This window comes from Aquarana catesbeiana, linkage group LG04, assembly GCF_042186555.1.
Source record: "Aquarana catesbeiana isolate 2022-GZ linkage group LG04, ASM4218655v1, whole genome shotgun sequence".
Lineage (NCBI taxonomy): Eukaryota > Metazoa > Chordata > Amphibia > Anura > Ranidae > Aquarana > Aquarana catesbeiana.
The window spans coordinates 603,329,523-603,891,632 of record NC_133327.1 but is presented as its reverse complement, the minus strand read 5'-3'; the positions used below and the strand labels follow the sequence as shown (position 1 = coordinate 603,891,632).

The 562,110-nt window shown below is 42.0% G+C and overlaps 2 protein-coding genes across 2 annotated transcripts; both read right to left on the bottom strand.

Moving 5' to 3' along the window:
- Positions 1-104,808: 104,808 nt before the first annotated feature.
- Positions 104,809-111,569, bottom strand: LOC141140758 (uncharacterized). The gene is made up of 2 exons (XM_073628228.1): positions 111,183-111,569; positions 104,809-107,147 (listed from the first exon to the last, which is right to left on the bottom strand). The coding sequence occupies exon 2, from the start codon at positions 106,785-106,787 to the stop codon at positions 105,294-105,296; it is 1,494 nt and encodes a 497-aa protein (XP_073484329.1). The 5' UTR covers positions 106,788-107,147; positions 111,183-111,569; the 3' UTR covers positions 104,809-105,293.
- Positions 111,570-175,558: 63,989 nt separating this feature from the next.
- APLF (aprataxin and PNKP like factor) lies at positions 175,559-544,643 on the bottom strand. Its single transcript, XM_073628226.1, has 11 exons — positions 544,439-544,643; positions 490,373-490,444; positions 457,255-457,421; positions 411,406-411,580; positions 386,650-386,779; positions 326,893-327,038; positions 298,678-298,976; positions 246,777-246,899; positions 211,120-211,166; positions 192,664-192,696; positions 175,559-175,951 (listed from the first exon to the last, which is right to left on the bottom strand). The coding sequence occupies exons 1-11, from the start codon at positions 544,529-544,531 to the stop codon at positions 175,749-175,751; spliced, it is 1,488 nt and encodes a 495-aa protein (XP_073484327.1). The 5' UTR covers positions 544,532-544,643; the 3' UTR covers positions 175,559-175,748.
- Between the last annotated feature and the right edge of the window lie 17,467 nt (positions 544,644-562,110).

The following is a 562,110-nucleotide window of genomic DNA, read 5'->3' as shown; positions in this document are numbered from 1 at the left end:
TACTGGAACTGATCCCCTGTATGGCTCTCTCTGCAGCAGCTGAAAGCTGGCTATTTCTCCTCTCCCTTCCACTGGCTTTCAGCTGCTGCAGAGAGAGCCATATAGGGAATCAGTTCCAGTAATTGCCCGCAGCGCACCGATCGCTCTCCCAGTGCACTATACGTTTCCCCCTGCTGCCTAGGCCCCCCTGGGTGCCCTCTCTACCCCCACATTGCTGCCAGCTTTCCTCCTCTCTTCCCAAAGGCAGCTAGAAGCACACAATAGGATCCTTCAGGATGGAGAGTGGGGGAAGGTAATGTCACATTTACCAGCCCCTTCCTTTACTGAATGGACATGATTGGTACTGATTACTCACTGTGTTCAATCATAACTGAAGCATAGTACACTGTGTTTATTTGGGGGGGGGGGGCTGTCAGGTTGGCAGTATGGGGCCATGTGGTTGCTAAAAGCAGTCGAGTGTGGAGACATTAAAATATGCAGTCATTTTTAGACAAATTACACACAGAAGTAGAGCTAGGTTTTGGAGTGTGGCTTATATTTTTTTAATTTTGACTAAGACTGGAGATGGGCTGTGATAGGCAATACCTTTGGTTGTCCAGGTGGGATGAAAAGTCTGGAGTGGAGCCATGTGAGGGTGGAGCCCACTCACCCTGTAGATTTGGGACTCTTTGCGAACACACTCACTAATGCCTGGTATCTGGCTGGATCACAGTTCTCCTGAGCCCCATGTGATGAACACTATCTTCAGCCAATAGTCCATGTCATCAGGAAGCAATGTGTGCATTTAAAGAAGGACCCTTTCTTGCTGCAGAGCAGAAGATGGAAGAATTACTTCCTACCTCCTAAATACATTTCAGGTATTTATATGTGATCTTTAGTTTAACTTTTTAATGTAAACATTTTAATTAGATAGGCCAGGCTAGATTGGGGGGATTTCTATTAATTAATACTTTCCAGAAAATTAGTTTAGAAGTAATATATGATGAGCAGGGCTTTTTTTCTCAGCGAATAGGTACAGGAACTCCCTCCTTTTGAGCCACTTCTCGTCTCTGCCCCCTACCCATCTCAGAGCACAGTTCCTTGGTTCCACCCCCTACCCGCCTCCCAGTAATGCCCCTTTTTATAGATAATAGTACCAAGTATCATTTTGTGGTGCTAAGTAATTTGAATGGAACGTGTTAATGATAACAAGAAAAGCAGTAAAATAGATCACCTGTAGCTAACAACAATGAACACCTCCAGCATTAATAGACTCCCAATAGCCAGCATCAATAGACCCTCCAGCAGCCAACAACAATAGATCCCCCCTGCAACATTAGACTCCCAATAGTAAGCATCAATAGACCCTCCAGGAGCCAACAACAACAGACCCCTCTTTCAATAATAGATCCTTCCCAGCAACAATTGTCCCCCAGCAACATAAGATAGATCCCCTCCAGCAACAATAGAATCCCTAACAGCCAGCATCAACAGACCCTCTAGCACACCCCAGCACCCCTTGCCATTACATACATTCGGTGCCGGAACCGCGTTCCTCTACGTTCCCTCTGAAAAAAAGCCCTGATGATGTGTAATTTTTATAAGCTTGCTTCCAAATTTTTGTTATGGTAATAAAAATAGAGATTTTAGATTAGCCACAGGAGGGAGCTCTTTGTGATTACAATGTATCTATTTTTGTTATGTTTGTAAACCCTTTACATCTCTCATTTACTCAGTGTTGGTCTATTTAATATACCATTGGATGCATTTTGTTATATGTGTTTAATAAGTGCAAAAAAGAACTGTTGATCTGAAAATCAGAGCTGTCCTATGCCCTCTCCACACTTCCTGTACTATTTAAAGAGTTCTTATCTGGAATTGTGGAAATTTGAAAGTAGGAGTAGTTGAGTAGTTTAGCAAAATACACTGGGCAGGGATGACAACATTCAGTCAACAAACAAGTTGCACATTGTCAACCCACAACAGGGCTTGCTGAATGCATTCTGGCAGATCAAATGGTATTTTTTGTATTTGCAAAGACTTTAAAATTGTAAAACATGGGGAAATGTGCTTGTATTGTAGAGGTGTACTGCATATGTTTTTATTTTGCCTTGACATACGCTTTAACAATTTTTAAAATAGGATATTGGGCACACAGGTAGTGCATCGCTCTCGCTGAGGTGGCTGACTCATATACTTGCAAATGAGTAAAAATCCCCATCCATTGTATATCACTGTGAAGCAGACAGGCTTTTCAGCCTGCAGATGTAATGAGCAAATATGATCCCCCTTTGTACAATGTGCTACATAATTTAATTTCAAACTATAAATAAAAACAAAGTTTTCAGAACATTAAAACACATTTGTAGGATTACATCAAGCTTATCTCTATCTCTTGTGCATGTAAGTCTAAAAAAATGGAAAGACCGTGTATTCTTTTTAATACAGATTTATGTTAAAGTGGAACTCTAGGCAAGCAGTGAGATATACAGTTGAAATACATATATGCCAGTAGTTCTACCTGCAAAGCAATTTGTATGTTTGGGCCAGCCATTCTGGTGATTCCCATATTGTTGTTGCAATGTATGTACAGTGCCTTGAAAAAGTATTCATACCCCTTGAAATTTTCCACATTTTGTCATGTTACAACCAAAAACATAAATGTATTTTATTGGGATTTTATGTGATAGACCAACACAAAGTGGCACATAATTGTGAAGTGGAAGGAAAATGATAAATGGTTTTCCAAATTTTTACAAATAAATATGCAAACAGTATGGCGTACATTTGTATTCAGACCCCTGAGTCAATACCTTGTAGAACCATCTTTCATTGCAATTACAGCTGCAAGTCTTTTTGGGGTTGTCTCTACCAGCTCTGCACATCTAGAGAGTGAAAAATTTGCCCATTCTTCTTTGCAAAATAGCCAAAGTTCTGTCAGATTGGATGGAAAGCATCTGTGAACAGCAATTTTCAAGTCTTGCCACAGATTCTCAATTGGATTTAGGTCTGGCCATTAACTGGGCCATTCTAACACATGAATATGCTTTGATCTAAACCATTCCATTGTAATTCTGTTCTTTAGTATTCATTTTCTCAAAACACCCAGCAGATTAGACATCATGCCAATAAATATATGCTGTTGGCTTTCAAATTACCTGTCTGTTTATTTTGAGTTCCTTGACACCTGGACACAGCATGATCCTGTTGGGGCGTCCGGGTCTTGGGAATTTTTGTTAATAAATTTAACAGCAAAAGTTCTGTAAGCTGTCGAGACACCAAATTATCTACATATTAACGACAGATCGCATAACATTGCACCTTTCTACTTATGTATGTTCCTTTACTGTTAAACCAGTCTGCCTGATGTCGAGTACCTGGTCTTATTAATGTATTCATCTTATGTTTGAAAATTATTTTATATGCAATAAAAACTTATTGAACCTAAACCATTCCATTGTAGCTCTGGCTGTATGTTTAGGGTCGTTGTCCTGCTAGAAGGTGAACCTCTGCTCCAGTCTCAAGTTTTTTGCAGACTCTAACAGGTTTTCTTATAAGATTGCCCTGTATTGAACCACTTGACTCCCTTAACCTAACCTCACTATTGAATAGAATTCGGGATAAGACAGAAAATCTGGTCCCACCTTAAGATGTCATTGGTCGGAAGAATTAATCTGATCAAGATGATTTTTATGCCCCAAATACTATATATGCTGCACAACACACCTATGGTGGTTCCTCTGAAGATGTTTAGAATCATTAATTCCATCTTTAGAGGATTCATATGGCTAGAAAAAACCCCAAGGATAAAACTAGAACAATTACAAAAGTCTAAGGAAGCGGGAGGCCTTGCCCTTCCTAATCCCTGGGCTTATTACCTGGCAGCTCGAGCGCAACATATAGCCCGGGCTATGGAGATGGCAAACGAGGAGGAGAGTATACAATTTGAACCTTCAGAGCACTGATGTGCTATGCCTCTGGCCATAAGGACGTACCCACTGGCATGGAGGCCCTAGTATATGCAAAATCAAATGAAATATTCCCACAAACGTGTTGATGCAAAAAATATGGAATAAACTTAGACAGCTAAGTTTATTCCATGCAGGGGGTGGAGGGCTTCACCCAGTATAGTCCAATATGGGCAAATAGGTACTATGAGGAGCTACTGTCTCTGGATTGTGGTGCTCTGTGGAAGAGATATGGGGTCACACATGTGAGACATATTTTTGCAGAGGGAAAATTGATTCCCTTCACTGAGTTAAGGGATAAATTTCACCTCCCACAATCAATGCTCTTCTATTACCTGCAGCTGCAACATGCAGTGAGGGCACAGGCTGCGGGGGCCTTGTGGACTCTTTCACCGACCCCGATCTTTCGATATATGGCTGATGTATCACAGTTTCAGGGCTTTATCTCTAGAGCTTACGTTATGATTCTTAATATCTACCTGGGGGTATTTCCTCAGGCTGCATCCAGTAAATGGGAAAGGAATGTGGGAACATTCGAGGATGAGCAGTGGGAGGAGGCACTCCAGGCAGTAAAAATTTGCTTAGTGAATGTGGCCCAGCGGCTATCTCAACTATATATAGTACTCAGAGCACACTTCACACCCGACAGACTGTTCAGGATGGGAGTGAGACAGGACTCCAACTGCCCCAGGTGTGCGAGAGACCATGGGGACCTAATACACCTACTCTGGAGGTGTCCCAAATTACATTTATTCTGGACAGGGGTTTTGGCCACCATTAATAGTGTATACCAGACCACCATACCTACAGACCCAAAACCATGCCTACTTGGAGTATTAGATGACATTCCCATGGAGGATAATGCTAGACAGGCAGCGGCCAGGGCCCTGTTCCAGGCCTGCAGGCTGATCCTCCGGCACTGGAAGGCAGCTGAACCTCCAGGGCTGAAGGAGTGGATTGCTCAAATGGGGGAAACCATTAGGATGGAGAAGTATGTCTTTCAGCATAGAGGTAGACCCAGAAAGTTTGACAGACTCTGGGCTCCTTGGTTGGATACCCCCCGGCCTTTCTCTGGTCGATCTAGTAATGGACAGGATGTTGAGGTAAAGGACAGGAAAGTGAGGCACAAGGTTGGAGGTTGTAAATTGTGAGGCACCCATCGCAGGTGACTCTGAATGTGGGGAGGACAGGGGAAGATCCGGGCTGCAAAGCAATAGTACCTGCATTTTCTAGGTTGAAATGGTGTTGGATGATGTGTGAACTGTTTGACTGTACCTCTTGCAGGGTTATTTGTGCTTGTATTATATGACAAGATTATATGCTTGCGATGTGAACTGTAACATATGTATTTGTGTGTTGTTACCTAATAAACATCTTTGATATACAAAAAAAAAGACTGCCCTGTATTTCGCTCCATCCACCTTCCCATCAACTCTGACCAGCTTCCCTGTCCCTACTGAAGAAAAGCATCCCCACAACATGATGCTGTCACTCTGATGTGCAGTGTTAGTTTTTCTGCCACACATAGCATTTTGCCTTTAGGCTGAAAAGTTCAATTTTAGTCTCAAGTTTAATTATCCTTGGCCTTCATGATACTGTTTGTTCACTAAGGTTCTCTAAAAAACCTCTGAGGACTTCACAGAACAGCTGTATTTATACTGAGATTAAATTACACAGAGGTGGACTCTATTTTCTAATTAGGTGACTTCTGAAGGCAATTGGTTCCACTAGATTTTAGTTAGGGGTATCAGAGTAAAGGGGGCTGAATATAAATGCACACCACACAGATATTTATTTGTAAAAAATGTTCCTTCCACTTCACAATTATGTTCCACTTTGTGTTGGTCTATCACATAAAATCCCAATAAAATACATTTATGTTTTTGGCTGTAACATGACAAAATGTGGAAAATCTTAAGGGGTATAAATACTTTTTCATGGCACTGTATATTCTGGGAGTTTATTTAAAGGTAACTCAATTTTTGTGGAAAAAAGGCAAATTAGAAAAATTAACAAAGCATATACAGTTGTGGCCCAAGTCATTTTTTAATTGATGTTATTAAAAATGACCTTTCCTTTTCACTTTGCAACGCTGTCATTTTCTGTACAGTGCAATGCAATACGGCAACCTGGAGGTGTTCTGTACACAGATGGTGCACAGAATACCCCCACAGAAATGAAATTTCCTGCTTGTGTGATTGGCTTACTGATTTTCCCATAAGTCTGAACTAGGATACAAGACAGATTTTGAGCATCCCCTGCAACAACAATGTCATTTTTGGTGAGATACTCCCAAAGGCAAATCATGCTAAAAGGGATGTAGACCCTGCCACTTTCCTCATTGGAACCCTGCAAGTTCAGCAGCTGATTGATAATATAATGTCACTCCCACACAGATTCACTCTGCACATACAAAGAGCTATTTCTTCAGAACAACAAAAGGTTGGAACGTGTAACAAGTTTGATTAAATCCTTGCAATGTACATGCATCCAGAGGGGAATTATTTTTCTCAAGTGGAGTTACTATTTAAGTGTTACCTGGTAGTGCTTATTGGGTCAACTCTCTGATCAATGAGTAGAGCTATTCATGCTAATTACTTGTCCATTGAGCAATAAATTGATAGGAAATACCATAACTCCTCCTCCTCCCCAAGCTGCCTACTTACCTTAATTTCCTAGCAGGTGCCTCCACTACAGCCTGTCTGACAAATATCTCTTTAATGCTTACTGGGCTTGCTCATTGAGACTTCAGAGATTTGAATGCAGCCACCTTATACTTACCTGAGCCAATATCGATCCAGCTATGTGCACTCTCTCCATCCTCAATGGATCAGAGACAGCAGTGGGATCCATTGGCCATTGTGGGAGTCAAGAAGAGGAGGATCGGGGCTGCTTTGTGCAAAACCACTGCACGGAGCAGGTAAGTTTAAAAGGTTTGTTTTACAGACTATTTTACAGAAAAAAAATACATTTAGAATTACTTTAAAAGAACAGCTGTCATTTAGAATTAAGTACAAGTAGGACCTTTGCTTAGTTTAATAAGGTATGATATATTTGTATTAATCTTATGAACAAAAATTGGTGGCATATTCTAAAAAAGATCATTTTTCCTGCAGACCGTTTCAGGAAAATAGTCCAGGCAGCCAGGGCGTCCCAGCAGATATTAAAAAACAGTTTTCTCAAAAGTTCATCAGTTTTATTGTCATACCTGTAGGCCACCCCCCCCCCCTGCCCCCTTCCTCAATAGCCTGGCTGAAAAACTCCCAGTTAGCAACCCCCATGTCCTGGCTTGCTGCAAAGATGCAAAAACATCAGTTTTCACTCCTAAAATGGTGAGCATACATTGACTTTCCTAACAACACAGCAGGACATGGAGTTTGCAAATTTATGGTGTCTGCATTTATTTTATTTTTTTAGGCCTTTTTAGGCTTTTATCTTTACCTGGTAATCAGGGCGGCAAGTCTGTTTTTCACAAATTGCTTTAAAAGACCAAACTGTCCAGAAAAAATGGCAGTTAGATGGTGGAACCTTTGAAAACTGACAGGGGTATTTACAATGATCTGCTTTTATTCATTTATGTAAAAGCTTTATCCCAAAACGAGAAAAAAATGTTGCTGTAACTGCCTGAAAAGTGTTAGTTTAATTTCGGCTTTAATTTGTTAGTCAAGCCCATCTAAATCTGTTTGTCTAACACTACCCTCCCCCCAGACTGAAACTACTCTCTCTCTAGACTCTCCATTGCTCCTTCATCCAGAGTGGAGATACCCTAATACCGGAAGTGTGCTACTAGCCAGATTACTATGTGAAAGCAAAAAAAAAAAGCCTTAAAGAAAACTATTACAGCCCTCACATTTAAAGATTGGTAGGCTGCATCATATTACATTTTGGGGGGGGGGGGGTAATGTCCTTGTATGTTAAAAAGTAACTACTAATGACATGACCCACAACGTATTCTTCATTTAAGGTTATAATTTTAACAGCAGAGGTTTAATTGAAAATTAATTTTTCTTTGCCCACATTGCATGCCACCTTATAATGACTTTATGTATTTTGCAACACTGAAGACCTTGGCAAACCGCTTAATGAATATTATTCAAAACAAATCTAATTTCCATTCACTGTTAAAGATACCATAATTACTTATGTTGTTGACACATAGCGCAAAGAAAATGATATGGATACTGAGACGATAATCGCTATTTGGTAATTTTCCCAGATTTCAGAAATAATGGCAGTTAACCTTTTGACCACACCAGAATAAATTATTACTAATACATTCCTTTGAAAATATTCATTGAATTAGGACAGCTTATTAAGTTGGATTGTAGTCCACACACACAGCTGGTATTCATAAACTCTCCTTTCAAGATCCATGAAGTCGCCTTCTTGGCAATATGAAGGATTCACTATTTCTGCTTCTTTTGTCAATTGTCATTTCTATAACCTATGACATCCCAATTATGGCTATCAACAAAGTCTGTAATTTTAAATTTATATTGTCCATTCTACCTGCAGGCCACAAAGCACCAGTCCAATCTAATGTCATGACTTAATGTAGTATGGGTACACAAAGAAGCTTATTTAAAAAGTAGCAATGCGAACAGGGCAGGAGGCGGAGCCTAGCAGAGCAGACATGCATTGTTAGAGCTCCACACCGCTGAGGAGAGAAGAGAAGGACAAAGCGGAGCCTGCAGGCTCAAAAGGTATCCATTTGAACCTTTTTGCCCCAGGGAACAAACTGTGAAAGTTTGGGCAGGAAATATGGTACTGGGAGGAAACCGTGGCAGAAATAAAAATCACCTCACAAAGAGCTCACAGGCACTCACTGCAGCTGAAGCAGCTCCAGTCACCTCACAAGATACAGCATCAGGGCGCTCTCACAGACAGAAAATGTCACAGCAAGACTCTCCATTTGAGTCAGATACAGAACAAATCCTCTCACAAACTTCTCCACAAGCCTCCTCAGTATCCCCAGTAATATTATTACAATTTGAAAAGATGCTTCATAAGGCTTTAAAACAAACCTCAGACCAAATAACAAAAAGCCTAACCAAAGAAATAAGAGAGCTGGGAAACCGCACCGCAGCCTTAGAAATAAAAATGGATGAAATTGAAATTACAACCCAAGAAAATATAACAGAATTGGAACAATTAAAAAAAGAGAATTTAATACTTCAAACTAAGCTCGAAGATTACGAAAATAGAGCCAGACGTTCAAACTTACGCATAAGGGGAATACCTGAAACTGTGACAGACCTGCAATCTACTATTACTGCTCTATTACAAGAACTAAAGCCAGATATCCCTATTGAACGTTTAGAACTGGACAGAGTACACAGAGCCCTCACAGCCAAAAAGAAAGATGGACCCCCACGTGATATAATCACAAAATTTCATTATTACAGAACGAAAGAACAAATACTAATTGCTGCAAGAGAAAAAAAGGAACTTAATTTTCAAGGACACAATTATCAAATTTTTGCTGACCTATCCCAACTTACTATTACTAAAAGACGATCCATGAAACCCCAACTAATGGAACTGCAACGCCACAACATTATGTATCAATGGGGCTTCCCCTTTTCAGTCAGATTTAACTACCAAGGTACAATTTACAGAAGCAGATCAGCAGATGAACTACAACAAACCCTTTTAAAATTAAATCTGACAGAACCCACAAACAGCAACACTCCCACACGCAGAAGAATGGCATCATCTTCACCTTCAGGCAGCACCCAGAAAATTTCAGAACAAAATGGGAATCATCATTCTCACAAAAGAGGCCGTTATGCCACATCATCCATGGACCAAGAAGATTCAATGGACTGACATCCTAATTCCTGATATCTCTTCATTTATTATACTAAGAGATGGTTCTCTATAAAAAAACCTATATTTATAACTGAATGTAACTGCATTCTGATAGTCACACACTGTGTGGGATCATGTTACATTCCAGTTATATTTCTTATTACTTCTGATTCATATAGCCTTAGAATATATAAGTGAAATAAGGAAATTCTTGTTCAGTTATATATTATCAGGTAATAACAATAGATATATTACTTTTTAGGACAAATATGTTCAATAATCCAGAAGTAATGGAAGCTTTTTCTTTCTTTTCTTAAAACAAATATATTATTACCTAACTAGTTCCTAGAATTATGTTTTTGTTTATTCTAATCTGAAGCAATACAACCTCAATTTTATGAGTTAACATATCTAAACAGTTACGTATGAATACAATATGTAATTGTTTACTCTAAAAGGGTTAAAATCTCAAAATAATTCAAACTATCTTCATCAATACCAAAGTTATTAACAGTACCTTTCTAACTGAATTATTTAGCCTAGGGCAAGACTAACCATATACAACCACCCTGGAATAAATAATTTCAACAAAAACTATATTCTGCACTCCAATTAATGAAACATCATTTTGATGTCTTTTGACATAGCACTTCTCTCCTGTAAGCGGAAGATCCGTGTACCCCCATTAGCCCTCCTCATTCTCCCAACCATATTATATGGGAGTGTGACGAAGGCACTTATTCCCCTGAGAGAGATATTTATTCTCTTTCACGGGTAAATTGTGATTACTTGCAAAAAATAATTTATACAATGTATCATCTAATCTCATATGTTTTTTGTTTACTCTTTACTCCAGAATTCACTGGTTTCTTTTCTATCTATTCATCTCTTCAGTCCACACAGGTTGATCTGCGCAGTCAGCTCTGCATAACAAAAAGTAAGTCAAAACTATTTGATCTATTGCCATGGCACCACTGAATATACTTTCCCTGAATGTTCAGGGAATAAATGTCCCTCAAAAAAGGACCAAAGCCTTCCGTACTTTCCATAACAAGAAGGCTCACATAGTATGCCTCCAAGAAACACACTTCACCAAAGATTCTACTCCAAAATATATTTCTCCTTTTTATCAACAAATTTACACGGCTTCTGCCTGTACCAAGCAAAGGGGAACTCTAATTGCATTTCACCGATCCACACCATTCACCTTATCATCAGAAATTAAAGACCCAGAAGGTAGATACCTGATACTCATGGGTTATATAATGGATACAGCAATCACTGTGATTTCCTACTACGCTCCTAACAAACAACCTACACCATTCCTCTCACATATATTACAAGTGATTAATACACACAAAATAGGAACAGTGATAATGTGTGGGGATTCGAACCAGGTCCTCCTCCCATTTCTAGATAAATCACCTTTTACACCATCCAAAATAACCTCTAGATTACCTTTTTCTCAACTTCTTTCCAAATACAATCTGGTAGATTCATGGAGAGAAAGTAACCCAATGAAAAAGAAATTCACTTATTTCTCGCACCCTCATCAAACCTTCACCAGAATAGATCATATTTTTCTAACAATAGGAATGATACCAGAAATTATTGCATCAGATATAATTCCGATTCCGTGGTCTGACCATAATGCAGTATACACTACTATAGCCTCAGCCATACCAAAAGCGCATGACCCAACGTGGTACTTACCGGACATAATGCTCAAACACCCACTACATCAGATGGCCATTGAACAAGCTTTAAAGGAATACATATCAATTAATAATACAACAGACATCTCCCCAATAACACTGTGGGAAGCTCATAAGCCTGTCTTGCGTGGTACAATACAAAGACAAATGGCACTATTTAAACGGGAACGCAAAAATCTAGCAAAAAAACTAGAACTCAATTTTAATGCAGCCTACATATCATTTCAAGATAATCCATCTCAGAGTACAAAATCTCATCTGGAAAAATCTAGATTGGAATACGATCTATTTCTCACTGAGTCAGTTGATAAATCCCTCAAACGCTCCAAACACAATTTCTACATGAATACAAACAAACCAGGTACATATTTGGCTCGGGCATTAAATTCAACTAACAAATCTTTCAAACCAATACGTTTGAAATTATCAAAAAATGTTTACACTTGTAATCCAGTTAAAATAGTCCATAAATTTCACTCACATCTCGCAACTTTATACAAGACAAACAATGAATTTAATCCTACAGAGGCTGAATCCTTCTTCTCAAAAATAACCTTACCTGAGTTATCTCAGAATCAAAAAAGCAGTTTGGATGAGCCTATAACTATAGATGAAGTTGCTAACGCCATAAAAGACCTAAAACTTAACAAAAGACCAGGCCCAGATGGCTACTCGGCTTTATACTATAAAACATTCTCAGAAATACTCTCTCCCATTCTCACTGAAACTTTTAACAAACTTCTAGATGGACATTCTTTTCGGCAAGAAACACTAATGGCAATTGTTTGTATGATCCCAAAACCCCTTTCTGATGATACTTCCTGTGTGAATTATCGGCCTATCTCTCTGTTAAACCTCGATATTAAATTATTAGCAAAAATAATAGCAAAACGCCTCAATAGCATTATAGGAAAATTAATACATAGAGATCAAGTAGGCTTCATGCCAAACAGACAGGCAGGCGATAATATACGCAGGGCAGTGTTATTGGCACATATTGCTAAAAAACGGAAAATCCCTTTATGTTTTCTATCTCTCGATATTAAGAGGGCATTTGACACAGTATCCTGGCAATATATGCAATATTCATTACAAAAATGGGGTTTTGGACCCCACTTTTTAACATGGATCAAAGCATTATATAATAAACCCAAAGCCTATATAAAATATGCTGGATACAAATCTGAAGCCTTTAATATCGAAAGAGGTACCCGACAGGTTTGCCCATTATCTCCCTTATTATTTGCCCTTATACTCGAACCCATGGCCCAATACATCAGAACAAACCAAACTATAACTGGCATTGAAGTAGGAGGTATTACACACAAATTATGTATATTTGCAGACGATATATTACTTTTTCTATCATCACCACAGGTCTCTGGTCCTAACTTAATACCAGCTCTTGATGGGTTTGCAGCCCTATCCGACCTTATGATTAATCCTAAGAAATGCCTAGTGCTTAATATTTCACTCACAAACATGGAATTGATCCCGGCTAGGGTTGCACTCCCATTCACATGGGCAGAAAAATCAATCCCATATCTTGGAATTCATTTAACAGCATCTCATTCTGACTTATTCTCAACCAATTATCCTCCTGTATTAAGACAGATCACAAATCTAATAAAACAATGGTCGCAACTTCCTTTATCCTGGATAGGGAAGATTAATGCAATCAAAATGACTATTCTACCCAAATTGCTTTATCTATTCAGAGTCCTCCCTATTCCAATTCCTTCCTATTTTTTGAGAATAGTACAAAAAAGAGCAACTTCGTTTATATGGGGCTCTTCTAAACCACGTATACCTATACACACACTACATCTTTCCAAAAATAAAGGAGGCCTTGGATACCCTAATTTTACTAACTACTACAGAGCAGCACATTTGGCCAGTCTGTCCAAATACCATGCAAAACAGGAAATCCCATTATGGGTATTTATAGAGGCTTCAGAAAATGACCCTCTATTAATATCAAATTTATTATGGCTTGATCCTAAAGACCACTTTAAAATTCATAATCCCATAACTAAACACTTCTTATCTCTCTGGGATAAACTAAAAACCAAATATCAGTTACAATCTCCACACAATCCTCTCCTTTCTTTTATCAGAAATCCGGCCTTTTATCCGGCATGGATCTACCCAAATTCTTTTAAAGCTTGGACAACATCAGGCATTCAGACACTAAATGACTTCATAGCATCTAAATCATTCCTTTCATTCCCATCGCTTAGAGAAAAATATGATCTACCAAACTCTGAGATATTTAGATATCTCCAAATCAAAAATTTCTATACACCATTCCTAAAGGGGGATACACCATTATCCCAATTATCCATTTTTGAATCAATCTGTACAAAAGATCCATTTGCTAAAGGTACAATTTCATCACTTTATAATAAATTATATGGAGTAGCAAATCTTAATAGACCCTCTTACGTTCAGAGGTGGGAGGAGGACCTGGGACGAACTTTAGAAGACACGGACTGGTCTAACATATGGCTCACATCTAAGTCATCTTCACCCAACATCTTAGCACTGGAGACAAATTATAAAGTCCTAACTCGCTGGTACCTTGTACCCGCTAGAGTGGCAAAATATTCACCTAATACCTCAGCTCTTTGTTTTCGAGGATGCCCAGAAATAGGCACATATTTACACATATGGTGGACATGCCCAGTAATCCAAACCTTCTGGAAGGAAGTCTTTGTGATTGCATCTAAAATATTTAAAAAAATAATACAACCAGATCCATATTTAACTTTACTTAATCTAAAACCGGAATGGTTAACACTCTCTCAATTCAAACTTATGATCCAACTAATAACAGCTGCAAAACAAACAGTGGCCAAGGCATGGAAATCTCCTACATTGGTACTAGCAGAAACAATTCACAGAATGAATAATACAATGTCCCATGCTAAGATGGTAGCCATCGATCAAAATCAAATTCCAAAATTTGAAAAACTTTGGCATCCTTGGATAAAACAACAGTTCCTGTCAAACTTCAATGACTCTGTCCTGTTGCCATGGTAACAGATTAAATGACTTACAGAGACACCCATTCTAAGGCTTCAAAGAGAACTAAAAAGAATAATAAACTGACGAGCGGAATAACCTTGTGGACCATACCTCTACCTTTCAACCCTTTTTCTTCTTTCTCTTTCCTTTTCTCCACCTTACGATTAAAGCTCATTATCAGAATTTATTTGACCTATATACACTCTACTTGTAAACAATATGTATAGTAGGTATAAATCATTTAAATACCTACAAAAGTAACTAAGGAAATTATATATATATCTTTAATTTAGGTTTACGTTTATGTTTAATATTTGAAATTTCATGATATTTACCTATATAAACCCTACTGTAAAACAATGAGCTTACTTAATAGATCCTTGTAAACTTACTTTATGTATCTTTATAACATTGTATACTCAATAAACTTCTTTTGACAAGGAAAAAGTAGCAATGCAGTGAAACTTCTATGTCTTATCTGGCAATATTGCATTGTACGTAATGGTGTCTGTTTTGAAAATGAATTGTTGACATCTGCGGGTGAAATTATCATTTATCATTAATGTACACATAATTTCTCTTATATATAAGCGCTGCATAACCTTTATTAATAAAAATATATACACCCCTACTGATTTTTGAGAAAAAAAACATTAAAAAACTATTAACTAATTTGCATTAACGGGGAAAAAAGCTACTTTTTAAAATGTCATCATTGTTCTTTCACAATACTGTCATGATAAACAAACTCATAAATAAACAAATACAAGTTTTATGACAATTAAGTTAATATGTGGTATGTTTTTCTTCTGGTGACCATAAAGTGTCACTTCCTGTTTTATGAAATGTGTACTACTAATCATAATAACTCAAAATAAATTTTAGAAAATAGCTTCCATCACTGAACAACAAAGTTGACCATACAGTAACCTACTCAAAATCTGATTGTGTGATATTGGGGAGTTCATAGTTAATCTGGTTGAAAAAAAGACACAAGTCTATCCAGTTAAACCAACAAACTCAACTCAGTGGTAGAAGCTAGCAGGTACTTACTTCTTGCACAAGGATCTGAACGATTCCATCGTTTGTTTTGCCCGCATCCTCCGCCACTTGTGGTTTTGAGCATTATTTAGCTCAGTGTTAGAAGCATTTTGTAATGAGTTCACACCAGTCCGAACTGTGGTATCTAAGGCTTGCCAGATCACTTTTATTAAACACGAAATCCAAGTTTCACAAAACAGTTGATCACGCAGGAGATTTTTACCAGCAAAAAAAAAAAGAAATGAAAAATATCAAGCCGCCTGGCTCTCTCTTCAGCAGCACCACTGCTCTTGTAACTGGTCCCTCAGATCATTTCACTCAGCTCTCTTGGCTCTCTAGGCTTTCCAGGCTCACTCAACCTGTAGCCTGTGAGTGGCCTTTCAATAGGGGATCACAAGGCACCCTCTGAGAGTTACAGACTCCCTAAGTCCCCTGGAATCATCTAGTTATCTCAGCTCTCCCAGTTCTCCAGACTCACTTAGCCATGTCTATTCTCTCAGTCCTGTGGGTAAGGAATCTCTCCTCCAACATGGAGTGCTGTCTCCTGAGTAGAGCACTTCTCCCACTGGGAGTTAGTCTGTCTCCAGGATGGAGCACACACCTATTTCCTGATGGGAGACCTGAGCTAAGGCCAGGCCTTGCTTACAACTAGAGTACACACCTGCACCCTCACACAACCTGCAGGTCTCCAGTAAGACCTGGACACAGGATTGATGAACTCTTCTCACCCAAATATCTTCGAAGTCTTCAAGCTCCAGATCCAGATCTGGGATTACAAAACTTGGAGGAAACTGAAACCCAATCTTCTCCACTCAGGAAATATTCTGAAGCCCTGCACTCCGCATTAGCGTGAGCCCTGTGTCACCTATCCCTTTACTCACACAGTCTCAGATAGCAAGGATAACTTGCCACAAATTTGTGGCAGTGTTGAATTGTAAGCCTTGCTGCACATTTCCACTGGCAAGTTGTACACTTGCAGAGCACTTGAAGCACAAGTTCTAGTTGACACTCTTCCAATTTGTAGCAAATGTGCATGGATAGCTGTTAATAGCTGAGCAGTGCTCAACCCAGCTTTATTTAATTCCTGGAATGAGAGAGAACATCCCCAAACTGTTGCTGGAACCCAGCGGTGTATACTGTGTCCTACATTCAGTTTATACAGTGCTCCTAGCTGCAACATGTATGAGTGAAGGAAATAGTTTATGTGGAACAGCTTGGTTCAAATGAACTATTTAAAGTTAAATCAAATCTGGAGTTATGCCGTGTACACACGAGCGGACCATCGCATATTCCGATCATGTGTATGCCCCATCAGACTTTTTACGTAGAAAATTCTGACAGACCTAGAAAGAGAACATGTTCTAAATTTTTCCAACGGTACCAATTCCTATCTGGAAAACCGCTCGTCTGTATGCTGTTCCAACACACCAAAAACGACGCATGCTCTGAAACAAGTACGAGACGGAAGCTATTGGCTACTGGCTATTGAACTTCCGTTTTCTAGTCCCGTCGTACGTGTTGTACATCACTGCGTTCTGGACGGTCGGAATTTGTTGTGACCGTGTGTATGCAAGACAGCTTTAGCGGAATTCCGTCGGAACTCCGTCGGAAAAAACTTCAGAGTTTATTCCGACGGGAAAAACGGTAGTGCGTACAGGGCATTAGACTTTTCTCCAGAACTGCCCCTACAGTACTTCTTAGTAAAATGAAGGCCAGCATCATTCAACCTACTTTCCCTAAGGCCAGGCTATCATGGACCTGCCCCATGTGGCAGTATAACCATGCAGCCGGGGATCAGAGTCTTATTGCATGGCATGGCATGCAAATGTCATTACATGAATGCCATTAATTGCAACAGTGGGGACCGCGCCCTGCCACCCATGATGTCACTGAACAAGTCAGAAGACCAATGGAGAAAAATATATTTATATATAGGTATATCAATCTATAAATCTTTGCAAAGAAAGTGGTGAATTTGATGAATAAATGTTAATTAGAAGTATTTATTTTCCTAGTGCAATCTGCAGCTGTAAATAGCAAACAGCTGGACCAAGTTGACTGGACCATGAAATTGATTTTTACTCATTTTGCAGTAATGCACCTAGAAAATAATATTTTTTCCTTCTGCGACTGGATAGGCAGCTGCCTTGTAGTTTATTATGGTTCCCTTTACACTCATAGAAACATAATTTTTTAAAATTTTTATTGAAGTTACTGAAAGCGGAAGTAAACCCATCCATAAAACCGTTTCATTTCTGGCACGTGCCGGAAATGTAACACTCCCATTGGTTGTGCACTCAACCAAACTGTCAAACCATCCAATGGCTGGTGTCTAAACTGATCACATGTGCAGAATCATGGCAGTTGTAGATTAAACAGAGGCAAAGATGGCAGCTTCCTTGGCTGAAAACGAGAGGGGGGTTTACTTACACTTTCAGTGCTCGCCAATCATAATAAGTAATATGTAATATGGCAGAACAACTAATTCAATGTCATATGATAGCGTTATTATGTATTCCCGCTTTACACTCCAATCTAAGTGTACAAGTTATGCCGCGTACACACGGTCGGACTTTTCGTCTACAAAAGTCCGACGGACGCCGACGGACAAAATACGGCTGACAATCCGATCGTGTGTGGGCTTCCCCGGACTTTCAGCGGACTTTTCCAGCCGCAAATCTGACGGACTTTAGATTTGAAACATGCTTCAAATCTTTACGTCGTAACTACGCCGGACCCAGAAATCCGCTCGTCTGTATGCTAGTCCGACGGACAAAAACCCACGCTGGGGCAGCTATTGGCTACTGGCTATCAACTTCCTTATTTTAGTCCGGTGTACGTCATCAAGTACGAATCCGTCGGACTTTTGTGTGATCGTATGTAGGCAAGTCCGTTCGTTAGAAAGTCTGCCGCAAGTCTGGCAAAAGTCCATCGAAAGTCTGTCGGACAGGCTGTCGGACTTTTGTAGCCGAAAAGTCCGACCGTGTGTACGCGGCATAACTTTTAAAAACAATAAAACATAAATAAAAAAAGATAATACAATTTAAAGGGGTTGTCTATTTAATTTGTATAACATTCATGTGAAGTATGGATACCTGCATTGTACAGTTGGTGACTGAAATCCACCCAGTGCCCAGTGTCATAAACCAAAATGCATACTTTACTTCGGCTTCAGAGTTTGCAAAGGTTATACTTGACTTTAACAAAACTAAAAAATATATGGTTCGATGCACCCCGTGAAGCACCTCCATCCCTATTCAAACATAGTTAAAAACACATAAATTAGCCCTTGGGAATTTAAATGAAGTGCAACGGGGAGGTAGCCTCCTTTAAAATGTCACCACAGATCCTGCAATTTCTACTATGCCTTGACCCCACATGTTTGCACATGGTTTAATGTGAGCGTCCACTTTTATTAACGTTTGTATGATATCTAGTACTCCAACAAATTCTCCCCCAAACAGCATCTTTATGAGGTGTCCTGCCTTTATTGAAATACATGGGGGAGGTCCTCCTGGCTTACTGCCTTAAAGTCAAGTATATAGATAAAAACACATAAATTAGCCCTTGGGACTTTAAATGAGGTGCAACACACCCAACTAAAGGAAAAATGGTATACAAATTTATTGATAAATACAATAGTAATAAAGTAGCATATCCAACAAATACCATACCGACAAGTTGATTTGTAGTATTTGCATTATACATTCCATAACAAAATGTAGTATTTCAAAGATCAATACATAATAAATTTAAAAAATGCATCCTAAGACTCGACACGTTTCGTGAATCACAGTTCACTTCCTCAGGAGTTGATGCACATATAAATATCTGTAAGGTAAAACAATTTTGAAATGCATGACACACTTGGTGATAAATACTATTGTTTTAAAGCTGAGGGTCACCATAGGGAAATTAATACTTACAAATCAGCTAAAATTAAATGCACATGATCACATTTCAATGGTGACTGCCAGGAATGTCTGTCAGCTTGCCAGCATGGTATTTGTTTGATATGCTACTTTATTATTATTAAATTTATCAATAAATGTATATACCATTTATCCATTAGTTTGATGTGTTGTGCCTCATTTAAAGTCCCAAAGGCTAATTTATGTGTTTAGAACTATATACTTGACTTTAAGGCAGTAAGCCATGTATTTCAGTAAATGCAGAACACTCCATAAAGATGCTCTTTGGAGGAGGATTTGTTGGAGTACTAGATATCATACAAACTTTAATAAAATTGGACGCTCACTTGAAACCATATGCAAACATGTGGGGTCAAAGTATAGTAGAAATAGCAGGGTCTGTGGCAACATTTTAAAGAAGGCTTCCTCCCTACCACCAATTTGCCCACTTTGTGTGACATGTAGCAGGTCTGACAGCAGATCAGATACCTGTGATAAAAGTGTGACAAACAGATTGTGGAAATAACAGAAGTGATTTAACATAACCCTCTATGTAAAGCTATACAGGAAAGCATATTCACTAATTTGTACCTGCCTTACTACTGTACTACTTACTACTTGTACTACTAGCATGGGGGCAATTTCATAAGGGTCTCCTGTTCCATGTGATTTAGATTGTTGTGCTCAGTGCCAGGTCAGGTCAGGAACCCCTTAAAGAATATTTTGTTGGTCAGCTCTTTATGGAGTACATAAAACATTCTCTGCTATTCTATTATTGATCTCCGCACCTCCTGCTTCACATGGTAGTAGTTTTCTCCAAGTGCCATGGGTGACTGGGAAAGAGACAAAATGGAACTCATCAGACCACCCTTGACCCTAGTAGCTGCATGACTGTAGTTAAGACCTTGTGTGGGACACCACATTTTTTATAATTGTTTATCTGCTGCATCAATACACAAGAGTAAGGTAAAGCTTAACTCCAGTCAAAACTTTCAGGATAGAAAATGAGGTAAACTTCCCAATGAGGACACCTGACAGTCTTTCTGCCCTTTCCTATTCTTTTTAAACTAAAATAAATGTTTTGGCAGTTTATCATTTTGAAACTCTTTTGCTTCTGCTACTATGTGTAATAATTTTCCTCATTATGATCGATAGTTCTGGCAAAGGTGGGTTCCCCTCAATTACAATAATACAGACTTTATTAGCTTTCCTGAATAGTTTCTTAAATGATTCATTAGCTTAAAATGGCTTCAAGTTTTACAGTTAAATTAACTTTAACCACTTACGGACTGCCACACGCCGATATACGTCCTAACTTTGAAGAGGAGTATCATTGTTATGGCAGCACCTAGCTGCCATAAACCTGGTATCCTTGGGCTAACTTTACTGTTGTCTTATTTTTTAATTCAAAAAAGTGTATTTTTTCCCAAAAAAGTGCGCTTGTAAGACCGCTGCGCAAATATGCTGGGACAGAAAGTATTGCAACAACCGCCATTTTATTCTCTAGGGTGTTAGAAAAAAAATGTATAATGTTTGGGGGTTCTAAGTAATTTTCTAGCAAAAAAAAAAACTGCTTTTAACTTGTAAGCAACAAATCTCAAAAAGAGGCTTGGTCCTTAAGTGGTTAAGTCAAGATTAGAAGGGATTTAAATTAAAGATATTACTAAATCAGAAAGTAATGAATAAATGCGGAATAACAAGAAACATCTCTGTAATGTGAACCACTGAAATTCATCAGACCGGGCTATGGTGATATATTTATAAAAAACTATTGCTTTCCAAAGTTATATCTATGTACTCTTTGTGAATGTACACCCTCACTTTGCTAAAATCCCCCAGTGCTGTGCTGTCCTTCTTTTGTAAGCTTTCTACACACAAACAACTTAGTTCCCAGTAGTTGAATACAACTTGTCTTGACAGACCATGTGATACAGTGGAGCCATATTGGCGTAACCTAAAACATATAGTATGATATCTGCAGCTTGGAGGATTGTGGGATAACATAATGCTAGACTAGGCAGTTATACTGTCAATATTTAAAAATAACTTTAAAGCCCAACCCATTTTTTCCCATGCAGTGGGGCTGTGCCAGCAATGCATGGGTTAACTGCTTGTTTTTTCTAGGGGTGAGCATAACGTTTATACTCCCCTGACCCTTCGTTCCTCCAGAAAACTTTGCTCCCCCACGGTCCAGTGGTGGACTGTTCCTGTCTATGGAGCGTGCTCTGGACGTGCTGACGTCAGGAATAGTCCATTGTCCGGTCTGGTGCGGGGAGGATCAGGTAAGTATATCTCTGCTGTTCTCTTCCCTAGAATAACAAAAAGAAGGGTTTCACCATGTCAGGTCAATGTGTAGTCGCCACATGCCTAATATTCAGTTAAGAAAAAGAAATCCCCCTTCATTGGGACTTTGTAGGCAACAAACACATGTGTATTGTCAAAAAAAGTATATTTTATTGAATGTACATAAAAACATTCGATCATGAAATGACCGATATTAAAAGGACATGAAAAATACTTCAAAAAGTATACAAAACATCATAAAAAAAAACAAAAGACAAGAAACAATGAGTTACATGGTATATATGACAAAAAAGAGTGTTACTCTTCGGTATATAATGATCCCCGGTACCGGGGATCATTATATATCATTATATTTTTTGTCATATACACCACGTAACTCATTGTTTCTTGTCTTTTGTTTTGTTTATGATGTTTTGTATACTTTTTGAAGTATTTTTCCTTTTAATATCGGTCATTTCATGAGCAAATGTTTTTATGTGCATTCAATAAAATATACTTTTTTGACAATACACATGAAGAGGGATCTCTTTTTCTTAATCTCCCCCAGAATAAAACAAGCAGTTAACCTGTGCAGTATTCAGCTTTAATGATATTTTAATAAATACATACAGTGCATCCAGAAAGTACTCACAGTGCTTCACGTTTTCCACATTTTGTTATGTTACAGCCTTATTCCAAAATTGATTAAATTCATTATTTTCCTCAAAGTTCTACAAACACTACCCCATAAAGACAACGTGAAAGAAGTTTGTTTGAAATCTTTGCAAATTTATTAAAAATAAACAAAGCAAATCACATGTACATAAGTATTCACAGCCTTTTCTCAATACTTTATTGAAGCACCTTTGGCACCAATTACAGCCTCAAGTCTTTTTGAGTATCATGCTACAAGCTTGGCTCCATCAGGTTGCATGAGGTGCGTTGGTGCACAGCCATTTTCAGATCTCTTCAGAGATGTTCAATTGGGTTCAAGTCTGGGCTCTGGCTGGCCACTCAAGGACAATCACATAGTTGTCCCGTAGCCAATTATTTGTTATCTTGGCTGTGTGCTTAGAGTCATTGTCCTGTTGGAAGATGAACCTTCGCCTCAGTCTGAGGTCCAGAGCACTCTGGTGTTTCTTCCCCTGAAAAGCATTCCCACCCCATGATGCTGCCACCACCATGCTTCACTGTAGGTATGGCATTGGTCAGGTGATGAGCGGTACCTGGTTTCGTCCAGACATGAAGCTTGCCATTCAGGCCAAAGAGCTACATTTTTGTTTCATCAGACCAGAGAATTTTGTTTCCCATGGTCTGAGAGTCCTTCAGGTTTTATATCTTCCGCCTGCCTGACCGTTTGGTGCTCCCTCCAGGCCAGTCCATTGGCATAGTTTGTGAGACTAATCTTTTGCCGGTTTTTAACACTAGCGTAAGCCCCTGAGGAATCGCTGAAGCACGCAACATGTAGAGCAACTGGGCAACTATACATCATATCCACTTACACCAAGCCTGACTGGATACTGTTCATCCTTCCATATAGATATGCGATAATTACCAGGATTAGGTTGCAGTGGTTATAGTGGTATTAGATACATTATACTTCTTGGGCAATATGTGTTTGATGTGTTATATTATGACATGTCATTGTTTTTATCATATTGTGGTAAACATAATATGTTTTATCATGTGTGTGTATCTGTGCCTAAAAAGTCCAGATCCTTTGTCCCTATCCAGCCTTTTGGCAAACTCCAGGTGGGCTGTCATGTGCCTTTTACTGAGGAGTGGTTACCGTCTGGTCACTCTACTATACAGGCCTGATTGGTGGAGTGCTGCAGAGATAGTTGTTTTTCTGGAAGGTTCTCCTCTCTCCACAGAGAAACGCTGGAGCTCTGTCAGAGTGACCATCGGGTTCTTGGTCACCTCTCTGACAAAGGCCCTTCTCCCCCGATCGCTCAGTTTGGCCGGGTGGCCGCTCTAGGAGGAGTCTTGGTGGTTCCAACCTTCTTCCATTTACGGATGATGGAGGCCACTGTGCTCATTGGGATCTTCAAAACTCCAGACATTTTTCTGTATCCTTCCCCAGATCTGTGCCTGGATACAATCCTGTCTCGGAGGTCTACAGACAATTCCTTGGACTTCATGGCTTGGTTTGTGCTCTGACATGCACTGTTAACTGAGGGACCTTATATAAACAGGTGTGTGCCTTTCCAAATCATGTCCAATCAACTGAATTTACCACAGGTGGACTCCAATCAAGTTGTAGAAAGATCTCAAGCATGATCAGTGGAAACAGGATGCACCTGAGCTCAATTTTGAGTGTCATGTAAAAGGCTGTGGATACTTATGTATATGTGATTTTTTTTCCCGTATTTTATTTTTAATAGATTTGCAAAGATTTCAAACATATGGGGTATTGTTTGTAGAATTTTGAGGAATAAAATGAATGTAATCAATTTTGGAATAAGGCTGTAATATAACGAAATGTGAAAAAAGTGAAGCACTGTGAATACTTTCGGGATGCACTGTAACCTAAATGAAAGGTGTTCTTTCAATATCACTGCAATCAGCGCTCTCTGTTTTCCTCAGTGAGTGCTCAAGAGTTATTAGTTTCAAATCTGAAACCATACAATCCCTGAGTTTCCAGTCCAAATACACAACAATTATCCAATCAACATGCATATATAATAAAAAACCATAGTACAGGCATTTGCTACATTTAAAACAGTAATACACCACCTAAAAGTTCTTTCTGAGAGCAACCTTGTAGTAAAAAGTATTTTTCTGCATCTACATCAGAGATTGCACTGTCATTCATAGATTATCATCTTTAGGCGATCCCTGATAACCCTTCTCTTCAAAGAATCCTACTTCTAACTAACACTGTTTTACTTCCTCCATGAGCTCATCCCCCCACAGCTGTTACCTTTTGTATCAATTGACCCTTCCTTTTTAGATTGTAAGCTCCAACGAGCAGGGCCCTCTGATTCCTCTTGTACAGAATTGTAATGTAAATGTAATGTCTGCCCTCATGTTGTAAAGCGCTGCGCAAACTGTTGGCGATATATAAGACCTGTATAATAATAATAATAATAATTATTATTATCCTCTGAGAAATACAACAAACACTGTCTCTATCACTTCACATAACTAGTAACCCCCCAGGGGAGGAATCGGAAGAAAACCAATTGGGAACCTCGATAATACAGATTGGAATGTGGAGATTTCCATCATTTGTAGCCAGACAGAGGTGAACTGTTTGGACCTCACCACTGTTGTTGTGGAGTGCAGTGTGATGACCAAGGTGTTTCATAAGTAGACAGACTGCAATGGGTTTTCCACCATTAATAGTTGCTACTTTAAGCCCTGGCTGAAACCTATACCATAGGAATAATTTTTAAGGTATCACTAAAATGTACTTGTAGAGAGGTACAGTATTTGTGCAATGATGAAACCAAAGCAAAAATGTGTTGAGTAAAGATATAGGGGCTATCAATGGTTTTTAGAAATGTCCTGGAAGCAGACAGCGATGAATTGCTCACAGAGAAAAAAAAGCATAGGGGATGGTAAAAATGTTCCAGTCCGTGCCTTGCCTTACTTGGAAGATAAAGATAAAGTGACTAAGATTGTAAACAAATACTGGCCTTTAGTCAGAAATTACATTATGCTTAATGCTTTGCTACCCCTAAACCAAAATTTGTCTATAAAGACATTTGCAAATGAGCTTTACATGGTAGAAAAATGCATCATTAAGGATGATCCTGAGGTTTAGAAGGTGCAGGAAGGTGTCTCGCAGGCAGACATACTATTGAATGAGGAAAAAATATTGACAGATTTACATCGCTATTTCAAAGTAATTTTGAATATAATTCTCTACCACTAGATTGGAATAAACATGTAAATCAGCAAAGTCAGCAATAAATAGTATATTGTTACTCTTACTAGTCTTGAGTGCACTCTAGGAGAATGGCTAGGATATGGTTCAATGTCCCCTGAGAGGTACCTCTTACCATAAGCAATAGGTAAAGGTCTCTGTGTAGCAGCTGTAAAAGGGGCAATCTTTACTCTTTACTTTAATCTTTTACTTTTCAGCTGGCAAGCGTTGGGGCCCAGTTGTACCATTGTTGCACATGAGAATAGTCCCAGTGAAAACTGCAGGCAACAATAAGGTTAATAGATGGCTGTAAGGTCAGTTCCTAAAGTAAATGGTTTCTCTAGCAGCAGGCAGTAATTCCCCACAGCAGCAGCTCACCTGTCCTAGCGATATTGCAGATTATTATCCAGTCACCCACAGTGATTAGTCCACTCTCTGCCCTGCAACCAGGTGACTCTATCTGTTGGATCCCATCAGCACTCTGGATCCTACTAAGGCCACCAATATGCAGCAGTAATGGTGCACACTGGACAGAGAAATGCACTCTCTGGTCTCCCTCACAGCAAGAGAAAGCTATGTCCTGTACAGCCTGAGAAAATTTAGCTTTTTCCCCTCTTCCCAGTGATCTTCTCTCTGGGGAATGTAGTTCAAAAAGCTCTTGATTACACTTTAGAGTCTCTCCTCAGGACTAAAGTTCCCACAGTGCATTGCTGCCTCTTGAACTCCTGCTCAGCAGCTCCCTCCTGTTGCTAAAATAGCTGTTAACCAGTTACGCACTGCAAGGTGCCAGCTACAAAGAGCAGCTGCAGTCAGTGTTTCTCTCCCTCTCATTCTTAGCCAAGCACTTGGCCACACAATAAAGGGTTAATATGCTGTGAGACATAAAAGGGTTAATTTAATAACTAGTTATAAGGAGCTTTATGTCTCATGCTCTTCTCCCCGGTGACATTAAAAAAAAAGGATTAATACAATTTTTTCAACATTTTGCACAAAATTACCAGCAAACCTAGGTTCAGACAAAATTTTGGCTGTTCTGGTGTTCAGAACACTCAAACTTTTGCCTTGTTCAGGTGAATCCTCTCTAAAGAATGGCAATAGCCCCTACTGGAGCCCTTTTTTTATAGGGACCCCCTGGTATTCCAGAACATTCCTGGGGGTCAGATGACCTTTTCTGACCTATCCTGAAGAGACTCCCAGAAATCTAAAATATTCCTGGGGGTCAGCTGACCTGAAGTGACCTATCTCAAGTCCTCCTATTCGTAATAATGTAATGGAGGGACTTGAAACTGCTGCTGCCACAATCCCATGAGGGAAAGGGGGGTGTTATAAGGGATCCCCCTTTTTTTCCTCACGTCCTATGCTTGCATCTATACCATGATCAGAGGACCTCTAACACAACAGCTGTCATTTTTTTGTGTATGATATTTAGTGTTTTCAGGTGATTGCTCAGCATAAATTAGGAAATATGTATACAGAACAATCTGCTTTTTGATTGTGTGCCATAGCAATGAAAATGAGTGCTACATAATACATAACTGCTTGCAGAGGAGGAAGTAAAGTTTTATGTGTGGTTTTCACAGTTGACTGCTGATTAGCATAAAATGCTGATTAGTATGTAAAGTGAAAACTGTATATATCTTCTAACGTTAGTGCAACATGAAAGTGTCTCGTTTAAGACCTACTACAGCCCCATGTCTCTCTGTCACCCCAGTCCATGGCCCATAAGCCTGTCTGTTAGGATGTCCTTCCCAGATCATGCCCACTTTTCTGCATTGTCTCACAGCTAAATATAGAGGAACTGAGTTAATACCTTTTTTAGTTTCTCTGCTTGCTTGGTAACTCACATCAGGGTAATACTCTGATCCTCGGACACGACATCATCAGGATAGATGTCCGAGATGCAGGACTGTCCCAGCACATCCAGGTCAACTGGCATCTATGTATGAGGGTTAACACTACCAAAATACCCCAAAGTCTTTAAAATAAAAAATCTCTAAAAGATTATAAAGCATAAACAGTTGTGCCTTATAACTGATTTCACTACTCACTAAATCAGAACTGCAATCAAAACCTTTTTTGAGTAGCATAGGAACAAATTACAAAAAACACAAAAAAAAGGCAGACATAAAGGCAATCTGCCAAAAAAGGTCCATGTCACTAAGCCTCCGGGGCTAAAGTAGACCAAAATTAATTACTACCCAGAATCTAAATAATACGTAAAACCTTTATTAATTCACAGGTACGTAAAGGTAAAGGTTCATTTAGATGTCATACACACATTCATACATCCCAAATATTATAGTGCATGCCATCAACCATATGAAATCAGCATTAGGGACTTTACTTCAAATCCACTCAAGTAATTGTCCGATGAGTGAAACTACAGAACCAACTAAATGACATAGGATGTGTAACCACATTCCACATACTTCCATTGGCAGCCATGGTAGTACACTAATCACTCAGGCTTTAAACAACACATTGGGACAGCCAGGTATAAACTACAAATCTATTTCCCAGCATAGTTATTGCAACCAATCTAGGAAACATGCAGAACAGTTTAGGAGTAATGAAGCGGAATAACCATAGATGCAAGTAAGCTGTAGCACATTGCCAGTCACAGTTCAGCAACAGACGGGAGAACAGTCGATGAAATGCAGAATGTTCATGCAGATGTGTCACTCTCAGACCTCCATTAAGCACATAACAAGCCTGCAAAATGTAAGTTTAGAACAGGGAGAGCATATAGATTTAGCAATTGGAATACAGTACATTTATGCACCTAAAGTGTCTTCCACAGCAAAACAATCACCACTTCCAAATATATGCAGTAGGAGCATGGGCGTCCGCATGTAGGGGCAAGGGGGGGGTCAAGTGCCTCCCCCGGAATCGGGGATCGGATCTTAAATTCAGTACAGTTGCGTCGCTATCGGGGTTCGGGCAGTCCGCACCTGGGTGCCACCTGCCAGTGGTTTGACACCATCAAGGTGCTGTCAAGCCTCCCCAGCAGTGTAACGTGACTTTGGGCTCTTTTCCCTGCTCAGTCCAGCAGAGAACTCGGCGCTGTGACAGGAGAAAGGCGGGTTGCGGGCTATCAGAGGTTTCCCCTGCTCGCCCCCCCCTTTCTCCTGTCAGGGAGAAGAGACGGCAGCTCTCACCAGGTTCCCCACCCAGCTTCCGGCCCGCTCCGTTCCTTCCCTATTCGCCATAACTGAGGGCCAATCAAAGGAGACTAGGAGAGGAGAGCATCATGGGACATGTAGTCCCAAAGATTGGTGGCCCCATTTTCCACAGGGAAGAGGCTACAGCTCGATCAAGGGAGAGATTGAGAGACTGCAGCCTGGAAAAAAGCTGAGGGAGAGAGTGCTACAGGACAAAGAATGAGGAGTGTGCTGGGCGGAAGCCAGAGAGAGAGCCACGCTGCCCAGCCCCACCAGAGAGAAAGCCACGCTGCCCAGCACCACCAGAGAGAGAGCCATGCTGCCCAGCGCCACCAGAGAGAGAGCCATGCTGCCCAGCACCACCAGAGAGAGAGCCACACTACCCAGTGTCACCAGAAAGAGAAAGACGGAGGCACTACCAAGGTACAGACATGCTACACTACTGACCAGAGTGGCCCCCAGGGAACCCAGAGTGAGCGATTGTCCAGCCGGAGAGATCACTGCTGTAGTTTTGCTGGGTCTGGTAAAAAGGCCTGTCGGCCATTATCCATTACTTATCCTAGGGACTGTACTATGTCTGCAGTCTCTGATCATGATAATGTGATAATGACATTGTCGAAAAGGGGTGGTGCATGGGTGACCCTAAAATGATGCCCCCCCCTGAAAAAAGTTTTGCAGACGCCCATGAGTAGGACACAGCATGAAGCAGAGTATGTGAAGGGAGAGAAGACAAGCAACGTAGCAGTGCAGAAAGTTAGCATGGAATGTTCTCCACAGTCTCTCTCTCAACCTTCAGCCACAGTCGACCAGTCACTTACATTGCTTTTTGCCATGTATGGGATTGGTACAACTGATCCTTGCATGGTTAATAGGATCGCAGGTGGCATGGCCCGGACATAAAGAAAACAAACAATCAGTTTATTGCTGAAAACATAACTTTATTTGGACAATATTTGGCTGCGGCTTTTATTACTGGTTTATAAAAAATTGTGTTAAACATAACTGTTATCATGTATATCAACTGTAATGAATTAAATGCATCAACCAATTACACAACTCAGCCACTAAGACTCGGGCTGCAAATTAAATGACCCTTTTTTCAAATAATTGAACATAACTGTCCCCTTTTGTAAAACAAAAGGGACCCACCACGTAATAGGACCGCAACAGAAATAGGGAGTGGCTGGCACTGCAGGAGGATGCGGCTCTGGGCGGAGAGGGGCTGAATTTTCTGCGCCAAATGCGTTGCCTTTTGCCTGGCCTCGGATCCGCTGCCCCACCTTCTGTGATGACGCTGGCGCTCTGACCAGGAACCAAAACTTCCGCGCTGATGTCTTCTTCCTCTTCTGCGATGGAGGCTTCTTCATGCGGCTCTTTCCCTCCTCCGGCGGCGGACCCCGCATCTTCCCTGGCGGCTGACTGGTCCTCTTGACTCGAAGGTAGGGCTAAGCAGTGACTAAGCCGGTCATCGCTGCCCTCCTCTTCAGCCTGCTCCAGTAACTGCCAGAGAAGCATCTTCATGTCGCTGAGGGGTAAAACACCAGTAGGCTCCAAAATAAAGCCCTATATTATAGCAGGGAGCTTCACTGGTGTATCCTACCTCTGGCGACTAGCCCTGACTAACAATCTTATCACTGCTCTATACAGAAAAGCTGCTCCAAGGCCACATCTTTCCACCGATGAGCTTCCATGTACACAGCCCAGATAGGAGGAAGCATAACGTGACCAGGAGACATAAATGCACATCTGCATGATGTCAACGGGTTTCACCGGAAACCCAGATTCATCGGGATGTCAAGATTACAGCCATACTCAGAATTTTATTACTGTGTGTGTTCCTCCCTGGGACATTTTCCATCATGTCACATACCTGACGGTAGAGCCTGATATGCAGGGAGTGGCCTCTCTTACTCCTCTGATTCTGGCCCCCTGATAGAGCAGACAGGAGGCGCAGAAGTGCCTGACGGGTCGTCTTCCTGGAACTGGGAACAGCAGCAGGGGGCACGGTGCTTGAGCAGGATTCTCCAGCTGGCGGAAGAGGCAGGTTAAGCAGACCGGGTCATACACTGGCGGGAATGTCAGGACCAGAAGCGGAGGCAGAAGCGTAGTCAGGACACAGGCTGGCAGCGTGGTAGTAGAAGGAGCAGGCAGGTGCAGAGGTCAGAACAAGCCGGGTCATGTGCAGGTAGCGGAGTCAAGGCAAGCCAGGTCGGTAAACAGGTACAGGTATCAGAAGTAAGCAGGCAGGAACACACGGGAACGCTGTAGAACGGACAGCACTGGATGCAAGCACAAACCAAGTTTAAATAGCCTATTGTTCATGTGCACACAGGTGCACCGAAGGTGTTCTGGCAGATTCTGAGGTCACAGGTCGATTTCCCTGTCGGCCATCTTGAGTACTGGCTGGTCTTCCCTGACACATCATTTCCAGTCATGCTGCAGAGACAATGAGTAGTGAGAATCTCCCATATTAATAAACAAATACATGACAGAGACTTCTCCACTCTATCATAAATGTAAAAAAAAAAAATTGCCTGTAGTTTCAGTTTAGAAACTGTTCAGGAAATATTTCCTTATATTGTACATGAGGAATAATATTGTCATGCTACAATGACTGTCAACACCTGGAAAAAATACTTTTCCCATACCATTTTTAAATTATTAAGGTGCTCATGGAATTTACATTTTTTAAACCCCCCTCCCCAGGCTACACCCCCAGGCTACATCAGCCAAGGTTTTTTTTAGAGGGAAAACCAATTGGAGACGGCCTTCCGTACTCGATTTGGGCACTTCGAGTACCTTGTCATGCCATTTGGATTATGCAACGCTCCCGCAACCTTCCAACATTTCGTCAACGATATTTTCTGTGATTACCTGGATCTGTATGTAATAGTATACCTTGGCGACATCTTGATCTTCTCCTCTTCACTAACCGATCACCGTAGACATGTCTGCAATGTCCTAACCCGGCTTAGGCAACACGGCCTCTATGCAAAACTCGAGAAATGCGAGTTTGAACGTCAATGTATTCAGTTCTTGGGCCTAGTCATCTCAGTGGAGGGTATTAGGATGGACCCCCAAAAGGTGTCTGCTATTCTGGATTGGCCCGCTCCAATAGATAAAAAAGGGGTACAACGCTTCATTGGCTTTGCCAATTTTTACCGGAAGTTTATTAAAGGTTTTTCTGCAACCATCGCTCCAATCACCGAATTGACCAAACAGGGAACCCGATTCTCTTGGACTGACAAAGCCCAGTTGGCTTTCGAAAGACTCAAAAAGCTATTTACTTCAGCCACCATTTTGAAACACCCTAACCTTGTCCTACCATTTGTCTTGGAGGTCGACGCTTCGGAGATCGCAGTGGGAGTGGTGCTCTCTCAACGACAGGGCGCCAAGGCCCTCCTCTATCCAGTAGCGTTCTTTTCACGCAAACTTTCAATTTCGGAAAGAAATTATGATGTGGGGGATTGAGAACTTCTGGCCATCATAGCAAATAGCCTATTGTTCATGTGCACACAGGTGCACCGAAGGTGTTCTGGCAGATTCTGAGGTCACAGGTCGATTTCCCTGTCGGCCATCTTGAGTACTGGCTGGTCTTCCCTGACACATCATTTCCAGTCATGCTGCAGAGACAATGAGTAGTGAGAATCTCCCATATTAATAAACAAATACATGACAGAGACTTCTCCACTCTATCATAAATGTAAAAAAAAAAAATTGCCTGTAGTTTCAGTTTAGAAACTGTTCAGGAAATATTTCCTTATATTGTACATGAGGAATAATATTGTCATGCTACAATGACTGTCAACACCTGGAAAAAATACTTTTCCCATACCATTTTTAAATTATTAAGGTGCTCATGGAATTTACATTTTTTAAACCCCCCTCCCCAGGCTACACCCCCAGGCTACATCAGCCAAGGTTTTTTTTAGAGGGAAAACCAATTGGATGAGTCAATACATCTTGTTTATTGCTATTGTTTTCATTGAGTAACCAACAATTGTATACACAACCTGACAGCATTATAGTAATAACTAGGGAGCCTACCATTGGGCTTTGATTTAAAATTGCTGCAGCTTGTGACAGGCTGACTAAAACTGAAAGAGATGTTTTTCTTACAATTAACAGCATAAACAGTTAATATTTATAAAGGATAGATGGCAAAGTTTTAATCCAGGGAATCATACATTCTTACTTTACATAGTTACATAGTGGGTGAGGTTGACAAATGACACAAGTCCATCAAGTCCAACTTATGTGTGTGATTATATGTCAGTATTACATTGTATATCCCTGTATGCTGTGGTCGTTCAGGTGCTTATCTAATGCCGCGTACACACGACCGGACTTTCCGTCAGAAAAGGTCCGACGGGACAAATCCGTCGGACATTACGATCGTGTGGGCTTCATGGGACCTTTTCTGTTGAAAAATCTGATGGACCTTAGAAATAGAACATGTTTCAAATCTTTCCGACGGACTTTTGATATAGAAAAAAACGTTCGTCTGTATGCTAGTCCGACGGACCGAAAACGACGCAAGGGCAGCTATTGGCTACTGGCTATTGAACTTCCTTTTCTAGTCCGGTTGTACGTCATCACTTTCGAAATGATCGGACTTTGGTGGGATCGTGTGTAGGCAAGTCCGTTTCGTCGGAACTCCGTCGAAAAGTCCTTCTGAGTTCAGACCGTCAAGAAGTCCACTCGTGTGTACGCGGCATAATAGTTTTTTGAAACTGTCGATGCTCCCCGCTGAAACCACCGCCTGTGGAAGTGAATTCCACATCCTTGCCTGTCAGAGAGCTCACCTTGCTGGTCATGGGATTGGCCACCAGAGGGCGTGCCTGTGAGCAAACCAGCCTATTTAAGTTTGTCAGGCACTCTGTTCAGTGCTGCCTGATCATCAGCTTCCTGTGCCATAGTTCCTGTTTCCTGTCTTGTCTTCCTGTTTACCTGATCTCCTGACGACCCGGATTGCCCTTGGATTCTCCTGTTTGCTGCCTGTACCTGACCTTGGCCTGTTTGACTCTGCTTCTGCCTGCTCCTATTGTACCTTGCTGCCAGTCTGTTGCCGAACCCTGCTTGTGTCCCGATCTGCCTGTCTTGCTCCTGCTCAGCACCTGTTACCAGTGTTACGGACTACTGACCTGTTGTCTGAAGATCATCTCTCATCCTGTACCTGGATCTCTTCAGCAGGCTCTCATACCATTCCGCACTCTCGTGCCTCCTGTCTGCTCTACCAGGGGCCATGAGTCGGATAAGTAAGGGAGTCTACCCTCTGCCCAAGCGGACTCATCAGTCTGGTAAGTAAAAGTCTGACAGTATCAGGCAGCCATGACTGAGTCTGGGCAGGGGGCCTCCCCCATGGATGAACTATGTAGACACCTGGCAGGACTTACCCAGGCCGTAAAAAGCCTTCAGGAAGGTTACTCAAGATTGGAGGAACAAGTCCAGGCCTTATCTTCCTCTTCCAACCCCCAGGGGGCGTCTTCTGCTGGATTCCAATCTGCACCCTCCGTAGTAATGCTTCCTCCAGAGCCCAGAGTACCCACTCCCGAGAAATTTGCTGGTGAACGCAGCAAGTATCGTGCCTTCCGCAATTCCTGCAAACTCTACCTTGCTCTGCAACCCCGCACGTTTTCACTGGAAGCGACCAAAGTAGGCTTTGTTATTTCCCTGCTGACAGGTGAGCCACAAACCTGGGCTCACCGCCTTCTGGAGCAAAAATCTATCTCCCTAGATAGCCTAGACGATTTCTTCAGGGCCATGTCCCAATTATATGAAGATCCCCAACTGACAGCGACTGCTGAAGCTGCACTGCACTCTCTGCAACAGGGTCGCAGAGCGGCCGAAGATTATGCAGTCGACTTCAGACGTTGGAGCGCCGATACGGACTGGAACGACGCTGCCCTGCGTCATCAGTTCAGAATGGGGCTATCTGACCCACTCAAGGATGAGTTGGCTCGAGTGGGGGTACCTCAGTCTCTGAAAGACCTCATCGATCTCTCCAACCAGATTGACCGTCGCCTAAGAGAGCGTCGGTCAGAAAGGTCTACCAGCCACCTTTGTCCCACCTGGATGTTACTCAAGGTTCCCAGTCCGGTCAGTCAGTTTCCTCCGGCTTCATCTGTCTCAACTCCAGAACCCCCTGAACCCATGCAACTCGGTCTGCTCCGGCCTACGCTTACTCCAGAGGAAAAGATGTGCAGACGAACCCACAACCTGTGCCTATACTGCGGTGAATCCGGGCACTACGTGAGAGCCTGCCCCAACAAGATGCGTAAGTGTCGTTCTGCCTCTTCAATGTGTGCATCTGTGTTACCTAAACTTGGTTCTCATCTCGCTCTTTCCTTCACTCTGCAGCTTCCAGGAGGGAGTATTCCAGTGTCAGTAATTATTGATTCCGGCGCATGCAGCTGTTTTATCGATTTGACCTTTGCTGCCAACCATCGTATTCCGCTTCAACCTAAGGCTCAGGGGCTTGCTGTCCATCTAGCAGATGGATCCATCCTTAGTTCAGGCCCGGTCACTCAAGAGACCGTCCCCTTGCTGGCCACCATGGGTACCCACCATCAGGAGCTTCTGCGTCTGGATGCCATCTCTTCTCCTCTCTTCCCTATTATCCTAGGGATGCCCTGGCTGCAGGCCCACAATCCCAGTATCAACTGGGCCACAGGAGAAGTCAAATTTCTCTCTGAGTATTGCCAACAGCATTGTTTACAGCAATCTTCTGACATGACCTCCCAACTCCTGTGCTTGGACTCAGATGCTGAACTACGTCAGTCCGTCCCTGAAGCTTATCTGGACTTCCTGGATGTATTTAGTAAAAAAGGAGCAGAAACCTTGCCCCCTCATAGGCCGTATGACTGTCCTATAGAACTGTTACCTGGTACTGAAGTTCCATTTGGGAGAATCTTCCCTTTAACTGAGCAGGAGTTAGACACATTAAAGACTTACATAGATGAAAACTTGGAAAAAGGGTTCATTCGTCCTTCTACCTCCCCAGCCGGTGCCGGCATCTTCTTTGTCGAGAAGAAGGACCACTCGTTACGTCCCTGCATCGATTACCGGGAGTTGAATAAGATCACCATTAAGAATCGTTATCCCTTGCCTTTAGTACCTGAACTTTTTCAAAGATTAGGAACCGCAGTCATATTCACGAAACTAGATCTCCGCGGAGCTTATAACTTGATCCGTATCAGAAAAGGGGACGAATGGAAGACGGCCTTCCGTACTCGATTCGGGCACTTCGAGTACCTTGTCATGCCATTTGGATTATGCAACGCTCCCGCAACCTTCCAACATTTCGTCAACGATATTTTCTGTGATTACCTGGATCTGTATGTAATAGTATACCTTGGCGACATCTTGATCTTCTCCTCTTCACTAACCGATCACCGTAGACATGTCTGCAATGTCCTAACCCGGCTTAGGCAACACGGCCTCTATGCAAAACTCGAGAAATGCGAGTTTGAACGTCAATGTATTCAGTTCTTGGGCCTAGTCATCTCAGTGGAGGGTATTAGGATGGACCCCCAAAAGGTGTCTGCTATTCTGGATTGGCCCGCTCCAATAGATAAAAAAGGGGTACAACGCTTCATTGGCTTTGCCAATTTTTACCGGAAGTTTATTAAAGGTTTTTCTGCAACCATCGCTCCAATCACCGAATTGACCAAACAGGGAACCCGATTCTCTTGGACTGACAAAGCCCAGTTGGCTTTCGAAAGACTCAAAAAGCTATTTACTTCAGCCACCATTTTGAAACACCCTAACCTTGTCCTACCATTTGTCTTGGAGGTCGACGCTTCGGAGATCGCAGTGGGAGTGGTGCTCTCTCAACGACAGGGCGCCAAGGCCCTCCTCTATCCAGTAGCGTTCTTTTCACGCAAACTTTCAATTTCGGAAAGAAATTATGATGTGGGGGATTGAGAACTTCTGGCCATCAAGGCGGCTCTGGAGGAATGGCGTTACCTATTGAAGGGTGCTGCACATCCTATTCTGGTCTACACCGACCACAAGAATCTGGAATACCTGAGAACAGCCAAAAGATTAAGACCTCGTCAGGCCAGATGGGCACTTTTTTTCTCACGATTCCAGTTTCACATAACTTACAGGCCCGGTTCCAAGAATATAAAGTCAGATGCTCTTTCCCGCATGTTTTACGATTCAGAGAAGACCGTATCTCCCGATACGATTCTTCCTTCAGGGAACTTCCTGCTCCTCCAAGGGGACCTTGTTTCACGGATAAGACAGGCCTCGGTGGGAATGCTTCCGTACCCCGAAACAGATTGGAGAGAGGGCCTGTTTTGGCGAAGAGACAAGATCGTGGTTCCCGAGAAGCTAAGGGTGACTGTGATGGAACTATGTCATGATCATAAGTTGGCCGGACATTTCGGTGTCCTGAAAACCACTGAGCTGGTACAGCGCACCTTCTGGTGGCCTCAATTAGCCTGTGACTGTAAAAATTTTGTGGATTCATGCAACACTTGTGCTCGGAGTAAGAACACCAGGACAAAGGCCTGGGGATTATTAAAACCCTTACCTGTTCCAGAGAGGCCATGGAAGATGATATCAATAGACTTCATCGTGGAATTGCCCCCCTCCGAGGGTTTCTCTACTATTTTTGTTGTGGTAGACAGGCTGTCGAAGATGGCACATTTCCTCCCCATGAAGGGTACACCTTCGACTATGGATACGGCAAAGATTTTTGTCAAAGAAGTGGTTAGGTTACATGGAGTCCCAGCAAGCATTGTGTCCGATCGGGGTGTTCAATTCACTTCAAGGTTCTGGAAGGCCCTCTGTGGTTCCCTCGAAATTGAATTGGCCTTTTCATCCGCCTATCATCCCCAGACGAACGGGCAAACTGAGAGAACCAACCAGACCTTGGAGCAATACCTCAGGTGCTTCTCTGCCTTCTCTCAGGATGACTGGGTTTCCTTATTACCCGTTGCAGAATTCTCCTATAACAACTCCTTGCACTCTGCCATCAATCAAACACCATTTTACGCTAATTACGGGTTCCATCCATCTTTTCTACCAATCTCAGTACCTGAATGCTCCGTTCCGGCCGTCTCAGAGACTATGAATTTCTTTTCCACCAACAATAAGATCCTACAAGAGACTATGGCCAAATCCCAGGATTACAATAAAAGAATGTTTGATAAGAAGAGGCGTGGAGAATTGATCTTGGAGCCCGGCAACCAAGTGTGGTTGTCCACAACTAACCTGAAAATGTCTTGTCCCTCTAGGAAATTAGGCCCTAAGTTTATGGGTCTGTTCCCAGTGAAGAGGAAAATAAATGATGTGACCTATGAACTTGATTTGCCAGACTCTCTAAAAGTACACCCGGTCTTCCATGTGACGCTGCTGAAACCTGCTACCTCTAATCCTTTTGCTGGTCGCACTGTCGGCCCACCCAAACCTGTCATAATTGACAACAAAGAGGAATTCGAGGTAGAGGCAATCCTTGACTGTAGGAAAAGGAGGAATGGAATTCAGTATCTTATTAAATGGAAGGGCTATGGTCCGGAGGACAATTCCTGGGAACCAGAAAACAATTTACATGCCCCGGAACTTTTACAGACTTTCAGAAAGGTTCATGCCTCCAAGTTGGCCCGGCTGGGCATCCGGAGGCTGCCCTTAGGGAGGGGGCACTGTCAGAGAGCTCACCTTGCTGGTCATGGGATTGGCCACCAGAGGGCGTGCCTGTGAGCAAGCCAGCCTATTTAAGTTTGTCAGGCACTCTGTTCAGTGCTGCCTGATCATCAGCTTCCTGTGCCATAGTTCCTGTTTCCTGTCTTGTCTTCCTGTTTACCTGATCTCCTGACGACCCGGATTGCCCTTGGATTCTCCTGTTTGCTGCCTGTACCTGACCTTGGCCTGTTTGACTCCGCTTCTGCCTGCTCCTATTGTACCTTGCTGCCAGTCTGTTGCCGAACCCTGCTTGTGTCCCGATCTGCCTGTCTTGCTCCTGCTCAGCACCTGTTACCAGTGTTACGGACTACTGACCTGTTGTCTGAAGATCATCTCTCATCCTGTACCTGGATCTCTTCAGCAGGCTCTCATACCGTTCCGCACTCTCGTGCCTCCTGTCTGCTCTACCAGGGGCTGTGAGTCAGATAAGTAAGGGAGTCTACCCTCTGCCCAAGCGGACTCATCAGTCTGGTAAGTAAAAGTCTGACATTGCCGCTCTTACAGTAAAGAACCCTCTACGCAGTTTAAGGTTAAACCTCTTTTCTTTTAACCTTAATGAGTGGCCACGTGTCCTATTAAACTCTTTTCCACTGAATAGTTTTATCCCTATTGTGGGGTCACCAGTATGGTATTTATAAATTGAAATCATATCCCCTCTCAAGCGTCTCTTCTCCAGAGAGAATAAGTTCAGTGCTCGTAACCTTTCTTCATAACTAATATCCTCCAGTCCCTTTATTAGCTTTGTTGCCCTTCTCTGTACTCACTCGATTTCCAGTATATCTTTCCTTAAGCCTGGTGCCCAGAACTGGACAGCATACTCCAGGTGAGGCCGGACCAGAGTCTTGTAGAGTGGGAGAATTATCGCTTTATCTCTTAAGTTAATCCCCTTTTTAATGCATGCCAATATTCTGTTTGCTTTGTTAGCAGCAGCTTGGCATTGCATGCCATTGCTGATCCTATCATCTACTAGGACCCCCAGGTCCTTTTCCATCTGTGATTCCCCCCAGAGGTTCTCCCCCAGTGAGTAGATTGCATTCATATTTTTGCCACCCAAATGCATTATTTTATATTTTTCCACATTAAACCTAAGTTGCCATGCAGTTGTCCACCCCATTCATTTGTTCAGAGCTACTTGCGGAGAAGTTATTGCCCTGCTTAGCTTAGTATCGTCTGCAGATACAGAGATTGAACTGTTTACCTCATTCTCCAGATTGTTTATGAACAAATTAAATAGGATTGGTCCCAGCACAGTACCCTGGGGGATCCCACTTTCCACCCCTGACCATTCTGAGTACTCCCCATTTATCACCACCCTCTGAACTCGCCCTTGTAGCCAGTTTTTAATCCATGTACTCACCCTATGGTCCATGCCAACGGACCTTACTTTGTACAGTAAACGTTTATTGGGAACTGTGTCAAATGCTTTTGCAAAATCCAGATACACCTCATCTATGGGCCTTTCTTTATCTAGATGGCAGCTCATCTCCTCGTAGAATGTTAATTTATTGGTTTGGCAAGAACAATTCATGAATCCATGCTGATTACTGCTATTGATACCGTTTTCATTACTAACATCTTGTATATAGTCCCTTATCATCCCCTCCAAGAGCTTACATACTATTGATGTTAGGCTAACTGGTCTGTAATTCCCAGGGATGTATTTTGGCCCCCTTTAAAATATTGGTGCTACATTGGCTTTTCTCCAATCAGCTGGTACCATTCCAATCAGTAGACTGTTAGTAAAAATTAGGAACAATGGTCTGGCAATTACTTGACTGAGTTCCCTAAGGACCCTAGGGTGCAAGCCATCTGGCCCCGGTGACTTATTAATGTTAAGTTTTCCAAGTCTATTTCTAATTCTCTCCTCTGTTAGCTATGAGGGAACTTCCTGTGATGTGTCATGAGGATAAACACTGTGGTTTTGCTAACCGAAGCCCCCCGATTCCCTCGTGAAGACTGAGGAGAAGAATAACTTCAATACCTTCTCCATCTCCCCATCCTTTGTAACCAGATTTCCTTCCTCATTCTTAATGGGGCCAATATGGTCTGTCCTCCAATTTTTACTGTTTATATACGTAAAAAATTTCTTGGGATTTTTTTTTGCTCTTCTCCGCTATGTGTCTTTTATGTTCTATCTTAGCCACCCTAATTGCACCCTACCATTTCTTGTTTCATTCTTTGTAAAGTCTGAATGCTGATGATGATCCCTCAGCCTTGTATTTTTTGAAGGCCTTCTCCTTTGCTTTTATATGCATTTTTACATTGGAGTTAAGCCATCCAGGACTTTTGTTCACTCTTTTAAATTTATTTCCCAATGGAATGCACTGGCTAATGCCCTTATTTAATATGCTCTTAAAGCAAACCCAGCTCTCCTCCATGTTCTTTATTCCTAAGATTCTATCCCAATTTATATCTTCTAGCAAGGTTCATAGTTTAGGGAAGTTTGCTCTTTTGAAATTCAATGTCATTGTATTCCCCTTATGTTTCCTATTTGTGTGATTTATACTGAAGCTAATTGACCTGTGATCGCTGTTTCCTAAATTGCCTCTTATTTCCACATCCGTGATCAGGTCTGTATTGTTGGTAATCAGTGGGTCTAGTAATGCTTTGTTTCTAGTTTGTGCCTCTACTATCTGACCCATGAAATTGCCCTGCAAGACATTTAGGAACTGGCGAGCCTTAGACGAATGCGTGGTTCCTTCTGCCCAGTCTATGTCTGGATAATAAAAATGATCCATTATGATGACACTTCCCATCCTTGCTGCTAATCTAAATCTAAATCTCCCTCCTCCCTCAGGTTAGGGGGCCTATAGCATATTACCAGTATTATTTTCCCCTTAGTTTTATCCCTTTGGAGCTCTCCCTATAAGGATTCCACCTCCTCCCTAGCTCCCTTAGTGATGTCATCTCTCAGATTCACTTGTACATTATTCTTGATATATAGGCATACCCCTCTCTATCCCTGCAATAAACGGAATACCCTTGAATGGTTGCCAGCCAATCATGAGAGCTGTTGAACCAAGTCTCTGAAATTCCCACAAAATCTAAATCCTCAAGGGGATTTAGGGGGACAGATGTTGTTTTGCCTTCATTTGAACCATCACTTTATTTATAAAGGGTTCAACATAACAGGGGTTAATTTCTAACTTTGCCTAGTAGACTATGAATAAAGTGATGCACAGCAATTATCTTGTTTTTTGCTCCCATAGGCTTGCTTTGCGCTGTAGAGCTGCTCCTCTGAAGCCACTTCTCTTTTTTGCCCAACCAGTTGCAGCTTTTTGAAGTCATTCCATACAATGCAGAACCAGCAGTCCAGCATTGTATGTGTGGTTGCCAAGGGTATGAGCCTGTGCATGAGCTCACAGCCCAGGTTGTCAACCAGATTAGGGAAGCACCTGCTGCAAGGAGAGCGAGGAAATAATCAAGTTTACCCCCAGAGGAGCCACTTAAGTATATTTGGTACCATACTCTGCCTCTCAACCCCAAGAACAGTCCCAACCCCCCTGGCACACCTAATATGCAGTATTAGAGCAGAACACAGCATTAGAAACTAAACACAACTGTGGTAAACCAAAAGGTATGTTTACTGATAAGATAAAAGCATTTAAATGTGAGCAACATGAACTTTTACAGTTTAGAATTGTATCCTTTATGGGAACATAATCAATAATCAAATGACAATTACCCATCAGATTCAAACATTTAACAGTGAACACTATAATTTCTGTGCTCAACCAATCACATCCAATGTCTATGTGAACAGGCTACAGGAGAGCAGAGGAATGGCTCTTATGAGTGTCAGATCCCTCTCTGCTGCTCCTTCACACATAAATGCAGAGCAGTAAATAACAAGTACAACTTTTATCAAGGAGAAAACTGTATTGCAATTCAACCTGCTCTTTCAGAGTTCTTGGTGAATTATAGCTCTATGAGCTTCAGTAAAACAAATCCCTGAAATGGGGAGGGAGGTGAAAGTAGTCCTGTATTGCTGTATGGCAGTCCGGTTGATCTTCAGCTAGCCCTTGTTGTTTAATTGCATGCATGGAAATTTTGGATGGTAAAGTAAAGCAGCTGACTCAATAAGTTGTGAATAAAAAGCAAACAATCTTCCAGTGGGAATTAAACTGTAACTGAATTCACAGTGATCACTGACTTAAAGATGTTACTATCTGTGGAACTACAAGCAACAGCAGAGCAATGGAAAGCAAAGATGTCTGTGTATAGTGTCTATGATGTTTGGTCTAGATCCTTGGAACTAAAGATGATAAGGAATGCAGGAGACAATGGTGTCTATAATACTGGGCTGTTGCTCGCTTACCACACTGGAACCAGAGATGATGATGCTGATGGTGATGGTCTCTCAGGAACGTGGCTCAGGGGACAACATCCGGCCTCACCGCACCATGGCTCACCTGAATCTGATACCACTGCAGGATGAATGGGATAGTAACAGCTTCCAGGCTGCCGCCGGACAGCTAAGAGGAGCTGTCCACAGATGTCCCTCCAGACATTCGCTGGATGATTCTGCTAGTGCAGGCCGTGACTCAGCTGCAGCTCACACTATCACAGAAGCCCTGCATACAGATCTATGCCGGGTCCCAAGAGAGTGTTCTAGGCCTCAATCAATTCCTCTTAAAGTCTCTCCCAGTGGTCTATTCTTCCCCATCAGCCAGCTAGTAGTTGTAGTTCCACATAATTCAGCCAGAGGGCGAATCCCATCCATATGGACTACATATCCCAGGATGCGTTGCTTTGCCTTGTCTCTGAATAAGAAGGCAACTGGTCAACATCACACTCAACACTAGAGAGAAACGGTTCCCCCTGTGCAGCAACACCACACAGTGTCTCCTGATTGCAGAAATATGTATATATCCAGCTCCTGGCTACATACATTATTCATCATCCCCCAGGCAAAGCAAGCAGGAAAACCCCTGCAGTGCAGAGGGGGAGCCACTGCAAGGGTAACATTTCCCAAAACTCATCTTTATAGCTGAACTCCAGGCAGATACATACGTACGTACAATTTAATGCAGTTATGTAAACATTATTACACCATTATATATTTTTTAAAAACATATTTGATTGGTATCAGCCTTTTGCAGTCTACTCTACAGGAGTCAGACTGGGTGATGGAGAACAAGCTCAAGGAGCCAATCTGGTGTGCTGCAGTGCAAGCTAATAGGAGAGAGCAAAGAGGCAAAGAGATGAGCTCATCAGTGTCCTCCTTCATTTTTAACCATTTCATTGTCCAGTCACAGGCAGGGAGTGAATAGGAGACCTGTAAGTGAAAGAAACTGTCCCTTCTCTGCCAGACGGGACTGTGCTGTGTGGCAGAGTTGTGTAAATCTGAGGACTGGATGGGCAGAAACATTTAAATCCTCTGGCAGGTAAAACAGCTTCCATATATACATTTGTATCTGTGTATTTACCTGGAGCTCAGCTTTAATATTCTTGACAACTGCATCTTATACTTATGGTATATATTTTTAAAAAGTCTTTTCAGATGACTTAGCAAATTGTTTTCAGTCCGATTAAAAACATTTTGATGTTGCTAAGAGAAAGTTCATTGCACTACTGAGCAGAAGACCAACCTGTAAAAGACCATTAGCTGGGGAAACTGGTGAAGCATGTGACATCTCTCGAAAATTGTAGGTTACCTAACTCAGTGAAATGAAAAGATGAATAGAATATCGTCATAAAGAGGGAAATTTCTTGTCTATGTGTTAAATATGACAGTCAGGATAAGTGAAAATGGAATTGGGACGTGTAATGCTGTGTACACAAGACCGGACTTTCAACGGACTGAATCACGTCGGACTTTTCGATGGACTTCCATCAAATCGGACTTGTCTACACACAATCACACCGATGGATTCAACCGTGATGACGTACGACTGGACTAGAATAAGGAAGTTTATAGCCAGTAGCCAATAGCTGCCCTAGTGTCGGTTTTCGTCCGTCGGATTAGCATACAGACGAACTGATTTTTCGACCAAACTCGAGTCCGTCAGAAAGATTTGAAACATGTTCTAAATCTAAAGTCTGTCACATTTTCAACAGAAAAGGCTCGCTGCAGGTCTGATGAAGCCCACACATGGTCAAATTGTCCGACGGATTCGTTCTGTCGGATAATTTGACCGTGTGTGGGCTTCATCGGACCTGCAGCAGACTCTGGAGATGGCCACCCAGAGCCATCTCTCAGTGCTCTGCATCAGCACCAGCTGCATTATGAGCCCGACCGTGACAGGTGGTCGGGTGGTTTGTTTGCCGCCCCCCGGCTGGAGCACCAGCCGCCACTGTTACTATGAATAGCCTAGAAATAATTGAAAAATAATCTGGGAATGCAGATATGAAATTACATTTTTATCATTGATACTTTAACCTGTAATGCTGAAAACATCTTGTAACTTGAAAGCCACATGGGTAATAATTACCATACAATGTGTCAGAAAAATTGTTGATTGTACAAGAACATGATAGGGGTGTGGACATTTGTGAAACCACCCTGTTTTATTTCCATAAACCAATCACACGTTTCAGTGAAGTCTGGGACAGGTGTTAAATGAATTACATTACCGAATGAACAAATTGTCAAACATTCGGAGTAAAGGTGTTAATTATATGTGGGTGACAGGTGGGGATTGATGTTCCAGTTTTTTTTTATTTTATTGGTGCTAATATTAATTCATTATAATTATATATGAATACAAAACACAGTCAATAGGGCATACCTTGTCTCAAATATCCACATTGTACAAAAAAAGAAAAGAAAAACATTGTTACCCAAGTCAAGTATGTCAAGTACATGAAGAAAGAGCCAGATTCACAATTAATATGTATCAGAAGGGCCAAGAGCTACCTGTTAATATAGTCTTGACCTTAAAGAAGTCAGCTACAGTATTACACAACTTTCAGCTCAAAAAACACCCTCCCCTGACTCCAGTAGAGAAAGGATAAGTATTAAGCAGGGACCTCAGAGGACGCATTAGTAGATATAGATTCAAGCCAGCAATCCCACATTGGCGTTCCAGTTTGACATAGATGGCCTCTTTCACAACTCTTTTTCTACCTGTTTTCCACTCTTTTTAAAATTAGCACATCACTCTCCTCTTATGCCGCGTACACACGACCGGTTTTGCCATCGGAATAAACTCAGAAGGTTTCTCCGACGGAACTCCGACGGAATTCCATTCAAGCGGTCTTGCCTACACAAGGTCAAACCAAAGTCCGACCAAAGTCCGACCGTCCAGAACGTGGTGACGTACAGCACGTACGACGGGACTAGAAAAAGGAAGTTCAATAGCCAGTAGCCAATAGCTTCCATCTCGTACTTGCTTCAGAGCATGCGTCGTTTTTGGTCTATCGGAACAGCATACAGATGAGCGTTTTTCCCGATAGGAATTGCTTCCGTCGGAAATATTTAGAACATGTTCTGTTTCTAGGTAGGTCAGAATTTTGAAAAAGAAGTCCGATGAGGCACACACACGATCTGAATATATGATGAAAAGCTTCCGTCTGACTTTTTCTGTCGGACATTCCACTCGTATGCACGCAGCTTTAGACTCACTGTAACTGCTATTTGGAAAGAAGCTATTTGTATGAGTGGTGAAGTATCTTCAATATTACAGAACAAGTCCAGTTGAATATGACTATTACTAGCTATACAATGATATTGTTAAATTAGATCCTTCACAAAACATTTTTGTGTCTGATTTATGGAAGTGTTAAGTGAGGTGAAATCATGGCAAATCTACCTCTACTTTATAATTGCTATGCACATGATTGGATGTTTGAAGTGCACTCAGGTTGACTTCAGCTCCATTTTCACTTTAGTAAATCTAGAAGACTTTGTAAGTCATGTGCTTTGCTTTGAAGCTGACTTGGAGAATGTTAAATGGTTCTGGTTTTTTACCTTGGCTTTCATTGTCTCTTTACCATATTAACCCATATGGCTGTTAGTATTTAGATATCTATGTGGCTCTAGAACCTAGAGGCCTTGATCCGTTATTCTAAACCCCACCCCCTAAAGATCTTTCAGCAAAATACAGAATCGTGTGTCAAGAAGTTGCATTCCAAATAATAAGGTGAATAAAAGTGCAATTAAGATATAAATTGTGTATGAGTTTCTAGTCACTACTATGTAAAGGAACCAAATGAAGCCTGGAATATGGGATCACGATCAAAACAATAGTCATTATAGAGACTGAAATGACCAGCTGGGTAGTGCTGGACAGATGGCTGGTCCCTTCTTGTTTCATTGGCAGGAACACAGAGACAGGAAATTACATCATAACCATGTAGTTCCACCAGTAAGAACATTATTCTATACAAGCATCAAGAACAACAGCTAACTATTAAAAGAACCACTAATCACAGTAAAATATATGAGAATGATGGTTGCACCACAAGAACATGCTAACATCTGCACTCAATAACTAGTTGTGTCTTCTTTTCTTCTTTCCATGTTCTTCAAACATGTCCCATGGTAGACACAATCATATTTTGAGCTATTTGTGTGTGTAAAATAGAACCATGATCACTTAATACTGCCTGCATATCAAGTAAGTGGTGTTTTCTTTTATTCTTTTATCAACAATACACAGTTTACAGAAGCAACTATTGAATTCTCTGCTTGGACTTAAGCCTGATACATACAGGCAGTTTTTTTTTTGTTCAATCCAGCAGGCTGAATGAAAAAAAAAAAGTCAGATCGCTGTACTAACGTAGCGTAGTACAGTGACAGTGATCTCCCTTGCTGTGCTATTTTGTTCTGACAGGGGGACCACCCCCCACCAGAACACGCAGGTCAGCGCTTACAGGCATTGGCTGCCAGTGCTGATCAGATGCCGATTGGATGGTGGTTTTCCAGCATACCCGTTTGACAGAAGCCAGTCATGAAACCATCTTCTATCGGACAGGAAGCTGTACACACGGGCTGAAAGTCGGCCAGTTACTGACGATCAAACCATTTGCAGCCAATTTTTGGCCCATGTGTACTTGCCATTAGTGACACACTAGCATACAGTTCCAGCTACCTATAAGCTTGCATTGTGAGGGTGTTAAACCTGATTATATACAGGACATAAGCCTAAGTGTGCATGATGCCAGTTTTGCTGCAGCACAAAAGCGTCAAAAGAAAAATCAGCTGCTTTAGATCTAATTAGGTCTATTAGGGTTCAGTGGTTTTGAAAAGAGATGGTGCTTCCTCCATTAACCGCTTAAGCACCGCCCCACGTACATATACTGCGGCAGGGCAGCTCTGAAGAGCAAAATCACGTACCTGTACATGATTCCTCTGAATGTCTCTCATCGTGCCACCGGAGTCCTGCTCCCACTGTTATTGGACACAGTGGGAACCGGAAGATCATTCTCAGGAGAGGCAGAATGGCAGTCTGCCTATGTAAACAAGGCAGACCGCCATTCTGTGAGGGTGGAAAAGGAAGATCTTGTGTTTCTACTAAGCAGAAACAGATTTTTTTTCCCTCTAGTCACAGCATTCCCCACACAGTTAGAAAGCACTCCCTAGGAGCACACTTAACCCTTTGATCGCCCTTGATGTTAACCCTTTCCCTGCCAGTGTCATTTATACAGTGGCAATGCATTTTTTTTAAGCGCTGATCACTGTATTTGTGTCACTGGTCCCCAAAAAGTGTCACTTAGTGTCAGATTTGTCCACTGCAATGTCGCAGTCCCGCTAAAAGTCGCTGATCGCTGTCAGTACTAGTAAAAACTATTTTTAAAAAGTCCATAAATCTATCCTATTTAAGATACAACATATTGCAAGTTCTCTGCGAGTTGCTGGGAGAGAGAGAGACCAGATGGCAAGGAGGCACAGTGGCAAGAGACATTTAACAACAATGATAAGCATGATGGAGCAGCCCAAACTCTTTTTATACACAAGGGGCTGTCTACTTATTATGCCTCCCACTTTAAAATCTCATTTATCGCCTAGCACATACTGTTGACTGATTCTAAATGTTAAAATGTAATCTTCTAATTTCTAAATGATGACCTCAATTTGCAAGCTTTCATTCATTAGTTTCTGAATTCTTCATACATCAGGGAAATTACACAACTGTCTATTTCACATTATAGATATAGGTATAGGAAGAGCTGTTTTTGACTAGCCATGTGAAAAATGCTAACCTAAAACCTGCATCTACAGAGGGGGTTGAATGCAACACAGTTAATGAAGCATAGCAATACACAATTCAAGTATAATTCAGGTAGAACACGAGTCAAATACTTATGTGCACGACAATGAATTCATTTAGAAAGGTAATAAAATCTGTGACACTTTATTAATATGATGCTATTTGCCCTACTGTATGAAAGTAATCACTGGAAAGTTTATAGTAACCCTTTCATAGCTAAAACGTGATTTTGCTATGTTTCAGCTTAATATAATGAAGATTTGTGGATCTATGTCTAATTATAAAAAAATGGTGTACACATGTCACAATATTCACCCAGCTGTTATAAATTATGACCATATTTTGTTTAATACAGTGATTTTATATAATTGTCAGCTTCATATAGTTACCATAATGTGGTATTTTCCTGACTGAGGTACTGTATTTCAGGAAAAATAGCCCATTATGGCCACAAGATGGGGCTGACATTTATAGGAGATCAACGTATTAAGCAGAATACAGGCAGCTGGGTAAATGCTTGTGACAAAAGTCCAATGATTTCTTTTTTATAACTAGATCCCCCAAATATTTTCCGCACTGATTGCAATGAAACACACATGCTCCATCATTGCTGTTTATAAAAGTGTTAATTTTTTCTATATTTTAAGCATGATAATGAGTAACGTCTGTAAATAGGGTGTGAAATACAACAGTTAACAACATGGTTTTACCATCCAGTGAATTATACTTTATGGGTGAGATTAGAAACCCATATTCAATAAACATTGCAAATAGCAAAGAGGTGGTTGCAACTTATCAGAATTCACTTTACAGAAATCAGACAAGTACAAATTGGATTCTGATTGACTGCTAGGGGTAATATTACATGCAAGAACTGTATGAAATGTAATCACTTGCTGGCCACTGTGTGTACTGTATATATATATATATATATATATATATATATATATATATATATATATATATATATATACACGCCTGTTAGCTCCTTGTGATAGCAATAAAGTTTAATGAAAAAAATGTATTTTAACCACTTAAAGACATACTGCGTCAGGGCGAATAGACACTGGCGGTGCTCCGATTGGACAGAGGGGGTGCCAATTAGCGGTTCTGGTGAACACAATGTTTGCCAGTCACCTGTGATCGCTCCCCAGAGAGACAGAATGGCAATCTGCCTATGTAAACAAAGCAGATCTCCATTCTGACATGGAAGAAGATAGAGATCGTGTTACTGCTAAGAAGGAACACCAGTCAGACCATCCCCCATCCCACCAGTCAGACCATCTTCATCCAGTCAGATCACCCCCCACACAGTTAGCAAGCACCTCCTAGGGACACACTTAACTCTTTGATTGCCCCTGTTAACTCCTTCCCTGCCAGTGTCATTAGTACAGTAATAGTGCATATTTTTAGCACTGATCACTGTAATAATGTCACTGGTTCCCAAAAAAAGTGTCATAAGTGTCAGTTAGGTGTCTAAATTGATGAAGAAAATTGATTTTTTAAATTTTTTTTGTTTATTGGATGTGTTTTACAGCAGAAAGTAAAAAATATTGGTTTTTTTTTTCAAAATTGTCGCTCTTTTTTTGTTTATAGCGCAAGAAATCAAAACCGCAGAGGTGATCAAATACCACCAAAAGAAAGCAAATTTGTGGAAATAAAAGGACATACATTTTATTTGGGTACAGAGTTGCATGACCATGTAATTGTCAGGTAAAGTAATGCAGTGCCATATCGCAAAAAATGGCCTGGTCATTAACCACTTGCCGCCTGCCGTCGTTATATGTTGGTACTTTGAAGAGGGATATCATTGTTATGGCAGCAGCTAGCTACCATAACCCCAGTATCCTATTCTTCAGCGGGCATTCTGCTTTCAGATAAAAGTGGTCTCTGTGGTGGATTCGCCGCAAGATCACTTTTATCAGCGGGGGGAGAGGGCCCCCTTTTTTCTATTACAAGGGATGTTTACATTCCTTGTAATAGGAATAAAAGTGACACATTTTTTTTTTTTTTAAGAACAGTGAAAAAAATTAAAATCAAAAGGTAAAATAAATAAAAAAAAAAAAAAAAATTTTTTAAGCGCGCCTGTCCCACAGAGCTCGCGTGCAGAAGCGACCGCATACGTGACTAGCGCCTGCATATGAAAATGGTGTTCAAACCACATATGTGAGGTATCAACATGATCGTTAGAGTGAGAGCAATAATTCTAGCCCTAGACCTCCTCTGTAACTCAAAACATGCAACCTGTAGAATTCTTTAAACATCGCCTATGGAGATTTTTAAGGGGCAAAGTTTGTCGCCATTCCACGAGCAGGCGCAATTTTAAAGTATGACATCTTGGTTATCAATTTACTAGCAGGAACATTATCTTTCATGATATACAAAAAAAATTAGGCTAACCTTACTGTTGTCTTATTTTTTAATTAAAAAAAGTGTATTTTTTCCAAAAAAAGTGCACTTGTAAGACCGCTGAGCAAATACGGTGTGACAGAAAGTATTGCAACAATCACCATTTTATTCTCTAGGGTGTTAGGAAAAAATATATATATAAAGTTTGGGGGTTCTAAGTAATTTTCTAGCAAAAAAACTGTTTTTAACTTGTAAACAACAAATCTCAGAAAGAGGCTCGGTCCTTAAGTGGGTAAGGGGGTAAAACCTTCCGGGGCTGAAGTGCTTAATAAAATAAATAAAGATAGTTGAAAAAAATTAAAAGCAGCCCCCCGCACATAAATAAACCTTTAAGACTTAACATGTACTGTATGTAAACAACACACATTTGAGGTATCGTGGTGAATATCAGAGCAATAATGGGATTGCATGCAGCCCACACCTCCATAATAAATTTATTAAAACTTAACATTCTCCAAAAAATACAGCCTAAAGAAAAAAGACAATATAATTGGAATATATAAATGGCCGCAACACTTTATTGGTTTGCAATAAATCGTAAATATTACAAAACTTTTCATTTTTATTCAACCAAAAATTATTCAAGTAAATCTGAAATCTGTCTATAAGCTCAGTTATTGGAACTTGAGCCATATTTAATAAAATTAACATTAAATGTCCCCACAAGCCGGTATTTGTTTTTGCAAAAAACAAAAAAAGGCCTAACCCACCACCGCGGCCATTTCATTACAATTTTGTAACCCAAGGTTAAAAATGTTGATGCCAATATCCGACAGTGGATTCCGTCCTGACGATAAAAGCCTGGAATGCCAACTTCTAAATCAATATGCCGATACGCAAAACCACGAATGATAGGTAAAAACTTAGAAAGTGCTTTATCGACTCTTTTTCTAATCTTCTCCATGACCTTACTATGGCCAGAAGAAAACCAGAGCAATCTCTGCAAAATTTCTGAAAAAATAATGGCTGTATTAGGGGAAGTCAACTTAAATCTCTGAACATCACGTTTCATTAGAAAAATTAAATCTAAAGTTCTAATCTTACACAGATCATTTCCTCCAACATGAACAATTCAAATATTAGGCAAAGGCCAATGAAACACTAATCGAGCTAACACATTATAAAGCTGACACCATCGAAGACCTCGAATGAATATCCATAACACAATAAATTCATCTTGAGGCATCGACAAATTTTCAGAGTAAATACGCTGCGAAACTCTTTTCTTTGCCCAATAAATGTAGGAGTGTCCCACGATCCAGACACATTTCTTGACCCCTAAAGAGATCAAATAAATAAATTAGAATGAATGTAAGATTTAAACCACTTGGAGCCCCACCTACCTATTTTCTTTATGTCATTATTGGACATCCCATTCTGCTACGCCACTGTTGCTGCTCCAATACGAAAAGAATGTGAAGTGAACTTGAATTTTTTTCAAACCCAACACACAAAGGCATGTCTTTAACACAGCATTGAACTGAAAAATAGTAAGTGGGCTACCATCCATATGCAGCAAAAATTGCCCTGAAAACCGAGGGCGAATAGATGCATATTGTCGCAGTGTAATTAATGGACAAATACTCTCATTAACACGAGGAGAGATAATCAACCACTGACCTTTACCTAATTGATCCGTTTTAGATTTATTTATAAAAATCCTAACAAGTTTATCACGAAAAATAATGTGATCTTTCTGTAAACCAGACAAACTAAACTTATTGGAAGGTATTAACTCAGAAATCCTTAATGCACCCAAAAAAAGATAAAACAAAAGCAGATCTGAAAAGTAACGCTTCAAATTCAGAAATGCCAACTAATAACTTGACCAAGTGACTGGGAGAAAAATTCTGGCGCATTAAGGATTCCAAAAATAATAAAATAAGATTTCCGGATGGAAACAAGGGCACATTATCATTAAGCAAACAAAAATGTTCCCATTTTTCCCAGGCTCTTGAATATTTTTTCCAAGTTTGAGGCGCTACTGAATTCTCAATTGCTTGCGTGACCAAATTCAAACAAAATCCCATAGATGGGATAGGTGGGACTCATAGATGGGACTTACTCTCTGAAAGCGAGAGAGTGAGTCAGCTAAATTATTTTCTATACCTGGAGTAAATTGTGCCTTTATCCATTTGTTCCATTTCAGACATAAAAAGACTAAGTGACACAATAAGAGAAACGGGAGAAGTGGGACTTTGAGTGAGGTGTGCAAAAAAGGCCAAGGGATCAGTCACTGTGTAACAAACCATTTATTGATTGACAATAGTCAGATGGCACAGTGTAGTTCCAAAATATACATAAAACCATCATTGGTACTTGCATATATACATGGTGAAAGTAAGTGACAAAACCCCAATGATGCAGGGCAAAAAATAGTTAAAAGGTTACAACATCCATAAAATGCACAGGGTCACAACATTGCTGTATAACACTCAATAAAAGATATGGTGCATGTGGTAAGTCCGACGCGTTTCGTGTATCAAACACTCTTCAGGGGCAGTTAAGCACCAACATCTAAAAGCAAGAAAAACAAAAGGTCCAAATAATAAAAAATAATAATGCATGAGAAAAAACTGTGGTATGCATATAGGAGAGGCTGAAAAGCCACAGATCCCAGATGTATACTCACTTGACCAGAGAGTGTGACCACCATGGGTTCCATTGTCACAGGCCACCGACTGAGCAGGTCCGGGAGCTGAGGGGGGAGCACTCAAGACAGGGGGAGAGAGAGAAAATGCCAGGCGCACACAAGGGAGTCCCCATAGAATCATATATCCACACTGGTATTGAGATGAGAGGGGTGAGTCTGTGATAATGATAAATTATATGTATATATATATAAGGTATACTCCTGGGTTAATAAGAGCCCCCAATCCCAGGTGGGACTGGGACTGGGACTGAGGTGGGACTCATAGATGGGACTTACTCTCTGAAAGCGAGAGAGTGAGTCAGCTAAATTATTTTCTATGCCTGGAGTAAATTGTGCCTTTATCCATATGTTCCATTTCAGACATAAAAAGACTAAGTGACACAATAACGTAATGACAGGTAATGATTTGGAGGATAAACAGTTAATTGCAAAAAGCACACCCTTATTAACTGTTGTAATAAGGATGCGCTTATTCCCAAAAGACTGACCCCAAATTTCCATAGCAGCAACTACCAGAAAAAGTTCAAGCAAAACTATATTTTTAGTCGACTCTCTGGATATCCATGCCTTTGGCCAAGCACCACAACACCAGTGCTCTTTCCAGATTGCTGCAAAGCCTTTAGAACCAGCAGCGTCTGTAAAAAGAAAAAAGTCTGCTGCAAAAATAAACTTATCCTGAAAAAAGGAATGCCCATTATATTCCTCTAAAAAATTGGCCCACACTACTAAATCCTCCTTAACAGACTCTGTTAAACGAATGTGAGAGAACAGAGATTTCAAGCCTGCCATCGAAAGGTATAGACGTCTAGAAAATAAACGGCCTACCAGCATTATCCTGGGTGTGAATGCTAACAAACCCAACAAGGATTGCATTTCTCTCAAAAGTACTTTCTTTTTTTTCATAAAAAGATATAAATCAAATGTTTTAATTTTTCTATTTTTTTGAGCTGGTAACCTAAATTCAAATAAAGAGGTATCTAAAGGAATACCCAAAAATTCGATAACTGTACATGGAAGAACAGTTTTTTCAACCGGTAAGGGAATCCCAAAAAAAGCAGAAATTTCTGTAAAAGTACTCAACAATTTTAAACAAAAATTAGAATCTTTTGGACCTATGAATAAAAAAATCATCAAGATAGTGTACAATACCATCCCAGTCTGACTGAATGGACAGCACCCAATGCAAAAAAGATGAAAATTCCTCAAAATAATCCACAAGTGCACAATCCATCGGAAGACATTTGTCAAAAAAATAAAAACTGTCAAAGAAAAAACCTACTGAGTTAAAAGCCTCTGGCACTATTGGCAAAAGCTGAACAGCTGATTTAATATCGGCTTTAGCCAATAAGACCCCATGTCCAACCATTTTAATTTTTTCAATCGCATCTTCAAAAGAAGCATACGATACCAAACATAACGAATTTCCAATGGGAAAAGATAAATGATGAATAAACTTGAAATTATTTGGTTCTTTTTTGGGGAATAAACCTAATGGAGCTATCCTGAAATTTTTAAAAGGAGGAGCAGTAAATGGGCCGGCAATCCTACGTTCAGCCAATTCATTCTGTAATTTTCTCCAAACTATATCTGGGGCCTTATAAACTGATTTTAAATTTTTTACTAACAAACAACCATCACCTTGAAATGACGGTAAAGGAAAACCTGAATAAAAAACATGCGTCAAAAAACTAGCTTTCTCCTTGTTTGGGTATTTGCCCAACCACTGCAGCATATTTGCTAGGTTCACCGGAGTGTGAGCTTTTGTTAGTATGGTCTCTGTGTGATTGAAAGGCCATGTTCCTTTACCGTCAGTTTTGCAGCGCTATTCGGCCGCTACCGGGGCGCTTTTACCCCCCCGCTAGGGGCCGAGAAACGGTTAAAACCACCGCAAAGCGCTGCTGCAGCAGCACGATGCCGGCGGTATAGCAGCGCTGCCCCATTGATTTCAATGGGCAGGAGCGGTGAAGGATACACTGCTCCTTCACCTCTCCAAAGATACTGCTAGCAGGACTTTTTTTTAGCATCCTGCCAGCGCACCGCTCCACTGTGAAAGCCCTCGGCTTTCACACTAAAGTGTGAAAGCCCTTTAGCGTTCTGCCAGCCCACCGCTCCAGTGTGAAAGCTCTTTCAGGGCGCTTTGCAGGCGCTATTTTTAGCGCTGTGGCGACTGCACAGCGCTCCAGTGTGAAAGGGGTCTTAACGACTGGGTGTGATCCTGTGCAAAAGGAACACTCATGTTTGTATCAACATGACGTGTTCCACTTACACTGAGATTCGTTATAAGAAAAGCAAAAACCTTTCTTATATGCTGCTGTTATACTACTTACCGTACTTTGTCTAGGAGTAGAAGGTTTCTGTGGAACAATTAAATTGAGCCATAAACCTACATCTTTCATACCTAATTTAAGAGTGGGGTGAATAACCAATTTCTGATGGAAAGATTTGTCGTATTGGAACCAGCCCATACCACCGAAATTCCTATAGGCCTCCAATACTTGTTCAAGATGCTGAAATAAACCTCCACATAATTCAGGTTTCTTTTCAGCCAACACGCTGGAAAAAAAATACAGTATCCTTGTAACCAGTTATAGAAAGATCCAGGAATAAATTTACGATCCTCCTGTTTATCATCAGATTTTCTGTCATGACGAAAAGAAAATTCTTTCGCAGACGGGAGAAGAGACATAACATCAACAAATTCTCCCTTCCTAATGGTGCAATCTCACGCGGCATCACTTCTTTAAAAAAAAATGCCTCGGGAACTGCATTTTTGTTTCAAGCTGTATTGACTGACTGAACATTTGATATCAACTCATTAATTCCTGTATTAATACTATTATTAACCTCTGAATGTGATCATGTATTATCCACAATATTAGTATTACAAGCTAAAGTATTAGGAGAAGGTTGCAAATTGTTTACAAAACCAAATGAGTTAAACCAATCAATTCAGTTAGTACTTTAGTATTAGACTCACCTGTAACCACAGGAGTATAGTTGCCTTCATCAGTCTGTGAAACAATAGGCAGAACAGTGCTGCTTACATTGCTGGGTGGTATATTGATTCTGTTGCCTCCAGTGATGACTGCAGCTCTGTGGATCCCTCGGATGTGGCATTCCCTGGTTGCCTAGCAACCGCCACAGGCGTGGACTGACGTAAGACCCGTCTCTCTTGTAGGCGCAGTCTTGCCCTCCTATTCGACCTTCTGGTCAGTGGAGGTGAGTAGCTTCTGCGCTTCTTCCTAGCGCGTCTTCCTGGCCCTGCCTCCAGAGCCACCTCCTGTTCTGCCTCTGGTCCCGCCTCCGAGTTAGCGTCACACGGCTCGTTCTGTCTCACAGCTGACGCTCTCCCAGCTGGGCTCTTCTGTACCTCTTGACTTGCAGACGCCGTCCCTCTTCTCTCCGGCGGCCGGCTCCTTAGTCTGCGGCGCTGAACGTCCCTGTCTTCTGCAGGGGGTTCTGGCAACGCTCTCACAGGTAAATCTTCTGCTTGTTCCACTCCCTCTTCAGCTAGGGGTCCTGGAACTTCTCCCTCCACCAGCACTAGGCATCTCCACAGCCAGTCATCTCCCCCACCGCTCTCCGCTCTCTCCAGAATCTGCCTGAGGAGGGTCTTCATGGTCAAGCCTTAAAGAGAAGTATTATAGCTCTTTTGCCAAGGCTTGATCAACTGTGAAAAAACACTGTAAATTCTTCATATTTATAGGGCTTCCAGAAATTCCAGAAGCTTCCAAAGCTTTTAATTGGTTAAAATTTTCATATCTCATAAATTTAAAGAGACAGTAACCTAAATCACTGTAACCTATATTACCTCACAAAATAGCCTGAAATTTGAGCAGGAAGGAGGCGGGGCTGCAGCAAGCCCATGAAGGCGGGCCCCTCCTTTTACATTCTAAGGTTATCTTTAACAGCTTCAGCCCCGGAAGATTTTACCCCCTTCCTGACCAGAGCACTTTTTGCAATTCAGCACTGCGTCGCTTTAATTAACAATTGTGTGGTCGTGCGACATTGCACCCAAACAAAATTGACGTGCTTTTTTTCCCACAAATAGAGCTTTCTTTTGGTGGTATTTATTTTTTGCGCTATAAACAAAAAAAGAGTGCCAATTTTGAAAAAAACACATTATTTTTTACTTTTTGCTATAATAAATATTCCCCAGGCCGATATGTATTCTTCTACATAATTTTGGTAAAAAAAATCGCAATAAGCATATATTGATTGGTTTGCACAAAAGTTATAGCGTCTACAAAATAGGGGATAGCTTATGGCATTTTTATTATTATTTTTTTCCTAGTAATGTCGGCGATCTGCGATTTTTATCGGGACTGCGACATTATGGCGGACACATCGGACAATTTTGACACATTTTTGGGACCATTGGCATTAATACAGCGATCAATGCTATAAAAATGCATTGATTACTGTAAAAATGTCACTGGCAGTGAAGGGGTTAACACTAGGGGCAATCAAGGGGTTAATGTGTTCCCTAGTATGTGTTCTAACTGAAGGGGGAGGGGACTGTACAGGGGAGATGACAGATTGTTGTTCGTACTCTGTATGAACAGACAATCTGTCTGTTCTCGCCTCAGAGAACCGGAAACTGTGTGTTTACACACACAGATCCCGGTTCTCCATGTGTCAGCGGTGATCGTGGGAGCCCAGCGGTGATCGTAACTACCGAGCACTCGCATCGGCTCGGGAGGTGAGCGGGCGACACGCGCGCGCTCCTAGTGGCCACAGGGTGAACCGATGTTACATAACGTCATTTCGCCCAGCCGTGCCATTCTACCGCAGTACAACTGCGGCGGCTGGTCGGCAAGTGGTTAATGATTAACTCTAAATTGTTGCCGATTAACTGTACAAGTAATGTAAAATCTTAAATTCCATAGTTTGTCATCGTTTTTCAAGTGCATGCAATTTTGAGCCTTAATGTGTTTGGTCTCTACTTACTTGATGTAACCCCACATTTTCAATTTTACCAAAAAATTGGGTATTATATTGTGTCTGTGTGCTAAAATTCATTTTAGTGTATTTCTTCGGGAAAATTTGCATATGGTAAATGGCTGCACAAATATTGCGTGACTTTAAAAAATTTGAACCACCATTTTTTTTTTTACAGGGCCTCTGCTTTCAAAAAAATATATAATGTTTAGGGGTTCTAAGTAATTTTCTAGTAAAATTGCTGATTTTAACATGTGAGTGAAAAAAATGTAATACAATGACTGGACAGTAAGTGGTTAATTTATATCAGGTGCAAACATAGTATTCTTATTGTACACAGCCTTACAGACATCTAGTTGGTGCAATTATGTGCATATTAGGACAATGCAAATGTTCTGCAAAATGATCCTGCCTAATTCAATCTTCATACATAAAAGGTATGACAGAAAGAAACCGAGCATGCAATTGCTGATAACGTAATATTTATAATCGGTCATCTGCCTGCCCAGATTTCAAGACTGGAGGAATATGCAAGTCTACATTGCTGTGTTGGTTGCTATGGCAATTGTTTAGCCACTGTGAGGATTATATATTTTCTTTAATTACTGTGCTCAGGGAGAAAAAATATACCTAATTTTCCTTTTGGGAACAAAATATGGTTTGTTTGTAAGATGTCAGCTAAGGGAATAAAAAAATAGATGCACTTTTGAAAGACATTAGCACTTTTAATACATCCAGGAACTCTAAGCTACTTTACAAATAAAACACCTGACCCCAGACCAGTGTAAACATGGAAAGAAATTAGGAGTTTTCCTGGTGCATGATTGGAAATGAACCTCAAAATGGACTGAAAATTTCTTTCTTCAACCTTAATGCCCTCAATTAACTCTATACTGCTTTAAACTAATTTAATCGCTGAAAAAACAATAGCTTGGGTAGGTCCAGCTTAAGTCCAATCCCATATGATTCTAGACAGTCAACTGTAGGAAGAAAAATGCACATATAGTCTTCTTTGTTCTCTGTCCTGATCTTCAGATATTGTGCTCTACAGAATTACTGGATCCCTAGCGTTTAGCGGGACTCCCATGGGATTGCACAAAGGGCTGGGTAACTCTCTTCTCTCTCCCCGCTCTCTTTGCAGGTTCCTATTGGCAGTTTCAGCAGCAACTGTGCATGGCAACAAGAACTGATTAGCTGATCTTGGCAGGCACTCGCAGCCCATGCTTTCTGCCCTTTAAAAGGCTCCCTCTCCCACACTGCAGCAGCCTCAGAAGGACCAGACTGTGCCTTCCACCCAACCTACCATCTCATTTTAAAGATGTTGTCATGATGCCTATTTGGAGGGGGTTTAGTCCCTCAGTTTATCTGGATGGAGATCATGACTGAATTTGATTTGTTGTTAATGGTTTAGTCTATATATATATATATATATACACACACACACACATACTATATATATATATATATATATATACATACATATACACACTATATTACCAAAAGTATTGTGACACCTACCTTTACACGCACATGAACTTTAATGGCATCCCAGTCTTAGTCCTTAGGGTTCAATATCGGGTTGGCCCACCCTTTGCAGCTATAACAGATTCAACTCTTCTAGGCAGGCTGTCCACAAGGTTTAGGAGTGTGTCTATGGGAATGTTTGAACATTCTTCCATAGGAGCATTTGTGAGGTCAGGCACTGATGTGGACAAGAAGGCCTGGCTCACAGTCTCTGCTCTAATTCATACTAAAAGGTGCCAGAAAAGGTTTGGTCCTTAATGTCCTACTATTGCTATTTTATAGGACTGTAGCAAAAATAAGGATTACATTTTCATACTTATTGAGATAAAAAAACAAAAATGAAAAATATTGCACTTACCAATTATTAGATGTGGTGGCTGCATCAGTTTTCTTTTTTTTAGGCTTTTTTTCCCCTCTGTTTTCACCTGGTGATCTCTTCCTGTATTAGAGCGCCCCCACTCCTGATGTTCTTTTGAAAAGCAACAAACTTACTGGCCAGATCACCTATTCATAGAAGATCATAGAAGAAAAAAAGCCTAAAAAAGAAAAATAATGCAGCTATTGCATTTAAGAATTGGCAAACTGCAATATAATAAATATTTGCTTTTGGGTTTACTACTTTAAAACCTTGACAGAAGTTAGGCGTGTGAGCATTTTAACAGGATTAAGAATTAGTACAAAATAATCAATTCCAGCTATTGTAATTTCCTTTGCCTATTTATAACAAGCCTGTGTCTTGTTTGTAAGTGTTTCAATCAAGATCTTTGTTATTTGTATTTGTACTTGTAATTATTTGTATTATATCCTCTTTAGCTCTGAGCAAAATGTTGGTAAAGAATGAAAATAGTCATGTTAGAGAGAACTAGCTAGAGCTGTATATTTATTTAGGACAAGATATGTTGCCAGCAAACCAACACGCTTGTCTCAAATAGAAAAGCTACTTATTGCATGGTCACATACAAAAGTAATGTTCCCAGACTGTTGCTTTTCTGTGTGATTATACAAGAATAAAGAGTTTTGCACTTTAAAACAAACTTGCTGGTGTGCTGTTGACATATCTTATCCATGTCCTTATCCTTATCCGGCCATCTTGTGGGTTGGAAACTATCTGTTCCTATGTTTTATGTCACGCTCCTTTTACATGATTTTAAATGTGAATATCATGATTTATCTGCAATAAAGCATTTGACTGTGTTGATATACTGCACCATGAGGAGTTGTTTGCCTTTATTTTGATGCATGAGACCTGTGGATTCACCATCCTTGAGAGTTATACAGGGTCCATTTGCAAGTTGTCTTAGAGGAGAGGAGATCAGCCAGAGAATTACTAGACTGCTTGCTTGACCACCTATAATCTAGTGGTCTATATTTTGAGGTAAGAGGCCCGGTGTGTTGGTGTTCGTTGGAGGGTCTATTATTCACCTGTAGTCTATCTAGTTATACACCTTGGGTGTCCTCCAAAGACTTATGGACTCTTTATGAACTTGTGCTGCTTTATACACAAGTGTCTGTGAACACTTATGAATTTCTATATGTCTATATGTTTTTTTAGCACTGCATATATCTTCTTTTTATATCCATGTTGTATATTGTGACCAGTCAGGAGTCATTGCAGCACTTATTTAACCACATTACAGATTACAATATGCTGCACAAAATTAATATATTCCATGTAAATGCATTTAGCACAGTTCTAATCTTGGTAGAGTTAAAGGTCCATAAAACACGGGCAAAGGTAAACCAGTAGCTTTGATGACCCTTTATTATTTGCACTTGCCAAACTATTGATCTGCTCCCAACTGTGAGCCAGACCTTCTCATTCAACATCAGTGCCTGACCTCACAAATGCACTTCTAGAAGAATGAATAAACATTCCCATAGACACACTCCTAAACCTTGTGGTCAGCCTCCCCAGAAGAGTTGAAGCCATTATACCTACAAAGGTTGTGCCAACCAGTGGTGGCTGGTGGTTTTTTGTTTGGGGGGGCGCAAACAACCACCACCCCCCGTGGCACCTCAACCCCCCCTGCTGTCTGTCGGTCCCCTGGCACTTGCCTCATCGGCGGCGGGCACATTGGGGATCAGCGGACACATCGGCGAGCACATCGGGCAAGAGGACAGGCTGCGGCGGGCATCTGGTAGCGTCTCTTCTCTCCTGAGATCATGGCGGCTTCCAATGTGTGTCTCCTCCCCTCCTCCTAGGTGTCCAATAGGATTGCCTGACCTTTCAGTCAATCGGGAAACGGTAACAAACCTGCGCTTCCTGATTAGCAGAGAGGCGATTCAATGTTAAAAAAGCGAATATTAATTTGCTTTTCTAACACACCTTGGTGGGCTCCGAGCGCAATGTTCTGCTCTCTGATTCCACCCTATTTTGGAAGCCTATGGCTCTAATCAGGTGCTTAAAAAAAAACACCCCCGCCTCTGTAATTCAAGCGCCCGATGATCTGCTGAAAAAGACCCAAGAACCTGTGGTCTGTTTGCTGACTAGAAATAAATTAGCAACCAGACCAGTTCCTCTGGTTGCTAATTTATTTCTAAGTTCTAAGATTACCATTTGCTACATGGTTTCTGAGTTCCTCTGAAACCATGTAGCAAAAAGGGGAGACAGGAAGTCTGAAAAGAGATTCTTCAGAGAGGAACACTCAGGTCTTGTAAAGGATACAAAACTGAATACTTTATTAATTGTATAAAAATCTAAACATTTAAACAAATAAACGATACATAGTGCCTCCACTAATGTGTCAGGAATGGTGTCATCTCCGGTTTCTCCTGCTGGTGGCACTATTACATTCAGCACCAAAAGGGTGTAATTCCAGTGGCCACCAGCGGGTGTCTCCCTGCCTGGACTGCAGACTTGTCATCAGCACACCTGTCATGGGTCTGCTGGACAATATATACCCGCCCTGAACTAAGCCTCAGTGCTTCAGAATTGCTCTGATAAGCCCTTGTCCCTGCCGGTACCTGCTCCTGTTCCAGCCTGTTCCTGTTTGTTCCTGAACCCCGTTTGTGTATCCTGACCTTGAGTCCTGTTTCCTGTTCCCTGCTCCTTGGTCTGATTTATTATTCCTGGTTTCTGTTCCCTTGTCGCTTTGGCCCATGCCTTAGTTTTTATTTCATGTTTGTTTCCTTGCTCGTGTATTATATTAGTTAGATAGTTAGGTGGGTTTGGGGGTTTGCTGTGTTTTCACCATTTACTTGTTTTTGGTTGCTGTCTTGATTTCACGTGTGTCTTTATCATTAACAATAAACATACTTTTTTATTCAGTTTCTCGTTTGTCCCTGATTCCTTGGTGCAGCCCAGCGATCTGATCACCTGCATTGGATGTTGTGTATAACATCCCCTGACAGAATTCTGAAGCCATACAATCAGATCGGTTGCACCTGGGAATTGGGGCCTGAGTCCCAGCTATTGTTGAAAAATGGATTTTAAAAGTATTTTGTATTTATCGCTCCTGGCAACTGATGACAGAGACTTTTGTTATCAGACATTGGCTGAATACACTAGGGAACAATTGTTAGAAGGCATCCACCTAGCTCATGTTTTTATTGATCAAGGCAGTTTTTCGTTTGAAGATGTGCAACCATTAATTAAGATCTGTACGGAGTTGGCCCTGTCTGATGTCGCTGAGGGAGGTGATGACTATACACCCCCTTTTAGTGCAGCTCAGGTAGAATCTTTAGTTTGGCTGTTGGAGGATGACTCAGCATTTTTTTTTTTTGAACAATATTCAGCTTGTCCTCAGCAGGTGCTTGCAAAATGCATTGAATCAGTGCAGTTTCTGGTCAGACAAGCTAAGTGCAAATCTGATTCAGTGCAATCATTAATATAGGCCTGGTCAAGTCTGTTGCATTCAGCTTCTGTTAGCTCCCAATATACCTTTCTACCAATGAAATACCAGTACCCTGTTTCCTCCTGTTGCACCTACCCTGCCTTTAACTCCCCTGCTGCTTCTCAACTGCCTCCATCAGCTCCACTAAATCTCCCTTCAAAACCTACTCCCTCTGTTTTGCCATCCTTTCACTCTTCGCTTCTACCAGCTGCATTCACTACCTACAGCCCTGTACCCACTTATAGATCCCCAGTGGCTAAAACCAAAAAGAAGTTTTTTCCAACCCATACCATCATGCCAGTATCCAATCCTGCCTCCCCACCAGCTGATCTGTTCTAGCCTGATGTGTTCCTGTATGCTGCCCAGCCTGATGTTTCGATACCTGCTGTTCTGCCTAATGTGCCAGTGTCTGTGCCCACTGTCCAGTCTGAAGTTCCAGTACCAGCTGCCCGGTTTGAAGTTCCAGTACCTGCTATCCAGTCCGATGTACCTGCTGTTCAGCCTGTTGTGCCAGTACCTGCTGATGTGCCAGCACCTGTGCCCACTGTCCAGTCTGAAGTTCCAGTACCGGCTGCCCGGTTTGAAGTTCCAGTACCTGCTATTCAGTCCACTGCACTTGCTGTTCTGCCTGATGTGCCAGCACCTGTGCCCACTGTCCAGTCTGAAGTTCCAGTACCAGCTGCCCGGTTTGAAGTTCCAGTACCTGCTATCCAGTCCGATGTACCTGCTGTTCAGCCTGTTGTGCCAGTACCTGCTGTTATGCCTGATGTGCCAGCACCTGTGCCCACTGTCCAGTCTGAAGTTCCAGTACCAGCTGCCCGGTTTGAAGTTCCAGTACCTGCTATCCAGTCCGATGTACCTGCTGTTCAGCCTGTTGTGCCAGTACCTGCTGTTCTGCCTGATGTGCCAGGGCCTGTGCCTACTGCCCAGTTTGAAGTTCCAGTACCTGCTGCCTGGTCTGATGTCTCGGTGCCTGCCCTCCAGCCTGATGTCTCTGTGCCAGCCCTCCAGCCTGATGTCTCGGTGCCAGCCCTCCAGCCTGATGTCTCGGTGCCAGCCCTCCAGCCTGATGTCTCGGTGCCAGCTCTCCAGCCTGATGTCTCGGTGCCAGCCCTCCAGCCTGATGTCTCGTGCCAGCCCTCCAGCCTGATGTCTCGTGCCAGCCCTCCAGCCTGATGTCTCGTGCCAGCCCTCCAGCCTGATGTCTCGGTGCCTGCCCTCCAGCCTGATGTCTCGGTGCCTGCCCTCCAGCCTGATGTCTCGGTGCCTGCCCTCCAGCCTGAAGTCTCGGTGCCTGCCCTCCAGCCTGATGTCTTGGTGCCTGCCCTCCAGCCTGATGTCTCGGTGCCAGTGTTCCAGCCGGAAGTACCAGTGCCTGCTCTCCAGCTTGATGAGCCTGCTGCCCAGCTTGAAGTGCCCATGCCTGCTGCCCAGCTTGAAGTGCCCATGCCTGCTGCCCAGCTTGAAGTGCCCATGCCTGCTGCCCAGCTTGAAGTGCCCATGCCTGCTGCCCAGCTTGAAGTGCCCATGCCTGCTGCCCAGCTTGAAGTGCCCATCCCTGCTGCCCAGCTCGATGCAGATGTGCCACTGCCCAGCGTGATGTACCTCTGCTTTCTGCTCATGCTAAAACTGTTCCTGACTGATGGCCATCTTGCCGCTGGGTCAATCCTGTCTGTCGCCTGGCCTGAAAGTAATGCTCCTGTGTGGTCTGCCTCCGATGGTTTCTTTCCTGTTACCCTGCTAATTTTCATCTCCGGATCCAAACTTCCTGACCCGGGTGGTGGGGTGCGTGTCCTATTTTCAGACTCTGATGGCACGTCCCCCAGTGAACTAAAAGACTCTGGCCTTGGAAGTGCGAAGAAGTCCGCAGACTCAGTAGGGAAACATTTTAAGGTGTTTCTGCACCCACTCGGACTGTCGTACCCAGGGCTGAATGGAGTGTCCGGAGGCCACTCCTTTAGGAGGGGGAACTGTCAGGAACGGTGTCATCTCCGGTTTCTCCTGCTGGTGGCACTATTACATTCAGCACCAAAAGGGTGTAATTCCAGTGGCCACCAGCGGGTGTCTCCCTGCCTGGACTGCAGACTTGTCATCAGCACACCTGTCATGGGTCTGCTGGACTATATAAACCCGCCCTGAACTAAGCCTCAGTGCTTCAGAATTCCTCTGCTAAGCCCTTGTCCCTGCCAGTACCTGCTCTTGTTCTAGCCTGTTCCTGTTTGTTCCTGAACCCCGTTTGTGTATCCTGACCTTGAGTCCTGTTTCCTGTTCCCTGCTCCTTGGTCTGCTTTATTATTCCTGGTTTCTGTTCCCTTGTCGCTTTGGCCCATGCCTTAGTTTTTATTCCATGTTTGTTTCCTTGCTCGTGTATTATATTAGTTAGATAGATAGTTAGGTGGGTTTGGGGGTTTGCTGTGTTTTCACCATTTACTTGTTTTTGGTTGCTGTCTTGATTTCACGTGTGTCTTTATCATTAACAATAAACATACTTTTTTATTCAGTTTTTCGTTTGTCCCTGATTCCTTGGTGCAGCCCAGCGATCTGATCACCTGCATTGGATGTTGTATATAACATCCCCTGACATAATGTTAAAAACAGCTAAGTATGGCAAATAGGAAAAATTTAAACAAAATATAGCAGATTGGGAAAAAAACAACATTTTTGACCCCATCTTATAGAGAGATAGGAGTCAATCACGTAGAAATAGAAGCAGAAGGAATCGGTCAATCTCTAAGCACATGTCTTCTACTGATAGTGAAGAAGATACTATAGCCAAATCAGTCAGTTTTTTAGAACCAAGCCAGGCAGGGCTAGACACTTCGGACATACCACACAGCCAAACAGCAATAAACCAACAAGTGAGATGCAAACCTCCAACGCAGGTCTTAGAAAAAGAAAGAGAAAAAGAACTAAGAAAAAACACAAGGGTACTAAGGGCGACTACACAAAGGCGGTAGAGACACCTGTATCGACTGATATACCGGAGGATTCACTTGTGAGATCCCAGGATCTGAATGTTATTAACCTCACTGACTTTCCCCTGAATAACCATCATATATCTTTACTTAGGAGGGGCTTGTCCTTTTTACCCAAATCAGCTATGAAAGAATTTGAGGTGTTCAAGGACATTAATATGTTTTTGCAAAAGGTTATATTTAGATCCTGGCATCTCAAACGTGAGAACACAGAAATTGTTGACCCAGCCAATCAGGAAGAACAAGAAGTACTAAATAATTGAATATCTTTACTCCAAGAAAATTCTGATTCAGAGTCCGATTTGGAAGCCTCAGAAAATCCAGGTACGAGCAATAGACCCTCCAATCTAACAATTAATTCCCTAAAAATGCCTCCAATTTCTAAACATAAATGGATTAAAGTATTCGTTGATCAGGTGCAAAAGGATCTTAGGAAAATAAATTGGGATTGGAAGGGCCTTGACAATCTAACTCGAGAGGAGAGACGTGCGTTAAAAGAACTTCAGGAAGCACCGAATATACCTATTAAAGGTAGTGATAAGGGTGGGAATATAGTACTCTTGTTAGGACAGAAATATGAAGAGGAAGTAATGCGTCAACTATTGGATACCTCTACATATAGTAAATTAACCGAGAATCCTTTTCCTAGGATTGTTCGGATTCTTAATGAAAAACTAACATTTGCATTTGAAACTAACCTTATTACTAAGAAAGAACTTCGTTACTTGTCTGTACGAGAATTTAACATACCAATTTTTTACATTATTCCCAAGCTGCACAAATCCCTCACAAATCCACCAGGGAGACCTATAGTGTCTGCTATTAAGGGACCTCTGGAGAGAGTAGGCAAGTATAGGGATGCACTGATTAAGGAACTTGTTTATGAACTGCCATCCTTTGTCAGGGATACGAGGGATGCACTTAGGGCCGTCCGGGAGGTAGTCTGCCCGGCTGGAGCACTGCTCATGGGGATAGATGTGGAGTCTCTCTACACGTCGATTCCCCACGAGTGGGGTCTCCGCGCGGTGGACTATTTCTTGGAAAAAAGCTATCCCTTACTCGCTGCCCAAAATGAGTTAATTCTAGAACTCCTTGAATTCATGCTGACGAACAATTGCTTCCAGTTCCAGGGTTCTTACTTCCAGCAGAAGAGGGGCAAATCAATGGGAGCCCCTTGGGCCCCCTCCTTTGCGTGCCTACATTTGGGCCTATGGGAGGAGGAGGTGGTTTGCGTCTCGTCGCTGTACCTCAGCCACAGTAAGCTGTGGCTAAGGTACATAGATGATATTTTCATGATTTGGGGGGCACCCCCAAGAATTGGATATGTTCATGCAGGAATTAAACACCAATGACAGAAACCTTAGATTGACATACATTCAAGATCTGAATTCAATTTCATTTCTGGACCTAAATATCAGTGTCCAGAATGAACGACGTGTGACTTTTCGTAAAAAAACAGCTGCTAATACCCTCCTAGAGGCATCTAGCCATCACCCTCAAACCTTGATCCAGGGAATTCCTACTGGTCTATTTTTGAGGATCAAAAGGAACTGCTCTTCTGAAGCAGATTTCTGAGAAGAGGCATCTGAACTCTATGCACGCTTTAGGGAAAGGGGCTACTCACACAATTCCATCAGGAAGGCAAAATATAGAGCCATACATACTAAATGAGAGGACCTCTTGACCAACAAGTCTAAGAACAAACAAGAACAAAATCCTCAGAATCCCATAAGAATTATAACAAGGTTTAGATCTCAGTGGGATCAAGTCAAAGAAGTCCTCTCAAAGCATTGGAATATTCTTCCTGATGCCCCCATTTTGGGGAGATGTATTGGAGATCGCCCAGTGATGAAAGCACGCAGATCTCAGAATCTAGGTGACATTCTAACACATTCAGAATATATAAGGTCTCCCAGCAAAAATTGGCTTACTGACCTCCCCCCTCTGAAGGGTAGTTTTGCTTGTGGCAAATGTTCAGTCTGTAGATACGTGGAGAGGACTGATGTGTTCACTGAGGCCAGAAAGAATTTAAAATTAAAGATTTTATTAATTGTTCCACCACGCGGGTGATCTATATGGTCACATGTCCTTGTAAAAAAATGTATATAGGTAAAACCAAAAGACAGCTAAAGGTCAGAATCGGTGAGCACATCCAAGGTGTTCTCAAAAAAGATGACGAACGACCACTTCCTCTACATTTTCTCAATTCACATGAAGGTGATCCATCCTGTTTACGGTTCAAAGGTATCTACAGACTGAACCTCCCCCTGAGGAGGGGGGATTTTGATCGAATTCTGTATCAAAAAGAAAAAATGTGGATCTATCTTTTAAACTGTCTTCAACCTGCCGGCTTGAACAATGAATGCAATCTTTCAATGTTTTTAGGATCCTAGATACTGAGATCTACATAAACACTAAAGATAACCTCCTACAGTGACAGATAGGTCTAGATTTTGTTGCCTTTTTTAGAATCTATTTAAAGTCTCCTTTTATGTATACCGAGTTTCTCCCTGTTTTCTTTTGATTACTGTTTTCCTAAGACGAACAGATCTGCTCCTCTCTTCCCCTTTAGGATTTACTACATTTGCTGATGTGTGTGTGTTTATACATTGGGTGTAAGGGATATCTTCTTATGCACAGCTATATCGAGCCTTCAGGGTTAATTTCCTTATGTGGGCAGTCTGACTGGACCCTCAGGCAGCCAATTAGATTAATGACTCCAGTATTTAGCCTTGTAGGACCCAGTACATCTCTTGCTCTGAAGAAAATCGCTTGACGATTGAAACGCGTCAGCTAGACGCCTCCATACATTCAGCAGCCACCTGGAAGCTATTTCTAACTCCCACCCGCCAGAAATTCCCCTTTCTCCTTTCTTTTGGTTGGCGAATGGAAGTTCATTACTGGGACCATGTGCATCTCTATGACTGTTTTATCTACTGATTGGCTCAGGGTAAGAAGCTTAAGCTGATTGTTTTCTCATTCCATGGAGCCCTGCATGGCCGTTGAGATCCTGACTTCCGCTTAGAGCCTGTTCACTTGAGCTCCGCTCCCAGCAATGCATGGCTGCAATGCTCAGCCTGTCCTGCGGTAGTGTTGATAGAGCAGTGTGAGTTTTTGGCTCAGCGAAGTACTACAGTTTGTTTATACAATGGCCCCTGGAGCGGGATCCACATAATGACAGCAGCTATATACTACCTGGAAGGCATCTCACATTTCAGTATCACCAGGGGATCCCCCTTCTGAGGTAGCGCTCATCCAACAAGTGGCAGTGCCTACAATCAGGTGAGACAAGCTGAACTTTACTACATATGAAGATAAATTCTCCGTAGAAGCTAAGTGAAAGTATGTGCTTGCTTATACCTCTGATGTGGTGCATTCTGTGACTTTTTACAGTCTTCCCAACCCATGGGCAATTTCCCAAATTCAGAATTATGCAACATCATTCATGATTTTATTCAGTATTATTCATGAACTGCCAGATCTTTTAACCACCCATTACATCAAACAGCCACGACGTGGGATGTCTACCATGACCTTCTTTCCATTTATCATCGCTGTATAGAGACTGCCTCTTGAGTCCCATTATTTCAGGAGGGGTATTTACATTTATTATTGCCTTGGAACTAGTTAGATTGATTTAGGTAGCTGGCCATGCTGGGGAGATCTGAAGTGAATGAGGAGTGTGAAGGTGGTGTGTCTGCTGTTGCCATACTTAGCTGTTTTTAACATAGGTGGAGGCACTATGTATCATTTATTTGTTTAAATGTTTAGATTTTTATACAATTAATAAAGTATTCTGTTTTGTATCCTTTACAAGACCTGAGTGTTCGTCTCTGAAGAATCTCTTTTCAGACTTCTTGTCTTCCCTTTTTGCTCAATATTGAACTCTACAGACGAAGACGGATGTCATTAAAGTTCATGTGCGTGTAAAGGCAGGTGTCCCAATACTTTTGGAAATATAGTGTATATGGGATGTGGCACCTAGTAGGATCAGACATGACTATGATAAATGTGTATGTAAACCAAAATCTATTTTTCAGTGTATGTGACATCATACCTTGCTGTATACAGCTTTTTTAAGCAAATCATTTTGTAAATTTGTTACAAAGTTTATTTTTTGCCAGTGTCAAAACTTGACAAAGAGGCGGAAGCCTCAAAATGTTGTCATGATACCAAGGGAGGCTTTGCTTTACCTGGAAGCACTGTGTGCAGATGTTTTGGTTTCTGGTTCACCCAAGCCCTGACAGATAAATGTGAAATATTCCATATAAATATCTTCTATTTTAATTTATGGACAACATGTGGGGCTGTAGTCTTCTTTTGAATGTTTTCCAGTTTCTGCTTGAGGCAGAAGTGCAACTACAACCTTCAGGTCCCCAATGCAAGAAACCATGAAGGGCACCCCTGGCTCCTGACTGGGGCCCTTTCCACTGTACTGATCCCAGGACTTACTCCCATCGTAGGACCCTTTATTACGGTCCCACAGTGGACCACTTTCCTTCTGTCTTAGGGTCCCCCAACAGTGGCGGGATGCCAAAGCCCAGACGCAATTGCAACCTTTGCGACCCTAGTAATTCTGCCACTGGTGTCAGTAGTTTTTTTTATTTTTGTTGTTTTATTTTTTTATTATTTAAAAATATATATATTTTTTTTACATTTTCATTTTTTCATTATTTTTTACATATTTTTTAAGAACCCCTAAAAAATGGGGGGGCTTTGGTGAAATATCAGGGGTCTTAATAGACCCCTGATGTCTCACTTTTGAGACAAGGGACTGAGGACGGGATCAACAGTCCCTTTTTCTGCAGCCTCAGCTGCATGCTTGGATAAGGGTCTAGTGTGGATTTTGGGGGACTTTATGGTCTCATCTGAGGTTTCATTCAAAGACAGCATGTCTTAAATTAAACAACCACTACTGTGCTATGTCATTGGATAGTGCTGTGAGAATCATGTGTTACATAGTATATGATTACATTACTTGGTTACTTTGCACTGTACAACAAAGATTATTTAGGCTATAATATTATTTTTTTTTTTTTCATTAGCAATCGAAAAAAATAAAAAAACAATGGCCCAAAGCCATTTCATCTTTTTTTATACTGCAAAGAAAGCACTGATCTCTATCTCCAGAGGAAACGTGAACCTGCAGCTTATATACAGTAATTCGATTTTATGAGTAGCTTTAACTGCAAGTTTGGTTGCTTACAGTTGCTGACTAGAGAAACAATTTAGAGATGTATACCATTAACATTCATACATTTTATTATTATTTGCAGATTAGACAATTTTTCATACATATATTCAGGATAATAAAAAAAATGTGCCTATTCACCAGGTTTTCAGACTTATTTGCTTATTACTGTTACCAACTTACTTTATCATTAAAGTTTACTTTTAAAGCTTATTACTTGCTACCATCTACTTCATACAGTAGCAATGTAACTTGCCATATAAAACATATGTTCCAGTCCAATGCAAAAACTTGAAGTCGGGTTAGGTTTGGGTGAAAAAATAAATGAGGGAAGAAGGGGACAGAACATAAATGTGGATTTTTTCTCACACCTGCAATTTTCTTTCAACAATCATGTTGTACAAATCAATTCATGAATTAGATAATCTGGCATTTTCATAAATGTATTACATTTTCATGCTTAACTGTACTTTGCAATACATGTACAATGCCCATCTCTGGGCATAACAAAAAAAACACCCTTGCACTGGGGCTCTTCTGCACTGCAAGGTTGAATGCTCTTTAAGTCTTGGGCATGGGTCTCCAAACTTTCTAAACAAAGGGCCAGTTTACTGCCCTTTAGACCTTAGGGGGGCTGGACTGTGTCCAGTAGGAGTAGAAAATGGTATCAGTGAAAAGAATAATGCCTTATCGATGGTGTCAGTGAGAAGAATAGTGTCCTATTTTTGGTGTCAGTGGAGGAATAGTTCCTCATCATTGGTGTCAGAGGCGAAATAGTTCCTTGTCATTGGAGTCAAGGGGAAAAAATAGTTCCTCATATCAGTGGGCAAAATACCCAAGGGCCTGATAAAGGCAAGCAAAGGATGCATCTGGCCTCAGTTTGGAGACCACTAGTCTAGGGGGTACAGGAGGAGATCGCATTACTTTCCTGACTCAAAGTTCTAGTAGCTTCTGCACTGTGCTCTTCTTCCAAAATTTTGGTCTGTGGGTAGTTCCTTTGCAACATCATGCATAATACAGGGCTATTATTAACCCTATATTGTATGTGCATTGTATGTGCATTGTGCATGGTGGGGGTAACCATGTGACCATGGCCAAAAGCAGCTTAGAGAGGAGGTTGATGAAGAACCAATTGTACTGCTTGAGGGGGCCCACTGGAGTGATGAAAAAGGGAAGGAATACAGCCTGTTTGCAACCCATTGAACTTAACCAGCATTTAGAATGCATTCACACCTGTGAATGCACCCGCACTCTGAGTAGATGCAAGAACCCCAGCAGGGGTTCCCACAAATAGCTGTGGAAGGCAACCTCATTGAAATCAATGGGAGGCTGCCAACTCCTGCAGCTAATCATAGCTATTTACATGTAATCTCTCATGCAACAATCACATTTGAATGATCAGCCCTGGACACAGACTGCCTGTATCCAGGACTGATCACTTGCATATGATCTCTGCATGACCAATTACATGCGGGTGGCTGCGATTAGCTGTGGGAGGCCGCAGGCTTCCATTTCTTTCAAAGGGACTGCCTCCCACAGCATTTCGCAGGAACCCCTGCTGGGGTTCTCACATCTACTTAGATGCATTGCGAGGGAGGGCCCCCTGCCAGATTTTTTTTTTGTGGCTGGAGTTTAATAGATTAATGCACATTGATTAACATTGAAATTATACATTCTATGCACACAAAACTTTAGGAACATCATGTTAATAATGAGTAGATACTGTAAGTCGATCTTCTTTTGAATGAATGTATTATTTTCCTATATTTATTTTTTAATATTTCAAATTTTAAGCAATGATATTATATTTAAACTTAATTTAATCAACAGTGTACCTGGTTATAGCCGCTGTTGTCAAAAGCAGACCTTCTGATCAATGTTTATAAACACTGTTCATCAGGGTGATTCAGAGATGCAAAGTGACATTATTGTTACTTTACATTTTCTCGATTTTATTAATCTGCAAATCAAAAGGGTGCACTTAAATCTTCATATGATGTCCATTAAAGCAACCTTACAAGTATATATTTTTTTAAGTTTTACATATTTAAAGGGTAATTCCACTTCCCCCGCATCACTGGACCCTGGGACAGGTAAGTGTCCGATTATGAAAAGTCAGCAGGTGAAGTATTTGTAGCTGCTGACTTTTATTTATTTATTTTTTTAAGCGGAACTCCGCTTTAAGATATCGGTATACAAAAACATTTTTAGAAAAAAATACTTTATTAAACGTACAACCAGAAATGGTTCTTTTTAGGTTTGCTTTAAAACCAGCAAGTGTGTGCATGTTGATTAATGGAGTAACTCTTGGAATTGGCTAATGATACGCTCTATACTTGTCACAGATGAGCTGTCCAGAGTTAAAGGGGTTGTAAACCCTATCTCCACTGAGGATCCAGTGCGAATTTGCACTGGGTCCTGTGTGTCTTTCGGTCCATTTCAGGTCCGAATTCAGCAGGTAATTTGTGATGAAATCGGACCTGAAATGGATTAACAAGGACTCACTGGACCCCTGCTGTGAGCCACATGCGGCTTAGATGTGAACCCAGCCTAAAACCCAAAAGCTTACCAAATCTTCGATCTGATGTGTCAGGGCTGGGCTCAGCCCTTCCTTCTCTGAGCTGGCCGCTCAGCTGTCGCTAATTGCCAGCTCCTTTCTCTCCACAGTGACTCAGCTGTTGATGATCTGTTCGTCAGTCCTGCCTACTTAAAGCCGTCCAGCTCACTTCATCTCTGCCTTCGCCTTTGGTCACATCTCAGAGACTTTCTCCTGCATTCCTGTTGAAGACTTGCTCGGCTGACATCCCTTCTGGCTCCTGATCCTGCTTGCTGTACTACTACGTTGACCTCTGGCTATCTGACATTGGCATTGGCTGACTACCCGATCTGGTTACTGAACTCTGGCTATGTATTGACTACGCTTACTCTGTTTACCTTTTTATTATTATTAAACTAGTGTGATTAACTGTACTTCTGTCTCGGTCTGATTCATGGTTTCTGACATGATGGCTGCATTAGTTTCCGTTATTTAGCCTTTCTCTCTTCTATTTTCATCTGGTTATCCAGCCAGCAAGTCTGTTGCTTTTCAAAAGCACAAGCTCTCCTGCAGAATGTATCAGTTTACATGGATGAGACCAACCACTTAACAATGGCAGGGGTAAAAAAAAAAAAAAATTTAAAAAAGGATCAATGTCACAGATGCCATACACAGACATCCAATACAGGTGATCAGATCATTGGGCTGCACCAAGGAATTAGGAACAAAGGAGTAAGTGAAAAAAGTAAGTTTATAAAAGATAATGACACACGTGCAAACCAAACAGCAAACCATAAACAAGTAATAAGTGCAAGACACAGCTAAATCCCAAAACACCTAACTGTCTATCTAATAATTATATGTTCATAAGCACAGGAAACAAATATAAATAACCCAGGCAGGGACAAAAGCAAAATGGGAACAGAAGCCAGGTATGAGGAAACAAACCGTAATGGGAGCAGGGAGCAGGTACAGGGAACAGGTCTCAAGGACAGGCTAGCAGATGGAATTCTGAAGCATTTGAGCCTTGGTTAAGGGCGGACTTCTGTAGTCCAGCAGACTCCAACAGGTGTGCTTGATAGCTGGTTGGTAGTCTTAGCAGGGAGACACCCGCTGGTGGCCACCAGAACTACATCTTTTTGGTGCTGAGTGTAACAGTGCCACCAGCAGGTGAAACCAGTAATGACACTGTTCCTGACAATCAGCTTTTATTTATTCATGCAAAACCTTTATCTCAAAAGGAAAAAGCCTGTTTGTTGCAACTGATTATAAAGTGTGAAAAACCGAATGCAGCCGCCACATCTAATGATTGGTAAGCTGCAATTTAATAAATTTTTAGTTTTGGGTTCAATAACGCTTTAATGGTGGATAATGGTGGATAATCCCCTTTTCATCCAACACCATTTTTACATTGCTTATAGTTTTTGATTTTCAGGACTCAGCAGGGAAGGAGGAAGTAAGAAGATTCTATTACATTGTAGCTTGGGATGACAAGGTTGCTGAAAGCATATATGAAAGTCTCCTCTCACTAAGCCCCAGTGCAGTGTAATAAAAATGTGTCATGTCTTTTTCTCAGTACAGGGGGTCCCCTACTTACAAACACCCGACTTACAAACGACTCCTACTTACAAACGGAGGGAGACAACAGGAAGTGAGAGGAAATCTACCCCTAGGGAGGGAAATTCACTCCTGTAAGAGTTAATATGGGAAAAAGGTGTCTCCACTGATGCTTTATCACCTATCCTTATTTCCCTAATAACCCCAAATTTTCAAAATCCAATTGTCATTGGGACAGAAAGTGAGGTGAAATCTTCTGAACAGGGGCACAGACAGCAAAACAAATGTTACAGGGGTGATAACCCTTCCCTATGCTATCTACAAAACTTAAAAATAGATTTTTTGGCTGGAGCTACACTTAAAAAATTTACCTGTTCCGACTTACAAACAGATTCAACTTAAGAACAAACCTAAAGTCCCTATCTTGTTTGTAACCCGGGGACCCCCTGTACTCTAGAAAATCTCATGCAGCTATGAAGTTAATATCATTTGCCCTACAATTTCTGTCTAGATAGACTTAAAAAATGATTATTTACTGTGATTATTTTTTTGACATCGCTGTTTAATAAACATGTTTACTTGTAGTTTTTAGATTTATACGAAAGTGACAGCTCTTGTTTGTCCTCTACAATATGTTGCATTACGTCACACAACAGATTGGGGAATAAATCATAATAATAAATTCACACAACAATGTCTATCAGAAAATCAAGATGATGTTATTTTCTATGACCCTTCCAAAGGACATGCTGTGTTTACAGCACAATATAAGTCTTCCAACATGAAATATGAATCAAGGAAATAAAGTTCATATTAGTAGTGCGAACACAATTTACTAAAGGCAAATAGACTGTTCAAGAGAAGTTGCATATTGCAAGCAGAGCTTAGATTGAGTTTTTTTGCAAAGTAAAACATTACCACATTCAATAAACTCTGGGGCAAATGCCCTTGCAAAGTACCGTACAGCTTCTCTTGCAAAGTGAACAGCCTATTTTATTTATATTTACATGATCAGCCTATTTGTGCTTGGTAAATCAACCCCTATGGCTGCATTCACATCTGAGTGTAGCGTCTTTGAACGTTTTTCCAGCGTCTATGATTTTGTTTTTTTGTGCGGTTTTGGCGCCTTTTTATGTGCGACTTGTACGCGTTTTTAAGCTTTGGCGTTTTTTTAATAGCCAATAGAGAAAACTATCATCTGTTGCATCATTTGTTGCTAGGTATTTCAGCTTTTTTAGCTTTTCTCTTAGCTTTTATTTTTTTAATTATTATTATTCATTTATTTGATTTATTTTTCCTTAGGGTAAGGGGTTAGATGTAAGGTTAGTGTTTCACAGATCTTGATTGGACGCCGAGTTGATGAGAGGGCTGCTCTTGCGGCTCTGGTCCGAGCACCCCTGAATGTGGTGACAGAGGTACAAGGCTCAAAGAAGCATGGGTGCCAGTAGCTTGATAGCAGGTGACCGCCGCAGTCAGGGACGTAGTCACGGTGGGCCGAGGTCATACACAGTAAGACAACAGGGTGGTCAGGAGGTGACTATGTGTCAGTGCATACTGTATATTAGCCTAAGCTCGTCTGTGTGCTGGTACATGTGCATGAGCATTAGCTGTATGGGAATGAGCACTAGCTGCAGAAGAATTAGCATTAGCTTCAGAAGATTTTGCATTAGCTGTCTGATAATTAGTATTAGCTGAACTAGCTTCCTGACATAGGATTATTTTCTTATTTATTTTTTTGTTAGGGTTAGGATGTTAATCCTACTACTACTACTACTACTACTACTAATAATAATAAATGAATAAAGAAATGTAAAATAAATACACAAATAAAAATAATCATAAATTAAAAAATCATAAATGCAATAAATGAATAATAAGTAATAGTAAATAAATAATCAACCTCTAACCTTAACCCCTAATCCTTAAAGAAAAAAAATTATAATAATAAACAACTAAACACCCTAACCCTAACACGAAATAAATAAATAAATTACTATTATTATTAGTAATGTTTTTTTTTGTTTGGGTGTTTAATTACTATTACTATTATTATTATTTAGAATAATTGATTTGATATTTTTTAAGGCTATGCGTTAACTATCATTTATTTATACATTATTACATATTGTTAATTTATTTTGTTTATTTATGATGATTTTTAGTTATTTGTAAAATTTCGTTTTCATTTATTTAGTCATATATTATCGCTATTTTATGTTTTACAATTTTTAATTTGAGCAGACAATCGCACACAAACACCCGAATGGCGCATTTCTATTAATTTCTATGGGAATAAAAACGCACCAAAAATGCTAAAATCTGCCCGATTTGAGCTACAAAAAAAGCTCCAGAACTTTTTTGCGCTTCAGGCGTTTGGCTTCAGGGGACTTGGAGTGGAGATGTGAACCATCTCCATAGAGAATTATTGATTTTTTTCTCCTCCAGCGTTTTGGAGCTTCAAGCTTTAAGCTACAAAATGTTGAGGTGTGAATGTGGCCAATACGTTTCTGTATACTCTGTCCTCCTACACATTTGTTACAAATATAACATGAAAAATACAAAAACTATCTATAAAGGTAGAAATTTGAACTTATAAAACCATTTGTATCAAAAAAATGCAATCCACTGACCCAAAAGAGATGCATTAGAGGATCACACTGGCTGACTACTCTATCAATCTAATTTTTCTTTTTTCTTAATATTTTACTTTCTCCACATGTGTAAATTTAAAGGAAACTTGTACTGAGAAAAATATAGAGTCACCAATCCTGAACACTGTCTTAAAACATGTTAGGAAAGGTATCGGCCACACACCACTCAATGCAGATACTCATGTTTTATTTAAAAAAACCAGGGACAACACAAATGACCCCAAATCTGCATCGTTAACGCGTTTCATACATTTCACAGTGCTTAATGATAACCATATCATTAAGCATTGTGAAATGTGTGTCATGCGTTAACGATACAGACTTGGGGTCACTTACAGTGAGGGAAAAAAAGTATTTGATCCCCTGCTGATTTTGTACATTTGCCCACTGACAAAGAAATGATCAGTCTATAATTTTAGAGGTAGGTTTATTTTAACAGTGAGAGACAGAATAACAACAAAAAAATCCTGAAAAACGCTTTTAAAAAAACATATGAATTTGCTTTTTAATAAGTGAAATAAGCATTTGACCCCTTGGTGGCAAATCCTGGTTGGCAAGCACAGAGGTCAGACATTTCTTGTAGTTGGCCACCAGGTTTGCACACATCTCAGGAGGAATTTTGTCCAACTCCTCTTTTCAGATCCCCTCCAAGTCATTAAGGTTTCAAGGCTGAAACCTTGGTTTGGTAACTCAAACCTTCAGCTCCCTCCACATATTTTCTAAGGGATTAAGGTCTGGAGACTGGCTAGGCCAAGTCCTTAATGTACTTCCTCTTGAGCCACTTCTTTTGTTGGCTGTGTGTTTTGGGTCATTGTCATGACGAAATACTTATCCACAACCCCTTTTTTAATGCCCTGACTGAGGGAAGGAGGTTCTCACCTAAGATTTGATGGTACATGGCCCCGTTCATCGTCCCTTTGATGTGGTGAAGTTGTCCTGTCCCCTTAGCAGAAAACACCCTCAAAACATAATGTTTCTACCTCCATGTTTGACGGTGGGAATGGTGTTCTTGGGGTCATAGGCAGCATTCCTCCTCCTCCAAACACGGCAAGTTGAGTTGATGCCAAAAAGCTCAATTTTGGACTCATCTGACCACAACACTTTTACCCAGTTCTCCCCTGAATCATTCAGATGTTCATTAGCAAACTTCAGACAGGCCTGTAAATGTGCTTTCTTGAGCAGGGGACCTTACGGGCGCTGCAGGATTTCAGTCCTTCACGGCGCAGTGTGTTACCAATTGTTTTCTTGGTGACTATGGTCCCAGCTGACTTGAGATCATTGACAACATTCTCCTGTGTAGTTCTGGGCTGATTCCTCACCATTCTCATGATCATTAAAACTCCACGAGGTGAGATCTTGCATGGAGCCCAAGACCGAGGGAGATTAAGTTATTTTGTGTTTCTTCCATTTGCGAATAATCGCACCAACTCTTGTCACCCACTCACCAAGCTGCTTGGCAATGGCTTTGTAGCCCATTCCAGCCCTGTGTAGGTCTACAATCTTGTCCCTTACATCCTTGGACAGCTCTCTGGTATTGGCCATGGTGGAGAGATTGGAATCTGATTGATTGCTTCTGTGGACAGGTGTCTTTTATACAGGTAAAAAGCTGAGATTAGGAGCACTACCTTTAGAAGAGTGCTCCTAATCTCAGCTCTTTACCTGTGTAGAAGATAGGGGATCAAATACTTATTTCACTCATTAAAATGCATATCAATTTATAACTTGTTTAAATTAGTTTTTCTGGATATTTTTGTTGTTATTCTGTCTCTCACTGTTTAAATAAACCTACCATTAAAATTATAGACTGATCATTTCTTTGTCAGTGGGCAAATGTACAAAATCAGCAGGGGATCACATACTTTTTTTCCCCTCACTGTATGTAATTTGTGTTGTCCCTGGTTTTACGGAATAAAGCACGAGTATCTGCCTTGAGTAATGTGTGGCTAATTCCTTTCCTGTGATGTAATGGTGGCGATCCGAGGTATGCACCCACTGCAGAGATCTCATCACATGGTTTACAGACTCACCAGGAGCGGGGTTTTCCTTCTTTGAAAACACTAGTTGCCAGACTTCAATAATAAAAATTTTTGGGTGTATGGTTTGCTTTAATAAGAATCACCAAGGTGGGTAGTGACATGGTATGTGGTTTAACTTACCAAACTTCATCTGGTTCAACCCTCAGTATCATAGTATGCTGTGCATCCCCAGGTAAAAAAAAAAAACATTAGATGTCAGTTAATTTAGCATCTGCTCTCAATCAAGTTTTAATTGAATAATTCACAATGTGCCTTTTAACACTATGTACTATGTACCTTTTAACACTATGTACTATGTACTATTATGTCAGATAAGAGGTTTAATCTCAGTGGTATTCTAGGCTAGTGTCTTTGTGGTTTCCTGGAAGTGATGAATGTTTAAATCTATTAACTTATTAAACTGTACATCTGTTTTCAACACATAGTCTGTCAATGCTCTTTACCAAGAATAACACTTCTACACTTCTTAGAAATAAAAGACATATTTACAGTAGTTCATTTGTGCATTGTGGTTCCAGGGAATCATTATGTCGCAAACATTTTTATATATAAAGTCTATACATAAATATATATATTGATTGATTAATCATAACCATATGATTAAGCACTGCGAAATGTGTGAAACGCGTTAACGATACAGACTTGGGGTCACTTGTGTCATTTGTGTTGTCCCTGGTTTTACAGAATAAAGCATGAGTATCTGCCTTGAGTAATGTGTATCTGATTCCTTTCCTGTGATGTAACAGTGGCGATCCGAGGTAAGCACCCACTGCACTTTTTTTTTTTTTTTCTTTGAAAACACTAGTTGCCAGACTTCAATAATACACTTTTTTTTGGGTGTAAGGCTTGTTTTAATAAGAATCACCAAGGTGGGTAGTGACATATGATATGTGGTTTAACTTACCAAAATTAATCTGGCTCAGAACCCTCAGTATCATAGTATGCTGTGCATCCCTGGGTAAAAAAAAAAACAGCCTTAACCTATATAATGATTACATTAAAAACAGGTGTAATCTTGATAACACAATTCTCACTTCATTAGTCAAATGTAGTAATGGTCTGGATGGAGCACCAGAAAAAGGATGAAGCATGATCCAAAGCATTGTAAAATGCCTTGTAACTCAAATAGAGCAATACTTTTCAAGTTAAAATTACTCCTGTAGGAATACATTTTTGGATCTATTTTAGAAATCACAGATAACAAGGTAAACTTGATGATAAGGTTGTTGTTTCCCCCTGGTGCCTGGAGGGCTTCATTTTAGCACAGAGCATGCGTAAGAATGTGCATTATATCACTTTGCCTTCTGCATCTAGTGAAAATACTCCTGAATGTCTCTAGGAATCCGCTGTCATGACGGCAATTCATTCCTACATTACCAACAAACATAGAGAAGCAGCTCTTCCCTGTCATCACGCTCACTAATGCACAATGAAGAATCTTTGTTTCCTTTATTTTCCCAGCAATTATAACACCCTTCCAAACACATTCAAACATAAGGACTATTAGATATTTCTCATTAGATGTCAGTTCATTTAGCATCTGCTCTCAATCAAGCTTTAATAGAATAATTCACAATGTGCCTTTTAACACTATGTACTATTATGTCAGATGAGAGGTTTAATCTCAGTGGTATTCTAGGCTAGTGTCTTTGTGGTTTCCTGGAAGTGATGAAAGTTTAAAATTATTAACTCAATAAACTACATCTGTTTTCAACAGTTAGTCTGTCGGTGCTCTTTACCAAGAATAACACTTCTCCTATCTATTTTAGAAATAAAGGCATATTTACAGTAGTTCATTGCAGTAGTACATTGTGGTTCCAGGGAATCAATGTCTCAAAATTGTACATATAAGTCTATACATAAATATATATTGAGTGACTTATGTCATGTGACTATGGTTTATTGAGTTGAATTTTTCAATGAACATGAAGTTTGTTGTGGTAGGTAACCATGAGGCCATGATTGTGCGCTTTCCACGTTCTGGTTGTGCAAATGAGGTTCTGACTAGTGTTAATTTTAGTCTTAGGACTAAAATGGCATTTTAGTTTTAGTCCTATTTAGGTCTTCTGCAATTGTTTTAGTTTTAGTCGTATTTAGTCGACTAAATCTCCAGTACATTTCAGTAATTGCAATTTAGTTTTAGTCATAGTCTTTTGACTAAAATGGAATTTTAGTTTTAGTCTCATTTTAGTCTTTTGACTGAAGTGGCTTTTAGTTTTAGTCATATTTTAGTCATCTCAATTTTTTTAGTTTTATTTGTATTTTAGTCGACTAAAATAGTATTCATTTAGTCGACTAAAATGTTTTAGTCATTTTAGTCGACTAAATTAACACTGGTTCTGACTTCACCAAGGTTTTTTAATTGACATTTTTAAGGAACAGGCCAAATAGGTACTGAATTAAAATTCACTGAGATCCGGTCAGTAACATTTTCTTTTGCAGAGATCTGAATATCATTTTTGTCTATGACTCAGGTCCTTTAAATCATAGCCCCTTTACATCAGTGTCCTCAGCCCCCTCTTTCACATCACAATTCCTTTTCACATCACAGACCCCCCCTCCTCAAATCACAGTCCCCCTTACATCACAACCCCCTTTCAAATCACAGACCCCCCTTTCAAATCAGAGCCCCCTCTTCCAATAACAGCCCCCTTGCAATCACATATCCCCCACCCTGTTCACAAAAAAGCCCCCTTGCAATCACAGACTAACCTCACATTACCAAAGTTCCAGCTGCAGTTACAGTTCTCCCCTTCATATTCCTACCATAACACAGCATGGCAGAGGGTGGGGGCACAGCAGGGTGGATTCCTCTTCTGTATGTACTTGCCTGCCTGGTGCTGTAGGTATTGGTTTTGCTTGCTAGTACCAGCCCTCAGGATAGATCCTTTAGGATCGCCCCTTGAGGAAGTGAGCAAGCTGGGGTCCAGTAGCAGATGTAGCAGATGTAGAAGGTAGGGATCAAGCACAAGCATAGTCAGTAAACAAGCCAAAGGTCAGTAACAAGTAGTAGCTGGATGGGATCAGATGGAAGCATGGTCAATGAACAAGCCAAGGGTCGACAAGGGGTGGTAGCATAGATAAGGGCAGCAGCAGGTGAGGAAGGCTGGAGAGAGCACAATATTCTGGCAAACACAAAGTGCAGAGACATGGCTTAAATCAGAAAATTCATTGAAGGACTAAAGGGTTAAGTTCACTAGAAACTAGACACAAAGCAAGACTGTTCAAGGACTCAGGCAGGGTGATGTCCAGCATTCCTGGTGGCAGTGAGTAGAGCCACAGCCAGAGGTCGCAGATCCAGATCTTGAAACTCCCATTGATAGGAAAGCAGTTAAAATTGTAATTGGTTTTGGTCAATGATTTTGATAGTTCCTTGTTTTAAAATCAATATATTGAGGCTGGAGTTCTCATTTCAATATTTCCATCATGCAAAAACGAATACCTTTGATTCTGTTTCACTTATGGAGTTATTTATGAAATAATTCTTAAATGGATATATTAATGCACAGGGAGGTCTTTGACCTTGAAGTCGAGGCTTGTTCTGAAACAAGATTATTAAGAGCAAATTTTATCAATTTATGCAAGAAACTGCACTTATGACTGAACTCCATCAACTTAACTAGATACAAACTTGTTTTTTTTCCTACTACAGGCTCTTTTCAGACTTTTTTTTTTCTTTTTTAAGAAAGTCAAAGCTTGTTGGCCTGCACCTTAACTTATATTTTAGCAACATAGTTCAACTTTGTTGTTGTCACTGTAGCTGTGCTCTCATTAGGGCGTTGAATTTGATCTTGGTAGGAATATATTTTCTCAAAAATAACATTAGTACAACATGCTGACAAGAATAAAGTGTACAGAGATCGCCTGTGGTTATAAACACTGAACTTAAGAGTTTCGCAACTGAATTTATTACTTTAGTCTAGGACCTCCGAGCTTGTGACTGTAATATAAGGTCTGTAAAATCCTGTTAAACCGAGCAAGATCTGTTTTTTTGCTTGTAGCTGGCCGAACACAAAATGTATATTTTTGCATTTGCCTTAGGAGACACTATAGTCAAAAATGAAAAGACTCTTAACCAGCAGATAAATGGCTTCTGCCAGCCTTGAAAATAGTTTATTTTCTTGTACGTATAGTCCATGTTATCATCGGTAACCTCTGCAATATACAGTCATGTGAAAAGGAAAGTACATCCCATGGAAATTGTTGATTTGCAACATATTTGAACAAGAAAACATTCGATCTTTGTTCAAGCTGTGATTTTAGATATCATGCTTCAGACCCTAGCCTAGCAAATACAACCAGCAACTAATTTATATTTGTATCTCAACCAGCAGGCAGTGGGCAGATCCTTAGCCAATAGACAGTCCACTATTGGCTATATAATCTGCCCACTGCCTGCCGTCAATTACCAGGAGAGAGCAGACCTGAAGGGGAACTAATGTCTCAGCTTTCCCATCATGCTCCACACACTGCAGCATTGCTGGTTGCTAGGAGGCCGTTGGGTGTGAAGTCACTGCCCTGCCTCTCCACCTTATCTAATCAGTGAACACTTTGTATTCATTTAGAAGATGCACAGCATTCTCTAAAATGGTGTCCATGTTGAGCTGGTGACCTCTATTTACAATGCATCAGGCTGAACGCTGAGCACCTGGTAGAAAGTGGAGATCAATGTTGTAGCGGGGTCCACTTCAGAAATTTCCAACTTCCAGAGGCATCAGTCAGGTATGGTATATACATACAGTAAAACCTTGGATTGCGAGCTAATTTTTTCCAGAAACATGCTTGTAATCCAAAGCACAAAAGGGGAGAGGAAAGAATGGGACTTTAAATGAGGCATGTCACTGCATAAATATCTAGTTTATATTGATCATTAAATTGCTTATTAATTCCAAATCAAGTTAAAAAATTATCAATCTTTGGTAAAAGACATGATATACTGTAAGTAACAGTTCACTTGTATACACATACAATTATTATACAAAGTAAAATACAACATGATTAGCAGTACAATGTCATAGATCATTCATCCATTAATAATAAACATGAGCAAATACTCTTAGTGAGCCAAACTTGTCTGGGCGTCAGTTCAAAGTGTACTCGATGCACGTTTCATGGCTCACGTCACACATCAGGAGTAAAATACTCTGAAATTAGATCAATAACATATCTATAAATATAGGATACCCTTTAAAAAGAAAACCATCTCTCAGAAAAAGGAGGTTCTATAACTTACAAAATTGTCTGGTCATTAGACTAGGCTTATGACATCATGCACAGCTCTCGCTCTCACTCTCGTGAGAGTTTGTCAGGAAGGGAGGGGGGATGAGTCATAAGAGGACCAATGAGAGCTGCAGAGCTGAAGGTGTGCCTCTGTGTGTCTGTGTAAATCCAGGAAGTGAACCGGCAACAGCTTCAGCTGCCCACAGTTAAATGATTGCAGCCAGGCTCAGTGGAGGGAGATTTCTGCAGCATATTTGACAAGTACAGAATCTCAGTATATATAAAATAATATGCAAAGTGGTTGGACGGAAGCTTCAGAATGGCAAAGAGTTTTTTATTACAAATTATGTGAGTAGACTGCAGTTCCTCTTTAAGGAACATTGCTTGATGCAACTTGTGTGCAATGAATCGGAAACGTATATTAGAACTGTAGGCCATAGTATATATTAAAGACTGCATTAAAATGCAATGCCTTTGTGAACTTAAGTTAAAAAATAGATCGATGCTAAAAAGGTTGATTAAATGAGATCTCGCTTTACAGATAGACAGAATAGAATGAATCTTTTACTTACAATTAAGATATAAAGTCAATTGATTAATGGTTAAGGAACATGTGGGTATCTATAATGTATCAAATGCATGCCATTAGCATTCAATATAATTTAATTTGCTTTATTTACATTTACATATGTATATACAGGCTGTTACAAATGTAAATAAAGCAAATTAAATGATATTGAATGGCATGTATTTGATACATTATAGATAAATTATAGATACCCACATTTTTTTCTCCCTAAAGAAGATCGTTTGTATTCAATGTAAAGTTAGAATTTTTTTATATATCAATAAAGCAATCATTTTTACAAACTAGTAATCAATTCTTTGAGCTGTGTACAGGCCCTTGGGAGGAAAACTTTTTCTTTTCTAAAGATCTGAAGTATACCTTTTTTGGTGCCTGGTGATTCTGCTGTTTAATTACATTTGCGAGCGCCACATTTCCATAATTTTACATTTCTAGTGAGTAGCACTTTGTGTGTGGCAAATGCTTTAGCACTGTTTTTTCACCATTCAGCACGAGTTTAAATTTTATATTATTCCCGGAATCACAATTGTCCCCACTGGAAAGGAGCCCTCCAAGATCACCTTTCTCTACGCCAGACAAAAGACAGTCCAAAAAGCAAAAACAAAGCCGTAGTATGGGGCCTAAAGCAGGAACACCCAAACTACATGCCGAGGACCATCGGGAGCAAGAAGACGGATGACCACTGAACCAGATACCTCAATATCAGTATTTTGCTTACTTCTCATTTGATCCTATCTTTTGTCTTAACCCCTTTTCATTGCATACTGGCTCTCTTGTTTCCGCTCTATGCTTGGAGACCGACTGCTTGCTCCCTCATCCTGGCTCTCCTAGGTTGAAGCCTTTTGGCTGCTGCTACCAGAAGGAGCTCTTTGGGAACCTAAACACTAGACATATGGAATCAGGACTGGCTTCCTAACCCCACGTTCCCAGATGGACCCAATCATCAGGCTGTGGGTGCTGCTTACCTTAGACTCCTGGTCTAATTCACCAACTCTCTGACTCCATCAGTCACTCAGGGCTGACAACGAAACTTAACTTGTTACAAGTTAAATATATCAACTCAAACTTATTAGCCATTGACCTATGTTCCCCTTATTCAAAGCCTGGCCTGGGTCTGCGAACACCACAGCTCATCGCCTCTTGTGGGGGTGGGTCTGGGGGGTCTCCGGACTCGGCCAGGGTGGGCAGTTATTCCCAGCTCCTTGCCCACATAATTACTGGTTAACCCTACCTGGTTGGGTAGATTTAGATCTAGATTAGGAATTTATGTTTGATGCCTTTAAGGCTGTGTGTGTGTGACAATATTGTTTCTCTTTATTGTTTAATTGTTTACGCAATCATATACTAGTCATAGTTGGTATATACGCAACTAGTCGCTTGTCGCCTTCCGAGTGCTAGTCGCTTGTCGCCTTCCGAGGACCACCGAGTGCTCCTGTGCCCAGTTAGTTTGGTACAGGACACACTAATTCAAAACTTTTTGAGATAGTATATCCTATCTAAAAAGGGATACCTCTAGCTCTCCTTATATCTCTTCCTACACTTCCTGCCTTCTGTTTCCCTGACCTACATCATACTGCTTAATTTTATTCTTGCAATCGTGTATCTGTACTAGTATTGACTTGCTATTACCAGTTTTGTCTTGCAGGTTCGCTCCTGAGCATTTCCTCCTGAGTCCTCTAGATGGCGTACTCCTTATTGGATCGTGGCCCTTCGGTGATTTCACACAACGTCAGAGGCCTGAATATACCTGAAAGACGTCCCTCCCTCCTGAGGGAGCTTAAAAAAGGTAGGCCACATTTTGTGTTCCTCCAGGAAACTCATTTTAAAACCCATCACATACCTACCCTGACAGATTCTTATTTCCGGGAGGCCTACCATGCCACTAATGATGAATCTAATGCCACGTACACATAATCGGAATTTCCGTCAGAAAAAACTTGGATGGTTTTTCCAACGGAATTCCACTCAAGCTTGCCTTGCATACGCACGGTCACACAAAAGTTCTCTGGACTTTCGACTGTCAAGAACAACACTACGACGAGCTGAGAAAGTGAAGTTCAATGCTTCCGAGCACGCGTCAAATTGTTTCCGAACATGCGTGATTTTTTGCGAGTTCGCATTGCATACAGACGAACGCTTTTTCGGATAGGAACTTTTCCCGACCGAAAAATAGAGAACATGCTCTCAATCTTTTGCTGGCTGGAATTCCGCCAGCAAAAGACCGATGGAGCATACACACAATTGCATTTTCCGACAAAAAGCTCTTATCGGAGTTTTGCAGGCGGCATTTCTGATCGTGTGTACGGGGCATTAGTCCAAGGGTGTCTCGATCCTGGTGAGTAAAGAGGCCCACTTTACTCTCAAAGAAAAACTGATAGATCCTGGCGGTAGATTCATATTCCTGCAGGGGACCTATGGCGGTTCGCCGATAACACTGGCTAACGTGTACTTCCCCAATCGATCACATGTATCTTTTTGCCAGCAATTAGTGAGGGAACTCCAAGGGTTTACATCAGGATGTATGATACTGGGTGGAGATTTCAATGTCCCCCTAAACCCACTAGCCGACACTTCCAACGGGAAGACTTGCATTACATATAAAATTCTCAAAAAACTTAAGACCCTAATACAGTCCTTCCAACTAATTGACACATGATGCTTTATCAACCCCGAGGGGAGAGACTTCACGTATTACTCCTCCTCGCATAAAAAGTATGCATGTTTGGACTACATATTCATTACCCAAAGAGATCTACCTGCGGTTACTGCGGCACACATAGGTATCCAATCCTTTTCAGACCAAGCTCCTATCTCTTTAACCCTTGACTTAACTACACCAGTCCCTAAAACACTGAATTGGAGGCTCAATTCCTCCTTGCTAACCGACCCAGCCCTCCTCCCCAAACTTACCACATCAATCTTAGATTTCTTTCAGCACAACAACTCACCTGATGCAAACCCCTCATGGTTTGGGAGGCAAAGTGTACAATTAGAGGAGAACTGATTAAAATGGGCTCACAATGAAAAAATGAAAGGGAAAAAGACAAGGGTCTGACTGAGCAAAAAAAACTGGAAACCCTCCACAAACAATCCCTCACGGTTCACACAGCACCATAGTTACTCGACGCTAAAAAGGCTCTCCAGATATTTGACTACAGAATGAAAAGATTTTTGTTTTAAAAAGAAACTTTACTATGAATCAGGTAATAAGACGGTAGACTGCTAGCCAGAGCCCTGAAAGAACAGGCCCCTAACAACATTATATCGGGAATAAGACGAAGTGTTGGTACAGTAGGCAATTGCAAAACACTTCCACAACTTCTTCAGGAAGTTATATAATCTCCCGCCGCAACATAAACAGGGGGGCATGATGGGAGTTAGACCACGAATTATCCAGGAATATTTGGACAAAGTGGGATGCCAACCTTGACAGCCGCTGAGGTGTCACTCTTAGAGGAGTCCAATTGAAGCACCAGAAATTAAACATGCAAACAAAAATCTGAAGTCAGGAAAGAGCCCAGGCCCTGATGGATATTCCTCTATCTACTATAAAACTTTTGTAGACATCATAACGAATCCACTCAAGGCGGCTTTGAACGCTCTGTCTGAACCTAGGAAAGTCAAACCAGATTTTCTCTCTGCCTATATTACAGTGATACCAAAAATTGGTAAGGACCCTGCAGAATGTGCCAGTTACCGTCCCATATCATTACTAAATTTGGATGTAAAAATCTTCGCGAAGATACTGGCATTGAGACTGAGCCCCCTTTTGTTGAACCTCATTGTCCTGAACAGGTGGGATTCATGCCAGGACATGAGGCAAAGGACAACGTTATTAAAGCCCTGCTACTAATACACGCGCCTCACGCATGGAAAATCGAGGGCCTTCTCCTATCCACGGATGCGGAGAAGACCTTTGACCGTGTTGCCTGGGACTTCACACTGGCTGTATGTAACTGGATAGGATTAGGGCCCCATATGATAGCTAGGATCTCAACTTTATACCAAAACCCCTCGGCAATAGTAAAAATGAAAGGTACTCTGTCTGCTAAGGTCCACATAAACAACGGCACTAGACAGGGATGCCCCTTATCCCCCCTCCTCTTTATACTCTCCCTAGAACAATTCATTGGAAGATCAAAGCTAATACTGCTATTACAGGCTTTGGGGTTCAGGGCAGAGAGTATAAGACAGCTGCCTATGCGGATGACTTATTATTCTTTCTGATGAACCCAGTGATTACCCTGCCCAATTTAATACAGGAATTTGCCCACTACAGCTACATCTCCAACCTAAAGATAAACTACTCAAAATCTGAAGCCATTAATGTGTCTCTCCCTGCACAGACCCTAGCTCGGACCAAACAAAACTCCTCCTTTAAATGGGACCCACGGGCACTGAAATACCTTGGAATTTGGTTTATGCCCCAATCATCCTCTACCTATGAGCAGAATTTCCCCCCTTTCATCAAAAGTATTGAGAAGGACTTAAAGCGATGTCAATCGGGATATTTCTCTTGTTTAGGCCAAGCGGCCATAATCAAAATGACTATGCTACCTAAGTTGCTTTACCTCATGCACACACTACCCATGAAAGTTCCCTCTAATTTTTTTAATTCATTAAAATATATCATACTAAAGTTTTTTTGGAATCACCAGAAACCCAGAATTAAATTCAATCTTTTAATGACACCTAAAGAACAAGGTGGGATGAGCTTACCTGACTTCAGAAACTGTTACCACACCTCCCACCTAACCAGAATAATTGACTAGCATTGTCATGGGGATATGAAGGACTAGGTCTTACTGGAAACAGACCTGAACCCAATCCCACTACAATATTCACCATGGATTCCATGGGTGAGCTATCCTCTTAGTCTAATGCCCCGTTCACATGGTCGGATTTTCCGATGAAAAATGTCCGATCAGAGCGTGTTGTCGGAAATTCCGACCATGTGTGGGCTCCATCGGACATTTTCCATCGGATTTTCCGACACACAAAGTTTGAGAGCAGGCTATAAAATTTTCCGACAACAAAATCCGATCGCGTCAATTCCGACCGTGTGTGGCCTGTACCGACGCACAAAGTGCCACACATGCTCAGAAGAAATTCCGACACGGAACAGTTCGGTCTGGTAAACTTAGCGTTCGCAATGGATACAGCACTTTCGTCACGGTGCAATGTAAAAAATGGTTTAATACAGCGCACTCTCTTCTTCTTTATAATGTGAGAAGAATGAAGTAGTTTTGCTGCTCATATTCACACAGACTTCTCACAAACGTATTTCTTTATTATTTATCGGGATTCCCTCAATATATTTTGATTTGTCACATCTGACAACATTATTTTGGTGTTGTTTTTTTTTTTTTTTTTTTTTTTTTTTTGGTTTTAAGGCAAATTAGTTATTTTTGGTTTGTATTTTTTTCAAGGCTGATTTTTGTTTTATTGTATTTTTATTTTTACTCCAGAATATTTTTGTGTGTGTTTTTTGTGTCAGGTTACCACAACACCATTGATATGTTGTTATATTTAATCTGTAGGAGATTGTTTGGTGTTGTTGTCCCTTGTTAATTTCACATTGTATTTTAGAAATGTACCTGAATCGTCACCAACAAACTGTCCTTTTTGGATGAAAACACACATAGGAGAGTATAATTTTCCAAAAAAATCATTTATTAAGGGCTCACAACTAAACAAAGATGGAGGCAACGCTGGAGAAACAGCAGAAATGGGTGAAGCCTTGGACCCCCAGGGCACACATCAACTATTTTCAAGCACAATTGGTGGCCTGAGGAGTCCATATCTAAGGGAGTGCAGTCTGGTCCAGAAGTCCCAGAGATCCGGAAAGCAGCAGATGACATCTGTGTCCCCAGGCTGTGGTCATTCAAGAGACTGCATCTTTTGTCAAACCAGACTGAACCCAGGGCCATCACTCTCTTGTCTTCTTTCCACGCCTCCTTCCACACTGTGGCTCTTGTGGTGGAGTTATGGCAGCAGGAGGAGGAGGAGGAGGAGGATGGTCCAACTCAATCACGTCGGTCTTGGGTGTTAGTTCCCCACTCACCCCCTTACTTAGGACTTTATAAAGCAGGTCCTCACATAGCTTGCGTTGACCCTCCTGCATGCCCTGCAGTTTTGTGGCAGCCATGCAGGCAAAGGCCTCTTCAGGAGTGGGTAAGGCTCGGAGGGACGCAGAAGCCTCCTGAATTAGCCTGAGCGCTGAATCCTGCATGTGAGTCGCCTTCTCGCCCTTTTGTATGGAAGGCAGGGGGGAGGAATCTGCGATTCAGTTAGGCTGCGACTGGTCCCAGGCTTTTCCTGGCTGACACTTAGCCCCGCCTTCTCCTGGCTGCCACTAATCCCCGCCTCCTCCTGACTGCCACATTCCACAACCTCCTCCTGGCTGAGGTCTTCCTGTGTATGAAAAAGGGACATAGTTTTAGTTTTTTAGTCATCAATCACACACAATTGTCACCTCCTGACTGTTGCAAATTGAATGTTAACAAATATAACAGACTATCCTTCTGAGCCCACCATTTTTCATTCTTGTCCCAATTTTGGGTGCCCACTACTGTCTATTGATATGTAAAACACTTTTTTCAATCAGCAATTAGTGATCAATAATGACATCTAGTAAAGATCGTTTATTTATTGACCAGAAATCTGTAGAAGAATGCTATACCTGACTCCAGCTGGGCTCCTCCACTTCTTCCTGGCTGGAAGGCCCAGGTTGGACATCGGAAGCCTCAGCTGGGGTGGAAGGAAGAGTGGAAGGAAGAGTGGAGAGGGATTCCCTGACTTCAGTCTGGTCTGACAGAAAACGAAGTCTCTCATAGTACCACAGCCTCGGGACATAAATGTCATCTGCTCCAGCTCCGGATCTCTGGGAATCCGTGACCTTCTTGCGCTCCCTAAGATAAGTGCTCCCCAGGCCACCAATTTTGTTTTTTAAATAGGGGATGGTTGCTGTGGGGACCACCGGCTTCACCAACTCCAGCAGTTTCTCCAGCGCTGCCTGCCTCTTTTGTTTATGATTATAATGGGGATGTCTCACCTGCCACAGACAGGGCAGCTCCCTGTATTTGTCTATGAACTGGGGGAGGAAGTTGTGGTCATTGAAGTCATCCATTTCCTCTGCAAGACACAACACAAGAAAAACCCTAAGGTCAGGCTAAACTCTCCTAATCTTGTTACAATATAGGCTTCAATTTCGAAGCAGTATAGGCCCAAGTTTAGATCTTACCTTCGTTATCACGATCGGCGCCTCCGATGCTCCTTCCTCCGCTCACAGATCGTACGTATTACGCACGTGTGTTACGCTTTATACACACTGCGCATGCGTGTAACTCCGCCCGCCCCTGACGTTCTTTCTAGTCTATTCCCCGCCCCTTTTCATTCGGCGCAGTGGGGGAAGAGCACATGGCGGATACACAGCAGGTGTGTGCTAATTATATCAACGAGGAGGAGGAGGAGGAGAGCCCGGAGCCGGAAACGTCTCAATCCAGAAGGAGACGATTTAAGGCCTCAAATATGTCCTTTGGGGAGATGTTGGAGATGGTGGACATCCTGAAGAAGGCCGACTATGATGGGAAGTATGGACCTTACTCCAACCACAATGTCAGAAAGGCCAAGATCATGGCGAAAGTGGTCAGGAGTCTGCACCGGCATTTCGGGGTACGTCGATCGAAAGATCAGCTCAGGAAACGGTGGTCGGACCTCAAATTAAGAGAACATGAGCAGTACAGAAAGATCCAGGGAGTGCTGCAAAAAAGTAAGTAGTTGTCCTGTGTTCCTATTCTTTATGTTTATTACGTTCATGCTGCTCCATGTGCTTTTCTTACAAGTGTACATTTTTAAATGGCAACTTTCATGTTCATGGGCACATTATTCGTTCGTATCAAACATTTTTCTTTTGGCCTATAAAACACCATTGTTTTGGCCATATGCATTTGGCCACAATTTTTACGCCCTACTTGTATGAAACTAATTTGGTTGTGTAGATGGCTTTGTTACTAGAATGAAATGCAAACTAGATTATGTGTAAGGAGAGGACACTGAGCAGCTGTTTTCACATCTGGACGCTGGAGCACTAGTGTGGGACACAAGAACACCCTTTTTATTAGGGGGCCACACAGGTGCTCCAGTGTATACTATAGGGGGGTCTCCATCTGTGAAGCTTGTACAAGACAGGTAAAGTATTGAAGCTTGACAAAGGACACTGAAAATGCTCCATTTTGGAACTCGGCCATAATAGACAATTGTACCCCACTTCCAAGCAATGTTTCCTATTTATAGTTCTGCCATCAAATATCTGTGTGCTAATTATACCATTTTTGTTTTACATAAGGGAGAAAAGATTTGGAGGACACCCCTCATCCGAGGAGACCACAGACCCCCCACCTCTGGAAGAAGGGGAAATCCACCCAACACAAGAAGGGCAGGAGGAAGAAGATGTGGTAGAAATTGTCACCACAACAGGTGAGTGTCTGCGACCACAGGCTCAGGTAAGAGATGGATGCCGGCATATTTTTGATACCTGTTTTTTTTTGGTTTCTCTCTTTTTAGGTGATCGTGATGTTGTGGATCCAGATCCTTTCACATCAGAAAGTGCCCAGATCCTGATTGGGGAGATCATGGGATGTAATTTACAATTGGAAAACCTCAAGAAAAACATCAATGATGTTATTAAAAAAAATAAAAACATCATTGATGTTTTGGGGCGAGTTTAAAACCCCTCCAAATCCCTTTGTTTTTTTGTGTGCTACAATGTTAAAAATCTTTTAGCGATTTTTCAAAAAAAGCCAAAATTGGAGGATGCACACAATGTGCCAACATGTGCTATCTGCCATCACGGGAGATCAATGGACGCATTTTGGGGGTGCAACCCCTTCCTCAATAATAAAGTAGCTGAGAGGAAAGGGTTGCTCCCCCAAAACACGTCCCTTGATCCCCCGTGATGGCAGCTAGCACATGTTGACATTGGTAAATTTGTGTGCATCTTCCAAATTTAGCTTTTCCTGGGGTGAATTCACCCCATCTGAACGCAATATCAAACACAGTTCATGTCTGATATTGGCTTCAAGTTCTACCAAATGTGAACTTGTAAGTTCAAGATTTGTGTCTTTCTTGTTGGTTTTACACATGCCTGTTTTAGCTTAAATGGACATTTCTATTTTTTATAATGCTACCCCAAAAATTGTTATACAACAAACATGTTGGTTTGTTTGAAAAACCTTTTCTAAATGCACATGTGATTGTTCAGGTATTAAAGATTGTGAATCAAGAATGTGTGGATTATTGTCTCAACGCTACAACACTTTTGTGGTGATGTAATTGCTGCTTTCTGTGAAAATGGGGGTTATTTCCTAAGGGCAAATCCTCTTTGCACTACAAGTGCAGTTTCAGTGCAGTTTCAAGTGCACTTGTAGTGCAAAGTGTCTTTGCCTTTAGTAAATAACACCCAACAGTGCTTTGTATAAAGTTACACAATCACGCCATTTTCTGGACTCACCACATTTCTGTCAGGGTCAGCTAAAACAAACACAAGCAGTAAATGTCAACAAAGATTTGCTTTTTTTTTGGTTTTTATTTGATAAAGGCTTCACAAATTTGCTGGCATATTGATGGCCCCCCTACCCGCAAAGAACTCAAGGTATCTTAACCGGACATCACGGGCACTCAGGGAGGGCAAGCCAGGACGGCCACTTTCAAGCGTCGTCAGTGTGGTTTCATGTATCATTCCGGCCTCAGGCCCAACTGAGCCAGCATAGTTGGCCGAATGTTGGCGTAAAAAGTTATGTAGAACACAGCACGCCAGGATTATATGATTAAGTTTATACTCCGCCATATGGATGGGTGTCAGAAATAGGCGGAACTGGCTGGCCAGGATTCCAAATGTGTTCTCCACCACTCTTCTGGCTCTGGCCATCCGGTAATTAAAAACCCTCTGTTCCGGGGTGAGGGTCCTCATTGAGAATGGCCGCATAAGATGGTCCCCCAGCGCTAATGCTTCATCCGCAACTAAGACGAATGGGAGTCCTTCCACATTGTCTTCTGGAGGTGGCAAGTTCAAGCTGCCATTCTGGAGATGCCTGTAAAACTCCATCTGGGCGATGACTCCACCATCGGACATCCGGCCATTCTTCCCCACGTCCACATACAGAAGTCGTAATTAGCCGACACCATCGCCAACATCACAATACTATTGAACCCCTTGTAATTATAATAGTACGACCCCGAGTTGGGTGGTGGGACGATGTAGATGTGTTTCCCATCAATTGCCCCTCCGCAGTTAGGAAAGTCCCACTGCTGGGCAAAGTGGGAGGCCACAGTCTGCCATTCCTGTGGCGTGGAAAGAAACTGTTGAGGAAAACAAAAAAAATTAGTATTTTTGCACATAAACATGGAAAGCAGATTACACACAAATATTCTTGGCCAACATCCAGATAACATTTATTAAGGGGAATTTTACAACACCAAAGTATAAGGTACACCTGTCATATTCCCTCTCCCCCCCTCTCATGGGCCATTTCTAACATTATAGGGGGGGTGAATCTTGGACAGGTAACCCTCTTCACTTCATTGAGAGATGAATGCCTAAATACAGGGTATTACTTTGAACTGCCCCTCCTTAGTTACACTATTGGCAGACCACTGGACAGGTAAGAAGTGTCATAATACAAAGATATAAATACACACTGTACACATTTGAGCACATTTGGACATTCTGATATTACCTATCAAGATAATAATAGGATACCAAAACTTTAAACAGTACCATTTGAAAGTATACAGGCAGGCCCTTGCACTACATGCTTTGGGGAATTCATCCATAAATCTGACCAGTAAAGAGATGGGTATAGTGTGTATGGGTTTGGCAAAGTCAGTAGATAGATGATTGAGGATAGATAGAGAATTGGGATCAGCTGACTTAGCAGTTGGGGGGAGGGAGGGTTAATAAAAATGATTTGGGGACACTACAAAAAAAAGCCTCTGCCACTCTGCCTGAATTTAAAGCACAAATCACATTTCTAAACATTTTAGGGGTTGTTTAAGGTAAAGTACTACTATGGAGCTGATAAAATACATTGTTAAGTGACTACATGAGGTGAATATAGGGCAGGAGACCATGCTGGGGAGGTTAGTGAAGGCAAATATGTATGAAGGACATAAAAATCCAGCATGCATGAGGACAAAGGGGACATTCACAGCATATTACAATCATGGTAATTTTGGAATGAGGAAAGAAATACAATATATTATCAAATATTCAATACAATAAAATGTGATATTAAAGGATAAATCTTACCTTCATATACTCCTTCTGTAGGACCTGGATGATGGCAGAACAGGTCTCTGGGATAATGATACCCAGAGCCTGGGGGGAGATGCCTGTCGAGAACTTGAGGTCCTGCAGGCTTCTCCCTGTCGCCAAGTACCGCAGGGTAGCGACCAACCTCTGCTCCGCAGTGATGGCTTGCCTCATGCAGGTATCCTGCCTGCTGATATAGGGGGTCAGCAAAGCCAGCAGACGGTGAAATACGGGGTCCGTCATCCTGATAAAGTTCCTGAAATCATTAGGATTATTCTCACGGATCTCACAGAGCAAAGGCATATGAGAGAACTGGTCACGCTGAAGCAACCAATTCTTGGTCCATGAACTCCTCCCCACCCTGTTCATGGACTGGACTTGTGTCAAGGGCAGGACCCCAAAACCAAGCCCCCGCACAGCACGAACTCTACGAGGAGTACGTATACGAAACATGGCTAGAAAACGGTCGGCTGCTCAGAACGAAGTAACAGAACGCACTGAAGAACAGCAAGGCCTGTGAAGAGCGACCTGAAAAACAGTAACGAACGAACAAGAACACAATGACTAATTAAAGTCATGCGGAACTTGCTTGCACGCACTGAAGAGCAGATACAAACCCACAAGCACAAACTGAACCGCAGAAAACGATCTGAAAGCCACGAGTCTGAAAAAGCGCGAATCGTCTCTCACCAAACTTTTACTAACACGAGATTAGCAAAAGGAGCACAAAGGGTGCCACGCTTGGTTCTGAACTGGCCTTTTCTAGTCTCGTCGTACGTGCTTGACGTCACTGCGTTGTTGGCGATCGGAAATTCCGACAACTTTGTGCGACCGTGTGTACTCAAAACAAGTTTGAGCCAACATCTGTCGGAAAAAATCCTAGGATTTTGTTGTCGGAATGTCCGATCAATGTCCGATCGTGTCTACGGGGCATAAGACGGCATCCTCTAACGGGAAACACACTTGAAGTTTTCCAACATGCTCTGACGTCACCTCCTCTAACACCGGTAAAAGACAACCCTGACTTTACTCCTGGCCTAGGTAACCCGGCGTTTCAACCTAATCAACAAACAAAAGCCGGAGACTGTTTCTATAATGGCAAAATAAAAGAATGGACCTCACTAAGGAAGGGGAAAAATCTACCACATATGCCCTTCTGGGCCTATCTCCAACTACGTAGTTATCTACGGGGGGAAACAAAAGCCGGAGACTGTTTCCATAATTTGCAAAATAAAAGAATGGACCTCACTAAGGAAGGGGAAAAATCTACCACATATGCCCTTCTGGGCCTATTTACAACTACGCTGTTATCTACGGGGGAATACAGGCAAAGAGAATTTTCATACACCCCTTACAGACTTATGCCCTGTACACACGGTTGGACATTGATCGGACATTCCGACAACAAAATCCATGGATTTTTTCCGAAGGATGTTGGCTCAAACTTGTCTTGCATACACACGGTCACACAAAGTTGTCGGAAAATCCGATCGTTCTGAACGCGGTGACGTAACACACGTACGTCGGGACTATAAACGGGGCAGTAGCCAATAGCTTTCATCTCTTAATTTATTCTGAGCATGCGTGGCACTTTGTGCGTCGGATTTGTGTACACACGATCGGAATTTCCGACAACGGATTTTGTTGTTGGAAAATTTTATAGCAAGCTATCGAAATTGTGTGTCGGAATTTCTGATGGAAAATGTGTGATGGAGCCCACACACGGTCGGAATTTCCGACAACAAGGTCCTATCACACATTTTCCGTCGGAAAATCCGACCGTGTGTACAGGGCATAAGAGTCAATTTGTCATAGGCGCACCCAGTTCACCAGGGCCACTTCTACTGCTTATTCTTGGCTACAAGACTCAAAACCCATCAATATGGACAGACTCAGGAGGAAATGGTCAGAAGAACTGCTGATTGAGATCACTGACAACTAGGGATGAGCCAAACACCCCCCGTTCAGTTCGCACCAGAACATGCGAACAGGCAAAACATTTGTTCGAACACGCGAACACCGTTAAAGTCTATGGGACACGAACATGAATAATCAAAAGTGCTAATTTTAAAGGCTTATATGCAAGTTATTGTCATAAAAAGTGTTTGGGGACCTGGGTCCTGCCCCAGGGGACATGGATCAATGCAAAAAAAAGTTTTAAAAACGACCGTTTTTTCAGGAGCAGTGATTTTAATAATGCTTAAAGTGGGGTCACCGGGTGGCCCCGCCCTCCGTTATTTAAGAACCGTCAGAAGACGAGAAGCGTCACACAGCGGGAGCCTCCCATCATAAATGCGGAGTGGCCTGAGAAGAAGAAGGGAAGAAGACGCCACAGAGGAAGATGCCGGATGAGAACACCGGAGGAAGAGCCAGAAGAACCAGAAGAAGAAGAAGATGGAGGAAGAAACCGAAGGAAAATAGAAGATAGAAGATAGAAGAAAGAAGATAGAAAATAGAAGAAAGAAGAAGCATTTAAATAAAGGAATTGTCAAAAACTGTCTCTTGTCATTTTTAACATTTTTGACACTTTTTTTGTGAAATGGTAGGGGTACTTTTGTACCCCCTTACCATTTCACACAGGGGGGGCTGGGATCTGGGGGTCCCCTTGTTAAAGGGGGCTTCCAGATTCCGATAAGCCCCCCACCCGCGGACCCCCACAACCACCGGGCAAGGGTTGTGGGGATGAGGCCCTTGTCCCCATCAACATGGGGACAAGGTGCTTTGGGGGGCTACCCCAAAGCACCCTCCCAATGTTGAGGGCATGTGGCCTGGTACAGTTCAGGAGGGGGGGCGCTCTCTCATCCCCCCCTCTTTTCCTGCAGCCTGCCAGGTTGCGTGCTCAGATAAGGGTCTGGTATGGATTTTTGGGGGGACCCCACGCCATTTTTAAAAAAAATTTTGGCACGGGGTTCCCCTTAAAATCCATACCAGACCTGAAGGGTCTGGTATAGATTTTGAGGGGGACCCCACGGCATTTTTAAAAAAAATTTTGTCCGGGGTTCCCCTTAATATCCAAAACAGACCTGAAGGGCCTGGTATGGAATTTAGGGGGACCCCCCCCCACGCCATTTTTTTTTTTAATTTTGGTTCAGGGTTCCACTGTGGGGAATTCCCATGCCATTTTTATCAATGAACTTTTATATGTATTGTCGGACCGGCAATTCATTAATAGCCGCGAGTAGTTTTAAATGACTTTTTTTCCTTTGAAATGTCTTTTTGCTGTCAGACTGTTCTAAACACGGGAAACATGCGCCCTTTTACAGACATACTACAGACACTCCCCAGGTACGAAATTTAAAGGGATATTACACTTTTATTGTTTTACTTTAAGCATTATTAAACTCACTGCTCCCGAAAAAAAACGCAGTTTTTAAAACTTTTTTTTGCATTGATCCATGTCCCCCTGGGGCAGGACCCAGGTCCCCAAACACTTTTTATGACAATACCATGCATATAAGCCTTTAAAATTAGCACTTTTGATTTCTCCCATAGACTCTTAAAAAGTGTTCCGCGGCTTTCGAATTTGCCACGAACACCCCAAATTGTTCGCTGTCCAGCGAACTGGAAAACAGCCGATGTTCGAGTCGATCAGCCAATGTTTGAGTCGAACATGAGTTCGACTCGAACTCGAAGCTCATCCCTACTGACAACCAATGGAGGTATGCCTGCATTCTTACCCACAAATGCTCCATTAGAATGCAAATGCAAGAAACAGCATACAAGCTTTTCACACACTGGTACAATACCTGCATAGGTGGAACCCACAGACACCTGCATCTTGCTGGAGATGTCAAAAAGAGATAGGCACATTATCTCATATCTGGAGGCATTGCCCGGAGCTTGTACCATATTGGGACAAGGTCAGAACCCTGATCAAACAAATAACGGAGACCAAACTCACTCTGAATGCAGCATGTTGTTTACTGCATGTAACTAATTTCTAATTTAAGAAATACAAATATACCTTATCTAAACATCTGCTTAATGTGGCTAAGTCTCTAATTCCTCTACACTGGAACTCCCCCTGGGTTCCTTCCATTGTAGACTGGCTTCATAAAGTCTTGGACATTTATGAAATGGAGGAGACTTTAGCGCAGGCTAGCAATAGGGTTGAAAGATTTCATAAAACATGGCAACCTTGGCTCTCCTTCAAATGCTCCTCAGCATACGAAGACATTCTGTCACCCCAGAGTGATTTTCCAGACACCTTCTATGCTCTGTCTCATATCCACACAGACAACAATATCTAAAGGACTAACAGTTATTTGTTGCTAACCCTCTCTCCTCCCCATTTCTCATCTTTCTTTCTTCTCTTCCCTCCCTACAGTTTTCAAAAGCAGATAAATCTGTTTATCTGGCTCTAACAGGACAATACAATATTCGACTAAAGTCAAGTTCTGTAGCTACATTTGCACTTGAGCAATTGCTCGATACCTGGCCTTGTGGATTTTGAATGTTGCTGCTATAAGATCTATTTCTTGATCATACATCACGGGACACAGAGTATTCATTACATAGTGGGTTAGATAGGCACCATCGGTGATTGGACAATGGTTAACCCCAATTAAGGAGAATTCCTCCCCTATATAACCCCTCCCATACGGGGAGGACCTCAGTTTTTTCACCAGTGTATAAGGTGGTTGGTCACGTAAAACATGTGCTGTGAAGAAAGCTCCAGTTTGGTCCCTGTGGGGGCTTAAAGGGCTATGCTGACCGGATCCATATCTCGGGCCGATATTTTGACTCCCAAGATGGTATGGTACCCAGGCCTCATCATCCGAAGAAGCGAGGTTTTACCTGTAAGTCTCTCTTTGGAGGACTGGGCTCTGAGAAAACCAGGCTTGGTGTACTATTAAAACAGTGGCACGAAAGTTTCTGGCAGAGTCTTTTACAGGTCCAGGTAAGAGGTTTCTCTGAGTAGGAACCCAAAAAACCCTGAAGGTTGGCACAACGCTACCCGCCGTGATGGGTGAAGGCTGGAAACTGTCTGTTCTCAGCAGTTCCTGCAGTGGGGACAGGTAAGAGAAGTTAATCCTATATATATATTTATGTTACAAATGGATCTTCTTCAGTGAGTAGTTGCATGTCTTACCTGATCTCCACCACTAGAGGGAGTAAGGAGCAAACTTACGTGCTTTTCAGATACACACTCAGTGAAGCTGGTGTGCAATCCGCTCACTTCCTCCACTGCAGGTGTGCAGACGCCAGGTGGCTAATTTAAAAGCCCAGAGCGTTCAGAGCTCTGTAAACAGATGGACACAGAGTGTGGGCAGTGAGCATCCTAAGTGGTCGGATCCAGGCTAACCTAAGACACCTACTCGGCATCAGGTTGTGCAGTATTAAGCATATATGTATATTGTGAGACTTTTAGCACAACAGTGATTGCATATGTACTAGTACCTCTGCTTTGTAGCTTGGGACTATGTCTCCTCGTAAGAGGGTCTCGGGGGAAGGTAACAAAGGCACAAGAAAGTCACCGCCTGTGTCTAGGGGTCCTAAAGATGCCTGCAGATTACCATCCCCCCTGCAAGACTGGAGCCAGCCTCACAGGATGAGTCAGTGCCCCTGTCAGGTTTTGCAGCCTCTCCTAATGTTACAGCCCCAGTGTATGTCACAGAGGATTCCCTTAGGGCTACATTGGAGGGTTTTGAGGGAAGAATTATGAATTTTATTTCAGCTTCCTTAAAAGATAGCAGAAAAAGGGGTAGATCCCCTCCCTCTGCTGCACATCTTCTGACAATGAGGAGAGATCCCTATCCAGAGATAGGGATCAAGAGCAGTCTGAGGATTCAGAGGAAGAGGAGAGAGATTCTTCCTCTCAGGCACTCAAGAAGCAGGTCCAGTATTATACTGAACTAGTGCATTCCACATTTAAAATGCCCTCTGCTGAGGCCTCTACATCCTCTGTTTCTTCCCTGGGGGTCAGAAGGATCCCACAGACTGCCTTTTCCTTTCCAATTCATCCTTTAATGGATAAATTGTTGTATGAGGACTGGGGACATCCCGATAAACTGTTTACTCCTCCTAAAAGGTTTTCTATGCTTTATCCTCTGGAGGAAAGCTTCACCAAGAAGTGGGAGGTCCCATTCGTGGATGCGGCTGTCTCTTGTGTGAATAAAAACCTGACCTGTCCCTTGGACAATGCTCAGGTGTTTAAAGATCCAACTGATAGAAAGCTGGAAACTTTATTAAAAGCCTCCTTCTCCATGGCTTGCGCTGTAGTCCAACCTACAGTCGCAACTGTGGGTTTGTGTCAATTCCTCAAGCAACAGGTTAAGCAGATGCTTGGACTCCTTCCCAGTGAGGAAGTGGAGAACTATGCAGACCTTCCACAGGTGCTGTGTTTTATGATTGATGCCATTCTCGATTCTGCCCAGCAAGCATCTCGTTTGTCTCTCCTGTTGGTACACATGCGCAGGTCCCTTTGGTTTAAAAGTTGGGCAGCAGAGCTTTCATGCAAAAGATGTTTAGCTGGCTTCCCATTCAAAGGGGAATGCCTATTTGGGGATGACCTAGATAATTTTATCCAAAAAATTACAGGTGGTAAATCTACACTCCTACCAGTTAAGATGAGTAAACTTCCACCATACAAACGGTCTCTTTCCCCTTACCCTGGAACATCAGGCTCTAAGCAGTGGCGACGGCCTTCCCTATCTACTTTCAGAGAAAGGGCCCAGGGTCACAACTGTTAAGTGCAGTTTTCAACTTAACTGCTTCTAGTTTATATTGCTTTGCCAAATTTAGCTATCAAAGAAATAAGACACAGAATATAGATTTCTGTATATCAGATCCGAGCCTTAAAGGTCCCGTACTATCAACTGAACCTGTCGGCTCTTTATTGGGGCTTTTTATAAGGCTGGTTACACAAGCATCAGTTTGAGCAAATTTCCATATAAGGTAACAAGCAGTATATTTCAACATACATGACGCTGGACACATCTGGAAAGACTTAAGCTACGTCTTACAACTGACACGCACACATTATGTAGAAAAAATGAAAAACAACTTAAGTAGAACTCCAACCTATTATTTCCAACCTTATCAATTTCCCCCTTTGACATCATCCCCTCCACGATTCTGGGTCCTTGCAAACAAGTGAATAGCCGATACTTCAAAGAGTGCTATCCCTGACCGCGGGTTGTCAGAGGAGGATAAGTCTTCTCTATTTACCCTCATCCCTCAAATCCATACCAGCATCTTATAAGCAAAGAGAATAGAAAAGGGGTGATGTCAAGTTACCCTTTTTGTCATTGGAGTTCCTAATACCTTTCTCTTTCCATTCTATCTGTTCGTGCCTTAATCTTCCTATATAAGCAACAGTTTATCACGGTAAGCAGTACAAAAACTAAAATTAGAATAAGTATCGGATTGAGCATCCAATTAAAAATTGCCGTAGCAGTGGGTGACCATCCAGCAAATACATCATACCAATGATGTGTTGTTTCATCTCTTATTTGTGAGGATAAATGTATTAATTTCCCTTTATCTATAACCGCAGATATTAGATTATTTTGAAGGGTATGTTCTTGTGTCTCTATGTGTTTTCTAAGTATTTCGGACTCATTTAAGATTTGCCGTAAGAGCTCTAATGATATTATAAAAGGAGTAGTATCAGTAAGATTATCTACCGTCCATTCTAGATTAAATATTCCATGTGCATCTGGTTCAAAAAGGAAAGTGTCATTTTGCCATTTAAGCATTTTAACATTCTTTACGCATCCTGAAAAAAGGGCCGTTTTATTTAAACTTTCCATAGTTTCCTGATCATTTGTGACTAAACAAATATGTTGTGGTCCTATCTCCATAAATCTGTTTCCTACACCTGCTGGTAATCTCTGAAACTTACATATGTTAGATTGATGTTTCAATAAGCAAAGTTCATAGACTGGAGAACTTCTTCCACAGACTATTCCCTTATTAGTTTTAGCACATAGACTTAGATCATGAGTCATGTTTTGTGTATCTACATAGTGTCCATAAATCTCAGGATACCAAAATTCAGGTAGATCCTTTCCTATCAGGAGTGGCATCACTATTAACTTACACATTACCTGGACCTCCTCCACTTTGTATACATCAAACCTTCCAGCACACCATCTTTCCTCACATTCAACTTCTTTTCCTGGTACTTCAAACCATGTACTTTCTAAATTTAAACCCTTGAAATAGTTCATCCAAGTGCGATAATTCCCTAATCGTAGCTCATCTCGAGCTCTATTAATTTGAATGTGATAAGATAGTGTAGAAAAAGCACATTGAGTAATGTTTATAAACTCCTGATTTTCTTTCCACAACTCCAGACTGGCTAGTGCTGTGTGATTAACCATAATATTGAGATATTTAGTTAATTGTACCTGGCTAATTTGTGTTTCGAATGTTGTAGGTAACCATTTGCTTGTAATTATTAAACTATCAGCTATGTGACTTCCTGCACGGTTCCACTTATTTTGTATCATTTCCATCTGTATCCCATTCATTATTCCCATTCCAGTTCCTGCAGCTCCCAGAACTGTATCATACCATTCTCGGCGATACCTACATTCTGGTAGCTGGGGAAAAGTTACATTAAATTTGATTTTTGTTTTCTGTTGTAATACCGAAACATTTATGCAAGATCTAGGAATAGGAGTTAATACAGAGGATTCGAAGATGGTGGGTAGAGCGTCTTCTATTTTTATATTGAAACCATAATGTTGCCATTGTATATATCCTCCTGTTGTGCTTCCCATTTCCTTACTAGTACAAAATACCATTCGTAGTAATGATATTGTGTTATACTCTTATCCTGATTTACCCATCTAAGATCAGTACTATTTTCATGAACTGTTACATTGATACCCGGAGTCCATGTATAAACAAACATTTGAAAACATTCAAGCACTATTATCATAGTTAGAAGGATCTTCATTCTGTTTCTCTTGGTTCAAGACTCTTTTTGCAGTGTGATGCGTGGATCCAGGCTGCTTTTCCTTCCAATTTCACTGAAGTGGCTGTAGTCAAAAGCACTTGATAAGGACCTTCAAATCTAGGTTCCAATGTCTTTCTGGTGTGTTTCTTAACATATACATAATCTCCTGGTAGCAGTGTATGTGTACCTGCTATTGAGTTAGGGTCTGGAAGAGAAGAATACACACTTTTGTGGATCTTAGTTAGACGTTGTTGTAATTGTATCACATATGCAGTCAAACTATCACATTGCAATTGCATACTCTGTAGAAAGTATAGACCTAATCTAGGTGCATTCCCAAAAAGTATTTCATATGGGTTTGTTTAACTCTTGCATAGCTTTTTGTATTTTCAACTTTATTGTCCCATTTACTTTTTCCACTGATCCTGAACTCTGTGGATGGTAAGGGGTGTGAAAACTTTGTTGAACCCCTAACATGGTCATCACATTCTGCATGATTTCTCCTGTAAAGTGTATCCCCCTATCTGATTCTATTGTTTCAGGAAGACCAAACCTAGGTATTAACTCAGTAATCAGTTTCTTGGCTGTGACTTTTGCTGTAGCTGATTTTACTGGATAACTTTCGGGCCAACCCGAGAATAAATCGATACACACGAGGACAAATTCAAAGGGGCCGCTCTTAGGCATTTGTATGTAGTCAATTTGCAGTCTCTGGAAGGGGTATTGGGCCCGAACCTGGTGTTTCCGTGGGGTTTTTACTCTCTATCCTGGGTTATTCAGGAGACAGATTTGGCAGGCTGCACAGTAGTTTCTTCCAGTACTACTGAATCCAGGGGCGAGCCATCCTTGGTTCACAATCCTATACATGGAATTGGAACTGACGTGTGTGGGTAGGTGAACTGCTGCTGCCATTGCTGGGTACAGAGAGGCAGGCAGGCATACTTTGCCCCCTTCCCTCCATACACTGTCAAGGTCTGGTGCTGCTCCCATTCTGACCCACTTATCTTTCTCGCTCTCCCCTACTTGCTCCTGTAATTTACTCAGCTGCTGCCATGTTGGTTCTGGGATACTCACCTCTACCGCTGCTAAGGTCTCAGGGCTTCCTTCCCCTAGAGCTGCCTGTTTTGCAGTCAAATCTGCAAATGCATTTCCTTTTGCCTCAATTGTTTTTGCGCTCGTGTGTGCCGCTATCTTCATAATGGCCACTCGTTTAACCTTTTGAAGATTGTTCAGGACTCTCTTAATCCCTTCTCCATGTTTTACAGGTGTACCTGCTGCTGTCAGATAACCTCTAGCCTTCCATATATGGCCATAATCGTGCGCTACGCCATAAACGTAGGCAGAGTCAGTGTAAATATTCCCTTCTCGTCCTTTTAAGTATTCTAGGGCTTGTTCTAAAGCTTTTAATTCTGCTTCTTGTGCTGACATGTGGGCTGTTAAGAGCTGTGTTTCAATCACCTGTGTCAGTCACTACAGCATACCCTGTGTGATATTTACCCTTGTCATCAGCAAACCTACTACCATCTATGTACAAAGTGTGCTCAGCATTTAAGATTGGTGTATCTGTAACATGTACCTTTAAGAAAAAAAAAAAAAAAATGTACTCTGTCTTAATTATCACCAGATGTTCCTTCTAACTAGAATGACTCTATTGTAGGGATGTTTAACCCTTTCAACTCTGAAAATACACTATATATGAATGTAAAAAATGATGTGTAAAAAATATCTCATCTTGATATAATAAACATGTCCTGTCACATAAAAATGATATATAAAAACTGCAACATATCTGATGGATAAATTATTTCATCAGTAGTCAAAAAAACTAAAAAGTCCATTGTTTTTAGAATGTCCTCTCTTATCAGAAGTTCTCGAGAATTTTTTTTTTTCCTCTTCTTCTTCCTTATTAGCACTATTATTCCCCCTTGCCAAATCTGGTGACTGAAGAGGCAAAAAGGTAGCCAAATTTAAAGTTGTACAGCGCTGAAAAGTAACATTTGGAGGTAAAAGTAAAGTACACTGTAACCTTAATTGCCTAGCCATTGAAATGTGTTTGGGCTGTACCTGAGACAAGATTGCATGTATCTCATGTGTGGTGTGCACTACAACTGGATTGTCTAGAACAATTTCTAATGACTTATCTAGGATTATCGACACCGCTGCTATCGCCCGTACACAGGACGGTGAACCTCTGGACACTGGATCTAATGCTGCTGAAAATTAAGCAACGGATCTTTGTTTTACATGTGCCTGTGTCAAAACACCTGTGGCGTGTCCAGTGATTTCAGCAATATACAAATAAAATATCTTGGTGTAATCTGGAATACCAATAGCCGGGGCAGAAATCATTAACCTTTTCAAAGTGACAAACGACTCATAAGCTACTTCTGTAAGCATATACGGTACAATTTTCAAACAATCGTATAATGGCTGCATCAAAGCGCTAGCATGTGGTATCCATTGTCTACAATATGACACAATACCTAAAAACATACGCAATTGTTTGAAATTCCGTGGGGGTAACATTTCCTTTATCACTTGAACCCTCTCCTTAGTGAGATGTCTCGTACCCTGTGATATACAATGTCCCAAAAAGATAACTTTTTCTGACACACTTGCAACTTTTTCTTATTAACCTTGCAACCTTTTTCTGCCAAAAATCGCAACAAATTAAGGGTGGTATGCAGGCTTTCAGTCTTTCACTTATCTGTGGAATTAATCCTTCCATAAACTGTCTATTGAAGGCTCAGATCGTGACTGGCAGAGCCAAATCCAATCCCTCATCTGCCATCATACTTTCCATAGATAAGTAAAATTCTGATACAGTCTGTCCTGGCATTTGTTTCATGAGTGATATTGACCCTCTCTCCTGTTGTTTTGCCTGAGAGAAAGCTTCTAATCTAGCAATAAAAGGGGCCCTTGAGTCTATGTGTCTGACCTCCTGTCTCTAAATTGCCATCCCCCCTCAGCTCGGTCTGTAGGTCGGTCATAAACTAGTTTAAACAGGGTCAGAGTCATTTTATGTCTGCATAAATCCTCCCCATCCTGCCAGGTTGCTTCATGTGTATTCATTAACTGTGTCACAAAAAAAAAAAAAATCTACAGAAAGCAGCTGGCTTTGCTATACAAAACCCATCCTCTACCCTCAATTTCAGGATATATCTTGTGTAGTTTACGTACTATGTCAGTATATGGGGGTGGGATGGCTGAACTAAGATTATTTAAAATTTCAACATTTTTTTTTTTTTTTTTTTTTATTCTTCTGTCTTTCATATCTCAACCATCACAATCTGAATTATATTTCCACCCCTCTTCTTTTGCTCTATTTGAGACCTTAATTAAGCATTGAATCTGACGCATCCATTGCTTCTCTAACACCTCTCCTTGTCTGTCCCTTTTTATTTCACTCCATACATCCAGGTCTAAACCCGCTGCTCCTTTCACCTTAAATTTACGAAGGACATCCTTTAAGTCCTATGCTTCATCTTTCCCATAGATGTTCTTAATTATCTGTGGCACCGTATAATGCACCACAATTCCCTGACGGGGTTTCGTGTTCTGCTGGCCCATTCTGACAGTCCGTGCCTAGGTAGCGTGTGGGACACTTAGTGTACAGTACTAAATACTAAAAAAAAGCTACACTAGTTCCTCGTTGCCTTCCTCCTAGGGTGCCAGAATACTAAAAACCTCTCCGGATGAGATTTCTGAAATCGAATTACTTTATATGCTAGCCAACTCACAAATATTATGACCAGAATGGCAGCTACACATATACAAGCATTCCTTTAAGTGACCAGGTATCCGACTAGATCTCCGGGCTTATGGAGACCTCATTCCCCCTGTATCTGGGATCCCTCTCACACACTCTTATCCCTGCTTTATGGAGCAGACAGGGCTTATACTTTCAACCCGTCTATGGTTTATGAATTAAATTGAATATCAAACTTAAGCGGCAGACCCCCAAAGTCCTCTTGCGAGGTTAAGGACGCATTCTACTGCTCATTGGGATGATATTCTTTCAATTCATACCAACCTAGGCAAGGCTCATTCACTTTCTCAACAAGACAGACAGAAAACAAAACAACAATTAATTCCAGCAATATAAACCACAATATGCAGTAATTCTAGACTCACCACTACAGAGGCTGGTGTTTTAAAACCAGGAGAACCGTAACTGACAGAACGGATAGGCACAAATCAGGGGAGCACAGAATATAAGAAAAATAAAGCTTTTTCTTACCTGCGCAGGTTTTCAATCTGTGGTTCCCGGAATGCCTGACCTTTTGTTCCGTCAGTCCAATTCATCCACCTCTTGAAGTGTCATCGGTGTGTCCCTGTTCGGGCGCCAGAAATGTTAAGTGCAGTTTTCAACTTAACTGCTTCTAGTTTATATTGCTTTGCCAAATTTAGCTATCAAAGAAATAAGACACAGAATATAGATTTCTGTATATCAGATCCGAGCCTTAAAGGTCCCGTACTATCAACTGAACCTGTCGGCTCTTTATTGGGGCTTTTTATAAGGCTGGTTACACAAGCATCAGTTTGAGCAAATTTCCATATAAGGTAACAAGCAGTATATTTCAACATACATGACGCTGGACACATCTGGAAAGACTTAAGCTACGTCTTACAACTGACACGCACACATTATGTAGAAAAAATGAAAAACAACTTAAGTAGAACTCCAACCTATTATTTCCAACCTTATCACAACCAAGGGCAGAAAAAGGCTTGGGGACGAAAGCCTGCCAAGCAGAGCCCCAAAACATCCCTGTGAAGGGGCGCCCCCACTCGGCCGAGTCGAGGGAAGGCTCCTACAGTTTTCAGGAGCCTGGTGGGAAGAGGTTCAAGACAAGTGGGTGGTCTCTTCAGTATCTCTAGGTTACAAAATAGAGTTCCTAGAGCTTCCACCAGCTCGTTTCCCAAGGTCAAGAGTTCCCAAAGATCCAGTAAAGCGAGAACTGCTGCTACTGGCCTTAGATCGCTTACTATCCCAGGGAGTGATAGTGGAAATGAACCCAAAAGATCAGGGTTCTACTCAAATCTCTTCACCGTTCCAAAGTCAAATGGAGATGTCAGACCCATTCTAGATCTAAAGGATCTGAATCAGTTTCTACACATTCGATCCTTCTGAACGCAGTCAATTCATTCGGTGGTCTCCACCCTGCAGGGGGGAGAATTTATGGCATCAATAGATATCAAGGATGCATATCTTCATGTGCCGATTTTTCCCGCTCACCAAAGATATCCAAGGTTCGCGGTAGACCATGCCATTTCCAGTTTGTGGCCCTTCCTTTCAGTCTCGCTACAGCTCCTCGAATTTTTACAAAAATTCTAGACCCTCTCTTAGCAAATCTAAGAGCTCAGGGCATAACTGTGGTAGCTTATCTAGGCGATTTGCTACTCATAGAGCAATCGGTGGCACACCTGAACTGCGCTGTTTTCAAGACAGTAAGACATTTGGAAAGACTAGGCTGGATAATCAACCTAGAAAAGTCTTCTTTGCAACCTTCAACAAGGTTGGAGTATCTAGGCATGATCATAGACACCGCTCAAGGCAGGGTGTTTCTACCAGAGCCAAAGGTCAAGGCCGTAAGAGCTCTAGTCCGCTTAGTATTAAGCAAAAAGAGTCCATCCATTCGGCTATGTATGAGACTGTTAGGAAAGATGGTTGCCACTTTCGAGGCTGTGCCATTTGCCCAGTTTCACTCAAGGCCCCTGCAGAGAAGCATTCTCGCAGCTTGGAACAAAAAGACTCATGCCTTGGATCTTCCGATGTGCATATCCCCAAGGATATGCAAAAGCCTCAATTGGTGGTTACGAACCAAAAATCTTTTGAAAGGCAAAGCCTTTCTTCCACTACAATGGAAGATCGTAACCACAGATGCCAGTCGGACAGGCTGGGGAGCAGTTCTGGAAGAAACATGCACGCAGGGAGGATGGTCTGCAACCGAGAGATGCTTGCCCATCAATATTCTAGAAATTCGGGCAATTTACTTGGCCCTCATGGACTGGTCTTACAGGCTACAGGGTAATCCTATTCGGATACAATCCGACAATGCCACGGCTGTGGCTTACATCGATCACCAAGGAGGCACCAGAAGTCTGGATGCCCAAAGGGAGGTGAATCGCATTCTTGCATGGGCAGAAAGCCATGTTCCCTACCTGTCTGCGGTATTCATCCCAGGAGTGGAAAATTGGGAAGCGGAATTCTTAAGCCGCTGGCAATTATGCCCAGGAGAATGGTCCCTACACCCCGACATATTCCAAACCATATGTCAAAGGTGGGGAACACCAGATGTGGATCTATTCACGTCCAGATTCAACAGGAAGCTGGACAAATTTGTGTCCAGAACAAGGGAGGTACTTGCTCAGGGGTCAGATGCTCTGACAATCCCATGGGATCAGTACAATCTAATGTATGCCTTCCCTCTGAACCCACTTCATCCGTGGTTCCTGGGAAGGGTCAAAAGGGAAGCAAAGTCGGTCCTTTTAGTAGCCCCAGCTTGGCCCAGATGACCTTGGCATGCAGAGATCGTAAAGATGGCAGTGGGCAGGCCTTGGGTCCTCCCATTCCGGCCAGATCTGCTCACACAGGGTCCGATTTGCCACCCTGCTTTACGAAGTCTAAATTTGGCTGCTGAAACACACATTTTAAAAGACCGTGGGCTCTCAGAGTCAGTCCTTTCCACTCTGGTCAATGCCAGAAAGCCGGCCTCCAGGCTTATTTACTACAAAATCTGGAAGGCATATGTTTCCTGGTGTGAACCCAGGGGATGGCATCCTAGAAGGTATATGATTAGCAGAATCTTGACCTTTCTTCAGTCAGGCCTAGAAATGAGATTGGCTTTGAGCACTATCAAAGTCCAAATTTCGGCTTTGTCTGTATTTTTTCAGAAGCCAATTGCTTCACATTCCCTGGTCCGGGCCTTTATTCAGGGGGCACATGCGGTTGAATCCGCCAGTCAAATCTCCAGTATGCCTATGGGATTTGAATTTGGTGTTGTCGGCTTTACAGGGACAACCCTTTGAGCCACTGCACCTGGCTCCTTTAGTGCTTTTGACTAAAAAAATAGTCTTCTTGATAGCCATATCCTCTGCTAGGAGAGTATCAGAATTGGCAGCTTTTTCTTGTAAAGAGCCATATTTAATTATTCACAAGGACAAGATTGTTATGCGTCCTAATCGTTCCTTCTTACCTAAAGTGGTTTCAGGATTCCATTTGAATCAAGATGTAATCCTACCATCCTTTTTTCCAGATCAGCAGTCCGCGGAGGAAGAATCTTTGCACACTCTTGATGTGGTTAGAGCAGTCAGTGTCTATCTGCAGGCAACCGCTCAGATACGGAAAACTGATTGTTTGTTTATTCTGCCAGATGGCCATAAGAAAGGCCAAGCATCGTCGAAATCCACTCTTTCTAGATGGATTAGACAGGTTATTTTTCAAGCTTATGATATAAAGAGGAAGACTCCTCCTTTTCATGTGAAAGCGCACTCAACTAGGGCTGTTAGTGCTTCTTGGGCAGTGCATCACCAGGCCTCCATGGCTCAGATCTGTAAGGCTGCGACTTGGTCTTCAGTCCATACATTCACCAGATTCTATCAGGTGGGTGTAAGAGGGCAAGAGGATACCGCATTCAGGCGCAGTGTACTGCAGGCTGCAGTTTAGTTCCTCTGGTCCGTTTGCGGTCTATATTTTCTGATCTGTGTCTCCCTCCCCTCAAATGAGCATTGCTTTGAGACATCCCACTATGTAATGAATACTCTGTGTCCCGTGATGTATGATCAAGAAAAATAGGATTTTTAAATACAGCTTACCTGTAAAATCCTTTTCTTGTGAGTACATCACGGGACACAGAGCTCCCGCCCTTCTATGGTTTTTACGTGGTTATCCTATTGCTTTGCTACAAAACTGAGGTCCTCCCCGTATGGGAGGGGTTATATAGGGGAGGAATTCTCCTTAATTGGGGTTAACCAGTGTCCAATCACCGATGGTGCCTATCTAACCCACAATGTAATGAATACTCTACTTTAATTTACTATAATTTAAATCAATACAAGCATTAGATTCCGAATGCCAAGAATAAACTGATTACACCATCTTTCAATACCTGATAAGATTCATTCATTATAATTAATTGTGAGCACCATCCTTGTTTCTCAGATGATCTTCATATTATCCCAAGAAGATGTAGTTTTACTTGTTCATAGAATAAAACGCTTATTTGATAATGTTCAAAGAATTTTTTTCTGGTTTTTCGGTAAAAGTCACAACACCAAAGTTTATTGTAGATAGAATGAATACACAATAAGGAACTTGTAGATGCAACTGCCTGTTTTGATACAAAATTCAGTAAACAGTAATAACAAGAATAAGGATAACCTGGTTGCAATAATAGGATTTTTTAAATACAGCTTACCTGTAAAATCCTTTTCTTGAGAGTACATCACGGGACACAGAGTATTCATTACATTGTGGGTTAGATAGGCACCATCGGTGATTGGACACTGGTTAACCCCAATTAAGGAGAATTCCTCCTCTATATAACCCCTCCCATATGGGGAGGACCTCAGTTTTGTAGCAAAGCAATAGGTAACCACGTAAAACCCATAGAAGGGCGGGAGCTCTGTGTCCCGTGATGTACTCTCAAGGCTACACAGATAGAAACAATTTAAACAGTATGAACCATAAACAAAATATATTATATCTCAATAAATAAAATAGGAATTACCTCAATAATTAAAACAGGTAAAAAAGCAAACTAAATAAGAAATACAATAAGGAAGGAAATAACAAACAAGAACAGGAAACGTGTTTTTATAAATCCAGATAGTTCAGAAGCTGTGTTTTGAAACCCATTACATGGGATTAATCTCCCTATACTATTCTCACATCCCAACCGACCTGGCCTTATTATAGCATAGGCCTTAGCCTATGCTATAATAGTGCTCTGTAGTATAACCATTCCGTTGTATTATCTGTGGGTTATTTCATATGACTTTCCACTTGGCCTTATTTGTAATTTGAGGCAAGTGAACATCTTATTGCCTTTTATCTCTGTCTCTGATAGACCTACATATAAAACATTTCCTGTCATTGGGTGGCTACATCACTCCTCCACTAGATCTGTAGAGGGAACCAGGGTTGTTGCCCAAGGCTGCTTTCCTGATATGGACTCTGTACTTGTTCACCTCCATCACATAGAGGGTAGGGCAATTAAACATTTACAGAAGAGAACTAGTGCAGATCACAGGAAGTGACAACAACTATGCATTTATGGCAAGATCAACAGGTATTCTTTGTATTTGCTGAAACTGTTCTCAACTTGAAAAAAAAAGGAAAATGAATGCAGCCACCAAGCTGCAAGCTGCAACATATTATGATTTTCGTTCTTTGGTTTTGTTATCCTTTAAAGTGCTCAGAGTATGGACATAGACCAATCAGCCTTAACTTCATAACAACGCTCCTAATTTTTAGTAGGCCCCCCTTTTTGGCAATCAAAACAACCCTGACCTGTCAAGGCATGGATGCCACTAGACCTCAAAAGGGTATGCTGTGGTGTCTGGCACCAAGTCATCAGTAGCAGATACTTTAAGTCCTGTAAGTTGCAAAGTGGGGCTTCTATTGGACTTGTTTGTTTAGCACATCCCACAAATGCTCATTGGATTGAGATCTGGAGAATTTTGAGGCCAAAACCACACCGCAAATTCGTTCTTGTGTTCCTCAAACCATTCTTGAACTGTTTTTGCAGTCTGACAGGGTGCATTATCCTGCTGAGAGGCTACTGGCATCAGGGAATACCGTTTCCATGAAGGGGTAAACAGGGTCAGAACCCTTGTTTGGGTAGGTGGTACATGGCAAAAAACATACATCCACAGCAGAACATTGCCCAAGCAATCACACTGCCTCTGCTGGCTTGCCTTCTTCTTATACTGCATCCTGGTGTCATGGCTTCATACAAACACACAAACACCTGGCCATCCACATGATGTAAAAGAAAATGTGATTCATAAAACCAGGCCACCTTCTTCCATTGCTTCAAGATCCAATTCTGATGCTAGTGTGCCCATTGAAGGTACTTTTACTGTGGACAAAGGTCAACCTGTGTACCCTGGCCAGTCTGCCTCATAAAACAACAGCTATACACAACAAACTGTGATGCCAGTTTTTTCTGCTTTCAACTTTAGGGACATGTCTAATAAATCCCACAAGCTTTCAGATGCTATTGTAATGAAATGCTCAATGTTATTTACTTTTCCTGTCATTGGTCAAATAGGGGTTGATTTACTGCAATTGGAGAGTGCAAAATATGGTGCAGCTGTGCATAGAAACCAATCAGCGTCCAGGTGTTTTTGTGAAAGGTTAATTGAACAAGCTGTAGTTAGAAGCTGATTGGTTTGTATGGAGTGCCGCTCCAGATTTTGCACTCTCCAGTTTTAGTAAATTAAATCCCAGGGTTACAGATGACTGGTGTATATTTACATATTATTAACAACCATTAAAGGTGTTTTAAAACAAGCCATCCCTGACCCCTTTAACCGTATGCATTTTTGAAATAATGAATTCTCATAGATCCTATAGCAACTTCCTGGTATGTCTTTTAAATTGTAAGCTCCAAAGAGCAGGGCCCTCTAATTCCTCCTGTATTGAATTGTATTATAACTGTACTGTGTGCCCTAACGTTTTAAACTGCTGCGCAAACTGTTGGCGGTATATAAATCCTGTATAATAATAATGTTATTAAACAATGTAAGAAGGATGAAAATGCTGGAGCAGTAGGGTAATTATAATTTATGGTGTATGTATGTCTTTGCGTAAATCATGCGTAGCCAACATTTTGAGAGATGTAAGAGAAACATACACAAACACAATATGAAATGTTTCCATCCTAGTCAGGTTGTAGAGAAATGAAATAGGTTCTGCTTGACAAGTTGGATATTCCTTTTACATTTTTCACTATAGAATGTGACAAGCTAAGAAATCCTACAATTTGGAATAGCATTTTACCTTTGGTATTCTTTTATCAGCTCCAAGGTGCCACTGCTCTTCTGGTTGGTATTATACCATCATATCTGTTAAATCATTTTAGTATTTCTGGATAATGTCTTTTTACACCCTGATGGGAATGCATTCATTTCACAAATGAAACTCTTTTAAAATATATTAGAGGCACCATTTGGAAGCAACAATATATTTCACCTCCATCAGCTGAAGAAAATGTTTTCTTTTTGTGCTGTGAACTGAATAGTTATTTGTTTTAACTTTAATGAGCTTAGAGGTTTACTATCATTTCTGGCACTCTCCATGACAAATGTTCCTCTCCTTCTGTATATATTATTTAGTCCTGTGCAGAGGTGATGGAACGGAACACACAATAAGTTAATAACACTTGCTAAACACCACCTGGAGTCTGGACACTTGCAATTTCTAGGTTTTCTCTGGTAGTCAGACAAAGTAGATGCCAATCACCAGTGATTCTTCTGGTACAGAAAGACAACTGGACAGCCTATGGGTTTAAAAAAACACAGACAATTTCAGCAAACCTTCATTTAAAGAATCTGCTATAAAGTTTGGAAAATGTTTCCAATAGCCCATAGTTCCATGGTCTCAGCAAAGAACAAAACTTATATTGCATTTATATTCACAGAAAATGTATAAATGTGTACTGTTTTACCTGAATTGGTGAAAAAAAAAAATAGAACTCTGACTATTTCTGAAAAAAGACTGTTACCTAACAAAGCTGATTCATTAAAACTGGGGAAAATAAAATGAGAACGAAAGGGGAGTTGTTGACCACAGCATCCAATTCTAAATCTTGCTGATCTTGCTTATTGTTTTTTTATAAAATGATTGGTGGAACCTGATTGGTGGAACCTGATTGGTAGATGTTGGCAATAACTCCAATTTTGTTCACGTTTTATGTTATCCAATTTTAATGAATCTGTCCTAATGTTCTATATTACTGCAAGAAAAAAAATATTTCAAGCTAACTTGCACAAAGTTCTCAATGTACCTCCATTTAACTAGATTTAATTAAAGTGGAGTAATAAAAGCAGTTAACTGTAATTGTCCGGCTTGCTTTCAAAATCCCACACTAAAGAGTAAATTGATCAAGCACCAAGAATGTTTTATACCCAGAACTTGTAAAGTTATTTATTAAACCTGAAATATGGAATATAAATAAGGCTAATGCTTTCTGGTGGCCACCTACAAGACATGTATGAAATGTCAGAAAAGACTTAAAGTGGAAGTCCGTGCAAAATCTAAAATTTCTACATCTATAGACACCAGGGATCTAACACTAACCTATCTATTCCTGTAAAGAAAAAACGTGTATACATACCTTTTTGGAAGCCGTTCTGACCCGCTCCAACCGGATCTCACACTGAGCTGTCAGCCACGGCTTCACTGTGTAGGCGGGTGCAGAGGGGATGGAGAACAATGGAAGTAACTCTATGGGTGACGTCACTTCCCATACATTTCACAGCTGTTGTCGTCTGTGGCCTCTGCAGAGCTTCCGGCGCTGGAGATCGAGTTAGAGTGGATCAGATCGGCTTCCAAAAAGGTATGTACACTCATCTTTTCTTTACAGGGATAGAGAGGTTAGTGTTAGATTCCTGGCGTCTATAGATGCAGGGATTTTAGATTTTGCATGGACTTCCACTTTAAGGGTTCACAATGATCTCAGAAAGAAGCCACCAACCAACGGAAATCATAGAGTACAGAGGACACATGTGAAGATGTATGGTTTAGCCAATCATCAATGTATAATCAAATCACTGTCTTCTGCAAAGTGCCCATCGGGGCCCACAGAAGCAAAGGTGTCTGGTATCTGGGTTAAGCTTTCATGTTCCCACAACTGCCTGTCAGTCCGGTAACATAGGGAGAAGACTTATTAAAAGCACAATTGTCTCTTTCTAAAGGCTACAGTTAATTTTTTTTAGTGCAATAAATAATGTTTTGCTGCAGGCATACCTACTAACAAATACTCCAACTAAAAAGTCCTGGCTCCTGGAAGTCTTGTGCTGCTTTAAAGAAATCATCCAGAATACTCACAAAGGGAAGGGGAAGACTCACTGTTTAACCACTTCAGCCCCGGAAGGATTTTCCCCCTAAGGCTGGATTCACACCTATGCAGTTTTAGTGCTTTTTGCATTTTGCAGATTTGCACTACAGTCCATTTAACATGGTTTCCTATGGAACACGTTCTATAGTGCAAATCTGCAAAATGCAAAAAGCACTGAAAATACATAGGTGTGAATCCAGCCTAATGACCAGGCCAATTTTTGCGATACAGCACTGGGTTGCTTTAACTGAAAATTGCGCGGTTGTGTGACGTTGTACCCAAACAAAATTGATGTCCTTTTTTCCCACAAATAGAGCTTTCTTTTGGTGGTATTTGATCACCTCTGTGATTTCAATTGTTTTGAGCTATAAACAAAAAAAGAGTGCAATTTTGAAATAAAAGCAATATTTTTTACTTTTTGCTATAATAAATATCTCCCCAAAAAATATATGAAAACAAATTTCTTCATCAGTTTAGGTTGATATATATTCTTCTACATATTTTTGGCAAAATAAATCCCAATAAGCGTATATTGATTGGTTTGCGCAAAAGTTATAGAGTCTACAAAATAGGGAATAGATTTATGGCATTTTTTTTTTCCCTTTTACTAGTAATGGCAGCGATCTGTGATTTTTAGCGGAACTGCAACATTGCGGCAGACAGATCGGACACTTTTGACACATTTTTGGGACTATTGACATTTATACAGCGATCAGTGCTATAAAAATGTGTAAATGTCACTGGCAGGTAAGGGGTTAACACTAGGGGGTGATCAAGGGGTTAAATGTGTTCCCTCGTGAGTGTTTCTAACTGTATGGGGATAGGACTAGAGGAGGAGCCAAATCGCTGCTCCTAGCTAGTAGGAGCAGATGATCTGTCTCTCCTCTCCTGACAGAATGAGGATTTGTGTGTTTACACACACACACATGCCTGTTCTGGCTCTCGTGCCTGCGATCGCACATGGCCGCCGGCCACGTGCATCGGGTCCCCCGCCGCTATAGCTGTTTAAAGGGCCGATGTACAGCTACGGCGATTTGCGGGAAAGAGCCAACCTGCCGCACTATGATGGCGGCTGGTCAGCTAGTGGTTAAAAGCTTTGTACAAATGTATTGAACTGATATACAGACTTTTCCACGTGGTAGCAGACACCCAAATGCCCTTTACTCTATGCAGAGCTTAGAACTAATCATTTAAGGCTCCAATTGCATGGACAACTAGCTCCAGTGTAAATGACAGGGGCAGGAATCTCCACCGCTAGCAATTGCATGCGGTGATTACTGCTGGATGCACACAAAATTCAAGTAATCACTGGCTGTGCAGAAAGCCATGGATAGGTGCGGCCACTGGTGACCTGTCATTGAAGTGTACAAGCCTTAGTGGCCACAGCTATTCACTCAGGCCCCTTTCACACTGGGGCCGTGGGGGCGTCAGTTGTACAACAGCGCTATTTTTAGCGCTGCTGTACCGTCCTTCTTGTAGCTGTATTCGGCCGCTAGTGGTGCGGTTTTAACCCCCGCTGGCGGCCGAAAAAGGGTTAAAATCCCTCGTACAGCGCGGCTATAGCCGCGGTATTGCCGCGGTATAGCCGCGCTGTCCCATTGATTTCAATGGGCAGGAGCGGTTTAGGAGCGGTGAATACACCGCTCCTTCACCGCTCCAAAAAAGCGATTTGCAGGACTTTTTTCACCGCCCTGCCTGCGCACCGCTTCAGTGTGAAAGCCCTCGGGTTTTCACACTGAACAAACAGCGGAGGCTGTTTAGGGGCGGTTTGCAGGCGGTATTTTTAGCGCAATACCGCCTGCAAACCGCCCCAGTGTGAAAGGGGTCTTACAGGTGGCAAAAACAGCTGTTGGAATTAACAGATTCCTGCCAATGTTATTCTCATCAGGGCTAGTCACCTGTTTAACCTGTATACCTGTATATATCAACCACAGACTCACCAAAATACATTAGTACACAATGTTCTGGAATACCTCAGACTTTCACAAAAGACTACATTGTATCAAATATATTTTGTTATTGTGATGTAGTTCTTCATATCATGTGTCATAAGATTGAGAAAGATGAACTTCGCTTTATCAATTTGTCTCTACTTGACCTTCAAGTGCCTCTATAAGCGTAGGTTCATACTGCTGTGATACAATTTTGATCCAACTTTCAGTGTGATTATGTTGTGCTACTTGGGTGCTACTTTGAAAAGGTTCTATGGGGCTAAAATCGCACTGGTAGTAGTATAGGAACATTTTACAAAATTGCTCCATGCTGAGTCACATTGATGTGAATGGACATCATTGAAAACAATGTGATTTCCATAGTCATGCAAATGCATTTCAAGTTCCATCTGAAATCGTACTAGTGTGAATCAGGCCTAGTTGTTTTGATTATGTGTCAAAGTATGGTGGAAACAATCTACATTTGCATCTCTGTGCATCAGGGATAGCCATCCTTCTAAGTTTCAACTGTACGAATTATAATATCATTCCCCCCCCCCCCCCCCTTCACTTCCCCTTTCTCTCTACCATCTTCTCTTTCCTTTATCTTTTTCTCCCTCCCCTCTCGCTTTCTACACACACACACACGCACACACACACGCACACACATTTTCCTTCCATTTTTTTCCCCTCCCCCTATCTTTTCCCTTTTTTCCCTTTTACCCTGCACCCTTACATAGTTGATACGATTGAAAAAAGACACCAGTCCATCCAGTTCAACCTGTGGTGTGTGAGTGTGGTTGTGGTTATGTCAATAGTACATTGTATATCCCTGTATGTTGTGATTGTTAAGGTGCTCATCTAATAGTCTTTTGAAACTATCGAAGCTCCCTGCTGATACCACTGTTGTGGAAGAGAATTCCACATCCTTACTGCTCTTACAGTAAAGAACCCTCTACGCAGTTTAAGGTTAAACCGCTTCTCTTCCAATTTCAGTGAATGGCTGAAATAGTTTTTTCCCTATGCTCAGGTCACCAGTATGGTATTTGTACATTGATATCATATCCCCTCTCAAGCAATTTCTCTTCAGAGAAAATTAGTTTAATGCTTGTTTGTAGTCTTTCCCCGTAGCTGAGATCCTCTTGTCCCTTTCTTAGTTTTGTTGCCCATCTCTGGACCCCCCCCCCCTTCTCTTTTCCCCCTCCTGTTTTCCATAATAGACATTTCAGTGACATGGGAATATGAATTACTACAAGGTCTCCACATCTGTGCTGGAACCTTGAACACATGGGATCATTCTGTACCAGGGGTCTCAAACTGGAGGCCTTCCAGCTGTTGAGAAACTACAAGTCCCATCATGCCTCTGCCTGTGGGAGTCATGTTTGTAACTGTCAGCCTTGCCTCATGGGACTTGTAGTTTTGCAACAGCTGGAGGGCTGCCAGTTTGAGACCCCTGGTCTATATTAACCAATCATATTGATCATAGTGGATTTTTATTACCTGTTTATTCTCTTCTTTTTTTGGTATGATTCTAATAAACATTGTGATTTTAATAGAGAAAATGTTGGATGGATGGCGAACAGATAGCAATGAAGACTTGCTGTATTAACTTTGAATAATGAGGAGGTAGATATATTAAAGTTTAGATTCAATGGCATGCTGACTCCAAGTGCTTCATTGACCACACAGACAATGCACTAAAGAAAAAGAATTCCCTGAGTGTCAACTAGAGAAGACATTGTCAAAAAAAACAATTATGAAAAATATAATCCCTTAATTATACCATGTTATTTTTATAATACAAATATATATCTGACATCCTATGTTAATCATGTTATATTTATGTTGAAAATGAATAATTTACCATGTTGGAAATAGAGTGGGATATGCTAAGATTATCCATTGCCAGGCTTCCTGAGGTCTTTAAAGCTAAAATAGTCAAAGTTATTAAAATAAATAGCAATTGCAAGAGGTTACCAAGGTAACAAATGATTATAGTAAATGCACATTGCAGGTGAATTATTATTTAAGAACAGAAAGCAAATACAAATTATACTATAATTGCACATGGAAGCAAATTTACTAGCACACTTTGCCCTGTTATAAAAATTACGATAATGCATTAAGAGAACAGCATTCATTACATATTTGAGCATTCGTTCAAAGCAAAATAGTATGCCAATCATATAAACCTGCTGCTGGTACTGGGCAGTTGAATCTATATACCAGTCAATTATTCAAATTGAACATATGTTTATTTGGGAAAATACAGCTTTAACCCTGAATACAAATGTATTCTTTACCAAAGCATACATGTTTAACGGCCAGAAATTAAAACAATTTATAACAGGCCTTCTTAAGCTGAAACCTGGACAGATATAAAAGCCACAAAATATTTATTAACCAATTGCTGGCCGACTTATAGCAGTTTTAGTGATCCCGTACTTCCTCCTGCAGAGGGCGCACCGCTTCTGCTGTGATTTGTCCGTCAGCACCCACGGATCATCGGGCAGAGACTCAGAGCGGAGCTCTGCCTATGTAAACAAGGCAGAGTTCAGTTCTGATAGGGGGGAGGGATGGATTCTGTGTTCCTGCAAAGCAGAGACTGAAATCCATCTTTTCCTATAGGTGTGTGCACGAGTGTTCTGGGTGTGCCTGGGCACACCCAAATCACCCTGTGCTGTCTCCCAAGATCTGCTCTGAAATGGATCCAAGCAGTGTGTAGCCTGCGCTGCCTGTGAAACAGTTTCACATTCAGCAGATCATGAGGCTTGGCAGAGCGGCTCAGTGTGGGAAACTGTCAGGTAAAGTAACTGCTTGCAGATGGAAAAGCCCAGCTGTCAAAACTCAGCGGTGATGTCAGGGGTGGACGGGAGTGAACAGCTATCAAACACCAGCCAATGGGATGGGATATGGGTGGATCGCTATACTTATGTTGCTCAGCCCCCTTTCTCAAGCAGCCCAGTCATTGGCTGGTTGTGTTTGATGCTTGGCCCCGCCCAAACCCCAGACATCACGGCTGAGTTGTGACAGCTGGTCTTTCTCCTTGCAAGCAGTTACATTACCTGACAGTTTCACACACTGAGCGGCTCTGGCAAGCCTTACGATCTGCTGCATGTGAAACTCCCACTCTACCCTGTCAGTGTCCATGAGTGCTGCCAATCTGTGTCCATCAGTGATTCCTATCAGTGCCAATCAATGCTGCCAACCATTGCCAAACAGTGCCCATAAGTGCTGCCTCTCAATGCCAATTAGTGCTGCCTATCAATGCAAATCAGTGCCCATTAGTGTTGCCTATCAGTGCCAATCAATGCTGCCAATCAGTGCTGCCTATCAGTGCCAATTAATGCTGCCAATCAGTGCCCATCAGTTATATCAATGCCCATCAGTGCCCATCATTACTGCCTATCAGTGCCAATCAATGCTGCCAACCAGTGGCAATCAGTGCTGCCAATCAATGCCCATAAGTGCTGCCTATCAAAGCCAAACAGTGTTGTCTATCAATGTCAATCAGCACCAATGCTGCCTATCAGTGCCCATCAGTGCTGCCTATCAGTGCCAATCGATGCTGCCAATCAGTGCTGCCAATCAGTGCCCATCAGCGCGGTCTATCAATGCCAATCAGTGCTCATAGCTGCTGCCTATCAATGCCAATCAGTGCTCATCAGTACTGCCTATCAGTGCCAATCAATGCTGCCAACCAGTGCCAATCAGTGCTGCCAATCAGTGCCCATAAGTGTTGCCTATCAGTGCCAATCAATGCTGCCAATCAGTGCTGCCTATCAGTGCCAATCAATGCTGCCAATCGTTGCCAATCAGTGCCCATCAGTGCTGCCTATCAATGCCAGTGTCCATAAGTGCTGCCTATCAAGGCCAATCAGTGCCCATCCTGTCAATTCCAACCAGTGCCCATCAGTGCTGCCTATCATTGCCAATCAATGCTGCCAATCAGTGCTGCCAGTCAGTGCCCATAAGTGCTGCCTATCAATGCCAATAAGTGCCCAATAAGTGCTGCCAATCAGAGCCCATCAGTGCTGCCTATCAGTGCCAATCAGTGCTGCCAATCAGGGCCCATCAGTGTGGCCTATCAGTGCTGCCAATCAGTGCCCATTAGTGCTGCATATCAGTGCCACCTATCAGTGCCCATCAGTGCTGCCTATCAGTGTCCATAAGTGCTGCCTATCAGTGCTGACACTCAGTGCTGCCTATCAGTGCCACCTATCAATGCCTCCTATCAGTGCTGCCAGTCAGTGCCGCCTATCAGTGCTGCCAATTAGTGCCCACCAACGCTGCCAATCAGAGCACCTTAGTGCAGCCTATCAGTGCCAATCAGTGCCCATTAGTGATGCATATCAGTGCCATCTATCAGTGCCAATCAGGGCCCTTCAGTGCAGCCTATCAGTGCTGCCAATCAGTGCCCATCAGTGCTGCCTATCAGTGCCAATCAGTGCTGCCTACCAGTGCCAATCAGTGCTGCCTACCAGTGCCACCTATCAGTGCCCATCACTGCATGCCAATCAGTGCCCATCAGTGCTGCCTATCAGTGCCAATCAGTGCTGCCAATCAGTGCCACCTATCAGTGTCAATCAGGGGCACCTATTAATGCCCATCAGTGCTGCCAATCAGTGCCACCAATTACTGCTGTCAATGGTGTTAGTGCTCATCAGTGCACTGAGTGCAGGGATGGGGGGATGACCGCAGCAGCCAGGCACATTGTCCATGGGTGAGGGGAATGGGCCTGGTGGAGCACAACTGAAATCCGTCTGTTTATTAATACCACATGCCAATCTTTAGTATAATAGTAATCACCACACTACTATTTACAATAAACTACTGGAGGTAAAATAAAAAAGTTTCAGTAAAAGGCCTGCCGCTAAGCACTGTTATGTATTCCCACACCACAAAAGCAAAAAAGTGCAGTGCTAATTTACTAATCAATCAATAACTTAACAGTAATGGTGGAACCCTCTAATGTATGGAAATCTCTAAACTTCAATATTACCACAATACCGGTCTCTGTGATAAGCAACTTCACATACAATAATACACATCATACTGAAACTGAAGTTTATTTTCCACCACCTCTGCTAAGTCCATGTCTTTATGGAACCTTTCTTTGTGCACTGTTGTGCAGTCATGTTGGAACAGGAAGGGGCCATCCCCAAATTTTTCACATTAGTTGGGAGCATGAAATTGTCCACAATGTCTTGGTATGCTGACGCCTTAAGAGTTTCCTTCACTGGAACTAAGGGGCCAAGCCCAAACCCTGAAAAACAACCCCACACCATAATCCCCCCTCCACCAAATGATTTGGACCAGTGCACATAACAAGGTCCATAAAAACATGGATGAGCGAGTTTGGGGTGGAGGAACTGCATGAAGTCCTGACCTCAACATGATAGAACACCTTTGGGATGAATTAGAGCTGAGACTGCGAGCCAGGCCTTCTCCTCCAACATCAGTGCTTGACCTCACAAAATGGAAACTTCTGGAAGAATGGTCAAACATTCCCATAGACACACTCCTAAACCTTGTGAACAGCCTTCCCAGAAGAGTTGAAGCTGTTCTAGCTGCAAAGGGTGGCCCAACTCAATATTGGACCTTATGGACTAAGATTGGAATGCCCTTAAAGGTAGGTGTCCCAATACTTTTGACAATATAATGTGTGTATATGTATATGCCTGTCTGTTTGAGCTTTGGGGTGCACACCCTAATGCAAAAGGCTGCTTACGCCTATGTCTTTTCCCCTAATAAAAGCAGCACACACAGTGTACACAAACACTGGTTAGGCACACATTTAACCCTTTGATTGCCATAGATGTTTAACCCCTTCCCAGCCAGTGTCATTAGTATAGTGACAGTGTATATTTTTAGCACTGATCACTATATTAGTGTCACTGGTTCCCCCAAAGTGTCAAAAGTGTCAGTGTCTGATTGTCCGCTGCAATATCGCAAAGTCACTGATTGTCACCATTACTAGTATAAAAAGTAAAATAAAAAATTCCAGTATATATACTATAGTTTGTAGACTTTATAACGTTCACAAAAACAAATCAATATACGCTTATTTTTATTCTTTTTGCCAAAAATATGTAGCAGAATACATATTGACCTAAATTTATGAAGAAATTACATTTTGTCATTTTTTTTTTTTGGATATGTTTTATAGTAGAAAGTAAAAAATATTGTTTTTTTTTTTTTTTTGTTTTTTTCAAAATTGTCAGTATTTTTTTTGTTTATAGTGAAGAAATTAAAAACGCACTGGTGATCAAATACCACCCAAAGAAAGCTCTATCTGTAGGAAAAAAAATGACATAAATTTTATTTGGGTACAGCGCTGCATAACTGCGCAATTGTCAGTTAAAGTAATGCAGTACCATATCGCAAAAAGTGGCCTGGTCAGGGGGGGGGGGGGGTAAATCTTCCGGAGGTCAACTGGTTAATGTAGGTTGTATTAATAAATTTGTGTGTTTTTAAAAAAATATATACGTGCTTAAATTTGACTTGGTATCAGCATACTGCAGTCCTTGGACAACAGTGCTCAGATTGGAAAAGGGAGAAACACCACAAAGAACCATTCTGTTGTAATGATGTGCCCATGTGCGAACAAGGAACATGTTAACAAAAGGAGAAAGTGCAGAGTAACAGAGCATTGAGCTTAATAGTTTGCTGCTTCTTCTTTCACTGTCCAGTCATAGGCTGGTGGATGGAAAAGACATGTAATACCGTGTACACACGATCGGAAATGCCGCCAGCAAAACTCTGATGAGAGCTTTTGGTCCGAAAATGCAACCGTGTGTATGCTTCATCTGACTTTTGCCGGTGGAAATTCCAGCCAGCAGAAGATTGAGAGCAGGTTCTCAATTTTTCGGTCGGAAAAAGTTCCTAGCCGAAAATGCAATCGTCTGTATGCAATTCCGACACGCCAAAAATGACGCATGCTCAGAATCAACGGAAGACGAAAGCGCTCGGTCTGGTAAGACTAGCGTTCGTAATGGAGATAGCACATTCGTCACGCTGTAAATTTTTGGATCTTTTAATGCAGCGCATTCTTTTGTTCTTTATAATGCTAGAAGAATGAATTTGTTTTGCTGCTGATATTCACACAGATTTCTCACAAACATATTTCTTTATTATTTCTCGTGATCTCCTGAATAATATTTTTGATTTTTAAAGCTAGATCTCCATAATAATGTTTAGAATTATTTTTTATAGTCATTTTTTTATGTATTTTTTTAATCAAGAACTCCTTTTTTTTTTGGATTATTTTTTTTTAAACTTGATAATTTTTATTCATAATTAAATACAATACATCGCAATACTCAATATACAGGTTACCGGACAGTAATAAAATCTTCTAATACCCGATGTAACATGTAGGTTCACACTATAAATAAAAAAAAATACAATTTTATTTTTCACCCCCCCCTCCCTTACACCCTTATATATTCCTTGTACCAAACTCTTTTCCTTATATAGAACATCAGGCATATTACTACTACTCCAATCTTAAGAACAATATCCTCTCCATCTTCTTCTTACTCTGCTAGTCTGTCGGGTTGGCTACACTCATCAGCCAGGGATTCCATATTTTTTTAAATTCTTTTAAATTTCCTGCCCTTGTGAACACTGTCCTTTCTTTTCCTATTGTTTCCGAGACTTCTCTACGCCAGTCCGCAACCGAAGGGGGTTTCTCAGCTTGCCATCTCTTAGTTATTCCCTTTCTTGCCTGATATAGGCATCTCCGCACTGCTTTTATTTTGTCTCTCCCATCACCCAAGTCCCCACCCACCCCCAAAATACATAACTTTGGGTCTAGTTTAAGACTCAGCTTGAGAAACCTGTTTATATCCTCAATCACTTCTACCCAATAACGGGCTAGTTTAGGGCATTTCCATATCATATGTAACAAATCTCCATTCATTTGGCATCTCGGACATTGGGGATCTACTCTTCTCCCCCATTTAAACAATTTTTGGGGGGTATAGTATGCCCTATGCAGTAACATTAGGTGTGAAAATTTCTGAGCTGGCGAGACTGAGACCTGGTGGCTCCCCTTCAACACCTCCCTCCACTGGGCATCCGATATTGTCCCCAGATCTCTTTCCCACTTCCCCCTACACTTAAGTTTATTTGATCCTTCTCTGCTATTTCTGAAGATATGCTGGTAAAGTTCCGCTATTAATCCTCTTGACCCCTCAAAACTCTCTATCATCCGGGGGATGGGTGATTGGCTCCATTTCGGACCTTGTTCCCCGTACTGAGCCTGCAGTGCATGCCTAATTTGGATATACCCAAAATATGACTGCTTTGGGACAGCAAACTCCTCTTCTAGGGAGGCAAAGGATTTCAAAGTATTGCCATTATATAATTGTTCTAGTTTAATTATCCCCCTTGCCTCCCATGACTTAATTTTTCCTATCTTTATTAATTCTTGAAGACGTTTGTTATCCCAAAGAGGCATATCTCTCACAATTCCCTCCATACCTTTCAGGCTTTTAATGTTTTTCCAAACTTTTAGCATTAATTTGACTGTGGGGGTCTTATATGCGAACGAATTTGCCTCCAATACCTCCAGCACACGTCTATGGGGTGCACCTGCAGTCATTATACCAAGATTATTATTGCCCATAGATCCACCGCCTGTCCTTAGGTGTTGCAGTTGGGCTGCCAAAAAATAGCAGCGTGGATGCGGGACCGCCATGCCCCCCTCACCTATTGCAAGCTGTAGGGTCTGTAGACTTATCCTTGAATGCCCCCCCCTCCACACAAGCCCTCTAAACAGCATATCTATTTTTTTGAGCCATCTGCCACCTATCCAAACTGGTGAATTCTGTAAGATGTACAATAGTTGGGGCATCCACAGCATTTTAACCAGGTTGCATCTTCCAGCTGCCGACAAAGAGAGACCTTTCCATATATCAACCTTTTTTTTAAATTTCTCCAATAATGGGGCCATGTTATTATTTAAAAAGTGGTCTGGATCCCTTGTTACCTGGATTCCTAAATATTTGGTTTTCTCCACTATTTTTAATGGGGTTTTTTCCAGGAAGGTGCCTTGTTTGATGGGGTCTATTGGCAGCAGGACCGATTTTTCCCAATTTATAGTGAGGCCCGAGACCTCCCCGAAGTCTGCAAAGACACCCATCACCTGCCTTAGTGACCCTTCCGTGTTCCCCAGGAAAATAAGGACATCGTCCGCATATAACGCGATCTTCTCCTCCCTGGTCCTTCTCTGAAACCCCTCTACCATCCTGTTTTGTCTTACCGCAGCGGCCACTGGTTCCATAGCTAGGGCAAAGATCAGGGGTGAAAGGGGACACCCCTGTCTTGTCCCTCTCTCCAACTGAAACTTGCTAGAGAGTATATTGTTAGTTCTAACCCTAGCTATGGGGTAGCTATATAGGATTTTCACCCACCTCCTGAATGAGGGTCCGAAACCGTACACCTTCAGAACCTGCCAGATAAATCCCCATTCAAGGCTATCAAAAGCTTTCCCTACATCCAACATCATGATAGCTCTAGAACCCATATTCTCTGTTGGGATCTGCAGGTTCAAAAATAGCCTCCTTATATTCTCGCTTGTTGACCTTTGGGGGATGAAACCTGTTTGATCCGGTTGAACTAAGCTATGAATTATCCTTTGAAGCCTGGTGGCCAAAATTTTTGCCAGGATTTTTACATCTGAGCACAACAGGGAAATAGGCCTGTATGATCCAGGTTCCAAAGGATCCTTCCCCTCCTTTGGTATCATTACAATTGTGGCCTCCGTCATTGAATCGGGCAGCCTTCCTTCCTGGTATGCCCCCTCAAGCACATTGAGAAGTTCCGGTATCAATATCTCCCCATATTTTTTGTATATCTCTGCCGGAAGACCATCCGGACCTGGAGATTTCTGGTTAGTCAGTTGTTTTACGGCAGCTTTAACCTCTTCTAATGAGATTGGGGCCTCTAGGGTCTCAATCTCCAGCTCAGACAGGGAGGGCAGTTCTATTTTCCTAAAGAATCTTTCCATTATCTCTCCTGTCACTGGCCCCTGGGATTTATATAGTTCTTCATAGTATTTCTTGAATATTTCATTTATTTTATCTGGTTGATATATAATTTCATCTTCCCTATTACTAATGGCAGGAATTATTGGGGGGGGGGGGCATCCACTTTAGCAATATGGGCTAATATCTTCCCTACTCTTTCCCCCTCTCCAAACATTATATGTTTTTGGAATGCTCTTTTATTTTAGGCTTTCCTAGACATTACCTCTTTATATATTGATTGCTTATTTTCCCACCTTTGATATTTTTCCGGGGATGGATTTTCCACTAGCTCCCTTTCTGCTACCAGGATCTCATCTCTAGCCTTCTCTTCCACAGCCTTTGATGCTCTCTTTACTCTTGATATCTGCTGGATCAATATTCCCCTCATGTATGCCTTCAACGCATCCCACATCACCCCTCTTGCCACTGAGCCCTCGTTTAACATTATAAATTTGGATTATTTTTAAATGATTTTCTAGTGATCTCCATCATTTTTTTTTTTTTTTTGGTGTATCAAGTTTCCACAACAACATTATTATCTTTTATTTTTAAAGCTCAAGGAGGTTGATGTTAGTGTCCCTTGTTAATTAGACATTGTATTTTTGAAATGTACCTGCCTACTCACAAACAAACGGTCCTATTTGAAGAAAAATACATTGGCAAGTATTTTCATATAAAAAAAACATTTATTCTGGCTCATAACAACAAAATAAAGAGGAAGGCAACGCTAGAGAAACTATTTGAATTTGCAAAGCCTTTGGCTCCCAGGGCAGACACCAACTCTTTGTAAATTAAAATTGGTAGCCCGAGAAGTCCATATAATAACAATCTGGTCCTGGACTCCCAGAGATCATGAACAGCAGCAGATGACATATATGTCCCCAGGCTGTGGTACTACAACAGCCTGCGTCTTCTGTCAGACCAGACTGAACCCAGGCCATCACTTTCTTGTCTTCATTGCAGCCTTCCCTCCACGCTTCCCTGCAGCCTTCCTTGGAGGCTGTGGCTCTGGAGGTAGACTTGTGGCAGAAGGAGGAGGAAGAGGATGGGCACATAAGTGTATGTCATCGGTCATTTGGCCCCTCAAGCCCTTGTGAATGGCCTCAACAAAAAGTTTTTTACAGTTGTGGCGTTGGCCCTCCTCCATTTGCAGCAATTTGGAAGCTATATAGTAGCCATAGGCCTCTTCAGCGTCGGGGGGGGTTTCAGGGCTGCATTAGCCTCCTTAATGAGGCCCAGTGCTGCCTCCTCCACGTTACTCCCCTTCCTGGCCCTTTTTGTTGGAAGGCGGAGGGGAGGCACCTGGGATTGGGTTACTACTACTGGGCCTGGCCACCTCTTGGCTGCCACTTACCCCCGCCAGATCCTGGCTGACACTTACCCCCGCCTCCTCCTGTGTGCCACATTCCAGAGCCTCGTCCTGGCTTAGGTCTTCCTGTGTATGAAAAAGTTTTTGGTTCATCGATCACACACAATTTGCAGTTCATGACTGTTGCAAATTGAATGTTAATAAATAGAAAAGACTATCATTCTGACCCCAGCATTTTTCATTCTTGTCCCAATCATTTTTGGCCCCTACTATCTATTGATATGTCAAACACTTTTTGTTCAATCATTCATTTGTTATCAATAATAACATCTAGTTAACAACAATAATTTTAGGACAATAAATATGTAAAAAAAAATACTATACCTGGCTCCAGCTGGGCTCCTCTACTTCTTCCAGGATGGAAGGCCCAGGTTGGTCCTCAGAAGCCTCAGCTGGGATTGAGGGAAGGGTTGAGGGAAGGCTGGATGGAAGTGTAGAAAGTGATTCCCTGGCTTCCATCTGGTCTTCCAGAAACCGCATCCTGTTGTAGTACCACAGACTGGGTACATACACATCCTCTGCTGCTGCTCCTGACCTCATGGAAGCCTGGATCTTATTAAGCTCCTTCCTATACATGCTTCTCAAGCTACCAATTTTCCTCTCCACAAACTCGATGTCTGCGCTGGGGACCTGCGTCTTCACAAATTGCAGCAGTTTCTCCAGCGATACCTTCCTTGCTGGTTTGTTGTGATATAAGGGGTTTTTAACCTCCCACAAGTTTCTCATATGCCTGTATTTGTCAATGAACTGGCCCATGAAATCCGGGTCTTGAATTGTTTCATCTTTGCTGAAAGACCAAACACAAGACAAAAACACAAAATATCAGGCTAAATTCTTTTATTTTAAGGAGTATTTAAAGACAAAAGTATAAGGTCCACTTATCAGATTCTCCCCCCCCCCTCTGATGGCCCATTGAAAAAATTTTAGGGGGGAGATGTTTTGGACAGGTAACCTTCTCCACTTCATTGAGAGCTGAATGCATAAATAATGTGTGTTACTTTGGCCAACCCCTCCTTACTTACACTATTGGCAGCCCACTGGACAGGTGAAAAGTGTCATAATACTAAAATAAAAATACACACTGTACAAATTGAAGCACATTTTTACATTCGCCAATTACCTATCAAGATAATAATAGGAGAACAAAACTTTAAACAGTACAATTTGAAAGTATTCAGGCAGGCCCTTTCACTACATGCTTTGGTGAATTAATCCATAAATCTAACCACAAAAGAGGTAGGTATAGTGTGTATGGGTTTGGCAAAGTCAGCAGATAGAGGATTGGTATCAGTTGACTTAGTGTTTGGGGGGAGGGAGGGTTCCAAATGATTTTGGGACCCCAAAAAAAGCCTCTGACACTCTGCCTGAATTTAAGCACACAAATAACATTTTGTACACATTTTAGGGGGTGTTTAGGGTAAAGCACTACTATGGAGCTGACTAAATACATTGTTAAGTGATTAGGCTAGCTGTATAAGGGCTCAGGATATCATGCTGGGGAGGTTAGTGAAGGCAAATATGCATGAAGAACATAAATGGAGCATCAAAAAAATCCAGCATGCATGAGGACAAAGGAGACATTCACAGCATATTACAATCATAGTAATTATGGAATGATGAAATAAATACAATACATTAGAAAACATTAAATACATAGAATGCGATGTTAAAGGAGAAAACTTACCCTAATATAGTCCTTCTGCGGGACCTGAATTATAGCAGAACAGGTCTCTGGAATAATGATCCCCAGAGCCTGGGGGGAGATGCCTGTAGAGAACTTGAGGTCCTGCAGACTTCTCCCTGTCACCAAGTAACGCAATGTGGCGACTAGCCTCTGCTCCGGAGTGATGGCTTGCCACATGCAGGTGTCCTGCTTCGTAATATAAGGGGACAGCAAAGCCAACAGACGGTGAAAAATGGGGTCCGTCATCCGGAGATAATTCCTGAAATCATCAGGATTATTCTCCTGGATCTCACGCAGCAAAGGCATATGAGAGAATTGGTCACGCTGGAGCAACCAATTCTTGGTCCATGAACTCCTCCACACCCTGTTCATGGACTGGGCTTGGGTCAAAGTAAGAACCCCAACACCAAGCCTCTGCACAGCACGAACTCTACGACGAGTATGTAACCGCAACATGGCTTCAAAACGGTCAGCTGGTCAGAACGAACTTAACAGAACGCACTGAAGAACAGCAAAGGCCTGTGAAGAGCGTGCTGAAAATCAGAAACGAGCGGACAAGAACGCACTGGAAAACAGATACGAACTGACTACACGCACTGAAAAACAGATACAAACCCACAAGCACAAACTGAAGAGCAGTAACGGACTGAAAAGCACGAAAGCTGAAAAGCGCAAATCATCTCTCACCAAACTTCTACTAACACGACATAAACACGAGATTAGCAGAAGGAGCCCAAAGAGTGGCGCACTGGCTATTAAACTTCCTTTTTCTAGTCCCATCGTACGTATTGTATGTCACTGCGTTCTTGACGGTCGGAATTTGGTGTGACCGTGTCAATGCAAGACAAGCTTGAGCGGAATCCCGTCGGAAAAGCCATCATACCTTTTTCCGAACAAAATCCCGATCATGTGTACGTGCCATAAGTGTTCCCTACTGGCTGCAGAGAAAATTCAGGTCTCCTGCCCCACCAGGTAAAGCTGTGTTGTGTACATCTCAAAACTGGATAGAGAGAAATTAATTTGACAGGTAATAGAGCCACCTTTTATGTATTTTGTCCGTGTATTCAGCTGTGTTTTTAGACTCCACCATTCTGAGTCAAAGAAGAATCCAAAGGCATGGCACTTTCCACCCTGGAAAAGGCCCAAATAAGGGGTACATACTCCTAAAATAATATCAAATCAAATTATGCCATTATACTGGCTTATACAAATATGGAGTTAAATAGATTTTATCAGATAGTGAGTCCAGCAATGTGAAAGGGAAGAGATACAAATATATATTACTCATGCTACAGGTTTTTCCGATGGAGACAGACCCTGGCTAGGGGCTCTATGACAAGAGGGCAATCACATGTAAAAAAATAACAAAAATGTCAATAAAGTAGGGCACAGGTTACAGCCAAACTTCAGAAAAACAACTACTTACAAAAATGGCATACATATATGGGGCTATGTTGCTTGCCACAGCTCTCCCACGCAGCACAGCCCTGTCTGGTAGGGCAGGAGACCTGTTTTCCTATACTGCGGTTAAGTTACTCTTTCAGGTCTGGTCTCTCCCCTGGCCTTTTGCTCAGCAATGAAAAGAGAAGCAGTAGACTGATGAGCTCATCACTCTGTCACTCTGCTTTCTTCCCTAATCAGCCTGTCCCTAGTTAGCTCTTGAGCACTGAAGAGTAACGACATCAGATTTGATTTAAAAAACAGAGTAGGATTAAGTGCTAAGGAGCCGGGTGGACCAACGAGCATTAAAAGCAGCTCTATAAACCTCTTGAGAGTGGAAGCAAAGTAATACAAACCAAGAACAAAAATGAAAACAGCGCACTGAAACTGAGCAATAGTTAGTAGCCAATGATGTAGGAAAATCTTGATCTAGAAGAGGTTAAAAACAATGCAATGCTGTCCAATATTGAAGAATAAAATAGGTCTTTAATAGTTACAAAAGTGTAAAAATATATATAACAATTGCCATATAATGGTATATGCTCATTCTTTCTCACCGGACACATGGTAATATCTCCTGGTGGGATGTGGAGAACGCAGTGTGCTTGTAGATTGCCTATTCAATGGTCCCAGAGTGAGCACCAAGGTAGCGCTAGAAATTGACCTGCAAGGTAACCGACAGGTAACCAACAGTATGGTCACTCTCTAGGGCCGCGATGTCCGCAACTGGAAGTGATGTTCCCACTGGGCCGGATGTAATGTCCATGGAACCATGTAGATGGTGGCTGAGAAGATCCAAAAAAAGCCAACCTATAGAGCAGCCATACTGTTGGTTACCTTGCGGACCGAGAAGGAAGGGAAGCACAACCCGACAAACCACATCCATAGAAATGCAAAGAAGGTCCTCCGTGGCTTTACAATTATACAAACACTGTATAACATAAATTAATTCAATTATTAATAAAGAAAGAGACAAAAAAAAATAATATATGATCTATACATTACAGAAAATAATGATGTTACGTCAACGGCCCTAAATTATTTAGGAACCAATTAGAGGTTTAAAAGATTGTTAGGGATTCAAAAGGGTGTTTGGGAGGGGGTTCAAAGGCATAGCTCAATTTTTCATTCAAGTCTGGTTTATTGCAGGTTTTCAAGGTGTATATCTACCTACATTCTTTCAATAAGAATGAAGTGTCAAAGTCCCCTCCTCTTGGGTGGGGGTGAATTCTTTCAAGTGTAACAAAACACAAACCCTGCAATCTGTAATCATGTTTCATCACAAAGTGTCTAACAACTGAACTTAACAGATCCCCTCCCTACCTATATTGGTCAGTGTTATACAATTGTTTTTTCACGTTTATTCTTGGATAATATCATTGTTTTCTTTTTTTCTTCTCAACTGCTATTTTCAAACATTTATACTGAGGAAGCAATTACAGCAAAATGTGTAGATTCACATGCTTGTACCATTTATTCAGTGTCTGTCACACCTTATGTCCATATTGCAATTTTTAACTAATGGTGGTTTTAGTGATATACAAATAAACTGAGGATTTTATAAGAGTTGGTTTTTCTTCATTTTTTTTCTCATTTGTTTGGCACATTCAAAGTCACTTGGATTAAGGGTTACCTTTCCTTGTTTGGTATGGTCCCTCACTCTGCAGGGATTAAAAACAATTTTATTGTTCTTAGGAATGGTGTCACAATGAGATGCTATTTATAATCATGCTGGGTTCACAGTGTCTCTTGCTATGTGCTATATGCCTTGAATGTAGCATTCACTGCACATGCACTGGTAGGCAGAATGAATATGAAAACACTGCAGGAAACAACTTTGTTATGTTTCATTAAAGAGGTAGTAAAGGCTTTTTTCGGATTTATACCTGCAGGTAAGTCTATAATAAGGCTTACCTGTAGGTACAGTAAATATCGCCTAAACGTGCACCGTTTAGGAGATGTTTACTTTAGAGGTGCATGTGTACTTTTTTTGTCGTCAGGACAGGAAATGAAGTCAAATACACAAGTCTAGTATAAAGCCTAGTACACATGATGAGATTATTGGACGAAAGATTGTCCGTGTTTTTTTTATGCATGCTAATCCCATATTAAAGATTAATAGATTACTAAAGTATGAAAATTCTTGTATGACAGAATAAAAATTTGAAAGTGGTGTAATGTATTGTATTTGTATTGTATTTTTGGATGAAAATTTTATGATCATGTATCGTACGAGAAAAATTTTCGTGTTTGTCCCTTCAGATAATTTTGAACGAAAGCCATGTGCTAACAATCAGATTATCGTACTTTCGCTTCCAAAGTGGTATTTTTTTGTACGAAGATAATTATGGCCATTATACAAATGGAGAACACTCGAAGCTACAGAAACACATGCCAATGTTTCACCCCAACATCCATGTGACCTACAGTTGTTTAAGGTGATCGATATTCTAAGATAGTTACTCAAGAAAAAATATTGGAACTTTTTTTTAGTGAAAAACAATCATTTTGAATGACAATTACAAAATCAGGGCTTGCAAATGCTGTTAATAATGTATATTGAAAATATTTCAATAAGGCCGGTTTCACCCTGTCACTCTACGGTTGAAATGGCTGTAGAAATTTAGCAAACAACTGGAAACTATTTAAATGATCTTAACCTTGATTGGAAAGAAAGGGAAATGCAATTTCTAGTTCTGTACTTCCATGTTATTTTTCACTATCAGCACAAAATAAAATTTCACTTTGTGACCTAAAGTTCATTTCTGCAAAATGCCTTGAGAATTGCATTGAGGATATACATTTTGAAGTGCATTTTTATTTCACAGACTATGGACAGTAGGGCAACTACCATGTATGTAAACACAGCTTCAGTTTGATCAGGAAAATGTGGATCTGTAGTGAAATTATTCTTTCATCAAAAAGCAATCACATAGCAATTTGATTACATATGAAGGAGCGTTGACACATTGTGGAAATGCATTCAAAATGATTTTGTTTAGGCTCCCAAGACTTGGTTATATTACTTCAACACATGCAACGCAAGGATTTTAGGAACAACCAGATGATGGATAATATTGTACGACATGAGTGCTAAAAACATACATTAACATACCAAATTCTAGCCAAAACATAAATGAATTTTAGAGAAGTAAATTTCACCATTCATTACCTGTGTGCGTTGCCACCAATCCATCAGCAGATCATTGTACCAGTGTTCTTTTGTCGTACAAATTGACAAGCACAATACAATCTATAAAACAGAGGTACAAATTGGAGAATTTAAAACACAACTAAAAAATTTTTAATGTAATAAGTGTTTGTCAAAGGGGAATCCCAGTCCAAAAAAACTATTATATACAGTATGTAGTTATTATAGTTATATAGTTATGACAATTTAAAGGCAGATTACATACTAGGACCAATCATTGGTCTAATTTTGCTGCTACCAAAGCGATTCCTGCAGGTTTGCAAGAATAGAAATGTCTATTGAGAAATGTCATAATTTTCCCCTCTTTTCCTCCTTTACTTTCTTCTACTTCACCCCTCCCCCACCCCTCTCCACGTCCCCCATTCCCATTCCATTAATCCATCCTGGGTTTTCCTGATCAGCTAATCGTTTTATATTTACATAGCAGTAAACATGCACTACTAATCATTCTCTAGCTATCTCTCTAGGAATTTTTTCTTTCCCTAACACTATATAGAATTGCCTGATGGTTTTAAAAAACACTTTGCTATCTTCTTAAAATTCGTATATACTATATACAGTATGTATTTAATTTTATGAGGTTACTAATATATTTCTCTGTGTAGAGTATTTATTTATTTTGCCCTCCACTTTTTCATTAACTGTTTATTATCTCACTTTTTTCTTGTTTTCACTTTTTTGTTTTCACTTTTTGTTTATTTTTCTTTTGTGTCGTTGCTATTTACATTTTTATTATGATTGTTATTTTTTTTATTCTGTTATAATTTTATGTCCTTATTAATTTCTATATCCTCTCAGATATTTACAATTTTTCTCCAAGTCCTTCACTTTTCATACAATTTTTTTTCACACTTGGGTTACTTTTCATTTTTTATTTTACTTATATTTCTATTCTTTCATTTATTATTTTTTATGATTTCCATCTATCATTATTGTTCATTAGTCTTTATTTCATTTTTCTCCACCCCTTACATTTTATTTTTTATTTTTTTCTTCATCGCCTCTTTAAACACTTAAGCCCCAGACCATTTGGCTGGCCAAAGACCAGATCACTTTTTGCGATTCAGCACTGCGTTGGTTTAACTGACAATTGCGCGGTCGTGCGACATGGCTCCCAAACAAAATTGACATCTTTTTTTCCCAACAAATAGAGCTTTCTTTTGGTGGTATTTGATCACCTCTGCGGTTTTTATTTTTTGCGCTATAAACAAAAAAAGAACAATTTTGAAAAAAAAGCATTATTTTTTCATTTTGCGATCATAAATATCCCCAAAAAAATATATAAAAAAAACATTTTTTTTCCTCAGTTTAGGCCGATACGTATTCTTCTACATTTTTCTGGTAAAAAAAAATCGCAATAATCGTTTATTGATTGGTTTGCGCAAAAGTTATAGCGTCTACAAAATAGGGGATAGTTTTATGGCATTTTTATTAATATATTTTTTTTTTTACTAGTAATGGTGGCGATCATCAATTTTTATCATGACTGCGATATTATGGCAGACAGATCGGACACTTTTGGTGCTATTTTGGGACCATTCACATTTATACAGTGATCAGTGTGATTTAAAATGCATTGAATACTGTGCAAATGTGACTGACAGTGAAGGGGTTAACCAGGAGGGGGCACTGCAGGGGTTAAGTGTGTCCTAGGGATATATTCTAACTGTGGGGGGGATGGGCTACCTGTGACATGACACTGATCAATGCTCCTGATTACATGGAGCTGTGATCAGTGTCCTGTCACTAGGCAGAATGGGGAAATGCTTGTTTACATCAGCATTCCCCGTTCTTCCTCTCTGTGAGACGATCGTGGGTATCCCCGCGGACATCGAGTCCGCGGGACCCGCGATCACAATCACGGAGATCACGGCAGGGTCGCGCCGCCGGCGGCATGCACACGACCACACGGTGGCAAATTTAAAGGGACGTACCTGTACACCCATTTGCCCGTGCGTGCCATTCTGACAACGTATATGTACATGCGGCGGTTGGCAAATGGTTAATTTTGTCTTTGTTCTTTATTCACTTTGTCACTTCACTTTGTTTGAGTACATAGATTTTGTTCACCTGTTCTGCTTGTGCTGTTTTGGTGGCCAATGATGGCCATTCTCCCTATATGGATCCAGGTTTTCCAACCTATCCTTAAGCCCTGGTGGGTGCACTGGGTGGGTGAAACATGCCATGGGGCATGGCCTGTTGGCGGAGACTTGCAGGCTGAAGCCGATTTGGCTTACTATATTGTAAGCCTGTCACACAGGCTTTTGCTGGCAACTACAAGGAGACGATTCAGCACACATTACACAACATGGTCCACTGTTGTATAGAAACACAAGAATTGCGCTAAATTAAATAAATAGACAATAAATGAATTGGAAACAGTGAATAAATGAGTAATCATTCCAAAAAAACAAGTAATAAATAGACTTGAATGCGTGTACAAAACAAATTATATACGATATATAATAAAGTCTCTGTGAATAATAGCATCAAATATTATCTACCCGTGCAAAACATAAACGTCCACATAAGACGATCTTGATCCACTATGTGATAAAGAGGATGTGATCCACCACCGGTATAGAAGGGGTTACCCCTTACCAAAAAGACATGATCTCCCACCACAGAGGATCATGAAAAGCATAACAGCTGTGACTCTAAGATTGACATCCATTCTGGTCTGCTGCTGGGTCCTCGGATCATCGCATAGTGTGGACAGGCTCATGGGAGATGTATACCATGTAACAAAGATATGGAAACTCTGATAGTGTAAAACCTTTTAAATTTATTAAGTCGCATAGAAAGAAAACACACTTACAAAAGACGCTTCATAAGATAAGCCTTAAACCCGGTATGTCGGCCGTACAAACTCGGACAGACCCATCCTACTGGAAATGCGAGCAGTGACTGGAGGTGACATCAGCGCGTCATCCTGCTCCGCCCTATGTGTTTTGTAATACAATTACGTCATCCAGGGGCATAGACGGCGCACTGCATCACCTCCCTCAATACCATAACAACATAACCAAGCCTCGCTTTGAGCCACGGTCCATCAATAGACTAACCACAACCATTAGAGTGGACCGCAAGGCCAAGAAACAATTGACTTTCCATAAAATTGAGATCAAAATAATAATCTAAAATAAACAATAAAAATTGTATAAAAATGAAGGAAAAGAACTTCCACATCACAAGAATATCATACGAATGTCACCAATCCATATGAATAAAAATCAGATAGAACACTGGTATAAACACATCTGCTGAAATTGAAAGCGGAAATGTAAAAAATCTCTGTCCTGGTGACTCACACAGAAACTAGATGGGCTGGCATACAGTGGGCCGATAAATAATAGATAAAAGATTAAATGCTGATTATCCAATGGCACACAATAAGCATTCATCCTATCCGCTATCCACAGCAAAAATAAAAATAAAAATAAAGATAAATAAAAATGCTATGTTGGGAGATTATCACTGCCCCACCCGTGATGGGTATGTTATTAGTCCCAACAACGGATCAAAATGGAACCCTCTACTGTAATAAATGTAATTAAATACTCAGATGATTCTGAATAGATAATACTGCCCACTATTCAAACAGATCTAAAAAAATCAAAAAGTTTTAATGGTTTTAAAAACCGGAAATAAGATTAATCTAACTATGGGGCTACTAGTGTGATGATAAATACTGACATCTAGTGGATCACCACCAGAATACACATCAAAAAATTATTTATAGTAAACCAAAAATCAAAAAATTAAACAGAGTACAACTTCAAAATTAGAAATAAAATAAGAGGCTGAAAAGGGACTTCTACACTTAATTTAGATATATAAATAAGTGTTAGAAATGAGCATACTGCTGATTCTAATGGCTAACCAAAACTACGTGTTTTCCATCGGTACTTGATGGTCTCACTCAGCAAAAATGTTAATTTGTAAACTGTTTATATAGAACCCAACGATAAATTAAATTAGGTTGGCCCACATTTATCTTAGCTAATACACCCAGAAAGAACAAATGTATGTAAACCCTGGGGTTACTCCGAAAAACTAGTATAGTGACATCCAATAGATCACAAAAAAATTGTGACAAAACAATTTGATATTGTGATATCTGAAAACATAAAAATAAAAAATTGTATAAAAAGGTATAAAAAAGGGGAACACCCTTCCTTGGGTGTAAGAATGGAATAAGTAGATCCAATAGATATAAATTTAATTGAAATACAATATAATAAATGTGTTTATGTCTCTGATGGATGGCCTTCGTTTTGAGCCTCTATCCATCAGAGACGTAAACACATTTATTATATTGTATTTCAATTAAATTTATATCTATTGGATCCACCTATTTCATTCTTACACCCAAGGAAGGGTGTTCCCCTTTTTTATACCTTTTTATCCAATTTTTTATTTTTATGTTTTCAGATATCACAATATCAAATTGTTGGGTCACAATTTTTTTGTGATCTATTGGATGTCACTATACTAGTTTTTCGGAGTAACCCCAGGGTTAAGATACATTTGTTCTTTCTGGGTGTATTAGCTAAGATAAATGTGGGTCAACCTAATTTAATTTATCGTTGGGTTCTATATAAACAGTTTACAAATTAACATTTTTGCTGAGTGAGACCATCAGGTACCGATGGAGAACACGTAGTTTTGGTTAGCCATTAGAATCAGCAATATGCTAATTTCTAACACTTATTTATATATCTAAATTAAGTGCAGAAGTCCCTTTTCAGCCTCTTATTTTATTTCTAATTTTGAGGTTGTACTCTATTTAATTTTTGATTTTTAGTTTACTATAAATAATTTTTTGCTGTGAATTCTGGTGGTGATCCACTAGATGTCAGTATTCATCATCACACTAGTAGCCCCATAGTTAGATTAATCTAATTTCCGGTTTTTAAAACCGTTAAAACTTTTTGATTTTTTAGAGCAAGAGGTTTGAATAGTGGGCAGTATTATCTATTCGGAATCATCTGAGTATTTAATTACATTTATTACAATAGAGGGTTCCATTTTGATCCGTTGTTGGGACTAATAACATATCCGTCACGGGTGGGACGGTGATAATCTCCCAACATAGCATTTTTATTTATCTTTATTTTTATTTTTGCTGTGGATAGCAGATAGGATGAATGCTTATTGTGTGCCATTGGATAATCAGCATTTAATCTTTTATCTATTGTTTATCGGCCCACTGTATGCCAGCCCATCTAGTTTCTGTGTAAGTCACTAGGACAGAGATTTTTTTACATTTCTGCTTTCAATTTCAGCAGATGTGTTTATACCAGTGTTCTATCTGGTTTTTATCCATATGGATTGGTGACGTTCGTATGATATTCTTGTGATGTGGAAGTTCTTTTCCTTCGTTTTTATACAATTTTTATTGTTTATTTTAGTTTATTATTTTAATCTCAATTTTATGGAAAGTCAATTGTTTCCTGGCCTTGAGGTCCACTCTAATGGTTGCGGTTAGTCTATTGATGGACTCAAGCAAGGCTTGGTTACGTTGTTATGGTATTTAGGGAGGTGACGCAGTGCGCCGCCCGTGCCCCTAGATGACGTCATTTTATTACGAAACGCGTAGGGTGGAGCAGGATGACGCGCTGACGTCACTTCCAGTCACTACTCGCATTTCCAGTAGGACGGGTCTGTCCGCATTTGTACGGCCGACATACCGGATTTAAGGCTTATCTTATGAAGCGTCTTTTGTAAGTGTGTTTTCTTTCTATGCGACTTAATAAATTTAAAAGGTTTTACACTATCGGAGTTTCCATATCTTTGTTACATGGTATACATCTTCCATGAGCCAGTCCACACTATGCGATGATCTGAGGACCCAGCAGCAGACCAGTACGGATGTCAATCTTAGAGTCACAGCTGTTATGCTTTTCATGATCCTCTGTGGTGGGGGATCATGTCTTTTTGGTAAGGAGTAACCCCTTCTATACCGGTGGTGGATCACATCCTTTTTATCACATAGTGGATCAAGATCGTCTTATGTGGACGTTTTTGTTTTGCATGGGTGGATAATATTTGATGCTATTATTCACAGAGACTTTATTATATATCGTATATAATTTGTTTTATACATGCATTCAAGTCTATTTATTACTTGTTTTTTTGGAATGATTACTCATTTATTCATTATTTCCAATTCATTTATTGTCTATTTCTTTAATTTAGCGTGATTCTTGTGTTTTTATATTTGAGTAATATATGGGTGTCATATAATTAGAGTTGCTGCTTTTCACATTCACATTTATATTTGTTTGGGCTTATTTTTTATTTTTCACGTTTGAGTTATTTATCCATATACAGTGGGGACAGAAAGTATTCAGACCCCCTTAAATTTTTCACTCTTTGTTATATTACAGCCATTTGCTAAAATCATTTAGGTTCATTTTTTTTCCTCATTAATGTACACACAGCACCCCATATTGACAGAAAAACACAGAATTATTGACATTTTTTGCAGATTTATTAAAAAAGAAAAACTGAAATATCACATGGTCCTAAGTATTCAGACCCTTTTCTCAGTATTTAGTAGAGGCACCCTTTTGACTTAATACAGCCATGAGTCTTTTTTGGTAAAGATGCAACAAGTTTTTCACACCTGGATTTGGGGATCCTCTGCCATTCCTCCTTGCAGATCCTCTCCAGTTCTGTCAGGTTGGATGGTAAACGTTGGTGGACAGCCATTTTTAGGTCTCTCCAGAGATGCTCAATTGGGTTTAAGTCAGGGCTCTGGATGGGCCATTCAAGAACAGTCACGGAGTTGTTGTGAAGCCACTCCTTCGTTATTTTAGCTGTGTGCTTAGGGTCATTGTCTTGTTGGAAGGTAAACCTTCGGTCCAGTCTGAGGTCCTGAGCACTCTGGAGAAGGTTTTCGTTCAGGATATCCCTGTACATGGCCGCATTCATCTTTCCCTCGATTGCAACCAGTCGTTCTGTCCCTGCAGCTGAAAAACACCCCCACAGCATGATGCTGCTACCACCATGCTTCACTGTTGGGACTGGTGATGAGCGGTGCCTGGTTTTCTCCAACTATACCGCTCAGAATTAAGGCCAAAAAGTTCTATCTTGGTCTCATCAGACCAGAGAATCTTATTTCTCACCATATTGGAGTCCTTCAGGTGTTTTTAGCAAACTCCATGCAGGCTTTTATGTGTCTTGCATTGAGGAGAGGCTTCCGTTGGGCCACTCTGCCATAAAGCCCCGACTGGTGGAGGGCTGCAGTGAACATTGACTTTTTACAACTTTCTCCCATCTCCTGATTGCATCTCTGGAGCTCAGCCACAGTGATCTTTGGGTTCTTCTTTACCTCTCTCACCAAGGCTCTTCTCTCCCGATAGCTCAGTTTGGCCAGACGGCCAGCTCTAGGAAGGGTTCTGGTCGTCCCAAACATCTTCCATTTAGGGATTATGGAGGCCACTGTGCTCTTAGGAACCTTATGTGCAGCAGAATTTTTTTTTGTAACCTTGGCCAGATCTGTGCCTTGCCACAATTCTGTCTCTGAGCTCTTCAGGCAGTTCTTTTGACCTCATGATTCTCATTTGCTCTGACATGCACTGTGAGCTGTAAGGTCTTATATTGACAGGTATGTGGCTTTCCTAATCAAGTCCAATCAGTATAATCAAACACAGCTGGAGTCAAATGAAGGTGTAGAACCATCTCAAGGATGATCCGAAGAAATGGACAGCACCTAAGTTAAATATATGAGTGTCACAGCAAAGGGTCTGAATACTTAGGACCATGTGATATTTCAGTTTTTCTTTTTAATAAATCTGCAAAAATGTCAACAATTTTGTGTTTTTCTGTCAATATGGGGTGCTTTGTGTACATTAATGAGGAAAAAAATGAACTTAAATGATTTTAGCAAATGGCTGCAATATAACAAAGAGTAAAAAATGTAGGGGGGTCTGAATACTTTCTGCCCCCACTGTATTTTAGCGCAGTTTTTTTTCCCCACTGTTGCCCCTTCTAAAACTGACACTTCAAAAAAAAAATCATGCAGCTATCACTGAAGCAAACCGGATGTCGATTAGTGGGGTGGATGTAGACAGGAGTGATTGCAGAGAGACTGCAGAAGATCAGCGACACTGAGATGCAACAAAGGATGTAAAAAAGGCGAAAATAGTATTTCATTAAAAAATGACAACTGTTTATAATACACGGTGCTTTAGAAAATGATCAAATGTGAGTTCGTTCACATCTTCTTTAACAAAAAGCCTTCAGACCTCCTAATATGATCTACTTTTTTTTAGTGGCTGCTGTGAACGCTACTGTGCACAAAGTGCAGTGACAATAAGTTTAGTGAGCTATACAACAGCTATTACTGTACACATAAAGAGTCATGACAGGCAAGATACAAAACAATTCTCCTGCGCTTGGGTGCTGGGTCTATACTTGTGTGGTGCAATCAACCCTTTTTATTGTATGGAATGTCACTGGTCTTGCTGTCCCCCTCAGAACAATGGGTGTCCTTAGAGCTGAAACAAATAAAAAAGAAGGGAGGGCGCACTGAACTTGTGCATTACCAAAAGTAATAATTTTAATAAAGGTAAACAGCATTGATTATACTCACATACAAATGTGGTATACAAGCTTATCAACACAACAGCAATAAGGAGAAGTATCTCTATAGTCTGCAACTGGAACCGAAGATGTTTGGAGGACCAAACAGTATTGCAGGGTGGCTTACATGTTTTGAGGGAGGACAATCTTCCTCAGAGCCAAAGCAATGAATCAAGGATATGAGTGGGCTTGGGTATGCAAAGTGCTGAGGCTGTATTTAGACATCATCCTGTCCTATGCAGGGGTACAATGTTGATGCTCCTCAGTATAGGCTCCATCCATATTCAGACCTAAAGCACTATTGAGCTATTCAATCCACAGAAGAAAGCCAAAATGACTATTGCTGGAGTGGTGACAGACCTTGAGAGTCTTGTATCTCCACTCTGTCAATCTTACACTCCTATCCATCTACCATTTTTTAGCTGGTATAATCTACAATTATCCAGAGGTGGCCAAACAAGGGAGAAAAATAAAGAAAAGCGTTCATCCACATGTTTTGATAACCTGTGTCAAAGGCCCATTGCAATCCAAGGACGTACATAAAAACTCATGTTTTTTTGTGCTTCTATTGCATGGTGACAAGTCTTACCTCTGGTAAAACACACATAAACACAGGTAAAAACTTGCATCAACCTTAACTAGCCAGCGATATAAGGACAGGTAAATTAGATTTTTTTTTTTTTTTTTAAGTTTGGATTTAATCCATTGCCACTGTTAGATCCACACATTTCTGTTTACCTTTCAATGATCGTTTTTATCTCATAATTACAAAGTCTGACTTTTTGACTCTGTTCTATGAAATCTACCATTTCAGAACATCAAATTATATAAATTACAGCTGGCTAAAATCGAAAAAATGATCACGGCATTCGGTATTTGGTTTCTACTAATGTGCCTTAAAGTGACTTAATATCCAGCAAAACTGCTGGAGGCCAAAACAAGAGAACAGCAGATTATGTGTGCAATGTTTCACGAGCTGTAATTGCAACATAAAGAATGCAAAGGTGTCTGTACCAAGCTGGCACTCATTACCTCAATGAATCTACCCTACTAAGGCAGCAATACACGGTGCACTCACAGGCAAAAATGATTTGCAGCGTAATGTCACTGCTCTATACGTGAGCAATGTAGTTATTAGCAATAATTAACATATAGTACAGAGGTAATAATAGATCCCGACTGGAGTAGCACAGGAGAAATGAAATTCTTCTTGATGAAATATGAACCTCTCTAGAATTCAATCTTATCGCCTCAATAAGCACCTTGACTAATGCTTAACATTGTAATTTAATTGCACAGCATAGGAAATAATGCGGGTTGGGAGTCAGACTCTGCATATAGTGAAGGTGTATTGGTTTTATAAAGCATAGGGGATTGAAATAGATATCTTGCTTTTATTTTAAATGTGTACTAATATTTATATATCATCAAGGAATATTAGTTATTTAAAGTGGATATGTGCTCAAATAAAACTGGGAAGGATAATATGTAGTCAATGTCCCTAAAGGAGTACAGCATGTTAACTGTAAGGGGTCATTTACACCGGTTCCTGCACTGGGCAACACTGCCCAGCACAACCCAAACACCATTATAATACACCAATCAGCCATAACATTATGACACTGACAGGTAAATATGAACAACGTGGATTATCTCTTTACAATGGCATCAGTGGGTGGGATATATTAGGCAGCAAGTGGACATGCTGCTCCTAAAGTTGATACGTTGAAATCAGATATAATGGTTAAGTGTAAGGATTTGAGCAAGGACCAAATTGTAATGGCTAGACAACTGAGTCAGAACATCTCCAAAACTGTAGCTCTTGTAGGATGTTCCCAATCTGCAGTGGTCAAGGCCTACAAAGAATGGTCAATGGGCAACAGGGTTATGGGCGTCCAATAGAAACAACCTCCTGCATTTAAATGTGGTGTTCAAAGACCAATAAATTGCCCCTCTTTTAGTCGTGACAGAATGGCACCACCATGCTTTGCTGCCCTCTTAGGACTAAGGGTGTCCCATTGTGCACAGCACTAGAAAACAACAAACCAAAACAACGCTTTACCTTCATATACTATGTATTATTCATAAAAGCTAATGTTATACTCAAAAACAGATTAGGTTAACAGGTGTATCTGTAAAATCACAGCTATGACCACCAAATCTGCAGCACTTAATCAACAGCATGGAGAAGAGCCATACAGGTCCAATAAGGCTAACATGTTTCAAGGGGCACCCCCTCTTCATCAGAGCCCTGGATATCCAAGGCTCATTAATGCACATGGGGAGCGAAGGCTGGCCCGTGTAGTCTGATCCAATGGAAGAGCTGTATATGGGCCTTCATATATTCAGGGTCAGGGTGCCCATGCTGACCCCTATCCACAACCAAAAGTGCCTACAATGGGCATGTGAGCATCATAACTGAAAGGTGGCCTCTGTGATAAATTCAAGAATGGTTTGAGTAACATAACAATAAACTCAAGGTGTTGACTCAGCTTCCGAATTCTCCAGATCTCAATCTAATTGAGAATCTGTGTGATGTGCTGGAAAAACATGTCAGATTCATGGAAGCCCCACCTCACACATAGGGATGAGCCGAACACCCCCCGGTTCGGTTCGCACCAGAACCCGCGAACGGACCGAAAGTTCGCACGAACGTTAGAACCCCATTGACGTCTATGGGACTCGAACGTTCGAAATCAAAAGTGCTCATTTTAAAGGCTAATTTGCATGGAATTGTCCTAAAAAGGGTTTGGGGACCCGGGTCCTACCCCAGGGGACATGTATCAATGCAAAAAAAACTTTTAAAAACGGCCGTTTTTTCGGGAGCAGTGATTTTAATGATGCTTAAAGTAAAAAAAAAAAAAAGTGAAATATTCCTTTAAATATCGTACCTGGGGGGTGTCTATAGTATGCCTGTAAAGTGACGCGTGTTTCCCATGTTTAGAACAGTCCCTGCACCAAATGTCATTTTTAAAGGAAAAAATCTCATTTAAAACTGCTTGCGGGTTTAATGTCATGTCGGGTCATGGCAATATGGATGAAAATCAGTGAGACAAACGGCATGGGTACCCCCCAGTCCATTACCAGGCCCTTTGGGTCTTGTATGGATATTAAGGGGAACCCCGCACCCAAATTAAAATAAGGAAAGGTGTGGGGCCACCAGGCCCTATATACTCTGAACAGCAGTATACAGGCGGTGCAAACAAGACAGGGACTGTAGGTTTGTTGTTAAGTAGAATCTGTTTGTAATTTTGAACATTTTTAACGTGTTTAGCTCCAGCCAAAAAATCTTTTCTAAGCTTTTTGGAAAACATAGGGAAGGGTTATCACCCCTGTGACATTTGTTTTGCTGTCTTTCCTCCTCTTCAGAAGATTTCACCTCACTTTTTTGTCCCAATGAAAAATGTTTTTTGAAAATTTGGGTTTTTTTGTGGAACAAGGATTGGAAAGCATCAGTGGAAAGGAGAAATTGTTTTCCCATATTAACTCTTACAGGAGAGAATTTCCCTTCCTAGGGGTAGATTTCATCTCACTTCCTGTTGTCTCCTTCCGTTTGCAAGTAGGAGTCGTTTGTAAGTTAGATGTTTGAAAGTAGGGTCCTGCCCTATATACTCAGCAGAAATTTGGGCCTTAGGTGTTGCTGTGGCCACAACACTGTAAGCCCTCACAGGGCCCTGCTGTGAAATATTAGATCAAGAATTGTAATTACATGCCCCTGTTGAACAGGAGCTGAAAAATTAGGCCTTAGGCACTGGTGCTGGTGCCACAACATTGCAACCCCTCACAGACACTCTAGTTGGAACGCAGGAACGAGCCCTGCTGCAAATTATTGCTTCAAAAATTGTAATTACACGCCCCTGTTAGACAGGGGCAGAAAAATTGGGCCTTAGGCACTGGTGCTGGTGCCACAACACTGCAACCCCTCACAGACACTCTAGTTGGAACGCAGGAACGAGCCCTGCTGCAAATTATTGCTTCAAAAATTGTAATTACACGCCCCTGTTAGACAGGGGCAGAAAAATTGGGCCTTAGGCACTGGTGCTGGTGCCACAACACTGCAACCCCTCACAGACACTCTAGTTGGAACGCAGGAACGAGCCCTGCTGCAAAGTATTGCTTCAAAAATTGTAATTACACGCCCCTGTTAGACAGGGGCAGAAAAATTGGGCCTTAGGCACTGGTGCTGGTGCCACAACACTGCAACCCCTCACAGACACTCTAGTTGGAACGCAGGAACGAGCCCTGCTGCAAAGTATTGCATCAAAAATTGTAATTACACGCCCCTGTTAGACAGGGGCAGAAAAATTGGGCCCTAGGCACTGGTGCTGGTGCCACAACACTGCAACCCCTCACAGACACTCTAGTTGGAATGCAGGAACGAGCCCTGCTGCAAAGTATTACATCAAAAATTGTAATTACACGCCCCTGTTAAACAGGGGCTGAAAAATTGTGCCTTAGGCACTGGTGGTGGCGCCCAGAACCAAAAATGTTCTTACAAGCTATCAGCGTGATGATTGAAGAGGAAGAGGATAATTACTCAGGGATAGTCACTCAGCATCAGCATAGGCAGTCTTTGAAGGGATCTGAGATTTCAAAAAAAATTATTCGGTTACATCAGCATCAGGTGCTTGGTAGCTGGTGGTGATCCAAGACTCATTCATTTTTATGAAGGTCAGCCGATCGACCGAGTCGGTGGACAGACGCACCCTGTGATCGGTTACCACGCCTCCAGCAGCACTGAATGTGCGTTCCGAAAGAACGCTGGATGCAGGACAGGCCAGTAGCTCAATTGCATACTGTGCAAGCTCTGGCCAGTGATCCATCCTCAAGACCCAGTAACCCAGAGGATTTTCGGTCGGAAAGGTGTCCAAGTCTGATCTTGCCCCTAGGTATTCCTGCACCATGTAAAACAGACGCTGGCGATGGTTGCTGGAACCGATCATACCTTGGGGCTGCGGACCAAAAAATTGTCTGAACGCATCGGTCAGACGGCCACCTTCTCCACCGCTCCTTCTTTGACTGACCGAAGCCTCAGCAACACGTTGTCCAGAAACAGGAGTTTGTAACCTCCCAGTCTCTGGGAACGCGTTGCACAGACCTTTCTGCAAGGCCTCCCGAAGATGTTTCATCCTCTGCTCCCTCTGCGATGGCAAGATAAGGTCCGCAACCTTACCCTTGTAACGTGGATCAAGGAGGGTTGCCAGCCAGTATTGGTCCTTCTCCTTGATACCACGAATACGAGGATCCTTACGCAGGCTTTGCAGGATCAGGGAGGCCATGCAGCGTAGGTTTGCTGAGGCATTCGGTCCGGAGTCCTCTGGGTCACTAAGAACGACATGGTCCGCAGCCACCTCCTCCCAGCCACGTACAAGTCCATGTGTTTCTTGGGACTGATCCCTTAAAGACTGCTGCTGATGCTGAGTGCCAGGCTCCACCTCCATACTGACACAATCTTCCTCCTCCTCCTCTTCCTCCTCGTCCTCTTCCTGTGTGATCGGCGGGCACGCAGGAACACTGTCTGGATAAAGGGGGCCTTGAGAGCTAAGGAAGTCCTCCTCTTCCTGCCTCTGTTCTGCCTCAAGTGCCCTGTCCATTATTCCACGCAGCGTGTGCTCCAACAGGTGGACAAGGGGGACAGTGTCACTGATGCATGCACTGTCACTGCTCACCATCCTCGTGGCCTCCTCGAATGGTGACAGGACAGTGCATGCATCCCTGATCATGGCCCACTGGCGTGGGGAAAAAAAACCAAGCTCCCCTGACCCTGTCCTGGTGCCATAGTCGCACAGGTACTCATTGATGGCCCTCTGCTGCGTGTGCAGCCGCTGCAGCATGGCCAACGTTGAGTTCCACCTGGTGGGCATGTCACAGATTAGGCGGTTCTTGGGCAGGTTAAACTCCTTTTGGAGGTCCGTCAGCCGAGCACTGGCATTATATGACCGGCGGAAATGCACACAGACTTTCCTGGCCTGCCTCAGGACATCCTGTAAGCCCGGGTACCTGCCCAAGAACCGCTGCACCACCAAGTTAAGGACGTGAGCCAAACAGGGCACATGGGTCATTTGTCCCTGTCGGAGGGCAGAGAGGAGGTTGGTGCCATTGTCGCAAACCACCATTCCTGCCTTAAGTTGGCGTGGCGTCAACCACCTCTGAACCTGCCCCTGCAGAGCTGATAGAACCTCTGCCCCAGTGTGGCTCCTGTCCCCCAAGCACACCAGCTCAAGCACCGCATGGCATCTTTTGGCCTGCGTACTTGCGTAGCCCCTTGAACGCCTACGGAGCACCGCTGGTTCCGAGGAAGAGGCCATGGAGGAAGAAGAAGAGGAGGGGGTGGAGGAGAGAGGTGTGTCACAATCAGCATTTTGGAGGCGTGGTGGCGGAACAACCTCCAACACTACTGCACCTTGTCCTGCATCCTTCCCAGCTGCCAGCAGAGTCACCCAATGCGCCGTGAAACTTAGGTAACGTCCCTGTCCATGCCTGCTGGACCATGAGTCAGCGGTAATATGCACCTTACCGCTGACCGCCCTGTCCAGCGAGGCATGGACATTGCCTTCCACATGCCGGTAGAGAGCCGGAATCGCCTTCCGTGAGAAAAAGTGGCGTTTGGGTACCTGCCACTGAGGAACCGCACATTCCACAAACTCACGGAAGGGGGCAGAGTCTACCAACTGAAAAGGCAGCAGTTGAAGTGCTAGCAATTTTGCCAAGCTAGCATTCAACCGCTGGGCATGTGGATGGCTGGGAGCAAACTTCTTTCGGCGGTGCAGCAGCTGGGGCAGGGAAATTTGCCTGGTACAATCTGACGTCGGTGTACCAAAAGCAGATTGCCCACAAGTACTTGGCTGTGACACACCTAATTCTACACCTTCATTCCTCTCACTGCAGGTCTCAGAGAGGACTGAAGGTCTAGTGGGGTTGGAAATCTCAGCTGATGAGGAGCAAGGAGAGATCCTCTTTGTTCTTTGGTGTGGGTCTTTTAGATACGCTTGCCAACGAACTGCATGGCAGGTCAACATATGTCTGGTCAAGCATGTGGTACCCAAGCGGGAGATATTTTGGCCACGCGAGATACGCTTGAGACATATGTTGCAAATAGCAGCGGTGCGATCTGATGCACTCGTCTCAAAAAAGGCCCACACCAAAGAACTTTTTGAATAACGCGCAGAGACTGCAGCGCCCTGCACATGTGGAGCTTTGGGGTGTGATGCAGTCAATGTGCTGCCCTTAGGCTGGCCCCTGGAGGGCATCCTGCCTCGTTGGTGATGTGCTGCCGCCTCCTCCTCCTCCTCCTCCTCCTCTCTCCTATCAGGCACCCACGTTGAGTCAGTGACCTCATCATCCCCTCCCTCCTCATCACTGGAGCAAACCTGGCAGTATGCTGCAGCAGGGGGAGCATGACTGCCAGATTGCTGTCCTTCTTGGGCACCCCCTCTGTCCGCGCTCATGTTACTGCCTTCATCGAGCTCAGTATCGTCATCAGAGCCTTCCAAACGCTGGGCATCCTCCTGGAGCATGTAGTCAACACTGTGGTCAAACAGTTCGAGGGAATCCTCATGAGGACATGGTGGAGCTAGGGAAGGAGTCACTGATGACATTGAGCTGAGGGAAGAGGCCGCTGCTTTGCCAGACAAAGCACCCTGGGCATGGGTGAGAGAGGATGAGGAGGATGAGGACGGCTTGGTCATCCACTCGACCAAGTCTTCCGCATGTTGCGGCTCAACATGGCCAGCTGCCGAAAAAAAGGCCAAGCGTGTCCCATGGCCACGTGCTGATGAGGATGCACCGTCTCCACGACCAGCACTAGACACAGAGCCTGCTTGCCCTCTCTTATTGGCTTGTGACTGTCTGCCTCTCCTTCTTGGCCTTCCAGACATACTAATGGCCTGTAGCTGCACTAAGCTGGGATAGAACACCTGTAATTTTCTTCAAGTAGCTTTATATACTGTAACCAGACAAGCCTGCCTGTCAGTAGGAAGATAACAGGAACGGATCTAGCTGAACACTGTGAGCAGGACGCACTGTACTAAATGTAAATAGTCTAGCTGCCTGACCGTGGTACTAATAGGATCAAATAGAACACCTGTAATTTTCTTCAGGTAGCTTTATATACTGTAACCAGACAAGCCTGCCGGTCAGTAGGAATTTAACAGGAACGGATCTAGCTGAACACTGTGAGCAGGACGCACTGCACTAAATGTAAATAGCAGGAACGGATCTAGCTGAACACTGTGAGCAGGACGCACTGCACTAAATGTAAATAGTCTAGAAGATAACAGGAACGGATCTAGCTGAACACTGTGAGCAGGACACACTGCACTAAATGTAAATAGCAGGAACGGATCTAGCTGAACACTGTGAGCAGGACGCACTGCACTAAATGTAAATAGTCTAGAAGATAACAGGAACGGATCTAGCTGAACACTGTGAGCAGGACGCACTGCACTAAATGTAAATAGCAGGAACGGCTCTAGCTGAACACTGTGCGCAGGACGCACTGCACTAAATGTAAATAGCAGGAACGGATCTAGCTGAACACTGTGAGCAGGACGCACTGCACTAAATGTAAATAGCAGGAACGGATCTAGCTGAACACTGTGAGCAGGACGCACTGCACTAAATGTAAATAGCAGGAACGGATCTAGCTGAACACTGTGAGCAGGACGCACTGCACTAAATGTAAATAGCAGGAACGGATCTAGCTGAACACTGTGAGCAGGACGCACTGCACTAAATGTAAATTGCAGGAACGGATCTAGCTGAACACTGTGAGCAGGACGCACTGCACTAAATGTAAATAGTCTAGAAGATAACAGGAACGGATCTAGCTGAACACTGTGAGCAGGACGCACTGCACTAAATGTAAATAGCAGGAACGGATCTAGCTGAACACTGTGAGCAGGACGCACTGCACTAAATGTAAATAGCAGGAACGGATCTAGCTGAACACTGTGAGCAGGACGCACTGCACTAAATGTAAATAGCAGGAACGGATCTAGCTGAACACTGTGAGCAGGACGCACTGCACTAAATGTAAATTGCAGGAACGGATCTAGCTGAACACTGTGAGCAGGACGCACTGCACTAAATGTAAATAGTCTAGAAGATAACAGGAACGGATCTAGCTGAACACTGTGAGCAGGACGCACTGCACTAAATGTAAATAGCAGAAACGGATCTAGCTGAACACTGTGAGCAGGACGCACTGCATTAAATGTAAATAGTCTAGATAGAAGATAACAGGAACGGATCTAGCTAAACTGAATACAGTGTATATATATATATGCAACACCTGGGATGCATATATATACACAATACACTGTAAGTGCAGCTAACTGACTGACTGTTCTGCCTAATCTATCTAACTCAAATCAAATGACACTCTCTCTCTCTCTCTCTATCTCTCAGCACACCGGAACACACACTACACAGGGCCGCCGTGCAGGCGGCCTTATATAGTGTGGGGTGTGTACTAAATCCCCTGAGCCATAATTGGCCAAAGCCACCCTGGCTTTGGCCAATTACAGCTCTCTCTACTGACGGCGCTGTGATTGGCCAAGCATGCGGGTCATAGTGCATGCTTGGCCAATCATCAGCCAGCAATGCACTGCGATGCCGCAGTGAATTATGGGCCGTGACGCGCCACACGAATTTAGCGCGAACGGCCCATAACGTTCGCAATTCGGCGAACGATCGAACAGCCGATGTTCGAGTCGAACATGGGTTCGACTCGAACACGAAGCTCATCCCTACTCACACATTACAGAAATGAAAGGATCTGCTACTGACAGCTTAGTCTCAGATACCACAGCATACCTTCAATACCCTAAATGAGGCCATGCCTCGATGGGGTATGGAGGTGGCAATAATGTTATGGTTGATCGGCATATGTACTTACTAAATTATCTAGGGAGTATTAGTTATTTAAAGTGGACATGTGCACAAATAAAGCTGGGGAGGATAGTTTACTAAAGGACTAGAGCATGTTCACTTTAAAGGGTTGTTTATTGTTTCAGTCCACAGAAAAATGCTGAATTGGTGTGTGCTGTAAAAAAAGTAAGATGGGGTGTATTTTTACACAGTGTAGCGTGATGCACTACAACACAATGCCCTGTCGTGCATAGAGTTGAATGGAATGTCATTTTGTGTTTAAAAAAGAAAGGGTAACCACTACGATGCGTTGTAACAATGCATCACACCATCCTTGCACAATGCACACCAGCAGGTATCCTGTTTTTTTATTCCTCGCAACATTTTGGGTAGTTATTGCTAATTGAATTGTCACTTTGTTTTACCTAATTCACTAAGATAAGTGAAAATTCACTTTAAAAAGTAGACTTGGCTCTACTTTTTTTAGTAAATCCACCTTTCTGAGTGTAGTTAATTAACCAGTAAATACGTGACTGAATTTAAACCTCTAGAGATAAGTGAAATACAAATGAAAAATAAAAATAAAAATGTGCTAATGAAAGCAATGATCAATCTAAATGAACAGTAAAAGTATATATATGTGTGAATATTGACAATAATACCCTCATTGAAAATCAGTCACAATATGAATGTGATCTGACAAAAAAAGTTATTGGTGAACACTGTGAGCAAACACATCCTATCACATAATGTTCAAAACAACACACCCTGTGGCAGATGTGAAAATAATAAATTAAATCTTAACATAAAATTCATATCATGTGAATATATTCTAACAAAAATATTTTTCATTTTATTTTTTCACTTTTTATTTATTTGAGCACTACTATTTATTCCACTTATCTCTAGAGGTTTAAATTCAGTCACGTATTTGTTATATACTAAGTGGCAGCTATAGTTTATTATATATATGTTTATTATTATATATATATATATATATATATGTGTGTACTTTTTTCACTTATTCAGAAGCACAGTGGAGGTATCACAGGGTGTAGGGCGTTAGCTTGGGAACTATCAGGTGTGCAATTAACTAGTAAAGGATGAATTATAATTGATCTATATGAATATTGTACAGTACTAATTTCAATTTACTTTTTTTTTATAAATAGACCAAATTAAGTGGGATAACATAGGGATATCTATAATTCCCAACTCTCCCAACAAGGTAAATTGGATTGTACAATCTACTATTATTTTTGTGAGATATTATGTTTTTCTGTACCATTCAACTAATCTACATCACATAGCTTCAAAGTCTGAATCAAATGGTACTAAAAAAAGAAAACATCTTAGGAAAGCTAATTAAAATTTTAAGACTCATCTAATAAGAGAGTTTAAAAAAAATAGTCATCCAATCTTAGGAATACATTCAATCCTATGACAGCTTAATTGTGTTTAATTCTGTTTCAATTTAATATATAATTGAATTCTGGGTCACCATCTGTAGGCTTTATTCATATATATTAACTATAGTTAAAGGCAATAAATAAAATATCATATAATCTTTATATACAGCATGTAAATATAATTTTAAAATGTATTTTTAATTTTTGTAAAACTGTAGGTTTCATTAAAATAATACCAGGTGACCCCACCATGATTGCCCTTGTTCATGGATGCCTGTCTCCCAATATTGTTCCTGCATTGTAACCCATCATATGCACTCCTGGTGGAGTGTATAAGCATCAATGTTGACACAAGCTGCGTAAACATGGTCCAAAATAGTCATTAATTGGGAACTTGGTCCTAAGCAATGATGTGTAGCCTACCCTGGAGTTCAAACAGGCAGGAAGTGGCTGAAAGGCTGGAGGAGATCAGCAGCACAGAGATGCAAAGCATGTGAAAACAATATTGAACGAAAAAATTACTTAGATACCCAGTACTTTAGCAAACTGAATGCCTTCCAACTAGTCTCTACATCTACTTTAAGCACTGGGTGTTTGTAATATTAAGGCATGTGAGCATATTGTTCATATCTATTTTGGTTCTGTCTTTCAGCCTACCCTTACTGGAGGTTACTTGTGAAGATAACCAACAGCTAGGTCAGTGAATGCTCTAATATTTTTTGCACTTTTCGTAGATCCGGCCATGCGCACGGGGTGTGGGCAGAAGCAGTGCAGGATTTTTATGGGGCAGCGGACCGACCCGGGGGGGGGGGGGGGGGCAATTGCCGCCCTCCCCTCTGGCCCAGTCCGCCCCTGAATGTAACCATGGTGATGCTAGGATCAGTGGCGCCGGCCCACTGGGCAAATGCCCAGTGTGCCCTATGACCACTTGGAGCCTGGTGACACACAGCCACACCCAGTGCCTTTGTATTCCCATACTTTTATTGTATGCTTCATTTAATAAAAATGAAAAACGAAATGCAGAATAATATGGATCTTTTCTTTAATAGAAGGATCCCAGATTCACTGCCATATTTTCAGTCTAGTCTTTTTTATAGACCATAAAAGGTAAAGCTTAGCTAAAAAAAATGATACTGTTTCTGTATGTGGTGATATGTATGAATACACACAAGTATATTTTTGCAGACTTGTAAAGTTACTCAAAGTTTCACTTTGAGTTTAGAGGTTAATGATAATGTATTATAAACAATTACCATGTTTTTTCTCTATACAACTATAGTACTGTTTTCACCTTTGTTCACCTATAGTATCTCCTCAAGCCTCCTTTAGTCACTTCATGTCCCGAACCTTCTCTTCTGGAGGTCCCCTGTCAAGTGCTCCCAGCTCCACCTCTCTTCCAAGTGCCCCTTAAAGCAAGCTAAGGGCTTTAGGGGCACTCATACGGGCTCACTCCAGAGTCAGACAGTGTGTGTCCATAGACACATACAGTATGGCTTGGCCCTGACGCTCGGCTTGGACCTGCTGCTCACTCCCACCTCACAGGATTTGATTGAGAAAAGCACCCAATGGCTCCCACTGATGCCTCTGTGTCCTCTGAATGCAGGAAGAGAGAAGAGTAGGGCTTCCAGTGGGGACAGCACTGGATCGAATCGTTGACAGGTAAGTGTTTGTGGGGGGTAGGCATAGACATTGGAAGCCTGAGTGATCATTACCAAATACCAGTGCCGTAATGTGGGGGAGGGGAGCGAGTGATTTTATCTCCCATACCTGGAAGTATAGGGCATGCTCTTAGCTCCCAGTGGCAATCTGAGCTACAAGGGAGCAAACAGAAGGTGAATATATGCAGGAGGTGGCCAGGAATAGTTATCCTGAAGCATAGGTTCACTTTAACAAGAAAGCAATAACTTTTTCACACAGTGCTATTTGGCATAGGAAAATGCTGGCTCCAGACTATACAGTCCTTCTAATCGGATAATGTGTGATGCTTGTTTTGCCAGAATCAAGCGGTTACCAAGAACTATGGCCAGCACATAATCTTTAATGGAATGGGACAAACTTTTTCGGTACTGTTTATTACAATCCATGGTAACTAGTCTGCTGTAAAAAACACTGAAATTTCATTGGTGTTATAAAAACATTTAAAAAACAAAATCAAACGTTACCATTTAAAAGTCATTGGGAACAGATTTGTTTTATTATGTAACTAACATTTTCATACTACTGAAAAAACCACACAGCATGACTCTAGCGGACATTTTCATTTTTATTTTTACTTTGCTGTTAGGAAATCATATTATTCATATTATTTTTTTTTTATACAGGAACATGTGACTTTTGTAATTCCCAAAACAAGTGAAGCATTTCCCCATGAAAACTGCCTATGGGAAATACACCGGACAGTCAATGTCATTCTGGTGACAGAATACTGAAAAAAAATGACATTTCATTACTAAACACAATTATTGATAAAGTCAGCAAAAAATTAATACACAAAGACCTGAATTTACAGTAGCTGAACAAATAAATCCTGCAGAATTTCTACTAGTAGTCCAATATTATTTGAAAGGCACACTCCATTCAAGATTTAAATTAAAGCCTAATGCCGCGGCGTACACACGGTCGGACTTTTCAGCTACAAAAGTCCGACAGCCCCACCGACAGACTTTCGACAGACTTTCGACGGACTTTCGACTGACTTTTGGCGGACTTTCAACAGACTTTCTAACGACCGGACTTGCCTACACACGATCACACCAAAGTCCGACGGATTCATACGTGATGACGTACACCGGACTAAAATAAGGAAGTTGATAGCCAGTAACCAATAGCTGCCCTAGCGTCGTTTTTTGTCCGTCGGACTAGCATACAGACGAGTGGATTTCTGGGTCCGGCGGAGTTACGACGTAAAGATTTGAAGCATGTTCCAAATCTAAAGTCTGTCAAATTTGCGACTGGAAAAGTCCGCTGAAGGTCTGGTGAAGCCCACACAGGATCGGATTGTTTGGCGGATTTGGTCCGTCGGCATCCGTCAGACAAGTCCGGTCAAAAAGTCCGACCGTGTGTACGCGGCATAAGTCTAGACACTTTTTTTGGGGGGGGTAGGAAAGGTAATAGCACCTTTCATGTTCCATTGCATACTGCGGGTTTATTATTGAGATTTTTAGAAATGAACCAAACAGGGTCACAGAAAAAAAAAAGATTTTTGTACTCACTATAAAAATCCTTTTTCTTGGAGTTCATCAAAGGACACGGGAAGAGTAAAATGCAGAATACTTTGGGTTATACTGTTGCCTTTAGTGGTAGATGGACACTGGAAAACATAAAAGACTGTAAGCCAGACTTCCCACTCCTATGATGCTTCAGATTTTGGAAAGCATTATTAGGAGTAGATTAAATAAGAGTGGGAGCCATGTTGCTCTCCTGTTTGGGACATCCCAGGGTTCCTGAATTCTACTGTTCCTGTGTCCCTTGATGAACTCTAGGAAAAATATGTTACGGTGAGTGCAAAAATTCTGCAGTTGGAGTCTCTGCACTATTGGAGTCTCTTTTTTTCCCTCCCTTTGGGTAATCCACTGGATGCTCATGCCTGGTCCGTGGAAGCGCACGTCCATTGGTGTATATAGCGATTGTCTCCTTGAAGTGCGCCATTGAGGATGATCTTCACTGAAGCTGACCAGTCACCTGTGTAGGAGGTCTGGGAGATCCTAGCAGCATTCCTGTTGCTCTACTAAGCCTGTTTAGACCCCCCTGAGTAAGGGCGGTCGCAGGCTTTCTGGTAAGCCTCCATTGTTTCTATTGAAAGGTGACGGGCAGCACAAGTGGTGGAAAACATAGACCCTGGGTCACGCATTGGAAATCTTCCTGGATATTTTTATTTATGAATTGTTTTGTCACCAATTGTTTGTGTTTTTATATGCATGTTTATTGCCAATGGAGTAATTACATATGGACTATTTTTTCACTTGTTTTTTCATTTTTGCACTGGATTATTGATCACTATTGTTATACTGGTAATATACTGTATACATTATCATTGCACATATCATACTCACTTGTAGTATTTATCTGACGCTGCACTCTTATTTTTATCTATTGCATTTATTTATGTCAAACAGGGAATGTTTTTACATTGTAAATGAATTTAGATATTTATCATGATAATGTACAGTATTGTAAAGTACTGTGCAAAGAATACTTTCACAAATAGAAGTGTTAATAGTTCACTTTTATCAATAACAACATGGAAAGTAAATTAACAGAAGAGAAATCCAAATCAATATTAGGGGTGACTAACCTTTGCTTTCAATTCTTGTAATAATACTTGCAACCAGTTTTTGAAGGAATTCGGCAGCTAGGTTGTTGCAAACATCTTGGATAATTAACCACAGATCTTCTGTGGATATAGGCTGCCTCAAATCCTTCTGTCTCTTCCTGCTGCAGAATAAATTTGGGGCCAATCACACTCTTCCTTGATGGTATGGCATGATCGATAAGTATCTGCCTGTATTTCTCAGCATTATGGAGGGTCTTCCGCCTGTATACCGAAAGGAGGCTCATTTTGGAGATTTGCCATATAATATCTCTTATGCCCCGTACACACGGTCGGACATTGATCGGACATTCCGACAACAAAATCCTAGGATTTTTTCCGACGGATGTTGGCTCAAACTTGTCTTGCATACAATAAAAAAGAAAGAAGGACGGCGCTCTCTAAGTGCAGCATGTATGTTAAAAATATTTATTACAATAGATAAAAACACTCACATTTGAGTTGCTAAAAACCAGCATGTAAAGTAGTTTCATCCGCGTGCTCTTGGGGGATGTGGGTGTCACGGGCCAGTGGGGGGGTTCCTGGGATGTGAGTCCTGTGACCTGGGCCCTGGTAGCTGTTCCGGTGGTGCCGAGGGTCCTCAGAGCCTCCGGGCGGCCAGGATGTCAGTCATGGATCCTCCGTGGAGCACCGTGCTGACCTGAGTCTTCACTTCCGGGAGCGGGGTGAGGCGGGCGGTGCTTCGCGTTTGGAGCATGCGTGCTCCTTCATCAGGCTATGCTGGTGGCCATATTCAGTGTGGGAATTTATACTATAGGCACTGGGAGGGGTGGAGAGGTAATTGAGAGGAGGGTGGGACTATGTATAATGATTGGGCGCGTAGGTAACCATGGAGATGGGGTGTACAGGGAGACAGGGAGTAGGCGGGGCGGGGAGTGAGGAGGTGGGGGGGGAGATATGCAAATGAGTATGTTGTGGTAAGAACATATATGTGTGTATATGGATCGTGGGGTAAGGAGAAGGCGGTCTATATGAAGAGGAATGTTGTATTGATCATAGTGGACGGGAACAAAATATATATATATACACATATCTACATACACGTAAACATATATGGGAAGGGAATACAAAAATGCAGAAAACGGTATATAATTAAATAGGTGTATAATTATAGGGAGAGATGGGTGGTATATATGAGAAGAAATGATGGAAAAGGAATAAAACATGTACAATGTATATACGTGTATAAACACAGAGAACCATTTATAAAAGATCCCTTCACACACACACACACATATATACACATTTAAATGACGCGTAAGATTGGGACAAAAGGAGGGGGGGAGTGTGTTTCCAGACGGGTATTTGGGAATTTGCATACACACGGTCACAAAGTTGTCGGAAAATCTGATCGTTCTGAACGCGGTGACGTAAAACACGTATGTCGGGACTCTAAACGGGGCAGTAGCCAATAGCTTTCATCTCTTTATTTATTCTGAGCATGCGTGGCACTTTGTGCGTCGGATTTATCTGCACACGATCGGAAATTCCGACAACGGATTTTGTTGTCGGAAAATTTTATAGCCTGCTCTCAAACTTTGTGTGTCGGAAAATCCGATGGAAAATGCGTGATGGAGCCTACACACGGTCGGAATTTCCGACAAGGTCCTATCACACATTTTCCGTCGGAAAATCCGACCGTGTGTACGGGGCATTAATCTGTCAACACAGTAGAATAAGGCCACAGGCATGCGCTCCAGTTGCTGAAGGACAGAAGGATTCATTAGGATAGATCCAGGATTCAGGGTCATGTCCCTGGACCTGACGCTTAAGGTTTGACAGAGGGACTTAACCACATGGGCAAGTTGCAGGGCAGTACCTGCAAGGGAAAATTGGGCCTTGGAAAGACTGGTTTACAGCCTTTAAACCACCAAATCTTTAAACACTGGGATGCCCTCTACAAGAATAGCAAGGTCGTGTTAAAATAAGAAATGGCCTTATCCATTACCGGGATGGCTTACTTTTGAAGAAACCCTTCTCAATAGGATATTGCTGGGCAAAGCATTTGTGAGGAGTAAAGACTTTATTCAGATTAGGCCAATCCCTATACAATACAGGTTGCAGAAGTGCAGGTACTACAAAGATCCCAACAGGCTTGGGCATTTATGATAACACAGGCAGGTTTATTTAGGTATAGCTGGTTCAGGTAGCTCCAAATCTAGGCATGTGCGGACTGCATCAGGAAAAAGGAATGAGATGATATCTTTAGGTTTTGGCATTATCTTTGTAGACACCTCCTGTACCAACAACTCAAATAAGAATTGGGACAATCCTCTTGGCTGATTGCACAGAAGCAGCTGCAGTCCCAGGGAAATTAAATATGGAATCTGGAGGAGAGGGCATGGAGGTTTAGACATGGCCCCTGTGCTCTGATTCAGCTAACATGGCTAAAAAATCCTGCCTAGATAAGACAGAGGAGGGACCCACTCCTGGAGGAATTAAGGAAGACTCTGAGCTGTGTTGTGACTTAGGAAGGGGACAGTGGTCTGGGCCATGGATATCAGGTTCCTTAGGAAGTACACTGCAAGACCCTCCCAAGCACTGTTAGTGGATCATAAGCTGGCATATATAGTATGGCAGATCATAAGAGCTGCCCTTGCAGGGAAGGTTTAAAGCCATTTGTGACCTTGTCAATGTAAGGCAGCAGGGAGCCCAAGGTGATTGTCCAGAGGATTGAGGGGGTGCACAGGCAGTGGAGATGGTGGAAAAGCAGAAAGGTCTTTGTGAGTACCGAAAAATGGCATGGGCATGTGCAGTGAGACAAATGGGAGGAGATTCACACAGGAGCAGTAAAGCTCAAGGGCTGTGCAGACTCAGTAGAGCTTTACTTAACCACTTACTTACTGGGCACCTAAACCCCCCTCCTGCCCAGACGAATTTTCAGCTTTTAGTGCTGTCACTCTTTGAACGACAATTGCGCGGTTATACAACTCTGCACCCAAATGAAATTATTATTTCTATTTTCCCCACAAATAGAGCTTTCTTTTTGTGGTATTTGATCACCTCTGGGTTTTTCATTTTCTGTTAAAAAAAATTAAAAAAGACCGATTAAAAAACAAAAAAAACAAAACCATTTTATATTTTGTTAATAAATTTTGCAAACAGGTAATTTTTCTCAACGTGATCGGCCCCTTACTCGGGGCCTGGGATCGGCCCCTTACTCGGATCTGTGATCACCCGAGTCTCATTGACTCGGGTGATCACAGCGCACGCCCCCATCAGGGGGGGCGTAGCCAGCTTTGATAGGGGAGGACGTCAATAGATGGCATCCTGGCAAAGCAGATCCGCGCTGTAGCCATCATTCGGCTATAGCGCGGATCTGAACAGGTTAAAGTGGATGTAATCCCGATTAATGAAATTTCACCTAGGCACATATACAGTATCTCACAAAAGTGAGTACACCCCTCACATTTTTGTAAATATTTTATTATATCTTTTCATATGACAACACTGAAGAAATGACACTTTGCTACAATGTAAAGTAGTGAGTGTACAGCTTGTATAACAGTGTAAATTTGCTGTCCCCTCAAAATAACTTAACACAGCCATTAATGTCTAAACTGCTGGCAACAAAAGTGAGTACACCCCTAAGTGAAAATGTCCAAATTGGGCCCAATTAGCCATTTTCTCTCCCTGGTGTCATGTGAGTCGTTAGTTTTACAAGGCCTCAGGTGTGAATGGGAAGCAGGTGTGTTAAAATTGGTGTTATCGCTCTCACTCTCTGATACTGGTCACTGGAACTTCAACATGGCATCTCAGGGCAAAGAACTCTCTGAGGATCTGAAAAAAAGATGTATAGGCTATAAGAAGATTGTCAAGACCCTTAAACTGAGCTGCAGCACGGTGGCCAAAACCATACAGCGGTTTAACAGGACAAGTTCCACTCAGAACAGGCCTCGCCATGGTTGACCAAAGAAGTTGAGTGCACATGGTCAGCGCCATATCCAGAGGTCGTCTTTGGGAAATAGAGGAATGAGTGCTGCCAGCATTGCTGCAGAGGTTGAAGGGGTGGGGGGTCATCCTGTCAGTGTTTAGACCAATACGCCGCATGCTGCATCAAATTGGTTTGCATGGCTGTCGCCCCAGTAGGGAGCCCCTTTTAAAGATGATAAAAAGAAAGCCCGCAAACAGTTTGCTGAAGACAAGCAGACTAAGGACATGGATTACTGGAGCCATGTCCTGAGGTCTGATGAGGCCAAGATAAACTTTTTTCCGAAACCAGGTGAGGAGTACAAAGACATGTGTGTCTTGCCTACAATCAAGCATGATGGTGGGAGTGTTTTGGTCTGGGGCTGCATGACTGCTGCCATCACTGGGGAGCTACAGTTCATTGAGGGAACCATGAATGCCAACATGTACTGTGACATATTGAAGCAGAGCAAGATCCCCTCACTTCGAAGACTGGGCCGCAGGTCGGTATTCCAACATGATAACGACCCCAAACACACCTCCAAGACAACCACTGCTTTGCTAAAGAAGCTGAGGGTAAAGGTGATGGACTGGCCAAGCATGTCACCAGACCTAAACCCTATTAAGCATCTGTGAGGCATCCTCAAACTGAAGGCGCAAAGTCTCTAATGCCTCGTTTCCACTGGGCAGATCGGTTCGGGTCGGTACAGTTTGAATGGCCTAGAATGGTCCGGTCTATTCTGGTGAGCATTTCCACTGCAAGTGGGACCACAAGGGGCCATACAGGGTTTAGAAAAAATGCCTCAGCATAGCACAGCTGAGGGTTTTCTGTCAGCCAATCAGTGGAATGTATCGTAGCTCCGCCCTAACCAAACCATTCCATTTTCTATGGCCCCCACATCTGAAGCAGGACCCTGGATGGAGCGGTACGGTTCGGTTGTATGGGCCACTTTCATAATGGAAACACCCAAAATAGCGTATTGTACCAAACCGAACCGAACCGATCCGCTTAGTGGAAACAAGGCATTACATCCACCAGCTCTGTGATGTCCATGCCCAAGAGGGTTAAGACAGTGCTGGAAAATAATGGTGGCCACACAAAATATTGACACTTTGGGCCCAATTTGGACATTTTCACTTAGGGGTGTACTCACTTTTGTTGCTAGTGGATTAGACATTATTGGCTGTGTGTTGAGTTATTTTCAGGGGACAGCAAATTTACACTGTTATACAAGGTGTACACTCACTACTTTACATTGTAGCAAAGTGTGATTTCTTCAGTGTTGTCACATGAAAAGAAGATTAAATATTTACAAAAATGTGAGGTGTGTACTCACTTTCGTGAGATACTGTATATGTAGTGTTTACTTATCTTTCTCCAAAGCACTAAGTCCCGTGTTTTTCTGCTGCTCTGTTCTTCTGTTATCGGCATGATAACTTCTGCCAAGTTCTCCGACACATGAGATAAAAGCAGCCTGAAATGTGTGTCGGGGTGGGTGCTATAAATAGATTAGCAGAGAGCTGGTCTATTCATAGTACTGCTCTGCAAGTATCTTTGTTCTTCTGCCTATGTGGAGTGGGGGTGTGCACCTTTCCTCCAATCAGCTGTCACACAGTGTATGCAAAGACTCCACTCCCACTGCTGGAACAGGAAGAAGAAAATCTAACACAATGTTCACTTTCTAAATAATATATAAAGCTGAAGACAGCAGATATAAATGTAAGACTTACGTAGGGAGATTTGTTTCATCTCTGTGTATCATCTGAGGCTGTTCACTTCACTTGGTATATGTGAGGGTTTACATCCACTTTAAGCCCCATATTTAAATATTGCACAGTTCCCACTGACGGGTCAGCAACCACAGGTGTCACAGTCTGAGCCCCAGATGTTAACTCCTTAAGGGAAGAATTGGTTCAAGTAAAGCTCCACTAAGGCTCTCTGTACAAAAGGACAAAGCTCTGACTTACTGCAGCTGAGGTAATGAGCAACCCCACGGTGCCCACACAGACATGCTGGGAATAGAGAGTATAGATCCTGGGGATATTCCCCATCTGGATAGCCTTTGTACTTCCAGTAGAAACATTACTAAGGAGTCTTCAAAAACAGGATCCTACTGGAGGGGTGCAACAGTCCTGGACCTGTAAAGTGTTCAGCAAGCAATACAAATGTGTGCTAACCAAACCCCCTGTTTTAATGCAAACTGTTAGAGAGGTTAATTTGGTTGGTGGCAGACTGGTTGGCGAGCTGAGCTGGGAATTTTCTTTGGTTTTGTTTAGCATAACCCAGTTTATCTGAATTACTTCATTCTGTGTCTCTTACTGCCCCATTATAAAATAAGATATATTTGTATACCTTGATAGGGACATATTATTGATACAGTATTTGGGGCATTTCTTGTTGTTTAGACATTTATATATCCCTAGAGAAATATGGAGTTTCTGACGCATCCCTCTGAAAATGCTGCATGGTGTTATTGTTACTTGCTTGCTTCAATATTTTTCACCAGTAACCTGGAACACATACAGTATGTAGATCAGGGTGTATGAAATTTTCAAATGGCACACTTCTTTCTGGTAAAAGTATTGAAGTTAGTAGGTCAGCCCAACTTCTGTGAAACAGCCTAGTAGCCAGATGGCTAGCACTTTAAAGTGTTTGTTACCCTAAAAAAAAAATCCTGTTCCTTTAAAGCATTTTATACAGCAGAGTGCTTGTGCTGTGTAATTTGGCCCCTCTACCACATTAAATACCTGGTTGATCCTGCCTGGTTCTGCCCTCCCCTTTGTAAACTGACTACTGTTTATTGTGGCTGCTGAGCCCTGACACCATGGTCAGTTTTTGTGCCTCTGTCATCCGCTGTCTCTCCTATCCTCTCCCCCTCCCCTCCCTGCCTGTCTGCTCTGTGTCAAGTGCCTGCCCACTCCCCTCCTGCTTCTGAAATTACTTTTAATACCTTCTATAACCATGTGCGTTTCCTAACGATAGGTGCTCCTGTCTCTGTGTTTTATAGGGAATATAGGCTCTGCCCACTGCAGCTGTCAGACAGGAAGAGGAGAGAGCCGACTGATTACATGAGCGCCCAGGGGCACTCTGAAATCAGGTATAGGATTTTTTTTTTATAAAATACAGAGAGAGAAGCACCTATCATTAGGAAACACACAGGATTATGTGAAGTTAGCAGAGTGAGTTAACAACCACTTTAAGAAGTAGGCCTAAAATAGCAGCACTGGTACTTCTCTCATGACAGGTTTACCCTAAAACTGAACTCCATGCAATTATAAAAAAGACACAATGTAATGCAGCTTTCTAACCAATAATAAATCAAATGCATTTTTAACCTAACTAGTATAAGTTCCTGAATATGACTTGATATCAGCCTCTTGCAATCCCCTGTACAGCAGCAGTAAGTACAAGCAAGACTGGGAGGTAGAGAGTCATACAGGTGCGTCATGCAAATGTGTTGGCAAAAAATACTGTTATGCTGCGTACACATGACCGGACTTTCCGTCAGAATAGACTCCGACGGTCTTTCCGACGGAGTTCCGCTGAAACGGACTTGCCTACACACGATCACACCAAAGTCCGATCATTTAGAACGCAATGACGTGAGACGGGACTAGAAAAGAAGTTCAATAGCCAGTAGCCAATAGCTGCCCTTGCGTCGTTTTTGGTCCGTCGGAATACAGACGAGCGGTTTTCTCGGTAGGAACTGATTCCGTCGGAAAGATTTGAAACATGCTCTATTTCTAGGTCCGTCAGAATTTTAGAAAGAAAAAGTCAGATGAAGCCCACACACGATCGGAATGTCCGACGGAATGATTCCGTCAGACCTTTTCTGCCAGAAAGTCCGGTCGTGTGTACACGGCATCAGGAAGAGCGAGCAAAGGAATGACTATATCAGTCACCTGCTGCTCTTTAACTGTCTAGTCAGAAGGTTCCAATGTATTCCTAATTGTAAGTGAAGTCATTTTTTTTAAGATTCCCTTTTTAAAATGAATGTGAAAACAGGTAAATATCTGTGTGACTGTCAATGCACTTGGTACAATGTGCTCATGAAACGTGACAGGCTTACTTTAAGAACAGAAGGAGTCACTATCAGGAGCAACTATTGCTCTGGTATCCCTACCCCCACCCCATCTCCTGCTCATTCAGTTACATTTCTTTTGCTAGCGACTGTGATAAGTGAAAGGAAATGATTAGTGTCGTAGATCTGTTCCACTTCCTTGTTGAATCTTCTCTCATCCATTGTATAAAAATCATTACACACTGAAGAGAGTGGGAAGAAAAGAACATTGCCGCCTTCTCTCCTCCTGGCTTATCACTTGTACCGATCAGCTCTTTTCAGACAGATGATGGACAGAACACATACAGGAGAGGTAAAGCAGACCATTGAGACTTTAAGATTTACCTGTCATGAGACAAATATGGGGCCAGCCACTGCTCACCTATTTCTCAAAGTGCTAGCTGTCTGGAGGTGTCAATACTTCTGAGTCACAGATTTGAGACAGTCATGCAGTCATTTAACATCTATACTTTTTCGAGTTTGATGAAGCTAAAACAACAACATGACAGCCACAAAGTAGCATTTTCTGAACAAGAGGGCAGCAGTGCCAGCCTCTATACGACAGTTTGCATTACTTTCTGTCTTTACACAGGAACCAGCGTAGGTTAAGTATGGCGCTGTGAAATACAGTGGCGATGAAAAAGGGAGCTTCTAAAAGAAGGATGGAGGTTCTGGGTACCAGCAATCCCCCTAAACACATCCAGTGCTACGAGTTTCTGTTATAGAGAAGTTCTGGATCACAACTGATGGAAGACATGTAGTGGGCGATGGCTTACACAACATACAATAAAGCCTTATGTACACTAGGCTCAAAAAATGCTGCGTATACAGGCATTTGGTGTTTTTCTTTTGTTTTCTTTCAGCCTGTAGAAGTAACTCTATTATAGTCTACGTGTCCACAGTTCGCTTTTGAGAGAAGCTTTCAAGCAGAAAAAACATTTGGCGTGCTTAAGCACAGCTTTTAGGCTCGCCAAGTGCATATTCAATATGCTCTATAGGAGTGTTTTTATGCTGATTTTATTCTGCCAGCAGTTCTGCCATTTTTTTCTGCTGCCTAATGTGCACGAACCATAAATGAAAATGTGTGTTGGGAAAAGGAACCCTGAGCATCTTTGTAATGGCTCCTACGGGGTAGTGCTACATAAGAATTGGAAGAAGCAGACCCGTGTGTTCACTGGTTCCAGCATCACCCCTTCTTTGAGCCCATACACAGTGGAGCCTAATAGAGAAGTTTCATTGCATAGAACCTCGTTACATGTGGGTGCACAGAAAATCTGTGAAAACCTTTATCAGTCTGTTTATAGCATATTCCCAGCATGGAGACCAAGCTGTCACAAACATCTCTGGGTTTCATACTATCAGAAATTGGGAGGACCGCCTCCCGATCACATGATTGATGTGAAAGATTAAATGAAAGCGCAAGGAGAGATAAACCATACAGAATTAGTTATAACAGGATGGGGAATTTGAGCTTAGGTGCTATATACCATACTTTATCATATAGCTGATAAGGTCTTATAAATATGACCTTAGGTGCTATACCATACTTTATCATATAGCTGCAAGTCTTGAACATAAACAGTACATGTACTGCTACAACATAAAAAACATAAGCAGAAAAAAGAGCACACGGGCTCTGGTGCAAAACCTTTTATTATTGTATATTAGGGCTGTTACTGATTAAAATGTTTGTGTTCGATTACCGTATATACTCGAGTATAAGTCGATCCGAGGCCCTAATTTACCACAAAAAAATGGGAAAAACTTATTGACCCAAGTATAAGACGAGGGTGAGAAATGCACAGCTACTGTAAGTGGAAAAGAGGGTCAACAATGCCCATTTGCAGCCTCACTGTGCCCATTTGCATGCCTCACTGTGCCCATTTGCAGTCATAGGTCCCCCGAACTTCAAACTCAGTAGTTAAGGTTTCCTAGATGCCCCCTAGCTGCAGCCAAAATTTGGGGTCTCTGAACCCAAAGGGTCCCGAAATGACATTGCTGCAGATGGACACAGTTGACCGACTTTGGGGCCCCGTATCTCGGGGCCACGTAGTGCTAGGAACCCCAAATTTTGTGTACAAACCCAGTGGAACTAGCGCCATAAAATATCCAAAGCTGGGGTTTCTATCATCAAGTGGCCCCGAGATACAGAGCCCCGAAAATCGGTTTAGAAAATGTCAAGCACTTTTCTGCAGCAGAGAATTACATTTTCTGAACCTACTTTGGGGCCCTGTATCTCGGGGCCATTTGGTGCTAGGAACCCCAGCTTTGGATATGTTATGGTTCCACTGGGTTTGCACAACAAATTTGGGGTTCCTAGCACCAAGTGGCCCTGAGATACGGGGCCCCAAAGTTGGTTCGGAAAATTAAATTTTTTGCTGCAGAAAAGTGCTTGACTCGAGTCGGGGGGGGCGCTTTGAGCACAAAAAAATGTGCTGAAAAACTCGACTTATACTCGAGTATATACGGTAATTGATTTACTGACTAATTTCGATTAATTATAACGTACATGCAGAGCCTGGATAAATCTGTGTAAAAAATGGGTTTTGTCCAGTATGGCATAGAATAAGAATAGGATGTATTTGCTCATATTGTCCATCTGAAGGAGAACTTATTTTAAATTTCAATCATTTTCCTGCAGTATTTGTAATTCATTGAACCTGATAAATAATGCAGTTTTTATGACTGAGTACTCCTCCACTGGTACACTGCTGTTTTAGCTCCCCAGGTCTCAGCAGTCCAGAAAGACCAAACCCCCTGGGTGGTGTGTCAACAGGTAGCGAGGTCGGTGGAGCGCAACACGCACAGCGCCTGCGCCTCATCGCCTAAAACTTCCTAATGGCTAGATAGCAAATGACACCAATCACAGAAGGACAAACCTCCGTGATGACGCATCGGTCAGAAATGATGTCGGTGGAACGGAACGTCGATGTCCGTGACATCACCGCATCTCCGACGGAACTCCCTAAAGACCCGGAAGCCGGCGGGGAGGTGAGTACTGATCAAAAGAATTTTGATCGATCAAAAAAATGAATCGATTAATCGAGGAATTAATAGTTAATTTTCACAGCCCTACTGTATATGCATACACGAATAAAATAAATTCAATCACAAATATTAGTAGAGTAGAGCATGTCACCCACATCTTCCAGTCCTCAGCACTGCATGCCAGGTACCTCCCCGGTGACAGCAGCAGCCTGCACACCCTATCAGCAGCCAGGCCTTCTAATCACGTGGTTCCGAGGGCACCGCTGGCTCAACCAGCGGCCAGGGAAGCTTCCTATCAGCGAGACCTATCAGCATGCAGTGTGGCGTTAAATGCACTCGGATTTGGCTAGCCTAGTGTCTCACCTTGTCAGCTGGAGCTTTTACCGGAGGGGCACTTGGCATGCAATGCTAAGGATGGGTAGATGTGGATACCATGCTCTACTAACTAATGTTTGTGAGTGAATTGATTTTATTATTTTATCCATTTAATAAAAGGTTTCCCACCAGAGCCTGTGCGCTCTTTTTCTGCTTATGTGTTGACAGTCTCCAGTGCCCGCTGGCCAAGAGAGCTGCAAGGTGGTGCTACCAAAATAGGATTGACCCTTTCAAGGCTGGAACACCCTTTTGAATGTTTTTGGACTTCTTAAAATGGGATACTCTTGGCATGAGAGCAAGTACTGATTATTGTGTTTACAACTTAAAAAAAAAAAAAAATCAGACGTTGATTTGCAATTATTTTTATTGCTTCAAATGCTCTATAAGTATTTACTGTAACATAACAAATATATCATATTAGTATAAACATATGTTGTATGAGCTGAAAAGAAGCAAAATAGTAATTTCTGTAATAAAGTATCTGCTTTAAACTTATCTGTACATCACAAACATTAAAAGGGAATAAAAATTGGTTATCAGTGTTTTCCTTTGACAAAACGCTTTGCTTCTTTTACCAGCTGGTTTACATCTTCACTGTCTTTTTCCTCAGAGTCCGGCATCCAATCTGAATCCTCATCAGTGAAGTCCTCTTCCTCCTCCTCATCATCATCAATGAAGCTGTCCTCAAGGTCATATTCATTGGGCTCCCCATCATTATCACTGTCATCATTCTTTTTGGCTAGGGAAAGAAAAATAAACCCAGCTAAAACATGTCATGGTTCAAGGTAATAGAGACAAACAGAGAGAACAAAAACAGTAGGATGCAGTTTATGAGATACTGCTGAAATAAATTACTGCAACCCACTCTTTGCAATGGAAGAGTAGCCAACATAGAATTCTCGATCTATCAAACTGAAAAATGTTGTGTCCAGTCCAGCTCCCTATGTTTTGTGGACTGACAGCACATGAGTGGCCACAAAAAGGTACTTATTGTTTTTGATTCTTGCACACTTGTTGGACTGTATGACTTGAGTGAGTTGTCCCCTTTTCACTGATATTTCAGAGGAAACACAAGCCACTGTATGAGCCCTGTGTGCTGGCTTCACTGCTGTGTGTTATGGCAACACATGTATTACCTTAAACCATCACGCATGTGTTAATGCATTGTGGTGCGATTAATTATCAATGTTACCCTAATACATTAAAAAAGTGGCAGTGCATCACAACGCACGTTGTGGTGTGCTATGTTGGTAAAAATAATGCAGGTGTGTTTTCTGGTCCATTGTCAGCCCATTAAAATTAACAGGCTGCCCTTACACAAAGGGGTTGATTTACTAAAACTTGCAAAACTACAAAATCTGGTGCAGCTCTGCATAGAAACCAATCAGGTTCCAAGTTTTTTTGTCAAAGCTTAACCACTTCCCCCTGGGGTGCGTACCCGGAAGTGTCTGTGATCGCTGGGTCCAGAGGACCCGATGCATCACGGATCGGGGTAAAGGGCCAATGACAGAGGCCCTTTGCCAAGTGATCGCTCCTCCCAATGATGGAGCAATCACTTGTCAACAAACTGGTTCAGCTCTCTCCTCACACCGATCGGTACAGCGTGAGAGGAGAGGAGGGTGCCAGTGCAGCAGTGTGAGTGGGCTGGATCTGAAGTGCCCACAGCGCTGATCTGTGCCCATTCATGCCTCATCTGTGCCCATCCATGCTTCATCTGTACCTCATCCACCCCCATCCATGTCTCATCCGTGCTTTCTGTGCCTCATCCATGCCACATCAGTGCTCACCCGTGCTGCATCAGTGCTCATCCGTGCCACATCAGTGCTTATCCGTGCCACATCAGTGCCCATGTGTGCCACATCAGTGTTCATCTGTGCCACTACAGTGCTTCACAAAAGTGTAATAGGTAGGCAGGAAATTAGCTGTGTAATTTATTTCCCCTAGAACACCTGATGGTGCTCCCTGCATGTTGGGCCACTGTATGTGGCCAGGCTGTGTAAAAGTCTCACACATGTGGTATCGCCAGTAGCAGAATGTATTTTGGAGTGTAATTTTTGCTATGTACATGCTATGTGTTAAAAATACCTTATAAATGGACAACTTTGTAAAAAAAAAAAAAAAAGATGCGTTTTCATTTTATTTCCACATTTTCCAAGAACTTGTGGTGTTCAAAATACTCATTATGCCTCCTAGATTATGTGTTGGGGTGTTTGCTTTCCAAAATGGGGTCATTTTTGGCGTTTCCATTGTCCTGTTGCTCCAGGGCCTTCAAAAGTGTAAGAGGTAGTCAAGAAATTAAATGTGTAATTTATGTCCCTAGAACACAGTGTTCCCTGCATGTTGGGCCTCTGTAAGTAGCCAGGCTGTGAAAAAGTCTCACACATGTGGTATCCCCATACTCGGATATGAAGGAATAGCAGAATGTGTTTTGGGGTGTAGTTCCAAGTATGCATATGCATTGTGAGAGAAGTAACCTGTTAATATGTCAACTATGTGAAAAAAAATATTAATTTTGCAAAGAATTGTGGGAAAAAATTACAACTTCAAAAAATTCACCATGCCTCTTACTTAATACCTTGGAATGGTACTTTCCAAAAAGGCGTCATTTGGGGGGTATTTGTACTTTCCTGGCTTGTTAGTGTCTGATATGTAGTAGTATACATTTTGACCAAAATGTATGAAGAAAATATTTTTGTTATCATTTATAACAGAAATGAAGAAAAATGCATTTCTTTACAAAATTTTCAGTCTTTTTTCATTTATAGCGCAAAAAAAAAAACCCAGTGGTGATTAAATACTACCAAAAGAAAGCTCTATTTGTGTAAAAAAAATGGACAAAAATGTAATAATAGGATTTTTATATCAGCTTACCTGTAAAATCCTTTTCTTGGAGTACATCACGGGACACAGAGCCACAGTAATTACTGTATGGGTTATATAGGCACCTTTAGGTGATAGACACTGGCACACCCTAGACAGGAAGTTTAGCTCCCTATATAACCCCTCCCCTTACTGGGAGTACCTCAGTTTTGTAGCAAAGCAATACAAATCAAAAAGAGGGGAGGGACCTCTGTGATGTACTCCAAGAAAAGGATTTTACAGGTAAGCTGTTATAAAAATCCTATTTCCTTTATCGTACATCACGGGACACAGAGCCACAGTAATTACTGTATGAGATGTCCCAGAGCAATGCTATCTGAGGGGAGAGGACACCAACAAAAGTAGGGTGCAATCAGACCTGAGGACCTATACTGCTGCCTGCAGCACACTGCACCCAAAGGCAATATCCTCATGCCTTCTTACATCCACCTGATAGAATTTGGTGAATGTATGGACTGAGGACCAAGTTATGGCCTTACAGATTTGAGCCATGGAGGCTTGGTGATGCACTGCCCACGAAGCACTAACAGCCCTGGTGGAGTGCGCTTTGATTTGAAAAGGTGGAACTTTCCTCTTCAAACCATAAGCATGAATAATTACTTGCCGAATCCATTTGGCAATAGTGGATTTCAACGCTGTATGTCCTTTCCTAGGACCTTCAGGCAACACAACAAACATCTGTTTTCCGAAACTGAGCAGCCGCCTTTAAATAGATTTTGACTGCTCTCACTACATCCAAAGAATGTAGTGACTCTTCTTCCGTAGAACAGGGTTCTGGAAAAAATTAAGGTAGAACAATATCCTGGTTTAAATGAAAACCTGAAACCACCTTCGGCAGAAAGCTAGGATGAGGACGCATTACCACCTTATCCTTATGAATAATTAAATATGGCTCTTTACAAGAAAGAGCAGCTAATTCTGATACCCTTCTTGCAGAAGATATGGCAACCAGAAACCGACTTCTTTGTCAAGAGGATCAAGGGAGTATGTCATATCAGCTCAAAAGGCTATTTGTGTAAAACCGACAAAACCAAATTCAAGTCCCAAGGTTTTATGGGTGACCTAAACGATGGATTAAGCTGTGTCACCCCCTGTATAAAACTATGGACCAGGAAATGCGAAGCAAGTGGTCGTTGGAACAATACTGATAAGGCCGAGACCTGGCCTTTGATGGTACTCAAGGCCAGCTTCATTTCTAATCCTATTTGCAGAAAAGCAAGGCTTCTACCTATAACATACTTTCTAGGATGCCAACCCCTGGACTCACACCAGGAAACATATGCCTTCCAGACTCTATAATAAATGGCACTGGAAGCTGGCTTCCTTGCATTAATTAAGGTAGATATCACTGAGCCTGAAAGCCCACAATTCTTCAGAATGTGGGTTTCAATAGCCAAACCGTTAAATTCAGCGTTTGTAAGGTAGGATGGAACACCGGTCCCTGCGATAGCAGGTCTGGACGTGGTGGTAGGGTCCATGGGGCCCCTACCGCCATCTTTACGATCTCTGGATACCAAAATCTTCTGGGCCACAAGAACCATGACTTCCCTTCATGCTTAATCCTGCGAAAAAGTCGTGGTAGCAACAGAATAGGAGGGAATGCATAAATCAGTGAAAAAACTGATTCCACGGGGTCACAACCGCATCTGTTTCATATGTGAGTGGATCCCTTGTTCTTGACACAAAGTTGTCGATTTTGATGTTGAACCTGTACGCAAACAGATCTACATCCAGGATCCCCCATCTTTGGCATCTAGTCAGGAAGATGTCGGGGTGAAGGGACCTTTCCTCCAGGAACAACTGCTGGCAACTCAAGTAGTCCTCCTGCCAATTCTCTACCCCTGGAATGAAGATTGCCGATATACACGGCACATGCTTTTCTGTCCAGGTTAGGATATGGTTTACCTCTCCCTGGGCTACATGACTTCTGGTGCCCCCTTGGTGATTGATATAAGCCACTGCTGTGGCATAGTCGGATTGAATCCTGACAGGATAATTCCGCAACCTGAATATGGCCTAGAATGTTGATGGGCAAGGTTCTTTCAGTTCTGGACCATTTCCCTTGGACAGTTGCCTCTTCCAGGACTGCTCTTCAACCCGAAAGGCTGGCAGCTGTTGTTACCACCTTTCTGGTAACTGGTACAAAGGGTTTCCCCTTATGCAGATTTTTGGATATCCTCCACCAACTGAGGCTCTGGCGCACCTTTGGCGACAGAGGCATTGGAAAAACTTTGACCCTCTTGCTCCAGGTATACAGGATACTGTTTTGCAGCAGTCTTGAATGAGACTGAGCATAGGGAACCGCTTCGAATGAAGCCACCATCTTTCCCAACAACCTCATGCAAAGGCGAATAGAAGGACCCTTCTTTGCCCTGACCACCTGAACCAGCTCCTTTATGGAACTGACAGACCCAAGTATTCTTAATCTTCTTAATGGTTTTAAAAAGAAGATCTCTCTAGGTTGAGGACCCAACCTAGGTATTCCAGGTAGCTGATTGTGGTGACCATGCTTTGGTCTAAGCGATGCTACCGACCCATCTATCAAGAGCAGGTCGTCTAGGCATGCTACAATTGTTATACCATGAGTCCTTAAACTGGCCAGCGGAAGGGCCAGAAGTTCTGTAAACACCCGAGGTGCAGTAGCTAGACCGAAAGCAAGGCTACAAACTGAAAGTAAAGTTTTTCTACTTCAAAAACGCAGATATTTCTGATGAGCGGGGAAAATAGGCACATGCAGCTATTCATCCCTGATGTCGACTGATGCCAGAAGTTCTCCTCCTTATAGGATGGAGACAACAGATTGGATTGATTCCATGCGAAAAGAGCGGATATTCAGGAATCAGTTTAGATCCTTGAGATCTAGACTGGGTCTGACATCCCCATTTGGTTTTGGCACAGTGAAAAGGTTTGAAAAAACCCCAACCCCTGCTCCATCCCGAGGACCGCCATGATCCCTTTTTGAGACAAAAGTCAGTCTAATGCTTGAAAAAGAGACTTTTTTTTCTCTGGATCTTTGGACATTTGCCCTGAGGAAAACGAGGAGACGGGAAATCTCGGAACTCTAGTTTGTAACCTAGAGCTATTATGAAGACCATCCATCTGCCTTAAAATTCCTCCTGCCAGACCCTTGAGAACTGCAGAAGTCTTCCCCTCACTCGAGCGAGCGGGGGCGCCCTTTCGTAAGAGGCTTTAGCATTCAGGCTTGTAGGTTTCTTCCCCCAGGACTTCTTTTTTCCCTGGGGTTGACCCTGAGGTCCTCTTGAACCTGACAGTGGAGGCCATCGCGACTGCCTGGAGGCTGACGCCCTGGCACTGGAGAAAGGGCCCGTTTAAATGAGGGACGTTTTACTCCTTTTCCTAACTGGCAAAAGGGTACCTTTCCCCATCCCCAAACAGCCTTTCACAGTGGAAAGGAAAACCAGCCAGGAGCTTTTTGCATGGTTTTTTAACAGGAATTCCAATTTTTTATCAGATGGATTCCTAATGCCGCGTACACATGAGCAGACTTTACGGCAGACTTTGCCCGGCGGACTTTTCGACGGACTTTACGATGGACTTTCTGAATGAACGGATTTGCCTATACAAAATCAACCAAAGTCCGTCAAATTCGTACGCGATGACGTACGACCGGACTAAAATAAGGAAGTTCATAGCCAGTAGCCAATAGCTGCCCTAGCATGGCTTTTTGTCCGTCGAAGTAGCATACAGACGAGCGGACTTTTCGACCGGACTCGAGTCCGTCGGATAGATTTGAAACATGTTTCAAATCTAAGTCCGTCCAACTTTTGAGAAAACAAAGTCCGCTGGAGCCCACACACGATCGAATTGTCCGACGAAATCCCGTCCGCCGGGCAAAGTCTGCCTTAAAGTCTGCTCGTGTGTACGCGGCATAAGAATTTGAGCATTGTCAACCAGACAAGTCAAACTTTTATCCACAGAGGATATAGCAGTGTCAATTGCTTCCTCCATAGGATAAAGTGTTGAAAACTTTTTAGGAGGGAAAAAATGCTTATCTGGGTGATTCCACTCGGAATACATAAGCTTTTCCAGCAATGAATGGACAGGAAAGGCATGCAAGCTTGAGGAGGCTTTGGTGAACCCAAACTTTTAAATGTGGAGCGGACCATTTCAGTAATAGATTGCACCAGGATGTGAAGCTGAAGAAGGTCCTTCCCCACCTTAATCCCCCGGTAGAGGAGTCATCAGCCTCTTCACGGTCCCCTGAGGGGGATTCCTCTTCCCCTTCCCACTGTTCCTCTGTTTGAGGGTCCTGGTGGTAGAAGGGGATCTAATGCGTTTACTTCCACTCTGTGAAGATGCGATTAAAAACGCTAACCTTTCCTCTAATCCAATTATGACTGAGGAGAAAACTTCCTCAGTAATATAGACGGGCTGATATGTTGGAAGAAATTGCAACCCCTGACGACCCCGATGGCTCACTCTGACCAACCTTCCTAGGCCCTTCAGGTGTTGCAGAGGGAGGGTCTTTAGAGCCTGAGGGCGAACCCTTTGAGCCCTTGTTTTTTGGGGTACTTGTACCTCCCCTTCTGACCACAGTGCTAAGCACAAATGCAGAGATACTACCAAAAATGCACTGATTGCTGAGCAAATAGTCCAGCAACTGCCGATGCTATTAATGCTCAGCCTGATGCTAAGTAAATGTACCCTGGGAATGCCTGTGTCACCAACACTCACATGCCCCTGTCTGCTCTGTGTCCCTCTGTTAGCTGAATGCACCTGCAAAAGGTGCACATTACACAGCCCCGCATTTGTGAACATCTGAGGCATGTGCTAAGCCCCGCCCCCTCCCTCTGACTTTCCACCGCGCCCCCTCACTTTTCAAAAAGTACTGCTTTCCCTCCCGCGGGGCTCTGATCCGACCGGATCGGCATGCGCGGGGGGGGGAGGGGCTGGGGTGGAGCAGGAGAGCTGCTGGAGAAAAATGCCGCACTATGGCGGTGGCGGCGCGGCATACCGCCGACTGAACCCTGCTCCCTCGGCCTCCTAGAGAGAAGAAATACCAGTCCAGGTGTGAGATTCTACAAGAAAAAGCCCCCCTTTCCAACATCTTACTTGGGCTTGGGCTGGACTGGAGGAAGCGTGTTGCTTGTAATGACACAGAGCGAGACTGACAAGCATGGAATCAGGTACGTGGCGACTTTAGGCATGACAACATTTTACTTAAAGGAGAAAACCCATAAGAATTAGAAAATTCCTTAGGAATCTCCACTTACCTTATCCAGCTGCAAGGTTCTGTGGTAAACCAGACAGACCCAATCTTCACCAATCATGGTGGGCTCCATTTAAAAAACCGTCAGGGATCGGGGCCCCTTTTTATCGGGGGATCCACACCCCTGGACCCGTAAAGCACCCCGCCAGGAATATATGGCTGAAAAAACCAAGCACTGGATCCCGGGGTCCAGCTCTCTAAAAAGGGAAACGTTACAGGCAAAACCTTGTTTTTTCCGACACGAGGCCCAGGTACCATTCAATTCGGCCTGAAAAGACACTTTGAATGGATCCAGTTGCATAGCTGGCCCCAGCAAAGGAATATTCCAGTGGAGCTCAGCCTATCACATCTTCACTCGTGACCAACACCTAAGACACTGGCGAAAAAACTGAGGTACTCCCAGTAAGGGGAGGGGTTATTAGGGAGCTACACTTCCTGTCTAGGGTGTGCCAGTGTCCATCACCTAAAGGTGCCTATATAACCCATACATTAATTACTGTGGCTCTGTGTCTCGTGATGTACGATAAAGAAATGGGTACAGTGTTGCTGACTAATTGTCATTCAAAATGTGAGAGCAAATTGGCCTGGTTAGGAAGTGGGTATAAGTGGCCAGTGGGCAAGTTAACTGAACAAGCTGAAGTTAGAAGCTGATTGGCCACCATGCCAAGCTGCACCAGATTTTGCACTCTCCAGTTTTAGTATATCAACCTCAAAGTGTCTTACTGCATGAATCAGAAAAGTAAATAGGGCCTTAGCATTTTTGAGGTCTACATTGTTCTGATGGTGACCATGTAGCTATTTTGTAAAGCTTCACTAAAACAAAGTCACCAAATGTTAGAAATAGGGATGGGAACTAAACAAAAATGACTGTCACTGTGGTGTTTTTAACCAATTTACACCTACACTTGGATTGTATGTTTGCTTGACATTTGGAGACAATTTAAATTGGGGGGACAGGCTGTTGTTGTGGACATTTGATGGAAATCAAAATGCCAAAACATTTTCTATGCAGCTTCTCATCCGGCTATGACTGAGTCGCATAAAATACACACACTGCGTGTATCACTTGCAATTATCAGGCAGTGTAGATGTAAACATTAAAACAATTACTAACGTTCTGTTATAAATGATCAATCTTTTATTTCAATGCAGAAAAGAACAAGCTATTAATGTGTAAAGATCACCAGGTAAGTTAGAATTAAGGTCCCAATCACCCACATTTTAGGTGAGAGATATAATTATTTATGGTTTAATCAGCTCTAGTCCACATTTACTGACCCTAGCCATTCGGGACATACCTTCAGTGTCCATGCTACCCTTTTCGTTGTCCCATTTGAGTGCACATTAATTGATATGGCATTTATAAAGTTTTGATGAGTAGGAGCTTGAATAATCTATTCTTTCAAATAATGACAATTCTTTGCTGTTTCTGGTAGTTATATTTGTCTAAGAACTTTGATTAAAACGCAAACACCAAAATTCTCATAAAAACTTATAACACGGCCATATTAATCGGTGTTTTATATGTGCCTGGAGTTTAGCTTTTATTTTAAAGTTCTCTATATGGTGGTAGGAATGATTAAGAGCCCTGTTCCTCAATACAGAGATCTTCAGGTTTAAAATTTAGTAGCAGGTACTTTTCTGATCTCAGTGCACCACTTTCGAGACCATTAAAGTTAGTTGGCAGCTTAGCTATGAGAATTTTGCAGAAGACTGCCGGCAAAGTGATACCACTGAGAGACACATTTTATTGCTTCCGAACATCAGACCTGAAGATCTCTGTATCTGAGAAATGGAGATAATTGCAGTGCACGCATTTCTAACTTGCCACCATCTAGAGATCTTTGAATCTTGAAGATTTTTTTTAAAACAAGTACATTTTATTGAAAACGTGAACAATGGGCTGAAGGTATGAAAGAAAAATTAAGGCAAATATCCAATTTTAAGAGGTTTATAAGGTCTACTTCTGCTATTGAGATGCAAGCATTACAGTTATGACAGTTATACTGCATATATTAAATTACTCCTCACAAGAGGGCTACCGCACAAAGCCACTCACATTTGCCATTTACAAGAATAAATTGCATATAAATAAACATGTTGTGTAATTGCAACTGATCATTTTTAAGGCAAATGACAAAAAAACAGGCATCACCCCAAGCTAAGATCTATTTCTTTCTCTATGACGCACATTTGAATATGAGTGCATCTGCATGACAAATCATTAAAAAAAAAACATGCAAGCCTCCAAATACCAAAATTATGCTATTTACGTCATAGATAAATGACTGGTTAAACCATAAAAATATTAAGTTAAAATATTTTATTTTTCATGTAAGTAATTAGCACATACTGTAGTTTAAAATCCATTTTGTCTTGTAGAATTATTATTTATTTATAGGATTATTCATTAACCAATAATAATATTAATACTTATTAACCAATATTAATAACAAGAATGAATGTGCTAATTACAAAATTAAATTAGAATAAAATTGAAAAGGTTTATCGTTTATACACATAAACTGAACAACCATTAAACCTGGAATGTTTGCAGAACGGGTAGGTGCACTGTTCAGAAATTAGACTTTACCCTGTATCTTTGTCCAAAACTATAGCACTTGTTCAAGATTCATTAATGTGGTTCAATTAATGCAAATCTGGACAGGCTAAAAACATTCAAGTATTTACATTTTGTGAAAATAAAATGAATCTGCGCTATAGGTCTAAAGATAACAAACGCAAATAAATACCAACAGGTTCTACATACTGTATATAGGATATGGTATATCAATATTAATTTGTAGGAAAAATGTGATGCGCTTAATTTAATCATACCAACGTCCAATAGAATGCTGACCTCATCAATAATGACTTATCCAAATATAAACAGTAAACAGATTATAAATGTGGCAATATGGCAATATGGTGCCACTCAAAAAACATACACGATCAATGCCAAAGAGTATAAAGTCCATACAATAGTGAAAAAAAAATCTTGCAGTTCTGACTGTCAGTGTTTAGAGATATTGTATAATACACTACATGCCCACTCCATCTTACTATACATAAGGGCTTGCCAGAACTTTTGTGATGTAATCCTTCCAAATATCCACCATAGGTGTTTAACAAAGTGCCATCTAGTGGCGGAAAAATAGAAAAAAACATTCTATATATACACAATGTTTTTTTACAAATACTGTATATATAAAAAGCTCCTGTGTTCATCCTAAAAATCAACTGCTCATCACATGAAGATCCAAGGGAAATTAATTTAAAATACCTCAAACCTCTACTTATAATTTGTAAATACAATATACAGAAGCAATTTGGAAGACACAAAAATAAAAGAGGAAATATAGAGACAACAAAATATAAAATAAAGTAAAATGAAATTAAATTAAGAGGGACAAAAGGGCACTCAAGCTAAAGTAACTGTTATTGATGAATGCACTGATGTCCCACTATATACTCAATTCAAATCATATCCAATTAAATCCTTCATAACTTGTACCACAAGTAATGTGCTGTATTTATTGCAGTGCCCATGTGGCCTGAAATATGTGGGGAGAACCACTCAAACCCTACATGTTCACTTGGGTAAACTTGGGTAATATTACTTACTTGACGATCTCCAAAGCTCTAAGTGTTGTTTCTCTCTGGTGCTTTGTTCCTCTGTTATCAACATGAGCCACTTCTGAGAAGTTTTCCTGACACAAGAGATACACTTGTGATGGGGAGGGAGCTCGGCACACAGCTTGTCTATTTAGGACACAGCTATGCATGTTCCTTCATCCCTTTGCAGTGTGTGGAGAGAGTGTGTCCCTTTCCTCCAATCAGCTCCCACACAGTATATAAGAGCTGTAACTGTAATCATCCACCCCCTTCTCCCTGCTCCTCACAGATGCTGAATGATTTGATCACACCTGTGATTTTTTTGAAGGGATGTAGACAAGAGAAGACTGCAGATAAGCAAGTAAATCTTATGAAGGAGGATTTATTTAATCTCTGTGCATTATCTGAGGCTTCTGACTTCACTGGGTATATGAGAGGGTTTACAACCACTTTAAGAAAGGTTTCATGGGCCATAGCATCTCAAAGCATTACGCACAGATTCATAACAAACCCCACTGGAACTTTTTTATTGGAATTGATAAATATATGCCACACTGGAGGGGCAGTTCTGTCAAAAAAGGGAGATATCTAAACTGGAATCCAAATGGATATACAATTTACAGGTGTTCTCCCCAGATGGACTGAATATAAAGTGGGACGTTAATGCAGTCATCAATAACAGTTAATTTAGCATGTGTGACTTTTCAGCCCTCTCTTTTTCATTTTAATGCAAATGAAGGCGTGAGCCAGACAAAGGTATAAAATTAATCCTCATCATGGCACCATCCCATTCAAGTACATCACAAACCACAACATAACCCCTGTAAGAGGGAGGGCCACATCCTAAAAAGGAGGAGGGGACCTCAACAACCACAGGGGAAGGAACTTTAATTGTGACAACATTTTACTTTATTTTATCTTTTGCTGTCTCTGTATTTTTTCTCTTATTTTGGTGTCTTCCCAAATGCTTCTATACATTATATTTACAATACACTGTATTAGTAGAGGTTTGAGGTATATTATTATGATTTCCCTTGGATCTCCATGTGGTGAGCGGCTCATTTTTGGGATGAACATAAGAGCTGAATATTTTTATATATACATATATACAGTATCTTACAAAAGTGAGTACACCCCTCACATTTTGTAAATATTTTATTATATCTTTTCATGTGACCACACTGACGAAATGACACTTTGCTACAATGTAAAGTATTGAGTGTACAACTTGTATAATGCCCCGTACACACGGTCGGACATTGATCGGACATTCCGACAACAAAATCCTAGGATTTCTTCCGACGGATGTTGGCTCAAACTTGTCTTGCATACACATGGTCACACAAAGTTGTCGGAAAATCCGATCATTCTGAACGCGGTGACGTAAAACACATACGTCGGGACTATAAACGGGGCAGTGGCCAATAGCTTTCATCTCTTTATTTATTCTGAGCATGCGTGGCACTTTGTCCGTCGGATTTGTGTACACACGATCGGAATTTCCGACAACGGATTTTGTTGTCGGAAAATTTTATATCCTGCTCTCAAACTTTGTGTGTCGGAAAATCCGATGGAAAATGTGTGATGGAGCCTACACACGGTCGGAATTTCCGACAACAAGGTCCTATCACACATTTTCCATCGGAAAATCCGACCGTGTGTACGGGGCATTAAAGTGTAAATTTGCTGTCCCCTCAAAACAACAACACAAAGCCATTAATGTGTAAACCACTGGAAACAAAAGTGAATACACTCCTAAGTGCAAATGTCCAAATTGGGCCCAATTAGCCATTTTCCCTCCCCAGTGTCATGTGACTTGTTAGTGTTACAAGGTCTCAGGTGCAGCACAGTGACCAAGACCATACAGTGGTTTAACAGGACAGGTTCCTCTCAGAACAGGCCTTGCCATGGTCGACCAAAGAAGTTGAGTGCACGTGCTCAGCGTCATATCCAGAGGTTGTCTTTGGGAAATAGACGTAGGAGTGCTGCCAGCATTGCTGCAGAGGTTGAAGGGGTGGGGAGTTAGCCTGTCAGTGCTCAGACAATGCGCCACGAAACTGCATCAAACTGGTCTACATGGCTGTCCTCCTAGAGGGAAGCCTCTTCTAAAAATGATGCACAAGAAAGCCTGCAGTTTGCTGAAGACAAGCACACTAAGGACATGGATTACTGGAACCATGTCTTGTGGTCTGATGAGACCAAGATAAACTTATTTGGTTCAGATGGTGTCAAGCATGTGTGGCGGCAACCAGGTGAGGAGTACAAAGACAAGTGTGTCTTGCCTACAGCCAAGCATGGTGGTGGGAATGTCATGTCTGGGGCTGCATGAGTGCTGCCGGTACTGGGGATCTACAGTTCATTGAGGGAACCATGAATGCCAACATGTACTGTGACATACTGAAGCAGAGCATGATCCCCTCCCTTAGGAGTCTAGGCCGCAGGGCAGTATTCCAACATGATAATGACCCCAAACACACCTCTAAGACTACCACTGCCTTGCTAAAGAAGCCAAGGGTAAAGGTGATGGACTGGCCAAGCACGTCTCCAGACCTAAACCCTATTGAGCATCTGTGGGGCATCCTCAAATGGAAGGTGGTGGAGTGCAAGGTCTCTAACATCCACCAGCTCTGTGATGTCGTCATGGAGGAGTGGAAGAGGACTCCAGTGACAACCTGTGAAGCTCTGGTGAACTCCATGCCTAAGAGGGTTAAGGTAGTGCTGGAAAATACTGGTGGCCACACAAAATATTGACACTTTGGTCCCAATTTGGACATTTTCACTTAGGAGTGTACTCACTTTTGTTGCCAGTGGTTTGAACATTAATGGCTGTGTGTTGAGGTATTTTGAGGGGACAGCAAATTTACACTGTTACCCTCTATAGAGCAGTAGTCTTTCTAAACGAGCGCTGTACATACCGATTTACAATGATCTTCAGGTCAGTCACGTTACTCGTGGACGCTGTATACATCCGATGGATTGCTTCTGCAGGAGGGGCCCTGATCTCTCTCTGACGTCAGCCGGGGAGATCATGTGGCCGCTCTCCTGCAGTAGCCCTGGAAGCCTAGCCAAGAGTTACGTAACCGGCCTGAAGAGATCGCTAAAACGGTATTTACAGTGCTCGCTTTTATAAAAGACTATTACAGTGTTGTATGCCAGGATATCACAGAGGGGCTGGCAGTGTGCATTTACAATTTTTAATTTAACTAATAGCAGGGGGGGGTGGGCGGAGACATAGACACACAGACACAAGCGAGAGGGTGAGGGGGAGAAAGAGAGAGGAGAGCAGAGGGGACAGAAGCGTATGACGAAGGGACGCAATCAGACCATGGTGATCAGTGCTCAGTAGCCCTGATTTTTGTGGTCTGTATAGAGAGGGCATTCAGGAAGTGCAGGGTTCAGGTTTTTTTTTTCAGTTTAGGGGGGGCAGGTTATACAGCACAAGCGCTGTGCTGTTTATTCTGCTTTAACCACTTCAATACCAGGCACTTTTGCCCCTTCCTGCCCAGGACAATTTTCAGCTTCAGCGCTGTCTCACTTTGAATGACAATTACGTGGTCATGTAACACTGTACCCAAACCAAATTTTTATCATTTTCCTGCCACAAATAGAGCTTTCTTTTGGTGGTATTTGTTACCTCTGGGGTTTTTATTTTTTGCTAAACAAACTAAAAAAGACCAAATTTTTTTTTTTTAAAAGTTCTTCTTAGTTTCTGTCATAAAACCTTGTTTTCTCCTTCACTGACGGGCGCTGATGAGGCGGCACTGATGGGCACTAATGAGGCGGCACTGATGAGGAGGCACTGATATGTAGAATTAATGGGCACTGATGGGCACCAATAGGTGGCACTGATAGGCACTGACCAGCGGCACTGATTGGCCTTGATGGACACGAATAGATAGCACTGATGGGCAGCACCATTATTAAATGTTAGACACAATAGAATTACACCGATTCTCACTGATCTTAAAGCAGAATAGGCACAGGCAAAAATGTAAATATGTTACATTTACAGACCTTAATAGCTATATGATTAGAGAGCATAGGAGGTTTTGTTTCGACTGGCTTCACATCTTTGCATTATGGTGAAATGCATTATTGTAACATGCTATATATGGTGTACCACAATTCATTCCCAATGGCACCCCAAAACACATATACAGTACAAATAAGACATTTTGGCACACCAGAACACACAGATCTGCATACTCTGAGTTGGGGTGTGCTGTGCTGGAAAAAATAGTACAGGTGCATGTTTTTTTGCGCATAGAGGCATAGTAAGAGCCCTTTAAAGTAAATGGAATGCCTTAATGCAAAATGCGCCAATACACAAAAATGCTGGGGTTAACTTACAAGCATGAAGGCAGTCATATGTATGAAGAGGCCCTTAAAGCGGTTGCATACCATTGGACATTTTTTTTTTCTCCCTGCAAGGTAAAGTCATAATGTGCTAGTATGCATAGCATATGCTTTTGGGGGTTATACCGGGATGATGCCCGCAGCTGCAGGCATCATCCCAGTACCGTTGTTTACAGCGGGCGATTTGACTATCCGTGTATAACAACTGATGTGGCTAAAAGCCGCTCGGCTGTTATACCGGAGCAGCGGGAGGGGACGTCCCCCCCCGCCGCCTCCCGCCGCTCTTACCGGGCCTCCCGGTCGATCCGGAGGCTCGGTGACCAATCCGATGCCTCCGGCGGCTGGGGGTGGGCTGGAACGAAGCTGTGGGCGGCTTCGTTCCAGCCTTCAAATTGTAAACGCGGAAGCGACGTCATGACGTCACTTCCCGTTTACTCGGCTGCAATGGTGCCGGTTTTAAAAAAGTACACAGTATTCAGAATCGCCGTTTTCGCCGATCTGAATGCTTTGAAGTGTAAAGGAGGGATGGGGGGTCTTTTAGACCCCCGATCTCTCCATAAAGAGTACCTGCCACCACCTATTACTGTCACAAGGGATGTTTACATTCCTTGTGACAGCAATAAAAGTCACGAAAACATTTTTTTTTTTTTAAAACACAATTTATGAATTTAAAAATAAATAACATAAATAAGAAAAAAAAAAAAATTTTAAACGCCCCCGTCCCCAGGAGCTTGCGCAGCAAAGAAAACGCATACGGAAGTCGCGCACGCATATGTAAACGGTGTTCAAATCACACATGTGAGGTATCGCTGCGATCGTCAGAGTGAGAGCAATAATTCTAGCACTAGACCTCCTCTGTAACTCTAACCTGCTAACCGTAAAAAAAATTTAAAGCGTCACATATGGAAATTCTTAGGTGCCGTAGTTTGTCGCCATTCCACGAGTGCGTGCAATTATAAAGCGTGACATGTTTGGTATCTATTTACTCGGCGTAACATCATCTTTCACATTATACAAAAAAATTGGGGTAAGTTTACTGTTTGGATTTTTTAAAATTCACGAAAGTGTCCCTTTTCCAAACATTTGCGTTTAAAACACCGCTGCACAAATACCGTGTGATATAAAATATTGCAACAATCTCCATTTTATTCTCTAGATTCTCTGCTAAAAAAATATACATAATGTTTGGGGGTTCTAAGTAATTTTCTAGCAAAAAATACGGATTTTAACTTGTAAAAACCAAATTTCAAAAATAGGCTTAGTCATGAAAGGGTTAATCTGAGACTCTTCTTCAGTTAATATAGAACGGCAGAATGCCTGCCATAATACATATCATTTAGAATAGTAAATGATACAGACACAAAACATACCTTTCTTTGTAGTTCTTTTCCTTAGCCGTCTGCCTAAATAATAAAAAAAAAAAAAAGAAAAAGAAAAAGAAAAAAACAATATTTAGGGACGTTTTCATGATGATCAGTTCCCATAACCACTATTTCAGGTCTGCTATTTGAAGAAGGACTTTCTTTGACATTCTTTTCACTGCATTTGACTGGTTGTTATCTAACAGTTTCACAAATAAGGTTCACTGCCTTGCAGGAAAAGTCTGCATAGAAACCAGGTCTTTATTTTCTGTCTTGTGCCTTTTTCTTGCTGTTGATTTAGCAATTGAAACTTTCACCCATGAGGGCAGGAGGCGGAGCCTAGCGGAGCAGACATGCATTGTTAGAGCTCCACACCGCTGAGGAGAGAAGAGAAGGACAAAGCGGAGCCTGCAGGCTCAAAAGGTATCCATTTGAACCTTTTTGCCCCAGGGAACAAACTGTGAAAGTTTGGGCAGGAAATATGGTACTGGGAGGAAACCGTGGCAGAAATAAAAATCACCTCACAAAGAGCTCACAGGCACTCACTGCAGCTGAAGCAGCTCCAGTCACCTCACAAGATACAGCATCAGGGCGCCCTCACAGACAGAAAATGTCACAGCAAGACTCTCCATTTGAGTCAGATACAGAACAAATCCTCTCACAAACTTCTCCACAAGCCTCCTCAGTATCCCCAGTAATATTATTACAATTTGAAAAGATGCTTCATAAGGCTTTAAAACAAACCTCAGACCAAATAACAAACAGCCTAACCAAAGAAATAAGAGAGCTGGGAAACCGCACCGCAGCCTTAGAAATAAAAATGGATGAAATTGAAATTACAACCCAAGAAAATATAACAGAATTGGAACAATTAAAAGAAGAGAATTTAATACTTCAAACTAAGCTCGAAGATTACGAAAATAGAGCCAGACGTTCAAACTTGCGCATAAGGGGAATACCTGAAACTGTGACAGACCTGCAATCTACTATTACTGCTCTATTACAAGAACTAAAGCCAGATATCCCTATTGAACGTTTAGAACTGGACAGAGTACACAGAGCCCTCACAGCCAAAAAGAAAGATGGACCCCCACGTGATATAATCACAAAATTTCATTATTACAGAACGAAAGAACAAATACTAATTGCTGCAAGAGAAAAAAAGGAACTTAATTTTCAAGGACACAATTATCAAATTTTTGCTGACCTATCCCAACTTACTATTACTAAAAGACGATCCATGAAACCCCAACTAATGGAACTGCAACGCCACAACATTATGTATCAATGGGGCTTCCCCTTTTCAGTCAGATTTAACTACCAAGGTACAATTTACAGAAGCAGATCAGCAGATGAACTACAACAAACCCTTTTAAAATTAAATCTGACAGAACCCACAAGCAGCAACACTCCCACACGCAGAAGAATGGCATCATCTTCACCTTCAGGCAGCACTCAGAAAATTTCAGAACAAAATGGGAATCATCATTCTCACAAAAGAGGCCGTTATGCCACATCATCCATGGACCAAGAAGATTCAATGGACTGACATCCTAATTCCTGATATCTCTTCATTTATTATACTAAGAGATGGTTCTCTATAAAAAACCTGTATTTATAACTGAATGTAACTGCATTCTGATAGTCACACACTGTGTGGGATCATGTTACATTCCAGTTATATTTCTTATTACTTCTGATTCATATAGCCTTAGAATATATAAGTGAAATAAGGAAATTCTTGTTCAGTTATATATTTTCAGGTAATAACAATAGATTTATTACTTTTTAGGACAAATATGTTCAATAATCCAGAAGTAATGGAAGCTTTTTCTTTCTTTTCTTAAAACAAATATATTAGTACCTAACTAGTTCCTAGAATTATGTTTTTGTTTATTCTAATCTGAAGCAATACAACCTCAATTTTATGAGTTAACATATCTAAACAGTTACATATGAATAAAATATGTAATTGTTTACTCTAAAAGGGTTAAAATCCCCAAATAATTCAAACTATCTTCATCAATACCAAAGTTATTAACAGTACCTTTCTAACTGAATTATTTAGCCTAGGGCAAGACTAACCATATACAACCACCCTGGAATAAATAATTTCAACAAAAACTATATTCTGCACTCCAATTAATGAATCATCATTTTGATGTCTTTTGACATAGCACTTCTCTCCTGTAAGCGGAAGATCCGTGTACCCCCATTAGCCCTCCTCATTCTCCCAACCATATTATGTGGGAGTGTGACGAAGGCACTTATTCCCCTGAGAGAGATATTTATTCTCTTTCATGGGTAAATTGTGATTACTTGCAAAAAATAATTTATACAATGTATCATCTAATCTCATATGTTTTTTGTTTACTCTTTACTCCAGAATTCACTGGTTTCTTTTCTATCTTTTCATCTCTTCAGTCCACACAGGTTGATCTGCGCAGTCAGCTCTGCATAACAAAAAGTAAGTCAAAACTATTTGATCTGTTGCCATGGCACCACTGAATATACTTTCCCTGAATGTTCAGGGAATAAATGTCCCTCAAAAAAGGACCAAAGCCTTCCGTACTTTCCATAACAAGAAGGCTCACATAGTATGCCTCCAAGAAACACACTTCACCAAAGATTCTACTCCAAAATATATTTCTCCTTTTTATCAACAAATTTACACGGCTTCTGCCTGTACCAAACAAAGGGGAACTCTAATTGCATTTCACCGATCCACACCATTCACCTTATCATCAGAAATTAAAGACCCAGAAGGTAGATACCTGATACTCATGGGTTATATAATGGATACAGCAATCACGGTGATTTCCTACTACGCTCCTAACAAAAAACCTACACCATTCCTCTCACATATATTACAAGTGATTAATACACACAAAATAGGAACAGTGATAATGTGTGGGGATTCGAACCAGGTCCTCCTCCCATTTCTAGATAAATCACCTTTTACACCATCCAAAATAACCTCTAGATTACCTTTTTCTCAACTTCTTTCCAAATACAATCTGGTAGATTCATGGAGAGAAAGTAACCCAATGAAAAAGAAATTCACTTATTTCTCGCACCCTCATCAAACCTTCACCAGAATAGATCATATTTTTCTAACAATAGGAATGATACCAGAAATTATTGCATCAGATATTATTCCGATTCCGTGGTCTGACCATAATGCAGTATACACTACTATAGCCTCAGCCATACCAAAAGCGCATGACCCAACGTGGTACTTACCGGACATAATGCTCAAACACCCACTACATCAGATGGCCATTGAACAAGCTTTAAAGGAATACATATCAATTAATAATACAACAGACATTTCCCCAATAACACTGTGGGAAGCTCATAAGCCTGTCTTGCGTGGTACAATACAAAGACAAATGGCACTATTTAAACGGGAACGCAAAAATCTAGCAAAAAAACTAGAACTCAATTTTAATGCAGCCTACATATCATTCCAAGATAATCCATCTCAGAGTACAAAATCTCATCTGGAAAAATCTAGATTGGAATACGATCTATTTCTCACTGAGTCAGTTGATAAATCCCTCAAACGCTCCAAACACTATTTCTACATGAATACAAACAAACCAGGTACATATTTAGCTTGGGCATTAAATTCAACTAACAAATCTTTCAAACCAATACGTTTAAAATTATCAAAAAATGTTTATACTTGTAATCCAGTTAAAATAGTCCATAAATTCCACACACATCTCGCAACTTTATACAAGACAAACAATGAATTTAATCCTACAGAGGCTGAATCCTTCTTCTCAAAAATAACCTTACCTGAGTTGTCTCAGAATCAAAAAAGCAGTTTGGATGAGCCTATAACTATAGATGAAGTTGCTAACGCCATAAAAGACCTAAAACTTAACAAAAGACCAGGCCCAGACGGCTACTCGGCTTTATACTATAAAACATTCTCAGAAATACTCTCTCCCATTCTCACTGAAACTTTTAACAAACTTCTAGAAGGACATTCTTTTCGGCAAGAAACACTAATGGCAATTGTTTGTATGATCCCAAAACCCCTTTCTGATGATACTTCCTGTGTGAATTATCGGCCTATCTCTCTGTTAAACCTTGATATTAAATTATTAGCAAAAATAATAGCAAAACGCCTCAATAGCATTATAGGAAAATTAATACATAGAGATCAAGTAGGCTTCATGCCAAATAGACAGGCAGGCGATAATATACGCAGGGCAGTGTTACTGGCACATATTGCTAAAAAACGGAAAATCCCTTTATGTTTTCTATCTCTCGATATTAAGAAGGCATTTGACACAGTATCCTGGCAATATATGCAATATACATTACAAAAATAGGGTTTTGGACCCCACTTTTTAACATGGATCAAAGCATTATATAATAAACCCAAAGCCTATATAAAATACGCTGGATACAAATCTGATGCCTTTAATATCGAAAGACGTACCCGACAGGGTTGCCCATTATCTCCCTTATTATTTGCCCTTATACTCGAACCCATGGCCCAATACATCAGAACAAACCAAACTATAACTGGCATTGAAGTAGGAGGTATTACACACAAATTATGTATATTTGCAGACGATATATTACTTTTTCTATCATCACCACAGGTCTCTGGTCCTAACTTAATACCAGCTCTTGATGGATTTGCAGCCCTATCCGGCCTTATGATTAATCCTAAGAAATGCCTAGTGCTTAATATTTCCCTCACAAACATGGAGTTGATCCCGGCTAGGGCTGCACTCCCATTCACATGGGCAGAAAAATCAATCCCATATCTTGGAATTCATTTAACAGCATCTCATTCTGACTTATTCTCAACCAATTATCCTCCTGTATTAAGACAGATCACAAATCTAATAAAACAATGGTCGCAACTTCCTTTATCCTGGATAGGGAAGATTAATGCAATCAAAATGACTATTCTACCCAAATTGCTTTATCTATTCAGAGTCCTCCCTATTCCAATTCCTTCCTATTTTTTGAGAATAGTACAAAAAAGAGCAACTTCATTTATATGGGGCTCTTCTAAACCACGTATACCTATACACACACTACATCTTCCCAAAAATAAAGGAGGCCTGGGATACCCTAATTTTACTAACTACTACAGAGCAGCACATTTGGCCAGTCTGTCCAAATACCATGCAAAACAGGAAATCCCATTATGGGTATTTATAGAGGCTTCAGAAAATGACCCTCTATTAATATCAAACTTGTTATGGCTTGATCCTAAAGACAGCTTTAAAATTCATAATCCCATAACTAAACACTTCTTATCTCTCTGGGATAAACTAAAAACCAAATATCAGTTACAATCTCCACACAAACCTCTCCTTTCTTTTATCAGAAATCCGGCCTTTTATCCGGCATGGATCTACCCAAATTCTTTTAAAGCTTGGACAACATCAGGCATTCAGACACTAAATGACTTCATAGCATCTAAATCATTCCTTTCATTCCCATCGCTTAGAGAAAAATATGATCTACCAAACTCTGAGATATTTAGATATCTCCAAATCAAAAATTTCTATACACCATTCCTAAAGGGTGATACACCATTATCCCAATTATCCATTTTTGAATCAATCTGTACAAAAGATCCATTTGCTAAAGGTACAATTTCATCACTTTATAATCAATTATATGGAGTAGCAAATCTTAATAGACCCTCTTACGTTCAGAGGTGGGAGGAGGACCTGGGACGAACTTTAGAAGACACGGACTGGTCTAACATATGGCTCACATCTAAGTCATCTTCACCCAACATCTTAGCACTGGAGACAAATTATAAAGTCCTAACTCGCTGGTACCTTGTACCCGCTAGAGTGGCAAAATATTCACCTAATACCTCAGCTCTTTGTTTTCGAGGATGCCCAGAAATAGGCACACATTTACACATATGGTGGACGTGCCCAGTAATCCAAACCTTCTGGAAGGAAGTCTTCGTGATTGCATCTAAAATATTTAAAAAAAAAATACAACCAGATCCATATATAACTTTACTTAATCTAAAACCGGAATGGTTAACACTCTCTCAATTCAAACTTATGATCCAACTAATAACGGCTGCAAAACAAACAGTGGCCAAAGCATGGAAATCTCCTACGTTGGTACTAGCAGAAACAATTCACAGAATGAATAATACAATGTCTCATGCTAAGATGGTAGCCATCGATCAAAATCAAATTCCAAAATTTGAAAAACTTTGGCATCCTTGGATAAAACAACAGTTCCTGTCAAATTTCAATGACTCTGTCCTGTTGCCATGGTAACAGATTAAATGACTTACAGAGACACCCATTCTAAGGCTTCAAAGAGAACTAAAAAGAATAATAAACTGACGAGCGGGACAACCTTGTGGACCATACCTCTGCCTTTCTACCCTTTTTCTTCTTTCTCTTTCCTTTTCTCCACCTTACGATTAAAGCTCATTATCAGAATTTATTTGACCTATATACACTCTACCTGTAAACAATATGTATAGTAGGTATAAATCATTTAAATACCTACAAAAGTAACTAAGGAAATGAAATATATCTTTAATTTAGGTTTATGTGAACCCAATGTTTAATATTTGAAATTTCATGATATTTACCTATATAAACCCTACTGTAAAACAATGAGCTTACTTTATAGATCCTTGTAAACTTACTTTATGTATCTTTATAACATTGTATACTCAATAAACTTCTTTTGACAAGGAAACTTTCACCCATTCTGTTGGCAGTAGAGATTATTCATTTGCTGAGCATATTCAGCCCATGCCTGTATTATATCACCTAACTGCATTATGTGACTGCAGAAACAAAAAAAAAAACTAGTAGACTATGGTGGCCTTACACAGAACAATAAAAAGTAGACTGATCCAAAATGATTAGTTTTTTATATATATATATATATATATATATATATATATATATATATATATATAATTAAAAAAAAGGAGGATTGCAAAAAGGCACCAACATCCTGTATAGTGTATTTAGAAAATACTTTTCAATAAAATCAATATATTTTATTCTTTCCAAATGCATTAAAAAACATAAAAAAAACACAGGCAATAAAAACAATCCTCCCTATAGGACCTTACCACAGCAATGAACAGACACCTAACACATCAACAAAAGTACTTAATCTGCCGTATAGTATACAAATAACAATTGAGGTGTCTTTCTTTAGATAAATATTTCTATAATGTTTATTAATATTGTACTGTGAAATATTCATGTGCTATGTTTTAGCTTCCCTTACCTCCTTAAGAAGCGGTAAACTCCCGCTAAATGCGTTGAGGTACAGCAAGACTGCCTACCACAGAAGACACCTAAATTGTTATATGTCTAATATACGGCAAATTATTTACTTTATTGATGTGTTAGGTGTCTGTTAATTGCTGTGGGAGGGTCCTATTGCCTTTTGGGTTTTTTTTATGTTTTTTTAATGCATTTGGAAAGAAGATATATTGATTTTATTGAAAAGTCTTTTGTTGGCATCTTAAAAGTCCATCTTGCCTCTCTCTTTTCCTCTAAATGATCTAAAATGATTCTTTGACAAAACAAACAAGGAGAAAAATCTATGTAGCTGAATTCTAGAATTTACACTATGTATAATTGTACATTTATCGGTCATATTGTTATATGGAAGGCCAGCTTTGCCCATTACAACCAGACTCCTTGCTTTGCAACCTTAATGGTTGCTTTGGACAACCCTTTCAGTTTTCTTTATTCCAAGTACTGTAAAATAGACAAGTGAAATCATATAATTAATTAATTGTATTTAACACTGAGCCAAATTAAAATATTTTCTGAATGACACATAGGGGGTTATTTACTAACACTGGAGAGTGTAAAATCTGGTGCAGCTGTGCACAGTAGCTAATCAGCTTCCAGATTTTTTTTTTTTGTCAAAGCGTAAATGAACAAGCTGAAGTTAGAAGCTGATTGGCTACCACGTACTGCTGCACCAGATTCTTAGTGCTCCAGTTTTAGTAAATCTCCCCCATAGTATTTTCTATCCATAAACCTTCAATCAGACTCTTCAGCAGATTACAGTGCATTGCAGGAAATTGAAATGATTAGTTATGCAAAACAAGTTACTATTGATTTCCATCAATAAGCGGTGTAAGGCGAATTAAATTTGCATGATTCCCCCATTAACACAGACAGTGTTGATATTCCTGATATGTGACTGCTGTACCATGTACTTGTATGCGAAAGTATCCTGTTCTCTTTGTATTGCTTTCTTTACCTGAAATCTCTAGTGTTCCTGTCCGTCCCTCTGCTTTCCTATTAAAAACTGACCCCACTAAGCAGAGGAGCTTCTCTAGCTGTGCTGGAAACTCAGCCTGCTCTCCAAAGATCAGACTTGTTCTGTCACTGGGAGTGTGCTGCTGCTTCTCCTCCTCCCAGCTCTTATGCAACTGAGAACAGTGGGAATGTGATCACTTATTTAAAAAAAATGAAAAAAGGTATTTATAATGTTTATAATGTTTTTTTTTTATCTATACAAAAATGTTTTGCCTTCCATTTCTATTTTAAACTGAATGGGCTGTTTTACAAGGTGATTGTTTACAATCACTTTTAGACCAATGTGCACTATGCTGAAACACTGGGGCTGACCTACGCAATCGAACATTAGGATTACCAATATTAATTAAAGTTTATTCCATATTTTAAACAAATTGATAGCAAGGTTTAGTAGTTTAGTAGTATAATGTCTGTCATAGGTTTATGCATTAAATCACATCAGTTTGAAACCAAGCATGTGTGTCTGCTGTGGTTATCTCAATATTGGTAAGTATTATACTCCAGAACAATCAGCACTTTTTTGTAGAAAAAAAGCAAAAATCCACCAAAGATAAAAATAGAAAATAAGAGATTATATGGGTGAAAATAATATTTTGGTTATACAGTGGGTATAGAAAAGAATCCCCTCCACCTTTAAAATAATCACTTTTTTTTTGCAGCCTGAAATTAAGACAGACACAGTTTTTTGTTTTATCCACCTGTATTTACTAATGCAACTTATAACATCCAATGAAACATATAACACCAACATGTCAGAAAAAAAAATTCAAAAACAGAATCACTGAGTTGGAAAAAGGATCATCCCCATATGTCAGTATTTTGTTGGACCACCTCTTGCTTTAATTACAGCCTTTAGTCTGTTGGGATATGTCTCTACTAACTTTGCAATATTTGCCCACTCTTCTTTGCAGAACTGCTCAAGTTCAGTTAACTTTGATGGTGACATTTGAGGACTGCAGTCTTCAAGCCATTCCACAGATTTTCAATGGGGTTTAGGTCTGGGCTCTGACTAAACCATGCAAGGACATTCACCCTTTTGTCCTTCAACCACTGTGTGGTCATATTTGCTGTGTGCGTTGGGTCATTATCACGTTGAAAGGAAAAACCTTCTTCCCAACTTTAGTAGAGACATATACCAACAGAGTGAAGGCTGTGATCCTTTTTCCAACTCAGTGATTCTGTTTTTTTTTTTTTTTGCTGACATGTTGGTGGTATATCTTCCACTTGGACGTTATAAGTTGCACAGTAAATGCAGCTGGATAAAAACAAAAATGGTGTGTTTTCATTTCAGGCTGCAAAGCAACAAAATGTGATTATTTTAAAGGGGGGGCGATTCTTTTCTATACCCATTGTATTATGCTTTTCCTGAAAAAGGACTAATTCATTACGTTAGAAACCTTAACAGCATATCAACACTACATACTTCACTCCTTTCAATTATAGATGAAGCAGATATATTTGATAGTTCTAATCCATAAAATGTCCTTGAGAAAATTGTTCTCTGAATATGTTCCTGATAATGAGATAATTATTTTTAACAGCTGTATTAAATGAACTTCAAATGTGAAGATTTAACACTTGTCCCTGGCACTTTATCTCTTTAGGAAACCTGGAATTTGCTTGCAAACTTCCATCAGAGTTTGTCTTGTGCCATTAGCAATAAATAAGCAAGTCTTGCATAGCAAGATGACTTCTGTGTCTTTCTAACGTAAATCAGTTTAACAGCAAGCTGTATTTTAAGTCTACATATTGCTGCATTTCCAAACAGGAAATAGAACAATGTTTTGTGTCAATTTCTATAAATCAAAATCTTCAATATTCTCACATTGCATCCACATTTAATGTATACCTAAAGCTAAATCTAAAAACATATTTTATGTTGAATAGAGAAGTGGAAGGATAAAACTGTTGTTAGCAATTTTTTGTCTTATGTTTATTACGGAGATTTCCCTTCACTCCATCTCCTATAAATTCAACAGGAAGTGAGAGGATATATTGAAGTGAAAGGACATGTGAGAAAAAATTCAATTTTAGACAGAGGTCACAAAAATAAGTGTCCCCCATTGGAAGATTTCCCCTCTATTGATGTTCTGGTACAACTCAATATTTGGGATTTACCCTCAGTTTATTTTCTGGTGACACTGGTGATCAATATAAATAGAGAGAGTGGATCTCCCTAACAGGGACATAGGCAATAAAAATTGACAGTGTTTTTAACTCGTCACACTTCAAGGAAATTAAAACACAGTAAAGTATGACTTATAAAAGAAATTAAACTACCAAGTCATCCTGGAAACTTTCAAATTCACTATAGGTTGGTAAAGCCCTTTATTAAAGTGGAACTCATTTTATTTCATTTCATTTCGGAAACATTTTCTTTGCAGTGTTAAGCTGGCCATGCACGGTTAGATTTTTATCGTTTAGTGGATTCCTCCATCCACACAAATGAGGTCGGTGGAGGAACCCATTATGGGACACTATATTCTCACAGCGGCACTCGCCACTGTCAAAATACACTGATCAGTGGTTGCAGGTGATTGCATGCAGCCACTGATCGAGGAACATTTTCTATGTCCTGCTGAATGAAGTCGATCAAATGATCAATTTCTGTCAGGTGGGGACAGCCACATACTGATTAAAATTGGTTGGTCCCTGCTGAACCAGCTGAATTTTGATAAGTGTATAGCAGTTTTAGCCACACCTAACATGAATTTTTAGGGCTGGCCAAACATTATACAATTGTCTTGTACAATTTACCTTTAGATTTGCTAAAACCTTATAATATGAGCTCAAACCTAAACACTTTAAATTTGAATGCAATGAGGAAGGCCTTTGCACTATGTGATTGAAGGTAAACCTAAAGGAAATAGAACAAGAAAATTTTATAATGTATGGCCAGCTGAACTTACTACTACTTTACTAAGGGTACTTACCAACCAGCTCGCAGACCACCAAATTAACCTAACAGTATGCGTTAAAAACAGGGGTTTAGTCAGCACGCATTTGCAAACGCATGCATTCCAATGCCGCTTACTGCGATAGCCAGCTATAGATGGGGGCGGTGGCAGGTTTGGTTTTTCATATCACATTGGTGTTTGTATTGGTCCAGCAACACACCAACACCTTTGCAGCCATTGTGCTACATACTGGGTGTTTGGTGTGCTCCTGTACCTTTAAGAAGGGGTGAGCTCCCCTTCAGTCCACCTTGCCTCATCTATCCATCAGAATGCATGTGCCTCCACTGTGGGGACACTTATAGTTTAGTATTAGGACCAGAGATACCAGGGTGCAGTGACGAGGCTCTGTGGCTTACGCATGCGTTTGCAAATGCGTGCGGACTAAATCCCTGTTTTTAATGCATACTGTTAGACAGGTTCATTTGGTTGCCTGCGAGATGGTTGGTAAGTAGGCTTGGGTTTTTCCTGGGCATTCCCTGTGGATCTGACTTTGCCCTGCGACTTGAAGTCTGACATCTGTCCAACTTCAATGAGCAGGGATCCGACTTTGATCCCGACAATGCCTGGCATGTCTGGTATGAATCTTTAGGGGAAACTCCACGGCAAAAAAAAAAAAAAGACGACGTGGGGTTCCCCCCAAAATCTATACCAGACCCTTATGTGAGCATGCAGCCTGGTAGGCCAGGAAAGGGGGTGGGGACGAGCAAGCGCCCCCCCTCCTGAATCATAACAGGCCGCATGCCCTCAACATGGGGGGGTGGGCACCTTGTCCCCATGTTGATGAGGACAAAGCCTTCTTCCCGACAACCCTGGCCATTGGTTGTCGGGGTCTGCGGGTGAGGAGCTTAATGGAATCTGGAAGCCCTCTTTAACAAGGGGGCCCCACAGATCCTGGCCCCCCACCCTATGTAAATGAGTATGGGATGCATCATACCCCTACCCATTCACCTAAAAAAAGTGGAAAAAAGAAAAACAGTGCACAGGCTGTTAAAGTATTTTATTAAGGCAGCTCCAGCGTCTCTTTTGATTTTTTCTAACATCTCTTCTCCCTCTTCTGGCGACGTCTTCTTCCTCTGCCGGTTCTCTTCCCTCTGTCCGTTGTCTCCTCTCTCTGTTCGCTGTCTTCTCCCTCTTCTGCCGGGTCCCCTCTCCGTTGCCTTCTCTCTCTTTTGCTGGGTCTTCTTGCTCTGTTCTTCTTCTAATGTCGATTTGACGCGATCTCCTGGTGTAATGCTGAGTCCGCCGTGTGCAATGACTTATATTGGCATTGGGCAGGGCCACTCGCTGACGTCATTCGGAGGCCCCACCCCCTTGTGACGCCATCAAACCATCATGCCCCAGATGATGATGTCACAAGGGGGCGGGGCCTCTGAATTACATCAGCGGGTAGCCCCACCCAATGCCAATATAAGTCATTGCACACGGCAGACCCAGTATTACACCGGGAGATCGCGTCAAATCAACATCAGAAGAAGAACGGAGCGAGAAGACCCGGCAAAAAAGCGAGAGGACCTAGCAAAAGAGCGAGAAGACAGCGGAGAGAAGGGACCTGGCAGAAGAGGGAGAAGACAGCGGACAGAGGGAGGTGACAGCGAGCAGAGGGAGGAGAACTAGAGAGGAAGGAGAACTGGCAGAGGAAGAAGATGTCGCCAGAAGAGGGAAAAGAGATGGTAGAAAAAAATCTGAAGAAACGCTGGAGCTGCCTTAATAAAATACTTTAAAAACCTGTGTACTGTGTTTATTTTTGACACTTTTTTTTAGGTGAATGGGTAGGGCTACGATGTACCCCATACTCATTCACATAAAGTGGGGGGCCGGGATCTGGGGATCTTGCTAAAGGGGGCTTCCAGGTTCTGATAAGCCCCTCACCCGCAGACCCCAACAACCATTTTTCATTTTTGCTTTGGGTTCCCCTTCAAGATCATCATGCCAAAGTCGGATCAGTTAAGACGGCGATCCAACTTTGATCCGACTTCAGTAATATTCAATGGGCTGAAGTAGGATCAAAGTAGTGCAGGGAGCATTCTCAAAGTCGGACCAGTTAAGATGGCTTTCATTGGGAAACAATGATTTTCACATGTCATGCGACATGAGCTCCCAAGGTGGGAGCATTTGTCGTACAAGTGTGAACCCAGTCTAAATGTTTTCATCTAAGATTATCACAACTTTCACCTAGGGTTTACAAATTTCTGCATTTAAATCCAAATAGACAAATGTGTAAATATGGAGTGAAAATTGCGTGAATAATGTTTGAAAACATTTATAAATAAACCCCTAAGTGTTTTTATTGCATCCAGTCGTTGCAAAAGATTGCAAAGATTCTATACGGTATCTAAAAAAAATGGTGTGGCTTGGCCATACTCTTAGAAAACCAAATCACTGTGTTGTGAAAGCAACCCTTGACTGCAACCTCCAAGGCAAGAAACATAGACCCAGACTGACATGAAGGGGGATGACTTTCGAAGAACCAAATATCATGGGCATGATTTGGAAACAAATAGACCCGCTGCCTAGGAAATGAATCAGACAATAATTTGTACAGTGCATTGAAAAAGTATTCACACCCCTTGAAATTTATAAAATTTTCTCATGTTACAGCCAAAAACGTAAAAGTATTTTATTAGGATTTTATGTGATAGACCAACACAAAGTGGCACATAATTGTGAAGTGGAAGGAAAATGATAAATGGTTTTTAACATTTAAAAAAAAAAAATATGTGAAAATTGTGGCGTGCATCTGTATTCAATACTTTGTAGAACCACCTTTCGCTATAATTACAGCTGCAAGTCTTTTTAGGTATGTGTCTCTACCAGCTTTGCACATCTAGAAGACTGACATGTTTGCCCATTATTCTTTGCAAAATAGCTCAATCTCTGTGAAATTGGATGGATAGCGTCTGTGAACAGCTATTTTCCTTGTCAAAAGAAGTTTATTGAGTATACAATGTTATAAAGATACATAAAGATACATAAAGTAAGTTTACAAGGATCTATAAAGTAAGCTCATTGTTTTACAGTAGGGTTTATATAGGTAAATATCATGAAATTTCAAATATTAAACATTGGGTTCACGTAAACCTAAATTAAAGATATATATCATTTCCTTAGTTACTTTTGTAGGTATTTAAATGATTTATACCTACTATACATATTGTTTACAAGTAGAGTGTATATAGGTCAAATAAATTTTGAGAATGAGCTTTAATCGTAAGGTGGAGAAAAGGAAAGAGAAAGAAGAAAAAGGGTTGAAAGGTAGAGGTATGGTCCACAAGGTTGTCCCGCTCGTCAGTTTATTATTCTTTTTAGTTCTCTTTGAAGCCTTAGAATGGGTGTCTCTGTAAGTCATTTAATCTGTTACCATGGCAACAGGACAGAGTCATTGAAATTTGACAGGAACTGTTGTTTTATCCAAGGATGCCAAAGTTTTTAAAATTTTGGAATTTGATTTTGATCGATGGCTACCATCTTAGCATGGGACATTGTATTATTCATTCTGCGAATTGTTTCTGCTAGTACCAATGTAGGAGATTTCCATGCCTTGGCGTGAACAGCTATTTTCAAGTCTTGCCACAGATTGGATTTAGGTCTGGACTTTGACTGGACCATTCTAACACATGCATATGCTTTGATCTAAACCATTCCATTGTAGCTCTGGCTGTATGTTTAGGGTTGTTGTCCTGCTGGAAGGTGAACCTCCACACCAGGCTCAAGTCTTTGGCAGACTCCAACAGGTTTTCTTCTAACATTGCCCTGTATTTGGTTCCATCCATCTTCCCATCAACTCTGACCAGCTTCTCTGTCCCTGCTAAAGAAAAGCATCCCCACAACATGATGCTGCCACCATTATGTTTCACGGTGAGGATGGTGTGTTCAGGGTGATGTGCAGTGTTAGTTTTCTGCCACATATAACGTTTTGCTTTTAGGCCAAAAAGTTCAATTTTGGTCTCAACTGATCAGAGCACTTTCTTCCACAAGTTTGCTGTGTCCCCCACATGGCTTCTTGCAAACTGCAAACAGGACTTCCTTTGGCTTTCTTTCATCAATGGCTTTCTTCTTGTCACTCTTCCATAAAGGCCAGATGTGTGGAGTTCTCGACTAGTAGTTGTCCTGTGGACAGATTCTCCCATCTGAACTGTTGATCTCTGCAGCTCCTCCAAAGTTACCATGGGTCTCTTGACTGCTTCTCTGATTAAAGCTCTCCTTGGCCGACCTGTCAGTTTAGGTGTACTGCCATGTCTCGGTAGGTTTGCAGTCGTGCCATACTCTTTCCATTTTCGGATGATAGAACAGTTTTCCGCAAGATATTCAAAGCTTGGGATATTGTTTTTCATAACCTAACTCTGCTTTAAACTTATCCACAACTTTATCCTTGACCTTTCTGGTGTGTTCCTTGGCCTTCATGATGCTGTTTGTTCACTAAGGTTTTCTAACAAACCTCTGAGGGCTTCACAGAATAGCTGTATTTATACTGAGATTAAATTATACACAGGTGGACTCTATTTACTAATTAGGTGACATCTGAAAGCAATTGGTTCCACTAGATTTTAGTTAGGGGTATCAGAGTAAAGGGGGTAGAATACAAATGCACGTTACACTTTTCAGATATTTATTAGTAAAAAATGTTGAAAACTATTTATCATTTTCCTTCCACTTTGTATTGGTCGATCACATAAAATTCCAACAAAATACATTTACATTTTTTATTGTAACATGAAAAAATGTGGAAAATTGCAAGGGGTATGAATACTTTTTCAAGGCATTGTAGTTACCTTATACTCCGTAGTGCTAGGACTAAATATAACATGTTTTGTAATTACTTATAGAATACAACATACTATATAGAAGGCTCAGCTTAGGAGTCAAACCTTGGCCTTCCACATTTTGCTTGCTTTTTCCCGTAATTCCACAATTCTCATTTTAAATTTTTCATTTTATGAACGTTCATTCAATTTTCTAATCGTTAAACTGGTGTTCATTTTCAATGGCAGTTACAGAAAAATTCAACAGGAGAAGGATGGAAAATTTGCTCGAACATTCAAATTTCTAACAGTGTATGTGGTTTTCATTTTGGAAAGCCTATTCATTCCAAAATCGAATGTTAAAAGCAAATTACATTTTGAAGTCAATTAATCAAAAGTACCAAGAAGTTTCATACAAATGTACACTCGAAAATCTACTAGTGTATGGCAAGTGCATGGAATTCACGTTCAGTTTTTTTGTTCAACCAGTGAGTTGGATTAAAAAAAAAAAAACCCGACAGATCCCTGAATCAATATGTTTGGTGCGGGGATCTCTCCTGGTGTATTCTGAAAGGGGACCTCCCTGGCTGAAAGTTTTCCAGTAAAACCGTTCTACAGAAGCTGGTCACTATAACGACTTTTATTGAACAGAAAGTGGTACATGTACCGAAAGCTGGCTGGCTTCAGCTGAAACGGCTGACTTTCCGTGTGTGTGCTTGGTTTTAGTGTTGTTGGCTGAGTATAGTTTGTATACAGCATTTTCTTAGGTGCCCTTTGTTACACTGCCTAACAATTTGTTTAATTAGTGAACAAAAGGGGATCCGAAAAGTTTTCTGTATATATGCATCACTGTAGAGTTTTAGAAAGCCAACTATATGTAGCATATTTCTTATGCAGGGTGGTCCTGAGATATATAAAAAAGTTTGTTTTTTAAAGTGAACCTGTTCCGAGCCTTTGCTTACAAAGGACTATAAATTCCCTATGTGAAAGTGTTGATTGGCCCAGTAGTGTCACATGGCGTGAGTCACATGTACCTGCTACCTGGAATTATTTGTTACTTTGTTTGGCTCCTGGAGCTGAATGAATTGTCGGGGAAACCAGCAAAAAGCAAGTATAGACTGGAAAAGAGTGAAGGGAGGGGCAGGGATCAGCAAGGTGTCCGTACACGGACACTGGTGTCAGTGAGCGGTCCTTGCAGGGTCCGCGGCTGCTGCAGACTTTCTTTGTAGAGTCAGACTCTGAGTCTGTCACTGTCAGATCCCTCCCTCACCCCTGATGCGATGGCTGGCTCGGGTTGGCTCCCTCCTCTCCTCTGTAGTGTGAAGATCCGTCTGGTGTGGCACCAGCGCCGCCCACTCTATTACATGGAGTGACTGAGTCTTCTGTATGCTGCGGAGTGGTCTGTTGGATTGAGTTTCAGTGGCTCAGAACAGCCGAGGAGGAAGCAAGGAAGGTGCTGGCTGGAGCTGGAATGGATTCTTCTGTTCTGTGCCAGCCCGGCTCCAGCATAATGTTGGATAAAAATTATATTATATATTTTTTGCAGGGGGAGAGCCTATAGTGTGGTGCAGGAAAACCTGGGAAATACACAGGTGAAAAGGTAAGAGTAAGAAGACTAAAGGGGAATCTATTCCGTGGGGACCTGCCCTGGTCTGCTCTAAAGGGGGATCTGTGGGGACCTGGCCTGCTCTAAAGGGGGATCTATGGGGACCTGGGTTGCTCTAAAGGGGGGTCTATGGGGACCTGGCTTGCTCTAAAGGGGGGTCTATGGGGGACCCTGGCCTACTCTAAAGGGGGGTCTATGGGGACCCTGGTCAGCCAGCTCTAAAGGAGGATCTATGGGGAACCATATTTGTACTCATAGAACTAGGCCAGCAAGTAGACAGTGTTTTTTATGGTTTTAATTTAAATGTGCCTTAGTGTCCTTCGCTAAGGTCTGTACTTTGGAAAATGTCCGCCACAGCCTTGGTCGGTGCCTATCCCTGGTAGGGGATTGGGGTTGGTTAATATAAATTGTTACTTTGTTTTGAATGGGCTTGGGACAACATGCACGTGGCTTTTTTACAAAAGGTCTATGTCACTAGCACTACCGATTGTTCTTCTTTTCCAATGCCTACATTAACTACACTGAACTTCCAATACCTACATTGGGGAACAGAAATACATAAAGCAACACTACAACATGCAATTTTTCACACAGGCTTCTATTCAACCATACCAATTTAGAGCAGATGAAGGTCACAATGTTCTAAAGCCAAGTGATATCAAACATCTCCACAAAAGATCATAGGATTTATAACGTTACTAGTAGTTAGCGTGAGAGAACATGATTACAGTACAGGCATTAAACTGTAAACTGGGACATAGACTAACAGAAAAGGTATTTTGTAATGCTTTATGTAAGGAAATAAATAGATAAACTAATTAAACTACATGTTGGGAAAAGCTTACCTGGTGGTTTAGTATGCTTGTATTCCAGCTTGTGCTGTGGATTTTTCCTGTAAAATAAAGAAAATAAATGTCTATCAATGGTATAGCTCATAGACTGTAATAAAACTACTAATAAATAGACAACAAATGTGAAATCCTTTTACAAGTTAATCAATCCTTTTAGGCTTCTCACCACAATAATGTGTTGAACATAGGAGCATGCAGTAAATGGTTACCAATGGCAAAGGTGCTTAGAGAATTGTAGATGTACAGTTGCTAAGTACTGTACTTGTAGCAATAACTGATCAATAAAATACATTGTGAAAGGTGGATAATAGAACATTTTATTCCTTTGCAGCAGCAGTGCCTTAATACCATAAGGGTGGCTTTTTAATAGACTGATATAAGTGATCAACGTCCATTTTAAAGGTGTCAGACAATGCACACAGAGGTAGCCTCCTACAAATACCACAAAAGACTTCAAACTGTTATTGATGTTAAAGGGGGCAATAAACGGTATTAAGAACTGGGGTATGTAAACTTTTGATCAGGGTCATTTGGGTAGTTTTTATTATCAATATGATTTAAAAAGAGTAAACACAGTTGATTGATAATAAATGACTTTAGCCAAACACTAACCATGAGTGAAAAAAAAGTTTTTCTGTTATCATTCAAATTCTCTGAAAAATTGCCAAGAAATCAAATTCTGCCAGGGTATGTAATGCTGTGAAAAAAGTATTTGCCCTCTTTCTGATTTTTTATTTGTTTGCATATTTGTCACACTTAAATGACTCAGATCATCTAACAAATTTTATTATTATACAAAAGATAACCGGAGTAAATACAAAATGCAGTTTTTAAATGATGGTTTCATTTATTAAAGCAAAAAAGCTGTTCAAACCTGCTTGGCTTCATATGAAAAAGTAATTGCCCCCTAAACCTAATAACTGGTTGTGCCACCCTTGGCGGCAACAACTGCAATCAAGCATTTGCAATAACTGGCAATGAGTCTTTTACATTGCTATGGAGCAATTTTGGCCCACTCTTCTTTGCAGAATTGCTTTAATTCAGCCACATTGGAGGGTTTTCCAGCATGAATGGCCTGTGTAAGGTCATGATACAGCATCTCAATTGAATTTGAGCTTGGGCTTTGACTAGGCCACTCCAAAACCTAAATTTTGCTTTGTTTGAACTATTTGGAGGTGGACTTACTGTTGTGTTTCAGATCATTGTCCTGCTGCATAACCCAAGTGCACTTGGGCTTGAGGTCACAAACTGATGGCCGGACATTCTCCTTTAAGATTTTCTGGTAGGTAAAGCTCAGAATTCATGGTTCCATCAATTATGGTAAGTCGTTCAGATCCTGAAGCTGCAAAGCAGCCCCAGACCATCACGCTACCACCATGTCTGACTGTTGGTATGATGTTCTTGTTTTGAAATGCTGTATTAGTTTTATGCCAGATGTTACAGGACGCACACCTTCCAAAAAGTTTAATTTTTGTTTCATCAGTCCACAGAATATTTGCCTAAAAGTCTTGGGGATAATCAAGATTTTGGTAAATGTGAGATGAGCCTTTGTGTTTCTTTTGGTCTTTTGGTCAGCAGTGGCTGTGGCATTGGAACTCTCCCATGGATGCCATTTTTGCCCAGTCTCTTTCTTATTGTTGAATCATGAACACTGATTTTACCTGAGGCAAGTGAGGCCTGCAGTTCTTTAAATGTTGTTCTTGGTTCTGTTATCACCTCCTGAATGAGTCGTTGTGCTCTTGGAGTCAATTTGGTTGGCCCGGCCACTCCTGGTAAGGTTCACTACTGTTCCAAGTTTTCTCCATTTGTGGATAATGGCTCTCACCGTGGTTTGCTGGTGTCCCAAAGCCTTAGAAATGGCTTTGTAATCCTTTCCAGACTGATACATGTCAACGACTTTTTTCTCATCTGTTCTTGAATTGCTTTAGATCACGGCATGATGTGTTGCTTTTTGAGACCTTTTAGCGTGCTTCACTTTGTCAGACAGCTTCTATTTAAGTGTTTTTTGATTCAACAGATCTGGCAGTAATCAGGCCTGGGTGTGGCAAGTGAAATTTAACTCAGCTTTCCAAAAAAATGTGGTTAATTACAGTTCATTCATGATTCTGCATGGCAGGGGGCAATTCCTTTTTCACATAGGGCCAGGCTGGTTTGAACAGCTTTTTTCCCTTAATAAATGAAATAATAAGAGGGGGGGGGGGGGGGGATACTGTTACACAGCACTGTATATAACCAGGACAGCTGAAAACTCAGCCGTTTGCTAAAATCATGCCATTTTGATGATTACTTCAAAAATAAACAGTTGTGAAAATAAAAACACGTGCTTCAGAAAAATATACACTTGTAACCTGACCTGTTTTCATTGCTAGCACCGTAAACATGCAGCATGTACAATGATGTAAAAAAAAAAAAGAAATAACTTTATACGACGGCAGGTTGGCACGGCTGCGCAAATCGTCGTAGGTGTACGTCAGCCTCCTAAAGAGCTGTGAGAGACGCGCGCGCGCGCCCATGGCGTGACGCTGGAGAACGTGGTTGGCGGCTGCGATGTCTGTTGGCCACCCACGATCGCTCCACAGAGAGCCAGAACGGATCTGTCAATGTAAACAGACAGATCACCATTCTGACAGGGGAGGAGAGAGAGATCTGCTGTTCCTAGTGATCAGGAACAGCGACCTCTCTCTTCCTCCGGTCAGTCCCATCCCCCCCAGTTAGGAACACCTCCCAGGGTACATATTTAACCCCTTGATTGCCCCCTAGTGTTAACCCCTTCCCTGCCAGTGACATTTACCCAGTAATCAGTGCATTTTTATAGCACTGATCGTTGTATAAAATGTCAACGCTACCAAAAAAGTGTTAAAAGTGTCAGATCTGTCTGCCGCAATCTCACTAAAAATCGCTGATCATCGCAATTCTTAGAAAAAAAAGGAATAATAAAAATGCCATAAATATATCCCCTATTTTTTTGTAGACGCTATAACTTTTGCGCAAACCAATCAATATACGCTTATTGCAAGTTTTTTACCAAAATATGTAGAATAATACGTATTGGCCTACACTGATGAAGAAATTTTTTTAAAAGCTTTTTTTTTATATTTATTATAGCAAAAAAAAGTTTTTTTTTCAAAATTGTCGGTCTTTTTTTGTTTACAGCGCAAAAAATAAAAACTGCAGAGGTGATCAAATACCACCAAAAGAAAGCTCTATTTATGGGGAAAAAAAGGACATAAATTGTGTTTGTGTACAATGTGGCATGTCCGCTTAATTGTCAGTTTAAGCGACGCAGTGCCGTATTGCAAAAAATGGCCTGGTCAGGAAACGGGTAAATCCTTCCGGGGCTAAAGTGGTTAAACACACTGCTCGATTACTTCTGCCTTACTTCCCAGTCAGACTTTAGGTCATAACACAGGAAGGAGTTGACCAGCTGAGGGTAGATGCCGGGTGTGTGCTAATGAGATCAGCTGGTCAGCTCCTTCCTGTGTTATGACCTAAAGTCTGTCCAGGAAGTAAGAAATAAGTAATCGAGCAGTGTGTTTAAACAGCCATGAAGAGAGTGAGGTAAGTCTGTGTAGAATTAATGGAAAGCTGTTTTATTTTTGCAAAAGACGTACATTAATGCTATATTGGTACATAGGGGAGCAGGAATTTAGAAAAAAAAAAAAGAAGAAAAGGCAAACTTAGCCTTTAAAAGCATCTCACCAAAACTGAAATTCCTATTGAAGGGGGTGCCTAAAATCTGATTCGTCTGGAGCGGACTTCTGGGAAAATCACACAAGCAGGAAATTCCATTTCTGGGGATGTTCTGTACACCAACAATGTACAGAATGCCATCAGGTTGCCATAATGCATTGAATTTTACAGAAAATTACAGAGCGACTTCTGGGAAGGAAAGGAGATTTTAAATTGACATTAACTTATAATATGGCTTGTGTAGTACTTGTATATGCTACATTATTTTTTTATGTGCTATATTTTTTTTCTAGAAAGTGGGGTTATCCTTTAAACTTAAAGTAGATCTATAGGCAAAATGTTTTTTTTTTCATTTTGGATAGAGTAAGGGAGGGTTATAACCCCTGTCAGATTTTTTTCATCACCTGCATCCCATTGCAGAGTTTTCCCTTTACTTCCTGTCCCATAGCCAAATAGGAAGTGAGAGGAAATCCCTGCAAATAAAGAGAATTTCTTAGGGGCCCTCAGGTCCCCAGAACTAGTGTCCCAAATGAGAGATTTTCCCTCTATTATTTTTCTGGGGACAGCCCAAATTTTGGGATTTTCTTTTACTTTCACTTTCAATGATAACTGTAAACAGGACAAATAGAGAGAGTGACTCTCCCAATGGGGACACAGACAGCAATAAAAACTGATAGGTGTTCTAATCCTTATCCACTTCATCCAAAACGAAATAAAACGTTTTGCCTTATACTTTAATGCCATCCATGTAGGCAGCACAGCCATGACTCATCTCGTCTGAGCATCAAGGACCTGATTTTTTTTTTTTAATTAAAATGGTTTATGAGAATGATCTGGAATCAGAGTTCATATCTGATAATGTCATCATATGCTCTGACCCTCTATCAGGCTCTATAAAGATCATTAAAAAACAAACCATAACCCATCTTATTAAATAGCTGAGGGACCACTAAAGGCTGTTTTACTCAGATACGAGTAAGAGCACTCCTTCTAGGCATATCACAACTGAGCAGGTCTTAAAATGAACCTGTACTTTGTACACTCAGTGTAAAAAAAACATGTTCAGTTAAGGCATTTAGCTCCCAGACCAATGTTGACACATGTGCAGAGTAAAGCACATACTATGGATCTGAAAACTCCTACCGAACCATACCTTTTCTAATACATAGGGTTCACAGAATTATAGTATTTTTTTAGTGCACACAATGGCATTTGTGGAAAAAAAAAAGAATCACCCCCCTTTAAAATAATCACATTTTGTTGCTTTGCAGCCTGAAATGAAGACAGAGTTTCTGTTTTATTCAGCTGTATCCACTTATAACATCAACATGTCAGAAAAAAACAGGGTCACTGAATTGGAAAAGGGAGCACCCCCTTGTGTCAGTATTTTGTTGAATCACCTTTTGCTTTAATTACAGCCTTTAATCTATTGGGATATGTCTCTACTAACTTTGCACATCTAGACTTTGCAATATTTGCCCATTCTTCTTTGCAGTTCAGTTAAAATGTGATGGTGACCATTTGTGGACTGCAGTCTTCAAGTCATTCCACAGATTTTCAATGGGGTTTAAGTCTGGGCTCTGACTAGGCCATGCAAGGACATTCACCCTTTTCTCCTTTAACCAGTGTGTGGTCATTTTTGCTGTGTGCTTTGGGTCATTGTCATGTTGGAAGGTAAACCTTCTTCCCATTGACAACTTTCTGGCAGATGTTCCTAAAGAATTTGATGGTATTTTGCCCCATTCATTTTTCCTTCTATCCTGACAAGTGCTCCAGTCCCTGCTGCAGAGAAACACCCCCATAACAGGATATTACTAACTCCATGCTTTACTGTAGGAATGGTGTTATTCGGATGGTGAGCTGTATTGGATTTCCGCCAAACATATCATTTGGTGTTGAGGCCAAATAATTCATTTTAGTCTCATCTGACCATAAGACCTTTTTCCATGTGGCCTCAGAATCTTCAAAGCTCAGTCGTGATTGCATGTGGCCTTTCTTGAGGAGTGGCTTTTTTTTCTTGCAACCCTCATTTGTGGAGAATTTGTGATGTTGTTGTCACATGCACACAATGACCACTCTTTGTCATAAATTCCTGCAACTGCTTCAGAATTGCTGCAGGCCTCTTGGTAGCCTCTCTCCTTTATCCAGTTTGGAGCGATGTCCTGATCCAAGGAGGGTTTGTGTTGTACCAAATACCTTCCATTTCTTAATAATATACTTCACTGTGACGCCATTTTTTTGTATCCATCTCCTCACTTGTGCCTGTCCATAACTTTTATCCCGAAGATCTTTTGACAGTGCCTTACCACCCATAGTTGATTGTTTGCTTCAGTTACACTACCAGGGACTGAAATGCTGCAGGAAAGCTCTTTTCATGCTGAGCTAATCAAAATGATCACAGCTGATAACTACCGTTGATTGAAAGTAAAATGGCTTTGTGTGCCATTGAGAAGGTGATTAGCTACACCTGAGTCATTTTTGGGAGGGGGGTGGTCCTTTTTCCAAATCAGTAATTCAGTTTCTGATATATATTTTTTTCTGACATGTTGGTGTTATATCTTTCACTTGGATGTTTTAATTTGAACTGAGTAAATACAGCTGGATAAAACAAAAAACTGTGTCTGCCTTCATTTCAGGCTGCAAAGCAACAAAATGTAATTATTTAAAAAGGGGGTGATTATTTTCTATACCCACTATATACATGATTTTTTACTTTGTGGCTTTACTTTAGTGCAAATAAAGTCCAACTGAAGGCTTACCAGCTTAGAGAATTCAGGACAGCCACATCTCCAAGACAACACAGCTACAACGCTTCCCAATGATGAGATCCACCATACAGCTGTGATATGATACCATTTACTTATTTAAATTATGGGAATGTGGAATGTCTCAATGTCACCTTTCACAGACGATTCAACGATTTTTACAGCTCCTTCATAGATTATATGTTCTGTTTTTAAGGAGACCAAAGCTCTTCTTTAAACTCAGACTAGATATGATTGGATATAATTAATAATAATGAAAAGTATTGGAACCAGCTAAACATTTCAGTATGAACGTTAGCATGTGATAAATGTGAATTCAGAACAAAGCAGTCTGCTATAAAAATAAAAGACAGAGATAGTGCTTATTTAAGCTTTTAAAGTCTTTCAGAAAGCACTTAGCATTACACAGAACAGTGATTAATAGTTTGATGGTGATAGTGTCTCATGAATGAACAACAGCAATGATAATAAATGACTTGTTAGTTGTAAGATAGTAAACATTTGCATATTACAGTGAGATGTAATTTTGTAGACGATAATGTGAATTTACTGCAGACTGCACAGTTAACATACGGACTTACAATTGCAACAACAATAAAAAAGTAAGTGTTGTTTCCAAATTAGTTTTAATGTGCAAAAAAGTAAATCAAAAGTAAAAAAATAAATAAAAATCAGTGGTGCAAGAACAAGATTTTTTTTTAACTATTGCAATTATTATTATATATAGTCATTCCATTTAAAAGCAATATTCTTGTTATAGATGGTATCTTGGCTGCTTATTTGGGTGCTCCAACTTCAAAATCTGCAATAGTTTCTGGATCTGCTCTTGTCCACACGAGTTTTGAATGTGTTCCTGCTCACCGCTATATGTCCCTGCTGTTCTACTGTATTTTTCATAATATAGCATAAATTTTAATATCTGATAGTGAGAAACTAAGAGCCCATTCACACAGGGGCAACACGACTTCCAGCACGACTTTGGGAGGCAACTTGGACAGGACTTGAGTATGAATCATGGCACGACTTGGGGCAACTTACAACACAACTTGAAGTCGCCTCCAGGACAGGGAACTTTACAAGTGGCCAATCAGAGCTTATCAGCTGTGTGTGAGAAGGAGGGGGTTGGCTGTTTAGTGGAGTAAATTACTTTCTGTTTCCTTTCTGCTTCCTTTAAAGTTTCCTCAGTATGAACAGTGATCAGACTTGGAGGCAACTTCCATTGAAATCAATGGGTACAAGTCGCCTTCTAGTCGGATTGAAGTAGTACAGGAACCTTTTCTGAAGTCGGAGCGACTGCAGTAGTGTGCATTAAGAGGGATCCATTCACTTACATTGATTTTTTCATGTAGTGCGACTTGAGGCAACTTGGGGCGACTTGAAGTCGGATCCAAAGTTGCCCCTGTGTGAATGGGCTCTTTTGGTCACAGCAGATATACAGAAAGAGATCTCACCAACAGATTCCCACAGAGGTATAGGAAACTGTCAGGTAATTTAACTCACCAGTATATATCAAAACAGAATCAGCTGGACTGACCCTATTATGATATAGGACAGCTAGCTGGAATCACTCAGCTGCTTCCTATATCTCTTGAAATGACAATCTCATTTTCAGATATAACCATTCACAATATATGTATTCATATGTGCTCGGACACAGGAATCATTTTAAATGGTTTTGATGTTTTTATTTATTTTAATATATTCACATTTTTTTTTTAAACACTTTTTTCATTTAGTTTTCCTCCCTATCCTCTCTTTCAAAGAAACTGACAGGAATGGGTTCATCAACACCAACAGCGGTCATCATTCTGCTTCGTTGAGGTCAGTGCCTAAGAGGATGCAATAAGAGGTGCTGATGAGAGAGCCAGAGATGACCTGCTGGTCCCTAGAACTAGGGACCGGGATGTCTCTTTTAGGTTCGCCCTCTTCACCACTTATTCCAACCAACATTTTTCTGTAAAGCAAATCATGAGTAAACATTGGGGTGTACTTCGCAATAATAGGTATTTCGGGCCTCATCTTCCTGAGAAACCCGAAGTGGTGTTTAGAGGGGTTCCTCCATTGAGGTTGCAAATAGCACCCAATATTATTGAACCCCCCTAAAAAACCTTAATTTTATTAGAATATGGGGGGCTTTTCATGTAGGAAGTGCCCCATGTGCAAAATCAATGCACATATACATAGAAGGACAGAGTCTGAGTCATGTTCCACCAATGAGTAGTTCCCCATAAAACCCTTTATCACTTGCACATCCAAGAACATTGTTTATGTAGTCCGTTGTCCATGTGGACTCTAGTATATTGGCCGCACGGATGCTGCATGTGAGATTAAGTGAACATGTGGCCAATATAAAAAAATGGTTTCTGAAGCACCAAAACACTATGACTTGTGTCATAATCGAGACCCTAGAGGCACTGTGTTTCTCGGGATTGACAGATTTACTAGCAATTGGAGAGGTAGTAATGTGATAAGAGAAGTATCACTTTTAGAAACTAAGTGGATCTATCAGGTTAAGTGCTGCGCCCCACATGGTATGAACATAGAGTGAGATAGGAGATATTCACCCTGCATGCAGCCGTTGACGTCAGCAGCTCATGCGCTCTGAAGGTCCAGGTAACCGTGCTGCAACTTGTTAAAATACAATAAATAAAATACTGTTATTCTATAAATTATATTGATGAGGAAAGTTCCAAGAAAATCCGTTCAGTTCTCGTGTAAAAACTCAAAAATTATTTAATAATAAAATAGCAAAATATTACAAGAACAAATATCAAAATGTAAAATTTAAAAATACCATCAATAATGTAAGATAAAGATTAAATCATATGTGCGTCGCTGTGTGTGTGTGTGTGTGTGTGTGTAGCTGTGGCAGCTTCCTTCAATGTCTGCCTGAATCAGTCTGCCCAACTGTTTCTGTTCCTAGCTTTTACTCCTAAAATCTCACCCCCACTTTATCTTTAAAATGGCTGGTTTAAAGTTCCTCTGAGCCTTATTGTACTACATATTCTAATAAGACATAGCTTCCCTCCCACCTCTCACACAAGGATGGGGGGTGTTCAGTCTATGCATTGACATTTCTGAGGAGTGGGCAAGAACAATGTGTGAAACGTATACAATATAACATTTGCATCAAATACTACATAAATTAATATGTATATTATATTTATTGAAAACCCAATGGTCTTATTAATATCCTTTTCAAGAAATATTGTAATATAAAGAACTTATATTTTCATATATACACAAACTTTTTCATCTTAAGAAATGTGAAACCTTTATTCTCCCCTATGGGGGAAGGTGAGGGAAACCAACTTAAGAGTCCTAATTACTAACACGTTTGGTTCTCCATAGGAATGCTTATGAAGCTTATACCAATATGTATACCTTTACTAGTATAAGAGTCTATATAATTTCACTTTTTTCATAACTAAAAGATAGATATAAATATATATATACAACTCAGTTATTCAGTAAAGATCTAATCCATTCATTCATTTGTTAATAGATGTATTTTAGATATTAGATTAAAGAAACTTTCTAACAGAACTTCAGAGCTTCTTGCTGGAACTTGAGGGCTCCTGCACGCATGTGTGGAAGTGACATCATCGCAGCTCTGGCCACACACAGCACCAGAGCCTGCGATCCCGGAAGAAAGGATGGGAGATGTAAGCCCTCTCAATGGTGACCGGGCACCGCTGAGTGGACTTCGCTCTAAGGTGAAAATAAAAATAAAAATGAAAAATAAAAAAGGCGCCTCTAAGTTACATAGTAGGTGAGGTTGAAAAAAGACACAAGTCCAACCTATGTGTGTGATTATAGGTCAGTATTACATTGTATATCCCTGTATGTTGCGGTCGTTCAGGTGCTTATCTAATAGTCTTTTTAAACTATCGATGCTCCCCGCTGAAAGCACCACCCGTGGAAGTGAATTCCACATCCCTGCCGCTCTTACAGTAAAGAACCCTCTATGCAGTTTAAGGCTAAACCTCTTTTCTTATAATTTTAGTGAGTGGCCACGTGTCTTATTAAACTCCCTTCCAGGAAAAAAGTTTATCCCTATTGTGGGGTCACCAGTATGGTATTTGTAAATTGAAATCATATCCCCTCTCAAGCGTCTCTTCTCCAGAGAGAATAAGTTCAGTGCTCGCAATCTTTCTTCATAACTAATATCCTCCAGACCAGTGGTCATCGACCCTGACCTCAGGGCCCACTAACAGGCCAGGTTTGCAAGATAACTGAAATACATCACAGGTGATATCATTTGCTACTCAGTGATTGCAGAATTCTAGTCTGCATCTCCCCAAGGTAATACATAAAACCTGGCCTGTTAGTGGGCCCTGAGGACAGGGTTGATGACCACTGCTCCAGACCCTTTATTAGCTTTGTTGCCCTTCTTTGTACTCGCGCCATTTCCAGCACATCCTTTCTGAAGACTGGTGCCCAGAACTGGGCAGCATACTCCAGGTGCGGCTGGAACCAGAGTCTTGTAGAGCGGGAGAATTATCGTTTTATCCCTGGAGTTAATCCCCTTTTTAATGCATGCCAATATTCTGTTTGCTTTGTTTTCAGCAGCTTGGCACTGCATGCTATTGCTGAGCCTATCATCTACTAGGACCCCCAGAAGTAAAACTTTATATTTCCCAAAAGGGTTAAAAACACTTACAAAAGGATCAATGGGTAGGAGCACATCATATTAGTAATATGGCAGGTGGTCCGGCATTCTGGTAGTCCCAAGGAGTATCAGGGATATCCGAAGGTGTAATTCTATCTCTTCCAGGGTTTGCTTCTCTCTTCAAGTGCTGCCGGAAGTGCATAAAGACCCTCTACTATTTCTACACAGACTGATATCTGCTTGGTCTGTTACTCAGAGCGCCCTTATACACACTTTCGCTCTAAGGTGAGTATTTTATAATGTGCTAGTATGCAATGCATACTAGCACAATATGCATTTGTTTTGTAATTTTTTTTACAACCACTTTAAAGACAAACTTTAAATCAAAGAGGATGTGCCATTATACAACATGAAATCCAAGCAAGAAAACACAAGTGAATCAAATAAGGGAGGGGCTTTTCAATTTTTTTCTTAATTAGAAAAGCATTTTGTGTTTTAGTTAGAGAGTGGAAGGTTAAAACTTCTGTCAGGTTTTTATTCATGTCTGTGCTCCTATTGGGGAGATTCACCCTCTTTATATAGAATAATGTGATGGAGAATCCAACATCTGAGTTATTGTGGCTTCACCAATACTTTAATTTGAATTTAATGTAACCCATACAGAATGGACACTCACATCTCTATTGAGAATCAGGAAAGCTGAGATAGAGGTATACATTCTGAATTCTGTGCTTGTGTCTGTGCCTTTTTTTTTTTTTTTTTACCTGGCTCCTGCAACATCAATCACATATAAACTTCCAACATAAATTTGCAATGATTAGTAGATGTAAGCAATGTCTTAAAACCGCAATTTTTCCTAACATTAGGTTTCTGTGTGTGAGAGGCAGCAAAGATGCATCACCAGCAGTGACACCGGCAAAAGAAAGCAGGATACACTGGTGAAGTACAGAGATGTCTGGATGAAAAACATAATTACAAAGCAGGCAGGTAATGTGCATGCATTTCAAAGTATGATTTTCAATTTTCAGTGGAATGCACTTTTAATTTTTATACTTTGCCTTCCCTTATTCCTTCTTCCCCACTTCACTAACACACGAATTACTTTTTTTTAACTAAAACTGATTTTCATTACATATCTTATGTTAGAACCATTATTGTCATCACTGGGTCCTTGTGCTATTCTATGCAATGTGTGCAGACCATGACAGCCAGGGGGACTGGCGGGGTGCTGTACATTGCTTCCTGAAAACATCACAGCACCCTGCGTCAATACTCCTTTCAAGAGTTCTAAGGCTTGATGCAAGCAGTGGGTTGGCTCTTGGGAACAGTTATGCAGATATCAACATGTCTTCATGGGTGGGTCTCAGTCTGGAGAAGTGGGCGTTCCTAGGTAGGATACATTTGCTTTCAGAACACTCCACGTAATGCCCACATGTGATGCTGAGCCCCCACTATTTAACCACTTCCCGCCCGGCCCATAGCAGATGACGGCCGGGCGGTGGTTCCGTTATCCTGACTGGGCATCATATGACGTCCAGCAGGATAACATGCCGCTGCGTGCCCGCGGGGGCGTGCATCGCGGCGATCGGTGGATCAGTCTGACACACTGCTACACCGATCTTGGTAAAGAGCCTCCGGCGGAGGCTCTTTACCACGTGATCAGCCGTGTCCAATCACGGCTGATCACGATGTCAATAGGAAGAGCCGTTGATCGGCTTTTCCTCACTCGCGACACCAATAAGTTTTATCAGTGCCACCAAGCAGTGTCATTAGTGCCACCTGTTATTGCCCATCGGTGCCTCCTGTCAGTGCCCATCTGTGCCACCTATCAGTGCCACCCATAAGTACCCATCAGTGCCACCCATATGTACCAATCAATGCCACCTACGAGTGCCCATCAGTGCCGCCTATGAGTGCCCATCGGTGCCACCTATGAGTGCCCATCAGTGTCGCATACCAGTGCCACCTATCAGTGCCCATCAGTGCCACCTATCAGTGCCCATCAGTGCCACCTCATCGGTGCCACCTCAGTGCCGCCATGTCAGTGCAGCCATATCAGTGCTGTCATTGAAGAAGAAAACGTACTTATTTACAAAAAATTTTAACAGAAACAAAGAAAAACTTGTTTTTTTTCAAAATTTTCGGTCTTTTTTTATTTGTTTAAAAACCGTAGAGGTGATCAAATACCACCAAAAGAAAGCTCTATTTGTGGGAACAAAATTATAAAAAAATTTGTTTGAGTACAGTGTAGCATGACCGCGCAATTGTCATTCAAATTGCGACAGCGCTGAAAGCTGAAAACTGGCCTGGGCGGGAAGGTGTCTAAGTGCCTGGTATTGAAGTGGTTAAAAAACTGAAATCCAGTTAATGAAAGGAATAGGAATGGGGAAGTGAGGCTTGGTGAGTATAGTGCTAGATGACATTGGATGTCCTCCAGCCAGAAAATGAGGCAGGCTCTATCTGGTTTGCTGCAGATTTTAATGCACTCTGTGAGAAGTGTGCTGTAAAATCAGAGTAAGAATTTTCAGTACGAACAAAGAATATGCGGGCTCATACATAGGATGGCATATACCCATCCCTAAAATATTCCAAATTGCACAGATAATGAAGCCCATAGAACTTTCATGAGGTATGCCAAAAACAAATAAAGAATGGTTTAAAAGAAATACTTTTTTTAATAAATGCAAATGTTTTAACAGAACAACATTCTAAGTGATACATATAATGTGCAAAAATAAAAACGCAATTGGAGTAATTCACATATTTGTCTGTAAAGGTACTAATTACAACTGCCAAGTAATAAATGTAAGAAGAGTAGCTGTGTTATATCATAGATCCTCAAAGCGTTTCGTGAATCCTAGTTCACTTCATCAGGAGTAAATGTGTCTGACTGAATGTAAACAGTATTTTAGAAATAGGTAAATATTAAAAGGCAGCCCCTGGATAGATGAGGTGCTGTCCCAGGAGCAGAGGGGAGAGGGCTGGGACACAACACATCCAGGCCAACGAGTAAGGCCAGCAGAGAAAGGCAGACTTCAAAACATAAAATAAGATGGAAAATGTATTCCAATGAGAGAAACCAGACACATGTGATCCCCAACATATCCATCCAAACCAAAAAGGAGCTCCTTTGGCCTGGGTGTGTTGTGTCTTGGTCCTCTCCTCTGGGATCGGCTTCAGGACAGGCTCTGATGTCGATCCTCATTTATGCACCAGCTGCCCTTTAATATTTACCTCTTTCTACAATATGGTTTACAATCAGTCAGCCACATTTTCTCCTGATGAAGTGAACTAGGATTCACGAAACACATTGAGAGATCTATGATACAACCCATATCTAGAGAAGGAGAGAAGCCCAGACTAAGCCCAGACTGTGCTATATGTTCACATCCTAGCAGATAATGTACAATTATGAACAGAATATGTAGTCATGGACTTTGTGTGGGTATATAGAAGATAAACTGAGTACCATAAAAACAACTTTATTATGTACAAGTAAAAATAGATTACACAACATTAAAAATTACTCTCCACATAGGGATACTTATCAAGAGCCCCTCTCTTTGGAATATATGTGCCTTGACTACTCTGACTACCATGATGTCTTTATGGCGACTTAGGCCCCTTTCACACTTATACGACATCAAAGGCACGCGATTTTACCGCGATTTATTGGCCCAGATTTTGCTGCGATTTGGGAGCGGTACTACTTTGTACGACTTTGCCACAACTTTGGCATTAACCATTCTCAGCTTGTGCTTACAAAGTAGTGCTGAAATCGTGTCTATATTATTCAGGTACGATTTGCATGCTACTTGAGGGTTTAACATTGAGGTCTATGGAGTACAACTCGCAAGGAAGTTGGACCAAAGTAGTGCAGGGACGACTTAAAGTCGTGCCAATATGAATGGTAGTCATTGAGAATCAAGGAGAATGACTTGTCATACGATTTTGCAGTACAAAATCGTGGGACAAGTCTTAGAAGTGTGAAAGGGGTCTTACTCACATTGGGTCTGGATGGTTACGGATTGGGAAGTTGGTCCTTTTATTTTAAGCTAATGCGCACAAGACCATTGACTGTTTAGTGAATGTATCTGCATTTTCCACCTGAGAGGCAGTGACCTCATCTTGGCTTACTCATTCGCACTCTATGGGCAACATACACATTCTATGAGTTCTAGTTTACCCTACTGGCTGATATTACTCTATTAAATATTAGGAGTGGGTTCCAGTGTATTGATTCTGTCACATGTTCTCCTGAAGAGGGATTCCTGAAACGCATCGAGTCCACATGTGAATTGTAATCGGAATCTGCGCATGTTGTTAACACCTATGTGGAGAGTAATTTTTAACCACTTCAGCCCGGAACCATTTGGCTGCCCAAAGACCAGAGCGTTTTTTGCGATTCCGCACTGCGTCGCTTTAACTGACAATTGCTCGGTCATGCGACGTGGCTCCCAAACAAAATTGATGTCCTTTTTTTCCCCACAAATAGAGGTTTCTTTTGGTGGTATTTGACCACCTCTGCGGTTTTTATTTTTTGCACTATAAACAAAAAAAGCGACAATTTTGAAAAAAAAAAACGCAATATTTTTTACTATAATAAATATCCCCCAAAAAAATATAATTTTTTTTTTTTCCTCAGTTTAGGCCGATACGAATTCTTCTACATATTTTTGGTTAAAAAGAAGCGTTTATTTATTGGTTTGCGCAAAAGTTATAGCGTCTACAAAATAGGGGATAGTTTAATGGCATTTTTATTAATTTTTTTTATTAGTAATGGCGGCGATTTTTATCGTGACTGCGACATTATGGCGGACAACACTTCTGGCGCTATTTTGGGACCATTCACATTTATACAGCGATCAGTGCGATTAAAAATGCACCGATTACTGAGTAAATGTGACTGGCAGTGAAGGGGTTAACCACTAGGGGGTGCTGCAGGGGTTAAGTGTGTCCTAGGGAGTGATTCTAACTGTGGGGGGGAGGGACTACGTGTGACACGACACTGATCGTCGCTCCCGATCACAGGGAGCTGTGATCAGTGTCAGTGTCACTAGGCAGAACGGGGAAATGCTTGTTTACATCAGCATTTCCCCGTTCTTCCTCTCCGTGAGACGATTGCGGGTATCCCCGTGGACATCGAGTCCGCGGGACCCGCGATCACACTCACGGAGCTTGTGGCAGGGTCGCGCGACCACACGGCGGCAAATTTAAAGGGACGTACCTGTACGCCCATTTGCTTGTCTGTGCCACTCTGCCGACGTAAATGTTCATGCGGCGGTTGGCAAGTGGTTAATGGTACATAATAAAGTTGTTTTTATAGTACTCAGTTTCTCTTCTAGACATCCAAAACCCACAAAAAACACACCAGACCAAAGCTGTCCCCATAGGCAACACACATAATAGAACAGTCTGTATAAAAAAAGAAAGTTCTATTAGTTCTAGGTGCTGCAGCTCTCTCAAGAATCCACAGGGTGGCGGACTTGATCTAAAATGTACAAAGAGAAGAGAGTGCAAGGCTACCCTAGTGTGATATTGTTTAATGCCAAAAATGCAGATTCAAGTTAAAAAGGGTTACACTCACAAACATGGATCAGAGGGTCGCATGTACAGCAAAGTGGATGTCTCCTCTCCTGGCCTGAATGGATGGGTTGGCTCCCAGAAACGAGTGATATGGATGAGGGATGTTAGAGCGAACTCTGCTTGCTCATTGTGTCAGGTTGTGTTTGCTTTATGACGTGCGCACGGTCCAGCTGGCACAGCATGATGTCACTCGTGCCCGTAAACGGAGAACCAGGTGAGTGAAGTAACTCCTCCCAGCTAGCAGAGCAGTTGCCATGACAACATGTTTTGGAGGCGCGTCCTCCTTCTCATGAAAGTCCAATGGGCTTGATTCTCTATGCAATTAAGAATTTTTAGTACAGGAGAAAAGCCTGTATAACTGTAAGAGACTATCAGTAAGGTTGCAATTTGGCTTCAAGACAGCTGGAAGTATAGTGGATCTCAAAGCCAACAGATTTGGCAGATCAGTGCCAAGTACATCTTCATCTGCCATGCTCATTAATGGCTGTACAGTTTCAGTGAGCCATCAAGACAGCACAAAAATCTTCATCAGCTTCAGATGAAGAATAAGAATAAGTAATTCATATCTTAACAGAAACTGTACTTGTCACAGTTGCTTTATATGCCGATTATCAAAACATTTCAAAAAGCTGCAATTATATGTTAATTTTTTTTTAAATCCCATAACCCAGGAGCTTTCAAATAAGAATTTTTTTTTCAGTGCATTTACGCCCATGCATAGTACATACAAACAACTCAATGTCACTCATAGCAAAGTACACACAAGTTTTCTCCAGGTGACGACTGGTTTAGAATAAAACTGCAGCAGTTTAATTAGAGAACTCAACAGCTTACTGATTTAAAAGTGAAGTACGGGGTTAGTTTATTTTGAAGAATCTTACTTACCTGGGTGGATTCATCATTGGTCTGATGCTGCATCTGCCCCCTGCCGGTTCTAACTCTGATGACCAAGCAATCTAACACTGCCGATAGCTCGGTTCTCAGTGCTCCCTGAGCAGAGACCTGGTGACTGTCAGTCAACGCTCTCTGCTCTGCCCTCCCCCCCTCGCTCACTGGAGCGCTGGGCTGTGGAGGGGGCAGGATTGGCTGGCTCGCTGAGAGGCCGGGTGCTGGTCAAGGCATGTGGGCGGATCCCTAATTCATTGTCATGATCTTGCCCGAGCCTGGACCAGCTCTGTGACGTCCGCTGTCTGCTGAAAATGGGTCACAGGAGTGCAGAACGAACTGCACTCCTGTGATCCACAGAAGTACAGCCACACAAGCTTTGGCTTTACTTCTCCTTTAAAGGAAATCATTGGCAATACAAGTAGGCTTGTGTGCTAGACAAAAGACCTAAATGCTGTTTTCATGTTTTCCTTTTGATCCTACAAAATACAGAAACTATGTAAGTCACCCCCTTCCGCTGCCATTTTTTGTGAAGTGTTATTAATGTGTTCATTTAGTCAGAAATAAAAATTGTATTATACAGATGTATGACAATCTTTTTATACCTCATGTACTTAGGTAAAGAAAAATACACATATACTTCACTCAGCAGGAAGCTTTGTTCTACCATGTCCATTCTCATCCAGATTTATGAATGGGAGAATAGTTAGACTTCAATATAAACGCAATCTTCATATCAAAAATAAAGATACAGCAGCCAAATCCCTTTAAAACAAACCACTCAAAAAATGAGGCTTTGAAACCAAAAGGGTGCCTGAAATTTCAAACACACCTTCTGAAAAAATGGGAATTGACAGTGCTGGGGGTACAGTGTACACCAACAGTGTACAAAATGCCTCCAAGCTGCCATATTGTCAGGAAAGGACACATATCCAGAAAAGACCACCAGTCCTCAGAGGGGCATCTTATTCTGAAATTGTGACTTTGGAATATTGTTGTGCAAAATATACAGTCAATCCAGACATAAGTTTCAATGACAGAATGTAGTTTATTGTAAAAGGGTAATATGTCCAGAGAAGGTCCAGTAAAGAAAAAGGTCCAGTAAAGAAAAAACAACAACCAGGAGCAATGGCTGAAGCACACAGGCATTAAATCCATAAACACTAGGATGGGAAAGGGAAATATTAAGAACTGACAAAATGAACCTCCAGGATCCAAAGTGCTGATGGTGGTAGACAAGATGCAGCAGACCATTTAACATATACTCCAGATTTTTATTTCTCTTCAAATTAAATCTTATATATTACAAGGAAGGTATTTATTTAAAAAAAAAAAAAAAAAAGCTAGTTTCTTTCTTATAAATATTTTCTCCATATAAAGTATCAGAAAAGAAATGTGATCCATGTCCACATGAAGGAAATGTCTTGAAAATATATATGCTACATCAGTGTGTAAATAAATACGTAATAAATCGGAAAAATAAATCACTGTGCAACACATTCTTCATTTGGTGTTATTTATTATCGTAATGCTTAGAATGTAGCAGGTTTTTCAAGCAACTTAAGATTTGTCACAATCTTGGCGCCAAATTATTAATGGCTGATGGTAAGCCAACTACAAACACTAAGAGCTGACTAGGGCTAATATTATTTCAGACTTAAGTCCAAAAAAAAAGGATAATAAAGTATCTTAAAAAGGCTATACGTTCCAATAACGTGTAAATTTCTTTTTATATTTATTTGGCTTTTTATCTGTTTTTAAGACTACAGTGTGCACTAATATTGGGAGAATGGTGAATTTACAGTTAAAAATTCACTAAGGGCTCATGTAGGGAGCTACTTGCTGAGGCCCAAGTACACCCTGCTTTAGACTTCGTCTAAAGGCAACAAAAGCATAACTCCTCTTACGGTGCTTAGGTTATAGGCAGCAAACACTCAAACAAAATCAGATGCAAGTGGACATGTCTTTTCACAAGCATCCATTCAACTGTGCTCGTGTGCATGGAAAGGGCACAGTTCATATAGTGAAAGGGATCCTTCAGACAGTATCAATGTAGTTTAAAATGGTGTTTGGAGCAGACAAAACTCAAGTAAACAGCAAAAGCTCCTCTACAGGAGCCCTTATTACTTGGCCAGGAGCACAATTAATTATGTATAATATATCACAGGTGGTTAAAGTAGAACTCCGTCTTTGTATATAAAATTAATAATGGTTATGTAATTATCTTCTAAACTCTATTCTGACTGGATGAAACTGCAAATTAATGTATAGTTTCTTTATCTGAAGGTAGAAGTTCTGACTGCCTGACAATAACCATTGCACAGACACTTTTTTTGTTGGGAGTTGATCATTTAGGCTGTCCGCTGTGGTCTTTGAGACTACAGAGATGACGTCAGATGTTGCCCATGTTGATGCTGGCTGGTACTGAAAAAAAAGGCAATTAGAAGAGAATCTCACTCAGTAATTCCTCTCTCCCAAGAACAGTACAGTTGAGTCCATAAGTTTACATACCCTGGCAGAATTTATGAATTCTTGGCCATTTTTCAGAGCATATGAATGATAACACAAACACTTTTCTTTCACTTATGGTTAGTGTTTTGCTGAAGCCATTTATTATCAATCAACTGTGTTTACTCTTTTTAAATCATAATCACAACAGAAACTACCCAAATGACCCTGATCAAAAGTTTACATACCCCACTTCTTAATATGGTATACTGCCCCCTTTCACATCAATGACAGCTTGAAGTCTTTTGGGGTATTTGTGGATGAGGCTCTTGATCTTCTCAGATGGTAAAACTGCCCATTCCTCTTGGCAAAAAGCCTCCAGTTCCTGTAAATCCTTGGGCTGTCTTGCATGAACTGCACATTTGAGATGGCTCAATGATATTGAGGTCAGGAGACTGAGATAGCCACTCCAGAACCTTCAATTTATTCTGCTGTAGCCAATGACAGGTCAACTTGGCCTTGTGTTTTGGATCATTTTTCATGTTGGAATGTCCAAGTACGTCAAATGCGCAGCTTCCTGGCTGATGAATGCAAATGTTCCTTCAGTATATTTTGATAACACATTCTTCTTGCCATCAATTTTGACCAAATTTCCTGTGCCTTTGTAGCTCACACATTCCCAAAACATCAGCGATCCACCTCCATGTTTCACAGTAGTAATGGTGTACCCTTCATCTAAAGGCCTTGTTGACTCCTCTCAAAATGTAGTGTTTATGGTTGTGGCCAAAAAACTCAATTTTGGTCTCATCACTCTAAATGACTTTGTGCCATAAGGTTTCAGGCTTGTCTCTGTGCTGTTTGGCGTATTGTAAGCGGGATACTTTGAGGCATTTGCGTAGTAATGGCTTTCTTCTGGCGACTCGAGCATGCAGCCCATCTTTCTTCAAGTGCCTCCTTATTATTATCTAGAAACAGCCACACCATGCATTTTCAGAGAGTCCTGTATTTCACCTGAAGTTATTTGTGGGTTTTTCTTTGCATCCCGAACAATTTTCCTGGCAGTTGTGGCTGAAATTTTAGTTGGTCTACCTGACCGTGGTTTGTTTTCCACAGAACCCCCATTTTTCACTTCTTGATTAGAGTTTGAACACTGCTGATTGGCATTCTCAATTCCTTGGATACCTTTATATATCCCTTTCCTGTTTTATACAGTTCAACTTTTCCCGCAGACCCTTTGACAATTCTTTTGCTTTTCCCATGATTCAGAATACACAAACATCAGTGCAGCACTGGATGAAAGATGCAAGGGTCTGTCAGGAGTCCAGAAACTCATTGACTTTTTATACACACACTAATTACAAGCAAACAGATCACAGGTGAGGATGGTTACATTTAACAGCCATTCAAACCCTTTTGTGTCAACTTGTGTGCATGTTATCAGGCGTAAAATCACCAGGGTATGTAAACTTTTGATCAGAGTCATTTGGGTAGTTTCTGTTGTGATTATGATTTAAAAAGAGTAAACACAGTTGATTGTAAATAAATGGCTTCAGCCAAAAACTAACCACAAGTAAAGGAAAAGTTTTGTGTTATTCATATTCTCTGAAAAATGGCCAAGAAATCATAAATTCTGTGAGGGTATGTAAACTTTTGAGCACAACTGTATAAGGCGGCTATGGATAACACAGCACTCCCCTTTGCAATTGGGATTCATTGGAAGCGTGGGACATGTAGTTTGAGGAAATTACATCAGCAGCACAACAGAGCTTCACAAATCTGCATTTCAAGCTGTTCAGGAGAAAAGTGATGACATCACCACAAGGATTACAAAATTCAATATACAGCGACAGAGGGCAAATCTTTCAAAAATAACGCTGTGGCTGTTGTGGCAGCTGCAGGTGACAATATATTTGGAGGAGTTGAGTGAATCTTGGAGTTGAGCTCTAAATATTGATTAGGATCCTAATAGAATTAAAGGGTTAGATAGCATAAATAAAAGTTAATCAACAGATAAATGTGTTAAAAAAAATCAGGAACCCTGAATTAAAAATTAGACTAACTGGTGGACCTCACTTTTATGCTCCCTTCCCCCACCCTTGTTGCTCCCCTTTCCTCTCCCCCTGTTTTTCTAAACCCAACTCCTACAATGCCAATGCATATACGTATTACTTTTTCTTGTATAATGTTTCATACTACCAATACGAGTTCAAAGTACATGTAATTATTTCCTGTACAACCTATTATCTAAATAAACTCAACAATGTATGCATTGTATGTTTGCAAAATTGTATTTTGGAAACATTCAATAAAAACTATTTCCAAAAAATATAAAAAAAACAGGAACCTGTCAGAGGAGTCAGTATTAAAGAGAAAAGTGGTGAACTTGCAAGAGGCTTGGGAGAGAAGCTATAAGGTAACTGGGATTACAAAATTTGATCTATAGCACGCAATAGAGGCAAAATGTTTCAAGAATAACACTGCAGTTGTGGTGGCAGCTGTGAGTGACAAAATACTTGGGGGAGGTGAGTATATTCTTTAGTTTAGTTAACTTTTCATAAGAGTTGGTATTAAACAATAAAGTGGTATTACAGTAAAAATTATTCCTGAGCAATACTTTCATATAGCAACATTGCTGGCTCCCCCCGAATGTAAAAGGTAAGAGGGTACAAAAGGATGATCCTCTTAAGAAAGTTCCACTAAGCATCCCAACAATGGGGTTGCCAGGAAAGGGCATTAGGGAGGACAATGTCCAGCACTCTGAGAAGTAGAACGTATCCCCAAAGCACACTGAGGGGTCAGGTCCCTGTTAGGTTAGGAACAGCAGGAACTGGTCCCAGTCAATCTTTTAGGAACACTTTGATAATGATAACCCTATAACAATAGGGGGTCCATCATCCCTCTTGGTATACCTGAGTAAATGCCCCAAGAAAAATGAGAGTACAGGCTCAGGTCACTTATGGAAATTGCAACAGTGTTCTGTATGTCTTAGCAAAATCACACAGAAACATAGTGCTAATGCAACCAGGATCAACGTGAGGCAAGGCCTCAGGTGCTCAAGAACCCAGCCATCTGGTGTTGATGAGGGTTTTAGGTGGTTAGAGGGGACCAGGTCATTGTAGGCAGGCAGTGGGAACAGACCACAGACCAGAGATCCACATGGTGCTTCAGAAGCAGGAACCACAGTGGAATAGGGCTCCCTCCAGGCTTAATGGCAGGAAAGAGAGTGCAGAGCGTGGATTGCATGTGAGTGGCACTCCACCCAGTGGATTATGTCAGTGGTTGTTCCCTCCAGTCATAACCCTCACCACAGTAACACAGACAGTGATGGGAAATGTAAAAAGACACCCACTTCTGCAAACAGTGAGGTAGTTCTTGGTGCTTTAGCCCAACCAGCTTTACTCACTAAGTAAATCAAAGACAGGGTCACACTTAAGGCTGTGCTAAGGTTCTGGACCTGAAAAACCCTCCATGGTTAACTAACACAGTTCACCCATATTTATAAAGCACAATAATGCAGAGCCCAGAGCCCAATTTAATTCTAGGCTAGCCCTGCACATCCAATCCAGTAGGTTTGAGACTCCAAAGCTAGTACTGAGGAATAGCTAATGAGGATAGTTGCAATTTAGACACCAGCTCAAGCAGCAGAGTAAAAAGGACTAAAGTCGCTGAGGTAAAAAAATGTTATAAGGCAAGGAATAATAGTTAATACATGCTGGGTAGAAGAGGAAGTTATAAAGGAGTCTGGCTTACACTTTTTCTGTTTGCAAGGGTGGTTGTATCATTTGTGGCAGATTGAACAACTGTTGCGAAAAATGGTTATATAAACATTTTAAATAATAAAAAATGTGTTTTTGATCAAATCAAACAACACTTTCAATGGACATTGTATCCTGTAAAAACATATTTAAAAAGCACGACTAAAAATCTCAAATTTAAAAAAATGGATACAGACCTAATGTGAATGTGGGCAATATAAAATAATTAAGGCTACTATTATTCCCTTACATTTTCTTACTTCCTGTAAAATATCTAAATTGAAGATCTCAGATCTCTCCGTCTGTCAATTCAACAGACCTCTCTCAATGTGTCATGTTGTACAGTTGCAGAATCAAAGACCAGAGGATGAACTTCTTCGTAATCACATTCATCTTTTATTATAGAGTTCACAACTATCCTGTTAATAAGAACAAACTGAACTGAAATGGCTAAGTGATAATTAATATAGAACTTATAGAAAAGAAAATGTGCTGTCCATGTAAGAAAAAAGCAACAAGCTATAGTTTCTAAAAGAGAAGCTATATTGCAGTAAAGCTGGCACATATTACGCACATATAAAATTATGTGTTAGTAAAACTCAGGTCAGGTTTTCTACAGCCTCTGGAAATAATCACCAGACAAAAATTCAGTACCGCTTTAAGAAAAAGTGTAAAACAGAGTAGGCACCCTGTGCCCACTACAGGAGGTGAGCCCTGCTATGTAAGCCCTTTAGTCCAAGTCTAAGGTCAGTAAAACTCCATAAAAATTCTAATTAGACAGGTAGCCCACAAGGGCATTAATGTAAACAACCCTACATTTCCATTCATACTGATCATGTGACATACACTGCTCGGTCATAAGATTATGACCGCCCACAATAACCCATCGAAGCATGGACTCCACCACACCTCTAAAGGTATGTTGTGGTATCTGTCACTGCGCTGTCAATAGCAGATCCTTTAAGTCCTGTAACTTGTGAGGTGGGGCCTCCATGGACCCAACATGCTTTTTCTAGCACATCCCCCACAGATGCTCGATTAGAATTAGATCCTTAGAATTTGAAGGCAAAGTCAACACTTTAAACTTGTTGTGTTTCTCAAACCATTCTTCAAATTTATTGGACAAGGCCACCTTCTTCCATTGCTCCATGGTCCAGTAATGATGCTCACATGCCCATTGTAGGGATTTTTGGCTGTGGACACAAGTCAGCATGGACACTCTGACCGGTCTGCTGCTACGCTGCCTTATATGCAACAAACTATGATGCACTGTGTGTTTTGACAGCTTTATATTGGAACCAGCATGAACTTTTTCAGCAATATGAGCTACAGTAGCGCTTCTATTGGATCAGTCTAAAGGGGTTAGTCTACGTGCATCAATGAGCCTTGCCCACCCATGACCTTGTCACTGGTTCACAGGATTTCCTTCCTTGAACCACTTTTGGTAGGTAGTGACCACTGCAGACTGGGAACAATCCAGAAGAGCTGCAGTTTTGGAGATGCTCCAACTCAATCTTCTAGCCATTACAATGCATTTGAGGTGGGATCATAACTGAAACACTTGATCTTGGGATTAAGAAGTGTTGGAGACCACAGGGATGGGTTAAAGTCTTATCTGGAGTCAAACATTTTTATGCTACAAATGGTCACTTATCCTGGTTACATAACAATGTCTCAACTATTGTTGAATTTATTATGCTGTGAGCTCTGGTGCACAAAATCACGTACCTGTATGTTATTTTGTGCATGCGGTTTAGGGAGTGTGCGCGCACCACCGGCGCAACGCTCCTGCTGTGATTGGACACAGTGGGAGGCAATCAGTGTGTTCGGCGGCTGCAGCGATCCGCCGTTCGTTCACAGGAGAGACGGATCAGCGGGGTGCCAATGTAAACAAAGCACATCGCTGAGGAAAAGTGAGAGGTCGGGTTTCAGCTAAGCTGAATCACAATCTCTCTTTTCCTCCAGGTAACACTTCCCCCTACAGTTAGGAACACCTCACAGGGAACACATTTAATCCCTTGATCGCCCCCAGTGTTAACCCCTTCCCTGCTAGTGATCAGTGCATTTTTATAGCACTGATCACTGTATTGGTGTCACTGGTCACCAAAAAGTGTCACTTAGGGTCAGATTTGTCCGCTGCAATGCTGCAGTCCCGTTAAAAATCGCAGATCGCCGCCATTACTAGTAAAATAATTTATAAACTATTTTAATAAAAACTCAATTTTTATTTTTTTTGGATATGTATTATAGCAGAAAGTAATATATATATATATATATATATATATATATATATATATATATATATATATATATATACACCGGTATATATATATATATATTTTTTTTTTTTTTTAAATTGACGGGCTTTTTTTGTTTATACCGCAAAAAAAATAAAAACCGCAGAGGTGATCAAATACTACCAAAAGAAAGCTCTATTTGTGGGGAAAAAGGTACAAATCAATTTTATTTAGGTACAGTATAGCACGACTGTGCAACTGTCAGTTAAAGCAACGCAGTGCCATATCGCAAAAAATGGCCTGGCAAGGAACAGGGTAAAACCTTCCGGGGTTGAAGTGGTTAAAGAAAGGTGTTGATATATATTTTTTAATGATTGCTTGTAACATGTGACACGTCTCAAATGGTTACTTGTTTCATGTTGGTCATCTCTGACATTCTCTTGAAAAATTTCTGTAGGATCTGTAGGAATATGGGCACCATATCACTGCATGTACTTGGTCATGGACCAGAGACTTTTGGCACCAATCACAGCGCAAGGCCTGATACGTTTGGTGTTATGTGTTCAGGAGTTAAAGTACAATTACCAGCTCCTACATGACAGTCTAAACAAGTACTAAATCCAGTTACATGTGATGCACAAGACTCTCTGCCTAAGCCAAATATTGGAAAATGTTCTAATTCTTTACTACGCTATTAAAAAAAAAAAAAAATAAAAAATAAAAAATAAAATAAAATAAAATAAAATAAAAATATAAGCACAAATCTCATTTGTGCATTAACAATCATACTTCATCATCCTCTGGTACCTATTTGCATGATCAGTGTTCAAACGCTGGAGACATGGTTTCTGCAGAAGCAGTGGATCTTTAACTGCTTGCCGCCCGCAGGCTGTCATATGACGGCCAGGCTCTCGTTCTGGGAGGGCGTCATATGACGCCCTCGCGTTCCCTACCCACCAGGGGGCGCGCGCGGTAACAAGTCAGGACCATGGATCTGTGTGTGTAAACACACAGATCCACATCCTGTCAGAGAGGAGAGGAGACCGATGTGTGTTGTCAGTATAGGGCAACAACAATCTGTCTCCTCCCCTTGTAAGTCCCCTCCCCCTTCAGTTAGAAACATTCCCTAGGAACACAGTTAACCCCTCGATCACCCCCTAGTGTCAACCCCTTCCCTGCCAGTCACATTTATACTGTAATCAGTGCATTTTTATAGCATGGATCGCTGTATAAATGTGAATGGTCCCAAAAGTGTCCGATGTGTCCGCCACAATATCGCAGTCACAATAAAAATCGCAGATTGCAGCCATTACTAGTAAAAAAAAAAATAATAAAAATGCCATAAAACTATCCCCTATTTTGTAGACGCTATAACTTTTGCACAAACTAATCAATATACGCTTATTGCGATTTTTTTTACCAAAAATATGTAGAAGAATACATATCGGCCTAAACTGAGGAAAAAATTTGTTTTAAAAAAAATTAAAAATGGATATTTATTATAGCAAAAACTAAAAAGTATTGTGTTTTTTTCAAACTTGTCACTCTTCTTTTGTTTAAAGCGCAAAAAATAAAAACCGCAGAGGTGATCAAATACCACTAAAAGAAAGCTCTATTTGTGGGGAAAAAATAATAAATATTTCATTTGGGTACAGTGTAGCTTGACTGCGCAATTGTCATTCAAAGTGTGACAGCGCAGAAAGCTGAAAAATGGCTTGGGCAGGAAAGGGGTGAAAGTGCCCTGTATTGAGATGGTTAAAGCTGAACTCTGGGATAACCAAATATTGTCTAAATACAAGAAGCATGTGCAATCTTACTTGAATCTTGTGTGCTTTGTGTATTTCTTCCAGATCTGTACAGTAATCCAGTGTTAAGCTTTGACTCTGTGCAGGATCTTCCTGTAATAAAGTCCAGTCACTGCTGCTCCCTTTCCTTGTGCAGTGTAACTGGTCTTGTCTCTGCCCCTGCTGTAGTTTTCTGTAGGTGGCCAGTAAAGTATGATGCCTCCCACAGCTCTGCTCTCTGCACAGGCTACAGTAAGTGCAAGCACAGTGATGATGTCACTACTGTATTTACAAGGTAGACATTTGACGCTCACACACTCTCCCGTTCTCGGCAGGTTCAAGGGGTCAGAAATGCCCCATCCATTTTATGCCCCAGTTGAAGGCTTTTGAGTCGAAACGCGTAGGGAATTTGAGCTTCCCACATTGCCATTGATTTTTATTCAGTGATCACTTTTATCTGTAAGGTTTTTATCCAATAAATCCCTTTAAATTTTTTGACCTACGCCATGTGGAGCCCCTTTTTTTCTTTTTCCTCCATGAATACTTCCAGGATGGGGCATAATTGACCCCTTGAACCTGCCGAGAACGGGAGAATGTGTGAGCGAGCTGATAACCTCCACCGGTGACTGCCCTGGCTATCGGTGACCGTGACTCAGGCCAACTTCACCCACTGGAGATTGTGACCTAGGGAGAACCTCCGGGGAGAATACATGGGAGATCATTCCCACAAGCTCGGATAGATGTACTGCCGTATGGCAGATATATCCCACATGATCTGGTAAGAGTATTTACTCTACAAGTTTATGTCGTTTTACCTCTGATTGCTGTGATATCCAGTCTTCAGTCAACATCTTATTTTCAAGCATTTCTCTCGTCTGAGAAGACTCCTTCCATGTCCACCTATTAACAGTGTTCTTTTTTTGGGCTTTAATACGTTGAGGCCAATTTTTACCTCTGGACACTCTTGAACTTAGTGTATTCACTTTGGACATTTGGGTATACCTCACAGGTGTATATTGTGTTGAGCAATTTCACTGTATTCACTTTCATCATTGTTTTATTTCTATTCTCACTTTTTTGGTTAGCGCTGCACGTTTATTTTTATATATTCTATATAACTTGGTTTGTTTGTGTGCTAGCTGCTACATATTACCGTGTTCACATAGTTTTATTTTGGTCAGCGCAGCCTCTTATTTATAAGACATTTGACGCACACAAAGTAAATGTATATCCATGAGGCTATTATGGGATATACTGTATTTACACCAGCCTCGTTTTGGATTTTAGGTGTTTACATGTTTAAAACAGTTTTTTTTGCGAGAAAATTACTTAGAACCCCCAAACATTATATATTGATTTTTTTTCTAACACCCTAGAGAATAAAATGGCGGTCATTGTAATACTTTTTTTTGCACCGTATTTGCGCAGCGGTCTTATAAGCGCACTTTTTTTGGAAAAAATTCACTTTTTTAAATAAAAAAATAAGACAACAGTAAAGTTAGCCCAATTTTTTTTTTTATATTGGGAAATATAATGTTACACCAAGTAAATTGATACCCAACATGTCACGCTTCAAAATTGCGCCCGCTCGTGGAATGGCGTCAAACTTTTACCCTTAAAAATCTCCATAGGCGACGTTTAAAAAATTCTACAGGTTGCATGTTTTGCATTACAGAGAAGGTCTAGGGCTAGAATTATTGCTCTCGCTCTACTGGTCGCGACGATACCTCACATGTGTGGTTTGACCGCTGTCTTCATATGCGGGCGCTACGCACGTATGCGTTCGCTTCTGCGTGCGAACTCGTCGAGACGGGGCGCTTTAAAATTTTTTTTTTTTAATTTATTTTACTTTTATTTTATTTCATTTTATTCCTATTACAAGGAATGTAAACATCCCTTGTAATAGAAAAAAGCATGACAGGTCCTCTTAAATATAAGATCTGGGGTCAAAAGGACCTTAGATCTCATATTTGGACTTAAATGCAATAAAAAAATAAAAAATAAAAAATGTCATTCGAAAAATGACATTGAAAAAATGTGCCTTTAAGAAGCATGGGCGGAAGTGACGTTAGACGTCACTTCCGCCGTGCAGTGTCATAGAGACGGGTGGGGGCCATCTTACCTTCACTCGTCTCGATGCACAGCCACTGACAGGACGCGAGCGCCTCTGCTGCTACTGACGGCGGGAGGGGGGGCCCCTCTCCCGCCACCAATAAAAGTGATCTCGCAGCGAATCCGCCGCAGGGACCACTTTTATCTTGTAGCCGATTACCAGCCAAAAATGGTGATACCGGGGTTATGGCAGCTAGCAGCTAGCTGCTGCCATAACAACGATATCCACCCTCAAAGTTAGGACATACATCAGTGTGCGGCGGTCGGCAAGTGGTTAAATATATTAAAATTTTTTTTTTTTAATTATTCCCATGGTTTTGCTTTAATAGGGAGCTAAGTGTAGCAAACTGCTCAGACATAAACACTGACTGGCTGTGCCTGCCAGAACATTAGTACCAACATTTTTGACTTGTGTTCAAATGTAGGGTGACCTTAAGGGTCCTTTCACACTGGGGTGGTTTGCAGGCGCTATTGCGCTAATAATAGCACCTGCAAACCGACCCGAAAGTGCCACTGCTTTAATTCCAGCCCTGAGGGCTATTACACTGGAGCGGTGCGCTAGCAGGATGGGAAAAAAAAGTCCTGCTAGCAGCATCTTTGGAGCGGTGAAGGAGCGGAGTGTATACCGCTCCTTCACCGCTCCTGCCCATTGAAATCAATGGGACGGCACGGCTATACCGCCGGCAAGGCAGAGGCGCTTTGCGGTGGTTTTAACCCTTTCTCGGCCGCTAGCGGGGGGTAAAACCGCCCCACTAGCGGCCGCACACCGACGGTAAAGCGCTGCTAACAATGGCGGCGCTTTATCGCCGACGCCGCCCCGGCCCCAGTGTGAAAGGGCCCTAACACTAACAGCTTCCAGAGGTACAGGGAAAATGTTCATGTTGGTTTATTAGGAAAGCAGAATAGAATACAGTGTTGGACACGTGTTCATGTATTCAACAAAACCATGAAATATACATGAATCTCCCATGGGCTAAAATGAAACAGGCTTGTATGGGAAACATCCTTACCTCTGGCCAGTATAGTCAGAAGAAGTTAAATTTGTCCAAAAGCAGGCATACAGGTGATACTCGAAAAATTAGAATATTGTGCAAAAGTTCATTTATTTCACTAATGCAACGTAAAAGGTGAAACTAATATATGATATAGACTCATTACATGTAAAGCAAGCTAGTTCAAGCCATGATTTGTCATAATTGTGATGATTGTGGCTTACAGCTCATGAAAACCCCAAATCCACAATCTCAGAAAATTAGAATATTACATGCAATCAATAAAACAAGGATTGTACATAGAACAATATCGGACCTCTGAAAAGTATAAGCATGCATATGTACTCAGTACTTGGTTTGGCCCCTTTTGCAGCAATTACTGCCTCAATGCGGGGTGGCATGGAAGCTATCAGCCTGTGGCACTGTTGAGGTGTTACGGAAGACCAGGATTCTTCAATAGCGGCCTTCAGCTCTTCAACATTGTTCGGTCTCATGTCTTTCTCTTGGCAATGCCCCATAGATTCTCTATGGGGTTCAGGTCAGGTAAGTTTGCTGGCCAATCAAGCACAGTAATCCCACGGTCATTGAACCAGGTTTTGGTGCTTTTGGCAGTGTGGGCAGGTGTCAAGTCCTGCTGGAAAATTAAGTCAGAATCCCCATAGAGCTTGTCTGCGGAAGGAAGCATGAAATGCTCCAAAATCTCCTGGTAGATGGCTGCGTTGACCCTGGACTTAATGAAGCACAGTGGACCAACACGAGCAGATGACATGGCTCCCCAAATCAACGCAGACTGTGGAAACTTCACACTGGACTTCAAGCATCTTGCAGTGTGCGCCTTTCCATTCTTCCTCCATACTCTGGGACCTAGGTTTCCAAATGAGATGCAAAATTTGCTCTTATCAGAAAAGAGGACTTTGGACCACTGAGCAACAGACCAGGTCTGTTTTTCTTTAGCCCAGGTAAGACACTTCTGACGTTGTTTGTTGTTCAGGAGTGGCTTGACAAGAGGAATACGACATTTGAAGCCCATGTCCAGGATCCGTCTGTGTGTGGTGGCTCTTGATGCACTGACTCCAGCCTCAGTCCACTCCTTGTGAAAGTCCCCAACACTTTTGAATGGCCTTTTCCTGACAATCCTCTCCAGGCTGCGGTCATCCCTGCTGCTTGTGCACCTTTTTCTTTCACACTTTTCCCTTCCACATAACTTTCTATCAATGTGCTTTGATACAGCACTTTGGGAACATCCTACTTCTTTTGCAATTACCTTTTGAGGCTTTCCCTCCTTATGGAGGGTGTCAATGATGGTTTTCTTCACAACTGTCAGATCAGCAGTTTTTCCCATGATTGTGATTCCTACTATACCAGACTGAGAGACCATTTAAAGGCTGAGGAACTCTTTACAGGTGTTATGGCTTAACTAGCTGATTAGAGTGCGACACTTTGAGCCTAGAATATTGCACCTTTTCAATATTCTAATTTTCTGAGATTGTGGATTTGGGGTTTTCATGAGCTGTAAGCCATAATCATCACAATTATGACAAATCACGGCTTGAACTATCTTGCTTTGCATGTAATGAGTCTATCTCATATATTAGTTTCACCTTTTAAGTTGCATTAGCAAAATAAATGAACTTTTGCATGATATTCTAATTTAAGTATCACCTGTAGGACTAGTTTATGAAAGAATAGCTGTGGTTACACTTGAAAAAAAATCATATTATTGCAAAAAAAACTTTTAAAGCTGAACTCCAAATAGCTACGGATGAAATACATGAATGTTTTACCTACCAGAACATTTGTATTTCTGTCCATTCAGTCCAGAGATTTACACAGCCCTATCAAACAAGATAGTAATGTGGATAACACCACTAACATGTTGTGTTAATTGTTTATGTGCCTTTCCATTGGTACAAGAAAAACTGCCAGAAAATATCAGTTCTTTTTTATAAAAAATTTAGATAAGCACTTCTCAAAACAAAAATAAATATATATGTGGGGTGCCACTGAAAAGTCTGGCTGTCCTGATTGGTCATTACTTTCATTGATTCTGTTGATCCTGGCTAAAATTCAGTGTTGTCCCGAGCCATGTACACCGTGCAGGCTAATTGAAAAGCATTTTTTCTTTAGCCCAGTCAGTCTCTGCAAGGAATAAGTGGTGACAGATAATCACCACTACCTCCGTGTGCAATGCCTGCTCACCTCAAATAAAGACCCCCTTGGCTCTAAATTCAATTTCTCAAAGCAAATAAAACATCATCGCGCAAGATTGCTTAAAAACTACTTGCTTTTAATTAATAATATGCACTCACATTTGAGCAAAAATAAAACCGCATTTGAACAATTAGTTTGGCACTGGGACAGCTCTCCTCCTCACTACACATTCAGGGTAACGAGACACTGGAAGTATCGTCACCGGCTCCTCCTGGCGCATTGTGTCACAGGTCACGTGACTTTCTCAAGGGGAATGAAGCCATGTGACGAACGTTGTGGTATAAAAGGCGCTTCCCCCCATGTTGAGGGCATGTGGCCTGGTATGTTTCGGGGGGGGGGGGGAGGGCGCTCGCTCATCCCCTCCCTTTCCTGACCTGCAGGGCGGCATGCTCGGATTAGGGTCTGGTATGGATTATGGGGGGGACCCCAAGCCGTTTCTATTTTACATTATTTTCCTGGCCTGGTATGGACCTGGGGGGCACCCCACGCCGTTTTTTCGCACATTTTTTTCCTGGCAATTTATTATTTTTTTCAATTCAGCTTTCAGCGGGAATCCCTCTGAGAGCTGATGACTCATCGGTTGTTAGGGACATGGAGGCCAGCTTCCCGGCCCCCTTCTTAGCAACCAACTTTATACAGTGTGTTTTACAGTGCGTTTAAAGAGAAAAAAAAAAGTAAAACGCTAAATGCATGAAAACTGCATGCAAAAGTGCATAACAAACGCTGGTTTATGCACTGAAAAAGGTGCCTAAAAACGCATCAAACACAGCCGCATAGCTGTGAACCTAGACCTACATTTTCCTCTATTCCATTAACCCCTCTGTTGAAAAAAAAAAGCTTGATGTGAAATATACACGCAAGTAAATCATTAGGAGAAGTGTCTCAGCATCTTGTTCAGGCTGAGATTTCAGTCAGATAAAGCATACCTCAAAGCAGGCAGGTTCTCCAATGCTGTCTCAGTTTTATAAAAAGATAATTTTGTTAACTTTTTTGCATGATATAACAAAGAAGGCATAGATATATAGGCATTTGTACACTGCAGTACACAATACAGTACAATAAAGATCTACATATATTCAATTGCAGGCTAATCATTCGGTCATAACAGAGTTACACCAACCATAGACGGTTCAAATCTCAGCCAGTTCAGCAAGAACTGGCCGAGATTTGAACCACCTGTGGGCAAGCTGAATGTACCAAGTTGATCGATCGATCAACTCAGGCACGACCAGCCTGCTGGATTCACTGTAGCCACTAGCAATAATCACCGTCTTCTCCCGGCGGGTACGGCTTCCGCTGCCCGCCCCCGCCAAGAGCAGACAATTGCTCGGCAGGATGGACTCCCTTGTCAGCACTGTCTATGTTGATGGGGAAATTGTGCAAACTTCTTTCCTACAGCCTATGGTTGCAGGAAAGATACACCTTCTATGGCTGGCCTTAGGTGCCTAAAACAAACAACCAACAGTTAAAAAGGTATAGAAAACAACAGCTGGTGATAACCAGACATAAGGTATTTTGGTATATGCCAGAACAACCAATGAAGAGGCAAACATGCACAGGCAGGGGATCGAAGAAGTGCACTGGGGCCAAGGGTAAAGTTATACCGCTCCAAACCCCCAAATCAACATAATATACAGTCAAATGGCTAGTATATACATAAATGAAATTATTCAATCCCCTATATCAGGGATATGCTATTAGCGGACCATCATGCGGAGGCATGATGGGACTACAAGTCCCATCATGCCTCCGCCTCTGGGTGTCATGGTTGTGGCTTTCAGAGTCTTGAATGTCTCATGGGACTTGTAGTTCTGCAACAGCTGGAGGTCCGCTAATTTCATATCCCTGCTTTATATGCTCCAAAACTTTTGACATCCATCCTGACCAAATTTTATCTTGAATTTCTTAGGACAGCCCCTATAGCAGAATATGTTATTTTGTTTGTACTGTAGGTAAGGCTCTATTGACAAGCTCTATCCAAAATGGAAGATTGGGGGATCCAGTTCTACCTTATAGATATACATTTTTTCACATAAAAAAACAGGAACCTGAATAATGATTTCTGGGAATCCCGAGGTTCCTATGTGGTCTCTTTAGCCATCACATACTGCTCTGAAAAAATTGACCCCAAACCATTATAGTTTCCCTTTAAGATAACTAAACAACTAAAGCTTTAATGTACTGAATGGAATAGTTAATGCACGTCAGGTAAGTTCTTCATAGTGTAGCCTGTTCTGTAATTTTTCTTGGGGTTAAAAAAGTATTCTCTGCATGATTTGTTTAGATGTAATTAGTTATGTAAAGGAGTAAAGTAGGAACTATTATAGGAAAACACTGATTATGTGACTGCCTTTGTTTCCAATAAAAGATACTACATAAGACATAAAATAGTACTGGCATTACATACTCAAGAACAATACCAGATTATTACACCATAACCCCTTACATCCTGTGACAGAAGATGAAGATTCAAAGAATGCAATCAGCCCTATTGCCAGATGCTGAAAAAACTGAGCAAGTAATGAGGCATTATTCTATCACATTATATAAAATGTGCTGGAGCTTTATTCTTACCTGTAACAATCAGTACCATAGGGACACTCTGGCCTGTCGTCATAGTCATCTTCCTGACTCCCACTGTCACGGTAATCACTGTCTCCGGGATGACTGAACTCCTGAAAGTGAACTGGATTTTTTCTGAAAAAAAAAAACAGAATAAGTTTGAGTATTTCAATCAAGAAGCTGGAATGGCTACTTTTTTTCTGACAAAATCTGTTCATTACTGGACAGGCAGTACATCGTTCTATCAATATCCTGGAGCTTTATACTAAAGTGCGACACCATTGTCAGGGCCAGTAATTATGTCACAGCCTAAACTCGCGATACAGAGGTTTATTTAATAAAACTGAAAAGTGCAAAATCTGGTGCAGCTCTACATAGAAACCAATCAGCTTCCAGGTTTTTTTGGTCAAAGCTTAACGGCTTCAGCCCCGGAAGATTTTACCCCCTCCCTGACCAGAGCACTTTTTGCGATACGGCACTGCGTCGCTTTAACTGACAATTGCGCGGTCGTGCGACGTCGCATTCCAACAAAATTGACGTCCTTTTTTTCACACAAATAGAGCTTTCTTTTGGTGGTATTTGATCACCTCTGCAGGTTTTTATTTTTTGCGCTATAAACAAAAAAAGAGCGACAATTTTGAAAAAAACGCATTTTTTTTTACTATAATAAATATCCCCCAAAAATATACAAAAAAAAAATTTTTTTCCTCAGTTTAGGCCGATATGTATTCTTCTACATATTTTTGGTTAAAAAAAAACGCAATAAGCGTATATTGATTGGTTTGAGCAAAGTTATAGCGTCTACTAAATAGGGGATCATTTTATGGCATTTTTATTATTATTTTTTTTTTTTTACTAGTAATGGCGGTGATCTGCGATTTTTTATTGGGACTGCGACATGGCGAACACGTCGGACATTTTTGACACCACTGACATTTATACAGCGATCAGTGCTATAAAAATGCATTGATTACTGTAAAAATGTCACTGGTAAGGAAGGGGTTAACGCTAGGGGGCGATCAAGGGGTTAATGTGTTCCTAGTGTGTGTTCTAACTGAAGGGGAGAGAGGACTGTGTAGGAGAAGAGATAGATGTATGAACAGACGATCTGTCACTTCTCCCCTCAGAGAACCGGAAACTGTGTTTACACACACAAATCCCGGTTCTCCGTGTGCCCCAAGCGATCGCGACTGCCGGGCACTCGCATCAGCTCTGTGGGCGAGCAGGGGGCACGCGTACCCCTAGTGGACAAAAAGGGAACTGACGTAACATGAACGTGAATCACGCAACCGAGCCATGTTCCCACAGTATAACTGCGGCGGCTGGTCGGCAAGTGGTTAAAGTGGAAATCCATGCTAAAACTAGTTTCCCTGCATCTATAAAAACACCCACGATCTAGCACAAACCTATCTAGCCCTGCAAAGAAAAAATGAGTATACATACCTTTTCTGCAGTTGAACCGGCCCGATCCCACGCTAAGCTGTCAGCTGCGGCTTCGCTGTGGAGGCGAGTGCAGAGGACACAGATGACAACAGAAGCCCCATAGTAACTCTATGGGTGACGTCACATACCATTCATTTCACAGTCGATGTCGGCTGTGTCCTCTGCAGAGCTTCCGCCGCTGGAGATCGGGTCGGATTGCCTTAAAAAAAGGTATGTATACTAATTTTTTCTTTACAGGGATAGATAGGTTAGTGTTAGATCGTGGGTGTCTATAGATGCAGGGATTTTAGTTTTAGCCTGGACTTCCACTTTAATTGAACAAGCTGAAGGTAGAAGATGATTGGCTACCATGCAAAGCTGCACCAGATTTTGCACTCTCCAGTTTTTGTAAATGAACCCCAGAGTTGCTAAATTTTATGGTGGTATCTCCACTATAATTTTGAAGTCTTCTCCAATATATTCTTCTATCTCTTCACCTACTAGTACAGATACTTCCCAATGGGGCTAGAATTATAAATACATCTAACTCTAGTATAATAATTTGATCATGCATTACTCTTTTATGTTATCAGATATATCAGTGAGAGAGGCAAAGTGAGTACTTACATCTATCTTTTTTTTTCAAAATTATGAAAGTGATATAACATTTAATCACAGTACAATATTAAGCAAATTTTTTTTTTTTCCCACAGCTGTTATGCACTGTACACACAATAGGATTTTCCGATGGAAAATGTGTGATAGGACCTTGTTGTCCGAAATTCCGACTGTGTGTGGGCTCCATCACACATTTTCCATAGGAATTTCCGACACACAAAGTTTGAGAGCAGGCTATAAAATTTTCCAACAACAAAATCCGTTGTCGGAAATTCCGATCGTGTGTACACAAATCCGACGCACAAAGTGCCACGCATGCTCAGAATAAATTAAGAGACGAAAGCTATTGGCTACTGCCCCGTTTATAGTCCCGACGTACGTGTTTTACGTCACCGCGTTCAGAACGATAGGATTTTCTGACAGCTTTGTGTGACTGTGTGTATGCAAGACAAGTTTGAGCCAACATCCGTCGGAAAAAATCCATGGATTTTGTTGTCGGAATGTCCGATCAATGTCCGACCGTGTGTATAGGGCATTAGAGTGGCCCTGGAAGCATTGCAAATGCAGGCAATGATAATTTTTTAATGCAGCAGTCCTATCTGAAACTAAAACATAAGTCCTAACTGAAGGACATTTCATTTTCTAAAACACTGGGGTTGACTTACTAAAGGCAAATAGACTGTGCACGCTGCAAGTGCAGTTGCTTCAGAGCTTAGAAAACAAAGGGAAGCTCTGCTGACTTCCATCATCCAATCAAGCTCAAGGAAAAATGCTTTTTTTTCCCTCCTCTACATGTGCTTGGGTATTGTTTGTAAAGTGAAGCTTTACCTCATTTACTAAGCACTGAAGCAACTGTACTTGCAAAGTGCACAGTCTATTTGCCTTTAGTAAATCCATCCCATTGAAAAGCACAGAGCAGTAACTGACAGTCACTACTTTCTTTTCAGAGCAGACCGAGAATGGAGCAGTCAGCAGTTCTCTGGCTTAGAGCCGGTGGGGGACAGCTGCAGTATCAGACTGGAAAGAAGTATGCAGGTTTGTTTTTTTCAATACCACATTTCTGCAAGAAAGTAAAATAACTTCCACTAGCTGTTCATTCTGCACCTGACCCCCCCCCCCCCACCACCACCACCAACATCGATCCAGCACTGTGCCTGGCTGCAGCTCTTCTCTCTCCTTTTCCTGCTCTCAGAGGATATTATTGGCCCCTTGCTGCTGTCAGTCAAATCCTGTGAGGAAGGAGCAGAGGGCATGGCTGAGCCACGCTGTGTGTGTCTTTGGATGCAGATACAGTTAGGTCCATATATATTTGGACACAGGCACAATTTTAGTTTTTTTTTTAAGTATTTACAAAAACATATTCAAGCTATAGTTATATAATGGATATGGGATGAAAGTGCACACTCTAAGATTTAATTTTAGGGTATAGACATCCAAATTGGAGAAAGGGTTTAGGAATTACAGCTCTTAAGAATAGCCATCCCCTCTTTTTCAAGGGACCAAAAATAATTGGACAACTGAATAAAAAGCTGTTTCATGGCCAGGTGTGGGCTACTCCTTTCTAATTTCTTCATCAATTAAGCGGGTAAAAGGTCCGGAGTTGATTCTAAGTGTGGTATTTTCATTTGGAATCTATTGCTGTGAACCTACATCATGCGTTCAAAGGAGCTGTCCATCCAAGTGAAACAGGCCATTGTAAGGCTTCAAAAACAAAACAAATTCATCAGAGAAATAGCAGCAACATTAGGAGAGACCAAATCAACAGTTTGGTACATTCTGAGGAAAGAAAAATGCACTTGTGAGCGCAGCAACATAAAAAGGCCTGGACGTCCACGGAAGACAACAGTGATGGATGATCGCAGGATCCTCTCTATGGTAAAGAAAAACCCTTTCACAACATCCAAAGTCTACAATCAAGAGAAGACTTCACAAGAGCAAATACAGAGGGTTCACCATAAGGTGCAAGCCATTCATAAGCCTGAAGAATAGAAAAGCCAGATTAGTCTTTGCCAAAAAACATCTAAAAAAAGCCAGAACAGCTCTGGAAAAGCATTCTTGGCATGGATGAAATGAAGATTAATCTGTACCAAAATCACGGGAATAAAAAAGTGTGGAGACGGCTTGGAACAGCTCATGATCCAAAGCACACAACGTCATCAACGTCATAAAATATGGTGGAGGCAGTGTGTTGGCATGGGCATGTATAGCTTCCAGTGGCACTGGGTCATTGGCGTTTATTGATTATGAGACAGAAGACAGAAGCATCCGGATGAATTCTGCAGTGATTAGATATACTGTCAGCTCAGATTCAGCCAAATGCAGCAAAGTTGAGTGGATGGCGCTTCTGAGTACATATGGACAATGATCCAAAACACACTGCAAAAGCAACCCAGGAGCTTTTGAAGGAAAAGAAGTAGAATATTCTGCAATGGCCGAGTCAATCATCTGATCTCAACCAAATTGAGCATGCATTTCACTTGCTGAAGGCAAAACTGAAGGCAGAAAGACCCACAAACAAAGAATAACTGAAGATAACTGCAGTTTGAGCCTGGCAAAGCACCAGAAAGGAGGAAACCCAGTCTTTGGTAATGTCCATGGGTTTCAGACTTCAGACATTTATTGCCAGTAAAGGATTCTCAACAAAATATTAAAAATGAACAATTTATTTATGATTATATTAATTTGAGCCTCTTAAAATGGGGGTGGGGGGTTGTGTATAAGAATGGGAGCAAATCCTAAAATTTGTACTTTATATTTATGTTCAACCCCTTGATTTGGATTGTTTCATTTTAATGTTATTCTGGTGGCATACAGAGCCAAAGTATGAAAAATGTGCCTGTGTCCAAACATATATGGACCTAACTGTAGCTTGGTTCGGAAGCGCGCCCCACGTTTGTGCCAGCAGAGCACATGGCTTGTATGGGGGCGCATGCAGGAGGAGAGGAACAAAGAGCATTGGATGGGGAACTCCAGAGGGGAAGGAAAGGGGCCGCTTTATGCAATAGGCAGATAGCACACTAGACAAATTAGCAAAGAATCAAAGCCCAGAGTCCATTCCAGCACCAGAGATTTCCAAAAGATGTCCTGACTCATCCTGCCTGATCTGGAACCATCACTGCTTGTGGATTGCTGAATAGGATCGGGCTCAGGTAAGAAAAAGGGCGGGTCTGGGGAAAGCTGCAGCACAGAAGGTTTTTCACCCTAATGCATAGAATGCATTAAGGTGAAAAACCTTAAGGATTTACAACCACTTTAAATAGTAACCTAAGTTGTGATAAGTACCATCTGTTGTTATAGGTTTTCTCAAACCAAGACACTAATTGGCTTATTCAATGAACAACATGGGAAGTAAAGTGCTCTATGCAGTGTGACCCAAAGAATTTAATCAGAATTTCTAATATTAGAGTCATGACACGTAAGGGTAAATACAGACTGGTTCCACTTTTCTCAGTGGAATAAGCCCAGAAATCTTTAAATCAGATACATATTGCGTGGAAAATATAATTTTGTATGCTGACTGTACCAATGTTCCACCAAATGCAAAGTAAAATTATACGAAGATGACTTCAACACTATGTAAAAATGTAAAATTTTAGGAGCAGCTGGATGCAGATACTATATATTATTATTATTATACAGGATTTATGTAGTGCCAACAGTTTGTGCAGCGCTTTACAACATGAGGGCAGACAGTACAGATAGAGTTGTGCTCAATATTGTTACCAATCCCGGGTGTCACAGCTGGTTATAAGTATTAATGATTCCTTAACATGATAATAAGAATAATATAGCATGTACTACTACATAGCAGAATGCCATGGGGAATATACAAACAACAATTTATTAGGAGGATGAAGCATGACTGCCTTTGACATATTAAATATAGACGTCACATCTGCTGTATGTGGAACAAAATGTAACCCATAGATAATTCATCAATTTGAGAGATTTTACAGCCCCCATTGCAAAAAACTTGGGATACTGTGTAAAATCTTCATAAAAAAAAGAATGCAACTATCTGCAAATCTTATAAACCCATATGTAATTAAAGAAAAAATAAAATAAATTAAACATATTAAATGTTTAACCAACTGCCTACTGGGCACTTTTACCCCCTTCCTGCCCAGGCCAATTTTCACCTTTCAGCGCTGTCGCACTTTGAATGACAATTGTGTGGTCATGTAACATTGTACCCAAAGGAAATTTTTATCATTTTTTTCACACAAATAGAGTTTTCTTTTGGTGGTATTTAATAACCACTGAGTTTTTAATATTTTGCCAAATAAATGAATAAAGACCAAAAATTGAGGAAAAAAATAAGTTTTCATAGTTATAAAATTTTGCAAGCAGGTAATTTTTCTCCTTCACTGGTGTGCGCTGATGAGGTGGCATTGATGGGCACTAATAGGCAGCACTGATGAGGAGGCACTGATAGGCAGCACTGACGGGGGACTGTTGGGACTGCACTGATCATCAGGACACTGATAATCAGTGACCTGATTATCAGTGTACATGTTTATTTTACACAAGCTGGTTATCAGCTCTCTTCTCCTCTCCTCATGCTGTCAGCGTGAGGAAAGGATTGCCGATAACCAGCTTCTGTTTACATCCATAATCAGCTGTGATTGTACACAGGTGATCACATGGTAAAGAGCCTCTGATTAGCTCTTTACCTCAATCTGTGATCAGCAGTGTGCGGAGGACACTGCGAACACAGAGCGCACCGCTCGTGCCCTGCAGCGGGCACGTCCCATAACTAGCCGGCTGCGCTGTAGCAGACATTCGGCTATGGCGCGGTTGGCAGAGGTAAAACTGAGAAAATGCACTATTTTAAGAAAAAAATAAGGTAATTTGAAATGTAAGGCAGCCACACGTCTGAAAAAAGTTGGGTCAGGGCAATGAAAAGCTGGCAAAATAAATGGTAAAAAAGAAGAGCTGGAAGAACATTTTGTAGCTAAGTGGGTTAATTGGCCACAGGTCAGTAACATGTATAAAAAGGGCATCTTAGAGAGTCAGAGTGTCTCAGAAGTAAAGATGGGCAAAGGTTCACCAATCTCTGAAAAGCTGCATTTAAAAATCGTTGAACAATTTCAGAATAATGTTCAACGTAAAATATTTTTTTCAGTTTACTAAAGGTTTTATCACAAATATCAGATTTGAGATTAATTTACCAAATGCACATTTTTTATTGATTTTTGTAGTGTTTATTGGTGGTGAGCTGAGCAATTTTGAAGAAACTGATTTTGCCTATAGCAAAATGTTACTGAAGCAAAATCTTTCAATTTTGCTCTTAGCCAAAGTAAGCTTGGGAAAAAAAAAGATCTTCCCTTTTTCCATATTTAAAATAATATAAATAATATTTATTTAAAAAGTTTGTTTCTGTTGCATTTATGGTTGTTTAGCTGATTTAATATGGTGTTCCTTTTTTGTGAGTATTTGTCTATTTTTTTCCCACTTTTTTTTCCAGCAAACAAAAAACAGTGATCTAAGATAGATAACATGAGCTTCTAGAACCCTCAGGAGCACTTGTTGGTGAGACTTCGCTGAAATCTCCAGATTTTTGACACAATTTTGGGGAAATGAAAACTCTCAATTTCACTCATTGCAAAAGTTAATTTGTAAAAGTCAATAAAAAAAAATATTCAACAAGTTTCTGTTCTTTGATGTGTTCTGTCAAGCTTTGGAAATCACAACACAGCCAACGATTACTGAGAAAAAATATCAATAACCTCAACCTGGGGTTCGGAAGATGATTTGCCAGGGGTCACCGAATCCTGGGCTGTTCCTGAAGCCCGCACCGCTCGCCCAGACATTTTGTGGCCACCCAGCAGGGCTGTCCCTGAAGCCTGTGGCCGCCCAGCTGGGCTGTTCCTGGAGTCCGCGGACACCCACTCAGCCTCTTCGCAGCCGCCCATTCAGTTCACGGCATGGCTGGGGGGCAGAGACTAGAGGTCAGCTGACTGGTGAGGAACGTGAAGTGGGAGGGGCTGGAGGAGACCCTATCTCCACATTTCAGAATAGGTGTCACTTCTACGAGACCACAAAGTCGGAGACACAGTGAAGCCGGAGACAGTGAGTAACACTTCCTGTGATTATAGCTGCCATTAAAAGTCCTCATTACAGTTCTCAGATCTCAGATCAGCAGATGACCTTAATCAAGAGCACCTAAGTTGACCGATCAGAACTCCCGGCCAGCATTGCCACTCATCCCAGCTCCCCGCCAGCACTGTCACTCATCCCCCCAGCTCTCCGCCCGCACTGCCACTCATCCCAACTTCCCGCTAGCACTGGCACTCATCCCATTTCCTCTACCAAGGAGTAAGAGAAGGAAGAAAAATAGAGAATACATGGAAGGCAGAGGAAAAGAGGGGGAGGAACAAAGAAAAAGGGAGAGAAAGAATAAGAGAAAGAACAAGAAAGACGGCTAGAGAGAGGGATGGGGAAAAAAAAACAAGAAATTGGAACAGAGAGAGATAAAAGGGAAAGAAAGGAGAACAAAGAGAAAGAGTGCTACATCCTAAAATGTACCATAAGGGGTTTTAATACTGTACGAGTGGAAGGGACTCCAAGAGCACTAAATGTCCATGGGATAGGGGCGCAAATTACTTTTCTTGCCTTGGGTGCTGACAACCCATGCTACGAAAATAATTTTACCGTTAAGGGTCCCCACAACTTGGAAAATGTTATCAAGGGGTCACAGCACTAGAGGGTTGAGAACCACTGGTCTAAGAGGATCAGCCTGCTTAGCGGGGGATCTCTCCGCTGTTCCCAGCTGAGCAGGCAGATGACAGGTCTGTGTCCGCTCTGCATATATGATTGTAATCTGATCCAATACGCCAGATGGAGGGCAAACGTTTTGCTATACGTCTGTCTTTAGCAGATTTTATCTAATCGGATGCCCGGCGGGTGTCAGCGGACACATGTTCGTTGACATCTGCTGCCCCGTAGAGAACAATGGGTGGTCCAATCGGTCCGCTGGTGTGAAAGGGGCCAAAGACTTTTAAAAAGATAAAATAGTAAACACAACCAAAATACAACAAAAAAAAAACCTTTTGAACTTTCTATACATCCAATGATATAGCAACAAAACAAACCTACTAAATACGCACAATAGCATTGCTTCATTTGAAAGAAAAAAACTACTAATTCCAAAAATGTATTTGTTCTTTACAAATATAAGTCCTTAATCCATACAAAGTGAGCACACCATAAATATTAGTATTGTCTTACAATTGCTGGAGACAATTTTTAAAAACTAATAAGAGATGCAGTCATGAAAAAATATCTGTTTTTCCATTTAAAAATAATTGTTCACCGAAATTTCATTTTGTGAAAGGAAGCAGAGTACCAGTATGGGCATCTTTCCATGATGTGCCAAAGGATTGCAAATAAAGATCCTTTCTGATGCAAATGCCAGTAAAAACACTGGTAACTTTTGTTGAGCAAACAAAACATGATACTGTATGTGTGTGGAATTTTGAAATGGAAAATAGTTTCTCAAGAAATATATAAAAACAGAAAAAAAGTTGCTTAGGCTTAGCAAGAAAGTAAATATATGCACCAAGGCTCCTCTCAGGCCAAAAGAGAACTGTCAAGTGGACTCCCAAGACATTGCTAGAATGTTGCTAAACGAGACCTAGTCATTACTGCTCATCTCCACCATCACTGGAGTGAGATTTTTCTCGGACTCAAACCCCCTCACATTTTCTTTCTCTTCCCTGATGCAGTAGCCCTGAACTAGGCATTTCAGAGCTCACTCCTGTGATGGTGAAGGCGAGCACTAGCAAATAGGCTTCCCTTAGCATTGTCCTAGAAACATCCTAGGATTACTCCAGTCAGGCTTCTGGAGGTACATAAATGGTCTACACCTATAGCAAGGGAATTATTCAACTTTAGTCAGAGCTGTTTTTATTGACAAACGCTCCTTATCGTCAAGGCCTTTGAGAAAGCCAGGATTGGCGCAGCACGTCAGTAGGGTGGTGGCATCATCACGCTGGGCAGGATTGTATGCTATTTTGCTGGTGTTTGGTGTATGGAACACAGGATGTTGTTTGATGTGATTTCTATCGATCTATATGTGAGCGGATCTCTTGTTTTATAAATAAACATTGTTTTAGCAGTCTAGACTACTTGTCCTTTTACTTTTAGTTCTTACATAATTATACTCGCTTGAGGAGTGAAGGAGAGAACCAGGAACCTTACTGGCATCTATTTATGTGCAAAGCTTTCCTGACCCTTATGTGATCACTGGGGTCTATACAATAATGTTAGAAGACACCCACGGGGGATTCTGGTTGTGGGCACACTGATGGTGAAAGTGTGTGAAAAGCAAGGAAGATTTAGATTGTTCGTGACACATTACCTTTAGCAACATATGGGATTTGGTTTAAAGAGTGGACAATTTATTCACTATTGCTGCACTATTAATGACACTTGGACTTTATTGTTATTCTCTGTTTACACAGCTGATTTCATAGAGGATATGTGATCACAAGCCATATATATTTACATATTTTTTACACTATTTTTATCACTAGTGTTTTATTTAGGGCTGCAACTAACGATTATTTTCATAATCAATTAGTTGGCCGATTATTGTTTTGATTAATCAATTAATCGGATAATAACCTTAAAAAAAAAAGTGTGGTGTATAATTTAATATGTAAAGTTTAAAAAAAATGTATTCTTAAAAATCTCTATGCAGTGGTAAATATAAATAACCAACTATATGTTTAGGGAGAAAATTCTCTAATGTACTCTGAGAATAACAGACAGAAGAGATACACTGTATATACTATTGGAGGTTGAATCTGGTAAATATCAGACTAGGAGATCACATTTTTTATTTGGACCCCTTTCACACCGGGGCGCATGTAATGATCCCTGCCCCCTGTAATGTTTCCTGCCTGCTTGTAATGTGCCCTGTTCCAATGTGCCCTGCCTGCATGTAATATGCCCTGCTCCCACGTAATGGGCCCTGCCTCCATGTAAAAGTTTACTTTAAATGTAATTGTAATGCCTTCTATTACCTCCAGTCTATCAGCTTTCACCTTCTCTGGGTTCAGATGCTGATCTTCCCTGCACAGTCTTTAAAGTATTTTTTTTTTTAAAACAACAAACATGTTATATTTACCTGCTCTGTGTAATGGTTTTGCACAGAGCAGCCCAGATTCTTCTCTTCTGGGGTTCCTCACCGATGCTTCTGGCTCCTCCCTGCCTTCAGAGTGCCCCAATAGCAAGCTACAAATTATAGTATAACAAGGTAAAAAACTTCTGCTTTTACACCCACTCACTTCCTGCCCAGGACTACATGTTCCATGAGGCATTGCTCCTCACACATTCACATTCACAAGTCCTCAGGCACTTACTGACATGTATGGACAGTGCACTGAGCTGTATGTGTGCTGCACTGTATTTCCTGATGTGTAAACAAATATTGCGTTCTATATGCAGGCCAATTAATCGGCTGGCCGATTAATCGATTATGAAAATAGTTGACAACTATTTTCATAATCGATTAGTTGTCGATTAATCGATTAGTTGTTTCAGCCCTAGTTTTATTTATATATATTAATGCTTTGTGGATATTTGTATGTATTTATTTAGAGCTCTTGACCTTATCATTTGTGGTTTCGTAACTCTTTAAATACCCAAACCTGAACTAGAAATGTACTGCGGATGCCAATATGCTACTAGGGTAGACCAAGGACCTAATTTAAAGTATGCTGTTAATAGAAAGGGGCATTTCCAACTGGGTATATGATGAAAACAAGCAGAAACTGAGTTTATCTTCAGTAGATTCAAACAGATATACAATATCTCACAAAAGTGAGTACACCCCTCACATTTTTGTAAATATTTTATTATATCTTTTCATGTGACAACGCTGAAGAAATGACACTTTGCTACAATGTAAAGTAGTGAGTATACAGCTTGTATAACAATTTAAATTTGCTGTCCCCTCAAAATAACTCAACACACAGCCATCAATGTCTAAACCGCTGGCAACAAAAGTAAGTACACCCCTAAGTGAAAATGTCCGTATGTGAGGTACTGAAGCTGACTTCATATAGAAACGGTGTCCCCCTCCTGCTTTACAAAATGTTCTATTGGCAAATTGGGAGGCTCTAGAAAAGGAAGGGGCAAAGCCACAATCAACATTTACAAAAAAAGGACCAATACAGTATCATTTAGAAAACATTTAAAGTGTTATATAAGGCCAAAAATTGTCAGTTTAATATTGGCCATTTGTATTAATGCATGCGTGCAGGAGGTCCCTTAATTTTTTTGACATATTATTTTAAATTTTAACATATTTTAACTCTTCTATTAAGCTTCATTAGTGCTATGCAGAGGCCACATGTCCTCATTGTGGCAGTATATTGATATTAACATGTGCTTTTTATGGAGACATCAGAGATCTGTTAGTGCCTGGTGCTTACTCAGCTGCATTTGGATTTTGATAGCTCTGAACCTGGAATGTTCAAAGCTGAGCACTTCCAGGTTCAGCCTAAGCAGAGGAGATAGTTGAACTGAAGCCATCCCACTCTCCATTCTGAACTAGGTTGCAGTGCTCCTGGGCTAACAGAGTAGCCCAGTGAGTACTAGGGTGAAGAGGCAGGCAAAAGTGATTCAGTGACTTTATGGCTGCCTGAATCAATTCTGCTAAACATAGCAAAAACAGCTGATTACATCTGTGTGGCATTGGAGATCCAACCGGTCCTAGGCACCCACCTAGGTTGTCTTGTGGGCAATACATCTCTGACTTACAATAGTTTTAGTGAAAAATGCATTCATTTTTCATAAACATAAAACTGCACTATTTCTTTAAATCCCTTAGTTCATATGCACGGACCAAAAATAAAGTGCAGCAATAAAGAAGATTAAAGTAGGCCTTAAATTGATACAAAAGTCTCATTTTGTATCAAAATAACAAACATGTTATACTTACGTGCTCTGTGCAATGGTTTTGCACAGAGCAGTCCGGATCCCTCTTAGGCGCTTCTGTCCCTACCCTACTGTTGAGTGCCCACACAGCAAGCAGCTTACTATGGGGCCACAGCTCCCTATGTCCATTCAGACAGGAAGGCGCGGCCTGGCCCAGCCCTGCACCCTTTCTCTCCTCATTGGCTGACTGAAAGCACCTGGAGCCAATGGCGCCTCGCCGCTGTCTCAGCCAATGAGGAGGGGAGTCCCGGGCAGCCGAGACACTCCTGCAACATCGCTGGATCTAGATGGGTCTCAGGTAAGTATTAGAGGGGCTAAGGGGGGGCTGCTGCACACAGGTTTATTATCTTAATGCATTGAATGTATTAAGATAAAAAACCTTCTGCCTTTACAACCACTTTAACCCAATCACAAAAACTCATATAAACTTAACATGTTAACGTAATTTCAAACGTTTTCATTTTTTTTTATATCTCCACATTTTATTTAAATAATACATGATAATCTTGCCATGAAGGTCTTTGATCAGACACTTCCTGTTATGGGGTGACAAGTGTTTCCCAACTGTGCTCCTTTGATGTCGACCTGTTATAAAAAACCCTGATGGAGGCTACAAGCAGCCATGCCAGCAAACATTGCAGGGTATGGACCACCATTGTTGCTACAGGAAGCCACTCCAAAGCAATGATGTGAAACCAAGGCTGGAGTGAGTGCATGTAGACAGGAAGGAGCTATAAAGAAGTTGGAGGAGAGCAGGGGAAATGAGATGCAAGGAAAGATTACAACGGTATTAAATGGAAAAGAAATACGATTGGGAATTGTTTATTGTATGCAGTGTTAAGCAACTAGATGAGGTCTAGTTAGTGTTAAAAAGGTATACTAAAATCTCCTTTAAAAGAAAGCCAAGGTGGAAAGGATGTGAAGCATCATGGCAAGTCCTAACAATAATCTAATTATGGCCCAATATGTTTCCTAATGTTTATACTTGAAATCAGAAATCCAAGGATGTATCGCTGTTACCTCTAAAGTACAGCCCTAGACTGCAGATTAGATTGAGAATTATAATTTTATACTGAAATAAATCTGAGGATCCACTTAATGTTTAACTGTATTAACTCGCAAAGAAACAAGAACAAATTGTGTGCTTATTTTAAGTTTTCTGGTCCGATGTCTGAGATTTTCCAAGACTTATCACAATAATACAATGTCACAACACTGCTTATCCTATCTTTAAAAGGCTTTTGACCCAGCCAATAAAACATATGCTGGAGATAATAGTGCTTAATGGTGAAGGAAGCCCATCATGCCGCACTCTGTAAATCAGTTACTGGATCCTCTCTTTAGATTAAAAAATCTACCCGAGATTAGGAGACAATGCATTACCAGCATAGGAGATGATTACCTGTAAAACTATTTTATGCCCCACAAGTTGAATGTATAATGCAACCTGCTAAGGTTGTTTTAGGACAATGGGGGGTAAAGAGCAATAATCGCATGGGTGGGCCAGGATTCCATCTTTTCATTCCTCAAACACAAAAAGCCATGCTATTACCAGATAGAGAAACAATGAGCAAGAAATGTACACACGATGGGACTTGTGGTTTTCACATAGGTTTACCTCTTTATCTCTCTCCCCAGGTCAATAGACTAGAAAAGTAGAATATCAGGAAAATCTGTGATTTAAACTGCATGTCAAGCAAGAAATGTTGCTTCTGGTATTATGGAGATTTTTTCCTCACTTTCTGCCCCATTACAATGATTTTATAAAAAAAAAAGCATTTTTAATTTTGTGTAGCTGTTGGAGAGTTCCTCACTTCCAGTTTGGTAAAACTTTGTCAGCAGGACAGGAAGTGAGGCGATTCTAACGAAGCCCAGATAGCAGTAAAAACTTGACATAGGTTCTAACTAGGGGTGCACCGAATGAAAATTTTGGTGCTGAAACCGAAAAAAAAATGAAACCAAAAATGAAAATGACAGTTTAAAAAAAAATATTTATATATAGTTGTATTATATTCAACTTTTTAATTAATATCAATTTAAATTAATATGAATTTATTGTTACCCATGATTGGCACCTTTAGTGCAAGAAAAGCTCAAGAAAAATGCAGTCTGCAGTCTCTGACCATCTCTTATATCATGTCCTCAGTCTCTAACCATCTCTTGTATCATGTCCACAGTCTCTAACCATCTCTTGTATCATGTCCGCCAGTCTCTAACCATCTCTTGTATCATGTCTGTAATCTCTTACTTAAACTTAAACACACTGCTAATAGTATTAGCAAAATCTCCATTTGGTGCACCTCTAGCAGACATGATACAGGAGATGGTCAGAGACTGCAAGACATGATACAAGAGATCAATGCAACCTCACCAGTGTCCATCAAATTCAGCCTCCCCAGTGCATGTCAGATGCAGCCTACCAGTGCATGTTAGATGAAGCCTCTCACCAGTGCCTGTGGATGCAGCCTGTCTGTGCCCATAAGATGCAGCCTCTCACCAGTGCTTTTCAGATGCAGCCTCTCACCAGTGCCTTTGGATGCAGCCTGCCTGCGCCTGTGGATGAAGCCTGCCTGTGCCCGTCAGATGCAGCCTCTTATTAGTGCATGTGGATGCAGTCTGCCTGTGCCCATAAGATGCAGCCTCTCATCAGTGCCTGTCAGATGCAGCCTGCCTGTGCCTGTGGATGAAGCTTCTCACCAGTGCCTGTGGATGCAGCCTGCCTGTGCCTGTGGATGAAGCCTGCCTGTGCCCGTCAGATGCAGCCTCTCACCAGTGCATGCGGATGCAGTATGCCTGGGCCCATAAGATGCGGCCTCTCATCAGTGCCTGTCAGATGCAGCCTCTCACCAGTGCCTGTGGATACAGCCTGCCTGTGCCCATAATATGCAGCCTCACACCAGTGCCTGTGGATGCAGCCTGCCTGTGCCCATAAGATGCAGCCTCTCACCAGTGCCTGTGGATGCAGCCTGCCTGTACTCATATAAGAGCAGCGATCTCCCGCTGTGTCACAGAGCTGGATTTGAATTGCCAGGGCCGCAGTAACAATGTCCCGCCTCCTGTGATCATGTCACACTGATGTCCCGCCATTGGATCAGTGTGCAGTCTATCACAGGAGGCGGGACAATGTTACTACGGCCCATGCAATTCAGCTCGCTGACACAAGGAGATCACCACTCTGCAAGGAGAGGAGGAGGAAGGGGAGGAGGAGGGAGGGGATGACAGGACCTTGAGCCACCATGACACCCCGCAATGGGTGGCACCCGGTGGCGAGGCCACCGATACAGTGCATGCGCAATTATCAGCATTTTTTAATCTTTCGGCAATATGCCAAAAACACCATTTTCGGCCGTCTAAATTTCGGTGCATCCCTAGTTCTAACCCTTCCTCACTCTGAGTTTGACTTTTCCCTACTTTGTGGCTAAGTTCTGCTAAATGCCATTCCACTATCCAAAAAGACTGTCTTAGTGAAAAGTAAGGGCATCCTCACTGGGCACAGGGAAGTAATAATGGATCTTTTTCAAGTCAGGGAAAGTTAGGACACAGTAACAAAGTGAAACTAAATCAGAGAGGGCCACAGGAGAAGCTTATTTTGGGGGTTTATAACCGTAATTGCTCACTAACCATAATTGCTCACTTTAAAGAGGCAATCCAATTTCTTTCAGTAGCTTTTGCTATTACCTGGAAGAAGAAAAAGTATATGAAACTCTTGCAATGTACTGGTTTTCTCCACCACAGACTGACTTGAGAAAAAGAAAATACGCCTTTTGGAGTGGTCCAGTCAGAGCCCTAACCTTAACCCCATAGAGATGCTGTGGAATGACTTCAAGTGAGTCGTTCACAGCAGACATCCTATAAATGAGTCTGAGCTGAAGCAGTTTTGTAAAATAGAATAGTCTAAAATTCCTCCTGAACAATTGTGCAGGTCTGATCCAGAGCTACCAATAGCACTTGAGGATCATTGCTGCCAAAGGAGCTTCAATCATCTATTAACTCCAAGGGTTCCCTTACTTTTTCCTCCAGCACTGTGAATGTTTAAAGGGTATGTTCAATAAAGACACAAGAAATTACAATTGAGTGTTATCAGCTTAAGCTCATTGTGTTTGTCTTTTGTTGTGACGTGGATCAGATCACATTTTATGGTAAAAAAAACTGTTCGTTTCCAAAGGGTTTGCATAATTTTTCTTACCACTATATTTATATATTATATATGTCTGTCCCTCTCCTCATTTGAAGCTCACTGTATTCGTCTATTTTCTCCAGTTTCATTGAGAATTGCTGTGATCTATCGGCCCCCTGAACCGATATCAAGCTTCCTTGACGACTTCTCTGCCTGGCTACCTTACTTTCTCTCTTTTGAAATTCCAACAATCATTCTTGGTGACGTCAACATCCCTGTTAATCCTAACACTCTAATGCCCCGTACACACGGTCGGACATTGTTCGGACATTCCGACAACAAAATCCTAGGATTTTTTCCGCCGGATGTTGGCTCAAACTTGTTTTGCCTACACACGGTCGCACAAAGTTGTCGGAATTTCCGATCGCCAACAACGCGGTGACGTACACCACGTACGACGAGACTAGAAAAGGCCGGTTCAGAACCAAGCGCAGCACCCTTTGGGCTCCTTTTGCTAATCTCGTGTTAGTAAAAGTTTGGTGAGAGACGATTCGCGCTTTTTCAGACTCGTGGCTTTCAGATCGTTTTCTGCCGTTCAGTTTGTGCTTGTGGGTTTGTATCTGCTCTTCAGTGCGTGCAGTCAGTTCGTATCGTAGTTTTCTGTGCGATCTTGCCCGCTAGTTGCTGTTTTTCAGGTCGCTCTTCACAGGCCTTGCTGTTCTTCAGTGCGTTCTGTTACTTCGTTCTGAGCAGCCGACCGTTTTCTAGCCATGTTTCGTATGCGTACTCCTCGTAGAGTTCGTGCTGTGCGGGGGCTTGGTGTTGGGGTCCTGACCTTGACACAAGTCCAGTCCATGAACAGGGTGGGGAGGAGTTCATGGACCAAGAATTGGTTGCTTCAGCGTCACCAATTCTCTCATATGCCTTTGCTCCGTGAGATCCGTGAGAATAATCCTGATGATTTCAGGAACTTTCTCAGGATGACGGACCCCGTGTTTCACCGTTTGTTGGCTTTGCTGACCCCTTATATTAGCAGGCAGGATACCTGCATGAGGCAAGCCATCACTCCGGAGCAGAGGTTGGTCGCTACCTTGGGGTATTTGGCCACAGGGAGAAGCCTGCAGGACCTCAAGTTCTCGACAGGCATCTCCCCCCAGGCTCTTCTTTGTGGACATTTACTGCTTGTGTTTGTTTGAGCTGACCCTGACAGAAATGTGTGGAGTCCAGAAAATGTCGTGATTGTGTAACCTTATACAAAGCACTGTTGGCTGTTATTTACTAAATGCAAAGACACTTTTCACTACAAGTGCACTTGCAACTGCACTGAACCTGCACTTGTAGTGCAAAGTGGATTTCCCCTTAGGAAATAACCCCCATTTTCTCATAAAACAACAATTACATCACCCCAAAAGTGTTGTAGCGTTGAGACAATAATCCACACATTCTTGATGAACAATCTTTTTAATACCTGCACAATCACATGTGCATTTACCAAAGGTTTTTCTGACAAACCGACATGTTTGTTGTATAACAATTTTTGTGGTGTCATTATCCAAAATCAAAATGTGCATTTTATAGAAAACAGGCCTGTGTAAAACCCACAAGAAAGACACAAATCTTGATCTTACAAAGTTCACATTTGGTAGAACTGGAAGGCAATATCAGACATGAGTATTTAGGAACTGTGTTTGATATTGCGTTCAGATGGGGGGAAATCACCCCTGGAAAAGCCAAATTTGGAAGATGCACACAAATTTCCCAATGTCAACATGTGCTAGCTGCCATCATGGGGGATCAAGGGACGTGTTTTGGGGGAGAAAGCCCTTCCTCACCGCTATTTTATTATTGAGGAAGGGGTTGCACCCCCAAAACGCATCCACTGATCTCCCGTGATGGCAGATAGCACATGTTGACACACTGTGTGCATCCTCCAAATTTGGCTTTGGGAAAAATCACAAAAACATTTAGCACATTGTAGCACACAAAAGAAGAAAGTGATTTGGAGGGGTTTTAAACTCGCCCCAAAACATCAATGATGTTTTTATATTTTGGAATAACATCATTGATGTTTTCCAATTGTAAATTACACCCCATGATCTCCCCGATCACGATCTGGGCACTTTCTGATGTGAAAGGATCTGGTTCCACAACCTCACGATCACCTAAAAAGAGAGGAATCCCAAAATAAATTAGGTTTCAAAAAAATGCCGCCATCCATCTCTTATCTGAGCCTGTGGTCGCAGACACTCACCTGTTGTGGTGACTACTTCCACCACGTCTTCATCCTCCTGCTCATCTTGTGTTGGGGGGATTTCCCCTTCTTCCAGAGGGGGGGGGGGGCTCTGGTCTCCTCGGATGAGGGGTGTCCTCCGAGTCTTTTCTCCCCTATGTAAAACAAAAATGGTATAATTAGCACACAGATATTTAATGTCAGAACTATAAAGATGAAACATTGCTTGGAAGTGGGGTACAATTGTCTATTTTAGCAGAGTTCCAAGATGTAGCTTTTTTAGTGCCCTTTGTCAAGCTGCAATACTTTACCTGTTTGGTAAAAGCTTCACAGATGTAGCCCCCCCTATAGTATACACTGGGGCACCTGTGTGGCCCCCCTAATAAAAATGGTGTTCTTGTGTCCCACACTAGTGCTCCAGTGTCCAGATGTGAAAACAGCTGCTGAGTGTCCTCTCCTTACACACAATCTAGTCTGCATTTCATTCTAGTAACAAAGCCATCTACACAACCCAATTCTTTGAAGACAAGTATAGGGCGTCAAAATGGTGGCCAAATGCATATGGCCTAAACAATGTTATTTTATCGTCCGAAATAACAATGTGTGATCCGAACGAATAATGTGCCCATGAACATGAAAGTTGCCATTTTAAACTGTACAACAGTTCCTAAAAGCACATGGAGCAGCACGAACGTAATAAACATAAAGAATAGGAACACAGCACAACTACTTACTTTTTTGCAGCACTCTCCGAATCTTTCTGTACTGCTCATGTTCTCGTAATTTCAGGTCCGACCACCGCTTCCTGAGCTGATCTTTCGATCGTCGTACCCCGAATTTCCGGTGCAGACTCCTGACCACTTTCGCCATGATCTTGGCCTTTCTGACATTGTGGTTGGGGTAAGGCCCATACTTTCCATCATAGTCGGCCTTCTTCAGGATGTCCACCATCTCCAACATCTCCCCAAAGGACATATTTGAGTCCTTTAATCTCCTTCTGGATCGGGACGTTTCAGGCTCCAGCCTTTCCTCCTCCTCCTCCTCCTCCTCCTCGTTGCTACAATTAGCACGATCCTGCTGTCTATCTGCCATGTGCTCTTCCCCCACTGCGCCGAATGAAAAGGGGCGGGGAATAGACTAGAAAGAACGTCAGGGGCGGGCGGAGTTATACGCATGCGCAGTGTGTATAAATCGTAACGCGCGCGTCTTACGTACGATCTGTGAGCGGAGGAAGGAGCATCGGAGACGCCGATCGTGCTAACGAAGGTAGGATCTAAACTTGGGCCTATACTGCTTCGAAATGGAAGCCTATATTGTAACAAGATTAGGGGAGTTTGGCCTGACATTAGGCTTTGTCTTGTGTTGTGTCTTACAGAGAAAATGGATGGGTTCAACGACCACAATTTCCTGCCCCTGTTCATAGACAAGTACAGGGAGCTGCCCTGTCTGTGGCAAGTGAGACACCCCCACTATAATCACAAACAGAAGAGGCAGGCAGCGCTGGAGAAACTGCTGGAGTTGGTGAAGCCGGTGGTCCCCACAGCAACCATCCCTTATTTAAAAGCCAAAATTGGTGGCCTGAGGAGCACGTATCTTAGGGAGCGCAAGAAGGTCACGGATTCCCAGAGATCCGGAGCTGCAGCAGATGACGTTTATGTCCCCAGGCTGTGGTACTATGAGAGACTGCGATTTCTGTCAGACCACACTGAAGTCAGGGAATCCCTCTCCACTCTTCCTTCCACGCTTCCTTCCATACCAGCTGAGGCTTCCGATGTCCAACCTGGGCCTTCCAGCCAGGAAGAAGTGGAGGAGCCCAGCTGGAGTCAGGTATAACATTCTTCTACAGATTTCTGGGCAATAAAGAAATTATGTTTACTAGATGTTATTATTGATCACTAATTGCTGATTGAAAGTGCTTTACATATCAATAGACAGTAGTGGGCACCCAAAATTGGGAAAAGAATGAAAACTGCTGGGCTCAGAAGGATAGTCTGTTATATTTGTTAACATTCAATTTGCAGCAGTCAGGAGGTGAAAATTGTGTGTGACTGATGAATAAAAAACTAAAACTATGTCCCTTTTTCATACACAGGAAGACCTCAGCCAGGAGGAGGCTGTGGAATGTGGCAGTCAGGAGGAGGCGGGGATTATTAGTGTCAGCCAGGAGGAGGCGGGGATTAGTGGCAGCCAGGAGGAGGTGGGGCTAAGTGGCAGCCAAGAGAAGCCTGGGACAAGTCGCAGCCTGACTGAGTCTCAGGTCCCTCCCCTCCGCCTGCCATATAAACGAGCCAGGAAGGCCACTCCGAGTCCCGTGCAGGATTCAGCGTACAGGCTGATCCAGGAGGCTTCGGCGTCCCTCCGAGCCTTCCCCAGTCCTGAAGAGGCCTTTGCCTGCATGGCTGCCACAAAACTGCAGGGCATGCAGGAGGGTCAACGCAAGATCTCTGAGGACCTGATTTATAAAGTCCTTCGTAAGGGGGAGAGTGGGGAACTGACACACAAGACGGATGTCATGGAGAGGGACGATCCTCCTCCTCCTCCTGCTGCCACAACTCCACCACCACAGCCAAAGCCTGTAAGGAAGCGTGGAAAGAAGACCAAAGAGTGATGACCCTGGGTTCAGTCTGGTCTGACAGAAGATGCAGTCTCTCGTATGATCACAGCCTGGGGACACAGATGTCATCTGCTGCTTTCCGGATCTCTGGGACTTCTGGACCAGACTGTCCTCCCTTATGATATGGACTCCTCAGGCCACCAATTTTTCTTTTAAATAATTGATGTCTGCCCTGGGGGTCCCAGGCTTCGCCCACTTCTGCAGTTTCTCCAGCGTTGCCTCCCTCTTTGTTTAGTTGTGAGCCCTTACTAAAATTTTTTTGGGTAAATTCTACTCTCCTGTGTGTGTTTTCATCCAAAAAGGACAGTTTGTTGGTGACGATTCAGGTACATTTCTAAAGTACAATGTGAAATAACAAGGGACAACAACACCAAACAATCTCCTACAGATTAAATAGAACAACATATCAATGGTGTTGTGGGAACTTGTCACCAAAAACACACACAAACATTTTCGGGAATACAAATCAAAATCACCAAAAAAAATAAAAAAGAGAAACACAAAAAAAGAATCTACATTAAAGTCCAAAAAAAAAAAAAAAAATTTGTTGTCAGATGTGAGAAATGAAAATATATTGAGGGAATCCCGATAAATAGTAACGAAATAAGTTTGTGAGAAGTGTGTGTGAATATGAGCAGCAAAACTACTTAATTCTTGTCACATTATAAAGAAGAAGAGAGTGCGCTGTATTAAACCATTTTGAACATTGCAGCGTGACGAAAGTGCTGTATCCATTCCGAACGCTACGTTTACCAGAACGAGCTGTCCCGTGTCGGAATTTCTTCTGAGCATGCGTGGCACTTTGTGCGTCGGAACAGGCCACACACGGTCGGAATTGACGCGATCGGATTTTGTTGTCGGAAAATTTTATCTCCTGCTGTCCAACTTTGTGTGTCGGAAAATCCGATGGAAAATGTCCGATGGCGCCCACACATGGTCGGAATTTCCGACAACACGCTCCGATCGGACATTGTCCATCGGAAAATCCGACCGTGTGTACGGGGCATAACACTGTTGATAACTGCCTTGATCTCATATTCACCTACCTATGCACTCCGCACAACCTCTCCAATATTCTTTTTCCTCTCTCTGATAACCACCTTATTAGTTTCACTCTCTCCTTATCTTTCTCCTCCTTGCCTTCCAACTAACAAAACCATTACCCGTAGAAACCTTTGCCATCTTAACCCTTCTCTTCTTTTTTCTGCTAAAGAGAGTCTCTACGACAAAATCTCATCCTTGACCTGCCCCAATTTGGCCACTTCTGTCTACAACAGTTCACTGTCATCCACCCTGGATACATTCGCCCACCCTCACTACACACAGAATCAGGCCCCGACTGCTACAACCCTGCCAGACAGACAATACCAGAAGCCTCAAAAAACGTAGCCGCGCTCTTCAGCATCTGTGGTGTAAGACTAAGTCACAGCAAGATTTCAGCCAATATAAATCTGGCCTCCATAAATACCATTCCTGCCTCCACATTGCCATACAGACCTACTTTATCACTCTCATTAAAACCCTCTCATGCAGTCCCCGTCAACACTTTTCTACCTTTACCACTCTACTTCGTCCTCCATTACCTCCACGCACTAACTTACTTACTGCCCAGGAGATTGCTAATCACTTCAAAAATAAGATTGAGACAATTCATCGCGAGATCTTCACTCTACAGATATCTCACCCACTCCTGCACAATCAATACTTCCGTCTTAACCCAGCTACTATAGAGGAAGTCACTAAACTTTTTTCTAATGCCCACCTAACCTCCTGCCCCCTGGACCCTGTTCCTTCTCAAATACTACGGTCACCATCTGGCTCTATGCTACACTCTTTAACTTATATCTTCAACCTCTCACTCTCTACTGGCATCTTCCCCAACCCTCTAAAACATGCGCCAGTCACTCCCATACAAAAAAAGGCCTCACTAAATCCCACCAATCTTAACAACCTAAGACCCATCTCTTTACTCCCTTTTGCCTCCAAACTCCTTGAACGTTTAGTCTACAACCGACTGAGTGACCACCTTATTGAGAATAACCTTCTTGATCCCCTTCAGTCTGGATTTCACCCACAGCACTCCACAGAAACTGCCCTCCTAAAACTCACAAACGACTTACTAACAGCCAAAACCAACGGTAATTTTTCCGTACTCTTATGCCCCGTACACACGGTCGGATTTTCCGACGGAAAATGTGTGATAGGACCTTGTTGTCGGAAATTCCGACCCTGTGTAGGCTCCATCACACATTTTCCATCGGATTTTCCGACACACAAAGTTTGAGAGCAGGCTATAAAATTTTCCGACAACAAAATCCGTTGTCGGAATTTCCGATCGTGTGTACACAAATCCGATGGACAAAGTGCCACGCATGCTCAGAATAAATAAAGAGATGAAAGCTATTGGCTACTGCCCCGTTTATAGTCCTGACGTACGTGTTTTACGTCACCGCGTTCAGAACGATCGGATTTTCCGACAACTTTGTGTGACCGTGTGTATGCAAGACAAGTTTGAGCCAACATCCGTCGGAAAAAATCCTAGGATTTTGTTGTCGGAATGTCTGATCAATGTCCGACCATGTGTACGGGGCATTACTCTTGGACCTTTCCGCTGCCTTTGATACAGTTGATCACCCCCTCCTCCTTGCTTGGTCTCCATGGATGCGCTCTCCATTGGTTCGAATCTTACCTATCTCATTGCATCTTCAGTGACACTTACAACTCCACTTCCTCCTCTCCAATGCCTCTTAACGTTGGGGTCCCCCAAGGTTCTTTCTTTGGACCTCTACTATTCTCGATCTACACGTCCTCCCTGGGTCAGCTGATAGCCTCCTATGGCTTTCACTACCATTTATATGCTAATGACACCCAAATCTATCTCTCTGCCCCTCAGCTCACCCCATCAATCTCCTCACGCATCACTGATTTACTAACAGACATATCAGCCTGGATGTCAAACCACTTCCTCAAACTGAATCTATCTAAAACTGAGCTCTTAATGTTTCCTCCCCCACGTGCCCCTTCCCCTGACTTCTCTGTCAAGATCAATGGCACATCTATCAGTTAGGCCCCACATGCCAGGGAGATAGGGGAAACCTTAGACTCTGAACTGTCCTTTCAGGCCCACATCCAATCCCTGTCCAAATCACCACCTTAGCCTCTACAACATTTCCAGAATACGCCCCTTTTTAACTAATAACACCACCACACTTCTAATTCACTCCCTGGTTATCTCTCGCCTTGACTACTGCAACTCCCTCCTCATTGGATTACCTTTACATAGACTATCCCCCCTTCAGTCCATAATGAATGCCGCTGCAAGACTCATCCACCTTACCAACCATTCAGTGTCCTCCACCCTTCTCTGCCAATCCCTCCACTGGCTTCCACTCACCCAACAAATAAAATTCAAAGTACTAACAATAATTTACAAAGCCATCCTTAACTCTGTCCCCAGCTACATTACTAACCTAGTCCCAAAATACCAACCAAGCTGCTCTCTTCTGTCCTCCCAAAACCTCCTGCTCTCTAGCTCCCTTGTCACCTCCCTTCATGCTTGCCTCCAGGATTTCTCCAGAGCTTCTCCCATTCTTTGGAACTCCCTACCCCAATCTGTCCGACTGTCCCCCTATCCATCCATCTTTAGATAATCCCTGAAAACCCTTCTCTTTAAAGAAGCCTATCATGCTTCTAACTAAAACACTGTTTTACTTCCTCCATCAGCTCATCCCACACAGCTATTACCTTTTGTATCAATTGACCCTTCCTTTTTAGATTGTAAGCTCTAATGAGCAGGGCCCTCTGATTCCTCTTGTACCAAATTGTAATGTAACTGTAATGTCTGCCTTTATTTTGTTAACCACTTATGGACCGCCCTCCGCAGTTTTACGTTGGCTGTTTGAAGGAGGATATTGTTGTTACGGCAGCAGCTAGCTGCTATAACCCAGTTATCCCCTTCTTCAGCAGGCGGTCCACTACAAGATAAAAGTGGTCTCTGCGGCGGATTCCCCGCAAGATCATTTTTATCAGCGGCGGGAGAGGGCCTGCCCTTCCCGCCGCAATCCGGTGCCCTCCGCCGCTTACCGGAGCCGTCGGCAGCGGCAGAGGCGATCGCCTCCTGTCACTAGCTGGGTATGGAGACGAGTGAGGGGAAGATGGCCCCCACCCGTCTCCATACAATTGCTGGGCGGAAGCGACGTCAAAACGTCACTTCCACACGCAGCTCTTAAAGGGCCATTTTTTAAAAATGATTTTTTAAATGACATTTTTTTTTTTTATTATTGCATTTTAGTCTAAATATGAGATCTGAGGTCTTTTTGACCCCAGATCTCATATTTAAGAGGTCCTGTCATGCTTTTTTCTATTACAAGGGATGTTTATATTCCTTGTAATAGGAATAAAAGTGACATTTTCTTTTTTTTTTTTTATAAATAGTGTAAAAATAAAAAATAAAAGGTAAAATAAATAAGAAAAAAAAAATTTTTAAACGCGCCCCGTCCAGACAAGCTCGCGTGCAGAAGCAAACGCATACGTGAGTAGCGCCCGCATATAAAAACGGTGTTCAAACCACACATGTGAGGTATCACCTTGATCAGTAGAGCAAGAGCAATAATTTTAGCCCTAGAATTCCTCTGTAACTTAAAACATGCAACCTGTAGAATTTTTTAAACGTCAACTATGGAGATTTTTAAGGGTAAAAGTTTGTCGCCATTCCACGAGCGGGCGCAATTTTGAAGCGTGACATGTTGGGTATCAATTTACTCGGCATAACATTATCTTTCACAATATAAAAAAAATTGGGATAACTTTACTGTTGTCTTATTTTTTAATTCAAAAAGTGTTTTTATTCCAAAAAAAAAGTGCGCTTGTAAGACCGCTGCGCAAATACGCTGTGACAGAAAGTATTGCAACGACCGCCATTGTATTCTCTAGGGTGCTAAAAAAAAAAATGTATAATGTTTGTGGGTTCTAAGTAATTTTCCAGCAAAAAAAAAACCTGTTTTTAACTTGTAAACAACAAATCTCAGAAAGAGACTCGGTTCTTTGGTCCTTAAGTGGTTAAGCGCTGCACAAACTGTTGGCGCTATATAAATCCTGTATAATAATAATAATAATTTCTGTCACACAGGGAAGATTTTAAGGTCACATATAGGGATATTGCAAGATGTGGGATATAGTGGGAATGGGTTAGAGACTTTGTCAGGCTTTTTCTGTGGCCTGTATTTTTGTTTGGGAGATTCTTCAACAATATAAATTTAAGACGGAGACCCCGTAAAGGAAACCAATCCAATCGTGTGAAAATATGGAGACTTCAATTGCTGGCATCTTCCTTTGAACATTCTAAAAATGCTAAAGCCCGCTGTCGGCTGATGTCACAGAGCTGCTTAAGTTATGTGATCTCTCAGTTCTCAGGCTTAAAGTCAGTGGTGGACAGGGAGGTGAGTATAGATGTTTGTTGTTGTTTTTTTTTTTTTTTTTTTTACTCCCTTATTTCTCCTTTAATTATGCAGGTGATGTATGTGAGGTGTCACTTCTACACTAACCACCAATGTAAAGGGTCACTTCTACATTTACCACCAATGTAAGGGAGCACTACACTGTCCATCAATGTAAGGTGGTACCACTACACTAACAATGCAAGGGCTCCCTTCCACTCTTACCATCAATGTAAGGAGTCACTCTAATTTTCACTGCCCATTTTTATTATGTGTTTCATGTTATGATTATTAGGTAAACTAATTTTTTTTTTAATTATTTTATTTAAAACTCTGTACAACCCATTGATCTCACTTATGTGCCATGAACTTTCAGGTTTAACAATCCTAATGGGGGTTCCTCGAGACCCTAAAACTATTTCAAGAGTGGGACAAAGGTTGGGAAAGGCTGCTATAGGCATTACTGGTGACTAGTCCTTTTCCCTAAACTTTCTTTTTTTTACTTCTACTATACACATCTTCTATAACCCAGTGGCATACCGGTCTGTATACACCCTGTTTTATAAGGCAATTTCTCCATTTGCAGTAAACTATTAGTTTGAGAAAAAATGACCAAGTCATGCAACAATGTACTCAATTTTATATATTTTTTGAGAGACAGATAAAGCTTTATTTTAAGGTATTTGATAAGTATTGTTTTTTTTTTTTTTTTTACTACATAAAGAAAAAAAGAGCAAAAGTTCAGAAGAAAATCAGTTTCCCTTACTTTGTGTATAAAAGTGAAACAAATAAAATTGCCAGGACAGTATGAACACACCTAAAACAACTGCTTTTTGGAAAGTAGTCACCCCAAAAAATATGCTGGTACTGAGGTGATTAGAACATGGAGCTTGGTAATGGTGAATTAGATACAGTGCATCATTAACTTACAGGTCATACATAAGTGGGAGTAGGAGGTGAAGGGGTTTAATGTACAGTGGGAGGATAGAGATTCAGAGATTAATGAACAAGAAAACAGAGGTAAAAGCATTGATATACAGGTCACTAGAGAAACAGGTTGGAGGAGATATGTACAGGTGTAGAGAAGTGGGGGAGAGTATGCTTCATTCATTAAAGTCTCCATTCACAAATACTCCTTCCACCCCTTCTTCTGGACAGGGAGGGCTTTCAAATATGAACACCGACAGTGATTGGGCATCACAACGACCACAAGAAAGGAACCACTCTGAAAGGTTCTGTGCATTTTGCCTGTCATCTGCATTGTCTAATGGTCGCACAATCATAGGCATTGTGCCCGAGCCTGGCATGTACACCCATAAATACACATCCATGTTTAAGAAATACGCAACCACTCTTTTTTTTTTTTTTTTTTTTTTACAATATGGCTGTATTGAGGTGGTTAAACACATATAAAACATAAGTCCCCATTACAAGCATGGCATGTAGCGGAGTATGTGACTGCACAGCTGCTAAATAATGAAGCAGCCCAAATGTACAAAAATGGCCTTGAAAATAAAGCAAGGCTACATTATGCAATCTGATGTAGGTGTCCAGGTTAACAAGTTCATCACAAAGAATACACTACTTTGAAATGCTGAAAATAATTGCTGAAACTTCCTTCTGGGTTTTTGACATTAGTAAGCAGAAATGATGAATGTGATAATCAAAAAAAAAATGGCAGCGTGACCTCACAATACAGCGGGTGTTGCAAAATCTCCAGACATAAAACTCAATGGTCATAAATTTAAGACGAATGCAATCGGTGACTCAGGTACTTCACAGCATAAAACGCAATGGTCATAAATCCATTTCATTGGGGTTATCTTCTGATTTTGTGAATATGACATAATCACAGCATTAAATTAACCACTTCACTACCGGACACTTTCACTTCTTTCCTGCCAAGGCCAATTCTCAGCTTTCAGTGCTGTCGAAATTTAAATGACAATTTGACAATTACTCGGTCATGCAACAATGTACCGAACTGAAATTTTTATCAATTTTTTTTTACACAAATAGAGCTTTCTTTTGGTGATATTTAATCACCACTGTTTTTTTTTTATTATTTGCTAAATTCATGAAAAAATACTGAAAATGCAGAAAAAAAATGCATTTTGCTTCATTTCTGTTACATAATTTTGCAAATAAATAATCTTTCTTCATAAACTTAGCCCAAAATGTATACAGCTACATTTCTTTAATAAAAACACCCCAGATCAGTGTATATTATTTAGTCTGTAGGAAAGTTATAGTGTCTACAAATTATGATATATATTTCTGGAAATCGATCAGTCGTGATGTACTGATGGCCTGTCTCATTTCTTGAGGCCCGAAAATGCCAGGACAGTACAGTTTTAAAATTTTGTAAACAGTTTTGTGCCTTTTGGGATTAAGGTTTTACGCAAATTAACAAAAGCTGATCATCAAGCACCCATTAGTGGTAAATGGTTTGTCTCATCCCTCTACCTGCTACATTATTAGGAAAGCTTGTTCTGCTGAGAAATAACAGATTTACTGGTAAGTTCACCAGATAAAAACAAAGAAAAGAAAGGCTAAAAAAGAAAACGAATGTAGCCATCACATCTAATAAATGGTAAGCAGAAATACAATAAATGTTTGCTTTAAGGAAAAAACACTGGTTGGTCACACCTTCACTTGTATAACTATAGATAAAATAGAGGTGATACTTGAAAAATTTGAATATCGTGCAAAAGTTCATTTATTTCACTAATGCAACTTAAAAGGTGAAACTAATATATAAGATAGACTCATTACATGCAAAGCAAGATAGTTCAAGCCGTCATAATTGTGATGATTATGGCTTACAGCTCATAAAAACCCCAAATCCACAATCTCAGAAAATTAGAATATTGTGAAAAGGTGCAATATTCTAGGCTCAAAGTGTCCCACTCTAATCAGCTAATTAAGCCATAACATCTGCAAAGGGTTCCTGAGCCTTTAAATGGTCTCGCAGTCTGGTTCAGTAGGAATCACAATCATTGGAAAGACTGCTGAACTGACAGTTGTGCAGAAAACCATCATTGACACCCTCCATAAGGAGGGAAAGCCTCAAAAGGTAATTGCAAAAGAAGTTGGATGTTCTCAAAGTCCTGTATATACCCACTAATAATGCATTAAGATTATTTTCTCATAATAAGTCTGAATTTGAAGGTATTTGTAATACGTAACACAATAGCACATCAATTGATATGCAAATGAAAGGTTGGTTGCCTTGGTGACCAGTATTCCTGAGCCTGATTTCATTGACACACAGTTTTTCCATATGTGCGTATGGGTCTGTAAAACAGCCTGCTCCGAGGTAACAGTGAGAAGTACTGGGACTGACACTGAAGATTATGGGGTATAAAGCACTAATCCAGTAACTCAAGTATTGCTTAATAAATGTTTATTGAAGAATAATAACAGAAATATAAAAAGACTGAATAAACACGTAGCATATGATAGACAATCTTATAAGCGAAACAGATAAGTTTCAAAGAGCACAAAAACTCGTCATTAAGCAATAATCAGAGAAGTGCCATTGTAAGTGCAAAAAGGATTGAACAAATAGGTATACCCAAAAATTAAACAGAGGCTTAAGACAAATATGAACATAAAAATCAATCTAGAAATTAAGATTGTAGCTAAATAAGGCAAGTAATTGAAAGAAAAAAAGTACAGAATTAAAGGAAAAACAAGGAGAGAGATAGAAAGATGATGAAAGAGAGGTAGAAAGGAAGAATACGGGATAGGAATGGGAGAGGGATTGAAGGATGGGATCAGGAGGGGGGGGGGGGGGGGGGGTTGGCATGCATGTCGTCATATTTTAAGATATTAAGATATTAATACCATTTGGAATGATATTATGTGAAAGGAGGATAATTCACAATCTGAAAAAGAGGAATCTCTGAAAATAGTAACGCAAGTATTGCACCTGATGCTGACCATGGCTGTATATAAGAAGTAATGAAACGAATACGAACCATATCAGGTAAGCAATGGACTGGATGCAGAATACAGTAAAACCTTGGACTTCGTTCCAGAAACATGCTTGTAATCCAAATTGCTCATATATCAAAGGGAATTTCCCCATAAGGAATAATGGAAACTCAGATAATTCATTCCACAACCATTTATTCACAAGTCCTTCAGTCTAAATTCCATATAAAAAGATTATAGCAATGTGATAGGTTGTGTAACCATAAAATGTCCATCCACAAATTGCAGCTTCCACAAGGGGATTAGAAGCAAAATCCATCAGGAGCTACAGAGTATGAGAGGCGCCTCTAAGCGTAGCAATATGGTTACATTTAATGAAGGTACAACATTTTACAAGTACCATAGTTGATGATTAAAACAGGCACATCTAAGTATGCAGGAACCCGAGGTAAAGCTGTCCACATAGACCGTCCTCCACACAGCCGGGTCTCACCGCTGTCAGTCGGCTATCGTGACTAGGAAGACTACCCTGCATTAGAGCGATCTGAAAGTGAGGCTTGAGACGCTCGCGGAGCGCAGCGTGGAAGGGATGACATCGATGGCAGTGTGGAGGACGGTCTAAGTGGACAGCTTTACCCCGGATGCCTGCATACTTCGATGTGCCTGTTTTATTCATCAACCATGTGAGTTGCTAAATGCTGTACCTTCATTAAATGTAACCATATTGCTACACTTCTCTTTCATACTTAGTTCTGACATGACGCTACTTGTATCAAGACATCGCTTGTTTATCAAGTCAAAATTTATAAAAAAAAATTGCTTGTCTTGCAAAACACTCTTAAACCAAGTTACTATCAATCCAAGTGTAGTCAAGGGTTTGCTACTATAGACAGTATAGTTAAACAGTTTGTTGTTGTTTCAAATGAGTTTGGCTCCCTCTAGTGGCTGATGGACTCTGGTAGGATGTTTCCTTACCCTTTGAGAAGGAATGCAGCAAAGTATTGTGGGAGATGTAGTTTGCAGCAGGAAGTGACTCTGTTAGCTGGATGAGCCCTGAACTACAAGATAGACAATGCAAAGCGCACAGCACTGCCTGCTGGGAGGAGTGATAAAAGGATTGGCGTGGCCTGTTTTCAGTCTCTCTGAAAGCCATTCAACACTTGCCAGCAGGAGGTCTGTGTGTGACCAGGAGTAAGAGACTGCGGCCTACACAGCGGAGAGCTGGATCGCCCACCTCTGAGGGATCTCGGAGTACAGCCCTGCTATCCTAGCAAGCAGTCCGGACTGCGCTTCAGAGCAACTGGAAGCCCCCTGCACTTCAATCCACCAGGAGTTGCAGCATGGCGTGGCGGCGCCATCTTCACCAGATGGAGACACCAGGAGGGGATTCCGGACGGAGTCTCACAGTCATTGAGGTCTATTGTGGTGAGAGGGCACCTGCCCATTCCAGTAGAGAGTACAGTATTGCTGAGTGAGTTCTTTTTACAGACTGCTGGTGAGACTTGTAGTTTCACGGAGGTGAATCTACTTCTTCACAGGCATCATACAGCTGGACTTTGGGGCCTTGTCTTTCTCTCCTGCGCTGTAAGGTCAGTACTGTATTGCACTCGCATGTAAGGAGGAAACAAGGTTATACTGTACTATATTATAGAAACAATGGAACATGAAGCTCCAGCCCCCACACCGAAGATTAAGCACAAAGCACAGATCCAACCATTGAGAAGTGCAGTGTGCTCCCAAGAACCATGTTAGAAAGTACTGGCACACCATCCTTCTGGTAATGTTGATCGTCAGCCATTTTTCTTTCAGACTTCACCTAATGGTGACTGAGGAAATGGCAGTGAATAAGATTTGTACATAAACTTTGAGGTTATAAGCAGTCCCAATGCCTTGTGTATATATATATATATATCTCAATCTTGTGCTCTTCATCAATCTTCTATGATATATTCACACTCTCCACCACCACAATCTGCTCACATGATGCTTAGACCTCTAAAAACTAGGTCAAGATGTGCCTTCCCTTAAGGGGATAATATAGCCTGGATGGATATCTCAAACCCAGATAAATCTGGATGCTTTTTCAAATGTCTCATACACTTACACTATTGCTTTCTGTGTCACTTACAGTGGATATAAAAAGTCTACACACCCCTGGAAAAATGTCAGGTTTCTGTGATGTAAAAAAAAAAATGAGACAAAGATAAATATTTTCTGAACTTTTTCCACCTTTAATGTAACCTATAAACTGCACAACTCAATTGAAAAACAAACTGAAATCTTTTAGGAGGGGGAAGTAACAATAAAAAACTAAAATAATGTGGTTGCAGAAGTGTGCACACCCTCTTATAACTGGGGAAGTAGCTGTGTTCAAAATTAAGCAATCACATTCAAATTCATGGTAAATAGGAGTCAGTACACACCTGCCATCATTTAAAGTGCCTCTGCTTAACCTCAAATAAAGTTCAGCTGTTCGAGTAGGGCTTTCCTGACATTGTCTTAGTCACATCCTACAGCAAAAGCCATGGTGTGCAGAAAGCATCCAATACATCACAGGGATCTCATTGATAAAATGTATCAGTTAGGAGAATTTCCAAGGCATTGGATATAGCATGGAAAACATACATCATCTAGTGAACAAAATATGGCAGAACAGTGACATTACCAAGAACTGGACGTCCCTCCAAAACTGATGAAAAAGACGAGAACAAAACTGGTCAGGGAGGCTGCCAAGAGGCCTACAGCAAGATTAAAGGAGCTACAGGAATATCTGGCAAGTACAGGTTGTGTGGTACATGTGACAACAATCTCCCGTATTCTTCAAATATCTGGGCTATGTGATAGATTGGTAAGATGGAAGCCTTTTCTTACGAAGAAAAACATCCAAGCTCGGCTACATACTGCAAAAGCACATCTGAAGTCTTCCAAAAGCATGTGGAAAAATGTGTTATGGTCTGATGAACCAAGGTTGAACTGTTTGGCCATAATTCCAAAAGATATGTTTGGCTCAAAAACAACACTGCACATCAACAAAAGAACACCATACCCACAGTGAAGCATGGTGGCAGCAGCATCATGCTTTGGGGCTGTTTTTCTTCAGCTGCAACAGGGGCCTTAGTCAAGGTAGACGGAATTATGAACAATTCCAAATACCAGTCAAAATGGCACAAAACCTTCATGCTTCTGCTAGAAAACTGAACATGAAGAGGAACTTCATCTTTCAGCCTGACAACGACCCAAAGCATACATCCAAATCAACAAAGAAATGGCTTCACCAGAAGAAGATTACATTTGGAAAGGCCCAGCCAGAGCCCAGACCTATATCCGATTGAAAATCTGTGGGGTGATCTGAAGAGGGCTGTGCACAGGAGATGCCCTCACAATCTGACAGATTTGGAGTGCTTTTGCAAAGAAGAGTGGGCAAATATTGCCAAGACTCATACCCAAAAAGACTGAATGATGTAATAAAATCAAAAGGTTCTTCAACAAAGTATGAGTTTGCACATTTATGCAACCATATTATTTTAGTTTTTTATTTTTTATTCCCTCCTCCTAAAAGATTTCAGTTTGTTGTTCAACTGAGTTGAACAGTTTATAGGTCACATTAAAGGTGGAAAAAGTTCTGGAATGATTTATCTTTGTCTCCTTTGTTTACATCAAAGAAACCTGACATTTTAACATGGGTGTGTAAACTTTTTATATCCACTGTATGTTAAAATTCAACAGGTGCTCAAAAATTGAAAGACTGAACCATCAGTGTTTTCCGTAAGCATGCAAACATTAAACACTTATTAAAAACTCACTCACATGGTATTGTAGAATAGAAATGGTACACTACAGGTTAATGGTTTTTACACTGTTCCCTTAAGACACAAATGGCAGCAGCAATTCATTTATACAAATACGCACTGTCCCTTTAAGGTGTGTAATACCACAAAGTATGTTTCATAGACCTGCACTGTCCCCTTAAGGAGGATGGGAAAATAATATATTTTATTGCACCAGAGATCTTCTGCCCTGCTTCCTCTACGTTGTGCCGACGTCACCGGCTCTGCCCCCCTACACATTACGCCACTGTCACATGGCTTCATCAGAGGGATAGGATATATAGTGCAAGCCTATGAGACATACTTTTTGTATACATCCAGACCTTAAAGTGTTATTAAACCCAGGACCTTGCATTCACTATATCTGTTCTCACACGGTACATAGAACATTGAAATGCCATTACTTTAGTAAATATAAGCTGCTAAATACCTTTTCACATCAGCAGTATATAGCAGTCTTGTGACTTCTATCAGTAACTGGTTAAAGTTTGTATGAGGAGTTTTCATTCTCCTCAGACTGTCATATGAGCCTGCCGGACCCCTGTCCCTCTGTCTGGACAGTGCTGATTGGCCCTGTGTCAATCACATGCACCCCCCCCCCAAAAAAAAAAAAACTCTCTAGCAATACATACTAAACTGAGCATGTGCAGAGTGACTCCAAGGCTCTGTAATGTCAGGAAATGGATTGGGGACAGTAAAAGATGGGGAGGATCAGAAAAGACAGGATCAAACAGCCTTTTTTGCACAATGCAGAGGATTAACCCCTTCCACAGTGAGTATATAACAAGCATGCTTTAGTGCATATACAGAATTAATACTGTTTTACTGTTGTGGGTTTAGTAATACTAAAAGGGGACAGTGCGTATTTGTATAAATGAAGTGCGGCTGCCATTTGTGTCTTAAAGGAACAGTGTAAATCCAATTCACCTGTAGTGCACCAGTATAGTGCACAGTACCATGTAAGTGAGTTTTTATTGAAAGTTTATTAAATGTAATTTTTTTGAGCACCGGTGGAGTTTTAACATAAGTGACACCGGCCTGGTATGGTTCAGGAGGAGAGGGGGTGCTTGCTTGTCCCCTCTTTTCTTGGCCTGCAAGGCTGCATAACTCATTTAACGTACGCATTTATTTAAAATTTATTTTAGTAAATTTACTTTAAGGCTGTTTTATGTGATATTTACCAAGCATTTTTGTTTTTGAGGTAAATAACACAAAGGGATAGTGAATCAACAGTTTCAGTATCGCATGTGAAATTTGGGAAAAATGTGTCACATGACCCAAATACTGCATGCAATATCCTTTAGACCCCTTTCACACAGGGGCCACGCCACAGTAGCAGTAAAGGCCTGATAGTTTTAGCAGCGCTTTACCGACGTTTTAGCCGTGATTTTCAGCCGCTAGCAGGGTGCATTGTGCAGTGTGTTGCGACACTGCCAAAGCGCTTTGCAGGCGTTTCGGCAGCGCTGCCCATTTATTTAAATGGGCAGGACGTTTTGGGAGCGGTGTATACACCGCTCCCAAACCACCCCAAAGATGCTGCTTGCAGGACTTTTTTTTCCGTCCTGCAAGTACATCGCCCCAGTGTGAAGCCAGTGTGAGGCTTGAGAGGCGCTTTTCAGGTGCTATTTTTAGCGCTAAAACGCCTGAAAAGGGCCTTCAGACCCAAAGCATATATAAAATACGCTGGATACAAATCTGATGCCTTTAATATCGAAAGAGGTACCCAACAGGGTTGCCCATTATCTCCCTTATTATTTGCCCTTATACTCGAACCCATGGCCCAATACATCAGAACAAACCAAACTATAACTGGCATTGAAGTAGGAGGTATTACACACAAATTATGTATATTTGCAGACGATATATTACTTTTTCTATCATCACCACAGGTCTCTGGTCCTAACTTAATACCAGCTCTTGATGGATTTGCAGCCCTATCCGGCCTTATGATTAATCCTAAGAAATGCCTAGTGCTTAATATTTCGCTCACAAACATGGAATTGATCCCGGCTAGGGCTGCACTCCCATTCACATGGGCAGAAAAATCAATCCCATATCTTGGAATTCATTTAACAGCATCTCATTCTGACTTATTCTCAACCAATTATCCTCCTGTATTAAGACAGATCACAAATCTAATAAAACAATGGTCGCAACTTCCTTTATCCTGGATAGGGAAGATTAATGCAATCAAAATGACTATTCTACCCAAATTGCTTTATCTATTCAGAGTCCTCCCTATTCTAATTCCTTCCTATTTTTTGAGAATAGTACAAAAAAGAGCAACTTCATTTATATGGGGCTCTTCTAAACCACGTATACCTATACACACACTACATCTTCCCAAAAATAAAGGAGGCCTGGGATACCCTAATTTTACTAACTACTACAGAGCAGCACATTTGGCCAGTCTGTCCAAATACCATGCAAAACAGGAAATCCCATTATGGGTATTTATAGAGGCTTCAGAAAATGACCCTCTATTAATATCAAACTTGTTATGGCTTGATACTAAAGACCGCTTTAAAATTCATAATCCCATAACTAAACACTTCTTATCTCTCTGGGATAAACTAAAAACCAAATATCAGTTACAATCTCCACACAATCCTCTCCTTTCTTTTATCAGAAATCCGGCCTTTTATCCAGCATGGATCTACCCAAATTCTTTTAAAGCTTGGACAACATCAGGCATTCAGACACTAAATGACTTCATAGCATCTAAATCATTCCTTTCATTCCCATCACTTAGAGAAAAATATGATCTACCAAACTCTGAGATATTTAGATATCTCCAAATCAAAAATTTCTATACACCATTCCTAAAGGGGGATACACCATTATCCCAATTATCCATTTTTGAATCAATCTGTACAAAAGATCCATTTGCTAAAGGTACAATTTCATCACTTTATAATCAATTATATGGAGTAGTAAATCTTAATAGACCCTCTTACGTTCAGAGGTGGGAGGAGGACCTGGGACGAACTTTAGAAGACACGGACTGGTCTAACATATGGCTCACATCTAAGTCATCTTCACCCAACATCTTAGTACTGGAGACAAATTATAAAGTCCTAACTCGCTGGTACCTTGTACCCGCTAGAGTGGCAAAATATTCACCTAATACCTCAGCTCTTTGTTTTCGAGGATGCCCAGAAATAGGCACACATTTACACATATGGTGGACGTGCCCAGTAATCCAAACCTTCTGGAAGGAAGTCTTTGTGATTGCATCTAAAATATTTAAAAAAATAATACAACCAGATCCATATATAACTTTACTTAATCTAAAACCGGAATGGTTAACACTCTCTCAATTCAAACTTATGATCCAAGTAATAACGGCTGCAAAACAAACAGTGGCCAAAGCATGGAAATCTCCTACGTTGGTACTAGCAGAAACAATTCACAGAATGAATTATACAATGTCCCATGCTAAGATGGTAGCCATCGATCAAAATCAAATTCCAAAATTTGAAAAACTTTGGCATCTTTGGATAAAACAACAGTTCCTGTCAAATTTCAATGACTCTGTCCTGTTGTCATGGTAACAGATTAAATGACTTACAGAGACACCCATTCTAAGGCTTCAAAGAGAACTAAAAAGAATAATAAACTGACGAGCGGGACAACCTTGTGGACCATACCTCTGCCTTTCTACCCTTTTTCTTCTTTCTCTTTCCTTTTCTCCACCTTACGATTAAAGCTCATTATCAGAATTTATTTGACCTATATACACTCTACCTGTAAACAATATATATAGTAGGTATAAATCATTTAAATACCTACAAAAGTAACTAAGGAAATGATATATATCTTTAATTTAGGTTTACGTGAACCCAATGTTTAATATTTGAAATTTCATGATATTTACCTATATAATCCCTACTGTAAAACAATGAGCTTACTTTATAGATCCTTGTAAACTTACTTTATGTATCTTTATAATATTGTATACTCAATAAAATTCTTTTGACAAGAAAAGGGCCTTCAGTGTGAAAGGGGTCTTAGCGAATTGAGCACTGTATCTCCTTATAGTAAGACTACAGAATTCACAGAATAGCAGTGTATTTCTGGTCAAATTAACAGGTATTTTGGCACTTCTTGAACACGTAACAAAACACTTTTAGTAGTACAGTCAAAAGACGAAAAAGGAGTACATAAGGGAAACCAATTCAGAAAATTAGAGTTTACTTGCAAGTAATGGCACCATTTAAAATGGGAAACATTCTTCAAGGCAAACTGAATTTTATATATGATTTCTGGCTCCATATATCGACTTTATTTGATATTAATTTGCATGTTTTACTATAAAAAATAATGATGTTTTACTTGAATGAGACACTTATTGATCTACTTTTTTGATAGGGAAATACTGCTGAACACAATCACATTTTATATTACTGTCCTTGCTAGGAAAAAAATCAATACATCATATCCCAAGTTTAACAACAGAGGTAAGCATTGTGATTAGAGAAAGTCGATTTTTATGAAGCCATCTCCACATCATTGTACATTTTAGCTGCATTAGTACCAAAAAATCTCTGCACTGACAGCAAAGTGAACGGCCACTGCAACACAACATGAAATCAAACACTGCACTACAAATTCTAAAAAGGTGCTTTACAAACTCACATCAGAAGCAAAACAATAATGCCTGTGTACACTAAACGTAAGTCCAATCACATCACTCAGGTCTGTAGCAGTGTGTTTAAAGCACATGCATTATGTCATGCGTTAACATGCATAGCATTAAATCAGTTTATTCATTTGAATTGGCTGCCTAACGAATGAAAACGAAACAAAAATGGGATCTGCAGTATTTCTTTATCACAGTGCTTGATACCACAAGGCACGGTAGTACATCACTTCAAGTTGCGGTCCACTGCATCTCTGTATCTGGTTGCCACTCACAAATTATTGCAACTCAGCGCACCAAAGCACGCGTGTGTTTCTATTGTGAATGGGCCCTATAGGTCCAGGTGTAAATAGTCCCCAAGGCAGGGGTGCACAACATGTGGCCCACAGAGCCCTCTGATGTGGCCCTAAACCTCCTGCTCTGGGATGATGGGTTGGCAAGCCCAGATCGCGGGTTACTGACCCACCATCCCAGAGCATCAGTGTTGTGAATGAATCCGGCGGTAGAGGAAACAAGCGGCTGTGGAGCAGAGCCGCATAAGCCGATGCTTCTTGTATAGCGCCAACTCCAGTCACAGGGGGAGTGATAGCAATTGCACTCAGCCTGAGACAGCAACAGCCGGCAATACCTGAATGGAAGACTGTTATTAAAGGTAAGTTTATTACTAAAATCACAGTGTATATATGAGCATATCTGTTCTGCAGAGGTTACTGGGCTGCTTCCAAACTGATCCGTAGGTGCCGCGCTGTGCACCTGCGGGTTACCTGCACAGAGCCATAGACTTTGGTTATTACCTGTGGGTTTGGTGCACTTTAAGAAAGTGTGGTGCACTTTCAGAAGGTGCACCACACCTGCAGGATATAATAAAGGGTATATGGCAAAGTGCAGCTAGCACGCAGGAAACCCACAGGTGCACTGTGCTGCACCCTCTGTGTGGGTAAACCACAGTGCATTAGTAGAAAAGCAGCCTTAGGCCCCTTTCACATGATTAGTCCGACCCCCTATTCACCTCTAGGGAGTTGCAGATGTAAACGGACTTGTGTCCAATCATATCCGCTAAAAAAAAAACAGACAACCACAATCAGACTGTGTCTCACGTCTACTCCAAGACAGTTGGTCAGACACTATAGCTGGCTACTGTGTTTCTTCACCTATAGCAACCCCCTTTCCCATAAGGCAAGCAGGCCTAGCGGTACTCGGTTGCCCCCAGTACCTATACACAATGCTATAGTGCCTGGCCACCACGCCAGGGAAGATGCGAACTGAGCAAAGCAAATAGATACTTACGGTTAGCAGACAAATAACGTCTATGACAGTCCAGGTAAAAGGCAGGCTGAGCTCAAGGAATAGTCCAATAATCTGGTCCAAAGTCATACACAGGGAAATCCAAACTAGCAAAGCAGGGCTGACAGACAGGGAGCTTGATCAGGAATAACACATGTATCACTCTCTATCACAAGCACCCAAATTAGTTTTGAGCTGGCTTATAACAGGCTTGGTTTCCACCCAGAAACGGATCACATTAATCGGCCTGCAGGTGGACAGACAGACAAAGAGAGTGCCATAGCCAAAACTCCGGATGCTGAAATGAGGAACAGGAGCACTAAGTGATCCAGACACTGTGAATTTGCATCATAATTTGCACATCATTCACTTCTAAGTGGTCAAAGAACAATAGGCCCTGGTTGTAATTGAACTCAAATTTCTTGGGGTAAAATGTACAAAATTAGTGAACTGAAAGAATATGAGAAAGCAACCCTCCTCCAGATATTTGATTACCTACAATTTTTCTTTTAACAGTGTTCTTTTACTTTACCTGAATTACTGAATGTACTTTTAAACTTTTAAAGCCCAGCTTAAGCACAATCTTTTCATTTACAGTGGTTATAAAGTCTTTTTCTCTTAAAATAACAAACAAGTACACTTACCTGCTCTGTGCAATGGAATTGCACAGAGCATCCTCTTCTGGGCACTCTTGACTGCTCCTCTTCAGTGTCTGCCACCATAGCAAACCAATTGCTATGGGGGCAGACATGCGGGGTTGCTCCCGAGCCAGGCTGTGTGTGTCTATAGACACACAGTGTGGCCCCAACCCCCACTCTCTGCTTACAGGAATTGATTAACTGTAGCAGGAGCCAATGGCTCCTTCTGCTGTTTCTCAGTCCTATGAATGTAGGAAGAGAGGAGAGAGCCGCTACAGATGGGCACAGCGCTGGACTGAGGGGGACAATACTGCTACTGGGACATGCTTTTGGAGAGTGGGGAGTAAATAAGTTTTTCATATTTGTAGCCAGCGGGAGAGCTTTCCTTCCACTTCCTGTCCAGGTGACAGGTGTCAGACAGAGCAGCAAGTGAAGGGAGATCTCTCCAACAGGGTACTGGACAGCAATAAAAACCTGACAGAGGTTTTGACCTTATCCCACGCTGTTCAAAACTAAAAAAAGAAAAAAATGGCTGAAGATGTTCTTTAAATCCCAACTCCAGACACAAGGAGAAAACTACTCTTGCAGTGTGCCCTTCCTCCAACCTGCAAGGGTTAAATGCTCATTTCTTCTAGGGCAGATGATAGGAAATACTGGCCCCATGCAGCCTCCTCTCTAAGGCACTGTGGCCACACGTTTACTTCTGTCATTCCACGCACAATGCAGCATTAATAGTCTGTTTGTATAGAAAGGGAGGTAGACTTTTTCAGTCATTCAAATGTCCTCTATGCATAGATCACTTTTCATTCATAGAAGCTGTATTGTGGCTTCTATGAATGGGGGGGCTAGGTGGAAATCTCAGGAGTAGTGGGACACTCTTGATGATCCATAGTTCTATTATCCCCTGTCACAATGGAAAATTACAGTGGTGGATGGAGGTGGAAGACTACTACTGAATTGGAAGACAGAAGCACAAGGGCCACTTCACAATGAAGGCAAGTAATGTTCCTTGTGCTTATGTTGTACTTTGCTTAGGTAAACTTAGGCTTTAATGTCCAGGCATAGGTGCACTTAAACTGCAATAAAGAAAAATCAAGTCTCCTGTCCTGTAAGGCAGGGTGCTGTGTGTTGGAGCTGTGTACCTCTGAACAGACAGAAATACAAGTCCTTTGGTAGGTATATAGCATTATATAGGCTAAATAAAGTAAGTTAGCTCAACATCAGTTGATCCACACAAAGTTCACTTTAACCCTAAACAGAAAAAGTCTAAGGAAATGAGATGCAATTACAGTCATATAAAAATTTTGAGAACATCCGCTAATGGCTTGTAAACGCTATGCTTGTATAGAAGCCTGTCACTCACACACATTACGCAGAGTACTGGAACACACACATGTATGCTGTCAGCTCTGTATGGTTTTTTTTTTCTATAAGCAGTTTACTGAGATCATTCAAATGCACTACATCCTATGAACAATTTACTGACATCATTTGATTGCAATTAATCCTCCCATCATAGTAAATAAAGACTACTACCTAAATGTGGTCTCTTAGGGCTGGGTCATATTTTGATTACACTTTCTGCATTATGAACATTTCAGACTGGCGTAAAGCTTTCAAACAGTAACAGCTTTGGAGAATGCTTCTGAATGAAAAGACCAGTTAACATTAAAGCAATTCCTTCCACTTACTAAAATCACTGAACAGAAAAAGCACCATCAGCAAAGCAATGACTTGACTTTCTGAATTGGAAAGGTGACCCATCGCCTTCCCTCCCATGTCATATTATAGTTTTTAAGTCACAAGCTTAAAAATGAACCTACATTGGCATAAAATGTTTGTATTGGTAACAACAATGTAAACTGCATATCTTCAAAATAATAACTGTGTCCCTTTAGAGACCCTTTGGATCCAGGGTCCAGGTTGTGCATAGAGGCCTTCCAATATGAGGGATACAATATTTATTGGCTTTTCTTTGCTCTTTTTTTAAATCATTTGGTATTTAGCATTTTGTAAGCGTTCACTGAGAGAAGTTTAACAACAGAGTACTTTCTCCTTACAGAGTAGGTTGATGCTGAAGGATCTGAATAGGGGTCCTCGACTTCTGTCAAAGTGAATAATCCCTTCCCCTTTGCATACTAAGAACCTTCCTTTTAAATGTCAAATATGAGAATGGACAGCAGATGAAAAATAAAACAAAGGCCCCTTTCACACTGGGGCGGTAGGGGGCGTCGGCGGTAAAACAGCGCTATTTTTAGCGCTGTTTTACCGCGGTATTCGGCCGCTAGCGGTGCAGTTTTAACCCCCCGCTGGCGATCGAAAAAGGGTTAAAACTACTCGTACAGCGCGGCTATAGCCGCGGTATTGCCGCGGTATAGCCCCGCTGTCCGATTGATCTCAATGGGCAGGAGCGGTTTAGGAGCGGTGAATACACCGCTTCTCCTGCCAGCGCACTGCTTCAGTGTGAAAGCCCTCGGGCTTTCACACTGAACAAACAGCGGAGGCTGTTTAGGGGCGGTTTGCAGGCGCTATTTTTAGTGCAATAACGCCTGCAAACCGCCCCAGTGTGAAAGGGGCCTAAGCAGTACAAAGTCTCCAGCACTCCAACATCTTTGTTTTAGGCTGCATTCACACCTGAGTGTTTCAAAGTCGTGCGTTTTTGCCGCAATTTTGTACAGGTCACCAATAGAAAAAGCAAAAAAACGCCTGTAATCTGCCCCAAAGATGCTCACGTTCTTTTCTGAGCTTAAGGTGTTTTTCAGGTGTTTTACTTCAGGTAATAAAATGCTCAGATGTCAACAGATGCCATTGAAATTAATGGGATTTTGCTTGTTGGGCGTTTTTCAGGCATTTTTTTTAGCGTTTTATGAGCTGAAAACGCTCAGGTGTGAATGCAGCTTCAGTGATTTATTATAAAATCAATGTGTCACATAGATTAAAATGGTTGTAAAGGCTGAAGATTTTTTTACCTTCATGTCATTCTATGCATGCAGGTAAAAAAACATTCTGTGTGCTGTCCCCCCCCATCCCCCAATACCCAACTGAGCCCCCTCTCAATCCAGTGATGTGCACAAGAGCCTCGGGTGTCGGGTGTCCCAGCACTGCCACTACTCATTGGCTAAACCATTGGCTCCCACTGCTGTCAATTACAGCCAGTGAGCCAATGAGGAGATAGCAGGGGGCAGGGCCTAGCCAGGGCTCTTTGTGTCTTATGAAGGCATAGAGCAGGGCTCGTGAGTGAACATGCACCAGTGCCCCCATAGCAACCGGCATGCTATTGAGGGCACTAGTCATGGGGGAGAAGTAAGGAGCACCGGCAGAGGACCTGAGAAGAAGAGGATCGGGGCTGCTCTGTGCAAAACCATTGCACAGAGAAGGTAAGTATAATATATATATATGTTTTTAACCTTTAATACAATTTTAATGAGCCTACGTTCCGGGGCCTCACAGGCTTTCTTCTTCAGTGTTACACAGTGACATCAATTTATTGCCCTAAATAAAGGAAGCTGCAAAGCCCCCAAACATCGGCTCATTAAACCTATGTGATATGCTGATTTTATTAACAACTGGCCAAGCACTGTGTGGTTGTGCAAATCTAAACAAGACTTGTAGAAATATAAAACCTTCAATTTTTTATTTTTATTTTTTTTGGTAGAAATTGAAAAAACAACCAAAGACAATGGTCACAAATCAGCTGCAATGATTTCATGGTGTTTTAATTTGCCACAATTTGGGGCAACTTGGGGCTTGAAATTGCCCCATTTGGAACCCAGCAGACAAATCCAATGGCAATAAACCTGGAAGCTGATTGGTTTCTATGCAGAGCTGCATCAGATTTTGCACTCTTCAGTTTTAGTAAATCAACTCCAATATGTCAAAATATAAGTAGATATCTCTCTCTTCCTTTGTTTCGTCTCTCAAATGCAAGATTTTTTCTACTATTCTCAGACTTCCTGATCTAGGGTGGCTGTGTTCATTCTTCATGACCCTTGTGTATGTGAACATAGCCACCCTTTCCTGCTTGTCCCTCGAGATGGGCCACACATCTACGTACAAACACATTCAGCTCTATAGGAATTGTAGTACACATAGAGCGCAGCTTGTGACCAGAAATTGTGGCACTGCTTGTCTACCATGGTAGCAGTGAGGTGTATCAGTGGAGGATAGGGAGCCTGCACAGGACAAAAAAGAATCCTGAAAACAACAGAAAGAGACCTTAAAAAAAAAAAAAAAGGTAAGCAGCACAGTGATGAGCTCATATCTTTATCACTCAGCTCTCTAATCCTATCAGCGTACTTCTTGCCAGCAAATTAATTGACTGGTTCTTTGTGCCGCTACTTCCTTTCATGCTCCCACCTCACTAAATGAGGACTGCACTGATAGATGGCCAAATGAAAGTACTTATACTACTTGCATTTAAAACAGAGCTATACTCACCTTCTATCCAGCGCTGCAGTCTCCCTAAGCTCCCTGCCAGCCGCTGTCATCTTGGGCCGGATCAGCTTCTGAGTAACGATCATTGGCCATTTTCATTGGCCCGGCCAAGATGACATCACTCCCTGTGTTGCAATGGGCGATTTTATAGCATAGTTATATGTGAATAGTTCTATTTTTTTAAGACTGTGTGCTGTTTTAGAAGCTAAGCCTCTCCTACCGATATGCTAATGAGCCTGCATGGCTACTTTGTGAAGCTTCTTAGAGGATATGATGTAGCAGGAAATAAGGGGGGGGGGGGATACAGGCCACGTTGTCAGACAAAGGACAAAGTTGTTTTTGGAGACAAAGGAGTAACACTTGTTCTAAAGAGAGGAGAAAGCATTGATTACATCAATGGAAAGCCCAAGTTGCGTATCCGGCTTGTGCATTTTGTAGGCATATTGTGTTCTACTTTGCATGCTTTGAGTTGTGTGTTTTGCAGTTGTATGTGCAGCTTTTCTGTTTAGTAAAAGTATTAACACACTACAGAGGTCTAAGCTTCCTGGGCTTTTTACCGCAAAACCTTTAAAAGACACAAGCAAAACACCCTCATGCATGCACAGGAGTTCATTCATCTCATCTTGGCATTGCTGGAATTTGTACATAGAGCTTTGCGGACTCAGCACAGTGTACAGAGCACAGCAGCACGTAAAGAACTTTAATGCAGGAGAGAGACATAGTATATCTCTTCTGCATTAAATATCATGCCTGTTTGTCAATAGTGCTTTGCAAGGGTAAAGTTACACTTTAAAAAATACATTAAATTATGTATTAATAAATACAGATCTGCTTTTTTTTCTATTTCTGTATCTGGTGAGAGTTAAACCTAAATAACAGTTATGTATAGTGCACCACTATAGCAACCTCGGGTGAGGAGACATGCAAGTGGGGATGATTTTGCCAACGTCAAATCAGCCCTACAACAACTAAATCAAGGAAGATTATCACACCCTGCTTTATTTGGGTGACACAGCTGGCTCCTGGCAGACTCTGATAGCTACTATTAATAAATTTGGTGAATTCTCTGGTTTTAGACCCATTAGGAGCACCCCTCCCTTAATGTGCTAGTCAAATTGCTGTAGTCAATTCCTTTAAATACTTAGGGGTGGTGTTTTCCCCTGAACCCTCAAAATATCTCCAACTGAACCCTGCCCCCCTTCTGGAAAAGCAAAGATTAAAAGGCCTAAGTTGGTGTAAGCTTCCCCTGTCAGTAGTAGGGCTCGCTAATTTAATGATGATGATCTGGGCCCCACAGCTCCTGTATATTTTCCACAATTCCCCAATTTCGAGATCTTATATGGAAAAAGAAAAAGGCCTGTATCAGCTTACCTACTTTACAGTATAGTAAGGACAGAAGGGGTTTGGCAGTCCCGCATCCAAGAATGTATTTTATCGCATCCCAAATGCAACAGTTTTACAGGCTGAGGACAGTCTTACACTTCGGACCCTATAGCTAGACTAATAAACATGTCTAACCATGTCTTGCCTGCTAGTTCCCACTTGGAGATGGATGTACCAAGCCCCCCCTTCCTCCCCTACTGCAGCTCTTCTTCAAAAAGTTTGAAAGGCCACCAAAGAGGCACTGCATATTGCCGGCCCTCTGGTTTTTACTCCCTAATTTTCCTGAACTTTGCAAGTTGAAAGGATCCTCATCCTGGCAACAAAAGGGTATTTGGTTCTTTTATCAGGTTTTTAGTGGTACTACTTTAAAGACATACGATCACTTATGCACTGAATTCTTATTATCCCCTAAGCATTTCTACCAATATCTTCAATTTAGATATGCGCTGTAAGCCCAACAATGAACGCTTAGAGCCCTTTCACACTGAGGCACTTTTTAGCGCCATAGCACCTGTAAATAGTGCCTGCAAAGCGCCCCTCCTTTCACTCTAATGTGCTTTCACACTGGAGCAGTGCGCTGGTAGGACGCTCAAAAAAGTCCTGCAAGCAGCACCTTTGAGGCGCTGAAGGAGCGTTGTATACACCGCCCCTTCATCTCCCCTGCCCATTGAAATCAGTGGGCAGCGCTGCTGAAGCGCCGGCAAAGCTCCGCTACAGAGGCACTTTTAACCCTCTTTCAGCTGTTAGCAGGGAGGTTAAAAGTGCCCCGCTAGTGGCCAAAAAGCGCAGCAAAGACGACAGTAAAGCGCCATTAAAATAGTGCCGCTTTACCACCAATGCCCGGCGCTGCTCAGTGTGAAAGTGCCCTTAATGTAACAGTCTCTAGCTCAGCCTTGGTGATCAAGGTCCTACAATCTAGAACCCGTAAAGGTTTGATTTCCTGTATATATTTAGAGTTGATGTCCTCTAAGACCATGCCCGGTTGAAATGCAGGGCTCGCTGGGTGTTGCATATAGGAGACACTGATGGTGATCAGTGTGATATGGCTTTAGAATTGATTCCTGTTACCTCCCTACCGGTCTGCCACAAGCTCTAGCAGCTATTTATTCTCCATAGAGCTTATTGTACACCCGCCAATATGTTTGATTGGGGCAGGAGAGATACTCCGCTGTGTCCAAAATGTAATGTACGGTACATAGAGGCGACTTTATACATATGATCTGGCGATGCCCAAAGCTCACAAGGTACTGGCCCGAAGTCCTACAAACCATCTCTATGCTTGTCCATACATTATGATAAGCAGATTGTTATATTTGGCTAGGAAATGAATTTCAAGGTTTTGGATATCACCCACGATATCTACCAGAAACAAGCGAGTTGAGTATGTCAATTCTCTTCTGCTTGGAGAACATTTGGCTTACTGTCACCGAAGTACAATACGGAAATTCAATCTTATGTGGCAGCATTGGCTGGATTCTCCCGGCCTCGCTCCGTCACAGCTAGTAATGGATAAACTCCTACAAATTTAAGTTGTTATGGCTTCACAGTTAAGGGGCCAGAAGTGCTTTACCTACTTAAGATGTCAGCTACATTACGTACTATCAATCTGAGTTCATAGGATGTTAATCTATGAAAATCAGAAAGAAATAGCATTCTGCATAGCTTATTGAGTTATAAACTCGAGTTGCTTTGTTTTTGTTTACACCTGTTTACCTTGAACATTCTTTGCGTAAGATTGATCACTGTTTTCTGCATGCATATTATGTATGATTAATTAACTGATGATCACTATGCCTTTGTATTGTTTGAAAGCTTTTTTAAATTAATAAAAAAGAGTTTGGATTAAAAAATAAAAACAAAGCAAGGAAGATTAGAAGTACCAATGCAATCAAGCCATTTATAAACATAAAATGATAATTTACGCAGGAAAGGATGCCTATTCTTCAAATAAATATCTAATGTTATGCTAGAGGTTCAAGGGAAAAATGTATCACAAAAAGGGCTGATACAGTTTATGAATACATACATTTACATCTACACAGAATCTGACATATTTCTTTTATGTTTTTTATCTTTAGCTTTGGGGTGCTAAAATTATGATTCAATTCATCTTCACACATTCTCCATTACAGAAGTTAAACATGTTTTCTACAATCTATCTCTTTTGTTCTAGTTAAAATATCAATATTCCAAATTCTGCAGGGTTCAGGTGTTCATCCTCCCGTTCTCTTCAATGATGCACCTTATGATGATGCATCTTGTGTTTAATATTTCTTTGTTTAGCAACAAAGTGAGCCTGGAAAAAAGTTCTATTGCCAGCTAAGAATGATGAGCAAGCTCAATATCATTTGGTCATACTTCACTAGCACTTAAATAGAACAATTCTAAGGTAATGAGATAGAAATACAGTCATATAAAAAGTTAAAGATCCACTAATGGCTTGTAAATACTCTACTAAACATACAGCCAGAGTTACAGCGGAATGGTTTAAATTAAAGCATATTCATGTGTTAGAATGGCCCAGTCAAAGTCCAGACCTAAATACAATTGAGAATTTGTGGCAAGACTTGAAAATTGCTGTTCACAGATGCTCTCCATCCAATCTGACAGAGCTTGAACCATTTTGGAAAGAAGAATGGGAAAAAATTTCACTCTTAAGATGTGCAAAGCTGGTAGAGACATGAAAGGTGATTCTACAAAGTATTGACTCGGGGGGGGGGCTGAATACAAATGCATACACCTCATTTGTCAGATATTTATTTGTAAAAAAATTTTGGAAACCATTTACCGTATTTGTTTCAAGGGGTATGAATACTTTTTCAAGGCACTGTAAGTATGGCATGTTTGCAATTTAAAAAAAAATAAAATCTGCTTTTAATATAATTTTTTTAATGTTTTAATTTTTAATGTAAAATAATTTAAAGATCAATTCCAGGTGTGGCAGTTTTAACACAATTACACTGGTCCAGCTTGGACCAATTTAAGTATTTACGCCATACCTGAAAATCACTGTAGTGCTACTCAACTCTACTCTAGTAATCTCCACTAACTTCTGTGTTCTGTGCACCATTCAGGGAACCCCTTGCATTTTCTCAATAAAAGCAAAGTGTTCTCTGATTGGATGAGGTGGAGAAGCAGAGCAGTGATGTAATGATCTCTACCTCTTCCAATCAGAGCACAACTTTGCATTCAGTGAGAAAATAAAAGTGTTCTCTGAATGGCGCCTGTGCAGGGCAGGTGACCTCCTGGGTTCAGTATGCAGCAATGCAGCCGCTTAGCACAGGACCCGGAAGCTGGTGGAGATCACTGTATGTAAGCGGTGCCTTTAACAGTAACTTCCAGCTTCCAGAGGAATCCCACAGCTATGACACATACTTACATTGGTCCTAGCTTGACCAATGTCACTATGTAAAAATTGCCATACCTGGAATTCAGATTTAACAAACTCCTCTGCACTATATTGAAAAATAAACATGATTGTTCTTACCCTACAAATATGCACATCACGGTGTACTACACACACTCATAGCTCTTGTTTCAAGGGAACTGTTGGCTTTTTTGCCCCAAAATACTCAACTCAAACTGAATCAATTCTATTGCTTAATGCTTCTAACTAGGACAGGATAAAATATGATCATTTAACCCTGTGTTACCATCTTTATCTCTTTATACTAGGTTTGCACCAATATCAGTTTTTTTATCGGCGAGTATGATACTTTGAGGTGTGATTTGCGTCAATACAAAAAAATTTGGCACAAATCGCACTGCAAAGAATTGCATGCGATTTGAACAGGAATGCAGTGCAATTCCTGTTTGAATCGCATGCGATTTTCCCCACTGCAACTGCGTGTGTATATATAATCTGCCGATGGTAGCAAATCTGGACTACTGGAGGTGCTACAGGGCTGGAGGAAAAGTTCCAAGACCCTGTGGGTATAGGGCAGAAGTGACGTTAGCTTGGGGGCGGACTGCCTCTACATCTCCTCCAGCCCTGAGAACACCTCCAGCGGCCTGTGCATGCAGGCTCTATGTACTGTGAGTTCTAAAAAAGAATTAAACTGCCCACTAGATGGTGCTTTAATCCCTATAAATATTATATATATATATACATATATATACATATACACACACAGGAGCAGTGGGAGAAATCGCATTGGGATTCCGAAAGGAATCGCACCACATTCCTGTTCAAATCGCATTTGATTCTTTGCAGTGTGATTTGCGCCCATTCATTTTCTACTGACGCAAAATCGCACCGCAATTGGTACGGTTTATGGAGCATTTGGGTGAGTACTGATAGTTGTGCAAATGCTTGGTATATCGGCACCGATACCGATGCATCCCTGCTTTATACATATAGTATTTAACAGACAGTTAACATACCTGTAGCAGCGTTCAGCATACATACAAGGCGTTCTACGATTCGAAGCTTGCTGTGCAGTCTGTGGTGATCTGCCATTTTGGCCTATGTCATTATGCCCTGCTGGAGAATCTGAAGTTTGACATGGTTTAGTAGCTGAACTTCCAGCTGGGCTGCCGCTTGGTTCCAGTCTAGGTGATGGACAAGGAGAGTGGTCACAACTTTCAACCTCCATTTCTCCTTCATTTTCTATTACAGGCTCAGCTGAGCTTTCACGTTCTACTCTTTCTGGGACAACTTCAGTGGAAGTTCCAGGCAAATCCTTGAAAAATATTAAAAAAATATATAATAAGACCAGTAGAAGGATGCAGTCTAAAAAGTGAAATATGCTAGCATTTTCAGGTCAGACAAAACTGGTATTTTTAGTTTTAGGTTTTGTTCGATTTAGGACTACCATCTTGTATCAATAGGTGACTCTTATAATAAGACATCTCTGACTAAGTTTCCAGGTCACTTGCTTTGAAGTTTCTGGATAGCCATTCTCCCTGTTGGGGAGATTTACATTTATGGAAGAAGAAGATTCCTTTTTCTATTGCAAGAGGAATGAGCCCTATTAGCAGCATGGGGAGGCAGAGCTATGAAGTTGAATCAGAGCAATGAATCAGTGGAGTCACCGAGATACAAGTCATCATGATTCACATCTTAATGCTTGTAATAGGCCTGTAATAGGAGTTTCAGATGGGTGACATTTTGAAAGATACCTGCAGCCATCTGGTTAGGCAGAGCACTGTTCATATATTGTGCTACGCTAAACATTATCACAAGGGATGCAATAAATATAATCACAAGGGATGGAGACGCTGGAAACAGATTTTAAACAGGTTTTGGTACTAAAGGCAAAACAAACAATGACATATGTGGTGCATCTGTTACTAGCATTAACAAAGCAGTCTTTGGGTAGTATTAGGTGGACTAGTAAATTTATTTTGACTTTACATAAGTAACTAACAAATGAATGCCTAACTTCTGCTAACAGTTTTTAAGCAGTTACAAAAACATTTGTTTTTAGTTTTAACCAAACGAATATAAGCGGACCATTGTAAGCCCACAAGATAGTGGTAAGTAGTTGTCTCAACCCTTTAAATTCCAATTCTGCTGCACAGTTAGAAGAAAGCTGAAAATTAAGTCAACATGAAACACTAATGCCCCGTACACACGGTCGGATTTTCCGATGGAAAATGTCCGATTGGAGCGTGTTGTCGGAAATTCCGATCGTGTGGGGGCTCCATCGGACAATTTCCATCAGATTTTCCGACACACAAAGTTTGAGAGCAGGATATAAAATTTTCCGACAACAAAATCCGATCGCGTCAATTCCGACGCACAAAGTGCCACGCATGCTCAGAAGAAATTCCGACATGGAACAGCTCGGTCTGGTAAAATTAGCGTTCGCAATGGATACAGCACTTTCGTCATGCTGCAATGTTAAAAATGGTTTAATGCAGCGCACTCTCTTCTTCTTTATAATGTGACAAGAATTAAGTATTTTTGCTGCTCATATTCACACACACTTCTCACAAACTTATTTCTTTACTATTTATCGGGATTCCCTCAATATATTTTGATTTGTCACATCTGACAACATTATTTTTGTGTTTTTTTTTTTTTGTTTTTTTTTTTGTTTTTAAGGCATATTAATTTTTTTTGGTTTGTATTTTTTTCAAGGCTGATTTTTTTGTTTTTGGATTTTTATTTGTACTCCAGAAAATTTTTGTGTGTGTTTTTTGTGTCAAGTTACCACAACATCATTGATATGTTGTTCTATTTCATCTGTAGGAGATTGTTTGGTGTTGTTGTCCCTTGTTAATTTCACATTTTATGTTAGAAATGTACCTGAATCGTCACCAACAAACTGTCCTTTTTGGATGAAAACACACACAGGAGAGTATAATTTCACCAAAAAAAACTTTTATTAAGGGCTCACAACTAAACAAAGAGGGAGGCAACGCTGGAGAAACTGCAGAAATCGGCGAAGCCTTGGACCCCCAGGGCAGACATCAATTATTTTCAAGCAAAATTGGTGGCCTGAGGAGTCCTTATCTAAGGGAGTGCAGTCTGGTCCAGAAGTCCTAGAGATCCGGAAAGCAGCAGATGACATCTGTGTCCCCAGGCTGTGGTCATACGAGAGACTGCAGCTTTTGTCAGACCAGACTGAACCCAGGTCATCACTCTCTTGTCTTCCTTCCACGCTTCCTTCCACGCGGTGGCTCTGGTGGTGGAGTTGTGGCAGCAGGAATAGGAGGAGGATGGTCCAACTCAATCACGTCGGTCTTGGGTGTTAGTTCCCCACTCACCCCCTTAGTTAGGACTTTATAAATAAGTTGCTCACACAGGAGGCATTGACCCTCCTGCATGCCCTGCAGTTTGGTGGCAGCCATGCAGGCAAAGGCCTCTTCAGGAGTGGGTAAGGCTCGGAGGGACGCCAAAGCCTCCTGAATTAGCCTGAGCGCTGAATCCTGCATGGGAGTCGCCTTCCTCGCTCTTTTATATGGAAGGCAGAGAGGAGGAACCTGCGATTCAGTCAGGCTGCGACTGGTCCCAGGCTTCTCCTGGCTGACACTTAGCCCCGCCTCCTCCTGGCTGCCACTAATCCCCGCCTCCTCTTGACTGCCACATTTCAGAGCCTCCTCCTGGCTGAGGTCTTCCTGTGTATGAAAAAGGGACATAGTTTGAGTTTTTTATTCATCAATCACACACAATTTTCACCTCATGACTGTTGCAAATTGAATGTTAACAAATATAAGACTATCATTCTGAGCCCAGCATTTTTCATTCTTGTCCCAATTTTGGGTGCCCACTACTGTCTATTGATATGTAAAACACTTATTTCAATCAGCAATTAGTGATCAATAATAACATCTAATAAACATCATTTATTTATTGACCAGAAATCAGTAGAACAATGCTATACCTGACTCCAGCTGGGCTCCTCCACTTCTTCCTGGCTGGAAGGCCCAGGTTGGACATCGGAAGCCTCAGCTGGGGTGGAAGGAAGAGTGGAAGGAAGAGTGGAGAGGGATTCCCTGACTTCAGTGTGGTCTGACAGAAATCGCAGTCTCTCATAGTACCACACCCTGGGGACATAAACGTCATCTGCTGCAGCTCCAGACCTCTGGGAATCCGTGACCTTCTTGCGCTCCCTAAGATAAGTGCTCCTCAGGCCACCAATTTTGGTTTTTAAATAGGGGATGGTTGCTGTGGGGACCACCGGCTTCACCAACTCCAGCAGTTTCTCCAGCGCTGCCTGCCTCTTTTGTTTATTATTGTAATGGGGGTGTCTCACCTGCCACAGACAGGGCAGCTCCCTGTATTTGTCTATGAACAGGGGGAGGAAGTTGTGGTCATTGAAGCCATCCATTTTCTCTGCAAGACACAACACAAGACAAACCCTAAGGTCAGGCCAAACTCCCCTAATCTTGTTACAATATAGGCTTCCATTTTGAAGCAGTATAGGCCCAAGTTTAGATCTTACCTTCGTTATCACGATCAGCGCTTTCGATGCTCCTTCCTCCGCTCACAGATCGTACGTAATATGCACGCGTGTTACGCTTTATACACACTGCGCATGCGTGTAACTCCGCCCGCCCCTGACGTTCTTTCTAGTCTATTCCCCGCCCCTTTTCGTTCTGCGCAGTGGGGGAAGAGCACATGGCGGATACACAGCAGGTGCGTGCTAATTATAGCAACGAGGAGGAGGAGGAGGAAAGCCCAGATCCGGACACGTCACGATCCAGAAGGAGACGATTTAAGGCCTCAAATATGTCCTTTGGGGAGATGTTGGAGATAGTGGACATCCTGTAGAAGGCCGACTATGATGGAAAGTATGGACCTTACCCCAACCCCAATGTCAGAAAGGCCAAGATAATTGCGAAAGTGGTCAAGAGTCTGCACCGGAAATTCGGGGTACGACGATCGAAAGATCAGCTCAGGAAACGGTGGTCGGACCTGAAATTACGAGAACATGAGCAGTACAGAAAGATCCGGAGAGTGCAGCAAAAAAGTAAGTAGTTGTCCTGTGTTCCTATTCTTTATGTTTCTTACGTTCGTGCTGCTCCATGTGCTTTTCTTACAAGTGTACATTTTTAAATGGCAACTTTCATGTTCATGGGCACATTATTCGTTCGTATCAAACATTTTTCTTTCGGCCTATAAAACACCATTGTTTAGGCCATATGCATTTGGCCACCATTTTTACGCCCTACTTGTCTGAAACTAATTTGGTTGTGTAGATGGCTTTGTTACTAGAATGAAATGCAAACTAGATTCTGTGTAAGGAGAGGACACTCAGCAGCTGTTTTCACATCTGGACACTGGAGCACTAGTGTGGGACACAAGAACACCATTTTTATTAGGGGGCCACACAGGTGCTCCAGTGTATACTATAGGGGGGGGCTACATCTGTGAAAAAAATAAAAACATCATTGATGTTTTGGGGTGAGTTCAAAACCCCTCCCAATCCCTTTGTTTTTTGTGTGCTACAATGTTAAAAATGTTTTAGCGATTTTTAGAAAAGCCTAATTTGCTATCTGCCATCACGGGAGATCAATGGACACGTTTTGGGGGTGCAACCCCTTCCTCAATAATAAAGTAGCTGAGAGGAAGGGGTTTCTCCCCCAAAACACGTCCCTTGTTCCCCCGTGATGGCAGCTAGCACATGTTGACATTGGGAAATTTGTGTGCATCTTCCAAATTTGGCTTTTCCGGGGGTGACTTCACCCAATCTGAACGCAATATCATACACAGTTCCTAAATACTCATGTCTGGTATTGCCTTCAAATTCTACCAAATGTGAACTTTGTAAGTTCAAGATTTGTGTCTTTCTTGTTGGTTTTACACATGCCTGTTTTATCTTAAATGGACATTTCTATTTTTTATAATGCTACCCCAAAAATTGTTATACAACAAACATGTTGGTTTGTTGGAAAAACCTTTTCTAAATGCACATGTGATTGTGCAGGTATTAAAAAGATTGTTAATCAAGAATGTGTGGATTATTGTGTCAACGCTAAAACACTTTGGTGGTGATGTAATTGGTGTTTTCTGTGAAAATGGGGGTTATTTCCTAAGGGCAAATCCTCTTTGCACTACAAGTACAGTTTCAGTGCAGTTTCAAGTGCACTTGTAGTGCAAAGTGTCTTTGCCTTTAGTAAATAACACCCAACAGTGCTTTGTATAGGGTTACACAATCACGCCATTTTCTGGACTCAACACATTTCTGTCAGGGTCAGCTAAAACAAACACAAGCAGTAAATGTCAACAAAGATTTTCTTTTTTTTGGTTTTTTATTTGATAAAGGCTTCACAAATTTGCTGGCATATTGATGGCCCCCCTACCCGCAAAGAACTCCAGGTATCGTAACCGGACATCACGGGCACTCAGGGAGGGCAAGCTAGGACGGCCACTTTCAAGCGCCGTCAGTGTTGTTTCATGTATCATTCCGGCCTCAGGCCCAACTGAGCCAGCATAGTTGGCCGAATGTTTGCGTAAAAAGTTATGGAGAATACAGCACGCCAGGATTATATGATTAAGTTCATACTCCGCCATATGGATGGGTGTCAGAAATAGGCGGAACCGGCTGGCCAGGATTCCAAATGTGTTCTCCACCACTCTTCTGGCTCTGGCCAGCTGGTAATTAAAAGCCCTCTGTTCGGGGGGTGAGGGTCCTCATAGGGAATGGCCGCATAAGATGGTCCCCCAGCGCAAACGCTTCATCAGCAACGAAGACGAATGGGAGTCCTTCCACATTGTCCTCTGGAGGTGGCAAGTCCAAGCTGCCATTCTGGAGATGCCTGTAAAACTCCGTCTGGGCGATGACTCCACCATCGGACATCCGGCCATTCTTCCCCACGTCCACATACAAGAAGTAGTAATTAGCCGACACCACCGCCAACATCACAATACTATTGAATCCCTTATAGTTGAAATAGTACGACCCCAAGTTGGGTGGTGGGACGATGTGGACGTGTTTCCCATCAATTGCCCCTCCGCAGTTAGGAAAGTCCCACCGCTGGGCAAAGTGGGAGGCCACAGTCTGCCATTCCTGTGGCGTGGAAGGAAACTGTTGAGGAAAACAAAAATAAATTACTATTTTTGCACATAAACATGGCAAGCAGATTAGACACAAACATTCTTGGCCAACCTCCAGATATTATTTATTAAGGGGAATTTAACAACACCAAAGTATAAGGTATACCTATCATATTCCCCCCCCCCTCTCATGGGCGATTTCTAACATTATGGGGGGGGGGGGATCTTGGCCAGGTAACCCTCTCCACTTCATTGAGAGATGAATGTCTAAATACAGGGTATTACTTGGAACAGCCCCTCCTTAGTTACACTATTGGCAGCCCACTGGACAGGTAAGAAGTGTCATAATACAAAGATATAAATACACACTGTACACATTTGAGCACATTTGGACATTCTGCTATTACCTATCAAGATAATAATAGTATATAAAAACTTAAAACAGTACCATTTGAAAGTATACAGGCAGGCCCTTGCACTACATGCTTTGGGTAATTCATCCATAAATCTGAGCACAAAAGAGATGGGTATAGTGTGTATGGGTTTGGCAAAGTCAGCAGATAGATGATTGAGGATAGATAGAGAATTGGGATCAACTGACTTAGCAGTTGGGGGGAGGGAGGGTTATTAAAAATGATTTGGGGACACCACAAAAAAAAGCCTCTGGCACTCTGCCTGAATTTAAAGCACAAATCACATTTCTAAACATTTTAGGGGTTGTTTGGGGTAAAGCACTACTATGGAGCTGATAAAATACATTGTTAAGTGACTACATGAGGTGAATATAGGGCCAGGAGAACATGCTGGGGAGGTTATTGAAGGCCAATCTGTATGAAGGACTAAAAAATTAATTACAGAAAAATCCAGCATGCAAGAGGACAAAGGGGACATTCACAGCATATTAGAATCATGGTAATTAGGGAATGAGGAAAGAAATACAATATATTAGCAAACATTAAATACAATAAAATGTGATATTAAAGGATAAAAATCTTACCTTCATATACTCCTTCTGCAGGACCTGGATGATGGCAGAACAGGTCTCTGGGATAATGATCCCCAGAGCCTGAGGGGAGATGCCTATCGAGAACTTGAGGTCCTGCAGGGTTCTCCCCGTCACCAAGTACCGCAGGGTAGCGATGAGCCTCTGCTCCGGAGTGATGGCTTGCTTCATGCAGGTATCCTGCCTGCTATTATAAGGGGTCAGCGAAGCCAACAAACGGTGAAACACGGGGTCCGTCATCCTGAGAAAGTTGCTGAAATCATCAGGATTATTCTCACGGATCTCACGGAGCAAAGGCATATGAGAGAACTGGTCACGCTGAAGCAACCAATTCTTGGTCCATGAACTCCTCCCCACCCTGTTCATGGACTAGACTTGTGTCAAGGTCAGGACCCCAACACCAAGCCCCCGCACAGCATGAACTCTACGAGGAGTACGTATACGCAACATGGCTAGAAAACGGTCGGCTGCTCAGAACGAAGTAACAGAACGCACTGAAGAACAGCAAGGTCTGTGAAGAGCGACCTGAAAAACAGTAACGAACAAACAAGAACACAATGACAAGTCATGCGTAGCTTGCTTGCATGCACTGAAGAGCAGATACAAACCCACAAGCACAAACTGAACCGCAGAAAACAATCTGAAAGCCACGAGTCTGAAAAAGCGTGAATCATCACTCACCAAACTTTTACTAACACGAGATTAGCAAAAGGAGCCCAAAGGGTGCCGCGCTTGGTTCTGAACTGGCCTTTTTTAGTCTCGTCGTACGTGGTTGACGTCACCGCGTTGTTGGCGATCGGAAATTCCGACAACTTTGTGCGACCGTGTGTGCGCAAAACAAGTTTGAGCCAACATCCGTCTGAAAAAATCCTAGGATTTTGTTGTCGGAATGTCCGAACAAAGTCTGACCGTGTGTACGGGGCATAAGTTACAGGGTGGAATCAGAAAAATCAAATAGTCACACACTAATAGTTTTTTTCTTTCATTTTTTTAGTTTTTTGCTCAGCCTGAAAGCTTAAAGTGGATGTAAACCCTCACATATACCCAGTGAAGTGAACAGCCTCAGATGATACACAGGGATGAAACAAATCTCCCTACATTACTTTTACTTGAATATGTGCTGTCTTCAGCTTTCTAGACTGTTTAGAAAGTGCACATTGTGTTTGAATTATCTCTTCCCGTTCCACCACTGGGTGTGGATTCTTGGCATATACTGTGTGAGAGCTGATTAGAGGAAAGGCACACACCCCCTCCCCACACAGGAAGAGGAAGGAAGAAATGTGCAGAGCTGTGCTGTGAATAGACCAGCTGTCTGCTAATCTATTTCTATGCACAATCCCCGACACAAATTTCAGGCTGGTTTTATCTTGGCTGTCAGAGAACTTGTCAGAAGTTATCATGCTGATAACTGAAGAACCGAGTAGCAGAAAGACACGGGACTTAGGGCTTTGGAGAGAGATAAGTAAACACTACAGATCAACATTTCATGAATGGGGTTTACATCCAAAAATGATTCCTCCATCCATGCTGCACAGCAAAGATGGACATATCTCTTGCTGTGCCTATCAAATTTTGACAGTCAGCCCTGCCTGTAATGACTGATTATACTCTCAGTAACAGATTGTCTAGGTATTCCACTGTCAGGAGTAATTCAATCTCTGTACTAAATAGGTTTCAGTAACAAATTTTGTGAAAATGCAAAATAAACAAAGATGGGTGCTAGCCTTGTGAGATTAAAGTGATCCAATTCACTCAAATTATGATAACAATATGAATATTTCCACAAACTGGGTATTAACATGTGCACATAAATTATAAAGTCCAAGAATGTCAGTAGATGTTGCCAATCATCGTGTCCAAAAAAGAATAACTGAGTGATCGTATCTTCTTAAAATTCAATGTGCTCCACCACGTAGATTACGCACTCACCAGACCAATGCGGCCAACAAAGTAGCCTACAAGCTTTTAAAATCAGCTCCAGATTATGGAGGAACTTGGGCCAATCTTCTCCTAGAATTCACTGATGACTCTCATTCAACAGGAATAAATAAGCAATTTAAAAAAGACCATAAGGGAAGTATATAGTGTAGTATGTTTATTAAACACCAATAAATAAAATCAAGATGTGGTTTCTCTAGTTTTAAACATGTACAAACCACATCAACAAGAACCAAAATGGTATATTTAAAACTAATAACTATGTAAGCACACTGTGGCTCCTCAAGCACAAATTCATCCAAAATGGAATACAGAAACTCCTCCTTATCTGCAACTGACTGCACCATGGCTGCAACAGCTACTGAAATGTCAGAGAGACTGAGAAGAGGACACAGAAGTTGTATCAGGTCCTCTGAGAGGAACACTGCAGGCTGTCCTGGAGCTCCATGAGCTGAAGAAGTTAATGGGACAAAACATTTCTTGCTTAGATCATACTGTGGTACAAGTAGGGCAAAGTTAAGACATCTTGTGAAAACCAATTTCAGTTGGCATCTTAGGGAATAATATAAAAAGGCATACTATATTTTAATCAAGTTCACATTTATCAACTGTAATGGAATTTCATTAAAGTTAGCATTTAGACAAATTCAGTTTTAACAACCTTTGCAACTACTTTTGCCAACTGTACATATCACAACGGTCTAATACATGAAGTAACGGACATTTGCAGCAAGTGACTTGGGGGATTTAAGCCATAAACCTTTAGTATAGTGCTCAAAACAATTAAAGTATACGTTTAGCAGATACTTTTCTATTATGTGGGGGCCACAGTCTGAACCTTGTGTGAGGAGAAATGGCCCTTACAAGGAGAAAGAAACTTGTTTATTTTGTCTGAACTTAATTATGTATTTTAGAAATAACCCGGTTTCTGTATTTCCGGAGGCCAATATTTTGCAATAGCACTGAGTGCACTAGAGTAGTGGTTCTCAACCACTGCGCCAGAACGTTCTTTCTGCCAGGCCCTGGTTTCTTGCCTTCTCTGATAGTAAGACTTTAGTTGTTGTAGTAGGTGGGGGGCACGGCTCAGCAGGAGTGTGCCGTCTTGCACCCCAGCTAGCTCCTGAAGTGCAGTGGAGATGGCTTCTGGCTAGATCTGGCTCCCCTGGGCACCGGACAGTACCAGTAAAGTGATAGACACCAGGTTCTAGCTTCCCACCAGTAAAGAACAGCAGTCAGAGCCAGTTGGAAGGAGCCTTGCAGCTTTGCCATTATTCAAGGGGCCAGTACGAGTGCAGGACAGCATGGAGCTCAGTGTTATGGATGATCTGGGCATCATGGATGATCTGGGCATATGTGATGCTGATGCCTGTCTGTGCAAGCCCAAGCCTGCAACACTGCAGTGGAGTCCCAGTTGCAAGCAGAAGTCCTCTCTGGAGCTAAATGGGGGGAGAGCTTGTTGATCAGCATTGAACTGTGCCAAAAATACATAATGCACATGACAGCTTGGGAGGGAACGATGCAATCTACCTCAGGGATGTTGTGAGTATGCAGCTCCAGGGGTGGAGCTTGGGGTATGCACTCAATTACACATTCACCTCCTGGGATCTTATCATCTATTGCTGGAGCTGCACAATGCCCTCACCCTTAAAAAAACAATTCTGCTGTTTGCCAAGTTCAGTGCTACCCCACTGATCACTCGTCTTTCTTTTATACTCAGTTTGAAATTGCTTATAGCAAGTGTGTGTCCATTCTAATCAACGTGTGCATTCATGGGAGTCACTGTGCAAAAATGTCTGCTGCCGGGACATAACATTACATTAAAAATGAGAAGTGAAAATATGCAGAGAAGTGGAGTTGTAACTAATAGAAAGCAATTTGATTTCACAATTTATTTTTGAAGAATCCTTAAACAGAAGTTTGATCAGTTTCTGTAGGATACAACTGCAATTGTGCTTTTTCTTCTCTACCAGTTCAATAGATCAGCCATACAACTTATAATAATAAGTTAACAGTATGTATATTTGTATCTATATCTCAAATGTTTTCGGTTTGTCATGGAGAGAGCAGGGAAGGTTTAGAATGGGGGTCAGCAAAAGGCGATCTACCCGACGTTTGCAACCATGTTGGGACTTGGAAGGTTTTGGAAGAATTTACTGGCCTTGGTCTCAATAGGACTGAGAGCCAATGCTCTGGAGAACATATTATATTTGTGTTAATTACACAACGTCAGGGCTGTTTTTTCCACTGGGCACGCTGGGCAGTTGCCCGGGGGGCCCCACTTGTCTGGAGGGCCCCATCCAGGGCCGATCTTCAGTGCTGCAATCTGCTGCTTAAGTTGACTGACTGCACTGGTTGCTCACTTGCTAGAATCGCCGGCCGCCCAGCGTCTAGCTAGCAACCAGTGACATCAGTCAGAGGCCGCGCCCGCCCCAGCATTCATAGAGCGCTTCAGACAGCGTGGAGAGGGAGCAGAGCGCAAAGACAGCCCTTGATAGCTGGCGCTGCCTTGCTGCTGTGAGTGACACACTGTACTGCACCAGGCCGGTGGCCTCAAGTAAGTCTAACACTGTCTACTTAAGTACGTTCAAGTTGTGCATCACTCACAGACACTGTCTTTGCCCCTGAAAAGCTGCCACTGTGCCCATCTAACACAGCCACTGTGCCCATCAAAGCTGCCACTGTGCCCATCAAACTTGTGTTATATTGTCCAAACATTGTGTTAATGTTTAAACACTGATTTTGTTGGAAGTACCAATAAATATAGCCTTTTTGATAATTTGCATTTTTATTCTCATGCATGATTGTGTAGACAGGGCCCCAGTGCACTGTATTGCCCGGGGGCCTATAATGCTCATAATTTGGCCCTGCACAACGTTGTTAGAGCACATAGGGAAATAGAATCTCTATAATGTTGGTGCTCATAATGGTAACCTCAGGAGACAGCATAAATCATGTAAGTGACAACATATGGCTGTGAGATCATACAGATTGTAGATATGCAAGAGCAGTGAGAGGATCTGTTTAACTCCAAGGGGAGGTAATTCTCTTTACAGAACAGAGGCCAACTCAGACATCAAAACAATGCTCATGCCTTCCACTTCCTTGATTGTTCTAAGTATGGAGCTCACCACTGGCTGATGTCATGCTGCTCAATTAGCAGAGAGGAGAGGCAGCCCATTACAGGACCAATGAAAATTGCCCTTCTCAGTCAGACCAGAACAACAAAGACTCCCAGATAATGGAAAAGTACCTTTTAGCCAAAATGTATTTTCTTAGTTTTAGATGTAGTGGGGACATGTTAGGACCCCGTTAGGTGTTTACAGCTTTCTGGGGCTCAAGTACATAGATTTTCCTTCACTTCCTGTCTTGCTGATGTTTTATCACTCAGGCAGTAAGCGGGAACTCTCCAACAGAAACACAGACTGAAATAAAAATGCTTTTCTTTAGTAGACTAGAAAAAGACTAGAACCCCTATCATATCATTGTCTTTAGAACAGGAAGCAGTGGCGGCCCGTAGGGCGCCGCCGCCCCCCCCCCCCCCCTCCAGGCAGTCTAAAAAAAAAGTCAAAAAAAAAATTTTTTAAAAGCTGGCCCTTTAAAAAAAAAAAAAAATACACAAAAAGGTCCTTATGTGCACTGTGTTCGGACGCCGGATACAGTGCGACGCCGGACACAGTGCACTTATGGGAAGCGCCACATCTATGCAATCACGAGATTGCATACGTGGTGCTTCATTTGCGGGCGTTTAGCCCGCCTTGCGGTGCTTCCTTAAGCGCCAAGTAGCTTCCGCCCAGCCCTAGTATCTATTACTAGGGTCGGGTGATTTGATTGACATCTGAGTATGATGTCACTTCCTGTTTCTCTCCAATTGCGCCCAGGAGAGAGAAGCAGGAAGTATGAGAACAACGGAGCTCTCCAGGAGACACCGCTGGAGAGGACAACACACAGCAAGGTAAGTAACCGGGGGAGGGGGGTTTGATGGTGACACACTCTGCAATCTGGTGACACACTCTTCAATCTGGTGATACACGCTGCAATCTGGTGACACACGCTGCAATCTGGTGACACATGCTGCAATTTGGTGACACACGCTGCAATTTGGTGACACATGCTGCTGCAATTTGGTGACACATGCTGCTGCAATTTGGTGGTGACACATGCCGCTGCAATTTGGTGACACACGCTGCTGCAATTTGGTGACACACGATGCTGCAATTTGGTGGCACATGCTGCTGCAATTTGGTGACACATTCTGCTGCAATTTGGTGACACATTCTGCTGCAATTTGGTGGTGACACACGCTGCTGCAATTTGGTGGTGACACACGCTGCTGCAATTTGGTGGTGACACACGCTGCTGCAATTTGGTGGTGACATATGCTGCTGCAATTTGGTGACACGCTGCTGCAATTTGGTGACACATGCTGCTGCAATTTGGTGACACATTCTGCTGCAATTTGGTGGTGACACACGCTGCAATTTGGTGACACATGCTGCTGCAATTTGGTGACACATGCTGCTGCAATTTGGCGGTGACACATGCTGCTGCAATTTGGTGGTGACACATGCTGCTGCAATTTGGTGGTGACACATGCTGCTGCAATTTGGTGACACATGCTGCTGCAATTTGGTGGTGACACATGCTGCTGCAATTTGTGGTGTAAGGAGGGACTCCGCTGGGGACACCCATCTGGCATCTGGTGGCAGGCGACATGGCTAGTGACATGCTCAGGGCTCCCACTTATTCTGCATTATAGTGAGTTGAATGATTTCATTTTATATTACAATGTAATAATAGAAATAATGCGCTTCAATCATCCTGACACCATAACAACCATGGTGCCGGGATGATTAAAGCGCTAACACCAGGTGTTTGGAGTATCTTTATCTGCTGATTGTTAAACTTTCTAGAATACACATATTTCTATTGTTGTGTAGGATCTGGGCCTGTTGTCCCTTCATCCCTCTCCCTCCATCCCTCGTTCATCTCAGACACTAACCACACCACCTTAGAGCCACGCCCACTATTTTGCTGAAACCACGCCCATTTTCACCAAGTGGGAGGGGTCAAAAAGGAAGGGCGGGGCCTGGCGCCCCCCCATCCTAAAACTTCATCAGCCGCCACTGACAGGAAGTAAGAGTAAATCTCTCTCTGATGGTGCATAAAATAGCATAAATACACAATGGGAGTTCTTATCCCCTACTGACCCACTCTATTCGAATTAGAATGTTTTCAGCTTGGGATTTACCTTAAGTAGTGAATGTCAAACAATAACAGAAATTTTAGTTTTTAGAGGACTGACCTAAAAATTTTGGAAAGAAAAATATTTTCAACAATGTGCCTAAGTAGAGTGTTCACATTTCAGCTTTGTTCAAAAATGAGATGGCATATAACAAGAATGTATGGACACTTTACAATGTTCACAGTCTGTTAGAACAGCGGGCAGGCTATGGACATTCGGTTATATACCAATCTTTGGCACGCAGTAAATGAGCTCCCCACTACTCAATCCCATCATTCATAAGTCCAGTCCCCATTCACACACTAAATCAACTCCATTAGCATCAGTCCCTCTCCCACTTCCCTCCCTTCTCACCAGCCACTGGTGCTAATTTTAACACATATTTATTTATTTCAGGTACTTATATATCGCCGACAATTTACACAGTGCTTTACATAAATATTGCACATTCACATCAGTTCCTGTTCTCAAGGAGCTTACAATCTAAGGTCCCTTACGGACATTCATACACACACATACTAGAACCAATTTAGACAGGAGCCATTAACCTACCAGCAGGTCTTTGGTGCGTGGGAGTAGTGTGGGAGGAAACCAGAGTACCTCGGCATATAAACAAGTTCCCTAAGTTACTACAACTTTTAAAATCATGTAATGTAATATCCTGACAATTCGACAGATGTACAAAAATATGCATATAGATTCTATGGTGCAAATTATAATATAGATCTTATTAATGCACACTCCTTTTCCCCCATAATAAACACCCAATTCTAATTCGATCAAGTATATTAACTATGTACACATATATGTTTCTTTGCATTGCTATAGCCTGTTAAAGGAGACCCCTCGTGTGTTTCTGGCACCTCGCTCATAGTGCACTGAAGTTGTGATTTGCAGTGGGTGTCAATGTTAAGTTAATAAAACCACAAATGCCGGTTGCAAATGCAGTACACTTGCCTGCACCAGATCGCATGGTACAGAAGTACCATGTGATCCGGTTGCAGTGCGTTTACAAAAGTAGTGCATGTACTACTGTTGGTCTGGTGCAGTGCGATTTAAGCCTATTCAAAATCAATAGGCTCAAATTACAACACACTGAACAGCATGTGAATTGCACAGGAATGCACAGCGTGTTCCTGTGTGATTCCTAGTGCAAACCGCACCTCAGTGCCATAAACGGTAATGGTAAAAGAACAGGGGAACATTGTACCTTTTACATTTGGGCTGTTCTCAGTGCAGCCAACTGCAAGGATGATCCCTAGTCTTGTGTAAGCTCAGATCCAGTGCTGGGCTGTAACTTACATAGGGATTTTGCAGTGGTCAATCAGGCGAACAGAGTGGCAGGGAAGCTCATAGAAAGTGAGTGTGTGTTCCTTGCGCTTTCAAAACAAAACCAAAGAAAGTTCCCAGCTCAACTCACCAGCCAGTCTGCAACCAGCCGCATTATCCTGTCTAACAGTTTGAATTAAAAAACGGGTTTAATTAACACACATTTTCAAATACAGGCATAAGCTACAGAGCCGCTCCAAGGCACCCTAGTATTATCTGCTGTCTTAAATCTTGTAACTTTGTGGGAGCCTCCATAGTGGAAGCACATGCATTCTAAGCCAGAAGGCAGGTGAGCCTGGAGGTAGCCCACACCTTCTTAAAGGCACAGGGGCACACTGGACACCCAGCACATAGCACAATGGCAGCAAACGTGTCCAGTGTGTCCCCTCACCAATATTACATCAGTAACAAACAACTAGACACTGCCCCATCTATAACTGCCATTCACAGCAAGGAGCACATGTAAGGGCATTGAATGCAAAACAAAACCGAAGAAAATTCCCAGCTTAACTCACCAGCCAATCTACAACCAACCAAATTATCCTGTCTAAAAGTTTGCATTAAAAACAGGGATTTAGTTTAAGGCTTCATGTACATGGGACATTTTTACAACCTCTCCTGAATGATTTAACTTGACAGATAGTAACCCATGTCTAAAACATCTGTTTTGCCGCGTTTAGCCATGTTTGCGTGTAGAAGCGCTAAAAAAAAAAGTTAGTGCGTTTAGAAGCATTTGGCGCTTGAAATGCCTCTAAACTCAGTTTCCAAACCCATTTTTTTTTTCATTCCAAAAAAAAGCCTCTATACTCAACTACCTATAAACAACTGTAAAAAATGACCCTGTGTACATGTACTGATAAGATAACATAGAGGAGAGTTCTGGAGCAGTTGAAAAAAATGCCCAACTGCTTTTAACGGTCCGTTTAGCAGCAGCAGTGTTCATGAGGCCTTATGCCATGTACACACGAGCGGACTTCTCGTTGGACTGAACTCTGAAGGACTTTTCAACTGAGTTCCGACGAAACGGACTTGCCTACACACGATCCCACCAAAGTCGGATCGTTTCGAATGTCATGATGTACGACCGGACTAGAAAAGGAAGTTCAAAAGCTAGTAGCCAATAGCTGCCCTTGTGTCGTTTTCCCTCCGTCGGACTAGCATACAGACAAAGGTTTTTTTCGATAGAAATCAAGTCCGTCGGAAAGATTTGAAACATGTTCTCTTTCTAAGGTCGGTCAGATTTTTTGACAGAAAAGGTCCGATGAAGCCCATCGGGAAATGTCCGACGGATTCGTTCCGTCGAGCCTTTTCTGCCAGAAAGTCTGCTCATGTGTACGCGGCATTAGAGGTAATTAAGCCCCTTTTTTTAGTGCAAACTGTTAGACAGGACAGGCTACTTGCTGTGAAGGCATAGGTATACAGTGGGGACGGAAAGTATTCAGACCCCCTTAAATTTTACACTCTTTGTTATATTGCAGCCATTTTTTAAAATTATTTAAGTTCATTTTCTCCTCATTAATGTACACACAGCACCCCATATTGACAGAAAAACACAGAATTGTTGACATTTTTGCAGATTAAAAAACAAAAACTAAAATATCACATGGTCCTAAGTATTCAGACCCTTTGCTGTGACACTCACATATTTAACTCAGGTGCTGTCCATTTCTTCTGATCAACCTTGAGATGGTTCTACACCTTCATTTGAGTCCAGCTGTCTACATAAGACCTTACGGCTCACTGTGCATGTCAGAGAAAATGAAAATCATGAGGTCAAAGGAACTGCCTGAAGAGCTCAGAGACAGAATTGTGGCAAGTCACAGATCTGGCCAAAGTTACAAAAAATTTCTGCTGCACTTAAGGTTCCTAAGAGCACAGTGGCCTCCATAATCCTTAAATGGAAGACGTTTGGGACGACCAGAACCCTTCCTAGAGCTGGCCGTCTGGCCAAACTGAGCTATCGGGGGAGAAGAGCCTTGGTGAGAGAGGTAAAGAAGAACCCAAAGATCACTGTGGCTGAGCTCCAGAGATGCAGTCGGGAGATGGGAGAAAGTTGTAGAAAGTCAACCATCACTGCAGCCCTCCACCAGTCGGGGCTTTATGGCAGAGTGGCCTGACGGAAGTCTCTCCTCAGTGCAAGAGACATGAAAGCCCGCATGGAGTTTGCTAAAAAACACATGAAGGACCCCAAGATGGTGAGGAATAAGATTCTCTGGTCTGATGAGACCAAGATAGAACTTTTTGGCCTTAATTCTAAGCGGTATGTGTGGAGAAAACCAGACACTGCTCATCACATGTCCAATACAGTCACAACAGTGAAGCGTGGTTGTGGCAGCATCATGCTGTGGGGGTGTTTTTCAGCTGCAGGGACAGGACGACTGGTTGCAATCGAGGGAAAGATAAATGCGGCCAAGTACAGGGATATCCTGGACGAAAACCTTCTCCAGAGTGCTCACGACCTCAGACCGGGCCGAAGGTTTACCTTCCAACAAGACAATAACCCTAAGCACACAGCTAAAATAACGAAGGAGTGGCTTCACAACAACTCTGTGACTGTTCTTGAATTGCCCAGCCAGAGCCCTGACTTAAAATTGAGCATCTCTGGAGAGACCTAAAAATGGCTGTCCACCAACGTTTACCATCCAACCTGACAGAACTGGAGAGGATCTGCAAGAAGGAATGGCAGAGGATCCCCAAATCCAGGTGTGAAAAACTTGTTGCATCTGTCCCAAAAAGTCTCATGGCTGTATTAGATCAAAAGGGTGCTTCTACTAAATACTGAGCAAAGGGTCTGAATACTTAGGACCATGTGATATTTCAGTTTTTCTTTTTTAATAAATCTGCAAAAATGTCAACAATTCTGTGTTTTTCTGTCAATATGGGGTGCTGTGTGTACATTAATGAGGAAAAAAAAGAACTTGATGATTTTAGCAAATGGCTGCAACATAACAAAGAGTGAAAAATGTAAGGGGGTCTGAATACTTTCCGTCCCCACTGTAGGTGGGGGCAGTGACCAACTGTTTGTTCCTTGTGCTTTGCCCTGAATAGGCAAAGTACAGGTTTGCTTTAGAAAGGCTCCGATGACACTGAAGAAATAAAGTTGGCTGTAGAGATTTTCATGCAGGTAGAAAACAAAACGGCTATAGGAAAGGCAAAAAGTAGAGTGGCTTCTTTATGCGCATAGCATTTACGTAAAAAAGATGCAATAATTAAAGCTGGATACCTGTCACAACAAAGACTACTTGCTACTGGGTAAAAAACATATAAGTGCTTTAGACTGCAGGGTTAGCAAGCCGAGCCGCCTGGATTCATCTCCCAAGAGTCAATGAAAGGACCTGCAATCTAGAAACACTTTTATTTGTGGCTGAGATAATAGCTTTTTCTGTGCTTCCATATTTTTAGCTTCTAGTTTACATTCACAGTATGATACCTAGCTGGATGTAAAGCCACATGTATGAGATCTGCCACAGGAAGAATGTCAAACAGAAAAAGAAAACTAAAAGGCAGTATGCAGAATGAGCAGGAATGCAGTTCAAGGAAACCAGACAATTATCTATATAAAAGAACATAAAATCTATTTCTCACCAGGCATGAGGGCAATGTAATTCAAAGTAAAGGTGGAAATCAAGAAGGAATCTATAATATACACATTTGCATTTACTCAAGGCTCCTTTCTGTAAAACATCAATAAGGTGTTGGTGTTTAACTCCTTCATGATGGAGGGTAAAAGAAATCTTAAACTGGTTCTAAAGTCTTAAGGTTTTTCACCTTCATGCATTACTGCATGAAGGTGAAAAACCTTCTGTATGCAACCCCCCCATCCCCCCGCCTAATATTTATCTGAGCCTGATCTGATCCAGTGATGTGCATGAGAGCAGTGGCACCCTCCTCACTGGGCAGATTGAGAGGCTTCCGCTGCAGTCAATCAAATCCTGTGACACGGGAACGAGGGGCGGGGCCAAGTCCTGCTGTCTGCATCAATGGATGCAGCAATGGGATTCGGGAGCGCACAGGTGCCACCATGGAAAGCAGCTTTCCGTACCCACTGAAAAGGAGGGGCATGGGGCGCCACGGGGGACCCCAGAAGAAGTGGTTCGGGGCTGCTCCGTGCAAAAAGCATTGCACAGAGCAGGTAAGTATAACATGTTTGTTATTTTAATTAAAAAAAAACTGAAAAAAACAAAAACTGAAGGATTAACCACTTGCCGACCAGTTCACGTACATTTACTGTGGCAGGTTGGCAGTTGCCAGTGTTCGGGAACAGTGATCTCTGTCATGTCCCAGTGAGCCCCCCCCCCCCTACAGTTAGAACACACCCAGGGAACACATTTGACCCCTTGAAAATGTTTTTATTTTTTTCAAAATTGTCGCTCTTTGTTTGTTTATAGTGCAAAAAATAAAAACCACAGAGGTGGTCAAATACCACCAAAAGAAAGCTCTATTTGTGGGGAAAAAAAAGACGTCTATTTTGTTTGTATACAAAGTCGCATGACCGCGCAATTGTCAGTTAAAGGGATGCAGTGCCGCATCGCAAAAAATGGCCTGGTCATTAAGGGGGCAAATCCTTCCGGTCCTTAAGTGGTTAGTATCACTTTAATGCCTGAACCCCGATTTGTGACTTTGGTGTTAGTAAAACTGTGTATATATCATTGCAACTACCTAGTGTTGGATTAGGCCTTATTTTCTTCAAGTCAAATTGGACTTTCATTTAGTGGTAAATGGTAATGGATAACCCCTTGGATTTGTATAAAATCAAAGAAAAACTTAGCTTTAAATTACTCGCTAGTATCATAACCTACCACTAAAGAACGACCAAATGCAAATTCTCCTACTCTTTACGATATCACATATGTCTGTTATTTGCACCCATAATAGGGCCCAGAAACAATATGCATTTCACATTTTATTTTTAGCTCACATAAATCACACACCTTTTTTTTTGTTTACAAACTTCTTCTCCTCTAGCAAGCAGAAAAACATATGTTGTATCTTTTTCTCCATTTGAGAGGAGAAACAACAACACAGGATTGAGCTGTACAGTGACTGATCACTGTGATAGTTAATCATAGGCTATGACAAGGATCATGTGATTGGGAACCGGTCCTCCCAGTTGCCGATTGTTAATAAAGAACCCGGAGCTGTTGGAGACCGCATGGTTTCTGTGCTGGGAGCGCACTCCCAGAACAAACACGGAAGCGCATATATGCGGTCCCATAGAAGAAGACCCACTTCTGTGAGGTCGCGTACTTTGTATATGCGAACATTCGGTGGGAAGGGGTTGAAGTGAAACTCCACAGAAAAAAAAAAACAATACCGTGCAGTTGTTTACAATGCATGCATATAATGTATATCTAAACAAAAAGAACAAATACATTACACCTTATTAGTCCTTAGATGTGGTGGCGGCATTCATTTTTTTTTTCTTTCTTTCCTATATTTTCACCTAGTGATCCTGCCACACTTTCTGGTCTAGACTGATGTGTAAAGTCAGTTTTATTTAGTAAGGATAACACAATTTACTGGCTTTTTTTTTGCAGGTTGCAAGGATAAGTGTAAATGTGTGATTCACGGTACAATTGCTGTTATCCTTCATTAAGAATTAATGGCTATTTCTGTTAGCTCTGACCTTACCATATGTGTCATCCCATTCCTTTCTGTTTTCAACAATGTTCTGTAAAACAGATTTTAACTAGTCAACCTGCAATAAGATAGGTATATATATTATATTGGTGTAAAACAAAGACTAAAACCTAGTACAAACTATTTGTTTTTTCTTTTAGTTTAAGCCAGGGGGCTGAACAAAAAAAAAAAAAAAATGAAGAGCTTGGGAGAAGTTGTTGTACTAACTATGCGATGTTAGTACAGCTATCTCCCCCACTAAGCTATTGTGTTCTGACAGGAGGACAGCCCCCCGCCAGAATAAACCGGTCAGCAGACCTTTTTCGGGCATGTCTCTTCGACAAAAGCCGACCGAACTGCTGGCTTCTGTCAGACCAGCTGTCGTACACACAGCCCGAATGTCAGTCAGTTTCTATAGAACCACGAGAAAGAAAAGAAAGCTACACACCAACAGGAATGATCCAATGTGATTTATTCCAAAAAAAGGTCAAATAACAGCCACCAAGACAATGACACAGGACCCAGGAGGTGCCTTTTTTTAGAATAAATACGCTGGGACATTCCTGTTGGTGTGCAGCCTTCTTTTCTTTCTCATTGATCATCGGTGGCGAGCCGTGGCTTGCACCCAGCACATCCGGATTGCAGTGATTGCTCACCTGGAGCGGCGTTCCTTTCTTTGAACTATCCTAATAAACCAGCTGATGCCGCCCGATATTCGGCCCGTGGGCACGGCCCTTAAGTTGAGCTCATCCAGGGCAGACGATAGAGCGTCTGGGAAAGGAGGATTGTCACTTCCAGGAATTTCAATTGAAATTACAGGCTCCCCTAGACTTAAATTATGCTGTATTTACCTATTTTATCATCTGCAATACATGTTCAAACCAAGCTAAGTAAATTCCTTTTATTATTATACTACTTTTGAGCTGTTTGAATTATTGCACCACATCCACATATCTGAAAGATCAAAGGATAAATTCCCTTTTGTAAAAAAAATAATAAATGCATGTGTTTTTTGCAGGTAAAAAAATGTGCATTTATTATTTGTTTTTTATTAAGAGCCTATAAAGCATTGTACCCACAATCAAGAGTTCAGGGCGCAATCTCAAACTCCTGCAGACTGTCAGTGTAGCTGTTTACCCGAATAACAGGAAGCCTCAATGAACTATCTAGAGTGCTCTTCAGTTCCCTGGTAGTTCACTGAGAACTACAAGCCATAAGCCGCAATGGCTGCTGATAATTGTAGTTCCCTCCAATACAGAACTTTTTGTAAAGTTATGACAGCAGGTGCGGGGAGCACATCCTTGGCCCACTGTCACAACCGTGGGGGTGGGCGGGGGGGGGTGGTTGGCGTGCCGGGACTTCTGCATCAGTAACATGTTAGGAAAGGTGAACTTATACTTTAAACATGGGAACCCGGAAGCAATAAAGTTTAACCCTTTCATATGGCATGATACAAGTCAATAACGCAGTATGGTTATGTAGCTCTCTGCTAGCTGTACAAAAGTATTGAGCTAAATGGATCCATACAATGAAGCACTCATGAAAATGCTTGACTGATGTAATTTCAAAATAAAAGTAGGTTAAAGCCAAGGGCATCAATGTGGCCAGGCACCTGGGGCCCATGCCCCAATCAGCAAAGCCCACACCTAATCATTTTGTGGGAGTCTTTAGCACCAGAGTTGCTTCAAATTTTTTTTTAAATTGCCACCGTTCCTCTCCTCTCCCTGTGACTTCACCGGGCAAATCACCAAACACTACCAGTGTCACAAGTGAGGGGGAGAGTGGGTCAGATACTCCTCCTTACCCAGAGGTTCTTGGCATATTCTTTGCTATCGTTGGCTAAATGGAGCTGTGTGAAAGTGAAGAAACTATATGCTGCTGGCAATAAAGAAAACCTACTGATTTGCCCTGCATGGGCAAAGCACAGATTTGCTTTAAGGTCTGCATTTCCAATAACTGGCCACGTATGTGTCAATAGGGGAAGATAACAAGGACTTCTGAAAATAGTGCAACTGGGCAACTTATCATTCCCATTTTAGCCCTGGTTCACATTGGTGCAATTTGGCATGCGATTGTCAAATTGCATGCCAAATAGGCGGCAATTGCCGGCATTGGCACCATCCTAATCAGTGCGATACCGCATTTGCGGGGCCGCATCGATTTCCAAAAGTAGTTCCTGTACTACTTTTGGCGATTTCGGGGTGCGATTTCCATTGACATCTGTGCAGAAACTCGCACAAATGTCTCTGAAATCGCCCCTGAAATCGGAACTGATATGTGGGAATGAAATTGCGCGAGTTCAGCTGAACTCATGCGGCTTCATTCCCGCAGTCAGTGTGAACCAAAGCTCAATGGACAATTCGGTGGGAGACTTTCACTAATCCTGCTCCACAGCCATGCATTCACGCGCAATTCCTAGGGAAAATTCATTGATATTTATGCTTATATGCACGTATTTGCACGTAGCAGTGCAAAATACTGACCCGGAATGCAGATTTTTCTATTTTTTTTTACTCAAGAATACCTGTATGTACAGGCACATTGTAAACAATGGGCTGCATTTTAGATCAGTAAAAAAACAAAAAACAAACAAAAAAAACCCCACTGTACTGAGCTTTTTCAAGCTGCAGTGTGCAAGAGGCCTTATACTCGTGTAAACATGTGAGTAAATTACTACAGTCAATGAGAAATGTTCTATTTTTGTTTTACTGCTCTGTACTCAGTGCTGTATTACTTATCTTTACTCAGCTGTGTGCAATGTCCCATAGACAATCATGCATCTCATTTCAAACCAGTAAAAAACAGCATTTTTTTCCAACAGAAATAAACACAGTGAGTAGTTCACAATAATGTTTTATCTCAACACACGTTAAACTCTTAATAATAGAAGCATCACTTTTATTTTCTTTATCTGAGTTTTGCTGAAGTGCCTGATGGACATATGAATGTTCAATAAAAATCCACTGTGCAGGAGAAATTATATTGGTAATTAAAAGGAAAGTTCACACACATTCCTGTAAGACTGTATAGGTTAATAATGGCTGCAGGGTTAAGGTTTATCAAGATAGTAACAGCAGAATGAAAATATTAGCCTTTTCCTAGAACGAGCTGCAATATATATAGAATTCATAGTACATCATGTAGCACTGTCTGGCTCAGGAACCATCAGGAATAAATATAATCTGAAAACCTAATCAATTGTGCTCATTCATTCTAGCAATTAGGATCAGAAAGCAGAAGAATAAAAAAAATAAAAGGTGACAAAAAAGAATGTAAAGAAACACAAACAGAAGAAAGGAAAGAAAGAAATAGAGATTATATAAATAAGTTTATGTATTAACATAATCTTTCCTAGATCCATAAAGTAAGCAAACTACATATGGGGGATAGGGAGCTTAGTGATGATGCCGCTCCACCACATTGAGGCGGAGTCAAACGATCATCACTTCCAGTTTCCTATGACGTCATGCCCAGCACGACATTTCTGGTAATTGGAGCATGGATTCTAGTGAGAGCGGGGCGGTGGCGCCTCCTCTTGCACACCATACACAGGCCGATTTTGTTGCTACCATAGAAATACCTTACAAATGTGAGCATGTTTTTTTAAAGGAATTTTTTATAGTTATTTAAATAAATACTACACTATGAGGCTTTCTTCTTTGGAATGTTTTTTGGCTGGCTTAATGGTATGAGATGGGAAGGTAACTGACAGACATCTTATTGGAACCACAAAAGGAGCGGCCAGCTTTCTAGGATCTTTGGTCAAACGTCTAAAGCACTTTACACCGGCAAGGTCAGCGTGAAGAGGACCTGTCGCGATTGGCGCTTGGGTTTACATGTAGACACAGTCTAGATGTGAGTATATTATTTTAGGTGCACATTTGATGAGTTTTAATCCACTACAGTTTTTTTTCTTTGGGTTGCTCTTGCTCTCGGATAAAGACAAGTGGCATTTGAAATATATCTGGATGGCTGAGGTCCCATAAAAGTGACAAAGAAATCCAATTTGAGGGCATCATACTTCTAAAGCACCTTTTGGCCTCCTTATAACTTAGGGGTCAACTCCTTCCGGTGAGTGAGCAATTTTACACCAAGGGATTTTTCATATAGAAGAATTGTGACCTACAGCACATTAAAAAGGGATGACACTGGTATTCCATTATTTTTAATCACATTAACTTTCTGTATGAACTCTCATAACATATTTCTATTGTACACAAAATAATCAAACACTTGTTGCAGAAATAGTTTTTGTGTAGCGCCACCTTTTTAGTTTAATGTATTTTGGTTTTAAGTAGATGCACACACACTTCTTAAAAGGGGCATCCACACATTTATTTATTATTGTTTTGCTACACTTTGTTGGTGTAGGGCCCTTTCTTGATTAAACTAAATTAGATGTGCAATTCTCTTGGGGAGATTTACTAAAACTGGTGCACAAAGAATCTGGTGCTCCTGTATATAGTAACCAATCAGGTTTTATTGTCAAAGCTTAAAATGAACAAGCTGAAAGTGGAAGTTGATTGGCTACTAGGCACAGCTGCACCAGTTTTAGTAATATTCTGTACACTCTATGAGAAAATCGGACGAATGATCGGACAGTTTTCCCCGATGTTTCACAGCAAGTCGGAACCGAGGATAAAAATAATGTACGAAAATTCTCGTATGACAAAAGCTTTTTTTTTGTTGTCGTTTCTGATCATGCGCAGTCTTTCGTATCTGCTATTTCTCGTACGAAAATCATACGAAAATGGTACACATTAAAACAAAAAATGGTTTGTTCTGTTTCCCATATGAAAAAAATGTTGGCGTTTGTCCCTTTCAAAATATTGTTCGGAATGTCAGAATCGGCTGTTGAAAGTTGTGTACACACTATCAGAAAATCGTACGATCATTCCTCGGACAAAAATGTTCACCTGATTTTCTTAGAGTGCATGGGCCATTAATCTCCCCCTCTGCATAGTTTTTTATTTTTGAAAAACTTTTTTTTATTTTCTTAATACAGGCGGTCCCCTACTTTCAAACACAAATGACTCCTACTTACAATCGGAGGGAGACAACAGGAAGTGAGAGGAAATCTACCCCTAGGAAAGGAAATTCTCTCCCGTCACCCGCGCCTCAGATGACGTCTGGATGACGAAACGCGTAAGGCGTGGCCACGTGATACACATACGTCTTGTCTTTTTGCTTTACCTCCGGGTGTGGAGCGAGCGGTGGAACGCACGCCGCACCGCGCTGCTTTCAACACACTTGGTTGATTGCTAACCAGGCAGCGGAACACTGTTTACTTTTTCATTAACATTTTTAATAAAGCCATATTTTTTACGGATTTACGCGATGGGGCTCATTCTTGTTTTATATGGATGTGTCTGCGGGGAGTGACTGGAACCGATTGGGACACCAGGTGTGGAGATCCGAACGGTGGACTGTCACCAGGGACCATTGCTACAGGATACGGCTGATGGGCTTGATACCCCTGCAGGGGTGAATCCTTCCGGTGAGTGAGGGCACATTGGGGGATCTTTGGAAGTTTGGAGGAGTTTACATCACTAAGAGCACTGCTAGGTGTTTGAAGAGACTCACTATTTGCACTTGAGGAAGAACGTTTTATAGATTTTTGCTTCTTTTTTCTTTTGGGACAAAATTTTTTTTTGGACTGTTGATTTCATGATTTATTTCTAAACTTCTTTTATGCGCATTTATAATTATAAGGTTATTTATATTTTAGCATTTTATGTACACATTTATGCACATATTTACGAAAAAATTTTTTAAGGATTTTTTGAAAGTATTTTTTTTTTTTTTTTTGAATTCTTATCACTTGCTTCATACCTACCTATAAGGTTTTGTTCTTGATCACCCCTTATGAGGTAAGGTGATAATACACGTTGCACTTTATACATATTTGGGCACTGGTCGCAAATACACGAGGAATAGTTTTCTCACACGATTGTAATTTCATCATTTCTACAAATAATAATTTATGTTCAGTTTTTATTTATTTATTCACATTTTTTACCTGACACTCTACACTAGTTTCTGCACATCAGACGAATTTTAGTGGAACAGCGCCAATCACCCCGTTTTGGGACTCTACATTACTTAGAATTTCACATAGGTGTTATTCTGCGCTGGGGGGGCTGCAGTTCCTTTATTATCTAAGCGCGGAGCTAATTGTTTCTTACATAGACAATACAGACGTACAACAGCACAGCGACCATCTGGCTATTTACAGGGAAGGGACCCACGCAGGGGTCACACGGTATCCTTACATTACCAAAAACAATAAGAATATTTGCGACTCCCATAGTATATCAACACCAATGGGCTGTCCTGGCTCTTGCTCCAAGTGTGGGCTAAAAATGTGCTAGCTCACCTAAATTATCGTGCTATCAAGGATTGGTCCATTAGGATGTCAAGGAGAGCCATCATGCATCAGAGCGGTCACCCTTATCTGCTGCAGCAGTAGAGGGTTCCACTAACCACTTACTCCAGACTCTGTCGTGTTTTTTCGGACAGCCTCTATGTATATAGGTGTCCCTGTAGAGGGGTCTCGCATTAATAACAAGTGTCTTCCATAGACCTATAGAGGGAGAAGTCTTTCGCTTCCAGCATAGGACAATGGATTTCCTGGCATAGAACAGCAGGAGACCCAACAAGGTTCTCTCAGCCACCCTGGGCCCCCCTCTGCATAGTTAGCAGTCAGCAGAGGGAAATACAGGGAAATTACCAAGTGAGGAAAAGGTGGATAAGAGAGTTCATGCTAGACTGGGGACATGCCAGTCTATTTGCCTGCATGCCAGAGAAGAGGGCAGTATAGTAGCTATATACAGTATATGCAAAACAATTGGAAATATTACCACCAATTGCACTGTTGAACCTTTGCAGTATATGGTTGCAACATTTACTGATTGTGTAGGGATTCGGCTGCCATGCATAGATGCAGAGGTATCACTAATTCAGAAACTTGCCAGTTTAAAAAATAAAAGTAAAACAAAAAATATTATAGAAACATCTTACCTCTGTTTGCACTGGAACCTTACTCTTCTTCAAAACTCCTTCATCTCCATCATCCCTTGATTTAATGGGATGCCGTTGCCTCTTTTCTGTGCCACTTTCTACAGATTTTTTTGTCCTATCAGCTGTTACATTCCTTCTTTTCTTTCCTGAAAATGAAATGGAATATTAGGCTAGGTAATACATGTATTTCATTTAGATGAAATCTATAACATTTTTAAAAACAAAATCTCGTACAATTTATTACACAGTCTGAAATAAAAAGAACTAAATATACAGCATCAGCTTGTTTAAGTAAAGCTGATCGATATGGTGAAAAATATGCGTATACAGGCTTTGTTCATTGCTGGTAAAGGTCGATTGTAGCTAACAATATTTATTCACTGCAAAGAATATCCGTGTAATGATGAAAGTGAAATGGATTAAATGACCGCAGAAAAACATAAGAAAAAAATGAATGTCCTGGCATTAGGAAGCATGGTGTTCAGAATAGGATTAGTTTAAAAAACACAATAAACAAAGTGTAAAAACTTCCATCTGTTAGAACTTTTGCTAGATTTCTGAGCACAATTATACTGTATATTTTCAGTTACATTCCAGTATCGATATGTTTGTTGTCTCCTGTTCAGCTTATACTGAATATACCACAGTCTTATCAAAGCAGTCATACCTGAGGTTAGAACATTGTGTTTTTGTCTATACACCTGTTATAGTTTCTTTATTCTTTTTTCAGCTGCTATTTTGGTAAGTAATAATATTAAGTGCTGGTTTATGGCATTTAGGAACAATTCTACCTTTTGCAGCCAGAGTAGGAGGTTATGTTGCACTGAAAAACCTGTAATTTTGAGTTCTAATAGTACGTATTTCAATGTCAAAGAAAATGGTTCGTAGGATGAGGTTCCTTGTCTATTTCTTTACAACCTTCATATGCTGGGTATATGCCTTTTGGGTATGTGCGACCACAGTATCACTATACATGAGTAAGTACTTGCATAAGCTTTTGTTCCCATTAAAGTGATTGTAAAGTCTCTTTTTTTTTTTTTTTATAACATGTTATACACATTGGTTTTGCACAGAGCAGCCTGGATCCTCCTCTTCTCGGGTCCCTCTTTGCTGCTCCTGGCCCCTTCCTCCTATTGAGTGCCCCCACAGTCAGCAGCTTCTTATGTGGGCACAGCAGCCAAGTCACAATGCATAGAATGCTTTCAGATAAAAAAAAACTTCTGCCTTTACAACTCCTTTAAGTGGTAACGGGAATACAGTACATGTATTTATTTGTTTTTATCAATGTATTTATCAATGTTTTTATTTGTTTTGTATTTTAGTTTTCTGGCCATATTACCTATACTTGGGGTTTATCCCCTTGTCCTCTCCCATTTTGCTTGATGACAAGTGCAATCAAGATCCTATGCACCTTTGAGGATTTTCTAAGCGCTGTGTCTAAAGCCTTGTATACACGATCAGATTATTGGACGGATTTTCGTGAGTTTTTTGGTTGATGGTAGTCTCGAATCGAAAGTGAAGAGGGTACTTACCATCAGAAAATTTTCGGACGACAGAATTCAACATCAGAAGTGACTAATGTGTTGAATTGTTTTTTATGTGTTCTTTCATTACTGAGCATGCCTAGTCTTGCTCTTCAGATTTTTTGGGGGGCAGAAAACCGTACTAATGAAAAGAAAATCGGATGTTCTGGTCACATCATACAAAAATTTTGGAGCCTGCACATCCAGTTTTTGTCTGATAATTGGCAAAATGTTTGTATGATGTGACACCAACGTCTAATTTTCTTTTCATTAGTACGGTTTTCATTCCAAAAAAAATCTGAACAGCAAGGCTAAGCATGTTCAGAAATTAAAGAACACATACAAAACAATTCAACACATTACGCCACTTCTGAAGTTGAATTCTGTCGTCTGAAAATTTTCTGATGGTGAGTACCCTCTTCACTTTCGATTTGAGACTAGCATTCAACAAAAAACTGACGAAAATTCTTCCAAAAATCTGATTGTGTGTACAAGGCTTTAGTCCGTAGGGTTTGATATTGAGTTGGCCCACCCTTTGCAGCTGTAACAGCTTCAAATCTTCTGGGAAGGCTGTCCACAAGGTTTAGAAGTGTGTCTATGAGAATATTTGACCATTCTTCCAGAAGCGCATTTGTGAGGTCAGGCACTGATGTTGAACGAGAAGGCCTGGATCGCAGTCTCCACTCTAATTCATTCCAAAGGTGTTCTATCGGGTTGAGGTCAGGACTCTGTGCAGGCCAGTCAAGTTCCTCCACCCCAAACTCGGTCATCCATGTCTTTATGGTCTGTGCTTTGTGCATTGGTGAGCAGTCATGTTGAAACAGGAAGGGGCCATCTCCAAACTGTTCCCACAATGTTGGGAGCATGAAATTGTCCAAAATGTCTTGGTATCCTGACACCTTAACAGTTCCCTTCACTGGAACTAAGGGGCCAAGCCAAACCCCTGAAAAACAACCCTACATCATAATCCCCTCTCTGCCAAATGATTGGGACCAGTGCACAAAGCAAGGTCCATAAAGACATGGAGGAGAGAGTTTGGGGTGGAGGAACTTGACTGGCCTGCACAGAGTCCTGACTTCAAACCGATAGAACACCTTTGGGATGAATTTGAGCGGAAAATGTTAGCCAGGCCTTCTCGTCTAACATCAGTGCCTCACCTCACAAATGCACTTCTGGAAGAATGGTCGCACATTCCCATAGACACACTCCTAAACCTTGTGGACAGCCTTCCCAGGAGAGTTGAAGCTGTTATAGCAGCAAAGGGTGGACCAACTCAAAATTGAACCCTACGGACTAAGACTGGGATGCAATTAAAGTTCATGTGCGTGTAAAGGCAGGCGCCCCAATACTTTTGACAATATAGTGCATGTTTATACACTATATCCTTACTTTTTTTTGTTGTTATTAAGAACTGTTACCCTATATTGCCCTTTGTGATTGGCCCACCTTGATGTCCCGGTGACCACCTGGAGAGTTTGCTGAGGCGTCGGCTGACCAAAGGCATAGAGGTGTGGTTCATACACATATATGACCTGAGCCACAACATGTTTACGCATTATATAATTATGTTTTATGCTTTGTTCGCTATATACAATGGGTATAGAATAGAATCACCCCCCTACGTCCGTCAGTGGCTAAACTGAAGGACGTAACTGGGGCAAATATACGGGTTGACCCGAGTATTCTGTTACTGAGCCATATGGAAGGTGTGAACGGAGACAGGTATAGTAAATTGTGCCTGACTTTCTCACTGTACTATGCCAGAAGGGAAATTCTCTTGAAGTGGAAATCAAAAGATCCCCCTACCTGCGCCTCTTGGCAGCACTCTGTGGACTCAGTACTGCCCCTAATCAGAATGACTGACGAGGGCAGACAGTGCCCGGGGAAGTTTGATAAAATCTGGCCATCCTGGTCGAATGGGTGCCCAGATTCTGACCCCCCCCAAGTTTGACTAATATAACACCCCCACCTGCTGGTTACTGCTCCCCCCCCCATCCCCCCCCCTCCCTTATTAGGATCCTGCACTATACCATGGTTAGGGGCTGAGGGAGAAACCTTGAGGATTGGCTAGTGACTGTTACTTGATATAGCTGTCTCTCCTTGATTTGCTCGGCACCGGCAAGCAGTTATTGGTTTACAATCCACGGATAAGATGCACACTATTGATGATTTGAACTATATACTTTAAGTAATTGTTGTAGATAATTGAACTGTAATGCTGATTTGTCTAATAAACGTTTCTGTTAAAAAAAAAAAAAAATAAATCTCATTGTCCTGAGATTTTTTAAAGTGTGAAAATAAAAAAAAAAAAAAAAGAAGAAAAAAAGCACTGGAATGTATTGAAAATGTATCAAAAACGCATGTATCCACTTATGCAAAAACGCATCTGGAATGCAGAAATTGTGGCGCAAACCAGGCCTATGAGCAGTGAGCCTGTTCCCCCCACCACCTCACTACTGGCCCAACACTAAACAATAATCAAGGTGAGGTGGGAACAGATCCAAAGTGTAGAGCACAATATCTGGTTAATGTTTGCATAAAAGAGCACTCTGAGGTTTGGGGCTCTAGAAAAAGCTGAACCTTCATGCAGGCAGCTGGAGGTTCCTGCTATAATATCTAAGTGTCAATTACAGTGACACTAAACTCTTGTTTAAAAAAAAAATCTATTTTGTATGCAAGTATGTATTCTTAACTCAGAAAAGTACTTTTTTCTCAGCCTCCCCCAAATCTCCAAATTCCTTTTTTTTTTGCTGCTGTGATCTGACTTTCAGTTATGCCCCGTAGACACAAGTGGAAATTCCGCCAGCAAAAGTCCGATGTGAGCTTTTGGTCGGAAAATCCGCCAGCAAAAGATTGAGAGCAGGTTCTCTATTTTTCCGTCGGAAAAAGTTCCTATCGGAAATTCCGTTTGTCTGTATGCAATTCCGACGCGCAAAAAACCACGCATGCTTGGAAACAATTCGACGCATGCTCGGAAGTATTGAACTTCATTTTCTTGGCTCGTCGTAGTGTTGTACGTCACCGCGTTCTTGACGGTCGAAAGTTCAGAGAACTTTTGTGCGACCGTGTGTATGCAAGCCAAGCTTGAGCGGAATTCCTTTGGAAAAAACCATCCAAGATTTTTCCAACGGAAATTCCGCTCGTGTGTACGGGGCATAAGAGGGGCGTTATGTTCATTCTCAATGGCCCCAATGTATGTAAGAACGAATGGACCATGGTACTGGATTGAGCATTGAGAGATTGCAACTAAACTGCACTGTTCATTCCAAACAAACAGTGAGAAAAGGAGAGGTTCAGGAACTCACAGAGAAAATTTTTTCATGAAAATCAATATCATGACAGGCTTTTTTTCAATTGATTGCCAATTGACTGCCCTGCTGTGTGTGTGCATCCATCTACAGGCACTCTATGTCCACTTTATTCTACCGTTTTTAAAGAACAAAGTGAGTTTATATCGCCTTAATGAGAATCTGATACACTATGTATACATAATTTAGTTTCACGCAATTGACATATAACTATCTACTGATCTTCATATGTAAAATCTAATAATTATTTACACAATGTCAATACATTCCATTGCCAGGTATATTGTATACCCTCTGCAGGCATATTTTACGGTGCGGCCTGCCCACTCCCTTGTAGTGACGCCTCCGCGCGGCCGCTCCCTTGGTGCCGACACTGCAGGTACGTTTGCAATATCGGAATTGGTGGGACCATTGGGGTGCATGATTGTCCAGCCACAATACTAACTCTGCCAAGTATATACCAAGTATTGTATTGATGAATATATCTGCTCACATGATGTTTTCTATATCTCCGTATACAGAACCCTTTCTCTATTTCCACTTCTTGAGCTCTTGTTCCCTGAAGAAGCCAATGTCTTGGCGAAACATGTAGGAAATCGAGCCCCCCCTCTTTTGACGGCCATCTCCATCAGGCCTACTTTACTATACTTTGGGTCATATACAATTTATGTACTTATTTTAAATGTCAATCGTCCTAAATGTAATTTCTCACCTATGTACAACTATTAATAAACTTTGTAATTTTTTATATACTTTTTTGTATAAATTTCTTGTTTTCGTACTTCTCCTCTCTATACCCCTGGACCCTAGCACCGCTATAATCCCCTGTCCACATACCCATTAACTATTTGATCAATTTTGGGGATGAGGTGCTGTATCTCACGGTACCACCTAGCCAACCATATATTATCATGACATATTGATTACAGGGCCATTAAGTAGTTGACATTATGACAGTGCAAGGCGCTGCCACTGTGAAAATGTAGGAGCAAATGACGGATTCGCATTACGCCTTGTTGCAAGGTTCCAGCCTATCGCTTCTGAGCGGAGAAAGCTGTGTTCCTGGCTTTCTCTGGATTTGGTAAACCAGGATTGGGGCCTGGTTCCAGAGTTTCTTGGGTGGGATGGAACCTTTAATCCTGTGTCTGGAGTTCACTGGATGTCTGCAGCCTGTAAGAGTACACAGCTGTGCAGGGTCTTTACCCACTTGTAGACCAAGCCTTTTCTGGCACTTTTTGTATACAAGTTTAAATCAGTGTTTTTCAAAAGCACAAGCTCTCCAGCTGAATGTATCAGTTTACAGGGATGAGACCAACCCTTTAACACTGGCAGGGGTGCATAAAATGACCAGTGCTTATTTATTCATGTAAAACTTTTATCCCAAAAGGAAAAAAAAAACTTTGCTGTAACTGATTATAAAGTGTGAGCTGTAGTTTATTAGTGTATTTAAATCTTTAACACAACCCACCCCCCCCCCAGACTGACAATGCTGCTGTCTGCTGTGCCTCCTGTACTCATTCATTCAGAGTGGATTCTCACTAATACCGGAGGTATGTTACTGACTGTAGGGAGTATAAAGCACCTAGTGTTAGGGCAGCCTAATGAATAACTGGGCTGCCTAATGTACCACAATAGACCAACAGAATGCACATTCGTGCCTTACCATGAGGTGTGGTTTGCTGCAAGGCAGGTGTGTTGGGGTGCCATTCAGAATGAATAGTACCACATCGTACCCAAGTGGGTTACCGTGGATTATGGTAACGCATGCTTTACCACAGCGCGCTAGTGGAAATGGAACTGAAATGATTTATGTATTCAATGTTAAGTATCATATTCCAAATAATTGAATGTGATACCCGAATGGAAACTCACATGATGTTTTATTACATTTCATATAACATTTAAAAAAATAGAATTCTTGGGCCTTGCTCATACTGGTGCATTTAAAGGGTTACTAAACCCACAACAGTAAAACCAGTCTGTATAAGCAGTAAAGCATACTTGTTATACTCACTGTGGAACATAAGGGTTTAATCCGGGGGGCGTGTCCTGACCATGGAGCTGTGAGGACGTGTCTGGTCCGCGCTCCGCTCCCGCCGCAGCTTATCCAGCAGCATACCCGCGATCCTGGGCCCTGACACGGCCCAGGACATGTCACAAAGGCGGCGGAACACAGCCCACCACTCCGGGACAGAAAACACCCAACAGGGACAGCTGGATTCCTATTTTTTCCGGGACCCGCGGCAAGGCCCCGGAGAAATCCAAGATGGCGCCGGTCAATAAGACAGGGAAACAGCATGCGCCGGCACAGAAGCTAACCACGCCAGCCGCGCTATCCCCACAGCTTTCACCCGGATCAGTGAGTGACTCTGTACCCCCGGCGTCCCCGGGATCCACTGTGTCCAGGACGGGGGGATCAGATATTGCCGACCTTATAGAAGAGGGGGACATTAAAAAACACATTTGGTCCCTCCCCACTAGAGAGGACTTGGAAAGATTCACAGCCAGGGTGGAAAAGGCGTTCACAGAAGATATAGCACAACTCAAAGAGGACACTACACACTTGGGCAACAGAGTAGAAACTATAGAACAGAGGCTGGATGAGGCTCTCCCCACTATGTCAGCATTGCAACTTAGATGTGCAGCTCAGGATCAAAAGCTGGACTTATTATTGTCACAACTTGACGATTTTGAAAATCGCAGCAGAAGGGCAAACATCCGTATTCGAGGTATGCCAGAAGCAACAGCCCCTAGGGACATTGTCCCCTCCCTGCAAGGCATATTCAGGGAGATCCTGGACTTACCGGACACTGAGCCCATTGAGATTGATCGTGCCCACCGAGCTCTGCGACCACCATCCCAAGACGCTGACAACCCACGAGATATAATCTGCAAGTTACATAAATACACTCTCAAAGAGCGAATAATGCAAAAAATGCGCAACAGGCCTTATTTTGATTTCGACGGCGCCCACCTCTGTTTCTTTCAGGACATCTCCAGACGCACGCTGATGCAACGTCGAGCCCTAAAACCTGTCTTGCTGGCCCTCCAAGAAGCAGGCCTCACATACCGCTGGGGCTTTCCCTTTCACTTACAAGCCTTTAAAGATGGCCGTTCAGCCACCCTGCGCACCAGAGACGATCTCCCTCACTTTCTCTCAGCCCTGGGACTTGGCAAAGTTGACTTTCCGGATTGGCGAGGAGACCATGCAATGACGAACCTTCCAAACATTGAACTCCCCCAGCCCTGGACGCAGATGCCCCAACGCCGGGGCCGAAGACGCAGTCGCCACCAGCAAGAGTCTGATGCCTCCCCCGGCCCCGTTGCACTGAGAGACTGAATCCTTGCTCCCCTGTTTCAGAGGCACCCCCTCTTATTAGATCACTTACAGATCTGGAACTTCCTTTACAGTCTAACTGTTGCTGAGACTGGTCTGACCTGGTCCCGACAATGATCTGCCTTCGTGGAGTTGGTCAAGGCTCTCACCCGCTTCATGAAAAGACACAGATGGAGGACTTTTCCAGACCCCTTTAGCTACTAGTACTACTCTCCCGGGGACTCCCCCAAGTACAACTCCCCCCCCCTAGCCCCCTACTGAGCCATTTCCAACAACCCCCCCAATCTAAGGGTCACAACTCAGCACTTAAGAGGTGGGGACGGGGTGGACCCCCTCTCCCTTCTCCCCTCCATGGCGGCCCACGCTCCCCCAGTAGGCTGCCCTTGCTTGGGCACTAATCCCATTTGGGATACCGGACCTGGACAAAATGTGTCCCCTGAAGAAGGGGGGCACGTTGGGCCCAGTCTGTGCCTATATAGAACCATTGTTAGGTTCTCTTTACATTTAAATGTTGCATATGGTTATGCTGACGTTATAGTTTATTTTAATTTTCATTGTATTTCTAATTTTGTTTTTTTACCGTCCTCCTCTATTCTCTTCTCCCTCCCTGGTCTCTCTCTTGCTCTCCTCCTCCCTAACAGGGTCTTTTCGATTGCCGTCGCCCGCTCCGGACTCCGCCTCCGAGACCGCAGCCGACCTACACCAACATTCTCCAATGACAACGGTTAAGGTAATCTCTTATAATGTCCGTGGTCTCTGCTCACCCTGTAAACGGAGTAAGCTATGGTGGGAACTAAAAAAGTCCAGGGCACAAATAGTTTTCCTACAGGAAACACACTTCACACACCATGCCATACCGAAATTACCGACACATATCTTTAATCAGTGGTACCATAGTACCTCCCCAGTCAACAAATCCAGAGGCACTTCCATAGCTATCCACAAAAACTGCCCCTTCCAATATTCAGACATCAAGATTGACCCCCTGGGACGATATGTCTTTCTGAAAGGGACCATAGCAGGCACTAAATTCACCCTCGCCAATATCTATTCCCCTAATTCGAATCAATTGACCTTCCTTGATTCAATCATAGAGAAATTAGAGGTGTTCAGAGAGGGATCCCTAGTTTTAGGAGGCGACTTTAACGTGAGCCCAGACCCATCCCTGGACACTTCACACAGCAAGCCCTCCCATTCGCACGCATTCCTTCGGCACTTTCGAGTATCCCTTCAGACGATGGGCCTAGTTGACTGCTGGAGGGCCCTTCACCCCACAGAGAGGGATTACAGTTATTATTCCGCGGTACATAACGTTTACACACGTATAGACCTGGTCTACTTCGACCGGCCGACCTTAGAGCTTCTTCAAAGCTCTTCCATAGGAAACATAACCATTTCAGACCATGCCCCGGTCCAGGCCTCTTTTATCATTCCATCAGGCTCCCGGAAAACCTGGAACTGGCGCCTTAATGAATACTTATTAGATGACCCCATAGTGGAAGCCCAGGTCTCAGACACGATAAAAAATTACTTCCGAGAAAATAATCAAGGAGATCTGAACGAAGGTACAAGATGGGAATGTCACAAGGCCGTAGTACGAGGCGAACTTATCGCACAGGGGTCAAGATTAAAGAAAGAAAGGCAAGCTGACTATAATAGAGTTCTGAATGCACTTCAGCAGGCGGAACTTAAACACAAGGCGGGAGGTTCCTCAGATGACCTACGAGAACTAACGGAACTCAGAGACATATTTTCACGGTTGTTAGAACGACAAGCACGTAAACAATTGCGACACTTATCCCACCGATACTACGAACACGGTAACAAGTGCGGACGCATGCTAGCAAGAGCGCTTCGAGCAAAACGGGCCCAAACGCAAGTACACAAACTTCGATCCCCCACGGGTGATATGACATTCCACTCCTCCAAGATAGCAGAAGGGTTCCGCGACTATTACGCCGAACTCTACAACCTAGATGCAAAAACTACCCTTGAAGCCAAAGAGAACAGACTGACCAAAATTCGAGACTATCTTTCCACCAACGGACTGCCCCCCCTGACTGAAGACCAACTAGCAGACCTAGAATCCCCCATCACCACCACGGAACTTGAGTCCACCATTAAATCTCTACCCAACGGGAAAAGCCCAGGTCCTGATGGATTCACTATAGCATATTATGCCAAATTCTCCCCGCTCCTGATGAACCACATGTGTAAATATTTCAACTCCCTAGTAAAGGGATGCAAAATCCCATCTGAAGCTCTCTTAGCACACATCTCGGTCATACCGAAGGAGGGTAAAGACCCAACTGTCCCACAGAGTTACCGCCCCATTTCCTTACTAAATACGGACGTCAAAATCCTAGCGAAAATCCTTGCAAACCGACTGAAACACCTTATCCCCCTTATAGTTCACTTAGACCAGACGGGTTTTATTGTAGGACGCGAAGCTCGAGACAACTCAATTCGTGCGATTCAACTTATACATTGGGCTAAAACTAAAGATGTACCCCCCCCTTACCTAATACTCTCCACCGACGCCGAAAAGGCGTTCGATCGCATAGATTGGTCTTATCTCAGAGAGGTCTTAACCTCAATGGGGTTGGGCCCAAATATGCTAGCTTGGATACTGGCCCTTTACTCGGAACCTTGTGCACAGGTTAAGGTTAATGGGATTCTCTCATCCAAGTTCCCGATCGGGAACGGCACGAGACAGGGGTGCCCGCTCTCCCCCCTCCTCTTCGCCCTGGCCTTAGAACCACTGCTTCGTAGAGTGAGAACAAATACAGATATCACAGGGCTGACGGTGGGTACTGTGGAACACAAACTCTCAGCCTATGCAGATGACGTACTGTTCCACCTAACCAATCCCCTGATCTCGTTGCCGGTCCTGATGCGGGAACTCAAAAACTTTGGTACACTTTCTAATTTTAAAATCAACTACAATAAATCGGAAATTCTACCTGTCAACCTATCTTCCTCCATGACAAACAGCCTAAAAGCAGCATTCCCTTTCACGTGGACTAAATCTTCTCTACGCTACCTAGGCATACAACTGACAGACAGCTTTGACACCCTATATCCCACAAACTTCCCCAGACTTTTGACAGAAATCAAACAAGACTTAACACACTGGACAAAAACAGCATTCACATGGGTAGGCAGGACAAATATAATAAAAATGAACGTACTCCCCAGAATCCTGTTTTACATGCAGATGCTTCCCATACGCCTCCCCAAAACCTTTTTTAAACAAGTATCCAACTTGATCACCACCTTCATTTGGAATTCAAAGAGGCCACGAATTGCTATGAAGGTGCTGAGACGTTCGAAAAGATACGGAGGGCTGGGGGTCCCGGACTTACAACGATACTGCCAGGCTATTGCCCTACAGAGGACTCTAAATTGGCACTTCCATGGACATTCCAAACTTTGGGTGACTATGGAAAAATATATGGCGGGCAGAAACTTGTCCTACGCCCTGTGGCTCTCACGGGAACACAGGGGACTATCAGATTCTACGTCCCCATTAACGATATCTACGCTTGACACATGGGACAGAGTAAACAGAAGGTTGAATTTAGCCCCCCCTGTGTCCCCGTTGGCCCCATTGGGTGGATTCCTCTGGTTTGCACCGGGGGAACGCGCAGGTTTCTTTGAGGCCTGGGTAGATGACAAGAATGCCAGCTGTGGCAAGCTACTGAGAGGTGGGAAGCTTCTGCCCTTTGAGTCTCTGGGAAATAGATCAGGTAGCCCACATCTAAATTTCTGGAAGTACAGACAACTGCACCACTTTTTTGCAGTACACGGCAACACTATTAGAGACATCACAACACTCTCGCCTTTTGAGGGACTGTTCATACTGGAAGAACCGGTCCCGCACATGATTTCTGAACTTTATCAATTACTGGGGTCCTCGGCCTCGGCCTCTAAACCTACCTATATAAGAGCATGGGAGACAGACCTTGGGAAGGGGTTCTCCGAGTCTCAACTAACATGTATGTACCAATTCACACACTCCAGCTCGCTGGACTCTAAAATGCAAGAGACAAATTACAAATTACTAACACGTTGGTACAGAGTCCCATCTGACCTGGCGCGGATTTATCCTGCTAGCTCGGATCGGTGTTGGCGGGGATGCGGAGGCCGAGGTACCCTCCTGCATTTGTGGTGGGAGTGCCCACGAATAACAACTTATTGGCTGATGATTAAGGACCAGATCAAAGATATCCTCGGGATAGAGATCCCCTTTTACCCGGAACATTTCCTCCTGCATGTCCCCCCTGTATCAGTTAGTCGCTACAAAAAAAGCGCACTACCCCATTTGCTCAACGCAGCTAAGCGCCTACTGCCTATCTTCTGGAAGAAAGAGCAGATTCCGAGCAAAGAGGAATGGATATGCAGGGTAAATGCAATAAGGGAAGCAGAGGAATGGGTAGCAGTGGGCAAAAACACTACAGTTAAGCACACAGCCATATGGTCATTATGGCAAGAACACTTCCATGATACTTCCTATGTACCCTCTAGCCTGGACATTTCCCTACTAAAATTGGCGGATCCCACATTGGGCCACTGAGCCCACCCTGAACAGCTCCCACCACGGTTTCTCCTTAGGACTGAAAGGTAGACCGCACATGGACTCAGATGCCTTTGCCCGAACCAAGGGGCTGCCTGGGGGCGGATGGTCCGGAGTTGGCGATCGGAGAAGCACGAGGGAATAAGGTCTGACCCTATTTACCCCTCCTTACCCCACCCACCTTCCCTAATACTCCTCCCCCCCCACTTTCTATTCTTTCCTCTTCTTACCCCTACCTCTCTTACCCTATCAAGTGATATTATATACGGTACTGCTTGTTGTTTGTATAAGAGTATAGTCTCCCAACATAACCTACCGGTTAAAATTGAGGAAAGGCTGCTCTCCTGGCCGGGGGGACCGAGTGGGCGGGGACGGGCCCGCGGTCCCGAGGGCGCGCCGGGGGAGGACAGGTGGAGGCCCCGTGCCCCCCTCCTCCGGAAGACGAGCCCAGTGGTGGGACCCGGGCGGTCCGCGGCTTACCTCTCCCTGGTCCGGAGGATCATTTTTGCTCAGGTCGGAGGGTCTTCGGCGGGCGGGGGCTACTGCTGGTCGCCGCCCCCGGGGACCTGTAAACCTCAATGTAGCATATACTGGTACCAACCACGAGATCAGTCCTCACGGTCTCAACAGGAAATTTTAACACAGCACTAGACTATCCTCCCCCTCCTCCTTATACTTTATTTTATTTTATTCTTGTTAAATATAAACTTGCTGACTACGGCTAATGTTGATATAAGAAAGTCTGTCACTAACGAATTTGTACTGAACTGTATTTGTTGAGATGTGATGGATAACAATAAAGAGAGTTTAAACAGAAAAAAAAAAAAAAAAAAAAAAAAATAAGGGTTTAATCCTCTGTATTGTTTAAAAAGTCTGTTTGATCCTGTCTTATCTGATCCCTACCATCTTCCACAGTCCCCAAACCATCTGCTGATAGTACAGAGCCTTGGGGGCAACCTGCACATGCTCACTTTGGTGTGTATTGCTGTGAGTTTTTTCTTTTTTCTTGGGAGAGTGTGATCAGCACAGGGCCAATCAGCCCTGTCCAGACAGAGGGTCAGGGGTCCTGCAGCCTCATAGAACAATCCGGGGAAAATTGAAACTCCTCCTACAAGCTTTAACCAAACACTGATAAAAGTCACAAGACTGCTATATACTGCTGATTAGAAAAGGCATTTAGTAGTTTATGTTTACTAAAATAATAGAATTTCCCTGTTCTGTGTACAGTACTGTGGGAGACCAACTATAGTGAATGCAGGGTCCTGGGTTTCGTAACACTTTAAGTATACATCCATGCAAGGGCCGTGCTTGCCCAAATGGAATACAAAGTTGTTTCGTGCATCAGAAGGCAGGTAGTTCCATTCATGTCTACTATGGTGTAGCGGCTGCATGGACACACCTGTTGCTCCCAATTTGACATCCAAGTGGGTGTGTGTCCCTGAACGCACACTGTCTGAACACCTGTGCATCCCATGTGGACAAACATGGCCCTCGCATTGGTGTATGCTTAAGTATGCCCGTGAACTGTTCTACAGACTGAAGTCCTGGTCCGATAAAAACATCACAGTGAGGGATTGTTCACGTGTGTGGATTATGAAGAACGAAGCAATAGTCACAAAATGCTCCTATAGCATTTAATGTGTTTATGTCATGGTTTTTGTTGCATTTATGAAGAGTTCAGTTATGAAGAGAATGCTTGATAAATACCCACGGAAGCGTTGCTTTTCTAGGGATTTGAGGAAATTATCTAATTTGAGGCGTGGTTAGGTTGTGATGTGATAGCAAACATTTTGTGAAATCTCTGCAAGATGGATTCCTATACCTTTGCTGAAACAAAAAGCTTTGCCACTGACAGTTATGCCCTGAACACACGGTCCAATTTTCCAACGGAAAATGTGTGATAGGACCTTGTTGTCGGAAATTCTGACCGTGTGTGGGCTCCATCACACATTTTCCATCGGAATTTCCGACACACAAAGTTTGAGAGCTTGCTATAAAATTTTTCGAAGAAATTCCGATCGTGTGTATACAAATCCGACACACAAAGTGCCACGCATGCTCAGAATAAATTAAGAGACGAAAGCTATTGACTACTGCCCCGTTTATAGTCCCGTATTACGTCACTGCGTTCAGAATGATCAGATTTTCCGACAACTTTGTGTAACCGTGTGTATGCAAGACAAGTTTGAGCCAACATCCATCGGAAAAAATCCATGGATTTTGTTGTCGGAATATCCGATCAATGTCCGACCGTGTGTACGGGGCATAATGCTCAATGCTTCTGCTCCTGCCTGGCTTGATGCTTTTGCCTGAACACAGATGGAAATGGAGTTACCACACAGCTGTTCTGTATAGACAGAAAGTGACTGGAACTGCTCTGTCCTAGTACTCTATCATTTCCTAGTGCATTCTGGGATACAGGAACCTCCACAGCCTCTCCCCCTATGCCCAGCTAGCACTTTATAAATGCTTTACTAATATGCCATAAATGCCTTGGTTTGACCATACCTATGTTATCATTGTGAAACACAGAAGTACACAATCTTTTGAGCAGCTAATGTTATCCCTGTTTTCTCTCATTTATAGTCCACGAAGGTACATTTCAACACTAATGCAATTCTTACAGTTTTTTTCAGTACATTATCAAGTATATCATAAAGTACTTTTTTTTTTTTTTACCGTTTACTATTTTCGACAAAGGTATCATTTGCAATCCTAATATACAGTGTGTGTGTGTGTGTGTGTGTGTGTGTGTGTGTGTGTGTGTGTGTGTCTTACAATGTCACATGTCATGAATAAATAAAAAAGCATGCAGAGTGGACCATAACAAGCCAAGGCTTATTTAAATGATCCAAAATCTACTTTTTTATTCTTTTAGTTCATTTAATCTGTCTGCTTTGTAATATACACAAACATATACGTATGTGTCAATTCCATTTAAGGCAGGCATGTCCAAAGTCCGGCCCGTGGACCAATCTCAGCCCGCGTTCCGGTTTCGAACGGCCCGCCTGGCGATTTGGACATGTATATCTTTTGTGGCCCCCAATGAATCCCCGAGCGCTGGGGGCCACAAAAAATATACATGCTGGCTGTCTTGGAGGGGACAGGGAGGGGGGCGGGACGAGTGCTGTACATACAGGAGAATTTCCTGTTTGCACAATGGCCTCTGTAATAGGAAGTCCCGTCTCCTGTGCTGCCATTGGATGACTGTTCTGTCCATCATAGGAGGCGGGACTTTGTACTAAAGAGGCTGCCGAGAAAACAGATTCTCCTGTATGTAATCTGTTGGTGCTCGTCCCGCCCCCCTCCCTGTCCCCTCCGAGGTTGCAGATGGGCATCAGGCTGCACTGATGGCAATGGTGAGTCTGCATGCCTGGCAATGGGGTTGCTGCATTCCTGGCAATGGGGATGCTGCATTCCTGGCAATAGTAAGGCATGGCAATGGTGAGGCTGCATCCATGGCATTGGTGGGGCTGCATTCATGGCAACGGTGGGTCTGCATTCATGGCAATGGTGGGTCTGCATTCATGGCAACGGTGGGTCTGCATTCATGGCAACGGTGGGTCTGCATTCATTGCAGTGGGGGGGCTGCAGATGGGCACTAATTAAGCTGTATTCATGGGCACTGGCCCTTATTTTGCTTCACATATCTTTATTTAAAATTTAAGTTTTTTTCTGAAACTTCCCTTTTAAAGTGAAGGTGCGTGTTATATGCCGATAAATACGGTATATCCAAATAACAAGCCCAAGCTCATCTCTTCACCACACACAGCCACAAAGGCAAGAAAATTCTTGTTGGGCAGTGTATTAGTGATCGGACTAATGCACTTAGACCGAATTGTTCAAAGAATGTCAGGCAAAATGGTCGTCCCTCACGCACGTTCACTTCATCAAATCTGGCCCTCTTTCAAACAAGTTTGGACACCCCTGGTTTAAGTGATCAGACTTCCAAAATCTATTCTGTAAGGACACAAGCAGTCCAGTTCAACACATTACAAGAATCGATCATTATGACAAGCAACAATTTTTTTTGTGCAAAGATAAGCAAGGTGCTATAAATGGTAAACGACTATGAAGCATGGCATGAGTGAACCTTCTCAACTCCACAGAGACATTATTAAACACAACTGAGGTAACAGTGTAAATTAATCCAATACACCATGCAGCAACAGACATTGCTCAGTTCATGTCAAGGACAATAAAACAGAGTTCTGGGTAAAGTGAAAGAGTAATGCCAGACTAATCAGCAAACTGCTAATTCTATCCAGCAAAACCGCTGCTATGAGAAAATAAGATAACTTAATTTATCTTCACCTGCGTTCTACAAAATGCACAGAAGCCAGATTTGATAGATTGATGTGGGGGGTAGTGTTAATTTAAGCCTTGCTGTATAACATCTTCCCCCAGCCAATCAAATTTTAAGTCTCCAAGGTAACATTGTTCAATGTCTTTTGGCATACATGTGGATACATTTTATCTACAATATACGGTATAATTGTGGCATTATAGTGGATGAGTAGGACAGTTACACAATATTGTCAAAAGTATTGGGATACATGCACATGAACTTTAATGGCATCCCAGTCTTAAGCCTCGTACACACGGTACACCGAAAATTTACTAGCCTGTCATCCAACATTTGTTGGCCAAAAATTGGACAACAGTTGTCAAAAGGAGCATACTAACGGTAAGATTTTAGGACAACAGTCTGTCAACAGACAATCCCCTGCCAACAATCGAACCATGTGTACAAGGCTTTAGTCTGTAGGCTTCAATATTGAGTTGGCCCACCCTTTGCAGCTATAACAGCTTTAACTCTTCTGGGAAGGCTGTCCACAAGGTTTAGGAGTGTGTCTATGGGAATGTTTGGCCATTCTTCCAGAAGCGCATTTGTGAGGTCAGGTACTGATGTTAAAGCGAAGGCCTGGCTCGCAGTCTTCGCTCTAATTCATCCTAAAGATGTTCTATCGGGTTGAGGTCAGGACTCTGTGCAGGGCAGTCAAGTTCCACCACCCCAAACTCGCTCATGTCTTTATGGACCTTGCTTTGTGCACTGGTGCACAGTCATGTTGGAACAGACAGGACGCGGCCATCCCCAAACTATTCCACAAAGTTGGGAGCATGAAATTGTCTAAAATGTCTTGGTATGCTGAAGCCTTAAGAGTTCCCTTCACTGGGACGAAGGAGACAAGCCCAATACCTGAAAAACAACTCCACGCCATAATCCCCCCTCCACCAAATGATTTGGACTAGTGCACAAAGCAAGGTCCATAAAGACATGGATGAGCTGGTTTGGGGTGGAGGAACTTGACTGGCCTGCACAGAGTCCCAAGTGATCGCGGGGTTCTCAGGTGCCGGGGAACAGATGCAGAATCGGACCAATGCTGTATCCACCTAATTAAGTATGATTCTTTAAAAAAAAAAAAAAAACATATACCTCTTTTAAAAATGACTTCCTTTCCTCTGCCTACTTCCCCTTTCCTCGAACACTAAAACTACCTAAAACTGTCACACATGATGGTACAAACCTCGCAAGGCTTTTATGACTTTGGTACTGAACTGTTTATAGGGGCCATGCTGCTAGAAACATGTTGTAAATGCTTTACTGAATTCCTCCCATAATGTTTTGGGCCTGAGACACTAATGCCGCGTACACACAAGCGTATTTTCTGTCGGAAAAAACTTGGATGGTTTTTCCGACAGAATTCCGTTCAAGCTTGCCTTACATACGCACAGTCACACACGTCACAAAACTACGACGAGCCAAGAAAATGAACTTCAGTGCTTCCGAGCATGCGTCGAATTGTTTCCGAGCATGTGTAGGAATTTTGCGTGTCGGCATTTGTACAGACGAACGCATTTTCGGATCGGAACTTTTTCCGACCGAAAAATTGAGAACCTGCTCTCAGTCTTTTGCTGGTGGGAATTCCATCAGCAAAAGTCCAATGGATCATACACACGGTCGCATTTTCCGACCAAAAGCTCTCATCGGTCTCTTGCTGGCCGAATTTCCGATCGTGTGTATGGGGCATTACACTGCTTACCAGCATATCTGTGCTTTTGGAAAATTGCTTTTATAGGAGTCAGACAGGCTGTATGCAATTATGCTACTTGGCAGCAAAGCTGAAAACTTTTCAGTTTTTTTTTAATATAATATAACTTCAGTCAAAACTTTTTTTTATGTTTTGGACAAACTAGGGAAGGGTTAGACTTAGGGCTGGGCGATTTTCTCAAAAAAAAAAAAAAAAAAATGTGATTTTTTAAAAAAAAACTTGATTCACGATTCAAATCGTGTTTTTTTTTGGACAGTGCCGGTCCTGAGGAGTTGCGGGCAGGAGTTTTTAGGGGAGGCCGCGGCTTCGGCCTAGTCCGCGGCGTCCGGCCCCGCCTAAAAACTCCTGCCCGCAGCTCCTCAGGACTGGCGCGGTGAAAAAAAAAAAATCTAAAAAAATCAATTTGCTTAAATTTTGAATCGATTTAACCTCGATTCAAGATTTAAATTGTTTTTTCCCCAGCCCTAGTTAGACTCTCTACCAGTTTTTTTTTTTTTTTTTTAATTTTTGCTGTCTTGAGGTTTTGGATGCCCCCTTTCACACGGCCGTTCTGATCAGGTCCACCTATCAATTTTTCAAGTGGACCCGATTAGATGGTTCATTCACTCCTATGGACTGGCAAGTGTAAACAGACACAAGTTTGTTTACACCCACCGGTCCATACGAGTGAATGGACCGTCCAATCAGTTCTGCCTAAAAAACTGACAGGAGGACCTGATCGGATCGGTTATTGCTGTTTTGAGGTTTTGTAAACCCCCTTTCATACGATTGTTCCGATCAGGTCCATCTGTCAGTTTTTCAGGTGGACCTGATCAGGTGGTCCATTCACTCCTATGGACTGGCGGGTGTAAACGGCCTTGTGTCTGTTTTCAACGGCCTACCTCTGATCCCATCTGGTCTGCTAAGAACAAATGGAAGGGAACGGAGATCTGTTCTCTGTCTAGGCAGATCGGATTGGAGGGCAGTCAGGTGTACACAGACAGCAGAGTCCATTTACACTCAGCCGCCCATAGAGGAGTGCGGGCTCTATCCATGTCCGCTCTGCAGACACAGTCCTGTCATCCATCCACTCTGCTCAGATCAGCGGACATATCCATTGCTGATCAAAATAGAGGGCACCCATGTGAAATGTTATTTCACACAACTTCCTGTCCTGGTGACAACAATGTAACCAAGATAGGAAGTGAAAGAAAATCTCCAACGCAGACGCACATAGGAATGGAAATCTGACATGGGCTCTAGCCTTTCCTTAAAGTGGAACTTTATTTACATATCTCCCCCCCAACTCAGAATATACACCATCATTTAAATTTGTAACAAATCTATTCAAATGGCTCAAAAGAGTAGAATTCACAATAAAGTCACAGTCACATTACTGCTGCTTTCTTCTTATTTCTGGTTTCTCTGCTTATGAGTGGGTAGTCCCATTTCCTAATGCCCACGTGATCACTGCACGCACCTGCCCAGGACTACATTTCCTAGAATTAATTTGGTATTTCACAACTCAGTGGGCTAAACAATAAACATCAGAGAGCATAACGTCAGTGATTACATCCACCCTGCAGTTTCTGGAAGAGAGTAGTGAAAATTGACAGGGGTTTTACCCTTCCCCACTCTATCCAATATAATTAATTAAATTAATTACATTTGGTTGGAGTTACAATTTAAAGGCTTACCTTACTGCAAGAACCACATACGTGTACTGTAACAGTCGTACGCTATGCATATGTAAGCAGAACTTTGCACACACATGTCCTGCTCTCAGGTCCCTTAATGTTTTGCCAACACCTTCTCCAATTTATGTACATATTCTACCTACTGTAGGTTCTTTTATCTCTCGGAGCCCCTTCATACACATCTAATCAATGTGTTTCTCAGGCCAATTCGAACGCATGTTAAAAAAAACACATGTTAAAAAAAAAAAAAATTACACAATTTTCAGATATCTGTACAGACATAAAAAAGTGAAAAAGGGAATTTTTTTTAATGCGTTGCTGTATTTGTTAGTGTGTTTTGAAGTCCCTATTTCTTTGAATTCTTGAATGTAATTGCCGTGTGAATTGTTGGCCAACTGGAGTTCGGCATTCTTTGTCAAAAAAGACATCAAGATAAATCTATTATTTGAAGACTGAAGAGAAACATAGGGTGTAAAAAGGAATTTGTTTTCTTTTTTAATAGGCAATGATCACCTGGTTGCATTCTGTTTTGATTTTAGACAGTGTGTTTTAAGTAACTATTTCTGTAGTTTGATGGTGCGATTGGTTTGTTTTTGAAGTCTAGTAAATAATAATTCCATTCAGGTAGCCATCCGCTGCTTTTCCTTTTTCATTTTGATCAAGGCCAGTTATATATGCCCAGTACTTTCACATGGTGTGCTGTTGCCAACTAGCCATGAAGCTTTCTTATATAAAAAAAATAATTAAATCTCTTTGTGACCTCAAATTTTATTATACAGTTGTGCTCATAAGTTTAAATACCCTGGCAGAATTTATGATTTCTTGGCCATTTTTCAGGGAATATGAATGATAACACAAAAACATTTATTTCACTCATGGTTAGTATTTGGCTGAAGCCATTTATTATCAATCAACTGTGTTTACTCCTTTTAAATCATAATCACAACAAAAACTACCCAAATGACCCTGATCAAAAGTTTACATACCCTGGCGATTTTGGCCTGATAACATGCACACAAGCTGACACAAAGGGGTTTGAATGGCTATTAAAGGTAACAATCCTCGCCTGTGATATGTTTTCCTATAATTAGTGTATGTGTGTGTATAAAAGGTCAAGGAGCTTTTGGAGTCATGACAGTCCCTTGCATCTTTCATCCAGTGCTGCATTGACGTTTCTGGCTTCTGAGTCATGGGGAAAGCAAAAGAATTGTGAAAGGATCTGCGAGGAAAGGTAGTTGAACGGTATAAAACAGCAAAGGGATATATAAAGATATCCAAGGAACTGAGAATGCCAATCAGCAGTGTTCAAACTCTAATCAAGAAGTGGAAAATGAGGGGTTCTGTTGAAACCAAACCACGGTCAGGTAGACCAACTAGAATTTCAGCTACAACTGCCAAGAAAATTGTTCGGGACACAAAGAAAAACCCACAAATAACTTCAGGTGAAATACAGGACTCTCTGAAAACATGTGGTGTGGCTGTTTCAAGATGCACAATAAGAAGGCACTTGAAGAAAGATGGGCTGCGTGATCGAGTCGCGAGAAGAAAGTCATTACTACACAAATGCCACAAAGTATCAAGCTTACAATACGCCAAACAGTACAGAGACAAGCCTCAAACCTTCTGGGGCAAAGTCATTTAGAGTGATGAGGCCAAAATTTAGCTTTTTGGCCACAACCATAAACACTACATTTGAAGAGGAGTCATCAAAGCCTATGATGAAAGGTACACCATTACTACTGTGAAACAAAGGAGGTGGATCGCTGATGTTTTGCCAACACCTTCTCCAATTTATGTACATATTCTACCTAGGTTCTTTTATCTCCCGGAGCCCCTTCACACACATCTAATTAATGTGTTTCTAAGGCCAATTCCAACACTGCAAATGTTAAAAAAAACAAAAACAAAAAAAAAAACCCCATAATTTTCAGATATCTGTACAGACATACAAAAGTGAAAAAGCGAATTTATTTTTTAATGTGTTGCTGTATTTGTTAGTGTGTTTTGAAGTCCCTATTTCTTTGAATTCTTGAATGTAATTGCCGTGTGAATTGTTGGCCAACTGGAGTTCGGCATTCTTTGTCAAAAAAGACATCAAAATAAATCTATTATTTGAAGATTGAAGAGAAATACAGGGTGTAAAAAGGAATTTGTTTTCTTTTTTAATAGGCACTGGTCGCCTGGTTGCATTCTGCTGTGATTTTAGACAGTGTGTTTTAAGTAACTATTTCTGTAGTTTGATGGTGCGATTGCTTTAATTCTGAAGTCTAGTAAATAATAATTCTATTCAGGTAGCCATCTACTGCTTTTCCTTTTTTATTTTGATCAAGGCCAGTTATATATGCCCAGTACTTTCACGTGGTGTGCTTTTGCCAACTAGCCATGAAGCTTTCTTATATAAAAAATAATTAAATCTCTTTGTGACCTCAAATTTTATTATACAGTTGTGCTCATAAGTTTAAATACCCTGGCAGAATTTATGATTTCTTGGCCATTTTTCAGGGAATATGAATGATAACACAAAAACATTTATTTCACTCATGGTTAGTATTTGGCTGAAGCCATTTATTATCAATCAACTGTGTATACTCCTTTTAAATCATAATCACAACAAAAACTACCCAAATGACCCTGATCAAAAGTTTACATACCCTGGCGATTTTGGCCTGATAACATGCACACAAGCTGACACAAAGGGGTTTGAATGGCTATTAAAGGTAACAATCCTCGCCTGTGATATGTTTTCCTATAATTAGTGTATGTGTGTGTATAAAAGGTCAAGGAGCTTTTGGAGTCATGACAGTCCCTTGCATCTTTCATCCAGTGCTGCATTGACGTTTCTGGCTTCTGAGTCATGGGGAAAGCAAAAGAATTGTGAAAGGATCTGCGAGGAAAGGTAGTTGAACGGTATAAAACAGCAAAGGGATATATAAAGATATCCAAGGAACTGAGAATGCCAATCAGCAGTGTTCAAACTCTAATCAAGAAGTGGAAAATGAGAGGTTCTGTTGAAACCAAACCACGGTCAGGTAGACCAACTAACATTTCAGCCACAACTGCCAGGAAAATTGTTCGGGATGCAAAGAAAAACCCACAAATAACTTCAGGTGAAATACAGGACTCTCTGAAAACATGTGGTGTGGCTGTTTCAAGATGCACAATAAGGAGGCACTTGAAAAAGATAGGCTGCATGATTGAGTCGTCAGAAGAAAGCCATTACTACGCAAATGCCACAAAGTATCCTGCTTACAATACGCCAAACAGCACAGAGACAAGCTTCAAACCTTCTGGCACAAAGTCATTTAGGGTGATGAGACCAAAATTGAGCTTTTTGGCCACAACCATAAACACTACATTTGGCGAGGAGTCAACAAAGCCTATGATGAAAGGTACAGCATTCCTACGGTGAAATTCAGGAAATTTGGTCAAAATTTATGGCAAGATGAATGCAGTATGTTATCAAAAAATACTGGAGGAACATTTGCATTCATCAGCCAGGAAGCTGCGCATAGGACGTACTTTGACATTCCAATATGAAAATGATCCGAAACACAAGTCGACCTGTCATTGGCTACAGCAGAATATAGTGAAGGTTCTGGAGTGGCATCTCAGTCTCCTGAACTCAATATCATTGAGCCACTCTGGGGAGATCGCAAATGTGCAGTTCATGAAAGACAGCCCAAAAATTTACAGGAACTGGAGGCTTTTTGCCAAGCGGAATGGGCAGCTTTACCATCTGAGAAGATAAAGAGCCTCATCGACAAATACCACAAAAGACTTCAAGCTGACATTGATGTTAAAGGGGGCAATACACAGTATTAAGATCGACTTTAAGCTGACATTGATGTTAAAGGGGGCAATACACAGTATTAAGATCTCGGGTATGTAAACTTTTGATCAGGATCATTTGGGTAGTTTCTGTAGCGATTATGATTTAAAAAGTGTAAACACAGTTTATTGATAATAAATGGCTTCAGACAAACACTAACCATGAGTGAAAGAAAAGTTTTTGTGTTATCATTCATATTCTCTGAAAAATAGCCAAGAAAACCATAAATTCTGCCAGGGTGTGTAAACTTATGAGCACAACGGTATATAATGAGGTAAATCAAAGGGTGTGTTTCAAATACTGGTCTTTGCTGCAAGAACTGGAAAAAAAGTCTGGCAGCCATGAACACCGCAAACATAATTTGTCAGCTCCCCACCTCCATGCATACAATATCTAAACTTTCAGAGTGAAGAAACAGAAAAGTGATGGTAGAAAAAGTCTGAGTAGTCCCTCGAACTTGCCTAATTTTTTCATCGTGTTTTATTATATTTATTTATTTTCTTCGTTAACTTTTTTGTCAGAGTATAGTAACTGTTGACTGTCTCACTACCTCTGCTGGAAGCTTATTCTTTCTAAAAATTTGTTTTGAACTTTCGCCCAGTTAGTTTGAGGCCATGTCCTCGTAGTCTTGATTTTGGTTTCATATTGAAAAAACTGTCCTCCTGAACCTTATTCACCTCCCTGATGTATTTAATGATTTCAATCATGTCTCCTCTTTTCCTTCTTTCCTCCAGACTGTACATATTAGGTTCCTGAAGTTGCTCTCGATATGTTTTATTCCCCAGACCTTCCATCATTTTTGTTACCCGTCTCTGGACTTGTTCTGTCTTATATCTTTGGTCTTATATCTTTGTGTAAATGAGGTCTCCAGAATAGGACACAGTATTAATGGTGTCTAACTAAAGATCTATTTAGAGGAAGCAGAACCTCCTTCCTCCTGCTGGTGATTCCTCTAGTGATGCATCCTGAGAGAGTCTATTCACTTTCCCCATTGCCTGGTCACACAGTTTGCTCATTTTGCAATCGTCTGAAAAAAGTACCCCCAAATTTTTTTCCTCTGTAATGCTGGTCAACACTGTACCCCCAAAGTTGTACTCTTTCAAGGGATTCTTTTTCCCCTAGGTGCATTATTTTACATTTAGAAACACTGAAAAAGTAGAAGGTAGTAGAGCTGCACGATTCTGGCTAAAATGAGAATCACAATTTTTTTTGCTTAGAAGATAGATCACGATTCTCTCACGATTCTCGCGGTGTAACATTATCTTTCACATTAAAACAAAAAAAATTGGGCTAACTTTACTGTTTCATTTATTTTTTTATTCATTGAAGTGTATTTTTTCCCAAAAAATTGCATTTGAAAGACCGCTGGGCAAATACAGTGTGACATAAAATATTGCAGCAATTGCCATTTTATTCCCTAGGGTCTCTGCTAAAATATATATAATGTTTGGGGGTTCCAAGTAATTTTCTAGCAAAAAATATTGATTTTAACCTAAGAAAGAAGTGTCAGAAAAAGATTTAGACTTTAAGTGGTTAAACTTCCTGCATTTATTTACACAGACGGTCTATCCCTTTGATCTAAGAAGGAAGCTTAGTTACAATGAATCAAGTTAACCCCTTCCCGCCGACCGTACGCACATATGCGTACTCGGCTTTCCGGGGTTATACCGGGATGATGCCCGCAGCTGCAGGCATCATCCCGGTACCGTTGTTTTCAGCGGGCGATCGGCTACCCGAGTATAACAACCGATGCGGCTAAAAGTCGCTCGGTTGTTATACCGGAGGAGCGGGAGGGGACATCCCCCCCCTCCCGCCGCCTCCCGCCGCTGTTACCGGGCCTCCCGTGCGATCGGGAGGCCCGGTGTCCAATCGGGAATCTTCGGCGGCTGGGGGCGGGCTGGAACGAAGCTGTGAGCGGCTTCGTTCCAGCCTTCTTGTTGTAAACGCGGAAGCGACGTCATGACGTCACTTCCCGTTTACTCGGCTGCCAATGGCGCCGAATTTAAAAAAGTACACAGTATTCAGAATCGCCGTTTTCGGCGATCTGAATACTTTGAAGTGTAAAGGAGGGATGGGGGGTCTTTTAGACCCCCCATCCCTCCATAAAGAGTACCTGTCACCACCTATTACTGTCACAAGGGATGTTTACATTGCTTGTGACAGCAATAAAAGTAAAAAAAAAAAAAAAAATTTTTAAACACAATTTATAAAAGTACAAAAATAAATAAAATAAATTAAAAAAAAAAAAAAATTTTTAAAGTGCCCCTGACCCCGCGAGCTCGCGCAGCGAAGAAAACGCATATGGAAGTCGCGCCCGCATATGTAAACGGTGTTCAAACCACACATGTGAGGTATCGCCGCGATCGTCAGAGCGAGAGCAATAATTCTAGCCCTAGACCTCCTCTGTAGCTCAAACCTGGTAACCGTAAAAAAATTTTAAAGCGTCGCCTATGGAAATTCATAGGTACCGTAGTTCGTCGCCATTCCACGAGTGTATCTATTTACTCGGCGTAACATCATCTTTCACATTATACAAAAAAATTGGGGTAACTTTACTGTTTGGATTTTTTAAAATTCATGAAAGTGTCACTTTTCCAAAAATTTGCGTTTAAAACACCGCTGCACAAATACCGTGTGATAAAAAATATTGCAACAATCTCCATTTTATTCTCTAGATTCTCTTCTAAAAAATATATATATAATGTTTGGGGGTTCTAAGTAATTTTCTAGCAAAAAATACGGATTTTAACTTGTAAACACCAAATTTCAAAAATAGGCTTAGTCATGAAAGGGTTAAAGGCTTGGCAGACTGCCCGGATGCTTTCTTTTGACAGCTGAGTGAGCAGATAGTAGTCTCTCCACTTGTTTATATGAAAAAATCAGCAAAATCTGCAGAAGAGATCGTAGGGGGGGATTGAGATCACGATTTTTTAACGATTAATTGTGCAGCTCTAGAAGGTAGTGCTAGCAGAGACAAGCAATCTTGCATCAGAAATACACAGCAGATGTCCTACTTTATATAAACGTCCAAGAGGCCAAATAACCTGAATCAATCAGAATGCATCCTAGAGGTGGCTAAAAACTATCAGCATATCCATTAGCTCCAAGATGCCAATGGACTTTTTAACTGTTCCCATGGCTTTCCTTTGCAGTCCCAACAGGGGAATGATATTACTAATCTATTACCAAGGGAGATGAGGAGGAGGGTAATAGGTGGTTCTTCGGTTCCAAACCACAACATCCCCATGACTAAGCTCCGGGGCATGGAGTGAAATGCGTTGTGGGTGTGGCCTGGTCTGAGTCCAGGCTGAGGTTGCCACTCCAGTCACCTCTTTAAGACACCTTAGATGTGCGACTTCTAGGGGCTACCCCTTTTTGCTTTGAACCATATCTAGTCTCAGCTGCCCACAAGTCTTTTTATATGTGAGCTGAATGATGTTCAAGGCTTACTTTCTCACGTTTTCTATGGTGGAAGCCTGTTGATGGGTGTAATGGCTGACTGGTCACAGAACACTAATTTTCTGATTGATTCCTTTTTGTAGTGCAACAACCACCTGGCAATTAGTCATACAGCTACTCAGTAGAGCTGCACGATTCTCGCGACGTAAAATCTTTCACATTATACAAAAAAATTAGGCTAACTTTACTGGTTAGTTTTTTTTTTTAATTTATTATATTTTTTTTCCAAAAAAATTGCATTTGAAAGACGCTGCGCAAATACAGTGTGACATAAAATATTGCAACAACCCCCATTTTATTCTCTAGGGTCTCTACTAAAAACATATATATAATGTTTGGGGGTTCTAAGTAATTTTCTAGCAAAAAAATGATTTTAACTTGAAACCAACAAATGTCAGAAAAAGGTTTAGTGTTTAAGTGGTTAAACTTTCCTCACTTACACATGAAGTGTATTCCATTGACAAATTGTTACAATGTTTAGACTTAGTTCAACTGATAAAGAATGTTGTGCTTCTTGGCAGACTGCCCAGATTTTTTCATCCTTTCTTTTGAGGGCTGTGGCTTGAGAAGAGCAGAGAGAATTCTTTGCATAGCAAGAATCGTGAAGAAAGAATCGCGATAACGATTCCTGAGGATTAATCGTGCAGCTCTACTACTCAGGCACCCTTTTCCCTGCTGTACCAATCAATAACTGCCTCTTAAGACAGTACACACACACACTGTACATACTGTACACAGAAAATGTAAAGATTGAAGTTTGTTTTTACTTTTGAAGCCAAACTGGGATAACATCTACATTATAATTGTTTTTCTCTTCTTATAAGAAAACATAAAAAAATGCTGCCTACTTTTAAATACTCTTTTAAAAAAAATTGAAATTGTTCAAGGTTGGGGAGGTAATGTTTACCATAGAAAAGCCCTGTGTGCACTGTGTTGGCAGATCTCATTATCAGTTGTAGACTTTATTTGGGAGACTCAGTGGGGTAAATGTACTAAAACAGAAGAGTACACAATCTGGTGCAGCTCTGCATAGAAACCAATCAGCTTCCAGGTTTTTTTGTCAAAGCTTAATTGAACAAGCTGAAAGTGGTTCTAAAGGCAGAAGTTTCTTTTTTTTAACTTAAGGCATTCTATGTGTGCAGCAGCCCCCCTCACCCCCCGTTAATACTTACCTGAGCCCCATATCACTGCAGTGATGTTTCACAAGAGACTCAGCTGCCCAGGACTCTCCCTCCTTAATGGATGAGGCACAGCAGCGGGCGCTATTGGTGCTTGTTGCTGTCAATCACAGTCAGTAAGCCAATGAGGAGAGAGGGGGGGGCCAAGCTGCGGCTCCATGTCTGAATGGACACACAGAGCAGCAGCTCGGCTCAAGTGCCCCCATAGCAAGCTGCTTATTGTGAGGGGAATCAGCAGTAAGGAGGGGCCAGGAGCTCCGGTGAGGGACCCGAGAAGAAGAGGATCTGGACTGCTCTTTGCAAAACCACTGCACAGAACAGGTAAGTATAACATGTTTGCTATTTTTAAACAAAAAAAATAAATACTTTAGTATCACTTGGAGTTAGAAGCTTATTGGCTACTATGCTGCTCCAAATTTTGACCTCTCCAGTTTTAGTAAATCAATCCCAGTGTGTCCCTTCTTGTCAGTGGAGACAGACTGAATTTCCTTCCATGTGAAATTGTTCTGAGCAGCCTTCAGTCTGTCCAAGGCCTGCTCTAAACAAACACCTAGAAAAGGTAAGAAATGATTTTCTAAAAAATATTTTGGGCATGCTGTGTAAATGGGAACACATAAACATATAGTGAGGTTTCCTCAACTTTGACTGCAAAGTTGGGAATGGACTATTTTGAACTATTGCTATAACATTTAAGGTAATGCTAGTTTCCATATGAACAAATTAGTTATATGTCAGTATTATCAAACACATTAATAATAGTAGGAGTCAAAAGAAAACCCTTCTTTTTGAAAAGAATAAAACAATACTGCTCCCAAGTTCCTTCATGCAATCCAAAGCCTAAGCAATAATAATAAGGTCTCTTAATACTAGGAACATTATGGATGCTTCACTCCATTAGAGACTGTGATGAATATATTGCTTCTAACCAAACAGCCCCTGTCTGATTGACTTGCAGTGAAAAGGATCATCAGAAAGGCACAACACAGTTCTGCAATATCAAGCAGAAACCATATGTGTAATAAACCATATATATATATATATATATATATATATATATATATATATATATATATATATATATATATAATAAAGTTGCCATTCCCCTGCAGATACATTTATAATTTTAAGCTATAAACAAATGAGCTTTGATTGGGCATTGATACGATTGATGACTATTTATCTTACATGCATTATTAAAACTATAGTTCCCTGTTAAACACCTTTTCATGACATGTATGTCTTCAAAATACCATAAGATTTCCTTACAACTGTATTCATTAGTGCATTTGATTCTTGGATAACACCTACTTTTGCAAATAATTTTACATTTAAATCCACAGAAGCTTTATAAAATGTATGGAAATTTATCTGGCTTCCTTTGATCTGTTTGGTGCATTCCTTAGTGACTGTTCATCAATTATTATTATACAGGATTCATATGGCGCCAATAGTTTGTGCAGCGCTTTACGATATAAAGGGAGACAATACAGCAACAATACAAGAGGGTTAGGAAGGCCCAGCTCCTGCGAGCTTACAATCAAATCAGGAGAGGCTGGTGGAACAAAAAGCAATAATTGTGAGGGATGAACTGATTGGAGAAACAGATGATTCAGTTGTTAGCGGAAAGCAGGATAGAGATGAAGAAATTTGTTTTCAGGGATCACCTAAAAGAGTAGGAAATAGCTGAACAGATTGGGGTAGTGAGTTCCAGAGGATGGGAGAGGCTCTGAAGAAATCCTGGAGAGGAGCATGGGAGGAGGAGACAAGGGAGCTAGAGGTCAATGAAACAATAACTTTTCACAAGCAAAGCCTGTTCTGAAACTCTGAGAAAACAACAAATTAGAGATACTATACAGTGTATAAGATACTTTATTAATGGTAATTTCTAACACGAAGAAATTCTTGGAGAGGCCAGGTTCAACAAGCTTCAAGAGAACATAGGGCATACTAAAGTGATTTTGTGTTCTATTTTTTGAGACTAGAAAGCCTTCAAGTGGTTGTAAACCCTTACATATACCCAGTGAAGTGACTGGTCTCAGGTGATACACAGAGATCAAACAAATCCTCCTACATACATTATACCTGTTTATCTGCAGTCTTCTTTTATCTACATCTGTTCAAAGTCCATCATTTATAATGCTTATCTGAGCTGTGAGAAAAAAGGGGACAGAGAGCTGAGGTTGCACTCTACAGATCTCAGTAAGAAGAGCTCTGAGAGTTGGTTGGAGGGAAGGGACACATCCTCTATCACACAGCACACAGGAACGGAGCTGAGGCTGTCAATCTGCTGGAGGTCCCTCCCCTGTCGTCTGTTTTCTCTTGGAGTCAGGAAAACTTGTCAGAAGTGATTCATGCTGATATCAGAGGAATGAAGCAGCAGATAGAAATTACACTTAGTGCTCCTAAATTAGACAAGTACACACTATAGAAAGATATGCTTTGTTCAAATTTCATATCTGAGGTTTATAACTTTAACCACTTTACCTCCGGAAGATTTACCCCCTTCATAACCAGGTCATTTTTTGCGATACGGCACTGTGTTACTTTAACTGACAATTGCGTGGTTGTGCGACACTGTACCCAATTAAAATGTATGTCCTTTTTTTCCCACAAATAGAGCTTTCTTTTGGTGGTCTTTGATCACCTCTGTGTTTTTTATTTTTTGCGCTTAAACAAAAAACAATTTAGACAAAAAAAAAAAAAAAAAATCACAGTTTTTTACTTTCTGCTATAAAACACATCCAAGAAAAAAATTTCAAAAAATCTAATTTCTTCATAAATTTAGGCCAATATATACAGTGAGGGGAAAAATATTTAGTCCACTGCTGATTTTGTATGTTTGCCCACTGACAAAGAAATGATCAGCCTATAATTTTAATGGTAAGTTTATTTTAACAGTGAGAGAAAAAAATAGAGAAAAGCGCATTTGAAAAAAAGTTATGAATTGATTTGCATTTTAATGAGTGAAATAAGTATTTGACCCCTTCGCAAAACATGACTTAGTACTTGGTGGCAAAACCCTTGTTGGCAATCACAGAGGTAAGACGTTTCTTGTAGTTGGCCACCAGGTTTGCACACATCTCAGCAGGGATTTTGTTCCACTCCTCTTTGCAGATCCTCTCCAAGTCATTAAAGCAGAGTTCCACCCAAAAGTTGGAACTTACGCTCATTTTCTCCTCCCCCCTCCGGTGCCACATTTGGCACCTTTTGGGGGGAGGGGGTACAGGATACCTGTCTTTGACAGGTATCCTGTTCCAACTTCCAGGAGCCTCAGCCGCGGCTATTGACATCCCCACTCGACTCCCTCCTCCTCCACCTGTCGCCGGGCCAGTAGGAGAGAGGAGCGGAGCCTCTCACATGCGCTGTAGGGTTCCTGGCATGAAGCCATAAGGTTACACTGCTGGGTTTTCTTTTTCGCAATGGCGGCGGCAGCACCTGACAGTTGATGGAAACATCAGCTGTGGTGCCGACATCGCTGGACTTCAGGACAGGTAAGTGTCCTATTAATAAAAGCCAGCAGCTGCATATGTGTAGCTGTTGGCTTTTAATTTTTGCAGTGGTGGGAGGACCACCGCTTTAAGGTTTTAAGGCTGACATTTGGTAACTCGAACCTTCAGCACCCTCCACATATTTTCTATGAGATTAAGGTCTGCAGACTGGCTAGGCCACTCCAAGACCTTAATGTGCTTCTTCTTGAGCCACTCCTTTGTCTTGGCCGTGTGTTTTGGGTTATGTCATGCTGGAATACACATCCACGACCTATTTTCAATGCCCTGGCTGCCAGAAATCTTGCTGACTGATAGGAGATCAAAGACTTATTTCACTCATTAAAATGCAAATAAATTTATACATTTTTTGTAATGCGTTTGGATATTTTTGTTGTTATTCTGTCTTTCACTGTTAAAATAAACCTGCCATTAAAATTATAGACTGATCATTTCTTTGTCAGTGGGCAAACGTACAAAATCAGCAGGGGATCAAAAACATTTTTTCCTCGCTGTATTCTACTACATATTTTTGGTAAAAAAAAATCCCAATAAGCTTATATTGGTTTGCGCAAAAGTTATAGCGTTTACAAGCTATGGGATATTTTTATTTACTACTAGTAAGGATGGCAAATCAGACTTATAGCAGAACTGCAAATTTGTGGCAGACATGCTGACACTTCTTGAGGACCAGTGACACTAATACAGTGATCAGTGCTAAAAATATGCAGTCACTGTAGCTAGTGTTTTACTACAGTGCGAGAGGGGAAGACCTGGATCCATGTCGCTGCTTTGGAACACAGGATTCATGCCTTCCCCCCTGTCAGAACAGCAATCTAACTTGTTTACATAGGCAGATCGCCATTCTGTGTCTCTGCTGGATCATCGGCGGGTGACGGCTGACATCAAGTCCGCTGTACCCGCTGATGGGCTCCCGCTGTGTGTGATCACATCGGGAGCAAGCCACCGGCGGTGCGCATGCACGTCCCCTACCCGGAAGAGACAGATCACGTATATATCTATATACGTGATTTGGCGCACAGGTGTTGTCCTGTAGCAGTAAAACTGCTATGGGGTGGACCTGAACTGGTTAAATATCATCATAGCCTGCTGAACCAGGTACTTACTATTTATTTTACTTATTTACTGCTTATTTTTTCTTTCTTTCCTTTTCTTTACATTTTTTTTCTGGGGGCATCACTGTACAACTAGGAAAATTGTTTAAACAGAAAATATTCAGTTATGGATGAACAAATTTAATTTATCTACTTGTATTTGCACATGCAGATATGGACAGCTATATTAATCTCTAGGCTGCTAACAAACATCTTCTTCTATTTGCACACAAAGATCTGCTTGTTCAAATAATCTCATTTTATAATGATATTGATGAAGCTAAAGTGCATACCAACCTACACTTTGCTGTTATCTTTTTTATCTGACATCAATAAATGAATGACTCCAAAAACAAAAGGCATGAGACATCAGAGCAGAATTTTACTGACTAAATCTTTGTCATTGTTGCTTTTCCATAACAAACTTACTATGCCAACTGTTCAGTTTGCAAAAGCTAAAATGTTTATGTTACTCAAATATCAGTTAAATGAAGGGTTCATATAATTGCAAACAGCAATGGCTGGCAGTTATCCAAAGCCAGTTAAAAAGCCAGTTAAGTTACAAGCAGAAAGATTCATCTTTAATAGCAACATGTAAAATCAACTGGTAACACCTGGAAACTTTATCACTGTGCTAAAATAAATATGTTTATATTTTGCCTAAATAGATTTTGTTTTACAATAAGTATACCATTTAACTGTCAGAACTGGGCTCAGCCCTTTCTTCTCAGAGCAGGCTGCTCAGCTGTTGGTAAATTGGCAGCTCTAATCTTTCCACATTGACTCACCTGGTGATGATATCCTGCTCGTCAGTCCTGCTGGTTACTTAAGCTGTTCAGTCCAGATCTTCTCTGCCTTCGCCTTGGTCAACATATCAAGAGACTCTCTCCTATTTGCTTGTTAAAGACTTGCTTGGCTGAGGTCCCTTCTGGTTCCAGATCCTGTTTGCTAATCCACTACGCTGATTCTCCGGTTTCCTGATCTGTTCTGATGTATGCTGATGCCTGGCTCCCTGACGTCCTGGCATGTCTGACTATCTGTTCCGGCTACCGAAATCTGGTTATGTTTTGCCTACGTTTGCTCTATTTACCTTTTACCATTATCATAAATAAACAGTGTTATTTTACTGCACTTCTGTCTCAGTCCGATTCATAGTTTCTGACATTAACAAAGATCTTTAAACTGGTTGTAAACCTCTGAAATGAACACTGAACAGTTATATTGTGTACTTGCCTCAATTCAGTGCACCTATTATGATTTCTGTTCTCTTACTCATTCCTCTGATATCTGCATTAGTCACTTCTGATAGTCTATAACTTCAGTCAAAACTTTTTTTAATGTTTTGGGCAAACTAGGGAAGGGTTAGACCCTCTACCAGTTTTTTTTTTTTTTGCTGTCTTGAGGTTTTAAAAGCCCCCTTTCACACAACCGTTCTGATCAGGTCCACCTGTCAATTTTTCAAGTGGACATGATTAGATGGTCAAATCATTAGAGTGAAAGACAGTCTATGCACACTAAAATATTTACATATTCTAAAGACATGCAGTAAAGGCACTTTAAAACAAGCCCTTATTTACCTCTGTATCTATATGCATTGTGAGGAAATTAAAGCAGAACTAAAGTCTCCATTTTAACCTGTCCAGCAGTCCTGCACCAGCATCTGCTTCTGAATGCCAGTCTTTGGGCCTCTTCATTTGCCGGTGGGGGATGACGTCACTCCTGTGCATGTGCAGGAGGCCATCATCCCCGACACTCAGAGAGCAGCCCGGCACTGTAAGCTGAGCTGCACATTTGTAGCCCAGTGTACAGTGCCAGAGGAGACAGCAAGCAAGCAGATAGGGGCATTTTATTGCAAAAGAGACAGTGCATGTCTCTTCCACAATAAAAGCCTGCCTGCTTGCAGTTTTTTACAGCGGGACTTTAGTTCCTCTTAAAAGCTGATGTCCAGGTTTACTTTCACTTTAAACAGTTTATTTGGGCAAAGCTGGCCCAAACAAACTACTTCCTTCACTCACATGTGTGCTGGGCGTGCTGTATAAACTGAATGTAGCTTCAGCTACATACAGAATACAGCACTGAGTTCCAGGTGTGAGACAAACCCCTCCTGTCTCACACACAGAACAAAATAGTGTCAGGCTGAGTGGCACTCAGCCATTCATAGGCAGCTTTGTATTCTATCAATACAAAGCTTCCTCTGATTGGCCGAGTCAGAGATTGTGAGGTCATCAGCCCACCCCTCTAACTCAGCACAGTGGCTAAGTGGTTAGCACTTTGTATCCCAACTACGGCACTACCTGCACAGAGTTTGCATGTTCTCCCAGTGCCTGCGTGGGCACCCTGGTTTCCTCCCACACCCCAAAGACAAGCTGGTAGGTTAATTGGCTCCTGTTTAAATTGGCCCTAGCATGTGTATGTATGAACGTGAGTTAGGGACCTTAGATTGTAAGCTCCTTGAGGGCACTGATGTAAATATATAATAAATATGTAAAGTGCTATGTAAATTGATGGTGCACAGGTTCAGTTCAACACTAAACCCTAAAGCAACCCTGCCGATATGAAATCATTTGTTTATATCAAAGTAGCGTGTAAAGGAAGATGTTACATACTAACTTCCTTGGCAGACAATGGGTCAAGTTTTCTTACTCTTTAGTAGAAACTGGTATCACTGCTGTACAATACTTCCAGGTGGGTCAGATAGCATGTACACCAATAGACCAATAGTGCCTTCCACCAGCCACTACATTAGTAGTCCTGTAATTACACTGTGACTAGCAGGAGGAATCACTGTGCTTGGAAGGGGACACTCAGTAAGACACACCTGGAAATGTCAGATAACAATGGTGCTGGCATCTCTTAAAAAAACTAAAAAAAAAACTAACTAGTCCTAAAAATGCTCCCTCTCCCCTCTTAACACCTATGCTGACTACCCTGGGTAAAAAAGATGTATTTACTTATCTATTTTCAGCCCACCCTGGTCCGGTTATGTGATCCAGCTCCCCTGTGTCAGCCAGCAAGCAGAGGCATTAGGGGAGAGGAGGGAGTGCTGACAATGGCTTTCTCCTCTCCCCTGCACCCGCTGTTGGCTGACACAGGGGATCATGTGGCTGGACTGGAACGGGCTGAGAATAGGTAAGTATATACATCTTTTTTACCCAGGGTAGTCCGCATTGGTGTTAGAAGGGGAGGGGAGATTTTTAAGACTAGTTAGGTTAAGGCAGCTCTTAAAGTGGTTGTAAACCCACCAAAAAAAAAAAAAACAAAACCTGACAAGACAAAGGCATGAGCTAGTATGCATAGCATACTAGCTCATTATGAAATACTTACCTTAGATCGAAGCCCTCGCATAGGTCCCGACACACTGCTCTGGCCAGTGACATGTCTCCCGGAGTTATTTCCGGTATCGCAGGCTCTGGCGCTGTGATTGGCCGGAGCCGCGATGACTTCACTCCCACGCATGCATGTGGGAGCCGCCGGTAAGGCTCGATTCACACCTATGCATGTTGCTTTTGAGCGTTTTTGGAGGTTTTTTTTTCATGCTTGCCACGTTTTTGAGCCGCGTTTTTGCCGCGTTTTTGCCGCGATTTGCGTTTTTTTTTTTTTTTCATTTTTTTTTTACAGTCTTACAAAAAAATTACAAAAAAAAAAAAAAAAAAAAAAACGGTAAAAACGCACCAAAAACGCACCAAAAACGCATCAAAAACGCTGCAAAAACGCTGCACTTGCGTTTTTCATGCTTGTCCATTGAAAACCATTACATGCAAAACGCTGCTTTTTGCATGAAAAAAAGTCCCCGACCCTTTCCAAAAACGCAGAGATACAAAAAAGCATTGATGTGAACATGTTCCATAGGAACCCATGTTAAAAAATTCCCGTGCATTTCTGCAAAATGCAAAATGCATCAAAAAACGCGCTAGTGTGAATGGGGCCTTATGGCACATAAGCTGAAGAAACAACACGCTTGGTCCATTTCTTCAATGCTGACACAGTGGATATCTCCTAAACCGTGCAGGTTTAGGAGATATCCACGGTACCTAGAGGTAAGCCTTATTATAGACTTACCTATAGTCAAAAGTGGTCTGTAAGGGTTTACAACCACTTTAACCCAATGCCTAATTACCTTACTGGACATCTGACCAGCAGCACATATTTGTGACATCTGACATCAATGCCAAATCCTAACACTCTCACACCAACATCCAACAGCGGAGAGATCACAGTGCTGATAGTCAATAAACAGAAAATTGTATAGAAGGATTCTGTCAGTAACCCACTTACCTGCTTCACCTGGTGTTGGTATTAAATTTCAGCATTTCCATACTTATACTTTCCATATCAACTTATGGACTCCACCTAAGTACCCCCTGCCCATGAAAATTGCTTCTCTGCTTTCCTGTTCTAATTCTAATTCTGCCCTGCTTGCCCTGTTCCTCTTTTATACTGTAATGCCCCGTACACACAATCAGACTTTCTGACAACAAAACCGTGGATTTTTGTTCGAAGGTTGTTGGCTCCAACTTGTCTTGCATACACACGGTCACACAAATGTTGGCCAACAATTACAAACATGGGAACGTGGTGACATACAAGACGTACGACGAGCCGATAAAAGGGAAATTCAATAGTCATGTGATATCTCCATTACGAACGCTAATTTTACAAGACCGAGCTGAACTTTTGTGCGACAGACTTGTGTACACAAGATCGGAAAGTCAGACAACAAAGTTTTGTTGGCGGAAAATCCGACAACAAATCTTCGATGGAGCGTGCACACTGTCGGACTTTCAGCCAACAAGCTCACATCCAACATTTCCCATCGGAAAGTCTGATCGTGTGTACGCTCCATTAGGGTTATATTGTTATGCCCCGTACACACGGTCGGACTTTGTTCGGACATTCCGACAACAAAATCCTAGGATTTTTTCCGATGGATGTTGGCTCAAACTTGTCTTACATACACACGGTCACACAAAGTTGTCGGAAAATCTGATCATTCTGAACGCGGTGACGTAAAACACGTACGTCGGGACTATAAACGGGGCAGTGGCCAATAGCTTTCATCTCTTTATTTATTCTGAGCATGCGTGGCACTTTGTCTGTCAGATTTGGGTACACACGATCGGAATTTCAGACAACGGATTTTGTTGTCGGAAAATTTTATATCCTGCTCTCAAACTTTGTGTGTCGGAAAATCCGATGTAAAATGTGTGATGGAGCCCACACACGGTCAGAATTTCCGACAACAAGGTCCTATCACACATTTTCCGTCGGAAAATCCGACCGTGTGTACAGGGCATTAGAGTTATATGCCTATATTATGAGCATACAGGCGGTCCCCTAGTTACAAACATCCGACTTACAAACGACTCCTACTTACACAGAGATAGACAACAGGAAGTGAGAGGAAATCTACCCCTAGGAAGGGAAATTCACTCCTGTAAGAGTTATCATGAGAAAAAGGGGTCTCTACAGGAGCTTTATCACCAATCCTTGTTTCCTCAACAACCCAAATTTTTTTAAATCCAATTGTCTTAGGGACAGAAAGTGAGATGAAATCTTCTGAACAGGGGCACAGACAGCAAAACAAACGATAAAGGGGTGTTAACCCTTCCATATGCTAGCAAAAAAACTTAATTATTGTTTGGGCTGAAGCTACACTTAAAAAATGTTCCTGTTCCGACTTACAAACAAATTCAACTTAGGAACAAACCTACAGACCCTATCTTGTTTGTAACCCGGGGACTGCCTGTACATAGCTTGTATATGTTTTGTTTGCACTTAGTCTTGTATTTCCTATATTATTGTACAAGATTGCCATTTAATGTTTATTGATTGTCTATTTTTATTTCTGACTTACTATTATCTGCTGTGCTGCCTGACTGTTTTTACCATTGTGAAGTATTTTGTTATTGCATTTATTTTGTCCTCGCGTCATTGCACAGAATTGCAGCAAAGGCTTCCTGACAGAGTCATTGTCAAGCAAATTTGCCATGAACATTAAGGCGTCAACGACACACTGAAAGGCATATTTTCTTATTTTATATAATAAAAAAAGAGACTTTGTTTGACTTTATTTAAAAAGCTGGTGTTTTCTGCATCGGATGTATTACTATAGGCCATTCTCACACAGCGGAAAATAATCTAAAAAAATCTCAAGTTACAAATTGCTCTGGGTTTATATAATTCCTTCTACTTATAGTTAGCTGGCATTATAGAAAATCAATACCACCTTGGCGTGGCATCCACAGAACACCACTGGTGCAGAACTAAGACAAGGCAAGTCCATAAAAGACAGCAATTAGCCACTTCAATACCGGGTAATTTCACCCCCTTCCTGCCCAGGCAAATTTTCAGCATTCAGTGCTGTGGCACTGTGAATGACAATTGCACAACCATGCAACACTGTACCCATATGAAATGTTTATCACTTTTTCACACAAATAGAACTTTTTTTTGGTGGTATTTATTCACCACTGGGTTTTTTTTATTGTTTGCTAAATGAATAGCGACCAAAAATGTTGAAAAAAAAAGGCCTCATGCACACGGACGTTTTTACAGCCGCGCTTTTGAGCGTTTTTTGCAGCTATGTTAGTCTATGGCTTCATGCCCACCTAGGCGTTTTTGAGCTGCAAATGGCATAGGCGTTTTTAAGCTGTAAAAAAAACCCAGGACCAGTGGGTTCTGAGAGACCTTTTTCAGCTGTAAAAACGCTCTAACGCTGATAAATGCTCAAAATTGCTCAAAAACGTCGCTCACCAACGTTTTTTAACGTTTTTGATCCATTGAGAAAAAAAAAATTTGAAAAAAAAAAAATAAAAACGCTTAAAACGCTAAAAAAACGCTAATAAGTGCTAAAAAATTCTATTGCAAAAACGTTGAAAAAAGCTGAAAAAAGTTTAAAAAATCACTGCAAAGATACTGGCGTTTTCATAACGTTATTTTAACATCCAGTGTGCATGATCAGTGTATATTACTTAGTCTGTGGGAAAGTTATAGAGTCCACCAACTATGATATATATTTGAAAATTGATCAAACCTGATATAATGACACCCTGTCTCATTTCTGGAGGCCTGAAAACACCAGGACAGTACAAATACCCCCCAAATGACCCCTTTTGGAAATTAAACAGCCCAAGGTATTTAGTAAGAGGCATAGCAAGTTATTTTAAAGCTGTAAATTTTTGTCACAAATTTATGGAAAATTAGGATATTATAAAGAATGTGTTCACAATTTTAATTAAACATACTGTCACCGGTGCAGTATAGCATTATCATATAAGGGGTGTGGCAGCGATCAGGGACACTGACTGGTGACAGTAAGTAAAAAAAAACAAAAACGCATCTTTTATTTTTTGTTTTTGTTTAACCACTAGCCGACCTGCTCACGCAGAAATACTGCGTCAGGTTGGCAGCGATGCACAAAACCCCATATGGGTACGTCGGCACCTTTAAGAGCCATAGCAGGTGCACATGGCCGGCGGTCATGGTGATTGCCAGCCACCCGTGATCGTGGGCACGAGAGTCAGAACAGGGATTTGTGTATGTAAACACCCAAATCCCCATTCTAACAGGAGAGGAGAGACAGATCCTGTTCCTACTAATCAGGAACAGCGATCGGACTCCTCCTCCAGTCAGTCCTACCCCCCCTACAGTTAGAACACGCTGAGTGAACACCTTTAACCCCTTGATCGCCCCCTAGTGTTAACCCCTTCCCTGTCAGTGACATTTACACAGTAATCAGTGCATTTTTAGAGCACTGATCGCTGTATAAATATCAATGGTCCCAAAATAGTGTCAAAAAGGTCTGATCTGTCTGCCGCAATGTTGCAGTCCTAAATAATAAAAATGCCATAAATCTATCCCCTATTTTGTAGAAGTTATAACTTTTGTGCAAACCAATCAATATACACTTATTGCCATTTTTTTTACCAAAAACATGTAGAAGAATAAAACTGATGAAAAAAATTAAAAAAACATTTTTTTTAGATATTTATTATAGCAAAAAGTAAAAAATATAGTTTTTAAAAAAAATATTTTCTCTTTTTTTGTGTGTAGTGCAAAAAATAAAAACCACAGAGGTGATCAAATACCACCAAAAGAAAGCTCTATTTGTGGGGAAAAAAAAGTACGTCAATGGTGTTTGGGTACAATGTCGCACGACCACACAATTGTCAGTTAAAGCGACGCAGTGCCGTATCGCAAAAAATGGCCTGGTCATTAAGGGGGAAAATCCTTCCGGGGCTGAAGTGGTTAACACACTGTGATCAAAGCAATAGTGTTGCCATAGTAACACTGTACTACTCTGTGGAAATGATCAGGATTTTTTTTTTTACATATTATCCGCTTGCGGACCAGCCGCCGCAGTTTTACTGCGGCAGGTTGGCTCCACTGTGCGAAATCACAGTATTGTACATGGATCTCGCAAGGTCCTCATAGCAGACGTGCCGTGAGTCCCGCAGACTCGATGTCCACGGGGATACCCGGATCATCTCACGGAGAGGAAGAACTGGGAAATGCTGATGTAAACAAGCATTTCCCCGTTCTGCCTAGTGACAGGACACTGATCACAGCTCCTTGTAATCGGGAGCGGTGATCAGTGTCGTGTCACACATAGCCCCTCCCCCCCCACAGTTAGAATCACTCCCTAGGACACACTTAACCCCTACACTGCCCCCTAGTGGTTAACTCCTTCACTGCCAGTCACATTTATACAGTAATCAGTGCATTTTTAATCGCACTGATCGCTGTATAAATGTGAATGGTTCCAAAATAGTGCCAAAAGTGTCTGATGTGTCCGCCATAATGTTGTCACGATAAAAATCGCAGATCGCCGCCATTACTAATAAAAAAAAATTATTAATAAAAATGCCATAAAACTGTGATTGGCCACAGCTAATCACATAATACAGATGGGCTGTGATTGACCCTGTCTGTACCACGTTATCACTGTGACCAATCACAGCTAGCAACACAATTGTACACAATGGATGACTTTAAAGAAAGCCATCCATTGTTTACAATTGTTAAGTGATCTGCTGTGATTCGTCCCAGCAATCACATGGCAGTGGGCTGGTACAGTGATCAGTCATTGGATGTGTCTGTCAGACACAGCTGGTGAAAGATTGCGCCGCAGCTCGACCCTGTGGGAGGCGCATTTCGGGAGGATGTCATTTGACTATAGGCCGGGTGGGAACTAGTTGATCCATAAACAGGTACTGCATCAATTGAAAAGTTACACATATGCAGTACATCCCTGTAATACATCTCCCCATGTGTTAAAGACTCTGCAAGTTCCAAAAATACAACGTACATTCAATTGTGATGGCACATGCACAATAATGTGCTTAAGTCTAGGTTCACATTGGAGCGATTTGAGAGATCAAATCGCATGTCATGTCGCAGCCTATTAGCAGCAATGGCACTGTTCCAATCGGTGCAACACAGATTTTGCGGTACCGCACTGATTTGCAAAAGTAGTTGCAATACTTTTGCCGATTTCAGGTGCGACTTCAATAGACATCTGTGTATGCCACACAGATGTCTATCAAGTAGCACCTGAACTTGCGCTGACCTTGCTACTTTGAAACCTGAAGTAGCGCGATTTCAAAGTAGCATCAATGTGAACCAGGGCTAAAGCTGAGGTTTAGATATGGAAGTTTTTACATACTTGCATTGGTCCAGCTTTGACTAATGCAAGTATGTACATTCCATACCTGTATGATCCTGCTGGAAGCTGAAAATCACTGTATCAAGCAGCGCTAGTACAGTGATTTCTACCAGCTTCCAGGTCCCATGCCAAGCAGCTGCCCTGCTGTATTGCGAACACAGGAGGTCAATCACTCTACATGGGTGCCATTTAGGTAACACTTTGCATTTTGTAAATGTTGCAAAGTTTCTCTAACTGGATAAGGTGAATATCATAATGTCTTCTCCCTGTTTCTCTAACTAGTTCAATCAGAGAATGCTTTGCATACATTGAGAAAATACAAATTGCCCCCTGAATGAAACCCGTGGCAAGCGAGTGGCCTCCTGTGTTCACCACTGAAGTTAGAAGAGATCACTGTAGTAGCAGTGCCTACTATGGTGATTTCCAGTTTCCCACAGATATGGCACATAAATACTTACTTTGGTCCAAGCTGGACCAACGTAACTATATAAAAGTTGTCATACCTAAACTTCAGATTTAATCATAGAAACAAGCACGAGTTGAATAAATCGTCAGAATAAGAAATCTACATCAATGATATCCAATCAGACTTCACAAACCTAAATTTGCCAGAAAAAATGTAAACACGGGTCTTCCCCCTGAAGTGTGCCCCCTAAGCCGTTTGCTGTGAGTGTATGGTGAGTTCATAGGCATACCCAGTTATCAAGCATTTTAGTGCTAAAAATAGCGAATGTAAAGCGCCTAAAAACTGCTTTCACACTGGGGCGGTGTGCTTGCAGGATGGGAAAAAAAAGGGCCTGCAAGCAGCATCTTTGGGGCGGTGTAGGAGCGCTTTATACAACGCGCTTACACCGCCCCTGCCCATTGGAATGAATGGGCAACGCTTCCGAAGTGCCTGAAAAGCACTTCATAAGTGCCGCAACATGGGCAGTTTTAACCCTTTCTTCGACCGCTAGCGGGGGTTAAAAGTTCCCTGCTAGCAACTGAAAAGTGCAGCTTAAACAGCAGTAAAGCGCTGCTAAAACTAGCAGCGCTTTACTGCTAATGGACCCGCCGCCCCAGTGTGAAAGTAGCCTCACTGGTGCACACAAAATCTGGAGCATCTGTGCATGGTAACCAATCAGCTTCTGGGTCTTACTGGCAAAGCTTAAAACACAGAGCTGAAGCCAGAAGGTTTTTTTTTATCTGAATGCAGAGAATGCAGTAAATGCAGGTAAAGGAAACAACCTTCTACCGCCACAATCACTAACACAGTAATAAACATTGCATGGTTACTTGCAACCTACAGGTAAGATTATAATAAAACTTACCTGTAGGTACAATGAATATCTCTCTTAAGCATGCACTGTTTAGGAGATATTTACAGTTTCTGCAGCCAGCGACATGAATGTGCCATCAATCCAGAGCCCTGTGCCGCAGCTGTGACTCCCGTGCATGACGTCATCGCAACTGGGCCATTCAAATGGCTGGAGCCTGTGAACCCAGAAGGAAGATGGGGTGGAGATGGAAGTCCTGTCAGCCGTGACAGTGTGCCGCTGGAGGGACCCTTTTTACAGGTAAGTCTGTCATAATGTGCTAGAATGCCGTGCATACTAGCACAATAAGCCATTAACTTGCAGTGGGACTTTTTTTAGTATTATAAACATTTTTAGTACAAAGTTCAGAAAATGTAGCAAATTGTTGTGTGGGAAGTAAATATATAGGATGTATGATTACCAGGCCACCTGCTGGGGAGAAGTTTAACAGACGCAAAACCTACTTTAATGAGCTCCGTGGCACCATGAACTGTAACACCAGAAATGCAGTGCTTCAGGGAAGAGAAAAATTTTAATCATTATAAAAAAAGGAAATTAAATGGGAGCTCTGAAGTAAAAAAATGTTAAAAACAACGTCTGCAATACAGCAACTGAAATGTTTCTCATTCTCTTCATGCACACAAAAAATGTTAAAAATAACATCTGCAATACAGCAACTGAAATGTTTCTCATTCTCTTCATGCACACAAGCCATAAGAAGCGGTGTAAGAGAGCCACGGGTGTAGTCTACAGACTTCCATTAACCACTTCTCATCCACGCCGAATGACAGCTACAACGCGGACCTACTTTGCCAGGAGGCCGTCATATGACATCCTCCTGTGCTCGAGCAGCTTGCGCTACCCCTGCGTGCGTAGCTAGCTCTGTGATCAGCGAGTCAGTGAGACTCGGCTGATCACAGATCAGAGTAAGGGGTCCATACCGACCCCTTGCCACGTGATCAGCTGTCAGCCAATGACAGCTGATCATGTGATGTAAACAGAGCCGGTAATCGGCTAGTTTTTGATGACTGGCGGCTGTCAGAGGGACATCGGTCCCAATCAAGGAGAGCAGCCGCTGCCTCATCTGTGCCCACCTGTGCCACTTGCCAATGCCACCTGCCAGTGCACAACAGTGCCGCCTACCAGTGCCCACCAGCGCCACCTATCAGTGCCCACAGTGCCACCTATCATTGCCACCTATCAGTGCCAATCAGTGCCTCATCACCAGTGCTGCCTATCAGTGTTACCTACAAGTGCCCATCAGTGCCACCTATCAGCGCCCATCAGTGCTACCTATCAAGGACACCTATCAGTGCCCTTCAGTGACACCCATCAGTGACACCTATCAGTGCCACCTTATCTGTGCCTATCAGTGCAGCCTAGTAGTGCCCATCAGCGCAGCCTCATCAGCGCATATCAATGAAGGAGAAAAATTACCTGTTTGCAAAATTTTATAACAAACTATGAAAACTGTTTTTTTTCTGTCTTTTTTTTAACAAAAAATAAAAACCCCAGTAGTGATTAAATATCACCAAACGAAAGCTCTATTTGTGTGAAAAAAAATGATAACAATTTAATTTGGGTAAAGTGTAGCATGACTGAGTAATTGTCATTCAAACTGCGACAGCGCTGAAAGCTGAAAATTGGTCTGGGCAGGAGGGGGGTTTAAGTGCCCAGTAAGCAAGTGGTAAAATAACTGTCTGTACGCTGTTATTGGTTTATTCCAGTGCTTGCATAAACTCATGCATGTACATGAGTCCACAAGCATGGACCCAGACTGTCTGCATCTAGGGTTGTGTGTCTGTTTGGATGAATACTAAATACTAACATTACAGCGAGCGCACAGACGTTTACTACAATGGGAGGCTGTACACTGTACCTGTGCTATTTATGCTCCATGCATGCTGTACGCTCTCTTTCAGTTCTGTGCATGAAGTTTAATGCAGCTCTGTATTCAATAGTATCATACAAATAGCATTTTTATAACAGCTTACCTGTAAAATCCTTTTCTTGGAGTACATCACAAGACACAGAGCCATAGTAATAACTATGTGGGTTATATAGGTCACCTTTAGGTGATGGACACTGGCACACCCCAAGACAGGAAGTTCACTCCCTATATAACCCCTCCCATACAGGGAGTACCTCAGTTTTTGTAGCTAAGCAATATACGTGTATTCCAGAAAGAGGGGAGGGACCTCTGTGTCCCGTGATGTACTTCAAGAAAGGGATTTTATAGGTAAGCGGTTATAAAATTCTTATTTTCTTTATCGTACATCACGGGACACAGAGCCATAGTAATAACTATGGATGGGGGCCATGGATGATGTAATTCTATTACGAAACGCGTAGGGCGGAGCAGGACGACGCACTGACATCACCTCCAGTCACCGCTCTCACTTCCAGTAGGACGGGTCTGTCCGAGTGTGTTCGGCCAACACACCGGACTTCAGGCTTGTTTATGAAGCGACTTCTGTAAGTGTTTTTTGTCTTACTACCTAATAAAATTTTAAAAGATTTTACACGATCGGAGTTTCCCTATTTCTATTACATGCCATGTATTCCATCTGAGCCGATCTATTTAATGTGATGATCCGAGGTCCTAGCAGCAGACCAGCACGGGAGATGCACTCAAAGTTACAGCTGTCATGCTCTTCATGATCCTCTGTAATGGGGGATCATGCCTGTCTGGAAAGGAGTAACCTTCTATACCGGTGGTGGATCACATTTCTACGTCACACAATAGTTGAAGACCGTCTCATGCAGACCTTATTGTTCTTTTTCTTTTGTTTTGCACGGGTGGATGACATTTGATATCAGTGATCACAGAGACTTTTATATCATTTGATTTTGTGTATTACACAAACCCAGTCCGGTATTATATATCACATAATTTGTGTAGTGATTTATATTTCACTTAGTTTTATTCATTATTCTTTATTTATGTTTATTTATCAGCGCGATTCATGTGTTTTGTTCATCTCTAATCCTACTTGTAGAAAGGCAAGGATTCTACCTATGACATACTTTCTAGGATGCCAACCCCTGGATTCACACCAGAAAACATATGCCCTCCAGACTCTATAATAAATGACTCTGGAAGCTGGTTTCCTTGAATTAACCATGATCGATATCACTGACCCTAAAAGTCCATGATTCTTCAGAATGTGGGTTTCGATAGCCAAACCGTTAAATTTATCGTTTGTAAGGTAGGATGGAATACTGGTCCCTGAGAGAGCAGGTCTGGACGTGGTGGTAGGGTCCATGGGTCCCCTACCGCCATCCTTACGATCTCTGCATACCAAGATCTTCTGGGCCACAAGAACCACCAACTTCCTTTCCTGCTTGATCCTGCAAAGAAGTCTTGGTAGCAGCAGAATAGGAGGGAATGCATAAATCAGTGAAAACCGATCCCACAGGGTCACTAAGGCATCTGTTCTGCATGCGAGTGGATCCCTTGTTCTTGACACAAAGTTGTTGACTTTGCTGTTGAACCTGGACCCAAACAGATCTATATCCGGGACCCCCATCTTTGGCATATAGCCAGGAAGATGTCGGGGTGAAGGGACCAATCCTCCGGGAACAACTGCTGGCGACTATAAAGTAGTCCGCCTGCCAATTTTCTATCCCTGGAATGAAGACTGCCGATAAGCACGGCACATGCTTTTCTATCCAGGCTAGGATATGGTTCACCTCTCCCTGGGCTGCATGGCTTCTGGTGCCCCCTTGGTGATTGATATATGCCACTGCTGTGGCATTGTCGGATTGGATCCTGTCAGGACAATTCCGCAACCTGAATGTCCAGGCCCTCAGGGCCAAGCGCGCTGCCCGAATCTCTAGAATGTTGATGGTCAAGGTCCTTTTGGTTCTGGACCATTTCCCTTGGACAGTCGCCTCTTCCAGGACTGCTCCCCAACCCCTCCCCAAAGGCTGGCATCTGTTGTTACCACATTTCAGGTAACTGGTATGAAGGATTTCCCTTTCTGCAGATTCTTGGTTATCCACAACCAACTGAGGCTCTGGCGCACCTTTGGAGACAGACGCATTGGGAAATCTAGAGCTTGGACCTTCTTGTTCCAAGCAGATAAGATACTGCTTTGCAGCAGTCCCGAATGAAACTGAGGATAGGTAATAGCTTTGAACGAAGCCACCATCTTTCCCAACAACCTCATGCAAAGGCGAATAGAAGGATCCTTCTTCGCCCTGAACACCTGAACCAGCTCCTTTATGGCGCTGATCTTTGCCTGGGGTAAAAACACCCTTTTCTGGGCTGTATCTATGATCAGACCCAAGTACTCTATTCTTCTTAATGGTTTTAAAGAAGATTTCTCTAGGTTGAGGATCCAACTTAGGTATTCCAGGTAGTTGACTGTGGTGACCATGCTTTGGTCTAGGTGGGCTACCGACCGGTCTAGCAAGAGCATGTCATCTAGGTATGCTATAATTGTTATACAAAAGATACGCTGGGCTAAGGTGAAAATATAAATCTGGAGATTATTAATGCATATGAGGTATATTGAAAATACCGCATAAGCGGCTTATCCAGCCACAGCAAGGCACAAAGGATATATATATATAAAACAAGTGATATTTAAGTGCAATGTGTAAATAATAAACTAGATGTATACCATTAGAATGAGAGTAGTGATTTCTGAACTACTACCTATATATATATATATATATATATATATATATATATATATATATATATATATATATAATGGATGAAAAAATCATTTATATAGTCTGAAATTTACCGTGAAAAAAAAAAAAAAAATTATATATATATATATATATATATATATATATATATAAATATATCACAGTGATAAGTGCAAAATACAACAAAGTGCCAAGTGCCACACAACGAGTGTGAATATCAAATCCAAGATGTGGTACGTGATTATTAAAGTCCAATATATGAAAGAAATGCACATAAAGTCCATAAAAACAAGTCATAAAAAATCCAATGTGCGTGCATTAATCTTAGTGCTTAGTGCTCAGAATTCCATGCTCAAGTGCCATCCAGTGACCCCCCGGGGACAGCCGCTCACCTCAGAGCATGCGACTCAGCTGTGAGACTGAGTCTAATCACGCTTATGAGCCATCCCACGGCTCAGTGATGGAATCCAGATACACAGTTTTCAGCAGCAACTCCACAGTTAGGAATAAAGGAAAAGAAAAACTGGATAGTGTGATATCGTTTATAAATATTTATTCGGATAAATGCGCGAGTGCACCAATCTGATAAGTCTCCAAAGTTTTCCTCAAAGTTTGCCTGTCAGGAGGGATAAGCTGTGCATCGCATTTCAGTGGAGTGAAAGGCTCCGTGCTCCATCCTGGCCCTTCCCCTACGCGTGTTCGACACAGGGTCACGTGTCTTCATCAGGGGGATTTGATTGGACGGACGCTCTGCAGCCTAAATATAGTCATCACGGCCGTTTTGCCGTGGATTTGCAGACACTCTAGTGCCAGGCTCCATGTGTTATTGCTCAGTGTATTGAACGGCGCCGCAGAAAGCAACAAGCATCTGCGAAACTAGGATTTACAGCTGTGTATATGGGGAACGAGTTAATAAAGTCAAACTCATAGCCCAAAAGGAAATATCCACATATATGGAAATATATAAACAGCCAATGTGATGTTTATGCAGGACGGAGACCGATGTTCAGCACATATTATCCCAAACATACAAAATATACCAGTGCTACTGTATGACCTATTAAAAGGCAATCTAACAGTAAATATCCACAATCAAATCTCATGTGTAATGGATGACTTCTAAGTATATCACTAATACCATGTTGATTATATGTATTGTCACTTAATAATAGTGTGTACTATGGATATATTTAAAATCAACATCCTAATGTGGTAGCAACAATCTGTTACAAAATGGGAGCATCCCCAAGTTCAAAGACCTATATACACCCCCAAAATACATTAGAGATGAATATAACATAAAATTGAAGATAACATTAGATCCAAAGTAGAAATTAAAATACGTAAAAAACGCATGTATACATGCGTGTGTATAGGTACACACACGTATATATAAAATTCTATAGAGGCATAAGAGCAGATTTTCAGGAATCAGTTTAGATCTTTGAGATCTAAAATGGGTCTGACATCTCCATTTAGTTTTGGCACCGTGAAAAGGTTTGAATAAAACCCTAACCCCTGCTCTTCCATGGGGACCACCATGATCACTTTTTGAGACAAAAGTCGGTCTAATGCTTGAAAGAGAGACTTCTTTTTCTCTGGATCTTTGGGGATGTTTGACCTGAGAAAACGAGGAGACGGGAACTCTCAGAACTCTAGTTTGTAACCTAGAGCTATTGTGGAGACCACCCCATCTGTCTCGAAACTCTTCCTGCTAGACCCTTGAGAACTGCAGAAGTCTTCCCCCTACTCGAGCGAGCGGGGGCGCCCCTTCAGAAAGAGGCTTTAGCATTCTGTTTTGGTTCCAGTAATCCATGTCCTTAGTCTGCTTCTCTTCAGCAAACTGTTTGCGGGCTTTCTTGTGCATCATCTTTAGAAGAGGCTTCCTTCTGGGACCACACTCATGCAAACCAATTTGATGCAGTGTGCAGCGTATGGTCAAGGCACTGACAGGCTGACCCCCCACCCCTTCAACCTCTGCAGTAATGCTGGCAGCACTGCCTCTATTTCCCAAAGACAAACTCTGAATATGCCGCTGAGCACATGCACTCAACTTCTTTGATCGACCATGGCGAGGCCTGTTCTGAGTGGAGCCTGTCCTGTTAAACCGCTGTATGGTCTTGGCCACCGTGCTGCAGCTCAGTTTCAGGGTCTTGGCAATCTTCTTATAGCCTAGGCCATCTTTATGTAGAGCAACAATTATTTTTTTCAGATCCTCAGAGAGTTCTTTGCCATGTGGTGCCGTGTTGAACTTCCAGTGACCAGTATGAGAGAGAGAGCGATAACACCAAATTTAACACACCTGCTAGCCCCATTCACACCTGAGATCTTGTAACACCAATGAGTCACATGACACCGGGGAAGGAAAATGGCTAATTGGGCCCGATTTTCATTAGGGGTGTACTCACTTTTGTTGCCAGCGGTTTAGACATTAAATGGCTGTGTGTTGATTTAGCACATTTACACTGTTATACAAGCTGTACACTCACTACTTTATATTGTAGCAAAGTATCATTTCTTCAGTGTTGTCACATGAAAAGATAGAATAAAATATTTACAAAAATGTGAGGGGTTTACTCACTTGGTGAAATACTGTATATATACTTTTCATTAAGAGGGGTACTTTATGGTCATGTTTAGTCCATTTTATTTAGTAAGCATTCAATTTTCAATAATTTGTTTATATGTTTTATGCTCCAAATGTATTGGGTGGGCGGGTTTTTTTTTTTTTCCTTTTTGGGTTTTTATGTAGTATTTGTGATGTCTTATGTGATGTAATTTGTATAATGTGTTGTGTATTTTTTAAACAGAATTTTTTTTTTTTTGTTAAATAAAAAGAATCTGATTAAAAAAAAAAAATGCACTGCTCTGCGGAATTGCGCCGAGCTGCCATTCGTTCTAAATGGAACCCCCCCCACACATGTAGAAGTTGAGCAGGTGCGGGAACCTCATGCACCTTTTTTTGTGGAAACGCAGGCAAGGCAGCCCCTTCACGTGAATTGGCTCCTGTGCCCACTAAAAGCGCGGCACGCAAAACAACTAAGGTGTGAAAATAGCGTTATGCAGTTACAGGCAAAAGTTTATCCTGTAGTTCTAGAATACCGGGGGCAGGACAGAGATGACTTTGGAAAAGCCAATTGAGTATTTATGTGTTTAAACTCTATTTAAATAAAGAAACTTCACAGAACCACGAATTTCTCTGAGTTTTCCATAAAAATATAGATTTTATTACATTTTACAATAGCGACTAACAACACCGCCTCACCAAATAAATACATCTCTCTGCTTTTTAAAAGGCTGTCATCCGTCATCATATAGTGATGCTCTGACCCAGAACAAGTAATCAGGTAAACAATCACTGACTATAATGATAAAGCAAATTTGATGACAAGCTCAGAGCTTGCGTGTTTAAAAACAGTCATGGCAGCTCCCATATTTCCATCCTGATAGGTTCTCATTAAATGTTTTAAGACATTGTGAAGAACTGTGCACATGCTCTGCGTTATAATAACCTTATTATTATGGTTTGCGCACATACAGCATGCACATGCATCTGTAATCATACATTGAACTAATATGGAAAATATATAGCTGTTAGGGTATATGCACTGGAAGAATATTAATGACACATATACAGAATCTATGCATCAGTATCTTGTGATCAGGACAATTTGTTTTAGTTCTAGGAGTATGAAATTACACAGTAACAGCTGGACAGGCACCCATTTGGAATCCTTTATCCATTAGCAGAAAGAAAGCTGCATGGACAATACCTATATAACCTTCTGGTCACCTATGAATGTGTCATTTTTTTCTTCTTTTCTTTTTTGTTTCCGAATATAACATTGTAACAATATAAAATAAAAACTAATTATTTAAAATAACCTTCTGGTCAGAATAAAGAAGCCATGAGACCTTCAAATGTCTCCAAATATTTTTGAAGAATCATAGGGGTAGTGTGACTTCTTTTCAAATTGAGCATATTGAAAGAGTTATTTCAGGTAGGAGAGGAGGTGACCTGCATGGCAAACTTTTGGAGCGAAAAATATACTACTGTAGATACATAGGCGTCTCTCCACAGCCCCCAATGGTTTGAACTATCAGTGGGAACATTTTCTTAAATGTTTGTATTTACATTTTTACTTTAGACAGCTTGACAGGCACCTATTTGGAGTCCTTTATCCTTTAAAATCTGTGATTTGGACACCAAGTGGATGCTTGGCATGTGCAGATATACAGTGCCTTGAAAAAGTATTCATACCCCTTGAAATTTTCTACATTTTGTAGTGTTACCAAAAACGTAAATGTATTTCATTGGGATTTTATGTGATAGACCAACACAAAGCGGCACATAATTGTGAAGTGGAAGGAAAATGATAAATGGTTTTCAACTTTTTTTTTACAAATAAATACCTGAAGAGTGCTGCGTGCATTTGCATTCATCGCCCTAACTAAAATCTAGTGCAACCAATTGACTTCAGAGGTTACCTAATTAGTAAATAGAGTCCACCTGTATGCAATGTAATCTCAGTATAAATACAACTGTTCTGTGAAGCCCTCAGAGTTTTTTTTAGAGAACCTCATTGAACGAACAGCATCACGAAGGCCAAGGAACACACCAGACAAGTCAGGGATAAAGTTGTAAAGTTTAAAGCAGGGTTAGGTTACAAAAAAATATCCCAAGCTTTGAACATCTCACGGAGCACTGTTCAATCCATCATCCGAAAATGGAAAGAGTATGGCACAACTGCAAACCTACCAAAACATGGCCATCTGCCTAAACTGACAGGCCGGCCAAAGAGAGCATTAATCAGGGAAGTAGCTAAGAGGCCCATGGTAATTCTGGAGGAGCCACAGAGATCCATAGCTCAGATAGGGGAATCTGTCCACGGAACAATCTGTCTTTTATGGAAGAGTGGCAAGAAGAAAGCCATTGTTGAAAGAAAGCCATAAGAAGTCTCGTTTGCAGTTTGTGAGAAGCCATGTGGGGACATAGCAAACATGTGGAAGAATATGCTCTGGTCAGATGAGACCAAATTTGATCTTTTTTGCCTAAAAGCAAAATGTTATGGAGATGCTTTTCTTCAGCAGGGACAGGGAAGCTGGTCAGAGTTGATGGGAAGATGGATGGAGCCAAATACAGAACAATCTTAAAAGAAAACCGGCTAGAGTCTGCAAAAGACTTGAGACTGGGATGGAAGTTCACCTTCATAAACATATAGCCAGAGCTACAATAGAATGGTTTAGATCAAAGCATATTCATGTGTTAGAATGGCCCAGTCAAAGTCCAGACCTAAATCCAATTGAGAAACTGTAGCAAGACTTGAAAATTGCTGTTAACAAACATTCTCTATTCAATCTGACAGAGCTTGACGTCTTTGAAGAAAGAGCAAAACTTTCACTCTCTAGATGTGCAAAGCTGGTAGAGACATACCCAAAAAGACTTGCAGCTGTAATTGCAGCAAAAGGTGGTTCTACAAAGTATTGACTCAGGGGGGCTGAATACAAATGCATGCCAAACTTTTCACATATTTATTTGTAAAAAATGAGGAAAAACATTTATAATTTTCCTTTCACTTAACAATTATGTGCCACTTTGTGTTGGTTTATCACATAAAATCCCAATAAAGTACATTTATGATTGTGGTTGTAATATGACAAAATGTGGAAATTTTAAGGGGTATGAATACTTTTTTAAGGCACTGTAAATAATAGCCTTTTGCAAGCTGTATCTTTGTATATAGGCTATGTATAGGAGTTGGGATATTTTTTATTTGGGGCCTTTTTTGTGCTTTTCTCTTCTTTTCCCCCCTTTTCTTTACATGTATTTTTATTTTTGAGGGTACAATTTATATTCTAATTAAGATTTTGTATCAAGTTTCTTTATATTAGCTTAGGTTTGGAGTTTATTTGATTTTATGATTTGTTTTGTAATGTAAAATGTAGTTATTGACCTTTGGCTTGGCTGGGTTGCACAGGGTAGTCTTTGAATTATTATTGGGAGAGATGCCTCTTTGTTGCTAAGTCCTTGTGCTCAAGGCTGTATTTAAAAGGCAGTCAAAGCCCTGATATGATTCCCATTGAATTTCTTTTTCTATCAATATTTTTGTTGAATATTTTCAGCTGCTGCTGCTGGAGGGTCAGAAAGCGCATTCCACATAAAATGAAGTTTGATTCTGCGGAGAGAAGCTGCTGGGGACAACTCTTATAAAGTTCAGCCCATCCTTCTGTTTAACCAGTACATAGGAGGGTTTGGCCACCTAGTGCTTCTTGCAAGTAGGACGTGCATAACATTGAGCTATGCAATAAAAAAAAGTAGCTTTTTAAAATATAAATGTGCTAGGAGTGATGGGAAGTATGCAGAATTCTTAGGAAAAAGTGCAGAAAGGTGTACTATACACACAAATATTCCGCGCTCGGGACAGATACCAATACGAACTGCAGGCCCCCCCAGAAAAGGAAAACACCTAGGTGCAGTTCAAGTACTATAAACTAAAAAAGGGAAATTGGCGCTGTTCACTATTCAAATAATGAGAACATATCTCACCATAAGGAAATGCATGTGCAACACAGTGTATCATCAAGCTTGGTGAAAAAATCAGTGAAAAATACTGAAAAAATATTTAAATGTGTGTGATCACATAAATATTAAATGTGCTAATCACCCCAAAAAATATGTAAAGAAATAACAAAAATTGCCATAAGTGTGGCTAAAACACCAATAATCATAAAAACTGTTCACAATAAAAATAAAAAATATTAAGACATCTGAGAGCAACCTGAAAGAAAACATTAAATTAGTCCAAATTGTGTTATGAAAAATGTATATATATATATATGTAAAAATATAACATATGTGTCTGTGCCAAAAATAAAAAATTAGTGAAAAAATTAAAAAGTTATTAAGTGATGATTGTCCGTGCAAACAAATACTTCAAAGGTGTAATATATATGTCCAAAGATTGTCCTATGTGTGAAAAAATCCTTGTACAAAAATATGGTGTGCATCCAAACGATCCCAGATAGGTCTGCTGTGGCTGGTATAAACCGTCCTAGGTGGAATCCCCACTTGTGCCCTCACTCACCGGAGCGCCCAACCCCTGCAGGGGTAATGGGCATGTGAATGTAGATCCAGTAACCGGATTTCCAAACGATCGATGTCCCCCTCACCGACTCTTTCCCACCTGTGTCACCGCGGAGCGCCCAACCCCTGCAACCCCTGTGTCACCGCCCTCTGTAGGCTCACTCTTGGAGGTTACAACCTAAGACAACTGAACTTTGCCTCAGAGACTATATTTTATGGCTTGGTCACACCAGGTGCAGTGAGGTAACACGTGGGAAATCACACTTTTTCCTGTACCTCACAAAATTGTGCTGCCTTTTGCAGTCACATGTGGGTGCCATTAGTTGTTGACGACACTCCCGCGCATAATGCATGTACGTTCACAGCCATTAAATAATAATAAAAGCGCATGCTCGACTGCACCTCCTGGTGTGAACAAGCCCTCAGACTGGTGTGTCCCAGGATTGTGCACAGTTCTACAGGGTTCTTTGACTCAAAAATGGCTGAAAAAACTGTAACAAACCATTCCATATGGTCGCCTTGACTCCTACTCATAAATAGACTCAGAACAGACGTACTGGTGGTTTTTATGTCTCTGGCCTTTGCAGAGTCCCAGCAGAATCCCAGCATGATCATTATACCAGAACCTCATAGACCTACCTACTTCACATACAGAAGATCCCATGCCTTTAGCAAATATGATCAGAAAGCATACTTAGGGTGGGGGATGTAAAGTACAGGCTAGTCTGAGAAGGCCAATCAGACATCTTCATTTGGAGGTGGGAAGTATGAGGGCAATTGGTGAAGGGTAAAATGGATGGACATACAGTCAGTTAACTATGGTAGTCATTAAAATGTGTAGACATGGCTGTGGTATGGCACTATCAAAGGTAAGTAATGGAGCTCCATTAAACAGCCTATGACAAGAAAAAAAAAAAGCACACGAGGAACTCTCAAAATAAAGATTGGCATCATTTATGTAGCTGTCCTAGCAGTGGTACTGTGGGAAAAAATGTAAGCCATTTTTTAAATAAAGCCTAAGCTTTCTTTAGGAATGAAACCTCTCAAAAACAGTCATCCTAAAAGTGACAGATTATGATTAGACTTCCAGATACTTCTCATTTAATTCCCAGCAGCCTTCCCTCAAGTGGTGAATGCAATTTTATCAATATAACAACCACACATCCAGTTATCTAATACTAAAACGTTGAGTGTCATCTTTGTACTTAGTGGGTGGTCATCTTGTTACTTTAGAATCGTGTGTGACAGAAAGTTACAGAGAGAGGCTGATGATCTCTGGTGTACATTACACTATATCTTAGATTGCCAAAAATACAAAAATCATAAATTCAGTATTTTTAAAATAGGAAATTTAGTAAACTTTTGATCAGGGCCATTTGGGTGATTTATGTATAACTATGATTTAAAAATGAGCCAAACAACTATGTGATAATAAATAGCTTTGTATGATCACTATCCTTAAATAAAAGAAGTTTTGTGGTATGATTAGTCATATTTACAATACCAATGCCAAAATGCCACAATTTTTGCCAGGGTATGCAAACTTTTGAGCACAACTGTATTTCTATTTTCTGTTAGCACAGTTTTTCTTGAATACCGTATATACTCAAGTTTAAGCCGAGTTTTTCAGCACTTTTTTTGTGCTGAAAATGTCGACCTCGGCTTATACTCCAGTCCTTCCGGCACTGTCCCCATCTGCAGCCTTATCTCCTGGCGCTGTGATACATTTAGTCTAGTCGGCAGTCATGCAGTGTACCAAAGCCCCGCCTCCACTTCGTCCTCGTCCATGATAGGCTGAACACTGACTCGACTAGAATAGACTGAATATATCACAGCACCGGGAGATAACAAGGCCGCAAATGGGGACAGTTGCGGGAGATCATAACGCCGGCACAACGCCGATCAGGTGAGGCTGTGGCATGCAGATGGGGGATACAGTGAGGCTTAGGCATGCAGATGGGGGACACAGTGAGGCTTAGGTATGCAGATGGGGGACACAGTGAGGCTTAGGTATGCAGATGGGGGACACAGTGAGGCTTAGGTATGCAGATGGGGGACACAGTGAGGCTGAGGCATGCAGATGGGGGACACAGTGAGGCTGAGGCATGCAGATGGGGGACACAGTGAGGCTTAGGTATGCAGATGGGGGACACAGTGAGGCTGAGGCATGCAGATGGGGGACACAGTGAGGCTGAGGCATGCAGATGGGGGACACAGTGAGGCTGAGGCATGCAGATGGGGGACACAGTGAGGCTGAGGCATGCAGATGGGGGACACAGTGAGGCTGAGGCATGCAGATGGGGGACACAGTGAGGCTGAGGCATGCAGATGGGGGATACAGTGAGGCTGAGGCATGCAGATGGGGGACACAGTGAGGCTGAGGCATGCAGATGGGGGACACAGTGAGGCTGGGGGATACAGTGAGGCTGAGGCATGCAGATGGGGGACACAGTGAGGCTTAGGTATGCAGATGGGGGACACAGTGAGGCTGAGGCATGCAGATGGGGGACACAGTGAGGCTGAGGCATGCAGATGGGGGACACAGTGAGGCTGAGGCATGCAGATGGGGGACACAGTGAGGCTGAGGCATGCAGATGGGGGACACAGTGAGGCTGAGGCATGCAGATGGGGGAAACAGTGAGGCTGAGGCATGCAGATGGGGGATACAGTGAGGCTGAGGCATGCAGATGGGGGACACAGTGAGGCTGAGGCATGCAGATGGGGGACACAGTGAGGCTGAGGCATGCAGATGGGGGATACAGTGAGGCTGAGGCATGCAGATGGGGGACACAGTGAGGCTGAGGCATGCAGATGGGGGACACAGTGAGGCTGAGGCATGCAGATGGGGGACACAGTGAGGCTGAGGCATGCAGATGGGGGATACAGTGAGGCTGAGGCATGCAGATGGGGGATACAGTGAGGCTGAGGCATGCAGATGGGGGACACAGTGAGGCTGAGGCATGCAGATGGGCACAGTGAGGCTGCAAATGGGCGTTTTTGACTCTCTTTTCCACTTACAGTAGCTGCTGCATTCTCACTCTAGGCTTATACTCGAGTCAATAAGTTTCTCCAGCTTTTTGTGGTAAAAATAGGTGCCTCTGCTTATATATTCGGGTCGGCTTATACTCGAGTACATAAGGTAGATTGTTCTAAGTTCCTTTTGTTCAAAAGAGAAAAAAAAAAAAAAAAACATACGCACTCCAAAGAGGATAATTTCCCATGCAAATTACACATATACGCTTTCCAAGAAAGCTTATAGGAGTAAAGCATGAATCTTTAAAAAAAATCATATAAATGACTGCATTTAAATCTCTAGAACATGCGTTACAAGAACTATGCATATAAATACAATGTAATTCCTGGGAACGCTCAGCACATGGGGATTACGAAGAAACGCACCACCATAATAATTACAGCTAACCTTCGGCTTTCACAGATAGCAATAAGAGGCACCCTAGCTCCTTCTCTGTTCTCTGCGGATTCTAGGAAAAACACACATACACACACATATACCTGCTTTAACCACAGGAGATGGGAGACTCTGAATTGTGAGATCGCCCTGCAACATCCACTTTGGAAGGGTACGTTTCCTTGGTGCAGGTCTGGATTGTTCTACATCCACTTTAAAGGTTATAGCACTGGACTGAAATAGACAAATGTAACAGCATATCACAAAAGATGAATTATACACCCCCATAAATAAAATTGGTCTTAATTGAAGAAAAAAAATAATCTGCATAAATAATGAATTGGTAATCAATAGAAGCAAAGCCTGTAATTTTGACTTGTATAATTCAAAATTCCATTGCTTTTAGGTCTTTGAGGGCTATTTATTTGCTTCAGAGACAACTTATGATTGTTAAGAATTTACAGTTGGGTTACTATATTTTAACTACATATTCTGTCCAGATCTACAATGTATAACATGGTAATAAAAGTACAGAGACCATGTGGTGCCCGCTGTGTTAAACTCCTTTTTAGGCTGTACACAGGGCTTTGAATTATTCTTGTGTGGACATTAAAAGTGTTTGTCACCCCAGCATTTCATATTTTTAAAATGTGCCTTCTGTATCATGTACTTGTATGAAACCATGTCCTGTTCTCTTAGTATTGCTTCCTTTGAGTGAAATCCCTGGTGTTCCTGCCAGTCCCTCTGCTTTCCTATTAAAAACTGACCACACTAAGCAGGAGAACACACTGTGGTCAGTCTCTAGCTCCAATGATCAGACTTGTCCTAACGTGCCCCCGCTGCACAGCCATTCACTGGGAAGCTCATTGTGCTGCTGCTGCTTCTCCTCCCCCAGCTCTTATGTAGCTAAAAACAGAGGGAAAGTGCTTACTTATAAAAAAGGAAAAAATGTATTTATAATGTTATATCTATACACAAATGTTTTGCCTTTCAGTTCAATTTTAAACTGAATGGGTTGTTTTACATAGTGATCGTTTACAATTACTTTAAAGAGGAAGTAAAGTCTTCCTCTTTAATTGTACCTACAGGTAAGCCTATAGTAATGCTTACCTGTAGGTACTGTAAATATCTCCTAAACTTGCACCATTTAGGAGATATTTACTGCATACGCTGCCGCCTAGGTCATCGGCATGTGCGCACTGAAGGAACGGCCGATCGTGCTGTTTTTTTGGGGCCTGTGCCGTGACTGGTGGCATCCGCGTGCATGCGCTGGAGTGATGGCATTGCGGCTCCGGCCACTTACAGCGCCGGAGCCCGTGAACCTGGAAGTAACTCCCGGAAAGATGTCGGCCGTGTCAGCAGTGTGCCGGCGAGCTATGGCAGGACATCGTTCTAAGGTAAGGGTTTCATAATGAGCTAGCTCATTATGCCTTTGGATTTTTTTTTTTGGAGGTTTACAACCTCTTTAAGCTTTGCATAAAGCCCACCCACCTCAAATTTTTGACAAATAAATATCTGACAAGTGTGGCGTGCATTTGTATTCAGCCCCTGAGCAGAGCCATTGCTCCCAATTTAACATCCATATAGGTCTGCATGCATGCCCCTGAGCTCACACTGTCTGCATTCGGGGCCATGTACCCACACCCACACAGATGTCAGATTGGGAGCAGCAGCTATGCCTGTGCAGCAGTTGCATCCCAATTGACATAAATGGGACTGCCTATACGGGGATGCATGGAACACACATGCATCCCTGTGAGGGTAAATATGGCCCTCCATGGGCGTACGCTTTAGTATGCCACATGTGAACGATGCTTTAGTAGTAATTTAGTAAGTTATGTTGTGTTTAGATGTACTATTAATAATTTTTGTGTATTTTTAGTGAAAACAGCGATATGATGAACATTTGCACAATTACTGTCGGGCACAAAAAAATCAGTAGCTCTTTTTTTTATTCTACAGGTCATGTACTTTCAGAAAATGTCAAGTTTGAAGTGTCTTTTCAAATTCTGAAAGCTGTAAGTGAAAAAGAAAAACCTCCAGATTTTTAGAGAAATTTCAGAGTACGTACGATTTATATTTAGAAGGAACTTAGCAGGAATTTTGTAAAATTTGCTGTGTTTGTATCTGCTAATAATGATTTTAGTGCATTTTTGATTGGTAAGCATTTGCGTAAATATCGCGGGACCTTAAAAATCAGTAGCACATTCCATTTATTCTACTGGTCCTTTGCTTTCAGAAAATGTATAGTTTGGGTGGTCTGTTTTTTGTACATTCAGATTTCACCATTTTGCAAAAAGGTTTAAAATGTACAAATATTTGTTATTTATTAACTCAATACAGGTTAAGCTTTTATACTTAGTAGGAATTTAGCAGGAATTTACTGTGTTTGTATCTGCTAATAATGATTTTAGTGTATTTTTAGTGAAAATATTGCTTTGGCAAACATTTGCAAGAATATAATGGGGCCTTAAAAATCAGTAGCACCTTCTTTTTATTCTACTGGTCCTATGCTTTCAGAAAAAATATGATTTGGGGGGACTTTAACAAACTCTGAAATCTGTAAGGGAACAATGAAAACCTTCAGATTTTAAGTGAAATGTAGTTGTTTACATTTTTGCGTACGTTCAGTTTTCACCATTTTGCAAAAAGGCGTAATTTAAAAATTACAAATATTTATTATTTATTAGCTCAGCACAGGTTAAACTGTTATATTTAGCAGGAATTTTGTAAAATTTGCTGTTTTTATATCTGCAAAAAATTTTAGAGAATTTTTAGCAAACATATCGTTTTGATAAAGATTTGTGCAAATAGGGCGCAGGGCATTAAAATTAGTAGCACCTTCCTTTTATTCTACAGGTCATGTGCTTCCAGAAAGGATATGGTTTGGGGGGACCTTAACAAACTGTAAAGCTGTAAGGGAAAAATTAAAACCTCTAGATTTTTAGAGAAATTTGGATATTTACAGTACATTTTTGTGTATGTTCGATTTCCACCATTTCACAAAAAGGCGTAATCTAAAATTTACAAAATAGTGGTTATTTATTAACTCAATACAGGTTAGCTTTTATATTGAGAAGGAATTTTGTAAAATGTGCTGTGTTTTTATCTGCTAATAATAATTTCAGTGTATTTTTAGCGAAAATATTGTTTTGAAAAACATTTGTCCAAATATCATTGTGCCCTAAAAATCAGTAGCACCTTATTTGTATTTTACTGGCCATGTGCTTTCAGAAAATATATGATTTGGGGGGTCTTTAACAAACTCTGAAAGCTGTGAGGGAAAAATAAAAAAGCAATGGAAAAATTGCAAAAATGGTCTGGTCACCTGAGTGTAAAAATGAAGCACAGGGCCTGGCAGCAAAAGCATTAAAGCTTCCAGTCTGTTTTTCTAACTCAATCGGCATTACAGTACAGCTATTTTCACACTGGGGCGGGCGGGTGTCGGCGGTAAAGCGCAGCTATTTTTAACGGAGCTTTACCTTCGCTTTAGCGGCGCTATTCGGCCACTAGCGGGGCGCTATTTGGCCGCCAGCGGGGCTCCCCTGCCCTTTGATTTCAATGGGCAGGGGAGCTTTAGGAGCGGTGTATACACCGCTCCTACAGTGCTGCAAAGATGCTGCTTGCAGGACTTTTTTTACCGTCCTGCAAGCGCACCGCTCCAGTGTGAAAGCACTCAGGCTTTCACACTGGAGAGACAGGAGAGGCTCTTTACAGGCGCTATTTTTGCACTGTAGCGCCTGTAAAGCGCCTCAGTGTGAAAGTAGCCAGTGAGTTCCAGCCTCGTCCTCATCAACACTGACACCTGTGTTAATGAGAGAATCACTGACATGATATCAGCTGGTGCTTTTGTGGCAGGGCTGAAATTAATGGAAATGTTTTTTTTGGGGAATAAGTACTTTTTCATGGCAAAGAGGGACTTTGCAATTACAATTAATCTGACCACTCTTCATAACATTCTGGAGTATATGCAAATTGCCATAATAAAAACCGAGGCAGCAGACTTTGTGAAAATTAATATTTGTGTCATTCTCAAAACTTTTGGCCACGGCTGTAGTTAGATATCTGCTTGGAGTTCTGAATTAAAAATTGTTTTCAAATGTTTCAGGCTGGAAAAGGTCTTTGTTGGCAGAATAAAATGAAAAAGATATCAACCCAGATACAAATTAAGAGGGAATTGTATATTTTTCAGAAAGTGTGACGAGAGCCCTACAGCACAGAAAAATAAAAGGACATTAACAGGCAAAAAAAAGTGTGAATTTTCCATTTACAGTATTAAACAGTCTTCTCTATATTCATTGATTTTAGGAGGAAATAATACAACACCCAGTTTACAGTATACCCAGCCTAGTTTTAAGCCACTGTTTCCTTCGGATGTTCGAAAAGAAGAAATAGAATAGGCAAGCTTAAATTGATGAAGATTTGAAGGAAATTGTGCTGGTAGGAAAAGTCAGGGAGGGAAGGAGAGGCAATAGGAGCATTAATTGTGAAATGCTATCTCAATGCTATAAGCAGCAGGCAATATATAAGTTGCAATATGAAATCCACAAGCCAAAACTACAAGATATAACAGAAAGGGTAGTTTGTCAGCATCAGCAGTTTTATTTAATAAGTATTAATGTGATTTATGTCCCTAGGCTCAGCTCTGGCTTACTGTTTTTCTGTGCTTCCTGAGATAAGGAGCTTGTCATATCACCAGGTATCTACAGTCATCTGACTGACGTGAAGTGGATAATATTTTTGAGCTATAGAGTTGGTGCAGTGTGTGAGAAAAGTGATAGGGAAGGCTTATGAAAGCTACATGTAAGCCCTAATTGTCAAAAGCAACCAGCATGCCTGATGAACCAAGGACAGCGGCTTCAACGTATAATTTTAGCAAAATTGATACTTGATTTGATTGTAGCCGTATTAGTGCAATTGTGACAGAGAAAATTGAGTACTGTCCGTGATACTTTTTTTATTTGCACTAACATACAAAATTGATAGAATTTTAAATGATCTAAGCAAGTTAGGAAAACCTGTACTGAAAGAACACAGAGGCTGCCATTGCCATATCTGACTGGCTGTTATGCTGAACCAGTGGTTTCAATACTTCCTAATGCCGCATACACACGGTCGGACTTGCCAACGGGATAACCTCCGTAGGCATTTCCAACGGAAAAATTTAGAACATGTTCTCTATCTAAGTCCGTCGGAAATTCCAACAGAAAAAGTCAGATTGGGCACACACATGGTCAGAATATCCGACCAAAAGCTCCCATCGGACTTTTTCTGTCGGAAATTCCGACCGTGTGTACGCGGCATTAGGCACTGACCTGAAACAAGTTTACAAATCAGGAGTTCTGATCTAATACTGGCTTTCTAATTTGCTTTTTTTTGTTCTGGGTGATTAATATTCTGAGAATATTAGACCCAGAAACAGTCATGTAAGAAGTATACTTAGCCTAGGTTCACACTGATGTGATTCGGACAGGAATGACACTGCATTCCTGTTCAAATCACATGCGATTCTTTGCAGTGCAATTTGGTTTATTTTGTATGGCTCTAATCACACCACTCCCGCATGAAAACGGTGCATGCACCTTTTTTTTTTTTTTTTGTCGCACTGGGTTCCTCCAGTGAGCACCCACAAGATTCGATTCAGCCAATTACACTGAGTTTTTCAACCTGTGTCGTTGACTTAACATTGTTACCCGCAGCGGTTCGCATGAATGGAGTGCGTTTGTGATGTGGTGAGGGACACACACACAAGAATCACTGCGAATCCTGCACCGCATCAGTGTGAACAGAGACTCAAAGAGAGGTCATCAATCACAGCTTCTTTTGCTCTTCGTAGAGGTTTCCTGTAAAATAGTAGGTGGAGATATTAACAGGTGTTCCGTGCATCCCTCAAATGGGATGCAGCGGCTGCACAGACATGGTGCTGTTCCCAATCACGTGGGTGCAGTGTGTGTCTCTGAATGTACCGTGTGTTTTGGGACACGCACCCACATGGATGTCAAATTAGGAGCAGTGGCTGTGCTTGTGCGTCCCTATTGACATCAACCACTTGATTACTGGGCACCTAAACCACCCCCCCCCCCCTCGCCCAGACCAATTTTAAGCTTTTAGTGCTGTCAACGACAATTGCGCGGTCATACAACACAGTAACCAAATGAATCACCCCTGGGGTTTTTTATTTTTTGTTAAAGAAATTTAAAAAGACCGAAATTTAAAAAAAAAAAACAAAACCGTTTTATATTTTGTTAATAAATTTTGCAAACAGGTAATTTTTTTCTCCTTCATTGATGTACGCTGATGAGGCTGCACTGATGGGCACTGATAGGCTGCATTGATGGGCACTGATAAGGCGGCACTGATGGGCACTGCTAGGTGGCACTGAAGGGCACTAATAGGTGGCACTGACTGGCACTGATAGGCAGCACTGCTAGGTGGCACTGATGAGGCACTGACTGGCATTGATAGGTGGCACTGATTGCTGGCACTGTTATGTACTGGTGGGCACTGATTTGTGGCACTGGCAGGCGGTACTGATGGGTACAGATGAGGTGGCTGTGCCTCTTCCTCTTCGGGACCGATGTCCCTTCAACAGAAGCCGGTGATCTGCTTTTCTTTCTCCTCACTTTGTAAGCCTGAAAAGAAAGAAAAATGATTACCGATCTTCTGTTTACATCACGCGATCAGCTGTCATTGGCTGGCAGCTGATCACGTGGTAAGGGGCCAGGATTGACCCCTTACTCCGATCTGTGGTCACCCGAGTCTCATTGACTAGGTGATCACAGCGCGCACCTGCAGGGGGCGCGCGGGGAGTGTGCAAAGGGGAGGATGTCTATTGATGGCCTCCCAGAAAAGATCCGCACTGTAGCCGTCATTCGGCAATAGCGCAGATCTGAAGGGGTTAATGGTACTGCTTGCTCAGGGATGCATGGAACACCTGTGCATCCCCATACAGGTAAGCATAGGCCTCAATGGGAGTATGCTTCTGTACTCCCCATGTGAACAAGGCCTAAATAATCTTTCTCAAGCTTTACAAAGAGGAACCCTTGAAATAACTTTCCGGTCTAAGGGAACCCCTGTTAAAAATGGCTATAGCTACAATTCATGATACATTAGTGTGATGGGCAGTAGGAAAAACGTCCCTTATACTTGTGCTCATTGGGGAGAATTACCCCGTACAGATAGCTAAAAAGATCAATGCTGTCAGTGGGAACTTATCTGAGGAGCAGAAGTTGCTCATTGCTGCAACCTCTGGAGAAACCTTAGGGTTCCATAAAACACTGGTTGAGAAACCCTGGCTTAACAGATCACTATGAAAGCACTTACTTACAAACACTGGACTTTTTAATACTACTTAAAGTGGTTGTTAGGGCAGATTTTTTTTAATCTTAATGCATTCTATGCATTAGGATAAACAGCCTTCTGTGTGCAGCAGTCCCCCTCAGCCCCCTAATACCTCCTTGAGCCCCATCTCGATCCAGCAATGTTGAACAAGAGACTCGGCTGCCTGGGACTCTCCCGCCTTATTGGCTGAGACAGCAGTGAGGCACCATTGGCAGCGAGCCAATGAGGAGAAAGAGAGGGGGTGAGGCAGGGCTGTGGCTCCATGTCTGAATGGACACATGGAACTGCGGCTCGGCTAGGGTGCCCCCATAACCAGCTGTTTGCTGTGGGGGCACTTAACAGGAGGGAGGGGCCAGGAGTGCCGAAGAGGGACCTGAAAAGAGGAGGATTCGGGCTGCTCTGCGCAAATCCACTGCACAGAAAAGATAAGTATAACATGTTTGTTATTTTTAAACAACAAAAAACTGAGACTTTAGTATCACTTTAAGCTTCACATCAGATTAAGTCCACTTCTCTTCCAGCAGGGTGTGCTTTGGTAGACTTGGGGCTTGCAGAGTGTAGCACAGTAAAAAACAAGTAGAGTGCCCTGTATTTATAAGCCCTCACTGTGTACAGAATATAATGTGAGCACATGCGTGGCAAGCAAGAGAAAGAATGCTCAGCCTCCATGTCCTTGGGTTCCATGGACAAATATAACAATCAACACTCAATTGCTCTACACAAGCAACACAAGCCCTATGATCAGTGCATAATAGACAGCTTCCTAAAAAATAACATAACAATAAAAATTCTTACAGCAGATTGAAAAAACATTTTAAATGCATTATGTCGCCATGATGCCAATCAACCTTACAGCCGAAAAGAATAAATACATTATTACAGGTTTTGCAGGCACCATGCTTGGAACATCCTGTACTTCTGGATGTCAGATACAAGCCGGCATGTTCGGTGTGTATTTATTAAGCATGACACGGCCAGCTCTTGCTGATTTTTCCTCAGACTGCAATCATTTGTTCCAGTCACAACTGCCCTTTAATCTAGAAGATATTTTAGGTCATTATTTCCATCACAAATAAAAAAAACAAAGAAGGGGTCTATTTCTCATACAAATATTGATCAAAGCCAACCAAATCATGCTTTGTGTTCTGTGTGCCCCCTTGGCCCAGCCCAGCCACTTCTTAAAATTCTCTCCCCCAGCCTGTTCTGAAATCTCCAATTTAATCTCTGATTCTAATCTTCTGCAATTGGCCAGGTGGAGAAGGTTTTGACAAGTGACATTGAAGGAGTCACTAAGATTAGATATTCTTGGATGAATTGAGAGATGAGTAGAAGTCTGGCTGGGGGTGTTAAAAAAGTATGTGTAAATGCACTAGATGTGCAGTTACACTTTCAAAGTTTGGACTCTGTGGAGTAAGGCTTGGGAAGTAACAAGGTAACTTAAAAGGGTCAGTAAATCCAAAAGGGATTTTTCTTTTACAGATAGAATCTATTTGGCATTTCCTGGCATCTCATCTACCTTGAAGACTTCAGTTGCTTGAACTCTCTGCCATATTTTCTAGTTCTGTTCCTGCTCAGCTTGAAAATTGTATTCCATTTGTTTCATTCTTCATATTATAAACTAAATAAAAGATGTAACAGTTTAAGTGGGGTGCCCTTTTCTTTTCCAGTAGTTTTTATTAGAGAAAGTACAAATTCAATACTTGCACCTCTGACCATCAATATGCTTTTAACGCATATCAGAGTGCAATGCATTACAAAAGAAAGATAACAGTTTCCATATAGTACAGTATAGTGCAGAAGATAACTATATGAGACAATGAGGTGTTGCAAACATAATCGTAATTCTCCGTTGCTCTTCTCAAATTGGTACAAAAGAGGAGGGGTAGGGGAATGACGCAGCAATATTACAATCATAATAATACCAGTGCTCCATAGTGTTGGCAGGGACATAATAAAGTAAATAAAGGGCCAGAGTGACTACCAGGGCCAGATTTCGCCCCCCACAGGCATGGGCCTATATCCCACATTTAATGAGTAATGTGGGGTGCCCTATTGATGGTGGCAACAAGTATGTAAAACTGAAAACCAAGCATTGAGACTTTGCTTTCAAAGTCCCCAGGAAACATAAATTCTAATGTGATTTGAAGTGAACTTGTTCACATAGCTGGTGAGGTCCTCAGGAGCACACACACTTTTTTACCTTTTGCTTCTCTGTGACTTTATTTAGCTCTGTGAAGACAGGATGGTTTTGTAAGCCTTAAGTAACCATTTTCACAGGACTCCATGTCATAGCCTGAGTAGCAAATCATTAGTGCTATCCCTTGGAAGAAAGGGGAATGAGTCACATGCCTTTCACATTCCTTTACCTTAACGTAGCAGGTATTTCTCTTTGCTTTATCCACATGAATGGAGTGGCAGGGAAGCAAAGAAGCAAAAGGAAGATGACTATGTACAACTAGAGAGAGAAACTGTTAACGTGATAATAAAGCTTCTGATTTTTTTTAGTTTACATTAAAATAATAAACATGTCGGGGGTGTGGCTTGGATGGCCTCCGGAGCGGACGTGTCTCTCTAGAGCTCCTGACCAGATCCGCCTGCATACAGCTAAAAGCAGCAAAAAAGCACCAAAATCACGGGCAAACCTCGCAAGGCTAAAGACACAGAACCTAAGGGACACACCACAAGATCTTCCTCGGTTCCCCCACCTCTCATTACGGAGTACTTTGGCCTTGGAGCTCCGGCGGGACACCGCAAGGTCAAGATGGCGCCGGCTCCACCAACATATGCAGCGGCCCTCTCCTCCTCTCCTCCGCGGTTCTCCCCGGGTCAGCGAACCGACAGGTATGCCTCTGAAGGGGATTTGTTGCCTGGTCGCCCACCGCTCCCACCAACTAACATCCAGGCCGGTCCTGCACTTTCCCTTATGGGAAACACATTAGGCAGCCTGTCCCAGCCGTTTCCTCCCTGCCTAGTGGGGCCTCCCCTTTGTGGGAAACTTCAGCGCAGGAGTGGGACCCAAGCTCTTTGCCACAAAGACCCCAGGCCCCAAGGGACAAGACACTATCCTCATCCCCGCACCGCAGGGAGTCCAACCAAGCCGCAGGGCCTTCCTCATCACCACAGCTTGATGAGCTGCAGGGGGCTTATTCACATGCAGCCCATGTATATGCCACTGACCCAGCAATGCAGCCTAACTCCAAGACCCCTCCGCAAGCATCTCAGAGGGGACTCCCCCTGCTGGGCACCCCCTCCATTACTATGAGGGATTCACACTCTCATGCCATAATGGACCCTGACCCTGAACCTGAGGCATGTACTTCTTGGAGAGACTATGTTCGTTGTATGCCTACGAAACAGGACTTCCGCATGCTTATTCAAGAGGTACGTGATACACGCAGATCTGAAATTAACATGCTCCGTACTGATCTACATTACTTGTCTGCTAAAGTCCACTCCATAGAAGAAGAAGCATATGATACAAAGATGGAAATCTCCCATATACATGATCGATTGTCCACACAAGCCTCGGCCCTCAGAGAGTTTCAACGCCACCTTGAGGACCTCGACAATAGAGGCAGACGCAATAACATTAGAGTCCGAGGCCTCCCTGAGGTGACCCAGGATGAGGACTTACAAGTCACATTACAAGCTATTTTCAATAATGTACTGGGTCGCCAGGAAAATCAAAGAGTTAAATTGGACTGGGCCCATCGCGCACTTCGCCCCCGTGGACCAGGTCTAAGACTACGAGATGTTATTTGCAGGGTTCATAATTATGCCCTGAAGGAGGACATAATGAGAAAAGCACGCAACATGCACACCATCGATTTCGATGGTGCTCCCATACAGTTATACCCGGACTTGTCCTGGATCACCCTTCAGCGAAGACGCTCCTTGCAACCACTCCTCACAACATTAAAGGAACATGACTTCCGATATCATTGGGGATTCCCTTTCAGCCTCACAGCAAAGAAAGATGGGAGATCCACCACTCTGCGATACCCGGAAGACCTCCATTCATTTTGCAGAGATTTGGATATTCCGATTTCGCCCACTCCCGGGTGGGACCCCCTACCAACCCCACCACCTTGCCCAGAGCCCTGGGTTCAGGTGAACGGGAGAAAGCGACAGAGGCCGCATTCCAATGGCCCTCCGGCAATTGCCCATCAGAGATAACTTTTTGCTGCTTGAGAGATACCGGGTCACGATGAGTCACTAGTATAGGAGTCACTATTACTGCCTATCATGCGAAGAGTTTAGGAATTATCCTGTTTTTTCTTCCTACCTTATAGAGGGCTAGACCCTAATTGCCATTATGTGGGATTACGGTTTTATGGTTTCGCATTTATGCAAGTTTAGTATGTATACCACCGATGATATATTATTGTCATGTTTAAGCCCTCCCAAATTATCAATGGGGTCCCCCCTTCCCTTGCCTCCCTTCCCCTCCATCTCCTTATCCTTGCCCTTCCTTCTATCCCCCCCCACCCCGCATTCACCACTCTCTACCCCCCCAATCCCTCCCTGCCCTTCCACCCCATACTTTATTAGGGTATACTACTGCGTTTATTTAAATACCTTCACCCTCCCTGGGTTCCTAAAAGGTTATTTGGAAGGGTTTCTAGGCTTATATCCTGGTCAATGCTCCCTATACTATCCTGGTTTGTCTAATACTGAGCGCAAAACTGCACCAGCCGACTTTATCTGTTGCCTTAACTTAGACCAAATGGTATTCTAGTTAATAGCTGTTAAATATAAGTTTCTCTTTATCTAGCTTCTTTATTACGGTGTGCTGCATAATTACTTAACTGCAGGCGGATCTGGGAGAGGATGACGACCGGCCTGGAGCTGTCCTATCCTCCCCCGGGAGACCTTCGAGTGGCTCCCCACTTAACCCCCTTGGAGAGTATTGTTTTTACCTCCTACATGGGGGGGGGGCCCCTTCGATGGTTTCCGACCCACCACCTTGTATAGGTGGGTTAAACTATACTTGGCTGTTATTTGATTTTGCACTAATATGTGTTCTTCTTGTCGTCCACATCTTTCTCTACTCTTTTGCTATTGGCTTTTCTTTTCTCTATTCCCCTCTTATCTACTATGTTGTGGGCGCCCCCCGCCTCTGGAGCCCAGGTCCAGTTTGTAGAAGCATGTTTCCTGCTAGGTACGTGTCTTAAATGAAGGCTCATCAGTTCACCGTCCTCCACATCCAAATCCACTTCGGTTGTCTTGGTAAGCTAATGCTCCTTTTTTTTATTTACACCCGATGATTGACATACTGTCATTAGACGTGAAAGGCCTTAACTCCAACACTAAACGAAGCTTAGCCTTAAGGGAATTCAAAAGATCTAAAGCTGATATCATTTTCGCTCAGGAAACACATCTTACTAAGACCGATAATATGGCATTTGCCACCAAGTATTACTCCCAGATATATTTAGCCTCTAATCCTCGTAAACGAGCTGGAGTGGCTATCCTGTTTAAAAAAGACTCCCCCTTTAAGTTACAATCGATAATTTCAGACCCCCAGGGACATTATATCATCTTGAGAGGTACATGGAAGGATACTAACCTCACACTTTGTAATATTTACGCCCCTAACACTAACCAAACCTCTTTCCTATCTAAAGTGTATAAACGACTATTTGCTTTTCCCCATCAATACCTGGTTATCGGAGGAGATTTTAACCTGACTTTTTCCTCCTGCCTAGACAGACACTCCCTTGGACAGAGTGAGGCCCCCAAGACCCTTGATAGAAGATCATCTCTCTTCCGTCAATTAACTAGGAAATACGCTCTGTTTGACTGTTGGAGGACTGCCTTCCCCTCAGCTAAACAATTCACCTTTTACTCTCACCCGCATAAATCTCATTGGCGCCTAGATTATTTTTTTGTAAATGCCCCAACCCTGAGAGCTTGCAAAAGCTCAGATATTCAAGCAATCTCATGGTCGGACCATGCCCCGATCACGCTGTCTCTGGCATTGTCTTCGGGAACCCTTCGTACATGTCATTGGCGTTTGAACGATTTCCTGCTTAAACATGACCCCTCCAGGGATGACTTGGGAAAAACCATGAAATTATATTTTGCAGAAAACAATTTACCAGAGGTTTCCATTGCCACTCTCTGGGAGGGTGATAAAGCGGTCCTCAGAGGCCAATGTATCTCACTATCCACGGCACTCAAAAAGAATGCTAACACTGCCCGTATAGCTCTACTAGACAAGCTTAAACAATTGGAAGCACGTTTGCTCTCCTTTCCGTCCTTAAAAACTCTTAGAGAGATTGTACAGGTACGGGCTGGTCTAAGAGACATAGATTTAGGTAAAATTGAGAAGGCGCTAATACGACTAAGGCAAACCTATTATGACAAGGCAAACAAACCACATACGTTATTAGGTAGACAGCTACGGGACCGCGTCGCGACCGCCTCAATTGCCCATCTTAATGATGGAGATGGCATTCCCCAAACCCATCCCACTAAGATTGCTCAGATCTTTCATGACTACTACTCGACCTTGTATAACAATCCGAATGTTCCACATAACCCTCCCCCACAAGACCTGACCCAAAGAATCCACTCTTATCTAGAAGAATGTGAAACACCGAGACTCACTCCTTCCGCCCTGACCACTCTAAACTCCCCCATTACAGAGGAGGAGGTCACGGACACAATTAAATCACTTCCAAACAACAAAGCCCCGGATCCTGACGGATTCCCATACCAGTACTACAAAACCTTCCTACTGCATTTACTTCCTTATATGAAAACACTGTTTAATTCATTTCTTTCTGAGACACCTATCCCACGAGATATGCAAAATTCTTATCTCACACTGATTCCCAAGCCTGGAAAGGATTACAGCTTACCATCAAACTATAGACCTATTGCGCTACTTAATGCGGACCTCAAAATTTTTACGAAATTATTAGCTAACAGGTTAAACAATTTTATGCCGTCATTGATTCACAAAGACCAGGTAGGCTTTATACCCATGCGGCAAGCAGGGGACAATACCTGCAAGGTTATTGACCTAGTGGAGGTGGCAAACAGGACCAAAGTAGAAGCACTTCTGCTCAGTCTTGACGCAGAAAAAGCTTTTGATAGGCTAAGTTGGCCTTTTCTGTTTGCGACCCTACGACGAGCCGGAATCACAGGCCCCTTTTTGTGAGCCATTTATCACTTATATTCGTCCCTGTCAGCCATGGTACGCACCCAACACGCCACATCTGCCACCTTCCCGATATCAAACGGAACGCGGCAAGGTTGTCTGCTCTCACCGCTACTCTACGCCCTTTGCATAGAACCCCTAGCGGCTCATATTAGGGAGAACCCAAATATTCATGGCATCCCAGTCCGTATTAGAGACTTTAAGATCTCCCTATATGCTGACGATGTTCTCCTTACTCTGACGCAACCGCACATTTCTTTGCCGAACCTACATGTAGAATTAGATCGATATAGTGCCCTATCTGGATATAAAATAAACAATTCTAAAACAGAGGCTCTGCCCCTTAATATGTCTCCTCAGACACAGGCGGCTCTTTCGCAATCATTTAACTACTCCTGGAAAACTTCCTCCTTAAAATACCTCGGGGTCCATCTCACAACCACATATGATTCCCTATATAAAGCTAACTTTGCCCATTTATTTATCACTATTAGAGCCTTATTGACTAAATGGAAATCCCTGAAATTATCCCTCTTTGGTCGACTAGCGACCCTGAAGATGATGATCCTACCCCAGCTCTTATACTTATTTGAGACACTTCCGATACCTATGCCAGCCTCATATCTAAAGAGACTACACGGTGACCTGATTAATTTCTTTTGGAATTATAAGAGACACCGGATTGCTAAATCGGTTCTCTACGCTCCTCGTGCTCAAGGTGGTCTAGCGTTTCCTAATATAGCCAAATATTATCTGGCAGCTCAATTACGCCCTGTAGCCTCTTGGTGTACCCTCCACGCTTTTAATCATTGGACACAGATCGAAAAGCTTTGGTTGGCCCCTATACATCCGAACTCCATGTTATGGAGTTCTGATGTATCTTCGGAAAACTCCCGGCTACTGGGACCAATGTCTCTCCTACGCCAGCTGTGGAAACGTGTAAAACCGACATATCCACTTACCACCCTTTCCTCACCGGTTACATCCTTTCTATTTACTCCCAACATCCCGGACAGCCTGACCTCACAGATGTCCCATTTCTGGATGGAAAAGAACCTATTCCGTTACGGCCAGCTGATTGACCCTAGGACCCGCATATTAAGATCATTTCAAGATCTGCAAAAAGAATTTGACATTCCCAAACAAGCCTTTTTTAGCTATCTACAAATACGACATTATGCACAATCTCTAGTTCCTAACCTTCAATTCTCCCCATTAACCGATTTTGAAAAGTTGTGCCTGGAGAGCTCATCTCCTAAAGGCATGATCTTGCAGACCTACCAGCTCCTAACGCATGATTTCTCGCCAGAGGGTCCTCGGCATGCATATATGGGTAAATGGGAGTGAGCCTTGGGTGTGGACATCCCTCCACACACATGGCAGCTTATCTGGTCTCAGGCCTCTAAAAGCTCTATGTGCACGCTATATAAAGAGAACCAATATAAGATTTTGTTCCATTGGTACCAAACCCCAGACTTGCTCCATTCCATCTATCCATTGTCTGACTCTCGTTGCTGGCGATGACATAATGACAGAGGGACGTTATTTCACATTTACTGGACCTGTCCTCTGATTGCCCCGTACTGGGAGATGGTTAATTCCCTGCTTAGGTCCATCCTGGATGCTGAGGTGTCTTACGATCCGAAGGGTTTCTTGCTGGGTCTCCCACCAACTTCTCTCCCTAAAAGGTCTAAGAAACATTGTCACATATATTAACTGCCGCACGATGCTTGGTGGCGTTAAAATGGAAGCAGAGCGAACCGCCTTCGATATCGGAATTGCATTCCAGGATCAGAGATGTCAAGAGAATGGAATATCTCACAGCCTCCTTAAATGACAATCTTGAAAAGCATAATCAAATATGGGAGCTGTGGGTCCTCTTTGAAAACCCCATAACCAAATTTTCTATGTGATGGGTCTGGGGTTGGTGATTTCCTCTCCTGGTGGGGGAGGGTTGGGCTTCAGGGGCGGGGCGAGGCTCCATTACCTTCATCTCTTTTCCCTACTCTCTACCTACTCTTAGTCACCCGATTTTAAACCTTCTGCTAACCTCCCCTCTTCTCTATTCTTCTCTCTACCTTATAGTCTTTTATTTACTATTATCTATTTAATTTTTGTTATGTTACACAAGGTATACAACCAGTAATATATGACTAAGGTAATATTTTGGCAATGTAAACTGTTCTTAACAATCAGAACGACATGCACATGATGGCCAGCATTTTCTTAAGAGTGCTATCAAGATGGGATTCTACCTCAGAAGTACCTACTACGCTCTATATTGTATTACCTTGTACTCTATGTTATTATTTCTGTTTTCTTCTGGAAAAATTAATAAAAATTGTCAATTTTTCAAAAAAAATAATAATAAACATGTCATATTTACCTGCTCTGTGCAGTGGTTTTGCACAGAGCAGTCTGGATCCTCTTCCTATTGAGTCCCTCACCAGCGCTCCTGGCCCCTCCCTCCTACCAAGTGCCCCCAGAGCAAGCAGCTTGCTATGGGGGTACCCAGGCAGGCTCGCTCCCCAGGCCGCTGCTCTGTGTGTCCATCATACACAGGGCCGCGGCGTGGTCCCACCTCTCTTTCTCCTCATTGGCTCACCGGCTGTGATTGACAGTAATGGCTGCCACTGCATTCTCAGCCAATGAGGAGGCTCTCGTGCACAGCGCTGGAGGAAGATCGGGCTCAGGTAAGTTTTTTTTTGGGGGGGGGACTGCTTCACAGAGAAAAGCTTGAGCCTTTAGAACCAATTTAAGTAAACCTCTTGCCTATCCCATATGGGTGAAGCAGAGATTCAATCTAATCCTCTACCCAAAGAAAATTAATTATCACTTTTGGGTATAGAGTTCCAATTATAGATGTACTAACAAGGGAATAGTTATTATTGCGACAGATTTAATGCTGATTTTATATGCTTATCATTAGAGCTTCACGATTAGACGTTAAAAAAAATTGTGATCTCGATTCAATCCCCCTCATGATCTCTATGCCGAATTTCCCGATTCATTCATGTAACAAGTGTAGAGAGTTCTCTGCTCACTCAGCTGTTAATAGAAAAAAAATGGGCAGCCTTCCAAGTTTTTCACAACATTGTCTGCACTGGTAGGTAACTATAAACATTGTAACTTTTTGTTCTTATATCAAAGGAATGAACTTCGTCTGACATGAGGGAAGTTTAACCACTTAAAGACTAAGGCCTCTTTCACACGGGGCAGATCAGTCATGATCCGCCCCGTGAACATCCGCTTGCTCAGCGGGGATAGCTCCGCCGGTCCCCGCTGAGCAGGAAGATGACAGGTGCATCGCTGCACACTGTGCAGCGACGGACCTGTCAGAGCGCCGCTCTCCCCTATGGGGGGATCGGATGATGACGGTCCGTAGTGTCCGTCGTCATCCGATCCGATCCGAAAACGGAGGAAAAAGTAGGTTTTTCCTCCGTTACACTTTTCGGATCGGAGCGGGTCGGATGTCAGCGGACATGTCACCGCTGACATCCGACGCTCCATAGGGATGACTGTATGTCCGTTTTTCATCCGAAAACGGATGGATGAAAAACGGACATACGGATCATCCGTGTGAAAGAGGCCTAAACCTTTTTTCTGACGCCTGTTTCTTACAAAGTTAAAATCAGCATTTTTTGCTAGAAAATTACTTGGAACCCCCAAAAATATATATATATATATATATATATATATATATATATATATATATATATATAATTTTTTTTTTTTAAATCAGGCACCCTAGTGAATAAAATGGCAGTTGTTGCAATATTTTATGTCACACTGTATTTGTGCAGTAGTCTTTCAAACACAATTTTTGGGGAAAAATACACTTCAATTAATCAAAAAAAAAAAAAACTAAACAGTAAAGTTTTTTTTTTTTAATCCAAAAAGAAGTTTTTTATTTAGAATTAAACACATACAGTCCAAAGATTCACAGTTAAATCATACATAACAAATGTATATATTTCCATATACAATGAAAACTGTGCCTTTTTCATTTTAATATAGTCACCATCACCAAATATCATACAATCTTGGTCAGGTTCCACAGCAGCTTGACCCACCCACCTTAATCTAGTGGTAGTTCAGAATGTGTAGCGTATTTAGCTCATATTGAGTCTCAAAAGTCTATCCATGACTAGGTCATCTGGAGCGAGCCCCGGGGTTCCCAACTATGGCTCCCATAGTTTTTCAAATTTTTTTGAGCATCCCCTATGCTGGTATATAACTTTTTCCATTCTCAGTGCGTTGCCTAGTGCAGTAATCCATTCCTTTACCGAAGGGGGCGATTCAGACTTCCAATGTAGCATTATCAACTTGCGAGCCATAAAAAGGGCCCTAGTGAGGGCTTCTCTGGTATGGGGTTCCCACTCCAGCTCATCTAGCAAATTCAGAATGCAGTGTTTAGGGTCCAATGGGACTGACACCTAAAACACTGTGTTTAGAGTGTCTGTCACCCCCTTCCAATATACATGCAGTTTGGGGCAACAAAAGAGCATATGTATCAAGTCCCCATGGTCCCTTTTACATCTAGTACACATAGGTGTGGGTAGCAGTCCCATTCTATGCAATCTGTGAGGCGTGTAGTATACTCTCAGGAGAGTATATAGTTGTGTCAACCTTTGTGTCACATTCAGGGAGCATATGACAACTGACTGTAGGGCTTCCTCCCACTGATCCTTGTCTAGGGGTCCTACATCCGTTTCCCATTTTCTTTTAACTGTCAGGGGGTGTTTTGTGAGGTACTTATGGAGTAATGTACCATAACTCTGGGAAATGAATCCCTTAGAGGTCTCTGCTGTCTTAAGCTGAAAGAGGAGGGGTGTAGAGTCCACGTGCCACTCAGAGGCCTTCGATTGGGCTATGAATGCATGTCTGAGTTGCATATAGTAAAAGTTTAATAAAAGTGTATATGTGCTGGTAGCATATATGTCTCCCTCAGAGTTTCAACAGGCAGTAATTTACCATTACTAATAATTTGTGTCAGGTAGAAAACACCACACCTCTTCCACCTTTCCGCATGTAGCAACTTGGCTAACTCAGGATAGGAATCATTTACCCAAATAGGGCTGAACTTGTTAATACCTGTCGCCCTCTGTAAATACCTGGTTTTGTTCCATATCTTCTGTATTAAGCTATATGTGGGGAAGTTTTTTGAGGTTTTCAGAAAGCTAATGCCTCAAGAGCAGTTGGAATGGATTTTCCACCTACGGTATGGAGCACAATGTGTTCTGAGGCACTGGGGGTTCTGTCTGCTGGGTCTCCCTCCGGGACCATGGTGCCTTTCAAGTGTTGCAGTTGTGATGCCAAATAATACACCCATGGATTCGGCAATGCAAGGCCACCGTCATCCTTGGGGCGTTGCAGGTGTTCTAACTTTATCCTAGGGGGTCGGTTTTTCCATATCAGCTCGCAAAATATGGTATTCACTATCCTAAAGGTCTTTAGTGGGATCACTACTGGGAAATTGTGTAGCATGTATAGCAGTTGGGGCATAAGAATCATTTTAATTAGATTCACCTTGCCCGCAACTGACATGCACAGAGCATTCCAAGTTTTGACTCGTGAGCGAAATCTGACCAATAATGGGGAGATATTTAGCTGGCTATATTCCCTGATTCGCGGCGTCACCTGTATCCCCAGATATTTAAAGGAGGTGGCTATAGGGATATCTCCCACTCGCTCTCCGTGTTGTACGTCATCTATTGGCATTAGGGCTGACTTAGTCCAGTTTAGTTTTAGGCCTGAATACTCCCCAAAATGGACCACCGTATCCATCGTCTTACTCATGGATTGATCTATATCACCCAGCAGAATCATTGTATCGTCATCATAGAGCATCACCTTCTCCTGTCTATCTCCATAGCAGAAGCCGGTGATATCCTTCTGGTCTCTGATCTGGATCGCCAATGGTGCTATTGCCAGGGCAAACAGCAGGGGGGACAAAGGGCACCCCTGCCACGTGCCCCGGCCTGATGCAAATGATAGCAACATTCTACCTGCCTCTCTAATGACCGCCTGGGGGCAATGATATAGCAGACGCACCCAAGAGATGTACTTTCACCAAAGCTGAATCGCTTCAGTACCTCCCAGAGATTTGGCAATGCTACACTGTCAAAGGCTTTCATATCATCTAGTGACAGAAGAGCCCTCTTGCCCATATTATCAGCTTGGGATTGCATGTTAAGAAAAAGTCTTCTAAGGTTTATTGCCGTGGATTTATTGTGCATAAATCCCGCCTGGTTACGGTGTATGCCTGAAGTAATTACCTTGTTTAGCCTGAGAGCTAGTACTTTTGCCAGTATTTTTATATCTGATTGTAGTAGCGAAATCGTCCTATACGAGGCCAGGTCCACTGGGTCTTTACCTGGTTTTAAGATTAACACAATATGGGCCTTAGACATAGAAGATGGAAGGACATTTTGCTCCCTTGCAGCATTAAACACCTCTACCAACTTGGGTAGTAATATCTCTGAATAGTGTTTGTAGATCTCCATGGGGATGCCGTCCCCCCTGTAGCTTTACAATTAGGAAACTCTGCCACCGCTGTCTGTAACTCCTCCAAAGTTAATGTAGAGTCTAAATCCTTACTTTAAGAGGTTGAGAGGTTTGGGAAAACAATCTTATCCAGATAACAAAATAGTTCCCCAGTTTTTTTTTTTTTAACCTTGGTAACCTCTTTACTAAGTAGTCGTCTAAGATAAGTTTTAAATGCCTCCCATTCAGTGAGGACGGATACTGAGTCAGGCTGGTGAGTAAAAAACTTCCGAATGCTCCCCTCCAGTTCCTCAGGGGAAGGGAATAGCTGAAGCCAAAAGGCGTTAAATTTCCAGGGTGCTTTTGGGAGTGTAGATGGTTGAGTTACAATAAGGTTTATCACCATATAGGAGTGGTCAGATACGCATCTGGGTTTGTAGGAAATGTTTGAGACCGAGGGGAGCATAGCTGAGATTCCCACCGCTAAGTCTATCCTGGATAAGGACCCTTGGGATTTCGAGAAAGCAGGAGAATTGTTTAGCTGCAGGGTTTTGGTGTCTCCATATATCTAGCCAACCCACCTCCTGTAGTAATCTAGCCAGAGGAGTTGCCCTATGGGGAACTTGTGTTCCCGGGACCGCATGTTTTGTCCAGAGCTGGGTCCAACCAGCTATTGAAGTCCCCCACAAGCAGCATTGGGAGGTTCGGCTTCCCCTCTAAAAATTGCAGGAGAAGTCGAAGCACCTGGGCGTCAAATGGGGGAGGTATGTAGACACAAGCCAAAATACATTTCAGAATGCCAATACTACAATATAGAAACAAAAACCTTCCCTCTGGATCTATTTTGGAAGCACATTCTTGGTAATCCAGGGACCTGTGCACCACCACACTCACGCTCCAGGAAAAGGAGGTGTGAGTGGAGTGGTACGCCCAACCTATCCATTAATATTTTAGGCAACTTTTGGTTTCAGTTGTCAGATGTGTTTCCTGTAAACATAAGACGGGCAGGATAAAACTTTTTCAGAGATGTAAGTATCATTGTGCGTTTAAGGGGGAGTTCATGCCCCTAACTTTCCAGGAGATCAATGAAGAACCCGCCATTTTGAGGGCAAAATCAGTATCTGGGTGGGGCTTTTAAGCACCCTCATTATGGAGTATCCACGAGGGGCAAGGTAGATGGGGTGGTGGTGGACTGCTGTACCATCAGGGTGACAGGTGAACAAATCGTAGTAAAAAACGCAATGGACGGGGTCCTGATGACCAGTATCGTTGGTCAATTCAGGTAACAGGTTACTGGCTCACCTAATAGGGTGGTGTTCCTTGTCAGAACAGGAGAAGTAGTCAAAATAAAAGGGGAGTGGGAATAGGATCCAAGGTGTCCTTACCTTCAGTGAAGGAAAAGGAACAAACTGCGGTTTAACCTGATATAACTTTATTAGAACAATTAGTAGAAAAACATTTTAATAATTGAAAGGAAAGCATAAACAATAGGAGATTGCATAAGGTAAAAACTGACAACGTTGTCACTTAACGCATGCCCATGAGCTCAGCCATATCCCAGTCATCCACACGTGTCAATCATCTAAAGTCATTAAGTGTGACTTAATATATAATGCTTACATGTGTTTAGGCAAGGTGAGTTCCGGGAAACCTTGGTAGCATAAGTCGGTACCCGTATTGTGCTTAACCATGGACCTCCAGACTCTCTATATGCCTATAGAGCTGCTGCATTAAGTCTTAACAATGTTGAAGAAAGCATTGGTTATCTCAGACAAATAAATGCAATTCTGGCTAGAAACTATTCCTGATAATTAGTGAACAGGACAAGTTTGATTTCTGGATGTAGCACTGTCAATCATAGAGATAATATATATTAAAAAAAAAAAAAAAAACAGATCAGAAAAGAGTAGTTCTTTGGACTGTAGGATAGTTTACACTGTAAACAACAGGGCACAACAGTGCCAACAATCATTAGTGCAGTTGTGATTAGGTAGTTCCATGTTCGGCGTAGAGCTCTTACATTGGTAAGTGCCAGTAGAGAACTAAAAAGTAAAGTCATCCATACTAGCTTTGCCAACAGGGAAAATCTTTTTACTGCAACACAGATTAATGATAGGCTAACTGATTCTCTTTGCATTTCAGATTGAACAAAGAGTTATATAGGGTAGTTGAAAGGGAAGTCACAGTTAGTTTTCTAGCATTTGTAGAAATGTAGTGTCCCCCGGCAAACAGGTAAAGGAAGAGGAGCCGGATAGGATGAAGGAGTTTCAAAGAAGCAAAAAGGTAAGAATGGCATCTCATCAATATGAAGAGTTTAGCAGCCAGGCAGATTGTCATGCTTTTTATCTCTAATATGGTGTCAGGGTCAGTCGCCTTCTGCATCCGCTCGGTGGTGGCCCAAGGCCTGTTCGTTACAATCCAGCCAGGCCGCCGCTTCCCTAGCTGACTCAAAGAACTGTGCATGCCCGTCTGCTGTCACACGTAATTTAGCTGGGTAGAGCATGGCATATGGTAATTGCAGGGCCCTCAAGCGTTTCTTCACATCCCCAAATTTTGCTCTACTCCTCTGTACCTCAGCAGAAAAGTCAGGGTAAAATGACACTCTGACTCCGTTGAATTTAACATTTGCCCGCTCTCGTGCGTAGCATAGTACTACCTCTCTGTCACAGTAATGTAGTAGTTTGGCCAGCATCGACCTGGGAAGGGCTCCATGTGGGGGAGGCTGGCCCAGCACTCTATGGGCTCTTTCCACAGTGAAAAATGGGGAAAATGCTTCCCGGCCAAAAATCTCAACAAGACAGTTTTCCACAAATGTAGTGGGGTCTTTGCCCTCAGATTTCTCGGGGAGACCAACAACGCGGACATTGTTTCTGCGTAAGCGATTTTCTGTGTCCTCTGCTCTGTTGTATGTGTCTTGGGCCATGCGGTGTGCTGCTCTGGCTTCTCGTGTGAGTGGAGGTAGCTTGTCCTCTATATCACACACTCTGCTCTCAACTGCTGTAGCTCTTTCTCTAACCTTTTGAAGGTCTTGTCTGAAAAGTGACATCTCATCTCTTAGGCCCCAAAACTGATCCTTCATGACAATAACTGTAGCTGTGCACATATGAACAGCCTTCAATATTTCAGCTAATGTGGGTTGCTCCAGAGTTTCTGATGTATCCTCTGAAGGGGGGGGGGGGGGGGGGGGGGTGTGAGCTGCATCATCCATGGAGTGGCTGGTAGTGCTGTCTGTGTCATGGCCCCAGTCTGCCTGTGTAAACAGGCCTGCATCTTCCCCTCTATTTGCTGCCCCCCCTTCAGTAGCCACAGGACCCTGTAATTTTTGGGTGTAGTATAGTATGTCTCTGTACTGCTGTGGCTTCTGTGATTTTCTGCTGCTTCCTTCTCTGGGCTTGTCAGCCATTCGCAACGTGCGCTGTGCCAAGGCTGCCGCTGCGGCGGCGCCATCTTGGGAGTATGGTCCCGCCATCTCCAGCGGGCCTCGGCGGGTCTTCCCCCATGAGCAGAGTGTCGGCGGTCGGTCCGGGAGGTGCTGGGTCTCAGTAGCCAGCTGGGGAGCCAAAGAGAGCAGGATCAGGGATGCTGGGGAAGGATCAATGGACGGATCAGGGAGGAGCTGTGAGAAGTGCGTCCTCTCACATGCCGGTCTTGGCCACACCCCCCCAAACAGTAAAGTTAGCCCAATTTTTTTGTATAATGTGAAAGATGATGTTACGCCGAGAGAATTGCGAGAAAATCGTGATTTTTATTCTAAGCAAATTGCGATTCTCATTTTAGCCAAAATTGTGCAGCTCTACTTATCATACATTCTTCTAACACATTTAGAATGAAAATAAAATCCCTGTGAATTTTATTAAAGACATACCAAATCAGAGCAGTTTTCATCTTTTCTCTTTTCACATGGTCGTGATGAAACTGGCTTGATATTATCCATGCCTGAGCAGGAAGGTTCTTCCACTTCAGTTTTTGCCCCACAGTCACTTGTGGAACATGCAGAGCCATTATTTAATTCACATCCTTCATCAAGTGCTTGACTATTCCTGTAATAAAACAATATTTATTCCTTTATCACCTTTTTGCATATATGACATTAAAAGGTTCCTTTTAACAGCTCTTTTTATAATTCAACAGCCGCATATAAAGGTCCTCAATTAACAGGTTCACATGGCTGGAGGTTCATTAACACTATGTATAGGTTGCCTTGGAAACTATACCTATCAAGTATAATTTGAAGAAGAAATTAACAACATTTACTAGCTGAGACCCTAAACATCGGGTGCTTTTCTACCCCGAGTACACCGACTTTTTAAGTTTTACATTATGAAAAAAAAAGGGAAGGGTGGGGGGAGCTACAATGGTCAATGGCACTTTAGTCTTAAAATGTATACATGTTAATACAGAGAGTGGACTGAGGCTATTATGGACTTAGGCTTGACATACAAGGGGTAGATATAAAAGTAAAATTTTTATTCCAAAAACTAGGGTTGTCCCGACAACGATACTAGTATCAGTCCCGATACCGAGTATTTGCAGGAGTACTTGTACTCGTGTAAATGCTCCTGATGCCTAATCCGATACCTGAACACTCAGAAACAATCAGTGTGGCTGCGGCGGCTTTCAGCTGCTTTACTGAAAGCCACACAGGGAGATCTGTGATTATAATGTCCCCCGCCGCCACACCGATTGTCCACGAGTGTCCTCTGTGTTCTCTGGTCTCCCCCACTCCTCCAATCTCTGTGCGCTCCTCCGATCCCCCCTGTCCTCCTTCGGTCCCCCCTCCTCCTCCTCCGCTCCCCCTCCATGTGCTCCCCCCACCCCCCACCCCCAGTCCCAGATCTTTCAGGATGGAGGTCGGAGGAAGGAGCCGGTAAATATGTAATTTACTGACTCCTTCCTTTTCCGAATGAACAGAGTCAGTGATCACTGACTCTGTCCATTCATAACTGAGCACTGTAAACTGTGTTTACAATGCTTCAGTTTATGAATGAACAGGAGTCGCTGTCTCATGTCCATTCATCTTCAGTGCAGCTGAGGCTGCAGAGAAAGGGACTCGGGAATCTCTATCCTCAGTCCCTTTCCATGTCTCAAAGGGGAGATATCAGGGGACTGTTTAGACACCTGACATCTCACCAAAGTCTACCTACCCCCAACAGCGTTGAATAAAGAAAAAAAACAAAAAAAACAAAGTAAAATTGTAAAAATAATAAAAAATAAAATAAACACTGACATTGTCTGTCCACCCCCCCCCCCCGCCGCCCCCAAAAAAGAAAGCACTGTAAAAAAAAAAAATGTGTGTGTATATTAGGGCTGGGGAAAAAATCGATTTAAATCTTGAATCGAGTTGAGAGGTCAAATCGATTCAAAATTTAAGCAAATCGATTTTTTTTTTTTACGGCGCCGGTCCCGAGGAGCTGCGGGCAGGAGTTTTTAGGCGAGGCCGAAGCTTCGGCCTAGTCCGCGAGACCGGACGCCGCGGACTAGGCCGAAGCCGCGGCCTCGCCTAAAAACTCCTGCCCGCAGCTCCTCGGGACCGGCGTGGTGTCCACAAATCGTGAATCGAGTTTTTTTTTTTTTTAGGAGAATCGAAAATTTTTTTTTTTAAGAAAATCTCCCAGCCCTAGTGTATAATATATATATAAATTGTAAAAAAAAAAAAAAAAAAAACCTGTCACGTGACATTTAAAAAAGTATCGGTACTTGTACTCAGTCTTAAAAAAAAAAAAAGTGGTATCGAGACAACCCTACCAAAAACATATTAAAACATACAAATATCATAAAAAAAGACAAAGAGAAAAACTGTCTTTGACATTAGGCTCTATAAACCCGCAGATGGGGTGACACTGAGAGATAACCATTGTCAATAGATGTATACCATCTGCGTGTGAACGTTCACACGCAGATGGTATACATCTATTGAAAATGGTTGGTTATCTACCAGTGTCACCCCATCTGTGGTTTTACAGAGCCTAATGAAAAGACAATTTTTCTCTTTTTTATGAGATTTGTATGTCTTAATATGTTTTTTGAATAAAAATGTCACCTTTATATCTACGCCTTGTGTGTTAAGCCTATGTATGGTACCATGAAAGTCCATAATAGCTTCAGTCCACTTTCTTTTCAATACATTTGATAGGATACATCCTGTCATTACATTAGAGGTACCTCTGTAACGCTCTATTATTACTGGCACTTTTTCTAAATGTTAATACAGAGATATTTTATACCAACTATTTACACAATAAACATTTTTTTCATAAATAAACATTACGCATATCTATTGCACTTTGTTTTAACAGCATATTGGACTTTATATTAAAAAAAAAAGCAAGCAATTCTTACTGACGTTGAACAGTCCCTCTCGAAGTGTGAATCCATATAGGACTTTACATGCTAGGCATAGCGTAGAACATGCACTTTTCTTTTTCCGTCCCATGCTGAGCAACCAGGAAGGATATATGCAGAATCCGTGTTGGGAAAGTGGGATCCTGGCCACATGATTAGCTTAGGACAGCCTTTCTCACCTTTTTAACGGAGGAACCCTTGAAAAAAATTTCCAGTCTTAGGGAACCCCTGCTAATTATTACTATATTTACAGCTCATGGTATATTAGCAGGACAGTTGCTAAGAACAATGCTCCTTTCACTTGTAGCCATTGGGAAGAACACCCTTCTTCCAGATAACAAAAAGATTATTGGGGTTGCACCGTTACTAGTATTGGTGCCGATACCGAGTATCTGCACAAGTATCTGTACTCGTGAAAATGCACCGATAACTGAAACCAATACTTTCAGGCTCGGTTCTTTGAGGTGTCAGTGGGTCTCCCCAGTGTTAAAGAAGTCTGGTAATTGGAGCTGTCAAAAAAAAAAAGCAGCCGGCAACGTTTATTAACAACATTGCTCAGCCTGAAACACTAAAATAAAAAGAAACATTGTTTCTTTTTGTATATTTCTGTTTCTTCAACTGCAGATCAAAGGGATGGACAAATGTTCCTCTGTTTAACCCCTTAATAACCCTTAATTTACTCTAATCAGCCTTAATTAACTCCATATCCTCCTCCATTTAATTATTATTTTCCTGCTTTTTTCTTTTGTTCACGTCTATTTTATAAACGGTAAACAATTAAAACTTTTTTTTGTTTGCTTTGTTAGTGAATATTTTTACACATATATATTAACATATATTTACACATTTCACATTCAAAAAGTGCTAAATTAAAAAAAAATCAAATTACTTCATTGGTAAATAACTTTTCAATGTTTTGTACCATTGCTGGCAGCTGAAGTTAAAACAAAACAGTTGCAGTAGGTATCTGTAATTGGTATAGGTGAGTACTAAAAAAAAAAAAAAAAAGTATCGGTACTTGTACTCATTGTAAAAAAAATGGTATCGGTGCATCCCTAGTGTCAATAGTTACTTTTCTGAGAGGCTGAAATTGCTCATTGCTCATGGAACACCTAGCAACCTCTGGTGGAACCCTGGGGTTCTATGGAACGCTGGTTGAGAAATGCTGACTTAAGCCTAGTGCACATAGGCCGAATGTCGGGTGACATCGGCCAGTTCAATAAAACTGGCTGACATTCGGCCCGTGTGTATGGCAGCCAGTCCGACAGAAGCCAACATCCAGCTTCTGTCGGAAGTGCATGCTGGAAAACGAGCGGCCAACCCACTCCCGATCAGCACTCTCAGCCAATGGCTAAGAACGCTGACCAGAGTGTTCAGGCGGGGAGCATATCCCCCTGTCAAAACACAATAGCTCAGCGGGAGATATCACTGTACTAACATCAGATTGTTAGTACAGCGGCTCCAAATGGAACTGTCAGTTTTTGTTTCGTTCATCTCAAACTAATGGTGTGTACTAGGCTTTAAGGTATGCATTACCAGTACCCTGATGTTCTGTAGGAGACCAAAAGGCAGATGGGAGATAAAACAATGACACAAAGTCTGCTGTACTAAAGGTTCTGAAAAGTCACTCCCTATATGTTATATAGCTTTATGGCACCAAAGGAAAATAACACAGTATTTGTAATATTTTAGAAATATTTAATCAAGAAAAAAAAAATTGTCCACTGTGTATTTATTGTTTGGACAGAATTGTCCTTTAACCACTTGAGCCACTTGAGAGCCATTTTCTCTCTAATTTCCCTCATCCCTTAGCATTTGTTGTTTACCACAATGTTATGTGCATAATCTTTTTCAAGATAGGGCTTTAATTTGGTAGCAAAACTGGACACATATTTTTTCCTTGTCCTTTTATTAGGAATAAATAGTAAAAAAATTGAATTTTTTTTCCTGTACCCAGTGCACCAGTCACATAATTTACACACCCATATATTTAAAGGAGAAGTCCAGCCTGAACTTTTAAGGCTGGGCTTCTCCTAAGGGTCACAGGAGTGCAATTCGTTTTGCACTTCTGTGACCCGTTTTCAGCAGGGAGAGGTCTGAAGTCCGCTCTCCACTGACATCACTGCCATCAGTCGAGGCAGCGCGTCATCCCAACTTCCCAAGTCTGGATCCGCCAGCTGCCTTGATTGATGGCTGTCTCAGCGTCTCACTAAAGTCTGCTGATTAAAATGTTATCATACCATCTAGACTTTTATGTAACGTAGAGGAATGGTAAAGATCAAAGTGAACGCATGCTTTTGATGTCACACTGTAGAGCACACGGGAAAATTATTTTTTGGTGTAAATTGGAGATTAAGTCAGGTTTATAAGGCACAAATTGGCAGGAGAGAAACTTTTTCACAGGTTTGCAATCTCTGAAAATTTTAATGACATTGTGATCACATACGTGAACATTTACCGCAGAAAAGTCAAATGTCATCCACATCGTCTGACATTTTTGCAGCCAGGGAAACATTGTGTTACAGAGTTGTGCTACAGAGTGCTCGGTAGGAAGATAGGAAACCCAAGAGCATAGTGTTTCCTGGCTTAGCACTGGAACCTGATAGTAGCTGATAGCCAGCAGTTCCAGCACTAGTGTCAGTGGGACCCCTTGAGTCTGGGTGCCAATTAAAATGGGACTGGGACAAATAGCGGTTTGTCTCTACACCATTTTAAAATGGCACCAGGGACTCAAGTGGTTAAGCTTGGTATATTCTGCATTTACTTAACCACTTCAATACAGGGCACTTTCCCCCCTTCCTGCCCAAGCCAATATTCAGCTTTCAGCGCTGTCGCTGTTTAAATGACAATTGCGCAGTCATGCTACACTGTAACCAAACAAAATTTTTATCATTTTCTTCCCACAAATAGAGCTTTATTTTGGTGGTATTTGATCACTACTGCAGTTTTTATTTTTTTGCTAAACAAATCGAAAAGACTGAAAATTTTGAAAAAAAAATAAGTTTTTCGTCATTTCTGTTATAAAATTTTGTAAATAAGTACGTTTTCCCCTTCACTGATGGGCACTGATGAGGCTGCACTGCCAGAAACTGATAAGGTAGCACTATTGATCACGGATGAGGTGGCACCAATGAGGTGGCACTGATGATGTGGCACTGATGATGGGCACTGATAGGTGGCACTGATATGCAGCACTGATGGGCACTCATAGGCAGCACAGATGGGCACTCATAGGCAGCACAGATGGGCACTCATAGGCAGCACAGATGGGTACCTATGGGTGGCACTGATGGGCACTGATAGGAGGCACTGATGGGCATGGATGGGCACTGATAGGTGGCACTGATGGACACTGATAGATGGCACTGATTGGCATCACTGATTAGAAGGCACTAGCAGGTATTGCTGGTGGGTACTGATTGACATCATGTGTGGGCACACATTGGCACCCATGGCCACCAGGGATGCCATACCTGGTGGTCATCAGCGGTGGCCATCCCTTGTGGTCCTGGGTGGGCATCCGAGGGGGAGTTGCGCTAATAATCAGCACAGACCCCCTCTGTCAGGAGAGCCGCCGATCGGCTCTCCTCTACTCATGTCTAGCAGTGCAAGTAGAGGAAAAGCCGATAAATGTCTCTTCCTATTTACACTGTGATCAGCTGTGATTGGACACAGCTGATCACGTGGTAAAGAGCCTACGTCAGAGGCTCTTTACCTCGATCTGAGATGCGGTGTGTCAAACTGACACACCACACCACCGATCGCCACGCTGAGCACCCCCGCAGGCACGCGTTTGCAGCTTATCCTGCTGGATGTCATACGACGCCCAGTCAGGATAACTGAACCACTATGCAGGGGGGTGTGTCAATGCAGACACACCCCCCCCTGTCAGAGGAGCAGCCCATCGGATCTCCTCTACTCGTGTCTGTCAGACGGGCGTGAGGAAATGCCGATAAACGGCTCTTCCTGTTTACATCGTGATCAGCCGTGATTGGACACGGCTGACATGTGGTAAAGAGTCTCCATCAGAGACTCTTTACCTAGATCTGAGTTGCGGTGAGATAGACTGACACGCCACAACGATCGCCGCAATGCGCGCCCCCAGTGGTTAAGTGGTTAAGCATATAAAAATGTAAATTATCCCTTATATGGCATTATCACACAAAATAAGTGAACAGGCTTCTGAAGAATAATAAACAGATAAATTAATAAATAGCCTCAATAAAGTCATTACAAGAACAGATTCAATAACAACACAATTAAAAAAACATGCATCATGATTTTGTACAAGTGTGTTGTTTGTTATTCTCCTTTGACGTCGAGATTGTAGTTTTGTAGTAATTGGATTTAGTAAATACAATTTGATTACTATGCTTCAATGGCTAATTGAGCATAGATCAAATGTTCTTCTATAATTGAGCTCATTCAACCAATGCTAATCATTTTGTGGCAACCAATCTGCAAAAGCTCAATGCAATGTCTTTTTACTGCAATTACAACAAGTATTTACTTAATACAATAATGCTCATTATCACTAAAAAAAACAACGATAATATAACATAATGTACCATATGCGAACCACTTGAACACTGGCATGTTAAAGTGGTTGTAAACCCTCCTCTACTACTTTAGCTCATCTTAATCTATATAGCACAGGCAGCTGATCCCTGCCTGTGAAAGTACACTCAGTTGTGTTTTCAATATAAATCAATATGTTCTGTGACGTCGCCCGCGCTTGTGTACTGTGCATCTCACAATGTGTGCCGTTTCAGTTTCCTCTGCTTGCCGTGTCATTATCTGACACTCAGAACGGCACAGAGCGAAGCCTCGCGATGCTGCTTCATGATCTTCTCCTTCCTGGTTCTGGCGCATGAGCGAGATTTCGACAGGGAAACGAACTAAGGGCCGGAATTGACGTCCACAAAAGCTTCAGCATACAGGAGGAAGAATGGTGCAGGCGATACCCGGAAGAGCCAAAAGAATAAAGCTGACAAAAAAGGTACCTAGAAAGCTCGTTTTGGACAAATGTATATATCTATTGCTTAGCAAGGTTTAACAGCATTTATATATTAGAAAAAACAGCAATAAGTTACGGGGTTTACTTCCTCTTTAAACAATCCTTGCATCCAGGCCAATTTTCAGCACTGTGATAATTTGACTGACAATTACTCAGTCATGTACCACTGTACCCACTGTTCTATAACTTTGCAGATAAGTAATGTTTCTTCATAAATTTAGGCAAAAATGTGTTCAAACACATTTCTTTGGTAAAAAAAATAGAAATAAAAAAAAACACAAATCTGTGTATGTTATTTAGACTGTGGCACCCCAAAGCCATGGCAAGATTAAAGGTTTTGGCACAAGCTGCTAGCAAAAGTTACGGATGTAACAGCAGCAGACACTCAGTTGCATCGTATGCATCATATTCCCCACAATCTCCCCCAAAACTTCAGCACCCAGCCACAGCAGCTGTATCTCTCAACCAAGGTCAGTACACCGTGCCTACCACCTCTCAAGACAATCTTTCTACTGATTCCCAGTACACCAGGCTTTTGCACCACAGCAAACTGTAGACACCAGTATGCAGATAATGCACAATACATATTACCATGAGGCTACTCAATTACCTACACTAAGTACATTGTTTCACAGTTGCAACCCAACACAGCAATCAACTCTAAGTCAGTATCAGAAATGAATGTCTTTGCACTTTGGTTGTACAGCTGCATGCAGAACAAAGTTACCTGAGATTGAGCGACTTTTGGAAGTATGGTGTACTTCCAAAAGTCGCTCAATCTCAGCTCAGGTAACTTTGTTCTGCATGCAGCTGTACAACCAAAGTCCGGCATGTCACAGTTTGCTAAATACATGCTCCATAAAAAGCTCACCAAGACAGGTCTCACTAAATTTGATGACAAACCTACAGATGTTCAATGACAAACCTACAAACTAAGTTTGATGACAAAACTACAAGCTACAGAAGAACTAGATCTGCTTATCAGGTGGCTGGGTCCTCAATCTGCTGAACGTATCAAAAGACTGTCACATTGATAACCCTGCCATAGGTCTTAACACTGCTTGAGACAGATTGGAGCGTAGTTTTGGGAGACCAGAAGCCATTGATTGATGCTTTATTTAAAAGATTGCAAAGCTGACCAAAAATATCTAGCAGCGACGATCTAAAGTTTCAGTGCTCAGTGACCTTCTCTTGGAGCTTCAACTTACCAAGGCTGACACCCACCTAACTGGCTTCAGTTACATAGATACTGCGTTAACTCGTGCAGTTAACCCAATAGTCTCCTTATGGTATACAGGAAAAATGGGCATCATTTGAATCAATGTACAAAGAAGAAAAAAAAAAAGTTTCCTTTCCTCCCTTTTCCTACTTCTGTGAGTTCAATAGGAGAATTGCAGATAGTAAGAATGATCAAATTTCTCCTTTGGGAAGTCCAACCCTCTTGGTCCACCTTCTACAAGGTCTGCAAGCTCATACATTTCACACAGAGACTGCAGAGGTCCAGTGTCTCTGAAGAGGACAGATACGGTTGTGCTCATAAGTTTACATACCCTGGCAGAATTTATCATTTCTTGGCCATTTTTCGAGGAATATGAATAATCACACAAAAACTTTTTTCACCCATGGTTAGTGTTTGGCTGAAGCCATTTTTTTATCAATCAACTGTGTTTACTCTTTTTAAATTATAATGACAACAGAAACTACCCAAATGACTCTGATAAAAAAGTTTACATACCCCAGCTCTTAATACTGTGTATTGCCCCCTTTAACCTCAATGACAGCTTGAAGTCTTTTGTGGTATTTGTGCATGAGGCTCTTTATCTTCTCAAATGGTAAAGCTGCCCATTCCTCTTGGCAAAAAGCCTCCATTTCTGGTAAATTCTGTCTTGCATGAACTGCACGTTTGAGATCTCCCCAGAGTGACTCAATGATATTGAGGTCATGAGACTGAGATGGCCACTCCAAAACCTTCACTTTATTCTGCTGTAGCCAATGACAGGTTGACTTGGCCTTGTTTTTTGGTTTATTGTCATGTTGGAATGTCCTATGCGCAGCTTCCTGGCTGATGAATGCAAATGTTCCTCTAGTATTTTTTGATAACATACTGCATTCATCTTGCCAACAGTTTTGACCAAATTTCCTGTGCCTTTGTAGCTCACACATCCTCAAAACATCAGCAATCCACCTCCAATAGGAATTGTGTACCTTTAATCAAAGGCCTTGTCGACTCCTCTCCAAATGTAGCATTTATGGCTGTGGCCAAAAAGCTAAATTTTGTCTCATCACTCCAAATGACTTTGTGCCAGAAGGTTTGAGACTTGTCTCTGTGTTGTTTGGCGTATTGTAAGCGGGATACTTTGTGGCATTTGCATAGTAATGGCTTTCTTCTGGCGACTTGACCATGGAGCCCATCCTTCTTCAAGTGCCTTCTTATTGTGCATCTTAAAACAGCCACACCACATGTTTTCAGAGAGTCCTGTATTTCACCTGAAGTTATTTGTGGGTTTTTCTTTGCATCCCAAACAATTTTCCTGGCAGTTGTGGCTGAAATTTTAGTTGGTCTAGTGGTTTAGTTTTAACAGAACCCCTAATTTTCCACTTCTTGATTAGAGCTTGAACACTGCTGATTGGCATTCTCAACTCCTTGGATATCTTTTTATATCCCTTTCCTGTTTTATACAGTTCAACTACCTTATCCCGCAGATCCTTTGACAATTCTTTTGCTTTCTCCATGACTCAGAATCCTGAAACGTCAGTGCAGCACTGGATGAAAGTTGCAAGGGACTGTCAGGAGTCCAGAAACTCATTGACCTTTTATACACACACACACTAACTAATTACAAGCAAACAGATCACAGTTGAGGATGGTTACCTTTAATAGCCATTCAAACCCCTTTATGTCAACTTGTGTGCATGTTATCAGGCCAAAATTACCAGGGTATGTAAACTTATGATCAGGGTCATTTGGGCAGTTTTTGTTGTCATTATGATTTAAAAAGAGTAAACACAGTTAATTGATAATAAATAGCTTCAGCCAAACACTAACCATGAGTGAAAAATATTTTTGTGTTATCATTCATATTCTCTGAAAAATGGCCAATAAATCATAAACTTATGAGCACAACTGTATATTCTGTCAGCACCTACTACAGTCCCTGAAAAGACTGATCAGAACAAGAAAATTGAGAATCCAAATCGTCAATGTCCCATATATAATAAACAACACCCGCTTAAGAAATGTATCGGCATGAGAAAGAAACCCTTGCAAGAACACAGATAAATGTATCATTAGTGATTTTGAAATAAAATCCCAAATTTTGGGCTATCACCAGAACAGGAGTTGAGGCCAAATCTTCCAATAGGGGCACTAGTTCTGTTGACCCTGACGACAACCAGGGGGTCCCTCACTTTAAAAGGGATTTCATTTCCTCTCACTTCCGGTTTCATCTGGGGGACAGGAAGTGAAAGGCATTCTCCCCAATGGGAATGAAAAAAAAAGTTTTAGTTTTTTTTTTTTAACTCTGAACGCAAAACCTTTAAAGCCCTGACATATTATAAACACCCCATATATTTTGAATTTCAAAATCTTTCATAACTTTCAAATAAGAACAGTATTTTCCATTTCCCTTTTGAAGATATTACAAAGCAACAGATTAAATTTACATGAATTTTGCAACAATAATAAGGATAGATCTAGGACACTTTGAGCACATGCAGTTATATCGCTAAGTGAACTTAAAAGTACAGAAGGTTTTTTATCAAAAATTCATTAAAGAACTGCAACTTTTTCACTTTGAGGACAAGAATGTTTTCACAATCATAGAGCATGAGAAACTTTAAATTTAGTTTTTTTTTTTTACAATGCAAAATTGTGGTGCAAATGTTTAGGTGCCTTTGTGCAGGGAAATGTCAGTGATGTCCCAGCAGCATTACCAACATGAGGATATTAATTTACCAGATGTATATATTTACAATATATATGGTTTCTTTGGGCCACAATAAATGCTTAAAGTGGATATAAATCCTCTCCTATACCCAGTGAAGTGAACAGCCTCAGATGATGAAACAAATCTCCCTACATAAGTTTTACATGTACTGTATATCTGCTGTCTTTAGCTTGCTATTTTCTATAGACTTCTTACATCGTGTTAGAATTTTTACTTCCTCATTCTGCAGTAGAAGTGGTGTCTGGGCATACACTGGGATCCAACTGATTGGAAGAAAGGCACCCCCCCTCCACAAAGGCAGAAGAAAAAAGATACTTGCAGAGCTGTGCTGTGACAAAACAAGCTATCTGCTCATTTATTTATAGAAACCTCCCTAACACAAATCTCAGGCTGGTTATATCTCCTCTCTGGGAGAACTTGTCAGAAGTTATCATGCTGATAACAGAGGAATGAAACAGCAGAAAGACACCTTTTCACACTGGTGCATTGGGGATATTGGCAGTAAAGCGCGGCTATTTTTAGCGGCGCTTGTAACCCTCGCTAGCGGACAAAAAAAAAAAGTATACACCGCTCCTAATGCACCTCAAAGATGCTGCTTGCAGGACTTTTTTTGAGGTCCTGCCAGCGCTCCGCTCCATTGTGAAAACCCTCGGGAGTAGATGGAACTGCAGGAGGAGGAGGACATAGAAGGGAGGAGATGGGACTGGAGTACATGAGATGCAGGAGAAGGAGGACATAAGACTGGATGAGGAGGAAGTGGGATGGATGAGATGGAACTGGAGTAGGAGTACATGGGATGGAGGAGATGGGACTGCAGGAGGAGGAGGACATAGAATAGAGCAGATGAGACTGGAGGAGGAGGAGGAGGATGTGGGATGGAGGCTATGCGACTCATGTACTAGTACAAGGGATGGAGGAGCTGGGACTAGAGGAGGAATGGGATGGAGGAGATGGAACTGCAGGAGAAGGAGAACGTGGGATGGAAGAGATAGGACTGGAGTAGGAGTACATGGGATGGAGGAGATTGGACTGCAGGAGAAGGAGGACGTGGGATGGAAGAGATGGGACCAGAGAAGGATGTGGGATGAAGGAGATGGGACTGGAGTAGGAGTACATGGGATGGAGGAGATGGGATTGCAGGAGGACAAGGGATGGAGAACATGAGATGGAGAAAGAGGAGGACATGGGATGGGCCTCTGTGGGATGGCAAGTGAGCGGATTCGGTGGGACAGCCAGTTGGGCGGGCCTAGGGGAATGTTGGTGGTCAGGCCTAAAGCTGTGTAAGGGGCCCCAAAATTTCTGATGGCTGCCCTGACTGTATATACACCATAGTTGTAGATGCTATAACTTTTCTACAGACTAAATAATATACACTTATTGGGATTTTTTTTTACCAAAGACATGTAGTAGAATACATTTTGGGCCTAAATTTACGAAGAAACTTGATTTTTTTATTGGATATGTTTTATAACAGACAATAGAAAATATAGTTTTTTCACCAAAATTTTCAGTATTTTTTTATTTAAATAATAAAAAATACAAAGCCAGTAGTAATCAAATGCCACCAAAAGAAAGCTTTATTTGTGTAAAAAAAAAAAAAGACATTTCATTTGTATAAAGCGTATGACCATGCAATTACCAATTAAAGTAGCGCAGTGCTGAATACAAAAAAATGTCCTGGTCTTGAAAGGGGTAAAATCTTCCAGAGCTTAAGTCATTTTAAAAGAAGATCTGTCACTTTAGCGACATGTACTGACAACCTCGTGTCTTTATGCATTCTCCGTGGCCACTGGCTGAGGCCTGTTAGGATGTACCACCAATTGGGCAGCAATACCTACTGTTCCTGCCTGACATAAATGGCTACAGCAGTGTTTTCTAGCTAAACCAGTTCAACGCTCTCCAATTATGCAAACTTGCTAGGTCAGCACAGCCAACCCCTACAGGTTCATTGAGTTTTCTTAGGCACTCAAGAGAATGGCTGCCCTAGGACACTCAGATCATGCCTGCATGCCAAATGCTGTACTCATAAATCATTCTGTTGTAAGTTATTAGGTTTTATGTCTCATTCCATAAGAAAAGCGAGGGGAGACTGAGCGTGTATCTATATGGACTGTACAACTAATTGTAAAGTCCATTCTGATGGTTCATTGACCCGTATTCCATGCGTCAGGGGAAATTCATTTCAGAACAGCAGTTTTTTCTGTTCTGCTGTATTTTTAATTGGAAGTTGAAGGAAACAATGTGACTCTCAAAGAAAGCAGTTGTTAATTTCAATTTGGTTCATTGTTCTGTCACTGTACATCTAAGAATTTATTAAACAAAGCCATCGGAAGACTATTGATTACACAAGTGTTGATAGTATGAGGGTTAAAATCAATATTAAACTAGAAATATATGACATTATCTTCTTTTCATCCAATTTAACTACATTTTTTAGATGGCCATGCAATTTGGAATCAGAAAATGGTATTAAACCACCTCAATACAGGGTACTTTCCCCCCTTCCTGCCCAGACCAATTTTCTGTTTTTAGCGCTGTCGCATTTTGAATGACAATTGCGCGGTCATGCAACACTGTACCCAAACAAAATTTTTATCATTTTTTCCCCCACAAATAGAGCTTTCTTTTGGTGGTATTTGATCACCTCTGGGGTTTTTATTTTTTGCGCTACAATAACCACTTTAAAAAAAAAAAAAAAAAAAAAGTTATTTTCTGTTACAAAACTTTGTAAACAAGTACGTTTTCTCCTTCACTGATGGGCACCAATGAGGCTGCACTGACGGGCACTGATTAATTGATAGGAGGCACTGACGAGCACTGACAGGTGGCACTGGACACTGATCGGTGGCACTGATAGGCCCTGATGGGCAGCACTGTTAGGCAGCATTGATCAGGGGGCACTGGCAGGCATCACTGATGGGCACTGAGTGCCATCCCTATTGGGCATTGATTGGCATACTTGGTGGTCCTGGGTGGGCATCCTCGGGGGAGCTGCACTAATAACCAGCACAGACCCCCTCTGTCAGGAGAGCCGCCGATCGACTCTCCTCTACTCATGTCTAGCAGTGCAAGTAGAGGAAAAGCCGATAAATGTCTCTTCCTATTTACACTGTGATCAGCTGTGATTGGACACAGCTGATCACGTGGTAAAGAGCCTACGTCAGAGGCTCTTTACCTCGATCTGAGATGCGGTGTGTCAAACTGACACACCACACCACCGATCGCCACGCTGAGCGCCCCCGGGGGCACGCGTTTGCAGCTTATCCTGCTGGATGTCATACGACGCCCAGTCAGGATAACTGAACCACTTCCCGGCAGCCAGACTCAGTGGAGGGAGATTTCTGCAGCATATCTGGCAAGTACAGAATCACAGTATATATAAAATAATATGCAAAGTGGTTGGAGGGAAGCTTCAGAATGGCAAAGATGTTTTTATTACAAATTATGTGAGCAGACTGCAGTTCCTCTTTAATACCAAGATAAGGTGACTTGCCGAAAACTTTTTTTGTGCATGAAGTCACATAGGATCCAATAATATATAATTCTTGATGATATTTTATGAAAATGAACTAAAAAACATCCAATTACATCTAAGCAACTGTAACATGGTTTGTATGACTAACATTTAAAGTGGTAATAACCGCTTGCCGACCAGCCCCCAGTCATTATACTGCGGCAGGTCAGCTCGGTAGCGCGAATCGCCGTAGCTGTACAAGGGCCGCTTTAAGAGCAATAGCGTCGCCGGCCACCCGCAATCGCTCCACTGAGAGCCAGAATGGGGATCTGTCAATGTAAACAAACAGATCCCTGTTCTGTCAGGGAAGAAGAGAGAGATCTGCTGTTCCTAGTGATCAGGAACAGCGATCTCTCTCTACCCCAGTCAGCCCCCCCCAGTTAGAAACACCTCCCTAGGGAACAGTTAACCCCTTGATCACCCCCTAGTGTTAACCCCTTCCCTGCCAGTGCCATTTATACAGTAATCAGTGGCAATTTTTAGCTCTGATCGCTGTATAAATGTCAGTGGTCCCAAAAAAGTGTCAAGTGTCTGATCTGTCCGCTGCAATGTCGCAGTCCCGCTAAAAATCACTGATAACCGCCATTACTAGTAGGAAAAAATAATAAAAATGCCATAAATCTATCCCCTATTTTGTAGACGCTATAACTTTTGCGCAAACCAATCAATATACGCTTATTGCGATTTTTTTTTTTACCAAAAATATGTAGAAGAATACATATTGGCCTAAACTGTTGAAGAAATTAGTTTTTATTTTTTTGGATATTTATTATAGCAAAAAGTACAAAATATTGTGTTTTTTTTCAAAATTGACGGTCTTTTTTTGTTTATAGCGCAAAAAATAAAAAACGCAGAGGTGATCAAATACCGCCAAAAGAAAGCTCTATTTGTGGGAAAAAAGGACATCAATGTTGTCGCATGACTGCGCAATTGTCAGTTAAAGCAATGCAGTGCCGTATCACAAAGAATGGCCTGGTCATTAAGGGGGTAAATCCTTCTGGAGCTGAAGTGGTTAAACTCAAAACAAAAATGTTGCAGCTTACCAATCTTTAGATGTTTTGGCTGCATTAGTTTTCTTTTTCAGGCTCTCCTCCTGTATTAGATTGCCCCCACTCTACATGTAGGAGCACAGGGGGCACCTTTGGACTGCAGCATTGTCGATCTAGGGGGGAGGGGAGTGTTAGATGGACTAGCAGATGTTGAATATGCTAACAAATTGAAGCCAAACTCAAGGCAACAGTTTTAAGAGTTACCTCAACAGTTTTTCATCTTTTCTGCTGATCATTGTAAGCACCCATGTCAGTGTTAAATGGTTTGCCTCAACCCCCTAATGGCTACATCTTCAGGACAGCTTGTTCCGTTGAAATACAAGAGACTAAGACTACTTTGACACTAGGGCCGCCGAGCGTTAGCGCTAAAGCGCCGCTAGTTTTACCTGTGCTTTTTTGGCACTTTTCGGCCGATAGCAGGGCGCTTTTAACCCCCGCTAGAGGCTGAAATGTACAGTCCAAATCTGCATTACCTTACTATCTTTTTTGCAAACGACCATTGGACTGAATTATTTTATTTTGTGTTTTAGTAACTCTGTGTGAAATATCTTACAATAAGACCTTAATTAAATTGGATCGCAATGTAAACTCTCATGTTTTTTCACCTTAATGCATCTTATGCATTAAGGTGAAAAAACTTCTGGTCACTGACCGGCCCCCCAGCCCCCCCCCCCCGTTTGACTCCTCCGGTATTCCCCCGCCAGAGACGCGCTCTTCCCCTCTGCCAGTTGTCTCGGCTCTTGATTGGATAGATTGATAGCAGCGCAGCCATAGGCTCCCACTGCTGTCAATCAAATGCAATGACACCGACCCTGGGGAGCGGGCCGAGTCCTACATTCGGCATCTATGGATGCAGAATGCTGGATTCGGAGCACGCCCACAAGGTAACCCCCCCCCCGGGAGAGTGCTTCTCCTAGGGGGTTATACGATGGGGGGGGGAGCTACCAGTGCCGCCAGGGGACCCCAGAAGTCGAGGATCAGGGCCACTCTGTGCAAAATGAACTGCACAGTGGAGATAAGTATGACATGTTTGTTATTTTTAAAAAATAAAAAATGAAGCCTTACAATCACTTTAAGGTTTTTCACCTTAAAGCGGAGGTCCACCCCCCCCCCCCCCCTGAAAAATGTAAAGTCAGCAGCTACAAATACTGCAGGCTGCTGACTTTTAATGTATGGACACTTACCTGTCCAGAGAGCCTGTGATGTCGGCATCCGAGCCGATCTTCGGGTCGGCTGCTGTCGGGTGCAACCGCCGCCATTCCTGGTAAGTGAACCCGGCAGTGAAGCCTTTCAGCTTCACAGCCAGGTCCCTACTGCACATGCGTGAAGCGCGCTGCACTTTTGAATTGGTTCGGCGTTGGAGAAAGGAAGAGGGGGCCGAATTTTCGAGAGACAGGGGATCGACAGTGGCCCTGTCTCCTGGAAGTGGGAACAGGTACCTGTCCCCCCCCCCCCCCCCTCCCAAAGGTGTCAAATGTAGCATCGGAGGGGGAGAGAAGACTGATAAGCGGAAGTTCCAATTTTGAGTGGAACTTTGCTTTAATGAAAACAAAAGAAAAAAAAATAAACAAAAGAAAGTGACCAGTCGCATAACTAAATATCAATGGCATGCTTCCATCCCGGGTCCATATATAAAAGAAAAAAAGAGGGGCAAGTGGGACTTTAAATGAAGCATGTCAATTAAAAGTATAATAATGAATACATGTGAGTAGGTAAAATGATTGGATTTAATTTATAGTCAAGTCCATGATTTTGATGCATACAGTACCAATAAAGTAGTATAGATACAGACATAGTCGCATGAATTGATATATAAGCATATTTAGCAGTAACAATCATTGAAGACTCAGTAGTGTAAACAAATCAATGGACATACATATATGCAATTCATAACAGAAATACAGGAATTAAAATCGTCAATCAAAATCACAAAATCGCATGAAATGAGAAAACTCGATAAAAAATTGATAAATGTCAGGAATATGATTAGGCTTGATAGGGCATCCTCAGTTTGAGAACCCGACGCGTTTCTTGGCTTCTTGCCAGTCATCAGGGGTGGGATGCATAATTTAACTGAGAAAAACAAAGGAATATCATAAATATTGATACATGTGGAACCTCCGGCTAATAGAGAAAATTATATCAGAAATGTCTAAATTGTCTACTTTGAATAGAGAAGCTACTTACAAAATAGCCCAAAAGTCAAGAAGAGTTACCAGCAATGGGATCTGTTAGGGTGTGAGATATAACCGTCTCAACCGGGGTTGAGGCAGGGCACCGACCATCCTCCCAAAGTGATTGGAGAGTGGGCCAGGAGAAACCACAGCCGACTGATTCCTGAGCCCTCAATATACTGGTCAGTGAGTTGTAAATGGGAAACTCTGCAGTAAATTAAAGAAAATGGGATGTGTCAAAGAAAGTAAATCTAAAGTTGAACATGTTGGATGGATAGAATGACTGAAAAAATGTGTACTTGGTGCATCTAAAAAAGTAAATGTGTGAAAAACGAGATAATAAGGGGGAATGGAAATAAATTGGATGCATAAAAATGCACGTGAAAAAAGATAGGAAAAGAAATCCATAGGAAATGTGTGAAGATACGGTCCCTTCCTAGCGAAGCACAGTGAGGGAGTGAACCATCAGTCTGTCGGTCCCAGCTGATATACTCTGGCCCTGGGCGGGTCCCTGCCAGCGTCATGCATGAGGTCATTTGCAGCTGAGAGACGAGAGAGCAATCACAGCTGAGAGTACCTCAGTGGATGTCTGCTCATCACAGCTGTAGGCGTCAGATGAAAAAAAAAAAAAAAACCCGGCTCCCACCTTGTGGCATCAATTGACGCCGCTCGGGGGGCCAATTTGTGCAGGGTGCCGATGCGTTGAGATTGGGCCCCAACCGCCCCGAAATATATGAGGGGAGGTGGGGGGGGAGCTGAGCGCATCGCAACCCCGGACAGAGAGACTGCAAAATATCAAAACACTTCATTCCAGGGAATAAAAACCTTGGAATTAATACAAAATAGTTCTCAATAAACTCAAGGGAACACATGTATAAATATGTTATATATATTTTCCCATTTACAACTCATTGACCAGTATATTGAGGGCTCAGGAATCAGTCGGCTGTGGTTTCTCCTGGTCCACTCTCCAATCACTTTGGGAGGATGGTCGGTGCCCTGCCTCAACCCCGGTTGAGACGGTTATATCTCACACCCTAACAGATCCCATTGCTAGTAAATATTCTTGACTTTTGGGCTATTTTGTAAGTAGCTTCTCTATTCAAAGTAGACAATTTGGACATTTCTGATATAATTTTCTCTATTAGCCGGAGGTTCCACATGTATCAATATTTATCATATTCCTTTGTTTTTCTCAGTTAAATTATGCATCCCACCCCTGATGACTGGCAAGAAGCCAAGAAACACGTCGGGTTCTCAAACTGAGGATGCCCTATCAAGCCTAATCATAGACTTGACATTTATCCATTTTTTTTTCGAGTTTTCTCATTTCATGCGATTTTGTGATTTTGATTGGCGATTTTAATTCATGTATTTCTGTTATGAATTGCATATATGTATGTCCATTGATTTGTTTACACTACTGAGTCTTCAATGATTGTTACTGCTAAATATGCTTATATATCAATTCATGCGACTATGTCTGTATCTATACTACTTTATTGGTACTGTATGCATCAAAATCATGGACTTGACTATAAATTAAATCCAATCATTTTACCTACTCATTTGCTCTGCTTTAATGAATTAAGGTGAAAAACCTTCTGTGCTGCAGCTGCCTCCCAGACCTCCCTTTTTTTTCCTGAGTCCAATCTGATCCGATCTAGCGATGTGCACAAGCACATCGGCTCTAGCCACTGTCTCTCTCCTCATTGGACAGATTGATCATAGCAGAAGAAACTGGCTCACGCTGCTGTCAAATCTTGTGACACGGGAGAGGGAGACGGGGCCGACTCCCGCTGTCTGTGTCAATGGACACCGAATTGACCGGCACGGGCGCCCCCCAGGGAAAGAGGCTTTCTGTGGGGGCGCCCAATGTAGAGGAGGGGACTGGAGTGCTGGCAGTAGACCCCAGAAGAGGAGAATCAGGGTTGCTCAAGCAAAACCTTTGCACAGAGCAGGTAAGTATAGTCATGTTTGTTATTTTTATTTTTTTTAAAAGAAGGTTTACAACCACTTTAAAGTATTGTTAGGCACAAGGTATCACATGGTTCTATGTAAGAATCGTTACACATAAAGAAAAGTTGTAGGATTTCCCCACACCCATGAGATTTGTGACTGTGCAATTCAACAGACCGCCATAGAGAACACTATGTTGTCTTGTAAAATCACACAGCACACAATAGAGTTTGGTCACATCAATTTCATAACCCATAGGCTGTTTTCAACCCCCTCTTCCCCCTCTTCTCTTGGTTGAGTCAAAGTACTGTATAACTAATGTATGCTTGCATAGAGTTTGCCTATAAAACATCTATATACAGTAGGCATACGTGCAAAGTCTCTAGTCTATTTTGTATGTTTGTGGGTTTTTTTTACGTGCAATCCAAAAAAAACTTCAGGTCCCACAAGTCTGCCATTACATTCTACTCTGGCCAAAGTTGACTATACTTCTAAGATGTTTTCCACCTTGTCATTTACTTGTTTCTAATGTAACATATCCCTCATCCCCTTCCCACCTTGGCCCCCCTATCTCTACGATGATACATGCTGGGGGGAACCCTGGGCAGCAGTGTGAGAAGGAAAACCCCATGGTACTGAACTAGGCATCAGTATGAGATTCATGAAATTCATAACTTGTCCTACAATTTTTTTTCCAACTGTTTTGTTTTTGAATATAACTTAGCCAGAAAAAGAATGAGAATTGTGTACTTTCAATATTTATTTCTTATTTTGACTTGGGCAACCCAAAAAAGCTTCAGGTAAGGGGTAACTGTTTTGTTGATAACCAGGAGTTAAAGACCCCGGAAACTTCAGACTGTAAGCTGTAGGGTTACATCTTCTCTTCCTGCAGCATTTTCTCCCAGTAACCACTAGAGGGGGCAAAAAGAAATTAGACAGACAATTTTCCCAATACAAAAGATACTGGGGGGGTTGATTTACTAAAGGCAAATCCACTTTGCACTACAAGTGCACTTGGAAGGGCCCCTGCAAGTGCAGTCGCTTTAGATCTGATGGGAAGATCTGAAATGAGGGGAAGCTCTCCTGATTTTATCATCCAATCATTTACAAGCAAAAATGCTGTTTTTATTTTCCTTGCATGTCCCCCTCAGATCTACAGCGACTGCACTTCCAAGTGCACTTGCAATGCAAAGTGGATTTGCCTTTAGTAAATCAACCCCTGTATCCCTTTTTTTCCTTTCAACTGCCCCTAAGGCTCCGTTCAAATCTAGGCGTTACTATTTTACAGGCGTTTTTTCAGAGTTTTTGCAGCTTTTTTGTACAGGCGTTTTGAAGTTCAAAAGGTCACCAATGTAAAAGCAGTAAAATGCCTGTAATCTGCCAAAAAAGAAGCTTGTGTACTTTTTTGAGCGACAGGCGTTTTGCTTTAGGCAACAGAATGCTCAGATGTGAACAGGGGCCATTGAAATGAATGGAATTTGTCTTTTTGGGCGTTTTTAGAGCTGATGCTCTAATTGCCTGTCAAGAGACTGCTTGCATAAAAAAAATAATACAGGAAGTGAGAGACAAAAAAGAAAGGGAATGTTCAATCTAATTTTTGTTTACATCCAAAAGTATAGTAAAACATCCAGGTGTAGACAAATATATGTAAAATATAACTAAAGGCAAAACTTTTTATTTTTATTTTGGATAGAGTGGAGAGGGATTAGAACCCCTGTCACTTTTTATTGCGGTCTGTGCCCCTGTTAGGGAGATTCCCCCTCTCTATTTGTCCTGTTTACTAGAGCTGCACGATTAATCATTAAAAGATCGCAATCTCGATTCGACTCCCCTCCCCCACACGATCTTAATTCAGCTTTTCCACATTCATGTAAAAAGTGCAGAGCAGTTCCCCTGTTCACAGCTGTCAAAAAAAAATAACAGCTGGCAAGATTTATCAACAACAATCTTCAGGGCTGAAAGAGAGGGATGAACTTCGGCCTGCAATTTGTTAAATTGTTCCTCTGTTTAACCTCTTATTAACCCTTAATTTACTCTAATCAGCCTTGTTAACCCCTTATTCTCCTTCTTTATTTAATTATTATTTTTCTGCCGATTTTTTTTTTTCTATTTACTTCTATTTTAAAAACTATTAATAATTTAAAAAAATGTTTTATTGTTTGCTTTGTTCATTAATATTTTTACACCTTTAACATATATTTACACATTTCACATTGAAAAAAACTCAGAAAATAAATTTATTTAATTTGTAAAATAACTTTTCAATGCTTTGTACCCTTGCTGACAGCTGAAGTGTATACAAAAAAGTTGCGGTAGGTATCGGTAATTGGTATCGACTAGTACTAAATAAAAAGACCTTAATATAATTTTTTATTTCTTTACACATTACAGTATTTTTCATTACATTTCTTGAAATTTGATTCAAGCAAAGAGTATTATGTCTTATTTCATTGCCATCTTGTTTGATAACCTAATGTTCAGGGGTTGTAAATCTTTCAAATAAAAAAGTTCTTCAGAATCGTGAGGAAATCATGATCTTTATTGAAAGCAAAAAAAAGTGATTCTCATTTTATCCAGAATTGTGCAGTTCTACTGTTTAACATTATCATTCAAAGTGAAAGTAAAAGAAAATCCCAAATTTTGGGTTGTCCCCAGAAAAGTAATAGTGGGGAAATCTTCCAATAGGGACACTAGTTTTGGTGATCTGGGGGATCCCAAGTGATTCCCTTAATTTGCAGGGGTTTTCTCTTACTTCTGTATTGGCTATGGGACAGGAAGTGAAGATAAATTTCCCCAATGGGACACAGAAATCTGACAGGTGTAATAAATCTCCCTCACTTTACCAAGTTTTGTCTATAGTTCTACTTTAAATCTTAAAGTGGAACCCAAAAGGGGAAGCTCTGCTTTTCTGACTCCCCCCCCCCCCCCAACCAATCACATTTAGATTTCTTTTTTTGGGGGGGGGGAGCAGGTACCTTGATTTGACAGGTAACCAACCATTCCTGCTTCCTCTTGGATCGCCACGTCACACAAGGCTCACACGTGGGCAGTGGGAAGCCGGCTGTGAAGCCGCAAGGAGTCACAGCTGCCTTCCCTTCGTAGACCTGCCGGCAATGGGGATCCAAAGACCGGTGACAAACTGCCCCGAATGAGGACAGCGCTGGATCCTTGGACAGGTACGGGTCTCTTTATTAAAAGTAAGCAGCTACAGTATTTGCAGCTGCTTTCAATTTTTTTTCATACAGCCTGAAGATCCTCTTTAATGTGAAAAGGCAGAAAGTGGCAGTGCTTTGGGAGAAAAAAAAAACAGATCAGGAGAATGAGAAGATTAGGTCAGATCCATAGCTGGCGTCACTTGGGGCCAGATTTTTATGTTTGTAAGCTATGAAGAGTGGAATCAAAAGAAACTTAAGAAATATAGAATGTGATGATCACACCATGCCTCTAAGCATAAAGATGCTACTTTGAGATGCAAATATGTATTCAAAGTGTGTATCAATAAGCAAAACGAAAGTATAAAAAGCTGCTGTTGTCCTTTTGAAAAGTACTGTGTTGAAAACTTTAAAGGAATTTTGGCAAAATATTCTATTTGTTAGCCGCTCATCACATAAATGCCGACATGTTGAGGTAGAATTCAATGCAAAACCTAACTACTCCTAAAAATGTCCCCTCCACAACCCATATTCTGACTAAAGTGTGAAAAAAAGACCTGTAAACGTATCTATCTTCAAGCCACTCCGGTCTGGTCACATGATCTCCCCTGTGTCAGCCAGCGCCCGCTGCAGGGGAGAGCGCTGAGCAATAGCTGGTAAAGCTTGGAGATTTGATATCATCCATAGGCTCCTAGGACCTATTCAATGTCCATGTTCCCTCCTCTCCACTGCAGTGGCTGACACAGGGGAGTAAAATAATGTGACCTGACCTGAGCGGCCATTTTGCATGGAATTCTACTTTAAAAGTGAAGGTCCGCCCTCTGCTGCAAAAATTAAAAGCCAGCAGCTACACATACTGCAGCTGCTGACTTTTAATAATAGGACACTTATCTGTCCTGGAGTCCAGTGATGTCAGCAGCGCAGCTGATGTTTCCATCAGCTGTCAAGTGCTGCCGCTGCCATTGTGGGTAAGGGAACCCAGGAGTGTAGCCTTACAGCTTCACGAAGGGAACTCTACTGCGCATGCACGAGGCTCCTCTCCTCTTTCCTACTAGCCCGGTGGCAGGGGGAGGAGGAGAGAGCCCCAGCGATGACGTCAAAAGCCGTGGCCCGGACTCCCAGAAGTGGTATCAGGATACCCGTGAAAGACAGGTATCCGCTCCCCCCCAAAAGGTACCAAATGTGGCACCGGAGGGGGGGAGCAGGCAAATGAGCGGAAGTTCCACTATTGGGTGGCACTCAGCTTTAAGGACTACTGTTCTGTTTAACTACTATCCTGTATATACCCCCTTATTACCAGGCCGTTATTTCAGTTTTCAGTGTTGTGATAGTTTGACTGACAATTACTATGTTATACAATTTTTTTTAAACACAGATAGAGGTTTCATTTGATGATATTTAATACCAACTTTTTTTTTTTTTTTTTTTTATTGTTACCATGTAAAATGAAAAAGCCAAAAAAAACTTGCAGAAAAATGTTTTCCTTCACATCCTATTATAAAACATATCAAGGAAAAATGTTAGGTCAGTATACACACCCCCAAAATGTCCTATTTTTGGAAATTTAAACATTTTTTGCCACAAATTTTGGAAATGAAGAAACATCCACGTAATGGGGTAGTTAAAACATGGAGCGTGGTAATGGTGCATTAAATATATCATTGAAGTACAGGTCACACAGAGGATGGAAGGAGATGAGAAGGTTAATGTGCAGGCTAAGGGAGGTGAAGGTGTTAAAATAAAAGCATTACAGAGACAGGATGGAGATGGGATACACAATAGAGGGGCGTTTGTAAATGGGTTAAATAAAATTCCACATTAAAATGTATCAAACTAATCATTTGCTGCTAACCTTCATTCACAAATCCTTTTACTCACTGATACGTTTATTAATTGTTCTGTTTACACTTGTGATCACTGTGACTTGCAATCACAGTAATAACAAGGCACAGAGCCACTTTAATTGCCTCTGTGCATCTTGCTTACTATCAGTGCTGTGTATTAAAAGCATTGTCACAGGCACTGTGAGCGTGTGCACAATGTAAACACTTTGCCATTTAAAAATTGAACTCCAGTGGGGCGTGGCCAGGATGTGAAGCGGGATGGACATGTGTCTCTGGAGCTCCGTGAGGATCCGAGCTATAATCCTGAATCCCCGCACTGTTTCTCCCACAGAGGCTTCCGCGGATACCCTGGACCCCCGAGACAGCGATCATGTCTGCGAAGGGCCGGGGTAGGCTCAGCAAGGACCCGAAGCCGCCGCGCTCGGGAAAGGGGCGGGGCGTGAGTTCCCCAGGCGCCCTGACTGCATCCTCCTCCACTTCCGTCACACGGAGCGCGCTGGGAGCTATGCAAAGCCCGGGAACCTCTACAGCCAAGTCCCCTGTCAAGATGTCGGATCCCTCAGCGGCGCAGGAGGTTGCCCCTTCCCCGGCTGCTTTGGAGACAGCGCCAGAGGAGATCACCAAACTTATTCTGGCTGCCATAGAGGGGTTCATGGCAATGATGATGGTGCGCATAGATCATTTGGCGTCTGAGTGCACCTTGATCCACCATGATCTAGACAAAATGAGAGGAAGAATCACTGAAGCGGAGGATAGGATTGGGACAGTGGAGGATCGCTGGTGAGTTCCCTTGTACAAAAAGTTGATGATGCTGAAAATAGACAGACGGAACAACGTTCGTGTCATAGGTCTGCCAGAGGGCGCGGAGGGTCGTGACTCTGCCATCTTTGCTGAATCATTATTCAAACAATTGCTGAACTTGCCAGATATGCCGCCTACCTATGTAGTTGAAAGGGCACAGAGTGCCCACATCCAGGAATTGCCATATGAGAACACCAAGCTGATGTTATTTCCGGATTTTTCGGCCGAGGTCCAGAAACGTCGCAGATCCTTCAATGAGGTGAGACGCCGTCTCAGGGAAAAGAATATCAAATATGGCATGCTTTATCCCAGCCGGCTGCGGATTCCTCACAAAGGCACCGTCAGAATTTTTGATACACCTGAAGAGGCAAATGATTGGATCGACACGTTGTAAGGAATGATATATGTGTTTTTTCTTTTTTTTTTTTTCTGGAGGACCTTGCTGTTCATGCCCTGGAGGGGGAAGGGGGGGAGCGGTCTGCATTAAGAGGCTACTCATGCATATTCATTGCCTAGGACTCATACTGTTGGTACTCTTGCATTGGGTGCAATGCCCAGTTTATGCCTCTTGCTACTGTGGTGGGAGGATAGGCGGGCTCCCACTCCTCCTTAGTGGCACGGATTGAAAAATGAAGTCAGCACAGACGCTTTTTCCTGCGCTTTTCTTTTTTGTTTGACTGGTGGTAATGACTTGGACTTCCTTTTTTGATCTTTTTTTAGGTCACGTTCACGTATCAGTTGGGCTTAGTTTTGGGAATACGCTGCGTGTATATGTTTCTACACAGCAGTAGGGAGTTACATGTTTTTCTTGGGAGGGGGGATGGGATGTTTTCAATTGTGCAATGTTCCAGATTCTGTCCAGGGCTACTTGAGACTTGCATCTTATACCAATACTTTAATGCTTACAGGTCGGTAGCAACAATGATAAGGTTATTATGTTTAAAGTATCTTGATGGCGGGTATTGTATTTGATACACTGTCTTGGAACGTTAGAGGCCTAAATGATCTTAAAATTCTCACTAAAATATTGGCCACGAGATTATCGAAGGTAATAACTACACTGGTAGACATAGACCAAACTGGGTTCATACCCAAAAAATCCACTGATAAGAATCTCCGCAGGCTGTTTGCGCACCTACAGATTGATCATACTAACCCCGGAGCAAGGGTGATTGTGTCCTTGGACATGGCTAAAGCCTTCGATTCAGTGGACTGGCATTACATGTCCACTGTGTTAAGGCATATGGGGTTTGGAGAGGTATTCCTTACTTGGATTTCGCCCTCCTTTATAGCTCGCCTAAGGCAACAATAAAGATAGGCACTCAGGTCTCAGCACAGTTTTCAGTGGGGAGAGGAACGCGGCAGGGCTGCCCACTTTCCCCAGCTCTGTTTGCTCTGGCTATAGAGCCGATAGCTATTGCTTTAAGAGCATCCACAGAAGTTAAAGCCCTTCAGGTGGGGGGCATTAGAGAATGCACGGCCCTATAAGCAGATGATATGCTCCTTTTCCTAGAGGACCCAGGACCATCCTTAGAGGCAGTATTTGAGATACTAAACATATTTGCAAATTTTTCAGGTCTACGGGTGAATTGGGAGAAGTCCAGTATCATGGCTATTGATGATGGAGCACAGGCGCGGGCATCAAATTTGGTGCCTATCGCCTGGGTCCCCGAAATAAAATATTTGGGTGTCCGTGTGTCCCCTAAAGTTACAGATTACTTGACACTTAACTTAATGCCACTGCTCACGAAGACTAAAACACAACTTTATTCTGCAGTTTCCACTGACAGCTGAAATGCATCAACATTCTCTGTGTGTAGAATCATGTTACTCCCGATCGACCCTCAATAAAGAAGATTTTAAGAGCATCTACACGATTTTCTTGTTATGGTCATACCTCTGATTTAAACACATGACGAGTTCTCCCTCAGTCAAGGAGCCCTTTCTGCTGGTTTAAGCAAAGAAAACTCTATTAGGGTAAAGCAGGCTCCACGCCACCACTCACATTTTATGAATGGGCTGTAAAAATGTGTGCTGGCGCTGTGCATACTTCAGCAGAGTATAATGGATAGAGATATACGCTCCCTTACAAACCAACCCAAGTGTATTTCTGATTAAAGCAGATCTATCATAAAAAAGTGAAGACTAATGCCCTGTACACACGGTCGGATTCTCCGACGGAAAATGTGTGATAGGACCTTGTTGTCGGAAATTCCGACCGTGTGTAGGCTCCATCACACATTTTCCATCGGATTTTCCGACACACAAAGTTTGAGAGCTTGCTATAAAATTTTCCGACAAAAAAATCCGTTGTCGGAATTTCCAATCGTGTGTACACAAATCCGACGCACAAAGTGCCACGCATGCTCAGATTAAATAAAAGGATGAAAGCTATTGGCTACTGCCCCGTTTATAGTCCCGACGTACGTGTTTTACGTCACCGCGTTCAGAATGATCAGATTTTCCGACAACTTTGTGTGACTGTGTGTATGCAAGACAAGTTTGAGCCAACATCCGTCGGAAAAAATCCTAGGATTTTGTTGTCGGAATGTCCGATCAATGTCCGACCGTATGTATGGGGCATAAGGAATAGGTAATAAAGTATCTACAAAGGGTATTTGTGCCTAAGCAGGATGTTGAAAAATCTACCTTTGGTTGGAAAACAGCAGTGCACTACCCAACATGTCTAGGCACTTCTGCTCTGTTTTCTCATAGCTGCACATCCATACTTCCCAGTAGTCATTCATTTGGGGACTTTCCCTCTTTTGGAACCAAAGCCTTCAGTCTCTCCTTCTTCCTCAGCTGTTCCTCTTTTTGGCCTGATGTAAGGCTTTCTGCAAAAATGTATTATTTAGCTATCAAGTCTTTTACTACACTAAAATTTTTATATAACCTTTAAATTATTAAATTTTTTTTAAGGAAATGTAGTGATTTAAAAAAATTGGATTAAACCTATCATTTCTTCCAAATAAATCCTCACAGTCCATGTTACTGGAAGCATGGCAGGGGCAGTGTATCATTTGGGTACATGCTTCATGCTATGTGTTCCTCTTTCTCATCTCACAAAGTTGGGAAGTATACACATCTGCAGTACAAGATCCTTTAAGGCACTGTTGCCTCTGACAGCTAGTCTCATTAGATTGGGAATGAGGTTTGGTGATATCACTACTTTGATGCTCACTGTTATCCTTGCTGGAGAAAAAGCTGTATCTGAGGACCTACAGCGCAAGAATCTCCACAATTCTTTTTTCTTCATTAATTTTGTTGATCTGTGCTTCTTCTACTTCTCCTGCTGTTTAGATTACCCCAGCAGTCATCATATCAATCCATCAAGAGGCAGCTCTTACATGAGGAAACAATGCCCTGCTCCTCTACCAAGAGGGACGATTTTACACCATTGAAAGTCAGTAAGGCGCAAAAGATCAGCTGCAGTGAGACAGTCAATACTGAAGACGAGTCCTTCACTTGCCGCTTTGGTGCTGTTTCCACAGTACAGTTCCTGTTTTCAACATAATATTTAACATTTACATAAACATTAAAGCAACAAATAGGTTTTGATGCTTTATATACATTTTCTCCTAATCAAGGATGTGAGGCATGCCATTGCCACAAGGAAAGTAGCTTTATACAAAGTCCATTAACTTAATTTGACTCTCTTGCCACAAATTAGTAGGAGAGCTAATTAGGTACATCCCTGCTATGGAGGTGTTTAGGAGCCCTGTAAAGGGTAACTTCACTTTTGTTAAGCAGATTAAAGTAATAACACATTATAGAATACCTACACTAGCCATTCTTTGTAATGTTAGCAGTATTAAAAATTACCCTATTATTTAAAATTGCGGCAATCTACAATTATCTGGTAATTGTTCTGTAGGTTAAATAATCCTTTGTACCGATAACAAGCATGAACACAGAATGATTTCTCAACCAGTTAGAATTTTTTTTCTTCCAAACCTTCCTATTTTATGTGCTGTCAGTAATAATTTTGTAGCTATAAAGCTTTGATGCCAGTCCTGTTCATCAAACGTTTTATTGCACATTCAACAAATCCCATCCCATGGTTTTATTAAAGATAAAAACCAGGTGGGAGATAATGTTAGGAAATGAGTGTCTATACTGTACGCTGACCCATCTTCTGCTTTGTGGGAAACATATATTGTCTTCTTCTCTATCACTGTACAGGGGAACTTGCCAGGGTTGTCCTCTGTCACCCCTTCTTTTTGCTCTTGTAAATTGAAATTCTCCTATTATGAATTTGCCAATCTGATGCCTTTTGAGGTATAACTATCTAAGCTAGGAAGGATAAAATTGGCCTATATGTGGTCGATCTTATCCTTTACATGCAAGACTCCTGTGATACAGCCACTGAGGGTCCACAAGAAAATTTTGGTGATCCCCAGGGCTTCTGCCGCAAATCAACATTGTGGCAGATGTATACCGCCAGTGTTGTTTCCAGTGTTGTTCTCAATGCGCGCTGACAGTCAATACTGTCAGAATGCATTGATACCCAATGCTTCCTGGCTCCTGTGAACTCAGAGGGAGGCATTGGGAGTAGTGCAGAGAGCAGGAGGTGAAGAAGGTGGGGACTTCCAATGGCAGCGCTGATCACAGAGTGTGAGAGGGAACATGGAGCTTAGGCACATGGCTGGATAAGGAGGTGAGATCCAATGATGAATCTGTCTAAGGCTGCAGTGTGATGAAGAGTGCGAGGGGGGTAAGCAGAGGGGGGAAGAGAGCCAGAGCATTGTGTGTACAAAGCAGCAGTGTGACCCAGGGGGAGGGGGGCAAAGGGCCAGAGCATTGTGTGTATAAGGCAGCAGTGTGATCCAGGAGGAGGGGGCAGAGAGCCGGAGCATTGTGTGGATATGGTTTTTAAAAATGAATGTTAGTGGTCCTCCAGATTCAAAATTTAGTGGTCAAAAGGTCTGAAATGTTGGCAACCACTGCTTTAGAGGCAGTTCTACGAATCCTTAAAAAAATTGGCACTTATTCTGCTTTAAAAATGAATTGGCAAAAATGCGCATTGATGCCATTACAACCTGAAAATCAAATTGACCAGACCCGATGCCCTCTTAAAGTGGTATCATCTTTTAAATATTTGGGGGGTATTACGATTAACCCTAGATGCACTACTTGCCAATGTGGACCCCCTTACTCACTTTGTTAAAACGAAATTTACCAACTGGAGAAGGCTTACCCTGTCGTGGCAGGAAGGATCACTTACCCAAAAATCTCTACATTTTATCACATATGCCCATTGTGGTCCCTTAATCCTTTTTCAAAACGATTGACTTCTTATTTTTTTCCTTCATTTGATCCCACATCCGTCGTAAGTTGAAACTCTCTACTATCCAGAAGCCTAAGGACGATGTACGTATGGCATTGCCTGACTTCTACCTTTACCATCTGGTGGGACAAATACACCACCTAATTAACTGGCTTACCCCTACCTAGCCAAGTATGATAGAGACCCAAGCAGTCACAGTGTTGGGATTAGATCATTTGCTTATTGGCCTCAAGGTCCCAATATCAGCATTGCCCAAAGTGAAGCTACCTATATTCACCCTGACAAGATTGATTTGGTAGGAAGCTAGAAAACTCGAAGAGTATTCTGATGTGTCTTTAGACTTGCAAATTTGGGGAAACCCTTGTTTTGTCTCAAGGCAGCATATATGTCATATGTTTGCTTAGCAGGCTCTGGTTCAAATCTTTTGCATCAATACGGCACTATGTTTCTTCTGACTAGGGGTTAAATTTTATGGACTATGTCCAAGATATATGCCTAATGCCCCATACACACGAGCGGATTTTCCGTCGGAAAAAACTTGGATGGTTTTTCCAACGGAATTCCGCTCAAGCTTCCCTTGCATACACACAGTCACACAAAAGTTATCTGAACGTTCTTCAAATAATTTATTTACTGATCACTTATTGTTGATGCGTATTAGCTATTTATATAAATTTGACATTTTATCCAGGAGAATTAGCACTGAATGCACCAAGGTTTTTAATTCTGGACACTATTTTTGGTGATGCACATAAGTGATTTATGTAGTTTTTGGGAATTTTAGGATTATTGTGGTATTTTACTTCACAGTTTTTGTCATAGGTGTATTTATACGGAGTTTATTTATTTATGTAATTTTCTGTCACACATTAATTTATACACCAAAGGTTTTCTCATGAGAGGTTAATATTAGCGCAATTATTCACTTACATATAATTTATCTGAACATTCGACCGTCAAGAACGCGGTGACGCACAACACTACGACGAGCCGAGAAAATGAAGTTCAATACTTCCGAGCATGCGTCGAATTGTTTCCGAGCATGCGTAGGAATTTTGTGCGTCGGAATTTGTACAGACGATCACATTTTCAGATAGGAACTTTTCCCGTCCGAAAAATAGAGAACATGCTCTCAATCTTTTGCTGGCTGGAATTCCGCCACCAAAAGACTGATGGGAGCATACACACCGTCGCATTTTCCGACAAAAAGCTCTCATCTGAGTTTTGCTGGCAGAATTTCCGATCGTGTGCACATGGCATTAGGTCATTAACATACCAGATTTGCAATGTCATATCTACTCAGGCAGCTTTGAATAATGGTTTGTATTTATTTATTTTTTTCCTGTTTGATTTTTGTATTTGAGACTGCATATTGCCTGTCTTGTTCTTTCCTCTTTTTGTAAAATTATTTTTTTTTTTTTCAGTAAATACAGAATGCAAAAAAAAAAACAGGATTTTTAAAACAGCTTACCTGTAAAATCCTTTTCTTTGAAGTACATCAGGGGACACAGAGCCATAGTAATTACTATGTGGGTTATAGGCCACCTTTAGGTGATGGACACTGGCACGCCCTAAATTAACAAGTGCACTCCCTATATAACCCCTCCCACTACTGGGAGTATTCAGAGTTGTAGCCAAGCAATACACGTGTATACCAAGAAGGGAGGGACCTCTGTGTCCCCTGATGTACTTCAAAGAAAAGGATTTTACAGGTAAGCTGTTTTAAAAATCCTGTTTACTTTTCATACATCAGAGGACACAGAGCCATAGTAATTACTATGTGGGATGTCCCATAGCAATGGCAACTGAAGGGAGGGAGACACAATAAAAGGTAGGCATTAAGAGGCCGGAGGACTTATACTGCAGCCTGCAGTACACTACGCCCAAAGGCAATATCCTCATGACCTTTTACATCGATTTGATAGAATCTGGTAAATGTATGGACTGAAGACCAAGTTGCGGCCTTGCAGATCTGAGCCATAGAGGCCTGGTAACGCACCGCCCATGAGGCACTAACAGCCCTGGTGGAATGTGTTTTAACATGAAAAGAAGGAACTTTCTTCCTCAGACCATAAGATTGAACAATCACTTAACTAATCTATTTGGAAATAGTAGATTTTCAATGCTGCTTGTCCTCTTTTAGGACCTTCTGGCAGCACAAACAAAATATCTGTTTTTGCGAATCTGAGCGGTTTCCTAAAAATAGGCCTTAACCGCTCTTACTACATCAAGGGAATGTAGTGCCTTCTTTTCCTTAGATCGAGACTCTGAGAAAATAGGCAGAATAATATCTTGGTTCAAATGAGAACCGGTCATCACTTCCGGTAGAAATTCAGGATGAGGCCACAATACCACCTTATCCTTATGCATGATTAAAAATATGGCTCTTTACAAGACAGAGCCGCCAATTCCAATATTCTTCTTGGCAGAAGATATGGCAACCAAAAAGACTATTTTTCTTAAAAAGAACTAAGGGAATTTCCCATATAGGTTCAAAAGGCTGATTCTGTAAAGCCGACAAGACTAAAATTCAAATCCCAAGGATTTAGAGGTGCATTGACAGGGGGATTAATTCTTGTTATCCCCTAAATAAAAGTATGCACCAGAGAGTGAGAAGCAAGAGCCTGTTGAAAAAATATTGATAAGGCCCGAGACCTGGCCCTTGATCGTACTCAGGGCCAGGTTCATTTCCAATCCCATATGCAGGAATTCAAGAATCCTACCTATGACATACTTCCTGGGGTGCCAACCCCTGGATCCATACCAGAAAATATGTGCCTTCCAGATTCTAAGTAACTGACTCTGGAGGCCGGCTTCCTAGCATTAATCAAAGTAGACACTACTGAAGGAGATAACCCACGATCCCTTAGAATGTGGGTTTCAATAGCAAAACCGCTAAATTTAGGTAGGATGAAATACCGGACCTTGAGCTAGAAGGTCTGGCCATAATGGCAGGGTCCAAGGGACTTCTACTGTCATCTTTATGATCTCAGTGCCACGCTAGGGCCACCAGAATCACCTCTTTTCCTTCCTGCTTGATCCTGCGGAGAAGGCGCGGAAGTAGCAGAACTGGAGGAACGCATAGATCAGTGAAAACTGATCCTATGGGAAGACCAAGGCATCTGTTCCGCACGCTAGTGGATCCTGCGTCCTAGACACAAAGTTGTCGACTTTGTTTTTAATCTGGACGCGAACAGATCTACATCCGGATAATCCCATTCTTGACATATCGAGAGGAAGATGTCGGGGTGAAGGGACCATTCTCCCAGAAACAATAGTTGGCGACTTAATAGTCCGCCTGCCAATTCTCTATCCCTGGAATGGACACTGCTGATAGACAAGGTATGTTGCTTTCTGCCCAAGCTGGAACACGATTCACTTCTTTTTGGACTGCACAACTTCTCATGCCCCCTTGTGATTGATGTAAGCCACAGCCGTGGCATTGTTGGATTGAATCCTGACAGGACAATTCCGTAGCCTGAGCGTCCAGAATTCCAGGGCCAGATGTACTGCCCTAATTTCTAGAACGTTGATAGACAGGGTCCTTTCTGGTTCTTGGACCATTTCCCATGGACAGAAGCTTCTTCCAGGACTGCTTGCCAACCTAGAAGGCTGGCGTCCGATGTTAGCATTTTCCAAGATACTGGTAAAAAAAGAATTTCCATTTTTGGAGGTTGCTGATATTAACCACCAATTGAGGCTCAGACACACCTAGGTGGATGAGAGTATTGGAAAAAAAACAAAGCCTAAACCTTCTTGTTCCAGACCGACAGAATAGCGTTTTGTAGCAGTCTTGAACGAAACTGCGCATAAGGAACGGCCTTGAAGGAGGCCACCATTTTCCCTGACAATTTCATGCACATCTGCATGGAAGGATTTCTCTTTGCTTTGACAAGTTGAATCAGTTCTTTAATGGAACCGATTCTTGCCTGGGGTAGGAACACCTTCTTTGTATGGTATCTATGACATCCCCAAGTACTGTAATCTCCTTGATGGTTTTAAGGAGGATTTTTCTAGGTTGAACCAACCTAGGCATTCCAGGTAGCTTACAGCAGAGATTCTTTGGTTTGGGCCAGAGACTGATTGATCTACTAAAAGCAGATCGTCTAAATAGGCTAGGACTTGTGCCCTGGGCCGTTAACCTGACTAAGGGAGGTGTCAGGAATTTTGTCTATACCTGTGGGGCAGTGGCTAGACCAAATGGCAGAGCCGCAAACTGAAAATGCGATTTTCTACTTCAAAGTGCAGAAATTTTTGATGAGCGGGAAATATCGGCACGTGAAAGTCTGCATCTTTGATATTGATTGATGCCAGAACTCTCCTCCTTGCAAAATGGAGACCACTGATTGGATTGACTCCATGCGAAAGGACCAGATATTTAAGTGCCGGTTCAGATCTTTGAGATCTAAAATAGGACTTACCTCCCCATTTGGTTTTAAAACCGTGAAAAGGTTTGAATAAAACCCTGAACTCTGTTCCTCTAAGGGAACCTCCGATATCACCTCTTGAGATAAAAGATGATCCAGAGCTAAAAAGAGAGACTTTCTTTCCCCTGGATTTCTGAAACATTTGATTTTAGAAAACGAGGAAACGGGAATTCTCTGGACTCTAATTTGTAACCTAGAGAAACTGAGGAGGCCCCCCCACTGTCCTGACATTGTTCCTGCCAGATTTGGAAATTGCAGAAGCCTTCCCTCCACCCGAGCGAGCGGGGGCACACCTTCATAAGGTGGCCTTAGCATTTTTCTTTGTAGGCTACCTGCCCCAAGACCTCTTCTGGCCCTGGGACTCTTGGTCTGGACGGTGGCAGGCCGTCGAGACTGCCTAGGGGCAGATGCTCTTGGTACTGGAGAGGAAGCACGCTAAAATGAGAAATGTTTGAACTTCTTTTATTGGCAAAAGAGAACATTTCCCATTAGAAATCCTTTGGATATATTTATCCAGATCGTCTTCAATAACTGCTCACCACGAAAAAGGCAAACTGGCTAGGAGTTTTTTACATGGTGCTTCGGCTGACCAATTTACCAGCCACAGGACTCTGTATGTACTAGTCCCAACATAAGCCGTGAGGCTTAAATGATAGAATTTTTCATCGCATCCACCGTAAAACACAGTGCATCTGATACGCCATCCCATTGTTGGGCCTGCTGATCAGGAAGAATCTTAAGTATCTCTACAAACTGATCCTGTTATGGACTGAGATACCCCAATTGCCGTAAGAATCGGCTGCGCTACTGAACCTGCCAGAGACATGTTATTCTTAAACAGGAGTTCCAACTTTTTAGCTGTTGGATCCTTTATCATTTGCGCATTGTCTATCAGACAAGTGAGATTTTTATTCACCGAGGTGATTGCAGCATTAATTGCTGGAACCTCCCACTTCTTATAGAATTCTTCCTCCATAGATACACTTTATTGGAGGAAAAAAAACAGCTTATCCAGGTGTTCCCATTCTGAATATATCAGCTTTTTTAGCCATAAATGGATAGGAAAAGCGTCCCCAGACGGGGAAGGTTAGTGATCCCAACCAGAGGTGAGCTCATCACTAGACTGCACTACAGGCAGCAAAAAAGGTTAAACGAACCAATCTAGTGAGGGAGTGTACCAGAAATGTGAGATTACTCCCTCCATACTAGGATCCTCAGAAGAGGATATATTAGTATCTTCCAGGTCTCTTTGGAAGACCTTCCTGATCCCCTGCCTCTTGTACCTCAAATGAGGGTCCTGAGCGCTGGATGGGGATCTGCTATCATTGAACCCACTATGGAAGTGATCATAGCATCAATCTTCTTTTCCACTAGAAATGGTAGAAGAAAAAACCTCCTGCGTGATATATATACAGGGACTGAAGTGTTCAGCGCTGCTGCAACATCAGTCTCCACAGCGTTTTGTTTTGTTTTTTTAAATTGAATCTGGGGGGAATCCCAGCGCAGGGGCTACCGACAGGAGGACAAGTTACCCAAGTTACCCCTTCTTACCAGAGGATCTTGCTGCTTTGCCGGAGGAGAAGGAGGAAGTGTTCACTCCTGACACAGTGGCTGTTTCCAGCATGAGGCGGTGAGTGCTCAATACAGCCCCCAGTGGTGACACATAGGCATGACAACATTATACACTTAAAGGAGACTTTTCATAAAAATTTCTAAATCTCCACTTACCTTTTCCCGCCGCAGGGTTTTCTGTGGTAAACCATCAGACTCAATCTTCACCCTTCACGGTGGGCTCCGTAAAACCTTCAGGAACAGGGGAACCTCGAGGTATCCCACAATCCTGGACCTGCAACAGCACCCTGCCAGTAAAACTTTATTGGCCTTACTACCAAAAGCACTGGATCCCAGGGTCCAGCTCTCTTTCTTCTAATACGAGGCCCGGGTACCATTCAACCTGGCCTGAAAACACTCTGAATGGATCTGGTCAGCATGGCTAGCCCCAGCAAGGATTGTTCCAGTGGAGCTCAGCACAGCACATCTTTACTCGTGACCAACACCTTAGACACTGGCGAAAAAACTGAATACTCCCAGTAGTGGGAGGGGTTATATAGGGAGTGCACTTGTTAATTTAGGGCGTGCCAGTGTCCATCACCTAAAGGTGGCCTATAACCCACATAGTAATTACTATGGCTCTGTGTCCCCTGATGTATGAAAAGAAAATTGGGGAAGCCCCATGTTTGAGCAGGTATCCTTTACAGGTCAGGTCCAAGTGGCAGTCCTTATTCCCCTCTATAACTGAGGAGGATTGGGAGGAAGTATGCTCCTCTCACTTAACAGTATCACTGGCCATGAACAATAAGTTGGCACCATTGTACATCATCCAGCAATCTTACCTTACACCAGGGGTCTCAAACTGGCGGCCCTCCAGCTGTTGCAGAACTACAATTCCCATGAGGCATTGCAAGGCTGACCGTTACAAGCATGACTCCCATAGGCAGAGGCATGATGGGACTTGTAGTTCCCCAACAGCTGGAGGGCCGCCAGTTTAAGACCCCTGCCTTACCCCCACCCTCATATTTGCCATGCATTGTATTCCAACATCCAACTGTACTAGATGCAGGCAGTCTCAAGCAGATTCTGCAGATCCGATGTGGTTCTGCCCAGACATACACTGATACTGGCAACATGTGGTACCTCTGCTCATTGCAGTAATTTCTACCACAGTCCTGCTAACCCTGGAGATATACCTGCTGGAACTACTAGACAAGGAAAAATGTGGCCTAGGTACACCAGAATATTTTTAGGAGAAACCTTTTTAGCCCAAAAGACGATTGCACTTGAATTATTACAACCATCTATTACAACCATCTCCTCCCACAGTCCCTCAGTGGGTTAACACAGTTAATCAAATCATTGCCTATAAGAAAAAAAAAAGTATGACAACAGAGGTTGTCCCCGTAAACACCATACGATTTGGGATGCTTGGTGCAACTCTACTAATTGTCTAACTACCACTGCTTAATGTTATTATGTGCAACATTGAACCTGTCTAGCTTTTGTCTGCGTCTGACAAACAGGTTACCCGAATTTAGTTCTCACTGGACGCATAATAAAAACACAAGATGGCTGTTTTGAATTGTTTTTGTTTTTTTTCTACACACACTTAAGTGCTAATTACAGTACAGATTTACTGTATTGTCCAGGCTGCTCTACACTGGCTATTCACAGGCGCGATCCCACTACCGATTGGCACGGCGGTTTTGACCTGCTTTGTTTCTGTCCTGGGCCGGTTCACCCCTCCTGAGGACAACCTGGTGGCCCCAGGACCCACCAGAGCCACCATATTGATACCGAACTTAGTGCGAACACCCGATCGACATAGATCAGGGTAGACCATAAATCCTGGACTCAAGCAATCCGACAGCCTCAGCCTCCCGAGTAGCTGGCATTACAGACGCATGCCACCGCACCACATTCTGTATAAATATGGTGGCTCCAGGGGAGCCTGGGGCTACCACGTTTTCCTAAGGAGAGCAACCCAGGGTCACCAAGGGTCCTTTCATTTGGGACTTGGCTTGGATCCAGTGAGGATGCATGTACACCCCCTGCAGTGTACAAATTTTTAGATCCAATTTTCCACCCCCTCCTCCTGCTTCCTTGGTTGCCCTATGGCAGCTTGGCTCTGAGCTCTCTGGGGGATGATGTCCTACTCCAGCCCCATCTGAAGACATTCTGCTCCATGTACATTTTAGCATATGTACAGTAAATAGATTAATCTCTGGAACAAGCTTTTTGTCCACAAAACCTCCATGACATGGATGGGATCACAGCTTGAGTAACAACGGCGTTTGATAGCATTGTTTCCGGGGAGTTTAAACCCCTAAGGGAGTGGGACTCACGAGGTGATGACCCTTGGTGATTGGTGCATGGATTATTAGAAGCCTAAGAACACTAAAGGAGAGACTTTGATTTACTCCTAGTTTTGCACTGAGTCATGAGGTGTTATTGATCAGAGTTTAGGTGGTCAACATATGATGGCCAGTCACTGATATTAGCAGTGACCGAAGCGCGGCTATTAGCATATGATTCTTTCATATGATAGAATGTGATTTTATTATGCTATTTTTAAGTATAATTTCAATAAAGCAGTTCTTGGAGTCCTATGAAAAGGAATAACAAATGGATAATTTCTGTGTGCTAGCAGAATTACTTGGAGAAAATTTGATTTTACCAGAGGCTGGTAAAAAAAAGGTTAAGAGACTTTCTTAGTTTGGACAAAATGAAAAATAACCCCTCACATCAATTTTAGAGGGTTAAAGCGGTATATAACCCCAACGTAAACATTTATTATATTGCAGCTTACCAATTCTTAGATGTGATGGCTGCATTCGTTTTCTTTTTTGGGCTTTTTTTCTTCTATTTTCATCTGGTGATCCAGCCAGTAAGTCTGTTATTTTTCAAAAGAATAGGTTCTTTTGAAGATGTATCAGTTACATGGATGAAAACCATTTACCACTGACAAGGGTGTTTAAAATGATCAGCTTTTATTTATTCATGTAAAACCTTTTTTCCAAAAGGAAAAAGAAAAAACTGTTAGCTGAAACTGATTTTTAAAAAGATGTATCAGGGTTTTTGCAGAACTATACTTACCTACCTGGATGCAGCATTGGTCCCCCGCCGGCTCTAACACTGAAAACTGAGCATTCAAACCTCGCAGATCTCTCGGTTTTTAGAGCTCTGTGAGTAAAGAGATGATGACTATCAGTCCCCGGCTCTCTGCCCCCTGCGATTACTGGAGCACTGGGCTGTGGAGGGGGCGGGAGAGGACGGCTCAGGCTCTTGGCTGCTTGCTAAGAGGCTGAGCCGGGTACCGGTCTAGGCATGTGGGCGGATCCCAAGGGTGGATATGGTTGCAATCTTGCCCGAGCCTGGACAGGCTCTGTGACATCAGCTGACAACGTGCTTCAGCCCGCTGTCAGCTGAAAATGGGTCACAGGAGTTCAGAATGGAGCTTTGGCTGTACTTCTGCTTAAAAGCGGAGTTCCAGTCTCCTAGCCCAAATTACACTAATAAAACTATAGAGATTGTTGTAAATCACTATAACTATAATGGTTATTGCTGGCCATGTGCACATTATAATTACTGACAAACTCATACGTTTTGTTTTGTAACCCTCAATTTCAGCAGTGGCCATGAGGGATGTGGGCAGATGAAGTCAGTATGGCTTAATTTCCTGGATTTTGTGCAGCTGGGTACTCAGCATGCACCTCCCGATCTCGCGCCTGTGCAGTAATAACACAACAAGGTGCACTTTGTTGTTATAAGGTTGCTATAACAATGAAGACAGCAGCAGAAGTACCGATTGCGTCGCTTCCGGTCATGAAATCTCGCAATAGTACCCGCATTAGATGCCTGAAGACTCCTGGGATGTCTGTCTTCAATCCCAGGAATTTTCGGGCAGGGCTGATGACATAATCACCTAGGCGGTCACAACCGAAAGTCATGGGGAAGAATGCTGAAAAAATGCACTTTTCTCAAAAATTTCACCAAATTAATATATCACTTAGGTAACAGATTTTAATGTTAGCAATTATTACAAATGAGTGGAACTTCACTTTAAAGTTTGGGCTGGAGTTTGGCTTCAGCTTGTTAGTGTATCTAAATCTGCTAGTGCATCCAACACTCCCCTCCCCCCAGACTACTGACAGTGCTGTTGTCCAAAGGTGTCTCTGTTGCTCCATCATACAGAGTTTAGGCACCCTAATACAGGAGGTGTATTATTGGCCAGATCACAAGGTGAAAACAGAGGGGAAACAATGCCTAAAAAAAGAAAACAAATGCAGCCACCACATCTAAATGATTGGTAAGCTGCAATATATTATATTTTTGGTTTGAGGTAAAAAAATGTATAGCCAATTGATGATGATAGCAGTACAGTCATGTCATACATTTTGCTCCAACAGAATAAAGCCTGGTACACACTACAGTTTGAGTTGCACGAAAAAAACCTGACAGCTCCGGTCGGAGCCGCTGTACTAATCATGCAAGGTTAGTCCAGCAATCTTTCTAGCCAAGCTGTTGTGTTCTGACAGGGGGACGGCCCCCCCACCAGAACACCTCCACTGGCTGAGAGCGCTGATCGGGAGTCGGTCGGATGCTGGTTTTCCAGTATGCTTATCCGACAGAAGCCAAACAACTAGCTTCTGTCGGACAGATCGGCATACACGCGGCCAGAATGTCAAACTTTTTTTTTTTTTATTTGAACCAGCAAATGTCTTCCAACATTTTGCTCGTGTGTACGGGGCTTAAAGCTGCTACCTCCTTTATCTTGCACGCCATATTAAATGAGACATCCTAGATTAGGCTTCACTCCAACTGAGGTTTATACCTCTCAGGGTTCTTCTCATTAAACTGGTTCATTCCATACACTATTACATTACTAGAAGAAATCTGTCCTGTCTGTGTTGCCAACTTACCCCCTTCATAACGGAAATGTATAAATACAAGTAAAAGGTGCAATACACTAGTACCTCAAAGGTGACCATAATAATAATAATAGTAAAATCCAGCAATGGGTATAGGATTACACAGGGCTTAAAAAAAACACTGCTTTTCCAGGCATTTGGCATTTTTTTCTGCCTGTAAACACACTTCATGATAGCCATGCACACTTAGGCGTTTACAGTCATATTCGAACAAAGGAGCATTTATAGTCAGGAGAGGAGTTTTTGAACTTTGAAAAAAAAAGCTTGAACCATGTAAACGCTACTAAATGTGTTTAGAGTTTGAAAGTTTGTTCATTCCAAAGGAATCTGTTAACGCCAAAACGCACCTAAACGCACATGCAATACACGACTTTAGGCATATTTTTAACTGGTTGCCGCGCGCCCACCGTCAAATGACGGCGGGGTGGTGCGGCTCTTGCTCTAGGATGACGTCATAAGACAGCGTCCCAGAACGGCTGCTCTTGTGCGCCAGTGGGGGCACGCAGCTCGGCGATCGCGGCTGCGCCGTGTTGCTAGGACACGGCGCGACCCCGATCTGTGTAAAGAGCCGCATCTGCAGCTTTTTAACCATGTGATTGGCTGTGTCCAATCACAGCTGGTCACATGTAAACACGGAGATGCTGGTAATCAGCTCTCCTCGCCTCACACTGACAGGGTGTGTGGCGAGTAGAGCCGATCAGCGGCATCTCCTCACAGGGGGACATCTAGGGATGTAATCAGGGCACTGATCACAATAAAGAAATATAGTGTCAAAATACAGTGCCCACCGATGCCAGCATACAGTGCCCACCAGTGGCAGCAATCAGTGCCCACCACTGCCCACAAGTGCCACCAATCAGTGCCCATTAGCCATGCCAGTCAGTGCTGGCAATCAGTGCACCTATCAGTGCTGCCCATCAATGCCCATCACTGCTGTCCATCAATGCCCATCAGTGTCGCCCATCAGTGCCACCCATCAATGCCCATCAGTGCCCATCTGTACCGCCTATCCGTGCCACCTATCCCTGCCCACCAGTGCTGCCTATCAGTGCCCACCAGTGCCACCTAACAGTGCCCATCAGTGCCACCTATCAGTGCTCATCAGTACCACATATCAGTGCCACCTATCAGTGCCCATAAGTGCAGCATATTAGTGCCTCCTCATCAGTGCCCATAAGTGTCACCTCATCAATGCCCACCAGTTCAGCCTATCAGTGCCGCCTCATCAGCGCACATCAGTGAAGGCGAAAAATTACTTAGTTACAAAATTTACTGACAGAAAAAAGTAAAAAACATTTTTTTTTCAAAATTTTTGGTCTTTTTTTTTAAATTAGAAAAACCAGCAGTGATTAAATACCACCAAAAGAAAGCTCTATTTGTGTGAAGAAAATGATAAAAAATGTGTTTGGGTACAGTGTAGCATGACCACGCAATTGTCATTCAAAGTGCGACAGCACTGAAAGCTGAAAAATGGCCTGGGCAGGAAGGGGGTGTTAGTGCCTGGTAGGCAAGTGGTTAAGCAGCTTTTTCCAGCCAGGAGTAAAAGTCATTCAGAGGTGAAAATCAAATGCCCTGTTTGCATTAGGCCTGGCTGCTTACCTCCATCACTCTCTCTCCAGTGATGCAGTAGCTCTGTGCTCAGTGTTTGGGAGGTCACTCTTGTGTTGGTGGGGGTGAACAGTGACGGCTGGGAGTGACCCTATGCAACAAGGAAAGCCAAGGGGATGTCATCTCTGGGAGTTTTTCAGTCAGGCTTCAGGATGTACATATATGGCCTACACCTACAGTAAGGGCATTATTTAACTACTTCAAAAACTGGGCACTTTCACCCCCTTCCTGCCCAGGCCAATTTTCAGCTTTCAGTATTGTCATAATTTGAATGACAATTGCGCGGTCATCCAACACTGTACACATATTAAATTTTTATCATTTTTTTCACACAAATAAAGCCACTGGGTTTTTTTTTTGCTAAATACATAAAAAAAGACCAAAAAGTTTGAAGAAAAAAAACATGTTTTCTTCATTTCTGTTGTAAAAATTTGTAAATAAATAATCTTCATAAATTTAGGCCAAACTGTATTCTGCTACATTTCTTTAGTGAAAATTAAACAAATCTGTTTATATTATTTAGTCTGCAAGAAAAGTTATATAATATATTTTATATATATATATATATATATATATATATATATATATATATATATATAGATATATAGATATAGATACTCTATATCTATATATAGATAGATCTATATATAGATAGATAGATATATATATATATATATATATATATATATATATATATATCTCTAAGTCTACAAACAATGGTATATAACTGAAAATCAATCACTCCTCATGTACAGATGGCCTATCTCATTTCTTGAGACCCGAAAATGCCAGGACAGTACAAATACCCCCCAAATGACCCCTTTTGGAAATTAGACAGTGAAAAAATAAATTGTTTAACATTTTTTTTTTGCATACAGTCACCAGTGCAGTACAGCGTCATCATATAACTGGTGTGGTGGTTATCAGGGACAGACTGGTGACAGTATGTAAAAAGACAAAATAATTTTTTTTTTTTAATTTTTAAAAACACACTGGGGCTTATTTACGAAGACCCCTTTCACACTGGAGGCATTTTTCAGGTGCTCAAGGGCTAAACATAGCACCTGTAAAGCACTTGGAAAATGCCCCCCTGCAGCCCCAGTGTGAAAGCCTGAGTGCTCACATTGGAGCGGTGCGCTTGCAGGACGTTAGAAAAAGTCCTGCAAGCAGCATCTTTGGAGCGGTTTAGGAGCGGTGTATACACTGAAATCAATGGGCACCACTGCCGAAGTGCCTGCAAAGCGCTTCGGCAGTGGCGCTTTTCGGGCGCATTTAACCCTTTCTTCGGCCGCTAGCGGGGGTTAAACGTGCCCCGATCACGACCGAAAATCGCAGCTAAAACGTAGGTAAAGAGCTGGCAGTGTGAAATGGCTCTATAGGTGGAGAGTGCACCTCTCTGCAGAGAAACCAATCAGCTTCTAACCTCAGCTTGTTTAATTAGGCTTTGGCAATAAAACCTGGAAGCTGCTTTCTATGCAGAACTGAGACTGATTTTGCCCTCCCCAGCCTAAGTAAATAAACCCCACTGTGACCAAACCAATACAGTGTTACCATACTAACATTTTACTTCTCTGGGGAAGTGAGCAAGGTTTTTTTTATACACATTATGATGGCTTATACCAGTGAATTTCACTGGTATAAGCAACTCTTTTTACTGAAAGAAACTGATTCATTCAGTGTTTACTATTGATATTAGCTGTGATTGGCCACAGCTAATCACATAGTACAGATGGGCTTTGATTGGCCCTGGCTGTACCATGTGATCACTGTGACCAATCACAGCTAACAACACAAATCCATTGTGTACAATTGCCATGTGATCTGCTGTGTCTGGTCACAGCAATCACATGGTACTGGCAGTGGGCTGGTACACTGGGGTGCATGAGAAGCGTTCAGGGTGGACTTTATATGATGTCCACCAGAAACAACGAATGTCCCTCCCAGCCCTCATATAGTAAAATGGTGAAATTGGTTACATTTTGGTCAAAGCTATACAGTTTGTTTTTATTTTCAGACGCCCCTTAACTGCATAGGCAGTTTTTTGTTAAAGGTGAGCTAACCCTTTAAACAAATGTCAGTATTAATAGAACAAAGGGCAATTTCTTTACCTTTGGGTTGCCTCCTGTATAGGATGTTGTGCAATGACCCGAAAAGAGTATTTGTCGGGCAAGAGGGAGATGCAGTCACCAGAGTGCAGCCAAAACCATTCATCTCTTTTCAAAGGTATAAAGGTGTTGTTGTGAGAGGCTTGATAAAAACAAGGATTCACGTGTATCTGGAAGAAAATAAAACAAGATAAACACTCATTATAAACTAAAAACTCAATAGTGTGTTTCTCCAGTTCTAGGAAAACTAAGCAATTACAGGGTACAAATGCCATCCTTTATACGCCACTGGCTGAAAATATCCACACAGCATGAGGATAGAACATGAAAATGGAGGAAGTGGACCTGAGGCTCTCCCATCTCTTATGAAACTTCAAATCCCATTATGTGTTGCCAATCAAAATAGTACTAAGCGTTAACCACTTGAGCCCCAGGGCCTTTTTCTTGTTTAACCACTTGATGTCCATGGCTTTTTTTTTTTTTTTTTTCCCCACACACATTTAAAATTAGCATTTTTTGCTAGAAAAACCCCAAACATATGTTTTCTGAAAGCAGAGGCCCTACAGAATAAAATGGTGGTAGTCTCAATATTTGTTATGTTACATGATGCTTGCGCAGACGTTTGGCAAATACAAAGTTTTTGAAAAAAAATAAAATAATGAATTAATGATACTCAATTTGTTGGTAAAATATAACAGATGATGTTGCATCGAGTAAACAGATACCAAACATGTCAAGACTCAAAAATGTGTGCACCCAAGAAATGGGAACAAACTTTTTCATGAGCAACATGTTACAGGTTATCAGTGAAGAGTTAATCATGAATGATGGGCCTAGAATTATTGCTCTCACTCTGACATTCACAGCAAAACCTCACATGTGTGGAGCAATTCCTGTTAGATACGTTTGTGGAACCTACAGTGCTTTATTAGCTGCTTCACTGTCTAAAACAGGCAGGGAATGGCAGCTCTGAAACCGGAAGTGACAAAATCCTCGTCGCTTCTGACTTCATTTGTCACAGAGAATATTGGGGAATAGATATGTAAAGCCACCACAGCCATTTACTGTGGTCCTGGGCTCCCCGGAACAACAAGAGTCCATGGAAACCACAGGGGAAGGGAGCAACCCTTCTAGCTACTGTAAAAGTGACTGGGCGAGTGTAAAAATACAATCACTAATATTAACATGACATAAAATCATCCATATCAAATCGCAAGACTGCATCCAACGCATTTCGTCATTAACAACGTCATCAGGGTGCTCTGATGAGAATTATGATATCATTGCAATCTTTGCTGTTTTCAAACAATAAATATAGCGGTGAGCACTATATTCTTCCTTTGTGTTCCCCGAGCTTTATGTTTCTGAGAGTGGCTGAGTTTGACAATTCCACCTGCTATTCAAATCCTGGGACTAATGCCCCATACACACGATCGGATTTTCCGAAGGAAAATGTGTGATAGGACCTTGTTGTCGGAAATTCCGACCGTGTGTAGGCTCCATCACACATTTTCCATCGGATTTTCCGACACACAAAGTTTGAGAGCAGGATATAAAATTTTCCGACAACAAAATCCGTTGTCGGAAATTCCGATCGTGTGTACACAAATCCGACGGACAAAGTGCCACGCATGCTCAGAATAAATAAAGAGATGAAAGCTATTGGCCACTGCCCCGTTTATAGTCCCGACCTACGTGTTTTACGTCACCGCGTTTAGAACGATCGGATTTTCCGACAACTTTGTGTGACCGTGTGTATGCAAGACAAGTTTGAGCCAACATCCGTCGGAAAAAATCCTAGGATTTTGTTGTCGGAATGTCCGATCAAAGTCCGGCCGTGTGTACGGGGCATAAGAGTTACATGCTGTGAGCCTTTCCTGGCGAGGAACATATCCTTGAAAGAGATGCTTGATGTAGACTATTTTTATCTGGCCTTATTTGGACTGAGGGTTTAAAGAGGCATGCAAGGCCTTGACCTTAGTATTGGAGATCAACTAAAAAAAGTGAGCGTGCACCCAAAAGGGAGGTGGAGGTCACATGTAGAGAGAATATTTTGTTACATTATTTTCACAATGAATTTGGGCCTGTGGACCCTTTTCACTAATTTTGCACCAATCTGTCACATTATTAATATTTATTAGTGACTGTATATTTAGCTCCTGGTGGTTTATTCGTGCAACATGTTTATATGCAAAGCACAATTAGGTCACTGCCCCACCCCCAGCGATTGGACAATGAAGGAGCAGCAACAGACTGCTGAAGTCGCCTTTCTTCTCTCCTCCTGTTAGCACCTTTTAGGATAAGTTTAGACTGTTCACCTTTTATAGGAAAAAAAACAAGACATTATAATCACTTTAATCTTTTTGATCTTATTACATTCTATGCATTAAGGTAAAAAACCTAATGTGCTGCAAAATCCCCCCTCTCTTATACTTACCTGAGCCCAAACTGATCCAGCAATGCACACAAGTGCAGCTGCTCTTGCCACTGTCTCCCTCCTCATTGGGTAGATTCATAGCCATTGGCTCCTGCTACTGTCAATCTAACGCTGTGCCAAGCGAGTGGGGGGCAGGGCTGAGCTCCTGCTCTGTGTCAATAGATGCAGACAGGGCAGCTTGGGAGTGAGCATGCACGGGAGCCTCCATGGAAAGCAGCTTTATATGGGGGCACTTGTCGAAGAGGAGGAGCCTGGAGCGCCAACAGGGGACCCCAGAAGAGGATGGGGCTGTTCTGTGCAAAACCATTGAACAAAGCAGGTACGTATTTTAATTCTTACAAAAATGAAGCTTTACTATCACTTTAAACAAGCCCTTAGGCATCAGACATCCTAAAAATGAAGGAGATAAAATTTAGTTTTTATTTAAGGACATCCCAAAAGGCAAGAGGGCTCCCCTGTGGTTGGAAGAAAATAAATCTTCACAGTCACAATTGTAAAACTGTGAAATTGTTTTTGATAGCTGCTGATTCTAGCAAATAAGATAGAGGATACAATATGTTGCACTGTTAGATGGAAATACTCAATTAATACTGCAACAAATTCAAAGGTGAAAAGCGAAATATTTCCATAATAACCTCAAAAAGTGCATCCACTTATGAAGCTCCACCTTTAAATTGCCTTCACCAACTTCAGTAGTCCAGCCACCACCACACCAAATTTCTTACCAGAGCCTCAGCCTGCATAACATAGTAACAAAACACTTTGGATCTCTCCCAGATGGATAGATGGCTCTCTCTATGCAGGATACCGTATATATAAAAACCCAGTCTCACATATGGAAGGATGAAGAAGGAACCACATGGTGTAGTGATTTCCCAAACATTTTTATTAAAAATCAAATTGCATACATGCAAAAGGAAAAGATAGCTAGACATTAAGCCTGCATGATGATGTCACTGCTTGAACCCGCGCTTATGCGTTTTGTTCCATAGAACATCATCCGAGGGTTTCCAAAGTAAATACTTTAAGGATTTGCAGTTACAGATTTCATTTTCAGCACTACCTTCTGGTGAGATCTAGCCCGGGTCTGAATATGACTCCATACAACAGCCATTGCCTTTCTGCCTGCCTACAGCCCACCAACCACTTAAAACCTCAGATAAGCAGAACTATATGCTAGGGGCTGTAAAATATTAGAATCAATAAGATATCTGCCATTAAAAGATATGTAAATCCAGCATTTCATATTCCTGATATGTGCCTACTGTACCATGTACTTGTATGAAAAAGTATCCTTGTATGTTCTCTTTGTATTGTTTTCTGTGTGTGAAATCTCTGGTGTTCCTGCCAGTCCCTCTGCTTTCCTTTTAAAAACTGACCACACTAAGCAGCAGAACACATCATAGTCAGTTCTCTAGCTACAGTGGGAAAAATAATTATTTGATCCCCTGCAAATTTTGTAAGTTTGCCCACTTACAAAGAAATGAAGGGTTTATTATTTTTATCATAAGTGTATATTTAATGATAGAGACAGAATATCAATAAAAAAATCCAGAACAACAACATGATACAAATGTTATAAATTGAGTTGTAGTTCAGTGAGTAAAATACGTATTTGATCGCCTACCAACTAACAATAATTCTGGCTCCCATAGGCTGGTTACAGTATGTGCTCATGTGGTACACAGATTAGTCCTGTCAATTTAAGAAGGTGCTCCTAACCACAACTCGTTATGTGAATAAAAGACACCTGTCCACAGAATCTCTTTCATTCATTCAAACCCACCATCATAGGCAAGACCAAAGAGCTGTCAAAGGACATCAGATACAAGATTGTAGACCTGCACAAGGCTGGAATGGGCTACAACACCATCAGCAAGAAGCTTGAAGAGAAGGAGAAAACTGTTGGAGCGATTATTTGCAAATTGAAGAAATACAAAATAATCATCAATCGCCCTCGGTCTGGAGCTCCGTGCAAGATTTTGCCTCATGGGGTAAGGAAGATCATGAGAAAAGTGAGGGATCAGGCCAGAACTACACGAGAGGCGCTTGTGAATGATCTCAAGGCAGTTGGGACCACAGTCACCAAACAAACTATTGGTAATTCACCCCCATGGATTTAAGTCTTGCAGCACCCGCAAGGTCCCCCTCCTCAAGAAGGCACATGTACAGGCCCGTTTGAAGTTTGCCATTGAATATCTAAAGCAGGGGTCTCAAACTGGCGGCCCTCCAGCTGTTACGAAACTACAAGTCCCATCATGCCTCTGCCTGTGGGAGTCATGCTTGTAACTGTCAGCCTTGCAATGCCTCATGGGACTTGTAGTTTCGCAACAGCTGGAGGGCCGCCAGTTTGAGACCCCTGATCTAAATGGTTGAGAGAAGGATTGGGAGAAAGTGCTGTGGTCAGATGAGACCAAAATTAAGCTCTTTGGTATTAACTCGACTTGCCTATTTGGATGAAGTAAAATGCTGACTATGACCCTAAGAACACCATCCCTACAGTCAAGCACGGAGGTGGAAACATTATGGTTTGATACTGTTTCTCTGCTAAATGTACAGGCCGACTTTGCCGCATTGAGGGGCCAATGGACGGGAACATGTATTGTAAAATCTCGGATGAGAACCTTCTTCCCTCAGCCAGAACACTGAACATGGTTCGTGGATGGGTCTTCCAGCATGACAATGACCCAAAACATACTGCCAAGGCAACAGAAGAAAAGCACTTTAAGATCATGGAGTGGCCTAGCCAGTCTCCAGACCTTAATCCTATCGAAAATTTATGGAGGGAGCTGAAACTTCAAGTTGCCAAGCGACAGCCAAGAAACTTTAAAGATTTAGAGAAGAGCTGTAAAGAAGAGTGGACCAAAATCTCTCCTGAGATATGTGCAAACTTGGTAGCTAACTACAAGAAATGGCTTACCTCTGTGCTTGCCAACAAAGGTTTCTCCTCCAAGTACTAAGTCATTTTTTCCTTGGGGATCAAATACTTATTTTACTGCAACTCAATTTATACCATTTGTATCATGTGATTTTTCTGGATTTTTTGGTTGATATTCTGTCACTGTCATTTAAAATACACCTATGATAGCAATTATAGACCCCTTATTTCTTTGTAAGTGGGCAATCTTACAGAATTTGCAGGGGTCAAATAATTTTTATCCCCACTGTATGCTGGGAACTCAGCCTGCTCCCCTCCAATGATCAGACTTGTGCTGACACTCCCCCCCTCCCTTTCCTTGCACAGTGTCCTGTTGCTTCTCCTCCCCCCAGCACGTATGCAGCTGAGACCAGAGGGAATGTGATCACTTATTAAAAAAAAGGGAAAACAGGTATTTATCATTTTTTATCTATCTATACACACCTGTTTTGCCTTTCATTTCTATTTTAAACTGAATGGATTGTTTTACAGGGTGATCGTTAAGGCCTCATGCACACTGCTGTTTTGGGCATTTTTTTTCCGCCCTTAAACTCCCCTCCATGTTATCCTATGTGTCCATACACACATAGATGTTTTTTTAGCACTTTAGTAGCAGGGGAGTTTGCAGGATGTTTTCTGAAACTAAAATCGCGTTCAGTAGAGGCAATTGACCATAAAAAACGCTTAACGCTGTTAAACGTGCCTAAATGCTAAGCACATTTAGTGTTTATTTCAATGGGCAAAATAAATTCAAATTCCAAGCCAATTAAGTAAACGGCCAAACTCTGTTAAAGCTTGCTAAACTAGCCTAAACGGTTTTGAAAAAATGCAGCTTAGGTGAGTTTACAGTGTGGATTTTCCCCTGTCAGGATAAACAGCATTTAAAAGAAACCAGTGTACACGAATTCTTACAACCACTTTAATATATAAACAATACAACACATATCCTTAGGAGTTTTCCTGTTTTAGGGAAAGCAATATTTTTCAACCCAATTAACTGTTTGAGAGCTTTTGTCCGAAGGGTAGAATATGTACAAAATCCTTGCCACAATATTCTTTTTAATTGTTACTCTGCTGTTGTGTGTAACATATAATAACGCCAAGTAAAGATTATGTGGTCTATTTATAAAACACGAAATAAATGTCGCAAGCATTCGTCCGGGCTGCACGAAAGTTCCGTTCAGTTCTAATACGATCACTTCCTATTATCATCAGCTCCATCTAGGGACAAAAATTCTGTATATTTTTCTGAAAAACTGTCAGAAAAAATACTGCATTTTGACCACTAGATGGAGTGGACTATCATAGGAAGTCATAGTATTAGAAAAAATAGGGGGAAGGTTCGTGCAGCCTGGATAAATGCTTGTAATATTTTTCCAATGAATATTCTCTAAATTGACCCCTAAGTCTACAAAAAGCACATACGATTTAATATGATATGGTATCTCTCTCTCTCTCTCTCATATATTATATATATATATATATATATATATATATATATATATATATATATATATATATATAAAATATACTGTATGTACAAATATCACGATACAATCTATGCCTGGACATACCACAGAAACAAAAACTAATTTTTTTAATGAAAAAAAAAAAAATGAAAACTATGAACCATGCACTACAAATGTAAACTAAAATGTCATTTTGCATATAAGTTTTTTTTTTTACTTAGTGTTATGCAAATGTTTTTACAAACTAATGCTCAGAAACACAAAAATATAGGCTGTCAATATAACAATGACAGATTTAGGTCAGGGATTTACTGCTTCTCTATCTGCTGAGAATTTACAGTACATATTATTCATCGTGGAGCTGGAGGTCCAACTGCCAAATATAGTTATTAAAAATGATGAGAGCATCCACAAGATGAATACAACAGAAGGGTCAGTGTAGGTATAGCTGGTGTTCTTGGTTTTCAGTAGACACTAGAGAATTCAAATCACAGAATCATTTCTCATCTTCCAAAGAAGAAAAAGGTGCTGCTACAATAATAGGCTTCTACCCAGACTGACTCCATTGTGTGTACAACTGTGTAACGGATGTTAGATTGTGGGTTCCTTTGGGGAATGATGCAAATGGTTAAACAATCTCTGTAAAACTTTGCGAAAAAATATTCTGAAAAAATACTCAAATAGTACAAATTTGAAGGCATGTAAAGCAAACCAGTACTTTGCTCTGGAGTGTACATTTGTTTAGCTGTTGGCTCAGCACAGTGCAGTTTTTGAAAAGGTTCCTGCGACTTTGGTGTGACTCCAGTGTGATTTCAGCCCGATAGACTTCTATATTTAGTCGAATCAGCATTAAAAAGGAAGCCATTCAACTTTGATAAAACAAGTGGTTTTTTTTAACCCTCACTTCTCTTCCCAGGTCATCCTTGCTGTCTAAAAACTCTCCTCCCAAGCACATTCCATTCACACCAAAGCGTAGCAGAAACACTCATTCCCACACCCGTTTTTACAAGTAAACATGCATCATGGGTGCCACTAATCTTAATGGCACTCCACACACACTGGAAATTGCTCCCGCACTGGGAAGCGCACTGCACTTGCGGCTGCAGTGCGGGCTGCGATTATTGAAATGCTGCAAAGACCATTTCCCTGTTTTTCAGGAGGCACGGCAGCCTAGTCAAAAAAATGGGCTGCCATGTCTGTGCAAAATGCGGCTCGCAGAGACACATAGGTGCGAATCTCAGCTTAAGGTTATTTTTCTTTTTACCTAAAATAAAAAAAACAGGTTATACTTACCTTTATAATCAAAATAAATTAATAAGTGCAGCATTCTCTCTCTACCCAAAAAAACATTCTTTGCACCTAAAGTTACTACACCTAACAAAAGTGCTTATCAATCATATAATCTCATAATCTAAAACAGGGGTAGGCAACCTTGGAGATGTGGAGATCCACCTGAACAACATGCAGGAAGTCAAAGATCACCAGGCACAGTGTCGCCCAATGTCGCCTCCTCACTGCCTGATTTAAATGTATAAACTGTACTACCATGCTGCAATCGAGCGCACTGCACGGCAATTATAGGTACAGCTGTGGGGAAGACTCTGATGGGAACAAAAAAATGAGGAAAGGCTCATATAGGGAAACCGATGTGTGTGGAGGCTCTAATGAGGAAACAGATGTGTGGGGCATCTTTTATGGAGACACAGATGTGAAGGAAGGCACTGATGGGGACACAGACATGTGGGGAGGTTCTAATGGGGACACAGATGTGTAGGGAGGTTCTAATGGGGACTCAGATGTGTGAGGAGGCTCTGATGGGGACACAGATGTGTGAGGAGGCTCTGATGGGGACATAGATGTGTGAGGAGGCTCTAATGGGACACAAAATGTGTGAAGAGGCTCTGATGGGGACACAGATATGTGGGGAGGCCCTAAAGGAAACACAGATGTGCAGGCAATATCTGATGGGAACATAGATGTGCAGGGAGGCACATTCATTTATAAACAACTGATTTTAAAGGCCCGTGAATATGAGTAAAATTTGCAATGTAGCCCTCGTTCTGAAAAGTTATAGATTAGACCAAATGAGGAAAACTCAAGAGAAAATAGGGACAGTCTCCACAAATGACGGACAGTCGAGAACTACAATTTAGCAGTAACCTGCAACGTTTTAAACGCAGCTTCAAAATCCTCATAGAAGGTAATTAAAGACACTCACATGGTTTTCACATATCTGGATCATCAAATATATTAGGCTTAATAAATATAGTCTTAAAATAAAAGCTGAAGGCACCAGATTGCCCCACAAGCAGTTTAAACCATGATTGGAACCATTAGAGAAGGTCTGAATCCAGGCTGTTCAGAATGAAAGAGACACTAAAGAAATCAATAGTATTACTAGTAATGAATGTCACTGCTTTTTAAATAAGTTACAAAGACAAAATGTACATGCTTTTCAACAATGCCAAGTTCAAATGCAATGCTAAACTAATTTCCTTGATATAATGTATGGATCAGGTGTGGATCAGAAAAGAACCCATCAAATGACAAAGGTCCCTCAAGGAATGCTGATAACAGTTGATGTGGAAAAGATATGTCTACTGAACACTAAATAATGCTGACAGTCACGTCTTCAGACTTATAGCATTTGGGGGGGGGGGTTGGATTAATATCTACAACAAAAGCCTTGACAGCATTTAAGAGGTATATTTAAAATGATTTCCGATATGTTTTAATGGATATTGGGTTATTGTGTAGAAAAGGATGGTTCGAAAAAGAATGTGATATGCACTTTGGTGAGAACATTTAATAGAACCACGCTCCCTACATATACTTTAAAAGAATAATGTATTAATATGAACAGCCACTAGATGTCTCCAGTGGATAACATTTTAAAATCAACATGTAAAAACTTTTACACATAAAAAATATGTACAAATAAATGTGACTACCCCCAGTTATCGCCAGTGGGTGTATATGAAATAATATATATAGTGTCCAAAAAAATTAATTATTGAATATAGTGTCCATAAACGTCCATCAAAAAAGGCATCCAATGGTGCATAAGTTGCCTTATCCAGCAATAAGTGACTATAGGTCTTCCTCCACCAACACCTGTCACACAGCCTACTCACCGAAACTACATGACTCCCACAGGAGTCACATACAGCAGATGATCTCTCAAATTAACGCTGCAACGGATTGGTCAACAGGCTCCCATACAGGTAAGTGCAAGCCGCCAGATGTCCAGTCGTCAGCAAGGCATTAAAACGAAAGACAGCCTCCCATGGTGAAATACGTAGGATTTATTGTGTAAAACATGCGCTGCATCTGCGCTTAGAACAAAGCATGTTTAAAATTCATAAAAGTGGAAGCAGGGACGCTGGATGCGCTCCACCTGTGTTCCACTAGGTGGAAGTGACGTGTCACACTCGACCACACCTAACGCGTTTCTTCAACATGTCTGACCTCATCCGGGGGCACTTTGGTGCAGATTGAGGATTTCAGGGTGAGGAGATACTGTATGTTTTCTGAACCTATGAAGGCAGTTGCTAATTACTGTTCCCAAGAAGCTTTATGCCTGGTACACACTACAAGTCTTTTTGTTTAACCCGAAAAAAAACGAATAGCTCCAGTTGGAGCCGCTGTACTAACCATCCAAAGTTAGTACAGCGATCTTCCCCACTGAGCTGTTGTGTTCTGACAGAGAGAAGGGCCCCCCCACCAGAACACTCTGATCAGTGCTCTCTGCCATTGTCTGAGATCGCTGATTGGGAGTCGGTCGGCTGCTGGTTTTCCAGGATGCGTGTCCTACAGAAACAGAAGCTGGCCAAATTGAAGGAAGGAAGATGCTTTGGCCATGGAATAATCTTTGAAGAGTAGACAAGGGGTAATGGGGTCAATTCACTAAGAATTGAATAACGCATGATTATTGACGATCAACTGTTTGTGCAGCCACAACCACAGCCTACCAGACACTGTTCAGAGACGTGTGCGGTTTCCCTTCACCGTAAATCTCCCATTTAAGAAGGGCCCATAAGTTCTCAATAGGGTTTAGGTCAGGTGAGGAAGGGGGCCATGTCATTATTCTTCCATCTTTAAGGCCTTTACTGGCTAGCCCCGCAGTGGATTACTTTGATGCATGCGATGGAGTATTGTCCTGCATAAATAGCATGGTATCTTGAAAAATGCAGACTTTTTCCTGTACCACTGCTTGAAGAAAGTGTCTTTTAAAAACTAGCAATAGGTTTGGGAGTTGATTTTGAGTCCATCTTCAACCCAAAAAGGTCCAACTAGCTCATCTTTAACAATAGCAGCCCATACCAGTACCCCACCTCCACCTTTCTGGCATCCGAGTTGAAGTGGAGCTCTGTGCCGTTACCGATCCAGCTACAGGCCCATCCATCTGGTCTGTCCAGAGTCACGCTCATCACATCAGTCCATAAAACCTTTGAAAAATCTGTCTTCAGATATTTCTTGACTCAGTTTGGACATTTCAACTTATGTGTCTTGTTTAGTGGTGGTCGAGCTTCAGCCTTCCTTACCTTGGCCAGGTCTCTGAGCGCTAAAAACCTTGTACTTCTGGGCATGCCAGGTAGGTTGCAGTTCTGGAATATGACAGCACTGGAGGATAATGGGTTCCTGGTAGCTTCATGTTTGATTCTTCTCAAACTTTTGGCAGTTAATTTGCGTCTTTTTTCTCAACATGTTTCTTGCGACCCTGTTTGCAATATGATGGTTCTGTGATCACGCCCCAATAGTTCAAGGGTGCGGCATCCCTCAATTTTTGACTTTTCAGAGTTAGTTAAATCACTTTTTTGGCCCATTTTGTCAGATAAAGAAAAGATGCCTAATAATATGCACACCTTGATATAGGGTGTTGATCTCCATAGGCCACATCCTCCCTCATTATACCAATACACGTCACCTGATATGATTAAATTCAATAAGCATTCACGTTTATACAGCTAGGAGTTGAACAATATGCATACAAATGATGATTTGGTCAAAATACTCACTTGCACACAGTGTATAGGTGTCTGAATGACTGTAGTAGGGGAATTAACTTGGAAACCCCTCTACTGCAGAAAATGGTGTGAATGGTTCTGATAATATAAATGCCGAAAAGGTTGTCAGTACAAGATAAATACAGGAAAAACTTTATTTACTATTTAATAACCAGTGCAAGTAATCTGATTGAATGGGCTGTTGTATATACAGTAGATGACAAGTCTGTCTAAAACTGAATTAATGCTGTGTTGTTTATAGAGAACTCATCCCCAGAAAGTACAGAATTTTTCAACAGTTAATATAGAATTCATTTTCACCTAATTATGGCTTCCTAGTATAGGCTTCTCGCCATAATCAGGTTTTATTCATGCAAACACAAAAGAAAAAAAAAGCTGTTTGAGATAATAGTGAACAATTATGTGGAAAGGTCATAGCATACATAATTACACGCTACTGTGTAATAATGGTAGTATGAACTCCTGTTGAAGCAGAACATTTGAAGTCCACAAGTCAAAAAGATTTCCTATTAGTCATACAGATACATAAAGGTGATTTGATTATCTTCCCTCTGTGCATTAATAGAGTAACAACAGCTAGAATGTCATTAGAGCTGCACGAGTCTGGTCAAAATGAGAATCACAATTTTTTTGCTTAGAATAAAAAGATCACGATTCTTGCAGCATAAAATCTTTTACATTATACAAAAAACATTGGGCTAACTTTAAAAAAAAACTAGTAAATTCATTAAAGTGTCATTTTTTTCCCAAAAAAATGCATTTGAAGGACTGCTGCGCAAATACAATGTGACATAAAATATTGCAACAACCACCATTTTATTCTCTAGGGTCTCTACTAAAATAATATATAATGTTTGGGGGTTCTAAGTAATTTTCCAGCAAAAAAAATGATTTTAACTTGAAACCAACAAATGGCAAAAAAGGTTTAGTGTTTAATGCGGAGTTCTACCCAAAAATGGAACTTCCGCTTTAAGGGAGGTGACCCCCTGACATGCCACATTTGGCATGTCATTTTTTTGGGGGGGGGCCAGTACCCTCTTTTTAGAGGGTCCCAGCTCCCACTTCCTCCCGGCGCAACCGCGGCACCAGAAGGGAGATCACCTCTCCCCCCTCCCTCTCGACAATCATCTGGGACACATCACAGGTCCCAGATGATTGCCCAGTCAGTCACGGCGCGTGGCTCGCGCATGCGCAGTGGGTGCCCGGCTGTGAAGCCACAGCCGGGCGCCCACAGGTACAATGCCGGCACCGCAGAGAGGAGGGGGAGACGAGTGGGGCTTCGTACGCCCCCATCGCTGGACCCTGGGACAGGTATGTGTCCGATTATTAAAAGTCAGCAGCTGCAGTATTTGTAGCTGCTGACTTTTAATTTTTTTTAAAGCAGAACTGCTAAAGAATGTTGTGATTCTTGGCAGACTGCCTGTTTTTTTTCCCTTTCTTTTGATGACTGTCCGCTTCAGCAGAGCAGAGAGAATTCTCTGCATAGAAAGAATCAGGAAATACTTTGCCAAGATCGCAAGGGGGGGAAAAATCGCGATAACAATTCCTAACGATTAATCGTGCAGCTCTAAATGTCAATATAGCATTTGCTTTTGAGCATGGAAAAAGAATGGTCCGTGTACTGGTATCTCTTTTTATTACAAACTCCCAATGCTAATAAATCAAAGATCCCTACTTTTTTGGTTCTGGAAGTATACAGTAGTAAAAATTTTAAATAAACAAAAAAAAATACACTAGATATTTGCATTAAAGTGGTTGTAAAAGGCTGAAGGTTTTTAGCTGAGACAGCAGTGTGGCTCCATTAGCTCCCGCTACTGTCAAAGTCAATAAACCAATGAAGAGAGAAAGAGGACGGGGCCGGGCCACAGCTCCATGTCTGAATAGATACAAGGAGCTGTGGTTTGGCTCGGGTGCCCCCATAGCAAGCTGCTTGCTGTGGGGGCACTCAATAGGCGGGAGGAGCCAGGAGCACCGAAGAGAGATCCAAGAAGAGGAGGATCCGGGCTGCTCTGTGCAAAACCACTGCACAGAGAAGGTAAGTATAACATGTTTGTTATTTTTAACGGAAAAAAAATAAGACTTTAGTATTACTTTAAAGTCTTTTTGTGTTTTCTGCACATATATAAAACAACAGTGAACTTCGGTATCCTATACTTTCCATAGGCGATGCTTTAAAAGCACCTACAGGTCATCAGTTTAGAGTTAAAGAGGAAGTAAACCCTGATGAGTTTTACTTCCTCTTTTGCTCCCTGCAAAGCCTGCAAATTAAAAGCATAATGGGCTAGTATGCATCGCAGCTCTGTGACTGGCCGGAGCCGCGTGACGTCACTCCCGCACATGCGCGAGGGAGCCGTCAGTAACGGCACATGCTGGTGGAAGAAACGGCAAGGGGGTCTGTTTCTTCACAGCGCATGTGCCGATTACATCATCGGCGCACTACAAGTAAAAAATCTCCTAAACGCCGCATGTTTCGGAGATATTTCCACTACCTATATAGGTAATCGTTATTCTAGGCTTACTTATAGTTAAAAGTCACTAGGGAGGGTTTACAACCACTTTAAAGTGGTTGTAAAGGCAGAAGGTTTTTTTTATCTTAATGCTTCAGTGTGCAGCTGCTTCCCTAGCACCCCCTAACACTTACCTGAGCCCCATCTCTGTCCAGTGATGTTGCACGAGAGACTCAGCTGTCCAGGACTCTCCCTTCTGAGTATCAATGGCTGCCCCCCACTACCACTGGAATAAGAGGACCACAGGATGCCCTTGACCAGCCAAAAGACCCCAGAAAATAACACATATTGCTAGGTTATTTGGCATCTGGTCAAATCGGTCCTAAAATGAGATGTGTGGCTTTGTAACAGCTTTGGGCTTTAGGTTCCTTCAAGAAAAAGGATTGATGCAAGTTGCTCAATGTATTCTGTAAAGCCCTTATGGGTCTTTGGCACTTATTGTGCATAACAGGTGAAATGTAAAAGTTTAGATATAGTCGTCTATACAATGTACAGTAGTTCTGAAATTGTGTAAATGGCGCCACCTGCTGCTACATATATTAAATACAGGCAAAGATGAATTTCACCATTATTATTATTAAAGGGCATTATGAACATAAATAAACATTAGTCTCTTCAATTAACAAGCTCAAATAAGCTGCTAAGAGCACTTTATTTTTCATGCTTCCACTGTATGTTACAATTATGTTTTCATTTTCTGTGGTGTCTTTATGACAAGCATATGAGTCAAGCCAAACAAAATGAAAACAGTTATAATGCGCTCACAGTGCTTTAGCATATTAAATAAAGCTGGACTAATAAAGACAAAGCAATAGCAATTATACAAGAAACAGAACTTCTTTACTTGCAGCGTTATGTTAATATATTGATATTCCATTAATTCAGATGAATACAGCATTTAAAACAACCTTCTGTTGTGATAGAAAATAAATAGTAACTAGAAATAAATATATATATACACACACACACACACACACATACACACATACATACATACATAAACACACACACATTATATCATTGGCTTAAATTGGTTGTAAACCTCAGACATGAAATATAAACAAAGCATATCCCTCTATAGTGTGTAGTAGTCTCAATTAAAAGCACTAAGTGCCACTTCTGTCTGCTGCCTAGTTTCTCTGCCATCAGCATGATTCATTTCTGACAAGTTTTCCTGATACTAAGAGAAAAAAAGTGACAGGGGAGGGAACACCAAAACACAGCCTATGATTGACAGCCTCGGCTTTGTTCCTGTGAGCTGTGTAAAGGGGGTCTGTCCCTTCCCTCTAATCAGCTCTCAGAGCTCTCCTCTCTATGCTCTGAAGTATGCAATTTCAATTCTCCACCTACTTTTTTTCTGACAACTCGGACAAGCTTGATAAATTCTGGACTTTAAATGGCTGTAGAGGAGAGAATACTGCAGATAAACAAGCACAACTTAAGAGGATTTGCTTAATCTTTGTGTATCACCTGAGGCCAGTCACTTCACTGGGTATATGAGAAGGTTTACAACCACTTTAACCGCTTCCGGACCAGTTATACTGCGGCAGGTTGGCTCCCCTGCACGAGCCGTCGTAGCTGTATGTCGGCGCGCACTCCCAAAGCGTGTCCCCCGAGCCGATGCGAGTGCCGGTGGGCGTAATGGCTCATTACAGAACAAGAACGGGGATGTGTGTGTGTAAACACACACATCCCGGTTCTCTCAGGGGAGATGGACAGATCGTGTGTTCATACTAAGTATGAACACCGATCTCTCTCCTCCCCTAGTCAGTCCCCTCCCCCCTACAGTTAGAACACACATAGGGAACACAGTTAACCTCTTGATCGCCCCCTAGTGTTAACCCCTTCCCTGCCAGTATCATTTATACAGTAATCAGTGCATTTTTATAGCACTGATCGCTGTATAAAGGTCACTGGTCCCAAAAATGTGTCAAAAGTGTCCGATCTGTTGGCCGCAATGTCGCAGTCCAGATAAAAATCGCAGATCATGACATTACTAGTAAAAAAAAATAATAATAATAAAAATGCCCTAAATCTATTCCCTATTTTGTAGACGCTATAACTTTTGCGCAAACCAATCAATATACGCTTATTGCGATTTTATTTACCAAAAATATGTAGAAGAATACGTATCGGCCTAAACTGAGGAAATTTTTATTTTTTTTTAATTTGGGATATTTATTATAGCAAAAAGTAAAAGATATTGTGTTTTTTTTTTTTCAAAATTGTTGCTCTTCTTTTGTTTATAGCGCAAAAAATAAAAACCGCAGAGGTGATCAAATACCACCAAAAGAAAGCTTTATTTGTGGGAAAAAAAAGGACGTCAATTTTGTTTAGGTATAGCATCGCATGATAGCACAATTGTCAGTTAAAGCGATGCAATGCCGTATCGCAAAAAATGGCCTGGTCATTAAGCAGCCAAATCTTCCGGGGCTGAAGTGGTTAAAGCGGTATTAAACCCAAAACCAAAAATGTAATATACTGCAGCTTACCAATCATTAAATGTGATGGTTGCATTAGTTTTCTTTTGTTTAGGCTTGTTTTCACCTGGTGATCTAACACACTTTGGATGAATGAGCACAGGGGCCACAACAGACAGCAGCATTGTCAGTCATGGGCAGTGTTAAATGATTAATCCCATCCCTGTAAACTGATTCATCTGGAAGAGAGTTTGTTCTTTTGAAAAACAACAGACTTACTGGCTGGATCACCAAATAAAAATAGAAGAAAGCCTAAAAAAGAAAATTAATGCAGCCATCACATCTAAGAATTGGTAAGCTGCAATATAATAAAGGTTTGCTTTAATAAGTGTATTTCAGCACTTTCAACATATTCAAGCAAACTAAAGTAGAACTATGTTCTCCTTTTAGAAAACCAATATGTGCTGCAGCACTTTATTATAAGTGCATCTGCCCTTAGTTTTCTTCTAGTCCCCTGCAGAGTCCCACAAAATACCTGTTGATCCTGCCAATGAAGTCCACCTCATGCAGCTGCACCGCTGCTTCAGACCTCACGCCTAGGCCTCTGGGTTGCTCCTCAGAGAGTATTCTTACACTGCCAGCTGAAGCCTCCCTCTCCTAGGGAACATGGGTGTCCTCCTGACTCTCATACACAGACGTCGTGTCTGTAGGGCGGAGTCCTCCTGACTCCTCGGCCAGACTTCCTGTCTGCCTGGGTGGAGCGGGGGAGCTGTCTCCAAGTGGGAGACCTGAGCTCTATCCCTGGTACGCATATGAACCTAGCCCACAGGTGTGTAATTAGCATGCCTGCTTCTGTCACAATCAGGCGTGTGTGTATATATATATATATATATATATATATATATACACATACACACACAAACACAGTGCCGTGCCTTGCAAAAGTATTCACCCCCTTGGCATTTTTCCTGTTTTGTTGCCTCCCAACCTGGAAATAGCATGGATTGTTTGAAGATTTGCATCATTTAATTTATAGAACATGCCCCCAACTTTGAAGATTTTATTTTTTAATTGTGAAGCAAACAACAAATAAGACAAAATAACAGAAAAAGTCAATGTGCATAACTATTCACCCCCCTAAAGTCAATACTTTTTTGAGCCAACTTTTGCAACTATCACAGCTCCAAGTCACTTTGGATAAGTCTCTATGAGTTTACCACATCTTACCACTGGGATTTTTGCCCATTACTCCTTGCAAAACTGCTCCAGCTCCTTCAAGTTGGATGGTTTGCGCTTGTGAACAGCGATCTTTAAGTATGACCACAGATTTTCCATTGGATTGAGGTCTGGGCTTTGACTAGGCCATTCCAACACATTTACATGTTTCCCCTTAAACCACTCAAGTGTTGCTTTAGCAGTGTGTATGGGGTCATTGTCCTACTGGAAGGTGAGCCTCCGTCCTAACCTCAAATCACACACAGAGTGGTACAGGTTTTGCTCAAGAATATCCCTGTATTTAGCACCATCCATCGCTCCCTCAACTCTGATCAGTTTCCCAGTCCTGACTGCTGAAAAACATCCCCACAGCATGATGCTGCCACCACCATGTTTCACTGTGGGGATGGTGTTCTTTGTGTGATGTGATGTGTTGGGTTTGCGCCAGACATAGCATTTTCTTTGATGACCAAAAAGTTCAATTTTAGTCTCATCAGACCAGAGCACCTTCCTCCATATATTTTGGGAGTCTCCCACATGCATTTTCGCAAACTCAAAACGTGCCATTTTGTTTTTTGTTGAAAGTAATGGCTTTCTTGTGGCCACTTTGCCATAAAGCCCAACTCTATGGAGCGTACGGCTTATTGTGGTCCTATGTACAGATACTCCAGTCTCTGCTGTGGAACTCTGCAGCTCCTCCAGGGTTACCTTAGTTCTCTGTGCTGCCTCTCTGATTAATGCCCTCCTTGCCTGGTCTGTGAGTTTTGGTGTGCTGCCCTCTTGGCAAGTTTGCTGTTGTGCCATGTTCTTTCCATTTGGTTATGATAGATTTGATGGTGCTCCTAGGGATCATCAAAGATTTGCATATTTTTTTATAACCTAACCCTGACGTGTACTTCTCAACGTTATTGTCCCTTACTTGTTTGGAGAGTTCTTTGGTCTTCATGGCAGTGTTTGGTTAGTGGTGCTTCTTGCTTAGGTGTTGCAGCCTCTGGGGCCTTTCAAAAAGGTGTGTACATGTAATGACAGATCATGTGACACTTAGATTGCACACAGGTGGACATCATTTCACTAATTATGTGTCTTCTGAAGGTAATTGGTTGCAATAGAGCTTTTTATGGGCTTCATCACAAAGGGGGTGAATACATACGCACATGCCAATTATCAGGTTTTTATTTCTGAAAAATAGTTTTATGTATATATTTTACTAATTTTACTTCACCAACACATTGTTTTGATCCAACACATATAATTCAGATGAACAAAAACATTGAACTAAAGGCTGTAAAATATAAAAAATGTATGTAAATTATAAACACACACACACAGTATCTCTGACATCTTTGACCAAGGCTGTGAAATATAAAACAAAGACTTAATCGGCATACACTGCAGGATGAAGACACATATTGAGCTTTAAGCACGCTTTAATAATAATGTCTCCCTGAACATGCATACTTAGAGAACATGACAGACAGGAACCATTTAGATAAAACATCAGTCTGAGAACGAGATTTCCTGGTGGGCTTAAAGAAAATGAAAGATTACAATTGTGTTTGAAAACCATTATTACATGGATATAAATGTAAAGTACACCTGCCATACATTACAGATCACGACTTTGTATTTAAGTGTCTAGAATAGCTTTTATCTCTTTTCAGATCTCTGGACTGTCTGTTGCCATCATTAAGTCATAGGTAAATGTGGAAATACATTAGAGCAGGTTTCAACTCTGCACATATACAGTACATCAGATAGCCTTTGACACAGCATATGCAGCAAATATAAATATTAACCACTTCAGCCCCGGAAGAATTTACCCCCTTCCTGACCAAAGCACTTTTTGCGATTCGGCACTGCGTCGCTTTAACTGACAATTGCGCGGTCGTGCGGTGTGGCTCCCAAGCAAAATTGACGTCCTTTTTTCCCCACAAATCGAGCTTTCTTTTGGTAGTATTTGATCGCCTCTGCGGTTTTTATTTTTTGCGCTATAAACAAAAAAATAGTGACAATTTTGAAAAAAACGCATTATTTTTTACTTTTTGCTATATAATAAATATCCCCAACAAATATTTAAAAAAACATTTTTTTTCCTCAGTTTAGGCCGATACGTATTCTTCTACATATTTTTGGTTAAAAAAAAAAAACGCAATAAGCGTTTATTGATTGGTTTGCGCAAAAGTTATAGTGTTTACAAAATAGTGGATAGTTTTATGGCATTTTTATTATTAATTCTTTTTTACTAGTAATGGCGGCAATCAGCGATTTTTATCGTGACTGCGACATTATGGAGGACACATCGGACATTTTTAAAACATTTTTGGGACCATTGTCATTTATACAACAATCAGTGCTATACAAATTAGATAGATAAAAGAGAATTTTGCGAGCCACAATGGTATATTGCTTCAAATGTGGAAATCACCTAGCTGCCCGAGCAGAACACGTTTCACATGCCGTGCAATACAATGTATACAAAAGATACGCTGCGCTAAGGTGAAAATGTTAATCTGGTGATCATTAATGCATATGAGGTATACTGAAAATATCGCATAAGTGGCTTATCCAGCCACAGCAAGGCACAAAGAATATATGTATTAAAAAAAAAAAAAAAAAATTAAAAGTGATTATAAGGTACAATGTGTAAATAATATACTAGATGTATACCATTAGAATAAGAGTAGCGATGATTAAACTACTAACTGTATATATAATGAATGAAAAATTATTTATATAATCTGAAATTTACCGTGTAAAAAATATATAAATAATATCACAGTGATAAGTGCAAAAAACATAACAAAGTGCCAAGTGCCACACAATGAGTGTGAATATCAAATCCAAGATGAGATACGTGGTTATTAAAGTCCAATTTATGAAAGAAATGCACATAAAGTCCATAAAAACAGTTCATAAAAAATCCAACGTGCGTGCAATAATCTTAGTGCTTAGTGCTCAGAATTCCATGCTCAAGTGCCATGCAGTGACCCCCCCGGGGACAGCCGCTCACCTCAGAGCGTGCGACTCAGCTGTGAGACTGAGTCTAAACACGCTTATGAGCCATCCCACGGCTCAGTGATGGAATCCAGATACACAGTTTTCAGCAGCAGATCCACAGTTAGGAATAAAGGAAAAGAAAAACTGGATAGTGTGATATCGTTTATAAATATTTATTGGAATAAAAGCTCCCTACATTAGGGTACTCACATTTGCAAGGTGCGTGAGTGCACCAATCTGATAACAGTCTCCAAAGTTTGCCTCAAAGTTCGCCTGTCAGGAGGCCTTTCACTCCACTGAGATGCGATGCACAGTTTATCCCTCCTAACAGGCAAACTTTTTGGTTTTTTTTGTTTTTTTAATACATATATCCTTTGTGCCTTGCTCTGGCTGGACAAGCCGCTTATGCAATATTTTCAGTATACCTCATATGCATAATGATCTCCAAATTGACATTTTCACCTTAGCACAGCGTATCTTTTGTATACAGTGCTATACAAATGCACTGATTTCTGTGTAAATGACACTGGCAGTGAAGGGGTTAACCACTAGGGGGCTAGGGAGGGGTTAAGTATGTCCTGGGGAGTGTTACTAACTGTGGGGGGGTGTGGCTACGTGTGACATGTCACTGATCTCTGCCCCTGATCACAGGGAGCAGAGATCAGTGACACTGTCACTAGGCAGAACGGGTAGATGCCTGTTTACATTAGCATCTCCCCATTCGTCCTCTCCATGAGGCGATCGTGGGTATTCCCGAGGCGATCGAGTCTGCAGGACCCGCGAACCGACTCACGGAACTCCCGGCCGGCACGCACGCACGCAATGGCATGACGGCAAATTTAAAGAGATGTACGGGTACGCCCATTTGCCCAGCCATGCCATTCTGCCGACATACATCGGCGTGCGCCGGTCGGGAACCGGTTAAAGGGGTTGTAAAGCCAGAAGGTTTTCTTTTATCCTAATGCATTCTATGCATTAAGATAAAAAGCCTTCTGTGTGCAGCAGCCCCACTCAGCCCCCCAAACACTTACCTGAGCGCATCTCAATCCAGCGATGTTGCACAGAAGACTCAGCTGTCCAGGACCCTCCCTCCTGATTGGCTAGGACAGCAACATGGCGCCACTGGCTCCCGCTGCTGTCACTCAAAGTCAGTGAGCCAATGAGTAGAGAAAGGACTCTGTGTCTGAATGGACCCAGGGAGCTGTGGATCGGGTGCCCCCATAGCAAGCTGCTTGCTGTGGGGGCACTTAACAGAAAGGAGGGGCACCAAAGAGGGACCCGAGAAGAGGAGGATCTGGGCTGCCCTGTGCAAAACCACTGCACAGAGCAGGTAAGTAGAACATGTTTGTTATTTTTAATGAAAAAATAAAACGAGACTTAAGTATCACTATAAACCTAAATGAAAAATAAAGCAAAGCGCATGCTCGCATATATAAAGATTTTAGAGGGTGGACAGAACAGACATCTGACTGTTACATAGTTGGCATCCATCCATCCAGTTTAACCAGATCTAAGTTTTCTGAATTAATCTACACTTCCTGTTGACACCAACTGTGGAAGGGAGTTCTATATTCTTCCACTCTAATGCCCCGTACACACGGTCGGATTTTCCGATGGAAAATGTGCGATCGGAGCGTGTTGTCAGAAATTCCGACCGTGTGTGGGCTCCATCTGACTTTTTCCATCGGATTTTCCGACACACGAAGTTTGAGAGCAGGCTATAAAATTTTCCAACAACGGATTTTCCGATCGTGTGTAGACAATTCCGACGCACAAAGTGCCACGCATGCTCAGAATAAATTAAGAGACGAAAGCTATTGGCTACTGCCCCGTTTATAGACCCGACGTACGTGTTTTATGTCACCGCGTTCAGAACGATCGGATTTTCCAACAACTTTGTGTGACCGTGTGTATGCAAGACAAGTGCAACATCCGTTGGAAAAAATCCATGGATTTTGTTGTCGGAATGTCCGATCAATGTCCGACCGTGTGTAAGGGGCATAACAGTGTGAGTATACACACATACACACTAATCAGCTATAACCACCCCTAATATTAAGTAGGTCCCCCTTCTGCTTCAAAAAAACAGCTTTAACCCATCGAGGTATGGACACCACTAGACCTCTGAAGGCATGCTTTGGTATCTGGCACCAAGCCGTCAGTAGCAGATCCTTTAACTCCTCTAAGTTACAATGTGAGGCCTCCATGGATCAGTTTTTTTACAGAACATCCTACAGATGCTTGATTGGATTGAAGTTTGGAAAATTTGGAGGCCAAGTCAACCAGTCAAACTCATTGTTGTGCTCCTCAAACCATTCTTGAACCATTTTTGCAGAGCAGGACACATTAGTCTGCTGAAAAAGGACCACTGCCATCAGGGAATACGGTTTCCATAAAGGGGTGTACTTGGTCAGCAACAATGTTTAGGTAGGTGGTACATGTCATGTAAAATCCACATGAATGATAGAACCCAGGGTCTCTCAGCAGAACATTGTCCAAAGCATCACACTGTCTCTGCTGGCTTGTCTTCTTCCCATAATTAAAAAAGAAAAAACACTGAAAAAAGGCACCTCTTAGTGCAGTATATAAAACTATTAAAATATCCCTAAAGGGATTAAAAACACTTACAAGATTGATGGTGAAAAGAAATGCATAATGAGTGTGGAAGGTGATCCGGCATAAAAAGTGGTCCCAGTGTGTATCTGGGGTTACTGTTCAGTAGCAGAACGTTTTCGGAACTACTGACTTGCTCCTTCTTCAAACCAATATAGGAACCAATCAGAAATTCTGAAACGCGTCCCATTCTGATGACCTCACCTCCGGTTTGTGGTCCACGTTGGTTGCTGGTCCCCTCCTGCTGACTTCAATTCCGGTTTCACGCTCCACGCCGATTCTGACAGCGCAGCTGCTCCAATTGTGCCTCCAGAGCTGTGTCCTCACCCTGCTGACCCTCTTGGGATGTTCTGCTGCTGAACAGTGACCTGATACACACTGAGACCACTTTTATGCTGGATCACCTTCCACACTCATGATGCATTTCTTTTCACCATCAATCTTGTAAGTGTTTTAAATCATCCTTATAGGGATATTTTCATAGTTTTATATACTGCACTGTACTCAGAGGCACCTCTTTTCTGTTTTTGTTGTTACTAGAGTCTACTCTCCTCCTTGAGTGCTGCCCTAAGTTTTTGAAGATACTCCATCGTTTTAAATTCCTCCACTTCCAATAAAGACAATAATCTGCTCAGTCCTGTTACTCAGAGCGCCCTTAAACATATTTTTCTGGATCTTCTTCTTCCCATACTGCATCCTGATGCCATCTCCCAATGCACACACAGCTGGCTATCCACATGATGTAAAAGAAAACATGATTCATCAGACCAGGCCTCTTTATTCCATTGCTCCATAGTCCAGTAATGATTCTCACACGCCCATTGTAGGTGCTTTTGGTTATGGACATGGGTCAGCATGGGCACACTGACCGGTCTGCAGTTGCAAATCCCCATACACAACAAACTGCAATGCCCTTTTTTTTTTTTTGCTTTCAACACATCAACTTTAGGGATAACATATGACAATAATACAATGGCCCCTCTGTACGGATGTGTCAATAGCACGTCTAATATTAGTACATTATGCTAAAGCCCAATTATACTTATTAATTGTCCTTCAATATTTTTTTTAACATTTTTTTAAGTTCTTTTATTGGCTTTGGCAATTGGCAAACTGAGTTCCAACTATATACAGCACCCCCAATTTATATACAACTTAATAGTTATTTTAGCGAGTGTATTCCTTGTTTTCAGCTACTTTTGTCTGTCCGTCAGATTTTCTATTAGTGATGGCAGACATAATACATTTTTTCATACTTATTCTTATTTTCTATCTTTCTTACCCTATAGTTGGTCAGATAAAATCTCCTTTTTGGCCTTTCTTGTTGCCCCATTGGGGTGATTCCATATTGGTTCAGGCGCCCATCATTGGAGTTGCGTGGAGTTCAGTCTGGGTGAGTGGTTGTGTGACTGGCCCTGGCAGACAGTGTTCTCGACATTTTTGTTTGTTTTGGTCTTTCTCTTTTCTTTGTGAGCATGAAATCTAAACATTATGACCTAAATGTATGTTCTCTATATATTTAGTGTTGCGTGTCGTGCTGCATTGGTATATCCCCTGAGGAAGCCCACGGTGGGGAAACATGTCGGCATAAATGTACCACCAACCACACGACAAGATATCTCTTTCCATACCTGGCATTTCTCCATAACAGTTGTACCAATGTATACCTTATCTGACACTAAATATCTGTGTTTTTATATGTCTTAAATAAAAAGTGATATTTTTTATTGTACATAGTTTTTCAGTATTTTCAGCCCCTAAAAAATCCCGCTAAATACTCCTCTCGTCTATATTGCCTGTTCAGGGATGTTGGTGCATTTTTTTAAAACTGTCACCACTCCAAATCACCACCCGTTTAGGGATACCATGTTTCCTTCTTGCCTAATTTATCCCACTGACTTTCAGATACCATTGAAGCGAGATAATCAGTTATTCTTTTGGTCATACAGTTTTGGCTGATCAGCGTGTATGTGTTGTTTAGAGGCATTCACAAGTCTTCCAGAGGAGGAAGATCAAAAACAGCAGTGTTTTTATTGCCAACGTTTCAATGAAGCTCAGTCCATCTTTCTCTTGGTCTTGAAAAAGATGGACTGAGCTTCAGCGAAACGTAAAAAGTTTTAAATCCCATTACAGGCGGTCCCCAGGTTACAAACATCCAACTTACAAACGACTCATACTTACGTACGGAGGGAAACAACAGGAAGTGAGAGGAAATCTACCCCTAGGAAGGGAAATTCACTCCTGTATGAGTTATCATGGGAAAAAGACATCTCCACCGAAGCTTTAGCACCAATCCTTATTTCCATAACAACTCAAAATTTTCAAATCCCAGTTGTCACAGGGCCAGAAAGTGAGGTGGAATTTTCTGAACAGGGAAGGGGCACAGACAGCAAAACAAATGTTACAGGGGTGTTAACCCTTCCCTATGCTATCCAAAAGAATTAAAAATATTTTTTTTTTGACTGGAGCTACATTTAAAAAATGTACCTCCTGTTCCGATTTACATACAAATTCAACTTAAGAACAAACTTACAGACCCTATCTTACATGTAACCCGGGGACTGCCTGTACTTGTAAGTAATGATACACCTCCATTACATTCTTAAATAAAGAGACTCATAGACATTTGGCAATAAAGCTGACCATTCAAAGAGCAAATTCAAGCCATGGGGGGGGGGGGGGGCGTGTCAGCACCCTCCCAACTGTCCTTCGATCTGGAAATCCAAGCAGCCAGGCCTAAAATTGTCAGCCAAATTTCAGCTGCATCCAGTTTGGGTACTCTTGACAGCCACAAGTGCTGTCTGTCAAAATACAATAGCCAGCAGGGGATATTCCCACCATTCATACTATGTAGTGTGGATAGAGGAATTGAGTGATTTTACCAGTCTATAACTATCTTAAGGGCTAGAAAAGGAGAAGACCTAATAACTCGGCACCCTCATACACTGCTACCTGCAGCTTCTCATGAGAAATAATGATCCGACAGATTGAATGGTGCTGGAGGTGTCTGCAGTGTCTTTCCGCCCTATCCTTCCAGTTAAAAATTAAGTGAGGAAAATAATTATTTGATCCCCTGCAGATTTTGCAAGTTTGCCCATTTACAAAGATACCAGGGTCTATAATTTTTATCACAGGTGTATTTTAAAGTGGTTGTAAACTCTCCCCGACAACTTTGTCCCGTGTAAATCAGCATAAAAAACCCTAATGAACACTGCTTGTAGATAGATCCTTACTTGTTTAGTATTGTTGTAATCCTTTTAGTTCTTTAGAATGACTTCACTGAGCATGCCCAGATCTCCCCTGATTTACGGCACACTCTGCGTACTTATCTGTCTATTATCAGATCTTCCTATGGCACAACTCTGAAATCCCACGAGACTGCATAATCACTCAGAGCTTCACACTACACCCCATGTGACCATGTGACATCACATGCAGTGTAAACTTGGGCATCGGACAGGATTAGTGCAGCCTTATCAGCTGAAGCTGATAAGACTGACACAGGCAAACACTAGATAATTGGCACAAGTAAATTCTTATAAAATAAAACAAGTCAGCTATGAGCCGTTAAACAAGGTTGCCATAGAAATGTTGGATTGAGAAGGAGGCTTGGTTAACAGTACAGGAAGTGCTCAATGTAAGGGTGGAAATACACTCTACTGTGGACTCAGAAAACAATACTTAAGATGGTGCTTCACCCCATAAGGTTGATGAGATGGCAAACATGAACTCCCCCATCTTCCCTTTCCCCTAATTTTTCTTTTTCTTTTTCTTTTTTTTATCTCCCTGTTACTTCTCTTTTGATCTAACTGATATGACAAGATTGTATTTCAACTACTATGAGAAGTCATTCAACTGTATAGATTGTAACGATTAATACTCTGTAACTTTTGTAACACTAAGTCTTATACTTTTGTATGCCATAAAACCCAATAAATATTTTTCAAAAAAAAAAAGATGGTGCTGCCTAACCCCTGGAAACAAGTTTTTTAAAGTTTCTTTAAACAGTAAGTAATATGCGATTTGGGCTGGATTACAGTGGCTATAGTTTGATCATTACTTATTATAATGGACCAAATGAAAAGCAGCATCAGAGTGGGAGAGTTTATTTCCTCTTTAAATGATGGAGACATAATATCAACCAAAAATCCAGAAAAAAACACATGATACAAATGTTATAAATTGAGTTGCAGTTCAGTGAGTGAGGCTGGGTTCACACCTATGCGAATTGAAGCCGTCTATGGAGCCGATTCACATATCTGCGGGGCGGCTGCGGAGCGCACTGCACAGAAATGCTGAGCATCTTTGGCTCTGTTTCAGGGCCAAATTCAGGCAAAGATTCAGTCCTGATTCGGCCCCGAAATGGAGAACAGGGAAGGTGTGAACCGAGCCTAAAATAAGTATTTGATCCCCAAGCAAAACATGACTTTGTACTTGGTGGAGAAACCCTTGTTGGCAAGCACAGAGGTAAGACGTTTCTTGTAGTTGGTGACCAGGTTTGCACACATCTCAGAAGGGATTTTGGTCCACTCTTCTTTACTGATTTTTTCTAAATCCTTAAGTTTTTTTTTGGCTGTCTCTTGGCAACTTGAAGCTTTAGCTTCCTCAATAAATTTTCTATAGGATTAAGGTCGGTAGACTGGCTGGGCCACTCCATGACCTTAATATGCTACTTCTTGAGCCACAACTTTGTTGCCTTGGCAGTATGTTTTGGGTCATTGTTATGCCGAAAGACCCATCCATGACCCATCTTGAGTAATGTTCTGGCTGAGAGAAGAAAGTTGAAAAACAAAACCAGAGAAAATTCCCAGCTCAACTCGCCAACCAGTCTGCTTACCAAGTGAATTAACCTGTCCAACAGTATGGGTTAAAAACAGGGGTTTAGTTAGCACACACAAACGCATGCGCAAGCTGCAAGGCCTCTTCATGGCACCCTGTATCGCTTGCAGACCTAACTCTTCTAAATTTATGAGAGTCTCCATAGTGGAAGCACATACATTCTAATGGATAGATAAGGGGTAGGTGGGCCTAGAGGTAGCCCATTCTTCCATAAAGGCACAGGGGCACATTGGGCACCCAGTATATAGCACAATGACAGCAAAGGTATTCAGTGTGTCCCCTAACCAAATTTAAACCAGTAACAAAGAGATGGCTCCTGCCCCAACCTATAACTGGCCTTCACAGCAAGGAGCACATGGAAGGGCAAACACATGAAAGACAAAACCCAGAGAAAATTCCCAGCTCAACATCTCTGGTTGGCAAGTTAAGGTTGGGAATTTTCTCTGGTTTTGTCTTTCATGAGCTTGCCCTTCCATGTGCTCCTTGCTGTGAAGGCCAGTTATAGGTGGGGGCAGGGGCCATCTCTTTGTTACTGGTGTAAATTTGGTCAGGGGACACACTGGGCACCTTTGCTGCCATTGTGCTGTGCCAATCTACATGTAATATCCCACCCCCATTTAGCTAGTTAGTGGGCATGGAGGAGGAGGGAGGGAGTGGGCTGTCATTTACCACGGTGTATACACCACACATGTGTGACATGGGCTGCCCAGATGTAAAAGGGAGGAAATGCTCAGAATATAAACTCACAGAAAACTGAGCATGTGCAGAAGCTGTCAACACTGCTCTGCAAAATCCCTAGCTGCATTGGGGACATGAACAAAAGGTGGAGTTGGAACAGCAGGGTCAACCAGGTTTTTTTCAGAATACAGAAAACAAATCCCATAGTGACTGAGTATGAACGGAATGTAATGCAGTATTTATTGATAAAGTTTTTTATGATGTTGCTTTAGTGACAGTTTAATGGTTTGCTTTGAGTTCCAACATAACATTTTCAGGAAAACCTGTGTATTGCACTAGACCCCTAACTGAAATCTGTGATAATCAAAAACTCTCCAGACAGAATAATACAATTAAAAAAAAAAAAAAAAAAAAAAAAGACAGTGGGTCTAACGTTTTACCAGAATCCCATAGTTTTTTACTACAGCCAAAGCTGTCAGCTACAAAGATATCTAATGTCAGCTTTCAGAAACCAACAAAGTCCTGCTAAGCTATGGCAGCACAGGTCTAAAATACAGGAACTCTCACTGGCTGTTAACAAAAAGCTTTACAGGATGATGAGAAAAATTGCCTCAAGCAGGAAGTGTCAATCATCTCCATTTACTATGGTTTAATGATCATTATCTGCCAGCAATGGGGCCAATAACAAAAGGAAACAACAATGATTTTCATGGCATGGTTTCATAATTGTTAGGAAATTAAAGTATAATGAAAGGTGAAACTTTTTTTTATTCGTTTTGGATAGAGTTGAGAGGGATAAGAATAATAGTTTTTATTAGTGTCTGTGTGTAGTGTCATCCTCCCTATTTGTCTTGTTTACCATTATCATTGAAAGTGAAAGAAAATCCCAAATTTTGGGTTGTCCCCAGAAAAGTAATAGAGGGGAAAACATCCAATGGGAACACTAGTTCTGGTGACCTGGGGGTATCCAAGGAATTTCCTTAATTTGCAGGGATTTCCTCTCACTTCCTGTTTGGCTATGGGACAGGAAGTGAAGGGAAATCTCCACAATGGGACGCAGATGTCAAAAAAATCTGCCAGGGGTTATAACGCTTCTTTGCGCTATTCAGTATATTGGCTTTAGTTCTCCTTTAAGCCATTGGTTAGGTAACAGGAATATTTTAAAAGAATACAGACCTAAAGACTAACTACACCCTTGTTGAGAAAAAGACATTCCCCTCTGTGTGATCTATGTACATTACAAGGATTTTAACAAACTTTCTTGTAGATTCCCACCTTTTGTTGTTCTGAAGAAATAGCTGTTTGTTTCTCTGTGTCCATGTGCAAAATGAATGTGAATGGGATTTAATTTATAATTATCAATCAGCTGCTGCACTTGCAGGACTCTAATGAGGAAAATTGCAAGGTCAGCATTCCTTTAGATGTGATTTCCCCTTGGAAGTATATTGCCAAAAATGACATTTTTGCTGCAGGGGATGCCTGAAATCTGACCTGTATTTTAGTGCAGACTTCTAGGAAAATCAGTGAGCCAATCACACAAGCAGGAAATGACAATTTTAGGGGGCATTCTGTACACTGTCTGCGTAAAGAACACCTCCAGGTTGCTAAATTACAGAAAAATACAGCTCTTCAAATTTAAAAGGAAAGGTAATTTTTAATAACATTCAATTACATTATAACTTGCAATTGTATATGCTATATTATTATTTTTTTTATTTGCCTTTTTTTTCCCCATGAAAGTGGATTTACCCTTTATACTTTGCAGCTGAGAAGAAGAATCAACTTTGGCAGCTCTGACATGTTGGCTTTTGCCAAATAACCTTTACTAAGCTTAGTAAACAAGATGAAGTTATGTTCACTCAAATCAATTGTATGCAAGCAAAGTAAGCTGTGTTTTTTCATTTTCCTTGCACATGATTGGGTATTTAAAAACTGAATCCAGCCAGGTTCACTTTATTTACAGTTATTCCTTTTCCCAAATGGAGGACGGCCCGCCCATCCGTACAGGCAAAGTAACATATTGGTACACCGCTGCCTGCTTCCGGGTTTTAGGGCCACTGGTGATGTCAGTGGCAGTTCGTTTCCATTCAGTGTCAGATTGCCCACCGCACCATCACAGCCCCACTATAAGTCGCTGATCACCGCCATTAGTCGTATAAAAAAAATATATATATACATACAGTGCCTTGCAAAAGTATTCACCCCCTCTGCATTTTTACCTATTTTGTTAAATTACAGCCTTTAGTTCAATGTTTTTTAATCTGAATTATATGTGATGGATCAGAACGCAATAGTCTAAGTTGGTGAAGTAAAATTAGAAAAATATATACATAAAACTATTTTTCAGAAATAAAAAAACTGATAATTGGCATGTGCGTATGTATTCACCCTCTTTGTTATGAAGCCCATAAAAAGCTCTGGTGCAACCAATTACCTTCAGAAGTCACATAATTAGTGAAATGATGTCCACCTGTGTGTAATCTAAGTGTCACATGATCTGTCATTACATGTACACACCTTTTTGAAAGGCCCCAGAGGCTGCAACACCTAAGCAAGAGGCACCACTAACTCTCCAAACAAGTAAGGGACAATATTGTTGAGAAGTACAAGTCAGGGTTAGATTAAAAAAAATATCCAAATCTTTGATGATCCCTAGGAGCACCATCAAATCTATCATAACCAAATGGAAAGAACATGGCACAACAGCAAACCTGCCAAGAGACGGCTGCACACCAAAACTCACGGACCGGGCAAGGAGGGCATTAATCAGAGAGGCAGCACAGAGACCTAAGGTAACCCTGGAGGAGCTGCAGAGTTCCACAGCAGAGACTGGAATATCTGTACATAGGATGACAATAAGCCGTACGCTCCATAGAGTTGGGCTTTATGGCAGAGTGGCCACAAGAAAGCCATTACTTTCAGCAAAAAACAAAATGGCACGTTTTGAGTTTGCGAAAAGGCATGTGGGAGACTCCCAAAATGTATGGAGGAAGGTGCTCTGGTCTGATGAGACTAAAATTGAACTTTTTGTCCATCAAAGAAAACGCTATGTCTGGCGCAAACCCAACACATCACATCACCCAAAGAACACCATCCCCACAGTGAAACATGGTGGTGGCAGCATTATGCTGTGGGGATGTTTTTCAGCAGTCAGGACTGGGAAACTGGTCAGAGTTGAGGGAAAGATGGATGGTGCTAAATACAGGGATATTCTTGTGCAAAACCTGTACCACTCTGTGTGTGATTTGAGGCTAGGATGGAGGTTCACCTTCCAGAAGCACAATGGCCCCAAACACACTGCTAAAGCATCACTTTATCATCAGTCGTTTAAGGGGAAACATGTAAATGTGTTGGAATGGCCTAGTCAAAGCCCAGACCTCAATCTAATAGAAAATCTGTGGTCAGACTTAAAGATTGCTGTTCACAAGCAAAAACCATCCAACTTGAAGGAGCTGGAGCAGTTTTGCAAGGAGGAATGGGCAAAAATCCCAGTGGTAAGATGTGGCAAGCTCATAGAGACGTATCCAAAGTGACTTGAAGCTGTGATGGCCGCAAAAGGTGGCTCTACAAAATATTGACTTCAGGGGGGTGAATAGTTATGCACATTGACTTTTTCTATTATTTTGTCCTATTTTGTTTGCTTCACAATAAAAAAAAAAACATATTCAAAGTTGTGGGCATGTTCTGTAAATGAAATGATGCAAATCCTCAAACAATCCATGTTAATTCCAGGTTGTTGCAACAACACGAAAAATGACAAGGGGGTGAATACTTTTGCGAGGCATTGTACCTCTCTGTACTAGGGCAGACACATACCAAGAACAATCCATTGCAAAAAGAAATAATCCATCTACTCACAAAGAAGTAAAGTGTAATATAAATCTGCTATTACACTGGGTTGTATTTCCCCAGCATAACAACACAACAGAAATGCTATGAGAAAGTGTGAATCAGCATAGTTCTTTTATATCCCCCATAATACTCGATGGCATCAGTAATTACCGGTTTAATGCGGAGCTTGTCATCCACCACCTCTAGTACAGCATGATTTCTTGACACTCTCTTATCTGCAACCTAAGATAAAAGAAGATGGGGAGATATGATGTTATGAGGTTGTCATCACAATAAGCAAATTGTCTTTCTTTAAATAAAAAATTTGATCTCTGAGTCTGATGATATTTACCAGATTCAACCTCTAATGCCGCGTACACACGGTCGGACTTTTCGTCTACAAAAGTCCGACAGCCTGTCCAACAGACTTCCGACGTACCTTCGGCGGACTTGCGGCAGACTTTCTTACGAACGGACTTGCCTACACACGACCACACAAAAGTCCGACGGATTCGTACGTGATGACGTACACCGGACTAAAATAAGGAAGTTCATAGCCAGTAGCCAATAGCTGCCCTAGCATGGGTTTTTGTCCGTCGGACTAGCACACAGACGAGCGGATTTCGGGGTCCGTCGTACTTACGACGTAAAGATTTGAAGCATGTTTCAAATCTAAAGTCCGTCGGATTTGAGGCTAAAAAAGTCCGTTGAAAGTCCGGAGAAGCCCACACACGATCGGATTACCAGCCAGCTTTAGTCCGTCAGCGTCCGTTGGACTTTTGTAGACGAAAAGTCCGACCGTGTGTACGCGGCATTATAGTATACACAGTATATCTCTTCTGTCTGTTTTTCTCAGAGTGGATTGGAGATTTTGCTCCCTACCCATATAGTTGGTTATTTATATTTACCACTGCTTAGAGATATTTAAGAAGAAATTGCCTTTTATTTTAAACTTTACATATTAACTAAATTATACACCACATTTTAAGGTTATTATCTGATTAAATTATCTGATCAAAACACTAAATCGGCCAACTAACCGATTATGAAAATAATCGTTAGTTGCGGCCCGAATATAAATCATTGATAGTGGATTGCTAAATGTGCAACAAAACAAACATGAAAAAGATTACGTGCAGAGAGCTGCTGGCTGGGAAGAGTTTAAAAAATTATATTCATTTTTAGGACCTTTTTTGGGTTTAAAAATATCAGTAGTTTTCATTATATTAAAGGGGTTGTAAAGGCAAATGTTTTTTTTATTGTAATGCATTCTATGCATTAAGATAAAATGTTTTGTGTGTGCTGCAGCCCCCCTAACACTTACCTGAGCCCCATCTAGATCCAGCAATGTTGCAGGAGTGTCTCGGCTGCTGAGACAGCAGCACAGCACTATTGGCTCCCGCTGCAGTCAATCAAAGTCAGTCAGCCAATGAGGAGAGAAAGGGGCAGGGGCAGGGTCAGGGCCGCGGCTACGTGTCTCAATGGACACAGGGAGCTGTAGCTTGGCTCCGGTGCCCCCATAGCAAGCAGCTTGCTGTGGGGGCACTCAACAGGAGGGAGGGGCCAGGAGCACTGAAGAGGGACCCGAGAAGAGGAGGATCCGGGTTGCTCTGTGCAAAACCACTGTACAGAGGAGGTAAGTATAACATGTTTGTTATGTTTAACTTAGAAAAGTATGAGACTTTAGTATCACTTTAAGGCCTAATTCACATGGACACACTGATAGGTACAGTACATCTGTGCAAAGGGCTAGCTACCTACCCGGGAGCACATGTGGTCCATGCATCCGTGTGTATTCAGCCTGTTCAAATCAATGACAGGTGGACGGCTTTTCACGCATCCCTGCTTGTACGCCTGTGCAGGGCTGAGGCATGGCTTAGAATGCAGAAAGACTGGGTTTAGAGCTGTGCACTACCCCCCCCCCCCCCCCCCCCCCCCGCAGGGATGTACACTTAGGGATGTGTGCGAAGATCCATAAAGATCTGTGCCATGCATTTGTCATTCATTTATACAAGCTGGCTATATGCGGCTACACAAACCACTTGTGCCTTCTGGACGGTAAAGCTGGTCCTTTGCACAGATGTATTGATCAGAGTGCCTGTGTGATTGAGGCCTTATTTGAAGTATATCTAAGGCTGTATTCACATCGGCCTCCTGTATTTTTTTAAATATACTTCCCTGATCACTTTCTCCTGCGTTACATCTGAACGCAGGAGAAACGCAGGAGAAATCTGTACACATATTCAGAGTATCTAAAAAAAAAAAAAAAAATCCACATTTTGGTTTGACATCAGAACTCTTATGCCCCGTACACACGGTCGGATTTTCCAACGGAAAACGTGTGATTGGACCTTGTTGTCAGAAATTCCAACCGTGTGTAGGCTCCATCACACATTTTCCATCGGATTTTCCGACACACAAAGTTTGAGAGCTTGCTATAAAATTTTCCGACAACAAAATCCGTTGTTGGAATTTCCGATCGTGTGTACACAAATCCGACGCACAAAGTGCCACGCATGCTCAGAATAAATTAAGAGACGAAAGCTACTGGCTACTGCCCCGTTTATAGTCCCGACGTACGTGTTTTACATCACCGCATTCAGAACGATCGGATTTTCCTACAACTTTGTGTGACCGTGTGTATGCAAGACAAGTTTGAGCCAACATCCGTCGGAAAAAATCCACGGTTTTGTTGTCGGAATGTCCAATCAATGTCCGACCGTGTGTACAGGGCATAATAGAGAGGAACTCTTCCAATGGGGACACTAGTTCTTGTGACCTTGGTGACCCCTGAGGACTCCCTCACTTTGGAGGGATTTTCTCTCACTTAGTTTTTTAGAGGTAGAGCAGGAGGTGAAGGAAAATCTCCCCTATAGGGCACAGATGGCAAAAAAAAAAAAAAAAAAAACGACAGGGGTTCTAACCTGTGTCCCATTCAGGAGATTTTCCTCTAATAGACCCAACAGGAAATGAAAGGAAATCTCTCCAAAGCAAAGTTAAAGTCGCTAAAACCACAACAGTAAAATCAATGTGTATATGCAGTAAATCATGCTTGTTATACTCACTGTGGAACCTAAGGGGTTAACCCTCTGCATTGTGTAAAAAGGCTGTTTGATCCTGTCTTCTCTGATCCTCCCCTCCTTCCATTGTCCCCAATTTATCTCCTAATAGTACAGAGCATTGGGGGGCGCTCTGCACATGCTCAGTTTGGTGTGTATTGCTAGAGAGTTTTTTTTTTTCTTCTTTGGAGGGTGCATGTGATCAGCACAGGGCCAATCAGCATTGCCTAAACAGAGGGCCAGGGGTCATACAGCCTTATAGGACAGAATAGAAAGAAAAACTCCTCCTACAAGCTTTAACCAGACACTGAGACTGCTATATACTGCTGATGAGAAAAGGCTTTTGGCAGTTTATATTTACTAAAATAATTGCATTTTCATGTTCTCTGTACTGTGGGAGACCAGATATAGTTAATGCAGGGTCCTGGGTTTAGCAACATTTTAAGACCCCTTTCACACTGGGTCCAGGCCCGCGGTAGTGTTAAAGCACTGCTCATTTTAGCGGCGCTTTAGTGCTGTTTAAGCGGCACTTTTCGTCCGCTATTGGGGTGCTTTTAACCCCGAAGGAGGATTAAGAGCGCCCATGTTGCGGCGCTTCCAAAGCACTTTTCAGGCGCTTTGGGAGCACTGCCCATTTATTTCAATGGGCATGACGTTTTGGGAGCACTAAATACAGTGCTCCCAAACCGCCCCAAAGATGCTGCTTGCAGGACTTTTCCTAACGTAAGCGCACCGCCCCAGTGTGAAATGTCACACTGAAATGAATGGGAGGCGGTGTACAGGCGCTATTTCTAGTGTTAAACGCCTGAAAACCACCTCAGTGTGAAAGGGGTCTTAATCCCCTTCTAGAGAATGGTCACTGAAATACAGGTATACAATGACAATCAACAAACATTAACTGCAGGTGAATCTTCCAGGTGCAAATGTTTTAAAGCGGATCGTCACCCTCAAGAGAGACTCCCCTTCTCTCCACCAGAATAAGGTTATTTTTGTTTTGTTTTTTCATTAAAATACTGCGAGACCCCTTCCCATTTGCCTTGGCAAATGACATGCACCGTCCTCCCTTTGCCTCCTGTGATATGCACTTCACATATCCCAGGAGACGGGCAGGTTGCAGAATTCAAGCGGGACAACACTGGATCCTCAGGGTAAGTGAGTATCAGAAATGTGCCACCCAGACCACTTGGTTGCAGCCAAAGATTGGCTTTAAATGACCTCTTATTGTTTGGTGAAATTCATATTTACTGCTTTATAAAGCCCAACTCACACTTGCGAATGTGTCCATTTGCAATTAGCTGCTGACGACCCAGCGAAGGTTCCTGCAAACTAGAAACTTGACTGAAAGCAATAGGAGACTGACAGCTCCCGCAGCTATTTGTGGCCGAGCGCATGTCAATCATTCATGTAGAAATGTCCTATATATGGTCAGCCCTGGATGCATTAGCGACAGTAGTGAGAAAGACATAGAACTGATAATGCTTTACGTGTATGCGCTTTTCTGCCAAACCACAACCAAACCCCCATTACTTGTACTGGGTACAAAAACCTAACAATAATTGATCAAATTTTCTCTGCTATCCAAAGCAAAAGAAAATGGCTGTTAGACTTCTTTGAAGTAAGTATATTTGCCTTTGGGCTTAAACCTTTTATCTAGCACCACGACCGGCGCTCTCCTTTAATATCAAACAACAGATTTGTGTTGAGGCAGAGCATTTGGAATAACTTGTAAATTTCTATCCCTTGGCTGTGGCACAATGAAGCCTCAGAAGTCTCCACCATGCCGTGACCTGCAAATGGGAAATTTGTATTTCATCAGGTTGACATTCTGCGTAATCCTCAAATCCATTTTCATGTGTATTGAACTGCAATGTGTGAGAACTGCAGCCAAGTCTTCATTTCCACCTGCCAGTAACCTTGAAATTAATCTGTATTCTGCTATCCCCCGGATATATTCCCACTACTGCTGTCTGCCCAGTAGTTCATGGAATGTTATAGAGAGAGCTGGCAGTAAGCAGAAATATTTTAAATAAAATAATTTATCCCTCAACTCTCAGTCAAGTTATCCACTACAATGACCAGACTATTGCTCCTGCAATACCTCTTATTTGCCACAAGATGTCCTTAGTCTTTCGGGTTGGACGACACCAAGTATCACTCAACCCATATACAGGGCTGTCATGGATTCACCAGAGCATCTCTGTATCATCCAGGGCCATCCACCACAATCAGAAGATCGAAAAAAACCTAAAGGGTCTCATGACCGACTTGAAGATACTAGAAAGGGTAATTAAAATGAAAATGCTTGGGGGAGCGGGTCCTCGGAGTTGGGGGGATAGGCGCCTAGTCCACAAAGTTGGACTATAATGAGTCTAAAAAACAAGGCTAGACAACACTGGCATTTGAGGCCATTTAAAGTAGAACTCTAGCCAATCCATTTTTCTGTGTCTGCACAGAGTGGAGCGAGGTTAGAACCTCAGTCAGTTTTTTTTGTTGTGTTGCTACTTAAAGTGATTGTAAAGTCTCCTTTTTTTCCCTCTAAAAATAACAAACATGTTATACTTACCTGCTCTGTGCAGTGATTTTGCACAAAGCAGCCCCGATCCTCCTCTTCTCGGGTTCCCCTTTGGCTCTCCTGGCCCCTCCCTCATGTCGTGTGCCCCCACAGCAGGCAGCTTACTATGGGGGCACCCGAGCTGAGATGCAGCTCTGTGTGTCCATTCAGACGCAGAGCCCCGGTACGGCCCCGCCCCCCCTCCTGATTATCTAACTGACTTTGATTGACAGCAGGAGCCAATGGCGCTGCTACTGTGCCTCAGCCAATCAGGAGGGAGAGTTATTGGCGGCCGAGACACTTATGGATATCGCTGGATAGAGAGGGGGCTCAGGTACGTATAAGGGGGCTGCTACACGCAGAAGGCTTTTATCCTAATGCATAGAATGCATTAAGATTAAAAAAAACCTTCTGCTTTTACAACCACTTTAAGGGTTAGGGTTAAGAGTTGGATTTAGGGTAGACGATTTACAGCTGAATTTTCCCTTACAGTGGGGTTTCTCCTGCTTTGCAAGTGTTAAATGCCTGTTTTATGCCTAGCATACCAACAAAAAGGTCTGTGTTACCTAATCCCTCACTCCTGTAGGTGGGCTGGCAGTTGTAGGCACTCTTCAAATACAATGCAGTGCTAATAGGCCTGCATTGTACATGAAGACACAGAGGGACAAGCCCACAGGCCAGAGCATGACAGAGAAGAAAACAATGGCTGCCAGGGGGAGAGGGATCAGGTAAGTATAAAAGTCTGTTTATTGGTACCCTTTGCACAAATGAGCATGTAATCCTTGCATTGGAGGGGGGGAACCCCAAGAAATATCCAAAGCTACTCTTGCAGTGGAGAACCCCCATACTGCAAGGGTTCAATGCTCATTTTTTGTCTAGGTCAGGGGTCTCCAAACTTTCTAAACAAAGGGCCAGTTGACTGTCCTTCAGACTCTAGGGGGGCCAGATTAGGGCCAGTGGGAGTGGAAAATGTCCTAGCATCCAGTGGGAATAAACAATGCCCTATTTTTGTGTTAGTGGAATGACTAGTGCCCCATCCTTGGTGTCAGTTGGAAAAAAGGTGCCCCATTGTTGTCAATGGAAGGAATTCTGCCCCATCGGTGTCAGTGGGATGAATAGTGCCCCATTGTTGGTGACAGTGGGAGAAAAAGCGTCTCATCCTTGGTATTAATAGAAGAAATTATGCCCCATCATTGGAAGGAATAGTGCCCTTTTGATGGTGTCAGTGGGAGAAACAGTGCCCCAAAGGCTGGATAAAAGCAAGTAAAGTGCTGCATATGATGCCTGGGATGCCGTTTGGAGGCCACTGGTCTAGGTTATTAAAAAGCATTTTTATTTACCTTATCCCTTGTCCCTACAGGCTTCCATCTCTCTATGTGACCAGTCCTCTGAAGCCACTTCTCTTCAGTGCTTCTTTGGTCACACTCTGACATCATCAAGTACAATGCAAGACCAGCAGTCTCACATTGTAAGTGAGGATACTGAGGTCCCGTCTACAACCTTGGACATCAGAGGGAAGAAAAGATTGGTGGCTTTTAGGGGACTGATATTTAATAGTGTCCTAGAAAAAAAAATTGCATTTAACCCTTGCATTGTGGAGTTTAAAGGATATCTAAAGCTTTGTTTTAAAAAAAAAAAAAAAATAATAACAAATTTGTTGGTTTTGCACAGTGGCTCAGATCCTCCTCTTCTGGGGTCCCTCAGCGGCGCTCCTGGTTCCTTCTTATTTTGAGTGCCCCGTTGGATAGCCGCTCTTCCTCGAGGCACTCGTGCGGGCATGCTCCTGTTTTCTGCTGCGTCTACTGACACAGACAGCAAGACTCGGCCCCGCCCCTCGGCTCCGGCGTCATTGAATTTAATTGACAGCAGCAGGAGCCAATGGCTGCGCTACTATCAATCTATCCAATCGGGACCCGAGACACTGGCTGGAGCTGGTGTGCTTGTCCCCATCACTGGAAAGACCGGGTTCAGGTAAGTAAAAGGGGGGCTCTGGGGGGCAGCTGTATCACAGGGGGTTTTTGACCTCAATGCATAAAATGCATTAAGGTCAAAAACCTCAAAGGTTTACAACCCCTTTAATTTTAATATTTCACCGGAGTTAAGTTTTAAGTGGCTAATGCTTTTTTCGCTGTAATACAATAATTTTACTGGTTGTGATTACTTAAAAACACAAGCAGGGGGAAAAATATACACCATATTACCAAAAGTATTGGGACGCCTGCACATGAACTTTAATAGCATCCCAGTCTTAGTCCGTAGGGTTCAGTATTGAGTTGGCCCACCCTTTGCAGCTATAACAGCTTCAACTCTTCTGGGAAGGCTGTCTACAATGTTTAGGAGTGTGTCTATGGGAATGTTTGACCATTCTTCCGAGTGCATTTGTGAGGTCAGGTACTGATGTGGACAAGAAGGCCTGGCTCACAGTCTCCGCTCTAATTCATCCCAAAGGTGTTCTATTGGGTTGAGGTCAGGACTCTGTGCAGGCCAGTCAAGTTCCTCTACCCCAAACTTGCTCATCCATGTCATTATGGACCTTGCTTTGTGCCCTGGTCCAAATCATTTGGTGGAGGGGGGATTATGGTGTGGGGTTGATTTTCAGTGGTTAGGCTTGGCCCCTTAGTTCCAGTGAGGGGAACTCTTAAGGTGTCAGCATACCAAGACATTTTGGACAATTTCATGCTCCAACTTTGTGGAAACAGTTTGGGGATGGCCTCTTCCTGTTGCAACATGACTACACACCAGCGCACAAAGCAAGGTCCATAAAGACATGGATGAGCGAGTTTGGGGTGGTGGAACTTGACTGGTTGGAGTCCTGACCTCAAACCGATAGAACATCTTTGGGATGAATTAGAGCGGAGACTGTGAGCCAGACCTTTTTGTCCACATCAGTGCCTGACCTCACAAATGCGCTTCTGGAAGAATGGTCAAACATTCCCATAGACACACTCCTAAACCTTGTGGACAGCCTTCCCAGAAAAGTTGAATCTGTTAATGCTGCAAAAGATGGGCCAACTCAATATTGAACCCTACGGACTAAGACTGGATGGCCATTAAAGATCATGTGCATGTAAAGACAGGCATCCAAATACTTTTGGTAGCAGTGGAGGTTATTTACTAAAGGCAAATTCACTTTGCACTACAAGTACACTTGGAAGTGCAGTCGCTGTAGATCTGAGGGGGACATGCAAGGAAAATAAAAAACAGCATTTTAGCTTGCACATGATTGGATGATAAAATCAGCAGAGCTTCCCCTCATTTCAGATCTTCCCCTCAGATCTACAGCGACTGCACTTCCAAGTGCACTTTCAAGTGCAAAGTGGATTTGCCTTTAGTAAATGAACCCCAGTGTATATGTTTTGAAACTTCTGGTGCTAAACCACTAAAAACAAGGAGTACGATTTCCACAAACTGAAAACCAAGATACTACCAAGAATCTGAGCCAAACATGCCAAATGTACAATGATCAAGTCAAATACCAAGCTAACCACATAAACCCAAGTTAGCTTGCAAAAAAAAGAAGAGTAAATTGAGCCTTATGAATGCATGGACACAACTCAGCACAAAGACAAAAATAAACGGAGGAAGGGAGGCGGCAGAACGCGTAGAAATAAAATAGAGGCAAAGCAAAAGATGAGCCACTGTTAGAGTCCAATACGGGGTATACAAGACTGCGAGAGAGATTACTTCTGCAGCCGTCTTATGGGCCAACACCTGAGAGAGACACCCAGTAAAAGATAAGCGCATACAGACCTCCTCTACCCCTGAGGTCTTAAGCGATTACACACGCTGCGATTAATTTCCACACTCTGTAATTTGTGTGCATCCTGCCATGATCACCGCAGGTAATCACTGGCTGTGTGAACAGTCACAAATGGCTGCGGCTGCCGTCAGCCTTTCATTACATTACATGTGCTCAGAGGCAACTACTCACACTCACCTGTCTAGTCACGAGTATCTGTAGATAGCATGTGTATTCGCCTGTGTGTAAGGACCCTTATATCCCCATAAGCTGCTTTTCAGTTAAAGGTGAAGACAATTTCACACTGATGTATACAGACTGAATATCATTACCTGGCTTGGTGCCAGAAACCACAGCATACCTTCAGCCCTGGTTCACACTGATGCGATGCAGGAAACGCACAAGATTCATTGTGTTTCCCCGCATTGCACTGCATAGCAATTGCACAGTGTCGGATCTGCTGTGGGTGTCAATGTTAAATTAACGACACCACGAAACATATTGCAAAAAAAATAAGTGCAATTGTTAGAATCGCATGGGTGTGAACATCCATGCAATGCAATTTAGGTGCGGCAAAAAAAGGGTCCTGCGCATTGCAGTGAGGATGCGATTTGAGCCATACAAAATGTATGGCTCAAATCGCACCACACGAACATTGCATGTGATGTGCACAGGAATGCAGTGCGATTCCTGTGTGAATCACATGCGGTGTTCTCCACGTACCAGTGTGAACCCAGCTTCAGAGGTCTAGTGGCATCCATACATCAATGGGTCAATGCTGTTTTGGCAACAAAAGGGGGACCTACTCAATATTAGGTGGGTGGTATAAAAGTTATGGCTGACTAGTATATATTACAGTGCATCTAAAATGCACAGTCAGCTTTTTAAACACACATTCACAGCACTGTGTTTCAGTGACTTCTTGTACACTTTGGAGTGTTCACCATTCCCTAGACCTAAGCAAGAGGATAACACCACCCACTGCACATAAAAGTGGAAAGAAAAGATGAGAATAATACACATTTTCTTTCCTCTTAATCCTGGGTTCACACTATTGCTGCTGCATTGCTGTGCAGATCACACGTGATGTCTGTGCAATGCGACTTCAGTCATACATTTGTATGGCTGAGCTCACATTGGATGCACACGAAAAAGGTGCAGTAACCTTTTTTTCCCAGCAATGGAATCAGATCGCTTGGATGTTCACACCCATGTGATCCAATTCCTGTCCGAATTTACAGTTCGCACTGCAATCTGCAAACCAATCTGGGGGTCGCAGAGGGCAGTGTGAACTGCCTGCGGGGGAGATACGATGCGGGAAACGGCACTGGAATTGTGCTGGTTCCCGCATCACAATAGTGTGAGCCCAGGCGTAAGGTGTTTGATTTAATACTTATACTGGCTTTTAACAAGGGGTGCGGCAACCAGTAAAATAGTGGACATTGCAGAGAGTACAAAGTCTGCTAGCCCTCGTTCACACCGAGCCAATTTGACGTGTCAAATCGCATGCCAAATCGGAGCCTATTGCCGGCAACGGCACAGTTCGAATCGGTGGAGGGCCACACCGATTCCCAAAATGTAGTTCATGCACAACTTTTGGCCATTTCGGAGGCGAATTCAATAGACATCTGTGCATGAACCCGCACAGATGTCTCTCAAATCGCTCCCGAAGTCGGACTGAAATGCCGGTTTGAAATCGTGCGAGTTCAGATTTCAAATCCGCATTCAGTGTGAACCTAGGCTTACTCTCACCTATTCTATCCCATTCGACTACTGCTGTCCCATATTTCCAAAAGAAATCCCTGTTTAAGGGCCCATCCACACCATATGCATTGGGTTGCACTGGGCAGCCTTGCGCAAGGCAGTCCCTAAGCACAGACAATGCAATCTGCATTATGTCCCATTACTTTAGTTTACACCAGGAAGGACATGCAGTGTTTTTTTCAGCACAGAGTGTTGCTATTCTCAACATCCCAGGGTGCATAAAAATGAATTGTCATTTTGTGACATTTCAATAAAGTAACAAAAAATTAAACAGTGTGATGTGTCATTACAACACATTGCATTGCTCCTATACACACCATGCGGAAAGGCACACTGCTGGAGGGAATGGGCCCTTTGGGTGTCTCAAGTTTTGCTCCACCGACAAATATTCTTTAATAAACTGCAATATTATTTATGCAACTTTGATACAAATGCATACGTGCTTTTAAAACCAGATTTCTGCATTTAGATTTCATGTTTGTATGTACAATGAAGGCATCCAAATGTCCTCATTACATACGCAGGTTCTGCTTATTACCTTTCACTGCTATACAATGGTTTTGCTTCCAAGCCGCTACTCATAATACAAGTCTAAAAGCTGCCCTGCTCTTTAAAACCAATGCACTCCCCATGCGTGCGACCGATATCTTATTGGTTGCATTTGAGAATTAAATAGGGCACTAACAAATATATGTAGCCATGCCCACGTAGGGGTTGCTGAATGTAGTGGTTCACCTGTCGTCCTGCCCAGCCAGACATCCATCTCTCAGTTACTCAGAGACATAGAACAGTCCATAGCTTTGTTTTGTTTTTTATTTGAGAGGATTAACCTCTTGCTTACTGGGCACTTAAACCCCCCTCCTGTCCAGACCAATTTTCAGCTTTTAGCGCTGTCGCACTTTTAATGACAATTGCGCGGTCATACAACACTGTACTCAAATGAAATTTTTATCATTTTCTCCCACAAATAGAGCTTTCTTTTGGTGGTATTTGATCACCTCTGCGGTTTTTAGTTTTTGTTAAAAAAAAATAGAAAAAGACCGAATTTTTAATTTTTTTAACATTTTGCAAACAGGTAATTTTTCTCCTTCATTGATGTACGCTGATGAGGCGGCACTGATGGGCACCGATAGGTGGCAGTGATGGGCACTGATGGGTGGTAGTGATGGGCACTGATTGCTTACAATGATGGCAGCACTGCTAGGTGGCACTGATTGGCACCACTGGTGGGCATTGATAGGTGGCACTTGTAGGCATTGATAGGTGGCACTGCTGGGCACTGGCAGGTGGCACTGGCAGGCACAGATGAGGCATCTGTGCCTCCTTCCTCTTCGGGACCGATGTCCCTTTAACATAAGCCAGTGATCGGCTTTTTTTTCTCCTCACGCTGAGAAAAAAAAAAAACATTACCAAGCTTTTGTTTACATCATGTGATCAGCTGTCACTGGCTGATAGCTGATCACATGGTAAGGGGCCGGTATCGGCCCCTTAGTCAGATCTGTGATCATCCGAGTCTCCGTGACTCGGTGATCACAGCGCGCGCACCGCGCGCCCTGCAGGGTGCGCGTGCACAGTGGAGGACGTCCCATGACGGCCTCCCGGAAATTGAGGTCCGCGCTGTGGCCGTCATTCGGCTATGGCCCGGACCTCAAGTGGTTAAACTTAGATGGGAAATTAGGAATTATGGGATGCCCAGGAATATTCAGTGGAGACTTCTCTCCAGCACAAACACTTGCTGCATACCGTTTCTCCTCTAGCACTTCCCTTGCTGCAGACTGTTACTCCTCCGGACTAGCTAGCACCGCATTGGTAGGTCTGACACTACTTCAGCCAGGCCTCAATGAACTGCCCTTTATGGGCAGGGACCTTGGGCCCATGTGGTGTAGAAATAGTTGAGGTGCTAGCTGTCCTCTATTCAGCTACCACTCTCAGATAGCTTTCTTCGAGCCTTGCCAACCAGTCTGGATGCAAAGACCTCTTTCCGCTGCCCTTCCCACAATCCTCTCTTCTGGCTCTGCACCCATCTCTCAAACTGCAATCTCCCAGTTCTCTCAGGCGTGTCTCCTGACTGTGCTCACTAGCCCTCCCAGCTGCGACCAGTAGTCCTCCCTGGAGACTTTTAGAAGTGTTCTCTCCTGCTATCCTCTACTTGCTCTCTCTTGTGCCTCACCTTCCAGGATCTCGTCAGTCCTCCTGGATGCACCCGAGCCTCAGCCCAGGGACACCACCACCCCCCCCCAGACTGGGAAGCTCCCTGTGGGCCCTGATGGCCTCCACACCCTCTCATTCCAGCTCTTCCACCCGACAACTCCTCCCCCGCTGGGCTGACCCCAGGTCTTTAAGGAGGGAATTGGTCAAGGCTCCATAAAACACCCCAGAAAGCTCCACCTCTCCTCCTCTCTTTCCCAGATCTTTCTCAAAGGTTTTAGAAAGAAGAGGGAGGTCTCAATGATGCTGCCTTTTAGTCACCAGCTGCTACCCTGAGCCATTCCCAGCCCAGAATGAAAACAAACAAGCCTAGCCACCAGCTAGGCCTGTCTAAATTTATCTACTTTGCTAGAAAATCCTCACTCTAGCACCTACCTAACTAGAGGGTGCTACATATACAAAACAGCAAGCTTGGAAATGTGAAAGGCATAATGTAATCGCTTCTAATCATCTATTCAATAATTGAAAGATGTATTAAATTATTAACTTATTGGTTCCATTAACTCTCCAAATTACATGGAAAATGATTCAATGGTTCTAGAGAACATAGCATTCTTATTTATTAATACAATATTGATCACTATATCCTTATAGAAATCTCTACACCTTGCTGCAGTTCTTCCCGTGAGAGTAACATTTAAAAAAAAGGAATAAAAAGCAATCTGGAATATAAGTCTAGTAATATGTGTGAAATATCAGCATAAACATTAACATTTAAAGGCGATGCTGTGCTGCCCTCCCTTCCTTACATATAGACATTTTTTTATTTTAGCAAAGTACTTTATTTGTGCTGCTAAGCAGCACTTAGGCGTTTCTCGTCTAGGCAAGAAGTCCTCCTTGGCACACATCTGCGCATGTGCAGGGTGTGGCATATGCTAGCAGAGAAGTCCGAAACTTTCCCTGTCTTTACACTTGCATGGAAAATCACCTGCATGTGCGCAGATATGGCAAAGAGCTTTGCCAGGACCCCAAAGCCGGGCACAGTCCTTGGGTACATCAGTGCATGTACCATAATAGTGGCGCCCTAGGGGGAAGCAGACTGAAGTTCAGCTTTAAAATGGCCCAATAATGTTGCAAGCAATTAGAACAGATTAGCATTTAGTGCTAATGTCTCCAGATTCTTCAATGATGACGTAGCCAACTCTAGGAGTGTCGGCCTCATGGCAGGGGGACACCAGAATTTTGTGGGAAACTTCCACATTTCTCAGCATTCTCCTTAGGACCCTTTCACACAGGCGCACTGATCGAATCTGCCTATCAGATTTGCCTATCAAATTTTCAGCCAGACTCAATTGGACCCTCCAGTCTCCTCTACAGAGCAGCAGGTGTAAACGGATATGTGTCCATTGACAACCTCCAACATTCGATCCGAACCTGTCCACTAAAAGCAGACTGATGGGATCCATTCCCCATCCGACTGGCAGATCGGATGGTAGTCGGATGTAAATGGACTGCCGGTTCATTTACATCCGATAACCCATAGAGGAGAGCGGGCTGGGTCTGTGTCCACTCTTCATAAGCAGAGCGGACACGGACCAGCTATCTGCCTGCTCAGCGGGGAATCTGCACGCCAATGGAGCCTGCCCCATGTGGAAGGGGCCTTAGAGTATAATTCTGGCCTAAAACTACCTAATCTTAAAACTGCTCCCAATCCCCTTCTAACATCTATATTAACCAGATTGTAGAAGAAAGATGCATATACTTACCATTTTTCAGGGCACTCTAGTTTGGTTACGTGATCCCCTGTGTCAGTCAGCACTGGCTACATGCAATCTTTGATGTAGAAGCGCTGAACCTTATGTGGATGCGTTTTGGCAGGATAGGTGGTTTGTGGTCCTAGCTGGACCCCAGAGGGATTTATTGAACTTTTGAAAGGCCTTTCCAATCCAAGCACCTGAATCATCTTGTTTCTAGCCCTGATGAAGGGGGAGTGCTGAGCTCCCGAAATGCATTGGCTATTCCAAAATAAAAATCTTTTAAAAGTCTGTACAAGCTGGTGTGGCACTCTCATCCTTTAAAAACTTCAATGAGCACTGGCTACATGGAAGAGGAGAGAACACTTGGACATCGACTGGAAACCCTGAGCAGTGACGTCACTCATTGGATTACTATGGGCCATCAGTTGTCCGCGCTCCCTCCTCTCCCCTCAAGCCGCTATTTGCTCAGGGAGAAGAGCCAACCATTTGATTGGACCAAAGCAGCCTGAGAATAGATAAGTACAGTATATACATATTTCTTTTACAGGGTAGTTAGTATAGGTGTTAGAAGATGGGTGGGAGAACTTTTAAAATTAGATAGCTTTAGCCCAGAATTCTACTTTAGGGTCCATGCACATAAGGCAGCAGACAAAAGCAGCAAAAAAAGGCTCCCATGGAGCATATGGTACACACGTTTAGGCACGTTTGCGTTTTTATGCATTTATCCCCAAAACACTGGAAAAAATGAACACTTTAAAAAAACTTGACACTAAATGTTATGTTCAGGCGCATCAAGTATTTTTTTCTGCCTGAAAGCTCCTGCCCACACTTATAACGTTTTTTTTTTCAGCCTGTAAAACACTCCTCTACAAATATGCCTGTAAACGTCCAAATTTGCATGGACACATAGGCTAACAGAGTTGCTTCTACGGGCTGAAAGAAAAAACACCAAACGCCTGTATACGCAGCATTTTTTATGCCCGGTGTGCATGCGACCTTAAGGTGTATGTCAGGGCATGCCACAGGCACTGTATACGCGATCAAATCACTTATACATTACAGCAGGAGGTGGCTGGCTGCTATTGAGCCATGAGCTTGTTTTACACCATTCAGACTCCGGACGTCCATCGCTGCCACTTGCAGGTGGGCAGCTTGTACCAGTACTCGCTGGCCTCTTCCAGGTGCAGGGTCCCCACTTGCCGACTCCCACTGTGATTGTACATATCGGGAGTTTGTCAGCAAGTCCCAGGCCAATGATTCATGGCTGGGACCTGGGATTGGCTGTGTCCAATCACAGCCCAGAGCTCTGAGTTGACAATCAACACAGGGCTCTGTACAGAGGGAATGATCTCTATGTTTCTTCTTCCTGCATAGCAGGGAGAAGAAACAAAGAGATATTTAGTAAAAATCAGCACACATAACACAAAATTAACACATTGTTAGGCACACAATTAACCCCTTGATTACCCCAAATCTTAACCCCTTTCCAGCCAGTGTCATTAGAACAGTGACAGTGTAGCACTCATCATTGTATTATGTCACTGGTGATGTCAGTGGCAGTTAGTCAGTTCCCACCCAGTGTCAGTTAGTGTCAGATTGCCCGCCGCACAATCACAGTCCCACTAAAAGTCGTTGATCACCGTCCTTACTAGTACCCACACATGGCTAATGTGTAAGGTAAAGTCTACAGGCTTGGAAAGATCAGTTTGTAAATGGATAGAAAACTGGCTAAAAGACAGAATTCAGAGATTAGTGGTTAATGATTCTTACTCTGAATGGTCTAAGGTTATTAGTGGTGTACCCCAAGGTTCAGTGTTGGGACCCTTACTTTTTAATAACCTCATAAATGATATAGGGTCTGGGATTAAAAGTACACTTTCAGCCTTTGCAGATGACATTAAGCTATGTAGTGGAATAACTTCCTTACAGGATGTATCCAATTTACAAGCCAATCTCAATGCCTCTAATTGGGCAACAAAGTGGCAAATTAGGTTTAATGTTGCTAAATGTAAAGTTATGGAATTGGGGGCTAAGAATATGCATGCATCATACATACTAGGGGGAGTACAACTGGGGGAACCAATGGTGGCGGAGGATCTGGGGGTTTTGGTAGATCATAAGCTCAATAATAACATGCAATGCCAAGCTGCGGTTTCCAAAGTGAGCAAAGTCCTTTCTTGTATTAGGAGAGGTATGGACTCCAGAGAGAGAGATATCATTTTGCCCGTGTACAAATCATTAGTAAGACCTCGTCTGGAATTTGCAGTTCAGTTTTGGGCACCAGTTCTCAAAAAGGATATTGGGGAACTGAAGAAAGTGCAGAGAAGGGCAACCAAACTGATAAGAGGCATGGAGGAGCTCGGCTATGAGGAAAGGTTAGAGGAACTGAATCTATTCCCTCTTGAGGAGGAGATTAGGGGAGATATGATCAACATATACAAATATATAAGTGGTCCATATTGTGAACTTGGTGTTGAGTTATTCATTTTAGGGTCATCACAGAGGACAAAGGGGCACTCTTTACATCTGGAGGAAAAAAAGATTTAATCTCCAAATACAGAAAGGTTTCTTCACAGTAATGCCACATACACATGGTCGGACTTTCCAGCAGGAAAAGTCAGACGGAATCTTTTCATCAGACATTCCGATCGTGTGTGGGCCTCATCTGATTTTTTTTCGAAAATTCTGACGGACCTAGAAATAGAACATGTTTTAAATCTTTCCTATGGAATCCGTTCCTATTGGGAAAAACGCTCGTCTGTATGCTGTTCCGGCGGACCAAACACGACGCACGCTCTGAAGTACGAGACGGCAGCTATTGGCTACTCGCTATTGAACTTCCTTTTTCTAATCCCGTTGTACGTCACCGCGTTCTAGACGGTCGGACTTTGGTGTGATCGTGTGTAGGCAAGACTGTTTCTGCGCAACTCCGTCGGAAAAACCTTCAGAGTTTATTCCGACGGAAAAAATGGTTGTGTGTACGCGGCATAAGAGCTGTGAAAATGTGGAATAGACTCCCTCCAGAGGTGGTTCTGTTCAGCTCAGTAGATTGCTTTAAAAGAGGCCTGGATTCTTTCCTAAATGTACAGAATATAACTGGGTACTGACATTTATAGGTAAATCAGGAAGGGGGATCAGGAAGGAATTTTTCCCCTGCTGTAGCAAATTGGATCATGCTTTGCTGGGGTTTTTCATCTTCCTCTGTATGGTTGTATGGCTGTTTTTTTTTATTGGTTGAACTAGATGGACTTGTGTCTTTTTTCAACTTGACTATGTATCAAAAAAAAATCCAGTATGTATACAATAGTGTGTAGGCACTATCAATATACACTCTTTTGGAATTTTTTAAACAGACATGTAACGGGAAAACTGTTTGGCCTAAATGTATAAAGAAATTAGATGTTTTAATTTTTTTTTATTGGATATGTTTTAATGCATAAAAGTAAAAAATATGTTTTTTTCCCCAACATTTTTGGTATTTTTTTAGTTTTTATAATAAAAACCCCAGTGGTAATCAAATAACACCAAAATAAAGCTCTATTTGTGTGAAAAAAAAATTTAAAAAATTTAGTTTGGCTACAGTGTTGTATGACCGCGAAATTACCAATTAAAGCTCAGTGCTAATTAACAAAAAATGGCCTGGTCATGAACGGAGTAAAATCTTCTGGAGCTGAAGTGGTTAAAGTATAACTCAGCCAAAACCTTATTTAAGTTTAAAAGGTTAGAATTACTGTCAGGTTTTACTGCACTCCGGAGCTATTTCCCATTGCGGCTTCACAGCTGGCTCCCTACTGCACATGTGCGAAGGAAGAAGGTACTCCTTTAAAACGCGTCAGCCAGCAGTGGCCCTGATATCCTCTCTATTACCACATGGAGACTGCTGGTTTCAGGACTGATCGCCACAATCAGGTGGCTTTTACAAGTGAGATTTCTTCACATGTTTGTGAGTAGTTTTTAATTTGTTTTTATCAATAAATTTGCTTGGGATAATGCATAAGGCCAGTGCGCCCTCTTTTCTTTATTCTTTCTGCGCTTTGTGAATGGCCTGGTGGCGGGGGAAGGAGGAGGAGAGCTGAACTTCCGGGTCACCCGAAGTGGGAGCGGGTACCTGTCAACCCCCCCCCCCCCCCCCCCGAAAGGTGCCAAATGTGGCAACATAGACGGGGGGGAAGCAAATAAGCGGAGATTCCTTCAGCGGAGTTTACTTCACTTCCTGCCTGATAAAAGGTTGTGTCCAAAACAGGAAGTGAGGGTAAATCTTTCTAACAGAGCCTTGGATAGTAGGTAGTAAGCTTTAATTCCTTTCGCCACTCTTTCACCAACAAAGAAAAAAAACCTGTTGGCTATTCATACACTTTAAAGCCTCATGGAGGTTTTTACAGCTACTCCTAGGGGCGTTTTTTTTTCCTGCCTCGAAACTCCCCTGCATGTTATCCTATGTATCAATGCACACACAGGCTTTTAGCAGTATTTAGTGTCAGGAATAAAAAAACCCAATGCCAGTGTGTCCAGGAGGAGTAGTAGAGGTTTGGCAGAAAAAATGATTGATGCTACTAAATGTGCCATAAACGCTAGGCGAGTTTAGCATTTATTAATTTCAATAGCCTGCATAAATTAGGATTCAGACCAATGAAATAAACGCCTAAAACACCAAACGCTGCTCAATTGGTTTAAAAACAGGCAGCTTAGGCCTCATGCACACGAGACGTTGTTAAACTCGCGTTCAGAGGCAGTTGGACACTTTTTTCAACTGCCCCTGAACCCATTCAATGTTATCCTATGTGTCCGTGTACACAGTCTCGTTTTTTGGCGTTTTTAGGCAGTTGCGTTTAACCTTGTTTTTCAAGAAGCAAAAAAATGGATGCCAAAGTTGGGTCGCAAAATGTCATTCTCTGCTCTGCAGATGCTTCTAGATGCAAATGCGGTAAAACGTGGCTAAACGCAGCATGCAAATGCGGCAAAATGGGCGTTTCTAAACGCCGGTTTCAGCTTTTAAAAACGTGTTCAGCAGAGTTTGCACCGGCGTCTCGTTGTGCATGAGGCCTTAGGTGAGTTTTACAATAAACCAATGTGCATGAGGCCTAAGTCAACAGTGCACAAGAAGCTCTGTACTTTATCCCTTTCATTAATAAAGCCTATTTCTGACATTTGTTGCTTACAAGTTAAAATCTGTATTTTTTGCTAGAAAATTACTTAGAACCCCCAAACATTATATATATTTTTTTAGCAGAGACCCTAGAGAATAAAATGGTGATCATTGCAATATTGCGCAGCAGTCTTTCAAATGCATTTTTTTCGGAAAAAATACACTTTCATGAATTAAAAAAAACTACACAGTAAACTTTGTCCAATTTTTTTTCTATAATGTGAAAGATGATGTTACACTGAGTAAATAGATACCTAATATGTCATGCTTTGAAAATGCGCACACTCATGGAATGGCGACAAACTACAGTACCTACAAACCTCCATAGGCAACGCTTTAAAAAAATGTAACGGTTACCAGGTTAGAGTTACAGAAGAGGTCTTTTGCTAGAATTATTTCTCTCACTCTGACGATCACAGTGATATTTCACATGTGTAATCTGAAAACTTTGCTGCGCAAGCACGCAGGGACGGGGGCACTTCAAACTTTTTTTTTTTTTTTTTTTCTTCTTTTTTTTTTTTACATTGTCCCTTAAAATGTAAACATCCCTTGTGACAGTAATGGGCAGTGACAGGTACTCGGGGGTCAAAAAGACCCCAATAGCCCTCCTTTGCACTTAAACGTTTTTAGATCGGTGATTCTGAATACTGTCATTTTTTATTTAAATCGGCGCCATTGGCAGCCGAGTAAACTGGAAGTGACATTGTGATTTTACATCGAAGACCCGATCAAATACGAATACGGTTTTGTTCGGGTCTCAGCCTAGCTGGCGGACACGCCGGCTGGTGGCTCTGGTCCGGGAAGAGCGGCGGAAGGGGGGGGGGGGGGGGGGGAGTCCCCTCCTGCTCCTTTACGATAGCAGACGAGCGGCTTTTAGCCGTATCGCTTGTTATCACTAAAGAGCCAACTGCCCGCTCTAAAAAAACGGTAGCGGGTGATGCCTGCACCCCGGTTTACCCCTTCAAGCCATGAATGCAAATTCTACCTAGTTATACCTGTACTCTGTAGGTCCGTTACAGGTTCTCTTCAATGGCTGTGCTTGTGTGGGCTTCCTTCGCTTTCCAACCACACTCCAGAGACAAGATAGGTTAATTGGCTGCTGTCTAAATTGGCCCTAGTATGTGTGTGTGCGGGATGGGGAACTTAGATTGAGGGCAAGGAATGATCTGAATGTACAGCAAGTAAAGCGCTGTGTAAATTGTTGGCAAATATATAAATGCTTATCACAAGATAAATGAATGGCTTAAAAGAACAAAAAAAAATGTTCACTAATAAAACTGAACACTAATGCCATCTAGTGGATTACTTCTGAATGACTAACAAAAATGATAATATTGGTACAGTAATTGGATATTACTTGGAGAGGACAGCTGCTCACAACACAGCGCAACCATCGTTATAATGTGTAACTTTATGTAACAGACTTATAAATCATGGACAAATATGATAATATATGATGAAGAAGCAGATTATATACGTATACAAATATCCAGCTACATTGCTGTCATATGTGCTCATAACGTTTATTTTTAAAGCGTAACCCCACTTTTGTTTAAAAAAAACATTCCCCTCTGGTTGATCTGTGCACATTGCAAGGATTTTAACAAACTTTGTTGCAGATTCCTACCTTTTGTTATTCTGAAGAAATCCCTGTGCGTTTGTCTGTGCCCCTGTGCAAAGTGACTATAATCAGAGTGGTTTCATAATAATCAACCAGCTGCTGCAGGGCTCTAATAAGAGGAAGTTGCAGGGTTTGTATCCCTTTATGCCTCGTACACACAATCAGATTATCGTACGACGTATGTATTTTGTTGCATAAAACTAATATCCAATACAACAGTGCAAAATGTGCTCTGCGAAAAGTACGATTTTAGTTGTATGATTCTGGAAAAACCTTCCGGTGTGCGTAGCTACGAATCGGGAATTATGTCAAGTACGTGTGACCCCTGTGTCTGCCACGCTTTTTGGCTATCCGTTCGTAGATTTTGCTATCAGCACTGTTACCCCTCTAGACATATTTGTGTGGGTACTGTGGTAGGCCCATCCCACCCAAGGACGTTTCAGGGCCGCCTGTAAGTGACCTGTGACGTGTGTCTCCACCAATGCGGCTATGTCCACCTTCTGATTTTTCAGATATTGTAGCACGGCTGTCCTTTTAATCTTATCCCGCATGCCCCTCATATTCCACATCATAAATTTAATGTCTGCCATGGTGTTCATTGGCATGTAGATTGTATATGGATCGGCAGGTCAGCACCCCCCCAATACTGATACAGCACAACTGCTCCACAATTCAACACATATGCAATAAGTGCTTGTTTAGAGTTATTCCAAGTAAGTAACAAGTGCACAAAGGTGCTAACATTCCCAATGCTCCGATCAAGGGATCTGGCATTTTCCTTCCCTCCCAGCTTCTCGCCTCCCCAACTTGGCGGAAGCCTATACACCCTTACAACCTTTATGTGAATCAGCTTCCAGCTATCAACATTAACTGGAGGTACATACCTTAGTATAGGATGAGCAGGAAAGTTCAAAATAAAGAGGAAAATAAAGAGGGTTGCAAACATAATGGGGACAATTATTCACTGTGCGAAGCAAGGTGTGAAGCAAGGGTAGGGCACGAAGCATGTCCTGTATGTCTCTCTCACTGTCCAAGTGAGACTCACGCCGCAAGGATATACAGTCATCCTGGTGTACTTAAGGATATATGCCTCGGCCCTGGGATATCTCCATGCAAGTGCCATGGGGGCAATGATATGTACAGGGTGATACACTCAGCGGTCCAAGCTGCTCCAGGCCCAAAGCCAGGTGTTCAGGGGTAACAGCTCTCTACGTCCCCCCCCCCCCAAAGGGGAGATTAGTGCGTACACGGGTCTGGCCCCCTAAGCTCAAGAGGGGGAGTCTCCAATCATATAGGTTGTGAAGATGGGGGGGGGGAATGTGCAAGTGATGAAAAAATTGGAAACAATTTGGAACCCACATTGTGAAAAGGGGGTTGAATGAGAGGTGGGTAACTTTCGTGTGGAGGAGCAAATGTGGAACAAGAACAGTGAAGGGAACCTTTAGAGGAAAGGTATGGCCTGTCATTGACTATCCGTTCGTAGTGTACAGGCATATTCGTGTATTGCTATTTTTATATTGGGTCCATGTAGAAGCCCTGAGTTTTTTTTCTTTCACTTTTATGTGAAACGCTTTAATAAACATGGTCTTTTTTATTATTGTCTTTATTCTTTTTTTTGGTAAAAATTACATAATTGGATTTCTTGACAGCAGAATTTATTAAAGTGCAATCAAAACATTATATAATTATATCATATTTCCATGGAACATGCTGATAAATAATTAACTACAATAATATTATCTGTTCATTGATTGCAGAGTATTGTGATCGGCTACAGGCGAGTTTCTGTTCTGTTTTCGGGGTATGAACATTGTTTCTATTCTCCCATCTTCTTCCAGGTTAATTTTGTGTTTCCAATCATGTGTGGTGTTCATCTATCGATTTTTAGCGGACACACACTGTACTAAACAATTGTTGTACGATGGGCTATTGTCCGAGCAAAGTTTTCGTGTTTATCTTTTCGGATTTTGTTGGACGGACTGTCGTGATCGGCTGTGGAAAGCTGTATACTAACGATCAGATTATCGAACGATCAATCCAAAAGTGATCTTTATCATCCAATAATCTGATCGTGTGTACGAGGCATAAGAGTATTTTACCAAAAATAATAATTTTTGCTGCAGGGGATGCCTGAAATCTGACTTGTATCTTAGGGAGACTGCTAGGAAAATCAGTAAGCCAATCACATAAGCAGGAAAATATTGTTTCTGGGGAGCGTTCTGCACACATTCTGTGTACAGAACAACTCCAGGTAGCCATATTGTATTGCATTTTACAGAAAATTACAGAGCTGCAGATTGAAAAGGAAAGATCGTTTTTAATAACATTCAATTACAACATGACTTGAAGCGCAGTTGTATATTGTATTATATATATATATATATATATATATATATATATATATATATATATATATATATATATATATATATATATATATATTTTTTTTTTTTTTTTTTTTTCCCATGAAAGTGGAGTTACCCTTTAAAGGAAAAGTCCAGCCTGAGCTTTTTAGGCTGGGCTTCTCCTATGGGCCACAGGAGTGCAATTCGTTTTGCACTCCTGTGACCTGTTTTCAGCGGAGAGCGGGCTGAAGTCTGCTCTCCGCTGATGTCACTGCTATCAGTCGAGGCAGCGCGTCATTCTGACTTCCCAAGTCTGGTTCCACCAGCTGCCTTGATTGATGGCAGTCTCAGCGAGCCACTGAGACGGCCTCTGCCCGCCCCTCCAGAGCTCAGCGCTTCAATGAGCATGGAGGATCAGAGAGGAGAGACGCTGACTGACAGGCAGCAGCTTTCCTCTCTGGGATCTGTGAGGACCGAGCCATCGGCGGTGTTCGGTGGCTCGGTTCTCAGTGCAGAGATGGCGGGGGACAGCTGCAGCATCGGTCTGATGCTCCATCCACCGAGGTAAGTATGATTAGCAAAAAACAAAAACCCATACTATGCTTTTAAGCAATAAATACCATACAGCTCCGAAAAAAAATGTTAAAGGAATCCTGTGAATGAAACATGGAGGCCAGCATTGCATCTCCTTCTGAAAATGCTAGCTGCCTGGCTATTATGTTGGCATTGTGACATCAATACTTTACACTGAATAAGTATGCAAAAGGTGAAGTATGGGTGCACAGGCTGATGTGAGCAGCTCATGGCACCCCTAAAAATCATCATCTTCAAATGGCAGAGCCCTGGTTCACACTAGTTCGACTTTCAAATCACACTACTTCAGCGCAATTTCAAAACAGCAGATCAGTGCGATTTTAATGTGCAATTTCATTGTGGCTTGCAACTTCATTTAACAGAAGTCAATCACACATAGGTTGGACTTGATGGACTTGTATCCTTTTTCAACCTCATCTACTACTATTCAACTATGTAAGTCGCAATGAAATCGCAGAAAGGTAGTGCAGGAACCTTTTCAATGCTGATGCGACTTGAGTTGCAACTATTTGAACGTTTCATTTGCTGCAAATGGGGTGAGATGTGTCGCACAACAAATCGCACTTGTGTGAACCAAGGCTAAAAGTAGAATCCACACCATAATAAGAGGTAAAACAAAACCAAAGAAATTCCCTGCTCAACTTACCGACCAACCTGCTAACCAACCAAATTATCCTGTTTAACAGTATGCATTAAAAACAGGGGTTTAGTTTGCACACATTTGCAGATACATGCTTAAATGGTTTTTCATCTTAATGTATTCTATGTATTAAGGTGAAAAACCTTCAGTCATGCAGCAGCCCCCCAGACCCCCCCCCCCGTTTTACTTACCTGAACCAGAACTTTCTCGCCCCAGGGACGAGCACACCAGCTCTAGCCGGTGTCTCATGTCCTGATTGGATAGATTGATAGCAGCGCAGCCATTGGCTCCCGCTGCTGTCAATCAAATCCAATGACGTGGGCACCGAGGGGCGTCAATAGATGCAGCAGCAGGACACGGCAGCGCACCCGCACGGGTGTCCCAAAGGACAGCGCTTCTCCGACCGGGCATTCGAGAAGAGGAGGAGCCAGGAGCACCACTGAGGGACCCCAGAAGAGCAAGATTGGGGCTACTCTGTGCAAAACCAACTGCACAGAGGAGGTAAGTATGACATATTTGTTATTTAAAAAAAAAACAAACAAACAAGGGTTTAGTAACCCTTTAAAGAGGTTGAAAACCCTTACAATCCACTTTTTACTATAATAAGGCTTACCTGTAGATACCCTGGATTTTTCCTAAACCTGTACGGTTTAGGAGATATCCCCTGTATTAGCATGTGTCAACGTCATCTGCATAAGCGCACGGAAGCAACAGCATGTTCGTGCTGTTACTTCAGCTGACCAGCGGCTCCCACGCGTGACGTCATCGCGGATCCGGCCAATCACAGCTCTGGAGTCTGCGATACCTGGAAATAACTTCGGGAGCAATGTCCCTGGCTGGACCAGTGTACGAGGACCGCTGCGGGGGTTTCGATCTAAGGTGAGTATTTCATAGTGAGCTAGTATGCTATGCATACTAGCTCATTATGCCTTTGTCTTCTTGCAGGGTTTTTTTTGTTTTTTTGTTTTTTTTTTTGTTTTTTTTTTGTGGAGTGGGTTTACAGCCACTTTAAGCTACACAGCCCCAAACCTCAACCCATGGGTAGTACATAGGGTTGTCCCGATACCACTTTTCTAGGACCGAGTACAAGTACCGATACTTTTTTCAAGTACTCGCCGATATCAATTACCGATACTTTTTTTTTAATGTCACGTGACAGTGTTTTTTTTTTTTGTTTTTTGTTTTTTTTTAACAATGCTTTCTTTTTTTTCTTTTTTTTTTAGGGGGGGGGGGGGGGGGTGAACGGTGTCTGTGTGTTTTTTTTTATTTACATTTTTATTATTTTTTACAATAATATTTTTTTTTGTATTATGTATTGCAATATGTGTTTTTTTTTTTTTAATCAGCCCTGTTGGGGGGCTTTGGTGAGATATCAGGGGTCTTAACAGACCCCTGATATCTCCCCCTTGAGACAGAGAAAGAGACAGAGGATAGAGATTCCCCAGTCCCTTTCTCTGCAGCCTTAGCTGCACTGAGAATGAATGGAGAGAATACAGCGGCTCCTCTCTATTCATAAACTGAGACATCGTAATCACAGGAGATTACAATGTTTCAGTTATGTGAATGGACAGTCAGCTGACTCTGTCCATACAGAAAAGAAGGAGGACATGGAGAGAGAGAGAGACAGCACAACGGAGAGGGACAGCAGAATGGAGGGGGACAGCAGAACGGAGGGAGACAGCAGAACGGAGGGGGACAGCAGAACGGAGGGGGACAGCAGAACGGAGGGGGACAGAGGAAGAGAGGGGGACAGAGGAAGAGAGGGGGACAGAGGAAGAGAGGGGGACAGAGGAAGAGAGGGGGACAGAGGAAGAGAGGGGGACAGAGGAAGAGAGGGGGACAGGGGACAGCGGAACGAAGAGGCACAGCGGAGGGGGACAGCGGAACGAAGAGGGACAGCGGAGGGGGACAGCGGAACGAAGAGGGACAGCGGAGGGGGACAGCGGAACGAAGAGGGACAGCGGAGGGGGACAGCGGAACGAAGAGGGACAGCGGAGGGGGACAGCGGAACGAAGAGGGACAGCGGAGGGGGACAGCGGAGGGGGACAGCAGAACGAAGAGGGACAGTGGAAAGAAGAGGGACAGCGGAGGGGGACAGCGGAACAAAGAGGGACAGCGGAGGGGGACAGCGGAACGAAGAGGGACAGCGGAACGGAGGGGGCATGGAGGTTGCGGTGACAGTCAGCGGTGATCGCATGTGGGGGAGTTACAAGCACCGATCATCGCTGTATGTCACTAAAGCAGCTGAAAGCCGAGGGGGGAGAAGCTTGTAACTCCCCCACGAACCGATCACTGCTGACTGTCCAGGTATCGGGGGAAGCATCGGGAGCATTTGCCTGAGTACAAATACTTGGGCAAATGCTCAGTATCAGTGCCGATACCGATACTAGTATCGGTATCGGGACAACCCTAGTAGTACATGTCCAGAATCAGAGGAGAAATAATAGTAGAACAAAAGAAAAGCAGATTTGTCACACTATCTCAATGACTGTAAAGAAATGGCACACATGCCGGGACATGCCTCGAACAAAATGTCAACGCTTCACACTCAACTGTCTAGCAAAGTCTCACTTATTGAGCACATGCTTCCACAATTATTAACAGATCTACCAAAATGACAAGCCTACATCACTGAGCTAAAGCACGGCACAAACACTGATTATGCCTACAAGGGACGTTTTGAAACCTCTCCTGAACAATTTAACTTGACAGATAGTAATTAACGTTCAAAAAAGCGTCTGTTTTGCCGCGTTTACATTTAGGAGCGTTTAAAAAAAAAATTTTTTTTTTTTTCAAACAGTCAAAAATGTATCTCCATTAAAAACACCTGTAAACGAAACGCGGATAAACGCGAGTTACCATGTTTACAAGCTGTTACAGGCATTTGGCGTTTTCAATGCCTCAGACCATCCATATTGAACGCATTTTTTTTCTTTCCAAAAAATTCTTCTGAACTTAACCGCCTAGAAATTACTGTAAACGGCCCTGTGTACATGTACTGATAAGATAACATAGAGGAAAGTTCAGGGGCTACTGAAAAAAATGCCCAACTGCTCCTAAACTTCTGTTTACCAGCAGCAGTGTACATGAGGCCTAAAACAGCTGTTTTCAAATTCCCATGCTTCTAATGATTCATTTAAAAATAAAAAAAAGTTTTATTACATCACCTGCTATAACCCACATAGAAAATTTCTTATACTATATCTGATGAACATTAAAATCAAAGTTATGGGGAAGAAAAGTCAGTACGGCTTTACCCTAGCCACTTGCCGACCGCCTAACAAGGCGGTCGGCATCGTTAGGGGAGTGATCAATGCTGAGCGGTAGGCCACTCATTCGTGGCCCCCCCCTCGCGATCGCTCCCAACGAATGAAAATCTTCCTCTGCTGCTGTAATGTAAACAGCGGCAGAGGAAGTGATGTCATCTCTCCTCGGGAAGCCTTTTCGTTACGACGCCGAGGAGAGAGGACATCCAAGTAAATCTGCACCAACACAACACTGACAGTAGAACATGCAGGCACATTTTTCACCCCCCGATCACCCCCAACCCCCCCCCCCCCCCGCACCCCCTGTCACAGTGACACCAATAGTAGTTTTTTTGTTTTTTACTGATTACTGCATTGGTGTCATTTTGTGACAGTTATAAGTGGTAGGGCAGTTAGTGTTAGCCCCCTTTAGGTCCAGGGTACCCCCTAACCCCCCCAATAAAGTTTTAACCCCTTGATCAGCCCCCCGTCGCCAGTGTCACTAAGCAATCGTTTTTCTGATCGCTGTATTAGTGTCACAGGTGATGCTAGTTAGGGAGGTAAGTATTTAGGTTCGCCGTCAGCGTTTTAAAGCATCAGGGAGCCCCATATACTACCTAATAAAAGGTTTTAACCTCCTGATTGCCCCCTAGTTAACCCTTTCACCAGTGATCTCCGTATAACTGTTACGGGTGAAGCTGGTTAGTTAGTTTGTTTTTTATAGTGTTAGGGCACCCGCCGCTTATTACCTAATAAAGGTTTAACCCCCTGATCACAAGGCGGGTGATACAAGTTAGGTTTTAGGGTCAGATAGGGTCTGCGTCGCCCCAGGCAGCGTCAGGTTAGCGCCAGTACCAATAACACCCACGCACGCAGCATACACCTCCATTAGTGGTATAGTATCTGAACGGATCAATATCTGATCCGATCAGATCTATACTAGCGTCCCCAGCAGTTTAGGGTTCCCAAAAACGCAGTGTTAGCGGGATCAGCCCAGATACCTGCTAGCACCTGCTTTTTGCCCCTCCGCCCAGCCCAGCCCACCCAAGTGCAGTATCGATCGATCACTGTCACTTACAAAACAATAAACACATAACTGCAGCGTTCGCAGAGTCAGGCCTGATCCCTGCGATCGCTAACAGTTTTTTTGGTAGCGTTTGAATCAGTCGCTAACAGTCAGGAGCTTTTTTACCTGTGAGTCTCACTAGTGTACCACTAAATTTAGAGCCCAAAATGGCAAATCAAAGGTACAGTACTGAAGAGGCCTACACGTTTCTGAGCATGACAGATAGTGAAGAGGAAGTCACTCATCTGTCAGATTCAGGCTCAGAATACGATCCTGTAGACAGCAGCGGCTCCATGACAGATAGCTCTGACGACGGAGTGTGGTTCCTGCCAAGGTCAGGCGTACCCGACCCCAATCTTCTTCTGCTGTTGTTGAGGTGCAAGAATCGCAGGTCCCTCGTATGGAGCAGAGCAGTACTAGCGCCGCTATTCCTTCTGGTGAACTGGCAAGCACCAGCGGCCTAGTACACCCCGATCGTAGTCAAACCAGCACTGCAGTAACACTTGGTGACGTGGCGAGTCCCATAAGTGCAGTTCAAGCTGGTGAGGTGGCAAGCACAAGTAGTGTCCCGCTGCCACCAAGAAGACAAACACAGGCCCGTCGTGCCCATAGTGCCCTTCCTGCTGCATTCGCCAATCCTAATTGGGAACCCACCACTTCTGCAGGACAAGTACTTCCCCCATTCACATCCCCAACCAAATGCAGTCGGCTGCAGGAGAGGCATTTTCTTTATGTCCTCCCGAGTACCCCTACCCAACGAACCCCCCAAAAAAGATGTTGTGTCTGCAGCAAGCGCGGATATAGGCGTGACACCCGCTATTATTGTCCCTCCTGTCCTGATAATCCTGGTCTTTGCACTGGTGAATGTTTTGAACGCTACCAAACACTAGTTGAGTATTAGCGTAGGGTACAGCATTGCAAGAACTAGGCACACTTTCACAGGGTCTCCCAAGATGCCATCGCATTTTGAGAGACCCGAACCTGGAACCGGTTACAGTTATAAAAGTTCCAGTTACAAAAAAATATATAAAATAAAAAAAACTAAAATAGTTGTCGTTTTATTGTTCTCTCTCTCTCTCTATTCTCTCTTTCTCTATTCTATTGTTCTGCTCTTTTTTACTGTATTCTATTCTGCAATGTTTTATTGTTATGATGTTTTATCCTGTTTGCTTTTCAGGTATGTAATTTTTTATATTTTACTGTTTACTGTGTTTTATTGTTAACCTTTTTTTGTTTTCAGGTACGCCATTCAGCTGCAGCGCAGATTTATTCATCTTGACAGCAACAGCGTTTGCTCCCACGATACATAAAGCCGTGACTCCAGCACTGTCGGAGGTGATATATGCCGAAGCATGGGGGCAGCAGGGGCGGAGGAGCGATTCGCTCCTAACTTTTGGGGCGGATGCCCCTATGCTTCGGCATATATAAATGGTGCATGTATGCCCATCACTAGAAGTGGTTGGATGAAGGGAGGTATTCTAATGGTGGGCATACCCACTGATCAATCTCTTTTTTTCGTTCAGCCCACAGGCTGCATAAAAAAAAAGATTACAATATATGCCCAACAAGGACCAGCAAGGTATGTTGCTGGACTTTGAGTGGTTATACCAGAATGATGCCTGCGGGTTTAGGTATTATCTTGGTATCATTCTTTTCAGCCAGCAGTTGGCTTTCATGTAAAAGCAATCCTAGCGGCTAATTAGCCTCTAGACTGCTTTTACGAGCAGTGGTAGGGAATGCCCCCCCCACCGTCTTCCATGTTTTTCTCTGGCTCTCCTGTCCCAACAGGGAACCTGACAATGCAGCCGGTGATTCGGCCAGCTGACCACAGAGCTGATCAGAGATCAGAATGGCTCCAATCATCTCTATGGCCTAAGAAACCGGAAGCTACGAGCAATTCATGACTTAGATTTCGCCGGATGTAAACAGCGCCATTGGGAAATTGGGAAAGCATTTTATCACACTGATCTTGGTGTGGTCAGATGCTTTGGAGGGCAGAGGAGAGATCTAGGGTCTAATAGACCAATTTTTTTTCAAAAAAAGAGTACCTGTCACTACCTATTGGTATCATAGGGGATATTTACATACAAAGAAAAAGCACCCCTGTCCCCCCTGCTCTCGCGCAAAGGCGAACGCAAGCGTTGGTCTGGTGTCAAATGTAAACACCAATTGCACCATGCATGTGAGGTATCACTGCAAAGGTCAGATCGAGGGCAGTAATTTTAGCAGTAGACCCCCTCCATAAATCTAAAGTGGTAACCTGTAAAGGCTTTTAAAGGCTTTTAAAAATGTATGTCATTTGTCGCCACTGCACGTTTGTGCGCAATTTTAAAGCATGTCATGTTTGGTATCCATGTACTCGGCCTAAGATCGTCTTTTTTATTTCATCAAACATTTGAGCAATATAGTGCGTTTTAGTGCATTAAAATTAAAAAAAAAGTGTGTTTTTTCCCCAAAAAATGCGTTTGAAAAATAGCTGCGCAAATACTGTGTGAAAAAAAAATGAAACACCCACCATTTTAATCTGTAGGGCCTTTGCTTTAAAAAAATATATAATGTTTGGGGGTTCAAAGTAATTTTCTTTCAAAAAAAAATATTTTTTCATGTAAACAAATAGTGTCAGAAAGGGCTTTGTCTTCAAGTGGTTAGAAGAGTGGGTGATGTGTGACATAAGCTTCTAAATGTTGTGCATAAAATGCCAGGACAGTTAAAAACCCCACCAAATGACCCCATTTTGGAAAGTAGACACCCCCAGCTATTTGCTGAGAGGCATGTCGAGTCCATGGAATATTTTATATTGTGACACAAGTTGCGGAAAAAAGACTATTTTTTTTATTTCTATTTTTTTTGCACAAATTTTCCAAAATGGGGTCATTTGGGGGGTTTTTTTGCCATCTTGGCATTTTATGGCCTTCGAAACTGTGATAGGTAGTGAGGAGTGAAATCAAAAATTTACGCCCTTAGAAATCCTGAAGGCGGTGATTGGTTTTCGGGGTCCTGTACGCAGCTAGGCTCCCGAAAAGTCCCACACATGTGGTATTCCCGTACTCAGGAGAAGCAGCAGAATGTATTTTGGGATGTAATTTCACATATGCCCATGGCATGTTTGAGCAATATATCATTTAGTGACAACTTTGTGCAAAAAAAAAAAAAAAAAAAAAGTTTGTCATTTTTCCACAACTTGTGGCAAAATATAAACTATTGCATGAACTCAACATGCCTCTCAGCAAATAGCTTGGGATGTCTACTTTCCAAAATGGGGTCATTTGTATTCAGGAGAATCAGCAGAATGTATTTTGGGGTGCAATTCCACATATGCCCATGGCCTGTGTGAGCAATATATCATTTAGTGACAACTTTTTGTAAATTTTTCTTTTTTTTTTGTCATTATTCAATTACTTGGGACAAAAAAATGAATATTCAATGGGCTCAACATGCCTCTCAGCAATTTCCTTGGGGTGTCTACTTTCCAAAATGGGGTCATTTGGGGGGGTTTTGTACTGCCCTGCCATTTTAGCACCTCAAGAAATGAGATAAGCAGTCATAAACTAAAAGCTGTGTAAATTCCAGAAAATGTACCCTAGTTTGTAGACGCTATAACTTTTGCGCAAACCAATAAATATACGCTTATTGACATTTTTTTTACCAAAGACATGTGGCTGAATACATTTTGGACTAAATGTATGACCAAAATTGAGTTTATTGGATTTTTTTTTATAACAAAAAGTAGAAAATATCATTTTTTTCAAAATTGTCAGTCTTTTTCCGTTCATAGCGCAAAAAATAAAAACCGCAGAGGTCATCAAATACCATCAAAAGAAAGCTCTATTTGTGGGAACAAAAGGACGCAAATTTAGTTTGGGTACAGCATTGCATGACCGCGCAATTAGCAGTTAAAGCGACGCAGTGCCAAATTGTAAAAAGTGCTCTGGTCAGGAAGGGGGTAAATCCTTCCGGGGCTGAAGTGGCTAGAATAGAGACAATTAGACCCAAATATGTTGCATTCAAATTAATCCTGTGAACAGTTAGGGCTCATTCACACCTACCAACATGGTAAAAAGTGTGAGCTCTGGTGCGTGTTAAAGTAGCTGTAAAGGCTGAAGGTTATTTACCTTCATGCAGCTGTGTGAAGCTCCCCCTAATACTTATCCAAGCCCGATCCAGCGATGTGCATGAGAGCCGAGGCTGTCCCAGGTCTCTACCTCCTCATTGGCTGAGATGCAGCAGTAGGAGCCATTTGCTCTCGCTTAGAGGTGCGCATATTCAGTGATCTCACGATTCGATTTGATTACAATTATCCGGTCAACGATTTGGTTCAATTCTGCAATGCATCCCGATTACTATTCATGGTTTTCATCAACAAATTCCAGCAGTCAGAAGAACTGAAGAATGAAAGCATCAAAGGAAGAATTGAGGAGTCTGGGGATAAGGAAGGGGGAATCCATGAATATGAAAGGAAGGATGGAGGAGTCTGGGGATAAAGAAGGGGGAATCCATGAAAAGAAAAATGAGGGGAATAACTGCGCTACAGTGAAATACATAAACAATAACAATTATAGCTGCGATTCATCTATGTAACACAAACACAGTGAAATTAAATAAGAAAAAAAGGGGGTTGAATCGCGCTAAAACAGATTGGTGATCATACACATCATCACCAAACCAAATATTTAGAATTAAGTGAAGTGTTCCCCTTTAGTGTATACATAATATACAAAACACATGTCAAATGAATAATCAATCCAAAAATAAAATGTTCAAAGTGATAATAAAAAGTCCATGTATAAAAAATAAATCACCCAAGTGATATGAAAGTATCTTAAAAAAGTTCCAAAAAACATAAATTCTTGCTGTGAGAAGAAAAAAGCGTGCTTGCTCCACCACCGTGAAATCAGACTGGCCGCTTACCAGAAACTCATGATCCCCCATTACAGAGGATCAGAGAAAGCGGTTTGTTAATACTGCCTCGAACCACGACCAATGGATTAGAGACCTTATACCGAGATGGGACATCAAAGACTGCAGGGCCAGGCTAAAGATGTTCACACTGACAGGTACTCAGACATCAGCCCACAGCATTGCAGATATGGTCATAGAAGGAAAAAAAGGCTCCATATAGTGTAAAATCATTGACTTTATTGGAGAAGTAAAAAGTTAAACTCACATGTTAGTAGACAATAGTAGGCATGTAGTGTAGTCTGGAGCGCCGGCCGGAAGCTCCCTGGATGATGTGACTCTATCACGAAACGCTGCGTAGGGCAGAGTGACGTGTTCTCGTCACCTCCCATTGCTGCTGTTGTTTCCAGTAGGACGTGCTGTCTGTGAGCTTCCGGCCGGCGCTTCAGACTACACTACATGCCTACTATTGTCTACTAACATGTGAGTTTAACCTTTTACTTATCCAATAAAGTCAATGATTTTACACTATATGGAGCCTTTTTTTCCTTCTATGACCGTATCTGCAATGCTGTGGGCTGATGTCAGTGTGAACATCTTTAGCCTGGCCCTGCAGTCTTTGATGTTCCATCTCGGTATAAGGTCTCTGATCCATTGGTCGTGGTTCGAAGCAGTATTAACAAACAGCTTTCTCTGATCCTCTGTAACAGGGGATCATGAGTTTCTGGTAAGCGGCCAGTCTGATTTCACGGTGGTGGAGCAAGCACGCTTTTTTCTTCTCACAGCGAGAATTTATGTTTTTTGGAACTTTTTTAAGATACTTTCATATCACTTGGGTGATTTATTTTTTATACATGGACTTTTTATTATCACTTTGAACATGTTATTTTTGGATTGATTATTCATTTGACATGTGTTTTGTATATTATGTATACACTAAAGGGGAACACTTCACTTAATTCTAAATATTTGTTTGGTGATGATGTGTATGATCACCAATCTGTTTTAGCGCGATTCAACACCCTTTTTTTCTTATTTAATCCATGAAAAGGAAAGGAAGGATGGAGGAGTCTGGGGATAGGGAGGGAGGAATCCATGAATAGGAAAGGAAGGATGGAGAAGTCTAGGGATATGGAATGGGGATCCATGAATATGAAAGGAAGGATGGAGGAGTCTAGGGATATGGAAGGGGGGGATCCATGAATAGAAAAAGAAGGATGGAGCAGTCTGGGGATAGGGAAGGGGGAATCTATGAATAGGAAAGAAATGATGAAGGAGTCTAGGAATAAGGAAGGAGCAAATTATGAAAAGGAAAAGAAGGATGGAGGAGTCTAGGGATAGGGACGGGGAATCCATGAATAGGAAAGGAAAGATGGACGAGTCTAGGAATAGGGAAGGAGGAACCTATGAATAGGAAAGGAAGGATGGAAGAGTCTGGGGATAGGGAAAAGGAATCCATGAATAGGAAAGGAAGGATGGAAGAGTCTGGGGATAGGGAAAGGTCATCCATGAATAGGAAAGGAAGGATGGAAGAGTATAGGGAAAGGGGAATTCATGAATAGGAAAGGAAAGATGGAGGAGTCTGGGGATATGGAAGGAGGAATCCATGAATAGGAAAGGAAGGGTGGAGAAGTCTGGGGATATGGAAGGAGGAATCCATGAATAGGAAAGGAAGGAGAGAGGAGTCTGGGGATAGGGAAAGGGGAATCTATGAATAGGAAAAGAAGGATGGAGGAGTCTGGGGATAGGGAAGAGGGAACCCATGATTAGGAAAGGAAGGATGGATGAGTCTGGGGATAGGGAAAGTGGAATCCATGAATAGGAAAGGAAGGATGGAGGAGTCTGGAGATAGGGGAGGAGGAATCCATGAATAGGAAAATAAGGATAAAGGAGTCTAGGGATAAGGAAGGGGGAATCCATAAATAAGAGAGGAAGGATGGAGAAGTCTAGGGATAGGGAAGGAGGAATCCATGAATAGGAAAGAAAGGATGGAGGAGTCTGGGGATAGGGAAGGGGGAATCTATGAATAAGAAAGAAAGGATGAAGGAGTCTAGGAATAAGGAAGGAGCAAATTATGAAAAGGAAAAGGATGGAGGAGTCTAGGGATAGGGACGGGGAATCCATGAATAGGAAAGGAAGGATGGACGAGTCTAGGAATAGGGAAGGAGGAACCTATGAATAGGAAAGGAAGGATGGAGGAGTCTGGGGATAGGGAAAGGGGAATCCGTGAATAGGAAAGGAAGGATGGAAGAGTCTGGGGATAGGGAAAAGGAATCCATGAATAGGAAAGGAAGGATGGAAGAGTCTGAGGATAGGGAAAGGGAATCCATGAATAGGAAAGGAAGGATGGAAGAGTATGGGGATAGGGAAAGGGGAATTCATGAATAGGAAAGGAAAGATGGAGGAGTCTGGGGAATCCATGAATAGGAAAGGAAGGGTGAAGAAGTCTGGGGATATGGAAGGAGGAATCCATGAATAGGAAAGGAAGGAGAGAGGAGTCTGGGGATAGGGAAAGGGGAATCTATGAATAGGAAAGGAAGGATGGAGGAGTCTTGGGATAGGGAAGGGGGAACCCATGAATAGGAAAGGAAGGATGGAGGAGTCTGGGGATAGGGAAGGGGGAACCCATGAATAGGAAAGGAAGGATGGAGGAGTCTGGGGATAGGGAAAGTGGAATCCATGAATAGGAAAGGAAGGATGGAGGAGTCTGGAGATAGGGGAGGAGGAACCCATGAATAGGAAAATAAGGATAAAGGAGTCTAGGGATAAGGAAGGGGGAATCCATAAATAAGAGAGGAAAGATGGAGAAGTCTAGGGATAGGGAAGGAGGAATCCATGAATAGGAAAGAAAGAATGGAGGAGTCTGGGGATAGGGAAGGAGGAATTCATGAATAAGAAAGGAAGGATGGAGAAGTCTAGGGATATGGAAGGAGGATCCATGAATATGAAAGGAAGGATGGAGGAGTTTGGGGATAGAGAAGGGGGAATCCATGAAAAGGAAAGGAAGGATGGAGGAGTCTAGGGATAGGGAAGGAGGAAATTATGAAAAGGAAAAGAAGGGTGGAGGAGTCTAGGGATAGGAACGGGGAATCCATGAATAGGAAAGGAAGGATGGAAGAGTCTGGGGATAGGGAAAGGGAATCCATGAATAGGAAAGGAAAGATGGAAGAGTCTAGGGATAGGGAAAGGGAAACCATGAATAGGAAAGGAAGGATGGAAGAGTCTGGGGATAGGGAAGGAGGAATTCATGAATAGGAAGGGAAGGATGGAGGAGTCTGGGGATAGGGAGGGAGGAATTCATGAATAGGAATGGAAGTAATGAGTAGTCTGGGGATAGGGGAAGGGGAATCCATGAATAGGCAAGGAAGGATGGAGGAATCTAGGGAAAGGAAAGGGAGAAACCAAGAATAGAAAAGGAAGGATGGAGGAGTCTGGAGACCGGAACTAAAGAATGGAAGAGTCCAGGGAAAGAATTGAAGGATAGAGGGGTCAAGGGATAAGATTTGAAAGATGGTGGAATCCAGGGATAGAGAATGGAGAGTCCAGGGATAGGGAAGGAGGAATCCTTAAATTTAGAAAGGAAGGAAGGATGGAAGAACCTGGGTATAGAAATAAAAGGCTGGAAGAGTCCAGGAATATTATTCGATGGGAGAGTCTAGGGGAATAGGAACTGAGGGGTCCAGAGATAAGAATGGATGGGACCTCAGGGTTGCATGGGGTGGGGACTGGAGACTGTGAATGCAGGTGGGGTAGGTGAAGGTGGTGGCTATGGATTTGAATGGTGAGGTGGAAGTGGAATGGGCTGGGAGCCACTTCCGTCTGATGTGGAGTTTGCGGAGCAAGGGGGGAGAAGGTTGGGACTTTAAATGAAGCATACATATGGTAATATGTGCCTCCATCCCTAAATCAATAGAATGTAAATAGGAAATTGGGACTTTGTGTGAGGCAAATGGCAATTGAACAAAGTAATACATACATATGGCTTAATGAGTTTAATTAACATAAAGAGGGTATACAATCGCACTTAATATGAATAACATTAAAAGCCAATGCATACAAGTGATTGTTGAATAATGTACAGTTCGTAAACACATAAAATTAGAAGATACAACTACATAATCCAGTTAATTCATGTATATACAACCTTTGAAACGAAATAGCTAGCATGTTCCAGTTACCAATGTAAGGAGTACATACTTCTTATCAGAAAACAGTTAATAAAGGGGATGATAAAAAGTTACAGTGATGACTGACTAAAACAGGGTTGCATCCTGGCAGAGCTCAACGTGTATCGTGTGAAGACACTTCATCAGGAGTGGATTAATCCGCTAGTCTGTAAAAAGAATATATGAATAGAAGCCGATAAGTTCTGGTAAGAACTCCAGCATCTAGGGAGAGGAGATGAAAATTAATGTGGTCTGGTTACTCACATGGGCCTGGAAAACAGAGGTATATGATACTGCGCTGAAAACGAACCGCTAGGATAGGTCGTCCATCACAGCAGCCGAGGAAGCTAAACCACGTATGGGGCGGAGGCCCAAACACAAGTCCCCAAGGAATTGAATTCTCTATATACTGTATGTGCAAGATGGGACTTCAAAGGGAGTCTGTAGAAAAAGGGTATACCTATGAAGAACTTTCAAATAGTGATGATAATGTGAAGCAAGTATGAGCCCAGTAGCACAGTGAAGGAGAAAGTTTGAAGATGGTGGTGAAAGAAAAACGAAAACTAAGAGTGCCATTTAGAACCGTGGAACCATGGAACCATATCCCAATAAGGGGTAAAAAAAATATATATATGTGGCAGTCATATGTATATAACAGCTAGGAGTGTGGGAGGAGTGAGAGAACCAGCCGGGAGTAGTGCACAACAAGGGAAGAGGGGAGAGGGAAGCGGATTGGTGGAAGGTGGCAACACATAGGTGGCTGGGTTTGACTGTCTGCTAAGCTCAATTATTTTCAATACCCCTACTCTCCCTGCTATCAATCATAGCCAGTGAGGTGGGAGTGGGGTTGCTATGTGCAAACAATTACACAGAGCATTACACATGTTTGTTATTATTTGATTTTTTTCCTTTACAGTTGCTTTAGCAAGTAGGAGCAGTAAGATACATTGTTACAACACATCATACCATTTTTATTTTAATACGTTTTTTAACTTTATTGAAGTTGCACAAAATGACATGTAGTGAGGTGTGGTATGTAAAAAAAATAGCATGTCTGCAGGTCAATGCAGCTCAACAGACATGGTGTAAATGAGCCACCCCATATCCATTTAGCCATCTCTACCTGTCTGTAGGCATGTTGGTTATATTTAGGCTAGGTTCACACCTATGCAGGTTGCAGCTGGTTGATGCATTTTGCAATGTTCTAATGTTGCTAGGGGGAGGTGTCTGTTGAAAATGCACCAAAAACACATCTACATGCATTTGTGATGCTTTTCAATTAAAGCCTATGGAACCAAAAACGCAACCATTTCCAAAAAACACACTGGTTAAAAACGCACAGATAAAAATATGACCCATAAGAAATCATGTTAAATGAACTGAAGTGAGTTTCTGAAGAACTGAAAATGCTCGGCAAAACGCATTGGTGTGAGCCTAGCCTTAATGAGCACCCCGAGTCTGCCTCGTGCCACTGTAACCTTCCTTTTCCTGCCCCATAAGCCTTAAACCTAGGTTCACACTAGAATGCGGTGTGGGAAAACTTTGATCTGTGCCTGTTTCCCCCACCGTGTTCACAAAGCACTGCAGTTGCGATTTGCAGCAGGTGTCATTGTTAAGTTAAGGACACCTCAAACGCAGGTTACAAAGGCAGTGTGTTTGCCTGCACCAGATCACATGGTACAAGGGGTGCAGTGCATTTCTAAAAGTAGTGTATGCACTACCTTTGGTGCGATTAGAACCCATTCAGAGCCCACTGGCTGCATTTACAGACACACACCCGCACCCACATGGATGACAAATTAGGAGCAGTGGCTGTATCCGTGAAGCCATTGCTCCCAATAGTCATGATTGGGACTGACTGCACATGGATGCATGGAACAGCTGCATGTCCCATGCAGCCAAACACAGCCCCCACACAGGTGTGCGCCTAACTACGCCAGTTTAAATGAGGCCTAAGGCTGGGTTCACACCTATGCAAATTGGATGTGGGTTTTCTCCGCATCCAATTCGCATAGCAGGAGATTGTGACCGGCTCTCTATGGAGCCGGTTCACACATCTCCACAGTGGCTCAAGTGCGACTTGCACAGGAGCCCTGTGCGTCTATTGGTCTGTTTCAGGTCCGAATTCAGCCCAAATTTCAGGCTGAAATCGGACCTGAAACTGTGAATGAAGATGCACCGGACTCCTGCTGTGAGCTGGAGCGTGCTGAGATGTAAACCCAGCTTTAATCAAATACACATTCCTAGCATCAAAAATGTCTTAGAGCCCTTTCACACTGGGGCGGGGGCGGCGTCGGCGGTAAAACGCAGCTATTATTAGGTATGGTATCGGTATGCGGCCACTAGCGGGGGGGGGGGGCGGTTTTACCCCCCCCGCTAGCGGCCGGGAAAGGGTTAAATACCACCGCAAAGCGCCTCTGCAGAGGTGCTTTGCCGGCGGTATAGCCGCGCCAACCCATTGATTTCAATGGGCAGGAGCGGTGAAAGAGCGGTATTCACCGCTCTGAAGATGCTGCTGGCAGGACTTTTTTTACCGTCCTGCCAGCGCATCGCTCCAGTGTGAAAGCCCTCCAGTGGAATGAAAGTAGCGGCACTTTCGGGTCGGTTTGCAGGCGCTATTATTAGCGCAGTAGCGCCTGCAAACCACCCCAGTGTGAAAGGGCTCTTAGAAAACTGGAGGATTCAGCTTTACTATACAATTTGGCAGAGACAACATTCATACTCCAGACCTTGCACTATCCTGATACAGCGGCGGCCTGTCCATTAGGGGCGCACGGGGGCAGCCCCCTATCCATGTGTCCATGTGTGATCTACATGCAGGGCACCGGACACATGGATTTCAATGGCGGGGGTGTGTTTTTGTGAAGCACGTGATTAGAGCCAGAGGCTCTAATAAGCTTCAAAAAAAGGGTGGGCTCAATTGTGTGACAATAGCGAATGAATATTCGCTATCGCCACTAAGATCCTCCTCCAGGACAATCAGGAAGCGGGTCTTGAGACCCATCACTCGATTGGCAGAAAGGACAGGCGATCCTATTGGATGCCTAGGAGGAGGAGGGAGAAGCAGCAGTGATGCAGAAGAAGGGAAGAGGACACAGTAGCCGCTGCCGGCTGCCCATAGGAGCCAGCAACGCGCCCACCGCCCATAGGAGCTTGCAAACCGGCCGCTTCATTTGGGTAAAGTGTTGCATGACCGCTCATTTGTCATTCAAAGTGCGGTAGCACTAAAAGCTGAAAATTGGCCTGGGCAGGAATAGGGTGAAAGTGCCCAGTGGGCAAGTGGTTAACCGCTTGCCGACAAGCCGCCGCAGTTGTACTGCAGCAACATGGCACGGCTGCACGAATCACCGTCATGTTATGTTGCTTCTTATTGTGGCCACTAGGGGCGCATGCCCCCGCTGCTCGCCCCCGGAGACGATGTAATGCGACCCCTGGGCTCCTGCGATCGCTCGTGGCACGGCGAGAACCGGGATCTCTGTGTGTTAACACAGAGATCCCAGTTCTCTGAGGGGAGAAGAGATTGATTGTGTGTTTATACAAAGTATGAACACCGATCTATCTCTTCCCCTAGCAAGTCCCATCCCCCCTTCAGTTAGAACACGTAGCAGGGAACACAGTTAACCCCTTGATCGCCCCCTAGTGTTAACCCCTTCACTGCCAGTGACATTTTTACAGCAATCAATGCATTTTTATAGCACTGATCGCTGTATAAATGCCAATGGTCCGAAAAATGTGTCAAAATTGTCTGATGCGTCCACCTTAATGTAGCAGTCATGATAAAAATTGCAGATCGCCGCCATTACTAGTAAAAAAAAAAATAATAATAAAAATGCTATAAATCTATCCCCTATTTTGTAGATGCTATAACTTTTGCGCAAACCAATCAATATACGTTTATTGCGATTTTAATTACCAATAATATGTAGAATACATATCGGCCTAAACTGAGAAAAAATTTGCTTTCTAAAAAAAAAAATGGGGATATTTATTATAGCAAAAAGTACAAAATATTGTGTTTTTTCAAAATTGTCTCTCTTTTTTTGTTTATAGAGCAAAAAATAAAAACCACAGAGGTGATCAAATACCACCAAAAGAAAGCTCTATTTGTGGGGAAAAAAAGGACGTCAATTTTGTTTGGGTACAATGTCGCACGACCGCGCAATTGTCAGTTAAAGCGACACAGTGCCGAATCGCAAAAAAATGGCCTGGTCATTCAGCAGTCAAATCTTCCGGGCCTGAAGTGGTTAAAGCATATCTAAAGTCACAACTTTTTTTTCTAGTTTTGGATAGAGTGGAGAGGGATTAGAACACCAGTCAGTTTTTATTGCTGTCTATGCCCCGTTAGGCAAATAAACCCCCTATTGTCCCGTTTACCATTATTATTGAAAGGGAAAGTAAAAGAAAATCATAAATTTTGTGTTGTCCCCAGAAAAGTAATAGGAGGGGAAATCTTCTAATAGGGACACTAGTTCTAGTGACCTGGGGGTCCCCAAGAAATGTCCTTAATTTGCAGGAATTTCCCCTCCTGTTTGGCTATAGGACAGGAAGTGAAGGGACATCTTCTCAATGTGACACAGATGGTGAAAAAAAGAATCTGACAGGTGCTATAACCCTCACTTAACCCAAAATGAAAATAAAAGTTTTGCCTTTAGTTCTACTTTAACATTTTTCAAACAAGATTTACTTACGGTACTCATAAGATCCTTGGTTGTTGTACTTTTTCTGTTTAACCACTTGAGCCCCGGACCATTATGCTGCCTAAGGACCAGAGGTCTTTTTCCAATTTGGCACTGCGTCGCTTTAACTGCTAATTGCGCGGTTATGCAATGCTGTACCCAAATGAAATTTGCGTCCTTTTCTTCCCACAAATAGAGCTTTCTTTTGATGGTATTTGATCACCTCTGCAGTTTTTATTTTTTGCGCTATAACCGGAAAAAGACCGAAAATTTTGAAAAAAAATGATATTTTCTACTTTTTGTTATAAAAAAAATCCAATAAACTCAATTTTAGTCATACATTTAGGCCAAAATGTATTCGGCCACATGTCTTTGGTAAAAAAAATGTCAATAAGCGTATATTTATTGGTTTGCGCAAAAGTTATAGCGTCTACAAACTAGGGTACATTTTCTGGAATTTACACAGCTTTTAGTTTATGACTGCCTATGTCATTTCTTGAGGTGCTAAAATGGCAGGGCAGTACAAAACCCCCACAAATGACCCCATTTTGGAAAGTAGACACCCCAAGGAAATTGCTGAGAGGCATGTTGAACCCATTGAATATTTATTTTTTTTGTCCCAAGTGATTGAATAATGACAAAAAAAAAAAAAATATTTACAAAAAGTTGTCACTAAATGATATATTGCTCACACAGGCCATGGGCCTATGTGGAATTGCACCCCAAAATACATTCAGCTGCTTCTCCTGAGTACGGGGATACCACATGTGTGGGACTTTTTGGGAGCCTAGCCGCGTACGGGACCCCGAAAACCAATCACCGCCTTCAGGATTTCTAAGGGTGTAAATTTTTGATTTCACTCTTCACTGCCTATCACAGTTTCGGAGGCCATGGAATGCCCAGGTGGCACAACCCCCCCCCAAATGACCCCATTTTGGAAAGTAGACACCCCAAGCTATTTGCTGAGAGGCATATTGAGTCCATGGAATTTTTTATATTTTGACACAAGTTGCGGGAAAGTGACACTTTTTTTTTTTTTTTTTGCACAAAGTTGTCACTAAATGATATATTGCTCACACAGGCCATGGGCATATGTGGAATTGCACCCCAAAATACATTTAGCTGCTTCTCCTGAGTATGGGGATACCACATGTGTGGGACTTTTTGGGAGCCTAGCCGCGTACGGGGCCCCGAAAACCAATCACCGCCTTCAGCGTTTTTAAGGGCGTGAATTTTTGATTTTACTCTTCACTGCCTATCACCGTTTCGGAGGCCATGGAATGCCCAGGTGGCACAAAACCCCCCCCCAAATGACCCCATTTTGGAAAGTAGACACCCCAAGCTATTTGCTGAGAGGCATGGTGAGTATTTTGCAGCTCTCATTTGTTTTTGAAAATGAAGAAAGACAAGAAAAAACTTTTTTTTTTTTTCTTTTTTCAAATTTCAAAACTTTGTGACAAAAAGTGAGGTCTGCAAAATACTCACTATACCTCTCAGCAAATAGCTTGGGGTGTCTACTTTCCAAAATGGGGTCATTTGGGGGGGTTTTGTGCCACCTGGGCATTCCATGGCCTCCGAAACTGTGATAGGCAGTGAAGAGTGAAATCAAAAATTCACGCCCTTAGAAAGCCTGAAGGCGGTGCTTGGTTTTCGGGGTCCCGTATGCGGCTAGGCTCCCAAAAAGTCTCACACATGTGGTATCCCCGTACTCAGGAGAAGCAGCAGAATGTATTTTGGGGTGTAATTTCACATATTCCCATGGCATGTTTGAGCAATATATCATTTAGTGACAACTTTGTGCAAAAAAAAAAAAAAAAAAAAAAAATTTGTCTCTTTCCCGCAACTTGTGTCGCAATATAAAATATTCCATGGACTCGACATGCCTCTCAGCAAATAGCTTGGGGTGTCTACTTTCCAAAATGGGGTCATTTGGGGGGGTTTTGAACTGTCCTGGCATTTTATGCACAACATTTAGAAGCTTATGTCACACATCACCCACTCTTCTAACCACTTGAAGACAAAGCCCTTTCTGACACTTATTGTTTACATGAAAAAGTTTTTTTTTTTTTGCAAGAAAATTACTTTGAACCCCCAAACATTATATATTTTTTTAAAGCAAATGCCCTACAGATTAAAATGGTGGGTGTTTCATTTTTTTTTTTCACACAGTATTTGCGCAGCGATTTTTCAAACGCATTTTTTGGGGAAAAAACACACTTTTTTAAATTTTAATGCACTAAAACACACTATATTGCCCAAATGTTTGATGAAATAAAAAAAGATGATCTTAGGCCGAGTACATGGATACCAAACATGACATGCTTTACAATTGCGCACAAACGTGCAGTGGCAACAAAATAAATACATTTTTAAAAGCCTTTAAAAGCCTTTACAGGTTACCACTTTAGATTTACAGAGGAGGTCTACTGCAAAAATTACTGCCCTCGATCTGACCTTCGCGGTGATACCTCACATGCATGGTGCAATTGCTGTTTACGTTTGACGACAGACCGCCGCTTGCGTTCGCCTTAGCGCAAGAGCAGGGGGCGACAGGGGTGCTTTTTTTTTTTTTTTTTTCTTTATTATTTTTTTGCTTTTTTATCTTATTTTTAAACTGTTCCTTTCATATTTTTTTTTTAAATCATTTTTATTGTTATCTCGGGGAATGTAAATATCCCCTATGATAGCAATAGGTAGTGACAGGTACTCTTTTTTGAAAAAATTGGGGTCTATTAGACCCTAGATCTCTCCTCTGCCCTCAAAGCATCTGACGACACCAAGATCGGTGTGATAAAATGCTTCCCCAATTTCCCAATGGCGCTATTTACATCCGGCGAAATCTAAGTCATAAAATGCTCGTAGCTTCCGGTTTCTTAGGCCATAGAGATGTTTGGAGCCACTCTTGTCTCTGATCAGCTCTATGGTCAGCTGGCTGAATCACCGGCTGCATTCTCAGGTTCCCTGTTGAGACAGGAGAGCCAGAGAAAAACACGGAAGACGGTGGGGGGGGGGGGGGGGGCATTCCCTCCCACGGCTTGTAAAGGCAGTCTAGAGGCTAATTAGCCGCTAGGATTGCTTTTACATGAAAGCCGACCGCTGGCTGAAAAGAATGATACCAAGATGATACCTAAACCTGCAGGCATCATTCTGGTATAACCACTCAAAGTTGTGAATGGCGTACCTGAAGACAAAAAAATGGTTAACAATGGTTAACAATAAAGCACAGTAAACAGTAAAGTATAAATAATTACATACCTGAAAAACAAACATGATAAAACATAATAACAATAACAATAACAATAAAACATTGCAGAATAGAATACAGTAAAAAAAGAGCAGAACAATAGAGAGAGAGAATAGAGAGAGAGAGAACAATAAAACGACAACTATTTTTTTTTATTTTATATATATATATTTTTTTTTACACTTTTTTTGTAACTAACTTTTATAACTGTAACCGGTTCCAGGTTTGGGTCTCTCAAAATGCGATGGCATCTTGGGAGACCCTGTGAAAGTGTGCCTAGTCTGTGCAATGCTGTACCCTACGCTAATACTCAACTAGTGTATGGTAGCGTTCAAAACATTCACCAATGCAAAGACCAGGATTGTCAGGACAGGAGGGACAATAATAGAGGGTGTCACGCCTATATCCGCGCTTGCTGCAGACACTACATCTTTTTTGGGGGTTCGTTGGGTAGGGGTACTCGGGAGGACATAAAGAAAATGCCTCTCATGCAGCCGACTGCATTTGGTTGGGGATGTGAATGGGGGAAGTACGGGTGCTGCAGAAGTGGTGGGTTCCCAATTAGGATTGGCGAATGCAGCAGGAAGGGCACTATGGGCACGACGGGCCTGTGTTTGTCTTCTTGGTGGCAGCGGGACACTATTTGTGCTTGCCACCTCACCAGCTTGAACTGCACTTATGGGACTCGCCACGTCACCAAGTGTTACTGCAGCGCTGGTTTGACTACGACCGGGGTATACTAGGCCGCTGGTGCTTGCCAGTTCAATAAAAAGCTTCCAAAAAAACTGTTAGCGATCGCAGGGATCAGGCCTGACTCTGCAAACGCTGCAGTTATGCGTTTAGTGTTTTGTAAGTTACAGTGATCGATCGATACTTCACTTGGGTGGGCTGGGCTGGGCCGGGCGGAGGGGCAAAACGCAGGTGCTAGCAGGTATCTGGGCTGATCCTGCTAACACTGCGTTTTTGGGAACCCTAAACTGCTGGGGACGCTAGTATAGATCTGATCGGACCAGATATTGATCCGTTCAGATACTATACCACTAAGGGAGGTGTATGGTCCGTGCGTGGGTGTCAGTGGTACTGGCGCTAACCTGACGCTGCCTGGGGCTGGTGCTTGCCAGCTCACCAAAATGCTACCAAAAAAACTATTAGCGATCGCAGGGATCAGGCCTGACTCTGCGAACGCTGCAGTTATGCGTTTAGTGTTTTGTAAGTGACAGTGATCAATCGATACTGCACTTGGGTGGGCCGGGCGGAGGGACAAAACGCAGGTGCTAGCAGGTATCTGGGCTGATCCCGCTAACACTGCGTTTTTGGGAACCCTAAACTGCTGGGGACGCTAGTATAGATCTGATCGGATCAGATATTGATCCGTACAGATACTATACCACTAAGGGAGGCGTATGCTGCGTGCGTGGGTGTTAGCGGTACTGGCGCTAATCTGACGCTGCCTGGGGCGACGCATATCACCGCCGGGCGACCGGGGGGCTAAACCTTTTTTCGGTAATAAACGGCGGGTGCCCTGACACTATAAAAAATAAACAAACTAACCAGCGTCACCCGTAACAGTTATACGGTGATCAGTGGTGAAAGGGTTAACTAGGGGGCAATCAAGGGGTTAAAACATTTATTAGGTAGTATATGGGGGTCCCTGTCGCTATAAAACGCTGACGGCGAACCTAAATATTTACCTCACTAACTAGCGTCACCAGCGAGACTAATACAGCGATCAGAAAAATGATCGCTTAGCGACACTGGTGACAGGGGGTGATCAAGGGGTTAAAACTTTATTAGGGGGGGTTAGGGGGGTACCCTAGACCTAAAGGGGGGTAATACTCACTGCCCTAACACTGTAACTGTCACAAACTGACACCATGCAGTAATCAGAAAAAAAAAAAAAAAAAAAACTGCTGATGTCAGTTTGTGACAGGGAGGGGGGGGGTGATTGGGGGGTGATCGGGGGGGGGATCGGGGTGTTTTGTGTGCCTGGCATGTTCTACTGTGTTGTGTAGTGTTGGTGCACTCACATACCAGTCTTCTCTCCTCGGCGCTGCAACGGAATACCGAGCCGAGGAGAGATGACATCATTTCCTTTGCTGCTGTTTAGCATACAGCAGCAAAGGAAGTAATCTGATTGGCCGGCGGCGATCGCGAGGGGGGGGCCACGAACGGATGGCCTCCCCCTCACCTCCGATCGCCGGGGGACAAAACGGGACCGCCTCGGGCACCGGGGGGGGGTCCGATCGGACCCCCCACCCGCGGGAGGCAAATCACGTACATGTACGTGATTTTGCCTGCCCGTGCCGCCTTGCCGACGTAAATCGGCGTGAGGCGGTCCTTAAGTGGTTAATGTGGTAGTAAACTCTGCTTTACAAGTGAATCCATAATAAAGCTTACCTGTAGGTCCAGTGAATATCTCCTAAACTTGAGGTGTTTAGAAAATATTTAAAGGAGTTGTAAAGGCAGAAGTTTTTTTTATCTTAATGCATTCTATGCATTAAGATAAAAAAAACTTCTGTGTTTAGCAGCTGCCCCAGCACCCCCTAATTACCTACTTGAGCTCCTTCTCTCTCCAGCAATGTCCATGATCCCCTCAGCCATCCAGTACACTCCTCCTGATTGGCTGAGACAGAGCAGCGGCACTATTGGCTCCCGTGGCAGTCAATCAAAGTCAGTCAGCCAATCAGGGGAGAGAAGGGGAGGAGTCAGGGTGGAGCTGCGTGTTTGAATGGATACACGGAGCTCTGAATCGACTTGGGTGACCCCTGTAGCAAGCTGGTGGCTGAGGGGCACTCAAAGCAGAGAGAGGGGCTAGGAGCAGCAAAGAGGAACCCGAGAAGAGGAGAATCCAGGCTGCTCTGTGCAAAACCAACTGCACGGAGGAAGTAAGTATACCATGTTTGTTATAAAAAAAAAAAAAATGAGCCTTTACAATCACTTTAAGTCTAAAAGAAGCCAGTGACATCATGGCGCATGCGCACTGTGCTCTGAATTCACAGCACCACTGTGCCGTCAATCCAGAGCACTGTGCCGTGGCCGTGACTCCTGTGTGTATGCGCGGGAGTGACATTATTGCAGCCCGGCCAGAGCCCGTCAACCTGGAAGGAAGAACGGATGAAGATGGAAGCACCAACAGCAATGACGTCGTACTGCTGGAGGGCTTAGTTTCAAGGTAAGTTTGTCATAATGTGCTAGTATGCAGTGCATACTAACACATTACAGCTTAAACCACCCGAGGGCCCACATATTTATTTATTTTTTTCCCTTTCGCAAGCACACGGCAGTGCCTTAATTAATCCTTAATGACACTCCCACACACCTTGCTTTCATGCGTTTGTACAAACAACTATGCATTTATTAAGCCTGGTTTCACACATGTGCGGTGCGAATTGAAGCTCAGGTTTCACTGGGGAGATAACAATCTCCTGTTCAACGGATTCATTGCGTTTTTGCTCAGGATTAGAGAGCAGGGAGAGGGGGAGGGAGGGGGGGGGAGAGGGGGAGGTGTAGTGAGGAGAAAGAGAAAATCCTTGTTCAGAACGCAATGCATCTGCGAATCAGATGCGTTCCCATAGGAGATAATAGGCTTGTAGTTCGCACCGCAATGCCCAAAAAACGCACACGTTTTTTGTGCAATGCGCAGTGCGAATGCAACGCACATATGTGAACCAGATGCATTCATATGAATGTATTTTAAAATGTCCTGCGAATTAGATGCGGTGTAAGCTGCATCTAATTCGCATAGGTGTGAACCCGGGCTAAAGGGTCATGCGCTTCTTTTGTGCATTTTTCGTGCATAGGGCAGCCCATTGAAATGAATTGGCTACCCTGAACATGACGCGTGAAGTTGTGCAAAAATGCACATGCTCCTTTGTACTTGCATAAGTGTCAATGGAGCCCTAAATACCCATACATTACCATCTGAATAAAATACATACATACAGTACTGGTAGTAAAGAATACACACGTTACTGATAGTATACATTTTTTCAATACGCAAACTGATGGCTTTATGTAAATCCTGAATAATAACAATAATAATAATATAATACACATTGTAGTAGTACAACAAAAACATTGCAAGTTATATAAAACACACATTACTAGAAGGAGTAAAAAATTACCATACAGGTTAGTATAGAATACACGCACATTACTATCTGCATAAAATAAGCACACAGTACAAGCAGTATAGAACAGGGTTTCTCAACCCCGGTATGCATACCCCTGGGGGGACGTGCACCAAGGGCAGGGGGTACGTGCAGGGCTCTGTCTCCCGAGTCCCGCCTCCCACACAGATACAGTCCCCAGTTGCGGCTTGCTGTAGCCATGTTGCTCCTATGATTGCCACCTCATCAGTGCCCATCACTGCTTCCTATCAGTGGCCATCATTGCCTCCTATCAGTGCACCCTTATTAGTGCCCATCACTGCTTCCTATCAGTGCCCATCATTGCCTCCTATCAGTGCCACCTCATCAGTGCCCATCATTGCCTCCTATCAGTGCAGCCTCATTAGTGCCCATCAGTGCCCCCTATCAGTGCAGCCTCATCAGTGCCCCCTATCAGTGCAGCCTCATCAGTGCCCCCTATCAGTGCAGCCTCATCAGTGCTCCCTATCAGTGCAGCCTCATCAGTGCCCCCTATCAGTGCCTCCTATCAGTGCCTTTCTCGAAACAGGGGTACTTAGGAAATTTTTTTAGACTTGCAGGGGCACAAATTTACTTCATATAAAACCTGTATAATAATAACATACACAGGTCAGTGCAGTAGGGTATATGATGAGGTATGTAGTAGAAGGTATATACAGATCAATACAGTAGGGAATATGATGAGGTGTATACAGATCAGTTACATTGTTGGTAAGGTTGAAAAAAGACACAAGTCCAACCTATGTGTGTGATTTTATGTCAGTATTACATTGTATATCCCTGTATGTTGTGGATGTTTAGGTGCCAATCTAATTTTTTTTTTTAAATGATCAAAGCTCCCCGCTGAAACCACTGCTTGTAAAAGAGAATTCCACATCCCTACTGCTCTTACAGTAAAGAACCCTCTACGCAGTTTCCGGGTAAACCGCTTTTCTTCTAATTTTAGTGAATAGCCGCAAGTCTTTTTAAATGCCCTATTGCAGAAAAGTTTTATCCCTATTATGGAGTCACCAGTACGGTATTTGTAAATTTATATCATATCCCCTCTCAAGTGTCTCTTCTCCAGAGAGAACAAGTTCAATGCTTGCAACCTTTCTTCATAACTAATATCCTCCAGACCCTTTGTTAGCTTTGTTGACCTTCTTTGTACTCGCTCCATTTCCAGTACATCCTTCCTGAGGACTGGTGCCCAGAACTGGACAGCATACTCCAGGTGCGTCCGGACCAGAGTCTTGTAGAGTGGGAGAATTATCATTTTATCTCTGGAGTTAATCCCCTTTTAATGCATGTCAATATTCCATTGGCTTTGCTTGCAACAGCTTGGCATTGCTGAGCCTATCATCTACTAGGAGCCCCAGGTCCTTTTCCATCCTAGATTCCCCCAGAGGTTCTCCCCCCAGTGTATAGAAAGCATACATGTTTTTGCCACCCAAATGCATTATTTTACATTTTCCTACATTAAACCTCATTTGCCATGTAGTTGCCCACCCCATTAGTTTGTTCAGTAGGGATTATGATAAGGTCTATAGTAGGAGGTATATACAGATGAGTAGAGTAGGCATATGATGTATACAGATTAGAGCTGCACGATTAATCGTCAAATCGTTATCGCTATTTTTTCCCCACTGCGATCTTGATAAAAGTGTTTCACGATTCTTGCAATGCAAAGAATTCTCTATGCTCTTCTGGAGCCACAGCCGTTAAAAGAAGGCCCCTTTCACACTGGGGCGGTGGGGGCGTTGGCAGTACAACAGCGCTATTTTTAGCGCTGCTGTACCGTCGTTCTTGCAGCGGTATTCAGCCGCTAGCGGTGCGGTTTTAACCCCTGCTGGCGGCCGAAAAGGGTTAAAATCCCTAGTACAGCGCGGCTATAGCCGCGGTATTGCAGTGGTATAGCCGCGCTGTCCCATTGATTTCAATGGGCAGGAGCGGTGAAGGAGCGGTGAATACACCGCTCCTTCACCGCTCCAAAAAAGCGGTTTGCAGGACTTTTTTCACCGCCCTGCCTGCGCACCGCTTCAGTGTGAAAGCCCTCTGGCTTTCACACTGAACAAACACCGGAGGCTGTTTAGGGGCGGTTTGCAGGCGGTATTTTTAGCGCAATACCACCTGCAAACCGCCCCAGTGTGAAAGGGGTCGAAAGGAAGAAACAAACCGGGCAGTCTGTCAAGAATCAGAACATTCTTTATCAGTTGAACTAAGTCTAAACATTGTAACAATTTGTTAATGGAATAGACTTCGGTGTAAGTGAATTCAGTTTAACCACTTAAACACTAAACTTTTTTCTGACATTTGTTAGTTTCAAGTTAATAATTTTTTTTTGCTAGAAAATTACTTAGAACCCCCAAACATTTTATATATATATATTTATTTTAGTAGAGACCCTAAAATGGTGGTTGTTGCAGAATTTTATGTCACACTGGGGATATGATGTATACAGATGAGTACAGTTGGGATTATGATGTATACAGATGAGTATGGTTGGGATTATGATGTATACAGATGAGTACAATAGGGATATGATGTATACAGATGAGTACAGTAGGGATTATGATGTATACAGACGAGTACAGTAGGGATATGACGTATACAGATGAGTACAGTAGGGATATGATGTATACAGATGAGTACAGTAGGGATATGATGTATACAGATGAGTACAGTAGGGATATGATGTATACAGACGAGTACAGTAGGGATATGATGTATACAGACGAGTACAGTAGGGATTATGATGTTTACAGATGAATACAGTAGGGCTATGATGTATGCAGACGAGTACAGTAGGGCTATGATGTATACAGAAGAGTACAGTAGGGATATGATGTATACAGATGAGTACAGTAGGGATATGTATACAGATGAGTACAGTAGGGATTATGATGTATACAGAAGAGTACAGTAGGGATATGATGTATACAGATGAGTACAGTAGGGCTATGATGTATACAGATGAGTACAATAGGGATATGATGTATACAGATGAGTACAGTAGGGATATGATGTATACAGACGAGTACAGTAGGGATATGATGTATACAGAAGAGTACAGTAGGGATATGATGTATACAGAAGAGTACAGTAGGGATATGATGTATACAGACGAGTACAGTAGGGATATGATGTATACAGATGAGTACAGTAGGGATTATGATGTATACAGAAGAGTACAGTAGGGATATGATGTATACAGACGAGTACAGTAGGGATATGATGTATACAGACGAGTACAGTATGGATATGATGTATACAGATGAGTACAGTAGGGATTATGATGTATACAGACGAGTACAGTAGGGATATGATGTATACAGACGAGTACAGTAGGGATATGATGTATACAGATGAGTACAGTAGGGATATGATGTATACAGATGAGTACAGTAGGGATTATGACGTATACAGATGAGTAGATAGATGGGGGACACTCACCCCCAGGAAGGCTCCTCTTCCTATCATGGTCTCCCCCTGTGGTATGGAGTGTGTAGCTTTGCTCTCGGTCTCCTCCAGTTTATAGCCCTCCATGGCACACACTGCCTGTCACCACAACACTGAATTCTCCCTCTCACTGTAATCTCGGCTTCCAGCACTTCCTGGTGTGTCACCTGACAATTCGTTCTCCAATCACAGGCCAGGAGAAACTCCCCAAAGTAAATAAACGTCATGTGACCAGGGCCAGTCACTCCCAGCAGTGTCAATGATGTGAATGTCCACTGCAAAATGGCGGATGCAGTCCGAGGACTTAAGCTGGTGTTGGCCTCTAGTGTACGTGGATGAGGGAGGTCGTCAGGGAGGGAGTAGTGATATCCAGTTCATGAACGAATCGTTCTTTTGAATCGATTCATCTGAGTGAACTGATCCGTTTGAAACAGTTCACTATGCACTCAATACTAGCATAGCAGAGAGCAGAGCAGGCCTGGTAATATGATCCTAGAGTAAGAGAGCTCGGCCCCTCCCTGCAACCAATCAGTGCTCAAGGCTCAGTGACACTCAGGAACTGGATACAAACTTAAAGTGGAGTTCCACCCAAAAATGGAACTTCCACTATTTGCAATCCCCCCCCCCCCCCCTCCGGTGTCACGTTTGGCACCTTTCAGGGGCGAGGAGGGAGCAGATATTTGTCTAATACAGGTATTTGCTCCCACTTCCTGGCAGAGCTCACCGCGGCCCGTCCTCCCCCGCTGTATTCTGTGAGACACAGAACACAGCAGGGACTCGCGCATGCGCAGTAGGAAACCAGGAAGTGAAGCTGCACAGCTTCACTTCCTTATTCCATTACCGAGGATGGCGATGGGAGCAGCCGAAGGACGGATCGGCTTCGGCTGCCGACATCGCTGGCTCCCTGGACAGTTAAGTGTCCATATATTAAAAGTCAGCAGCTGCAGTATTTGTAGCTGCTGGCTTTTAATATTTTTTTTTCTGAGGACCTCCACTTTAAAACAAGAGTACACAGTACACCAAGTTAACCACTGCAGTCCCGGAGGATTTGGCTGCCCAATACTTGGGCCATTTTTTTCGATTCGGCACTGCGTCGCTTTAACTGACAATTGCGCGCTCGTGCGATGTGGCTCTCAAACAAAATTGACGTCTTTTTTTCCCTACAAATAGAGCTTTCTTTTAGTGGTATGTGATCTGCAGTTTTTATTTTTTGCGCTATAAACAAAAATAGAGCGACAATTTAAAAAAAAAAAGCAATATTTTTTACTTTTTGCTATAATAAATATCCCCAAAAAATACATAAGAAAACATTTTTTTTTTTCTCAGTTTAGGCCGATATGTATTTTTCTACATATTTTTGGTAAAAAAAATCGCAATAAGCGTTTATTGATTGGTTTGCGCAAAAGTTATAGCGTCTACAAAATAGAGGATAGTTTTATGGCATTTTTATTGATAATTTTTTTTTTTTACTAGTAATGGCGGCAATCAGTGATTTTTATCGTAATTGCAACATTATGGAGGAAATATCGGACACTTTTGGCGCCATTTTGGGACCATTCACATTTATACAGCGATTACTGCTATAAAAATGCACTTATTATTGTGTAAATATGACTGGCAGTGAAGGGGTTAAGCAGTAGGGGGCAGGGAAGGGGTTAAGTGTGTCCTAGGGATGTGTTCTAACTGTAGGGGGTATGGGCTTCGCGTGACACGACACTCATCACCGCTCCCAATCACAGGGAGCGGTAATCAGTGTCCTGTCACTAGGAAGAATGGGGAAATGCTTGTTTACATTAGCATTTCCCCGTTCTTCCTCTCCGTGAGATGATTGTGGGACTCCCGGTGGACATCGAGTCCGCGGGACCTGAGCATCGGCACCCCAGCTGTGCAGCGGGCGCGCCTTCTATCTGGACCCCGCGAGATCACGTACATTAACATGATTTCATGCAGGGGAGCCAACCTGCCGCAGTAAAAATTGTGGCGGCTGGTCCGGAACCAGTTAAAGAATCATACAAGTTACTGAGTTAACCACTTGCCTACAGGGCACTTTCACCCCCTTCCTGCCCAGAACAATTTTCAGCTTTCAGTGCTCTCACACTTTGAATGACAATTACTCAGTCATGCAACACTGTACCCAAATGAAATTTGTGTCCTTTTTTCACACAAATAGAGCTTTCTTTTGGTGGTATTTAATCACTAGTGGGTTTTTTATTTTTTGTGCTATAAATAAAAGAAGACTGAAAATTTGGTGAAAAAATGCCCTTTTTTTTGTTTCTGTCATAAAATTTTGCAAATTAGTAATATTTCTTCATAAATTTCGGGCAAAATTTATACGGCTATATATCTTTGGTAAAAATAACCCTAATTAGTGTATATTATTTGGTCTTTGTGAAAGTTATAGAGTCTACAAGCTATGGTGCCAATCATTGAAAATTGATCACACCTGATAACACCTGATGTACTGAAGACCTAATCTAATTTCTTGAGACACTAACAAGCCAGGAAAGTACAAATACCCACAAAATGACCCCATTTTGGGAAGCAGACAGCCCAACGTATAATCTATGAGGCATAATGAGTCTTTTGAACGGTTCATTTTTTTCCAGAAGTTTTTGGAAAATGTGGAAAAAAAATGAAAACGCATTTTTTCCCACAAAGTTGTCCATTTTTAAGATATTTCCAACACATAGCCAGTATATAGCAAAAATGACACCCCAAAATACACTCTGCTACTCCTCCTGAGTATGGCGATACCACATGTGTGAGACTTTTACACAGCCTGGCCACATACAGAGGCCACCAGTGAAGTAGCACCTTCAGGCATTCTACAAGCATAAATTACATTACACATCTAATTTCTCAACCACCTATTACACTTTTGAAGGCCCTGGAGCACCAGGACAATGGAAACGCCCACAAAATGACCCCATTTTGGAAAGCTAACACCCCAACATATAATCTATGAGGCATAATGAGTATTTTGAATGGTTCATTTTTTTCCAGAACTTTTTGGAAAATGTGGCAAAAAAATGAAAACGCATTTTTTTCCACAAAGTTGTCCATTTTTAAGATATTTACAACACAAAGCATGTACATAGCAAAAATGACATCCCAAAATACATTTTGACACTCCTCCTGAGTTAAGCGATACCACATGTGTGAGACTTTTACACAGCCTGGCCACATACAGAGGCCCACCAGTGAAGTAGCACATTCAGGCGTTCTATAAGCATAAATTACACATCTCATTTCTCAACCACCTATTACACTTTTGAAGGGTATGGAGCACCAGGACAATGGAAACGCCCACAAAATGACCCCCTTTTGGAAAGCAGACACCCCAACATATAATCTATGAGGCATAATGAGTCTTTTGAATGGTTCATTTTTTTCCAGAAGTTTTTGGAAAATGTGGGAAAAAAATGAAAACGCATTTTTTTTTCCACAAAGTTGTCAATTTTTAAGATATTTCCAACACATAGCATATACATAGCAAAAATGACACCACAAAATACATTCCGCTGCTCCTCCTGAGTATGGCGATACCACATGTGTGAGACTTTTACACAGCCTGGCCACATACAGAGGCCCACCACTGAAGTAGCACTTTCAGGCGTTCTGCAAGCATAAATTACACATCTAATTTCCTGACAACCTATTATTTTTGAACGCCCTTATATTTCTAACAGATAGCATTTACATACCAAAAAGGGTAAAAAAAAAAAAAGTATTACCTGTGGTTTTAGTAGTGTCCCCAGAGGAGAGAATTGGCCCAGGCAGCAGGTAGCAGGCAGGGATGTGCTTAGCAACAATAGTAATTATCCAGGCAGCAAGCAGGAATATTGTCTATAGTCAGCACAAGGATATCGTCAGCACAGCCAAAGCATTTGTCCATAGAAATTGTCCAGGCAGAGACAGCCAGCACAGCCATAATAGTGGTCCTGGTACACCATTACCTGCCTGCACTCATTATTGTACCGCTCTCCAATGTTTCATAAACATATTGCCTCTTGCTACAGCTAATTATTTCCATAGTCCAGGTAGCAGGCAGAGGTGTGGTTAGTTTATGCTGCAGGCAGGGATGGATGGTGGCTGTCATGGTTATGCAATAGAGTTTTGTCTGTCAGCTTACCTGTCTCCATGTGTTCATCTCTAAAGACCAGCTGACTCTCACCTGACTGCTTTTATTAACTCTCCTCTAGCATGGCTCCACCCCAGCTCCTATCAGAGAACTCTATATTAACCTCTGCATTGTTTCTGTTACCGACCTTGGCGTGTTCTCTGCTATTCCTGTCTGCTCGTGACCCTGACCTTTGGCGTGTCCCAGACTATCCCTGTTTGCCTGTGACCCTGAACCTTGGCGTGAACTCTGTTGTCCTTGTCTGCTTGTAGCCCTGACCTTGGCTTATTCCCTTACTATCCCTATTCTCCTGTTGCCTACTGTGGGTGTGAGCTGGGGGTCGCGACCTGGAGCCAGTTGCAGCCCAGTCCATCCTCACCACTAGAGGCTCTGGTGAACACCTGCTGGCTCTTAGACTCCACGTCCCAGGGAATCCTATGCTCTAACCCCGGTGGGATCCGTGTTGGTGTTCCAGTGGCCCCTGCCTTCCTTACACCCGGACTCCCATCCGCAGCAGTCAGCCGTAGGGTCCACTGCCTTGCGGTGCACTCCTGATCCCAACGGTGTGCATCTGTCACCTAGCCTCAAGGTGACCTGACAGTTTGATCAGCCATGGACTGGCTGATGTGCCGATTCCAGCAGCCGATCCATTGCAGGGCATAGTTCGCAGACTCGAGACCCAGGAATCTAATCAGACTCAGGTGATGTGATTCCTTAAGGATCTGGCTTCCCGCTTCGAGCAGCTCCAGGCCTCCTTGGGAAACCCGAACCTGCAGCCTCAAGTATAATCAGCAGCTGCACCTATCGCACCGGTCACAGCCACACATTCATATTTACTGCTAGCCCCGTCCTGTTTTTCTGGGGACTCCACGGCCTGCAGGGGCTTCCTCAGCCAATGCACCATTCATTTTGAGCTCCAGCCTCAAAACATTCTGTCTGATCAGGCTAAGGTAGCCTATATCATTTCTCTCCTCTCTGGTGAAGCTTTAGCTTGGGCTGCCCCCCTGTGGGAGAAGAATGACCCGGTGGTTTCCAGCCTGTCCGACTTCTTGAAGTTTTTTCGTAATATCTTCGAGGAGCCAGCTCAGGTTTCTTCAGCGGCTAGTGCCCTTTTACGCCTTTGCCAAGAATCTTGTTCAGTGGGACAATATGCGCTTCAGTTCCGTATCCTCACAGCTGAATTTTTTTTTTTTTTTTTTTAAATACTTTATTTATTTGAAATTTTTCCCATACAAAACCAAACCCCTCCAATGCACAAAATAAATACAAATTCCATTAGCAATCACATCATGCAACTAACCATCCCCCCCTCCCCAACCCCCCCCACCCCTATTCCTGCAGAAGGATCCAAAGGATACATTTAATGCCTCCCTGTGTAACTAACAATTTCCATCCCATCCACCCTTTATGTGGAGTTTATTATCTCCTCCACGTAACTCCAGGTCTTTTTATATTTTTGCCATCCTTCCCATTTGCCCATCCGCACCACCCCCTCATCTGGTGAGATGCCCTTGCTGTCCAAACTTTCTATATTGTATGTCTCATTTATGCAAAGGAGCCAATCCCGTATGCTAGGGCTGGCTGGATCTAACCATCTTATAGCTATCTGCTTCTTAGCTGCCTCCAGCAATATCGGGACAATAGAGGATAGGTAGCTCTTCTTCGTCTTTACTGTACCATGGAAGAGACACACCCATGGATCTTCGGCAATATCTTCCCCTGTTATTTCTTTGGACAATAATATGATTTTTCCCCAAAAAGGTTTAATACCGGGGCACTCCCACCACATGTGAGCCATAGTTCCCAAGCTACTACACCCCCTCCAGCATAAATTGGATTTGGTTTTATATATTTTACTTAATTTGTCTGGGGTGGCATACCATCTAGCCAAACATTTATAGTGACATTCGACTCTTCTAGTGTCAAGTGCTACCAAGTGTACCAACTTCAATATCTTCTCCAACGTGTATTTACTGCACTGTGACCCCAGCTCCCCTTCCCACTTTTTGATATATGGGGGCACCTCCAGCTCCAGACTCTCTCCCAAAATCCTGTATATCTGTGATATCACTCCTTTTGATTGTTCCTTCACACATAGCCGCTCGAGTGGTCTATATTCCTGCTCACCTCTGAGTGGTCTTGGTAATTTGTCTATAAAGTGCGAGAGCTGGAGATACCTCCACTCATCTATAAACCCCAACCCTGGTTCTGACCTTAAATCTAATAATGTGCGTAATCTTCCCTTAAGTTAAAAAATTTTTTAGTTGAATTCCCTCCTCTTTTACCCAATTCCCTCCCACCTCCCTCCTCCCCGGCTCAAAAGACAAATTATCTTTCATATAAATCAAAGTTGAATTGTATGTCCACTTATTCTGTATGTGTAACAAATCCCAGTGTTTAAGAGTGTTAAGTGTCAATACCGCTGTGTTTGTGCCCAGTGCTCTATACTTGGGGGGGTTCCAGATAATCCTTCCCAAATCAGTGTTGCTCATATAGTGTTCTACGTTCACCCACCTCTTCTCCGAGTCCCTTTTGGACCATTCAATAACCCTTGATAATATGACTGCTAGATAGTACCTCCTAAAGTCGGGTAAGGCTAAACCCCCTGTTTTTTTCCCCCTGCTCAAGACTGCATAGGAGATACGTGGTTTTTTGCCACCCCAGACAAATTTAACTATCAAACTCCTCAGAGCTCTAAAGTAATATTGAGGGAGTGGTATAGGCAGCATCTGAAATTTAAATAATATTTTTGGGGTCAGTATCATCTTGACCGCATTCACCCGACCAATCCAAGAAAGCGGTCTTGAGGATAATCTTCTAGTTTCTTGCCTGATCTCATCCAGCATCGGTATATAATTCTTAAGGTAAATTTCTTTAAGTGTATTGGAAAGTTTTATATCCAAATATTTAATTTCGTTTTTCCAAGGGAATGGAAAAACCTGTGCTAGATGGGCTGCCTCTTGTTTACCTATACTAATGTTCAGGATCTCTGACTTCTTCAAATTTATTTTGAAATTTGATATTTCACCGTATATTCTCAGGATTCGGAGTAAATTCGGAAGGGAGATTCGAGGATTGGTAATAAAAAAAATCACATCGTCGGCAAATGCTGCCAGCTTATGTTCGTCTATTCCTACCTTCACCCCCTTGCAATCTGGATTATTACGAATAGTGGCCAACAGAGGCTCTAGGGACAGTACGAACAAAAGAGGAGATAGGGGGCACCCCTGCCTGGTGCCGTTTTTCATGTTAAAAGATTTTGATAGGACCCCATTGACCCTAACTGAGGCCATAGGGTTACTATAAAGGGCCTTAACCCACGAGATATACCTAGGGCCCAACCCCATTACTTCAAGCGTTTTCATCATGAACCCCCAGTCTACCCTGTCGAACGCTTTTCCGCGTCTACCGACAGGAATAGAGCTGTGGGTCCCACCCGTTTAATTCGTTCCAACAGAAGCGCTACTCGTACCCCATTGTCTCTAGTTTGTCTCCCGGGCACAAACCCTGCCTGATCTGCGTGTACAAGCGAAGTAATTTTTTCCTTTAACCTACTCGCTAACACTTTTGAGTATAGTTTGACATCTGCATTCAGCAGCGAGATGGGCCTATAACTGGAACATAGCTTGCCATTTTTTCCTTCTTTTAGTATTAAGGTAATTGACGCTGTCAACGCCTCTTTACCTATTTCACAGTTAGGGCCCACCTCGTTCCAGAAATGGCAGAGTCTAGGCACTAGGATATGTTTCAGTTTATCCAGGTAAAATGTGGTGAACCCATCAGGTCCGGGGCTCTTGCCCTTTGGTGACGCTTTTAGAGCTGCCAGAATTTCTTCCTCTCCTATCGGTCTATCGAGGGCCATTCTCTCTTCCTCTGTGAGCACCAAGACCCCTGCCCCTCTCAAAAATTCCTCGGCGATCTCCAAATGCGCTATGTTACCCCTTCTATTTTGCCCAATAGAGTACAGCGCCTAGTAAAACTTTTTAAACTCATTTGCTATACCTTTACTAGTCCCAATTACCTCCCCTTTTTTATTCTGTATTTTCTCAATATAATTCCTATCTCTTTTCTTTCTTAATATTCTGGCCAGATGTTTACTTGACTTATTTGCCCACAAATAATTGTCCTTTGTTATCCTATTAAAGGTTCGCTTGCAGTCCTGTTCCATAATGTCCTTTAGCTCCTCTCTTTTAACCACTAATTGATGGAATACTTCCTGACTCGCTCCCCTCTGCTTTTTATGGGTCTGTTCCAGTACAAAAATTTCCTCTATCATCCTCTCCCTTACTTCCTTTCTCTTTTTTTTAATTCCCGCTCCTATTGAGATAAAAACCCCTCTAATGTACGCCTTGTGCGCTTCCCATAGCATTGAGGGGGGAACTTCTCCTGTGTCGTTGACTTTAAAGTAAAAATCAACCTCCTCCTGTATCTTTTCCAATACTTTCGCATCTTTCAGAAGAAATTCATCCAACTTCCAAGAAAAAGTCCTCTCCACCTTATCAGGGAGCCTCATCCTCATAGTAACCGGTGAGTGGTCTGAGATAGAAGCAATTTCTATTTCAGTCTCCTCCACCCATTCCAAGAGACTATGATCTACAAAAATGTGGTCTAATCTCGAATACGTCCCGTGCACAGGGGAGAAGAAGGTAAAATCTCTATCCTTGGCATGTTGCAACCGCCATACGTCCACCAGGCGGCAACTAAAGAGCCGCTGGCCGATTGCCCCAGTTGAGATCCTCTCTGTCCCCCTTGCCCGGGACGTACTATCGAGTACAGGGTCAAAACAAAAATTAAGATCTCCTGCCAACACCACCTCCCCCTCCTTGAACTTCATCAACTTACTCAATACTTGACCGAAAAAAGCTGTTGGGTTTTTATTTGGGCAATATACATTAGCCAAAGTAAATACTCTATTTCCAAAATTGCCCTTAAGAAACATATACCGGCCCTCTGGATCCGACATTCTATCTATCAGGGAAAAATTTAAATTCTTCGAAAGGCCTATTGCTACCCCCTTGGCTCTCCTGATCGGAGAGTCGCCATAGTACCATTGCGGCAAGCCTGGGGAGAAAAGTCTGATCCTGGACTCCAACACCAGGTGAGTCTCCTGTAAGAAAACTATATCAGCACCGTAGTGTTGGAGCTCCTTCAGTATTTTGTGTCTTTTTGTGGGTGAGTTGAGACCTTTTACATTATATGTTAGAAACTTAATGTCAATCATCGCTCAAGATCTAACCCTTCTCACCTTCCCCCTGCACTCCCAAGATCCACCCCGCAGGAATACCCTCCCCCACTCCCCCCCTCCCTCCCCCCAACTCCCCCTCCCCCCCCTCTGCCCCTCCCCCCACCCTCCACCCCCCTTGCTGTATCCTAGCCCAAAACCCGCCCGTAGGGGATACTCCTGATCCCATACTGTGCGCTTCCATTCTAGGGGTGGAGCTCCAGTGGCAGCACCTAAAAACCCCCTCCAAGGTCCAAGGAAAAGAAAAAAAAAAAAAAAAAAACAAACCTCGGAGGAGCAAGATGAGGGCGAGATGCCAACAGCACCTCAACCAAGGGGAAACCCCCCACCCTCCCGCAGCTGCCCCGCCTCTTTATATAATGTTCCCAGTGCCCAGCAGCCAGAGTCCCGCTTTCCTGTTGACCCCACGTATCCCCTGAATGGGGGAGGGGAGAGAGAGAGAGGGAGAGAGAGAGAGGGAAAAAAAAAAAAGGGGAACCCTCTCCCCCCCCCACCCTCCAGGTGACCAAAGTTCGCCTCGCGCTCTGACAGAGCTTATTCTAGAGTTCAGTGCTACGCCCTTCTCTATCCCTCAGGCATCGGAATCCCCAGGCCGGCACAAAAGTCCCGCATCTCTTCAGGGAATCTCATCCTGTGAGATCTCCCCTCTTTAACGACTATCAGTGATGCTGGAAACCCCCAGCTGTACTTCAGGTTGGCCCCCCGAAGTTGGTCCAGCAGTGGTCTCAACCGCCTTCTCCTCGCCAGTGTACCCGCTGATATGTCCGCAAATATCTGTAAGTTTTTATTTTCAAAACAAACTGGGGGTACCCCCCTAAGATTCTTCCATATTTTTTCTTTATCCGTGTAAGAGTGAAACTTCACGATTACATCTCTGGGGATATCACGGTTTAAATTAGGGGGTTTCCTCACCCTATGGACCCGGTCTATTCTCAACTCCTCCTCTTCCCTTCTACCTAAGATAGGGTTGAATATCTTTCTCATTATATCTCCCAGGTCCTCATTTAAATGTTCCGGGATGGATCTAATGCGCAAATTTTGTCACCTGCTCTGGTTCTCCTGCTCTTCTAATTTGAATTCCATCATGCGATTTTCAATTTGCATCTTGCTGATTTGCTCTTTAAGATCCACTATCTCCTTAGCCTGTTTTATTGACCCTTCTTCTACTTCTTCTATTCTGTGCAGTAACTGGCCCATGTCTGTGCGCACACTCATGATTTCCGATTTTATAACATTTTCAAGTTTAGCAAACAATTCCAGCATTTCCATTCTATTCAAGCCGGGCTCCCTATTTCTTTGCTCTTCCGGGGGACAGCCCGCTCCAGCTCCTTCCAAGTCTAATTCCTCATTATTCCTATCCCCCTGTCCCCCCTTCTGTTTCTGCTGATCTTTTTTTTTTTCCTTTGTTCCTGCTTGTTTCATTTCCAGGCCAGGACTTTTTGGATTTACTTCTTTGAGGTACCTTTGAATAGAGCTAGAATTGAGACTCTCCCTTGAATTTTTAGTCTCTGTGGTTCTTTGGGACCGCCCTCTCATAGTTCAGCTGCTACCAGCTGTCCCTACAGACAAAACTTTGCGGTTCTCAGGACTTCACCTCCGCCTCTGGCTATATTACTCACACCCACCCTCTGATGCGTCCACGCTAAGTGGGTAGCACAACAAAGTCCATGCGCGTAGCCTCCTCACCCTCCTAGACTCTTACTGTCTATTATTGCCCACCTTTATTCCGTTTCAACATTCAGCGCTTGTAGCTTGTTGCTTTGCACATATACTGCCCAACAACTAGGGTCACGCTTGTTATTTATAATAGTCTCTTACAGTGCACAGCTCCAGTAGCAGGGAATCAGACCAAGGGAAAAAAAAAGTCCCACTAAGTCCTTTTTTGGGGTCTATACACCGGAGCACACTGTCAGTCCTTATACGGCTTTATGTTTAGGAAAGGAGATTCTCATACCTTTGCTTCTGCTGAATTTCCATCATACAGTACCGCACCTCTCCTGTTACCTTATTTTCCATCCACAAGCCATGTCCATGATCCCAATGTTGGTGAAGGGAGTGGAGGGTGATGGACAAACTGGTGGGATCGATGAGTGAAGCAATTTACCAGGGATGCTCAGCAAAATCAGGACTGCTCGATGGGTCCTTTTATCCGCTCTGGGTTCCAACTTCTCACTCCTCACCACCTCCGTTGCTCCAGCTCCGCTTTCAATAGTTTGTCAGTTTTTCAACTCTGGTCTGCTGGGCTGCTGGCGTCCTGACGATGAACTGACCGAGGGCGGTGTGGTACTAATCTCCGGCTGCCGCTTGTGACTGCGGGGCGCGAGAGGGGGATGTCGCCTCCCGGGAGATACTGTATCTCGGCTCTAGAACAGACACGCTGCGGTCTCTCACCCCACTCGTGTCGTTCTCCCTCCCGTAGCCTGAATTGAGCTGGAACAATGAGGCCCTTGTCACAACCTTTTTACATGGCCTCTCTGACTGAGTGAAGGACGAATTAGCAGGAAGAGCCATCCCCGCCGGTCTGAACAAAGTAATTTTCTTGTGCAATCAGATTGACATTCGTTTCCAGGAGAGGTCCCTAGAAAAAAGACGCCAGCAACCCCTAGGTCCTAGTCAGCCAGAACTCTTCCCCCGTCGCCCTCTGGAGCATCCTCCGCCTGCTGAGGAACCTATGCAGCTTGGCCGGACCAGACTAACCCCCGAAGAACGTGCTAGACGCAGAACTCTGGGCTTGTGTCTTTATTGTGGGGGCAAGGGTCATTTTCGTGACTCCTGCTCGCTTCATCTGGGAAACGCTCAGGTCTAATACATTTGGAAGGTGGAGTATTGGACCCAGAAACATCACCTTCTCTTCTTCTTCTTCCGGTGTTCCTCCATGTAGGCCCTTCTCCCCAATCGGTCCTAGCATATCTGGACTCCGGGGGTGCCGGCAATTTTATGGACTGGAGAACTGCTTCTTCTATGAAGCTTACCCTTTCTTCCCTCGCTACACCACTGGTAGTCTCGGCAATTGATGGCACTGTGCTCCTAGGGGGCCCTATCCGTTTCCAGACGCTACCTATTAGGATGTCGGTAGGGATACTCCACCAGGAGTGGATTTCCTTCCTCATCCTACCCAAGGCCTCTACCCTCATTGTATTGGGTCTTCCTTGGCTACAGCTCCACTCTCCACATGTGGACTGGGTCTCTGGGCAAATCCTGGTGTCTTCTCAAGGTGATCCCCAAGGAGAGACTTCCCATTGCTACCACATCCGTATCTTTTGATCTTCCCACAGCATACAGCGATTACTGGGATGTGTTCTGTAAGAAGTCTTCTGAGGTGCTTCCTCCCCACAGATCTTTTGACTGTGCCACTGACCTTGTCCCTGGAGCAACTCTGCCCCGGGGTTGTACCTACCTTCTGTTCATTCCAGAGACCCAGGCCATGTCTGAGTATGTAATCAGAATCTGGAGAGAGGTTTCGTCTGGAAATCCTTGTCGCCTGCAGGAGCAGGGTTCTTTTTCGTTGCTAAAAATGATGGTACCCTCAGACCCTGCATCGACTATCGAGGGTTAAACACAGTGACCATCAAAAACCGATACCCCTTACCTCTAATATCTGAGCTATTCGACAGGTTGAAGGGGGCTTCCATTTTCACCAAGTTGGATCTCAGAGGTGCATACAATCACATTAGAATACGGGAAGGTGACAAATGGAAGACTGCGTTTAACACTAGGGACGGGCATTATGAATACCTGGTTATGCCTTTTGGTTTGTGTAATGCTCCAGCTGTGTTCCAGAACTTTGTCAATGAAATCTTCAGGGATCTACTGTACCAGTTTGTTGTCATCTATCTGGATGACATTCTCATCTTTTCTGAAAATCTGCTTGCTCACAGAAACCATGTCCGCACAGTTCTTCAGCACCTTAGAGAGAATAATCTCTATGCCAAGCTGGAGAAATGTTCCTTTGAATGTCCTGAGGTCCTGTTTCTGGCATGTTTTGTTTCTAGTTTGGGTCTTCGCATGGATCCCGGAAAGGTCTCGGCCATTACCAACTAGCCCCTTCCTGCTAGCCTCAAGGCCGCACAGCACTTTCTTGGCTTCACAAATTATTATAGGCAGTTCACAAGGAATTACTCTTCCATTGCCTTGCCTATTATCGCTTTAACCAAGAAGGGTGCGAATGCCAAAGACTGGCCTTCCGAGGCTTTCTCTGCTTTTCACGATCTGAAACAGGCCGTTGTTTCTGGACCTCTCTTGAGGAGACCAAATCCTGGGGACCCATTTTTTATTGAAGTAGACGCTTCTTCGAAGGGGGTGGGAGCTGTGCTTCTTCAGTTCTTTGAGAAGAGACTTCAACCATGTGCGTTCTTCTCCAAAAAATTTTCTCAGGCAGAGAGAAATTATGCCATTGGTGATCGGGAACTTCTCACAATTAATTTGGCGTTGGAAGAGTGGCGTCATCTCTTGGAGGGTTCCCCTCACTCCATTACGATCTTTACTGATCACAAGGCCAGGTGGAGTCTCTTCTTTTCTCGTTTTAAATTCACGATTACGTACAAACCTGGTTCCTGCAACGGTTGGGCTGATGCGCTCTCTAGGTCATTTGACACTTTGGACGAGGAGTGCACCCCTGATCCTGAGCCGATCATTCCGACCTCATGCATTGTTGCCCATTCTACCACCCTGGAATCAAAAATTCCTCCTGGCAAGATCTTTGTTCCCACGGAGCTAAGAGCTAAGATCCTTCGTTGGGGACATGATTCCAAGGTGGCAGGTCATGCCGGGTTCCTCTGATCCTTCCTGCTCATCAGTCGTCTCTACTGGTGGCCTAACCTCCGCTCGGATGTTAAAGATTACGTTAAGGCTTGTCATGTCTGTGCTCAGTCTAAATCTTCCACACAAGCCCCTGCTGGTCTTCTCATGCCCTTGCCCATTCCTAAGGAGCCCTGGTCTCACATCGCCATGGATTTTATCACAGATCTTCCACTGTTGGAGAATAATACAACTATTTGGGTGGTAATCAACCGGTTCTCCAAGATGGCTCATTTTGTTCCTCTTCCTGGTCTCCTTTCAGCCTCTGCCTTGGTTCCCATTTTTGTACGAGAGATTTTCCGCCTTCATGGTGTTCCTTCCCATGTCGTTTCGGACAGGGGTGTTCAGTTTACGTCCTGTTTTTTGAGAGCCTTTTGCAAATCCCTCAACATTACCTTGGATTTTACCTCTTCTTACCATCCCCAATCCAATGGCCAGACTGAGAGGGTTAATCAGAAGTTGGAGGTCTTTCTCCGTAACTTGGTCTCGGCTCATCACGATGATTGGGCATCACTACTCCCGTGGGCAGAGTTCTCCCAGAATAATCATGTCAAGGTCAGTTCTCAGAAAACACCCTTTATCACTGTTTATGGAAGACATCCTCAACTCCCTCTTCCTATGACCTGTTCTTCCGACATTCCAGCCTTGGCTACTGTTCAGGAATCATTCAATTCCATGTGGGCTGACGTTCATGATTCCCTCCAGAAAGCTGCCAAAAAATTTAAGTTTTGCTGGCCGTCGCAGGCGTAAGCCGCCTTCTCTTCAGCCAGGAGACAAAGTCTGGCTCTCCACCAGGAACATCAAACTCCGGGTTCCTTCTCTCAAATTTGCCCCAAGATTCATTGGTCCATACACCATAACTTCTAAACTGAATCCGGTTTGTTTCAAGCTCCAGATTCCCAAAAGCCTCAAAATCTCTAACTCCTTCCATGTTGCCCTTCTGAAGCCTTTAGTCTTCAATAAGTTCTCTCGTTCTCTCTCTACCGCAGCGCCGGTCTCTGAGGATAATCAGGAGTACGAGGTTAGCCAAATTTTGGATTCCCGACTCTGTAGAGGCATTCTCCAGTACCTCGTGCATTGGAAGGGGTTTGGTCCTGAGGAGAGGTCGTGGATCAAGGCTTCTGAGGTCTTTGCACCTCGTCTGTTGAGGAAGTTTCATTTGAAGTTCCCCTCTAAACCTGGTCCCAGGCGGGGAAGGGGGAGGCCTTGTAAGGGGGGGTAATGTCATGGTTATGCAATAGAGTTTTGTCTGTCAACTTACCTGTCTCCATGTGTTCATCTCTAAAGACCAGCTGACTCTCACCTGACTGCTTTTATTAACTCTCCTCTAGCATGGCTCCACCCCAGCTCCTATCAGAGAACTCTATATTAACCTCTGCACTGCAGGCCAGCACTGCTGATCAACCTTTGTGTGTTTTGGCTTCCTGTTCCTGCTGTGTGCTCTACGTTTGTTTCTGTTACCGACCTTGGCGTGTACTCTACTATTCCTGTCTGCTCGTGACCCTGACCTTTGGCGTGTCCCCGACTATCCTTGTTTGCCTGTGACCCTGAACCTTGGCGTGAACTCTGCTGTCCTTGTCTGCTTGTGGCCCTGACCTTGGCTTATTCCTTTACTATCCCTATCCTCCTGTTGCCTACTGTGGGTGTGAACTGGGGGACCCTGGGGGTCGCGACCTGGAGCCAGTTGCAGCCCAGTCCATCCTCACCACTAGAGGCTCTGGTGAACACCTGCTGGCTCTTAGACTCCGCGCCCCAGGGAATCCTACGCTCTAACCCCAGTGGGATCCGTGTTGGTGTTCCAGTGGCCCTGCCTTCCTCACACCCGGACTCCCATCAGCAGCAGTCAGCCGTAGGGTCCACTGCCTTGCGGTGCACTCCTGATCCCAACGGTATGCATCTGTCACCTAGCCTCAAGGTGACCTGACAGCGGCAATAAGTCAGCAGCAGGCTGAGGGCCGCAATCAGGTAAGACCTGTGCACAGGGGCACAGGGGTAGAGGCTTCGACCCACCCAAATCTCTATGAAGCCTCCGGTCTCCAGACCCTAATCCGGAAATTACGAAACCCGGAGACAACAAAACAAATAGTTTTCTCACATGTGAAAACCCTGTGTACTACAGTAGCAGGGCAACAGATCAGTCCAAGCAGTAGGCAAAAGCATAGTCCATAAAACAGGCCAGAGTCAGTTCACATGCAAGCAGTCCAAGCGGTAGGCAGAAGCGTAGTTGATAAAACACGCCAGGGTCAGTTCACATGGAAGCAGTCCAAGCAGTAGGCAGAAGCGTAGTTGACAGTGGCAGCCTGTCCATAGGGAGTGCTCGGGCCCCGGCCCCCCCAAGTTGTAAAGAAAAAACTTTTTTTTTTTTAAATGTCACTTTAAGAGTGACCAGGCGCCGGACATGCGGCGGTCTATTGGAAGCTTCCCGGCCTGCAATCAGCTGATTCCAGGATGGGAAGCTGATTTGCCCATATTTAGGGCATGTGCAGGGCGCAAACTGTGCGCCCTCACACACTCCCACTGTACTTTGATTCGTCAGTATGCCTAGTAGTGTCTCATGGGATTGGCGCGGTGGGGACCGGAGGAGAGGACAGTGGGCGTGGGCAATGCCATTTACATCACTTCCGGCCACAGTGGGGGTGAGTCGACTGGAGTGTGTGTGGTGGCGTCAGAGAGGAGCGGCACCATTGAAGGTAAGTGTGGCTGATCATACCTCCAGCCCCAGCACCCCCCCCCCCCCCAGCTGAATCTGCTCTCCAGAGTCCCGCCAGCCCCCCCGCCAGTGCCAGCACCCCGCCAGCAGCCCCCCCGAATCTGTTCTCTCCGCTCTCCAGAGTCCCGCCGCCCCACTCTGCTTCTGTTGCAATGCTGAGTGGACTGCACACACTCTCCCGTGTTAGCAGCCAACACAAACACCTTCAAGTTCCCCCGCTTTGAGTCCCCTATCTTCGGTGGTGGTGAGCAGCCCCCGTCCCACCACCTCAATGTGCCGATCGGCAACTGCATCGGATTCGGCAACTGCATCGGATTCCGCAACTGCACTCTCTCCCACCAGCAGCATGCTCCCCCTTCTGCTGCTCCAGCAGGGCTAATAGTGCAGTGGCAATTGGTCCCGTTCTGGTCCTCCTTTCCCCTGGGCCCTGTCAATGCAGCACTAGGCTAATGAAGCCTGGATGCTGCTCACACTGCACTCCAGGAAGGTAAGGGTTTTTTTCCCACACTAATGGAGGTCTCCATTGGGGGGGGGTATGCTGATACATATAAGGACTCACTCAGAGCTAATGGGGTCTCGGGGGGGGGGGGCGTGCTGCTAATATTAAGGGACTCACTCCAATCCAATGGGGGTATCACTTTGTAAGAAGGGTTGCTGATCAGTGGCTTTGCTACAGGAGGGGCTCATTCACACCATAGTTGCCACTGGTGCTGCTATAAGGTGACTCTGAACTAATAGGGGATGCTGACTGCTGATTTTACCACCATTATATCACAGTCACCTTATATCAGCACCCC

What these genes read in the sequence shown, in the direction of transcription:
- LOC141140758 (XM_073628228.1), bottom strand. Translation starts at nt 106,787, where the DNA reads ATGGTATTTTGTACTAGTAAGGAAATGGGAAGCACAACAGGAGGATAT.
- APLF (XM_073628226.1), bottom strand. Translation starts at nt 544,531, where the DNA reads ATGGAGGGCTATAAACTGGAGGAGACCGAGAGCAAAGCTACACACTCC. An exon ending in TATGGTACTGATTGTTACAG is followed by an intron (nt 211,167 to 246,776) that starts GTAAGAATAAAG and finishes TTTATTTTACAG; the next exon opens with GAAAAATCCACAGCACAAGC. An exon ending in CAAGCATACTAAACCACCAG is followed by an intron (nt 192,697 to 211,119) that starts GTAAGCTTTTCC and finishes TTTATTATTTAG; the next exon opens with GCAGACGGCTAAGGAAAAGA.